The sequence below is a fragment of the Liolophura sinensis genome, chromosome 7, assembly GCF_032854445.1.
Source record: "Liolophura sinensis isolate JHLJ2023 chromosome 7, CUHK_Ljap_v2, whole genome shotgun sequence".
Classification (NCBI taxonomy): Eukaryota; Metazoa; Mollusca; class Polyplacophora; order Chitonida; family Chitonidae; genus Liolophura; species Liolophura sinensis.
In genome coordinates, this window is record NC_088301.1 from 25723732 (window position 1) to 26127445 (window position 403714).

The 403714-nt window shown below is 38.5% G+C and overlaps 20 protein-coding genes across 25 annotated transcripts; 9 read left to right on the top strand and 11 right to left on the bottom strand.

Annotated features, from left to right (window-relative positions):
* Positions 1 to 12835: 12835 nt before the first annotated feature.
* LOC135471524 (cis-aconitate decarboxylase-like) lies at positions 12836 to 20335 on the bottom strand. The gene is given in 5 exon segments (XM_064750790.1): positions 12836 to 13949; positions 13951 to 14128; positions 14697 to 15207; positions 19260 to 19404; positions 20220 to 20335. Coding segments are annotated over 5 exon segments (1584 nt in total). The 5' UTR covers positions 20232 to 20335; the 3' UTR covers positions 12836 to 13211.
* A 1497-nt stretch (positions 20336 to 21832) lies between these two features.
* On the top strand, positions 21833 to 25743 carry LOC135471316 (phytanoyl-CoA dioxygenase domain-containing protein 1-like). The gene is made up of 4 exons (XM_064750497.1): positions 21833 to 22383; positions 23231 to 23447; positions 24429 to 24517; positions 25106 to 25743. The coding sequence occupies exons 1-4, from the start codon at positions 22260 to 22262 to the stop codon at positions 25471 to 25473; spliced, it is 798 nt and encodes a 265-aa protein (XP_064606567.1). The 5' UTR covers positions 21833 to 22259; the 3' UTR covers positions 25474 to 25743.
* An 8813-nt stretch (positions 25744 to 34556) lies between these two features.
* Positions 34557 to 43068, top strand: LOC135471612 (neurensin-1-like). Its single transcript, XM_064750903.1, has 2 exons — positions 34557 to 34691; positions 41439 to 43068. The coding sequence occupies exon 2, from the start codon at positions 41500 to 41502 to the stop codon at positions 42292 to 42294; it is 795 nt and encodes a 264-aa protein (XP_064606973.1). The 5' UTR covers positions 34557 to 34691; positions 41439 to 41499; the 3' UTR covers positions 42295 to 43068.
* A 13734-nt stretch (positions 43069 to 56802) lies between these two features.
* On the bottom strand, positions 56803 to 64114 carry LOC135471754 (O(6)-methylguanine-induced apoptosis 2-like). The gene is made up of 9 exons (XM_064751082.1): positions 63937 to 64114; positions 62917 to 63038; positions 61732 to 61830; positions 61065 to 61244; positions 60565 to 60679; positions 59603 to 59706; positions 58742 to 58809; positions 58071 to 58261; positions 56803 to 57018 (listed from the first exon to the last, which is right to left on the bottom strand). The coding sequence occupies exons 1-9, from the start codon at positions 64016 to 64018 to the stop codon at positions 56951 to 56953; spliced, it is 1029 nt and encodes a 342-aa protein (XP_064607152.1). The 5' UTR covers positions 64019 to 64114; the 3' UTR covers positions 56803 to 56950.
* Positions 64115 to 64601: 487 nt separating this feature from the next.
* Positions 64602 to 69237, top strand: LOC135470491 (ribonucleoside-diphosphate reductase subunit M2 B-like). Of its 2 annotated transcripts, XM_064749467.1 has the most exons (8): positions 64602 to 64767; positions 65020 to 65079; positions 65532 to 65564; positions 66742 to 67038; positions 67268 to 67401; positions 67811 to 68039; positions 68282 to 68500; positions 68840 to 69235. In XM_064749467.1, the coding sequence occupies exons 1-8, from the start codon at positions 64672 to 64674 to the stop codon at positions 68990 to 68992; spliced, it is 1221 nt and encodes a 406-aa protein (XP_064605537.1). In that variant the 5' UTR covers positions 64602 to 64671; the 3' UTR covers positions 68993 to 69235. The 2 variants fall into 2 exon arrangements, with proteins under 2 accessions (XP_064605537.1, XP_064605538.1); XM_064749468.1 differs by lacking the exon at positions 65020 to 65079 and having other exon boundaries at positions 68840 to 69237.
* A 6428-nt stretch (positions 69238 to 75665) lies between these two features.
* LOC135470375 (probable E3 ubiquitin-protein ligase RNF144A-A) lies at positions 75666 to 97455 on the bottom strand. Its single transcript, XM_064749277.1, has 9 exons — positions 97325 to 97455; positions 92221 to 92371; positions 83598 to 83702; positions 82901 to 82961; positions 82185 to 82303; positions 79978 to 80069; positions 79193 to 79337; positions 77702 to 77791; positions 75666 to 76730 (listed from the first exon to the last, which is right to left on the bottom strand). Exons 2-9 carry the CDS (start codon positions 92356 to 92358, stop codon positions 76587 to 76589), a joined length of 894 nt encoding a protein of 297 aa, XP_064605347.1. The 5' UTR covers positions 92359 to 92371; positions 97325 to 97455; the 3' UTR covers positions 75666 to 76586.
* A 279-nt stretch (positions 97456 to 97734) lies between these two features.
* Positions 97735 to 111410, top strand: LOC135470141 (protein DEK-like). 3 transcript variants are annotated; one of them, XM_064748914.1, is made up of 13 exons: positions 97756 to 97800; positions 98753 to 98850; positions 99968 to 100202; positions 100657 to 100815; positions 102567 to 102643; positions 103459 to 103553; positions 105084 to 105229; positions 105653 to 105876; positions 106407 to 106611; positions 107108 to 107178; positions 107999 to 108082; positions 109462 to 109530; positions 109927 to 111410. In XM_064748914.1, exons 2-13 carry the CDS (start codon positions 98827 to 98829, stop codon positions 109936 to 109938), a joined length of 1401 nt encoding a protein of 466 aa, XP_064604984.1. In that variant the 5' UTR covers positions 97756 to 97800; positions 98753 to 98826; the 3' UTR covers positions 109939 to 111410. The 3 variants fall into 3 exon arrangements, with proteins under 3 accessions (XP_064604982.1, XP_064604983.1, XP_064604984.1); XM_064748912.1 differs by lacking the exon at positions 98753 to 98850 and having other exon boundaries at positions 97735 to 97800; XM_064748913.1 differs by lacking the exon at positions 98753 to 98850 and having other exon boundaries at positions 97735 to 97800; positions 107111 to 107178.
* Positions 111411 to 115956: 4546 nt separating this feature from the next.
* Positions 115957 to 163850, bottom strand: LOC135470221 (general transcription factor 3C polypeptide 3-like). Its single transcript, XM_064749037.1, has 28 exons — positions 163727 to 163850; positions 161802 to 161994; positions 160425 to 160535; positions 159753 to 159923; positions 159350 to 159465; positions 159001 to 159121; positions 158377 to 158453; positions 157782 to 157896; positions 156403 to 156569; positions 155238 to 155325; positions 154386 to 154444; positions 153045 to 153145; positions 152178 to 152265; positions 150643 to 150789; positions 149457 to 149637; positions 148786 to 148817; positions 147519 to 147648; positions 146859 to 146945; positions 145593 to 145651; positions 144072 to 144176; positions 142539 to 142625; positions 140619 to 140717; positions 139945 to 140020; positions 139164 to 139288; positions 138152 to 138239; positions 137783 to 137853; positions 136946 to 137077; positions 115957 to 117842 (listed from the first exon to the last, which is right to left on the bottom strand). The coding sequence occupies exons 1-27, from the start codon at positions 163811 to 163813 to the stop codon at positions 136967 to 136969; spliced, it is 2892 nt and encodes a 963-aa protein (XP_064605107.1). The 5' UTR covers positions 163814 to 163850; the 3' UTR covers positions 115957 to 117842; positions 136946 to 136966.
* Positions 163851 to 164059: 209 nt separating this feature from the next.
* Positions 164060 to 168426, top strand: LOC135470060 (uncharacterized). Its single transcript, XM_064748778.1, has 2 exons — positions 164060 to 164515; positions 166390 to 168426. Exons 1-2 carry the CDS (start codon positions 164425 to 164427, stop codon positions 167112 to 167114), a joined length of 816 nt encoding a protein of 271 aa, XP_064604848.1. The 5' UTR covers positions 164060 to 164424; the 3' UTR covers positions 167115 to 168426.
* Positions 168427 to 170360: 1934 nt separating this feature from the next.
* Positions 170361 to 186765, bottom strand: LOC135470059 (histone H2A deubiquitinase MYSM1-like). The gene is made up of 16 exons (XM_064748777.1): positions 186704 to 186765; positions 185139 to 185235; positions 184005 to 184075; positions 183311 to 183428; positions 182547 to 182645; positions 181406 to 182135; positions 180472 to 180655; positions 179139 to 179269; positions 178486 to 178583; positions 177464 to 177541; positions 176723 to 176827; positions 175512 to 175692; positions 174772 to 174899; positions 173497 to 173629; positions 171937 to 172100; positions 170361 to 170702 (listed from the first exon to the last, which is right to left on the bottom strand). Exons 1-16 carry the CDS (start codon positions 186754 to 186756, stop codon positions 170532 to 170534), a joined length of 2541 nt encoding a protein of 846 aa, XP_064604847.1. The 5' UTR covers positions 186757 to 186765; the 3' UTR covers positions 170361 to 170531.
* A 591-nt stretch (positions 186766 to 187356) lies between these two features.
* On the top strand, positions 187357 to 195281 carry LOC135471211 (bifunctional polynucleotide phosphatase/kinase-like). The gene is made up of 8 exons (XM_064750332.1): positions 187357 to 188371; positions 189713 to 189894; positions 190378 to 190467; positions 191058 to 191178; positions 191722 to 191852; positions 192935 to 193066; positions 193582 to 193684; positions 194387 to 195281. Exons 1-8 carry the CDS (start codon positions 188137 to 188139, stop codon positions 194635 to 194637), a joined length of 1245 nt encoding a protein of 414 aa, XP_064606402.1. The 5' UTR covers positions 187357 to 188136; the 3' UTR covers positions 194638 to 195281.
* A 1535-nt stretch (positions 195282 to 196816) lies between these two features.
* Positions 196817 to 223144, bottom strand: LOC135470784 (annexin A6-like). The gene is made up of 18 exons (XM_064749826.1): positions 222840 to 223144; positions 216986 to 217067; positions 216347 to 216441; positions 215559 to 215672; positions 214669 to 214759; positions 213777 to 213925; positions 213130 to 213307; positions 212620 to 212732; positions 212048 to 212166; positions 208414 to 208462; positions 203264 to 203339; positions 202538 to 202632; positions 201977 to 202090; positions 201409 to 201499; positions 199717 to 199865; positions 199137 to 199320; positions 198446 to 198558; positions 196817 to 197507 (listed from the first exon to the last, which is right to left on the bottom strand). Exons 1-18 carry the CDS (start codon positions 222852 to 222854, stop codon positions 197382 to 197384), a joined length of 1953 nt encoding a protein of 650 aa, XP_064605896.1. The 5' UTR covers positions 222855 to 223144; the 3' UTR covers positions 196817 to 197381.
* Positions 223145 to 224271: 1127 nt separating this feature from the next.
* Positions 224272 to 271133, top strand: LOC135470042 (uncharacterized). Its single transcript, XM_064748750.1, has 29 exons — positions 224272 to 224295; positions 224392 to 224461; positions 224849 to 224976; positions 226283 to 226439; positions 227133 to 227195; positions 228264 to 228325; positions 229138 to 229215; positions 229982 to 230030; positions 231470 to 231548; positions 232362 to 232464; positions 233082 to 233155; positions 234725 to 234827; positions 235507 to 235619; positions 236057 to 236148; positions 237547 to 237635; positions 238684 to 238803; positions 239196 to 239340; positions 240413 to 240444; positions 240893 to 240959; positions 241573 to 241699; positions 242676 to 242844; positions 243667 to 243891; positions 244458 to 244517; positions 259759 to 259820; positions 260984 to 261376; positions 262105 to 262280; positions 263951 to 264215; positions 264942 to 264997; positions 267018 to 271133. The coding sequence occupies exons 1-29, from the start codon at positions 224278 to 224280 to the stop codon at positions 267107 to 267109; spliced, it is 3267 nt and encodes a 1088-aa protein (XP_064604820.1). The 5' UTR covers positions 224272 to 224277; the 3' UTR covers positions 267110 to 271133.
* Positions 248497 to 255322, bottom strand: LOC135470043 (serine/threonine-protein phosphatase 6 regulatory ankyrin repeat subunit A-like). Of its 3 annotated transcripts, none has more exons than XM_064748754.1 (2): positions 255105 to 255322; positions 248497 to 250859 (listed from the first exon to the last, which is right to left on the bottom strand). In XM_064748754.1, exon 2 carries the CDS (start codon positions 250487 to 250489, stop codon positions 249170 to 249172), a length of 1320 nt encoding a protein of 439 aa, XP_064604824.1. In that variant the 5' UTR covers positions 250490 to 250859; positions 255105 to 255322; the 3' UTR covers positions 248497 to 249169. The 3 variants fall into 3 exon arrangements, with proteins under 3 accessions (XP_064604824.1, XP_064604821.1, XP_064604822.1); XM_064748751.1 differs by having other exon boundaries at positions 255068 to 255322; XM_064748752.1 differs by lacking the exon at positions 255105 to 255322 and adding an exon at positions 252607 to 252747.
* A 1754-nt stretch (positions 271134 to 272887) lies between the features above and the next one.
* On the top strand, positions 272888 to 291684 carry LOC135470785 (uncharacterized). The gene is made up of 6 exons (XM_064749827.1): positions 272888 to 272935; positions 275563 to 276835; positions 277805 to 280879; positions 285914 to 286451; positions 287642 to 287778; positions 289530 to 291684. The coding sequence occupies exons 2-6, from the start codon at positions 275570 to 275572 to the stop codon at positions 291531 to 291533; spliced, it is 7020 nt and encodes a 2339-aa protein (XP_064605897.1). The 5' UTR covers positions 272888 to 272935; positions 275563 to 275569; the 3' UTR covers positions 291534 to 291684.
* A 3361-nt stretch (positions 291685 to 295045) lies between these two features.
* Positions 295046 to 308043, bottom strand: LOC135471646 (uncharacterized). Its single transcript, XM_064750955.1, has 3 exons — positions 307593 to 308043; positions 295968 to 296062; positions 295046 to 295618 (listed from the first exon to the last, which is right to left on the bottom strand). The coding sequence occupies exons 1-3, from the start codon at positions 307877 to 307879 to the stop codon at positions 295359 to 295361; spliced, it is 642 nt and encodes a 213-aa protein (XP_064607025.1). The 5' UTR covers positions 307880 to 308043; the 3' UTR covers positions 295046 to 295358.
* A 7845-nt stretch (positions 308044 to 315888) lies between these two features.
* On the bottom strand, positions 315889 to 334492 carry LOC135470786 (uncharacterized). Its single transcript, XM_064749828.1, has 19 exons — positions 334194 to 334492; positions 333214 to 333269; positions 332705 to 332840; positions 331510 to 331589; positions 330791 to 330930; positions 329801 to 329953; positions 329015 to 329102; positions 328072 to 328196; positions 327725 to 327783; positions 327141 to 327213; positions 325953 to 326037; positions 324826 to 324901; positions 323942 to 324019; positions 322967 to 323119; positions 321758 to 321897; positions 320970 to 321120; positions 319579 to 319652; positions 317992 to 318096; positions 315889 to 316771 (listed from the first exon to the last, which is right to left on the bottom strand). The coding sequence occupies exons 1-19, from the start codon at positions 334489 to 334491 to the stop codon at positions 316640 to 316642; spliced, it is 2202 nt and encodes a 733-aa protein (XP_064605898.1). The 5' UTR covers position 334492; the 3' UTR covers positions 315889 to 316639.
* A 3475-nt stretch (positions 334493 to 337967) lies between these two features.
* Positions 337968 to 345536, bottom strand: LOC135471292 (DGAT1/2-independent enzyme synthesizing storage lipids-like). The gene is made up of 9 exons (XM_064750463.1): positions 345424 to 345536; positions 343781 to 344177; positions 343028 to 343195; positions 342112 to 342210; positions 341304 to 341398; positions 340819 to 340882; positions 340594 to 340669; positions 339252 to 339315; positions 337968 to 338647 (listed from the first exon to the last, which is right to left on the bottom strand). Exons 2-9 carry the CDS (start codon positions 344106 to 344108, stop codon positions 338540 to 338542), a joined length of 1002 nt encoding a protein of 333 aa, XP_064606533.1. The 5' UTR covers positions 344109 to 344177; positions 345424 to 345536; the 3' UTR covers positions 337968 to 338539.
* Positions 345537 to 345589: 53 nt separating this feature from the next.
* Positions 345590 to 358392, top strand: LOC135471602 (cerebral cavernous malformations protein 2 homolog). The gene is made up of 12 exons (XM_064750892.1): positions 345590 to 345724; positions 347067 to 347231; positions 348613 to 348696; positions 349631 to 349726; positions 350526 to 350613; positions 351011 to 351069; positions 353730 to 353868; positions 354455 to 354503; positions 355337 to 355478; positions 356064 to 356202; positions 356719 to 356845; positions 357369 to 358392. Exons 1-12 carry the CDS (start codon positions 345692 to 345694, stop codon positions 357541 to 357543), a joined length of 1296 nt encoding a protein of 431 aa, XP_064606962.1. The 5' UTR covers positions 345590 to 345691; the 3' UTR covers positions 357544 to 358392.
* An 8072-nt stretch (positions 358393 to 366464) lies between these two features.
* On the bottom strand, positions 366465 to 385392 carry LOC135471567 (cerebral cavernous malformations protein 2 homolog). Its single transcript, XM_064750847.1, has 13 exons — positions 385289 to 385392; positions 382163 to 382557; positions 378941 to 379024; positions 378314 to 378409; positions 377581 to 377668; positions 376591 to 376640; positions 375492 to 375624; positions 374835 to 374910; positions 374111 to 374246; positions 372612 to 372750; positions 371702 to 371795; positions 368585 to 368674; positions 366465 to 367574 (listed from the first exon to the last, which is right to left on the bottom strand). Exons 2-13 carry the CDS (start codon positions 382553 to 382555, stop codon positions 367451 to 367453), a joined length of 1503 nt encoding a protein of 500 aa, XP_064606917.1. The 5' UTR covers positions 382556 to 382557; positions 385289 to 385392; the 3' UTR covers positions 366465 to 367450.
* Between the last annotated feature and the right edge of the window lie 18322 nt (positions 385393 to 403714).

A 403714-nucleotide genomic window follows, 5' to 3' on the forward strand; every position in this document is an offset into this window, starting at 1 on the left:
CTTCTCACCAGGCTATGATTTGAATGTCTACATACAAACAAGGTTTAAAATATGGAGTGTTTCCCCAGTATAGTACTTTTTCTTTCACTTCTATTTATTACGTAAGCCAAACTCCTGACGTTCGTTGACTCGGCACATATGTCTGTGTATTTACAGTATTCAATGCAGTCTGTATTTATAATTTACACAGTAAAGGTTATTTAACAAAGGTGTCATCACGTGAAGTATGATTCAGAATCACACAATCACTATCAGCTTTTCTTCTCATCGGATTATGATTCATCATCTCCTTTCTTAATTTGAATTTCTGCATTGTTACGTAAACAAGGTGGCGGCCAGCATTATGGTGGGAAGGAACTGGGCAGAGCCCGGGGGAAATGTCACGAGTCCTCTTGTATAGTGTATATACAAATATGGAGTGTACACTTGGTTGATGGCAGAACTTCCCACTTACGGTCGGAGAGGAAGCCAGCATGAGCTGGACTGGAACTCACAGCGACCGCATTGGTGAGAGGTCTTCTGGGTGACTGAAAATTGTAAGATGTTATAGTACTGGTATATATAATAAAGCGTGTGTTTCATTATTTTTATGAATGATATTGATATGTATCTGGCAATATTGATATGAACGATTTTATGGGTACGAACCTGATTTTATTTGTAACAAGTCGCTATGTCTGTCTGTCTCTCTGTCTGTCTGTCAGTCGGGCAATTTTGTGGACATCCGATCTTTTATCATGTGCCATTCACTTATAGCGAGGGATCTTGTTGCTAGACGATATGGACAGACTTTCTGTGGATATCGCAGAAGATAGCGGATTTGTTTTATCATACCTTGCCATTATCTTAAAATAAAAGGGGAAAACAACATATCAAGTTTCAAACGAAAACTAATTCTACATCATACTTTTATCCACCAATCGATTAAGCTTTGAGAAGAAAGAAGCTCGGTGTTTACTTGTGAAATGTCATGATAAATCAAAGAGAAGTTTAATTTCTTTTTAATAAAATTAACCTAATTAAAACATAGTTTAAATCACAAGTAAGCGACGTCTGCAAGTTGACATCATTGTTGTTTGTGATTTCTTATTTTGCGTTGTATCACTGATGGTTATCTTCCTTGATACTACACTCTAAGGATTCCTTCGTCGTCATATGACCGAAAAATTGTTAAGTACGACGTTAAACCCCAAGCACTCACTCACTCCTTGATACTAAGCTATCATTCTATGGGTTAGTGCACCCCCCCCCCCCCCCCCCCCACCCTTTCTCTCTTACCGACAGATAACTTGTGCAGTAATCATTCTGATAAAGATGGTCACAAAGGATATCACTCTTCCTGGTCAGAAAGCTATTTTCGTTGAATAATGTCTTCATCACTGGCGAATTAAATGGGACTGAATTCTCAGACAGACGTCACAAAACCTTACAATGGATAACTGAAGTTATTTTTAAAACATTTTTCTTACAAAATGTAACCCCAAGCATACATAATTTACATATTTAACGTACATGATTCACTTAACGTGGGCCTGAGTGCCCGACAAAGTGGGCTTTTGACGTGATGTTGGAGCTATTACAAATTACAGTAATCAGCCAATCTTTCGGTTAATCCTAAAGCATAATGAAATTAGCCTAATTAAAACATAGTTTGAATCACGAGTAGGCGACATCTCCAAGTTGACAGCATTGTTGTTTGTGATTTCTCATTCCGCGTTGTATCACTGATGGTTATCTTCCTTGATATAAATCTATCATTCCACTGGTTGGTGTGCCTCTTACTGACAAATAACTCTGATAAAGATTGTCACAATGGATATCCCGCACTTCCTGGTCAGAAAGCTATTTTCGTTGAATAAGGTCTTCATCACTGGCGAATTGAATTCTTAGACAAACGTCACAAAACCTTAAAGACAGGTAACTGAAGTTCTCTTTAAACATTTTTTTTTACAAAGTATTCCCCTAACATATATGCCTAAATGAGCATTTATAGATATAAACGGACATGGATATTCAAATGAAAACATATATGTAAATCTAAATATTTTCAGAATTGAAGACTACATCATGTCAGCCAAGTTAAAACATTACACATCACTCACATGTCTGAAGTTTTTAGTGTGATTTAATTGATTTTAAAAGTTTTAAACATTACCTAGCGTTAGACGGTACTGGCTTTTCCTTCAGTAAAACAGGATTACTTAACATATAGAAGATAGGTATTAAATACAAAAAAAAAAAATGTGAAAATGTATTGTAAAGCCAGGATTTTAGAATATTTATTTATTTTATATTTGTCTAACTCCATGATTTAGAAGCCGATGTTCTCGGGTTAAACCACTGACCTGAGGCAAGTTTCTGACGAACTTTACCACGTGTAACGTATAAACAGGTACACCCCATCGATGGAAGACAAGTGGTCCAGGGTTAGTGGTATTCATTGAACGTTTGGCAGCGGCAACAAAATCAGTAGGCTTAGCGGCTGGAGAATCTGCAAATTCCTGCCCAACGTGGGTTTTGAATTGTTCATGAAATCCCCATAACGATGCTGGAAACGCGGATGCTAATACAGCCTTATACAGGTTTTTTTCCACTTATATCTTGTATCTCTTGTTTGAAATGCACTTTGTAAAAAATTCTCTTTACAACACATAAGCCTTACACACGTACACACACACACGCGCGGAGATATATATGTAATTAAATATTATTAATAAACGTTAATATTTGGATGAAATCATATATTTCACATATTTTTGGGAACTTATGGGATTTCTTTTTCTACGCCTTCATGCATATTGGCGTATGGGAGGAAAACAAAATATGTATAGCCGTATTTTTGATAAAAATCCTTAACCGACTGTTACACCTCATGTATGTGGGGTGTGTATAGTCAGTGTGTCGTACACGTGACGTTCTGTCATTAAGTGCTATTTATCCGTTTCTCAGAAATAATGAATTGCATATCTTTCTTTAATGGCCATATGATTTATTCATCCGCAAAACATTTCCTTTTAAGAGTAAAATTTTCAAACAAAAGATGTCCTCATGACATTAACCCGTGTTCATAAAGTTTCCGCTAGGGTGAGAAATATTTAAAAAAAAAATGACTAATACAAAATAAAGCCCATAAAAATAGCGGTGTGTGAAGGAATAGCCCATGAAGGTACGGATAAACACGTTACCGCTTGAGTGAACAGAGTCCTGGTGACTGGGTTCTCCTCAAACACTTCAAGGATAAGTATGAGAGATGTCCTTCTCGGCATTGTGTCTAGTATAAATCTTTAACAGTAATACATTGCCAACTTTTACTACCGTGACACCGCAAATCTGTTGTTTTGTTTTTTTAAATTGTTTTATTATCAAATTGAGTTTGCAAAAACATTTAATAAAATGTGACGACCAGGGCTAATGTGGCCAATCATTAATTTCTGATGTTGATGATTTGAGTTTGTATAGACAGTTTATTTATTTATTTATTTATTTGATTGATGTTTTACCCCGTTCTCAAGAATATTTCACCTATTATTTCGGTAGCAAGCATTATCTTGGGAGGGAACCGGGCAGAGTCCGGAGAAAACCCACGATCGTCCGCAGGTTAATGGCAGACCTTCCCACGTACGCACATGCTTCATAGCGGGTTAATTAAAATATATAATTACAGATAATAATGGTGTGCAAAGTGATGAGGTTATAAGCGTGAATAATTCAAGTGCTTGTGTTCACGGGCTATAAATAAATATTACGAGCTTTCGGAGTCCCCTATATAAACCACCAAACTTCGGCATGTTACTGACGAACTTTTTCACGTATCACGTGCAGACATGCGAACCGACAAAGCCCAAGGTGTATTATAACAATGCAGACATTGATTGTTACACGGGACAAGCGTGTTCTTAAGAAATGTCAATAATCTAGGTCATTTATTCAAAGCCAGGTGTGCCATTGTGTAAACCAGGTGTAACTAAACAATGTCGCCTTGTAGTTCAGTAAAGACGAGGCGGGGCACTATATACCAGTGCAAGAGTACGCGGCCTGTAGTATAAGCCTGCACGCGTTTTTTGAAAGTGCACTAATAAAGAACTGAAGTTGTTAGGGCGGTGAAATGCCATGACAGTTCTAAGAGAAACAGTGAGTTTTGGAAAGGAAACGTTGAGGCGTGAATTTTTGCACTCGTCGGTGACCTTTGGTTGAAAGACAATGGCGCGTATTCTGAAGACTACAGCCCCGGCCCAGCAATTGTTAAACCTACTCTGACCACGGCACGTGCCTCCCATTCATGGACTCCTCGGTCGATTAACAAACACTATGTGCCCGCCCCAGTAACTATACCTTAGATTTGACAGATGTTTCACAATTACATAACTAAAAGTACATAATGGAATTTTTGTACTCTCTAAGCCACAACAGATGTTAGAGTCTGATACGCACGTACACATATATGATGGTCTTTTCTTTGACCTATCTACACTTAGCAAGACTAACGACTAGGGCGAATTATATAAGGGGGGTAAATATACGTGGGGAATTTCTTGCAGTTTGCATTTGTTCAGTCCAACAAATTTCTTTTAGAGCAGGGTTTTTTTGTTTTGTTTTGTTTCGTTTTTTAAATAAACTTCATAGTGCATTACTGATCTGCGCAGCGGTGATTTCATTTATTTCCCAAACAACAAATACCAACATACATCTTCCTGGGGCCAGCTTTAGGGAAGCAGTCGTAACTTGCGCCTGTCGTAACTTCCATGACAACATATCGTAAAGACATGGATACATGTACGTCACCATATACTAAATGTTACTGAGGTAACATTGTACAAACTTTGTAAAATTGTCGAATTTTTGAAACCCTGAAGTAAACACCGTATCCACTTCATGTAGCTTTCCATTTAATAATACAGCCTATTTTTTCCGAGTGTCTAAGTTGCTAGACGAGGATCACTGGCCGTCACTTGTAATGTTGAGGCCAATTTCACAAAACGTTCTTAAATTTTCAGTTTATCGCAATTATTTTTGGAATTAAATGAATGAAAGTTGGTAGTCACCCAGATTTACATTATTACAAAAAAGAAAGTAAATCAGTTCAACTGGATTTTTGGACTTGGATTCATATGTCAACGTGACTGAAACACACTGGTATCTTGTCTGGGTTACAGCTCTACAACGTGAATTCACTTACGGAGCAAAATCTACCGACATTCTGAAAACATGTCCTAACTTACGCACCAGGGGGCCTCCGTGGCTCAGTTGGTTAGCACGCTAGCCTAGCGTAATGACCCAGGGATCTCTCACTAATGCTGCTGCTGTGAGTTCAAGTCCAAGTTCAAGTATAAGTGAAATATTCTTGAGTACGTAGTAAAACACCAATGAAATAAATATGTAAATAAACTTACGCACCAAACAAGACAAGGCTGTATCTGTATGTCACACCTGGGAAAGTTTGTTAGTAACTTGCCAAGGTCAGTGGTATATCACAGACCCTCTAGTTCCCTCCAAAAAAATGACATTAAATGTGTAAGTTAAAAATGCTTGAGTGTGGGGTTAAACAACAGTCAAATGAATACAATAAATAAATAAAGAAAGCAATAAATAAATAAATTTCTAGTCTACATATAGGATGTTTTCACGAGTCGCGATTGCAGCCATTTTGTGTGTCAACTCACGGATCAAGCCCCCTTTCACATAAAATGCTCATGATTCAAAAGGTTGACTGACGTCATTTTTTTAATCTGTCTTCTTACATTTCCTATTTTTATATTTTTGGAGGTCAATATCTAAAGCTTAATATACCACTTTTATTTTCTGAACAAGTCAACACCTCGTATTCTAAACAAAGCTGACCGAAGCAATATTTAGCCCTGCTACTTCAGACTGGATCCGGGTTGAAGATCATGTGACTGGTGACATAGTCACGTGACTTCCCATTTGCTCGTGATGACAGACATGGTTACCTGATTATTACTCCCGATATTTATAGCTGTTTTCCTTAATTGTCAGCAGTCAACAATTAATTTACGTGTTATTTGTCACTGAATAAAACTGATTATAGAAACACTGAAATCGCGCGTCTGCACGACTTTTATGCTATGCTGTGCTTCATTGGACACATTCGATCGTGCCATTTATACATTGTGAAGATGCACAATGCGCATCTCTATACCATCTGGCATACTCTCTTAGTTGTAATAAAGGAAATAGTTTGAAACTTAACAATAGTTGGTTGAAAACCTAGGTTTTTCCTGTGGTACAAGGTGTTCAGAAGGAATTTCCTATATTCTCAAGTTACAATGTCTAGTCATTATTTCTCGGCAAAAAGTAGGCTTTTATTATCAATATTCACATGCCGAGCGTGATTTTGATGCTGAACATGATTTTAACACATATTTTTTATCAACGCATTTCTCGCCTAGTTAATTCGATTTGTTATTTGTATACTAAGTGATATAATCAAGCCATTAGATCAAAGGATCGAAGACATATAAGAACATGTGTTGGTGACATTTCGTCAGGGCAGTCCACCCATCAAGAATACAACACTGCCAACTTTCAAAGCAAAAAAGAACACATCAAAGTCCTTATTGGGTCTTACGAGACTACATTAACCCTTGGACATTTTCCCTTAGTTATCATTTTCCAAGTAATACCAGTGAGACACAAATCTTTGAAGAAGTCATAAAACTAGTCAGGCTAAAATTCATGAACAAGTCCTCATTTTCCCAGACACAAAACCTGGGACAAGCCTTCAATTTCTAAGTGGTACCAAAGATACAGAAAACCGTCAATAAACCATCATTTTCCCAGTAGTATCAAGGAAACATAAACCCTTGAACAAGTTATCATTTTCTCGGTGATATTAGGGAGTTCATTTTGGCGTGTAGACCAAATATTATATATCAAACAGAATATTTGAGATTTCATATAGTAAAACAGACCAGACTTTATTTTGGAATTGAACACTGAGAGAATTACATACTAGTCAGGTGGCGAATACTAACTCCTAGATGTCGCCTGCTGGGATATATACAAGGGCAATGGCCTCGCATCGCTTCGCTTTGATCTCGACATGATGGTGATTCCCTGGGAAGATGGTAACATTTCCTTCTCTAATATAACTGTCTTCATGTTCATATGATGCTTAATATATGTCGTAACCATTCTGATATTTCTGGGATTTAATAGCGATCAGTGGAAGCGTAAAATATCAGACACATAAGCAATGTAAATATGACGTGGTTGTTGTGGTGAAGGATTGCTATGTGGATTAATTACTATTTTGTGATGTTAATTACACAGTTAAAACTGAAATGCCAATTAAGGATAACTTGTTACCTATCAGTTTAACTTGTTGTTGGACACAGTCTTGGTGTATTTCTCGCCCTGAACTGGTAGAAGGTGCCATGTCATGTGTTCATGCTACATGGAGCGGCCATGTTTATTTCACTATAACTCTCTAATAAATAGGCTTATTTTATTTGAAGATCTACACATGTTATAGACCACAAAGAGATATAGTAGGAAACTGTTGTTATTATTACTCTGGATGACTTATGTGAAATCAAACAAAATATGATCTACGGTCATTCTAATGATGTACTTAGTGTAACTCCATTTTGATGTAGAGAGTACGTGCTGAAGTGTATAAAAGCGGGAAATTCAAGTAACCCAGGTACTTGGTCAAAAATATTGTCCTTGGTCCACACCTTGGTACTTGGTCCACACCTTGACTTATCATCATTGACCTGATCACGGACTGGAATATATCCACCTGAGGTATGATAGAGCCTTTGTCATTACCTTACAATCTGTTTTAATTTGGAATTATAAGATTAAACGTCCTATTTTCTCTGCATGTGGGTTTTAACCCTTTGTAAACACGGGCCCCCAGTGCTCCTATGAAATCATAGGGTTACTACTGAAACATGCAGATTTCCACGGGGCAATTCTTTTGTAACAGTTTCAAGGCATTTACGAATACGTCAACCCTGATGTCTGGAATATTCGAAGATAATGAGGATATTACTAATACTGCCTTTACTTGCACTTGTCCGTAAGTTCATGGGGTCACCCCATCGGGTACTAGGGTAACCTTGTGAAATTATCGGGTACTAGTGCAAGTCAGACAGTGTGTGTACTCCCTTGATGTTGATGGTCACCCCTTTAGAAATGGCTGGGTCATTATAATGCCGTAGACATCCAAGATACTCAGTCTCCCTTTTGCTGTGTCACTGGTTAATCCCAAGAAAGCATGGGTAGTAGCTGAATCCACTAATCTATGATTCACTATGATGCACTGGCTCATGCCTACCCCAAGAAATCATTGGGTACTGAATTTACTGGCTTGCATACAAAAGGAAAGCACATAGAAAGTTAATAATTTCGGAATGAGAGAAATTTAAAACACCTGCACGAACATACAGATCATATGTCATCTTCTTGAATAAAACATTGTTTGCTATGTTTCAACCGAAGACTACTGTGTTGAGTTGTTCACTATGTAGTTCTTTCACTACCTTTTGATCAGGGATTCATACGCTCTTATCACAAGCTGGTGAATGGCCTATGCGAGGTACTTGATATAGTTGTTGCTATACACATCGGGTACTTGGTATGATTAACGATTGATTGGCGTGTGTACACTTCACTAAAGCTTTAGTGAGACTTAATTAGCCAATCACAATAGATCCAGCGCATACATAGCAAGATTACTTTCACAACAACGTTTGATGCCACCACTTGTTGAATTAAAACTGTACGTAGAGTAATCATTAAATATGAAAGCAGTCGCTGGTTTTCACTCATGCCGGTAAAACGCAGCGAGTATTCAAATCTTGTACTGTGCTAGTCTACAAGTTGTTGTTAATTAGATATATATCTTATTAATTAAAAATATATCTCATTAGTTTTAATAAAACAATTATAATTTACCACCAAGGGTCAGAAATATCGTTCATTTCTATTATTGAGTGAAATGACTCTGTGTATTTCTCACTCTGCCGGGCAAGTCAGTCTCCCTATAGAACCAGGAACTCGGAGCATAAAGCTATGACCACACCGGAAGTAATTTATGAAATCATGCGTATTAATGCAGTGGACACAAGTGAACACGGAAAGTGAATAAAACCAAGAAACGGAACGTCACAGAACGCAAACTTTCCGTTTGTGACCACCATACAATAAGACTGTTGCAAAATGAAATGAAAATACCTTTGACTCAGTAAATAGTTTCCAAATTACAAGCGTGTGACGTAGTTTTATGGGAATGAAGTCAGAATTCCCGGATCTAACAAACCATACACTTGACACTGACATCTTCCTTAATGTACAAGTCAAGTAATAACGCCACACTGTAGTTGATAAATTTATTTATTTATTTATTTATTTATTTATTTATTTGATTTGCGGATGGTCGTGGGTTTCTCCCGGGCTCTTCCCGGTTTCCTCCTACCGTTATTACTCTTTATATCTCGTCCACACGTGTTGCCACAACAGTCTGTTTCTTGTAACAAGCTTATATTCAGCAGGTTGTAAATCACTGATACTCCTACCAAAATTGCGACACACTGTATGTACATACACACTTAATGACTCCTCGTCATCATATGACTGGAAAATTGTCAAGTATGACGTAAACCCCCGCGCATACATACATACAAGCATACCATGATTGCCCTGTAGTCTGTAACACAGAAAGCTATACGCACTGATTTGTTGAAAGTCTATATCATTGCAAGGAGAATAGAATACTTTGTCTAATTCATAATATTAAGATATATTCAGCTTATTTTCGATATGAACGCATTGTCTCAGGTGACATCATCAATATAGTTAGTCGTCTGGACTGAAGCGCTATATACCGAATGACTTTGAGCCAGTCGCATAAATGTAGGTACTCAGTGGGTTAGCGCGCTAGAGCAGCGTAATGTCCCAGGGGTCTCTCACCAATGAGGATGCTGGCTTCCTCTCCGGCCGTACGTGGGAAGGTCTCCCAGCATCTTGCGGATGGTCGTGGGTTTCCTCCGGGCTCTGCCCGGTTTCCTCCGACGGCCGCCGTCGTGTAAGTTAAATATTCTTGAATCAAGTTGAATCAAATAAATATAAATGAATGTATGTACCATTCGCAGTGAATATAAGCTAGCTGAATGAACGGAGGTGAATAAAAGCTAGCTGTCCGAACTGAGGCGCCATCCGCATTGAATAAGTGCTAGTCTTCTGAACTGAGGCCTCATTCTTAAAGGATAAGAGCCAGTTGTCTGAAATGAGGTGAAAAAGATCTAGTTGTCCTAAGTGAGGCGCCATCCGCATTGAATAAGAGGTCAACTAGGGTCTGAACTGAGGTGTCATTACCAACAATATAAAAGCTAATTGCTTAAAATGATGTGAAAAAGAGATTGTGCTCTGAACTGAGGAGCCATTCCCAAGGAATAAGAGCCAGTTGTCTGAACTGAGGTTAATATGAGCTAATAGTCTAAAATGAGGTCTCATCACAAAGGAATAAGAGGTATCCTTCTGAACTGAGGCGCCACACCCAGTGAATAAGAGGTAGTTGTCCGCATTCAGGCGCCATCCCCAATGAATAAAAGCTTATTATCTGAAATGTGGCGCCATTCCAGGTGAATAAGAGCTAGTCGTCTGAACTGAGGTGTAATCCCCAATGAATAAGACCTATTCGCCTGAATAATGCATTGATTAAGAAGCGCACACGCGGACACCAATACGCCAACCAGTATCCACTTACGACATCGTGTCCAACAGCAGTGTCGTTGACGTATTTGAAACACTTTAACGGTTCCTCTATAAGATTGTATATTCGAGACAGACGAGCATCAGGCGAGAATCTACAAGACTTAGCAACAAATTTTAGACCAGAATCATTTTGAAGAAGGAAAGGTTGTCAGTTCTCGCTTTTCGGTACACTTGCACCGATTAGCAAATACACCTTAATAAACACGTACAGCATCACGATCACACACGTCAGTTGACTTTTTTTATTAACTTCTCATGAAAATCACAATTTAACTTATAACAAAATATATTTTCACTGTTCACACTAAAGAAAATGTGCTTACGTGTACAATAAATAGTAATTCATACAATCAACGTGATGAAACTGATTATATCGCATGTGGAACATAAAAATTTGAATCGAGATAATTAAAAATTTTGTCATGAAACGTTTCATTTAAATTGTGCTAATTTGAACTGATTAATGAATCTCTTTATAGTTATACAAGCGAAGAAAAACATATAAAAATCAGAATGACGTAGAACGAAGGCCGCTAAAAAGATTTTGGGAATGTATAGAAGCATGATTTTTCTGTAGGTAGGAAGATAATGTAATCATTGGATCGACTTAGTGTGAACAGTAAATTGAACATCATATCTATACAATCGACTGTTCCAAAAGACTTTTGAACTCTTATAAATCACCGATTTAGATTTTTCCGAAGATGGGTGAGGGGTGGGGGGGGGGGATATATCTCAAGCGTATTCCATGTTGCTTCGAACCAGAACCATTGCGATTTGCAACGACAATGACAGATATGCCCGTAAAAACTTCACAATTATATATTTGCTGACACAGCAGATTTCCAGGTGTGCTATGTTGGGCTATGCATACGCATGTACATTTTTTTTTTTGGAGACGTGATAAAAACGTGATAAAAATATCACCAGCTAGAATGTAGGGCAAAGGGGCGATAAGCGAGTTCAATGGAAATGAACTGTGTGTATTGTAAGCAAACATGGACCGAAACAATGGGGAGTATGCATGCATGGGCAGGGGGTGGAGTAGAGAGATACACTGATACTACATATCGGGTCAAAAAAAGGCACGTTCTGTCTTGTACATTAAACAGCTTAGAAGAGCTGGAAATGTCACAGATGTAACAGCAAAGTGGAAACAAAGGGGGTGATTTAAGCCCTGTTTCAGCATAAAGCCCTTGTACCTGATACGGTGTACACACCCAAAAAACAAAGGAGAAAAAAAAGCGCAACGTTATTCTCGCTTTTTGAGCTGTCTTGAAGGTAACAGCAAATCTTGACCGCATGTACATTTCAAGGCAACACGAACATCTTCCTGTAAAAGTGTTCCAAAAGTGAATGTATATTCTTTTTAAACAGAAGAGCGTCAGTGAGCATTCATCAATGGTTATGAAAAACAGACGATATATATATATATATATATATATATATATATATATATATATATATATATATATATATATATATATATATATATACTTGATCTCAAGTTTAAACTCAAATTTACAAGACATCGTTTACTGATATTTTATTTCCCCCAACCTAACACTCTGGAACAAAAATTGCATTTAACATTGGCCGTAAATACCACAGTTTTAAACGACGCCTATACGTCTATCACAATGACTTTATTACGTATTTACACATACAAAGGGTTTAAATCCAGAGATTTTTTTGCCCTCCGCGACGGGTTTTTAACAAACATTTACATCTAGCATTTCATCGCAAATACTACAGTTTTTTTAATATTTAAATAAAATGTGTATTCACAGTCCTTACCAGGAAATACCATTACACAACGATATATTGAAACATATGACTATGTGGCAAAAACGTCATCGGATGAGTAAAGAAAGACCAGATGATTCTGTCTTTACCATCAAAAGATATTTTAAAAAAATGACAGCAAATTTCGAGGCGTGGTTGTAAGCTTAACATTGGTCATGAGACAAGTTTAAACCGGGCCTGTCTTCAAGTAGGCGTGTGTATATATATATATATATATATATATATATATATATATATATATATATATATATATATATATATATATATATATATATATATATATAGGCAATGCAAAAGAAACAAGCCAGTTAAATTAGATCAATGAACATGTTTAGACTGCTTGAAGGTTGTATGCATTACTGAGCAGCCATTCCATTAAAGTCCCACCACTGAAGAGTACTGACAAATTTGCCAATAAGCGTTCCGGAATTTGTTACAGTCATGACATTTAGATGATCTCAGCAGTTATATCAAATGGCTTTCAATGGTCTTTCCTCCGACTTTCAATCATTTGGATGACCTCAAGTTATTTCAACTGGCAATCGTTTGTCTGTCCTCCGACATCCAAAGTAATTCTAGGCGTTCAATCATTCAAAGTTCATACACCTTGATCTTCAAACACAGCAAGCACCAGATGGATTGACCCAACGTGATACAGATCTCTGTTAGTGAGCCAAAAGCGCGCCAATGTCAGTACCCCTTGAGTTAGAATCCAAAGACCCCACAGATCGTATCATTTCCGCGGGTGCCCCGGCCGGCAGGTCGCGGGTGTTCCTGATAAACTTTTCTTGGATGTGCTTGTCCGACAGGGGTCTCCTCCAGTGGCCGTACGGCGTGTCACACCTGCCCGTCACCACGCTTCCGTCCTGTAGCTGGACTTCGACAACCACGTACATATCCTCAAAACTGGCAACGTTGTCCTCAGGCGTTATAACAGCTGTCTTCTCCAAAAGGCCTTGAAGGGACGGTCTGTGGAGACTGTCGTGGTAGAAGGATTCCGGATGGATCTCTCCGTCTAAGAGGGCTGTGCAGACCATGAACTGAAAGGAGTGACGGGCCTCGTGTTCCGTCGTCGGCAGCGGACGATTGATGTAGCGAGACTTCGGGGCGGAAATGACGATGTTGGATATAATTCTCGGATCGAGCTGAAAACTGGCACCGGTGATGGTCCGTCTGACTTCCATGGCGGCGTCTACGGCCCAGTGCATTCCGAGATGAGCCGGAAACCGTTTGATTGCGATGTCTTGGTCATGAAGAACAAACTGGTCCCTCTGGGAATGCGTCCTCATGAATTCCTCCGGATCGTAGTCATCATAGAACGCCCCGAACCCTGACTGCATGTCCAAGATGTCGTCGTTACCCTCGATGCCGTGTTCCGCCATCAAAGCAGCCTCCAAACCAAAACCTTGCAGACTTTCCACAGTGGAGAGGCTTTGTCTTGGTGCCAGCATTCGCCATCGGAGCTCCGGCAAAAGAGGCGGCTATAGCTAAGGCATGTCGACTTTTCTTTGGGCCGAAACCCAAGAGTTTGGAAGCCGCAGCCGCACTGCCCATCACTCCGACAACGGCGGGAGGATGGAACCTTCAAGAAACAAGAATACAAAGGTATTTATGTTTATTATTGTTACAAAAAATAAGTCTTTGTGTCCTTTCACAATTACATTCATAACGCAAAAAAACAGCTTATACTTACTACAGACAAAATCATTCAAGCTAGAAAGCAGCAATGCAGTGCAGGCTCATAGATGACTGCCAACTTTCGTCAAAAGAAATGGAGATCTTTCACAATGGACAGTGATGTTGCTCTGGTGATAGGAAGAGTTCTGTTTCACCAAACTTCGTGAATTAATTTGCTTGTAACGTTTTTTAAAGCTAATTTTAAATTTTCAACCATGATGGAAGTACCAGTTGCAAGACCAATTTCTAAAACAACGATCAACGAAAACCGCCATCGAACAAAGAAAGTAAGAAGTTACACGTCTTGTCAAATGAAGCCTTTATCAGTTGCTGATGACGCTGGAAAACTAAAGGCATGTGTGCATCATACGAGTTACAATGAACAAAGCGTTGTGTAACCTTGCCATTAGTTTAATGGCCCTTGATATAAGACGACTTGAAATATGAAGTCTCCACGCAATGCTAATGATTACCTTCGAGGTATTTCCCGGGCTTGTCTGGAACACCTCATAAGGAGTCCCTGGACCTGAACGCCTACGTTATAAGCCAGGATAAGGTCTTCGCCGCTGGGTCTGTACTGTCCCGTCATCGTCTCTGCCAGGGCTAGGATGGTCGGCACCACAGGTCCGCTCGGGTGAGTCGCTGGGTGCCAAGTATCATCAAAATCCATCGAGTGAACACTGACCCCGTTGATGTAAGCGGCCATAGAGGGAGAGGTCCTGCGGCCACCGCTGCCCCAGATGATACTGCCGATCTCTCCATGTCCTAATGCCGGGTCATCGCTAAGTAGTCCGGCGTCTAGTCCCCAGCGGATGATGGACTGAGTGATGTCGGTCTTAGAACCGAGGTACCCCACCCCGAGGGTGTCCAGAATCATCCTCTTACTTCTGTGCAGGGTCAGGTCTGACAGGTGAGACATGGAAGCGTTTGTGATTTGATCAGCAAACCATGAAGTCGTGTTTCCTGCAGGTAGACTCTGAACCTCTGTTCACAAAGGAGAAGAAAATGTCATCTTTTTAGTACAATAGGGAATTTACGCCATTTATGAGTCTTGTTTAGACTGAAAAGTGAAAGCGGAGGAATTTAGAAATTTACCTCACTCACTGAGCTATCCGCCTATTCCCACAGTTTCGGGAGCGGTAGATCCAGGGTCAATCCTGGGTCGAGTCACACCTTACACTTTAAAAGAAGAAGTTGTAACTTCCTCGCTTGGGGTTCAGCATGAAGGGGATAGTGCAACGACAGGTTTACCCGTATCAGTATAATGGCTCGGGTGGGGCGACTTATTTACCTTCGGTAAGTCGTCTCAGTGAAGCAGCACTAAATAAAAGAGCGGTGGAAATCCGTCCTGCAACAAGGAGGTACATTACATACACCTAAGGATTCCTTCTTCGTCATATGACTGGAAAATTGTTGAGCACGACGTTAAACCACAAGGTCTCACCCAAAAGGATGCACTGTTAAGTTAGGCTAATGTCTGTTCCGTTTCACTGAATGTATATGCGAGCTACCCAAAGATAGACATATCTGTGTTGCGCAAAACTCCCACTGTGCCACTGTGCCAAACTACACACTTGTGCACTTCCTACACATGCGCACTGCTGCTTGTATAACTTCTATAATCAAATAAACTATTTCCAAGTACAGGCTGGTCGAGACAGTGTTCAACAGTCCATCAAGCAGTAATTCACTTATGGTTATTTAGACTCACTCATGACGATAACTGACGCCATGGTTACAAGTAAAATATTCAGTGTGTGTAATATAAGAAATATTGAGACATTCGTAAAATAGTGAAAAAATAAAGGTATTTATTTCAGTTATAACACGGTGGAAGGAAACTGAGCAGAACCCGGGGAAACCCTTGACCATCCGCAGTTTGCTGCAAAACTTTTCCAGCTAGAAAGTCATCATGAGCTGGGCTTGAACTCATAGCAACAGCATTGGTTAGAGGAATAAACGAACAATCTGTGGATAGTGCTGCTATATATGCTATCATGGTAGGTAACAAAACAATTCAAGTCATTGTTAGGATTTCTTGAGGGTGGGGGATTGATGTCCAATAGTAGTTGATCAATTAAACTACATATGTGCTAACAGAAACACAATTCCCCTACATAATGTGCGCAGAGGGCATACGTGTACGTTTGTATCCGGTTCTTGGCTTTACTGGCACGTTGAATTGTGACCACTACGCAAGCGTGGCTAAGAGGAAAACCAACATTTAATCATACTCAGGTTTTGTTTTACATATATAAATATCATTTAACAATTGTTACAAACAATATTAGACAATATTTTTCGAACTTCATGCACTGACTAAACAAAGGCGGTTGTTTAATTTTAGTCCGCAACAAAACTGGGTTTATATTTTTTTAGACAAAGGTGTGTAACAAAGGGTATCTCACAATAACGTCATTGAAAGGGATGAGGCGAACCATTGTTTTATGTCAGAATACTCTCACAACTCGAGACACACTTGGACAAAGACTTCACGCACGAGCTTTTCAAAGAATTTGGATGTTCCGCCGACTGTATGTGACAGGAATGCGGAAAGTCGACTTTTTATTCACAATTTATCCGTTTCAGCACTTCACTTGTTGTCTACAGATTGTTTTGTAATGAAATATTCTTTCATAACACGTGACTTAATTCCACTAAATAGAAGAAATGAGTTCGTGGACAATGAAGTTATGCTTTCTGCTGATTTACGTGGAATTCAACACAAAGAGGGCCTTTCGGTTAATTGTTTTTAATCAAATATTTTTAATTGCACATGGCTCAATTCCATTAAATACGATCGAGAAATGAAGCCGTGGACAATGAAGTCATGCTTTCTGTTTACGTGGAATTCACGTCTGTCACAACGAAGACTTCGTAGTTAACAGTTTTAGAGGACATATTTTCAATGGCACATGACTCTTTCCGTTAAATACGGGAAATGAGGCCCTGAACAATATACATTGAGGCCTTAAGTTACATGGGATTCGTGACAAAGATGATATTTCAGTACATAAAATGTGTATACTGTATTAAAAGAAGCTTGACTCAGCAACACCGTAATGAAAAATGACATTTGACTAAAACATCCTGTTGACGATGTCAAACCTTACTGGCGAACTAGATTAAAGCAGAAAGTCCCTGAGGAACAAATTTCTATCCAGGGTTAAACAACTTGACCCCATAACCCGTTTTCAGGAACTGTTTTGTCGCAGTCATTTCTGAGAAAAAGCAGAGCATGTTTACTGTTCAACTCGTGCCATGAAACACGTGATGGAAAGCCTTCACGTGATACATGTGATTTGCAGCTACTTTTCTTTTCCTCAATATTCAGGCTTCGGCTTTCAATTAGAGATTGCCATATATTTAACGAAGGTCGTTGGTTTACTTCAGAAGCTCCGGTTTCCTACACCCATAAACCTGATGGTTGTCATGTAAATAATAAAAATTTAAAAAGAACCGTCTGATTTATTTATTTATTTATTTATTTGATTGTTACTTAATGCCAAAGAGCAATGTGGGAATTTCAAAATTCGACATGAAATTCAGGTATTTGACGAAATTGCGCTTTATACAGCGAGATTTTCATGTTAACAGGTAGACTAATGTTAACAACACATTGGAAAGCGGGACTGCTCATTAGATGGACTCTATCTTCGAAATTGTTTACTCCATATACAATACAGCTAGAAAAATGACTAGAAAATGAAAGTCACTTAGTTTTAAAGCGGCTTACATTATATAGATTTATAGCTTACATTTCTGTTTATTAATAGATGATATCAGTTATCACTACTTCCTGAATGTCGAAATGCCCGTGTGAAGTATTTCTGTCTCCAAGGACTGTTGATTGTGGAGTCCAGGATGTGGCACTTGTGAGCGGTCTTGAGAACAATTGTAACGTCTATTGATAGCTCGCGTGATCACGTGAGACGTCCGTACTCGCAGATATCGATGTTTGTTGAGTGTTCAATAATCAAACTTCATATATCGGTTTAGAACAAGTATCGATGTAGTGACAGACTAAAACCAACCAATGAACCGCAGTCAGTGTATATAAATGGGTTTGCAGCAAGTATCGATATATACATAATAACAAACTAAAACCAACCAATGAACCAGTTTCAGTTTAGGACATCAATAGTATTCACATGATAAAAAAAATATGGTATAATAAATGTACCATATGCATTTGACTGACCGATGGCTTTCGCTGACTAATACGTCTATATCAACCATTTATGTAACACTCGACACTTCATTTACTAAATTATTCATTGAATTTCATTCTTTTTTAAACCATCATCGATTTTTTATGGCAGATTCTGCTGATGTTTTGTCGTTCCTCTAATGATTTTTTTTTTCAGTAGCAACATATTTAACTACTTACAATCAAATGAACCACATTAATATAGCTGACGAGGCGTAAAACCACAGTTAACATTCATTCAAACCACTTAACCACGTACATCCGTTTGGATGTACAATTTCTAACTTTGGCCATTCACTTCCTGACTTGTATATCCTTATATAGCGCTGATTGATGTCGATCACCGGATTAGTAGCATTTAAATGAGATGAGGCAAACTTTCAACTCCCGGAGCACAGCTGATTTACCTTATATGTCATGATTACCCATTCACAGGCAGCAAGGCTTTGAACCTGTATAGCAGGTGTGACGTAACAATCCCGAAGATTTCCGACTGTTGACGGAAAAATGCATAACCATGCAGTATCAATTGACTATCGGCTTTATAATCTAGAAAATTTAGATTTATACATCATTTTTAAAACGAACTGAACTAAGAACTGAAACACGGCTTTCCAAACCCGACAAAAGCTTACATAGTGCGATTTGTGGTATGGACTTGTCGAATTCGGCATGTTGAACGAAAATTGAAAAAGCGCGCTTTAACACGGTGCGATTTGTCGAATTCTACACAATTATATGAAATAACTGTGTATCTTGTTTTTATCTAATGAATTCGACTAGTCGATAGATCTACGAAACTATTAAAAACAGTCTGTATACTAACCAGCTAGAGGCAGTGCCTGATGGCTGAACTTCCGGATCGTCTGTCCCGCCTGAGCCTCTTCTGAAATGGTCGAGGCTTGTCTGGTCGGCTGTACACCTGTTAGCCTGGGTAGTAAAGGCACCAGGGCGCGAGATATGGATTCGCTCTACAAGACAAAGCGAAAATATGCGTATACTACAAATTCTTTTCACACAGAAATATTGGGAAACAGCTAACTTTCATTCTAGTTATACCATGTAACTACATGATAAGAACATGCATGTATAGTCACATAAAGTAATTTCATTGACTGAGAAATTACTACCTTGGAATCGTCATATGAGGGTCTTGGATTTTGGATAAACAGGCATGTATCCGTTGTAGAAATTTGTGAATGAAATCCCTACATAACTGTAGAGTTTAGCATAACCTCTATTAACGTAAAGGGTGATTGTGAAATAAAGCACTAGACTTGACATGTTTTACTGGTATTAATTTATCCACGTTAAATATTCGATGGTAAACATTTGCTAATCCCCGAGGTTGTCCAGTACATAAACAAATTGCGATAAACAAGAATTATGACAAAATATATGTTATTTCCCCTTATAACAACTATAAATAGATGTATTAGTTTACAGACAGTTTACGTGTTTTTACCTTTCTGTCTGTCTGACGGTAAATGTAAATTACATATCATGAAGCTACGTCTCTCATATGTAATATAACTAACCGGAAAATAGCTTGACATAGACAACATGTTGTTCTTTAACCGTTCCTGACGATTCAAAAGCTAGGTGGTACATTCTGAACCATGTTATAATGATTCCTCACATGCCTATAATAGCTAACAGAAAAGTAACTAAACTGAGAAAACATGCTTCACTCTAACCGTTCCTGACGATTTTTAAATTACATGATGGATGCAGTAAAACCCATACGGGGTGGTTATTTCTCATATCTATCAGAAATAAATCTTACCTTAGACAACATTCTGTATGCGTTCTTCTCTTCTCTCTGGCGAAGTATCAGGAAATGGTTTACTCAGGACGCTATCCAATTTTATGCGCTTATCCATTTGCCTACGTCACGTGACGTGTTGGGCGGTGACATCAGAGTAGGCCTACAGCTACCCTCTGAGTGTTTTTTTTTCTTTTCCTTTTCTGCGTGCATTTTTGTGTATTTTTTTCTCGTACCAGTCAGGAGACGTTAAGGAGAAAATAGTTTAAGCGGAACTGAAAGCAAAAACTTTGCTTTGATTTATTAACACGTTTGATAGCAGCTCAACATGATCTGGGGCCAATTCCACAAAACCATTTCTGACTTAAGTCAAAATTTTCACATTAGATCTTAAAGCTTATGTTTCAGCAAAAAAAAAAATCAAAATTTTGTCCACCTCATCAATATTATCTTAAGACAAATGTGTCCAACTTTCAATTTTCAGTACCAAAGCCTAAGCATTATTCAGCGGTTTTGAACTGAAATATGTTTATTCAAATATTTGCCCCACGACCCCCTGCCCTAAAAAATGTACTCATCCAAGTATAGTAATTGCTTCCCAACATATTATACCTTTCAAAGGAGTTCAAATCAAACTTCTCAGGTAAGCAAATTCACAAAAAAAACACACAAAAAACACAATGTATTTACATGAAAATATGACATTTAACTGTAACTGTAGAATAACACTGCTTTCATTAACCATAGTCTTAATTACATGTATAGAGTCTGCATTTAACCCGGGCAATATAGGCGATGTTCCGCATTGAAACGTGACTGGGGAAGGCACACCGTAGACCCAAGCTAACAGCTCGGCCCGGCACTTATAGATCAGAAATAAGCTGGCTAAGCTCTAAACCGTGCGCATATGATAATCAGCCTTCACACGTTAGTGACATCCGTATACCTTAAGTTTTGTTTATCTTAAATGACTGGCTTATCACTGGTTTTTAGGCGTTTTTAAACCATCATTGTTCTGTGAAGATCAAAATAGTCTGCAGCCTTTACTCTCGACTCAAGTCTTTAATTTGAACGCAGAAAACCAGGGTCTATGGATATGTTATTTTGGGTCAACCCATGAAGTCTATATCCGTTATGTCTAGCAGGGGGTCCACTTTGTACATTACCAAATATATATAATTTCCTAAACAAGGGTATGACGAAATTCGTTTTAGAAAAGGAAAGTGGTTGATAAATCCATCTGTTTTTACAGCTAACGTAATATGAATATGCTATAAATCTGCGCGAGATGATCATGCGCACGGAACCTCGTGGATGGTGTATTTACAAACAGATTATCAGCCGATTATGGCTGAGGTGGGCAAAAAATGCGGACATTAGGGAATATAAATAAAAACCAGCTGCTTCTAGAAAATGCAGACGAAGTAGTCTCGTTGTCAGGCCTGCGTATAGGTAAGAGCATACGTACGCCACATACACTGTCTTACACCTGTAAACCTAGGCCTGTATGTGAGAGTGACAGGGAGCGGGAAAATAATGATGATCAAAGGTCGACAACTCTGTTCATAAACAGACGCATACATGGTCAAGGTTAAAAAGATGGGCATACAAACAAAAAAATGCTCGCTTTGCTCCCCCTCCCCGTAGCGAGATAACAGTCCAGATTTAGCGGCTCCTTGATTTGTCATTAAGCACACAATACAGGAAGAAACTTTTGGAATTTCATGCAAATAGTCCCATGAGATCATCGTGTGACAGTTTCGGTAACTGATATGCGTACGCCGGTCACATGCGAGTAAAGCCCGCCCTCTTTCAACCACATCCTGGTGGCTAAAGAAATTTCAACCTATCCAGAGAAATCAAAAGCTTTGCTTTTCCCGTTTTCGATGAATGTGTTACATTGTGCCGGATTATTTTCGACACGCCGTTGTGAAATAACCTCCAGCAGACTATAAATTCGGAGACGTTCTCCATTCTGTCACAGTTGTAAGCTCAGCAGGTTACTTGACAGGCATAAACTGATCATCCGAAGCCTAAAGCGACCACACAACGATCAAAAGCATGGAGACGAGAAATATTGCTCAGTATTTTGACACAAACGGATACATAGGGAGTCTGAACGTCCTTGACAAGGATGAGGTTGATGACCTCAAATCCAACTTCAAAGCCTTTGAGGACGACATTGGTAAGTAAAATGGATGTACAGGTTATCAAGGCTAAAGTATTCTTGACAGAAAGATGATGCCAATGATCTTGCCCACGTCTCATTCCACTATCATTTTCAGCCATGCGTTAGATGAACCCACTCTTTCCAACGCACATTACGTCTTTAATTTCGCTTTGGCCAGCGTACAACTTTTAATCAAAATAGCTATATCCTGAATATCATTTAGTCCTTCATTCCCCAGTGATCACCGGCGAATTTTTCAGCCATAAATATGAGGTATGCCTCTATTTTTACTATGAACCGCTTATGTCTTTAATATCCATAAAATTATTTAGTCGTTCATTGCGTTGTAGAGCAACCTTCTCGTGTTTTCACTTTGTTCTTGCCACGGTATGGCTGAAATATTGCCGATGTGGCGTTAAACCATAATCACTCATTCATTCATTAATTCATTCATTGTAGAGCATCGCTCTATCATTCTGCTTTTGCCGGTATTGCCTATTCCTTGACCGCATCTATATCTTTTAGTCGTTTGATACACTATCTTTGTAGTGCTTCACTTCGCTAGAGCGCCGGATTATCCTTTAACCGTAGTGTGCATGTAAATGTTGAATGTCACTATGAACATACTAGCCTGATATTTATTTTCTTCACTTTGCTAGAGCCACTGTCAATCTTTCGGCCATAGGATTTGCTTGCGTAATATAATAGTTCTACGGTTAACCTTTTAAATGACCTTCACCCGCATCACTCTCACTGTCGCATAGAACGGAGAAACAAAAGGAACCACCTATGCCCTATAATCATCTCTAGTTTATTTATAGCTTTACTTATATGGGACATTTACTTACTATTACTCTTTTAGGGAAAGCCGATGCGCAATATTCCCTTCACAATGTGCACGTGGTTCATCCATGGGTGTTGCGATTGGCCAGTCACCCCAGAGTCCTTGGACCAATCAAACAGATTCTTGGGGAGAATCTGATTCTCCTAGACTCGAGATTCATCTGTAAATATCCAGATACGGAGGTGCCCGGTAAAGATGGCACTGAGGCGTATGTGGCCTGGCATCAGGACGTCAGGTAAGACCAATCACTATGTAAATCTTCTGATAAAAGTAAACTGCATATAATCTCTTCAGCAATGTAAGGGTTCGAACCTAAATGTTGATGAGCAGCTAAAAAGACTAATCAGTCGAAACACGATCGGGATCTGATATACAAACACATCAATTTAAAATCTCTTAATTTTGATTTATTAAAATTTTACAATGGATGGAGGAGACCGAAATGTTAGATTTAAACCACTGTCTTTTGCAAGTTACTCACGAACTTTTCCACGGACATTTGACGTGCAGAGATTCAAACCGTGTAAAAGGCTCTAGTCACACATATCCACGAAACAGTGAACATGCGGAAAATCTACAAATTCCCTGCTCAAGGTCTGATTTGAACCTTACGATCAGATTAGTATCGTGCTATTAACAAAACATGCTGTCTGAACAGGATGTTACATGTCCGCGGTAACAATGATGTAAGTTATTCCCTTTGTTCACTTGCTATTTGAAGGAAATATCATTAAACGCAGGAATTAAACAATTAACCGGATAATACGCACCAATTTGAAACAATACCGCAATTCTTAAGTGTTTATATCTTCTGGTTTTATAAGACGTTTAAAATTTGCCGGATTCAGTACTGTGAATGCAAAATATAGCGGGAGTATCCTTCGAGTTGTTGTAACTTTTACCTTATCACAGTCAAAAGATACAATGTTTAAAATAGTGGTTAACAGTCAACAAACTACATGTAACTTCATATGTGCACGACATTTACTGAGATTACTCGAGAGTTGGAACTTGAGTTTGTTCTGTTCAATACAGTATACCTCATAAAAATACAAAAATATACAAAAATTGTCTGACTTTCAGAAATTATATGTCTGGCAACACTCACATTACAAATTTTTGCACTTTTAAACACAATATAGAATAGCCGATTCTAAATTGGTTAACTTAAACAGGGTTTTTTTGTAACAATTTGTGTTGACGTTGCTGTATACAGGTATTGGGGTGTGACTGGTGACGTTGTGTCAGTATGGCTGGCTGTAGATGACGCCGATGAAGACAATGGGTGTATGTTCGTCATTCCAGGTATAAGCCTATAACGTCATCCATAGACTTTTTTTCATTTGATTTATTTTATTGGTTTTTTACGCAGCACTCAAGAATATATCACTAATATGGCGGCGGCTGTGAAGACTTTAAATTGTCCCTGAAATACACCCACAAGCAAGCAGTCAGAATGAAATTTTTTTTTACACATGTATACATTCCATAAACATAAATCAGGTACACTTTGTCTGTCTCTAAATTCAAAGATACATACAAGTCGATATGACGTCATATGTGATCTATAAATCAAGAATGGTATATATGGTCCAAGCCTATAAAAGCACATACATCACATTTAAAAAAACAGAAATAAAGATAGCTTAATTTGTAGGCACGGGAACTTCAAGCTTGATCAGCTGATTTGATTGTATGATGAACTGATCTCATCATACAAAATTTAAACATCTAAGAAGCTAAATATAAGACGGCATTACCCCTGTCACAAAAGCGAAAAAATGCGAACACCCATACCTCTCTAGCTTAATTATGGGGGATAATTTCAAGATGAACCAGCATAGCTTTTCCATTGTGAATTTTTTTTACCAAAATTGTCTTTTGTTCTTGTAGGAACTCACAAAAGTGGCATTTTAGAGCATCACCAAGCTTCAAAGGGAGGAAACCTACTAACGTCCAACCAAGAAATTCCCGAGGATCTTTACAACGCTGACGAGGCCGTTCCTTGCCCTCTGAAGGCCGGCCAGATGTCGCTTCATCACGGCCATCTTGTGCACGGAAGCGGACCCAACCGTTCCGAGCGACGCAGATGCGGCTACGTCATCCGTTACGTGGCAACCTCCGCCTATCCAATCAAGGACGAGAATCGGCCGAGGAAATTCGAAGCAACCGTCCTGGTGTCTGGAGAAGATAACTTCAACAATTTCAAAGACAATGCTCCTCAATGGTTCAACAGAAAGAACACTGACGTCATCGCGTAGCCATCAGAGGGGGATCGCTTCAGAACCGTTCACAAAATTTATAAATTAATAAATTTATGCATTTATGCAAATAACCATTCCACACAGACCATATGCATCCACGGTGAAGGGAGAAAAGTGATTTTATTTTTTTAACCACCGTTTGATATTTCTATTGCACCTTTTTCTTTTTCTTTTTAAAGGGTCGGTAAAGGGTAGGCGTGGAGTATTTGCTGAAACCTGACACAGAGAAGACTTGACTGATAAACAATAAAACATTGACATATATATGTGTTGTTGTTGTTTTTTGTTTGTTTGTTTGTTTGTTTGTTTTTTCGATTTATATACGAAGGCAGTTTTATACATATAGTCGGAGCAATCATGAGTGACCCGGGTTAAACACCGACCTTTGGCAAGTTACTGACGAACTCTGGCGCATGCTAGCCAGTGAACAGACCTTCCTCAATATATTATTATGCAACTATTATTATGCAACTGTTCTTGATTACATTTACTATATCATGAGCGTTTCACAACGTTTCACAAAAAGTGACTTAGAGCAAACAAACGATTGATTTTTTTTTTTTTTTTGATTGGTGTTTTACGCCGTACTCAAGAATATTTCACTTATACGACGGCGGCCAGCATTATGGTGGGTGGAAACCGGGCACAGCCCGGCGGAAACCCACGACCATCCGCAGGTTGCTGACAGACCTTCCCACTTACGGCCGGAGAGGAAGCCAGCATGAGCTGGTCTTGAACTCACAGCGACCGCATTGGTGAGAGGCTTCTGGGTCACTACGCTGCGCTAGCGCGCTAACCGACAAACAAACGATTGAGGAAATTGAGGGACTGAGCGTTAGTGAAGTTAAGAAGTTCCTGAAAGAAAGACGTGTCATTTTTTCCTTCGAAACAAGGTGATCGGTAAATTAATGTGAAGGAAAGTGGCCCGACATTTGTCACAAGTCACATAATATAGTAACCGTAGGACAAAATACCGTTGTCGTCTTACGCTCAGGGTATTCTTTATAAGTGAATATCTGTATTCAGATATATGATTTGCCGTCCGTGACCAATCAATAGTCAGAACAACAAAGCTTAACGTCGTAACAAAGTCACACACAAACAAACCAGCGCTCCTATACATTATGTGACAAAACAATCTGCGTCAGCTGGATCCAACCTATCACTCCCATCCGGTATTGGCCCCAAGTCCAAATAATAGGCCTACACTCACTAGTACTAGGCGTCTTTGATCACTAGGCCAGCTGAGGATTTGAACACAGGACACGAATATTTTAGGGACTTTGTCTAAATATTTGGTCGTTTTCAATTGCTTGTTGTTTACGTAATCGAGTGGTTAAGATGCTTGCCTTTCAGTTGCTTGAACACACGTGTGATCGGTTCAAACCCGGCCTTGGACAGAAAATTGTAGATTCACCCGCTTTCATCTGTCCTGTCAAAATTTGAGCCGTCCAGAGTTCGGTGACGATCACTTGTCTGCCAGCAGTATTGTGTGCGTATTTAGTGGGAAAGCTTTTCATTAGCCTACCCACGTTCGATGGTTTACCCCGAGCTCTCAGTTTAATAAACTGGCAACCATCGCTTAATTAAAACATTCTTTAGTTTGGAGTTAAACCAAAGTGGCACAAATAAACACATTTACAAATAGCATAAAAAGGGGAACAACTCGGTGGGTAACACCGGAGTTTTTCCCGAAGATAATGTAAAACCGTGAATGCTAGTGGGTTGAACATATGGTCACTGTTTAGACTACGTAAAATGTCCGTAGGGCCACCGTGGCTCAGCTGATTAGCCCGTTAGCGCAGCGTAATGACCCAGAAGCCTTTCACCAATGCGATCGCTGTGAGTTCTAGTCCAGCTCATTCTGGCTTCCTCTCCGGCCGTAAGTGGGAAGGTCTCTCAGCAACCTGCGGATGGCCGTGGGTTTCCCCTGGGCTCTGCCTGGTTTCCTCCCACCATAATGCTTGCCGCCGTCGCAAAAGTGAAATATTCTTGAGTGCGGCGTAAAACACCAATCAAATAAATAAATAAAATTTTCGTTATTTCTACTATATCTTGAACTTTTTCATCTAAGGTAGTTTGTGTCAATTTTGTATGTATGATAATTAATTACTTGACGGTATCGTGTATGCATGGGAGAAAAGAAAAATTGAACGCACCAAACGTGACGCCTGTACAGAGCTACGGAAAGCGGGGTTCTGCAACAGGTCCTGGATTAATAAATTACCCCATGAATAAGGGCCAGAGCGTTCGATTAGTTGACAAATCATTGCCAACGTAATAACACGCAATAACAACGTAATAAACCGTTATGATAAAAAAAAAGGATAGCGTTAGATTCATTTGTATATAACATCATACACGCGGGCATCGTATAAGTGGCTATACCACTTAACAATGTACATAAACAACTAGAATAAATCCACAGCTGAGGCAAGTTGGCAACATTTCACCGGTTATGTGTGACCATTTTCTGCTCTTGTTCTATTCTCCAAGTACAACTCTTGGCAGATGGAGAGGCTCTGCTGAGCTGTTTTGCAGTGACAATATCTCACCGGACACATATGATGCACATGTAACAGCAAACATGCCCTCACCAAAGTTGTTTGGGTTTTTGCTTTGGCGTAAGTTAACACTAATTCTTTGTAAAACACGCCATTAGCGATTTTCGGTGAAATCCAACGGTTCATGGAATCCAATCCTGGATAAATTATAATACACTCGAAAAAAGATTTGATTCTATGTTCATAGTTTATGTGTAGCATTGTCATCTGGTAATAATGATCTAACGTCACATGCAAATTATGTTAATCTGCATTGAAAATATTCTTCAATATAAAAATAATGAAATGATCATTTTCAAGTTTAGTATGAAAGTTGAACTATCGTAGTTCAAAGAAGTTAAAAAGAATTCATTTAAGTTCGATAATACTGGAAGCTCGCCAGTGTATGTAGAAAATGCGCTAAAATATGAATTTTAGAATTTTTAAACACGATTTATTCAGGATGTACGCACACTTTAAGCTATTTGACTTATACTGTTTGGAATCCTTCCATTTTTAAAAAAAGTTTTCATTTGTATTGTAGTGTGTTATGGGTCGGCTATTTCAAATCTGCTTTTGTCCTTTTACACTAAAAATAACAGCATATACCCAGTAAAAACATTTTCTTGGACATTTTCTGAAACTGTGTTATATTCACCTCCAGCAGATCAGGAAAAAATCAATTATTGTTAAGTATAATCGCAGGGAAAATAACTATATACTGCATTGAGATACTGTCTTTACTTCAGACAAACCTAGCCAAAAACATTTGTCTTTCATTGATTTCACACTGCTCCTCTGTAATCTTTCTTTCTTTGATTTTCAGAGAGGAAAAATGGGATTTCCCAGAGAAGACAATTTAAGAAAATCCAAAAAATTGACCAAGAAAACCTTTTTTCACTGTGTACAATAAGGTATTTCTCAACAGCTCACAATCGGCTTGTTTTGATAAGCAGATCTATAATGAAATATAATGAATCCCCCCCCACCCACCCTCCTCCAAATAAAGCATAATTTAATGAAGCGACACTGAGTCAGAAATTCAAAGGAAATTAAATGAATAATTCAGCTTAAGAAGACGATTGTCTTTATGTGTCATGACCTGGACTCGTCTTCCTAAAATAGGATATAAGGAGTAAGGCTTCACCAAGTTGTTAAAACGATTGTCTTTATGTGTCAACACCTGGACTCGTCTTCCTAAAATAGGATTTAGGGAGTAAGAGCTCACCAAGTTGTTAAAACGATTGTCTTTATGTGTCAAGACCTGGACTCGTCCTCCTAAAATAGGATTTAGGGAGTAAGAGCTCACCAAGTTGTTAAAACGATTGTCTTTATGTGTCAACACCTGGACTCGTCTTCCTAAAATAGGATTTAGGGAGTAAGAGCTCACCAAGTTGTTAAAACGATTGTCTTTATGTGTTAAGAGCTGGACTCGTCTTCCTAAAATAGGATTTAGGGAGTAAGGCTTCACCAAGTTGTTAAAACGATTGTCTTTATGTGTCAAGACCTGGACTCGTCCTCCTAAAATAGGATTTAGGGAGTAAGAGCTCACCAAGTTATTAAAACGATTGTCTTTATGTGTCAAGACCTGGACTCGTCCTCCTAAAATAGGATTCAGGGAGTAAGAGCTCACCAAGTTGTTAAGACGTTTGTCTTTGAATCGCCAGGACACAAGGGGTGCGGATTTAATCAGGGCCTTAGACAGGGGGAATATATATTCCTCGGCACTCAATGCTTGTGGAACCTTGGGGACAATAAACGTTGGACAATACTCGTGTAGCCATTTGCACAGTTTGATGTTTGTTGAACACCGGGTTGTCTTCCGTCTATATAGTGCTCATGCGCAATAAACAATGTGCGATTGCATTGGGACGACACTGATATCTAAGGCCACTGACAGCATGTCTGGGACGAACAAAATAGGGGCTCCTACAGTTTCGCCATTATAGTGTCGTTACAGAAATGGCCCTATAATCTTCACCAAGTACTGTCGCCGACATTGGGACACTTTCTGGTTGCCCAATGTTGAACCTGAACTGACACACCTGTATCTGAAACGGAGAAATGCCGGCCATTTTAACGCCACTGTGCAAAGTAGGCAAAGTTTTAAGAAAACAACAGGTAGATAATATGACCGTCTCTTATTGGCTCTCTGGGTATTGATACCTCACATGTCGGAGAATTCCTAAGTAACTTGTCAATGCTCTCCGGTTTCCCCCACCCATAAAACTAATTTTCATCGTACTAACTGAGCAATTCTTCAGGAGGTGGTTAAACAACAAACAAATAAAATTCCTGATAAATAAAACAAGATCTCATGCCTTGATGGTTTAAATAGCGACCCAAATGCAGATGAAAGAGGCCATCTGATCAGATTCAGTTTCCGCTACCTGGCTGCGACCTGACACCAGGAGCTTTGCCTGATATCTGGACTATTGCGGTGGGTTACACTTGACTCCCCGGGTTTGGTCTTTGCTCACGTATAATGTAATACGCAATATTCCAAATTAAGCAAAAACCATGAAGCGAATCAACCTTAAAGGTAACGTGTTACATTTGGCTGGTCATTTTGTTTCCAACATACTGGGTAGACCACTTGTTTAGCACCCTTTGTAGGTCTTTGTAGGTTCTTACCAAAATGGCCATCTAAATAACACAAGCCAAGTGGCACCTCACTACCGAGAACCGGAAGTTAGACGTGCTGCATGGTCACATTCACGATTTATTTCTGGCACTCCAGTTTCCTCCACCCCTAAATCTGTTCATACCCCTTTGAAAAAATCGTGATCACGGCGTTAAACACCAATCAATCAGTCAATCCTTTCATAGCTGTGATTATAACGTTGTAACCGTGTTCAACCAGCTGTGGAAAAATGTGTGAATATACACGTGTGCTCCATAATGATAAATCACATCATAAAAGGATGCTTGTTAGTTCATCAGTGCCTTCAACCTTGAGTATCTTCCCAACAATTATTTATTTATTTATTTATTTATTTATTTATTTGATTGGTGTTTTACGCAGTACTCAAGAATATTTGACTTATACGACGGCGGTCAGCATTAAGGTGGGTAGAGACTGGACAGAGCAAGGGGGAAACTCACGACCATCCGCAGGTTGATGACAGACCTTCCCACGTACGGCCGGAGAGGAAGCCAGCATGAGCGGGACTTGAATTCACAGCGACCGCATTGGTGAGAGACTCCTGGGTCATTACGCTGCGCTAGCGCACTAACCAAGTGAGCCACGGAGCACCCTCCCCTCCCCCCCCCCCCACCTCCAACCCCCGCCAGCAATTATAATTATATTATGGTTTCCAATAAGGTCATTTCTTCTAGAAAATACCAGTTTATATAGTTTTCCATATAACATATAATCTTTGCCTACGTTTGTATGTTCTTCCTTCTTCAGAAAATTAAATGGTTTTTCTTATTGTTATTTTTATTACTATTCAAGGCTAATGTCATCGTAAAGAAATATTTGTTTTGTTCTGGTTTTAATAATCACAGAATAAATGCTTAGAATCATCATCTTTAGCAATGACAAAGTCTATAAAAATTTTTAAAAGGACTGGCAAATGCGTTTACGGCAGTAATCATTCCGTTGGCGATGAGCCTGTTTTGTTCGAGAAGAGCAAGGTTCTGTCCAATCCAAATGACAAATCACAGCTATATGCAAATGACGTACCTTTCCCCGGCGGAGCGGCGACTGGAGTCCTAAGCGCTGACAGCGTAGTTTCCTTTCTTGACAACTCAGCTCTGGTATGTTGTATATGCATAACAATCGATCGAATGGTTCCCTTTGAATCTAATTATACCGTGCTTGCTATTTCTCAAACCCAACTCCGAACAAATTGTATGAACTATGCATGGGGAATTTCCAGACACCGCCTTGTAAACAGTAGGTAGATTCTCTTTTACGAGTTCAAAGTGAGTTCACGCAAATCAGACGATAGAGGTCGATTGTTCGAATCCAGCTTTTACTAGTACGCCTGCGACTTTAAGTCAGGATTATTGCCAGGTACTTGGCGAAGGCCGTTGGTTTACTCCTGGAGATCCGTTTTCTTCCAAACACAACATAGATGAAACAGTCTTGCGTTCGGCTTTAGATACCAACAAAACAAATAAATAAATAAATAAATAAATAAATATAAACCTATGTCTTAAACAGTGAATCTCTCCCACTTTCCAAAACCGACTGTGTACAAATTTGCATATCCTCAATGTCAGTGGTATACAAATGGGGTGCCAGTGTATTTTTGCCACAATACTGTGTGCCACTCGTACACAGTGGTTTTAGAGAGTCATGATGGGTGTTTGACATTATAGTGAATCGGAAGGGCCTCCGTGGCTCAGTTGGTTAGCGCGCTAGAAGCCTCTCACCAATGCGGTCGCCGTGAGTTCAAGTCCAGCTCATGCTGCCTTCCTTCCCGGCCGTACGTGGGAAGGTGTTCCAGCAACCTGCGGATGGTCGCGGGTTTCCTCGGGGCTCTGCCCGGTTTCCTCCCACCATAATGCTGGCCGCCGTCGTATGAGTGAAATATTCTTGAGTACGGCGTAAAACGCCAATAAAATAAATAGATAAATAAATATAGATAATCGGTCTGAAATGCTTTCACACGCTTTGTGAGTAATTCCAGACCAGTGACCTGGAATAAATTGCGTTTTAATGTCACTACTGAGATAAAGTCACAAGAATCAAATAACATCAAGACGTTTTTTTTTTACTAGTTTTTTCTCAGCTAGTTATGATTGAGTCATGGTGCTAAGGGTGGGTAATTTACTAATATTTAGGCATTTCCACGAACAGTTATATAGAACGAAATCCTAAATGAGGTAAATTCACAAGATGCCATTTACATCACCAAGTCTTTTTTTTTTTTGTTTCTTTCCTAGTTCTAATTGAGCCATGGTGCTACGGGAACGATAATTTACTATTCTATTTACGTATTTACATGAACAATTAGAATAAAAGCCTAACTGAGGAACACTGACAAGAGGTCGTGTTTCACCGATTAAGTGTGGCCATTTGCGAACTAACACACTATCGTCGCTTCTCTGGTTTCACTTTCGGTGCTGTAACACTTTTATTATATGGCGTCAGTATTTTATGATTATTGTCTTCAGCATGGTGATTCACTGAGGTAGCATGTCGATATTGAGATTGGCGTGTCACGATGAATGTCTATCGCGATATGGCCACAACATGCAATGATGAAATCAACGCCTACCTCCATGAATTCAAAGAAATAGGTTTTAAGACCCTGCAGGCGTAAACTGGCGACCCTCTCACTTCATTAACACCTTATTTTACTAGGATGTAAACATGAAAGCCATTTGGCGTAGACCTACGTATCCAATTATCAACCTGGAGCGCTATGAACTCCCATTCACCACCCTAGTTAACGTTTTGACACGTACTATGTACTATATATAGTATGGCTATAGTATGGCATCGCAAGAATTCCAGATTAAAAGCTGATTTCTAGGATTACAAATGAAATTGTTTAAAAAAAGAATTCCTACAGCGTTTTAGGCCTTTTTAAACCCATCTACGGAAATGTCTAAGGTTATGTTACTTGTAACGTGTTTTCTTCATAGTACCCACAAAGTACGTACCGAAAAACTGGCTGTGACAATGTTAGAAAACACAGCATTTAATCCCTGCATGTGTACATCCTATAAATATAACTGTATACAGCGTTGTATTAGTCCACCATTCTGTTATTCGCGGATAATCCATGTGCGAAAAGACCAAAGCAATATTTTCCACTTACCACTGTTTATATGACATACCATGAATTTAGTTCATGTCAGATCAAACTTTTACCCAGAAAACTTCTTTCCTCATTCTTTGGTGGTGTTTTTAGCTCAGTGTTCATTTATTCATGTTTAGAGTCTATTCGGCTTGGTGTGGACTTTTACACTATGAGCTTAAGAATCACTTAAGGACATATATTCTGTAAATATCTCTTCGTGTGCAATTTCTTTACCAGGAAGTACTGTCTTCAAATCAGCCTTTCCATTTACCTCTGAACTGCACCAGCAGTAAGGTAAAGGTATAGCATTATGCGATCTAATGATATACTCTCTCAGGAAGAGCCCGCGGTCCATTGGAAATTAAAGCAGAGGTATATTCCGGTCAGAACTTAATTATTTATTATCTGCTCCACCCACGCCGGTCCCCGACGCTTGAAGCCCGGGACATCAGGATATTGCGCTGTATACTTATAAAAGGCAGATTATAACTTGTAGGAACGTATCCAAGCTGAGTGCCAAACGCTCGAATCACAAACAACAGTGCGTGGATTCGTGCCCGCGACCGTTAATTGTTATGCGAGGTAGGACGAATCAAATGATCGGAGACTTGCATAAATTACCCGCGCGCACATTTTCTCCCAGCAGCGCCCTCAAATCCCAGTTTCCGGTTGCTATGGTGATGGATGGCTAAATCAATAGAACGTGATTCCGCTATCGGCAAGCCCTGGTAGCCAACCACCCGGGCGTTCGGGCTTCGCATTGGAGGATAAATACTTGTACAGCCTGCAGGAATCGCTTCCCATTGACACTGAAGCTTGTTGCGTCTTACACAATACAAGTGGTTTCTTACCACCGTACAGTGTCGTACTCAGCAGATTAGTCATGGGGAAAGGCATGGAGCTAAGAAGATAGGTAAGCCTTTGTCTAGCATGTGTATAGTTCGTTAATGTAAACACGGCGCAAAGCTAGCTCAGGCTACTGTGCCTGCCCGTATTTCCCCAAGGTCGTGTTGGATATAGGCGTACCAGCAGCACAGCTGCGTATGCTAATTAATTAATTAATCATTTTAAAACAACAGATAAACACTTCATTTGTTTTTATCGATCGTAGCATCAACCATATGGACAATGCTACGCCCAGTGACAACTGTCACAGCTTTCAACATATAGTGCTGAATAACACCAAAAACTCTCATCTACGAAGGTTACGGTGTTAAGAAGGCTTCATAGTTGACAGAAACACGCGTGTGTCAGTCTAAAAGGAAAGTCAATCACCGGCTGCCAAGGCATTTTATTTAGAGATATCTCGCGGGCATTTTTTTATTATTATTATGTGAAGACCTGTTTCTAAGAATGAGTTTTATTTTGGACGTGAGAGGAAGGGCTCTATCCTTCTCAGAAATCATCTCGGTGTCAAAAAAAAAAAATGAATGTACACGGAATTGCGCATTATATATGTGTCTGCTTCACAAAGCAGTAGGCCTATAAAGCCTGTAGACAGATCATTTATCATTGAAGCCCTATGGCAAACGCCCACGTTCGGAACGAACATTGGATGCAGGAAACTCTCAAAGCCGGGCTTCCTGGAATAAATGACAATTATTTCTGGAACATCAAGAGCTGTTTCAAAACATTCTATGTTTTATGCAAAGATCCATTTCGCTTTTAAAAACCAGCAATTTTGATGCACGCTTGCACCAATACTAATGGTATGAGTGATTGCTTATAGAACCATCACCATTTAGTTCATTTATCAATCTTTATTATCCTGGGCTAACATTGTTACGCTAATAGCACTGTGATGGCGTTCATCGCTGGAGAAGATTGCACAGAGCCCTGAAGACACAACCGTTTGAAAACACTAAGACGTCAGAAATTGAAGTTCCACACATATGTAAGACTAAGAACAGACAAACGAAGAAGAATAGGCATTTATTGACTTCAAAAATATTATTTATTTATTTATTTATTTATTTATTTATTTATTTGCCTGCCTGCTCTTTAACACGATACTCAAGAATTTTTATACGATGGCGGTCAGTTTTATGGTGGGTGAATCCAGGGTACCCGGGGTGTACCATAGATCAATGGTGAGTTACATTTCCACGTTGGGCGTACAGATATGAACACCATATTGGTGGAAGACACCTAGTCTGTATAGTGAACGTTACACTGGACAAACGGCCAGCATCATGGAGGGAGGAAATAGGACACAGCCCAGGGGAAACCCACGACCATCCGCAAGTTGCTTGCAGACCTTCCCACATACAACCGGAGAGGAAGCCAGCATGAGCTGGACTTGAGCTCACGACACTCTCTCTTTGACTTTTAAACAATGCATCATGTACTATTTATGTGACATATATAATAGACGTTCATGATCTGTCGTGCTTGCAACTAGTAATTCAGTGCAGAATTAATTAAATCACCTGTATATAGTTACATTATAATTTGATGACCGTAATAAATATTTTAGACTCATTATATTGCCATAGTTACTGAGATAGCCAGATCGATATTGCCTCTTAATAATACATTTCATGCCCTTTGATATGTCGTCAATGTCACTAGTTTCCTAGTTAAAACAATATCCGTGTATAGACACAGTTCCCCAGGCAAATGTTTTTGTTGTCCCGGGGACGATAATGTTAGCAAATATTGAGAAACTGGTGCAGAGTACAATATCGCGTTTGCACTTGATGGTTTTTGCATGCACGGTGTGTCACTGGAATTCTCTGGGCAGCAGGCACAGTCTGTCACCGGTGCGGGCTGCATGCACGGTGTGTCACCGGTACTGGCTGCATGCACGGTGTATCACCGGCACCGGCTGCATGCACCGTGTGTCACCGGTACGGGCTGCTTGCACGTTGTGCCACCGGTACGGGCTGTATGCACGGTGTGTCACCTGTACGGGCTACATGCACAGTGCTGGTACGGGCTGCATGCACGGTGTGTCACTGGTACGGGCTGCATGCACGGTGTGTCACTGGTACGGGCTGCATACACGGTGTGTCACCAGTACGGGCTGCATGCACAGTGTGTCGCTGGTACTGGCGGCATGCACGGTGTGTCATTGGGACGGGCTGCATGCACAGTGTGTCGCCGGTACGGGCTGCATGCACGGTATGTCATCGGTATGGGCTGCATGAACGGTGTGTCACCGGTACAGGCTGCATGCACCGTATGTTACCGGTACCGGCTGCATGGACGGTGTTTCACCGGAACGGGCTGAATGCACTGTGTATCACCGGAACGGGTTGCATGCACGATGTTTCACCGGTACCGGCTGCATGCACGATGTTTCACCGGTACCGGCTGCATGTACTGTGTGTCACCGGTACCGGCTGAATGCACAGTGTGTCACCGGTACCGGCTACATGCACGATAACATGACTTAAGAGTCATTTATAGTTTACACACATTTTGAATGAAATATTAATTTGAATATGAACTGAAAGCTTTTGCCGGAAAATTAATTATAACAGATTTTACATGAAACATACTTTATCACATAGGGACTGGGTTGACCTGACCTGGTGTTATATTTATGACAGGAAAAAGCACTTGCGGGTGTATCCCCTCCTCCACTCCCCCCCCCCCCTCCCGAAAAAAAAGAATCCGGTGGACCTTGAATAACTTTGGAATTTTTAGTTCTTGTATCTAAGCGTCAAGTCCGATATTCGTATATCAATTGTAGACTATAAAAGTGAGATCCAAATCGCTAATCCAAAACAACTTAAAACTCCAGTTCCCTAATGAATATGTAATGAATAATATATATTTATTTATTTATTTGATTGGTGTTTCACGCCGTACTCAAGAATATTTCACTTATACGATGACGGCCAGCATTATGGTGGGAGGAAATCGGGCAAAGCTCATGGAAACTCACGATCAGCCACAGGTTGCTTGAAGACCTTCCCACGTATGGGTGGGGAGGAAGGCAGCATGAGCTGGACTTGAATTCAGGGTGATCGCATTGGTATTCGGCTCCGGAGTCATTGCGCCGTGCTGGCGTGCTAACCACCTCGGCCACGGAGGCCCCAATAGTATATAAATAACAAATAAAGCTGGTAACATTTATGAGAGAAGGCGCTCATAAGTTTTCAATGATTTAAGAAAGACAGTCGATATTTCAGACTCGTTGTCCTTCAATGATTTCCGCCACTAATATAAATATAGGTATCTCAGCAGCGTTTGGAGAACAATTGGTCCTAACAGCATAATGTTGATGCATTAAACATGGATGCTTAGACAGCCTCTGGCCCCGTTTAAAAAGCTCCATTTAAAAGTCGACGTCAGGTTTTAGGGGTTCATACGAGAACTGTGTCATGTTAAAAATACAAACGAGTGAATACGGCGAGTAAAACCAAAACCGGGGCCTCCAGTGGCTCAGTTGGTTAGCGCTCTAGCGCAGCGTAATAACCCAGGAACCTCTCACCAATGCGGTCGCTGTGAGTTCAAGTCCAACTAATGCTGGCTTCCTCTTCGGCCGTACTAGGAAGGTCTGCCAGCAACCTGCGGTGTGTCGTGAGTTTCCCCCGGGCTCTGCCCGGTTTTCTCCTACCATAATGCTGGTCGCCGTCGTATAAGTGAAATATGCTTGAGTATGGCGTAAAACACCAATCAAATAAATAAATCAAATCAAAATCATTTATTTATTCATTCAACAGAGTGAATGTTAATGCGTGGCGAAAACCTGATAGAAAAGGGTAATACTTTTAAATACAGCATTAGTTGCGTTAGTTGGTTTTTACGTACACGCATGGACAGAAGTTTCATTTTACCTCCGTTTGTTGAAATTTTGTGATATAAAGTACAATGAAATATCCGTTTGGTTAATACTGTTATTTCATTAATTGTAAAATTCTGCAGTGACTTATTTCCATTATAAATCATATAGCACAATTGTTGCATTGAGCTGTAAAACATATGAGTCACTCCAACGGTAAAAACTCTGGTTCTATATTAAAGAGATATATTATACAGTAATAATCGCTTCGAGTATTTGTCTTCGTGTTCACTTAATTCTGTGTGCTTGCTGCTATGATAAATGCATTCACTGCTTTGCTAATGCATGCAATGCTTTGATAAATGTATTCACCCTTTTGAATAATAGCTGCCAAGTAAAAATTGTTTATTTGTCAATGCCACGTTCAATAGACATTGTAAGTATGTGTCCATCCGCCTCTTAAATTGTAAACCGTTGTGTATAAATAAATTACCTAACTTCTACTCAGGTTCATGTCAGCAGCACAGTTGGGTGTCTTGACACTTGCAATCTGCATTAAGCCACCCATTGTGTACATCTGGCCTGATAGCCATTTCAGCGTGTATGCCCGACATGTCTACCCCTGACATAACGCCGCACGTGGATTAAAGTGCATATACAGTCGAATTGAACTGACAGCTTGTGACGGTCTGGCCAGATGTACAAGTGATAAGAAACTCGTAAAACTTGTCCCAACGGACACAGCCTGGACAGCAGGGGATTGTTGGACAGCGTATAAATATCTTTGGTCGAAAGGGCATGTCATATCTGAATTTGTCAGCTGTGGAATAAATACATGTATATCGAACGTTAGTCCAGCAGTCCCTGTGTTGTTCAGTTTCAGAAAGGTCTCAAGGATATTAAGTCTTACTTGATATTATAGAGAAGATATTCCCTTTTCTATATCTATAAACACGGACTTCATCTCCACAATTGGATGTGAATAATTCCGGCATAAAGTCTCAAAGTATCATTTAATTTTGGGGAATGGATCTTGGATCTACAGTTCTTAGGTTTCCTTTGATGGATACACACAGTGTGTGTATATGTACACGTGTAATCTTTTAATTCAGTTAATTCAGTGCAACAATCGCGGGCCCAGCCTAATACGCATGCGTACCGAAGTAAACCGTATAAGCTGTCCATTTAGCTAACACGGCACTGGATTATCAATAGCTTATTTCAGTTATATGCCTGATAACAGTTAAATCGCCAGTGTAATATACAGTGCGAACCTTTATATTTATTTATTATTTTTGTTTTGTTTATTTGACTGGTGTTTTACGCCATTCTCAAGAATATTTCACTTATACGACGGCGGCCATCATTATGGTGGGAGGAAACCAGGCAGAGCCCGGGGGAAACCCACGGCCATCCGCAGGTTGCTTGCAGACCTTCTCACTTAAGGCCGGAGAGCTGAGCTGGACTTGAACTCACAGCGACCGCCTCGGTGAGAGGCTCCTGTGTCATTACGCTGCGCTAACGCGCTAACCATCTGAGCCACGGAGGCCCCCGCGAATCTTTATAAGCAACAAAATACACAATCTAATCCATCCAATATGTTTTAGTTAGTTATATACTGACTTAAATATTAGCCTCCGGCCTCGGAGCTGTTGCTTGTGTAAAGTCTACCAACAAGAGAAATGTCCAAGCTGACCTTAAAATATTTATTGATTGAATGAGCTTGCGGCAACGTTGGACCTATTTTTAGCGTTAACTCCAGACATCAATAATCAAAATGTCGACCCAAGATGAAGTAAACACATACAACTGTAAGTGTAAGTGTCGACAATTTACATCATCTGTCAACCTTAAAGAGACGTTTCATGTCGATATCATCATGACACGTATATTTCCTGGCGACCATAATTACCAATTCTCGAAGGATTAGATATAATTCTCCAAGAATTTGCGAAAAAACAAAAACTTTTTCTCCAAGACTCTATACAAACAATAAACCAATGCCTTTTTGTCAGGTATTTGACAACATTCTAGGTTTAATGTTGTAGCAAAAGTGGCAATAACCACCTTATTAGGTTAAGCCAGCGAAGGCTCATATATATTTTTTGAACGTTTCAAACACCGCGTGTAACGTTATGTTTAGGTAGCCCTTTTCAAAACAAAAAATGTTGCGCACCAATTTTATATGAGTGTATTAGCCTTTTAATTAGCAGTCAATCATGTTTGTTATCTTCCATGCAGAAACAAGCGATGCCTAGAGCATGGATGCCAAGCGCTGTCCGTTGTAGTGCAGACACTCTATAGCTTGTCAGGTGAAAATCCCCGTGGGAGTCATGTGCCTTAGAGTAGATGCTCAAGTGGCAGACGATAGAGAATGTCACGTTTCACCATTCCGCCTCTTGTAGTCCAAATACCAATCTCCATTAACACTGCTTTTCCACGAATCCCTTGCACAAGTCAAATACTTTCAGTTAGACAAACAGCAAGTTCCAAGGCATCATTTTAACGCTGCTTCCACTGCTGCTATTCAAGCCTAATTTTGTGTCAAACTGTACGGTTCTCTGGCGTAAAGTGTTTGCATTCACCATAAATGTGGGACCGAAAAATCAAATATACTGTATTTGAACAAAAAACTAGTTTTAGACGGAAGTAAAGCACATAAAATATTACTTTTGGAACTTTTCCAGTAGGATATCATGTCTGACAAAGTACTAACAATTCTCTAAAACTCTCACAATCAGGCAAAATAAGTAACTGGGTCATGGACAAAATTTTAGGTCGAACACAGTATTTAGCAATGTAAGGCAGATATACATTTTATTTATTGTTTGTTTGTTTAGTACTGCTTTATTTGTATAAGTTTTATTTATCTCTTAAATTATTTATATTATTTATCTATTTATTTGTCTATGTTCATTTACATTTCAGAAATTTCCCATCAGCTCCTTCGCTCACGCTCCGAGTCACGTGGCACGGCTGGATTCAAACCATGGCGGAACTGCCAGTGACAGAAGAACGGGAATTTCTTCCGCAAACGGGCCACAGTCGGAAATCGTCTGTCGCGTCCGTGGGTGCTGACGAGTCCAGGTCGAATTCCAGGAGAAGCAGTAAACGTCTGAGTCGACAGGCCTCGATGGAGAGGCATTCCTTGGACGAGCAGGAATCGCGTCGCACCAGGAAGTACGACAAGCGACGTAGTTGTCCGGACTATTTCGGCGTGAAATCCTACCTTCACAATTTCTATGATACCGCCTTCTTCAAGGACCCGTCTATATACGAGGAAGAAGACGACTATCGGTACCTTCTGAATCCGGCACGGAGGCGACGCCGGTGTCGGCCCGTCTGGTGGAAGGTGTCCACCTGGATCGGTGTCAACCTCATGATCTTCGGGGTGATCGGGATCCTTGTGGGCTACCTCGTACCCAGAAAACCCATCATCATAGAGACTGATTCTTCCAACCAAATTTTGCTGGTGGACAAGCAGGCGAATCCGCACAACACCATGCTGGATATGTGCAAAGTAATCGGACTGGTGCTGTTCTGTCTCGGTGGAACGACCTTGGCGCTCGCTCTGCTCTTTCCTAGCTTTCTGCATCAATATTGCAATGAGGAACGCTACGACGACGCGATTCGTGTCCGTTACGGAGAGGACGCCAAACCTCCGCCTTTAAGTCCTATAGAAATGACCATTCCGGCCTCTTCGAAGGTCAGCAGTGTCCAGCCCGAGAGGAACGGCGCGGAATCTTTACTAACCAAAGACGGAATGGTTAATGTTAAAGACTAGACCTTTGCTGGTGACGGACCTGGAAAGAGAACTCGTACATTGCTCTTGTCAGAGACATTTCCGCCATGTAAATGAGCTGGGAGGAAATCAGACATTCATCACGCTAGGCAATGATTAGAATAATTGTCTTGCCGAGACAGTCGGGTATGGTTATTGATCAAGACCAAATGTGTGTGATTACATTTTATATACTCATTGATTTTCTGATCAACCATATTGTATTAAGGGTCTGTAATGTTATATTCAGGACAGAAAAGAATTACGTACATGTTGCTGCTGGTGGTGCGTAAGCACGCAAATATATGTCCCCAGTGTTCCAGGTGAATGTAATCGGCCGAATTTTTGAAAATCAGTAACACGATTTAACACTCGTTTGTATTTTTCCAAAACATGAAAAAGTGATCTTTATACAACATGGCCGTATATATATAAATATGGGACTGTGGGAAAATAATACATGGCACAAATTATTCAATTCGTTATATTAAGAAAAGAGGCATGTGTTTGATATCAGCCGTTCTGTTTTAACTCTTACTAAGAAGGCATAAGTCATTTGTTCACCTATTATCGTGTCTGGTGAAAAAGTGCCCACTGAGGCCGAAAAAAAAAAGGCATACCGTATGTCTAACTCATTCGCCATCCTGTTCTCTAACAAATTCGTTTGTGAGCTCACAATTCGATCGTTAGCGGAGTAGTTCTTTCACAGAGAATATAATCAATATCTAAGCAGTTGTGTAGGGTCACGAGAACTACTCTGTCATAAATACACTTAATGGGCCTGGGTATATTTTTTTTTCAAGACTGGAAGTGGCAATGTATTAAAACGAGCATAACCATATCATACTCTCCACCTTAACCGGCGTAAAGTCAATGGCGAGGCTGGTCTCATGGAGTCAAAGCCACACGGAAGCGATGGACTATGATGGTTATAACCAAAGGCTATCTATATATCTCGGCACGTTTGGGACATTATCTCGGGGAAACTCACTGATCATCATCTAAGCTCGTTTTTATTAATCGGATGAGGTAAACACGATCTGTTTACGTGGAGTCGAGTAGAACCGGTCCGCCAAGGCTGTGTATTGCGATACTCATGCCAGTTCGATTAAGTAAACGAAATGTAACTGGGGACAGATTCCGCGGACTCGAAATGAAGTGGTTAACTCGGGGGAAGTGTGGATTCGTCGGGGGAAAAATCACCGCTTGATCGAGTTATTTTACCGTCAATACCGGGTGAATTATTGAGTCATTTACGGTCAACAATGCGCCCAAAAAGGATTTTTGACATCACTTTGTTCTTACAGATAGAGAAATTGTACGTATATACAGCGTAACAGCAAATTTCGCTAATATTTGCAGGTCTGTATTTATCTGATTGATTGCGTGAATGATTAATTGATTGATTGTTTTTATTCATTAACACCAGTGATCACAGAAGTCACATTGAACTATAATAACGTTAGCAGCTTTCTATACATATTTTAAAACGAAAACCAAGAATACTGAAACGTGCAAAATACATATAGCATCCCGACTGGCTGAAATAAAGCTCAACAATGTAACTATGGACGTACAACATAGAAAGTAAAACCAGAGCAGTGACGACAGTGTTAATAGTTGCCAAATGTTCAAATTTTCTTGTTCTGTTCCTGCAAGCCAGCACGCCTGCAAGCCTTAGTGGCTACTGGCTGCGGGGAATCGCTGTTAAATAAGAAATGAATTCAGTTCAATTCAATTAAAACTTGATTTGCCAACCATCATATATTACACTCAGTTGTGCTTTAATTACAGCTATGCACAAAATTACCTCATAATTACGCAATATGCCAGATATATGCAGCTGTTTCGAGTGGTGCCCCAGTGTACATGTGCGTGAACAAAAACATGTGGGATAAACAAAAACACACGATAATTTATGTCTATGGCACAACATTACAATCTTCCACGAAAGCCCAGAATTCAACTCCAATCCAATTTCTTAAAATGTATTTTTCTGATTTTCAACTTGAAACTGTCCTCGAACCCATGTAAAGTCTCAGATGTCACAACGAGTTGAATAAAGTACACGGATTTTGCTGAACTTTGTGTAATTACCGAGCGTCATAATGGTTTGACACGGTCACGTGGATGTGTTTGTCCAGTACCGATGAAATCTCGATCATGCGCACTGGAAACAGCTATCCAGCTTATTATATCAATATGAATTATGCTATATATATTTGCTTAAATTTGCAGGTTATAATGGTAAGAACGGCCTCGAGGAAATTGGAATCGCACGTGCGGTAAATACCCGTGGTGCATCATGATTTGATGGCTCCCTGGGCAGTGTTTGATAACGGCGATGCCTCACAGAATTCTGTGTTTGCTTGACCCGGGGAAAGATTGTACATCATGCTTTCTAGAGCTAAAATACCGTACAGGAAATGTTATTCCTGAACGCCTGAGCTCCAATTGTTCTCCAGGGTAGAATTAGCAGTCTGTCAGACTGTTAACCCGTCGACCATTGTAGAAGGAAAGCAAGATGCATGGAACGACCGTCTGATAGATCCACAAATCGTGCCAAGCATCGATTCTGTGCACCACCCACGGGTTTTAACCAAGGGACTCCTTTACACACACATAAACACAGATTGGCTAACAGCTTCCCTCTAAACAGATATCTTTCACCTCCAACGACACAACCGCAATGATTTTAAATGATTATCTTCGCCATACACACAAACACAAAAAATAGCATTGATGTTAACAGATGAACGGCTTTACGGCTTGAGTGATTACTTTTTTTCACTTTAACAGAAACACAGCTTTGACAGGAAGACAGCTTTGGCTTAAACACAGCTTAGGCACAAATACAGCTTTGGCACGAACAGTTGCGCCCACGCATACGCGACAGAGCCGTTTGCCCTTGAACCAGAATGATGCATGCGTAGAGCAACATCAGCGCAGCTACCACATTACCAAGACCTGAACTGACAGGCAGCGGTTTACTTACAAGTCAAACCAGATAACAGCTTGTTGCCATGACCAACGCCTTCTTACTAAGGCTTCCTGGAACAGAGAATTGGTAGACAACAGCAACTCAACTGAGTGTTTTGAAACTATATCGGTAAATATGGAGCTGGATGGCTCGGTATGGCAGTCTTATGTACTGGCAAAAACAGGCCAGAATTTAGCTTTAGCAGGTCGACCGTCAGCCGTTGATTTTAAAAGAAACGCAAAATTGCAGACCATTAGGACTTGGATTCTTTTCTTTCCTGGTATACAAAGTTATTATGTCATGTGTCATTTATGTCATTTGACCCGGGGGAATTCATTGAACTCAAGAGAAATAACAGGTGTCAGATATTTCCTCTCATTAGTCGTGGAGCTTCGATGACAATAAGCAGTGGACTATGTTAATGCGGCCGTTTGTGGAGCGCTAGTTGAGGACCACTTGACTCCCATACACCAACATGCGTGTTGTGCATATCTGCTCGTCATACGTGGAAAAGTTCGTCAAAGTTTTGTCAAAGGTCGGTGGTTTATTCTTGGCACTGCATCCATTAAACTAATATCCACTGTTTATAAGTGAATAATTCTTGAGTATGTAGCTTAACATCAATCAGATAAATAAATAAATATAAATACATAAATAAATCAGGCCTTTCCTAATTCGAGCCCTGGTTGGGCTGGGTCAAATGGCATATGTCATGATCTTTCGCTAGCAAAATAGCTCGTTTGGAAGTCAAATCTGTTCCCTTCAGGGCATCACATTTTGAATAGTGTTTTTTCTGTCCCAGAATCACGCTCAACTGATTGGGTAAGAACTTAATAGAACTGTGCCATTTGCAAAACATCACCTGTCTGAATTATTTACACAAGGTGGGGTTTTTTTGTGCAGCGCATGGTCATTTTGAATAAGGTACCTTCTATCTGAGAATTATGCTCAATCTGCTTAATAGAACTCTGATATGTGCAAAACACCACCTTTCTGACTTATTTACACAATGAGATTTTGCGCTGAATTTTGTTCAGCGAGAAATTTAAAATATTGCATAAACATCATAACATGTGTACTTAAGAAAATCGTGCAGTGCTTGGAGGTTGGCTCCAAATCTTTGAATTGCACTCCGTTGCCACCTTCTGTATATTGTGCGGAAGGATTTCTTTACAAAGGGGTTGCAAAGTTATCGCGCGTTACGGCGACTTGGGTCCAAGCTGGAGTGACGATTATTTTCTTTAAGTACATGTCTACTTCATTACTAGTTTTCCCACAAAATATCACCCTAGGAATGAAGATCAGGTCTTGGATCTAGATGACAAATCTGCCTAAATGTTTCACAAGTAACAATATTCGTGTTTCACGCCCTACTCAAGAATATTTCACTTATATGACGGCGTTAAATAAGTGAAACCGAGCAGAACCCATAGGAAACTGGTGGATTTACATTATTATCTATATACGTGTTGTGTGAACTAGATGACATGGACATTTCCTGTCAGAAACCGGCCAAGGCAAAGCTTCTTGTATTTCCATTGATTTGGGAGATTTTTATTTATTTATTTATTTATTTATTCCATTGGTGTTTTACGTCGTACTCAAGAATATTTCACTTATACGACGGCGGCCAGCATGATTGTGGGAGGAAACCGGGCATGGCCCGGTGAAAACCCACGACCACGTTGCTGGCACACCTTCCCACATACGGCAAGCATGAGCAGAACTTGAACTTACAGTGAACGCATTGGTGGGAGACTCCTGGGTCATTACGCTGCGCTAGCGCGCTAACCAACTGAGCCACGGAGGCCCCTGGGAGATTTTTAAATCGAAAGGGAAAGATAAACATATTAAATATACTGGGACAATATGTGATGACCTTTTAACGGTAGAACATGTTTTCAAGCCAACATAAAGTCTTTTACGATTTACAGTCATGTAAGCAAACATATGGTGACCTTTCAATGCCTGCATGAAGATGTTTGCAGGCTATAATGATGCAGTGTTTGATTCATAGTTATGTGAACATCGATATGATAATCTATTCAAGCCGACAATGCAGTAGTTTGTTCATTGGTATGTAAACATATGCAGATATGTTTGCCGACTAACTGTGTCGTCTTGTATTCACAGTTATGTAACGATACCTGTTATATGATGACATTTCATCGCTGAACTTTGTTTTGAAACCGACGCTGCAGCCTAGTATAGGCACAGTTGGGTAAACAGATTTTTGATGACCTCACAGTACGTGAAGATGTTTACAGGAATGCATGCAGTCTATTATTAACACAAATATAAACAGACACCATTCAAATATCTGTGTGACACGCAGAGTTGCTCAAGAGCTTTATAATACAACGAAAAAGCACTCAAGAGTTTTCAGGACAGGAGAGCTTATAATGTCAGTCCGGGGAGCCGGACATGAAGTCTGTCGTCCGCCGTTATCCGCCGCGGTTGATACCATCCGGAAACACAAACCGGTTTCAGCCAAGCTAAAACCGCACCGACGCCATTTGGTCACTACTGCGGTCAGTCTGCATAGGGCAGCCGACCAACACGATGTGATATCCGGGAAAAGGTTGTAGTTTTATTTCCTCTTTGTAGATTCCTCTGCTGTCAATATTCGTGGAGCCGAGATGACAATTAAAACAGTCCGTTCAAACAGTCTAATATTTGTTAAGGATGACTTGTCTCCCATCAATGGATTCATATCCGTAGGTCACAAGTGGAAGAACATCTTGAAAAAGCCTCGGCTTCCACTGCCGAATGTGGAAGTGAAATATTCTCCAATATGGTTTTAAACAGCAATCAACTGATAAATCAATCAATCGATTGGTGATGCCTGGTCTTTGCGCTTCTTTATCTTGGCACAGCCTAGATAAGGGTTGTATATTTATTTATTTGATTGGTGTTTGACGCCGCACTCATGAATATTTCACTAACACGACGTCTGCAGCATCATGGTGGGAGAAAACTAAGCAGAGTCCAAGGGAAACCGAAGAGAAAAGTTACTTTGTGAACGAAATCCATTCGGCTAATGGGTCAGTCCAGTTAATGGTTGGTAACTATTTGGTGAGCTAGTTATATAGGAAAACACTTGTGTAACCCACTAAACGTTTCCAAATACAAGATATTTATTTTATTTATTTATTTGATTGGTGCTTACGCCCCTACTCAAGATTATTTCAGTTATACGACGGCTGTCAGCATTATGGTGGGAGGAAAGCGGACAGAGCCATATCAGGCTGCTACAGACATTCCCACGTATAGGGCCGAAGAGGAAGTCAACGTGAACAGGACTTGACCTCACAGCAACCGCATTGGCGAGAGGCTTCTATGTCCCCGCGCCGCGTTGTCATGCGAACCACCTCGTCCACCTGAAAGTGTGTCCGAAATTGCCGTCGTTGAAAGCAGCAAAGGTAAACACCAGGTTGCGAGGTTTCATCAATATGACAAACGCTATGATCTTACAGACTTGAATGATGATTCATTCATGATGATGTTAAGTGCAGAGCTGTGACATGGAACATGTAATGGGTCATTCTGGTCAAATGATGAAGTATACCACGGTGAACTACTAGTTATATTTAATTGTTACATTGGTGTTAAACGCCGTAGTCAAGATGCTTGGCGTTAAGTGGTGAAGACCGGAGTGCCCGTAGTAAACCACTGACCTTCGGCAGATGCCTGCGTGACAAAGCCCCTGACTTAAAGGCGCATCTGAAATTGCTTCTTGGAAATCGCCACGTTGATGTACAAAGTGAGAGAGAAAAGAAGAAAAAAAAGAGAAAAAAAAAGGCTCCGACGGCCTTGGTTATATATAGTAAAATAAAACCTAACAAATGATGGAAACAGAGATGCATACTAATTTATTCCATCCCTAGCTGCTTATCCTGTACCTGTGTCTGCAAAATGATATTCCTGATACAATTTATTTCAACATTGAGAGATAGTATTATGGGATACTGACGGAAATATATAGTAGCGTAGCTTACACCGTTAACTATGAACGTGATCGGCAAAATGACAGACAGCGAAATATACTGAGTGCTTTGGGAGGGGGTGGGGTGTTGCCTGATGGATGATGAATAACGAGAGTTTGTGTGCAATATGATACAGAATTTACCCCGAGTCTCTTCATTGTCTGTTAACGCAATCACTGAAGCCAATCCACTCACGCAAGCGTGGACAAATTATGCTTTGCACTCTACACCAAGTTGTTTCATGGATGCTTTTATAATTTTTATATTTTTTTTACCCCTATCATTTTTGACACCCTATATCATTTGCCATTCAGTTAATGAGGCTCTTGAGCCCAAGACAACTTCGTCTCTTTGCGGGATGTTCCAGCAATTGCGAATTTGTGCTTAATTGTAAACTAAATGCATGCATGATCGTGCATATGATTTGCTTGCATCTTATATCATTTTCCAAACCGTAGCAGGGAAGTTGAAAAGTCCACTATACCATAGTTTGGTTCATTCTCTCGAATTCTCCGATTCCTCTGCCCAGTGTATTAAACATCTCCGAGTCTATATGAAGCAGACGTTTATATTTATGTTAAAAAAATGACATTATGTCGGATTTCCCACCAGGCTTGTTCATATTGCTCGTGCAGCAATATTCTGTATTCTCTATCGTAAGTGGGATTTTATGAAAAATGTCAAATATATATCAAAATCAATAAATATTGGTTCCCTGGTGACATTTTAAAAATACTTAATTCATTTAGAGGGAAGTTTACACGTCACCTGTGTTTAATATAGCAACCACGTGTACATATCAGCGCGAAGGCGGTACACGAGGGAAAGTTCGACTGTAACATCTTACAGGTCTGTGCATGGGTTACCCCTGGGGATACTGGTCTCCACCATCCGTTAAACAGACCGCCATCGTGTGTAAAATTACTATGTATATGACGCTAAACGACAATTTGATAAGGGAAGCAAAGAAATAAAATCTATATTTCAGTTCCTGTACTTAATACATATCTGTCAAACAATCATTTTCCAAGTAATCTACACTCAAAAAAACACTTGTGTTGTATGAACACAAACTTGTGTTTTTTCCAACAAATGTATGGAGTCATATTTCAACAACTTTATCTTGTGCTGAATTAACACTAGGTCTTGTGTTGAAAGAATTGAACTCAAGATTTGTTAGGCGTTATATACAATATTTGTTGCAAAATACACAAATTTTTGGTGAATTGCATAAATTACCTGTATTTGGTTCAACACAAGTTTGTGTTTTATTATTTTTTTTCTAACACAAACAGATGTCTTTCACATCTATTTAACGCATGTTTGTGTTGGGGTAGCACATTTCTTCTTCGCATGAAAACAACACAAGTGTTTTTGTGTGTATGTCAAGAAGATACGCACTTTCCAAAGAACTACACAAAAACATTCGTTGGGAGAAAAAAAACGAAAAAAAAATATGGAGGAACCGAACAAGGAAACCCTAGACCTGGCAGGCATTCCTACGTACGACTAGAGAGGAAGCGAGCCTTGAGCTGGACTTGAGCTCACATCGACCGCATTGGTGAAAGACTCCAAGGGTCATTGTGAAGGGCCATAGCACGCTGACCACGGAGGCTCCGTTGCCTGTTTTGTATTTGCAGAATAAATACTCTGTAACACTCCATTAAATCCACATGATTTAGTCCAGATTATCCCGGCCACATCGTTAAGGATGCTCGTTGGATCTCCGAACTACTTTTCATTGGCTCCGTAATGGCTCGCAGATTGACGCCATATAGGATCGAAACCCCTAGCCCAACCATCTTTGTGCGAACTAAGTGGGGAACCTTAGGAGTCACTAGCTTTAGTGGTCAATCAAGTTTCTTGTTAACTTTCGCAATGGTTATTCCCGTGTGAGTGGCACCAAGTGCAGGCGTTCTTACCCGGACTGCTTAAGGTTGACGCTGCTCCGAGGTAAATAGTGCTGATGGTAATCACTGCTGTGGACGTGAGTGGAATGGTCAATAAAAGATAGGTCAATCTTCACTGTGTACTAGCCGCTTTGTCGACGACTTTCCATTACGCATGAGCAAGGCTAGAAAAGCAATTGTGACATTTGTTAATGTTTATTTATTTGTTTACGTGATTGTTGTTTTTTTTGGGGGAGGGGGGGTGGTGCCATGCATATATACTTATGAATTTTTACCACGGAGGTCAGATTTGAACCACCGAGCTAATGTAATTGTCATATTCGTTGATATTAGAAACAAACTGTCCCATTCGTGGATGTAAGAAACACATTAATCACACATTTCATTTTATCTCTAATCTCACAGGCCTTTAGCTTCGTTGAGCAGAAGCTGTGAAGGTTCTAATATGGCTTTCTATGTACGCAATAACATAGGCCGTGTATCAAATGATCTTGCACATGCCTTCATGTGCAAGATAAAATGATAATAATAATAAAAAACATGCTCTTCGGCCACAATAATCTCCTGATTCATGGGTTAAAAACCTATACAGCAAATCCATGCGAGGCATGTGTTTATCATTTAAATACCAGTTTTGATTTCATGAAAATTTTAAAGCGCCCTTTTCACCCCTCCAAAGATCAACATCATTGATCCATGTATAATGCTGTCCTCAATGACGGCGACAAGGTTCCTAGGTGGAGAAACTTGCAGCACCGGAGTAAACCAATGCCTTTATAGGCACTTGGCATTTGCTGCTGACTTAAAGCCGCATTCAAAGTGTAACACGCGAACGCACGACCTCGTTGTCCAAAGGCCTAACAACTACATTCATGTTTACACGTGTTGTTGTGTAAGTCACAGACTTTTATAATGGTCTATGTAATGAACGTTATACATCGCATCCTGATGCATAGACCTATGCAATAATCTATGTAATGAATGTTACATGGCATCCTGAAGCATAGATCTATGTAATGATCTATGTAATGAACGTTATGCATGGCATCCTGAAGCATAGATCTATGTAATGATCTATGTAATGAACGTTATACATCGCATCCTGAAGCATGGACCTATGCAATGATCTATGTAATGAATGTTACATGACATCCTGCAATATATACCTATGTAATGATCTATGTAATGAACGTTATACATGGCATCCTGCAGCATAGACCTATGTAATGATGTATGTAATGAACGTTATACATCGCATCCTGAAGCATAGGGCTATATGCTCATCAATACAAACGTGGAAATGGTGAATGGTTGTCGCCCGGTCGTCCATATGGAAATATAACCGATGAATGATACGAGTATATAAGACCATTCACTCAATACCAAATATATCATTCTATTCCGCATGTTATATCAGTTCCATGCATAGAGATAGTTATTGGTAAGCCTACTTGGCAACATTGATAGTGATAATTTAGGTTAATGGTAGGCCTAAACTGAAAGTATATGTGGTATACGGTACAACAATAACTAGCAGATTCATCACATGGAGGTATAATGCACACACTTGTTTCACCAAATATTGAGGACACTCCGGTGAAACGCATCCCCATGCATTGCGTGTATGCTGCATGGCTACTGATGAATGTATTGTTCAATATTTATTTATTTATTAGAATTTTTTATTATTTTTTATTACTATTATTATTGATTTTTATTGATGTTTTCTTCAAGTTTTGATTACGCAGCACTCAAGAAAGTTCCAGTTATGTTACGACGAACAGGTTTCCGAATGGAGAAATTGCAATCAACATTGTATAGGGGGGGGGGTGTCACCTAATTATGCTAAAGTCATGGTGTTAGGAGAATCTATAAGTTGCTACTATTTAAGCTTATATAGACGAACAGTTATTATGAAATTACAACTCGTCTGAGGTAAGCTCAGAGGAGGTCGGTTAGGTGTCACCACTTGCCAACTATCACACTGTCGTCGCTGTCCTGGTTTAACTCTCTGTGCCTTTGTCTTACATACTGTTTGATGTTAATTTGTCTGGGATTTGTTTGTACAAACCTTCCCTTGTTTAAACAAAGGACCGAGCCGTGGCGTTTACTATTGTACTATAACAAAGCAGAGAAACCCTGGTTAGCTTTCATTACATGACGTCTATTCACGTTTAAAAGGGAGGTATGCCTTTATGACGGCTACAGTGTATATATCGAGCGTGCGTTCACAATGCATGACCATGTACCAGCTGCGGACATTTCCGTCACTGGAAAGTTGAGCTATCGAAAGTAAATATCTCTGCCATCCCTGATCTACTTGCAAGACGATCCTTGAAATTCCAGTCATTACCGTTTCCTTCTCTTGCTGATATCCGTCACATTAGCGCTTTTAACAGCAATAATCATTGGACAATTGACTTCAACTCGAAAATAAGTAATATCGGATCCCCAAGTGAGGAGGTACTAGTATATGGTTTTAATTAATGCTATAGGGATATCACGAATCGCTTTACCTGGGTGGACTACTGACGTGGACAGAACAGCCGCCATTTACGGCTGCGCCATGGCTGTGTTCCCTCAGAACAATTCGGACTATGTAATGAACAGCATATATATATATACTGTTATATACCTTAACATGTATAAGTGTTTATTGCAGATAGGACATGTGGAAAGTGGTTATTACAGTAGGTCTGCTGTTAAGTGTTTAGCGGTATTGCATAATATAGTTGATGCCGAATCTGTGATTCGATTTCATCGCTGAATAAGAATATTGAATCCTTCAGAAGTTTACATGATTTAATTGTCATTTGTTGACGGCAAAAAGTGTACGCAGTGGGGTACGTTTTACTGTGCAGTAGTGACTAGGGTGCTTTGGACTGCTGCATGAGTGCTACATTAGCAGTCTGTTCATAAATCGATATTATACATACAAAGGCAGGGCCCAATACGATTTGTCGCCTCTGGAATTAGAAGAAAGTCGTCCGAAAGATCTTCTGTTTCAGAATGACTGACCTGATATAGCTTCTAGAAACGAAAGACCTCAAACCAAGTGGACGATTACAAATCGGGTTGACCGTACGCTTTACAGCGCACGTGCCGCTCCCTACGCTCGCTTTACATCATTGCCAGCACAAGATAAGTTTGACCTTTGGAGCCCGTGCGAACCACGTAAGCTTGTCCAGGTTTATCTCCATCACTGGTGTCCTCGTGCGGAACTATTTAATCAGCATTCATCAATAAAAGTGTTTCAGGTGTTCATTTTGAATAAATGTTGTGAATATTTTATATAACAACAATTTATGTACACAAAGTATTATTGGAACATTTTACTATTATTTCTGACATCACTTCTTGCCTCTTCACCGTGACCGAGGTGATCTTGGTAATGTTCAAGATTTCTGTACAAAATTTCCCAGTGGTGGCAGTGATATAACGTTGGTAGACCTAATTATACGGTACCGGTTTAAGGTTAATGAATAGCATGTTCATTCTTAATTTGGTGTGCACCAGTAATGCGTTACCATTTTACCCACGAAACGTAAATGTAAATACAATTTTCTGGTATATGTTTTTTTTCAAAATAAAATTTGGTTATCTTTTTTATTTTAGCACTGTGAGGTTTTCAAACCATACACATTTATACTTTACCATATTTTAGCTATATACAACCTTGGATTAAATATAGACGTCTGTTTTAATCCAAGATACAACCCAGCTCTGTACAGAAATCTTGTCCACATTCTAGGGGAAGTCAGAAACTGAATTTAAGTTTAAGTGCATTACTTTCTATCATCTCACTGCTTCGATTGCAGGGCTACGTCAGGATGGAGGATAGTCAGGTCACTGACGTAAGGTGGGGTGGCTAATACTCTCACGTACTCCGAGCACTCAGGTTTTAAAGCTTAATATATATATATATATATATATATATATAGAGAGAGAGAGAGAGAGAGAGAGAGAGAGAGAGAGAGCTCACATTTGCGTACAAATTTCCCGTTAACACCAACCAAATAATTATTTTTTTTTTCGCCTTAAAATTCATGTCATCGCAGGCTGAATGTATAGGTTAGCTTGTTCAAGGAGGTACAAGGCATATACAAGGTATATATAACTCCATTGCTAGAACAACTTATCATATTTGTCCATGATCAAGATCTAGGCTATGATCTACATTCCAGACAAATTACACGTTAGTTTTTAAATTTATTTGATTGCCTTTATTTCCCCTTGAACTCTGTTGAGGCGGGTCTGAGTAGCCTGAACAAGTGTGATTTGTAACGAAGCTATACGGTATCTCATTTGCATTCCAGCCAGTCGAGAGTCTTCTTAAACAACAGCTGAGGTGCAAGGTCAGGCTGACCGACAGTTGAACAAAGAAAACGGACTCTCCAGCTTACATAAAACCACAGGACAAAGTGGACTGAGAACCAGGCGCCTAGATCCTCACCGGGAGCAAGTGATTTGATACGCGGGAGAAATGACGCGACAGATGTGCCTGGATAGCATAAGAGCCTTGGCGCGAAACTGCCTCCTGCTAAACGCCCGGCCAGTCATGCCTAACCGGATATCTGCCCCGCACAAAGGCAATTCCCTGCTATTACGGAAGCATTTGTACCTTGTCCTACTTCTACAATAAGCACATTCAGTGGCATAGACGTCTTGCACTTCCATACAACCCCACACATTTCAACAACTCCTCATATTTTATAATATAACAAATAATTTTTGTTTGCGTTGTTGCAAGGTTAAAAATTAACATTCAGTTAATCGGTTACTAGCAACATTTAATCTTGAGGCTATACCGCAACAGCAGAAACGTAAGATACTCAAAACAAAATCAACGGCACTGGTATAGTTAAAAACATCAATGTAAGACGTACTTCAGTCTTTCAATAATTTGTAAGATTTTAATCAGTTCTTACAATTTATGTCGCAGCATTTCATCACAGTACTATAACAATTAAGTAATAATCTCTCCCCACTATACACATTAAACAATTTTCCATTGCACAACTGATGTAGCATAAGGGTCTTAAAACGAAATGTGCTGTCGAAACACAAAAGGATCAAGAGTACACATCATGTACTGGCTAATTAGTACCAATTAAACTGGCAATGAAATTCAATTACAGACGGATATATAAATACGATAGCGCACAACACTTTGGCATTAAACAGTAAGATTACAACACAATATATCTAATATCACAGCCAGGTAAATATTACAAATTATTTAATTACTAACAGCATTTCTAAAAAAAAAAAAAGACTAAAAAAAATAGCAAACTATAGTATTTGAATCTTCACTTTTCTGAACATGAAATTCCATGGATGACAATACATATATATATATTGTACGATGAATAAAAATCTGATTTTGGTGATAAAGAACAAAAAAATATATGTATATCAAATAATACTTATTTAAATCTCAAAAGTTGGTAGTGCATCTTCACCGAACCCAGTCAAGTAATCCTTTGTTATATTTCTATAAATACTGTCAGTATTATCAAAACTTACAATGTAACACAGTATATATATATATATATATATATATATATATATATATATATATATATATATATATGCTTGTAGAGACAAAATTGGACTATGCTTAAAAACAGTCTCCTCTTAACATTTGTGTAAATACTGTTACCAGCAGTACATATATGTCATATAAATACATATAAAAATTATAACAATATACACAACAGCTGGCACATACATTTATTCAAATGTGTGCACGTATATTCTCAACATTTAAAAAACTTTCCTTTTCAAATCCATCTCCCCTGGACATTGTATATAAAGGACTGTTTGCCTGTATGTACTGGCTTGTAATGAGCTGAAAAAATGAAAAAATACAGGCATGTTGTTAGGAAACATTCATCAGATTCTTTAATATACAATGTAAAATCCGTTTATGGATGACATCGTCTTTTCAATGTATACGCAAGACACATACAAGTGTCATTTCATAACAGTTGTTGATTTATAAGCACCAAAGATGTCTTGCATAAACAGGTTTTATGTTACACCATCAACTTCTAAATGCCACTACTAGATCGTAAAATTATTTTATGTGCACAGAACCCTGGGCTGTAATAAAGACGCCTCGTATCACAAATCGTTACAGGCAGGGCAAATGAAATATAACCAAAAGCAGAAGGACATAACAGAAGAATATAAAAGTTTTATTGCCTTTCCAATAACCAACCCCTGAAACATTAACCTTAACATTAACATTGCGATTGATGTATTCTCCAGCTTTACAAAGTCCTGAAATAGACATTGTAATTTACTTCATTTATTTACTATATATACTCTAAGAACAATTAAAAAATTTAAGTAAGTAGATTGTGAGTTACCAAAAGGACAATTCCTCAACCTTTATCTGGTCATAACATTCCCTGTGTGGCTGAATTACACTCTTGGTATCAGTTTTAAAATTTAACTTACTGTATTTGGTCTAAAATTCTGCCTATGGCTAATTAAGTTATTATCTTTTCCTCATTCTGAGAGTTCTATTGATCTGAGAAAGATGTTTAAGGCTCAGTTTTGCTTTTTAGGCTGAGAATATGTAATTGTCGGCAGTAAAAGTAATAATTTAAGACCTTTATTTGCCTCTAAAATTACCATCAGGTGAATTTAATTACCATAAATGTCTACCTAGTCTAAAGACCATTGTAAATGACCTAAAATTTCCCCTGAAACAGTGCATTTTTAGAGGCAAATAAAGGTCATAAAATACATGTGTTACTTTTGGTACTCAAACTTACATTTCTCCACCAGGATATACATCATCCCACCTTTAATACTGGTGGGATCCCATCAATACTGAGAACACCTTTGTAAGATCAGTAGAGTCCATGGTCATTAACAGTATTTGATACTGACCTGGTCCAGGTAAGTCCACTTTGGTTGCTGCCCCTGTCCATCGACTACTTGTGGAGACAAAGTTGGCACCAGACATATAATGTTTATTAGTGGTGAAATTGGACTTGAGATTGTAAGCTCCAGGGCCTGGGGATGGTGCAGCCCCAGGGAGGGGCATGGCAGGGGCAGATATACACAAATAGTGCTTCCGTCTGAAATAATAAACAACACACATAGATGCATTTCAATCGTATTAAGAAAGCAGTTTGTAAGGTACCACAATTCAACTGAAACAAAAGACAACTTATGGATTTCACCTATAATTGTGAATGTATAGCTTGTATAAATATGTTTTTGTTTGTCCTTGTTTCATGTATGAAAATGTCTAATACAGGTATATTTGTAACTAATGTTTTCATTTCCTGTCATAATTTCATTTGAAATTACATTCACAGCAATTATTGTCCCGAGTGAAAGTTTTCGAACCTGATCTAATATTAAACAAAATGAACATGCCACAACATTTCAATAAAATTAGACAATTATTTAACGGAAATCAAAGGGTGACAGTCAGACAAACAGACGGACAAAAGACATATGCCGACCAATTGCCAAAGTAAAGTCCCTGGGTTTCACCGAAAAAAAATTCTGGCTTAAGTCTTTTATGTAGTTTGGTCAATTAATTCACTTACGGTAATAATTGCCTGATGACATCATCATCTATTTCTTCCCATGGTTTATATGTACCCGGTCCAGGAAACTAAACATAAGAAAGAAAAAAAGAAAACAAATGTCTTAAATTTCTTCAATATTTAGTTACCTTTAAATCCGTGGCATTTCTAAAAAATTGCAGCTTGATGGGCAGAAACCGGGCAGAGCCTGGCGGAAACCCACGACCATCCGCAGGTTGCTTGCAGACCTTCCCACATACGGCCGGAGAGGAAGCCAGCATGAGCTGGACTTGAACTCACAGCAACCGCATTGGTGAGAGACTCCTGGGTCATTACACTGCGCTAGCGCGCTAACCAACTGAGCCTCGGAGGCCCCCTTGATGTAATGAAAGTTGGTAAATATGTAACATAATCCAGTCATTCCACTGATAATTTTTTATGTAAAACACAATTAATATTAAGTAGTCTTATTCAGCAATAACCTTGATAAAATAATGAGTGCAAATGGTTTTATTTTTTAAAATACCACTACATATACTTCTGCTTTGTAAACACATTTCTGTAAGTTTTCTCCCAAACTATTTTGCCTTAAATAACCTAGTTCCAAGTTCCAAGAATTTCAACTTGTCAAAAATGGCTATAATTCTAGCTGTGTAATTACACATAAATTTCTTCACATTCTGTCTTTTAATTAAATATTCCCCACTGACCTTCACAACCTGTGTCTCCAGCATGAAGGAACAGACATCCTAAAAGTCTTTATGAGGCTAAAATAATATATTAATTCGACTTTAAAATAGCTGTCAGTAGGCAGTACACCTGCGTCTATGATGTTAATTGCCTGGAGGGTGGGGTGGGGGGCAGGGGTAGTACTAAACTCACTGGTGGGGGGTCAGGGGCCATCCTTCTCACTGATGTAGACTTAAAACTTGAGACTGGGATTTTCACGCTGTCATGGCAAATGTCATCTCTCACATTGTAGTGGCCTGTGGACAAAGTTAGTCAAACAGTAAATCTTTCGACTGATGACGTAAGGTAAGAGTTACGATGAATACCAAGCACACAATGTCTCTAGAGAAGAAGGACAATGTTTCTTGAGTTATGCTGAAGGGCTCCTGAAACAAGATGTACACTGTTCAGTCTCAGAGCAATGATCTATTGTACATCCGGAACTGCCTGGCATGCAATTCACAAGTATTGGCTACAGGGGGCATTTCCACAACTTGCAGAAATAATGGACCTTTATGTGGAGGAGGCTTGCGTAACAGTTCGACAATGAATACATGTGGTTAACGTATTCAGTGTTACATTGAATACATTTTTTCTTTGTATAGGCCATGCTGGCTACATCCACATTGCCTTGAAACTGTAGTAGGATTTTGTTGCATGTCATGTTTTGCAAATACACATGTACACGTACCGGGTAGGTACAACAACCACATACTTCTGTCACTTTAAACTGTTTAAATTTTGTTGCAACATGTACTGTTACATTGATCACAAGCAGTTCAACCATTATAAATGTAACAGAGAGAGATTTACACAGCAAATATCATAACTTATGTAATTGATTTAAAGAAATTTCAACATGTATAAAATATTAAGAAAAAAAAAACAAAAATCACAGTTTGGGGCAAAATTATCAAAAACAGTATCCATTATGCAAATCGACTAAAATCACAAAATCTAATTCCTCAAAAAACCTGGGGCTACCAATTACAGAATCTCAAGATTTCAAGTGTCAGAATCATGAGTGTTCCAATTTCTAAATACTCAGGGATTTCAATTTCTGAATCATGGTGCGTTTCAATTTCTGAATATAAAATGTGAATTCGAGCTATTACCTGGAGCAGGCACATGCTGAGATTCTTTGGTGTTGATAACTTCCCTCAGAGACTTAGACTTGAATGCTGCATTGGCTGATACATTATTTGCTTTCCCATATTTTACCTTGGCAATCTACAATAACAATAACAAATACATTTTGTTATTTTCTTAGAATTTTGTTAATGTTAAAAAGCATCAGTCTGCTCAAAAATTATGTCTTCAGCACACTGCCATAACAATGATCACACTGTCATGGCAATAAATGAAATGTTGAAGACAGTATTATTTAAGAAGTAATGATGTCATGTAAATCTTAAATCACCTTTCTGAGTTATTATAATTTTAATCTGTGTTGTACTGAATGTAAATCTATCATGATTGTATTGACAGCCAAACCTGACTTCAGAAGTGTAATTAAGAAGTGGAACATTTGTACAACTGAAACATCAAAAAATGAGTACCAAGACAACCTACAATAATGTACTTCTGGTGACAAATAATTGTGCACACATCTCACATCATACTGGTTTGGAGATGGCCTCCAGTCTTCTTTCACAACTTTCTCTGCTATGGGTTGTTGGAAAGTCCTAGAGTTGTTTGCTGCATTGAAGTCCTTGCGTGTCGATAATAAACCAGGAAGACTGTATATGCCGGGGCCTGGACCACTTGGAATGTCATACTTAAACTTTCGTTTGCTCTGTAAAATAAATCAACAAAAACATGACCATGATACATACTTTAATGAAGATGTGTGAGAAAAAGTAAAAATTCAATTTTCCACCAATGACCAGCAATGCATCACAATAAATACTGTCATGATTGCTGGAAAATGCACTTCTTACACAGTGCACTGTGTAAATATAAACTGTACGATGCACCATTTACATAAATACACCCTTTAAACCCACTACCGGTAACCTTTTAAATGCATCCCAGTAACATTACAGATGATACATGTATTTCAAGGCACAAAAAGTGGCAACTTTAGCCAGGGATAAATTTAGAAAATGAAACTAACCATACAAAATGTATTTTATCAGGTTTGGAAGTTTTCCATTTTCATATACTACGTTAATTATTCTGATGTTAATTTTGTTAATGACACTGGAACACCTCACTAAATAAATCTCTGCAGCAGAGTGACGTATCAGTCATATAAAACAGCTGCCCTCCAAAAGTCTCACCTTTGAGGCAAACCCTCCAGTTCCTCTCTTAGAAAATGATGTGCTGTTGTTGTTCATGGATTTATGTGAAGTGTATTTACCGGGTCCAGGATTTTCGTTCTGAAAAAAAAAAAAAAATCAAATTAAATAACAATCATTATTATTATATATATGTGCAACACTAAAAAAACTACAGAGCTGTAAAATGGACATGTGAAAAAAATTACTCGGTATTTATCTCGTACGTACATGCAAAAAAATTTTTTTCGCCTTTCAAAAAAATAAAAAAACTTTAGCTTTCCTTGCTAGCTTTCCTTTTCTCGGACCCTGACATAATTATCATGGGCTACGACATAATCAGCCAATCCATGGGTGGTATACGATTAGCTCTATTTTGTCACATGTTTTTGTCTTTTGTTCTTTCGTTGTTCGTGTTATTCTTTCGTATTGTCGTGGAACATGGTTATGTAAACTCAGCATTGACTGGCCAATTATGTCTAACCACGAGATAATTAAGTTGGGGTCCAAGTTAACTGACCAGACACACTCGCCCATCTATCAGCTTTCAAACACCACCAAAAAGCAAGCAGTATTGCCACTGGTCAATTATCTCAGACCCTGACATAATTTTCTCTGATGAATCCCAACATTTTTTTTTTCTGAACAGTGCGATATAAATCCCGAGTTCATTTTTTTTGGAAGGCAAACATTCTTTTTGCATGAACATGTACATGCGAGGTAAATCCAGAGTTTTTGGAACATGAAAAAAATTGTTTCACACATGTCCCTTTTCAGGCTCCGTCTAAAACAAAGATAGTCAGAGCATGCAAAAGAATAGCATCAGGACTTATTTTGTTGAAAGGTTGGTATTACACAGCTGAGCCTGTAGAGTAGAATCAAGGTCACCATCACTGTCTGTTTATCTCTGGTCCACTGCATAGTAACAACTGATTAACAACTGGCATAGCAATCTAGCTGCATAGATTACATGTACCTTAGTTAAGAAGACTAGTCCTTGATCGCAAAGGTTGTGTGTTCACATCCAGCTCTTGCTGGCCTTGGCTCTTCATCTCAAATCACATAGTTAATAGGTACATAGAAAGAGGATAAGATAAGAGACTACAAGTACTCATAACAAGTCAGTTAAATAACTTTAAAAATGATTAAGAGACACAAAAAGAATTACCGGTATGTAGGCCTACTTACCTGATCACTGAAGCTTCCAAATCTTTTGGATTGTGAAAGAAATCCCTTTTTGTCCCCATTGTCTGTGACAATTGTCTGAAATTTGGTGGGTATGGATGATGTCGCTGCCACAATACCATGACCTTGGTGAATGTAAAAATAATGTGGCAATAATACATGAAGTGAAACTCATTCATACTGCAAGAGGCAATTTTAATTTGACTTTCTCCTTTTATTCCACATGTGAATGGAAATAAACACATGTATCAAAGATCTCTGGCAAACAGGCAGGCACATTCCAGAAATATTGCAACCCCCTGAACAAAAATTACTGTCGTGAAACTTCACAGTCCATAACAAATAAGAGTATGTATTAATTTCTCCAAGATATACAAAAAATATATACAAATATGATATTACTGGTGAAGGAATGTAAAATGTTCCTTTGAATTTTCTCAACTGCAATGAACTCTACATGGATAAGAAAATGAAGATGTCTAACAAAACTATTTTATTTGGACTCCGTGTGATAACAATATCTGAGGCTGTCTGATAAAATCAGCCTGTTTTATATGCAACTAGAGCATAAGCCGTTAATCACTCAACACTACCAGGTGCAGCTATTAAAGTGCTGGCAGTACACTGCATCTTCAAAATTGTGCTTATCACCCATTATCCTCCTAAAGCGGCCTATGTCATCAACTCTTATTTTTTTAAAACTTTCTCACTTGACACAGAAGTGTTTTTAGACTAGTACACAGTGCCTCCACAGATTTTCTGAGCTCTTGCAGTGCTCAGTTTTAAGATTTGGCACGGACATGACTCTGTGTCAGGACCATAAAGACATGGGGGTGGCCAAAAACTACCATGAATTCAAGACTGACTGAACTCTAATCATACCAGTAGTATAACAAAATTCTCACACTTAGTAAGCTCTGCATTAGACATCAATTTATTTGTAGTAACTTGTGTGTCAAAGTGTATTTTATGTAACAAACGAAACACTAAAAAAGTATCTGTTCATTAAAATATTCACTGTACCTTTGTGTAAATGTCCAGAATGATTTGAACTATGTATCCTTCTTACGACTTCCTCATCTACATGCCTTACGCTGTCAGCCATTTTGACGCGAACTGGTTGTCACCGAACTACTCTCACAAATGACGGAAAATCTTCCGCGGTGAAAAGAATACCGGTCACACTTGTGAATTTAAACACACATTGACATTTTTATATTATTGTCATTTCACATATCGCTTTCTAAGATTACCAATGTGTGATTCTTCATGCTGAAACAAATATGCTATCATAGTAAGTGATAAACTTTACCACCAAATGAAAATGTAATTCTACCATGCGATTCGACGCGGGTTTCCAGGAAGTACAGTGGGTTCAGTTCATTATTGGGAGGAAAGTATTTTACGCCGGATGTATTAAACTGTTATATAATTCTTTTGTAAACTTTGAACGTCATACTTTAGTGTCAGATAGAATTCACCCATAAACTGGTTTGCACCTTATGTTTTATAATGCGTACAAATAGCCAGTATCGGGTTTGATTAAAAAAAAAAATTATATAAGTAGGCAATCACCCCTATGGACGAGTCTATGTTGACTTCCAGACTTCTGATTGGCTGAGTTAATATTTGGCGCGAACATATGAAGCTTTTGCCTCCAAAATTTTCATTACCATTCGAGACGTCAAGCAGAATAGAATTGTTTTATATACCATAGGTTTTTTTTTATCTGTTTCATCTGATCTCCAGTTTGCGAAGATGTTGAGCGCCTATTCACCAAAGACTACTAATTCAATTGTTGATAATGATTTATCATCCAAACTAAAAAACACCAAGATGAATGACGAGAATCAGGTGAGTAAATTTCATTTCGATCTGCCAGGTTTGCGGTAATGTTACCCTCCGCCTTTGTTCAAACGTTAAAACAAAATCTCATTGGTTTTGCATGAAAGACGTTTCTAACGTATTTGTCGTTAAGTGTTTTTAACGCATACTGGGTATTAACTTCCATTGCTTAGACGAACATCCTTTGTCAGTTTGATCCATGCGCGCCAGTTTTTGTGGTTCGTTGTGTGTTCAACGTTTGATGGCTTTCTTTCCTTTCAGGTCCCATGTTCACTTTCCATTAACATAAAGAAGAAACCACTTGGAGAAAGTCAGACCCAGGTAGATTTGGTTTTTGCAGTTATGATCGGTTACTGAAATTTCTTTGTTGGCCGGCCTTTTTTCACGTCGCTATGTTAATTAGGTTCTGCCGCCATATTCGGACAGAGGCCTGACCTCTGGCCTCTGACGCCAATGCTGGTGCAATAGACTAGTAAAAGCTGTGAAATGGATTTGTCAGATAGATCTGTACTGTGATAATTTGCTCATCGTGTTTCAGCATACATCTGTGAAATGGTTCTAGAACCTGTGAAAGTACCATCCTGAGGCAATTCCATTTCTTGATTACAGTTCTGTTTGCTTTAGTAAAAAGTTAACTACGTGTAGAGAGTAAAAAGCTGAAGAATTGAAACGATTCACCGATTTTTTTTTTTTTTTTTTTAAATTTTTAGTAAATTTTATTTCATATTCTGTGTGTACCAATGATGTAACACATCCAATCTGTTTTCTCACAGAATATCCTTTCAAGTACACAGATGAACAAAGAGGTAAGATAACAATTTTTACTGAGAACATATCTCATCTAAAATAATTCGTATAGAAATTAAGCTTGTGTAGGAAACTGCTTGGTTATAGTAACTGTTTATTTTTTTTTAAATTAGAAGTGCAAACAATGGTAATATAGCCTGATAATATAATAACCTAAAATTTGGCATATAGTCCGATAGATAAGAGGCGTACAGGCGTAAATAAGATGATACAGTTGTAAAATTGATGCAGCGTACTGTATATGCCCAAAGATTTGTGTGCATGCCAAAGTTCCGCAGAGAGTCCTGTCAAAATCAAATTTCCACAACATACCATGTGCTTGATGTTCACCACTACCCACAGCCATGGAGAATGACTACCGAGATGTTTGTGTGACATTCTTGAGTGTTTGCCATAAAACAGACAATGTAGCAGAGGGTTAAAAATGGTCTCTTTGTTTACTATACTGCAAGTTTTGCTTCTTGTGTTGCACAAAATCATCCTAATACTGCTCCCAAATGTCTGATTTCAATTCCCCAAATTAGCAAAGTCTACAGTGTTAAAGTGTCACTGAGTGTCCAGTTTCTGATATATACATAATCTTGTATTTCTGATTTTGTGAAGACAGAAGCACAACATAATACTCGTCTGCTGATGTACATTTGGATATGTCAACTGTTCTATCATGTTTTGACCCCAAAATGACAGTTGTTAACACGTTTGTATGGGGCAAGAAAGAAAATTTACCTGTCACATCAGGCAGATTACCATAGAAAAAAGAATAATACTGCAACCCCTGTAATCACAGCACAATGAATGAAAAATACAGTATAAAACTGTCAGTTGTTGAAATAATCCCCATACAGGTTGATGCAACGTAAATAAATATATTAACTTCATTCAAATCCGTTTCTCTTGAGACAGAGCTGAAATAATTACTATGTTCTAGAGTGTTATTTTTTTGGCAATTTACTTTTACCGATACATCGATCTACTGTTTCAGTTTTAAATGTATACATGTATGTCCTCTCTCCAATTCTTTCACTCTATCAACTTCACACTTTCCAGGTGTATTACTTGGGACCCGTGTACTTGAAAAGTCAGAAGTACAACACTCCCTTTTTGAAAAAAAATTTATCTGTAGCACCAGTATAGTATTAAAAATATTCTCAAATCCTGTCTATGTTTTGCTTGCAGTCAGTGAAGCCAAAATCAACAGTGGTGGAAAAGAAAAAGCGAAGAAAGCCTGTAGAGAACATTGAAGAAGAACCATTACTGAGAACTAATCCACGGAGATTTGTCATTTTTCCTATCGAGTATCATGACATTTGGCAGATGTACAAGAAGGCCGAAGCATCGTTCTGGACAGCAGAGGAGGTGGACTTGTCTAAAGACTTAGCACACTGGGAAGAGCTGAAGGATGAAGAAAGACATTTTATTTCACATGTACTGGCATTTTTTGCCGCAAGCGATGGAATTGTCAATGAAAACCTGGTACGGTAGCAAGTTTACAAAGACAATTTTATTCTCTGCTCAGATAAGATTTGTTTTTTCTTTTAAAGGATATAATAATTTAAGACATCATGGTCGGGTGTGTTGTATCAGAATGATTCATAATATTTGCCAGTTTAATTTTTTTATCTTGTTTGCTGAGACTAAGAGAGAGTATGAATTCAGAATTGACATTTTTCTGAAAATTCAAATTTTGGCTTTTGATTTGCAGGTGGAACGCTTCAGTCAGGAGGTTCAGGTGACAGAAGCGCGATGTTTCTATGGATTCCAGATCGCTATTGAAAATATCCACTCAGAGATGTATAGTTTATTAATAGACACATATATTAAAGACCCAAAGCAGAGGTGAGGATTAGGCTTTTTAATAAGACTTATTTCTCTAAACGTTAACTTTTAACAAAATTTGTTTCTTAAACATGTTGAATAGTAATTACACGTCGTGATGGCTTTTTAGTTGTGAGAAGGAAATTGAATATTTCCGTAGGACATTTGAAATTTGTTCAGGCATAATATGAATTAAATTTTAGCTGAAATAGCTATCCCCCTTTTGGATTTCTGCAATAGTAAAATACATCAAATTCGCTTGTATCAGTCCTTCTTTGGTATCAAAGAAAGAATTAACCTCGTGTGTGTTTTCAATAATTACAACAAATTATCAGTTTTTTGGTTTCGGTGTTCCCCTTTGTCTCTGCAAATAAGGCTCCAATACTTCTGAAGTGATGTTTATAGCCTTTTATTCGTTTGTCTTTTATAGGGACTTCTTATTTAACGCTATTGAGAACTTGCAATGTGTAAAGAAGAAGGCTGACTGGGCGTTGAAGTGGATCGGGGATGATGAAGCTACTTTTGGCGAAAGAATTATTGCCTTTGCCTCAGTAGAGGGTATCTTCTTCTCCGGGTCATTTGCTGCCATCTTCTGGTTGAAAAAGAGAGGAATCATGCCCGGTCTTACCTTCAGTAACGAACTCATCAGCAGAGACGAGGTAAATACATTGCGCTAATGATAGTTGATTTGTGCTGTCTTATTTATGATAAGTCGCCTTTTGTAACAATTTCGGCGAAAAATGTAACATGTGTAAGCTTCAGTACCTGGAGTTGACCTAGCCTAAGCAACACAGAAATCCAGAATAATCTGGAGAATGTTGTAAAATCCAGAAGTTAACAAAGATATGCTCTATGAAAAAAAGGTACGCACATGTGTTACAAAGATTTGTTACTTGTTCAGGGTCTTCACTGCGACTTTGCATGCCTGATGTTCAAGCACCTTGTAAACAAACCATCCCAGGAGAGAGTGTACGAGATTGTGAAGCAGGCGGTGACGATTGAGCAAGAGTTCCTGACTGACGCTCTCCCGGTGAAACTGATTGGCATGAATGGTGATCTGATGAAACAATACATTGAGTTTGTGGCGGACAGGCTGCTTGTGGAATTGCAGTGCGAGAAGGTGGGTTGTGTTTAACAGTGGAACATGTTATGTCATGTAAGATGATACCTGGGTCAAAATGCCCCATTGACATTTTTAAAAAAAAGCTACAAGGGCTCAAAAGTTAAGTGCCAGTTGATTTGGTAACAGTTTTTAATAGTGAAAAAAAAGTATGGTGGTACAGCAGTTCAGTGAATAAAGAAATTAACTGGAATCTTGTTTGTATATTTTAGAACTTTTAAGCCATTATGTGGATATTTATTAAAGTATGCTGTCAAAAGTGTATTGTGAATGCCCTGGCTGTATCCCTTCCTTTTTAATATAAGAACATCAGTACATTTTTGGTTTTGTATATTACAGGTTTACAATGCAGAGAATCCCTTTGACTTCATGGAGCACATCTCCTTAGAGGGCAAGACCAACTTCTTTGAGAAGAAAGTGGGAGAGTACCAGAAGATGGGCGTTATGTCTGGAGGACAGAATCATGAATTTACATTGGATGCCGATTTCTAAAATAGTGCAATATGTCGGACTACTGTAGCTATCGGATATGGATAAATTTGTTCATGAAATTGATTAATACTATTATTGAATGTAGTACTAAGTACATTTTTAGCCCGCATTTAATCATTTCTCACTCACATTTTATAATTGTAAATTGTATACATACAGTTTTATTTTAAAAACATTTTAAGTTATTGGTTTTAATAAATGTTAAAACACAAAAAAAAAACTGAAACAGATTAATGATTGTTTTGTTGTTAATATGAACTCTAATTAGGTTTGGTTACACCTGCATTTCACTTGTTTGGAGAAGTGGAAGACAAGGTCTCCTGGATTCATTTCCCAAGTCAGGTGATACTCTAAAATTTGACTGTGTTTTAGGCAGGTAGTGCTATGAATGTATTTGCATCAGAAATGGCCTGCTGTAGAGGTAGAAATGATGATGGCCTGAAGTGTTATTAAACACTCTTTTGCTAGAAAAGGTCAGGTGTACTGGCAACAATCTGATTAGCCTCTTACTGGTTAATTCTCAACATGAGCTTGTTCTTATACTGGAGAGCAGGAAAATGTCTTGTGTGCATGTCCTATAACACCGAAGCAATCCAAGTTCACAGATATGAACCCTAATTCCTCAACTTTTTTGCATATGAAAGAGCAACTTTCTGTGCAATTCATGCACATTTATAATTTGATTTTGAAGACAAATCTACAAACGATTGCTAGTTTCAGCTCCAAAAAGAAATTATTTTATCAGTCTACACAAAATAATGCCCTCAGAATAAGCTTGAATAAATGCCTTGAAAACAAAATGCGAAGAAGTTGAATAATTACTGCATGTAGGAGGATAAAATAAAAATCATACTGTTGGGTAACAGAAGAGGACGCGTGAACACAGCTTATGTAATGCAATATCCCTTTTCTCGACATAATTTCTGTCGCAAATAGGACTAATGCAATAACACGAGTTAATCTTGTAACATGGAAATCTTGTAAAGTGCTATGCCGTTCATAAATTTCTCACCCAGAAGAGGTTCTGTATTGTTTACACTTTTCAACACCTACCAACTGGTGTGGTTTGATCATTTATAATATGTCGATACCAATGTGTGCACTATGGTTGTTCTCAATCCAAGTGAATCTTGAAAGTGATAAAAAAAATATTGTAGACAAAATTTCACAAGGTCGTCTACATTACTGTAATTCGTCAACCTTTTCACATGTTTGTAAGGTATTTATTCAAGTATATTCTGAAGGCATTCTGTGCAAACTGAAAAAAAATTATACTTTTTGTGAAGCCCTGAAGTTGACCAATCCAATCGATGTAGTTTTATTAATGTGCGTGAATTGCACTGAAAGTTGCTCTTTCATGTGCGATAAGGTTGAGAAATACTTTAGAGTGGAATTTACAGGTTATCAGACTCTTTGTTCAGGTGTGGGCTCTACGGCTGGTCAAAAAGCGGGAATTTACGCAACATGAACGGTATCCTGTAAGATCTGTAGACTCGATGTAAATTTCTGTAAGTAGAACTGGAAATATGAACACCTTATGGATTATAGTTGAACTTTTGGTTGTTGTCACAGGGTAGTTCTCTGGGAATTATATGTGGTTGTGTTTGGTAGTAATGCCTGTGAACTAATGAGGAAAGATGATCACCAAAGAAGGCATATTCTTCACAGAGTTGTCTTCCTTGGAAATTACTTGTAGGAATCAGGGCCGTCCTAAAGAAGCAAATACATCGACATTTTGATGAAGCGAATAAGATTTTATTAAGCCTGAAAATTTATTGATAATTTTCAGTGAAATTTATGTGGAACTCTGGCTGACAGGTTATGCCACGTGGCTAAATGTGAGCATTTCATGGTTTGAAGTCTTTGAACTCAAAGCCCTTAAAAGTTCAAATGCCTCCTTTGAATACTGGCATATGACCTTATTGATTATGGTTAAGATTCCCGGGAGACGACCATATGTAGTAATTGTATAGTGGTCAGAGGTGGCTAGGACGCATGTCAGGAGTTGTGGGTTCAAACCTAGTGTCTAGACATTTGTAGATTTCCCTGCTGCTCTCACCGCTTGTGTGACAATAAGCAGTCAAGACGACGTGGGAAATTTCGTCATTGAACTGCCAAAGATTTGTGGGTTACTCCAGTGTCTCCGTGTTCTTCCATCCATAACATTGATCGCCACACATGAAATATCGTTGAATATGATGTTATGCAACAATGAAATGAAGAAGATTTCCTGCAGTCACCTGAACACACAAGGTTTGGGGTTCATACCCAGCCGTGGACAGGAAATTTGTGGATTTCCAGCTCTCACTGTTGGGTCTTCATGACAAGGGTGTGACAGCTGTAGATTATAAAGCTGTTTTGCGTATTCTAATGTTCATAAAACAACACTTGGCCTGAGTAGCGTGCAGATTTATTTGCTTACCGGTACTCATTTTTCATCCTAGTCAATCATTACTTGACCAATGACGGCGGGTTCTGGAGATTTGCCAGGAGGCTGGCCCAATGAAATACTGACAGTCCTCCAAACCACTGGCCGATTGGTAAAAATCAGTACCCCTGAGCACTGTGGCAATAGGCAGTATTAGTTTCTAGCTCTGTACCTCAGCCTCGTGTCTAGATGGTTCCCTGTCCTGCTTGCCATCATACAGGGGAAATGTGCTTTATTATGGAATAAAACGTCTAGCTACCTTTTGCCAGATTACTCTGCCTTGTTTTAAAGCTGCAGTTAAACATGCTGGATTTACACATTCTACTTTATGGGCGATATATCCCATTTAATAAATGTTGATCCAAATGTTCTCTATTGCACTGTGCTGTAATGCGTCACAGTTTATAGTTGTGCTAGCTTGTAAAGCAGTGCGGGTACAAGCACTGTAGAGTAACCGGGTACAAAAAACGTAAATCGGTTTTCTTAATATTTTCCGTAAATCAGGTAAATTACCTTGAGGCGCAATATCCTAAACATCTTTAATGCAAAAAAAGTTACGAGGACTATGACTTGGCCCATGAAGTACTGTGAAGTAGCCCCAGAATGACAGGTTTCCCAACAGCCTAGAACCGACCTGTAATCAGTGATCCTCTGTTGGCAGTGATCACGAGATGGAAGAAAGAATGACACAAAATATGATGCCACAAATGGTTTATTTACATTCATCAGACACATGAAATGCCAAGGTAAGGGTCATAATAAATATAGCATTACTTGCTAGGCCTACGTACAAGCAATGATTTCAATGTTTCCTGGGGCGAAAATACCCAATACCAACAACAACAACAACCTGTTATTAAACTGATGTTCTTATGCTTATGTTTTGTATTTACAAGGAGTTTATGTGGATTATTTTCTATGTGTAGCATCAAATAAAAATACGCCATGGCGTCTGTAGACAATTAATAATTTCACAGCACAAAAAGTGATAACATACACGTTGTTTACATCAATCCACAAGAAATATATAACATTATCCCACTAAAACATGCAAACCGAATTGATCATACAACACTGTTTTTTGTTTTACAAATATATCACAGACTCAAACAGAGTTAGATTCAATTATTATTTTTCTTTTTCTTTTTAGAAAAGGAACCTGCTCATTATAAGATATAGGCTTGAAAATCCCTTGGGTGAGTTGTTCCTAATAAAGCCCCTGCTTCGTTATAACCTCAGAGGCCTATATTGTAAATGACCTAAAATCTGCGCCCCCCCCCAAAAAAGGCCTACAGTAGGCCTACTTCAAACAAGCCTTGTAACACTTTTCAAAAGTCGATAGAACACCTAGAATCAGGTAAAACTTTAGTCATGGGCGAAATTTAGGTCAAATCCAGTACCGGTACACAGTATTTTTCAAATTTCAATCAGTTCTTTCATTTCAATACAAATCTTTGTGAGAAAGCAAGATCCTCTGCCTTCCAATTATGTTTGAGTTTGAAGTATGTGAGGTACCAGTGCAGAGCAAAATCCAACCGCATCATGCAAGACTGATGGTAAAAGAGGCAACTCAAAGATATGAGCAAACAACGAAATTCCTTATTCAGAGAACGTAATGAAATTGTATGCTATATGCTAGGCTTACACATTATAAAATGGCCGTAGCACAATCATGCATCATGCATGAAGTTGAAAATTTTAAGAAATTAACAGTCTTTCTCTTGATATATCTCCTTTAACATAAATGAATAAGTCTTGATTTGGAATGAATGTCCACAATATCTGAGCAAATTCACTAAATGGCTCATGCCATGACCTACCCTTATTACTCCACGCCAAGGACATAATATCAACGTGTATATCGTCATCGAGGAACAAATGAAGTGTGATGAAATATACCTGCTGATAATATCTGCATGGCAAAAAAACTCTTTATACCAAGTCCCATATAAAACCTTCATGACTAGAAGAAATTATGTCATCACAGAAAAATAGCAGGAATGTTAAACCAGAATGTAAAGTACACAACAAGCACACATCAAAATTCAAAATAGATAAAAACAAATATTAGCAGATCAAAGTGTTTATTTATGTGGTCATATTTCTACCCAACCCTGATATCCAGACATATCTATTTATAGGAAACTTATACGACCAGGTTCTTAAGTGAACATCTGAAGCTGATTCCCCCCCTCCCCCCGCCCTTCCAAAAAAAAAAAACCGAACTTGTTCTTCCTGTACTTTTCCTCTTTTTCAAATAATCAGTATCAAATTAACAACAAACATTGATAAAACCAACTTATTTACTGATAAGAGAAACACCACTGTCCTGTGAAAAACAAGCTGTTTATAATAACCGGTACAAATAACCAAACGCAATGTTCACACACGAAGATGTCAATAATGTTGGCTTTACACCACGAGGCAAGTATCTGTAGAAAATTATGCAAAATTGTTTCTAAATGTAACCGCAAGCAAAACATTTACCTGGGGAATAATATAACACTTCAGGCTTTTCACTTTGTGTTCAGAACTGTACAAACAATCCCCCCCCCCCACAAAAAAAAATAAATATTAAACTCTGCAGAAATGAAATATAAGATATTAAATGATATTACAACCAAATGAAGTAGAGCAAACGACAATCTAAAACTGTTGGTCATGCAAGATTCCACAAAATCAAATCTGCCAGCAGTCAGATTTGAACACTAGGCTTGCCCTGCCAGAGCTGGTATGTACAAATCCTTGTACATAAAAGTCACAGAGCACCTGCTGCGGTCAACTAGAAAAGTGGAAATCACACCTGGGTCAACCAACCCACCCTCCCCCAATCATCCCTTCCCCTCCTCCTCTCAAAGCAATGCCAGCTGGCACCTAACATCATGGCCAAAGAATACCTTTGACCCTGAATCCCTAACCAAGTTAGTCGCCCATAAACTTAAAAATGCTCTACATGGTCATAAAATTTGTTCTGTTATGTGTTCTGAGTTACATACTTAAGAGTAGTAGAATCAATGATTCTATATGAGTTCTGTAACGTGGTGAAGGGTATCACATCAGTTTCACTGGAAAGCTGCACATCACTATAAGCAGCTTAACCAGTGGATCAACAACAAATGAAGGCAGCAGCATGAACTTTACAACCCAACATATTTACCAAATGTCTAGGATAATTGACTAGTCTAGTCAGCGACTTACAGAGGTGCTTGTTGTAGATAGAAACTATGCTCATAATATTAATACATCTAATACCTTTCGTAGATGGACATACATACAGACAGGCAGACAGACATACATACAGGCACTAGGAACTTACATCTTAACTTTCTGTTTCAAGCTTTGGCTGTTTAGGGAGAGAATACAGCAGTTTGCCACATACTACATCTGATAGAACATGCAGCAGATCTGACACAACACACTGCAGATCTGACACAGATACACACAACAGGTCTTGACACCATGTACACATATATACACACATTTATCATTACAAATTATGACCATGAATGGCAATTTTATAAAATGGTGATAGGAATTCTGTTATATGTTATATTTGTGATGAACATTTTTTTTTTTTTTTTCTTTCGCCCAAGGAGATAACTGTAAAAGTTACCTTGAAACAGTGTAAGGAATAATGCAGGATCCCAGGTCTTTAGGTAAATTTTATGTACAAGAATAGCCGTGATAAATACCAGCAACTTCAATAATCATAATGCTTCAACTGTCTTTTGTATTGGAATGACAACCATGTTAATCTACCGGTCAAAAAAAAAACAACAACAAACAAACAGAAACAAAATACAAATCTGGACTGCCATACTGCGCTGCTTAGACTGTAATCAATATCTGATATTATACTTTCCATATACTTTTTAGTGCAATTTCAATGCAAGGGTGTTAACAATACTGCAGAAACCATGCTCTTTCTAACAACAAATTCTGAAAAAATGGGTAAAAACTAAACCAGTGTCTCAAAAAATAAAACAGAAAAAAATTATCAACTGTTCATTTCCAATTACTTCACACTCACATTTTTGATTAAAACGGGTCCAAAAGTAAACGTATCAAGCACTTTCACTTTCTTCATACAGCACTTCGAATTTTACATTATGAATGAATGAATGATTATGGCTTATAATGCCACATCAGCAATTTTATCACAAACTGTGATATGAAAATGAAATGTGATGATATACATTTTATCTTTTCATCTCTCTTGAACAAAAATGGGCCAGATGGAAATGGAGAAATATTTAACAGGAGAAGAAAAAAAGGGAAAACAAACAAAATAGCAATGAAGTATTTAAGAAATATCCGAAGGGTTCACATGGCAACCCATTTTTTATCATAAATATTTTCTTAAGATTTTTTACAGCATGAGCCTTCCATCCGTCCGAAGATTTCTGCTAAAGAAAAAAAATCCAAAAAACCAAACAGGTGTACAGCAAAAGCAGTAACGTTTTAACCGCTAACTGAAAATATTTTAGCAAATTATTTAAGCAAACTGAAAACTTTAGTACCCATTATTTCTGTCAAACATATTCATTTAAACATTGCACCGCCAGTGTGTTCACATAACATGCAACATCTCTTCCAATAAAATGTTGTTTAGCAATTTGGCATTTGAACACTTCCTTTATGTAAGCAGGAGATGTAAATTATGCGTCATGGATGTCGAGGTAATAAAAGAGTTCTAGGCTTAAGTTTGCACTTGTAGGTTTCATTGCTGAACTAAGACCAAGAACTGCAGGTTCAAATCCAGATGAGGTCAAGACAATTCCAAGACACGATCAGCATACATGAACATACATTTCCTACAACTTCGTGTAATGCCAAATAATGATTCATTGTGTCAAAACATCAGGACACAAAATTCCAAAATTTTTTGGACCATCTGCTCGAGTATCAAACACAGATGTAAAACCTCAACACGGTGGCTTGATTTCAGTATGAAAAAAAATTCTTCATAAACCTCGTTGAAATAACGTATTGTAGTAAACTGAGCACTTAACAATGTTTTTATCCTGCTTGTCCAAAAATATGATCTCTGTTGTTAAAAAGAGACATCTGGTGTTTTTCTGAGAGATGCACTGTTATGGAGAGACGGATATCCAGAGTTACTCCGGCCACTCTGTTGTTTTTGGGGAGAGGGCGGCAGGAGTTCGGTCATGAGGCTAGTCCGTCTCCATCGTCCTCATCACAGCACTTGCAGACTTTACACTTACAACACAGAATACACGGTGCAGCCAATAGCAGGAAAGGGGAGGCCACCAACAACAAGACACCAAAGCCAGCGAAAATACCCACAACCTGTAACAGGATACGAAAAGACATCTTGCTTAATCACAGGTCCAAATACATGTACATATTATATTACATATTTCCTCTCCCGCCGTACGTGGGAAGGTCTGTCAGCAACCTGCGGATGGTCATGGGTTTTCCCCGGGCTGTGCCTGGTTTCCTCCCACCATACTGCTTGTCGCCATCGCATAAGTGAAATATTTTTGAGTACGGCATAAAACACAAATCAAATAAATAAATATATTACATGAAATTTTCCTCCATGACTGTGATATTATTTTGCTTCATTCTCAGAGGTCTATTGAAATTACACAAATATTTTGTGGTTTGTTTGGAGGCTTGTATGATATCTTAATGAAAAAATGTAAGTTTCAGCATCAAACGTAATATTTCACCTTATTTGCATCTTTCTTCGGCAACTTTTTAGGTCACATGAAGAATGTGCATAAACGATACATTCCTCACACAAAAACACAAAAAGAAACGGAATTATTTCATTGCAGATAGATTGATTTATTTATCTATCTGATTGGTATTTTACGCCGTACTCAAGAATATTTCACTTATACGACGGCGGCCAGCATTATGGTGGGTGGAAACTGGGCAGAGCCCAGGGGAAACCCACGAACATCCGCAGGTTGATGGCTGACCAGATATATTGCCATAAATTGAAAAAACCTCCGAACCCATCATTACATCATTGTTTATTTACCCCGGTCCATCCTGGTAAAAAACATGAGGGAAAAATGTCATTTTTGTTTGTTTTCTGGTGTGTTTAATGTATGGTTTTCAAGAGCATCTGAAATTTCACTATTAATATTCCCTATGTTAACTGCTGTGTGTCAAATTGCTAACACAGCTATGAGGCATGAACGTGGCTTTGACCAAGGATGCCTGGGAACAAACAATCAATGATGTTATCAGGTTTTACGACTATTTAATTATTTATGGGTTTCATATGTGGGTTTGTTAACCCTTACCTGTGTTCTGTGCCAGATCACCGAGGCTCGAGAGTGACCCAGTTTGTTCTTACAAGGCCCTTTGTCGTAATGTCGCAACAGAAAGTCATCCTGTGAAAAAAAAAATAAAATAAAGTTTGTATGAAACTTCTGAAAGACTGACATGTATAAGTAATAGTACTTTTAACAGATTATCTCCCTTTGCAGAGATGTACAAAAACAAAAGTCTCATCCAAACATTCAACACACCACAGGTCCTAACATTACATAATTTAACAACACTATGGTACCAAAAAGTCACCAGTTAAAGAAAAATTTTGTTAAGTTTGATTTACTGTAAATCTCCTGAAACTGAACATGACTTTTCACTTCTCATTAGCTATTTATTTATTTGATTGCGTTTTACCCTGCACTCAAGAAGGTTTCACTTGAATATATGATGGTGGTCAACATTATAATGTGAGGAAACACCTAAGGGAAACCCATGACCATCTGCACGCTGCCGTCAGACCCTCCTATGTTTGACCAGAGAGGAAGCCAGCATGAGTTGGATTTGAATTCACAGCGACAGCATTGGCGAGCGGCTGCTAAGTCATTGTACTAAGCACACTAACCACTCTGCTGGATGAGCAGTTGGTGACAGATTTCAAGAAATTATAGGTGTTTTACTGTATTTGTTAAGGCAGGTATACACTGAGCACTTTGCTGCAAGCCGAGCCGACCTGACCCAACTATAGTCTTTGCAAGTCGGCCTGAGTCGTGTCCAATCAATGGGAGGTATTCATTGAGTAGCGGGAAGGTAGACACTAGCGAGTGAGCATTGAGCATTGTACTTTGCTATAAGGGTCTGAATAGAATTTCCTGACGCTGTTGCACGCGTTCCAATTTTTTCTGACCACTTCCGTTTACCAGTAAACAAATATTTTCTATACGCTTCTCTTCACCAGACATGGATTTGGCGCATAATAGCAATATCTGATATTTTGCAGCTATTGCAGCAATTTGTATGATTGCCGAAGACGCCGTCGAAGACAGCCAGTCAGGAGTTGCTGGGTAAAGCCATGGCTACTGTGGCATGAACAGCAGGGGCTTTTTTACAAGGCTCATCACTTCAAAACTCAATGAGCTTGCCTTCTGTCTGTGTCGTCAATGCGATCTCCGTGGGCCCCGCTATTTTGGATACCAAAAACTGGTCGCGTGACTATGCAACTACTTCTCACTGGCTGAAGGTTGACGATGGTCGTTGGAATGGATACACTAGTGGAAAGAACGTTAAAATGCTCAAATGGGCCCGACTTTTTTTTACAAAATATCTACCACGGTCAGATCACTCATGACTAGACATGATTGTAGTTGACAGGACACAATTTTTGTCGTGGAGAGGCAACACTAGAAAATCTGTCACTAACTCAATGCGATTTTTCAGTCGGGTGGGGTCGGGTGGTGTCTCATCAAAACACTCAGTGTATACCAGCCTTTAATCCTGCTCTCAGTTTTGACTGAAGTACTCACATCAAGTGAGGCCAGGCAGTACCAGCAAAAGACATGTTTACAGCGTTTACACATCATTTGAGCACAACCATCATTTCGTTCTATGGGCACATGGCACACTGGACAGCGTTTAATTTTGGCATCTTCAGCACTGCTGAAAGGTATTCTGAAATCACACAAGCAAAAAATACATCTGCAAATAGAATTATCCTACCATTCATATACAAAATGGGTAATAAACAGTCTTTTAATTTGATTTTAGACAAGGCACCACAGGCATCTGAGGTCATCTGCGTTAATGAATTTGTGGCCAGGTGCCAGTTTCACAAAGCTCTCTTAATGTTGCGAGCTTGCAACTACCATGACAACGTAATGCCCATAGTACTGGTTGCCCTCGTAGTTAAGTGAATGTAACATTAAGAGTGCTTAATGAAACCAGGCCCTGGACACCTGTGATAACCCCCTACTTTGAAATGGTTTCATCCAAGGTGGAGGTTAAGTACGACGTTAAACCCCAAGCACTCACTCACTCCAAGGTGGAGTTTTGTGATGTGGGTCATGAAGCAGGTATGTTCTGAAGCTTGCGTCTCTGATTTTAGACCCTTTCACTCTCAACGTTGCATGTAGTGGGAAAATCCAAAGTAGAATAGAATTGGTGTTATATACCGTAATGAAGAATATTTCAATTATATGACGGTGTCCAGCATTATGGTGGGAGAACCCAGGGGTAACCCACAACCCACAACGTTGCTGGCAGACCTTCTCACCTACAGTGACCTATTTCATGGCTTGGAGGAGTTACTTACCCCACATCATTTTCTGAGCCCTTGATATGTTCATCACACGTCTGTGTGCCATGCCACTTTGTTTTACAAACAGAGCAGAACTGTAGTCCACACTGAAAATAGCAAAGACATTGAAGTCATCAGCTCAAATAAGCATGCAGACATTAATAAAATACTGAAGTTTGCTTTATGTCATCACCTATAAATAAAAGCAAGCTGATACATAGAAATGGACGAAAAAATTAAAAAAAAAAGAAAGACAATGTTATACCCGCCAACTTGACTTTAGGCTTAACACCTGAATAAACAAAGAGAACAGCTGATAAGGTCAACAAAGTCTTTCATATGATACTTCAGTTCCATGTAGCTGGATGTATTAAAATGATATGAGTGATAAGAGCTATCACCATGATTAGAAAAGATTTATGATAAATAATGCTAGTTAAACCCCTAAAACTGAAGAATCTTCCAAAACAAAATTGTCGTCAGTTCTAGAAAATGTGCCTGTTGTGACATGATATCTGTTATGTTAACAGTTAATTCGGCATGACATCGAGTAAGGCAATTATGCTGGAATGAAAACGACAGAAAAGTTCTGTTTCCACATGATTACGCCAAAACTTACGTAATATGATGGTGATTTTAATACACTGCATTTTTTTCTTGACCATTACGTTGACATTCAGGTTATCTTGATCCTTATCCATGGAAACTGCTTGACACATTGACAGAGATGTTTTACACTGGAATAGTTTTTTATTTATTTATTTATTTGATCGGTGTTTTACGCCGTACTCAAGAATATTTCACTTATAAGACGGCAGCCAGCATTATGGTGGGAGGAAACCGGGCACAGCCCGGAGGAAACCCATGACCATCCGCAGGTTGCTGACAGACCTTCCCACTTACGGCCGGAGAGGAAGCCAGCATGAACTGGACTTGTACTCACCGCATTGGTGAGAGGCTCCTGGGTCATTGCGCGCTAGTTTTTTAAAGGAAGGAAACTGTTTTTGTACATGTGCATGTATTTATGTATGCTTGAAGTTTTAAGGCAAACTTTTTTTTTGCAGTCTTTAGATATGTATACAAATACTGTGTCTTCTTGTGGCGGCAGGAGACCTTGCTGCCAAAGTGCTACGGCCAATGAAGTATCGTGCTGAAGACACCAGGCATAACACCCCAACCAGTCACATAATACTGACACCAGGCCAACCAGTCCTGCTTCTTTGCTCTAATCTCTCAGTGCTGAGCATCAGACGAGGCAGCAACAAGTACCGTTTTTAATGTCTCTACAATCCAACTCAGCTTTGATCCAAGGTCTCTTGACTTTGAGGCGGACGCTCTAACCATTAGGCCAAGGACGCAGTCTTAACTGCTGCTGTTAACAAATGGGTTTGATTGATTGAATGGTGTCAGTACGGAGTTTCCGATTTTTTCACTAATATGATGGCAGTCAAGTTCATGGGTGGGTGAACAAGACAGCCTGAGGAAAACTGTGCCAGGTTTTCATGCTGCCCAACTAAAAAATTTAAAAAACAATTACAAATTTTTATGATTATGTTTGTGCCTAACACAACAACAAGAGACACCTGTACCTGTGCCTTATTTTGGGATTAGATGTCAGCCTTTGAGTTATCAGGACATAAATGGGATACCAAGGGAGAGATGCAGGTGCCTTGGGCGCCGCACCAAGACATTAATTGTCATGACTTTAATGTTGTAATCTAAGGACATGTTTACTAGTGTCTGATAATATGTACCTTAAAGGAAAGTGAAACTGTAAAAAAAAAGCTGCAGTGTATTAAAACCGCTACTGTACATTTCAGAGGATGATACAGAAACAAAATTTTCTTTCCTTTCCATATTGTCTGAACTGATGTCACACAGGACCACATTGAGTCACCGATTGCTGATGCTTAGCCACAAACGACGCTTTACTTTAAAGTTCTCTTGATGTCATTTCAGCATAATTGCCTTACTCAAGATCATACCTACCTAATTCAACGTTACATAAGGAATATCATCATGTGTCATCAAGAAAATTTTATGGAAACTGATTCTGTTTCTGAAAATGCTTTACAATTGTTAAATACCGATATTCATGGTGAATTCCTCGGCATCATCATGTCAACTTTGTTCCGTAAGACATCACTGATATTATCTTAATATTTCTATTCAACTTCTCTTGGAACTTGAGAGCAATTTAAGCTAAAGCCTAGAGTACATACCGTAGGGCACTGGACAGGTGCTGGCCTCTGGGTCTCTCCGCTGGCAGAAGAGCAGACATGACACACTGTATCACAACCAGCCTCCGGACAGAATGTCCGATTAGGATCTAAATCTACCTCTGAAAACCAGGGTAAAAATCACAAACTTAGCCAAGCAGAGCCTGAATGAATGCACAATGGTGGAAATAATACAAGGTTAAATCCAAGTGTGATAGCTAAATGCACGCTAATTGAGTCCGTAATAATCGTTTTCAGTCGGAATGTGCACCAAATGTATTACGTCATGTGCGTATGGGTATTTATAAACACACATGTTCCGCACAAACTTTGTCCAATTTGCAACCACTTTTTGATCTTATGTTCAGGTATGGAGGCCCAAATCATTCAAATGAAAAAGTTAATAAATGTATTTGTGGAAGGCGTGAAAACAATACATGATCACATGGCATAAGCATGTGACCTCTCAGCCTCACATGCCTCTATGAAGAGTTTTCATTGGTTGAAAGGTTGTAGAAGTGCTTTACATGAACCATGCCTGAAATCTGTCCAAGGGAAACTTGTGAAACTTCTTTCCGACTTTAACACAGTGGTCCATATAACTCTACAGGTTCTCTCCAGTAGTAGTCAAAGTCACACCTTTGGGTGAATGAGTCATAAGAGCTTTTAACAAGTACATGAATATATTTGTATATTCATAGTTTCTCAAAAGTACTTACCTCTCTGAAATCGTAGCCGTCTGTATCTGTCAAATAATGACGGCTCTACCAGTTTCTCTATCTGAATCCATAAAGATCAAGCATTAACCTGAATTCACATTTGCAAACATACACTGTAAACAGTCATGCCTGATCTGTTTGCTTGTGTGGGATTTACTTCGTTTATTTGACAGTGGTACAATGTACTATGCCATACTCAACAGTTTTCCAGTCCAATTAATATACAATGGTGGTCAGATTGATTTCCAGTGGAAATGATCGATGAAGTCATATGTATAAAGCATGACTTCTTCATTCATCCATTTGCTGCAAACTCGAACACTATTAAACATAGTGCAGCGTAATGACCCAGGAGCCTCTCGCCAATTCGGTTGATGTGAATTCAAGTCCAGCTCATGTTGGCTTCCTCTCCAGCTGTACGTGGGAAGGTCTGTCATCAACCTGCGGATGGTCGTGGGTTACCCCCAGGTTTTGCCTGGTTTCCACCCACCATAATTCCGGCCGACGTCGTATAAGTGAACGGCATAAAACACCAATCAATTAAATAAAATGAAATGTCTATAGGTAGAGGAAATCAGAGTTACCTGACAATAAATTACTCCTGACTTACAATCGCAGCTGTAGCTGGCTTATTGGTCAGAGGTATACGTCAATGCTTGATATGTATATATATACATTCTATCATTATTCTGCTCACCTCTTTAGCCTCCATTTTGCCCTGTTTCCGGCACTGAGCATCGGGACATGTGATAGCAAGTATGTTGCCCTCTGTGATAGATACATTCAGGTACTGTTTTACACACTGTGAAAAAAAAAAAAAAACACAAAGTTTGTCAATCTCACATGATACAAGACAAACCATTACTGGTAGAGTTTACCGCTGTATCCTCCAATCAAATGGTTTGATAGCCTTATAAATTTTATTTTGGTACACAGATGATATTTCAGCAAATATTAAAAATACTGCATGATAGCTGGAGAAGGCTGTGAGATTGATGCATAGACATCTTTTTTTTTCTTTTTGATCACCAGGCCCCAGGATCAGAAAGCTATCTTAGACTTAAGTCCACATTTTAATCATAAAATATGGTGTTTTCCTTTTCATTATGTTAGCTGAAATTTGTTGTACAATGCCTTACCCAGAATTTACGGTGTCAAGTAATATTCTGATCTCTTGTTAAAATGAGAAACAACAATTTTGAAATGATTTGAAATTTTGACTTAAGCCTGAGATGGCTCTGTGATCCCAGGAGCTGTGTAATTAGTTGACTGTAGCATTGCCCTCCATTGTCTCTAACAATGGACTTTTTGACAAAGTTCACGATACCTTTAAAACCTGATTATGCAAATTACGCAGATATCTCTGCTGCCAGCCCCATCCAAATTAAGTGAAAAACACTCAAGGCAAAAATCAAGGAACTTTTCAGAAAAAAACAATGGAGGTTTCAATGAAGGCATTACAATGGTTTTGAATAGTGAAATTCATATAACTTTGTATCATACCTAATGGTAAATAATTTCACCTAATTTCACTTTTCACTCCCAATTTTTGACATTTCAATTTTCAAACTATATATCACCTCAAGTAGAGCATTTTTCAAGTCCCACATTTTGCTTGATTCTGACTGATTCAGCCACCTTATACGGCCACACTGGAGTCTTCAGATTACTTCAGTGACACATTTTGCTTGACTCTGACTGATTCTGCCACCTTATACGGCCACACTGGAGTGTTCAGATTATTTCAGTGACACATTTTGCTTGATTCTGGCTGATTCAGCCACCTTATACGGCCACACTGGAGTGTTCAGATTACTTCAGTGACACATTTTGCTTGGTTCTGGCTGATTCATCCACCTTATACGGCCACACTTGAGAGTTCAGATTACTTCAGTGACACGTTTTGCTTGACTCCGACTGATTCAGCCACCTTATACGGCCACACTGGAGTGTTCAGATTACTTCAGTGACACATTTTGCTTGATTCTGGCTGATTCATCCACCTTCTACGGCCACACTGGAGTGTTTAGATTACTTCAGTGACACACTTTGCTTGACTCTGGCTGATTCAGCCACATTATACGGCCACACTGGAGTGTTCAGATTACTTCAGTGACACATTTTGCTTGGTTCTGGCGGATTCATCCACCTTATACGTCCACACTTGAGAGTTTAGATTACTTCAGTGACACATTTTGCTTGATTCTGACTGATTCAGCCACCTTAAAAGGCCACACTGGAGTGTTTAGATTACTTCAGTGACATAATTTGCTTCACTCTGGCTGATTCAGCCACCTTATATGGCCACACTGGAGTGTTTAGATTACTTCAGTGACACATTTTGCTTGACTCCGACTGATTCAGCCACCTTATACGGCCACACTGGAGTGTTCAGATTACTTCAGTGACACATTTGCTTGACTCTGGCTGATTCAGCCACATTATACGGCCACACTGGAGTGTTCAGATTACTTCAGTGACACATTTTGCTTGGTTCTGGCGGATTCATCCACCTTATACGTCCACACTTGAGAGTTTAGATTACTTCAGTGACACATTTTGCTTGATTCTGACTGATTCAGCCACCTTAAAAGGCCACACTGGAGTGTTTAGATTACTTCAGTGACATAATTTGCTTCACTCTGGCTGATTCAGCCACCTTATATGGCCACACTGGAGTGTTTAGATTACTTCAGTGACACATTTTGCTTGATTCTGGCTGATTCAGCCACCTTATACGGCCACACTGGAGTGTTCAAATTACTTCAGTGACACATTTTGCTTGATTCTGACTGATTCAGCCACCTTATACGGCCACACTGGAGTGTTTAGATTACTTCAGTGACACATTTTGCTTGATTCTGGCTGATTCATCCACCTTATACGGCCACACTGGAGTGTTTAGATTACTTCAGTGACACACTTTGCTTGACTCTGGCTGATTCAGCCACCTTATACGGCCACACTGGAGTGTTTAGATTACTTCAGCGACACATTTTGCTTGGTTCTGGCTGATTCAGCCACCTTCAAAGGCCACACTGGAGTGTTTAGATTACTTCAGTGACACATTTTGCTTCATTCTGACTGATTCAGCCACATTATACAGCCACACTGGAATGTTTAGATTACTTCAGTGACACACTTTGCTTGATTCTGACTGATTCAGCCACCTTATACGGCCACACTGGAATGTTTAGATTACTTCAGTGACACACTTTGCTTGATTCTGACTGATTCAGCCACCTTATACGGCCACACTGAAGTGTTTAGATTACTTCAGTGACACACTTTGCTTGATTCTGACTGATTCAGCCACCTTATACGGCCACACTGAAGTGTTTAGATTACTTCAGTGACACACTTTGCTTGATTCTGACTGATTCAGCCACCTTATACGGCCACACTGGAGTGTTTAGATTACTTCAGTGACACACTTTGCTTGACTCTGGCTGATTCAGCCACCTTATACGGCCACACTGGAGTGTTTAGATTACTTCAGCGACACATTTTGCTTGGTTCTGGCTGATTCAGCCACCTTATACGGCCACACTGGAGTGTTTAGATTACTTCAGCGACACATTTTGCTTGGTTCTGGCTGATTCAGCCACCTTATACGGCCACACTGGAGTGTTTAGATTACTTCAGCGACACACTTTGCTTGACTCTGGCTGATTCAGCCACCTTATACGGCCACACTGGAGTGTTTAGATTACTTCAGCGACACATTTTGCTTGGTTCTGGCTGATTCAGCCACCTTATACGGCCACACTGGAGTGTTTAGATTACTTCAGCGACACATTTTGCTTGACTCTGGCTGATTTAGCCACCTTGTACGGCCACACTGAAGTGTTTAGATTACTTCAGTGACACACTTTGCTTCATTCTGACTGATTCAGCCACCTTGTACGGCCACACTGGAGTGTTTAGATTACTTCAGTGACACACTTTGCTTGACTCTGGCTGATTCAGCCACCTTATACGGCCACACTGGAGTGTTTAGATTACTTCAGTGACACACTTTGCTTGACTCTGGCTGATTCAGCCACCTTTTACGGCCACACTGAGGTGTTTAGATTACTTCAGTGACACACTTTGCTTGACTCTGGCTGATTCAGCCACCTTATACGGCCACACTGAGGTGTTTAGATTACTTCAGTGACACACTTTGCTTGACTCTGGCTGATTCAGCCACCTTTTACGGCCACACTGAGGTGTTTAGATTACTTCAGTGACACACTTTGCTTGACTCTGGCTGATTCAGCCACCTTATACGGCCACACTGCAGTGTTTAGATTACTTCAGAGTAAGTTAGATTAATTTCTCAAGGAAAGCTTAATTGTTTGCATCAAAGTACCATCTAACTATTTTAACTGCCGATATGTGCCTCTGAACAGGCATTTTTATTTGATATTAGGACAAAACTACTTTCATATTGCTGGTTAATTTCAAGGCTTCACAAAAAGTATCATTTTACCAATTTACACAGAATAAAGTCAAAATTTGCTGGAATAAACACTTTGTAAACATGTAACAAGGTTGATGAAGAGTAACAGTGTACTTATATAGAATACACATCAATGCACATGGCAGGTACAAGTAAGTATTTGAATCTAGCAGTCACGTTTGTACGCTAATAGCCTACGGCTATTCACAGTACCACAGTGTATCATCGCTACGACCAAGGATATATGGCTAATGGGGAAGTCACAAACACCGCAGTAGCATCCATCAGGCAACAGTACGACATATATGCACGTCATGACGGGTAGATAATGATCAGAGTCTTGTCACTTATTCCACATATCACTTTACATGGCCAAAACTAACCAGAAACGGATCAATAAACCCTGAGTGTGTTAACCAAAGTACAAGGCCACCATTTCCATAATGGAAGGCTTGAGAACCGTGCACAGGGCTGAATGTACGTGTACATTAATTCAGAATCTGATGCCTGGTATCTGTCCATGCAATTAGGAAAAGTGTCCTTTTAACCAGAGCTAGTCTTTTGTTTTTTTTAAACACAGAAGCCCCTAAAATGTTCACCCTGCATCCCTTCTCATTTTTTGTGAGACGCAATGTTAAGAGATTTGAACTGGAAAATTCTGCCCAACCCCTTTTTAAGAAGTATACATATGCTTTCCCTTCTACTCCCCTCCTTTTTTTTTGGGGGGGGGGGGGGGGATCTGCAGAATAGGAAAGGGTGCCTGCTCTGCAACGCCTAGATTAGGGTCTGCCACAAATATAAATGTGCCCCCTAGGCCATGTTGAAAAAATTCTTTGTTGGCATAAACCCAACCATCCCCAAAAAATAGGGGAGATTGATACGTTTTTTTTTTTTCTGGCTTATATAAAAGACATAGATTTTACAGAAACTTAACATTGAGAGAAAATGAAAATGCCAACATTACCGCAGCGCCATTTTTGGAGGGCTGGTTGCATTACCCCAAACTAACATATTTTTAACGATGGCCTGGAGATCACCAGTTTTCCAGCAACAGAATCACAAATCACAAACTCATTTTTCACTAATATGTTTCCCTGTATTCAAATAGGCACATTGGGCTGACTGATTGATGGAAAGATTGATATTTAATTCCATGCTGAAGAATTCTGCACATACATGACAGTCACTATGATTATGGGTGTCAAAAAACTAGAGAAAACCACCTGACAAGCCCGTCCTTAAACTACAGGCGAAACATCAAGCACTGAATTCAAACATGTGACCTCAATGATCAAGGGCATGATAGTGCCCTTTTCTATGCACAAGAAAGCAGCAATTTAGAACTTATCGTTATAAAGTTAACAGCCTGCTACGTCTTACAAGGAAACAATATTTTGAATGTCAGTTCAGCAAAGTAAATCAAGACATAAAAAAGACCTGGAAAATTATTAGTGAACTACTGTGTTGAAATAAAAAAGCAAGTAAGCGACAAGTTTTCAGTATAAATGGTAGTGACATTTGTGATAAGACCGTGATTGCTAACAACTTTAATGAGTACTTCAGTACAATAGCAGACCAACTAGTGAGCAACATGGACTCCGCAATATGAACAATTTACAGATTTCTTAGACAACCAATTGGATCAGAATTCAACTTTTCGCATGTCTCTCCAAATTTTCAGTCTGTGATAGGTAAGCTGAAAGGTACATGTAATTCCTCTCCTGGGTTAGACTGAATATGTACATCCTTTGTGAAGTTAGTGGTCAGATGTAATATCTACACCTCTAGCACACACTATCAATATATCTCTTACTTCTGGAACTGTTCTGAAAAGTGTAAAAATCACTCAGATCATGCATATATATAAATCTGGTCAGACTAAATCACATTGAAAATTATAGACCTATTTCTGTCCTGCCTTGTTTCAGCAAAATCCTTGAGAAATCTGTATTAATAATGTTGCTCGAATATCTAGTAGAGGAATCTATAAAAATATCCAAATCAGTTTGGTTTCAGGGCTAATCATTCTACCATTCACGCTCCCTATAGTCTTTACGAAAAACTTGTTAATGCGAAAGAGAATATACAGTACAGCGCTGTAACATTCTTGGACCTGTCACAGGCATTTGACACCGTAAAAACCATGATGTCCTTCTTCTTAAACTTTCTCATTATGGTATATGCAACTGTCCAAATAAATTGTTTAAAAACTATTTGTCTGACACACAACAATATGTAAAGTTTAATAACGCCCAATCTAACCCATCTACCATCACTTGTGGTGTCCCACAGCGATCTATTCTTGGCCCCACTTTATTTCTACTCTACATTAATGACATCATTAGAGCATCAAACCTCCTGGATCTTACTCTATTTGCAGATGACACAAGTTGCATTTACTCCTACGATGACGCAACTCAAGCGATTTCTGTCATAAATGTTGAGTTGGAAAAAATTTATACGTGGCTTCTGGCCAACCTGTTATCTCTGAATATCTCCATAACCAAATATATGTTAATAAAGCCCAATAACAAGAAAATAACGCCCATTCCCAGTTTGGTTATCTCAGGTAACAAAATTGAAAAAGTTGATAAATTCAAATTTCTTGGTATATTTTTTCCATGAGAAACTGACCTGGACTGTTCATATAAGCTACTTATGTTCCAAACTATCAAGAAATATAGGCCTTACTTCACATATTAAACACTCAGTAAATGAAAAGACCCTCCTAATCCTTTATTACTCGCTTATCTACAATACAGCAATATATTATGGGGAAACACATATCAGACACATCTCAAGCCCTTGTACATAGTTTAAAAAAGGACAATTAGAATAATTACTTCATCAGGCCGCCTTTGCCACACCCAACCGCTTTTTTGTGACCTGAAAATCTTACCCCTTGCCGAACCACCTCTATTTTCTACTCTGTTACAAACTCATATTTACTTATATTCCATAGACACCATTCCTGTAAGTTCAAAGCCCTGTTTAATCAAAGAAGAAATCCGTATCACACGGGAGATAGAGATCTAGCCTTCTACAAACCATTGTATAATACAAATCCATTATATTATTTATTCAGAACTTCCAGTCCTAGGGAATGGAACAAGTTCCATTAACACTAAGATCAGTTTCTTCTAAATTGCACTTTCAGTCTTTATTAAAATCTTTTCTACGCTAAGCTGCAACCTTCAGTCTAACATTACACAATTAAGGCATAGTTGAGGTAAAATAAATTCATATATATTTAGAATGAAAAACAATTATTTAGACACAAACTAAAATGTCAGCCTCACCCCTCCAATGCTGTTATTACTTATACATGGGATAGAACAAGCTCAACATGTGCTTTATTCCCACTATGTATTACATCTTTTTAGACTTTATTGTTATCACAATGTGTCTGTATTTTGCTGATGTCTTAAAATCTCTAAAGTATATATTTACTACTGCATGGCTAATTTAAAAAAAAATCAAATCTAGGTTTTATATGTTGCTGTTAAGTTGGTCTCATTGGCAAATGTAGTCTAACTTATACCTGAATAAATAGCATGCATACAATGTGTTAAAATTTAACATTTTACATGTGATAAATATATAACAACTAGGGTGTTTGAAGTTTCAGAAAGAACTTTGTATTGGATGCTCATAATAGAGCAAAGTTGGGAATGTTCTTCCCAGCTGCAAATGCCAGTAAGTATAGGAATTTGTTACCCTGCACAAGCAGTGAAACCATAGTTGTAGAGTACGCACTGTTGTTGAGTAATGATTTGGTTCTGCTCCTTTGGTACCCTCGACAAATACATGACAAATGCATTAGGCCGTAATTTCCTGACAATAACAATGCTATATCAATAACTTCTAACCTCCGGCATCCAGAATTGTTTACACAGAATGCAATATTTACTGGTGTGAATATCATAGCTAAAAGAAATTTTTAAACAGAAATGTCGCAGGATCTTGCAAGACACGGGAGCTGGGTACTAATTTTCACTCAACAGCCTATGTTTTAACCTAGGGGCAGCATACTTGCTACATTAAATATCTGTTTCACTGACATTCTGCATTAGAAACCGTGTCGCCATTCACAGCAGCTTATAGTAAAAACAATGGAAAAACTGAAAACACCAAGTAAAAAGTGTTACTTTGAAAGCTTGCCGTTTTATTGGCCATGAAGAGCAGAAATTTCAAAACCACTGTTCGTGAATGGGTACTTATTTCATCAGGGTTGCTTTGTTGTGGCGAGTGTAGTTGTGTGTATCCTGAAATGCGAATATCACTCATACACACAAAGAAATCCAAAAATATCAATACTTGAGCGAGTGAGTGGTTGGAGTTTAATATTGTACTTAACAATTTTTCAGTCATATGACGACGAAAGAGTCCATAGAGGGTATGTAATGTTCCTCCTTGTTGCAGGGCGGGTTTCCACAGCTCTTTTATCTACTGCTGCTTCACTGAGACGACTTACTAAAGGCAAGTAAGTCGCCCTGCCGGAGCCATTATACTGATATGGGTCAACCAGGCGTTGCACTTTTCTCTTAATGCTGAAAGCCAAGTGAGGAGGTTACAGCTTCCTCTTTTTCAAGGTCTTAGGTGTGACCCGACCCAGGATTGAAACTGGATCTACTGCCCCCGAAGTCGACGCTCTATCAACTGTGTCATAGGGGCTGAGATCAATAGTCGAAGCCTTGTTGCCAAAAATGGGACTAGGCAAACTTACCATACTGCACTGCAGTCAAGACACTTTGCACAGCAAATACTGTAAGCATGTACATATAGACCAAAGTTGCATGTATGTATCAGGAAACCAAAAATTATAAATTCTTAAACCTCTGTTGACAAAACTTTGCCAAGAAGAGCACGTACATACCGTTTCACAGTACAGACATTTACAGTCATGTAGTTCGTACATCTCCAGTAGAGGGCACTCCATCAGACAGAGGCGACATGTGATGAGAGGGTCGATAGCCAGGTCTACGCTACTCTTACTGGCAGAGTACACAGCCATCTTGTCAGTGGGTCTGAAACAAGCCAAAGTAAAGATATTGAAGGGTTTGGTTTTTGTGAATCTGAAACCAAAAGAAACAGCGAAATGATTCAAATCAGTCTTTGTGTTTCTCAACCAAGGCAAAGTACAGTCACTGTTTATGTATTTATTTAAAAGGTATTTCGTACTTGTATGATGAAGAAACCAGAAAGCCAACAGTAACTGAACCACCGACCTGAAAAACATTGTGAAAAGAAAAAAAAAAAAATCCAGCTTGGGGTTGAACACTCCACCACAATGGACAAGGGTTTGATAATCGCAGCAAGCCTACACTTAAATCATCTGCATAAGCGAGGCGCTTGCACAGCTATTGCAGGTTTCAGACTGTCATTATAGAGCAACTTCCGACTTTGTGAATTTGAAACATGGCAAAACACAGCTACAGTATGATACAAGAAACGTGTCAGATAAAACAATTTCAGACAGTTATCTAACAATGTGCATATGTAGGTCAATACAGGAAATATGCACACGCAACAACAGACAAACAAAAAACCCAATGTTTACTACGCCTGCAGATTTTTAATAATTATGTATTTCCATTTCATGTTTAAGCCTGTAAGCTGCCCTTCCAGGGTGTCGTGGCATCAATTTTATGCCTAACACCATTTCAGGCTATTTTACATAGCACAGTAATAAGTAGGTATACATTCTTATAAAACACCATGCACATGTTTTACGTGTGCACACATATAGGTCTACTAGAGGTAGTGCTGTACCAGGCACATACTGGGGCTGTAGATGATGTTAGGCTATGTCTTCTTCTTTCCTGCAGCATCCACTTGGTACAGCGCCTAGGGTACAATTAATGCTTCCTCTACTTAGAATCTCCCGCTGCTAACAGGCGTGTGCATCACTTAGCTGTGGAGATAACACTGTACACACACCTGGAAGAATACACTTACATTAACAGCTGCAACAGCCTGATTATTCAAAGAGGGATGGATGTGCAAATGTAACCTGAACTACATGTAATTGTGTACATTTTTTATAACACACACAGCTGGAGGGACAACTTATCATTCTAACTACTAAATGTTTGTGTGACACACCATGTAGTTGCACTTCCAACCTGAAATGCACATGGACAAAAGTTGTATAACTGTACATTATATACGTGAACAGTTTTTCAATGCATTCATTTCTTTTCTTTCTTTGACTTTAACTTGTGTTTTATTTTAAGCTCAAAAATAGGTTTTAATACATAAAGTTTGAGCAACCGAACAAGCAATAATGACAGCAAACCTTTTACAACTGTTTATCCAAAATAATTACCTTCCTTTGTGTGGAAATCCTCCGGAAAGGCTTAATGGGGTTATGCATGTTTACAACAACATTATCCTTTTTTTTTTCCATCTTTAGCAAGGAGGAAAAACTCAGGCCAAGTGAATCCTAGAACATCTTTGGGCAAAGTTTAATCTAAGCTCTGGCCCTGTTATGTCACTGCTGGCTGTCTAATCTATAGACAGTAGGAATAATAAGTACTATATCCTAACAGCAAATGGTTTGTGGATAAAGGCTGTATCAAACAAAATTGTTTCTTCCTTGGTCATTACTGGCTAAAAGCATATTTCTACACATGAAACAACAATTTAGGTTACAATACATCAAAGGCTTTCAAGTAATGCCCGACATAACTACAAATAAAACAACATAATAACAAGCCTGTGGCAAGCTGTATTCGATAAAATCCTCTATAAATTGAAAGATTCTAAATGGATTTTGCACTGAGGTGAGAATGCACATGTAAGATTAAAAAGAATGGATGAATATCACCTGGATAAGTACATGAATACACCGCAAGTATCCACACATGCCAGAAATAAGAATGACATTTTCACGTGATTATATATGCTGTCTGTTCAAACCAAATTCAGCTACATGTACATGTGTATAGGTTATGCAGTTCTGCTGAATATACTTCTATCAGTAAATGAACATACCCAAAATATAAAATATTTTATATCAATTTGTCCAGTTTTACACCTGTAATATACATATATTATAATCAAACTAGAGGCTTACATAACAAATTCAATGGCTAGCTGGCTTTGGTCTAGGGACTAAAGGTGGCAGCCTTTCAATGGCTGGGTCACACAAGGCACTTGTTCAATATTGGCAGGGAATTTTTCTCGATCCTTGCTGGGATTTGGTGACAAAAACTTGATGATGCTCATTATGTGGCCGTGTGCGTAGTTAAACATTGTGTGAAATTGTCTTTCACCAATATGGTGTGCATATGTGTAATTCAGTAACTTGCTGTCAGCTTCCACCAGTTTTCTCCATCCATAAACCTGAATGCCACCGTATACGTGAAACATTCCTGGGTATGGATTGCCAATGAAATAAATACATACATAACGATGACAAACTCAGTCTAATGGGTGGTGGAAAATGGGCAGACCCAAGGGGAAACCCAATGCAAATAGCATTCCTGATATAATTTATTTATTTATTTATTTATTTATGTGATTGATGTTTTACGCCGTACTCAAGAATATTTCACTTATATGACGGAGGCCAGCATTATGGTGGGAGGAAACCCAGCAGAGCCCGGGGAAACACATGATCATCCGCAGGTTGCTGGAAGAACTTCCCACATACAGCCAAAGAGGAAGCCATATAAAGCTGTAGCTCAGATATCAAGAGCTTTTTGGCCAAAGGCTTTTGATTTGATTTATTTATTTTATTTGATTCGTGTTTTACGCCGTACTCAAGAATATTTCACTTATACGACGGCGGCCAGCATTATGGTGGGTGGAAACCGGGCAGAGCCCGGGGGAAACCCATGACCATCCGCAGGTTGCTGAGAGACCTTCCCACGTACCGGGGAGGAGAGGAAGCCAGCATGAGCTGGACTTGAACACACAGCGACCGCATTGGTGAGAGTCTCCTGGGTCATTACGCTGCGCTAGCGCGTTAACCAACTGAGCCACGGAGGCCCCTTTTGATTTGAAATCTGTCAGATAGTGACAAAGCTATATTATTGTACATGTAACAGAGAAAATTTAAAGACACATGATAATCTAGCCTTGTACACAATAAAGATTCCAGGAATTTAAATTATGGTTCTAAAGTAGTTTTTGTGACTTTTTTTTACAATTAGCTATTTGAGTTCAAACATTGGAATTTCTAGCCAGCTGAACTGTGGCCTTTGTTCTACAAAGTGATTTGCTCACCTTGATTGCTGCTTGCAAGGTCTAAAACAAGCAAGTAAACCAACCTTGCACAACACTAGTGTAAAAATTTCAAATAAAACAGATTTTCAATTTTTAGACGCATGCTGATGAATGAGTGAGTTCTTGTGTTTTAACGTCGTACTTAACAATTTTTCAGTCATATGTTGGTGAAGGAATCCTCAGAATGTATGTAATGTACCTCCTTGTTGCAGGACAGATTTCCACCGCTCTTTTATCTAGTGCTGCTTCAATGAGATGCCTTACCAATGGCAAGTACGCCGCTGTGCCTGAGCCATTATACTGATACGTGTCAACCAGTCATTGCACTATCCCCTTCATGCTGAACGCCAAGCAAGGAAGCTACAACTTCCTCTTTTAAGGTCTTGGTGTAATTCGACCCAGGTTTTACCCTGAATCTACCGCTCCAGAAGCGGACGCTCCACCAAATGTGCTATCGGGGCCATGCTAATGAAAAACACGGATACCGAATTCATTCACATATTTTGCCTGCTTTCATGTACTGTAAGTCATATCATCATGCTTTGATTGGTGTGATTTTCTAGGAATACTTTCAGGATATTTTTCATATTTTTCAAGAACAATTTACAGCAGAAGCACATGGAGTTTTAATGCCATGCATTATTTAAAATATAATTTGAGTTTCAATAGAACAAATTTTGAAATATCCCTACTGACAGATAATAACTAATATATTTGACATATGGCGTTTATAATTCAAGGTGCCAAGATCATTAGTGTGCCAGCCCAGTTCGATGACCCAGGCCCCTCTAAAAATGCAGTTGCTATGAATTCAGGTCAAACCTGCAAATGGTTGTGGGTTTCCCCCGGGTTGTGAACGGTTTGTTCCTACCATAATGCTGGCCGTCTTCGTATAAATGAAACTTTTAGAGTAAAAACACCAATAAAATAAATAAATAAGTCCTAACGGTCTATACAAATATCAGGCATGGTAAATTCATCGAAACAATTGTTCTACTTCCATGTTTTTTCTGTGGATTTAAAACTTCAGAATTGAGGATCTAATCTGGAGAATGAAGAATTTCTTCAAATATACATAAGCTCCACATGTAGGTACATGCAGGCTTATTAGCTTAAATCGAACTGTTTGATGGGTTTCCACTGAACACTGTCTGCACAGGAACTGAAAGAGTGGTTCAAAATTCCATGCTTGAGATGTCATTATAATATTGCATTACGAGGCTCCAGTAGGCCTACCAACATGGCCATACTCATGATTGTTACAAAGGTTGATATCTTAAGGCAACAAATTATATGTTAATCATTCACCTGCAAAAAGCTAATGCTAACTTGGAAAAGGATTTCATCACTAATAGCTTTGTTTTGCCATGACATCTAACATAATCTGACAAATTATTTTATCCACACCGACATGTACTGCTAACAAAGACAATTGACATAACACTGACATAACATTTTTCTTAAATGTCCATTAAAACAAACGCGATTTTCGGATTATAATAGTAGTACAACCGTCCATTCATATTTAAATCTCACCTCAAAACAGATCAACCTTATGTTTAATTTCTGCCTTACTAACGAAGCATATTTATCTTTCACACGACTGCTTCCGGGATATATTCGAGTGCAGACAGTTCAGTTGTCAGGTTACCAACAACATTACCTGCGTCAGTGCTTGACCACTTACAGACATACATGCATGTATTTTCATCTTACGTACTCGTAAACCACTTTAAAAAAATCCTTACCCGGCCCCAACGGAGCTTTGTTTATCAGATCCCCGTTCAGTCCGCTATTCCTTGAAACACGAAGTCATGAAATTCCTTTTCGATCAACATTATTTTGGCAAGGCTTTTCACAAAAACATCTTTGCCGTGACACCAAACTGAGGTGACAAGGTGATTCACAATTATCTCCCCTTGAATGATAATTAATACCGAGCAAGCGTGATTTGGTCATTCAAATCTGCGATAGATATTAGCACACGTAAATTACAGAAAATATACCACAAACCCAAATATTTCGAAAGATGCGAAGAAGTCGTTTTGTATATTTTCGCCAATTAATGGTTCTGTACGAAGGCACATGTTGCCAATATTTGAAAGGACGCTTTTGATTGGTCAAATTTCCTTACAAACAAATTTTGCCGCCATTTTGATTCATTTTGAAGCAGTGCAACACGATGTCGGACGGGGATACAAGCGAAAGCCCTCAAAAGGAGCAGGTAGTCTCATTTAGATCATTCGCTATTTGTACCGAAGAATTTATTTTGTTTTGATTATGTCCATTTGATTGCGAACCACTGCCATAGTAGCGTGCCATGACCTACATAATTTATCTTTGTTGCCAGAACACTTAACGTAACACTTTGATTTACACGTAACTGGAGTACGATCATTGTACGTGCAGTGTTAATACTTTGTCTTATGTTGATTACTAACACATTGCCGAATTAAAATGCTTCGGACGTTTCTGTTCTCTTGCATCTAATGATCTAGACCATTTGCTGTTTTTTGAAGTACTGAAATGCTAGTTAACATTGGCTTTAATGCTAAATACAAGGGTTTCAGCTCTGCCACTGTGGATAGGAACAGCTTGAGCTGACCTAAAGATAACTCTATTGGGCAGCGTTGTTTGCAAATACATAGCCGAAGACCTTGGTCTGAGGGTGGCCTATGTATACTGATATGTGGGGACCACTGGTCACTCTTTGTCTGAGAGCTATGTGGAACCGATTCCAGCATAATCTTACAAAGAGCTACCCCCTCGTTTAATTCTGATGCATGCACGTTAGATTCGCCCTGTGTACACGTAAAGCATGGCAATTCTGAAAGCTGAAATATTTTTTCACATTATGCCACAATTGCTATTTGCTTTTATATCACCATTCTCCTGTAAATTTTAGCCAAAATCAAAATAGGCTCATATTTAGCAGGTTGACACATGCTGCCATGTTTTTAAAATCTCGGTCACCAAGGCGCGCATGCGTAGCAGCAGTTGACCTTTCCGTGAAATTGAATGAAACGAATGCTGAAGATAGCTCCCCTTTTTCACTGCAAACTTAATTTGACAGTTCGCTTAATCCGGGTGGTCCGTCATTGTACTGCATAGTCTCCAGTCAGTTGCGAATTTGTGCCTCTGCAGAGTAATGGCTTTCTATCTTTCAAAACTGACAGCTGATCAAGATATAATGATGTCATGAAAGGTCAACCACGCATGCGTGGGGAGGAACAACCCGATTCATTAGATCATGATGTCAACACAACATGTGAGCGTAAGTCACAACTATGAATTATCTTGGATTTAGTGGTCATAAAGGCTGTGGAATATGGAAAAAACTGGCAGAGGAACAGAGAATGTCTTGGTGAACATAATTTATTGGAGTTTGGCCCGATTGATGCAGGTATTGGGTCATTTTGCACAGATTGTTGTTGCGTGGAGTTTCTGGAAGACTCCTCGGCTGTGATCTATGCCTAACCCAATATTAAAAGATCACAGCCAAGATCCTTGGGTAACAAATACAGGCTATCTTGACACATACGCTCACTGCAGGCTTCTCTGTTCTCAATCAAGTGTCACACATATATATGCTTACAGTTCTGTTTGCTAAACTCGGTTCCTGCAGTCACAAAGTCTTGGGTATATTTAGCACAAAATCAAAATGGGGGCTCTGTGGCTCAGTTGGTTAGCACAGCGTAATGACCCAGAAGTCTCTAACCAATGCAGTCGCTGTGAATTTATGTCCAACTCATGCTGGCGTCCTCTCCGGCTGTACGTGGGAAGGCCTGCCAGCAACCTGCGGATGGTTATGGGTTTCCCTCGGGCTCTGCCAGGTTCCTGCCCACCATAATGCTGGCTGCTGTCGCATAAGTGAAATATTCTTGAGTAAGGCGTAAAACACCAATCAAATAAATAACGAAATCAAAACCATTGCAGTTATGTCAGCTCACCACACTGGTGTGTTGAAATGAAAACTTGCTTGTACATGTATAAATGAAATTTTTATACAAGGAAAATTCTTGAGAATGTCGTTAAACAACAATCAACTAAATCAGTATTATAGTAAAGAAAAAGCCTCTGAAACTAGCATTTTTTGTACATGTAGTTTTTGTACGTTAAATAGTTTTCATCCCCAATCTGAAGAATGCTTGTTGGTTGGAAACTTGAATCCTCAGGAGTTTTGGTTTAAATACTAAAAAAACTAATAGAGTGGAAGACATGGAGGCCAAACTCATTCTTGCCCATTACTGTTGGTACAGCAGGGAAAATTCAAACTTAAACGGTAGGGCTTTGGCTATTTTTTTTTTTTTTTTTTTTTTTTCTTTTTTTGGAAGGTTGGTGAGGTTATACCTAATATGCATAAGCCCTGAGCCTGAGTGTTTGTTGATCAGGTACCTATGGAGGAGGGAGAGGAGGAGAAGAAGCCTGTGGAGGACAAACCAGCAGACGTCTCCACTGAATCTAAAGAGGAGGAGGCGGCCACGGATACAACAGAGAATGAGGCAGAACCTATCACAGATAAGGAGACCAGTGACACGGCAGATTCCCCCGCAAAGAAGACCACAATCAAGAAAATACCAAAGAAGAAACAGTTACATGAATATGTTGAGGATGACGAAGAAAGACGTAAGATCAGTGATAATAATAAAATTTATGTCCTGCAGAGGGTGAATATAACAGTTCAGTGAATATGTACAGCTCGATCAGTGTTGATCTTCCCTGAGGCCCTTTAACAAAGATAACAGGCTGTAAATGACCTAAAATTTCGACCATGATAAAGTTGCACATTTTATCTTATTTTGGGGAATTCCGTTGATCTTAAAAATGTGTTAACTGATTGTTTGAAAGGTATCTGGACAAACAGCTCTGAAGTGAGAAGTTTTGTCTGATAACTGGTGAAAGGCAGTTGTTTACCTCAAGCTTTGGTTTCTTCTTTGTTTTTTTTTTTGGTTTCTTCGGTTTATTTGTCATACACATAGAATCATTATTTTATTGTTCATTTCCAAATTCTGTATATAAATAAGTTCATTAAATGTTCTCTGTTTTACTTCTGAGATAACCGGTTTTGTTTTCTTTACAGTTGGATTACTGGAAAGACCCGTTATTATTGAATCTGGTAAACGAGAGAAGAGAAAAGTAGAGAGGCTTGAAATGACTGGCGCTATCACACCTAATTTACAAAAGAAAAAAGTGGAAGTACCGGAGGGAACAGGCATGAAATTGGGCGATTGTCCTCGAAGTAAGTCTCATGCTGGCTTCCTCTCCGGCCATACATGGGAAGGTCTGGCAGCAACCTGCAGATGGTCATAGGTTTCCCCTGGCTTCCACCCACCATGATGCTGGCTGCTGTGCTATAAGTGAAATATTCTTGAGTACGGCATAAAACACCAATCAAATAAATAAATAATAAATAAATAAATCGAAGCAAGTCCTAAACTTTCTCTGGTGAAAGATGCCATCTTGGTATATGGGGAAGTAACCTAATTCCTCAAGCTTTTCTCACGTGAAAGAGCAAATTTCAAAGCAGTTTATGCACATCTATAATTTGATTTTGGAGACAAAACCACATTGGTTGGATTGGCCAATTTCAGGCCTTCACAAAAAGTATAATTTTATCAGTCTACACGAAAATAATGTCTTCAGAATATGTCTATATAAACACCTTGCAAACATGTGAAAGGGTTGAAGAATTACAATACATATGAAGGCTATAAGGGCATACATTTGAGGCCAGTTTCATTACGTTTGCCTTTTGCCGGCAGTAATCATGTCATCGACGGGTACACATGTGGAAATTTCCAGCCGTTTGTTTGTAAGTTGTTTTGTACCTAGATAAAACCAATCTGTACGATGATAATTTTATCTCGAGGAACTTGATCAACACTGAATTAAGTATTCATGTTTACAAAATATGGGCGAAAGTGGACAGAGAATCTTTTGAAATTACACCAAAATCACCTGGATATTTGTAGCTGCAGCAGTGTCCTGATAAGGGGTGTAATTTACACCTGTAAAAAAGCCCAATACCCATATAACTAAAAAAATAGAAGCAACAAGTACGCCTAGAAAAATTAAGATAGGCATGAGTTTCATAAAGCACATCTACATGTTATTTCATGTTGATAGGCAGAATCACGTGCGAGGTGAATATGGGAGATAAGTCTGTATGGGTAAAATAGTGCCAGGTCTAATACTTCCCGTTTGACTTGTACATTATCTGACCATAGACATCCATTAATTGTCCATAACCAACAATGTCATAGTAGTAAGCAGCACTATAGCTCAGTCCCAAACATTCCGTGGCTAGTAAGCTTTGTTGCATATCGTCATAGTTTGAAACATTACATATTCAAATGTTTATTAACATGTAACACAAGGTTAGCTCTACAATTTGTCCAAAGAAGAAGAAAAAAAGAACAGAAAAAACATTTTATTCAGGACCCATTAAATTTTCCTAGGACTTTCCCACTTAATGGGGATCAAAATCATGAGGACAATGCTGATAAAGAATAGACTGACAGGTTTCTCTGATTAGACAGTACTCCTAAGATATAAGCCAGTACTCCTCTTCTAAAATTTGGAGAAGTACTGTGCTGCCACAAACCACCTTAATGCTGGCTGACGTAGTATAAGTGAAATATTCTGGAGTACAGCGTAAAACACCAATTAAATAAATAAATACTGCCACAAAAATATATTTGTCTGGAGCACTGCTGTGCTATGGCAAACACATGTTTGTAGGCATCGTTTTAATCATAGTTTTACATCTTCTACTTGTGTTTTGCAAGTGAGGATTCACATGGGGTTAAATTCTGTTATACCTTTGCTATGTGCACCTGTTGTACATGTACTAAATTCATTCTGATTAAAACTGAGGGAAACATGAACTGCTAGTGGTCGGAACATAAACCGATTGCTCATTGAAGTGTGAACTTGTTTATGACATTCATGAAGTGTCAGTACGTAATTTTTCTGTATTTTCTTCCTTAGTTGAACATCAGTTACAGAAGAGCAGAGGAGAAGATTTGAAAGTTTTACACAGAATTTTATTTGGGAGAGTTTCAACAGTAAGTTATAATGCTATGTGAGGAGATGACCTTGACTGGGTGGTCACAGTGCATGTCTGTCAGTTGCTCAGACGCACAGTGTGTGGGGTCAGTCCTGGTCTGCAGCTCTCAGTTCATGGGGCTTCAGTCACCTTAAGCGGTTGACAGTGCTGGTGGGTGTAATTCCTACAAACACTTCCATTACTATGGTCTGTGTCACACAGGAAAAGTTTGTCAGCGACTTTACCCCAAGGCATTGCAGTTTCCTCAACCCATAAAACTGGCACTGGGGCCTCCGTGGCTCAGTCTGCAGCGTAATGACCCAGAAGCCTCTCACCAATGTGGTCGCTGTGAGTTCAAGTCTAGCTCATGCTGGCTTCCTCTCCAGCCGTACCGGGGAAGGTCTGCCAGATACCTGCGGGTGGTGGTGGGTTTCCCCTGGGCTTTGCCCGGTTTCCTCCCACCATAATGCTGGTCGCCGTCGTGTAAGTGAAATATTCTTGAGTACGGCGTAAAACACCAATCAAATAAATAAATCAATAAAACTGGCATGGTGTAATGGAGAAATCCTTCAGTATGGCTTCAAACAACAATCAAATAAATACATGAATACTACCTGGAAATTGTGAAAATGCTGTGGCAAAACTGAATTAAAATGTAATTAATTAATTGTCAGTGTTAAACTACTCAGAGGTTAAAAGGTCTTGATGAATATAGCCATCTATTGTTTGTAATATCTTCAGATTAAGTGAAAAATGGCTTTTGAACCATTCCACCACAAAGTTTTGGATGTGGATCACATTATGCCTGTTGTATTATTGCTATTTTGTTTTCAGCCAGGTATGGTGAAGAAAAACATTCGTCAGTTTTGTGGTTTTCCATTTTCAAAAGGAGATAAGGAACACGATAAGAAGATAGCCATATTGGTGAAGTAAGTGTTACTGTTGAATTCCAAGCTTACATTTAGTTCCTTCAAAGAAACGTCTTTGTCCTTCACAGTATAGGCATGCAGATTAATTGTCAGAACCTTGTATAAATCACATACAAGGTTGAATAAATACCTGTAGAATAACAGTTAATTGATTACGGGGAGGGAGGGAGGATGTTGTTACCTGTAAGAAAGTACTCTTATGCTTAAAGTCAGCCACTAAATCAGAATTAATTTATAAAGTAGTATTCCAGAAATGTTCCAAAAATATTTTAAAATTCTACACCGCTTGTCAACAAAATAAATAGCAAACAATCGTCGGTACCCAGCCACGTATTTGGTGACACCATTTTAGCTATCTAGGGCAACGTCACAAAACCTAGGAGCTCTCCCGTACCTTTGGTATTAAACAGTGTGACACTGAGAAAATACAAACAAAAACGCCAGATAAACAACCAGAGAGTATCAGCTCTGTTCCGAGTTCAAAGGGCCGATGTTTCTTTTAGTTTGGCCCTCAGTCAGGGGCGATGTTCATTGATGCGTACTGTTTTAACAGTCCTGCTCGTCCTCGTCCTGCATGGGTGCAAGCATTAGGCCTAGCTGGCTGTACCGACATCTGGATATTTACTGAACATGGCAGGACCTTCTGATATATAACGGATTCTTTTATTCAGATTAAGTTCCCACTACTGTTGTATGTGTTCTTAGTATAGGTGTTCATATTTTTTTTTTCCCAGCTGTAACTGATAACCATGGATTGCCATAGAGTTAGAGGGCTAATCCTGAGTTCTACTTTTTATATGAAATGATTTGTGTTTAGTTAGTATTATCATAAAGTAGTTGGCATAAGGCATGTTTTGATATAGGACAGTCTTGATGTCATCTTCATGTTAAGGTATACAGCAAAACATTATTTTGAACCAAATCCTATTTTGGCAGACCTTAAAGGTTACTAGACATCTCTGTCAATTCACATAGTGTTAAGTGTCACCATCTGAGCTGTTTGAACTGTCTTCGGAGTCATTGTGCTTGTTAGATTAATTGATTGGTTGTTGGCTCCTGCTTCTTTTAAAAGCATTTGGCATGAAGTTCGCTTCATATTCTAAACACTTACAACTACGATGGGAGTCAAGGAATAGCGTTGCCAGTATGTGTTGTGTTCCCTGATTGGTTCGTCGCACTGTCGTTCAGCAAATCAGCACAAATGTTATATTATTGTACAGTCTAGCAACGGGAACGACAGAAGGGAGCAGCAATATGTGTACACACAAATACAAGTAGGGCTAGCAGGAATTACTTCAGGAATTAACTAATTAAGACCAGCATTTGTCAAACTATGAGTTGTCAGTAACGATAAGGGTACATTAAAATATTGATCGGTTGAAACTTTGTCCATTACACTCGGCGGTACAACCAAAAACAGGTGTACATAAACCGCCAGCTGCAGCCTTTTTAAGGAGAGGCCTACGAATGGTGTTTGGGCACTTTGCACGGTAGTTTGTAAAATGCTTTTTTGGTGTTCTTCTTTCCTAGATTAAACATGCCAGTACTGAAATTTATCTGTGAGGTGATAGATGTAGAGAGAAGTGGGCATAAGGATGATGTAGTGAACAGAATCATGGATTTCCTTCTCCACCCTAAGAGTTCTGGCAAGGAAGTACCTGTCCCGAAAAAGAGAAGTAAGTCCTCATATTCATTACTGACTTATCGAAAAATTCCATTTATGTGCAGAATTGTTCGTTTTTGTTTTTCTGTACCTTTCTTACCGATTTTTTCTAACTGGAACTATTTTAGGGGATGTTTCTGCGAAATATTGAAACATTTGGACATTATACCCAGGTACATTGTGATTTGTGAAACAAAAAGAATGAATTTTGAGGTTGGTAAAAAGTAAAACAAGATCTTGACTTGTGGAAAGACAAAGTTGAATATTTCATCACGACAAGGTGGGTGGTTCACCCTAGACACTTGGGCATCCTCCGCTGATCATATAAGTGAAAATGGCATAGAACAACAATTCATCCACTACTCTGCCTGGTTTTCTGCACTCGGTGCAGCTATGCATTTTATAACATTTATTCATTAATTTTTGCATGTAACAGAGAGTTCAGGGAAAGCCGATAATAAGAAGGGCGTGAAACGGAAGCGAAAGAGTTCTGGTAAAAAAGGGAAGGCAGCAGAGAAAAAGGCAGAAGTGGAGTTGTCCGACTCTGAGCTTGACCTGAGCCCAGATGAGGAAGAGGAAGGGTCAGAGCCGGATGAGAAAGGCGATGCTCCTGCTAAAGACGATGAAGAAGCAAGCGAGGAGAGTGAGGAAGAGGAAGAGGTAGGGGCAAGACTGAAAAGATTTTGTTTGTAGTAAGCTATTACATGTTTATACTGTCGAGTCAAGACTTTATGTATCATGCAAGAAAGACGGAAAGTATGGCGTTAGTGTGAATGAGGTAGTAAGTGTTAAGGCAGAAACATACACACCAGGTGTATCAATTTTTGTACCAGACAAAGTGACACCAGGACTGTGTGATCAGAAACAAATCTTAGTAGTATATTTTAACTAGAAGTTTGAAGAGGAGTAAACTTACCATTTATTTCGTTGGGAGGGGGCCAATTTACATTTTCATCACCTGGATTTGTTTTGAAATACTGTGGCTAATTCTGCAGATGAGTTTTTCAAAAAAATATGTGCAGAACCTCAAAGACTGAAACTTGTTAAGGAAAATGGGACATATTACAGGCGTTTAAATAGTACTATGTTTGCAAGTATTTGGAAAGTTTGGCCTGAAATGTAACCTTTTGGCATCAAAAACAGAGAAATTGAAAAATGGTCAATGCATTTGTTATACTCATCTTCTGAAGGCTCCCAAGAAGAAGAAACAGAAGACAGAGAAGAGGCCCAAAAAAGAGAAGGTGGTCAAAGAGACAAAGAAAGAGAAACCAGAAAAGAAAGTGAAAGAAAAAGTGGAGAAGAAAGTCAAAGAGAAGCCTGAAAAGAAAGTCAAGGAGAAAGTTGAAAAGAAGGAGAAAAAGGCAGCATCACCGAAGAAACCTAAGGTTTCGAAAGGTTGGTCAGATGCATTTATCTTTGTGAAAAGTGTGCTTTTTGTTTATGTATTATTTATTTATTTATTTATTTGGTGTTTTACGCTGTACGACCAAAGAGTGTGCTTCTTGTGATGTGAAGATAGGCAAGAGAAAGTTCACTTTGGGTTTACCCCTCGTTTTATTAATTCTTTTATTGCACATTTTCAGCTAGAAAACTGAGCTGTCTTGTACCAGATGGTGGTTATTTTGGTTTATTTATTAATTCTTAACTTTTTTCATCTGTGTATTGTTGGTCTGGTTTAAAGGTGGAATAAACCGCGCCATAGGCCACTTGAAAACTTTGTTAGTTTAGCAGGACTAGCAGTAGCTGGAATCGAATCTGTGACCTCAGTTAGCAGAGGTGGATCAGCTTCATCTAGAGCAGAATGGTTACTGTGAAGTTGACTGTCTTTCCTGCGTTCTTGCGCGAGGATACATGTGCTTAGTACAGATCCTGCTTTCACTTTGTTTTGCAGTAGACGTGGAAGATGACAGTTCAGAAGACGATGAACCTTTGTCAAAGAAACAGTCAAGTGAGCCTCCATCAGTAAGTACACATACTGATTTGATCAGTTAAAGGGAGAAAAATCACTGGTTAACTAACAGCATACATCTGTAGGATGAGATCTGAACTGAAATATGAGTAGCCGAATGGAATGTAATAGAGTCAGTGTTCTGGAGCTGATGACTTCCGGGACAACTTTCTGTTTTTGATAACCAGATGTCTGAAGTTTCATATTATGAATTTTTTTCTTGATATTGGAGAAGTTGTTTAAAAGAATATGGAAAGTTACAATTGCTTAAATTATCTTAAGAGAAACATGATTCAGGTATTAGTCTATGGACATTTTTTTTGGTGTGTATTTAGTTTTTTTTTTTTTTCCTTCTGTATCAGCCATGACAATGTCAATATGATTTATTGTAACTTTGTATTGAAGGACAAGACAGCACCTGGCTAAAACATATTTCAATCAGAAGTAGGATTCTTACTGAATCAACAGCGCAAGCAGTGAAAGAAATATCCGTCCAGTATGTCCAATTTCCAGGAAAGCTGTTTATGACTTGGACCTTCATCGCCAAAGTCCACAACTTTTATCTGCTATAGGCTATTGCTTTGACGATAATAGGAAAATAACTTTGATGTAAGAGAGCTAGAGCAAACGTGACGTCACCTTGCTGTCAATAATGGAAACTCGCTGAAGCTGTGTCAAGACGAAGTTTCACTAAACTTTTCTGGGTTGAAAAAAATCTTAAAAAATGTTTAATGCAGGTTTAAGATACTTTGAATGCTAGTCTTTCAGTTGACATAACATTAGTCAGGTGCTGTCTTTAACTTTAAACAAAAGCAATATGCTTTCTTTGTACAGGATGAGGACGTGAAGGAGTGTATCAAGAAAATTTTGGAAGGAGCAAACCTTGAAGAGGTTACAATGAAAACTGTTTTAAAGCAGGTAAAGTTTTAACTCTGTTTGACATTGTCGTGCACATTTGCCCTGCAATAATGATGTGGTTTTTGCCTCCTGAAAAGTAGGAGGCCTGTGTTCAATCGCAAAGCAGGTTATAACTTTAAGCCCATTTGTTTCTTAACGTGTGTGAGAATTGTGAGTTCGTAGGCAAGAATCAGTCAAGGATAGCCTCTCACCAAATATACCAAAACCAGAAGCCTTGTAAATCAATAGTATGACTTCACTTTCAAAGCTGCTCCACCTCTCTAACTGGCACAGAGAGAACTTGTACAGACCTTTGAACCATATACAAACTATGGGACATTTTTTGCTTGGTTTTAAGCAGGAGGTATAGAACAAACCATGGTCAGTGTAAGAGTTATGTCGGGTGTCTTTGGTGTGGTCTTTCATTGAGGCAACACTTCAGATCTGTCGGTGCGGAATGTCCTGTGAAATGCCAAGGAAACAAAAGAATACACACACAGCTGACTTTTTCAAAAGATTGAATTGAAAGACTAGAATTTGTTTTGTGTTAATCACCATGACATTTCAAACTGATCAACATCACTGTAAGGCAGTGTCCAGTTAGTCTTATATCTGTGTGTTGTTGCAGGTGCTTCGGGCACCAAGTCTGAGATAGCGAAGCCATATTAGACTCCAGTCAAAATGTCAATCATTAAACTTTGTTTCTTTCTTTCTGTTATTTTAGATAACAATTACTTAACCAGAATTTATGCAGTAAAATAATCTTGTTACTTAAATAACAATTTTAAAGTGATTTGAAATTTTGACCTAATTTTTGTCTAAGATCGCTTCATGATACCGGCAGGGAGGGAAGCAAATCTGGTAACCCATGAGAAGTGAAAATAGGTTTTACAATACCAGTAGTGAACAAAAGTAACAATAAACCTTCTGTACATTATGACACTAGGAACCCTTCTGGTTTGGCTGTTTTTACAAATCAGGATCTTCCCGGTTTCCTCCCACCATATTTGCTGGGCGCTGTCGTATAAGTGAAATATTCTTGAGTAAGGCATAAAACACCAGTCAGATAAATACATAAATAAATAAAACAAATCAGGAGTTTGTCAGGGACCTGCAAGAAGGTGGTGGTTTATTTCTTTATACTGCCTGAAGAAGAGATTTCAGCAGAAAGCTTGTCATTGGGTCATCATGTGCATCAGATGTTGTTCATCACCAAGATTTAAGTCCCTTTTGAAGCGTGTAAGCCCGAATTTATGTATGAGCATCTTTTTATATATAAATGTGTCCGGTGTTAAAAAACAGGAAGGGAAACTGTTTGTTTTGTTTTTTTCAGTAATTATGGTTTGTTTTACCTTCATTGGTTTCTGTATTAATTAAAAGTATAAACTTTCTGTTCACAGGTGTACGAAACCTATCCAGATTTTGACTTGTCAGATAGAAAAACATTCATTAAAAACACCGTCAAACAGGTAAGTTATTGTTCATTGTACAAAACTTTTTTTTTTCTTTTTTTTTGTCTCATTCAATCAGCCAATGAGATTACAGATCCTGTTCTCTCTGGTGTGGCTGTTCCTGCAAGTTGGAAAATTTGTCATATACCTTGGCAAGAGGTGATGGTTCCCTCTGGTATCTCATGCTCATAAACCAAACAGGCGTCCTATTAAAAGTGAAAAATTCAAGTTTTGTTGGAATATGGTTAATCAAAAAATAAAAATCAATTGCAATGAAATAGTATATGAGGTATTAAAGTTTTGTTCCATTCAGAGGTTGTTGAAATGTGAATCTTGGACTTCGTGAAGCACCTGATTAAAACTCTGAAAAATTCAGAGAACTTGCTTCACTATTGCTGTTTTTGTCTGTTCCAGTTGATTTCATGAAGTGTGGCAGCTGAAGTGTCCCCATCAGAACCCCCGTTTTTCTCATGGTCATGTGCTACAAGCCAGCACCAAGTTCTCCTGTTTGGTGGTTGGATTGTCTCCCCTTAATAGCACCAGCAGAATGGGATGAAATCAACGCGCAGTTTTAAATCTTGTTAAGACATTTGTATAGAGTAGAGTTTTAAGCATATAGTCATCGATTGGGTCATAATATTATTGCATCGGCATCATTGTTTCATTTTTGTGGGACACTTGTCATGTTTTACCATTTCATCTTTCATATCGCGTCAAGTTTTATCACCACTTTTCTCTTGATTTGTTTTTAGGAACATGTGGTTTGCTTGTGGAAAGCAAAGAAATGATAAAATTTTTGTACATAGGGCTCCTCTGCCTAGCTCGCATCACTTTTATGGTATTATTTACCAGAATAATAATACTACCAGAATTGTATATTTATTGTTTTTATCACAAACAGCCTTGTCATTTATAAAGCAGTAAGAAGCACAGCCACCATTATTTTGTAACTTTGTACACGCTCTGAAATTCTTACAAATCGGATGAGAATGAAAGATCCTCCTCGTTCAACTTGTTTTCAAAGCAGGTTGTATTACTTGCTTTGATATCATTTCGCACAAGTCAATCAGCCCCTCGCAAACATTGTGAAATAAAGGTCAGTAGTGCTTTCTGTTGCCAGGCGTCAAGACGAATTCATTGACTTTAGCTGCTGTTGTTTCCCTAGGACCTTGGCCAGTTTTGTTCAACTATAAAGCAAACTTGTCAGCAATGGATTTTCAGATTTGTTCATGTGGGCTGTACTCTGTAGCTGTTCTAATTAATCGCAGGCCAAAGTAATAGTATCGGTGGCCGACGGAGACATTTTACAATTATTAAATCAAAGTTTTAAGCTTTTAAACAATTACTATTAACCTAAAACATTAGGTTTTGCAACAATCAAGCTAGTCGAAATCATGACCTGGTTTAAGATTATCATATTAATTCTTCAAACAGGGGAGATAATTAGGGGCCATGCATAAGAGTAAATAGTCTAACATGACCTATGTAAGGGTCAAATACAGCTATCTCCCCCCACAGATTATGTATTTAGTCTGTGGTTATGGACTTGTTAATGTAATTCAGGCAAATAATTCAGTAAATTGTTAATCAGTCCAAAGTTGTGCACACTTTCTTTTTTTTTCCTGTGCAGTCTTGTGGTGAGATTGTACGCGTGGATTATAGCACCATAAAGGAAGACACATTCTGTTTTTTTGTTTTTTTTTAAGTATGGCCTAGACTACCTTTTATGACCTGGGTCATTGAAACTGGTTGATCAAATGTCGTCATTTGTCTATGATATTGCATAGGTTGACTCCCATTTTGAAAGCTCGTGAGTTTAAAAGGGTGAAAGTTGCATGTACAGTTACAACCTGCTTATGACTTGTTACTTTAGTCACCGTATGGTGAATAAAATCAAACCAAACTAATATTTGTTTAACATTGTTTTATTCCTTTACTCATTAGGGAACATTTGTGTCTTAGTAAGTCTGATCCAAGGTGTGTAAAAACATTTTCTGCTGCAATTTATTAAGCGTTTTCGGCCGCTGTCGTTTAAGTGAAATATTCTTGAATATGGCGTAAAACACCCATCAAATAAATAAATCAACCTTTTCACATGTTTGTAAGGTGTTTATTCAAACATATTCTGATTATTCTTTATAGATTGAAATTGGCCAACTCAAACCAATATAGTTTAGTCTCCAAAATCAAATTAAAAAATATGCATAAATTGCACTAAAAGTTGCTCTTTCATATGCAAAAGAAAGGTAGATTACAAATAGTGCCGTTTCAGTATAGTTGTGAATAGAGATTGGACAAATTTCTCTAAGGTGGGTTTAATAGAGGAAGTTGTAACTTCCTCGCTTGGCGTTCAGCATGAAGGGGATAGTGCAACGACTGGTTGACCTGTATCAGTATAATGGCTTGGGCGGGGCGGCTTACTTGCCTTCGGTAAGTTGTCTCAGTGAAGCAGCACTAAATAAAGGAGCGGTGGAAATCCGTCCTGCAACAAGGAGGCACATTACACGTACATGCACCCTAATGATTCCTTCGTCGTCATATGACTGAAAAATTGTTGAGTACAACGTTAAACCCCAAGCACTCACTCACTCACTCTAAGGTGGGTAACGCTCCCCATCTGCTTCCATATTATGTCCAGCCCCAAGAGGTAGACAAATGTTTTCACATCTTGGGGGAAAAGTTGTCAAGAGGTTGATTGCTCATGATTAATTTGGGAAAGTTCATTCACTTGATTGAGGTTAAATGCCATAATCAAGAATATTTCAAGAAAAGGAAACCAGAGTCAACCTTCTGCCTTTGGCAAATAACTGACATTGTTACAATATATACAGATGTGTGTGCAATTGGTGGAAGGTGAAAGATCTCTAACAAACTTGACGTAACACTGCCTTAAAGGTGAAGTTTAAAAACAAAGTAGGTATCAGCTGAAAGGCCATTAAAATTTGTATGTGAAATTTTTTTTTTTTCACAGAAAATATCTTCACCTTGTTTTCTTTGGTCCTTATGTAGACATTAAACGTCGAATTAGCATTCTTTCACTCCGACACATTACATGATTACAGGTCGCAAGAATATTATGCAAGGCCAGAACATTAAAGCAAAAAAGTTGACACCTTTGACGACATACATTATGAATATAGGCTACAAAGAACACATTACAATCCAAACATTTGTATTTAAAGGAGAAGAAAACTTTAAAAACATGACTCCACAGGCTGAAAAGAGCACATTTCTTTCTATCTGGTGGTTCTTGCTGCATCATTTGTGATTTTTCCTTGTACACGTAAAGCCTGAAAACGGCAAAGCTGGCATAAATCGCTAAGTTCATTGCATCCTCCAACAGCCTACAATTTATGCTGGGGGTCTGTTGCCTCTCAGCCAATGAGAGTCATTAAAACTGCCGGCTTGTTCATGGAAACTCGGGACCTGCATCCAACATTCTGGTTTCCCGATCATCAAGTGGAAAATGAACTGTACTGTTCACTACCTTCTGGGAAGAAGAGTTCCACCAGCAAATGTACGAAGTGCACTCTGGCGTTTTCAGACGGCAATTCTCTCCTAACACACAAGACTTCAGGACGTTCTTAGGCAAAATGGAGTCGCCCAGAGCAGATTTTGGTGCTGACTATCAACTTTAACTACACAGAATTTTTTTTTATGGCATGCGCCTGCGAAGAAATGCATACTCTTTTCAATGGTATTTGATTGATATTTAAAATTTCTTCTCCTTTAATTTAGTGAGAAAGAAAAATCTAATAGAATTAGTGTAAGCATCTTGAGACAGGTTTCATTCATCTTTCTCCTGAGGCTCATTTCAGTTTTGTGTTATTTTTTCCTTTAACAGTCCTTCATACTCTGTTAACTACTTTTTCAAGGCAACTAAAAGTGTGAAACGGCTATCTTGCATATTGCTGTACCATAGGTCATCCATTCAGGATAGACTCTGGCTGTGTTACTGGGTAAAACAAGATAAGTTCAAATTCATTTTACATGAAGTGCGAGAGCTAAGCACTATGGGCTATTTTCACAGTATTGTGTTTCATAAATAATTTTGGGCTGAACACCACAATTTGGGCCATGATTTTACGCAGAAAAAAAAAAAAAATGCTGGATTTACAAAGTTTTTGTGAAAGAGGTCCCTGCTGTGAACTATCACAGTGTTCATCTTGAATGTTGCAGACTTGCTTCACGGCGGGCAATTCCACTCTATCAGGCCAGTAGAACAAAGGCTATAGCAGTCTGCTTGAGGAGATTGTTCAGTGTTTAACACCGTGGTCATGAATTTTTCACTATTCCTAATTCCTCAACCTTATAATATTTATTTATTTGATTGGTGTTTTACGCCGTACTCTAGAATATTTCCCTTATACGACGGCGTCAACCTTGATAGACACAGGGAGACCACATGGGAGGAGGGTAAGAACAGTACACCAGCTACACGCTTTTTACCAGCCAGGATAGGGTTAGTGGGCCTTAACGTCCAGTTTAGCTTCAGCTTCGAACAGAACCTTTTTAATCTTGCTCCAAGCCCCTGATGAGTGGTTGTTTTGGAAGGGCACTCCAAGTGAGTCCTCTCTCTTCACTGGAGTGCACTGCATTAGCCTGTAACTACTGAGGTTGAGTGTTCAGCTCCTTAATGAGGTGGAATAGTGTTGCCTGTATTGTATCACATTGCCTTGTGTCCCGTATTGTATCACATTGCCTTGTGTCCAGTATTGTATCACAATGCCTTGTGTCCAGTATTGTATCACAATGCCTTGTGTCCCATATTGTATCACATTGCCTTGTGTTGTATCACATTGCATTGTGTCCCGTATTGTATCACATTGCCTTGGAATGGATAAAAAGTTCAAAAGACAACAACACAGTCCTTGAAAATAATTACCCTAACTGTTTCCAATTTGCATAATGATTTCTAATGTACAGCAGGAAGGCATCATGAATAATTTTATTTGTTTGGGGTTTTATGCTGTACCCAAAAATAATTCACTTACACAACAGCGGCCAGCATTATGGTGGGAGGAAACCGATAGAAACCCATGACCATCTGCACATCTTGATTGCAGAGATTGTTTTACATGCTGAATATGTCATTCTCACTTCAAAACAATAACATTGCCAGTCTGGTAATTAGTCATGATGAGATACTACAAAACTATGTTGGACCAACTGCAGCACCAATGGTTACGAAGAGCGCTTTATCCAGTATTTGATTTTTTTTTTTTTTTTACTTTTGTTTTGTGACATACTCAAGAATTTTATGGCCTGTATATTACAGACGAAGTAAATCTCAGACCTTTGGCAAGTTTATACAATGGCAAACTTTTATAGAATATGAATATAATGAATAATGAATATTTTAATGAATTAATGAATTTATTTGATTGGTATTTTACGCCGTACTCAAGAATATTTCACTCATATGACAGCAGCCAGCATTATGGTGGGAGGAAACCATGCACAGCCTGGGGGAAAACAACGACCATCCTCTGCTGGGAGACCTCACGTACGGTCAAAGAGGAAACCAGCATGAGCTGGATTTGAACTCACAGCGACCGCATTGGTGAGCTGCTTCTGGGTCATTACGCTGCGCTAGCTTGTTAACCAACTGAGCTACACAGGCCCCTTTATGAATATTAAGGGTGGGTCATAGGTCACTAGTGAGCTTCTTGTAACACCACACAAAGATGCACCATTGGGATTGCTACCAGGGCACAAAAACAATGATAGCAGAGAAGGTCATTCTTGATCCAGTGTAATCATAACCCCATTGTGTTTAAAGCATCAGAACTTTAAATATATGTACTTTTGAAATAACAGGTATAGTTTTATAATAGGCATTTCAAGAGTAGAAGGTTTTTCGCTTGTGAACTAAAACAGAGAAGAAAAAATACACCAAATTCCACTTTGATTAATAGACAGTTTACTGAATTCTTCACATCTCTTACACTTTCATCATTCTCTCACACACTCACAGATTAATGATAACAGTACCCTACACCACTGTTACACACTCGTCTCAGGTTTGATTAATGGCCCAATGAACAATGCATTACTGTTTGGGCCCTCTTGCTTTACAAAAGGAAACCCCTCATAAGCAGAAAATGTACTTTCTAAATTGTCCATCTTTTCACACAAAACAGCAGAACAAAATAACTCTCCTGCAGAGTAACACAGAACTGGGCCATTATGGAATAGATGCAATATTTATTTATTCATTTATTTATTTGATTGGCGTTTTACGCCGTACTCAAGAATATTTCACTTATACGACGGTGGCCAATATTATGGCGGGTGGAAACCGGGCAGAGCTCGGGGGGGACACCCACAACCATCTGCACGTTGCTGTCAGACCTTCCCACGTACGGCCGGAGAAATAGACGCAATATGATGAACAAATGATTATTGTACAAATGCTTGGGACATTTAAACAAAATACTCTCTTTCTCTTTTTCTTTTTGAGACCATACTTCATGAATGGACATGGACACCAACATACAGCAGCAAATTACTTTCCTCAGCTTTAATGTAATTCCATGAACTAAGGACGTTCAACTCTCAATTATGATACACCAGATACTCAGCTTTGGGAAAAGACATCTATGTAAAGCACGATGTGAGGTAGTGCCTGACATTTTTTTTCGATAAGTACACAAGAAACAACTGATACACGATAGGGGAGTTGGGTTGCATCCACAATTCAATGACTGTGGACGTAAGTCTCACAAAACCTCTTATTATCTTACATTACCTGGCATCCAGCTGACTGTCCTGTACCACAGCTTCCACAATCTGCTTAATTCTCACTGTTTCACCCACCTTACAGAACCACTTACGATTTTTTCATAACGTTTTATTAATTTCTTTTCAGAAAAAAAAAATTTGAAATGTTCATATTTAAACAATAGCAAGTGTCATTTCCACAGACGAATGCCTTGTTTCGCTGTCCTCATCGTCAAACACCGAGCCTTTCTCGTCTTCTTTGTGCTCACCCAGGTGTCGCACGCAGCGATCTGAAAACAACTTCTGCATTAAGAGTTTGTTCTGAAACTGAGGTGTATGGAAAGCGTCTCTCTTGATGAACTCGTTGAAGAAATTCCTCTGATCAGCTTCTTCTTGTTCGCGTCTCACATACTTGACCATCAGCACTACGATGCTAAAAGCATAGAACATGATGACGCAGACAATGTAGAGGAGAGCATTGGTGTGGTCAGAGACATTGGTCTGTAAGGGGATTGCCGTGATATTGGCTTGGCCTGACACGGTCAAGCTGTTATTGCACATGGTCGGCATGCTGACGCAGTCCATTGTAAGCATTACAAAACTGCTCCTAAACCTTAATGATTACTTAATTGCATTCATTAATGGCCACCTTAATGATTGTTACCGCTACTTTAATGATTGCTACAGTACTATCTCCTGAGTAGATCTGTTTACCATTCACTGGTATGGCTACCTTAATGATTGTAATGCTACTATTTGCAGAGTAGATTTGTAGCACTCGCTGATTCACCACCTTAATGATTGTAATGCTACTATTTGCAGAGTAGATTTGTAGCACTCGCTGATTCACCACCTTAATGACTGTAATGCTACTATTTGCAGAGTAGATTTGTAGCACTCGCTGATTCACCACCTTAATGATTGTAATGCTACTATTTGCAGAGTAGATTTGTAGCACTCGCTGATTCACCACCTTAATGACTGTTACAATACTATAATAATGATGGTTTCATTACCACTACTGCGTCAAGCCTGAAAACCCAAACCTGAACAATTACACATGTAGCACTCCTGCTGCTATAGGTATTGGTTCATACTGTTTTTCAAGTTGTCATTCAAAATACATATTGTCAAATGCTGCAATATTTACAGTTTTGACTTTTCATACATTTGTACCCTCTAGTTCGTCTTTACACTCCCTTGCCACAACTGCCACATTACACGGTCTTTATCGATCACTTATGGATCATCTGCCAGTTTCTGCCTTTCTCACAGTGTGTAGCTAACTGGAATCACAAAATTCTCCTAAATTTGCGACTTGCGACAACAATCCGCGTACATCTTACAGTTTGTTAAGATCTGGTTCCCCTCTGTCCACAGCCAAACACGTTCTGCTGAGAGACCTAAAGGTGACAAGTGAGGAGAAAGTCAACCCTTGCACGTCATCTGGAGCTTAATCTGGTGATTCCGTCTCCTGGGGGATCCCTCTGTCACCTGGAGGATCCCTCAGAGCACAATGAAGATCCCAATAACACCTGACGGATCCCAGCGCCACCTGATTCTTCACTGTCTTCTCCAAGGAGGCAGCAAGAAATGTGGTCCAAATTCTAAAACAGAAGGCAAGATTTAAAGGTTAAAGTGATATTTAAAAGAGTCTTCAACAGAGCTAAATAAAAGAATTTTTTTTGGGGGGGGGGAGGGGGGAGAGGGTAAACTGATATAGGGTTTGAATTTCAATGGTTACATGTGACCACTGAATGCCCTGGTTTTAGCCTCTATTCTTTCATATTATTTTATTTTACTTATTTGGTCTGATATCTGAAGACTATGCCGTACACATTTACACATGCAGAAATGGGGAGATGTAAATCAATACATGCAACTCTCCATCCCCAACGAGCTTCCCATGGTGGCAAAACAAATGTGACAATGATGACGTGTTCCCAAGGTGACACAACAAATGTGACAATAATGACGTGTTTAACACCTCCAGTCTTGCACCTGCCTGTGCATCCGAGAGGTGATGTCAGCAAGTAGTACAAAATAGAGCATGTAAGCGTATACCTATACACAATACACCTTGGCAGAGTTTGTAATTTTGAGCTCTTGTCGTCAACACATACATTTATTTATTTATTTATTTGAGAGGTGTTTTAAGCCGTACTCAAGAATATTTCACTTATATGACTGCGGCCAGCATCATGGTGGGAGGAAACCAGACAGAACCCGACGAAAACCCATGACCGTTGCATGTTGCTGGCAGACCTTCCCATGTACGGTGGGAGAGGAAGCTAGACAACACATGTGTCTATATCCTTCCAGAACTGGGAATGCACAGTGTTATGACCAAAACATACACAAATCTAGTCTAGCAATTTACAAACTTTGCCACCAAAACGCATATTCCTGTTTTTAGCCTTCACAAAAGATATACCTCTGCAGAGCTTAATACAATAATTTTGCAACCAAAGCATGAAGGGCCTCAGTTGTAAACAGTTTTCCAATCAAAATATATATATATATATCAGGCAAACACTGTACTTAGCATAAAAATTTACCTAAAGAAGTGCATAAATAAATAAACATAGATATCCTACCTTTTAAAAAAAACCCACCTTTCTTAAATAAACAGAAGTCTTAGTCAAAATCATAAACTTGGTCATGGACAAAATACAGCATCTTCCCTTACTGAGCTTGAAACACGGTACCCTATTGCCTTGTCCAGCAGAACATACCCATAGTGTCAATGCTCTACATATCCTTTTACTACCATGTTCATTGCCTTCAAACTCTAATCTAACATCTCTTATCTCCGAAACCTTTCTCACAATGTTGACAGTGCTGGAATGGAGGAAGTATCGGAGTACACAACAGATAGAGAACGGTGATTCGCCACAAATGTCCAATAAAAACAAAGGTGACCAAACCATTATGGGCTTGCTGGCCCATGGGCACTTCTGTGGGGATTGTCCTTTACTAAGATGAAGCCATCAGGAAGTGTTGCTTCCATTGGACAGCCCCTGGCCAAACCATTTTATTAGTAAGGCTCTCTCTAAAGCTGTAAAGGTCAGCTGCAGCTAGCGACTGGTATTCCACCTTTACTAATGTCACTCTAACCAATTCGCCAGTCAAAATACTAATTGAAGGCAAACCTTTTGCAAACACTGAGTTTTCCTGAAGAATTAACTGCTTTGCAACAAGTGACTGCATTAAACCCAGATCTGGGGTTAAACAAAGCAATTTATCCTGACATACACACACACACACACACACACTTTCCCCATCATAATTAATAGAGACCAAAAAAAAAATCACCTGTTCACCGCCAGAATTTCAGCATCAATCACTTGCCTTGTTCTTCTTTCGTTATGACCTACAGTCTCACAAAACACTCTCCGTCCTTCATCCCCGTTTGCCAGGCACTACTACTCTTGCAAATTTTTAAGCTTATTGATCAACCCCTCTACATGTTATCACACCGTCAAGCCGTCATGAATATCTTGCACCTCCGGTTCCCTCCCGCAAATTTATTCATAGAAGCCGTTCTTAAGTCACAATAACTAGTCTGCTTATTCCTGACTGAACTGCCAATGTTTGTCAGGTCATAAAACGAAAATCAATGTCAAAGTGAGTCATGAGGAGTGTCATTTCCTGCTGGTATAAAAATTGTCCCCATCAGTGGACATATGAGCCAGAGAATGGTACAAAAAACAAAAAGCCATGTGATTAGCTAATTAGTTTGAAGACAGGATTACCTATTTCTTCTCATTCATAGAAAATCTCTTTCTCCATTTCAAACATCAAAAGGAATGTAGCATTAATTAAGAACGAAGAGAAAGTTAATGAAAATTAATTAATCAGAAGACAGGAGTCTACCTGGACTATACTGAGGCAAAGGCTGAAATAGAACCATGAAATCATGTAGGTACCAACCGTGAACTGAATGTTCATGTAGCTGATTTCCTTTCAATATCTCACTTGTGTCAAATCTCACTGTGATTTTTGTACTTTTATTTTTTTTTAAAGCCCTACTTTTACTGAAATGGACCAGACCGAAAGCAATGACGACGTGTGTTTCCTATACATGATGTCAAGGTGTGCTTTCAAAAGTCTGAAAAAACTTCGACGACAATGTGTAGCTGGAGCTATTTCGAAGGAGTTAATTTGGGGCCCATGTATTTTTTAATACATTATTCACCTGGTAGCTGCTACTGTACTGTATCCGTGACACACAGTTATCCCCATGCAGTATGCCTGTTGTTAGCTAGCAGCATGTCACTGAACACTATTCACCTGGTAAATACTACTGTACTGTATCTGTGGCACACAGTAATCCCCACGCAGTATGCCTGTTGTTAGCTAGCAGCATGTCACTGAACACTATTCACCTGGTAGATACTACTGTACTGTATCTGTGGCACACAGTAATCTCCATGCAGTATGCCTGTTGTTAGCTAGCAGCATGTCACTAAACACTATTCACCTGGTAGCTACTACTGTACTGTATCCGTGACACACAGTAATCCCCATGCAGTATGCCTGTTGTTAGCTAGCAGCATGTCACTAAACACTATTCACCTGGTAGCTACTACTGTACTGTATCCGTGACACACAGTAATCCCCATGCAGTATGCCTGTTGTTAGCTAGCAGCATGTCACTGAACACTATTCACCTGGTAGGTACTACTGTACTGTATCCGTGACACACAGTAATCCCCATGCAGTATGCCTGTTCTTAGCTAGCAGCATGTTACTAAACACTATTCACCTAGTAGCTACTACTGTACTGTATCCGTGACACACAGTAATCCCCACGCAGTATGCCTGATGTTAGCTAGCAGCATGTCACTGAACACTATTCACCTGGTAGGTACTACTGTACTGTATCCGTGACACACAGTAATCCCCATGCAGTATGCCTGTTCTTAGCTAGCAGCATGTTACTAAACACTATTCACCTAGTAGCTACTACTGTACTGTATCCGTGACACACAGCAATCCCCATGCAGTATGCCTGTTGTTAGCTAGCAGCATGTCACTAAACACTATTCACCTGGTAGCTACTACTGTACTGTATCCGTGACACACAGTAATGCCCATGCAGTATGCCTGTTGTTAGCTAGCAGCATGTTACTAAACACTATTCACCTGGTAGCTACTACTGTACTGTATCCGTGGCACACAGTAATCCCCATGCAGTATGCCTGTTGTTAGCTAGCAGCATGTTACTAAACACTATTCACCTGGTAGCTACTACTGTACTGTATCCGTGGCACACAGTAATCCCCATGCAGAGAACAGCAGGCATTGTACAGCTAAGCAAAGGGACACAGGAAGATATTTACAGCTATCTACTCCTCCGCTATCTTTTTACATCAATCTTCATTGTCATCAATATATGTCAACAGGGAAGTTTTTCAAATGCCCAGAAAAAAAAATTCCATACAATCCACCTGAATGAAGATAATCAGCTTTGTCCATGCTAGAAACATACATATTTCCTACAAACAAACCTACATGGGGACATACATTATTACAAGTAGGTGCCGGCAGCCTGAACAAATAAAAAGAAAATATTTAGTACAGGTTTTCCCGCCAAATGATTATAATAATAAATGATTATAACAATAAATGATTATAATAATAAATGATTATAATAATAAATGATTATAATAATAATCATCTTTGTCTACACAATCATTAACTTATATCCCACAACTCATACCTGGGGCTTTTTGATGATAACCGAAGATGAGTGGTTGCTTTCAGCTACAACCATCGATTAATAAGAGGACATAAACTGGTGGTTTGCACCCTCAACCATTAACAAGTTACTATTCAACATACATATCCACATAATAGCCTTTATACCAATGTCCAGCTTATGATGATCAAATTATTTAACTTTCACTTTTTAAGTTAGAAATGTATTGCATTAGTTTCACCTAAAGATCAGCTTTTCTGAAGTGAAACAGTTTTCTTGATTCTGATTTTGATTCATCCACATTATAAAGAACCGCTTAAGATTTGTGAAGTATGATTAATTTCTTATGATAAAAACAACTTAGTGTTGGCATCAAAAGTATCATTTTAAGACCCTCGCGTGATTCTGAAGGTGCATATTTACAGGCTTAAACTTAAGGTGAAATAAAGTATGTACTGTAAATCTTCTAATTTTCAGGAGAGATATCAGGCGTGATGAAAGCAAAAAATTGCCTTTTTGTCCAAAAAAACAGTAAAGCTATGCATATGTTGTTCATTAGATTGTCTGATCATGTGAGAAAAGAAAAGCTGTGTATTCCTGTTGCAATTACCCTAAATGACATAAAAATCTGACCACAAAAGAGCAAATAAATGAAGATATTATTTCTGGAGCTAAAATTTACATTTTCCCAGTAGGATATCATCCTACCTTCCAAACACCCCTCAAAGAACCTTTCTAAATTCAACAGAACTCCCAGAATCTGGAAAAAGGAGCAACTTAGTCATGGACAAATTTTTAGGTTATTTAGGTAGGTAGATATTATTCATTAGATGGCCTAACCATATGAAAAAAGAGAACAATTACATACATACTGGCTAAAACAAGCAGACCAAACATCCTAAAAATTAGAAGAATTACAGTACTCCAGCTACAACCCACATCACTGGGGCTTGATAGGTCTTGTGGTTTCTTCCCAGCAGCATCTGGTGTCTGTCCAACATCAGACTTATGGAAATATCAACCAAGTCTATTAGCCTTATCAAGGACACTTCAGTCTAGTTATCAGCCTCCTTTAGACGGCATGGTCAGCTGCCATGTGATTAAGTCTGCATGCATATCCATACTCAAGTGGCTGGGCGCAAGATAATTAGTCCAGTCAGCATCTGATGCATGTATGCAGAAATGGTGCGGACAAGCTTACATACTACGGCAATTCTTCAACCTTTTCGCATGTTGGCAAGGTGTTTATTCAAACGGATCCCGAAGGCATTATTCTGTGTTTACAAAATAAAATTGTACTTATTGTGAAGCCATGGATCTGGCCAATCCAAAAACTGATGTAATCTTGTTTCCAAAATCAAACTAAAAATGTGCATAAATTGCACGAAAAGATGCTCTGTCATATTTAAAAAGGAATTAGGGAAGCTCGGTAACCTGATCACAAACTGGTGATGGGAGGTGCAAGAAAGATGTCAAACAATACAAAATGGTCAATGTTCAGCGTGACTTTAAAAAAGCTAAAAAGGGCGCCATCAATGACAAATCCGTTTGCCTTTTTTAATGGAATACATTGTCCACTATGTGTTCATGCACATCAACATGAACACGCTGCATTCAGATAAATATTTGCCCGATAGCGCCATTTGGCGGGAATTCCTTCTTCTTCTATGACACCTCACATTTCCTGTATAACTCAGTGGATTCCAGGTCATACACATTTGCGGATATCATGGAGCTGAATTTAGCAGAATGACAGTGTATTCCCGCAGCTGCTGACACACCAAATAGCCACACATACAGAATCAAATCAAATGTCTCAATTCACATATGTATGTGGATTGAATGCAAAATGAATGGAAGCAAATCGTTCACAGAAACTTATGCCAGCAACATGCGGATTGTCATGGGTTTTGTCCAGGCTCTGCCCGGTTTCCTCCCACCATAATGCTGGCTGCCATCATATAAATGATATATTCCTCAGTACACTAATCAAATCAAATAAATAAATAAATAACAGAAAGTGGTGTGTCTACAGCTGTAATAAATGGGAATGGATACGCATTTTGTATCAATATATCAATGCGTGGTCTCTTTAATTCCCGCAAGCTATACTGGAATGTGAGACTCAAGGACGATTAACACAGGTGGTCCAAATGACAGTAGAACACATCATTTTCGTCTTCTCCATTGTGAAATATTGTGTTGTCATTAGGAAGGAATTCCCACTGAAGAGCGGCTACTGGAATTATAACACTATACTTTAACGAGAAACAGTGACTCCACAAGCATACAGATCGGAATGTCCTTTAATAATTTTCACTTCACCGAGTTGATTCTGTGGTCTGAGGAAATCTGAATATAAATACAGTGCGTCCAAACCAGTCTGCAGTGATGTGCATTGGAAAGCACAGAAAGTGAATACCTATAATATGCTTCTGTCAGTACATACCACTCTTTCACTTTCTCGCTTACCTTTCCAGGAATAGCTGTGATTAATGGCAAGGTACAGCTACAGACAGGGATTAATACAACATAGTCCCAGGTATAGATGAGCACACTGCATGAAACAAAGTGTTAATTACTGTCAGTTCTTTCTACCATATCGATTCCGTCACTATCTCTCCCTCATTTACCTCTCAAGTAATCAATATAGTAAATGACAATTTAACAGCACATGAAAACACTGCATAAAAAAAGTGTTAATTACTTTCAGTTCTTTCTACCATATCGATTCCGTCACTATCTCTCCCTCATTTACCTCTCAAGTAATCAATATAGTAAATGACAATTTAACAGTACATGAGAACACTGCATAAAAAAAGTGTTAATTACTGTCAGTTCTTTCTACCTTATCATTGCCATCACTACCTCTCCTTCATTTACCTCTCAAGTAATCATTACAGTAAATGACAATTTAACAGTACATGAGAACACTGCATAAAAAAAGTGTTAATTACTTTCAGTTCTTTCTACCATATCGATGCCATCACTACCTCTCCTTCATTTACCTTTCAAGTAATCATTACAGTAAATGACAATTTAACAGTACATGAGAACAACAAATGAGAAAAAGTGTTAATTACTGTCAGAACTGTCTACCATATCCATGCCATCACTACCTCTCCTTCATTTACCTCTCAAGTAATCATTACAGTAAATGACAATTTACCAGTGCATGAGAACACTGCATATAAAAAGTGTTAATTACTTTCAGTTCTTTCTACCATATCCATGCCATCACTACCTCTCCTTCATTTACCTCTCAAGTAATCATTACAGTAAATGACAATTTACCAGTGCATGAGAACACTGCATAAAAAAAGTGTTAATTACTTTCAGTTCTTTCTACCATATCCATGCCATCACTACCTCTCCTTCATTTACCTCTCAAGTAATCATTACAGTAAATGACAATTTACCAGTGCACGAGAACACTGCATATAAAAAGCACTAATTACTTTCAGTTCTTTCTACCATATCCATGCCATCACTACCTCTCCTTCATTTACCTTTCAAGTAATCATTACAGTAAATGACAATTTACCAGTGCATGAGAACACTGCATAAAAAAAGTGTTAATTACTTTCAGTACTGTCTACCATATCGATGCCATCACTACCTCTCGCTCATTTACCTTTCAAGTAATCATTATAGTAAATGACAATTTAACAGTACATGAGAACAACAAATGAGAAAAAGTGTTAATTACTTTCAGTTCTTTCTACCATATCGATGCCATCACTACCTCTCGCTCATTTACCTCTCAAGTAATCATTACAGTAAATGACAATTTACCAGTGCATGAGAACACTGCATAAAAAAAGTGTTAATTACTTTCAGTACTGTCTACCATATCGATGCCATCACTACCTCTCGCTCATTTACCTCTCAAGTAATCATTATAGTAAATGACAATTTAACAGTACATGAGAACAACAAATGAGAAAAAGTGTTAATTACTTTCAGTTCTTTCTACCATATCGATGCCATCACTACCTCTCGCTCATTTACCTCTCAAGTAATCATTACAGTAAATGACAATTTACCAGTGCATGAGAACACTGCATAAAAAAAGTGTTAATTACTTTCAGTACTGTCTACCATATCGATGCCATCACTACCTCTCGCTCATTTACCTTTCAAGTAATCATTATAGTAAATGACAATTTAACAGTACATGAGAACAACAAATGAGAAAAAGTGTTAATTACTGTCAGTACTGTCTACCATATCGATGCCATCACTACCTCTCCCTCATTTACCTCTCAAGTAATCATTACAGTAAATGACAATTTAACAGTACATGAGAACACTGCATAAAAAAAGGGTTAATTACTGTCAGTAATGTCTACCATATCCATGCCATCACTATCTCTCCTTCATTTACCTCTCAAGTAATCATTACAGTAAATGACAATTTACCAGTGCACGAGAACACTGCATATAAAAAGCGCTAATTACTTTCAGTTCTTTCTACCATATCCATGCCATCACTACCTCTCCTTCATTTACCTTTCAAGTAATCATTACAGTAAATGACAATTTACCAGTGCATGAGAACACTGCATATAAAAAGTGTTAATTACTGTCAGTTCTTTCTACCATATCGATGCCATCACTACCTCTCCCTCATTTACCTCTCAAGTAATCATTACAGTAAATGACAATTTAACAGTACATGAGGACACCAAATGAGCAAAAGTGTTAATTACTGTTGGCACTTTCTACCATATTGATGCCATCACTACCTCACCCCCATTTACCTCTCAACTAATCATGACAGTTAATGATAATATAACGTTAGATGGTGTCACTGCATGAGACAAAACATTACGTAATGCTAGAGCATTAAATCGTATCGATTCCATCTACCCAGTTACCTCTTCTGCAATCAATGCAATGGCAAAGGTACCTGTGGATTCCTGGTTGATGTTTGATGAGCAGTAAGTGCTAATGTCAGTAAATGGTCGTCCTTGACACCTACATGTACACTAATAATTACCTGGCAGGCCTACATTTAATTAACTGCTCTTCATCCAGGCGACTTACCGCTGACATCAAACAATAAACAACCTGACAGATGCTCTGGATGTAGACAATCAGCTGTGCAGCTGGAGACAATCCATCTGTTTGGAATGACTGCGCTTTACCATCGCTTTTCACTGTATTAATAAGTCTCCTTGTAGCCACAATGCCAATGTCCATGTACTTAAAGCGCTGCCTCACTGGAATGCCAAGCTGGAGACACCAGATAGGACATCGTACCATGTCACAACATACTGTTCCATATTTCTACTTGCTGTATTTCATCTACAGTTTAGTCTTTTTCAGGTGAAACATTTCGCTTGAACATGACTTATTCATCCACCTTATATGGTCACACTTTTTTTTAAAGATTCATTCATTTCACTAATTTTTTAGTGTTGACATCAGAGGTATCATTTTAAAGCCTTTCTGTGCTTCTTACTGTTGCTTCTGAAAAATTCTCTGAGAAAGTGCATTTTTTTACAAACTCAACTCACAGACCATAAATTAAGCTTTATTTTAGCCAAATATGGGTCAAAAACTGATCCGCATGTCTGAAAACACTTTTCACATCTTCAAGTCATTTATGCGTATGGGAAATAAGCAGAAATAACAGGTACTTGCACATGTCTCATGGTGAGTTCCAAGCAAGCAAAATGCACAGATAGCTAAAGTCTTATAGGCATATGACCTGGTTTTGAACTACCTCTAATGACACGAGGGACAAAAAGGGAATACTGAGTACATGTTCAGTGGGTGGTTGATTAAGATGCTCCGTACAGTATGCAAGAGCTACCTAATAATGTGCTTTTCATCTAACCATTTACCTTTTGCATAAAAGAACGACGAATACATGTTGATGCATATGTATGTACATTCAGCCTGACAAAATCAATAATGTACAGAATGTACTTAGTGAGATGTCTACTGACTGGCAGAGTGGTATAATGGGTTGTACCAGTGAAAGACCAGCCCTTGACCATAGAGGTTGTGGACTCAAATAAAAATAAATATAGATAATGAAGAAAATATGTTAAGTTTTAATTGCTTAATGGCAGAGTGGTATAATGGGATCTACCTGTGGTCAGCCCTTGACCATTACGGTTATGCACTCAGATCACAGACACATGTAATATGCTTAGTGAATTGCTGTCTGGTAGAGTGGGTAATGGATTTTACCAAAGGACAACCAGCTCATGACCCCTTGTAAAGGTTGTGCACTCAAATCCAGAAATGAGACCGAATACGTGCTTCCAGCTTGTCAATCATTTCAAAGCCGACAGCAAATCGCTTATGCATTCCCAAAAAACACTATATTTTCAAACACATTTGGATCACGCACACAAGCTATATTTATGTCATTTTGGAATATGAACCTGTGTTTAGATGGTTTCAAAGGCCTGTCATTGATATTTGTTCAAATTGTGCACGTGACATATTTCCTGGTTTTCACGTATTCCCACGATGAATTGGCAGAAAACTTGCTAATGTGGAAATAAATCATTCATTCATTCATTTACTCACTCAAAGTGAATAATTCTCAAAAGCTACATAAAAAAGTAAATAAATAAATAGATTCTTACCTGAGTTCTTGGTAAAACAGGACCAGGCAACATTCAAACCATATGACCCTGTGTAGCTTCTGATGGCTAAGCTATTTGCCTGATCCTCGGACATCAAAGCATGCCACACACATGTATAACAACAAACAGGTCAGACTGCTAATTGGCTTTAGCCAGGTGAGCTGACTCTGTGGCTACTACCCTGTCCTATCACTACCACATCCGATGGGTCAGACAAAGCCTGGCAATGCAAGCTTGCTCACCCCACTGCACAATCGCATTATTGATCACCACTTGATCGGCGGACACACCTGTTCATGTATGTCCCTGTTTACCTGGGCTGAGTTCATCAATGTCGCCATAAAGACGGATTTGCCCTTCATTAGCAAACCCAACAGGTAATGTCCACGAAGGGTGCACCTGTCAAGTGCCGTTCCCAGACACGCAGCAGCCGACAGCTGACAGATTCAGGAGTCATTTGATGCAAATCATATACAGCCTGCCATTTAGCCAATTTCCCATCAAGCCAATTCTGATGATACAGCTCCAGATGTTAGCTAATGGTACAAACCAATTCAGCTTATTAAAAGACTATAACCATTCACTACGAAATGATATTTATTTATTTATTTATTTATTTGACTGGTGTTTTACGCCATACTCAAGAATATTTCACTTATATGATAAGGGCCAGCATTATAGTGGGAGGAATCCGGGCAGAGCCCGGTGGAAACCCACAAGCATCCACAGGTTGCTGTCAGATCTTCTCACGTATGGCCGGAGAGGAGCTGGACTTGAACTCACAGCGATCGCATTGGTGAGAGGCTCCTGGGTCATTACGCTGTGCTAGTGCGCCAACCACCTGAACCACGGATGCCCCACAAAATGATAACCATGCATAAAAGCACTAGGCAATTTATTTCACATAAACTTTCACAAGCACATATAGGCCATAAAATGACAGGCTACTTCTGATGCCAATTAACACTTCAGTTTTTCTGATAGGAAATTAATCAAACGTCACAAAAAACTCTTATGTGGGAAAATCAATCAGAATCGAGCAAAATGTGTTGTTTGGCCAAAAAGCTAAACTTTAGGTGAAATATAGTAATTATTGATCAAATTAAAATTTCTGTCAAATGTTAACACAGACATGCAAAAAGATATACAGCAGGTGTGCCCTGTATCACATATGACTGCCCCCTGATCCCTCACCCCCACCAGGCCCTCAAAAAAGGTGTTAAGCTATAAACAGAACTTAGGAATTCCAGCTTAAAAAGTGTATACATATATGAATATTAAAAAGAAATTACACACTTTTAAATAATATAAGGTATGAGGATATTAAGCTGTAATGAAACCGTATGAAACTCAACCCACAAATCTACAAATTATACCCCGGACTAATTTTAGTTCATAAAAGCACTTTCTGTATTTTAATATAAAAAAAAAATATGGCTGGTTTACAACTTGCTGCATTCTGAAAAATACTATGTACTGCCTTTAGATTGAAGATTCACATGTCTATAGCTATTTCCAATATGGGATATGGAAATTAAAATCAGCTTAGCTGAATTTAAACACTCTGTACCTGTTATGCAAACTTCATTTATCGGGTACATGTAAATACACAACTACAAGCAGTGGACTGCAAATGTACCAGTCTGTAACAGATGTTCTCTTTGTGTGCCTGCATTGAGCTTTGTTCTTCACAGCCACAGGTGCCCAGACATGATATTGGCCTCATGACAAACTGTCACACTGGTAATGCAGGCAAGCTCACTCTCTTCTCATTTACTGTTGTACTGTATTACATATAATGGCCTGTATGCTGTTTTAATACAGAGCTGCAAATTTTATATCCACCGGCAGATGCAAAGAACTATTACAGCAAAACAATACTCCAATATTTGTTTGCATGTGTGAGGCTTCTTTCAAGGAGCGGTCGTAAATCGTCATGGCAATAAAAAGTGAAGAATTATGTCACCATGGTAAATGCGTTTGATGTAACATTGCAACAGCCTTGTTAAAATGATTGTGTTGGAAATACAGATAATTCTAACCATTTAAATACAGGTCGCTTAGACACAGTTTTTCAAAAAAATGTGCGTAAACGTGCAATCGCTTTGCACTTTTTGCAGAAGTTTAAACACTTCTGACTTTAAATATGCGGCATTATTTATGTATCTCATGATAAACCTTATTAATGAATTTGATGATAAACTACATTAATGTACATGTATCTCATGATAAACTACAATAATGTATTTCGTGATAAACTCCATTAATGTATCTCATGATAAATTCCATTAATGTATCTCATGATAAACTACATTAATGTATCTCATGATAAACTCCATTAATGTATCTCATGATAAATTCCATTCATGTATCTCATGATAAACTACATTAATATATCTCATGATAAACTCCATTAAGGTATCACATGATAAATTCCATTAATGTATCTCATGATAAACTCCATTAAAGTATCTCATGATAAATTCCATTAAGGTATCTCATGATAAACTACATTAATGTATCTTGTGATAAACTCCATTAATTTGTCTCATGGCAAACTTCATTCATGTATCTTATGGCAAATCTCTTCAATTTATCTCATGACAAACCAGATTAATCTATCTCATGATAAACTTCATTAATGTATCTCATGATAAATGCCATTAATGTATCTCATGATAAACTCCATCAATGTATCTCATGATAAACTTCATTTATCTATCTCATGACAAACCTCATGTATATCTCATGATAAAACCCATTAAATGAAATGTACAATGTACGATAAACAGCACAAATGTCTCTCATAATATATCCAACTAATGTATCTCATGTCAAACCTCATTAATACATTCCATGATAAACCTTGATGATTAATTTTAATGAACCTTATTACTGTTTCTCATGATAGACCTCATTAATGTATCTCATGGCAAAACTCACTAGGTACAGTGTATCTCATGATAAAACTCACTAGGGTCCAATGTATCTCATGATAAAACTCACTAGAGTACAATGTATGTCAGGATAAAACTCAAATCCAAGACATTTTTCGTGTAAATTTCTAGATACATGTACAGTTATTTTTATCCATTTATTTGACAGGTGTTTTAAGCAATACTCAAACAATATTTCACTTAAACAACGGCAGCCAGCATATTGGTGGGAGAAAACTGGGCAGACCCCAGTGGGAAAACATGACCATCTGCAGGCTGCTGGCATAGCTTCCCACGTACAGCCAGAGGACATATTTATTTACTGCAAGCAAAATGTTGCGACACTAGAACGAGAAGCCAGACTTACTTTAGTACTTGATATTTTGAACAGAGTACGGTGTATGCCTGTCAAATAGCCAGATGACAGCCAAGACAATATTGTGCATTTCCTCTATTTAGAAATAAAAATTTGGGGTGCAAATTAATTTGGATACACTAAACACTAAAAATCAGATTTACATATGGGCTGGATATCACTAAGGCTTCATGGGAAAGTAGTTGTTCACAAAAATGACAAAAAATACTGTTTAGTTTCACACGACAATATTTAATATATATATATCTTTTTTTTTTTCCTTTTTATTTTATTGAAGAGAAGAATGTCACGCTTTCTTATGCATTTTATTTGTTTGCATTAGCCATATAACGATATATATATATATATAAATATCGTTATATGGCTAATGCAAACATACATATATATATATATATATATATATATATATATATATATATATATATATATATATATATATATATATATATCGTTATATGGCTAATGCAAACAAATAAAATGACATATCGTTATATGGCTAATGCAAACAAATAAGATGTAGATATATATCGTTATATAGCTAATGCAAACAAATAAAATGTATAACAAAGTGTGACGTTCTTCTCTGCAATAAAGCAAAAAGGAAAAAAAAGAAGAAGCACTTAGACATCAAATGTACTGTCAGACCCAGGCCACTTAGGCAACCATACAAAGGCTTTAGGAAACAAAATGCTCATAAAAATCCCTGTATGGAGGGGATGATGAAAACAGGGTTAAGTTTCCATGGAAACATCTCTATAAAACTCTTTGAGATGCAAGCATCATCAAGAACTGAGCAAAATATATCTGTTGCCATGGCTACTAACTAGGTATACAAACTGGCAGACGTCTGTTTCGTGAAAATAAAAATGTTTATTCATATTACATAGGTATGGAAAAGATAATATTTAGACAACAAAAAGATGTACAGCTATTTGAAATTAACCTAATATATCACTAATCGATCATTTATTTATATCTGAACCCCTCAGAAGCTAAGCTGCAGTTAACTGAGCACAGATCTGCAGGGCTGAAGAAGGCCAGCTTGGGAACCATCTCCATTCAGTTCACCATTTTCTAGCTGCTTTCTTTTACATGTCGATCAGTAGATCTAACATCTGATTCGCCCACAGGTATCACAAACTTACACCCATTACCTCAGGAATTAGTATGCATCTCAGCCAGCAATTGTGGTTTTGCATTTTTATTTGGAAAAAAAGGTGGACTGAACTCAGCTGTTTGAATTTAGGCCACCAAAATTGGTGGTCCAGAAAAAGCCATCCTAAATGGAGCCAGCTTAGTTTAGGTCACCTTTCTTCACTAGTGTGAGCATCCAAGCTGGCCTCAATCTACCCATTCTTCCTTCTGTAACAGTGACTTTAGACTCCATTTCATGAGTATACCAAGCCTGTAAGTCTCTATCTTTTTTTAGCTTTTTCATCTCAAGCTAAAAGATGATGTGGACAAAGAACTGCGATGCTGTTGTTCTCATCATCTATAATTTAGATCTATCCTACAAATTTAAACCTTATCTTTCCTAGGGCACAGAAAAGCATTTTCTTCTTCACCTATAAACTATATATAATACCCCCAACCTCTTTACTTATGAAAAAGCAACTTTCAGTGTGATTTCTGTACCTGTTTACCATTTTGGTGACAAAATTGCTTCAAGTACGGTTGGCCAAGTTCAGGATTTCACAAAAAGTTGAATTTCATCTGTCTACATAGAATATCGCCCTCAGAATGAATGACTGAATGATTTCGGCTAAAAAAAAAAAAACCTCAGCAAATATTTCAGCCATTTCGAGGCAAAATATTGCCCTCAGAATATTCTTGAATAGACATCTTACAAACATATGAAAAGGCTGAAGAACTGCAGTGCTTGTATTTATTTCAACAGTATCATTTTGCAGAAAACAGGCCAAGATACATGCCACAGGAAGCCTTTTAAGAATGTCAACCATGTCTTCCGGCATTCCATAAAAAAGAGTATACATACAACACACTCAGTCCATGTCTGTTAAATTAGTCAGGCTGGAAACGTACATGTATCTTTATTTATTTCTTTATTTATTTATTTATTTGATTCGTATTTTTCACCCGTACTCAAGACTATTTTACTTATATGACGGCGGTCAGCATTATGGTGGGAGGAAACCGGGCACAGCCCCGGAGAAACCCACGACCATCCACAGGTTGCTGGCAGACCGTCCCACGTACGGCCAGAGAGGAAGACAGCATGAGATGGACTTGAACTCACAGCGACAGCAATGGTGAGAGGTCATTACGCTGTGCTAGCGCGCTAACTAACTGAGGCATGGAGGCAGGGAATTTTGGCATAAAAAAAGAAAAAAATATTTGTATATTTCAAGAGATTTTTACTGATTTCATAAGTTTCCAAACCTGATTTTCACACTGTGAGATTCAATTATCGAGACCGCAGACAGTCTGGTACATGTTGCTTTACACCTGCCTACAAGTTTACTTTCGCAGGCATGGAAATGAAAGTGTTGTCTAATTAACACTGAAGTTGTTACAAAACTCCGCTCTATGAGGACTGAACTTTGTCCATGTTCACAATCTATGAGCGCTCTGCAGATTGTCCTGTTGATTAACATATTATAATTTTCAGTTATCATGAGGCATAATTTTCAGTTATCATCAGGCATAATTTTCAGTTATCATCAGGCATAATTTTCAGTTATCGCCAGAAATAATTCAAAATCGTCTATTGGTATTCATTTCTGTAGTCAGACTGAATTTTGATACATCTGACAACAATAAACCTGTATCCTTCTGCTGTTCTTCTTTACTTTGTGTCAAATAATGCCATTTCTGCTGTCAATCGAAATAATCTCAGCAATTGCCAGTCATATTACTACATCAGCTAATTAGAATACTTGATAGTGTTGCCATTTCACATAAGAACTAAACCTAAATCTTTGAATCGGAACATGTTTGCTGAATGTGGTTCTTACTCATTTGGCAATCAGTGGAGTATTTTGAATAAATGATATATGCCAAAGTACGCTGCTTTTACTGCAAGGGAATTTTCCACAATGATTGAAAAACCACTCATATCTAAGGCATACCAGCAAACTACAATTCAATGTTAACATAGGTAAAAAATACTTTGAGAGATATTACACAAGATTTATTTATTTTTTTATTTGATTGGAGTGCACTTTAGTTAAAATGGAGGCTAGTTAAAATACACTCCATGAGGGAGTGATTACTTGGAATTTAATGTCGTATTTAACAATTTTCCAGTCATATGATGACGAAGGAATCCTTAAAGTGTATGCAATATGACTCCTTGTCCCAGGACATATTTCCACCGCTCTTTATTCTCTCAGATGAAGAAACCCGCTTGATCTTTCTTCAAGGATTAGTGTCAAGATTAAGCTACTTGTCCTAAGTGTAAAGACTATAACCTGTTTAACAGTATTGTAACATGGTATGGGGCGGTAGGCCTGCTGTATTGATCAGTTGACGAAGTACACTCATCAGTGATTTCATACATTAAGGTCGGCCGTCAGTGTTGCCACAGCCACTCTAATATGATATTAATAACCTAATCTAGGCTTGGTATGGCTTAATTACGAATTGAGTGGACTTTGGATATGACAGGGATGTCAACACGGCATTTAATTATGCCTCGAGTGTCTCTGATGGGATGGTCATTTCTTTTACTCGTACATTTCTTCGTCAATCTCTTCTAATTTTGTTACAGTATGTTACCACAAGGGCCTCTGAGGAACGTCATTATGACTTTAAATCCACCAAAAACAATAGATTTACTGCCCTAGCCGATCTTCAGCTGGCAGTTTGGTAAAGCTCAGCAGGTGACATCATAGATGGCCGACCCATGTCTGGCTGGCCTGTATGACCTTGGAATTCGTGTCAAAACGGTGTCAATTTGGAGTTGGATTCTAGCTACACAGAATCAAGCACAGAAGTGATTTTTGACACTGACAGCTCTGGTCAGATTTTAAGTTTCCAAGTTTTCAAACGTATAATTTGATCTTTGTCCAGGCATTTCCAACAATGGCAATACGGAAGGTAAGCTATGCCTTTATCCTGTGTAATACTGTAGGTCTACATTTCATGTTTATACCAGATTTAATATTTGCTATTCTTTCCTTCTGTTCGCTTCACAATAAACATCATTCTATTGCCCAAGTGGATATGCTTCAAAATTGGGTTCGCAGGAATTAATTTTCATGCATTTAATCAAGGCAATACTGAAAACAAAATTCTTACAGATGTTTAAATGGCAAAGCTCTGACAGCTCGTAAAAGCTGGACTTGTATGATGTGATTCGGGAAGAGTACAAAGTGTTGGCGGAAAAAACGCATAAACCCAGCCTCATTATCTAGTGATTTTAATGTCATTACTCAGAGTACTGTGCTTTTTTTCCAATATTTTTTTTTACACTCAATTTAACAATATATACAAGGGTAGCCAATTATGAATAAATAACCAATCTGGACACTAATCCTTTAACTGCCCAATGAAAGTTTAAAATGAACATTGGGACATAGACAATACTTGATATAACAGCATTACCCTTCATGATCCACTAATACACCTGGCACAATGTACAAAGCATAGAGACTCTGCATATACTGAGAAGCTGTACAACTGACATTTAAATATTTCGACAAAGTTTTGTTTGCTACAGGTTAATTCATGTATTACTGTACTTTTCTTGTCTTCATAAGATGACATAGTATATATTTACTGAGATGTCAAATATTTGATCTATCTGTTGAATCCAAGTGTCTATGCTTTGGCATAAAGCTGAAAGAATGCTGCCTGCGAATACATCTCCCGTTTTTAATCAGGTAATAAAGCAAGGGACAGACACGAGGCCTTACAGTCATAGTCATGATTTTCTGTAACCTGGTTTCCATAGAAACCACCTAATTATTCAACTGCACACATGCAGATCAGGTTGTTTTATGTAAAATTCATTATATTTGGCATACAAGTAATGTCAACAGCAGGGAATAAAAAAAACTGACAATGTTAAAACACAAAAAAGCCTTGTTAGATGTAGATAACTGCAAAAAGACAGAGGCCTTACCTGTTACCTTGGCAACACAGTTCACACAACACAGTACTGCTGTAGTAACATTCTGGCATAATCATCTGATTTACTTGCCCGGTAAATCTGCGATAGGTTGTACGCGGCTTCACGTCGCAGATCAAAAATTCCCTGAAAGAAAAAAACAAAACAACTTACTTGAGGACAGGAAACAGGATACAGCATTGACTTACATTTTTTTTACTTTAGGAGAGAATGTACAACTCACAAAACCAGATCAAATGCAAACTCATCAGAACAGGAGAATTCCCCACAACATTATAGCCCATGCTAAATACGCAAAACTTATGCCTGGAGTAAGCTGGTTTTGAAACTCAACCTGGAGCATCACAAACAAATCAGCACACAAGTCACATGAAAACATCAGCCAACTTTTGCAGTAGTTCATGCACAGGTACTGATGGTCAATAACAATCAGATAAATTATTAAATATACAAAATTTACGCCTGGATCGGGCTGTTTTTGAACATTATGTGAGGTACCACAAAGCAAACCTGCAGACACATTTTTTTTTAAAGATACGGCAATATTTGGCACAGTTACTACACAGAGACCAAAACCAACGTGACAGACAAACAGACAGACACACTCAAATTAATACCCTCAGCATTTTCTGAAGTTGTTTATGCATGAATGCAACCATACATTATAAGGTACAGACTCACTGGCACTGCACTGAAATTAGCTACGATAACCACTGACATCTGACTACCTAGAACATGCCACAGAACATGCCACAAAAAATATAAAAGACAACGAATAATTCAACAAAGAATGGAGTCAGTTGTATGCTGCACTGATATGTTCAAACTTACCTCGTCATCCACAATAGCAGGGGGTGTGTTAAGTGCTTTCTTGTAGTAATACACAGCTGCGTACTTAAGATCTGTTAGGCATTTAAAAAAAAAAAACAAGTCTTTCAATATAACAAGAATAAATTTTTTGTATTTTCTGTTAAGAGAATGTCCCCAGATACACATTAAATCTAACGAAGACAGTATAAAAACAGTTTGATGTAGGACAACATTTGGTATTGGATTATCACCAAGTTTCTCTTGTCATTATGCATACAGGTGTAGCACAAAAGTACTCATGCTATCTGGATCCCAAAACCCAGTCATTTCTGCTGAACTCTCATTAAATTCTAGGATTCTACGGAAATCCCTCCAACCTTCCATCCTCACCTAACTGATGCATGGCTCTTCCCAGGTTATAGTACGCCTCCTGACACTCTCCTCGCAGGTCCATGTACTTATGCAGAAAAGAACAACCCTGCCGAGGAGAGACGAAAGGGTCATTTTACATCACAGGTATATCAAAAACCTTTCAATCAGTCAATGCCTCAAAGAGCATAAATAAAAGATGTTAGTTTCCAGATTCAGCTACAGGCCCTAATTAAAACCTGTTTAACAGTATGTGACCGGGAGGGCTTCTGAGAAACTTAATAATGACTTTAATCCATCAAAAACAACAGATTTACTGCCCTAGACAATCTCCAGCTGGCCAGCCCGGTACGGCTCAGCAGGTGACGTCATAGATGGCCAACGCAAGTCCAGCTGGCCTAAATAACATGGGTATTTGTATCAAAATAATGTCATTTTTGGGATGCACAGAAGCAAATATACAGCTGTATCAGTTTGAACCCACAGCAGACCATGTTGAAATTCCCATCTATGACGCTGATATCTCTGGTCAGGCTTCAGATTACCAGTTTTCAGATGTTCAATTTGATCTTTGTCCACGCATTTCCAGCCATACTGGCAATAATACAGATGGGTAAGCTATAGCCTTACCCGGTGATACTCTGTACATTTCGTGTGTTTATTTTAAGATTTAATATTTATTAAATATTCCTTACCCCTGTCCGTTTCACAATAAACATTCTATTCCCCGAGGGATTCTAAATTCATACCTACATGAGATGACAACTGCCAGTACATGTTATTGCATTACAGATAAAGTGGTGTACAACATAAATACATGTAGGGTTTTTCAAATCAGTTTACAAAATTAAAACCTGTCATTCTTCAACTAAACTAGGTTGCTTTAACTTCAGAACTTGCTACTAGCTATTTTCAGGTCTCACCTAACCACAGCTTAAATGTAGTTCTAAAAACGCATTGTTTAAATGGAAGAGTGATCTTAATGGAGATAATGCAGTACAGCCCTATTAAAACCAATGACAACATTTTCTACCTGTGTGAGAAGTGCATGCCTCTTGTCAGCAAACTTCTGGGCCGCCATGTGAACAAAGGTAAGACCAATACAAAGGTTAAGTAATGCGTTGTTTGGGTCGTGCCGTAATGCACTGGTGTACTCCCCTAAAATATACAAGCATAAGAAAATCACATTTATTTGATTTATGCATTTCGCTAATGTTTTACACTATACTATTACAACAATACTTAGTTTGTATGCCCGCAGCCAGGTTTATGGGTAGAGATGGAAGCCAAAGGAAAACAGAAAGTGACAAGCAAAATGAATGGCATAGGAAAACAGAAAAAAGCAAAGAGGAACCTTCACTCAATTCCATGAGGCAGGAGTACTGTAGCTGGATTCTGATCCATAGCTAGTGGTCCATACCTTAATATGTGCACCTTCCACCACATATACATGTATGTGTGCACAAATGTATTTATATGTATGTGGCGAAAGGCAAAAGATATCCCCACGAACTTCATGTAAGGCCACATGAAAGACTGTGTTTCCGTTCACTGCTTACTGCTTGATTGGCTTAAAGAACTGTAGAAACCTGGAAATCTCCTTAATTCTCTACTTTCAGCGTGTCGATCTGCTAAAGATGACATGTATTGTGCCATTATCATTCCTACACTAAAAGGACGCTGGCATTGAAAAGGGTTGACATTAGAAAATCAAACACAAGGCTTTATCAAAAATGTCAAGATTACATTATCCAGTATTTTTATTTTATTATCAGAATGATTTATTTAGTTGAACCAACTGGATGCCACCTTACCTATTGAGTGTTTAAAGCTGCCTGAAACCATGGAGATGTGACCATTAAGAATACCCAGCTGAAGATGGTCCGGATGCTGGGGGAGTCGAAAAAAAAACTTCATAATGTCACAGCAAGCATGGAAGAAAAAACGACGTTGTTTACAATGGCAAAGCAATAATGAATCTTACACATCCCTAAGGCAAGCAGACGGTAATTACACAATGGCTATGCCCTCGTACAGTGATCTCTGCAAAACTGACATGCACCATTTTGTTTTGCCAATTATCACTATGGGGTAGCATCTGACAATAATTGGATACCGACGTGGGAAGTCCGAAGTGGGACAAATTACATCATTTCAGTGATGCTGGACATTCCACTGCAGCGTCAACAGAGCGATGTCACAATGAGTAGACTAAATATGTCACACATGAAACCGCCAAACGCAACACGTTTTGCATCAGGCAACAAAAGACTTGTGACATGCCAGTCCTTCGCCACACCAGCACCACCTGTTGTGAGAGGATACCCCATTGTAATTATAATATATTTGCGGCCGTTAAGCAGCTATCAGGCTGCTGATTACTGACATCAGGGTGAATAAAAAGTAAAACATTCAAAGAAATCTGATTCTTGTAGCATTCACATTTAAAAAGAACATTAGAGGATCAAAACAAAGCCAATGAACGAACCCTCATACTGAGTCTCAGACAGAAGCGGTTGTGACGGAGGTCTGCCGAGAATAACATCACTTGACAGAACAGGTTCCACGCATTGACATTGTCAAACTCCTGAAAGAAGAAATGTGAGATATGTAATTCACATTATCAAACTTCTACAAACAGAAATAGGAGATGTGTAATTCACATTATCAAACTTCTACAAACAGAAATGGGAGATATGTAATTCACATTATCAAACTTCCACAAACAGAAATGGGAGATATGTAATTCACATTATCAAACTTCTAAAAACAGAAATGGGAGATATGTAATTCACGCTATCAAACTTCTACAAACAGAAATGGGAGATAGGTAATTCACGTTATCAAACTTCTAAAAACAGAAATGGGAGATATGTAATTCACATTATCAAACTTCCACAAACAGAAATGGGAGATATGTAATTCACATTATCAAACTTCTAAAAACAGAAATGGGAGATATGTAATTCACGCTATCAAACTTCTACAAACAGAAATGGGAGATATGTAATTCACATTATCAAACTTCTAAAAACAGAAATGGGAGATATGTAATTCAAATTATCAAACTTCTAAAAACAGAAATGGGAAATATGTAATTCACATTATCAAACTTCTACAAACAGAAATGGGAGATATGTAATTCACATTATCAAACTTCCACAAACAGAAATGGGAGATATGTAATTCACATTATCAAACTTCTAAAAACAGAAATGGGAGATATGTAATTCACGCTATCAAACTTCCACAAACAGAAATGGGAGATTTGTGATTCACATTATCAAACTTCTAAAAACAGAAATGGGAGATGTGTAATTCACGTTATCAAACTTCGGAAAACAGAAATGGGAGATAGGTAATTCAAATTATCAAACTTCTAAAAACAGAAATGGGAGATTTGTGATTCACATTATCAAACTTCTAAAAACAGAAATGGGAGATGTGTAATTCACGTTATCAAACTTCGGAAAACAGAAATGGGAGATATGTAATTCAAATTATCAAACTTCTAAAAACAGAAATGGGAGATTTGTGATTCACATTATCAAACTTCTAAAAACAGAAATGGGAGATATGTAATTCATGTTATCAAACTTCTGAAAACCAAAATGGGAGATATGTAATTCACATTAATTCATAAAACTGAGATGTGGTTAAATATTCTGTCTGCATTGAATGTCAAGCATAGTTTTGCTAGGCAGAATAGCTTCAACACAGAAATAATGACCTTTACATATTTTTAAACTAATGAAGAAAGAAATGCATGATTCATACTTTTTTTTCAAACAGTAAAAACTAAAAATGGAAACCACCCCACTTTCATCAAATACCTGGAAAATCTGACTTGTTGATAGTAAATGTCATCTCTGCTAGGCAGAATAACTTCATCACAGAAATAATGACCTTTGCATATTTTTAAACTAATGAAGAAAGAAATGCATGACTCATACTTTATTTTCATACAGTAAAAACTAAAAATGGAAACCAACCCACTTTCATCAAATACCTGGAAAATCTGACCTGGTGATAGTAAATGTCATCTTTGTCAGACATTTTCATGAAAAAAGTTAAATAAACAGTATTATCATTAATAGGGATTACACTTTCTGAATATAGCATAGATTCTAGTGCTGAAATTTGGCTGAGACCACTGCAGGTTTCGAACCAGCGACCTCAGAGTAAGGCAACAAATCGCCAGCAATATATGTCAACCGTCTAGACCACTCGACCAACAGGCCTTCCACAAAAATAGAAGGTAGCTGACCAGTAGACTTTACAGCAAACATGCATTACCCCTCTGATGATCACAAATGACGTCACTCCCTTAGGTGAATATAAAATTCAGGCCAGTCACTGCAACCTGTACATCATAACACAACCCGGAATTTTACCGAAGATTTCTTACCCTCAAACAGATTTCCTTGACAAATCTGTAGGCAAACTGTCCGTTCTTGTTCATCATAAATGCCAATACACACATATCTTCAGTTTCCTGCAGAATCAGAAAGAGATTAGAAAGATCATTTCTTTCATTTATTTTCCTGGTGTTTACACCAAACTTAAGCTATTTTTTTGCTGCATACATGAAGAGACAGAATTATCAACAATGGGTGGAGGAAACAGATCAATGCCTGGAGAAACCAGAACACGATAAATTATTTGTATCTAAATGTTAATCTTCTTATAAATTTATTTATTTATTTATTTGATTGGTGTGTTACGCCGTACTTAAGAATATTTCACTAATATGACGGCGGCCAGCATTATGGTGGGTGAAAACCGAGCAGAGCCCACGACCATCTGCAGGTTACTGGAAGACGGCTGGAGAGGAAGCCAGTATGAGTTGTACTTAAACTCACAGCGACTACATTGGTGAGAGACTCCTGGGCCATTACGCTGCGCTAGCGCGTTAACCAACTGAGCCAAGGAGGCCCCTCTTCATATAAAGACTTGTAACCAAGCCAAAGGGAACTGAATTCTATCAAGAAGCCTAAACCATTCAGGTATTAGTGTACTGAAGCAAGCTGTGAATAAAGGAGGAAAAAAAACAGAAAAACAATGCCAATGTCACATGAAAGAGCATAAAAACTATAGTCTTTAATATTTTTTTCTTTCAGGAGAAAGGGGTATTTGAAACTCTTGGTATATATTGTCTTCGAATAATAATGTTTTAAATAAGAATGTGATGCATGTCTAATAAATTTATTTGAATGTAAATTAATTGTTTATATTCAAACATATGCATTTAATCTGAATGATGATAATATTTATGAATATCTTGAGAACATAAATATCAAAAAACGGAAAAAAAATATTGAAGAGCTGTTTTACAATTAACTTTTTGTGCTCTTTTATGAGAACTTTATTTAACTATTGTGTGAACCTTATTTAACTTTCATGTGAACTTTAACTTTTATGTGAACTTTATTTAACTTTCATGTGAACTTTATTTAACTTTCATGTGACCTTTATTTAACTTTTATGTGACCTTTATTTAACTTTTATGTGAACTTTATTTAACTTTTATGTGACCTTTATTTAACTTTTATGTGAACTTTATTTAACTTTTATGTGAACTTTAATTTTCATGTAATTTCCACCCTTAATGATGGAGCCAATCAGCCGAGGCGAAGAGCGAAGTTTTAGCTCAAGATGAGCGGAAATGTTCAAAGCTTTCTTTTCTTTTGTAATGTTATTAACTGATTTATTTGTTTATTTATTTGATTGGTGTTTTACGCTATACTCAAGAATATTTAACTTATACGACGACGGCCAGCATTATGGTGCGTGGAAACCCGGGGGAAACCCATGACCATCTGCAGGTTGCTGGGAGACCTTCCCACATACGGCCAGAGAGGAAGCCAGCGTTATTAATTGAACATTAACGCAAGTCTCATTTTAAATTGTACACAATGTGGACTTGTTAAGACTGACTGACCCTGGCCATGGTTTCATCAGAGGTAAAAAGAGGACAGGAGAGGCCCAGAACTGCCAGTTCCTCTAGCTCACTAAGTTTTCCTTCTTCTACCAGAACGTCAAACACCTGGGGGACAAGAAAACACAGACAATGCACAAAAAACAACAACAACAAAAAATGTAAATAAGTAAATAAAGCAGTGTTCTTCAAAGGTGATTCAGCTTATTTATAAGAATGTGTGTATCAAATTTGAACAATCTTACTGAAGTTTTAACATATATTGTTCACATGAGAACTCCACACAAAAATGCAAATGAACAAAAACAGTGACGCAATCGCACAATTAAGATTCCTGCACTGCATTTACAAGGGGGTATAACTCATGTTCCACAGGACATGTACACGTATATATAGTCTCAACATCAAGGACCCAGGAAAGCATTGAGTAACAACTTTTATAAATTCTTTCATTACATCACATTGATTTTATTGATTTATTTCCTTGGTGCTTAAGCCATATTCAACAACATTACACTTATATAAAGTCAGCTTTATGATTTATTTATTTATCTGATTGGTATTTTACGGCGTACTCAAGAATGTTTCACTTATACGATGGCGGCCAGCATTATGGTGGGAGGAAACCGGGCACTACTACAGCCACAGACAGGTTTATGTTTGTTGGAAATCAGAGTGCACAAAGAAACCTGGGAAACCTTCTAATTTAAAGCTGCAGTCTAAACAGTGAGAGCTGGATTTGAAACCTCCACCCACCCTGGTCAATACCCGATGTAGAATTTTTCTAGTACTTTTAGTCCAAAAAAACCAAACTAACCATGTTGGTTGCAAAATGAACATTATGTTGTTGAAATCTAGCACTGTATATCCACCATTTCATTAGATTTATTTATTTAGTTAGCTCGCTGATGTTTAACGCCGTACTCAAGAATATTTCATTTATATGACAGCACCCAGCATTATGGCGAGAGAAAATCGTGCAGAACCAAGGGGAAACCAAAGAGTATCCGCAGGCGCTGAAGACATTCCATGTACAGCCGGACACCACTTCATTAGAGAAAACCTACAGAATCTGCAGAAAAATTATTATGGCTCGAACTGAAACGACTGAATGATTGCAACTAAACGCCACATCTGCAGCACAGATATTTCAACAATATTGTAGTGATTTATATTAATGGTGTTTTACACCGTAGTCGAGAATATTTCACTTATACGACGGCAACCAGCGTTATAGTGGGAGGAAACCAGGCAGAGCCCGAGGGAAACAGATACCATCGGCAGGTTGCTGGCAGACTTTCCCACGTTCAGCTGGCTAAGATTTGACACTGTTTTACACTGTACTCAAGAATATTTCAGCCGGAGAGGAAGCCAGCATGTGCTGGACTTGAACTCAGAGCGACCTCAATGGTGAGAGGTTCCTGGATCATTACGCTAATCTAGTGCGCTAACCAACTGAGCTACGAAAGCCCCTCAATATTGTAGTGAGAGGCTCAGTTGAAAAGATTACAGTCAATAACATACCTTCACAAATATATCCCACAATTCATCTTTGGACAAACCTTTTCCAGCTGTAGAGGGATCTGAAATGAAACAAGCAAATGTACATGTAAGACTGAAATGTTGAGAATGAAAATGTGACAGAAGTGGACAAAGGGACACAGGAGTTTGAGCTGGCTAGCTGATTGGTTGCAGCATTCACATGCCCACAGTTTAATGCTGAATTATCTTATCTTATCTAAAGGACACCTGAAAAGGAACTATAAAACAATGATGATGATTTTAGGGCAATCAAGTTTTTTTAAAAATTTCATTTTTGAGGTATATTTATTTATTTATTTGATTGGTGTTTTATGCCGCACTCAAGAATACTGTATTTATACGACGGCGGCCAGCATTATGGTGGGAGGAAACCGGGTAGCGCCCAGGGGAAACCGTCGACCATCTGCAGGTTGCTGGAAAACCTTTTGAGATATACATATATTTTATATCTCTTTATAATTAATCACTCATTTTTTAAATCTTTTCTGCAAATGAGCAGAAATTTCATCATTGATGAGCTTTCCAGAAACTCTGGGCCAGCTTGGCTCACACCCCTATCCTTCAACATCGTTGTCTTGATCTACTTTTCCAATATAATGATATCACAATCCTCTTGAAGATTTATCTGCTCTTCACACCTTTCATTTTCATTTCATTTTTTGTTCACCATAAACCTTAAATTAAATACATAGGTATACATGTGTGATACATTTGGCAGGAATAAAAAAGCTCGCAAGAGTTTGTTCTATCCCATGAAAAGTAGAATGTTATATAATGGAGTTTATACATGGAATAATGGTAATGATATTACAGTGTGACATATATAATGGAGTATATACATGGAATAATGGTAATGATATTACAGTGTGACATATATAATAGAGTATATACATGGAATAATGGTAATGATATTACAGTGTGACATATACAAGCATACATGGTAACAAACTAATGTTCAAAATCAGGAATCATAAAAGATGTTGGAAACTTTAGCAACAGGAACTTTAGGGAACTTTTTTTTTTCCTTTTTTTTTTTTCGTCATTAACCTACATAAGCAACCAAAGTGCGTCTTAATGAAACTGCTCAATTGCACCTTGCACAGTGTATAACACCAAGAAACCAGCAAAGATTTCAGCACTGACATCAATAGGTTCTTCTATTACTTTTACACGTCTCAGCTTGTGGTATACCACACCATTTGACTACAGTCAGAAATATGTTTTTTTTACACATACAAGAGGACTTACTTTTTGTTTTCATCAGGTCTGGTTTGTTTTTAGCCAGCATTCTCAAGGCTTCTATTCTGTGCTTTGGTGTGTGATATGACAGAACAACTGCATGAACAGAGAAAAAGACTGAACTAATCGCATGACAACTAGAATGCAGATGACCTTTTGGCTATAAGCATACGCAAGAAAAATCATCACTATGCTAAGAACCTGGGCCTGGTTGTTCCAAACTGGTTTAAGACTGATTTTAACTTTAAGCCAAGTCTTCACTTTTGTACTTTGCTGAAAAAAAAATTGTGTAACAGTATTATAAAAATGAACTAAAGCCGTTATACTTTGACTTTGCAGAGCTGTGTAAACTGCCGAGTTTGGCTTAATTTTTGAATATAAAATATGGCTTAGTACCATTATTAGCTAATACACTTTCAAACAACTGGACCCTGGGGTAACTGGTGTAAATAATGAAAGGATTTTTCAAGAAAATTTTGAAGGTGAGAAATGTCACGACAACCAGTGCAGTAAGTTCGGGGAGACCATGAAAATACTGATACAAACTGCATTTAAAACTTACATGTGCATAAGTTTTAATCATGGGGAAGAGATATCTAAAATTTTCATGGAAATCAGAGCAGAACTGGACAAAATCGTGTCTATAGCCAAACAGACTGATTTACTTACCCTTGAAGCACTCTGGATTGTATAGCTCCTGCATATGACTGATGATTAGTTTTTTACCATTGCTGATAAACTCGTCAAGTTTCTTGTGGGAGTAGAGCATCATACACTTGTGCAACAACAACCATCGCTCCTGGTCAGACAAAGAAACAGTTAATGTTAAGCAAAAGCACAAATGAAACTGTTCTCAAGACCATGAACAAACTGGTTATTTTTTGTTTCAGATCCACTTCAGATCTATTTAATGGGCCTTGACACTCTGAAATTTCTTTGTGGACAGATATTAACAAAAACTCTGCTTTCAAAGTTTGGTTATTTGCTACCGGTTTTATTTTTTCTATGCTGTTGGCATTGTTAAACAGACTTTCTCGAAAACAACTGTGTTTATTGACAAAATTTCTTACTTCTTCCATGTTATTTACAACATCTTAATAGGAAGTGTGAAAAAACAGCCACTTTTGCATCAACTCATTCAAACATTTGACCATCTCATTTTTTCATCTCAATCAAAATGTCATAGGGGGCTTTTTCTTCTTCCTCAATTCTTTTGATCGTTGTTCAGTGATGTTCTGAAGACTTTCTCATTTACCTGAAATGACCATAAATTTCAGCCAATTGGCCTGATTCTAAGAGTTCTATTGATTTTAGAAGGAGTTTTGAGGCTAGCTGGGGATATATTCTATACAATAGATATTCTACTGGAAAATCGTAAGCCTCAGCACCAAGATTATATTCCATGACATTCATTTGCCTATCAAAATGCAATTTTGAGGTGAAATTTTAGGGTATATGACAGCAGCCAGTGTAAATGTAACATGGATGGAGAAAACCTGGAGCGCCTGGTGTAAACCACCGGTCTATGGTCTGTTACTCAAATACTCTCTCACTGATCTTCAACTAAAACCAAACTCTGTGAATGGTCACACAAGCCTCATTTATCCCTTACTGTCACCCAAGCAGATTTTAAATTTATTTATTTATTTGACTGGTGTTTTACGCCATAATATTTCACTTATGCGACGGCAGCCAGCATTATGGTTGGAGGAAACCAGGCAGAGAGCAGAGGAAACCCATGACCATCCGCAGGTTGCTGCAGGCCTTCCCCCTAGCAGATTTTCGGTATATATATATATATGTATCAAAAACCTAATCAGATCATTTTAGTTTTCAAACCTAAATTTGATGCTAGAGATGTATTCTGTACATGTATTTTTATGACATTACAAGGATATGATACTTCACGTATAGGAATTCCAGATTGTCAACTAACCTCGTTAGTCAGTGGTGCTTGCTCTACCATCTCTGTAAAGACAGGAATGACAACAATACACATTTACACACATTGAGAGGTTTTCAACATACCTGTATATCTTACATTGTCAAATATGTATTCACATATTTATTTGATTACTGTTTTAGGCAGTGCTCAATAATTCACTTATATGACGGTGGCCAGCATTATGGCAAGAGGAAACCGAGCACAGCCTGGGGGAAACCCACAACCATCCACAGATTGCTGACAGACCTTCCTGTGTACCACAAATGTGTTATTTGTACATTAGAACTTATTTATAACACACCAAAGACATTCAGTCCAATATCAACTTTCAATTAAAGACTATTTAATTACAATTGTGATGGTTCTGCTTAAAATCGGATAGCTATTGCACTTCTGGTAAAGTTATATCCCATTGTCTTCTTGTCTGATGTTATATTAGTCAAAAGCTGAAGAAAAAATTATTTCTGCATGACCTTGCAAAATTTTTACTGCAAATTTGTTTTCATACTTCAGAAATCCAAACTTTTATGAATACTATATCCCTTTTTTTTCTCAAAAGTAAAGGCTTCAGAACTGATCAAATTCTTTACTTAAATTCAAGAAAATAATATGTAAAGATTGGAGGCTACAAAAATATCTGGGATGACACTGGGGGGATTTACCTGTGGTGAGGGTGCGTATTGCCTCATCAGCTCTACCCATCTGCTGCTGAAGGTTAGACAAGGCTACACGAGCCTCGGTGTGATTGGGGGCCAGCTCAACCACCTTAGCATAGGCCTCTTCTGACCGATCTACCTCGCCCAGGATGCTAAGACACTCCGCATAGCGCAGCCACACTGCAGCCTACCACAAAGCAGAGTAAAGGATATATGAAAAGGTATTATAAAATCAAGCCTCTAACGGCAACGAGGAAAGATATGTCAATAAAATTTGGAAAAAAATCTTCATTTTTGAGATATATTATATATTCTTTAATAACCCTTCTATTTTATACACATTCTCCATCAAGGGTAGGATATATTTGCAAATGATGTCACAGAGTAACATACTAAGAATTGCACCCCCATTCAGGCTTTCCTCCCAACAAAAATGTTTTGACAGCTATCACAGAAGGTCACTTAATTTCCGGCATCATCGCTGGGGCCAACCACTGGGGAAACTGTTGTTCAAAGCCATTTCCATGCCCCATGAAGAAAGCCAAGAAACTGTTGTGTATTTGTATAGGTTAGGCCACTTCATACACTCCCTATTCAAAAATATCAAACTAAGCTTTTCATGTATACTTTAATAGAAACAATAATTTTAATTGAAAACAACTGCTACAGCCTCATTTATTTATTTTATTTGATTGGTGTTTTAAGCAGTACTCAAGAATATTTCACTTATACAATGGCGGCCAGCATTATGGTGGGAGGCAACCGGGGGAAACCCATGGCCATCCATAGGTTGCTGGTAAACCTTCCCACATACGGAGAGGAAGCCAGCATGTGCTGGACCTTGCTGAACTCACACCGACCGCATTGGTGAGAGGCTCCAGGGTCACTGTGTTAACCATCTCAGTCTGGAAGAGATGGCTTTAGGTCAGGAGATCTGTCAGGTACCTTAGTGGCACATCTCCCAGTGGTTTCCTCCACTATCGATTGCTATCAACAATTTCAGCCATCTGATAAATAATGCTCACTTCCTGACAAAGCCCACAAATTTTTACATGAAATTTCAAGACTTTAATTACAACCCCCTCCCCCTCCCTTCCCCTTGTAAGCTCCTCCCCAGCCATCACAGACTCGAAGAGCCTTGTAAAGTTGTCTGTCATCTCCGCTGGATGCAGTTTTGTGATACAGTGCTTACCAGGGAGTAGTTCTTGGTTTTGACAAGCATCTCCAGGATGGGCCTGGCGTCTTTGTATCGACCCAGGTGCATGTAAGCCTCAGCTACATCCAGATACAGGTCACCACTAGACTCGGCAGATTCCTCCTGGAGGGGCGAGCGCACATACTGCAAAATACACACACTGGTACAGTAAAATACACACACAGTATCCCAGTATCAGCTAGTACAAAAATACGCACAATATTACTGTAAGATGTACTGCAAATTGCACACGCAGAATTATGGTACAGTAACAGGTATTGCCAAATACTGTGAAACTTCATTTTTCAACCACCAATGCACTTTTTTAAGTGGAAATTTATGCGTACAATTATTATGTAAATTATGCCCAAACTGATTTCTGTGTGTCGTTAAAGGTGTTAGCTTCTTAAAACTGTGCAAAGTATTTGCTCCACACTCTCTCAGAATGTTTCTAAATATTGGTTGCAGAGGCGGTTGAAAAGATTGAAGAATTAGGGTACACATACAATATCTTGGTAACAGGTACTGCCGGATACACATACAATATCTTGGTAACAGGTACTGCCGGATACACATACAATATCTACACATACAATATCTTGGTAACAGGTACTGCCGGATACACATACAATATCTTGGTAACAGGTACTGCCGGATACACATACAATATCTACACATACAATATCTTGGTAACAGGTACTGCCGGATACACATACAATATCTTGGTAACAGGTATTGCCGGATACACATACAATATCTTGGTAACAGGTACTGCCGGATACACATACAATATCTTGGTAACAGGTACTGCCGGATACACATACAATATCTTGGTAACAGGTGCTGCCGGATACACATACAATATCTTGGTAACAGGTACTGCCGGATACACATCCAATATCTTGGTAACAGGTACTGCCGGATACACATACAATATCTTGGTAACAGGTGCTGCCGGATACACATACAATATCGTGGTAACAGGTACTGCCAAATACGCACACACATAGTATCACCCTAACAGGTGCTGCAAAATACATGCCAAATTCTGCCAAACACTATCACTGCACAAGGTACCATAATATACACACTGAGTTTTTCTACAGGCTGTGCACTGATAATTACATTTATGTATGATTTCTTACTTTCAGACATTTTTCATTCGCTCCGCATGTGTTTTACACAATTCTGGGGGACAATCTAGCATACCTATGTATTTATGTACATCCATTCTCAAAAGAAATATCCAACCAGTAATAGCAAACACAACTGAATAGTTGTATGTCCATGTAAACATTACAAAATTTGTCTAACTCCCACAGCTCAAGGTGTATCACACAGGCCACCTAGCTTCACCCCCAAGGCTATAGGTAACCACCAGCTTTACCCTCAAGTCTATTGGTTACCATTAACTTCCACACCAGTGTTACAAACCTTGGCTAACTCATATAGCTCTAGGTGTATCAGACACACCACCAGCTTCACCCTCAGGTCTATAGGTAACCATTAACTTCCACACCAGTGTTACAAACCTTGGCTAACTCATATAGCTCTAGGTGTATCAGACACACCACCAGCTTCACCCTCAGGTCTATAGGTAACCATTCAGACACAGTACACCTGTCGAATGGAAACACAATATTAATGGTATACAATTCCTCATATTTGACATGAATGCAAATTAACAAATTTTCTCTCTTTTTCTTCATTCAAGACCATAATGAGAAGAATGCAAGCACTTACCAGAAGTTGAATGGGAAAGGTCTAAAGTACGTGTATATCAAATTTTGTTTACATACACATCTATGTATTTAAAAATGTCACAACAATGCAGTTTTTTTTTTTAGCTTAAACTGACAAACTGCTAGGCACGTAAATCATAAGCCCTTCTCAGTATATATATGATGAAATAGGCATCAAGAAAAAAAAAGATATAGGTCAGGCCCTGTATTTATCAAGTAACATAAGACATAAATCATAAATTGCAATCCTTAATAATCAGAAGAGGTAAGAACTCAAATTGTGGCTGGTACCTTGTTCTGCAGTCAAAAAGCAAATGTACAAATTTGAAACTTCCTAGAGCAACTTGAAAAGACGTTGGAAAAATATGGGCCCAGACATAAGCATATATCTGAGCTGTCATAACAATAAAATACTTCTACTTTGGACATACAAGTATTCAGACAGAACATAATTTTTTCTCACAACATATTGGATTAAGATCAAGTTAGAAATCATTGGAGAAATTTGGAAATTACTTTCAATTCAATACATGGTTCTGCTTTAGCACTGTTTGCTAGCAGACAGCAGCCATTGTGATTAACGTACAACTATTACTTATAATTTGTCATTCTTCTCCATTATTCTGGGATTAACTTCTGTGGAATGGATTTTTCTACCTTGTCAGTTTTTCTGTGTCTAGAGCACCAGTCTCGTCTGTGCCCAGCCATTTTGTATCATCAGCCAAGTAAAACACAACCCCACAGTGCTTCATTAAGATCTGTAAACATGACAACAATTCCAATGTTAGTTAGATATAGGTATATGTCACAGCAGAGCATTACAGGAGGCTGTGAGTGAGTGAGTGAGTGAGTGCTTGGGGTTTAACGTCGTACTCAACAATTTTTCAGTCATATGATGACAAATCAATCCTTAGGGTGCATGTACGTGTAATGTGCCTCCTTGTTGCAGGACAGATTTCCACCGCTCTTTTATTTAGTGCTGCTTCACTGAGACGACCTACTGAAGGCAAGTAAGCAGCCCCGCCCAAGCCATTATACTGATGCGGGTCAACCAGTCGTTGCACTATCCCCTTCATGCTGAACGCCAAGCAAGGAAGTTATAACTTCCTCTTTTAAAGTCTTAGGTGTGACTCGATCAAGGATTGATCCCGGATCTACCGGTCCTGAAGCGGACGCTCTAACAACTGTGCTATCTGGGCCAGTCAAGAGGCTGTGAAGGTGCTTGTTAACAGAAGAAGTTATCAAATCTAAATCTCACAGCTTAGGAGAATGGAAACAGGTTTCTCACTATACATTTGATTTGACACATTCATGAGCTTCCACTTCACTGTCAAAAGAATAAGCTTGACAGGATTTTGGTTATATTTTCACATGCTCGCCCCCTCCGTACAAGACCTGAAATGCTAGCACGAACTGTTGATTTAAATTAGGCCCTAGTACTCATGAAAATGTTTGACAAATGTTTACCTGTTAATTTTATTGTAAAGATCTAAGAATATTTATTTTGAGAATTGCCTTACATATTGGGTGATATAATTTAGTGCTGTGTTCTTATCAATGCACATGAAGTTTAATTATGATCAATCATTTGAAAAGCATTCTACCACTGTTCCTCCCTTCTGCAGAAAAAAAAAAAAGAAAACAACTTACCTACCCTCATTTGTTCTAAAGGGCTTGTAACATCAAACAAACAATGTTTTAATTTTGGCACTAGTGATCATGCGAACTTCATGTACGACCACATGAGACAGCACTGTCCAACGTGTGTTGCCACCAAAGCCCCAACAACAATACAAACAGGGGATTCAAAAAAATTCTTTATCTGAGAAACCATTTCCATGATCTAGCAAAATTGCCAAGACTCAAGTCTTAGGAATAATTCAACCCCGACCAAGACCCACAAATTCACAGAAAACGAAAGATGTATCAACAGGTATTAAGATTGGCTGTATTAGTAATTGTAAACTACTTTTTATCAATGAATGAAGAGCATATCACCTCTAACGACACCTTATACATCTTTTGGGACATCAAAAGTTCCAGCAGTAAGTTGACATCTGAAATGGATGGATGAAGTAATATAGTGACTTTGAAATCAAACTTACTACAACTTGAAAGAGGATCTGAAACAGTCCTTTTGGCTAAAATACAATGTTATTTATTTATTTATGTGATTGGTGTTTTATGCCATACTCAAGAATATTTCACTTATGCACTGGCGGCTAGCATTATGGTGGGAGGAAACCAGGCAGAGCCCAGGGGAAACCCACAGCTATTCGCAGGTTGCTGAGAAACCTTCCCACACACGGCCAGAGAGGAAGCCAGCATGAGCTGGACTTGAACTCACAGCGACCGCATTGGTGAGACAATGTGTGTACATCAAATGCCTCAATTTGCCTAACACTGCATTCACTTCCCCATGGAATCGATGTATGCTCTATAATGATTAATTTATTTGAGAGAGCAGTAACATTTAGGACACATGCCCAGGACATTTAGGACATTGCCCAGCCCTTGTGACTCTTTCCTCTAAATCCTGTAACATAATCTTAGACATGTCATAGACAAAACAACTTCACTGGATTCAAATGGATTGTACATTTAAAATAAAAAAAAGTTTTAGGCCAAAGTAGTTTTTTTAGCTAAAAAAAATGAATATTAAAAATGACAGGTGATAACCTAAATGTATACAGGAAACAGCCATTTCAAACAACTATTTCAAATACATCTGAAGGTTTACAAATACAGTTCTGTAAATAAGAAAAATTTTTTTTTCATTTAAATTTTAAAACCTTTCAGAATTTTCAGAATCGTATCTACGTTACATTCATGACCAACATAAGAACTGACCCTCTGAGGTTATCTTGTTGGGATGCTCCTTAAATGCCTCTCTCAGGGTTTGTATCGCCTTCTCTGCCTCACTGCTCTCATGATACACCTGTAATGTGAGAGATTAACACATGAACACACTTCAGGACAAAACTGCTTTATGTTTCAAGCATCCGCAAGAAGATCTAGGATCAAAGTTAAATTCAAGTCCAGCTCATGCTGGCTTCCGCTCCGGAGGTACGTGGGAAGATCTTCCAGCAACCTGTGGATGGCCGTGGGTTTCCCCCTGGCTCTGCCCAGTTTCCTCTCACCGTAATGCTGGCCACCGTAGTATAAGAGAAATATTCTTGAGTACAGTGTAAAACACCAATCCAATAAATAAATAAATAAATAAATCTAGGATCAAAGCCAGGTCAAGTCATACTAAGATGTTAAAAATGGTGTTAGTTGCTGGATCACTTGGGACAAGCAAGGTTAGAGCAAGGAAGCAGGACTAGTTGGCCTGGTGTCAGTATAATGTGACTAGGTTGCGCGTTATGTCTGGTGTCTCTGGCAGAAGCACTTTGGTGGCTTGGACTCGCCTTGCCACAAAAAGACACAGTACACATGTACATACACACACTGAAGGACTCCTTGTAGTTATATGACCGAAAATTTCTTTGACATAAAACCCCAAGCATAAATACATGCATACAATATAGTACTATAGCATTTACACTAATAGAAACAGGAACAGTAATTGAATAAGCGAGTGAGTGAGCGCTTGGGGTTTAACACCGTACTTAACAATATTTCAGTCACATGACAATGAAGGAATCCTTAGAGTGCAAGTGATGTGCCTCCTTGTTGCAAAGACAGATTTCCACTGCTCTTTTATCTAGTGCTGCTTCACTGAGACCGAAGGCAAGTAAGCTGCCCCGCCCCAGCCATTATGCTGAAACGGGTCAACCAGTCTATCCCCTTCATGACAAACGCCAAGCTACGCAGATACAACTTCCTCTTTTAAGGCCTTACGTGTATCCCGGCCCAGGATTGTCCCTGGATCTACCACCTTCCGGAGCAGACGCTCTACCAAATGTGCTATCGGAGTAAGTGGGCAATGTGATAACATTCTAAAAACAGGGACATAAGCAGTACAAAATGTTGCCTGTAGAATCTCAAAAGGGTCAAAATACTGAGCACAAACCTTGGCCATGTCCCTGGCAATCTGTAAGTACTTGTCCCCCTCGGTTTTGGGCAAAATTTTCAGGATGTAGTGAAAGCCCTCCAGCACTTTCTTGGGCTCCTTCAGTTGTTCTAACAGTGCACACCTTTCTGTGGCATACGCTATGTTTGTAGGGTCGTATTTCAGAGCTGCACAACATAGAAAATATCAGTAAATATACACATGAATACTGCTTTTGGTAAATAAACAAACAGAAAATTAATCCCTATATTTTATTCACTTGGTGCTGAAACTCTCAGGAATGCTTCAATTCTACCACGATCAGGATTATGGATGGTGGAGTCTGGAGAATTTGGATTAAACCTTTGGAGGCCTTTCTCACAAAGAGGCCTTTCTCACAAAAAACAATGAGAAGTATTACAGTCTAGAAATTTCCCTGTCCAAGAATGGGACTGAACGCAGGTTTTCCTGTGACTCAGCTAATGAAAGGCAAGCATATTAACCACTCAGCCAGAGCTGCTCTCTCAAATGGAACATATTATTCGTTCCATGGTTATTCTGTGAAAAGATGAGAAAATATATAGAGTCAGTGATCCTCATATTCAGCTCAGCTTCGATCCACCAATTTTTCCTACAGTAACCACGAGGAATAACGAATTTAGGCAAGTTGCTTCAGAGACGTTATTGTTTTCGAAGCCAAACAAAAGTCGATAACTTACTCAACTGGCGCATATGGCACAGTCTGCAGGATACGGGAATATACACATTCCCCACATGACTCTTGCTGTCCAGTGAAAACTGGAATATTTTGTCTGATCACCTACTCAACTGGTGCATATGGCACAGTCTGCAGGATACGGGAATATACACATTTCCCACATGACTCTTGCTGTCCAGTGAAAACTGGAGTATTTTGTCTGATCACCTACTCAACTGGTGCATATGGCACAGTCTGCAGGATACGGGAATATACACATTTCCCACATGACTCTTGCTGTCCAGTGAAAACTGGAGTATTTTGTCTGATGTGGAACAAAAAAACAAATATGCTTACTGTAAATCTTCAACCTCTTCAACCACTAAAGTACTTTTTTGGGGTTGAATTTATGCATACAGTCATTACGAAAATAACATTAAAAATGATTTGTTTGCGTCATCAAAGATGCAAGCTTCATAAAATCGTGCAAATTATTTCTCTACACCTGATAGTTCTATCAGACTGTTTCAAAATATTGCTTGCAGAGGTGATGGAAAAGGTTGAAAAACTAGGGTTTATTCCACATACCGAAACAGTGTTGAGCGCTTGGATCTGAGCTTGTTTGGTTTAGTCTCACATATTTCGATGGTTATAGTTGAGAGTCAAACTTTCTAACTTTAGACAGTTTCATGCAGGAAAATACCTTTGGTGAAGCAGGTGACTGCTTGTTTAAGTTCCCCCATCTCAACAGAAATCTCTGCCAGCCTCCCCCACTCCTCTGAGTCCTGGGGCCTCAGATGTGCAGCAATCAAAGAAAACTACAAGAACAATAAAGATAAAAGGCTCTTTTACACACACAGCACTTTACAAATGACTGCAACTTTTACAAGACCAGATATACATGTCTAGTTACATTTAGATTTTTTGGCATCAAGGCCCTAGTTTGTTTTTCAAGGATTTCAAGGGCCTTATATTTTTTCCTCTAATTTTCCAAGACTTTCTAATAGTGCATTTTCACACCCAATGAGAACCATACAGGAGACAGAACCACTGCACTTCAGGGACTACATGTAACAAACTTTAGTAACTTTAGTTGTATTCTAACTAAATACTTACACGTTACAAGTTAGAACACAAGCTTTAACAAAAAAAAACCATCTCTGTCTGTCAACAGTTTGCATTTCTTTTGAGCAGGAGAGGGGTTGTAGCAAATGCCCTCATCTTAAAAAGAAAAGGCTGCGAAAGTATTACCTGATTCATTTCAACACATGTGAAAAATGGCCCAGAGGGTTCCATACCTGCATGGATTTCTGCATGTCCCCAAGTTCTTCGTACAGTAGACCCAGGGTTTGGAAAGGCTCAGCTGCCATCGGGGCTGAAAACATCAAATTATTTAGTACAATTAATGACATTAATTTGACTATTTAAAAAAAAATAAAATACAATTTGTGTAAAAAAAAAAAATGTACTTATTTTAGGTCTTTTGAATTTCATGAATTTGGCACACAGTTAACATACCTTTCAATCCCTCTTGTCTCAATAATTATGAGACATAAATGCATCAATCAGAAATTAAGGAAGTAGTGTACTACAACAGCCTCTCACCAGGTGGATCTGAACTCACACCCTCACTGATCAACAGCTACATGTTCATGCCGCATTTATGATGGAACACACAACATTGTTAACTGCTGTTTGTTACATTACCTTTTGTCATTACATTTGTAACATGACCTTTGAACCAGGTTGTATGCAGTTCTCTCTGCAAAATGTGAGGTCATCCGCGACTGGAACCAACACCGCGACTACAACCAGCTGAGTTGACCTGGGTCAAACCTTAACCTCATGTGTATGCCAAGCTTAAAACTGTTACACCTTATGGATTGGAATTGGTAAATCAAATTGAGTTTTCAAATGCTCACCTAGTCTGATGACCTCCATGCACATCTTCACTGCTTCCTCGTGCTCTCCTCGGGCAAACTTAAGATGAGCTTCTCCCATCAGGCCCTGCAGGTGTTTGGGAAGGTCTCCACCTTTCCTCTTCTAAAATTCAACAGGGACAAAAATTGAAAGAATAAATGAATGGTGTATTTCAGCCATGTCGTGGTGAGGACGTGTCAGCGCCAGAAAACAGTAATGGCTTTTGACATGAGAATGGACACATCCCAAAATATTTTTTAAATTTTAAAACCAACATTGAACACAAAACAAATTATAAATCAAAATATTTATTTGCTGGCATGTTGACTTAGATGCTTATATCATCCTTACCTTTTTCTTATATTTTTGTTTTTTCATAGAAGATAAAGGAGATGTTAGCATTGCCTTCTTCTGCCTAGGGGAGAGGATCTTAACCTTCACAATGTTCTTTTTCTTCTTTGCTTTTTCTGTTGATAAGAAATAATGTTGATGTAACAAATTGCATTGTAAATCCTGTCTTGCATCATCTCTCCATTGTTCACAGTTCATATCAAACTGTTTCACACATAACTTTACTTTGAATTATTTATTTATGAATTGCATCTGAAAAGCTCTGTACATCTACAGGCTCTTGAGAGTACAGAACAAAACAAAAGAAATACACACAACCTTTTCACTTTCACATAAACATATATTAAATTTGCATATTCTACATATTCAGGTCTGTGCTGTAGCATTAAAGCCCCAATCTCACTTGGTGATTTGCTGGCTTTGTTTGGGGTCCATTCTTCATCATCGTCATTAACGGGGATATCTTCATCATCTTCTTCATCATCATCATCTTCTTCTTCCTCGTCCTCCACAGAGGGTGTGTCAGATTTGTCACCTTCCTCATCTCCCTGCTCCTCTTCTTCAGTCAGCACATCTGGCAAATATATGGTAAATACAGAAGTGAAAAGCACAGTGTACAAATATACACTACACAGAGCACAGGGGTCAAAATATTTGGTCATTCAGTCATTTTCTCAGATTTAGCCCAGCTCATCAGAAAGATGACCGTGCATGATGTACATATTAGGAATTTCGGACAGTGCAAAAATACACTGTACAGAGAGCAGTTACAAGCAAAGTGCTCAAACACACATCCCAGACAAACAAAGTACACAAATGTACAACAAACAGAGCAGTGACAAAGTACACAACATGCACAGTAGTGACAAACACAGTACACAACCACACAAAACACCGAGCAGTAACAAACACAATACATAAATACACAGAACAAAGAGCAGTAACAACCACAGAATAACCATACACTACATACACACCACAAACAAAGAACACAAATACAAAGCACACAGACCAGTAACAAACACAAAAGTCACTTTAATTTTCTGCCTGATTTAGTGAACAAAATCACACGTACCTTGATTATTGTCATTAAGTGAAACCTCTCCCTGTTCTCCAGATAACAGCTGCTCCCTAGCTTGACCAAACTGCTCCATCATTTCACTGAACACGCTGAACTCAATTTCTCCTGAAAAAGAAAGTGAAAGTTTACACATGTTTTGACCACAAAACCCTAAATATAGCATACATCCACAACCAAACCAGAAAACTAAGACGATTTAGCTGACTTGGTTAAGATCATATTCATAAATTGTCCACCTATACCATGTATATAATGGCAGTGAGTTTAAAGGTCAAGGAAACTGGAGTGCCAGGGGCGTAAACCACTGACCGTTTGCAAGTTACTTCTAAACTTTCTCACGTGAGACGTAGAGATATGCACATAATAATAGTGGAAGACAAGTGATTCATCCAGGAACAGTGAGAGCAAGGGAATTAATGAAGTCCCTCCCCAAGGCCAGAGACTGAACCCTTCAACCTCTTGTAAAATTGAATGTAGATCCCATTAAACATGAACAGCCTTTAGTACAAACTGCAGTGTCATCAACACCATGCTAAAAGGCTAACACTGTCCGTATATATGTTGTTATAATATACACACACATGTACTTCAGTACATACAAATGTCAAGTTTGTATACAATTTGTCAGGGTTACAGGTACAACCTGTATTACTGGTAACTATTGCTAAATCATATTTATATCAAAGATTTAAAAGATTCATGAAATATAATATTTCTTGTACTCTATATTGAGCTTTGTTAAACAACAAGAAACACCCAAATTATTATATTGTCACAACTATGACTATTCATTGTATGATTTAAAAGATTCATGAAATATAATATTTCTTGTACTCTATATTGAGCTTTGTTAAACAACAAGAAACACAAGAAACACCCAAATTATTATATTGTCACAACTTTTGACTGTTTATTGTATGCATAAGGATTGAACAGCAGTCACATCATATGTTATGGAGTTGTATTAAAAAGCATAGTGGTGGTAAACGCACTGTAGGCAGTAAGTGCACAACTTTACCACATGCAAATCATGAACTGCATTTGGAAATCCATGTACTATGGGAGGCAATGCAACCCTGTGAATAGCTGAGCAAAATGTTGAGCTAAGAGGTAAAAAGACTTCCTTGGTCTTTTATATGCAAATCGCTATCTGTGTATTATGCGTGGCCACTACAACCCTGTGATTGGCCAAAAACTTTAACCAAACTAGACACCGAAATCACCACTGACAGCATCTGACACCCCACTCCACAATACCTTGCGTTCAAAAATTCCAGCAAAAGCCCAATAAATACTTAAAAGAGTAGAACTCTATTTGGAGGGTCAGTTAGTGTATTTTCACAGTGGCCTTAATAAGGCACAACTGCCCACCTGTGAAGTATTTTGTGGTGATAGTGTCCACATCCATAAGGCTCAGCTGTTTCATGTTACCCAACGAAACGTCCTCCAGGTTTGACACTGAGACAGATGCTCTGGAGTCCACCTCCATGTCATCTTGGCTGGTGTCTAAGGCAGAAAAGCTCAACTCTTCCTCATCCCCAGATGATTCCAGTAAATCTCCTGCCTATAAAACATTGTAAACCAGGAAAATGAGTTTTGTAAGCTTCATGATCATAAAGTTTCATTGCAGCATTAATAATTAATGCTGAACTGGCTCATATACTTGGGGAAATATCCAGGGACATTAAGGACTATGTTAAATTTTCCTGTTTTATACAGGTAGCAATTTCGGTGGAGGATGGTAATTAGTGCAATTTTTCCTCTTAATTAATCAAGAATATGACCTATCACACAGTTCAGGATTCAAAGAAATTTGATTACCTCAAAAGGATTACTCTTTCTGAATATAGCATAGATTCTAGTGCTGAGATTTGGCTGAGGCCACTGCGGGTTTCGAACCAGTGACCTCAGAATCAGGCACCAAATCGCCAAGAATACTTGACAACCGTCTATACCACAAAAATAGATGATAGTTGACCGATAGGCTTTACAGCAAACATGCACTACCCTTGTGATGATCACAAATGACACCACTCTTTTAGGTGAATATATCAGACGGGTATAGATGTCTTTTTAGCAAGTGGATTAAGTAACAGTATTATCGTTACTAGGGATTACACTTTCTGAATATACCGGTCAACTACCTGCTATTTTTGTGGAAGGCCTGTTGGTTGAGTGGTCTACACAACTGACATGTATTGCTGGCGATTTGGTGCCTGACTCTGAGGTCGCTGGTATGAAACGCACAGTGTTCTGAGCCAAATATCAGCACTAGAATCTGTGCTATATTCAGAAAGTGTAATCCCTATTAACGATAATACTGTTACTTAATCCAGTTTCTAAAATGACATCTACACCGGCCTGACAAGGATTCTGTTCTGCTAGCTTTGACATACAGTACTTCACATGACAACGGAGCGACTCGTCTGTAATACTGAAGAGCATAGGGTGTGAATGATGAGAAATCATGTTTCTATCTTGTTGAAAAAGGTGTATCCCAAGGTTTCATAAGAATTTCAGATTTACAGAGTTACCAAAAATGTAAAAATGCCTGTAGATGCCCTTAAGGTCTGTATGGACCCTTCTTCTGAAATAACTTGGGTTATATTTTTTGTTGTCTTTTTTTTTCAGCCAAGTATGGTCCTAAACTAACATCTGAGTGCACTCCATTTAAAAACCTGATGCAGTTGCCTGCAATTGTCAAATATGTCAAGGTTGTCAGTACAGTGGGTAGCTTTGAGGATCACCCAGGAATCAATGGCCCACACGGACTAAGAAATAACTGATCAACATTGTGCTTGTGATAAATCGACAGATGAAAATGTGCTGCTGTTTTGGAATAGATTTAAAAACCATCTTCATTCTGCAAAATGCCTTGTGGAATGGGCCTAACAGGTTTTTTAATGCAACGATTAAACGTTGAGGCACGTCAATATCAGAAATCGTTGAGAAAAGGCCTCAACATTTAATATAATTGAACTATCCTCTGAGAAGGAGCTCATAGACTAACAAAAGAATCTGCCGGCTTAGCCTCGAAAGACTCCTTTTCTTATGTTGGCCAAGCATCGTTGGAGTCTCAACGCTAACAGTAATAATTTCGGGGCTACTGGTGGACATGCCTATCTATCGCGCACGTTGCAAAGGTCAAGCTAGTATAGTGTAAGCGGGGGTGTTAAAGCGAGCGTGGAACCAGTTATAGGGTACGATAACTAGTGTTGTTGTTGTTGTTACAAGCAGACGTCGTTACCGAAGTCAACATAAAAACAGTTAAACCAAAGACTTTAACAGTGCTCTACCTGTCTCCTTAGTTTTTTCCATTCCGCATACTGTTCCTTGGACAGACTTTCTCCAGTCATGCCCTTAAATAAATTAGTGTTCATCATGTTTTGCGTTAGTTTATCGTGGCTATCTACTTGCCCCTTTATCAATTTCTTCCTCCAATTACAGGAGAGCTGCTCCTGCCCCCAAGGTGATTCTGACAGAACTTTACGGATATTTACGCTGTATTTATAACTAACTGTAGACGACATCTCTCTGTAGATCTTCCATTCTCATCTTGCTGGGTTTTGTTTTGTTTTGAATTCGGGTATTGCACAGCGATGTTTGATCACTACACTGTAAATGACCAAGTTAGTAAACTTTGACCCGAAAAGAGCATTTTTATGAGGAAACTAAATGATGCAAAAATAATACTTTGGGGGCTGAAATTTAGATCCTTTCAATAGTAGCCTATATCACAATACCTTGAAAACAAACCTCAAAACACTTTCCTAAGTTCGTCTGAATTAGGGAGTTTGTGTCGTGGGCGAATTTTAGGTGATTTCATTACAGTATACCGATACTTTTTGTTCTTTTTGAAAGGGACACCGATTCAAGCTTCATGCCTCGTGGGTTATCTCTCCGAACCTTTCGTTAAACACCACTCAAATTAAGAAACAAATACTCCGTGAATTATGTTTTCACAGGTGCATTGATTTTAGGTGTTGCAGTTAAGATGGAAGTGCCTGTAGAATTTGTGAGCCATGACCAGACAAAGACAGAGATTCAGATGCTTGGTTACAGCTACTCGCATCTGGACAAGAATGGTAATGATACATTGTATACTGGTAACATATATAAATAATTTTAATTATCGACTGATGCCGGATGGTATCTAGAAAATTCCCTGTCCAAGGCCAGGGTTAGACCAGCATCTTGCATCCTAGCAATTGAAAGGCGATCACAAATAGCCAAATCCCAGTACCCTTGGTGGAGTAAGAGTGAGTTAGTACTTGGGGGTTTAACGTTGCACTTAACTGTTATCAGTCATGATACGGGTCAGCCAGTCGTTGCACTATCACCTTAATGCTAATTAAACACCAAGAAAGGAAGTTACAACTTTTAAGGTCTTAAGTGTGACCAGACCCAGGATAGTCCCTGGATCTACCGCCCCCGAAGCGGACACTCTACCAACAGAGCCATCGGGGCCAGTCAGGTAGACTAAGAGAGGATTATGAGGAGATCAGTTGCACAAGCCTCTGACTGATACAGTCGTTGTGAGTTCAAGTCCAGGCCATGCTGACTTACTCTTCGGTCCTATGTGAGAAGGTCCACCAGCAACCGCAGATGACCGTGAATTTTCCTGGGCTGTGCCTGGTTTTCTCCCACTATAATGCTGGTCGACGTCAGATAAGGGAAATATTCTTGAGCGAAGCAAAAAACAGCAATCAAAACAATATATAAATCACTTGTTATTGAAACAATGTTTTTAATTTGTACTAAGGCTTTTTTTTTCCAACAAAAAAAAAAGGTCATTGGAAAGGTTGAAAATACTGTATATGTTTTATAGATCTAGACAGAGCCAATATCAACCTCTAGATCTAACTTCATTAGTGAGTTTAAGAATCGACTGTCGATTTTTATAGTCGGTCGGGAAGCAAGATAAAAATAGCTCAATTACATGTGGGTGTGGTATTTCACACATTAAACATGCAGCTGTCAAAAAGTGCAGGAGTTAAATGACATGAAGTTTTGTTGATGGAGTACCTTGAACATCCATGGTGGATTGGCTGCAGCTTTAAGACAGGAAGTTTGGTTGGTAACCGGCATTAGGGTTGGTTTTCTGGGCACTGAAGTTTCCATAAAACCAAATGTGGTTATACGAGTGAATACAATGTTAAGACACAAATCAAATACATAAATGAATAAATAAATAATCATCGCTGACATTGTGTGAGCCTTGGTGACAATAAGCAGTTGATGGCATTTGTGTAGCTTTTTTGCACAGTGTTTGTTCCACCATGAATATGGTGGGCAAGTCTTTACATCACGCATTGAAAAGATCTTTGTTTACTCGCAAAATGTTGTTGGTTTATGCCAGACATACCACCCATATAACTGACAGCCATTGTACAGGTTAAAAATTTAATGGCAATTTAAAGGACACATGAATCACTTGGTTTTTATTGCATAAGCCAGAGTATACGATGTGGCCTAACATACAGCTGTACATAAAAGCCTCTCAGCTTTTTCTTGGAGCCTGAAAATGACTTTAAGATACAGTTTTCCTAACCCCCAGGAGACAGTCTGGAAATTAAATAGCTGTCAATGGTAATAGCTGTCAAATGACATCGCTGGGGTGAGAGCCCGAACTGGGGACACTAAGCTGATCCAACATTCCCAGGATGTTCATGGAGAATGTTGTTTCCTATTGTTTCCAACCAATGATGGAAAAATGCATAAAATAGAGGGGTTATTAAGAAATATGAAATATGCCTCAAATATGAAATTTTGTTTTTAAATTTTTTTTGGCAGATCTTTCTTCATTTTCCTCAAAACCATGCTCCTTGTTTTGTAGTACTTTTTCATTTATCAATGAAATAAATGAGCAAAGAATATTCATTCAGGAATGGTAATTGTGCAGTGAAAGGGATTAGATTATACGTGCAGATAGCAGTAAATTCTGTCTAATTTTTTGCAGGACGGCTTTCGGAGAAGAGAACCTGTTTTCTGACAATTCTTTACGCCAGTCCAGACTTCATTGACAACCGCAGACTGAGACAGGACAGGCGGTTATATTTTAGCTACTTCCGTATTAAGCTAAATACCCCACTGATAGATCCAAGGAGTTTGTTATACAAGAAAATCTGGCTGGAGGAAGAACTGGTGCATGTTGGAAACACGTCCTTCATCATAAACTCCTTATTAAAAAGCCCTGACCGACGAAACACATTGGCCATTGCTAAATCTTTGTCCGTCATAGTGGACAAGGAGACACACAAGAAAAGGCAGCTGCCCTCGTGGTTTAAAGAAAAGTTTGGCCACATTAAACAAGAGCCTGTAAAGTTTGAGATACCAGAAGTGCCGCGGCACTGGAACTGCAAGGTCAAGATTTCCCACAATGATATCGACCTGAATAAGCATGCTAACTTCTCAGCCTATATCAGCTACTGCCAGGATGCTGTGTATAAACATCAGGTACAGCAGTCGAATTTATCATGGTTTAACAGACTTGGTGTAGAAGAGGTTGAGCAGAGTTATCTGGGTGAGGCCATGGAGGGTGAGGAACTAAGCCTGTATGTACAGCAGACGTCTAGCCCAGGGGCCGTCTTCCTTGTTAGTGTGGAGAAAGACGGGGTGATTATTGTTAAGACCAGATTAGTATATACATCTGCTTTATCACCTGGTCTTACTTCACAGCTGTAAACTCACATGTCCAAGAAAATATGTTTTTTTCGAAAAAATGGTAAATGACCTGAAATGTGGTCAATTTTATTTTATTTATTTATTTTCTTGATTCAAGTTTTACGCCAAACTCGAGAATATTTCACTTAAGTGACAATGGCCAGCATTATGGTGGGATTCAACAGGGAAACCTACAATGATACGCAGGTTGCTGCAAGACCTTCCCATGTACGACCGGAGATGAAGCCAGGTAACATGAGCCGGACTTGAACTCGCACATCATAATATATGGCATTTATTTGCCTTGATACATTTTTTAGGAGGCTGGGGCAACATTTTGGGTTATTTACCTTTATTGTCTTTTCTTGAAATCCATCATAACTCTGGAGTGAAATTTATGTAATGTAAAATTACAATTCTGAGTGTCTCCGATTTGCACCTTGTAAAACAAACTCATGTTCATGTCAGTCCGTATTACTTTGAAGGATATCCATGTTGTGAAGCAGGGTTTGGCATTGCATGAACTGCCTCATACCTCATTGATGTACTCAGCGGAGCATAACAATTTGGAACATTGTCCCTATATCCAGTGGGTTACCTGGCAGCAGATTTATTGTGATTCGTCAGCAGGGATAGAAATATGGCGTTAGTACCAGTATAAGTGCACTAATACGAATTATTAGCACATGGACAATGTGCAGAAAAAAAAAGATTGTTTTAATATTATAAAATTCATGCTCACCATAAACCTATGGAGAGTGCTGTGTTTTCTTCATTAGAGCATTGGTTTACATAGAGATTTCTTAATTTTCCTAGTATAGATATGCCCAAAGTCTGAGATGGTGTGTTTCTCAGTGCAGGGAGACTAGAGTCAAATGTACTGTGTGAACGCAACTTTATTTCTTAAATTCATCCTTGATCGGAGAGTATTTAAAGGTTTATTGGATTTCTTTGTGGTAAAACCAAAGAGGATTACATATACTAATGTAGATGTATATGAGAAGTCATGTTACCAATTTTGCCTTGTTATCCTAGAGAACTAAAATTTAAACTTGAAGAGATAGTTAAGGGTATTAATATAGCACACCTATGTACAGGATACAATCTATTTGTTTAATTGAGCAAAGTTTTATGCTGTACTCAGGAATATTTCACTTGTACAACAACAGCCAGGATTATGGCGAGAGGAAACCTGTGACCATCTGCAGGTTGCTGATAGGCCAACCTGAGAGGAAGCTAGCTCGACTTGAAATTTGATGGTACAATCTGTGGAAACTGTCTAGTATTAAAGTCTTTAGGATTTTTAAAGACATAATTTATGAAAGTCACATATAATAAAACCAAGAGAATATTTTAATCACATCCTGATCACATTTGCTTTGTAGGACAGTTTTGTTTTCTTACCAAATGTGGAGGCTTTATTTTTTGAAGGATTCGTCATTCTTTTCTCTCTGGATAGTGCCACAGACAGAATTGTCACGTATCTGTGAGGCATTGATCGGGTTGTACTACCAATGAGGGGACATCCAGTTGAGCAAATTGCAGCAATATTATAATTATCCAAGTGTTTGTTTTTGATTTGTTATACCAGAGGGCGAAATGAAGGTCAAGGTGGGAAAACTCTAAACTACAGTTTTATCTGATTAACTTTATAGACTAGAAATTACCCGATATCCAGAAGTGAAATAGTGTAAATAGATGATGAAAGCAAGAGATTAAACGTGTTGATAATTTTACAATATAGTATCATTTAATGTATGTCATCATAGAGTGATTTATTCATTTGGAGTTGCCTTATATGATGTCTGTTTGCTCAAATGTTTATATTTTATTTATATATAAATAATAATCAGAAATATAAATCTTTGTTTATATAATTCTATCAGGGTTTTGTTGTGTTCTTTCAGAAATCAATGGTATTTTTTTTTCCTGGAGAAAAACACCTCTTATCCAGCTAAACATAAAGTTAGTCATATCCCAATGGCATCACATTTCATGAGCCCATTTTACAAAGCAGTCTAGAAATCACGCCTGGCAGCATATCCACGATGACATGTAGTGAAGATTTGCCCCCAAGGTAAGTGCTCTTGATGGTGCATTGAGACTGCTTTATAAAACATGCCCCAATGGGTCAATCCAAGTGCTGACCTGAGGTGAATGCTGCCTCACTGTAGTGCCATTTCAAACACACCAGATTTTATATGGTTCATACAGTCATAGTACAGACATCAAGCTTGAATTTAATCACTTGTTCTAACCACCAAGGAGGAAAGTGATAAGACTACAAGCCCTCAAGACTTAGTCTCAGCCAATTCAGGACTGAGCGTATCACTTACTTTATGGCACGGCAGGAATCACCTGATTTCACTTATTGACTGAGGAGAGTAATGTGTCTGTGGAGTATTAAAACCCTGGGCAAGTAACTGACCAACTTTCCTAATTGTGACACACAGATTTTTGCCGTGTATGGATAGGCAAGTATCTCCAGTGAACTTCATGTAAGACCTGAATGACTATCAATGTCTGCAAGAAAGAAGGGTTATGGTAATTCTCAAATTCTTTGAAACTCAAAGGCGCCTGGATATTTAACAGCAGAATTTGTGATTGTCTACAGTGGATGGAGTGCCTGACCCTTGGCGAGTTACTACCAAAGGTTCCCACGTATGACTAAACAGATGTCACTGCCTTATTGGTAGAAGACAAGTGGTCCTCACCGAACATACTTACTGACACCTAGGCTGCTGGGAAGTTCAAGAACAAGGGAAACTTCCCTCTCAAAGGGATTGAGCCCACACTTCATATATATATGTATATATATATACATATATATATATATATATATATATATATATATAGATGATTGGGTTTTTCATAAAACCCAACAATTGAGTCATAAGGTGTGTGTGCATATATATGTCTTATTGTGGCAGGGCGATTCCATGCCGCTAAAGTGCTGTTGCAACTGAAATATCATTCCCATGGTACTGGGCCATTCAGTCTTGCTTCCTTGCGTTAACCTCTCATTGCTCAGCGCCAAGAGAGGCAGCAACAAATACCGTCTTTGAAGTCTTTGGTATGACCCGAACGAGGTTTGATCCCAGGTCTCCTGACTTCACCTTGTAGTTAGGTCATGCACCTTACTCACTGAGTTACATCCCACTCCTGATCCAGTCATAAATGTAACCACATTCGCACACCCATTAAATTCATACAGATATCAAAATTTTCGCTGTTAAATTATAACACAAACCACAGAAATAACGTCTTCATTTGAACAAATTTATCTCCATGATAAATACAACATGAACACCTCTGATTCCACACAGCACAATCTTAACGTTAAAGATCACAACTCCTTAAATAAAAAAACAACCAACTTTGTTGAGACAAACAGCAGGAAATGCTGGACAAGAGACTCGTATGAAGTGTAAAACGGTGCTATGATACGGCTGTGTCCTCCGCAACAATGTCAAAGTCTGTCTCATCTTTGATGTCAATTGCAATATCATCACTGGTAAATCTTTGGCCAAACATATCTCTGATGCAGCCGAGAAAACTTGAAATTCCGTCCGTCTCCAAGGGTAGATAACTCTGAAGTGACTGTAACATCTGAAATCAGAGATCAGTGGTGATTTTGATTAATGCATCTCAACATATCTCCAGGGCGTTCATGAGAAGTGGTTACCAGCAACAAGAAAGCTGCCAATTCTGTAGAAAATGGAGCAGGTAAGCCTTGATGCTAGTTTACTCTCTTTAATTCTCTCTTACGTGGCTATCTACTTTTTCAAGGTAACCTTCTCCTCAAAAAGATACTTCTGTTTCATCACTTAGTGGTATCAATATTTATTAATAAATTTATCAATATTGATAAATGCAAGGCAGCTGAACAGTTCACAGCACAATACTGAACAAGAACATAATGTACACATGGCAACGACTGCAGAAGTGTACAGTTAAGAAAATAATTTCTCAACCTTTTTCCACATGAAAAGAGCAACTTTCGATGTGATTTACACACCTTCTTAATTTGATTTTGAAGGCAAACCTAACTTGGTTGGGGTGGAAAATATCAGGACATCACAGAAGTATAATTGTAGTCTGAGTAATGTCCTCATAATATATTTGAAACAATATAGCTTTACTAATCAATACAGGAGTTTCAATTTGAAACAAAACTGATACCAACAGGTCAAAATCTAAGACCTACACCTTACAGAGAAGGGTTTCAGATAACATTCATAAATGGACAGAGTTTATGTATTCATTTATTTATTTGATTGGTGTTTTACGCTGTACTAAAGAATATTGCACTTATACAATGGCGGCTAGCATTATGGTGGTTGGAAAGCAGGCAGAGTCCGAGGGAAAGGACCAAGATTAAAGAGAAACCTAGTTCCCCTCATGAACCGACATACCAAATATGAAATCATAATCTGCAATGGCTTGTCATGTATTGCGACTATGTCGTCCATACAGGAGAACGGACATCACGATGAAATAATCTTTGGCATAAAAACTCTCAAACATGCCATTTGCCATGGAAACCAGAAATTTAGGTGAAAAGAGGAACCTAGTTCACCTAAACATGAACCTGTATACTAAAGAATAAATCTTAATATCTGCAGTGCTTTGTCTTTATATACTGCGATCTTGTCGTTTATAAAGAAAGACATAGTACAAAATAATCTCTGGGATAAAAACACCCAAACTTCCCATTTCCATCCGGTTGCCATGGGAACTAGAAATTTAAATGAAACATCCATCATTTAAATAGCATACCAGATCACTTCAATGTGAACCTGATGGACATAGTGAAAAAATAATCTGTGGGATAAAAACGTACCTTGTCCAGGCAGATCAGGTTGTCGCTGGCTCGGTACATGCTGAGTAAGTCCACCCGATGAGGGTTATCACCATGTCTGCACACAACCTCCTCTGACGCAGACACAACCACATCAGCACTGAACTTGTGCTGAGCCACTTTAAAATCAAACTGATATGGCACGTCTGGAACGAGACAATCAAACTGATGTGAGGTGAGGAAACTTAAAAGAGGTAATAAAACGTAATATCAGACATTTGGAGTGGGAAAATCAAACTGATATGACACAGTTAAAGGAGAACAAAACTTAAAACAATGACACTATAGGCTGAAAAGAGCACATTTTTTTCTATCTGGTGGTGCCTACTGCATAATTTTGCGAGTTCTGATCGCCATACACATAAAGCCTTAAAATAGCAAAGCTGGCATAAATCGCTGAGTACATCGCGTCCTCCATCTTTAACACCCTGTAATTTATGATGGAGGTGTGTTGCCACTCAGCCAATGAGAGTTGTTTAAACTGCTGGCGTGTTCGTGTAAACTCAGAACCTACATCCAACATTCTGGTTTTCCGATCGTCAAGCGGAAAACGAACTGTACTGTTCCCTACTTTCTCGGACGAAGAGTTCTACCAGAAATGTACGAACTGCACTTCGGCGGTTTCCGAAGGCAATTCTCCTCCTAACACAGAAGACTTCAGGTCTAGTTCTTAGGCAACATGGAATCGCCCACAGCGGATTATGGCGCCGACATTATTTATAATTTATCAACTTGAGGTACATATTGGAATTTTTTTTATGCTATGCACCTGCGAGGAAATGCATACTCTTTCCAATGGTATATGTTTGATATTTAAATTTTCTTCTCCTTTAAAAGGAAACAATCACACTGTCACTAAACTTGCTATGGGTTATGTTAAACCTAAAGAGTACAATTCATAAGCGAAATCTTCTTGAGTACAGCGTAAAACACCAATCAAATCACAAGTACATCTCCATATGTTTCAGTACTCCAACAGATGTGCATTTCGAGCTTAGATTAGTTAAGCAGCACATGGGGCTGAAAGAAAAGGATTATAGGACTTGCAGACATACAATTATCAAAAAGACCAAACATCATGTCACTCCATGGATTCCTGTGTCTCGCAGAATATGACTGCTGTTTTTAACAGCAATACATTATGGGTTCGTTTTTCTTTGTTTTGTGTAGTTTTTTACATACTGTAAATATCCAACCTTTTCAACCACTAAAGCATTTCTTTCGGTGAAATTTGTGCATACAATTACTATGAAAATGATGCTAAAAATGATTGATTTGTTTCATTAAAGATGCAAGCTTCATAAAACTGTGCAAATTATTTCTCTGTACCATCTGTAACATCTCTCAGCATGATTCAAAGAACTGGTTGCCAAGGCAACACAAAGGGTCGATGAATTAGGCTACTTGTGGAAGTCTTCAATGAAAAACCATAATTTAGCTCTCTACAAAAACATAGAAGTACTATTTCAGGGAATGCACTTTCTATTTAATATAACATTCCCCAAAGCCTGCACTACACATCAATATCTACTGCTGACTTACTGCAGTGTCCATTCTGACTGGTCTCATCACTGACCATCAAACACCTAAACTCTGACTGAATGGCCGAGCCACAACGCTTGTACGGATTCACGATCATTCCCACGAAGTTGGAGCCACCTTTTGCAAACCAATCCTGTAAACAAATTACAAGCTAATAAGAAAACTTATCCATAATAAATAATCTTTGTTAACTTTCTCACATTTATTTCATAAGGAAAAAAATTTTAACAAAACTGACAATTTTCTTTTAAATTATAAATCTGAAGAAAGAGAATAATTTACATCATTTTAACATCCCTGAACAAAATATTTTCCTTAGTGAAGAGCCATCCAATCATATGATAATATAACAGAAATATTAGTCAAAACTGGTCAAAAGAAGCTATCTTTAAATCTATCTTTATGCTTCCAAAGATATTGAAAAAGTGCTGGCTGAACTTCAATTTTTAAGAAAACTTGGGGAGAAAAGGAAAGTCATATGTTTTTCACTTCGCTGTACTGCTACTTTCACAATCAAAATGTCCACAAAACATGTTATTTATCTGGTTATTTCTCATCACCATGCTCAAGAATTTTTCACTTCAGAGCAGTGAAGTTCACAAATTCCTTGTCCAAGGTTGGGATTGAACTCTAAACTCATGAGTCCTTGTGACTGAAAGACAAGTTTCTTAATCGCTCAACCACCAACTCCTACAATTTCGATGCGAATCCGGGGAATCGATTCGCACAAAGACTCGCGCCATACTTGTCTATGAGAATCCACTTGGATTTGCACAGAGAAAGTGTTTATTTATTTCTTCTGAAGAGTTCTACAAGGACCGCGATGAATTCAGTTTTAGCGTACATAGCTCGGAAAAGATTATCACCACTCGGCTTCAACTTCTGTTGATTGAACTTGTTCCAAACTCCCTGACTGGTTTGAAACGGGAAAGTTTGGCAATGGCAGTGTGCGATACAAGACAAAATCTCATAACACTTAAAGCCATGCGTAAGCTCAGCGGTAACAACCTCTGCCGCTGTGGTCGTGTTCACCAAGCACTTACAAGTACATGTAAACTAAAGTTACGCTTTCAGGAACAAAAATGGCTGAAAATTAATGATTTCGGTACAGATAACATTTGTCCAAGTATATAATTTTACTTACTTTTTTGACCTTTGAATTCTCGCAGTCTCTGACGTTGGAATCCTACCAGATTCTTGCAAGAAATTTAGAACTTCTAGGCCTGAATCTCAACCTAGGAAGCATCGTGTTCACAGTTAGATCCTGACTATTACCTGGAATTTGAGCTGTGTCTCCAGATCCCTTACAGAAGGATTAGGGGCAAACGTTGGATGGGAGTGGTACCAGCCTACTATGTTCAGTCCCTGGCTGCCGATCTTCTCCCCTGCTACTGTCTGGGATACTGTGGGATAGCAAAAAAAATTGGTGTTCTAGTGTTACTTATTGTTTTGCTTGTTTGTTTGATTGGTGTTTAACGTCACATTCACCAATATTTGTGATACATGTATATCACCTTGTTCATGTAGCTGGCAAGACGGTATGGATAGTACATACGTAAAATGCTGCTTCACTAAAACACCATGACGAAGATACTGGATAGGGCGTAGTCACATTATGCTGACATAATACCAAACAGGGAAGTTGGCCTAACCAAGATACCAATTTTAAAGTTTTACATGCAGGTATGACTCAACTTGTGATTCAGCCCCGGATCAAACAATGGCAATTGTTTGTTTAATCATTATATGACAACCACTGCATGTTAAGTACTGGAAGTCAGTTGAAGAAAATCTTCCTGAATAATAAGAAATGAAATATATGTCATCTTTAAATTCAAATCAGAGCACATAGGGAAGTCAGTGTTCCCTTGAGACAAACACTAAGCCTACATGTAAGAGCACTGTTTTGTTCAGAACAAAGTAGCCAGTATAAGGATGCATCTTGCTCCCACTACAGACCAGTCGAAATACTAATTTCTCTGTAGTTCTTACAGACAGCTGGTAGGGCAGCTTACCTGGGTCCATCTCACACTGCATGCCTGTGCTGACACTGACACACGGGACAGCAGTAACGATCTCTAACCTCCCCTCCTGGTACTGCCCTCCCAACAGACCAATCACCTCAGTCTTAGACACATGAGCATGGATGTCCACAATAGCTAGGGCCGTGCTGTGCATCTCCACAGCAAACGGTGGCTGGGAAAACCAAAATAGACTTCCATATGAACTGAGTCAGTACAACTTCACAACCGCTTTTATATTCAAAGAAACAGCATTTTTAGAATTGTACCCATGTTATTTACACACATATACAAAAAGAGCATTTTTAACAAAAATACTTGGCTTGTGCTGTGAAAAAAAAAAAAAGTTTTATGATGCCACTGTATGGAGAATTGCCAATATGACCCATAAAACTCACTGTAGAAATAAAATATCTGACTTCATTTTATAGAAGGATGAATATTCTCTGCGTTTAAATTTAACAGTTCCTTCTGAACTAGTTACAAGAGCACCAGTGCTGAGCTGATATCATCATGCTGGATAAATGAGTGATGAAGACAATCGTTACAAAAGTATCATGAAACCAATCAGAATAATTGCTACATGTACATATATGTTTAAGTCCACAATAGAACAAAAATGGTAATAATTTTGCAAAAAATTAATCAAAAGCTCAAAACTCAAACTTGACCCGTTATGGTGTCATGGTGGAGCCATTTAATTTAATAAGCCAGTTTCAATTTAATTACGATGAAATGCGTTGAAAAAAGTACAGAAAACAGTCAATGTCCCAAAAAACATGCCAAAAAAAGGCTTTACTTCAGTTAAAAATGGATGAAGCTGCCTGAAACTCAAATCTGACCTATAAGTCATTCTCGCGAGCCATGTGCCAAATTTCAATTCAATAAAATGACACTGGTCGTAAGTGGGAAGGTCTGCCAGCAACCTGCGGATGGTCGTGGGTTCCCCCCTGGCACTGGTGGTTTCCTCCCACCATAATGCTGGCCGCCGTCGTATAAGTGAAATATTCTTGAGTACGGCGTAAAACAGCAATCAAATAAATAAATAAAATGACCTATTTGAAAAAAATAGGCCGGAAAACTAATTCATGACAAACCTAGAGATGAGGTGAAAATCTGCAGTCCCTTCTAGTGCCAGACTAATATTACCTACACTAATGTATTCGCTAGTGATGAATGCAAATTCATTTGCATATTTTTCTTACCTCTTTATCATCAAAGTTACAACAGGGGATCAGTTTGAACGGATCATATCTATCCAGTCTTGAGGACTTTGATGATGACTGGGTTGACTGATCAAGGGCAGTGTGCTGCAAAGATAATACATTTATTTACTCGATACATGTAGTTGTTTACTGCTGCACTCAACATCTTCTCCTCATATGATTCAAGCCAGTTTTATGGGTGGAGGAAATCGCAGTGCCCAGTTCTGACCATTGCTGAGCTATCCCAAATTATCCCACTGTCACTGCTGACAGGCAAGTGGTGTGAAATTAACTTCGTGCAAGGCCTCACAAATGAGCACTGTCAACCTCTTATTGCCACCAAGGTTATGAGAAACTGCAGAACCCCCTGTATGAGCAACCAGGCCCAGAGCTCTGTATTTACTTCAACAAAAAAGACATTCATGAAAAGTTGGAAGATGTTATTACACCTGACATTTCCAACCAGGACAAATTCTCTTTTCACTCTTCACCTAATCAGAGACGCTTGAATTAAGGGTGACCCCTCATGACCATACAACTGAAGTGCATATTGTATATCGATCTGATGGTAGACAGACAGAATAAGAATTGAGGCATTTTCATTGATAATATTAAAGCATACAATCAAATGGAATACTAAGTTACACATATAAAAGTAAGCAAGAGAAACTAAAATCAATAGCATTTAGAATGTGTCTAGAACTGGACCACTTCTCTACTTCGCTGTCTGGTATTACTTACATCTATTGTTTTTCCTTCAGCATCTTTCTCATCTACCCAAAAGCCAAATGGGTCTCGAATCTTCCGCTTTCTTGGACGCTGTAACAAACAGAGCCCCCAGAATGTATGACTGTTAATACCCAAAAGTTAGCACGTATATTTTGTGGAAGTTTGAGAGCGCCTCACGAACTTGTTATAGCTATGAACTTCTTCATACAATTCAATTAAATTCAGTTACAAGTATTTCTTCACAATCTGTCGGTGTGTCAAGGGCTAACTTGATATTTCCTCAACAAAGATGTGCTTGATTGATATTTTACGCTTAAAAATTACCCGCTTCTAATTACTAATGAGCCAGCCAACCTCATTAGTCCAGGGCCTGATACATGTAGTCATTGCAAGTAAGCACTTTGACAACCTGGAGCCAACCAACCTCATTAGTCAAGGGCCTGATACATGCAGTCAGCACAAGTCAGCACTTTAACCACCTGGAGCCAGCTAACCTCACTAGTCAAGGGCCTGATATATGTGGTCATTGCAAGTCAGCACTTTGACCACCTGGGGCCAGCTAACCTCATTAGTCAAGCGCCTGATACATGCAGTCAGCACAAGTCAGCACTTTGACCACCTGGAGCCAGCCAACCTCATTAGTCAAGGGCCTGATACATGCAGTCAGCACAAGTCAGCACTTTGACCACCTTGAGCCAACCAATCTCATTAGTCAAGGGCCTGATACATGCAGTCAGCACAAGTCAGCACTTTGACCACCTTGAGCCAACCAATCTCATTAGTCAAGGGCCTGATACATGTAGTCACCACAAGTCAGCACTTTGGCCACCTTGAGCCAACCAATCTCATTAGTCAAGGGCCTGATACATGTAGTCACCACAAGTCAGCGCTTTGGCCACCTGGAGCCAACCAAGTCACACACTGACATCAACACACATACACTGTGTGATCTCGATTGACATGATCAATTGTAGCCAACTGATAACATCATCTTACAGTTTAGTGACAAAACAAAAGAATAAATTGTGCCATACCATGGCTTCCATCTTCTCCACACTCAAAGACAACTTGTCCTCCACAGACCTCTCTTTGGTAATACCCGACTTCAAAGGACGATTGTAGCAGGCCTGCTCTGTTAACAAACATGAACAGGGATACAGGCATTTTAACATTTATAGTTCGCTACATTTGAGTGAAATACATGTTAGCTTGAGTACAGTATAAAGTAAATCACTGGCTCAATAAATGACATTCAGCTGGCATACAGGGCGACATTGCCAATAAATACTTGGCCTCTTTGTCGTAACTTTGAATCAATAATCACAACTGGCTCTACCCTTTTGTAAATATTTACAATTCCCCCAAAATTAACCTTAAGTACAAGAACTTACCATAGAAAAACTGGCAGTTAGTACTTTTTAAGTCTGTTTGCAAAAATGCACAATTTAATTGCCTTAAGAATATGCAAGGAGAATTTTTTAACACATTAGCTGCAGCGTCATTATGAGATTACGACGCATTCTAGCCACGATCCCTTTGTACAGACGAGCCTTGGCCGATTTCCAAATCTTTGGCGTGACTCAACTCAGAATTCACTCTGTGTCTCCTGCTAACGAGTACGATTCTCTATCCGCAGTGCAGTCTTAAATACTGTGAATTTGTATCAGTAATGAAGAGGAGGACTAACCACAGCCAAAGTTAATAGCACCACACTGCTCCAGATAGGAATGGATCCGTCCTATACAGTTCACATCACCACAGTTCTTCAATCCTGGTCTCACTGATGTTTTATTTAAATATTCTGGTTTGCACTTGGACCTTCAACGAGACAAGGTAATACGCTGCTAAAAGGGAGGTAACTCTTGAGATACAAAAGTCTGCACTTTTAAAGCTGACAAAAGGGAGGTAATTGATGAGATCCAGAAATCTGAATTGGACTTCAAATAAGGCAAGTTTGTTAGCTGATAAAACAATACTGATAGCCGCAAGGAGCTCAAGGTCAATTTCCACTTCTTCATATCAAATCATTATCAGACAGATGAATATATTTATTTGACATCACAGAATGTTATAATTTTATTTTGAGCAAACATTAGGACAGAGTAAAAGATGAGTTATATAACACAAAAAGAATTCTGAATCACCCAATAATTATTTGCACGGAGGCACTGGAGTTTTACTTAATGTCATTTTAAACAAAAGTTCAGGTGAACGCAACATACGCCCCAACAAATGCATTTGTTTGTGGTCACCATGACAACCATGCAACTGGACAAAAGTGTTCACCACAAATAAAAACTTTATGTGGAACACAGCTGGAGGTGTAGCCGGATACGAACTCATTTCTATTTATATAGTATATATAAGACAAACAGCTACGCAGTTACCATGACAACTGCGCTGTGTATCTATTTATACACCTAAAATTAAAACTCTGCGTGGAAAACAGTTTCCAGGACGCGAAATCATATCTATTCATATAGTATATATCAGGAAAATGGCTATCTGGTTACCATGACAACCGTGAAAATGGACAAATGTGAGTTGCGACACATCATCGTCTGTGTATCTACATGTATGTATCTACCAAAAATTTAAACTCTGTGTAGAAAACTGTTGGAGACCAGACATGAATATCTGTTTTTATAGTATACATAGGGGAAATGACAATCTGGTAGCCATGACAACCACGCAAATACACAAATGTGAATCATGACACATCATCATCTGTTTGTGTATGGATCCACCAAAAATGAAAACTCTATGTTGAAAATTTGGAGGTATAGACAGAACACGAATACGGATAGCCGGAGAGACGGACAAAAAAATTGTTATAACATAACATGCTCTGCCTATTAGTGAAGATATATAAAAAGTCTATTTCACTGGAGAAAAAAAATCAACTGATCCATTAAATACAATGAAGTTATGAATATGTATATTTATTTGCTCTCAGAAATTGTACTGTTATGAAGTGAGAAAAGAAATCAATAGTTTCATTTTGAAAGACCAAATCTTACCATGAATCAAGGATGTAATTGCGTATCTTTAGATATCTCTGCGGTGTTTTTGATGGCCGGCCATCGAAGAATTCAGTATGTACACGTTTCTCTTCGTCTGTTATTTTGTTTCTTTCAAAAACGCATTCCTTCTTTGGTATGTCCAGCTCTATGACATCACCATTAGATGTGACAATGGTATTACCTGAAAAATGATCACACTGGCATTCAGATACCTGTAGCCAATGAGGCGTAAAAGTTAGGGAAAACTGAAATGAACCAAAATAAAAGTAAGACTGAAACAGCTGTATGAACACAGATGCAGAGCTACACATTATTTTTTGTCAGAGGGAGAACGTTACTTGCAATTTTCCAAGTTCTGCAGAACACATTTTTTTTCAAGTACTCAACACTTGACTATTTTGGGTCACCGGTAATACACCTGGAAAGTGTGATGTTGATCGAGTGAAAGGGGGTGAAGAAAAGATTGGCCGATTCTTTCCTTGGTAGTTATATAGGTGTAATGAGTATACAAATAGATGTAGGCCAACATACAAATTGCCCAAAAACATTCTGGAACAAAGTAATTATTTCAGCTCTTTTGCACGAGTAATTAATTTGATGAAGTTAATACACTTATTTTGCATCAACCTGTGTGGGGTTTCTTTCAATAACTCACTCACTGGAAATTTTATTCTGTACTTTTTGTTCTTTGTGCTTTAATTACAGAGGTTGCAGTATAATTTTTTTCTGTGGTAACCTGCCTGATGTAAATATTCTTTTACCTGTCTAAACATTTCTTGGCCCTTACAAACTTGTAATCAACTGCTGTCTTTGGGTCAAAAGATGATAAAACGGTTGTTGATATAGGCTAAATCCAAATTACAATCATAACCTACAGTTTCTTTGTCCTTGACCTTACACAGTATCTAATTTATAAAAGTTAATGCCTTACAATATGTCTGACCCAGGTCTCCCCCACTGACTACTGGCGTCGTAGACATTTCGGGCCTCTGCTCAGCTAAGCCATTTGTGACTACAGAATCATCCTGAATCGTAGACACTGTCTCTGGCTGGCCTCTGGATTCCTCTTGAGACTCTGGAGACGCAGCTCCCCTGCTTAATGAGTCTCCGTCAGAAGCCAATCTGCCATTTTCCACTGAACTCTCTGCGGTAACTAACGTGCTGATGTGCTTTCTGTTTCTGATGTTTGCGGATTTGAGCAGGGCTTCATACACGGAACTAGGCGATGCCGAGCGGCTTTGTAAGATGAGGTTATCCTCTGCATCTTCGTTTTCAATATCAATGTCCACATCCTCATCTTCCCCGGGGCTTGAGGAATTATCAGGGACGCTGGATCCCCCAGGAGACAGCAGGTTGTCCCCAGGGACGTCTCTTACGAGAAGCACCCCATCCAAGTCTCCACCCAGGACCCCGAGACTGTCAGAGGGTGAGGAGATCTGGAGCAGACTGGAGCCCAGGCCTAACTTCAGGGGAGATAAATCATGCGAAGAGATGACATCTGAGCCTGCAGACCTCTGACGAGACATCCTGGAGGCAAGACCCGCCTGTACTGTGGGCTGACCAGTTGTCACGGACGCCAGTGTGGTATTTAGGGAGGCCGGTAAACTGACCTGTGAAGGTGGGTCCTGATTTACACGAGCCTTAGCCTCAGCCAGCTTGTTCTGAAAGTACAGTTCTATTATGACAAAGTGACAAGCTTGAGATGAGCATAGTTTTTTAGAGATACACTTAGATGATACAAACTTACTCACTTGAGTTATTTGATTGTTTTTTAATGGCACATGACCTTTCAGTCCAATGTCTTCTGAAATGGGCCAATCACTTAGCAAGGAGCTTGAGTGCCTGATATCAACCTTTTTTTTGCCGACTGCAGTTTCAAATTTGTGAAACAGGGGTCATTCCATGAAATTACTGTAAATCTTCAACCTTTTCAACCGATACAGCCCTTTTTTCAGTGGAATTTATGCATAATTATGCAGAGAGGAAGCCAGCATGAGCTGGACTTGAACTCACAGCGAGCGCATTGGTGCAAATGTCTTGATATCCTGCTCGCAATAGACGGGCATGCTCACCTGTTGTTTAAAATGCTGCTGTGCATAGTTCTTCACCTGCAGACTAGTTCTGGAGGGTATCAGCTCTGAGATTTTGGTCCAACTTCTTCCATACATCTCCTAAAAATGTATGTACCCATTACAGACTTTCTTAATACACATATATCTGCATAAAATAATCACCTCCATTTTCCATGTTGTATCCTATCAACCATCATTTGCTTAATTTGCCATTTTATAATTCAAATGGCAGCTAATCACTCATTAAGAATTTCTTTGATTACATCAATAATCAAAGAATATTCGTTCTATATAACTTAATTAAGAAAAAACTGTTCACAAAAAACAGACAAATGTTACCATAATTTCACAAGCCTGGTTAGGCAACATCAATTTTAGTTTGTGTTTAACTGGCACACTGACATTAAAAACTCCAAAAATGAAGTAAAAACAAAACAAAAATCTACCTTTTTATTTTGTCATTAATCTTTATGACTTCCTGGATTTCCCAGGCTTTCCAATCAAATAAATGTTTTCAACAGTAAAAATTGCCAAGATTCACATTTTCCCATGAGATACTTTTTAATTTTTTAATTTTTACACCGTACAAGATTGAAAAAAAAAAAATATTCTACCAGTAGAAAAAAGAATTCAAACTGGTGTAGCCTTTTGATTGGGGACCCCACAATGTAAGATGCCAGATGTTACAATAATGTCAGATTTCAACGCAGACACTCAAATTATAGTCTTTCAGGCTTGCATCAAATACACAACAGGCAGCTTACCAATCCCTTGATGAAGTACTGCTTTTCCTCCTCGGTCCAGGGCTTCTTGTGAGTAGAGCCTTTCCTATGGTCTGATTTTATGGGGGACTTGGGAACAGTTCGACCATTTAGATAGTTTCTGTACGTTAGGGATAATCTTGTTTAGCTTTACTCTGCTTGTCAATTTCAAAAAGCACACGAATTTAACATGCATGTATGAATTTCAATCTGTACAATCATCTTACTTTTGAAAGAAACATCAAACACCTTTATAAGATCAATAAAACTCTCAGAATCAGGCAAAATGTGCACTTTTGTCATGGGTGAAATTTTAGGTCTATTATATGCCAGAATTATCATAAAGAGACATCCCGGCAAATGTCTGAATAAAACACATCAGTGACAAACATCATCACCAACTACATATGTCTCAGACATATCATGATGAAGAACAAACATCAGCAGCTACATGTACAGCATGAGATTTAGATGTATCACTAACATGACTAACAAAAAACAGAATGCAGAAACTTTCCTGCCTTAAGTAATTCGGGTCCAAGCTGTGTAGTCTATGGTTCACTGCTGGTTGCAATGACATTTAGAATGCCAATTTGGCAATGTAGTCATTGTATGCAAACAATGGACAGGTCAGCTTGGAACCAAGTCACCGCTGCAGCAGGAAAAGGGAACCAATTATCATGACATGGAAGGATACTGTTCTTCCTGAAGCATCTTCTCAATAGTCGCTTTACTCTTCTCATCTAAACAGGCATCTAGGCTCCATCCCTGGCAAGGTACAAAAATGATAATAGACACAAAACTTTAGTCAATTATTCAATTCTCAAACTTATATTTACATAAAAGTAAATTACATGTTTTTTTTTATTTCTTTGACCTATATGGAGGAAAGTGGGGTCTTCCCAGATGAAACCAAGAGACCTCAGCACAAATGACAAATAGCATTACACTTTCTGAGAATAGCATAAATTCTAGTGTTGAAAGTATCATGACCAAGACACCAGACTTGCATTATGACACCGCACTCATTATACTGACAGTGGGTCAACCATGCAGCAAGGAGTGCCAAGTGAGGCAGCAACAAGTTCCATTTTAAAGTTCCATTTTTTAAAGTCTTTGTATGTCCCATACAAAGGTTGGGTTTGATCCTAGGTCTCAAGACTTTGAGGTGCATGATCTCACCATTAGGCAACTAAAGCGGTTTCAAACTTGTAACCTCATTCATCAGAGGTAGTCTAGATCATTCAGCCTGATCATTCAAGCTATTAAACACAAGATTGAAGACAGTTGTACGTGGGAAGGTCTGCCAGCAACCTACAGCCCGGTTTCCTCGCACCAAAAGGCTGTATGCTGTCATGTAAGTGAAATATTCTTGAGTACAGTGTAAAATACCAGTCAAATAAATAAATCATGACTGAAGATTATATAACTTACAAGACTAATAATGTCTGCTTTGAGAATACATGTAGGCATGTGAGAAATGGAGGAATCCAAGTTAATCAACCATGTTGACAGCGTAATTTTTCTCAGTACTTCAGTGTACAAAAAAGGGTCAGTTTCTATCTCATTACACAAAAACACCTTGGTGATATTAACCCACTGAAGACAGCCTCAAGAGAACATCTGTTCAACGTCAGGTGCACAAACTACTGCATTAAAGGAAGATTTGTTAAAAAAATAAAACTATAAACATTAAGATTCACAGGTTAGTAGAAACTACGTCTCCCACACAAAAATCTGCTGCCATCTACAAATAAAAACAAATATAGTGACAGTAAATTGCCGGCAACATCAATGGCAACATATAAAACCCGTGTCAGCGTATTTGTACCTGTTCTAACATCCAGGGTGGATTGGTGAACTCTGGGAGCAGGTTGGCACTTTTGGATGGAAGCTCATTAAGGTCATAACTGACGCTGCTGTCTGACCTGATGAAACAGAAAGTAAACATTCTGAAAGATGAAAAGAGCCTTGGCATTTCAAGAAAAAGAAATTTTTTTTTCCTTCAGCCACCTCAGCGCATCACCAAGGAAAAAAAGAAAAGGCTCATAGGGATTGAAGCATTGGCAAACAGGCTATATTTGACAACCGAATTGAGGACGATTTGGGTGATGTCCTGGGCATGTGCTAATATTGTTAAGATGTACGTAGTTTTCACCCAGGAATGAAAGATCTGGAGATAGGATAGGATGACCAAAGAGTATAATAAACTACAGTGATTAAACAGGTTATGATTCAAAGAAATTTGGAAGTGACTTTCAAATCGTTATCCGTTGAGAGAGTGGCTGTAGGGAGGCTAGTGATTTAAATCTACATGGTAGGTAACTGCATTCAAATGGTACTTTTAACACCAAATATGTTATTATGTACGCATTACAGCAAAACAAGAAACAGTATACACACACTGATTTCCATGGCTGCTGAACTAGCAAACCTTTCCTTTAGAAATAAGCTGTCAAAATGTTGTGTAAAGCGCCACCTGTTTCCAGATTTGTGCAGAAAACAGCATGAGGTTTTTAAATAGAGCACGCTGGCCATCCTTGGCCAAACAAAATTTTGCCAAACCCATTGTCAGAGCAATCTCCAACTAGCATTCTCCACCATAAAAAGTTCTCAATCCATCCGTTCCTTGAGTGATTTGCCCACTGTGAGATGTATCAGAGACACCAATAAACCGTCTCTACGAAGTGCACACTAATCTGTAGCCTAATGAATTAGACCTTGCCTACCAGAGGAACCTTCCCGAAACGCTGGGTTTTCTCCTATCCGCACTTTTGTTGGACAAAAATTGGCTTCTGTTCTGCTCAAATCAGTCATTTATAGACCGAAAACCAACAAATTTTGAACAGGCAACCTGTTTGCCTTCTCGATGCTTTGCTGGTCATTCTCCGCAATGGAGATTTTTCGACATCCTGATTGCTGTTCTTTACTGATAAAAATCGGCCGTTGTGCATGACAGATAAAAAAATCCAAATTGTGGAGGTTACTGACTAGCTGTCTGCACGATATTTTTGCTGGGCAGAGAACTAGAAATGCTCCATATGATCGTGATCTGAGCCTTAACAGCGATCCCCTCGACTAAAGATCGCTGATTGAGAAATTGTCAGGTAGGAAACGCTATGGAGATTCTAGGCGCGGATAGGAAAATACCAATCGTTCTGGGATGGGATCTCTGTAAGGTGTTGAATCGTAAGCATACAAGGTCTAATTCGTTAGGCTATCTAGTCTCACGCTTTAGCGTTACTGTTGTTGTTGTTGTGATATTATAAGTCGCAAATGTAAGCAGACAGCATTTGCAATTACAATCACTGCTTACAAAATAAATACATTTATTTTAGCCGTTTTCTAGTCTCTGTCTTGATCAATTGATTAATAAGGAAAAGATCATACACTCACTCTAATTTCAATTCAAAATCTCCTTCGATGTCAATCTCTCCATCGTCCGCCATTTTTTTCCGGAAGAGGCTGGCGTATGTGACAAAGCCGCATCATCGTATTCATTAAAACATACTGAGTGGTCCAGCTTGATATCTGGGGTCTCCACTAGTTGGGAAAGTGACAGTTTTATACATTAAGGGTCAGGAGTATTGTATTTCCGTTGTATAAGAGAAGGTACATCAATGTAGTGTACACTTTTGATCTGCTGTCACAGGTTCAAATCTGGGATAGCACGTGCGCACGTCTAGGTCTAGATCTTTGAGAGGCATTTAGAGGTTGAGTTGGATAACACAACGAGATATATGGATAACAAATTGTGTTTATTTGGAAGCGACGTTTCGGTATAGATACTAATACCGTTATCAAGCGGTCATGCTATCATGATATCTATACCGAAACGTACCTTCCTAATAAACACAAGTTGTTATCCATGTATCTCGTTATGTTGTCTTGGTTTAGGTTGTGCGCTTTTGTGGTGGATGTAGCATTTTTTTTTTTTGGTTAAATACTGGAACAGCTAAAGTGCAGTTAATCATTTTGCTTTTTTATTTGAAATACAACAAGTAGGGCCTACAGCCGTCAGAGGCTAGCCGTAAATCCAAATTGACCGTAGGTATATGGAAGCCGGATAAAGGCCATCATCGTACAATCGTACCATCGTTTCGCATCGACGTGCCGTCGCTTTGTGCCATCGCCGGGCACAAATGGAACGATGGAACGATGATGGCCTTTTCCCGCTCCCATACGTAGGCCTTCCTACCATGTAGGCATATAGGCCTACAAGTAAGCCTACGATCTGCATGATTGCTCAACGGAAATGGAGGAAAGATAGTTAACGCCCTGGTCAGGTTCTACCGGACTATAAAGAACAATACCGGTAACCAAAACTCCGGTCACGTAGAATACTTTCGTATCCATAGCAACGCTAAGTGTGTGGTCATTTATATATGACGTGGCTGGGGTGTATGTAGGCCAATCTACCTGTATCTATTTTTAAGGTTCTGTTATTCTCCTACATAGTATATACGCGGCTTTATAGAGGTCGTATTTTCGAGGTTATCCCCCTTGCCAACATGTTCTAACATGACAGAACATGTCGAGGCAATGCCCATTGTCAGATGACCGACCTATATAAACCGCTGAAGGCAAACATTTGGGTCAATGCACTTCTGTCTGTTCGTCAACAAGCATGTATACAGGCCTGTATAACATCTCTCTGAATTTCCCGTATAGACGCAAGCTAAAACCGTTATACTAGACCAAACATCTGACAGGCTAAAGTAACATTTGCGGTTTTTCTCGGGTAGGCCTATAATTCTCAGATTAAGTGCCGACACATACCAGACGTTATCGTATATTAATCTGATGCAATATAGCTAGGATATATAGCTATGGTTCGACCCAAACGAAAAGCTACTGAAGCCGCCGCCATGGAAGCCAAGAAAGCTCGGGGGGAAACGGATCTAAGTGACGGGCTGAAGTGGCATCAAGCCGGGGAAGAAATAAAGGGCGTCAACCCTGTGATAGTCCTAAGCTCGGACACTCTGGCGGGCTCTCAGAAAATAGCCGGCTTTGATATAGACTTTACGGTGATTAGGACGGCAAGCGGAAGAAAATTCGCTAGAGGTGAGGGGTCATAAAAGGTGTCCCTCCCCACGCCCCTTCCCAAAACCAAGCTAAGTTTATAATGAGAAATGTTGAATTATCAGACCCATACTCACTCAACGTAGGCCTGGCTTATTTATATTTATTTATTTATTTGATTGGTGTTTTACGCCGTACTCAAGAATATTTCACTGATACGACGGCGGCCAGCATTATGGTGGGTGGAAACCGGGCACAGCCTGGGGGAAACCCACGTCCATCCGCTTGCTGCTGCATGACCTTCCCACTTACAACCGGAGAGGAAGCCAGCATGAGCTTATTTATATGTGTGTATAGTATATGCTCTTTAAGGCAATATGAGCAAAAATAGTGATCATCATCCATCAACTCATTCATTATGGCCCTAAAGGCATATATAAATATACATCCCACGAGACCTAGCAAACGTCCTAAAATCGGAGTCGAAGCAGCGCGCAAGCTGGGTTCGAACTTGCAACCTTACTTGCTTGACGGTCGCTGTGATTTAGTTATAAGCGCTTGTATTTTCAGAAGCTCATTAGTTTATTAGCCAATATAGGCATACAGGGGCCTCCGTGGCTCAGTTGGTTAGCGCGTTAGCGCAGCGTAATGACCCACGAGTCTCTCACCAATGCGGTCGCTGTGAGTTCAAGTCCACCTCATGCTGGCTTCCTCTCCGCCGTACGTGGGAAGGTCTATCCGCAACCTGCGGATGGTCGTGGGTTTCTCCTGGGCTCTGCCCGGTTTCCTCCCACCATAATGCTGGTTGCCGTCGTGTAAGTGAAATATTCTTGAGTACGGCGTAAAACACCAGTCAAATAAATAAATAAATATAGGCATACACAAGCGGTTGACAACATTCGTTTGGCCGTTTTTATAGTCTAGCGTTTGTTGAGTGTTCCACCAATATATACCGGTGCCTCTTTCAAAGACCTGAAGTCAAGACACTTTTTTTTCTATAGCATTTTATATAGTTTCCTTCAGAAAAGAAAACATAAATAACTTTTTTCATTACCGGTATCATCAGTTATATGACAGATTTATTTTCTTATATTTAATTGGAATTTTACGCCCTGCTCACGAATATTTAACTTATACGACGGAGGCTAGCATTATGGTGGGAGGAAACATATATAGAGGAATTCGTCGCTCTTATACTTCATGTTGCCTGCTGTAGTACACACCGTTTGTACTCCTTGTCATGGAAATAGTGTCAAGTAGGACAAGGATTTTTTTTGGCCAAACACATTCATAGGACTACAAAGTTTTTTCTTGTCGATCCTTTCCAACTTGATTGGTATTGTTCGACCCTTGGTACTTTGATCTTCGCCCATTGTTCATTAGGTTCCAAGGACTGGACTTGGTGGAACGACAGCGTGCCGGAGAAACTGAAAGCCATCAACAAAGATGGCTACCGCGTTGTGTTCTTCACTAATCAAGCCGGCATTGAGAAACAGAAAGTGAAACCACGAGAAGTCATGACTAAAATCGAGGATATCATCTCCCAGCTTGGCATCCCAGTCATAGTGAGCACGCAGAAATTAGTGACTTCTTCAGATATCACCGTTTTTATTTATTTTTTTTTTATTATTTTAGTGTATAAAATATGATAACACTTACGTGGATCAAAAGTAGAAAAAAATTTGTCTTTAACTTCTCAAAGTCGGTGGCTTACAGCGTTTCACTCTACCCATAAACTGACCGCGTGGCTCAGTGTTAGCGAAACATTACTGAATATTACGTTAAGACAACGAAATAAATGAATAAGTATAAATAAATTAATCAAACTTACAAAATTATCGTTGTTTGGATTTACTCATATTTTACAAAATGACTGAAAATTGTCTGATATCCCGTGGGTGTCAGCGGCATGCAGCGTCAGGCAATAAGGGTCGTTGTGCAATAGTCAAAGAGTGTATTCCAAAATAATTATATTGTGGTCATTTAAAACACCGTCTGTACTAAATAACATTCACTAGTCTTCTGTATACACTAACTGTACTTTTCAGGCATTAATCTGCACCGGCAACAACCACTTCAGGAAGCCAAGCACTATGATGTGGGATTACTTTTTAGAGAACTGTAATGGCGGGGTCAAGGTAAGTCCGCCATCCGACTTCCGGTCCCTATATAATGACATGTCTCCAAATAAACCTAGAATTAATCATACCTGCGTGATCCCAGTCCATCAAGTGAAAGCTTATACCAATTAGAATCGTCGTTTCATATGAGTGGAAGAGCCACATTTATCTCACAAAATACGGAAGCATGAATTTGATTGGACCAATTATGGTCAACCCACTAAGACCCAGCAAGCTACGAACTTTAAGATAGGAAGTTGCTACTAGATTTCACTGTAGTCAAATTGGACAACCATCAAGCAAGAGACTAAAACATACTGTAATAAAAAAAATGCCAGCGGAAAGCGTCGTCAAATAAATCTAATAAAAACACAGTGAGTAAATCAGTCGTTTCTCCTTGGACGTCAGTTTTGATGGCAACATGTCTGTAGTTCTGCATCACTGGAACGCCACATGAAGACTGGAGACAGTTAGAACACCAAATAGGCCACTGGTCATTCCCCCTTATGCTGAGCAACGAATCGAGGATATACCATGCAAGATTGCTGAGTTTGAAATCGTAGATCTGTTGAAAATTGAGATATACTAATATCTTATTCGACATACAGGTTGATCTTACGAAGTGTTACTACATCGGTGACGCCGCTGGAAGGGCAAAGGAGTGGGCGGCTGGCAAACCCAGGGATTTTTCTTGTGGCGACAGAATGTTTGCAGCTAATATTGGAATAGGTAAGACTTGATCTACTTAGTGTGTTGGTTCTTAATTACTAGATAACTAAGCAGGCCAGCCAAATATTCTCAGTAAAAATGGTTCTAAATTTCACCGATCAGTAGACAGCATTGTATATATTTCTTACATTAAATTTCATGACAAATGCTACCACCTTCACCGGCTTTTGCAGGACTTTTGAAGTAAGACCTGTACAATTTGAAGCATGTTATCTATGACAAGAATGATTGAATGATTTTTGCTTCGAAAATATTTCGGTTATAGAATATACAGTATGGAGGAATCGAGGTGCTGACGAACTTTTTCACATGTGACGTGTATACTCAGAAAACGTTTTGTGCTGAAATCTAACAAAACAACCCGTTCAACACAGAAACGTGTTATCGGAACACAAACATTTGTTAAATAAATGCGGAGTACACATGTTTGTGTTTCAAAATAATAAAACACAGACAACACCATGTGTTAATTCAACACATGGTAGAATGTACTCGTGCACGATTTCCTATGATTAATCGCGTATGATTTTTTGACTTATTTAGATTTTAAAACTCCAGAAGAGTACTTCCTGGGGGAAGCCTCGGCTCCGTTCAAATGGTGCTCTGTAGATCCGGACAAGGTTTTGTCAGATGCGCCCAAACCACCCGCAAAGAAACAGGAGTATCACGTCAAGGTAGGTGTATAGGTATAAGCATTTTGCCAGGCCTTCTTATCACAGTGAAATAGATCAACTTCAAATTATGTTTCTGATGTTTTTTGTAAGAAGTGTTCTACTTTCTAACTTTACATAGAATTTATTCGAGCATGATTCTTACTTTAATCATTAAAGTAAACTGATGCTTTAGTCTGTTTCTTGGAAATGCGAGACGTTACATTAGCTAGAGTCAAAATTCATTCTCTCACATTTTCATCTATATGTCTGTTAATTGGTCCTCCAAGGCATACTTTATAAGACATACTGCCATAAAAGGAAGCAGAATTGATTGTGATAGGCAGTTGTTAGAGATTGGCATGTCCAGGCTATGTCTGGCCTAAGCTGAATTTTATGTATGGCAGATTTAATCAGGTGTGACGAAGGCATTCAGAGTTTAACCCAGGAAATCATATCTCCCCTGCCAGCCAATCAGCGTCGATTCTGTAGACTATCCCTTATATATCCCAATATGCTTTATAAACTATCCTCTTCCATTTAATTTCACATTGGTAGTAAGCTTTCGGCTTTCTTCATTCATTGAGCTTGTGAAGCTCGTGAAGCTATTTTCCGCCATTTTCTGCTGTACCAATTGAAAAAAGTAAGGAATATTCTATATAAATGGCCCACAGCTATTAATTTTCCACATCTTTAATTAAATAAATTGTTTATCAATTAGACTGATACCTGAGAAGGAAACAGATTAACAAGATTAAGTCGTTAGCTCGATCAAACCTATAGAAACTGACTAACAGGTGTGAATTCCAAATTTACAAATGCATCTCGGCTAGAGTGTATGAGTCGAAACAGACATTCGCATACCAGCCTTAAACTAAAATGGACGTCCCATGTCAGTAATTGCAATTATGCAAATCCAGTGCAAGGCATTGATATGTTTGACAATTATCATGACTTTTTCCTTATTCGTTCACAATAACAGAATCATATTTTCCATAAATATCAACAGGAACTGGAATATTCTCATGTTCCTTTGAATAGCATATTAGAAATCTGGCGAAGTACGGGGAACTATAAGCCTTTTAAATACTTGCTTATATCTGTAGGGCAAAGAAATTGTGATTCTGGTTGGAGCACCGGCGTCTGGGAAAAGTACTTTCCGGAAGCGGTATCTGGAACCCTATGGATATCTGGCTGTGAACAGAGATACCATGGGTACCATGGCAAAATGTTTAAAGGTAGGCCTACTGGTACTTCCTGACATGTCGTATTTGCCCCGTTCCACAAAGCGATCATAGGTCAAGTTGACGGAAACTACCATACATGATATATTGTCAGACTCAGTTACATCCATCATAGCTTACGACTGCTTTGGGGAACAAATGCAACTTTCAGACGTCATGGTGAAATAATAAATCGTATCTGTCGTAATCGTATATCACCTTGCCGCATAACACTAAAACGAAATGCTTTTTGAGTGTACAGAAAATAGATGATCCCGTGTAATGCATGTTCTTGTTCATGACCTTGTATATAGATTATGTATTTAAAAGCTCTTAATTGTTTTATGCGATGAAACTTCATCTGTAAAAACACACCTTTTTTCAAATTTATTTGCGTGTTTGAAGAATTAAACTCATGTGATTTGCTATATGTAGCCTAATGTTTCACCACAATATGCCTTACTGGATAATGCAAAATGAAATTAAGTATTGAAAAATCCCAAAAATCAATTTTTATTCGTGCATTCTAGGCAGCAAAGGATGCATTGAAGGAAGGCAAGAGCGTTGTGGTGGACAATACAAATCCTTCCATGTCGGCTAGATCTGATTTCCTAGACTTAGCGTCAAAGACAGGTAAATATTAAAACAACTGGTGTATGGCCTGACAACAATCTTTCTGGGTATAACAATGATTCTTGTGCTGAAAGTGTATACCCAATGTAACGGTAATAAGTGTCGAAATGACATGTATGAATCTGATGTGCGATGTACGCGACCAGACCCATATGCATTTACCAGGGTGCTCTGAAAAATGCCGTGATTAGATTTTCTAGCTACATCCGTTTGTTCCTGGTAAGTAATTATGCATGTTCATATCATTACGATTTGTGGGATAATTTAGCAAGAAAATTTGGTACTTTTTTCTGGTTTCTCACACTGCTGTGCGCCTGATCGAAGACGTTGTTAAAGAACATGAAACATTCTTGCATAAAATAGATAAATGATAACCAGTGGCTTCATACATTGTGGTTATATAAATGATGGTCATGCTTATGATATATTGCAACCCAGGCGTGTAGTTTGAAAGAGAGATAAAGAGGAAATGACAGTGATGCTTTGTTTCTCTTTTCCGTGGTGTTCTGATGTCTCATTTATGTCCTCCTTTCTGGTGGTGATCGCGTCTCTAAGTAATGTTTCTCTGGATTCTAAAGTTACTACAACCTCAAAGATGTTTCTCGTCATAGTTGAATCTCCAATTTATCCCATTTATTGAAAGCCCGATTCGTGAATATCGTGCTTTAGCGTTCTTTCAGTGTGTGTTAATTTTCTATCCAGGTTGTCCTTGTCGGTGTTTTGTCATGAACACACCGATAGAGGTCGCTCATCACATGAACATGGTCAGACAGAATCAAACTAATGGGCAGGTCAGACGTGTCCCGGAAGTTGGGTACAATGTGTACAAGAAAAACTTTCAGGAACCCACTATAGAAGAAGGATTTACAGAGGTTCTAAAAATCGACTTTGTGCCAGAGTTTGGTAGTTCTAGGGACGAACAGTTGTTCAGGCAATGGACATTTTTCGGATAATGTACTGGAACAATAAGGTTGTGTATTTTTGATAAGTGTTAGAGTGTTTCGTAGTGTCACAGCGCTTTCCAGGTATAATAGTGTTCGCTGACTTGTCATGCAGTTCTACGCACATGAGCAAGTGCTAACCGTCCAAGTGGTTTGATCAAAGAAAACATCCAAGAGGAAGAGTTTATATGGAAAAAACCTCTTGCTTTCAGAAAGTAAATATCTTGTGACATTCCGTTCTAATAACGTAATAACCTCCCCCCCCCCCCCAAAAAAAAACACATGTAATAAAAGGTATACTTTTATAATGAAAAATGTTCATTTAGTAGGACATCGTATCACCGCTGACATATTCCATTTTTCTTATATATACAGATCACACATGCGCATTTATCACTGTTGAATTCCACGACATTCCAGAAATGTCTTTAATGCATTTGTCCAGATCAGAATTCCTTGATATTCCAAAAATGTTGTCACTGCACTTGTAAGCTTATATACCTCACTGCATTTAACAATTGTAAAAATTTGGATTTCATGTTTTATTTCTTAAATTGCTCTGTGACACAAATCACAGTGTTAAAGGAGTACTGTATATTATGTTGACTTTCGCTGTATTAAAGGCAGCTATTTTTAATAAACTTTCCAATTACTCACTTCATCTTGTTTCGAGTTGTAATAGTTCGAACACTTTCAAAGCCCCTTCTTTAGTGCAAAACACTACATTATGAAAATCTGCTGAACTTCAGTTGCATTTGTCCGGAGCAGTTAGAGACTTTTGATTTATATGAGGGATACGTGGATGAGTTTTAAGATGTGCAAGTTTAAGTGGGAGGCACACAAATTGTGACCTCGGTTTTGAACAAAAAATTTATAGATCCACAGGCGTTACTGTTCGTGAGGCTTTGGTGACAGTAAACAGTCGACGGCGTTCGTCGGGCAGTTTGTACGGTGTTCCACCATTATAGCGTGCAAGCCTGTGCTTCACTTGTGTCATGTTCTGGTTTATGGCCTAGTGCATAAAACTAACCACTGACGTAGTGTTTTACGCCGTACTCAAATACATTTCACTTATAAGACGGCGGCCAGTGTTATTGTGGGAGGAAAGCCACGACCATCCGCAGGTTGCCGACAGACCTTCCCACATACGAACGGAAAGGAGCCAGTATTGATGAGAGGCTCGTGGGTCAACCCCGTTACAGAGGTCTCCAATCCACGTTTAGGTAAAAATATTCACAAACGCATAAATCTTCACATCCACCCAGCGGATGGTCGTGGGCTTCCCTCGGGATCTGTATGGCTTCTTTCCACTATAATGTTGGCCGTCGTCGTATGAGTGAAATGCTCTTGAGCACGCCGTACATCACCAATCAAATAAATAAATAAATGAAACTCAAAATGTTTGTTTCCGTTGCATGCAGGTCAAAAAGTATAAATGAACTTTCATGCAAAACCATCCAGACACCCATAACATCAAAATCAACATAACATCTAACCTTTCATGTCTCGGAGATGGGTCTCAGAACACGTTATGTGGCCAATCATGTTTCGGACGAAAAGTTTTCATTAAAAAAAAGGAAACTATAATACGAATAACTGAATTGTTGCGGTCATATCCAGTACGGTACTTGTATATAACCCATATCCATGTATGGCATAGCGAAACACTATATGTGACCCAGATCACAAACATTTTCTTTTTTATCTGTAAGGGTAGATTCCACAAGTTACAGTAGAGAGAGGCTATAGTTATACAGCGGGTAAAATCATTTGGGCTGAAAAATATACCAGCGTCCGTGATGGTGGAATGTCCATGCAAAGAAGTTTCTTAGGCTTTTTTCACAACCAATGCAAGGACGCAGTGGTTTGTGTCGATCTCGATCATGGCAATAATCCAAATCCCTAATCTCTTAGCGTCTTTCAAGGAGGCGCCTCCGTGGTTCGGTTAGCGCGCTAGCGCAGCGTAATGAGTCAGGAGCCTCTCACCGGTGTGAGTTCAAGTCAAGATCATGCTGGCAACTCACTGGGTATATATTATATATACGAAAGAAAGATACTAACGTAATGCTGCAGCCCAAATTTATGTTTCTCAACAATATTTATCGCGTGATAATCACAAGGCAAATATTATGTCTTCGATTTATGTATAGTGCGAAAAGTGGGGAAAAAAACAAAAAAAAAAACAAACAAATAACAGAAAGTCATGTATTAAATAAATACGGAACATTTTTCAGTTGCTGATGTTTTATAGAACACAACACTTTGGACAAATACATGTAACTTCAATTATATCACCTTGAACGGAATCCCGAAGTATATAATACGTTGTTCAGATACGTGAGCCGTGTTCAGTACTGAAAAAACTTTGTTGGGCTTTTAACTGGGACGGGAGTTTCCACCTTGACCATCGCGACCAAATTTTAGTCAGGAATATTCAGTTTAAGTGAGAACAAATAAATTTACAGTACATGTCAAAGTTGTTTTAAAGACAAACTGATCATCTTAATGAATACAGGGTTGACTGAATATTTACACTATTCTCAAGAGAATAGATCAGTTCTTAAATAGTCATTCTCCCTACAAATGGAGTTCCACGGCACCTAGACAGTATGTGAATGGACATCGCGTGGTGCGTGCATATGTGGACGCACATGTGGAGTCCAGACACCATGTGGAGTCCAGACACCATGTGGAGTCCAGACATCAGCATGCCTAAAATATTCAGCTCAAGGTTAATAAGAATCCAAGAAATGTCTTCACTGCTCGCGAAGTATTGCCATAAACATGCTGTTGTAGTCGCCGCCACAATCCCCAGATACAGCCTCTTCTAACGTTTTCTCGAACTGTTCCTGGTACGATTGCTTGATTTCGACCAAATCGATCTGAAAGGGATAGAGAAAAGAATGATAGAAAAGGATATAACGACAATCGGTAGCTTTGCGACTTCACGTCTGCAAGCAATCCTCTTTTCAGAAAAGTCTTTCCCACATGAACCTAAATAAAGACGAACAGTATAGAAAGTAAAACCATACTAGCGTTGACAGTGTGATGACTGGCAAATGGTTACACGTAGCTGGTAAAATACTGCCTCTTGTCAGTTTACCTCAGACAGGTTTTTTTTTTCATTCTGACGGTTCATGCAAATGCATGAATAGTAGCAATTTACACGCCCCCTAGCACCATAGCTTAAGCAGAATATGGTAATGAAAAATGCAGTGATGTTAACTGCAATTTATTAGACGTAACTGGTTTAGAAATATTCATTATGCTGTGTTGTCATCACATTAAACATACAATCACATTAAAACGTAACCATAAAGGGACCAGGCTTCGAGGATGCTTAATCCACCAGCAGAATCCTGGTTTATGCAGGAATACAATATAATTAAAGGCGTACTGAATACCGTTTCTTTTGACATGCACAACTTCCTCTAAATTTCTCACATTAAATACTTTCTTAGTTCTTAGATATTGTGATTATTGATCTGGAATGTCCATTATCGTTGGTATACGAATGTCTGTTTCAACGCCATGTCTTTGATGTGAGTATGTTAATGACACAGGTATGTTATTTTTCAAAGATCACGCACCTGAAATATTTGATTGGATGTCTCCCGAAAATCACCATCAAGACGTTAGTTAAGCGGGACAAATGGCGATTTAAAGTATCCACCGACAGGATCCTCTAGGCGAAACTCTGTTTGGGGATAGAAGCTGTTCACTTGCACATACAGAAGGTACTGACCCACAGCGTCCATTATGGTTCATGAGTGGTATACGAATGTCTAATACAACACCGACATTGACAGAATATACATACCTCGCTCCGCGACACGATCTGTCGAATGAGATCTTGGTCATTCGTCCCAAAACCAGCAATGCTTTCGTTAATCCGCCAAGCAAAGTAGGACTGCAAGTCTTCAATAGACTTGACTGAAAATTTAAAGACAGAACAACATAAGTAACAAAGAATATAGTTTAGGAGTATATTACATGTAAATACTTGGTTGATCCCACATTATGTTTCTGAGAACTGTTGACGCCATAATATCAAAAATTTCAACCCGGGAATAATATTACACAGAATTTGGAAGACTTATTAATTATATCAAGATATTGATTTATTTAATAAAGGGATGTTTATATTTAAAGGGTTGTGATCTTCCGCAAGGAATGCCTTAAATGACTGAACCAGAGGTCCATTAGCCACATACAAACCTAAAAACAGCAGATGAAAAAAATCTGAGTATTTAAATCCCACGTTAAATTTGCAAAACTTAATGAATTAAAATGTTTTTCGAACTTGCTCTTAGAGGCCACAGAATTAATGTACTCACATATTGTTATCAAAATCGTCCAATAGTTAAAGCAGTTATTCCACGAAAACCAATCAGAATCAAGAAAATTTAGGTTCCGGGCTAAACATGCAAAACTTAAGCATGAATCAGGATGGTTTTCTAACTTGATCTTAGGTTACATCAGTCTCATGAATAAGACTATTAAATCCTTACTTATTGCCAAGTAGCCATCTTTGACACTACCGCTACATTCACCCTCTATGGATTCCTTCAGGTCTTTGTTGGCGCAGTCTTCTTGTTTGTACGCAAAGAATGTCGCTCGTAACTGGGGAATACTTCTCCGACATAAGATGGCGTTTATATCGGATTCATCTGTTCCCCACTGATCTTCACCAGCCTACAAAAATTGACGGAAAGCGTTGTACATTTCATCGTATACAAAGACAAGAGATCACATAGCAAACTTTGGTCGAACTGAAATGAGAGTAAGGAAGACGCTGTTATTTCATAAAAGCCGACGTTATTAGCGAATTAAAGGTGAGCAGTTGTGCTGTTGTTTATTACACACATGTACCCTTTAACCTCAAATGTTCTCGCATATACCGAACTTCCCAGAATGCTGGTGCAGAAAACTGTTCAAAGCAACACAAAAACGATTTAATTGGAATAAACGACCAGAAACTTAAACTTGTCATGGTGAAGCAATGTACTGTTACGTCCTCCCAGCCCCGCAGTACTGATTGTGGGAGGGTGAGGTGGGCGGTTCTAAAATAAAATAATGTATGAGTTCAACCTCTTTGATTTTCTGTGCGTCCTCTGCTGCCAGACTGTAGTCCACGTCCTCGGACTCCTCCCGTCCGGCGTTAACTAGAGATATCATGAGGCGGCCGAAATAACCACTGGTATCCCCTTTCAAATCTTCCTCAAGCTCACTCTCAAACTCTGACAAAGAACAATGCAGGAAGTCTCTAATAATCTGTATGTTTTATATATATATATATATATATATATATATATATATATATATATATATATATATATATATATATATATATATACGTGTGACCACATGCTAGCTATCACATTGTCGTAGCTGCTCTGGTATTACTCTCTATGCTGCACGTCTTTAATTATACTATAAAGGTTTTTCCCGCCATACTAAATGCACCTTCTGATTGATTTGATGGATTGTTTTGATTATGTATGATAACGGCCAGTTATATGGAAGTAGGAAACTGGATTACCCGGGTTAAACCACAGTCATTTGACAAACTGCTGAAGAGCTTTTCCATGAGTGACGTATGTACAGATGCACAATGTATTGGTAAAGAATACAAACGGGTGTTCAATGAACTTTAAACTGGGCAAACGGCCACACGAGCGTTGTAAACCGTTTATCACCAAGGCCCCACGAACATGGCTCCAGAATCTGCGTCCTTGTGAAGTAAGCAGCATACGATCAATGCACTAGTTGGTTATGGGAACCAAACCACCGTATACCACAGCGCCGAAGAGTCTTTAGCTACAACCAAAAATGAGTGAAGGAAAACCTACAAATTCCCTGTATCTCTGAATATAAGATGACTGTCACATTTCAGGGTGGAGGAAACCGCATGTAAACAGCGGTTCTTTGTCAGGCACCAGACAAACCTTAGTCGCCAGCGAAAAGGACTGTTTACCAACACCTAGACCCACTAATAAAAGCTAAATCTTTAATATACATCATCATATCTTTGCATTTCCACGTTAAAATATAGAAATATATATTTTATACTGGGGGCCTCCGTGGCTCAGTTGGTTAGCGCGCTAGCGCAGCGTAATGACCCAGGAGTCTATCACCAATGCGGTCGCTGTGAGTTCAAGTCCAGTTCATGCTGGCTTCCTCTCCGGCCGTTTATTCTTCTTGAGTACGGCGTAAAAAACCAGTCAAATAAATAAATAAATATTTTATACTGAGGTGCGATTTACACAAACTAATTTACCCCTTCCATTTGGTTGATGTTTAACCCAGAATGTTTCATTTCTGCAACGAGGGTCAGGTGTAAGGGAGAATGAAATCGGAGTGTTTTGGGGGCACTGCCCTGTTTCCTCCCACCAAAATGCTGGCCGCCATCGTGCAAGCGAAATATTTTTGAGTACTGCGTAATACACCAATCAATTAAATACATAAACAAAGGGCTAAAAGTGAGCCAATCAGGTCACAGCCTGGATCTGAACTCTTGGTATCGGAACAGTGATGGCGGATGAGACATTCATACTTATTCGTACTCATACTATACTGCTATAGGTCAACCTGTAAGGGCCGAGTACAATTCTTGAACCGCGAAGGAATTTGTCAGGTTCCAAATGCATTTGTTGCCTTGATGGCTGTAAGCGGTGTTTTGTGTAGTCTTACATGACGGTCGCTGGAGACACTTGTCAGTATAACAGAAAAAAAATCAAAAACAAACAAATAAACAAAAAAAATCCGATGTGATTCTCTCACCATTTTTATACGCTTCCTTTATCTCCTCGATTTCCTCATTGGAGCGAGTACACAGGATCTCGATGAGAATGCTCTCTGTTGTGCCAATTCCCTACAAATTCATGCGTAACTTGCGTAACTTGCGTAACATGCGTAACACGCTTACAGTGGTACACCACGTGACCTTGTTCGTAGAAATAAACTTTTAAGAACAAAGATTTCGACAAAAGAGTCTGTGCCTAGTTATAAGTTTGGTTGAGATAATTGTAAAGAGAATATGGACTATATATTAATATGAAGTCTAGTGAAGTAATATCAGTAATACATGTAGTAATAGACTTTTTCTTTAATTACTTCGATTAAGTAATCAATCGCCATATATCCGGACCCATAATGGTCACATGATATTTATAATCAGTTTCCCAAAATCATAGATTTTCGTATTTGGCGTCTTAAGCTTGGCCACACTCGGGATCGAACCCAGACCTCATATTTACAAGGCCGAGGCTGTAATTGCTTGGTCAAAGCACTGAAATCACTAACTGGAAATGATAAATTCTCTAAACGTATAATTTGTATATTTACGTACGCTGAGAGCACGATGCAGTTCCCTGGCATCATACACTCTGGGAGGTGTCAGCAACGCTACGACGATGTTCTCGAAGTTACCTCCCAGTTCAGATTTCAACTCCTCAACCAGGTCCTGTGAAAAAAGATTTATCTTTTTGCAAATGTCGCGCTGTACAAGCCATCATTTTGATGAAAGGGTTTCTCCATGAAGCCATGCAGAATCGCAATTAACTGTTGGTGAAATAGTAGGTTTAGATGGGAATTTAGTGGCATATCTAGATAATTAATGTATATGGTGTATACATGTTTTTCATGAAAAATTTATACCACCAGTGTCAGACTTACATGTGTGGACAAAACCGGAGAACTCGTAGAGTAAATTACTAGTGACCTTCGGTAGGTACACCTGAAAAACCTTCAGAAATAAAGCCGCAGCAGAAGCAACAGCAGCTGGATTTGAACTCACAATCTGACTGGTCAAGGGCCTTGTAGTTACGGGGAGCCAGAGTTTTAACCATCTGATTCAGCAAGCCCGATTGTCAAGTTCCGAAGAATACATAATTCGCTAATCCATTCATACCTGACCGAATGTGGTCTTGAACACATCTTGGATTTCTTTTCTTTGTTCGTAAGAATGGTTACCGAGAATATCCACAATCGGTTCCTCGCTGGTGCCTGAAGAATGAACAACGACGTGACAATGACGGTTACTGAAAGCAAAAACCAACGGTTTTATTTCCACATATGACGGTGGACAGGTTTGTGGAGGAAACCTGGCATAGACTTTGGGAAACCACTTTCTTCGACAGATACCTGACGTACAGCCACAGCCAAGTCAAGCGTGAAGTGGATTCGATAACGCCATATCACTGTTGAAAAAGTACATATTGATTTATTTATTTACTTGATGGCTGTTTTACGCGGTGCTCAAGAATATTTAACTTATACGACGGCGGTTAGAAGTATATGTTGGGAGGAAACCATGACCATCCGCAGGTTGCTGGTAGTCCCATCCACGTTTGCACGACCGGAGAAGAAGCCAGCATGAGAAAAACTACATATTGTGGAAAGACCTGAAGTAGAGAATAAGCCACTTGGTAATTATAAGCCTCACTTGTGAAACCAAAATCATTTTCAAATGTGCATCGTATAAACACATATATAGGAAAGCATAGGCTTAAATTCAAGAACGTCATTTAAGAACAAGAATAACTACACTGGCCAGTTGGAGCATAAACCTAAAATGTTTTCTTCAAATTAAGTGAACACGTCTCTAATCACAAGCTGGTTAACATCGTTGCCTTACCGAATCCCTTCATGGCATCTTTGAGGGTTTGAGCAGCAGCGTCAGCGTTGAAATCACTCACTGGTTTGACTGTACCCTGTATAGGCCAATGAAATATACAAAGATATATTTCTTGTCTGTTCTTTTTGATGACGAATAGTTTACATATACACTCCAGTTATTTCGTCGTAATGGGAAAAAGATATGTCGGTGCAACAGAATAAGAAAGCCATCGTTCAGAGTCAATCGACGCTTCCATAATTAAATCTGCACGAAATCCAAAGCTAAAAATACATTCCGACATATATTACTGTGAAAGCAAAGCTTGGAACATGATCATCTAATCTCATAATCTTTATTTGCCATAATTAACGTGCCAAAAGATTCGTATGGGGTGTATTTTCGCGACGTCAAGTTTTCACATGTTCTCTACCTGAGATTCACAGAAGGGAAATTTAAACTGCAGCATTACATGTATTTATATATTTATTTATTTTAACTGGTGTCTTTTAACTCAAGAATATTTCACTTATACGACAACGAACAGCATTATGGTGGAAGGAAACCCCATACAGGGCCCGGGGGGAAACTCACGACCATCCATATGGTTGGAGAGGAAGTAATCGTGAGCTGGACTTGAACTCACATATGCAGCGACCGCTTTGTCTAGAGGCTCATTGAGCCGTGTTGGATCGAGACCGGAATCATCAACAAAATGTAAAATATTCGTGCTTGGCCCTATGCTGATCTGTGCGCAATATTTCACATAAATCGGTTCATAACTTTTTTCTGTTAAGTTGCAGGCAAACAGATATACAAACATCTGCAAAAACATTAATGTTGATCGTAGTAATAGCACGGGTCATGTTTTGAATTAATGATTATGGCACGGGTCATGTTTTGAATGAATGATTATGGCTTAGGAACACATCGACAATATTTCAGCGGTATGGTGGAGAGAACACCTTTATAATAGGAGGCAATGAATGTTTTTTCGCGGATCATGTTTTGAACAGGAGACCTATATACTGCTAACTGCTTCTCGCTCTACCAATCTACATCGCCACGTGGTCGACACACATCGATCGACTCCGAGCACATAAAAACACACCCGGTGTGAGCTTGCCTGAAATGTTAACTTGCCTTGACCCTTACACTAAAACACATACGTCTTAATTCGTGTTACACAGAGCATGTCACTTCTGATCAAATCAACCCGTCCGCAATATGTTTTTAGAAAAAGGTCAGCTGGGTAATTCCAGCAATTGGCAAGCTGGTAATCATGTGACGATGGGTTTTTTTAAAGCATTGTATACATGTGTATATAAGCCTTGTTCAAGCTATATGGTGAATCCAAGCATCCGACTTTAACTGTTTGCAATTCCACACCCTTGTTATACGTTGTGGATGTCTAATGGCCCAGCTTGTCTAGACATGTTGAATTGAAAAAAATTTCTTTTTTCTGTTTTTGTTGGCACTTGACATTCATGCGGTGAGGCTGGCATGTGCGGAATTCTCTGTGACCGTTAAAGACTGAGGAGTTCAAATCCGACTGTTTCTAGATTTGTACTTACTGGATACAAAATACAAAACTGGAGCTACCGCAAGTTACTAGTGGTACCCCTGAGTATTGTCCATATTGTTATGCTAATGGTTATTCTCGGGCAGATAGACCAAGAGTCTTAAGGCATTCTCATTCACGCGGTATTTAGGAATATTACTGATCTCGCGGGATAGTGTGTGAAATGCATTTAACAAGAACGGAACACTATAGTCGCTTCATGTCAGTAAACCAAAAATCTTGTTATTCTTTTATCTATAAAATAGCCATTTGTTAGGCCTAACAGTTTTAAAGAAACTCTGATTTTGTAGGATTCGTGTAGTAAATACTTTCTTCTATTACACGGAGGAATCTCTAACAATAGTCTATTTGAACGAGTTCACGTAGCACCGACGTGGCTATGGGTATGCATGTTATCGGACAAACGACGATGCCTCCTTGAGAAGAACACAATAGCTAAACCCTGACCTTTACCACATGTTTTCTCTCTTTCTTTCTTTCTACTCTTGGGCCGATTTCTACAGCAAGCTCATTCAGAAACAAATGCACCGGTTAAATTTAATGGTGAGATGACCCAGTGCTTCACATATCATACAATTAAGCTGTACAACGCAAGGTGAAAAGTTGCGCCTAACATGAAGTCCTGCGGTTATTCAAATCTGCGCAATCGGGGGAGTTATATTGCTGCATTCCAATATTGCATCAACGTATTAGTTATCAGGGGCTCCGTTTGATTTTTGGGATGTGCTGCATATTTCATATTCTATTTCACATCCTATATAGTAACATACCTACATGTACTGTAATTCTTCAACCTTTTTGCATGTTTGCAAGGTGTTTGTTCAAGAACACTTCGAAGACATACTTCTGTGCAGACTGATAAAATTACACTTTTTGAAGCCCTGAAATTGGCCAATCCAACCAATGTAATTCTGACTCCAAAACATCTTAAAAGTGTGCATAAATTGCACTTAAAGTTGCTTTTTCAGATGCCAAACGGTTGAGGAATTAGGATATATGTATACACCCTTATAGCTGCACTTAGTGACAGGACTGCATTGAGTATGTACTACCAAAACACGTGTTATGCGCAAGCAGCCAATTTGGCTGACATAGCAATCCTTCCTGTACGTACACTCTTCATACTTCAACTGACAGCACGATGACGTTATGACGTTGGATGAGACTATATCAACTCTTGACTGGGACGAGATGCTCCTAGCGAGTCTAAAAATATCAGACGCCCTTTTTTTATGTCTGACTGTATGAGATACATATACTCCACTTGGGTAAGTGCCATACATGCCTATGTTTATACAATGTATGTAGTAGGCCATGGATAAAGCCTGGTTGTTGTTTCTTAATTATATTAATATTTGTGATTTTTTACCACATTAGTTGCCTTCAGATCTAACGTGTAAACGATTTTGTTAATTTTGCCGACTCTTGTACTAAATTTAGTGCTATATCATTTGCCGCGAGTTCTCCAGCGAAATCACCCGCAACCAACAAACTTAGTGGGATTTGTTGCTGAGCTTGACATTAAAAGATGAAAAGTAATATACCATGGATGAAAAATGTATATTTATCAGCAGTACGGGTTTCGCAACTTTCAATGCATAATGACATATATGTATAGACAGGCTTATGTCCACATAAACGTATTACTTATACACTGACCGTTAGTTATATACATACAGAGCTACTACAGATCCCGTTATGATAACGTATTAATTCGACAGATGAGTGCGATCCACGATGAGTGCCTTTCATTCAGTCTGCACATAACAGCGTGTAAACATGGGACACGCCCATACTGTCACAAGTGTTTACCATACTTCACAACGTTACCCATGATACGGAAAAAATAGACAGTTCTTCAGTGTGTATGGGTATAGTATTAAAAGCTACGTGGATTGGACTTACCGTCATTTTTCTTGTTTAAATTTTGAAGGTTAACAACACCAACACACACAAACCAGTGACTTGATTTCTGTTCAGGGCTGAGAGGTGGTGGCGAATTGACCAAGAGTGAGCTATAAGAGTGCCGTTACTCCACACGAGATATGACTCTTAGCACCACCGTCACGTGGCTAGAACTGACCAATGGGAAGTTGTGTAAGGCTGTTTCTCACGAACGTGTACATAACACTTGGCAGCCGATCTATGGCTTTGGTAATGCTCTTATTAGTTAAGAATTAACGCACTTAGCATGTGTTTATACATAATAACATTGTTCACAATATGTCGCATTATACAGATTTGTATATGCCTGTATGCCCTCGACCTTGGAAACTGTTAAATAATATTACCTAATTCATTGACTTCCATGGTTTCACTGTTCCCAGCTATTACTTCATTGGCATTACTCCGACATTTGTGCGTTTGTATTATTGTTTACAGTACGTGATATTCATATTTATATAGTATTACTGATATTTATATAAATACCAGTATAATATAATGCAGACATTTCGGACTAAATTGCTATTTTTGTTTATGGAATTTAGTTATATGTGTGAGAACAACACAATCAACGCTGCTAATTACGTAAATTGTTTAAAACACTCTAAGTTGGGAACGAGAGTTACGACTGTGAAATATTAATTTTACTCACAGCTCATGCATTGTCGCAATCTTTAACTCCAGTATAAGAGAAAGTGGCGATAAGATATTGCCTTTACATATGAGTAACGCCATTTTTATATGTACTTCGCATGGTACTTCAGTGTCGACAGCACTTTGGCAGCATCGACTCGCCCTACCACAAATAGCCGCAGTGTGTATACATAGCTAATGATTCCTTGTCGTCATATGACTGAGAAATTGTCAAGTACGACAAACCCGAAACATCCTAAAATAAGGCTCTAGCAGATTTCACTGAGACAGCGATCCTGACTTTTCACACGAAAAATTAGTTTCCTCAAATTGGCAGTCACCTTGTAAAGTATAGGAAATACGGAAATCCGTGCTTCAAATTCAAATCTCATGAACCCAGAGTTTGACGGGTCGATTCAAATTAACATAAACACATTGCATTCAAGGAAATCGGCGCATATCTAATCTATAACGTCCATTGTGGATTTCTAACGGTTTACTGCATAACAGTATTGCAAAACTGATTGTGATTTTGTGACTTGAGAAAACAAATCTATCTACCTATTCTAGTTTAGAGCGTCATCGACAGTAGCCTTTCGATCATAAAACCCCATCAAACTCATCCCATATACCCTAATATCGGGATTAGAAACTTGTTGGTTACACTGTCCAGTAAATCTCCAGGGTATGCAGATATATTTATGAGTAAGAGATACACCGAAAACAACGAAGCGAAAACAACGAAGCGCTTTCGGGTTTTCGCCTCGCATTTTCTTTTACGCTTTGGTATTTCCGCGTTTCCAACTTTCGCCCTTTAGTGTTTTCCCGTTTTTATTTCACCTTATATTTTTCAGGCGAATAGCCATATCCGGCTTCCATATTTAACTGTTAAAATCTGGACTTTCCTATGTCAACAACTGTATCATGGGTATACCATCAGGGGGACGTCACTCTGAGCCTCTTCCTTACCTTTCACCTCACTTTTACCCTCCATTCTACTATATTTTCATACCAACGCTGCTCCCATGTAGAGTGTCTGGAGTGTCCCAAAAAGTGTCTGGCTGGCAGCAAAGAAAAGATACACAGAATTCCGAAAAGCAGAGTTGATAATACGGTCCAGATTTCTGTAGGTTCTATGGAGGCCGATAGAGGACTTCTCTCTACCTCGACCTTTCTACTTCAGAGCAGCCAGGCAACGCGTTTGGGAAGCGAGGTAATGAGGTAACGAAGTAGCGAGGTAGCGATCCGAGACAGCCAGATAGCGAAATTAACATAATCTCGCTGCCTCGCATCGCTTCCTCGCTACTACAGGCGAGGCAGCGAGGTGGGGTGCATTTATTCCAATCGCTCTAGTGCCAAGCTGAGGCATGCACTGTAAGTTGATCTCTTGCAATGGGGTTCTTGCACCCCGGTGCCTTATTAAGTATTACATCACTCAACATGACTACGTCACTCAAATTTCAGCAGCCGAGGAGGTTAGCGCGCTAGTGCGGCGTAATAACCTCTCTCCAATGCGATCCCTGTGAGTTCAAGACCAGCTCTGACTGGTTTCCACTCCGGCCGTACACAGGAAGGTCTGTAAGCAACTTGTGGGTGGTCGCAGGTTTTCCGCGGGCTCTGTCTGGTTTCCTTCCACCATAAGGTTGGCTGCCATCGATGTGAAATATTCTCGATTCAGCGCAAAACAGCAATTGAGTAAACAAAAAAATAAATTTACTTAAATAAAGAATTAATCAAATTTCAGATTCCTACCTCCAAGTACTGAAATATGGCGTAGTCAAGATTAATAGGACGGACGCAAATCACTATATATACCCCAACAAAGATTCTGTCTCAGCGCTACCTGGCTGCCTCGCATCGCTTCGTTACCTCGTTACCTCGCTTCGCTACCTTGTTACTTCGTTACCTGTCTTTGCTATCTCGTTACCTCGCTTCGTTACCTCGTTACTTCGCTTCGTCCTGTGTTAAAAAGGTCGAGGTAGCGAGATGTTCTCTATGGGCTTCCGTAAGGTTCATCCATGCAAATCTAAAAAGAAGGGGTACATTCTTGGATACGGTGTATAAATCACCAGCATAAATTTTATGCAATTGCTTGACCTTCATGGTTTCATAACTCCCAAATTCGAATTTATTAATGATATTTTATTAAACGCAGAATGTTTTGCTTTCGTCGGTCTCCCTGTGTATTTGTCTGTTCATTCATCCTTCTGTCCAAAAAGAATTGGACCGATTTGGATGAAATTCTGTGTACAGCTTGACATTGAACCAGTCATCAATGCATTAAATTTTGGTGATGATCGGAACGTGAAAACGGATCCAAGGAATTTTTCCAACGATTCTTTACCATTTTCAATGTCTATGAACAACTTTGCTAGGAAAGTTATGCACTGGTATTTATGACACTTGTATGGTGGCCTTCCGGATCTGGATCTTTATCGAAGAATTTTTTAAAAACTTTGCACACAGCTTAGTCGTGGCACAAGCAATTATCCATTTCACTTTGGATTTTAAATTAAACGATTCTTTACTTTGGCCAGATACGACACAAATATGTCCTCTGTATAGGTTGGAGGATTTATACTTATAGCTGTGACGGAAGTTTGCGCTCTGTTACTTTACATTACGTTTGTTTGTTTTTGTCTGTAAGAATAACGTAAACGCTGTTGCATAAGTAAACTACACATAGCCCAATGTCGTCTCCCCACACATTCTATTATGTGCGGAGAGACGAGATTGGACTAGTGGTAGATAAAAGCTCCTGTGGTAAAACGTTAAAAGCATTAGGCGTGGCATTGGCTGCTCTCACTCAAAAAAAAAAACCTGTCAGGTTTTGAAGTTGCATACGCTGGTAATTACACTGCAAAACACACTTTTAATGCACACAGCATATCGTGCCAACATGCAATTAAATCAACATGCATTTTGCAAAAGACTGAGTTTTTCATAGCATTGCAATTTTACCCTCCGCCATTATTCTGGCCGCCGGCGTATACGCGAAATAGTCTTGAGTGCGGCGTAGGAAAACAATCAAGTAAATAAATTGGCCTTCACGAGCTTGTATAGCTTACATGCATGTCACCTTTATCCATAAAGAAAACCGTGGTTCCAAGATCATATAGACTTGGGCTTAATTCTCAATACCGAATTAGAGCTGAATGTGCTTTATAATATTACACAATCATGCAGATACAGATTTTTGTCACGAAAGGCTGGGTTATTTTTTGCTTTTATTACTTAAGGGTTCCCAGTGCGTTTAAATGATACAGTGCATGTTTAGTGGAACATGGCATAAAACAAATGGGCTGAACATACCATCAGGCAATGGGTCGCTGTATGAGATGGTACTATTTTCAATGAATGATCATGGCTTTACACCATCTTGTCAGGATTTCAGTCATATCGAGGAGATATGCCATTTTGAATGTACATTATTGTCAGCATATGATAGCAGTATAACAGCCCTATCGTGGTGAGCTTCTACTTTGATTGATTTATTTATTTATTTGATTGCTATTTTACGCCGTACTCAAGAATATTTCACTTACACGACGGTGGTCAGCATTATGGTGGGAGGAAACCAGACAGAGACAAGGAAAACCCACGTCCATCCGCAGGTTGCTGGCACACCTTCCCACGTACGGCTTGAGAGGAAGCCAGCATGAGCTGGACTTGAACTCACAGCGACCGCATTGGTGAGAGGCTCCTGCGTCATTACGCTGCGCTGGCGCGCTAACCAACTGAGCCACGGAGGCCCCTTTCTGCTTTCTGTCATACCTAAGACTTTAAACATTGTTGCTACCTCCCTTGGCGCTCAGCACTGTGAGGTTAGAGCAAGGAAACAAGATTGGTTGGCCCGGTGTTACTATAATGTGACTGGGTGGGGTGTCGTGTCTGGTGTCTTCCGCATGATTCTTCAGTGGCGGCAGCACTTTGGCGGCATGGACTCGCTCTGCCACAATAAATCACACTATATGTATGCACACCTAATGACTCCTCGTCGTCATAAGACTGAAAAATTGTTGAAGGCGACGTTAATCCCCAAGCATTCATCCATTCATTCGACGTACCTACAGAACAATGAGGGTGTGTGAGTTGTGGGTGTGAGTTGTGGGTGTGTGAGTGGGGGGTGTATGGGTGTAGGGTGTGTGGCTGGAGGACGTGTAAGGTGGAAGTTGGTGATAGCCGACAAAACAACGCTATGAATGGCCTCGTTAAGAGAGGTAATATTCAATACTTCCAGCCGTAAGTAGTTTAACAGCTGGAAATCTTGTTTTATTATTTGTTATTGCAGTATGCCCGTTTGTCTTCAACTGATTTTTTGGCAGAAGAAGCAAACAGTTTCGTGAGTTTACATTATGATGTACTTCAAACTAATGACGAATATGCTATTAATTATGCACGATGTGCAATTTTCACAAGTGAATGTACTCTGTCATGTGTCTTCATGATACCCAGGTGCTTACGTCACTGATGACGACACGCACTGTCTACATTACGCCATACATGATCGACGTGCTGACGTCACAAAATTTGTCCATGAATCTCACTGGACTTTGATCAGACTCTATCACAGTTCTCTATAGCCTACCTATAGATACACTATTAAAGTATACAGTGTTTCTCATCCGCGCTGTTGTTTTCATTGCTCTCTAAGAATGGCCAGCAGAAGTGATTTGTAATCTCCTCCACAGTCGGAATCCACGGCTGCCTCCAACGACTTCTCAAACTGTTCCTGATAGCTCTCCTTGATTTCCACCATATCAATCTGTGAAAGTAAATCCAAAAGATTAATTCACGACTATAATTATAAACTGCGCGTGATACTTGATCGTGTTTTTGTCACACAGACCCTCGTGCAATGAAAATCTCAACCAACAGATGACTGGCACTTGAGGTCATGCCAATTGGGTCAATAATAAATGAATTTGAAAGTACCGTAATGGTGAAAAGAACTCCCGAAGAAAGACCTTGAGTTCCAACACGGCCGCCAGTCCAAGACATCCATTGTCAAGTTCCGGTTAAATGATGGAATCAGTCGAGTTTTTGAAGTTTTTCTCTCAAAACGAACAGCAAAACACACTGCAGTTAGATATGCACAATATACAAATGCGACATGGAACAGTCAGATCCGGGGTTTAGTTTAAAGTCTGGGCTTTTGTCTACAAATTATTTTCTGTATGATGCCGGTATTTAAACTTTTAGACGGCGTGTTTTTTACCTCACTTCTGGAGACGATCTGTCGAATCAAGTCCTTGTCCTCTGTTCCGACCCCCGATATACTCTTATGAATACGCCAAGCAAAATAGGCCGGCAAATTCTCCGCTGCTCTGACTGGAATTTAAGAAAGAAAAACTCGGGTCTTAGAACAGGGAGAAACGTTTTATACTCTGCCAAGTAGATTTACACGTAACAGTTCCAAGTCTGAGAAAAGCTTTGAACCAGACAGTGCATCTCACATTTTTCAGAAATTAGTTTTAAAAAAGTCTAGAGAGAAGAAAAGGCAAACATGCTAGTCTGTGTATAGCCTAACATTTACGCTGAACTGATCCTCTGAAGCTTCGAACAAACAGTGAATCTCACCTTTTCCGATTATTTTAATATTTAAAAAAGTAATGAGAAACTGAGACTACAATGGAACTATCATTCTAAAACAGAAATGTATCTATACTGCCTGCTTTGAGATCACGCCAAGTCTCGTCATATCGAATGCAAATATGACACAACTTACTGATGGCAATGTACCCGTCTTGAAGACTTCCGCTGCACTCGTTCTCTATGGCCTCCTTGATATCCTGACCAGCAATATCCTGATAGGCCTGGAATGTCGCCCTCAGCTGCATCACGTTCCTCCGGCAGAGGACAGCGTTAATATCAGCCTCCTCTGTACCCCACTGGTCAGCTCCTGCCTGAAGAAAAAGTACAAATACAAAAAGTAATGGACAAGGACAGACACGACGTGATGATACTATGTGCAGATTTTTGAGCATGGCGTTAAACAACCCGTCAGCCTATGAATGGGGACAGTTTCACTTCATGTGTTGGCTCCAAGCACTTGTTCTCATCTCTTCTTCCCTTGTTCTTGTTACAAGTTTACCAAACTTCAATCCTTAGAAATTAGAGTCAAAATGCTGATATAAATCTATCTGTATTCTATATATAAAACGTATTTGCTACATTACTTCTTGTGAACATTTTTGCGCTGCATTTTACTTAAGTTTATTTAGTGAAGAATGTTTTGTTATCTATATCGAGGCCTAGTCTGCTAAAAAATCGTCCCCAATGATCTGTATGTTTGCAGTCGCGCATGCTTTATGTAACGTTGTAATCTAGTTTTTTAAGTGTTGTGTGCACCTTACGCACGAACTACCGTTTTACCTCTTTGATCTTGTTGGCGTCCTCTCGCGCTAGGTCAAAGTCCACATCCTCGGACTCGTCTCTACCTGCGTTGCAAAGAGACACCATCAGACGTCTGAAATAACCGCTGGTGTCCCCCATCAAATCCTCTTCCATATCGGCGTCAAACTCTGTAGAGTAACATGAAAATATAAAGATTCCACTACATGTTTGGATTTATTTATTTGTTTGATTAGTGTTTTACGCCATCCTCAACAATATTTCACTAATACGACATGGGAGGAACCCACGACCACCCGTAGGTTGCTGACAGACCCCCGTACGGCCGGTGAGGAAGTCAGCATGATCTGGACTTGAACTCACAATGACCGCATTGGTGGGAGGCTCCTGTGTCACTGCGCCGTGCTAGCGTGCTAACCCCCTCGGTCATGGAGGCTCCACTCCATGTTTCACTTGGTGTATATGTTTATAATAGAGCAATATCCATCACCAGCCCTGTTTGTCTTATGAGAACGATATCGTCCGGAATTTCGAAAGACACATTCATTTACAACGTGAATCTGATTTCCATCGTGAATCTCATGTCCAGCGTGAATCTCATGTACAACGTGAATCTCATGTCCAACGTGAATCTCATGTCCAAAGTGAATCCTATTACCTACGTAATGGCACGATGGATCCCCAGCCCAGTTTGCCATCGAGGAGAAGGAAAGCGTTCGGTAACACGTACTGGGAAATATTGTGCATGAGAAAAGGTTTGACACAGACATACTTTGCCTTTGTCTCAACAAATGACATCAGAATTGCACATCAGAACTTATTTGTTTTGCCAATATGTTTGCCATTTTTATACAATTACCTTTTTGGGGTAAGCTTATCATTTTAGTAGCAATACCATTTTTTGCATACTTACCATTTTTGTATTCTTCTTTGATCTGCTCAATTCCTGAATTTGAGCGAGTAGCCAAAATTTCAATCAGCATGCTTTCATCCGTGCCAGCACCCTGTCAGAGGAAAGTATATTTACATTTTAACCTACAATTGGCCAATCAGAAGATGGAAATAATTCATAGATGTGACAAATTACAAAAAAAGAGATACTGACAGAAGACATTAAACCCATCAATATCGCAGTTCATGGAATGTTAATTATCGCAGAATCATGGGGAGGCTGACCTCATGGAACGTTAACTGGCGCAGAATCATGTGAAGACTGACCTCATGGAATGTTAATTATCGCAAAATCATGTGAGGACTGACCTCATGGAATGTTAATTATCGCAAAATCATATGAAGACTGACCTCATGAAGTGTTAATTATCGCAAAATCATGTGAAGACTGACCTCATGAAATGTTAATTATCGCAAAATCATGGGGAGGCTGACCTCATGGAATGTTAATTATCGCAGAATCATGGGGAGGCTGACCTCATGGAATGTTAATTATCGCAGAATCATGGGGAGGCTGACCTCATGGAATGTTAACTGGCGCAGAATCATGTGAAGACTGACCTCATGGAATGTTAATTGGCGCAGAATCATGGGGAGGCTGACCTCATGGAATGTTAATTATCGCAAAATCATGTGAAGACTGACCTCATCGAATGTTAATTATCGCAAAATCATGTGAAGACTGACCTCAGGGAATGTTAATTTTCTGTAGGAGCACGTCTCCAATGTTCATGTCTGTGGCTGATCAGTTGTATGTGTTAGATAAATGTTGACATATACAAAGTTTTGATCGGCACATGGGCAAAAAAAACCCCAAAACCCCAAAACATTCAATAGCGTAGAATGAGTTACCGATATGGCCCTGTTAATTTCCCTGGCGTCGTACAATCTAGGAGCAGTTAACATAGCCACAACCAAATCCTCAAAGTTTCCTCCCAGCTCTGACTTGAGCATCTCCACCAGATCCTATTTTAAAACAAATAAAAAAAAAACATTTTAATTAAAAATAAAAACAATGGTGCTAGTGTGTATAGAAGTTACAATTAATTTAAGCATTTACACGAACAGTTAAAGAAGCGGATTTCACTGGTTACGTTTGTCACACTGTCGTGGCTGCTCTGGTTATACTATCCATGCAGTACTTCCATGTACTCGAATTGATATACACCAGTGACAACTTACAATTTTAACAGTGTGAAACAATTGCAGAATCACAGACTATTTATATAATATTGCGCATAAACCTTCTTATTTTTAATTGTAACGAAATTTGTCATGCAGTTGTACGCCATGAAATGAAATTGAATAGCATACAGATTTTCACTACAGTCATATGGTTGCAGCTACTTCGTCAGATTTATGTTTTGTATACTTTTTATAGATGGACTACGCCCATCGAAAGACCCACCTCACCGAATTATGTTTTATAGACTTTAAACAGCTAGATCACGTCTTTATGCGATCTCCGGCTTCACCAAATAGCATTTTATAGGCTTTGTACAGATAGATTACTTAGTTATAGGCTGTCGGCTTCACCAAATGATGTTTCATAGACTTTGTACATAGAAACTATATCTTATAACAGTTTTTGCTTCACCAGAAATGTTTTATAGACAAACAGCCGCTTTAGAAACACTTACCTCGCCAAATGACGTTTTAAACACATCTTCGATCTGTTTGCGCTGTTGGAATGAATGGTTACCGAGGATCTCGACAATAGGTTCTTCACTGGTTCCTAAAGTGGCAACGAAGATTGATTTGATTGATTGATCGGTGTTGAACGTCATGATCAAAACATTGTCTCCTGTGACTCCTATGATTTAAGGTCAAGGTCAAGGGCCTGATGGTGGCAATAGGCAGCAATGGCAACGAAGACCATATAGATGACTAAACAAGGGTGACAATTTCTTATGGGTTTAAAATAGTTCAGCTTGATACTACATCTAGCATGTGGCATGAAATATTATATTACTTAGCTGGTTTATCGCCGTCAAAAAGAAAACTTTTGGTACACTGTTTATATCGATTCAGAGTACTTGCTTAAGCTTGCAGTGAACAAATGCTTAACATGGTTTTTCGCTTTTTATAAATTAAATGATTTTTGTTTCGTGGTTTTAAAAGCGTCCGTCTCCTTTTTTATGTATGTTTTAGGTGTTTCCCTTCTCATGAAAATAATATACCGTTTCCTGCTTCGAAGATGTTTTCGCTAAACTATATGATGGAAATACTGCTATTGTGGCGTAAAGGTTTTAACCAAGCATTTATTTATCCCCACTTACCGAACCCAGTCATGGCGTCCTTGAGCTTCTGAGCGGATGGTTCCGGATCAAAATCGTCCGCATCACGAACAGTTCCATGGCCCTGAAAGACAAAAACATCAACTATAAAAGCACTTACTTGATATAATGGCACTTCTGCAAAAAGGGGACTGAAAAGATTGTTCACAACATTTTATAACATTCCTGGAACAACTCGCCAGCCACTCGAGTTTTAAAGTAATGGTCCCTCCCAACCAATCCTCCTCTCCCCCTCCCCCAAATGCCCCTCTAAACACACACACCTCTTTCGCTATGTCCCTGAATCCCAAGAATTATAAAACAAGACAAGAGAAACTGGAGAAATGGGAGTCTCATTTGAAGCATGTACTGAAACTAACTGTAGCTTTGAGCAATTAAGTTCGGTGCATTTTTTTAAATGTGATTTTCGTGGTAAAGAATCATTATAAAAATTCCTAGAGCCATGAATAAAGGACATATAAAGGCAGCCAAAATAAAACAGTTTTACTCCTTGGAGAAGCTAACTATGTTTCCTTCATTATGCATGCACATGCTAAACGTTCAAGCAATTAAAACTTATTCAGAATGTTCCTTTCCCGGTAAACATTTCCATGACAACAAATTGCACGACTTATTTCCACCACATCTTCTACATGATAGCCTCTTCATCAACGCACCCAGTGAATTTTCCTGTACATTGTCCTGTTCTCTGATATGATCCGATGTGATCACTTGCATGTGTGTAATAAACTGTCTGCCGTCTTCTTTCAGCACATTTTTGTATTAAATGTCTCGTGACAAATCCGTTACACAGACATACGGTTATGTTCCCTTGTATTGCTGTTTCAAGGACTGTTTTAATGTAATCACATCTCATTATGCAAAACCCCATGCAATCTAATAAGAATGCACTATAAATATAACACTGTTGGTACAGGTCAATTTATGTTTTCGATGATTCACGTTTTCAAATCATCTTACTGTGATTGTTACTACAGGTCATGATCGTTAAACACGTGTTCATGTATACTGTAACTATATATATATTTACCACGTATATCGGTATGTAAGGCGTGTAAATTCGTCTTAAATACATAGCAATATATATAGGCTACTCCCAAACTAGTCAAATATTCCCACACTTGGGGAACAACTACTTTTGATATACGGTTTTTGATGGCATTTCTTGTATGGTTCAAATACAGTATTTAATTCTATAAAGTCAAATGCACATAAAACTCGTGAATTCTATTATCCCTCAGTTGCAAGAAATACGAACAAAGGTGTTGGATCTCCGTGAGTACAATTTCTTCTGCAGGGACAGTTAGAAGACATTTATATTTTTTTATTTTCTGAATATTTATAGAAGACTGTGATGTCTTTTGTATTTTCGTGAAAAGTTAGAAGGTTTTTAAGTTAAGTTTTTCTGAATAGTGATAGAAAGCGTTGACATCTTTGCATTCTCCTTAATATGTTGAAGGCTGTGTCTATCTTTTGCATTCCTCTTATTAATTTAGATGTTATCAATGTCTTTTTCATTCCTCGTAATAGTGAGAAAGCTGTGGTGTCTTTTGCATTCTTCGTAATAGTCGGAAAGCTGTGGTGTCTTTGCATTCTTCGTAATAGTGGGAAAGCTGTGGTGTCTTTTTCGTTCTTCTTAACAGTAAGAAAGCCGCATGTGATGTCTTTTTCATTCTTCTTAACAGTCAGAAAGCTGCATGTGATGCCTTTTGCATTCTTCTTAACAGTCAGAAAGCTGCATGTGATGCCTTTTGCATTCTTCGTAATAGTAAAAAGCTGTGATGTCTTGTCCTTCTTCCTTTTAGTCAGAAAGCTGTGATGTCTTTTTCATTCTTCGTAATAGCCAGAAAGCTGTGATGTCTTTTTCATGCTTCTTAACAGTCAGAGAGCCGCATGTAATGTCTTTTTCATTCTTCTTAACAGTCAGAAAGCCGCATGTGATGTCTTTTTCATTCCTCGTAATAGTAAGAAAGCTGTGATGTCTTCTGCATTCCTCTGAATAATCAGAAAGCTGTAATGTCTTTTTCATTCTTTGCAATGGTAAGAAAGCTGGGATGTCTTTTGCTTTCTCCTCAATAGCCCGAAAGCTGTGGTGTCCTTTGCTTTGTTCGTAAAAGTCAGAAAGCTGTGATGTCTTTTATATTATACGGTCCCAGATAGCACGGTTGGTAGAGCGTCTGTTTCGGGTGCGGTAGATCCAGGGTCAATCCTGGATCGGGTCACACCTAAGACTTTAAAAGAGGGCGTTATAGCTTTCTCGCTTGGCGTTCAGCATTAAGAGGATAGTGCAGAGACTGGTTGCCAAGTATCAGTATGATGGCTCGGGCGATGCGCCTTACTTGCGTTCGGTAAATCGTCTCAGTGAAGCAGCACTAGATAAAAGAGCGGTGGAAATCCGTTCTGCACAAGGACGCATATTACACGTACATGCACCCTACGAACTTCGTCGTCATATGACTGAAAAATTGTTAAGTACCACTCAATCAGTCTTTGCTCTCACGACAGACGACCAGCCTACTGAATGACGCGGCTTTAAGCCCGGAGATTTATCATTTACCTGGAGAAGGGCGCTGGTTTCCTGCACCCCTACACTTGGTCGTCATAATATAAGCGAAATATCGCTGAGATCATAGTAAATCCCCATATTGTCGAATAAATGCATAATTATGTATGTAGGTATATGGTGAGCCGAAAACAATGGCATAATAATTATATCTTCTAGATATCTTATAGCTTCTAGATTGACCAATACAGTTTTGGCATGTTGACCGTTCTACATACAGGATCAAACATCATTCTCTATACCGGTACCAAGCTAGTATGTCTGCTAATAGCAGAGGGTTGGTTTATTTAACACCACAGGCTATTAATAACACATGTATGTATGATGTGGATAACATGATATGGATTTAAATACAACTGCATTCTTTACAAAGCATATGTCTGCGAATAAGAGCCAATTGTTGCATTTGACGTACAACTGTGGGTTCGAATATAATCCTAACTGATAAAGCTGTCTGCTTGTTTTGCGTCTTCTTTTTCATGGCCATAACAAAATTTTCACATTTTTTTTAATACAATACTACCATTAATGAAAATTACTCCATGTAAAGTTTTCTTTGGGGGCTTACGGGATTTTTGCCCTGCACTTTATACGTAATAACGGGATACCTGAAACCGTTATACTATCGTCTGACGTAACCTGTAATAAATCTACACAGTAGTTGTATTGTCCTCATCACTATTGAAGTTCACAACTAGTCTTTCAAAATAGTTGTCTAAAGCTAGAGAAAGAGAGCATAATCTCAAAACTTAAACTTTTATAGAAGGTTAGCACGCCAGTGCGGCACAATACGGTGGCTGTGAGTTCAAGTCCAGCTCATGCTGGCGTCCTCTCCGGTCATACGTGGGAAAGTTTTCCATCAACCCGCGGATTGTCGCTGGTTTCCCCCGGGCTCTGTCCAGTTTCCTCTCGCCATAAGCCGTTGGATGCCGTCATATAAGTAAAATATTCCTGAGTACGGCGTAAAACACCTCTCAAATAAATAAATAAAATCTTTATGACACAATGACAGGAATTTGCGTGGTAGGCCAGGGCTATTTATCCGTGAATGAGTCAGTTATACAATATAAGGGTTACACTAGAAAGGCTTCCATAGAAGAACAAGTGTTGTTCACCTGGAAAAACGAGCACAGTGTGGCATGTCATGTACCCAGTGACCCGAGACGATCTCCATGCTGGGTCAACATGGACACATTCATCTCTGCCAGTATGGTGGGCTTATCTGGGACGCGGTAACATTGTGTACGACTCTATGGTATGTGTAAACCAATAGTCCTGTCTAAAGACGTGCATATCCTAAGTATTCATTTGATCAGTGCATACAAGTTCTACAACTTATATTCTAAAGCCTTAGAATATATACATAAACATACACGTAAAGTGTGCGTGTTTTGATGTGTGTCTTGGAGTGTTATTTCAAATGTAATTAATTAAAACACAAGTTATTCTGGCAGTGTCAGGTAAATAGGCTAGCATCGAATGTCGTAAGTTTTAGTAAACATTCAGTTAACACATGCATAACATATAAATCATGCGCTGATACGATATAAACATACCTAGAGCGTATATTGTATACAAAGTTGGCTGCATGTGCACTATATGTATATGCAAAAGTGGGCAAGGTTGCAAGGTAATTTCTATTGGTTGGCAATGGTTTATTTATTCATTTATTTTTTTCAAATAAATGAAGTTTAGCAAATTGAATCGTGGTTGCCCCTGGCGGTCTTTCTTGAAACAGCACTATATCGCATTCAAAAAGAAATGCTTGTGCGGGGTGCTGTGTACATCTCACAGCAATCATGAATGAGTGGACTTCCAGGTATGTATATAATATACACACAACACAAACACACACAGACGATTCAGAGATACATTAATATACGTATATATGCCACAGTCATAATTTGAAGACCGTTATTTTTATCGTATATACATTAAGAAGAGCCTGATCGGTATATATATATATATATATATATATATATATATATATATATATATATATATATATATATATATATATATATATATATATATATATGAGTCAGAGTCAGGAATTACATTAAGGTTCGCCCTGAGGCTCTGATCGGATTGTGCATACACTTACTATGTATGCATGAATGTACAGGAAGCTCTTCACGCTATACACCATTTGCCGGCCCACGTATGACTGAACCTCCAAGGCAGTTTAAGGCCTACTCTACATGTGTACACGGATACTACCACGCTGGCTGTACTGACATAGTTTAAATAGCGGATGTGTGTAGGGTTAGCATCAACACCTATATAGATAACAATGACTAACCTGAGATAAAATAGCTTATAAGATTATACCATATCCCAAGTATCAATCTGTAACGAAAACTCCAGAGCACTGCATTAATTTTGTCCCATATGTAACCCGGAGATGTGATTTACGGTACATCTACAAAGGATAATGAACGTTGACGCACTCTAAATAATTCATATCGGTAATTAACTTCCTCTTCATGTCATTTGATGTGTTTCGCAACGCATGGTAACCTTTCTTGCGTTCCAAAAGGGATATATATCATTCTAAAATGAGAAAATGCCCTATATATGGATACCCAAGATATGTATACATGATCTAGGCTCTTAATCAAGCTTGCCAAATGAGGTTTTAGTCAACATACAGGTAAATATACACATTACATGTCGGCATATTGCGCATGCAAAGAACATATACACAAATCAATGTGGAGTTCTATGTATACAGTAACATAGAAAAGCCATTTTTTTCGACAATTTTACTTAGTATACCTCTCCAGCATCATACGTACCATAATATACACCTGGAAGCGTATTCTCTCTCTCTCTCTCTTTTAAATTTTTTAATTTTCATGAATGATAAATATGGGTGTAGGCATATATTGGAAGAGAGTATGTATTAACGACGACAGTGTTAAATTGTTGAAGATGTCGAAAGAGGTCACTAGTAAAGCTGTGTAGTGCCCAGCGTACACACATGTATATATGTAGGCCTACTGAAAGTTACTCCTAACATTACACATTGTATATGTTAGAGTGTAAAATCAGTCTTCTGGTACACCACTTGGACATGACAACTGGCGAGACACGCCCAAAATACTGCATGCTCTTATAGCCTATTCAGGTCAACTTAACACGATATACACATCTAGTGGAATAAATATGTAGCTGTGCATACTTTCTAAATCTGCTACTGTTTCAGTTCAACAAAATAAAACGCCCCTTAACGTCGTATTGTTCGTCGAAAGAAGAACAGAGATAACTTACCCAAGAGTTTCCCATCGTTGCTGTTACGAGATAGCTCTCTGTGTAGTGAATATGGGATGTTAACAAACGTGTCGATAGCCTGTCGCCGGTACACGCAGATAACTCAGCGTCAGTACAATGTAGACGTCACGTGACTCAGCTCGCCCACAAGAGTATGTGTGCATACGAAATATTTTGAGAAGGTGTTTTCTATAGTTGACTTATACACTTAAATATGCGGAAATCCGACACATTCTCTGTGTAATAAGATTATATAGCTCAGCTCGAATGTACAATAACACACGCGAATATAACAGATATTCCTGCACCAGCCCATATGTGGGCATATAATAGTCTTCACTGCCGAAGCGTATATGACTTTATAAAGCGTATAAAGTTTTTTTAATTTCCTTTACTCATTCATTACAATAACATTATTATAAAATGCACAGACCTAAGATTACCAACACTTACATTTGTTTCTTTTAATTATTTCCATTTGATTGGCTGATTGATTGGTAGGTTGGTCAATTAACGGATTGCTTGATTGATTGATTGATTTGAAACTAGATTTATTATGTGATAACATTCTAGGTGCATGCATACTAATCAGTTTTATCCACCCATGAAGAAGACGCGAATATAAAACAGAATTTCATATACATGTATGTATGTTTATTTTTTATATATGTATATTTACATATACGTACAACGTAATTGTTGTTTTATAGGGACATTAGGAGAGTAAAGTAGAAAAATGGCAGTTCCACTCCATGAACATACAACACAATATAGCTCCTATCTAAACTTTATTTAGACCGATTTGAGCCCTGGGGCGACTTAATTCAGCAGCTCTCCAGTTAAATATAATGGAAAACATATGCATGTTTACTCCATGCCCATTATTGATCTTGTATTAATTACTTTACACAATTTTGTACATTTATCTCAGATCTTTATGGGTGAACATTCTATTTCCGAAAGTTTTTAATATGAATTAATTTTATTATGAACTTACTAATTCAAGAAAGATATTCAGATCTGGGATATTTCCGGTGGATTCTCTGAAACCAAAATTTTCAAAACTCGCTTTAATACCAAAAAAAAAAAAAAAATTCATATCTTACTCAGGATTGAACTCCTGTCTGTCGTTTAAAAGGCAGACGCTCTTTTGAAAAGTACTATTACAATGTCGACCTTTTCTCCACAGTTCAAGTGTTAACCTACGCCTAGCTGGTTGCCCGGGAAAGGTGCCTACCTTTGAATGGCGATACAAGTCATCAGAAGAAAAAGAATGTGGTTTAAAACTTGTAGCAAAATGCTGTTTAAACATTTGGTGTAATTACTTTTGTCTACAAAACTTTTGTTTTTCATTTATATTGTGTGTTTACTTTTTTTCGCGGACTACGTTGTTTACGTCGGGTACGTGAAGCGTCGCGTATTTTGACATGGGGCAGACATGAGAGTAACACTACAGGTTGGAAATCATGCAGTTTTAATGCTCTGTTCGTTTCATGTGTTACATTCACTTTTAGATCAATGAATTTTATAATTAATTAATATTTTTTTGCAGTTGTTGCGGTCCAAGGCGTCTAGGCCACTCAGCTCTGTGCAGTTTTTGGACCTGTCGAACCTTGAAATTCGTAAGGCTACAACAACAACGCAACACTCTTAACCCCACCAAATCGACCAATTCTTAAATATATGTCAAAGTGAATGATATCTTAAAGATAAGTTGTTTGTGTTGATTCACCCAAAAGCCATTTTATTTTATGCAAACTTACACTGTCACCACTCAATACCAAGATGAAAAACTTTTTATAGCTTCGTCCGTTTTCCTACCACCACAATGCTGGCGGTCGTCGCATGAAATATGAAATATTTTTGTCTATGGCGTAAACTGAAATCAGTTGAATTAATGAATAAATATATATAAATAAATAAATAAATAAAAACTGCCAATGTCAGGAAGAGATGACTAAATTATTCACCTGATATTTTTTCTTTTGACTTTCTATTTTTCTTTGCAGTAAGTATTGAACGTCTTGGAAGTTGTCCCAGGGTGAAGCATCTGATATTGCATGGCAATAATTTACAATCTGTTAGTAACCTGGATTGTTGCCATCAGCTTTGGAACCTTGATGTCAGCAACAATGATGTAAGGACTTTATTTTATTGTTATCACGCCAACAGATTGTAAACTTTGAAGATCATTAAATTGATCAATTACTTTTTTAAAAATGTTTTTCTTTTCTATTGGAAGGTGCCTGGTAGCATTTTCTGCTACTACTAAGTTTTATTACATTATCATTCTAATAACTAAGCATTTTTAGCTGCTTCAGTAGCTAAGTTGGTAGAGTGACCGCTTTCAGGGCAGTAGATCCAGGGTCAATCCTAGGTCTGGTCACACCAAAGACCTTTAAGGAGGAAGTTGTAACTTCCCCATTTGGTGTTAAGCAGGAAGGGGATCGTGCTACGACTAATTGACCTGTATCAGTGTAATGGCTTGGATGGGGCGGCTTTTGCCTTTGGTATGTCATCCTTGTGAAGCAACACTAGATAAGAGAGTGGTGGAAATCCATCCTGCAACAATGAGGCACATCTAAGGACTCCTTCTACATGCACTCTAAGGACTCCTTCGTCGTTGTGTTGTGTGTTAAACCCCAAGCACTCTCTCACACACTAACGGTTTTAGAAAGGTGGTGCACCCTACCCCCTTTCTTTGGTCTTCCACAATGGAATTGCCACCCTGCCCCTTTTTTATCAAAGCTAACTATTTTTAATCCTGTTTCTTTTCCCTTTATATATTCCACTCTCAAGATACATGTGTCAAGGTTGGATTGAAGTTTGGAGCTAGTTTAATTCACCAGATCCTTGCATGCGTCTATGTTCAGTAGTTTGCATATCCATTATACATTGTCTGTATAGGAGTTTGACACTATCTACATCAGATAGCATGACCTGGCCCATTAGTAATTTGTGGGTCTGCTAACAGCTGGCTGCCTCTCAGGTGAGGTGGCAGTTTGTTCCTGGCCTTGGGCTCAGAGTTTCTGCAATTCCCCACTCTCATTCTTTAAGGGGTCTTGAACACAAAAAATGGATCATTCAATTCATTTCATTTTTGTTCACCATACATATAAGGTAGCTTTTGCAGAAGTAAAGTTTCGAAGAACTTGTTCTATTCCAAAATCATGTTATCATGTGACATGTTGACGACCTTCCTTTGGCCATTTGTGTTGTATGACATAAATCCATTGAAGATTCTGTTTTCCATCAATTTGGCATGCATGCCTGTACTTCACACATCAGCAAGATTGTCAGTATCTTGCCTTAGGTTAGTGGTTTATCCTGAGCACTCCAGTTTTTTTTCCCACCCATAAAACTAATAGCTGTTTTGTAAGTGAATATTCTGGATTATGGTGTCATCAGCAATGATATTGGTAGTCTCTCTTGACTCTTTACAGATCCGATGTTTGGTTGGCCTTTCCCGTTTCATGGCCTTGGGATCACTTGTGCTTGCGAATAACGACCTCACATGGTCAGAGCTGGCAAAGATCAAGCATCTTCATATCCTACAGCTCACTTTACTTGGAAACCCCAGATTAGAGAGAGATCCCTTCTGTAAGTACATGTGTATACCTAATTCTTCTAATTTTTAAGTTTTCTGCTCTGCTGTTTTTAGCTAATATGCATGCAGTTGTAATTGTTAGTACACCTAATGAACAACATATCCATATCTTTACTTTTCCAAATGAAAAAAGAAAAATGGGAGGAAAATGTAATTTTTAGCTTTCAGCAAAACTGATACCTGTTCTAAAAATAGTATTAGACATGGCTGCCATGTGTTCATCATACTTCACAGACACTGTATTAAAATATTCTCAGCTGTGTAATCTTTATTGTGTACCTTGCCTTCAGCACTGGTCATCACTCATTTGTTAGTTACACGCAAGAAATGCTAAAGAGTGTTTTATGAAACCGCTACCAGGCTTTTTCCATTGCCTTATGCTGACAGTATGAATTGAAGTCTATTCATTTTCAAAAAGATCATGATTAATCAAATCAAAGTAACAAAAAGATTATGATTAATCAAATCAAAATAATATTTGCAGATTAATGATTTTCATTTATGGGGATTGAAAGCTTGTTTGATTGTAATTGCTCTGGTGGGAAGGAACAGGGACATCAGTTATGGATGATTATTTAAAATTTTGTGGCATTCTGGAGTGTATACTAAAGTAGCTGATAGATCAGCACACAGACATGAAGGGTTAGTGGGTGTGAGAGTTAATGATTGACTTGTTTATTTTTCAGACCGAATACATGTCATTGACTGTTTACCCCATGTGTGGATGTTGGATGGAAAGCTCATTACATGTAAGAATTTTTTTTTATATTGACCAAACAAAAGCTCATTTAGGCTTTGCATGCACCCAGCTACCATGGCAAACAGCACTGCAGGTATTGTGTCAACACGGCACTGCGTGCTAGTAATGTTAAGAGGTTTTAGAGTAAGTGCGCCTCTGTCCATCTAACTCAAATATTCATCTAATTGCCGAGGCTTTTGCCTTCTGAAACTCCGAAATCCTGCTGACAGATTATGTTATTCACTAATTTAAGTAAACTTGAACATATTTACTGTTTAAAGTGTGGCTTTTGTGGATTTCATTTTTCAAGGAAAAACAGGTTACTGTAAATCTTTAACCTTTTCAATCACTGAAGCACTTTTTACAGTGGAATGTACGCATATAATTATTATGAAAATAATGCTAAAATGATTTGTTTGTGCTGTTAAAGATGCAAGCTTCATAAAACTATGCAAATTATTTCTCTACACCCCATAGCTCTCTCAGAATGTTTCAAAATATTGGTTGCAGAGGCGACTGAAAAGATTGAAAAACGAGGATATTGTGAAATCTGGTTAGAATTTTACCTCATAACTTACATCATAGATTCTTCTTCAATCAGAAATTCCATTTTCAGTGTATATTCTCTGTATTTATTTCCACAAATTACATGTATGGCCATATTTGTCTGTTTTCGGGATTTTTTTTCTAAAACATTTGGTATTGATCTGAATTGAAACCGGGTTACAGAGTGAGTTTAAGTTCTGGGTTTGGACAAAAACAACATTTCCAAGTTTTCAATGTGCTTGTTTGATTAGTGTTTTATGATGTCAGTATTTCACTTCTATGATGGCATTCAAGTTTCAGAGACTAGTAAACCTGGTGAGTCTGAATTATTTAGACAGAATAAACTTTTTGTCAGGAGGGTGCTGTTATGATGATAATATTTGAGTTCAGGGTGAAATGCGATAAGCTTCCAATTGTAAGTGTCTTGTGTGTAGCACAAATATTGTTTATGACTATGAGTATTCTGTTGTTCTTAATGTTTGATAATGTTCAGCTGTCTTTTTTTTAAATTTTATTATTTGTCTTTTTCCAGCTACGGAAAGGCTGCAGGTTGAACATTTCTTTCAAGCCTCCTCACTTTCCAGTCATCCAGTGGTTAGTAATACATCCCTTTTTGTCTGTAATTTTGGACCCTATTTCATGTGACAGTTTTTTTTGTCATATTTCCTGCAAACTTTGAGTTAACCTATAAATTTTCAACACTTATAAGCAAGCCTTATTTTTTATGAGAATGATTGTTCGTATTACAGAGATGGTTATGCAAAACTACTTTAACGAGAATGATGGCTGGATTACATAAAACAAAAGTGCAGCTTGGCTAAATATTTCTGCTACTTGCTATGTATTCTGTTTTGACAATTTGACACTCTAAATGTGCTACTATGAGTTTCAGCTAATCTGGTATGTGCGCTTTTCATGTAACTGTGATTTGTTCTACGTGTAACTAATTGATTGGTGACGTGGACCAATTTTTACGGGAATAATGTAAGATGTTTGTATATTCAGTTTCATGAGTTTATTTGAGGATTGTTGAAGAGTCTTTCGGAGGTATGTGGGAAGGCCTGCCAGCAACCTGTGGATGGTCTTGGGTTTTCCCCAGGCTTTGCCCGGTTTCCTCCCACGATAATGCTGGCCGCCGTCGTATATGTGAAATATGCTTAAGTACGCCATAAAACACCAATCAAATAAATAAATAAATAAATTGAAGAGTCTTGTGGTGAATGATTGCTTGTTTTTTAGATTATAATGTTAGGACTTTTTTGATCTGAATCATAACTTCCATGCTGGGATTGTGGTTTCCTCCACCTGATCAGATCCTCTTTGTGCTGACAATTTCGATAAATTACATTTTCAACACATTCAAATATAATGATTAATCTTATATTGCATTTTCATTCTTTCCTTAGAGACACAAACTACCCAAGGACAGATTCATCCCTTCCTCCCTTAAGAACATCAATGTAACTGGTATCTACGGTGATAAGGTAAGCTTGGTTCATATGTTATTGTGTCAAAACTGACACACAATCTCTGTGTTATATCCCCAGGCAGTCATCAATAACTGTGTTTTTAGGACTGGCCCATAAACTTGGATGAATAGTTCTGTGCACAGATGTTTATTGTGTCCAAAAATATGCAGTGCCAGACCAGGCAAGTTCTATGACATTAGAACATTTTTCTGGCGAATGGGGCATCAGTCAGAGTGTTCTGCTGACTACAAATTTTGTTGGTGCTGTTGTTGCACTCAGGAGCCAGGTAGCCTGGCTTGTTAGCTTGCTGTATCTCAACCAAGGACTTATCTGTCTATCGCTATACACTAACACACCTCTAACGTACAGTAAAGATGGACTTCATTTTAAAAATGTGATCATTTACTTCGATTTAAGATGGTGAGGAGATAAAAAAAAAAAATCACTGTGAATGTACTACAGGGTTGACACAGGTCTTGGAAGTTCTTGAATGTCAGGGAAAAAAAATTTGTTCATTCCTCTACTGGCAAATTAGGAAATTTTAGCATCTTTAAACCTAAATCTTAAGTCATGGAATGTTAGAATTATGCAATTTAATTTTGAATTAATGAACTGGCATGTCTGAAATAATTCTACGCATTATTCCCTCATATTTTTCCAAGTGTTCAGAAACCCTTGAAAATGTAATGCTCCAAATAATATTTCCGAAATAAAGGGAGACAACCCTGCTCAATAATCACCATATAAACCCCTTATAAAATATTTCTCTTGTCTTGTCCAGGCTACTCATTTGCTTCGGAGATTTCAAGCTGATGCAACAATTAACAGTGGTAAGTTTGGGGAATAATCGTAGGTTATTGGGTAATACAGTCAAAATAGTTCAAAATAGCTAGAAGTGTGTGACGACTGTGGTGCCAAAGACAAACCTCTCCCAACTGTAAAGATGATCTTAGGATGAATGGTACAGTGTATGGTGACATTGTCAGTGGCCCATCTCATCATGCTTTACACAATCAGCTGCCGATAAATATAGCTTGAATCTCCATTATATGCCTTTTTGTGGAATTACCTTCAACATGACTCCTTAAAAGGTGTGGGGCCTCCGTGGCTCAGTTGGTTAGGGAGCTAGCGCAGCGTAATGACCCACTAGTCTCTCACCAATGCAGTTGCTTTGAGTTCAAGTCCAGCTCATGCTGGCTTCCTCTCCGGCCGTACGCGGGAAGGTCCGTCAGCAACCTGCAGACGGTTCCCGGCTTTCCACCCACCATAATGCTGACCGCTGTTGTATAAGTGAAATATTCTTGAGTATGGCGTAAAACACCAATCAAATAAATGAATAAATAAATAAATATATAAAAGTTGTGTGAACCAATGAAATGCGGCTACACATCAGCTTGTGTATGAAGAATATATACTTTGGCAGTGAAAGTGATCAATATCCCTGACTAAATTCCCCATCATACTTATATCTGGACGCCCATTGGCAGTGAGGTCATCCACTGACTGACTGGTAGGAATGTTATATCAACAGAATAATGACCTAACATTTCAGAGGGACTGGTTGATTGGCCGTTGTTCTTGTTGTCTTGACTCAAGTTTATCAATAAGCCAAAAGCTTTGACTTTGCACTGCCAGTTGGCACGCATTCAAGCTTATCTTCTTTCAATGTGCCTAACCAGCTCACTTTCAGTTCACTATCTAAATGTTGAAATTTCTTTCTTGATTCTCAGTTTTCTTGTATGGCTTGCTCAGTCATGCTGTTAGAACTTGTAATAAGATCACATTATGGAAACTATCCAATAATATTTTTTAGGTGGGTTTTCTCTGTCTCCCAGGCATTTCAGCCATTGATTTGCTCTGTGATAACTGGGTCATGAAGCTGTACAAAATGAGAATAAAACTGTATTTAATATAAGTGTCTGATCAAGGAAAGAACAATAAGATCAGGCACTGATATCATGAGTGTAGGAAGAGTGTGGATTAATTGTTTATTAACATGTAATATAAATTCTGATTTGGATGCCTCAGTCTGTGTCTTTGCATCAGGAGGGTTTGTCAGGTACCTGGTAATGTGCATGGGTTACCTCTGGTGTCTACTTCACAGCCATCATATAAATGAAACATTGTTGATTATCACTCAAAAGATGATCAACAACAGCAGCAGAAGCTGTCGACTTTGTGTTGTCCTTAAGATATAAATGGAAGGCTGTCTCTCCTTTGAAATACTTCACATTTTTCTGAGCTTATCGTGTCCTTTGGTTGGTTTCAGAGACAGACAAAAGACGAATGATGTACCTGGCCTACAATCTACAGCAAGACATATTTTTGTTAAAGAGATCCACAAAGAAGTGAGTGGTGAAGTTTTCCACTTGGTTATGCCATCATTTTCCATTTATTTAAAAAAAACTGTGGGTACATTCCAGTTCATGTTGATATTTTTTGAAACTATAATTGTGTAATTGTGAACTAATGAATCATGAATACATGGACATTGTCAGCAACTGATTTGTTTCAAGGATACAGTGCTGTGAAATGACTAAAATAACATTGAAAGATACATATATGTATATGTATTTTGAATATCTGTAAGGTTTAAAGCTCCCGCTTACTTGATTTATTTTTTTACTATATAATTTTAAGTTAGCAGATATTATATTCCAAATACCATTTTTCCAAATGTTGTAATTAAATGTAAATAATGTTGTTTAGGAAAACCCTTGTGGCCACTGGCTGTGGGCAATCCTTTATAAATAAATTTTTTTATTCATATTTGAGCATTTAACTCAAACAGGACATAGAAGTCTGTCTGAACATATTCTGCCTCAGTCACTTATTTATTTGCCTATTTAAATGCCGTACGTGGGAAGGTCTGTCAGCAGCCTGCGGATGGTCGTGGGGTTCCCCCGGGGCTCTGCGTGGTTTCCTCCCACCATAATGCTGGGTGCCGTCTTATAAGTGAAATATTCTTGAGTAGGGCGTAAAACACCAATCAAATAAATAAATAAATAAATTTAAATGCCTGTTGTTGTCTCCTGTATTATATTTCTGATAAGTGAATGTGTCCTCTGCTTCACTTTGGGTGAATAAACAAAGAATCAGATGTTGAATGTCAAGAAAAATGACAACGAGATCTTCAGTGCATTGTTTGTTTTCTTCTTCAGGGTGTTACCTGCGCTCAAGTTTCATGCAACTTTTATGGAGACGATTTTAACAGCTAGACCCAAATGCCTAGAACAGTGCAATATGCTGCTTCTCTTACTAGCGGTATGTAAAACCTAGGTTAATTATCAATAGGATAAGAGAGATAACAAGAGAAAGCCAACACTTGACATATCCTTATCCTAAAATGCAGACGTATTTTTTTTGAGGATTCCGTAAAACACCAATCAATTAAATCAAGTAAAATGCAGAAGTAAATGTAATGTGTCTATTTAAATGCATTTTACTAGGTTGAAAAAAGTGTTCAGCGTGCTTTCATCTGACATATACTTAGCCTTAATGTTTTCTTTGCCTTTAAGTTGAATTATGTGCAGTATGTAGACCAGGAATAATCCACAAACATCTGGACACCCTGTAATTTTGTTAAAACCCCGAGTGTGTCTCACTTTGATTTTATAAAGTCCTGACGCTATGGTCATCCTGAGTTATTCCTCTGATGAGTAACAGTGCCAGTACATTCTATCAGACTTTAATGGCAACAGTCACTGCACGGTCATTACAGTCCAAAAACAAAGTAATTACATATATGTTTTCTAAATGTAAGGTGTTTATAACATGTTGCAAATATTTTTATGAAAGAAGTTATTTTTGCGACAAAAGCTACTGGTAGACAACAGTTTTGCTCCGACTGAAAGCTTTCACAGTCACCTTTGAATTTACAGGCTTCTTTAGAGTTTTCCCTGCCAGCTCATTTAATGAAAGCAACGTTAGAGGCATCAAAGTTGGACAGGATTGGGTGAGTTAATGTACTCTGTTAATTCTCCGGTTTCATTCTTCTTAGGGAGAAATTATAGTGTTTATTAATGTTAAAATCTATTGAAATTAAGGAAAAGGATAAAAAAAGAAGATCCTCACCCTGCACAGGTGTAAGTAATTTGAAATCAGTTTTTTTCCAAGATTTTCTTTTTCACTGCACTAGATATTTTCAGATGCTAGAATTCTAAGGTGAGCTGATTTGATGATGTTGGAGACCATGTGACATTGATGTTGTTGTATTTTACACTGACTGGGAGCTGTATTTCATGCTAACTCTCATTTTGAGTGAAATTTTCTTGAATATGGCATAAAGCACCAATTAACAGATAATAGATTTCACAAAGGCATGCTGTGTTTCAGCATGACTGGCTGCTGCATTTCAAACTACTTTCAACCTTTTCAACTGCCTCTACAGCCAGTATTTTAAAACATTATGAGAGAACTGTGGGGTGTATACTTAAAGTGAATATAAAGTCAGGCACTAGTGATGAATTAATCTATAAGGTAGTTGTCCAGAAATGTTCTAAAAATATTTAGAAAATTCTACACCACTTATCAACAAAATAAATAGCAAACAATAGTCACTACTTAGCCACTCACTTGGTGACACCATTTTGCTGTGTGATAGCTGTCTAGGGTGAAGTCACAAAACCAAGGAGCTCTCCCATACCATCGGTATTAAACAATATGCCATTGAGAAAGTACAAACAAACATAAGTGATACCCAACAAAAAAAGAGTGTCAGCTCTGTTCCGTGTTAAAGGGACGATGTTTCTTTTAGTTTGGCGCTTGGTCAGGGTGATGTAAGAGGACACAGGCGGTGTGTTTTATCAGTCCTGTTTGCCCTTGTCCTGGGTAATCGATACGGACCCTTTCATTCAGATTTTGGAAGATATTTTAATAATAAATCAGATTTGCTAAGGAAATATAATGCAAAAAATAAGTCACAATGTTTTTCTTCAAGCAATGACTCTCTTGAGGCGGTTTTCTTGCCAGCTCACCCTGACAAGTTACTGTCATATCCTGCCTTATATGTACGCATTGTGACATGGGCAGCCATTTCTTAGTTCCCTGCTCATAAATATGTGGTTCAAAATGCAGCAGTTTAACACTTAAAATTAACCGCAAAATCCAGTTTATTGCACCGATATCTATCTATCCACTATAAGAGACCTTACTGACAATGCGAGGGCTAAGAGGTTTTTTGACGTGACATCCAATTATAAGGTGACACTTTCAGCGCTATTGATTGGCCAAGTTCATAAGGGCTTCTACAACATGGCTACTCGGAGTGAATTGTCAGTGCTATATCCCCAATGCTGAACGTCACCTTCTCGGCTTTCGAAACTTTATAGAAATTTTTATATATTTTTCTGTGATAACTGTGTCCTATATCATTTTTTCTATGTATATATAGTGGCAGACTTTATGTTCACTTTAAATTCCAATGAAAAAAGTTCTTTAGTAGTTGAAAAGGTTTAAGATTTACAATAATTGCATGCAGCATTTCACACTAACTGAATGTTGTGTTTTTCTTCTTCCTCCTCAGGGAGGTGAATACCATGGACCTTTTCCTCTTACCACGAGATGTGCGCTGTCATGTGATCACTATTCTGATGAATGCTGTCAAGGTCGATAAAGACAGTGGCCTGGTGAGTGCACAGATCTTTGTTCAGGAGATGAAATAGAAAGGTGTAATTGTCATGCCCCAACTGGATTGACTGTCATGTTACAATTTTAGGGGTTTGTACAATATCTGGCAAGATGTGGTGGTTTCCTCTTAGATATACATGTACCTGGTTCATCTGAGATATACCAGGCTTCTGTGATGTTAATGATTCATGTAGGATATGCTTAGTTCATCTGGGATGTTCCTGATCCATCTGGGATATTCCTGGTCCATCTGGGATGTTCCTGGTTCATCTGAGGTATGCTAGGCTTCTGTGGTGTTCCTGGTTAATGTAGGATATGTTTAGTTCATCTGGGATATTCTCGGATCATCTGAGATATCTGTGGTTTATCTGAGATATTCATGGTTCGTCTGAGATCTGCTTGGCTTCTGAGATATTCCTGGTTCATGTAGGATATGCCTGGTTCATCTGAGATTTGCCAATTATCTGGGATGTGCTTGCCTTGTAGGGTGGAGGATTGTATGGTACCCTGTATCACTGCCTGGACCATTCAGTATTAGATCATCCATGATTTGTGTCTATTCTTGTGTATCATGTGTTGTATGATGGAGGGTTGTATGGTACCCTGTATCACTGCCTGGACCATTCAGTATTAGATCATCCGTGATTTGTGTCTATTCTTGTGTATCATGTGTTGTAGGATGGAGGGTTGTATGGTACCCTGTATCACTGCCTTGATCATTCTGTATCAGAATTGTACAGAATACGTTATCGATGCCAACCAGTCCCTGCCAGATCTCTTATGGCCTCACAGTAAGTACTGGTAACTCTGCACTAAAATGCCTTGAAAATGTCTGTAATCATGTTTTAACAAGATTAAATATCAGGTAAATTGACTAAGAAGTAATGGTTGCATTTTAACAGCTTGAAATCTACTTGTACATGTAATAATTTTGATTCCATTAAAATGTTTCCACATTTGGTGTCATGCCTTTTTGACATTTTACAAATTACAACTACATCACAAATATACCACTGTAATTTAATATTGTGTATGAAAAACAGGGCTTTATGAATCAGTTATGTTTCAATCTTTATTTATCAGTGGTGTGTGTTTTCACAAGCGTATGTTTTATATCTGTTGTAAGATGTAAGGACATGTATTTGTTGATGACCGTCTTCTTCTGACCACAATGGGCCTGCATTACTGCTGAAGTCATTCATTTTGTTTGTTTCTCCAATGGCTACAGGTATAAGGATTACAAGTGCCTTCTGGCTTCAGAGGTTGTTCAGTTACTCTGTATTGTGCCTGCATTCTTCCAGTATTTGGACAAAGATGAAGGTATCATTTTTATTTTTTGATTTATTCAACAAAAGACTGACAAGTTCCCATCAACCAAACCAAACCATCTAACCAACCTTTGCGATGATTGATTGGAATGAAAAGCTGATGCTCTGTTCGCCTTTTGTATTTGTCCAGTGTTAAAAAGTGTTTTTTCTTTTGGTGGTACGTTGGCTGGGATCCTCATTGACTAGGCAATCCAGACTGTCACAGTTCATGCCCAAGGATCATTAAGTTTTCTTTTATGTGGTAAACAGTTGTAAATTTGATCCATGACTAAATTACACTTTTTGCCAGCGTTTCTCAGAGCTCGCGAGAGAGATTGTAGAAGGGTGTTTTGAGGCTTGTTTGGAAGGTATGCATAGGATGGTATCCCATTTTAAAATTTCAAAAAAAAAAAAGTTCTCCACTTAAAGTATTATTTTATGACATTTATTTTCCTCTAAAAATGTACTTTTGAGAACAAATTTTTGGTTGTTTACTGTAGCCTTGCCACATGGGCAGAGTAAAGCTGGTGTAAATATGAATGTCTTTGAGCCAGTTTGATGTTGCCCGTGTGAATGTCTTTAGGGAACATTTAATCTGGTTTATTTGCCCCAGCTAGTGACGTGGGTTTAAGCCAGTTTCAGGACTTTAGCAAGTTTATCTGTGCCGTATAAATGGTAAAGGAATCAAATGCCCTAGATGTGCATTTTTGATGTGCTGAAAACCGATGTGACCACATGATGGGGTGAATGCATGCATTTCTAGAGCTGGCTTTCCATTTAAATGGATTTCGATTTCATATGGTTTCACTTTTGACCTTGTTAACATGGTATTAGATATAAAGTCAGACTTCGTTCTGTTACATACCGTACTTCAGTACTTATAGTAACTTTGGTCTCAAGACAAAAAAATGAAATTACAACATGAAGTTTAATTAGGAATAATACCACAAGCTAAAACCAACTCATCTTGAACCTCAAGATGGCTGTCTTATGGGGTAGCACCATTAACCTTTCACCAGTTATTTTGTACATTCAAACCCAGCTTCTGTTGGCTCTGCTTTTAAGTTGAAAGGTTTTCATGCAGACGCCTAGCGAGGTGTGTTCATTCACTTTTTTACAAGTGCCTGGAGTGGTGCATTGGTTCTTGTTTTTTCATGCACAAGGGTAGGTGCCTTATCTTACATTTTGGTAAGTACCTGGGAGGTACATTGGTTCACAGTTTTTCAAAGATCTGAAGAGGTGCATTGGGTCACTGTTTATCAAGAACATGAAGAGGAACATTGGTTCACAGTTTTTCAAAAATCTGGAGAGGTGCATTGGTTCTCTGTATCAAGAACATTAAGAGGTGCTTTGGTTCACAGTTGTGAACCAAAGTAAAATGAATCATTCTGCTGATGTGCTATTCACACAGGTGTAAAGGGTCTATTGATGGCAGCTGCGAAGAACTCCAAAATAACCGATGAAATCCTGGTGGTAGGCAAAACAGCCAAATCGTCAGGGGTAAGTCTGCATGCACTGGGCCTTGAACACCTGGAAACTAAAAGTAATGTTTTGACACGTTGAAAATTTTAGAAATGCAACTGTTTCATTTTGTCGTTGGACCTTGAGAACCATGAGATTGATAACCAGCTTGGTACAGTTCTGTGGAGCATCTTACAGAAGGAACCTGATCTATTGTGTATTTTGTAAATGATCTAACATGAAGCTAATCATTTTGGAGTTCTATACATCCTAGAAAGGTATTTTGAGGTTTCTTTGAAAAACAGGATGATATTCTACTTGAATAAAGCTTCAGCTTTAGAAGTAATAACATTTATTTGCCTCTAAAAATGCACTTTTTGGGGTGTAATTTTAAGTCATTTTCTTCTGACATTCTCTTGTAGAAATTTGATTTTCATAATCTGTGAAATTGCTTCATGCTGCTGTTTATTCATGTTTATATTTGAAAATAGAACTAATTAGCTCATGATAGTCTCTTTCAGAATGAATAAGCACTATAATTTGGTAACACTGTAACGTGTTTATTCAAGCATATTCCAATGGCATTATTCTCTTTTGGAGTTTTGTCTCCAAAGTCAAATTAAAAATGTGCAAAAATTGAACTGAAAGTTTTTAAATCGTAATGGTGTACAAACCCTGGGATTTTCTATTTGTCTCATAGTGAACTGACAGTCCCATGCTTAAGGAGTGAAATTGACACATTTGGCTTTACTCTGCTAATCCTAAAAATATTTGCAAAAATCATAAACTGTTGTGAGGAACAAATCTGTCTGCTCTGTTACACATGTAAATGGTGCATGTTACATGAAGTTCTTCAGTTACTTACAGTCTGCGACATTTATAATGTGCGAAAAGGTGTTGAATGCAAAAAATTGAAACATATCAGTCAGTCCTATTAATGTTCATTCCTTTGGCAGAAAAGACTCATGAGTAATCAAGTCACTTCATACATGCAAGACTGTCACCCATGTTAACTTCTGTCTCTGTGTTGGAAAAACATTGTGATGCAAGACATATTAAAGCTGAATTTTGTTTTTGTTTTTGTTAGGCCACGGTGAAAGAGATATGTGAGCGAGTTGCTGGATTCATTGTGGAAAAAGTTGAAGTACAGATGGAAAACATTGTGAATAAGAAAGTCAGACTGTTTGGTGCAGATAAAGTTTTCAGTGTGAGTAATTTTGTTTGTATCCCATATAAATAGAGAGTGTTTGTATATATCACATGTAGGTACATGTTTTCAGTTCGGTTTTCAATTCTTAACTTGGCATTGGCCATTTTCAACTTACTATATTATTACAAATGCTTTGGCAAAGGCAAGGGATAAATAATTTGGTTTTGTTACCGTGCAATATCTGCGGTTCACTATGCATGAGCTCATATCAAGTGTAAAAGGCAACCAGATCAATGTATAAGTTTTCTTTGTTGGTTTTCATGCAGTAACTTTTTGAAGTGTAATTTGGTTTTGGTAGAAGTTTGTGTGCAGGTTCATTTTTTGGAACGACTAGTCCAGACATTTCAGGAGATATGGATTCTGTACTCTTTGTTTATGTGTCTTCCCAGGAGACGCGGGCATTGCCTAAGAAGCGGCCAAATTCTGTTGTTTTAGCAGACTATCACATGACAGGAAAGCGACCACCTGAGAAAGAATCTCCCAAGTTACACCCACCTCCCTACCACGGACCTCTAGACACGACAGTATTTCCACGTGAGATTCACCCTCATATCATCAGTAGTTTCACCTGACCCCATCAGCTAAGACAATGTGTTAAAGTAGTAACTTTCAGTCTGACGTTACAACTTTCCTGTGTTACTTTATTTCACCTAAAGTTTAGCATATTTCAATTCAAACATTTGCCTCATTCTGATTAAGTCAATTGCCTTATAGGGATAGTTTTTTGTGCAGTTTGACTAATTTAAAAACCAAAGTGTTGGCATAAGATGTAGCATTTTTAAGACCTTTAAGAGCATTTTTACATACAAACTTAAGACAGACTTGTAATAACTTGTAATACAGAATAATCTTGGTTGTAGTTGTATCTTAGTAGAGGTACATATGCAGTTGAATTAGAAGCTGAGAGGTTTTGAATAATCTTACTCATAAATTCGCATCTTCATTTTATCAAGTTAGACACTTGCCACATAGATTTAGCTATATTTTTCACTGTAATCCATCAGACACAGGTTATTTAAAATGTGATGTTAAAATAGATCTTGGAGGATCTCACCTCAGGTTGGCCAACCATGTGTCCTTCAGTCCTTTCAGTACACTGTGCATTTAATCTTGCAGGTTTGAAATTTTATGTTTGCGGAAATCGTGTGCAATCTCGAGGAGGTTAACTATCTGATTCGATAATAATGACGATGTTTGATCAGGGCAGTAACAGAGTGATATAAATATGTAGTAATATGTGTAGTGTTGGGGCTTGATTTAATGACAAGTGAAATTTGTGGATTCATGATTGCTGCACATAAATAAAACTCAACTTATGAGGTTCATGTTATATAGTTTATGTGAATTTGACACACAGATTTAAAGTGTTCTGTAAAGTTGATTCTGACCAACAAGAGCTGTGTTAATTTTCACTTGAACTGTACTTGATCCGGACAAACTGATGAGCTGTTTTGAGTTTCACTGGAACCCTGCTTGAATGACCAACAAGGGAGATGTGTTGATTTTCACTTGAACCCTGCTTGACTCTGACCAACAAAAGAGCTGTGTTGATTTTCACTTAACTCTGCTTGATTCTGACCATGCGTTGTTCACATCTCTGTTCCAGATTTGGGGGACAGGGTATTGCTGGGGCCTCAGGTAAGTTTACACTTTTTACATACTAGTGGGTATTAATAGCTGTCGACTTTACACTTTGTGTTTCTGTATTGGATGATAAGACAATTTACATTGGATTTCTTTTACTTTGAGATAAAAAATTTATGCTTAAAGTTACTATATATACATGTAGTTGACTTGTGGTTCTGTAATGGATCATCCTACTGACTGTGTTGTACAGTCTGTATGTACATATATCTATTATGGAGCAATTTACAACGTAAGAATGTTTTGACATGGACGTGACATTCAACTTTTTTGTAAAAATATATATATTTATATTTATTGTAATTAGGAATTCTTTCTGAGGCGAGTAATACATCTTGCTCATTTGTTTAAACAACCAAATTTCCATATCAGTATTATTATGCCATTGTAATTTTTATCTACCTGTAATGCCGTGTTTTTACCCTTTTTTTTTTTTTGGTAGACTGTAGCAAAGGTAGTGGCATTGCCTCAGCCTTTCTTAGCCCTTGTCCAAATGGATACTGTTCCAGGTAAAGTAGTTATGATTTTTCATCTTTTGTGAACCTCATCTGTTATCATAACGTGAATTAATGTCAGACTCGCCTATAAATTATTTGTGTTTCATTGAAAATTGTCTTAAAATCATTGTAGTCTAAGTAGTTGCTTAGAAGGATAATTTTTGCTTTACTGACTGCTGTTAACATAACATTTATAAAAATCAGCTTTTAATTCCACCATTATGTATTTAAGTTTCATCAAATCGGATAATTGATTTAAGTAAAATGCTGCTTAAAAATTTGTTTCACTGCTGCGATGGTGTCAGGATGAAATTAAAAACTATACTTTGGCTTTAACTATGGGCTGTTCGTGACTCTTTTATTTATTTTCAGTGACTTAAATGTTAAACTTTTTGAAATCTTTATCAGTGTACACGTACACTCCATTATTAATGTACAAAATTTCTAGATGTGGTTAATTTGTAATCCAATTTTATCTCTTAACCTTTTTTTTTATTCGAGGCACAGAATCAAGTTTCTTCAAACTTGGATGAAAAACAACTAAGACAATTATCCTTGGCTGCTCTGTTTCGATGTTAAGAATGCGTCCAACATTAGGGTTTTTATGAAAATGTTTCAATTTCAGATGTGAATGGAGCAATGGTGACCTGTGTGAAGAAGGCTGACTTCCACTACACCTATGTGGACATGACTCACTTCCAGTGGCGCTTCACCACTGGCATCTGGAAACCCAAGGGTACTATTGGAGACCGGTAAGTTTATCATGTTCGCAAAACAAACTTTTATCCCAAAGGGTGTGGACATGACTCACTTCCAGTGATGCTTCACCACTGGCTTCTGGAAACCTAAGGGAACTATTGAGACTGGTATTAAAGTTTATCATGTCTACACAGCAAGCTGTTACCTGTGGACATGACTCACTTTCAGTGGGACCTAACCACTGGTATCTCCAAACTCAAAGCCACTATTGGAGACAGGTAAGGTTATTATGTTCACACTGCAAAACTGTTAACACAATATGTGGACATGACTTGTTTCCAGTAGTGTTTTGTAATGGCCATGTGGGAAGTAGGACACTGTTGGATAATCCCTGAGATAGTTCAGTACCTGTGCCATAAGGTCACAGCTTTGTTCTTGGGCTTGTTAAGCAAAAAATTTAACATATGTATAAAGTGTACCTCCTGGTTATGATTTAGAGTACACAGTTTTAATTAACAACTTTAGTGATGCCACTGATTTCAGTGAAGCACATATTTATTACCTGTCAGTGCTGTTTCATTTACAGTCAGGAAATATAGGCAGGCACACAGGTATACAGTGGTGCAATATTTTTATTGCTGTTTTAAAATATGAAAATAATGGTAAAAAAATAAAAAAAAAAATTATAAAATAATGGTACACTTATTATTGCACAACAGTAGCTGGGCAGCTGTAGTGACATGATAAAAGCTATACATTTGCTGTGGCATGATAAAACGAATACATTTGCTGTGGCATGATATAAGCTATACATTTGCTGTGGCATGATAAAAGCTGTACATTTGTGTGGCATGATAAAACGAATACAGTTGCTGAAAGACATACCATGTGAATATAAAAGCCTATATTGTTTTTAGCATGGCAGAATAGCGATTGGGTTCATTATTATATTCTATTCCTACCAATACATAGTGGATCAGAGAATCTGTGTAAACATTAATGTCAATATAGTAATCCTTTCTATGGCAGAATAACAATTCAGAGACTGGGCACTCGCTGGCAAGAGTTGGAGGAAGCAGGCTGTTTACCATACGAGAGTGAAGTGTTCAGTCGACCTAACTCTCCAGTGTCACCGAGGCATGAACTGGGTATGATCAAGAAGAGGACACCTAACCAGGAAACAGGCACTACAATGAAGGTTAGCCTTTTTATAAATGAATGGCTCAGGCACATGATGTGCAGGTTCAAAACTGGTCTTGGACAGGGTATGTGTAGATTCCCCCTCCTTCATTTATTTATTTATTTTTTTTGATTTGATTTGTACTCTAGAATTTGTACTTTAGAGTATTTCACTTATACGACGGTGGCATCATTATGGTGAGAAGCCAGCATGAGCGGGACTTGAACTTCCACCGACGTGTATCAGTGCGTGCTAACCTCAACCCTCCACCCACCATGTCATTACATGCTACCCCCCAATCTGATTTACTCAAATTTGTGAAAGTGGGTACAGTTCTTGAAGGTGAACTGCAAATGTTTTTTACCTTTTTTAAAATACATAGTGATGATTATTTGGAAAGAATTGTGCATACATGCATACAATATGTAGCTGAGCATGTTGGCCAAAAATAAAATGCACACATGTTGACTGTCTCCAGTTTAATCAAAAGGCCATGGCTTGAAAATGGCCATGGTTTATGCATGTGACACTCAACAGCGTCACAAAAACTGTTGATATGAATGACGGGGATCAGAGATGATGTTGCAACGTTCTAAAAACACAAAAAAGAAAAAACGTTTAAGAGACCTGAGCGATGGATATTTTCCGCTGTCTGGGACAGTTATCATGATTTATATTAAAAATGCATAATAAATCATTGGCAAGAACAATGCTTCTGATAAACTTTAAAGAGGAAGCCCTTGTTGACAACAATTTTTGCAAAAATAGAAAGCAGATATCACCTTTAAATACCAGGGTAAATCATGTCACAGTGAATAACACAGTCATTGTCTCTTCCAGCATACATATGCGGTGAGGCCACGGCCAATGTCTGCTGTGCTGAAAGAGAAGCTGAAATTGAACCTCAACATTGACCAGTCCAAGCGGCCAAAGTCTGCTATGGTGAAAAGAAGCAGGCCTGAATCACCTGACCAATCCGATGATGACCAGGAGCACTTCCTGGATACCCTGATAGAGAAAAGCCGTTTAACTGAAGAGTCGGATGGTCAGATTGATGTGCCACAGGTGAATAGACTGATTGTATATCAACTGTGAGGCCCAGTGCGCCATTTCTGCTATGTGTGATACCTTGGGAAATTTCACAAGCGAAAGGAGTAATATAATTCTGATAAATTTGATAGTAAGGCCACACCAATTGTAATTGTTTTACAGGCAGAATAAATCTTGTTTCAATGTTGGAGGAAGGAATAAAGGCAAAACTTGAAATTATCTAATTTGTGGAAAATGTAGCCTATCTTTTCAATTTTTTCTGTTGAATACATTTACATGATTGGAAAGCTGTGAAAAACATGAAAACATCAAGATGTGACAAAATAATAAGATGGATTTTAGTTTTATTATATTTATTTTTTGGGGTATTTTTGGATTTTCTAATGTTGGCTCAGCCTTTAAACACAAAGTAAAGTTATGCCCCTTGGCATGTTCAGTCAACAAATCAGCTTTTTCTCATTGTCTGAGGTCTGCCTGTCACATCACTCTTGCTCTTCTAGCTTGACTGATACAAAATTTATTTATTTATTATTTTTCTCTTTGTCTGTGGGTTAGCCATTACCTGTCAAATTGTTTTTCAGGTTAAAATAAGTCCTTCAGCTGATGTCACTCTGGATACAATAGAAGATGCTTCATGCCAGGTGATTATGAATACTGTATTGAAATATACTTGTATATCTATAACGGTGCGTGTTTCCTTCTGTAGATTTAGACGAAGGACAGAGGGTAGTCACTGTCTTTGAAACACCCTATTTTGATAGCATAGCATTTCAGTGAGGCAGCACAATAACAGCGCTGGTATTGAGACAAGCCTGCTAGAAGTCATCAAGATGTGACTGAATTAAGTAATGTTGGAATGAAGTGAAACCCAAACAAACATACATAACCCGTCTGTAAAGAACAAATGCTCCTTTGATTAGATATCACCCAAAACTGTTAAACCTACCTGATTCTGAGAGCACTATTGATGTAAAAAAAAATTGTTTGGATTTTTCACCAGAGTAATGGAAGTTACAGCAAAAGTGATATTTTATGAACCTTAATTTATTTCCCTCTATAGATACATTTTTTTAGGGCAGATATTTGGATGTTGATAACAAAAAGATAGGAAAGTGATTGTCATAGCTAGGCTTTAATCAAAGGTTTTTGCGTCTTGAGTCTTGAAAAATTGTTGGAGCTGTCATTGCGGGAGTGGGCTTGAACCCTATACAGTACAACTCAGGCTAAAAGTGAAAATCAGTAGGAAATTAGCGTGATCCTAGAGGTCTTGTGGAGAGTTTGTAGAGGACTTGTAGACAGACAGTCACCTGCAGAGTCATTGATCCGTCCACACACGTGGCTGAGAATGGGAAGACCTATGGGCTGGCTGTGGGAAGCTGACGACGGAAAATGTAGTCCTTTGTTAGAATGATTTAAAAGATTTTTGAAAGATGATACATGAAACTGAAGTAAAGTATCTGATATGTGTGTGTTTTGATCGCAAAGTGGCAGTCTTCTTTTAAGAAGTGATTTACAAGTGAGCCCACGCAAAAGTTGAAATGGAGCGCCATGACAGCTAAAACTAGCTCAGCCGTCATCTCCCATTACAAGGTAAAAGATGGACAAATAACTTTCGTTTCTTCTGAAGAAGGTTTTCCTTGTGGCAGTGAAAAATTATCTGCCACTCAGTGATTTAGAACACCGAATTGACACTTTGACACAGATACGTCGTGCAACAACAACAACCCTGTATTACAAGATGAATTGCATGTAAAGAAGTGGTAAAAAATCAAAACATGATACAGGACAAGTTAACTTTTGTCTGTATGACTGTTGAGAATTTGTAGTTTGTACGAAACCATGTAGGAAAGTCACCCAAATAGCAAACGCATAAAGGAAAAAAAAATCATTTGTTCGAACCAGTGAACTTTACTGGAATTTTTGGCCTACCAGGCACGGTGTACCTTAAATATTTTCTTTTCTGACTTTCTGTTACTGCAAAATGCCTGCATGGAATTCATTCTGCTCTGTTACTTTATGCTTAATGATACATGGTTTGCACCAACACCCAGATGAATTCAGGTTTCAAATTTTATTTGTGAATTTGAATAAACATTGAGGCAAAATGTATGTGAATAGCTTATACGTGCATAAATAAATATGATAATGATTTTTTTTTTGTCAGTTGAAGAGTAATGTTCTGGTGTTAACTATACTTGTGTGAAAGAATATCATGGGTCTTTAATAAGCAGCAACAGCAAATCGGATTATTGTAGGCTTAATTTGGTATTAATATATAGACATCTGTCTTCATCCCAGGCTATGGATCGCGTATAGGCACGGCCACTTGAGACTGTTGTCTGCCTGCATTGGGGCGATGTCCTGGGCGAGAAGTGCGCGCTATTGCACGTGCTTTATTCACAAAAAAAAAGCCATGTTGGTTTCTAAAAAAAGCCATGTTGGTTTACTATAAATATCTGTTGCATTGTTATATATGGCATTCTATAAATGTATATCAAAATTAGCATGCCGATCATTGACATCAGTCGATGATTTGATCGCATATTTACTACCTGTAATCAAATTGATTTTGTTGTGCAGAGGTAGGTCACACATTGCAAGATAAACTTGTTCACATAGCTGAATACACAGGGACTGTACCTTTGCTTGCAAACATGAATATGTCTGTAGACGAAACTATATTCACACCTTCCGAGGATAATCCCTTAGCAGGCCTCCGACACAGCCCATTAGAGGGTTTGAGAGTCTTCAGAGTTTTCTCCAGGTTTTCATGAAACTTTAATGACGGATGGATGGTCACACAAGTGTTGTTGACCTCTTAGCACCCATAGACCTGCTAGCCACTATATACCCTAAATCCTTGACCTTGTGCATAGGAAAGAGCAGCTTTCAGTGCAATTTATGCATGTTTATAATTTAATCCTGGAGACAAATGTGAATTGGATGGATTGGAGGGTCAGTTTAAGGCTACACAAAAGTAAGACAATACACTAAATCATCCATTGTTTCTTTGAAATTCTCCACTTGATTTCTGTGACAAATCACAGAGTTGATATTTGTATGGGTTAACAATCTTGGTGAACAAACAAGGCTGTAAACCCGGCAGCATCAATATAGCTGTCAGATAGACTAGACCGAAGGACCGGTAGTCAGATACCAGCAGGGAGAGGTATCTTAGCGACAGTGCCTGTTGACACAGTCTAGCATTAACATTTGCTGTCTCACATTCCCTGTCTGTGTCAGTAGATTTAAGGGTTTGTTCCAGTTCTCTATGGGAGGTCAGTGAACTTTCAGTTTTTGCAAAAATTGTTTTCAGTATACCTCTGTTAAATTTTCTTTCACAATCATTAGAATAAATATTTTTAATATTAGTAAAAAAAAAAATGTAACAAAACTTATGTCTTTGGTTTTAGAATATTGTGACATCATAGTGGTCACCATTATTCATGTGAAAAAAAAAGGTAAACAGTTTTTGTGACATTGTTAATGATCAGATGAATGAACGAGGGCCTCTTTACCGTCGCAACTTTCTCAAATCCAAGAGAAGCACGCCTTGGCGTTTTGAACAAATTTCTAGCCATACACAGTAAGGCTGCAAATTGCATACAGGCATATAGAAAATAGAAATATGTATAACAACATCAAATTTATTCAGGTCCGAAACCTTTGCAGATAGTTTACCTTTAAACAGCTACTTCATTTCCAAGAGAAACTAGATGTGAGTTTTTTAAATCATGTGAAAGTAGCGATATAGAACAGAATTGACTCCTTGAGTCACAAACATTTATGCTGTAAACGCACCAAATATTGTTTTATTTAATTTGCCTCTATTAAAATCTATTTGCGTTTAGTAGGGATAGATTTTCTGTTCACATACCGCTTTGCAGTAAGCATTGATGTGGATTGATGTGGACACACTGGATTCAGTTCAGTGCAGTTCCAATGGTACATTCAGTTCCAATGGTACATTCAGTTCCAATGGTACATTCAGTTCCAATGGTACATTCAGTTTCAGTGGTAGGAATTACTCCCTAGCGTCACAGTACCTCATACTTCTGCTATAGCTCGAGAAATAATTGTCTTGCACTCATGTGCAATCATAATTGACTTAAATTTAGTGAGATGCAACTGTATTCCAGTTGACACACTGCATAACCAAACCAAACTGAATCGGATCAAACATAGGATTGTGGATTGAAATCATTGCATATGCATTGAAGCAGATTTACAACTGAATCTGACTACGTAACTCATCAAGAACTCATCACCGATATGAAAACAAAGCTGTGATTGCTTTTGCACAAATACCTTAACATGGTGTTCTCTCCTGAAGAGTTTTAAAGTTGATAACCACTGTTAAGTGAGTATAACTGAAGTAGTTTCAAACTTAATTTCGGAACTGAAGTAGATGTTAATTTTACTCCTGTCAGTGATAGAATAAGACCTGAGCCAAATTTATGACCATTGGCAGAATATTTTCATAAAGTTATCATAAGTTATCGTAAGTTATCATAAAGTTATCATAAGTTATCGTAAGTTATCATAAAGTTATCGCAAGAGATATAAAATATGCCTATATTTTTTGTTTGTGTCATATCATTTTTTATTTCCCATAAAACATAATCTTTGTTTTGTAGAACCTGTTCAGGTATATAACTTCATGCCATATTCAAGAAACAATGTGTCAAAATATTTAAAACCAAGGTTTTTACTATACTTTTCTGTTCAAAACAGAATATTCTAGATTTAAATCAACATTTATCAACTACATGTGATTAACATATGTGCAGACTATGACAGACGTCAAAAAGTTTGTGTGATAACTTTACAAAATCCAAGGTTTGAATTTCATAAAACAAACAAGGTAGGTAGATTGATTTTTTGAATTCTTTATATTGTTTTGTATTGTATTATTATATGTGATTTGGTGGGGTACATGTTTCAGAGAAGTTAACATTATCAAATGTATATACATGTAACAGGAGTAGACATGAGAATATTTGCTAAAAAAAAACCCGGGACAGAGATCTCTCAAACTGACTCTGTAACTACGCATGTCATAAAAGCTTATTCGCTGTTTACCAGCTATTGTTAGTCTGAAAGCTGTAAGCAGATCATGTTTCCTGTAAGCTTGAATTACTCTTTACTCCATGACGCTTTCACAGCTGACTTTATATTTCATTGAATTTTTTGCAACAAGTTGTTCCCAAAGTTGTCTTTGCACCAGGGTTTCATAGTTCCTAACAAGTTTAATTGACAAGGATTTCTCCCTAAGTAAGTATGACGAGAATGTTCAAATTGAAATAATCCCCTTTTTAATCAGGAATTCGGTGACCTCCTCTGATTTGTCATAATCCAGTGGCAACCGACCATCCTCGTTCCGCATTCGTAAATTCCCTCCGTTCTGTACCAGGAATGCCACGGACTGAGATGCACCTTGCTCTGCTGCAATGTGCAACGGTGTTTGCAGTTTGTTGTCTTGGCTGTTGACTGCTGCACCGTTGTTGAGGAGAAGCTTCATGCAATCTACTCTGCCAATTTTAGTGGCGAAATGAAGCGGCGTGAAGCCATGAAGTTCCTTAAGGTTGATGTTAGCACCAGCCTGCAGTAAGAACATGGTGATGTGGAAGTGGCCGGCCTCCACGGCACAGTGTAACGCTGTCCTGTTTCCTGCAGAGAGCATGTTGATGTTGGCACGGTTGCGTATCAGCAGAATGGCTGCTTCTGCAGACCCTGTACTTGCTGCGAGATGCAAAGGTGATTTGCGAAAATGTGTGGTCAGGTTGACATCAGCACCGTTTTCCAAAAGCAGTTTAGTAATTTTCTCGTTTTTGTTCAAGCATGCTATATGGAGGGGTGTCCTGCCCATCATCTTTTCCCGGGAGTTGATGTTGGCAATGCTTCTGCGCAGAATGAGCTGGGTGAGCTCAAAGTGGTTGCCCTGGACAGCCAAGTGCAGAGGTGTCATGTGTGCATTGTCACGGATTGTCACATCGGCACCATGCACTATCAAAAACCTGGCCAAATCTGTGTTTTCGTACAGCAGGGCCAGATGCAGTGCGGTCTTCCGAGATTCATTACAGATGTTCAAATTAGCACCCGTTTCCACCAGAAGTTTGGCAGTATTGGAGTTCTTCTTGACCATGGCCAGATGAAGCGGCGTGCGGCCGTGTTTATCAACCGTGTTCATCATAGCACCTTTCTCCAGCAGCAGGTTGACGGCCCATATCCTGTCGCCTAGAACCAGCTTGTGGAGCAGAGTCTGCCCGGACTTCTTGGAGATCACCTCATTTATGTCCGCCCCGCTGTCAATGAGGAGTTTTGCCCCGCGGAGGTTCTTGTGGAGCAACGCAAGCCTTAGGGGAGTTTCTCCATCATTGTTCCTGGCATTCACGTCCACTCCCGACTTGAGCAAGACTTCCAAAACCTCTGGTTTGTGCCTCTCTGCCAACAGGTGGAGTGGTGTTGAGCCGTCGGGTGTTATCGTCGTGCACAGCTCTCGCATTTCCGGGACGTCTTGTCTCAGAACCTGGGCAACCTCTTCCTCATCGGCCATGCACACGACCTTCGCCAACTCCCTGGCTCGGAATTCTGCCTTCAACTCTGAATCCATGCAGCTAGTAACCACAACACATATCACTCTTGCTTGACTGCGTGAATTATTTCATGCCCATTATCATTACCCTCAGACAGTTGTCATCCGGATGCCAGTAGCATCATCATTATGATAAGGATGCCAGGATTTGAAGTACCAGTATCAGAAGTTCTTCACACCTGCCTATTTAATCTACTGATACATTTCCTCAACATCAGTCAGGTGGTAAACTGACTATAGCTGTGGTGTATCAGCCTATTAAAGCGTCTCCCTCTCCCCTGGTTGTTTAATACTTTGTCTCCCTCGAAACTCTCATCCCGGCCCCAGGTGAAGTGCCCTTTAGCTGACAAGGTGGGACATGGTAGGTCTCCTTATAGACAGCAGGAAACTGTAACAAGAGAGATTAGATTTGGTATAGATTAGGCACTTGGGGACTGTATACCAGCCCAGTGACCTTCTCTAGTGCTGTGGAATGCTGTAGTGGTTTTTGATAGGCTGATAGGCTGTCACTCGTGTAGCTGTCATATGACGTTCACATGTAAATGTATTTAGCTATACATTACATTGTACAAGTGCATAATGATTGGATTTTTATTTAATGTGAAAAAATAAAGTACTGTAAGCAGGGTTGTCAAGGTCACGAAAAGAACTGGAATAGTAACAAATAATTGTCAGTTATAAATTATCATAATGAATAATTAAAGTAATGAATAGTACGTTTTGAGAAAGTCTGTCCTGAATAGCCGGAATTTTCTCTGAACGTCAACATGTGCACGTGTGTATGTAGTAATAGTAATTGTATTGTCCTATGTATTACAATATATAATATTAGTAATAGTAATTAGTAATAGTAATTGTAATGTAGCATGAATAGTCATCGGTGGATTTTTGTTTCATTATTAATGCTCCTTTCTGATGATGAAACATCTGATGTTACACTGTTCAATTGTGCACTCACTGTTGATCTTCATAATTTGTCATTTCGTATGAACCTGTAACTAGAATGGCACACATAAAGTACTCTGAGGTCTGCTCAGAGGCCAAGTGTCTTAGGAATCTCTGTTTACTTTAACGTGCTGATAGTAAATATGACAGGTGTACTGTCATATCAGGTATGTACCTTTTAAACAGGGCCTTACTTGTTATTGATTGGCTTTTCACCTGTGACAAAATTGATCAGAGGTTCAGTGATTTTGAACAGTGAGCTATTTAACCCTGTACACGTACAGTGTGTCAGGGTGGGTACCTCTGACAACACAGCCTTGGTTTTTGTCAATAGCACGGCCATAATTCATATTGGTGGGTCTCGAGTGTCCGGGAAGGGAATTGAGTGGTATTTAGGTCTTAATGGTCATTGACGTCAGCTATTATAAATATTAATTCTTCAAGCATCCATGATAGGAAGGAATACTCCCATCATTGGTGGAAAGATTGTGTGTGGGGAAAAAAAAATTATTTTAACGTGTTAAATCGTACATTATATATTTTCATGTATAAATTTATGTGTACATGATCAAAAAAAAATTTAAACAGTGTAAAGTAAAATATAAAATAAAGAATGTTTATGCCCCTTCACTTGACTGAACCACTTCAATACACAGACAACATGCTTTTTAAAAACTACAGACAGATCCCAAAGATTGGATCCCACCCACTATTGCACCGACACACCTGATTGTTCAAATTCCGGCAACCGCTTGGTAAAAGCGGCTACAATTGGACAAAAGGGCCTGTCATTAAGTTGACGGCCATTTCGAATAGACAGATTTGTCGATATTGCAGTAGGTAGAAAAGGGAAGCCCATTATAATGACTGAAATCATCATGCAAGGCGTAGATTTAGTACTGCTTGATTTTAAATTTTCATAAAATTTGTTATTTTCATTTTCTGTGTATGTATCTTTTAAATTTTACCTGGAAGTAAAAAGTTTGACATCACCCTTATTCCTCAACATTTTTGAATATGAAAGAATAACTCTCAGTTGTGCAATTTATTCACGTTAATAATTTAATTTTGGAGACAAAACTACATTGATTGGATCGTCAAATTTCGGAGCTTCACAAAAAGCATAATTTTATCAGTCTACACAGAATAATGCCTTTAGAATATCCAAGGGTTGATCACAGTATACTCACGGCATAGCTCTAGTCTCACTCATGTCCAAACAGATAAACAAGCATATAAGAAAAAGTCGTAACATTGTGGAGCTCTGAAATTAGCTTCAGGCTTCTTACATGTGTCTAGTTTTTGCACAGTTTTACTGATGTGTTGGTATACTCATTAGGTTTGAAATGAGTTTTTATGAGAAGTGTGCTGTGCACAAAATAGGACTGGGAGCAGGAAGTATGTCTGGACAGCTTGATCCTGGTGTGATGTGGGTAAAATGGTAACCATGGCGCCATTGTGATGTCATAATTACTTCATTGATGACATCACCAACCAGTTATGTCACAATAGCATTGGAATCATTGTGACACTATGCTGTTGTGAACCTGAAGTCACAATTAGAAGAGGCTAGGAAGGTGAAAGATATTTTACATGAAAACTATTGTGACATTCAGATGGACGACGTCACAATGAATGAATGGATGACTGAGTGAATTGATGTCACAGTGAAAAGGGACAAGCATCCATCATGACAAGAAACTGTCTCTAAATAGTATTGCTGCAGTGGCTTGAAAATAAAAATGATTGTTTCCATTCATATGCATGTAAAGGAAAGAAAATGATGTAAACTTCTGAAAGAAAGAAATCTCTTTTTCACCCTTCACTCTTATTACCTTCATGAAAAAGCTATCTGGTGAGAATTCTGACAGGACTACATGTAAGGTAATTCTTCAATCTTTTCAACCGCCCCTGCAGCCAGTATTTTAGAGAGTGTAGAGAATTAATTTACATAGTTTTACTTTCATTTTTAGTGACCCAAACAAATTATTTTTATTGCCTTTTTCATAATAAATGTAATCATAAACTCCAAAGAAACAAGTGCTTTAGTGGTGGAATGATTGAAGATTTAAAATACGTCCTCAAAATATGTCTGGCCTACATCTCTTCAACATGTGGATATCAACAATGACTGCACTCTACAAACATTTAGTCACCATCATTTATGAAGAATTTTTACCACATGCTCATAGAATGTTAAATTTTGTGTATTATCCAACAGACAATCATGCCAAGAGTTTCATGCAATTTCATGTCCGTGGCTTCAGTGCATTTGAAAGATCCACACAGATAGTGTCTTCGTAGCACATCTTGTCATAGACCAAGAAAGTGGGAATAATTCACCTGTAGGGCTGTTGTTAGGGGACTCGCTGTTTTCTAAAGCATTCTTTGTGACTTTCACCCCACACACTTATCTCACTGTCTAATCTTTGACAGTTGACAAGTTCTGGAGTGTATGTTGAAGTCCCTTGGACATCTTGTTCTCACATGCTCTTACCTGTATTCCTACCTCAGATTAACTAGTTGTAGTCCCTAAGTGTTAATAGTGTCTTTTCACCTGTTGTACCTGGTTGCACTGCCTGTGCTTCCCACCACCTTATTTGCACTTAGATTGACAGTGGAATTTCATCGACAGATTTCTTAAGAAATCAATACATTAGTGCTTAGTTGAAATGCTGTTTAATTTCCTGCATGTATGTAATGGTGATTACAACTATATGTAATTACTTTAAGTGACATGAGTTTTCGTGCATTTTAGACGCATGTAAATGTCATAAAATAGTATTTTTGATACTGAAAGTTACACTTTTCCAGTAGACTATCTTGAAACTTTACAAACAAACCTCAAAACACTTCATATAAGGTCAGTAGAACTCTCAGAATCAGGAAAAAAAACTTGGTCATGCAGTATTTCAATTTGATTAACTTTGTTGAGGACGATCTGCTAAAACAGATCAATCAATCATTTGTCAAAATGAATTTTGAAAAAAGAGCATTTATTTAGTATGATGTGCTAAAGAACAATGAACTGATCAGTGAAAAAAAAAGTGTTTTCGTTGAAAACATGTTTGAAAGAAGAAAATCTGTGTATCGGTTTATTTGATGTGATAATTTGATTTGATTGTTTAGAAGTTGTTTGTAATATAATGTTGTTCCAGTCAAGAATTTTCTTGCTGTTTAATAATAATCCTGTACACATTATCTTAGTAAGCATTCTGATTTGTTGGGTAATATATAGAATACAACTACTGAGTCCAGAAGATGGCTGACCAGAAAAGTGATTTGGGCCCAGTTTCACAAAGCGGGGTACAACATGTTTTTATCGCACATTTGTTGTACGATATTTTGTGCGTCACTATTACCATACCATTGTCCTATATGTGCCAGTATCGGTACATGTAATACATCTTTGTCGCTAAACCTGAGGATGATCGTGCGTTTCCCTCCAGGCTCTGCCCGGTTTCATCCCACCATAATGCTGGCCGTAGTCGTATAAGTGAAATATTCTTGCGTACGGCGTAAAACACTAATCAAATAAATGAATAAATCTTGGTGGGCCCAGAATCAGTGAAGAAAATTGAATAAGAACAAGTATGAAAGACAGTAGCATTAGAGTGTCTTAACGTATCACTGCTAATAACCTCAAATTACCTGTGTTATTGTAGTTCAAACGATAACGTTATGTTACCTGCAGGTGTGTCTGTAGGTTCAGGTAAAGCTTAGTCCTGTGTCCAGTGATTAGGCTGGCCCTCGCTACCTGTGACAAGCTTATACACATCCGCGTGCTTGACAAGAAATACCTGAGATTTCTACCTGTAGAAGTTAGGAGCTGTTAGCCCCTTTCAGTAGCTTGCTCAAACACACAACCTCTTTTGTACTAGCGCGCTCAGATAAAAGAAGGCCATGCGAAATAAAAGCGTTTGAATCATAAAGCATGAAAAAACCTTGTTTGTCCAAGTCTACTCCTGGGTCTTTAATGGTGTGTTTTTTGCCGAGCACCACTTCAGTTAGTCTGTTATTGTATTGTGTGACGGCACAGCCTGCCTGAATAGCTGGGTTGTTTAGGGCTTGTTTGTCTTGGCAGGTTGAAAGTTGTATCGGTGGCATTTTGAGGGTGTTTGTAGTGTTACCATGTCGGTATTGATGGATTAGCCCTGGTAGTGATGGGAATGAGAGGAAATTTGATCAGTACGGATCATGGCTTTCACTGTGAGGATAGGATAAACGTCTCAATCAAGATTGATTAGACGTAGTTTTATGTAGGATTTAGGCTTACTAGATTGACATCATGGACTTATCGATTCTCTTTATTTATTTTTGCGCACTCAACAGTATTGCACGTGTACGGCTGCTTCTGAGTGGAGGAAACCGTGGATTTTTTTTTATTCATTTTGTTGGTGTTTTTATGATGGCATTCAGGTTTATTGGTGGAGTAAATCAGGGAAAACAAATTACTAGCTACCTGACAAACAAAAAACCCTTGCTACGCAAAGGCTGGATATGAACACCTGACCTCAATGACTAAGGGCCTGATACAGCTAGTGTGAGCTGTAACCATACTGTAGTTAGAAAGGCCCCCAGCACCCTGTGAATGAATGATCATTCTTTACCCTTATTCTAAGTTTTAGGAGGAATATTAGTACAGTGTGGAAAGCAAACAGTTACAATTTTCTCCATTTCTTATATGGAATGTAAAGATATGTATATTTATTTATTTATTTGATTGGTGTTTCATGCCGTACTCAAGAATATTTCACTTATACGACTGCCGCCAGCATTATGGTGGGAGAAAACCAGGCAGAGCCTGGGGTAAACCCACGACCATCCGCAGGTTTAAAGATATGTATATGTTGTTAAAGATGTACTAACTATGTGAGAAAAGAAAACTGCGTATCCCTGATACAATTACATGTATTTCTGTACATGACTGATAGGAGCAAAGAAGATGTCCCAGTAATTAGAAGAATGCCACATTGACAATATTTCAGAAATACTGTGGCCCGACCATGTTGAACCAGAAGACACTCTTTGACGTGTGGCTGATAACAACGCTAGTGTTAAACCAGAGCTGAAACAGCAAGAATTAGGCTACGTATCAATCTTAAAATTATTTTGCTGGCCGTCATCGTATAAACGGAAAATTCTTGAGCATGGCCTTAAACAACAAAGAAATAAAAAAACACACTACTGGTTGAAGGTTGCCAGTGAAGTCTTTAGTTATGTATATAAAAGTACATTTATTCCATGTTTTTGGTGGATATGATGTTAAGAGAACAGCCCTTTTAACAATGAGTGCTTTTGAATATGCCACCCCATTCATTTCCTCAATCAAAATTTTGCTGTTGTGACAAATGTGGCTGTCTGAGAATTACCCATACTGGCCATAAACAAGAGTATGCAATGTTTGATAAACAGTAGTTTGACATAATCAATCAACTATATGCGCATATAGTGTCTACTAATACTACAGTCAAGTGAGTGTACACTAAATGACCTAAAATTTATCTCACAAAAGTGCATTTTTAGAGGCAAATAAATGTCACAAAATATCATTTTTGGTGCTGAAACTTTTCTAGTAGAATATTATCCCATGTTCCAAGCAAACCTTAACTTTCTAAAAACAAATGGAATTCTGAGAATCAGGCAAAATGGGCAAGTTAGTCATGGACGAAATTTTTGGTCATTTAAAGCATACTTGTATCAACACCCTCTCGAATCTCTGTACAAATAACCTAGCTACATTCCCTTGTGTTATTATAGATGTCTAGACTTCATTGTTATCAATTCGTTGTTGTGTCACAGATCATAAACTAAACCAATTGCCCGATAGAAGCCACTGAACTGTGGAAGGGCTTCATTACTGTTGTCACAGGTAATCTACCAAGGCAAAGGTTATCAAATTACAGACAAAAAGCTTGACTGAGCATTGTCCTGTAGAATTGGTTTTATTTGTACATACATGTACTGTATTGTGGTGTTTCTTCCGTTCTTTGGTTTCTTTAGATGACTTTGTGGTTCTGTTTTGGATCTAATTACATATATACACAAGTGCACCGTGTACTGCCTGTAGGTACATTTGTTATACAGGGGAAGAAGAACATTATTAGTAATTTTCATTCTGTGTGATTTTGATAATATTGCATTTTTCGATGTTTCATTTTTGCACCTACATTCAAGTAGAATATTGCATGTCCTGAACAACAAATGAGTATTTAAAGAGATGAAAACCAGAATTTCTCTACTATAACTTGTATATACCTGGAATTAATGAAGTAGCTATGCATGCTAAGGCTTAAATATAAGGATTTAAAGGCAAGTAAATTAGGTTATAAAACTACCTTTTTCTGCACTTTCTAAAAATGGGTATGTATGTTCAATCTTTCTATAACATCGTGACGTCACATTGCCTTCACAATCGGAGTGAATCTGTTTTTGCACAAACCTTACTGAACAGCCTTCAATACTTCCTTATATGGTAATACTCATTAATTATGGAGCATACATTAACTTTATTCTTGAGTACGGCATAAAACCCCAATCAAATAAATAAATACACCAACTTTTGTATCTCGGGTCTCAATGGAACTACTAAGAAAATCGATTACTGTGTGAAAATCATGATACCTAAGGTGACATTTTCTCAAAGTGCGTCAGTCGGCTAAACGTATTAAACTCAAGTTTGTTAACATTCTCAGGTATAGCCTCTTTACTAAAGGTGGCAAAATGCTATAATTTCACTTCCAGCATCCACAGCTTAAAAAATGGTGCTCATGCTGGGTTAATTTTTTGATACAGGTATGTTGTTGAGAAATATGCAAGGTGCATGTGGTGGTATGGTATGATATCATGCAAACATTAGGGGACATATATATCTTTAAGGTTAAAGTTGACAAGTTCACTACATAAACAGTAAGGAAAATCAATGCACTCGTGTAACCTGTAACAACTTTGCACCAGCATGGTGCTCATAAAGTGGCAAACTCTCTAGGCTGTGTTTAACTGGAACAAATTGTCACTGCTTTATCAGTAAATCGTCAGATTCCTAGTAGATTGTTGTGGAAATAGGTCAAATGGATCAATTATGGTGATCTTCGAATTATGGCTGCTATAAATCAAAGTATGTGGGGATTTTTTTGCTTTGAAGTTGGACCTATGTTTGTTAGGCTGGATTATTGTGTTTGAAAATGCTGGCACCTAAGTGTTTTTTTTTTATCCAGCATATCTTTTCTGCCGTGGCAAGTTTTATATCGTCATGCAAGCTTGGACTGAATAACCTTTAGAGGTGTACATATTAAAATCACTCGGGGCCTCCGTGGCTCAGTTGGTTAGTGCGCTAGTGCAGCGTAATGACCCAGGAGTCTCTCACCAATGCGGTCGCTGTGAGTTCAAGTCCAGCTCATGCTGGCTTCCTCTCCGGCTGTATGTGGGAAGGTCTGCCAGCAACCTGTGGATGGTCCTGGGTTTCCCCCTGGGCTCTTCCCGGTTTCCACCCACTATAATGCTGGCCGCTGTCGTATAAGTGAAATATTCTTGAGTTGACGCCAATCAAATAAATAAATAAAAAAAATTAACATTACTCTTGTACTATAGAAGCACTGAAGGACACCATGGTGACACTTCAGCTTAAACACTTGGTTGGTGGAAAGTTAATCAGAAATTATTGGTGATTTTTATAATGTGCTATCAGTCCAAAAGATTGATTTATTTATTTATTTGATTGGTGTTTTACTCTATCCTCAAGAATATTTCACTTATAGGTGGTAGGAAACTGCAGAGCCCAGGGGAAACCCACAACTATCCACAGGTTCTAAACTATTGAAATGTCTATGAAAAAGGCGTCCAATGAAATGATTTCAAACTTGTGGCTTCCATGAATCTGGTATTTGTATGTTTGGTAGAACAGTCTCTGCTTCATGAATATTAAAATAAATCAGTCAGTTGGTCTTACCAATGCTTGAAAATAATTGCAAACATTTTAGGCATACTCGTTTCAATGAACTCACCTTCCTGTAGACTTGATAGATTAAGCATACATGTAAAATAGGCTTTGTAAACTATGAAAAAGTATTAATCTTTCAAGAGCTCTTTAGCTTCACTTGATGCATACGGGGAATTTTTTCTTGATTTAGGCATAAGAAAAACGACAAAAGCCCCCCAAGAAAACAAGGCTTCCCATTTCCCATGGGTTACCCATATGTGAATCCAGTTTTTCACTGGATTGGTTAAGTTTTTGTTTTATGTGTGGATGTTTATTGATGTTCCTGATTTTATAGGAAATATTATAGTTTGTACCAGTTGGTCTGCAGAATAGAAGGGTTACAGTTTGCCTTTCTTCCTTGTAGGTAAAGGCAGCCCCCCAAAATACTGAAGATAAGGCTTATGTTAAAACAGACAGAGATCCAAGGTGAGTGTTATTACTACTGAATGTAAATATGCAGATCTCAGTTTGTCTCTATGTTTTTGTACCCCCCAGAAGTTTAACTTAACTTTGCCTTTTTGTTGCACACTTGTGGTTGTACTTAAATTTGTTATTTGCATTTTTGGTTATATCCAGGGGCCTATTCTACAAAGTTGGTTTTGACTTAAAAATCATATTTTCAATCTGATTTTATCATTTATTTGTGAAGGGTTGAAATTTGGTTCTCTTGGCAAGTGCTGAGTTAAGACAAAAAGCCACAATTTAGCCCTTGAGAGTGATTCCACAAAGCCAATTTCTATATGCCCCTGCCCTTGGGCGTTGCTTATTATGTTAATGTGATTTTGCCCATCTGTCCTGCAGTATTCGTATCCGGGCTGCAACTCCCAACAGATTTCCAATCAGAGTTTTAATTTTTGGTGGATGCATAGGTAAACAAATGACGATGTATCGCAACTCACATTTGTACATTTCTGTGGTAACCACATTTTCCTGATATATACTATATATATAGATATGATTTCATGTCCAAGCTATAATTCCAACTGTTTTCTGGGTAGAGTTTTAATTTTTGGTGGATATCTTCATATGCACGACAGTGTGTCACGAATCACATTTGTTCATTTTCGAGGTTGTCATGGTTACCAGATCAAACTACTTATTGTATATAGATAGATATGATTTCGTGTCCGAGCTATAACAACAATTGTTATTGGCATTGAGTTTTCATTTTCATCATTGGATACATTTGTCCATTTGAGTGGTTGTCATGGTAACCACATACCTGTCATCAACACCCATGAATATTCCCCTCACCCGTTATACTCACCACAATGCTGCTAGTATTCTATCATACATTTCAAGCAAGTGTATTTGGTGGGGCATATCTTGTGTTCACCCGAACTCGTGGTTAAGCCAAAACCTTAATACAATACACATCTCATGGCCTCAGGTTTTCATAACATTTCAAATTTTGACAGAAATCAAGCTTTGTACGATCGGCCTCTGGTGTTGATTGAGTAATGGCACCAAAAGTTCATCAATGTGTTCTTACTGCAAATAATGTGTCAGTTATATGCAGTTTGTTATAAGTTTTTGGTCTTTTCCATTTATATTGAACTTGTACAATTTTGTTCCATTCCACATACCAGGTTGCCAAGCCCCTCTCCAGAAGAATGCCTCAGTGACTTTGATGAGATTGTCACCATCAGTAAAGATCCCTTACCGAAAGATTTTAGTGATGAAAACTGTGCTATAAATCCATGCTCTAGCCTTGAGAGCAATTTGGATGAACTGCGTTCATTAAGAACTCAAAATAAAGTGGCTGCCATGAGAAGGGAGACAGTTGGTGGAACTATTGATGAGGAAAGAGTTTTTTCTCCTCGACCTCAACAAGTTGCCATCAGCCTGCCTAGAGTTGAGCAGTCAGAGAGTTTGAACACATCAAAAGATGAGAGTTTCTCTGCGGTGGAGTCAGAAGGCTGTCATGACCAGAGGTATTCGTCCAGACCCATGTCTGTTGTCCTACCCGGGCAGGATTCTAGGTGAGTTGATGAATTCATGATGATTTGATTTGTGATCCTAGCAAACAGTGGTGGTGGTGGTGGGAGAGGGGGATACGAAGTAAACTTCCACTATTTTTGCCAACTTTCGCAAATCTTCATAAATCTGTATTATCTTAACTGACTTTCAAAAATCATTTCAGTGATTGGTATTTTCAAGTGTATGCCAAATTGTGCAGGTAAAATTTTTTTGAGTCAGATGGTAACTTTCACAAAGACTTGTTTTGATGTGTTGTAACATGGGGAAAATCCACAAAGAAAGTTATGGGCAGGCTTCCTCTCAGGTCTGCCAGCAACCCGCGGATGGTTGTAGGATTCCCTTGGGTTCTGTCCGGTTTCCTCCCGCCGTAATGCTGACCGCTGTCATATAAGTGAAATATTCTTGAGTACGGCGTAAAACACCAATCAAATAAATACCTAAAAGTTAGGAAAGTAGTGCTACAATCATGGACTCAAATACAGCTTGTTGCAGATTGAATTTGAAATTATGATGTTTCAGACAGCAACCTCTAAGGGTTATTAATGGGAAAAAGAAGACCATTTTTAATGGTTGGGCTAGTCCCTGTAGTTTATTTTGATATGATGTTACTGAAATACAGGGCATTGTTGTCCTCTTCCAGACTTTGACAAAACCAAAATTTCTGGTATCTCTAACCAATATCAATACCTCCAACGTGCTTAAGTAACATGTCTATATGCTGTTGATACAGGGTTATGGTGAATGTACTGGAGAGTCGACCATATAGTGCAGTGGAGGCCTACAAGTTTGTTGTGGCTCACCCAGCGAAGGGTTACCAGAGCTGTCAAACTTCCCTACCACACAAGTCTTACATTAGGAGGAAAAGTGCCCCAGCGTCGCGGTGGAGACAACCCGTACATCTCTCACGTAAGTGCCTGACTAGGGCCAAGACAGAATTGACTCTGGGCTTCTTTTACATGTAGATGTAGCCATGTACCCTTACGGACTTAAAATTTTGCCCACAAAAGTGCATTTTTAGAGGCAAATAATTGTCATAAAATATTATTTTTGGTGCTGAAACTTTCCAGTAGAATATCATCCCATGTTCCCAACAAACCTCAAACCACTTTTCTAAAATCAGTGTAACTGTCAGAATCAGGAAAAATGAGCAAATTAGTCATGGCCAAAATTTATGATCATTTTGGATATTCTCATAGCAGAGTTCATATGGGTCATGGAAAACTGGAAAGTCTTGGATTTTGAGAATTTTAAAGCCTGAAAAACTGATATTTTAGTCTGAAAGTCATGGAAGTTTAGAATTGTAATGTGAAAGGCAGAGTATCTTTTTAAAGTATTTATTTTAGTGTTAAATTTGGAGTCAGTTTAAAAATCAGTGCGATGACTGCATCGAGCACATATCCTATTGTTGTGGTTTCAAACGGTTTTATGTCTGCATGGACATAAAGCAGACTTCTGTAATCACGTGGAAGCGTCATCAAGACTGCACTCAGGGGCAAATGTGATAGGCAGCACATTACCTAATATTGGACTAAGGTTATGTGGGTCAAGTAGCCTTAATTCAGTATTATATAACAAGGACAACGTGGCTGAGTTCGCACAACACCATCACGTCAGTCAACCTATTGCGAAGAGAATGTACTAAAATAATTATGATTAAAACTGAGGAAGACATGAACTGTTGGTGGCAGGAGCACAGACTAACTGCTAAGTGTAGCGTGAGCTTGTTTCTTGCATGCTTGAGCTGTCAGTGTAATCCCCTGACCACCCCTGATCCTCTCCTGCTGTACCCAGTCAGTAAGAGCCACAATCAACGCAGTGAATCATGGGATACACTATCTGGGTCTAGGGCGAAACTTAGGCCATTTACCGAATCCCAGCTCAAGATGGGCGATGGTTCCCCCCATCTTCCCCTCCCCTGTACACCCCCCTCACCCCACCCCACCCCCTCAAACACAATGTATGGGACTGTGTGTTATGTTAAGGGACACTGATATATCTCAATGGCTTGGTTAGTTCTCAAGCATGAAACAACGAGAAGTGGGACCTTGTCTGTTAAAGCATGCACTATGGAGGATATATCATGACAGTCACAAATATTTTCCACACAACAGTATGTCAAAAAAAAAAATGCATGATATCAGTTTTTGACAGTCACAGATATGTAGAGATATCTCAATTGAAGTCACTGTTTTTTAGCTTAAAGGTAGAATATATAACACTTCACAGAGTTCACCAAAGCTGTCTATTGTATTTAATTAGGGTCAGGATTTTTGAATTACCTCGGAAAGGATTAAAAAAATGTTTAATGTTTATCCTGGACTTCCGAACAAAAGTAAAAGCTGTCATAAAGCCGGGTCTTCAGCTGGCTTATGCCGCTTTAACTTTGATACTAGCCATTAGCCGTTTTCTGAGGTCCCACCTAACCACAGCTTTCTACAAGTGCACCTCTTAAATGGGAGAGGGACCTCAAGGGAGGTAATTCAGTGCTGCCTAGTAACATGTGAAAGAATGGCATACAAGAACAGTACATGTAAATTAATCAAAAGTTATGAAAGGAGTCTCACATTTTGTTTCAGAAACGCAACAGGCCTTCTCACGTCCCTCAACAGCCATGTACAGGTCATTGTCTCCTGAACCAAAGGATACCAAGCAAGGCCAGTTTCATGTGCTGAAGACTGACAACTGGCTGGCAAATGGCCGGGATGTGTACAAAGAGATGCAAGACAAGAGACCAAAGTCTGGTCATGCCCCTGGGTGGAAGGAAGAGTTGTTAAGGAGCAGAAGATCTCGACCCCACTCCAAGACAACTTGTCCTGTAACCCCACAAACATCCAGAGACTGGTATTGCTACAGAAATTATTATTTAATTCATTCATTAGTAATGTTGTGCGTGGAAAGGTTAAATAAATAAGGAAGGTAAATAAATCTTTAATGTTTTTTTAATTTATACCATTTCCTTTCGTTAGTCTCAGATTTCCTTTAAAAAATGCCATAACAAAGGAAGGTTTTTGGAAGTACAGTATTATATCTAGAATAATAAGATTTAAACTTTTTTATTAAGTCTAATATAAACAACCATTATTTATTTATTTGATTGGTGTTTCACACCATACTCAAGAATATGTAACAAAACATTAATCTGTATGCATACATACCTATCCCAGATTCTTGCAACAAAGAAAAGATTTTTTAACAAAACCTTAATTCTTAATAATATTGAATCTATGAGTTGTAACACATATACATGTTTTACTTTAATTCTCCAACCTTTTTGCATGTTTTCAAGGTGTTGATTCAAGCATGCTCCGAAGCATTATTCTGTGTTGACTGATGAAATTATACTTTTTGTGAAGCCCTGGCACTTGCCAATACAGCTGATGTAGCTTTGTGTCCAAAATCAAATTAAAAGCGTGCATAAGTTGCGCTGATAGAAAACGGAAACAGTCATTATACCTAATGGTATAAAACCTAGGTGAAATTTTTTGACCAGGCCTCTGGCAATCCAGTTCAAGTGTTTAAATTGTCATTCAAGAATTTTTGACCAGTAAATTTTTTTTTATTTTCCAGGCATAATAATTCGGCTTGGATCCCATTAACTCTGGCCCATAATGATTTTCTACAAGGTATGTATATAAGTGTTCATTTAGTTTGTATATGTGAAAGGCTCTGTGTAGAGTATACAGCATTCATGTATGTGTACTGTATCCAGTGTTTGCACTATGTGCTTTGTCCATTCTTTCCGTTTGTTCTTTATATATACGTTAATGCTTCTAAAATTTGGGACAGAAATTAGTAGTGTTGAAAGGAATATATTACATTTCTTTGCCAGCATTTTGGAAAAGTAAAGATATGAGTATGTTGTTCATTAGATGGTCTAAGCTTGTAAGAAAAAAGAAACTCAGTATTGCTGCTAGAATTACATATGTATTGGCTAAAATGAGAAACGAGGTACACTTGAAGAATGCTAAACTTTACGTGAAATACAGTACATTATAAATAATCAAAGTGCTTTCAGACAAGTTCATTTTGATGATCTCAGTATTTCAACTTTAATTAAGTCATCCTCAGGAGAATTGTGCCAAGTAAGGCACATTTTACCTATATATACAGGTATACACTAAAACCACACCTTAAATGTTTATTAAAAGGCTTGTGTTACTAGACGTAAGCATTAATTATGCTTTTCTGGGAGCAAACTGTATACATGTATATATGGCTAAAAAGTACGTCACTTGGCACACTTCCCCTGAGGATGACTTAATTAAAGTTGAAATATTGGGATCATCAAAATGAATTTCATATGGAGTTGCTTTCCTTATTTATTATGCTAAGCTGTTCATTGGATCAACTAGATACAGTACTTACACTTACGTGTACCATCTGATATAGCCATTATAGTTTCTTAGCCTAAGTATCTCTGGTACCCCCTGGTTGAGAGGGTTAAAGAGCTGGCATTATTGCTTGTGTACATTAAAAGGGGCTTGATCAAAACGATAGCATGCTTGTTGGGCTGTTGCCCTAAGTTCGAAGGCTATTCAGGTACCTGGTGATCCCAGGGCAGTGCATTACTCCTGGGTCCTATTTTATTAAGCAGTTGCATGGCGTATTTTCCATGGCAACATATAGCGAAGAGATACGTTGCCATGGTAATTACGCTTGGCGTAGTGCTGCAACGTGAGGCCCCAGGACCTCAGCTTTCTTCCACCAATAATCCTGACTGCTTACATACAAGTGAAAAACTCTTGGCCTTATGGCCTTAAACACCAATCCAATAAATAAGTGAATAAATAAGCAATTCTTTAGACTTTTGATTGAATGAATGAATGAAGTTAATGACTTAACATCCGTGGATTTGTGTATAGGTTCCAACACTTTGCCTGTACGGGCCTGTGCCAGGTCACATACGTCTTTCATCCTCACTGCTGTGATATGTTAATGAAATTTTATTAAAGAGGCTACACTAGATATGTTTGGGAAAATATCAATCAGCACAAACCCAATTAAATTTTTGCTATTATTTTAGAATAGCCCTAATAGTTGCATCTCACAAAACATCAGACCTTGTCTGTGCATGTGTTACTGTACAATTAAAGTGTGTAATAACTTTTTCAAACTTTTGAATCATTATAGCACTCTAGATAGTTCAGGTATGAGTCTAATGTTTACTGAAAAGCAATAATTTGAACTGTTCTTGGGAAAATACAGAAACTTTGATGTTATCAGCAAATATGGATTTTTTTTTTTTTTTTGCCAAAAATGTTCGGAGTAGCGACTTTGTATATAGCATGAAACAGCACTGTGGATCTTTGTTCATGCTGGCTTATTTACCTGTAGTGTTCTTCCTGGAGGCCTGCTGGTTTGGTTGCAGCTGGTCTGGTTTGGTTGCAGCTTTAAGTCATTAGATTAGTCAGGTAGATGTAACTGGTGATGACTGATGGTTTACCCCTGGCATTTCAGTTTCCACCGCTGTCATTTGACACAAATTCTCTTGAGTATGGCGTTAAACCCCAATTAAATTGATAAATAACCTATGTAGCCAACAGATGGAAAAGTCTTATTATTTGGCACGTTCTGACACACATTGTCACTCTGTTCATGTCGTAAGTTTCTGTTTGTTTAATTTAGATTATTGTTCTTTTGCAGAAGGATCCCCAAGAGACTCTTTACAACTGCCAGAGCTACCATCTCTGTCTGATTACCTGGGTTCAGCACGGGAAACACAGCATTATCTTTGAGCTGTGCTGTCTGTCTGTCTGATTACCTGGGCTCAGCATGGAAAACACAGCATCTTATGAGCTGTGCTCTCTGTCTGATTGCCTGAACTCAGCATGGGAAACACAGTATTATGTTTGACCTGTACTGTCTAACTGGTTACCTGGTCTCTTCATGGAAAGAACAGTATTATTTTTGATCTCTACTGTCTGTCTGAATACTTCAGGTCTTCATGGGAAACAGAGTATTATCTTTGAGATGTTCTGTCTGTTTGTCTGATTACCTGAACTCAGCACGAAGAACACAATATTATCTACATCAGTTCTGTCTGTCTGACCACCTGAAGTTAGTGTGGGAAACACAGTGTTATGTTTGAACTGTACTGTCTGCATGATTACCTGAACTCAGCGTGGGAAACACAGTATCACCTGTGAGATGTTCTGTCTCTCTGATTATCTGAACTCAGCATGGGAAACACAATATTATGTTTGAGATGTTCTGTCTCTCTGATGATCTCAACTCAGCATGTGAAACACAATATTATGTTTGAGCTGTACTGTCTAACTGGTTACCTGGTCTCTTCTTGGGAAGAACAGTATTATTTTGATCTGTACTGTCTGTCTGATTACCAGAACTTCAGTATGGGAAACACAGTATCACCTTTGAGATGTTCTGTCAGCATGATTACCTGAACTCAGCATGGGAAACACAGTATTATCTCTGAACTGTACTGTCTAACTGATTGCCTGGGCTTTTCATGGGAAACACAGTATTATATTTGAGCTGCACTGTCCGATTACCTGAACTCAGCATGGGAAACACATTGTCACCTTTTGAAATGTTCTGTCTCTCTGATGATCTGAACTCAACATGCAAAACACAGTATTATCTTTGAGCTGCACTGTCTGCATGATTACCTGAACTCAGCAGGGGAAACACAGTATTATGTTTGAAATGTTCTGCCTGCAAGATTACCTGAACTCAGTATGGAAAAAAAACCCAGGGCATTTTATGGGAAACACAGTATTATCTTTGAGATGTTCTGTCTCTCTGATGATCTGAACTCAGCATGGGAAACACAGTATTATATTTGAGATGTTCTGTCTGTCTGATTACCTGAGCTTTTGATTGGAAACACAGCATTATCTTTGAGATGTTCTGTCTGCAGGATTACCTGAACTCAGCATGCAAAACACATTATTATCTTTGAGCTGTACTGTCTGATTCATTGAGCTCTTCATGGAAAACACAGTATTATCTTTGAGCTGTACTGTCTGTCTGATTACCTGAGCTCTTGATTGGAAACGCAGTATTATATTTGAGCTGCACTGTCTGTCTGATTACCTGAACTCAGCATGCAAAACACAGTATTATCTTTGAGCTGTATTGTCTAACTGATTCATTGAGCTCTTCAAGGAAAACACAGTATTATCTTTGAGCTGTACTGTCTGTCTGATTACCTGAGCTCAGCATGGGAAACACATTGTCACCTTTGAGCTGTACTGTCTGCATGATTACCTGAACTCAGCATGGAAAACACAGTATTATCTCTGAGCTGTACTGTCTGCATGATTACCTGAGCTCAGCATGGGAAGCACAGTATTATGTTTGAGCTGGACTGTCTGACTGATTAAAAAATCCAGGGCTTTTCATCGGAAACACAGTATTATCTTTGAGATGTCCTGTCTCTCTGACTGATAGAATAAGGTTATTTCTTGAGACTGATTGTACTCTTTGTCCGCACTAGTTCAAATGGTTCAAAAGCAGTAGTGGCCGTTATGTCTGTAAGGCTTTTATGTGTTAAAAGGTCCTTGTATATAAGAAACTTGGAATCTGTTGTTTGTAGCATCTACAAAGAGAATATTATTTTATCAGATACCCAGATAGATTATCGATAGCAGTGTTTTTTTTTTCTGCTTTGTAAACATCTTTGTCTGATCCCCAGGTGTGATGTGTAAATATGGTAACTTTAAGCTAACATGATCAGCTTGTAAAACATTGATTAGGTTACTTGTATTGGAATTTGTTTGTCAAACATTTTTCAGTATTTTGAGGTACTGTTTTGTGAAATAATGAATCGGAAATGTGAATTTTTTTTTCATTTGTAATACATGCATTAAATATTAATGACTTTTCTGTATATGTTATGTTGGATAGTCTGTTTGTAAATCTCACTATACATGTACATCCTGTATAAAGCCATGTTGTATATTTCTGCTGAAATGTGACATACATGTAACATGAACCAGTTTAAAGCTGAGTAATTCTGCTGAAATGTGACATACCATGAACCAGTTTAAAGCTGGGTAGTTCTGTTGAAATGTGGTATACAATGAACCAGTTAATAGCTGAGTAGTTCTGCTGAAATGTGACATACCATGAACCATTTGATACATGTAGCTGAGTAGTTCTGCTGAAATGTGACATACCATGAACCAGTTAATAGCTGCAGTAGTTCTGTTGAAATGAGAGACATTCCATGAACCAGTACATAGAACATGATACATGTATATCATATCTCATGTGTACATCCTGTATAAAGGCATGCTGTGTAGCTCTGTTGAAATGAGACATTCCATGAACCAGTGAAGAGAACATGATATACATGTACATCCTATATAAAGCCATGCTGTGAAGTTCTTTTTCTGGAGTTCTGTTTGAAATGGGACTGCCCATGAACCAGTTCACATAAATATGATATATGTACATCCTGTATAAAGCCATGCTATGTTGTTCTTTTGAAACTTGACTTTCGTGAAATAGTACAGAGAACATATATAAAATCATACAAAGTTGTCCTGCCTAAATGTGACGTTCCATGAACCATGTAATCGGCAACGTAGAACATGATATACATGTAGCCCATACTGTGTAGTTCAGTTGACATTTGGCATTCTATGAATCAGTAGATAGTAGTATACATACATGAACATGTATGTAGAAGTATAGAAGTAGATCCTGTACATTGTATATGCCATATCAAGTAGTTCTACTGAAATGGAATGTTTCATGAACCAGTATATAGATGTATCTAGTTGTACATGTATGTTGTATTGTTCGTGTTCTAAATGTGATTTAAAATTGATGTATAAACCTTGTATACCCTCTGTTGTAGTTGTGAGATGTGTTAAATTAAGGGCAGTATTAAGATGTCATAGGCAGTGTTTTACATTGGAATTTTACATTGGAACATTGGAGTATGTGTACATTATATCACAGAAAGAAAAAAGAAAAAAAAGAGGCTCTTAATGTGATGTGTTTATCTGAAACTGTGATACCTAAATGTGATTGATTTATCTGTGATACTCTACTAAATCACCTATAATTTCATTGAGTATATTTCACCAACAAATCGCCTTTCTGTACTACAATTCGCACTGCAGGTTGATGATTTGGTGAAAAATTACATGAAATTATAGGCGATTAACTGCAGATGTGATACATGTATTTCTAACGGCATACCCATTCATGATCATACTCCTTTAGAGTGCATCTGCTGCTCACTGCACTCGCTTTACATCACTGCCACTACCAGACAACCCTGACCTTTGGAGCCCGCACAATGTAGGCTTGTTTAGTCTCGTTCTCACCTCTGGCATCCTCTCACAGCAATGCTCAATCTGTATTCATCAGTAAAATTGTCTCAGATGTTAGTTGGAATGATATTGTGCATATTTTAGATTAAGGGAATGCATGTCCATAATAACGTATTATTTCAAACAAAGGGTGAGACAGACTTTTTGTGTTTTCTGACATCACTTTCAGAGTCATCACCTTGACCCCAATGACCCCAGTGATGTAAAGCAAACGTAGAGAGTGGTGCATGCGCTGTAAGGGGTATTGTTCATGATTTATAGTTATTTTACTGGTAAAATGTTACACTGTGATATTAATATCATTTTATGTAATTTTGCGGTGCTATATGCCTCAAAATTTTATATTCAGTTATCTGATGTCCATTATTTCTGCAGAATGACTTTTTCTTTTGTTCCAGTTGACTCCTGTTATTGCTATATTTTTATTTGTTTTGGATTTTCTACTTCTGTACAGTGTAAATATACATTTATAAACTTGCTTGTTACAGCATTGCAACAAATAAATTAAACATATTTTTCTTGAAATTGCTATTGTCTGTTTGTTCTAATTATTGTTATCACCCTTAATTAGTATTCAAAAATGAAAATGTTCAAACATTCATCTAACTGAAGTTTCTCGTTCTGAGAGTTCCGTTGAACTTAGAAAAAAATTTTGAGGTTTGTTGGGAAGGATTTTATCCAATCAGGAACATGTAGGCGTAATTAAGTTTCAGCATGAAAACTGATTTTAAATTTTTTTTTTTTTTTGTTTTAGGCTGTACTCAAGAATATTTTGCTTATGCAATCGCAGCCAGCATTATAGTGGGAGGAAACCTTGGGGAACATGAAAACTGAACGTGCTGTCATACTTATTTGACTCTAATTTAAAGCCTTGAAATCAGGAGGTCTGGAATCAAAGTCATACCAAAGGCTTTAAAAATGGTACTTGTTGCCGCCTCGCTTGTCGCTCAGCACTGAGAGGTTACAGCAAGGAAACAGGACAGTTAGGTTGTCCTGGTGTCACTATAAAGTGACTTGGTAGGATGTCATATCTGGTGTCTTTGGCATGATGTTTCAGTGGTGGCAGCATTTTGGCGGCTTGGGCTTGCCCTGCCACAGACACACTATATATGTACTCACACCTAATGACTCCTCCTCGTCATATGACTGAAAAATTGTTAAGTACGACATTAAACTCCCAAGCATCATACTAACTTAAAACGTGCACTTGCAGTTTTGGGGACTAAACTTTAGCTAGGCCTGTCATTTAGGTCATACTTTAATTATAAGTTATATATGCTGCATGCATAAATTTCACATGCTATCTAGCTTTGGATTCAGTTAAGGTGTCTCACTGTTGCCAGTTGGCTCCTAACCATGGACATGAAGATGGTCAACAACTACCTCACCCCCAATAGTTAACATGGTTTTAAACCTCTTGGGTCAGGGACTCTGGACATACTGGTTTACTCCATCTGTACATGAACTGAAGATTCTTCAGTAAAGTGTTACCATATGAACCAACAATTAAATGAATAAATTAAATACAGTACCTTAGTTCATATTTAAGGCTTGAAGAAAAGGCCGCTATATTGCACTACATGTATATCTACCATATCGGATAAACTATAGGTACCAGAAAATCGAGATGAAAACACAGGATCTGGAGCTGCTAGGTATACAGATGTTGAGCCCCCCTCTGTTTTTAGTACTGTTCTGTTTAGGTGGAATGCTGTGCCAAAGGTCCTGACTTGACACCACACCCACCCATCCACCCACCCATGCATTCTCATGATAGCCTACTGACACTGGACCAACTAGCTTTTAATCCAGAGGCTTTACTTTATGACCAAGTCACAGTTTTGAAGTCATTTCCCTGATAGTGAGATTGTATCTTAGTTTATGGCAGAGGTTGTAGTAAATAGTATATGGTACAAACCTATTTAAACAAGATGAGATGATTTGAAAGTGTGTAAAGGGCAATAACTCTAACAGCCATATGTTCGCAATATGAATTTATGCAAAATACTATGCTATTACTGCACACAATTTTTACAAAAATAAAAGAAAACCGTCAAGTGTACCATTTGATATCAGTTTAACGTAAAAATAGACAATTTTAGCCTTTTTAAAACAAACTGTTGAGATTATTTAAAAAGTCCGTATCCACCAAATACTTACGTTCGTAATTTTCGATGCAGTCGGGTGCCCTGTTCGAGCGTCGGAGTTGAAAACAGTTGTACATATCCTCCAGTAATTCCCAATCTCACTCAGGTAACAATTCTCTGAAGAATGTCACCTGCACAGTAATATGATTAATTGTCTGAACTTTTATTGGGTAAGGGTGATTTGGATATCAGTAAGCCTTGAAAGACACCACTTGAGACAATCGTGCATTCTGCTATGGTGCGCATGTTGTTGTTGTACTTTTAAGGACGTTTGAAAAGCGGGAGACATTCATCCGTACGACCGAAATGCCGTACCTCAAACACTTAAACGGAAAATGTATAAAGGTTTAGTGTCTACATAGTAAACGAACATTTCTTTTAATTTTAAATGTGTGGGTTGTATTTTGCGTCGTGACATTATAACTTATAACACTGTTTCTTGAGTGTAACCTAGGCCTGGGTGTCAGTGACCGGAAATAGCCAAAGAAACTTGCGATTTCGCCAGCTATTATCTTCCCCTTCCCGAAACTTTTGAGAGTGGAAATCCACTCAACAAAATAGGAAACGTACTTAGGCATTGTGGGCTGTGTAATAATTTCTGATATTTCGGGCTTACTATAGGCGCCTAAATGCCTCAGGGTAAGTTAAATGTCAGAAATTGTCGAAAATAGCTTAGTATCTCACATGAAGTTAAGTTTCTTTTCAATTTAGAGTTTGATTCTGATTGAGTCCTTCTCTTTGTAGGGCCACTTTTGTGAAGTTTGATTTACTTCTTATGAGAAACTTAAAGGTTGGCATCAAAATTATCATTTTAAGGCTTTATATGTGCTTCTAAAAGTGCATTTTAGATGTCAAACTTTAGTTAAAATACAATGTATTTATTCAGATTTTCTGCAGGGATATATTAAAAGTGACATATTCATACTCAAGCATAATACATGAATGTAGTATACCCTAATTCGTCACCCTTTTCAAGTATGAAATAACATTTTTCTGTGTGATTTATACAATTTTTTTTATTTGATTTTTTTAGGCAAATCTAAATTGGCAGGATGGTCAATTTCAGGGCAGTACACTTAGTATAGTTTTATCAGTCTGTGCACAAAATAATGACGTAAGAATAAACATTTTCCAATCATGGGAAAAGGTTGAAAAATTTAAGGATGTAATCATTTGCAGTATCTCATGTGTTATTACACTTCTGTTATTACAGTGAAATGTACATGGATGAGTACTGCAATGATGATTATCCCATAACCATTATTATGAATGAGTACTGCAACCATGATTATCCCATAACCATTATTATGAATGAGTACTGCAACCATGATTATCCCATAACCATTATTATGAATGAGTACTGCAACCATGATTATCCCATAACCATTATTATGAATGAGTACTGCAACCATGATTATCCCATAACCATTATTATGAATGAGTACTGTAACCATGAACCTGTGCAACATTATTATCATTGAATTCAAACACTGCGGCTGATTTAAATTATAAACAGGATATATATCAACAATATTTTTGCTGGCTTCCGCTCTAGTTGTACATGGGAAGGTCTGCCAGCAACCTTCAGATGATCATGGATTACCCCTTGGCTTTGCCAGGTCTCCCCCTGTCATAATGCTGGACACCATCATATAAGTAAAATATTCTTGAGTGTGGTTTAAAACAGCTATTAAATATGATCAAATTTCATACCTCTCTCAAACATTGTTTATGTTGCCTTGAAACTAAACTGTGTAAAAACCTGTTCCTATTGCTTTATTATTGTATTCACTACAGAATACAGGAAAAGGAAGTAGACCGCTTTTCACAAATCACATAAACCGGTTCCACATCACTCGCACACTCAGCAGTGTTTGTGTAAAGCAGGAACTGAAGACTTTTTTTTTTAGGTGACATTGCATTAGTTTACCAAATAATAATAGTTTTAACTGCTGCAGAAAATTCAGTTTGCCTCACTTTAGCTCAATTATCTCTTATTCAGATGACTTGTTTTCAGTCAAATTAAATCTGGCCGGATGAACTGTCAGTTCTACAGGATATTGCATTTGCCACATCACATAATTAAGTCTGCCTGGATGCGTTGTATGTTTCCTACAGACTTGAGATGTCAGACTAATACATGTAGGCTCCATGTATTGTTGAAAATGGATAAGATGGCACAAAATTTGACATTGATCTGTAACTTGTCAAGGTGAAGACGTGAACTGTTAATTGCCAGAAATGGATATGAACAGCCTTCAACTTCTGCAGATGATCTGTAACGTGGCATGGTGAAGCCAAGTACCAAGTTAAAATTTAATAAGAGCCATTTTGAGAAAAATGTCTTAAAAACTCTTTTGTGATGGACTGACAGACTGATGAACTGACGGACTAGGTGCAAAACTATAGTTTCCCAGGTACCAGACAGAGGGGATAAGAAAATCTGTCGCTAAAGATACTTAAAAGGGTACTATAAAATTTAATTTAAAAAAAAAAAAACAAAGACAGATTTACCGAAAAAATGAGAAATTTCTTTTTTCATTTTTGAGGAATATTTTATACTTTTTATTAACTCCTCTACTTTATGCATGGTAAGTTTTAAATATAAACGAAAATTTCAAGGTAGACAGACACACTCAAGTTTGAATCAACACCATTGAAAATAAATTTATGGTTTTATTGCTATGTGTACTGTATGCTCCATGTTTTTTTTTTTGTGTTTTTTTTTTTCAGTGAAGTCATGAGGCCTACAAGAAACAGAAAAATTCCAAAGCGTTTAGAAGATGCTGCTCCTGATAGCAGAAATGCTAGGAGCCCAAGGAGTCCAGGCAACTTGCGCTCACAGGCAGTCTCGAAAGGAAAAGTTGAAAAAAGACAAACCCGCAGTCGTGCTGACTTTGAAAAGGAAAAGAAAGCAGTTGAAACTCTGGTGCGACATCCTGAGTCAGTTAATTTGAGAAAGAGAACAGTGAGCAGTCCTAGAGTTTCGTCTCCCGAAGGAGTGTCCTCTAGAGAAATTTCTCCTAGAAAAGTACGTGTGAAATCTACAGCTGCTAAGAAAGTACATGTATCCTCTGGAACAAAGTTGCCCAACAAGACTACTTCTCAGAAGGGACGTTCTAAGCAGGGAAATGCTAATAATCAGTCAGCTGAAACCATCTCAGCCCAGATTGTGATTTCTAAAAGCTTGCCCTCCAAAACTGTACCATCTCTTAACAAAGGAGTCCCTAAAAGTGTCCCAACAAAAACATTGCCACCCAAAGTTGTGAAACTTAAAACTTTTTCTCCAAAAGCTGCTGAGTCAAAAGTTGTGGTATCTCTCCCTCTTGAAAAAGCACCCACAAAAATTGTGCCTCCTAAAGATGTAACATCCCCTAAAGTCGTATCTACTGGAAATGATTCTCCCCAAAGTGTATCTCCTTCGACAGAGGCTTGTGTCTGTTGTGGGAGAGTTGGGATTTCTGGGATGTTCAAGGTGGACAGCGTGAGGGGGAGGATTATGGATTTGAAAAATCTGATCTCCCGTTTTGGTGGTATTGATATTGCCTGTGGAAGTGTGTGTAAAGACTGCGTTCTCACACTTCAAGCCTTCGAAAATCAGTGCAAGAAATTTTTCAAGGTCTGCCATAGAACTCAAGATGCGGAGATAACTACAATCCAAGGGACACATGAACAAAATGACTCAGTTTTAATTGAGGGAACACAATCTGACTCACCTATCAGTGAGAAAACACAGGAACTGTCTGAGTCAACTGTCATTGGCGAAACTCATGAACAAAATGAGTCCGCTTCCAGTGAATTAGCACCTGAACAATCTGGGTCTTCGGCCACTGAGACAACAGGTCCTCAACTCTCAGCATCTGTCACTCAGACTTCTGTAGGGTTATCACAGAGCAATAAGGAATGCGATACAGGCCAATCTGCCAGCCATGGTTTCTCATCCATGGAAACTCAGTGCGATTTCTCAGATGGAGAGGAAGATGATAACACAGGTTGTGATATGCAGGTATGTTTGTTATCTCTTCATACAACCTTTGGGTCGACACACATGAAGTATTGATTTATCCACTTTGTAGGGCTACAGTTTGATTTATTTCTTATCAGAAAACATATTAAATGTATCATTTTAAGGTCTTTATGTGCTTCTAAAAGTTCATTTTTACATACCGAACAGGTGCGCTTATCAGCTTATAGAAATAACTCGCACTTGGTTGGCTAAAATTCATAACATAGCAGTGCTTTTGATTTTCTCAGTCTGCATGATTTTGCTTACTCTTGGCCATATCTAGGTTTTTGCAGCATGATGAAAATATATTCCGATTTACATGTATTGTACATCTCCTATTTTATACTTATTCATTTTGAAATTTTCATGCGGGTGGAAAATCCAAAGTATAATAGAATTCCCTTTTTAATATTTTCTAGTAATCTTACACCAAGAAACTTCTTTTGACACCTGTTTGCTTTTTGTTTTGGTGTCTAAGGTGCCTTTTTTTGTCATATGACTAAGTGTTATTTTCTGGGTTTCTCTGTGGGTTTTTGAAAAATCTTTTGAACTCTAATCATATGTAATTTAGAAGTGCATGAGGTGAAATATGAACAAACTTTAGATCTTTTTCTTATTTTAGCCAGAGCAATTAAGTATGGTGACTTGATGACAATGCAACATTTTGAGTAATCCTAGACCAGTGATATTAAGTAAATTGCTTTTAATTCTGCTAGGGGCAAGGAAATTGGTGTCATTGAAGCGTGTACATGAACAGTTAGAATAAAACCCTAATTGAGTAGGGTTCAGTGGGGTAAACTGACAGTAGTCAGTATTTCACGGTTCATTTGAAAGCTATCACTCTGTTGTTGCTGCTCTAGTTTTACTCTCTATGCTGTAGTCTTTCATATTTAGATTGATAAATAAAAATTATTATTTTCAAGAACCCATGTGTAAATACATCAGTTTTTTCTCTAATATGTTTGGCAGATTGGCCCACCTGAAGAGGATTCGGTTGCTGATGGAAGCAATGTAACGCAGAGTTCCTCAGGGAATGAACAGAGCTCAGCAATTCCTTCTTCAACTGAGACTAAAGACTCACCGCAGAATGCCACAAGAAGAAAAGTCAAAACAGTTAAAGTATTCCCTGCACGAAATACACTCTCCTTTCAGAAGCTAGTGAGCATTATTCCTAGGAAAGGAACAAAACAGAATAACTCTGACAAATCTGCTGGCATTTTGTCACCCATCAACCAGAAGACCGCATTCTCTAAACTCGTAGGAACCCCATCGAAGCAGTCCGAGAAGTCTGGAACAGGCCACAGCTCTGCTGATGCTGAGATGATAACCCCTGACCAGTCAGAGAAATCGTCGCCTGGTACGGGCCTTTTTCAGTCACCGACCAACTTTATTTTGAAATGTACACGATGTAGCCTGACATTTGCCTCTGTGGATTTGCTCAAAGCTCATGCTAAAGACATTCACGGTCTTGAACTCAGTGAAGGCACAACCCTCTCAATTGCAAACTCTTCTCCCTCAAAGTGGATTTCCATTCTTGGCAAGTCAGGAAAATTGTCTCCAGCTAGAGCTTCAACTTTTGCTGTAGGTTCAAAGAAGTTCATTTTCTTGAAAGTTTACAAAAAACGGGAAGATAAATCAGGAAGCAGTTATATTGATTGTGGTGAAAAGCTTAGCAGTAAGTTGTTCAAGGCCCAGTTTGTAAAACAAACAGCTGGGCATGGTGACCACACCTATGATAAAGATAACTGGATGGACACAGGTAGCCCAAATGGCTCCGATGAAGGACAGCCGACAACAAAGATGTTTTCTAGAGAGCTACCAGCAGTAGTTTGTGGCCTGTGTAACATGGCATACTTCTCTACCATGCAGTTGAGTGCCCACTACACAGAAAAACATGGTGGTTTATATGAAGACCTTACAGATCAGCACATTGAAGTGTCCAATAGTGTGCAGAAATACAAGTGTAATTTATGTGGTTACCAGGTTAAAAATCGAGTGGATGTCAGCGAACATATCAGAGTGAATCATTCCATACCATCTCCCTATAAATGCACCATGTGCCAGAAAAGCTTTATAAACCGAAGGCAGGTTAAAAATCATCTTCCAACCCATTTCACCAAGATGAAAGGCTTCTGTTGTTGGAAGTGTAAAGAAGAGTTCACCAGCAGGAGCGCCCTGGAAGGCCATTTTTGCTGGGTACAGAAGATAAAAAGTAAGCACGAACCTAAAGAGGAGCCCAAACCAAGCGATGCAATGGACTCTGAAACTGAAGGCGATCATGAATACCCATGCCCTCTGTGTGAAAAACCTTTGCCCTCCAAGAAGCAGCTGAAGATCCACTGGAAAGAGGCTCATAACACTTTTGACAGTAAGAGAGAGGATGGAGAACAGAATGTGACGGAATCTCTATCAGACGTTGTCAGCTTGTCGGCTGAGGGTAGTACATTCATGATGGATGATTCTGTTATGGGAGATGATGACCAAAGCCAAGGAGCCAGAAACTTGTCAGGAGACATTTCCTTATCCGTTCTCAATTCTTCCTTACCTTTTACTGCTGAGAAGATCAGGATGTACCTGTGTTCATTGTGTAATACATCCTTCAGGACAACTCAGACTCTTTCTGTTCACTGGCAGGAAAAGCACAATTCCTTATTTGTAAACCAAATGGCTGAGAATGTGGAAGAGCAGCCGGGATTGGACAAATACAGATGTAAACTCTGCTCCAGGTGTTTTACGTCAGAGAAGTCTATTTCGGAGCACATGAGAACCGAGCATTCCATGACTAAGCCCTTCAAGTGCGTTCTTTGCGACAAAGCATTGACATCTAAAAAAAAGATGAGGACGCATCTACGGGCGCATTTCCCCACCAGTCTGTTTCGATGCTCGGAGTGCAGCAATGAGTTCAAAACCCAGGAAGAGATACTGAAACACAGCTGCTGGGTGAACTATGTCCAAAAGCGGTTGCAGGAGGAAAACATGAAGGTCAAAACGGTTACGGTTACAGATGATACGGGAACTGTTAATGTTGTGAGTGCTGAACCGGTCAAGAAAACCTTCTGCTGTTCTTTGTGTCGTCTGACTTTCAGATCCACCAGGATTTTGTCTAGACACTGGGAAGAGACGCACGATGTGCATATTGAGAAGCTGAAGACCGAGAAGCCGGAGTCGTCTGTGGAACTGCCAAAGAAAACAGAGGCGTACCAATGCCAGAGATGCGGGGAACAGTTCGCGAAGAGAAGACTGTTCGATCGACACAGGTCGAAACATACCTTACCGAAGTGCTACAAGTGCACCATCTGCCATCAGACTTTCGACCGAATGGAAAAGGCTCGGCTCCACCTTCGCTTTCATCTGTCTACACGACCAGACATTTGTCATATTTGCGGAAAGTCTTTCATGGCTAGGAAACACTTGCGAAATCACATCAGAACGGTCCACGGTGCTCCTGAAGAAAAAATGAAATACGTCTGCGAGGAATGCGGGAAAGGCTTCTGTTTCTCGCACAGTTTAAAGCGCCATCGAGAGGCCATCCACATGGCGGAGGCGGACAAGCCTTTGAACCACAAATGTAATGTCTGTGGGAAAGGATTCTTCGTTCGCTCCAGATTGTTGTACCACTTGAGCTCTCACTTAGACCACGCCCCTCATGTCTGTAACATTTGCGGGAAAGCCTTCAAGTGCCGTTTGAGCCTGAGAGCTCACCACAAAGGTCACTCGGCCGTCAACCGCTATGGTTGTAGCATTTGCCAGAAGAGGTTCTCTCACAAGCTGATTCGGACCGCTCATCGGCTGGTTGAGCATCACAAAGGCTGCCCCACATGCGGGCTAGCGCTGTTCACGAAAAAGGATGCGGTCATGCACAGACGTGTCTGTAATGGATTTGCAAAGATACAAGCTGAAGAGGAAGCGGCTGAGCCTGTACATGGACAGTTAAACCCCTTGGATGAAGCAGTCCCAGCTGCTGCAGCTTTGAGCATTGAATGTGACACAAACACGGGGCAAACATCGGCAGAGCTCAATGACACAACCAACGGGGCAATACCGGTAGTGTGACACGGACACGTGGCCACCACTAGTGCAGTAATATGACACAAACCTAGGGGCACCGCTAGTGTAGTAGTGTGAAACAAAAACGGGCATCGCCAATAAAGCTGTGTGGCACAAAACAAGGACGCGAGTTGTCTGACACAAACAAAGGGGCACCACTTGTACAGTCGTGTGACGTAAACCAAAGGGCACGAGTGGAGTGACAGAAACACATGTGATCACCAATGGAGTAGAATGACACAAACCCAGGTACAATAATAATGGAGTAGTGCATGTTAACGCAGGAATACCACTAGTTCAGTTGGGTAAGGCACACGCGCCTATTGTAGTACAACAGAGATGAGGGCACCTGTTAGAGTGAGAAAATACGAATGCGACACGAGTACAGCAGTGTGACATGGTCTGCACGCTGCCAATCATTTTGAGTGATGCCCATTGCAGTTTTCATCATCGCACCTGTACTTCATTACTCTAATCGATATTCATTAAATCTTCTGAAAGATACATCAGTCCTCTATGATCCTTGTGAATTGTTTTTAGGGTGTATTTCCGTAAAATTAAAGAGGTTATGCCGGAAATTTTGGCCACAAAATCGTTATGATAATAACTTCTCAAACTTGAGTATTATTCAGTGTAATAAAGAGTGCAGATACGAGGTAGATGAGCTATTCTAGGTAAATACAGACAATTTGATAAGGGAATATGGATTTATAAAGCGGGGCCGCATTATAATAACTTTTCAAACTTGGGTGTTAGTCAGTGTAATAAAGAGTGCAGATACAAAGTAGTTGAGCTAATCTACATAAGTAAAATTTAATTTGAGTACGTATTTATTTTTATTTGATTACGGATTTATTTTTACTTTTGTATTTTTTTTTCTTGTTCTAAAATCTCTGGTATAGCCTCTTCAGGGATACACTGTATATATATATGTATGATGATGATATTATTCATTCCCTGTTATGCAAAATTTTCTTCATATATATGTTTTGCATCTGTTAAGTTGTATGTTGTTATTTTGTAGTGCAGAAGTAATGTATGAGAAAAAGCACAATGTTGCAGTTTGAACATAATATTCTGTTCGAGGTTTCTGGGATTATTAAAGTTTCAGTCTATATTTCTGAAATACATCAGTTACACATTCTTTGTGCCGTTAAACATTTGGTATAAGACTTTACCAATATGAATATGTCAAAGCTTTGATACACAGTATTAGGAGGAGGTGACAAGTCATTATGTGCAGGAGATACAATGACTTTGGCACAACGTTAATGACTATATGCCTGAAGTGCTTTTCTCTTCAGGTTGTGGGAAGATCGAAGATGAAGTACTCTGTTCAGTGTTTATATTGATCTAAACACACATGAATATGCCTGAAGTGGTTTTCTCTTTAGGCTGTGTGAAGATCGAAGACTAAGTAATATGTCCGGTGTGTGTAAACATAAGTGAATATGCCTGAAGTGGTTTTCTCTTTAGGCTGTGGGAAGATCGAAGACTAAGTAATATGTCCGGCGTGTGTAAACACACATGAATATGCCTGAAGTGGTTTTCTCTTTAGGCTGTGGGAAGATCGAAGACTAAGTGATATGTCCGGTGTGTGTAAACACACATGAATATGCCTGAAGTGGTTTTCTCTTTAGGCTGTGTGAAGATCGAAGACTAAGTAATATGTCCGGTGTGTGTAAACATAAGTGAATATGCCTGAAGTGGTTTTCTCTTTAGGCTGTGGGAAGATCGAAGACTAAGTAATATGTCCGGCGTGTGTAAACACACATGAATATGCCTGAAGTGGTTTTCTCTTTAGGCTGTGGGAAGATCGAAGACTAAGTGATATGTCCGGTGTGTGTAAACACACATGAATATGCCTGAAGTGGTTTTCTCTTTAGGCTGTGGGAAGATCCAAGACTAAGTGATATGTCCGGTGTGTGTAAACACACGTGAATATGCCTGAAGTGGATTTCTCTTTAGGCTGTTGGAAGATCGAAGATGAAGTACTGTGTTCAGTGTTTATTTTAATTTACACACATCTGAATATGCCGGACGTGGTTTTCCCTTAAGGCTGTGTGAAGATTGAAGAAGAAGTGCTGTGTTGGGTGTGTGTCAACGCACATGAATATGTCTGAAGAGGTTCTCTCTTTAGGTTGTGTGAAGGCATGGAGGTGTTAAGTGAGATAGCCCACACAAGCGTGCATGCAAGATCGTTAGGATTTAAAGCCTGTCGGACAGAAAAAATAATGTAGAGTTACGGTACTTTTGTAAAGTTGAGAATGGGAAGGCGCTTTACTCCTCGGTTCTTGGTGATTACTCGATAGAAATGTATTTAAACTTCGGCTTCCAGGCAAGTCTCTCTTGATTTCTTAATTTTATTTCATCATCTACGTCACAATCGAGTCACGCATACTCCTTACAGTGCATGCGCCGCTCTCTATACTTGATTTACATGACCAGACAGCTTGACCATTGTAGCCTGTGTTATATGTAGTCTTTTTCAAGGAACTACATAATCAGCACTCATTAATGAAAAAAATAGTTTCAGGTGTTGGTTAGAATTATGATGTGCATACATTAGATATAAAGGGAATGCATGTGTATAAAGTATTATTAGAAACAAAAGCTGAGAGAATTTTTATGTTTTCTGATATCACATCCTGTCTCATAAGCGTTACCTGAGTGCCCTCGGCATTTTTCAAGATTTCTGCATATACAAATTTTGCTAGTGATGACATTGATGTAAAGCGAAAGTAGAAAGCTGCATGCGATGTAAGGAGTTTGCAAATAAGTCAGTCTATAAGGCATATACAATTTATCAGTTAATGCCTTAAATATTAAATTTTATTTATTTATTTGATTGGTGTTTTACGCCATACTCAAGAATATTTCACTTATACGACGGCGGCCAGCATTATGGTGGGAGGAAACCGGGCAGAGCCCGGGGGAAACCCACGACCATCGGAAGGTTGCTGCAAGACCTTCCCACCTTAAATATTAAAGGATTCAATTTCCAGACAGTATCATCGTGAGAGATACGGAACTCTATCTGCGTCAGTGAGTTTGGACCCAGCAGTATGTTCAACTGTTTACCATGCAAATGCTTTTCCTGATGAAAAAGTCCCAAATTCGCTTTGTGGCCGAATTGCAGCTCAGAGAATTAATATTTATTTATTTATTTGATTGGTGTTGAGTACGCCGTACTCAAGAATATTTCACTTATACGACGGCGGCCAGCATTATGGTGGGAGGAAACCGGGCAGAGCCCGCGGGAAACCCACGACCATCCGTAGGTTGCTGGGAGACCTTCCCATGAACGGCCAGAGAGGAAGTCAGCATGAGTGGGACTTGAACTCATAACTCTTGAATTAATAATCGTCCATGTTACTGATGTGGGCCACAGCCGTTGTGTTACCAGTATAGATTTCAACGGATTTCCTTTGCACTATATGCTCAAATGGCTTTTAGGAAAAGTCATTAGTCCCTAAAATGTAGCTCGTATAGCTTGTGTGTTATATATGCTCGCACTCCCCAATAAGCCCCCCCCCCGCCCCGCTCCCCCGCATGTCTTTTGACTGTTACACACACGCACAGCCTAAACCTGAGGCATCAGAATATATCAGCTTTAGGAGGAGTAACAGGTATAGGCTAGGCATTTTCGCCTAATCCACCAAGATTGAACCTTACCATTTTTGTCAGCGACGTCAAGGCATCGAAACTGCCAGTGTTTTGTATCATCGCTTGTGTTATCAGTGGTTTACCTCTATAGAGCAGCGGGCCCCGCATACCTTGTCGAAAAACTTTTACCTATTGGCCCAAAACCTGGCCCAGTTCTAGTGTATAACAAGAGTTTCCTTCCCAATGAGTTTCTGCATGGCAAGCATAACGTGTTTTATAAGACTTGTCCTTTTAAGACCAAGAAACACTCTTGCACGAAGAAACCAAATCCTATTTTTCATAATGTATTGCACATTCCAAATTCTTCAAATGGCTGACCGTTTTTGAAACATTTTGGAGGTACACGATATTTCTCTTCTTGGGGCAGATATCATCAGTGTAATCTACCGATAAAATTACCTGGTTTCTAAGATTTGCAAGTGTTGTTTTGATTAGTTTTGCGAAGTAGCGTTTTGTGAACATGTGAAATAAAAATGCCTTCAAAAAGGCATCTTACTTACAGCTTATCTTGCAATCCGACCAGTGGCTTTATGTCCATATATAGCAATATGTAGGTGTGTTTGGTACAATAGATAAATTGCAAAAGGAATTTTCTATCCAGCTCATTTTATTAATTCACGTAATTATTCTTCATAACGATTGTTGTTTCACTTATACAATAGCGATCAGTTTTATGTGCGCATTAATAGGGACTACGGGGTTAAACCACAAACCTTTAGCAAGTTACTGACCAAGTGTTTTACATATTGGTGGTGTTCAATGAACGTGTGACTCTGAAAACAGCCCCATGGGCGTCGTCGACCGCTCCCCAGCGTCATGATACAACTTGAAATCGATGTTCTGATGTTCTTTGTGCCAGAAAACATGCAGACATGCATGTTTGCTTCAAAAAAATGTCTGGTTGAAAACATGATATGAAATAGGACAATTCAAGGCCTAAGCAAGAGAGATTTTTCACACGACTTCGGAATGCTGAATTATACATATTACACGATATTGCCAAATTGCTATTTTTTTTTTTTTTCAAGTAATGGGCCTACTCGATCGGGGATAGGCCTAATAAGAGTTATTCCGCCTTTAAAACCTGTGTTTACACAGGGAAAAACTTATTAGGAAGTCAGAGTACATAAACGCCTCCTACATGGTTAATAAAGCCATATAGATATAACATTTGAATCAATGCATTTAATTGTCTTAACTTGACTAAAAAAATAAATAGAAAAAACAAATGAAAGGACCTGAACACGCAAGAAAATAGCAATGTCAAACTTTCATCTTTCCATAGGGGTTTTCACAATTTAGATCCTACATTTCACAATTCGGTTTCCTTACAGGTCTTGATAAAATAAATATTCCTTCTAAAAGATGAAAATGTTAACTTTTGGCGTGGCGATATCAGTCTGGGATGTCACTCATATTAATAGAGAGAGCAATGTACGGTATCAAAGTTTCATAGTCTCGCAAGAACTACATTACTCTAAATCTAAAACCTACAAAATGTACGAGTCTACAGCCTCGTTGTCAGATCGTCGGGTACTCGACGCCATTTGTAAAAATTCTGTTTTTGGGCATGCTCTGAGCCAGGTTTCTCGTGAGGAAACGATGTCATGTCCAAAAGGAATAGCAGGCGGGAGACTGCCGCAGTTGTTTCAAAGATGTTTGATCTGTGGGTTAACCAAGAATGAAACACCCGCACAGTTTCGCTGGATCGGTCTCAACATGCTGTCAAACTGGAAACGTCGACGCCAAGCTGCTGTGTGGATTAAAGACTACATCGGCCTTGAAGTGAACCAAGCTTGCCTATGTCACCAGTGTTTCGTGCACTTAGAAACACTGGACGAAAGAGTGCAGACACTGAAGGGAAAATGCATGAAGAATATAAAGTCTTTGGCAGTTACTATAGGTGTGACATTAATTTCTGCTTGGTTCACTGAAATAGAAAACAAAACTACACATTCTTATGATCATACAGACATAAATAGGCTACTGCACGCTGATATATGTAGGACTAATTAATTAGTTATTGGCATTAATAATTTGTTGTTATATACTGCGTCTGCGTAATAATTTCCATTTATATTGCACAATGTTTCACGCCATAGTACCGGTTGTATAACACAGTGTAGAACTAAGTTTCCACACTTTATTTACTTACCTTGAATTGTACCGACTGTATGTGGCTGTCAACTGTCATACCCTCAAATATGACAACAATTTTAATTCTTTTTACCAAATATTTTCCTATTATATAACCCTCGGACCCCATAGGGCTGCGATAGGCTGTGGTGGTACAGAAGAATGCTTGTTAATCATCTTCTGAATGGTTATCTCCCTTGCTCCAGGGATAGAGAATTACAGATACAATAAACACATTTGATTGGTTCTAATCTGCAAAGAGCACTCTGATGATAGTAATTAATATAATAATTAATATGGACCTGCAGAATTGATCAACATTTGGTTAAAAATCAACTGATTCTATGGAAAATACATGGAATAAAAAGTTGCACTCAATATATTTCATGATTGAAAATCTAGAATAGAAATCTACGTGTCAAGAAAACAACAAAGCTGAAAGTTCATGAATTCTTGAGAAATGACGTTTTAGTACCACATTTTCTATTGGCGTTTTATATTGTGGTATAGTAATCGATATTACTATACCACAATATAAAACGACATTCATTAAAATTCAATAATAAATCAAATTGTCTACAGCATTTAATGTCAGAAGTAATTTCACGCAAAATTTAACATTTTGAAGTGACTAATTTTTCTTGATTCTGACCCATTTTCTTTGATTCTGATTCATTCAACCACCTTATAGAGTCAGGAGATTTTTTTTCTAAACCTTCATTAATTTATTATGAGAAAAACATAAGTGTTGACATCATAGGTATCAGTTTAAGACCTTAGTGTCATATTGCGCTTCAGAAAGGGCATTTTTAGATATCACACATTACATTATGTCTATTAATGTACTTCTGATAATATTAATTGTATGTAAACCTGCCTTATTGCATACAGAATAATTAGTGTGTTTTATACTGGTTACATTGCTGCATGTGTGTTTTGTTTTCATCTGTTGTACAGGTTCTTCAGAGTCTGATCATACTTATTCGGTTGGTGAAGATGAAAAAAATCTTGATGTGATAATTCCTGAAAAATTTGCCAGGCTAATGATGACAGGGCTGTCAGATGGAGAAGGAGAGCAAGAAGAGAAACCTGAGGTATATATTGTATGTTGTACAGGCGGCCTCCTTGGCCGAGGGGGATAGCACGCCACCACAGTGAAAATGACCCAGGAGCCTCACCGGTTGCTGTGAGTTCAAGTCCCACTCATGCCGACTTCCTCTCTGGCCTTACATGGGAAGGTCACTGTCAGCAACCTGCGGATGGTCGTGGGCTGTGATTGGTTTCCTCCCACCATAATGTTGGCTGCCATAGTATAAGTGAAATATTCTTGACTTTGGCGTAAAACACCAATCAGATAAATAAATAAATATATGTTGTACACAATGGAGTGGTGACAGTTGTTTTCTTTCTTTCACATCACAAAATGTGGGTTTAGTCCCTTGCTAGGACCAGAAATTATCTAGATTCCCCAGCTTTAAATATTATCAGCGCCTTCATCGCCATAACATCATTTGTCACACGTGGGAGAGTACCACGTGTTTCACTGCTTCCAATCTTGTTTCCACCACCTGTAAAAATTGGCTCCCATCTAACAGGGTCAGGTTCCACAAAGCCATTTCTGACTTAAGCCAAAATTTAAAACCTTTTCACAATGCTTAGTGTTTGGTACTGGAAGTTGAAATTTGGATTCATTTGTCATTAGATAATATCATAATATCAGCTCCCAGCTGATTTGGACCGGAGGTTTGTGAAGTAACTGCTGAAGGATGAAGAATTTTTCCTGAAAAAATTCCTTAAAGAAACCAAAAAAAACAAAAGACAGATACATGGTTTCCCAACAGGGCATCTTCCTCTCAGCAAGGATGATACTTGCAATAGGCTTTGTTTTCAGATGATGTTGGAAATCGCTAGCTTGATTAAAGGAATATGCAACAAAGTGGCAATGTTAAATGTTGATGTTGCTGTCTAAATGAAGGCAGTAGTGATCATCATAATCTCATTAATTTTTCTGATTCTAACTGTTAACGCAGTGGGATTCTGTTTTAATGAGGTTTTAATTCTGCTGAAGTAAAATGTAGCGGAACTTTCTTCTCACTAAGACTTACATTCTAGGGCTATAAAACCAGCAACCTTCTTGATGTGCTGTTACCTTGACTTCAGCCTTTTTTTCTGCTGTCAAGTTTAAGCCAACCACAAAACCTGACTGCAGTAGTGTAAGTGAAATATCATTGAGCGTCATGTATGGCATAAAACCTCTGTCATAAGTATTGTATTTGTCCAAAAAAATAATCCATATGTAGAGGCAAATAAATATATTGCTTTATGTACTGAAACTTATATTTTTCTTTTAGGATATTATTCCTCCCTCCAAAAAAAGAAAAAACACCCACACACTCAAAGTACCTTTTTAAGATCAACAGTAGAAATCTTGGAATCAGGGAAAATGAGTAACTTGGCCATGGAAGAAATATTTGGCCAAATACAGTAATATTAAGTGTATTCAAGTACTATTGTCTTATATGGGGGCCTCCGTGGCTCAGTTGGTTAGTGCACTAGCTCAGCGTAATGACCCAGGAGTCTCTCACCAATGCGGTCGCTGTGAGTTCAAGTCCAGCTCATGCTGGCTTCCTCTACGGCCGTATGTGGGAAGGTCTGCCAGAAACCTGCAGATGATCGTGGGTTTCCCCTGGGCTCTGCCCGGTTTCCAACTACCATAATGTTGGCCGCCGTCGTATAAGTGAAATATTCTTGAGTACGGCGTAAAACACCAATCAAATAAATAAATAAATAAATAATTTATTGTCTTATGTTTGGTTGATATTTTATTGGATTTGGGTCTTTTCAGTTTGTTTCCACTGATGCCAAAGAATCCCAGGAATCGTTCCTATGTATGGTTTGTGGTATGAGATTTAATTCTCAACACTTGCTGAAGAGCCATGCTGAAAGTCATGGGAAGTCTGTACAGCCCGCTAGGAAACGAAGGTCAAAGGGTCAGGTGGTTGTGAAGGAGAAAGAAAAGGAGATCATTCCAGATTTGAATGCCTGTGACGGACCTGTTACCAGGGGCAGAAGTGCTAGGGCTGCAAGTAACAAATCAATACTTCCAAAGAAGTCTTGTGGCACTGCTTCAGGTAAAAAGTCACTTGATGTGTTGGACACTTCTGTATCTAGTGTGCCAACCTTTTACACACAGTCAGTCGAAATTGGCCAGCAAGAGGAAACCAACGGACGAGAGAAGCCCACAAAACGAAAGTACAACAAACCAAATGAACAAGGAGAGACAACAGCAAAGAAAAAAAGGGTGTACAAGTGCAAGATATGTCCGGCTGAGTTCACTTCTACTCTTTACTTTTCACGACATCTGGAGAGCCACGATAAATATTACAGTGACGTGGCATTGGATAATGTGACCTTGGTGGACCAGAGCGGAAAGCCTTACCAGTGCAAGATCTGTGGTAATGAATTCGGGTCTGACGATAAGGCTTTTAATCATATGAAAGAAGTTCATTTACAGTCTTTACCCTACCAGTGCAAAATCTGTGACAGTAAGCTCGCCAGTCGGTCCAGTATGCGTTTACATCTGTTAAGTCACTCTGGGAACAAGTCATTTCAGTGCCACATCTGTTCCAGAAAGTATGGTTACCTAGGTGCTCTCAACAGACACCTGAAAACTCACAAGACGAAGGACCATTTGTGTCAGCTGTGCGGAAAGCTGTTCTCCACCAAGAGCAGTTTGGAACAGCACCACATAAGGATTCACAGTAAAACTTTGGTCAAGTCCCATGCTTGCGAGGTGTGCGGCAAACGCTTCGACAGACTCTCCAAATTATCACTGCACAGAACAATTCACTCTAAGGACAAAAACCATCTCTGTGACATTTGCGGGAAGACGTTCAAACATGAGTGGGTCCTCAGGAACCACACGAAGCTGAACTGTCGAGATAAGGTTGAAAGCGAACTGAAGCGTAAATGCAAACCACCCACTCAAGCAAGAGCCGCTAAATGCCCTAGGCCGCACAAGTGTACGGCTTGCAACCGTCGATACGCCACCGTGGAGCAACTGGCGGATCACGTCACTCTTAGTCACGAAAAAGAATGTATTTTGTGCGGAGTTGCAATTTATTCAGGAGCAGCTTTACGGGCGCACAAAACTGTTTGTCAGTTAGGACAAATTAAATCTGGAAATGTCAGTGGCCCTAAAGAGCACAATTCTAAACTTAGCCCCGTAGGAACAACGGACGGTGAGCCGAATGACGCTCCGGTTAATGGTGAACCGGAAGCCGTTGTCTCTGACCAGCCAGAAGATCTGAGTAACTCCCCTTTAGACTGCCAGAAGTCCAATTCTACACACGGTATCAACCATGGAGATGTCGAGTTCAGTCACCCACAAGAAAGCAAGAACAGCGGTCCAGGCAAAAGGGACGACGCTCTCCCTGTCGAATCTACTTCAAATGAGTCTGTCATTCAGTCTCGTAGTGCAACAGACTTCGCTGTAGAGAGCATCTTGTACACTCTATCTGAGGGTGCCAAACCCACCCCTGCTGAGGGCCATGTCCTACAGTCTACGGTAGACACGGTTCAGGAAGACCCTGCTACTTCTTCGGCAGGTCAACTGTATAACCAGAGCCAGAGAGACTTGGGGACTAATGTGCCTACTCCATTTACAATCGACACGGCTATGGCAGAGACTTTAACTGCAGCAGGGGTTACGGGATCACAGATACGTATGGAGGATGGCACGATTGTCCTCTTGTTAGACGAACACATTGTCTCCGCTCCCTCTCAGACAGGAAGGGTTTTTACAATTATAGAAGCAGACGGTGTTAGTGAAACAATTCTTAATCAGTAAAACGCCATTTCTGTTATGTCCTCAACGCGAATCCGTCTAATCCTTATCATAAAGTATTATGTGTTGCTTTAACTGTTGCCTTGCCTCGAAATGTTCTTGTTTTGGACATGACAAGTAATAGAATAGTAATAGTAATAAATTTTGATGTCTCGAGGTAAATCTTCACTTTGTTTTTGACTCACAACACTTTCTCGAGTTGTTCAGCAAAAATAAATAAGTGTCAATTTGGAAAGACTACAGCATGGAGAGTAAAACTAGAGCTGCGACGACAACCAACCAGTGAAATCCTGCCTCTTATCCTTTTACGTTTACCAATCTATGGTATCTATCTAACGATGCTCAGTCCACCAACAGAATACCGATTTATGCGGGCGTACTTTAATAAAGAGTACAGCTTGGCGAGGGAAACCAGAGCAGCGAGGGCAATGTGATAGATGGCAAATGGTCACATGTAACCCGTGAAATCCCGCCTCTATTTTTCTCTTCCTTTTTTCAATAAATTATGTCACCTACCTGTTCAGTTCGTCTCAAAGTTCAAATCTGGTAGTCGCTGCTTACTCTGACTTGTCTGTAGCTAGATCTAAAGTTACTTCTGCTCCCCCCCCCATCCCCCCCCCCCGTACATTCCATGACCCCTTTGGTCGGATAGGTCCAACCTTGATATTAAAGAGGTCAAGTTACTTGTCAATGAAATACGAGTACAACTTGTGTGCGTGAGCCAGGCGATCTCGTGTCGTCATGACGGAAAACTGTAAGCTACTCGAATTACACGAGCTGCGTTTTCCAAATAAATTTGACCAGTGCTGTTTCATGAAGTCACTGGTGATACATATTAATAGTGACGCACAAAAGAACGCCGTTTACATGTTTACAGCATGGGCTGAGCTTGAAATCTGCGGCACGCGCACGCATAAAATGCATGCAGTTGAAAAATTACATTGTCTCAGCTTAACTTTTATACTTTGCAAGTAAAATTCGATACTTACGATAGACTTATGCTTCATATGTAGGCCGTTTTCACTTTCATTTCAAACCCAAACAAATAAAACCCCAAATATTGACTCGTAAATGTATTACGAGTATGTATCGTTCAGCTCTTATAAAACGCGCAGGCAGTAGGTCGTTCACGAGGATCGTAACTCTCTATTATCAATCAGAAAACTCGCCCCAATTTACAATTGAGTCAAACAGCTGATCTCTTTCCCCAAAATACGGAAGAAAGAATTTGATTGGATCAGCAGACGAATGAGATTTTGGGCTGTTTAAGTTGATTGCCAGTATTTGAATATGAAGATTTGTGTCTGGAAAACTTCGAACTCGTCTTACGTTCTTTGAAGACCGTCAATATGACGTTCATATGTCAGGTGTGAAAAGTTCGTCAGCAACCTGCTAAAAGTTTACTACGGACACTGCAGTTTCCAACACCCAAAAAACTGTTCGCCATCGTATCAGTGAAAAACAATTTGACTTTGGCTTAACGTTAAACAAGTCAACTAATCCTTTCTGTGCTCAAGGTAAATAACTCTTCAACCGTTTTGCCTTTGTACAGATTAGTCTAGATGTGTCGTTTGCCATATCAGCTAATAAGCGTTTAAACGTGCAGAAATAATGTTTGAACAAGTAATTACATACAATTACGCCGTGCAGCTGCGACTGATTGATTTGATGCGTATTTTCCTCTTAGAGGCTAATTTTTGGGGCCATCCCGACGTTCTGGCACGATGAGAACTGTGGACAGGTTCTGCTTGTTAATGCCGTATTCGTGATTATTTCGATTATGCTGTGGTCAGCTGTTGATTGGAAAATAGACAAACCAGGAGAAATAGACTGCAAATACCTGACAATCTGCTGGACATGAAGTAATGGAATGAGAACCAAGACATGCAAGACATGTAGCCCAATAGTGTAAAGTATGTCTAAACACTTTGTCCACAACATCGGCGTAAACCCTTATAAAGAAAAATAAAGATGATGCGATGAGTCCCATTTCATTCATTGTTTTATATTAAATGGTGTAGTAACTGGTGAACGAGGTGCATGGAGTTTCCAAAGTTGTGAATAATGGCAAGTCAAAAATATCTTCTGCATAGATACTGACATTTTATTTTGTCCTTCATAATGGGCGTGGAAATAACATGTTTTACTGAATAAATTATGAGTACAACTGAACAAAATACATGTACATCATATACAAAAACGAACAATTATATACAAGTTTTCGATGGTTAACATTCAAATTCTCTGCAATAGCAGAGCAACCCAAGGCTGAAAAGGATTTCTTGGAGGATGAAGACAAATACAATTGTTGGGAGGCCACAAATACTAACCCTATAATCAAGGACTATACTTGGGTGAAAACAAGGTGTTTGTAGACTTATTTTTGATCACTATAAAAATGGAGACCGCCTGCTGGTAATGCGGGTGGACTTTTGCATGACCGACTTTTGGCGGACACAGAACAGGTTTTTTTTTTCTTTATAACAGCACATGCTACACACTTTCGATGGCATATAGGTGTATCTAGGTATATTGTAACCTGAAATACTATTAGCTCATGTTCTTGCAATGCTGTAAATTAAGCAATGCAGAAAGAGCACATGCGGTGTGCAACTAAGCCATTGCAGCCTACTGAGGAAAGTAGAGTAATTAGCTATATGCAATAATCAGCTTAAAATTTGCGAGTAGTTGAACGACCAGTCGATAATATCAACGAATGACGGGATTAGTGGGTGACAGGGAAATCATTGCATGCTTCACAGGAAGGATGGGAATGCATACCTTTTCCAAGATGATGCTTAGGAGACAATGGAATCTCGGTTAACTCGAGGTACAAGATTATTTTGTATAGGTAACACAATTAACAACTGAACAGCTCCAGTTACCAAGTATTGGGCGTATAAATATGAAAAGTTGATACTCTTAACAGCAAAGATGATACTTAAGCAGTCATGCAATAAGGTTAACTCGACCAAATTATATTTTGTAGGTAATGCAAATTACAAAACACATTCAGTTGCCAATATATCCAATATTACTGCATGTATGTATACAGAAAGCTGATAACCTGAGCTGGAGCTGTACAAATGCCAAAAATGTTCGACTGGGATGTTTATTTATTTATCTGTGAAGTTTTTGATTATCAGGTTCTTTGCAAACCACTTAGTTGACTTTTCGGTTTGCTGAACATTTGCAAAGGTTGTTTTAACATGGCATTGTCACCATAATAAGGGTTTACCGAGGTGGTAACACACCCCAGTCTCACCAAGGATTCAGATTTACAATTTAAATCCAGTAGTCCAATGAATTGATACCTTGAACTGTACTATATGAAGACTGGTATATGGCATTAATTCCATGGGGTCATTTGTGCAGGAAATATGACCCATGGAAGTTTTTAACTGATGAAGAGACCAGATTTTAGCAGAGGGCTATCCAGAATTGCACCCATCTAGAAACTTGTAGCCTATTGCATATGAAACTTAGCCAATGATGACTAGTTTTATTGCGTACCAAAACCATTTTTGTGCATACGACGTCATTAGAGTAAGAATTGTGGTTTACCACATTAACATAGCTTTAAAGGAGCAGAATGGAATGGTGATGTTGGGTGATCTCGATGTTTACTGTCGTATGAAGTCACCATTGAATAAACCAAAACGCCTGACTCAAATCTACATGAACAGTTAATAAATGCGAGTATATGTTTCCTTCATGCATGTAGAAGGGTGACCATTCTCCACATCATGACGGGTTAAAGAATGCTACTGGCTGATGTTGGCTTTCACGTGATTTGATGTCATTCTGATTCATGGCCTCGTAACGGCATTACAACATAAACATGTTGGCCATTTCTCGTTTCTTCTCACTCTTCTGTCGGAAGTACATAACTACAGGATTGTCTATGCCGTATTTCTTCAAGTCGTCGTCCGTCATTTTGGAGAATCGACGCCCGTCCACCTTTCGCCGTTGTAGTGATTTGATAATTTTGTCATCAAAGTTCATGTATTTGAAAAACTGCATCATATTGTCCACGGAGTAGGTGTATAAGTTCCCGTCGTTTGGAATTTCAAAGTCTGTATCAGATTCTGGAAAAGGAAATAAACATGCGCAAGGAAATAAATCTTGGTTGTTTACTATATGCCAAAACACAAACACGGGACATTTGATGAAGTCTAATTTCGGAATAATTGGACCAACATGCACGTTAGACAAATGTATGTAAAAAGAAAAATGGTTTTCTGTCTGGAGGTTTGGCGAACGAGGTGCGGATTTTCCCAACCATGATCCTGATCACCACCGCTGCATATCAGTGAAATGTTCTTGAGTAAGGTGTAAAACACCAAAGACACAAATGAGACATTCGATTACAATTATGCATAGCATACATATTTTACAAATACTGGTAACATCAGCGGAAGGCCTATATGCCCATACCTCCATCTGCTTCGTGACTGTCTAATGTTAACTTGGTGGATCGAGAGGAGCTTTTCTGTGACATTTTCTTATCTTCCGGTCCTTCGGGGTGCATGCTGAAAAACGAAGGATACAGGATTGAGACATATGCGATACCATTTATAGGTCACTCAAACGCAATGAGTATACACGCAAAGCAATGAGTAAGTACGTGTTCTCAGACGTAAATTTCACCCGTAATACGTGTGACCATTTGTCAGTTATTACACCATGGTCACTTCTGCTTTTGTCCTCTATGCTGTAATCCTTCATATCACGCACCAAAATGTAATATAAGTTGGAGCCAACAGCTGCTTGTTGCCGACACCCACTCAAATTTGGATATTTTATTAAATGTGAGGTTCTTCACGTGGAAAATATACCTCACGGGTCCATATACACAACCACTCACAAAACACCGATGCTCTGAAGACACTGGCACTCTCGTCTAACTGCTATGTGGATGTCTTTTATGGCAAACTAACATAAGTCGACAGGTCGCGTGCTGAAAACAACAGTTTTACGAGCAAACGTGTTAGTGTAAACCAGTTGAAGTGTATAGACCTATTTAGCGACATAATGGTCAAGGCATGTGAAAACAACATATCGTGATGGCATTCGAAGTTTTCATTCAATATATAGCAATGCGAAAACGGCGTGTAGTGCTGTAGGGATTTAATAAATGTTATTGTCTGTTCCGTGAGCTTCGTGTATGTGAGATATGCAGATTGCGGTTTTTAATCAGTTTTACAATCAGTAATGTAATAATCACAATTCACCTACTTTAAAAGCATGCACGCGTGAACGTACACTGGCGAGAGAACCGAATTAACTTGATCAGGACCTCACGGTGTCTCATGCTCATTATTGTGTAAGTCGTCCGGCTCACTCTAAAGACCGTTGATAACATCATATATGTAACCATACTTGCTGATTACTTACGACATATCATGGTCACATTCTTGATGTAGATAATACGGCACGTGTCTGCATGCTACACGTTCGTGTCAAGAAGGGGGGGTCAGATGAGCTTGGATCGATTCGAACTCTGATTCCCTTATTTACTGTATAGGAGATTTACCACACACTTCTGCACATAACCTATACGTTGCAGAACTGAAGCCCACAAAGGCACCTATATAGAAATACTGGTTGTAGAATAAACAGTTTTTAGGTAACAAAAGTGGTATTTTCATTGTGTTTGGAAAAGAAAAACAACCTCTTGGGTTTCAGAATGTCAAAAACTGTGCAAAGTATGGTGTTTAATTATGTCTCATAATGATCATAATTTATTTGGGGAGAAATACATGTCATACCTTCGCTGCGCTAATTAATTTCACCATGTTGTGGGGGGAAAATAACCTAATTTCACAGCCAAAACGGGATATTTGAGCTGATAGCGTTGGGCACAAAAAACGTAAACCATTAACGTGAGTAAATAAATATTTAGAGAGAGACACAAATACCCTGTATACAGACAGGAAAAATCCGATTACGTGTCAGATCTAATAATGAAATGATGTTTTTTATGATATAGTGTACACTGTACAGGTATAACTGTTAAATACCATGTATAACGACATGCATCAAGGCACAGGTGTATATGTATAGACATACAATGTAGGCCTACATGAAACGACAAAAGGCAAACTATTTACTTCCTAATATTGCAGGTTAAAATGTGTCCTAACATACATAAGTATAAAAATATTCTCGGTTTTCTTCCTGGGGCGTAAGAATGGCTTTAAACTACAGTCTTCCCATAAAGCCCCTGCGGCCAGTTAAGAGCCCAAAATGGGGACACTGAGCTTGTCCCGCGTTCCCAATAACTCAGCGGCGACATTTCCGAAAATATTCGACGATTTACAGAAATTTACAAAAAATAGAGGAGTTATTAAGAGATGCAAAATATGCCTTAAGTGATTTTTTTTCATTCTTTGAGGATAATGTTGTTCATTTTAAGAAGTTATTTTTGGTGTATCGGCTATTAAACAGAAAGTATAAACGACAGGGGAAATGCTGTATAGTCGATCACATGCAACGGTAGCCTAGCGTGAGAACATGGCAGAATTTATTTATTTATTTGATTGTTGTTTTACTCAAGAATATTTCACTTATACGACGGCGGTCAGCAATATGGTGGGGGGAACCAGACAGAGCCCGGGGGAAACCCACGACCAACATGCCAAATGGCGTAGCTCTAATAAGTCCTTCAGAGATATAATATAAATAGTGATTTTTAGTGATAAAATACACTGCACGCGCACAATGTAATGATTAGATCCCATAAACTTAACGCTTTATGTAGCTTTAAAACAAATATCTTATATTGGCCTTCAGTTGGAGATGGTGCGTTTCACAATGAACATAAAGACGAAGCAGGGCTTTTGTTTAAAGTTTTATAGAATTATTTTTGGTTGTCTGACGAGAACGTATAATGCATGACTTTTAATAATACCGTTTCATCAACTTATCTTCACAAGAGATTAACTCCTACTTGTGTAATACATTAATATCTTAATTTGCATACAACGAAATGTAAACAAATGTTTTTGAACAGTACTATACAGCTTCGGTCTGTATACAAAAACTTTCTTAATTAAACCTTGCATACAAAATCTGAAATACTTTGAGGTAAAGAAGACTGAAAATAACAGATCAAAAATAACCCTTTACGACATTTTTCTCACATATTAAGCTGTATAAACCACTTTTTGAAACTTCTTTTCGAGCCTGTATTCATTCATGCATGCATGCTCCCGGCCGTTGGGCATTTCTTTTATCAGATTACAAATCATTAAGATTATTTTGATGCGTGTGACCCTGCAGATGACGTATGTCTCGTGCATGACGTAGCAAGGATAAAACAGTACCATATATTCCGCGTAAACTTTAACACAGAGGCGACCGTGGACTTATTAGGCCGTCATTCTCAGTACATAAATATAATGCATGGTCAGCGCTTCGGATGAAACAATACGTAGTTTTTGTGAATCCGGTACATATATATATAAACCAGTTTGACGACCTGCAATTTGAACAATGCTTGTTCCTTTTTTTAAGTTAAGCAGTTTGTTTTGTTTCACTTCACTTTGTATACACAGGCTTCATTTTCTATTTCGCCAATTACATGTCATGCAAATTTAGTAACGGTATTTATTTAACCTAGAATCACTCTGAATATATGGAATTTTTTCAGACAAGAACAATTAAATATACATGACTATCTTTAATTACATGGGATACATACAAGTTCCTTAATAGCATTACATTATATGAATTTTAATATCCAAAGGCGTTTTCTTTAAATCGGGTCTCGAAACTTGTCTTTCCTCTCTATGCTGCAGCCAGCATACTTACCTACATACCTGTCTATATTTATCAACCATTTGCTCTAATATCACGATATCGTGTGACTTGGGAACATAAAAACGATCATCCTAAAACCATGTTAGTGGGAGAGACTCCTGGTCCTTGCGCAACTGCATGTGTTCCTCTGTCTCTATGTGGAATTACCCAACCAGAGACAAATACATATAGGCAACATCAATGTCTATAATGCTATGCCGCCATATAGGCCATACTATTGTTATGATTATATACAGCTATGTTATACTGGCACCTCTTTTATTTCGTGCGTCACACGTTGGCTGTATCCAAAGGTGAATTATTGGATCAAATGAAGCTGACAGATATATTGGATCTGCTGGCTTGCTTCAAAAGAATAACGTTTGAAATATTCGGAATCTATGAAAACACTCACAGCGAGCCAATCACAACGCGGATTACAATAAACGCGATTCCATTGGTTGATCAATTTAGTTTTGAGTCACAAGAAATCAATGCATATGGCACAACTGAAATCTACATTCAGATCTAGGCTAAATTCAGCATGGTTCGTGCAATTAATAAAAATGGCCATCGTGTCAATATCAGTCCTTTGCATCTAAGCGTCGGGACAGACATTTGTGTACCAGCCGTCAACCAACATGGCCGTTCCTGGTCAATAGTCGCCAGGCCAACTCCCAAAACAAATAACCGAAAAACTGGGATAGTACATATATACGAAATTAAGACGGAATCATGCAAAGAGAAGCAGTTTTCAGTGATGTTGGAAAGACGTAATGAATGTTCTTTGCGAATGCATGAATGAAATCAGTACAGGTATTCAAGTCGTGTATCAGGCTTGTAATAGGTTGTCGATAATCAAAACATGTCTCTCAGTAGCTCTTTGATTTCAATTTTCATATAACCAACGTGGTGGCCTAATTCAACACAATGAATACAATGCACCTAACCCCGGGTTAAGAGGAATTAAACACAATTTTGAAGCAGAGTGCCAAAGATTCTGGACACTATTCTGTCCATATTTACTTACAAGAGAATTATACTCATTGTAAAACGTAAGACACTTACAGTGAGGGGGTTTGATGGAATAACATGACAGAGGCTGTTTGACGTATGGTGTTTGTTTCTTTATTCGCTAACCTATGGGCCTACTATCGACTTTTTGTGTCCATGACGGATGTTCGTGACGTTTTTCCTTGAAAGCAAACAAATATAAATCGCCTGGCGACGCCACAACCATCTATATCCTGTTATACATTGCTGTAGTATAATCTTTATTTCAATACGCCCGTCTGTTGCCATTTTGGACTGACAAGGGGCTACTGTTTGTCACCTGCTAGAAGGTTAAACATCCCCTATATGGAAGGGCGTTGGCTTGATCCAGAGTTTCACCCTAGGGTTGTGTACGAGGGTGGGCGTGTATGAGCCTCTAGCCTGCATGTGTGGGTCACCTACAAAGCGTGGGGCCCTTGTGTAGCATTGGTTCTATTTACTTTTCATTGGTGAACAGGAATTCCACATTCTCTCTCCTGATCGCATACCACTGCATGCTAAACACGTGTATCCACTGCCAGACACGTTTAGAATATACGGGCTGATGCGATGGGTATATGTTCTTTCATGAATGGTGTCCTTTTGATACAAATATACAGAACAAAACTTTATACAAATGATCGTTTCCTTCAGGTTTTAATCGCGGCTCTTATATATTTCATTGGCGTTTGAAGTACTCGGTATAGTTATCCATGAAGACCCGATTTACGCAACTGAAGTTCGTGTCGTTTCTGTAAACTGAATTACTGCTGTCATAATGAATTTGCATGAGAAAAGTTTGCCACTAAGCTATACGGCATTCACGGACGACGACGAACATTTTAAACCTGACAGTTCATCATGAAAATTTTATTTATTTATTTATTTATTTACTTGAATGGAGTTGTACGCCACACCCAAGAAAATTTCTCTAGAGAAATTCTGAAGTATTATTCAAAGCTTTTGTTACACTAATCTTGAAGTCACAAATACCGGTATGTATTATACTGGGGTTAGTAGAGGTAACGGTACCGCGAGAGCAGGATGAAGTGCATTGTCGATTAATTATATGTAAATTATTGGCCATGTAGAGCCTTAATCTATCCGACAGGAATGAATCTTGAAGCTATAATAAGAGAAACTTGTAGCAGCATGTGCGCTGCATATGGTTAGCTTAATTTAACGTGCAGTTGCAAATTTTATATATAGCATGTGGAACTTTGTAGCCGTATATTAAGCCAACCATTATAAATATTACTTACAGTTGTAATTATGCGTGAATCTTGCAATAGTCTGTTGAACTTGCAGTTCTTATATGTGAGCCTTGGCATGCAAAGAAGTACGTGACGTGTAATTCAGAAGTAACATGTGTGTGTGTAAAGTTTTTGCGCAATTCCTGTACATGTATAGACCTACATCATTGTTATCTCTACAAAATCATGGATAAAGTATCCCGCATAAAGTTTAAAGGCAAGCCTTTTTATTTTCATAATTAATTTTTTTTTCATTAAACTAGATATCGCAGTTAAAACACATTGCAAAAATCAAAAGCGCCACCATGTTTTAAATTTTACCCTATATCCGTTGGCGTCACGAGGACATCGAGTGTGGGGCAATGTATATGAATGACGCGAAATCGCGTTTCCAGTTTCTCTAACATGCACCATTCCAACATACAAGCCAGAGAGCAGCTTTTGCGTCAACATTTACACAAAGAGTTCATTATACACTGTACATGGCAGGATATAACACGAATATGCCTGCAAGTAAGGTGAAAATCTCGCCAGCAGCAAGCACGCTGGAGACATCCCTAAAGAAGCCACTGTCTATTTGGCAAAACACACCACAAACCATGCATCCTGCGTTGTTCATTCGACACCACAGGTCTACGCCAACCGGAAATGATTATACTCACTTCGGCGTCATGTCTCCATACATTCGTGAAACAAACCAGTTTACCTCACCGCCATTAACAGTCTACAACAGTCATCGCGATACAACCAGCTCATAATTCTTACTGTCAAAATTAACCACCATCCTATTATGCACTACATATGCGGCATAAGCGCTAACAGTTGTAGCCATTGTTACACTGTGACATGTTGCTACATGACATCCATGCGCTTTCTCACCTACATTTCTTCCCACTTCCAGATCTAACTTGACTGCAGTTTCTCATTCGAATATAGTCATGTATACATATGAATTGCTTATTGTTTTATTCCACAGAGAGCCAATTTCCCATTGTACATGTTATGGCAGATTTATTTGATGAATTTCTCGTTCACCTCAGCTTTGCTTCAGATTTGATTGGTTATTAATATGCCGGATGAACTTGTAATTCCATCAAGACCAAAAATTATTCTTTTTGCAAATGTCAATTTTGCATACATATTTCGACTTTAAAAGGCGCTTTGTTACCATGCAAAATAAACTTGAAAAACCACCCGATAAGTTCGCTTGGCACGTATCTTTGAAGTAACGAGCGCTATGTTCAAAATATGTTCGATACCTTTAATTCACCTATATCACACAAATTACCTTTAGGTTACTTTAGATGGGCTGCATATTTCCTCCGAGTTTTACACGTTATCGTATATATACTGGTGTATTGTTGGCACCATATCTTCCCACAATGTCCGCTTCCGGAGCGGTTGATCCAGGGTCAATCCTGGATTGGATCACACCTAAGACCTTAAAAGAGGAAGTTGTAACTTCCTCGCTTGGCGTTCAACATTAAGGGAATAACGCAACGACTGGATGACCCGTATCAGTATAATGGCTCGGGCGAGGCAGCTTACTTGTGTTCGGTAAGGCGTCTCCGTGAATCAGCACCAGATAAAACAGCGGTGGAAATCTGTCGTGCAACAAGGAGGCACATTAAATACGTTCTAAGGATTCTTTCGTCGTCATATGACTGAAAAATTGTTAAGTATGCCGTTACACCACAAGCACTCACTCACTCTTCTTGCAATGACGCCAGACCTACATAATCGGGACACTCCTAAAGATTCCGCCTGAATCAAGGTCTGTGTACACAATGTGATGGCTTTAGGTTTTTCGTCGTTATATATTCTTTATAAAGACAATGAATCCATAATCAACTTACCATGTACCTCCGGTCCTTTTCTAGTTTAATAGGTGTTAAACTTCGCCAGCGAGGCACAATGTAATGCCCTCATGTCCTTCAGGGTGCGCGCGTGAAGTAGGACTGTGGTATATATGTAACCGACCGTCTGACTATATATAGAAGTGAACAGAGCGAGCTGTGCCCGTAAAGCCAGTCGCTGATAGTTTGTCACATGCCTGGGTGCTTTGAGGAGAAACTCATCAAGTTGAGCACAAAAGAAACATTAGGTGAGGTTTAATTTATATGTGTTGTGTTTGTGGGCTGTACGTAAGGACCTGAGAAGGAGACGACATATAGACTGCACGCATACATCAATCATCATGTAATTGTCTGTTACATTAGCGAGAGAAGTCAATAGGCCTATATAAATTGGCGTATATAAATTGGAAAAGATCGCCTCAGCATGCAAACTGGAAAGGAAATATTTTGTCCGTGAATGTTTACTCATCACGATTCAATAGCTCTGCACTCTGACATATGCATATGTGTGGTGCGCACTTCTGTAAACAATGCAAGCTTGCACGCCGACGATTAAACGAACTTTGCTGTAAGGACAAGATACAGTTTCCTACACTGGGGAACCCATTCAAGACACCAGGTAACGTACGCCTTCATGTGCATGTAAAACTCGGGCCATGCGCTTAACTATAGCCAATGCTCATCATACGGGTAGGAAGTACCAGAAACGTGGGCAACGGTGAAAAGAATGCAAAAAAGGGCCATGAATTATGATAAATTAAGAGGGCATGCCTGTTACGTTATTTATTGGTTGATAAGGACATAAAACTTGATTAACAGACTATGCTAAAGTTTACATGACTGCGATGAATTATGCAGCATGAGTACCTGGTGTAAAGCACTGAACTTGCAGACCCGCCGCATAAATTGGATGTTTCAAATGGCTAAACATGCACTGATAAACCAATTTAAAAGCACGCACCTGCCAGCGTTCACAGGTGGGTGTCGTATTGCGCTATACCCTACAAAGGGATATACATGTACTTGTCTTCCCGAAGAGGGCGATTTTTATCTTTCATATCAGGTGCACACATAATATAAATATAAAGGTAAGTCTATACCTATTTTTGTGGATGAATGGTTCATGCGGTGTACATTTTTATACAACTTGACCCCTTCCCTCCTTTTTCAAGCAGTCAGAATATAAACTACAAGGTCAGAGCACGGTCTAAGAATATCGGCTCTGATGGATATCTGATGCATATACGTCACTATGGCCTATCAGACATCTGCATTCTTGTGTATCCATTGTAAGTCACGTGCCTTAGACATGCAAGCCTCTCTGATTATACGCCCCCGTTTCTTTAGCTAATAACATTGTTACCGGTTTCGTGGAGTCAGTTTCCAAAGGTGTCGGACGACTTACGCGTTGGGGGCCTGGCGAGACCAGCACCACACTGATGTATTACCTTACACCTACGGACAACTATATACGAGTGACATGAAGCGCTTCTGACACTTTTAAAGTATATGTGTATTTCCGTCTGCGACTTTCAAAACTTAGATTAGCTATATCAGTATACGTTCAGTTGCAGGTACAAATCACCTGAAAATGACATGAGGAAATTTTCTCCACAAAGAAAGGAAAAGAATGAACATAGGCAATCGGCACAAAAACTTTTGCTTGACAAAAAACACCAGTTGCCTTTCTTATAGAACAACAGATGAAATGTGACGTATTTGCATGTTTTTAATGTGAGAACCTTATAAATGTTGGTTGTATATTTACACAACTATGTCCTGAAGGTATTGCTTGTTTAAAACAGAAGTCGTTCTGTAGCTTCCCCGAAATATAGTCTATATCACGTTTTTTTTTTACACGCTTACGTATATAGGCCCCTATATAGAATTCATAATTTGGCATAATCTGTGAAAATTCTGAAGAATCTATGTACAGAATATCATTGTGGACTAAAGCATTCATATCGGACCTCTAGGTGTATACGGCATTCAAAATGAACCTCACTGGGTAAATGTAGCAACCCAAATTGCCCTATAACCAGTTATTAATTGTCCGCTTTGGTCCTAATGTCACGCATAACGCTTTTATGAGAACTTAGACATTGTTTTTAATTATATGTCTTTAATTATGTTCATTAAGTATTTGTAGACGAAAACGATTTATGGCCCTACTGCCGTATAAACAACATCCAAAACTGACCTCGTTGTTTTTGAAGCTTCCACACGTGGTGAACATATAAAGGATTATGAAGCTACATACGTGGTAAACATGATGGGTTATGAATCATCAATGTGAGGTAAATCTAATGGGCTATGAAGCTTCCACATGTGGTTAAACATAATGGGTTATAAAGCTTCTACACGTGGTTAAACATAATGGTTTATGAAGCTTCCATGCGTGGTTAAACATAATGGTTTATGAAGTTTCCATACGTGGTTAAACATAATGTGTTATGAAGCTTCCACACGTCGTTAAGCATAATGGTTTATGAAGCTTCTATATACGTGGTTAAACATACTGGGTTATGAAGCTTCCTCACGTGATTAAACACAATAGGTTATGAAACTTCCATGCGTGGTTAAACATTATGGGTTATGAAGCTTCCACATTTTTTCCACCCGTCGTTAAACATAATGGGTTGTAAAGCTTCCATACGTGGTTAAACATTATAGGTTTTGAAGCTTCCTTACATGGTAAACATAATGGGCTATGAAGCTTCCATGCGTGGTAAACATAATGGGTTATGAAGCTTCAGTACGTGATAAAAATAATGGGTTATGAAGTTCCCATATATGATAAACATAATGGATTATGAGCTGCCATACGTAGTAAACACGATGGGTTGTGAAGCTTCCATTTATGGTGAACTTAACTGCTTTTGAGGCATCCATAATAAACTTTGAGAAGCATTCTGGATGGACCGGGTGTGGTTGGGTATAACATATTAATACAAACATTTTGTTTATTATAATCGTCTTTTGGCTTCGTTATTCACTTCGTCCTTCATTCTTTTATATAATCTTTAATGTATTTCGAAATGCTACATCCCACTGTACAACAACCTTTTATCTTTATGACATGAACATCTTATTTTACGTGCCAGTCGTAGGATATACATATACTGAGGTCATGTCATTGTTAGAATCGTTTGACATCCACAATCAGTAAATCTGGGTCAACAAAACTATTCAGTAGTTTTTTTTTTTTTTGAGTGGTGTTTTACGCCGTACTCAAGAATATTTCACTTATACGACGGCGGCCAGCATTATGGTGGGAGGAAACCGGGCAGAGCCCGGGGGAAACCCACGACCATCCGCAGGTTGCTGCCAGACCTTCTCACGTACGGCCGCCAGCATGAGCTGGACTTGAACTCACAGCGACCGCATTGGTGAGAGACTCCTGGGTCATTACGCTGCGCTAGCGCTTTAACCGACTGAGCCACGGAGGCCCCTATTCAGTAGTTCGGAGTGTATGAATATATATAGACATCAATACAGACCCCGTGGGAGTTTCTTTTAATAAACTGTATTTTCACAAATACACAGAAGTTAATAAATTCGTGGCTTTTTATAAGTAAATATATTCACAAAAGAAAAGTACATTTAAACGTATGCTCCAAATATATATCGTGGGTATATATCTATACGACCATTCCAGAAAATATGACGTTGTTTTATCTTTATGCTGACTCCGCATATTAAGAAATATTTCCGGCAGAAGATAAACTCCTCAATAATGTTACATGTAGTTATGTATATAGCATAACGTTATCTCAGGCAGGTAGACTACAATGTAAATGAGGCCACTATATAGACTAAGACACAATGTCCCAAGACCAAGTTACGTATCAATGAATTAACTCAAGCGTATTACATATATATTCGAACGAATGGTTAGATTATTTCGGCTATATCATGACGAGAAGTTGTTGGAATCAGAATACAGTCATGACTTAAAACAGGAAACTGGAAACATCCCAGATCAGGATAAATGTATATTAGACCCTTTTGTAGCATGCTAATTTATGTCTTAGGCTCTGTCAAGAAACGGTTAAGTTCACATGGGAAGAAGCTATATACCTATAAGGCTATTATAGACCTATAATCGTATGTCTTACCTGATTTTGATCTGTGAACCTGAATTTGACTTAGACCCTGCGGAAGATTTCGATCTGAACAGTCCTTTTAGTTTTTCGTATGCCCCTGTGGGTGATTTCTCCGTCACAGTCTTATCCTTTTCACTAGCCTCTAAATCACTGTTATTACAGCCTATACTGTTTTGACGAGAGTGTCTCTTGCTGTGTCCGTTCACTGTTTTATGCTCATCGGTCGGACTAGGGTCGCTTTCTGGTTGGTCAGAGGCGTGGTCGGCCGGTGGCCTGTCGTCTGCTTCAGTGGAATCCATGGTCACCAAACGAATGTATAGTAGAATCAAACGAAGCCTCTCTCAGTCCTATTCACACGACTTTTTTTTTATCTGTATTCAGTTATGTCACACGTGAATCATATCTACAGTGTGCTAAGAGCCATAGTATATTCCAGCTAACTGGGTGTACAGCCGTCACTCTGTGGCTATGACACTGTGAAAAATAAATGAAAAGGCAGCCCATGTGAGGCACAAGCCTACAGGTAGAGATTTGAAGAAATAACTGAGGGTTCAAAGGGGAGAGACTTCCAGGCGAAATATGTAATAAAACTTTCCACGAAGTTTTTGAATAAGACAGTGCAGTGTATGTGCGTCTTACAATAAATAATACAAAACAGGGGCCTAATTAAGTATCGAAAGTATACTTGAAAGTATTGAAATTCTAGTCATTTAAACGAATGTAAACTTAGTTTTATTACATTTTATTATAAGTTCATTAATCTTACATTATTTTGTTGAAATGTGTATGTAGGCCTAAGAGGTAAGTAAGTTACCAGCTACCATTCATCAAAGGGATTTTGTGGACATTAGAATTATTGTTCGACTGCAACTTAACCCTTACAGGGATAAACCACACTGTGAGGTCGACGAGAAGGCGGACAGGTATACCGGTACTCCACGGGAGCCTCATTCCCGATACCTGTCAAAACAAGTTCCGTTAACGCCTACATATACAATTGGTCAAAACGTGAATACGGTGTGTTACATTGGAAAAGAAGACGGGATAATCACCAAACAATCCCAAACTAACCCCTGTCTCCATTGACGAGAAGCCTTCCGGCCAGGCTATATGCACGTGTTTGTAGAAGAGCACATTACCAGCTTTGTTCGTTTTAGGACAAGCCCGATGTCACCGACTTAAGACCATGCCTCGGCCCGTTCCTGGATTGACGGGATAAGCCCCGTATGAGCGGGCCAATACACATACGGGCCCCCTATATCACAAGGAGTGCCCTCAGTATAATTGCGATACAGGATTTCTTACGGGCAGTTTATCGACAGCCTAATACAAAAAGAAAGACGTTTTTATCCTTTATGTCGTTAAACACAAATAAATCAACAAGAAAAGGCATCGGAAGAGTTAAAATATTTGTTTTAATCTTTCTGGAATTTGATGCGTGATACACCATGTCCCATTTTTGTCTGCTCCATGATAAAAGCTGTAACACTGGAATGCCAGTTGCCATACAATGTAACACAGAGGACTGGCAAACAAAGGTCTGGTGCATGCATAAATTTTCGGGCATTTATATAGATGTTTGCAAGGCAGCATGTCACGAGTTTGTTTGTGATAACACTCATAAGGTATCAAATCAAAGACCAGAGGTCTTAATTTCAGCACTGTACCTAACAGTTTGAAATCTGCTTTCTTATAGTAGCATTCATTCTTCGTCTAACAATTATTTTTTCCGCTGTTCTTTATTAACTGACACTGTTCGTTCTCATTAAAAATATTTTCAAACAAAACGAATTTAAATGTCATTCAAGAGGTCCACATCTATATTCAGTATATAATGCAATCTTTTCCCATATTTACAAAGTGTTTATTCAAGCCTATTCTGAAAGCATTATTCTGTGTACACTGATAAAATTATACTTTTGGTAAAATTGGCCAATCCAACCAGTTTAATTTTGTCTCCAAAATCAGATTGTAAGTGTGCATAAACTACACTGAAAACTGCTCTTTCATATTCAAAAAGGTTGAGGAATTAGGGTACTACGGTACTGTCCAAAGCTGAAGTGCCTATAACTGAAATTACTTGATATCATTATTTATATCATCAGTTTTGTCTGAATAAAATGAAATATACTATACGACCAAAGACCAATTGATATACCTGGACGATTAACAACCAATGTGACAAAACATACTGTAGAAAATTAACCATGACATTCATCTCTAACATACAACGCTGCCGCCGAACAGCCGAGAACTGGTTTCGAGCCTGCGTTGTCTTTAGTTAGTGACTTAAAATCACAGAGAATGAGCTTTACGTTCAAAAAAGGGATTTTTCCCATTGCATTCATGTCATTTTCACGAGGCCCTTGTCATATCTGGTATAAACAACTGCAATTTATAGACCTTTATACACGTATGTTCAGAACATCACAATTTCAATAATTACTTCACAGTTGTCTTTTTTCCTTGCATTATTTGTGAATATCGGTGTCAGAATAACCGGCGATGGAACGAAGTGATTACACGATGATGTGAAGCAAAGGAACGATGACACCAAACGATGGCATGACTGGACGAAGTGATGACATGATGGCACGAAACGATGACACGAGCCGATGACACGATGGCACGAAGAGATGGTACGATTCTAGCATATCTCTGATATATCAGAGATAAACACACAAAGTAAGGCTCCACAGATCAACCCAACTACATGTATATAGCTATATGCTGGTAATATACATTTCGGCATTTACGACGTTACAGGTTTCTTCGCATATATGCACTATAAAACAAACATCAGTAAAGGCATAGACTTAATGGGTTACATTTCTCACCTGTAAGTATTTCTGCCCTTTACAGTGTAATGTGTTTGTAATTCTTGTTAGTGCTGTGACGATTTGTGGAAAAACTGGTAACGTAGTACCCACTCATTGCGAGAGAGTAATTAATAGTCAATTCAGATTGGTAGTGAGTCGCCAATATGCGGGTAAAGGTTGATATACCCCGGTCTGTAAGCTCATAGCTTTCCTTCTGAAGTTTTATGACGAATCCCATCATATATTGATCTCGTATCTTTTCGACAATGATCACTCGACTGCGCGGTTCAGTTAGTAACAAATACAAACCCAAATTCTTCAATTGATTATCTGATTTTCATATTTGTGTTAAGATTACGTTGGACTAAAACACTAAGTTTCACATTTCACCATCTTCAAGTCACTGCTCATACAAAGTTTTAAGTTAAATTTTCTTGGGTATATTGCAGGGATAGTTTCTTAGTCCATAGATATTATGTAGCAAAACTCCAACATTACCGACAAAGCACCGTACATATATGTCAATCCATCGGCTGACAAAAAAGATTCATTTAAAATCTGCAACATCCTTGACGTGATCAAGGCAAATGCAAATTTTGGGGACGATTCATATTTTCTTGGAATTCTCTTGCACGCCTGACCAAGAACCGGTTGATAAATTAGGCAAGGTATTTAGGGCTAAAATGACGCAGTTTCATGATTCCTTGGTGTATACATTAGACCTTTTTTGCGCGCAAATCCCAAATTTGTATGAACCACTGCCTAATCAGATATATTAAAATTTATAGTACCCATAACTGTTGTTAAATTTTAACTCCGCTGTAATGCCCTTTTCTTGGTGCCATCCTGATTTTTTTATGTATTTATTTGATTGGTGTTTTACGCCGTACTCAAGAATATTTCACTTATACGACGGCGGCCAGCATTATGGTGGGAGGAAATCTATCCGTAATTAAGATACACGGCTATATCTTAATGCCAGATTTAAGTTCAAATTTTATTAGGCTTAATAGGCTTTTTTTGGTTAAACGCACTAAATGTTAAAAAAAATGGCTCGGTGGAACCGTGTCTTTGTCATGGTAGTTACATGCGTATGTGTATATGGCTCTGTTTATGAGTGCTCCGGAAGGCCTCCCAGCAACCTGCGGATGGCCCAGGGTTTCCCCCGGGCTGTGGCCGGTGTCCTCCCACCATAATGCTGGCCGCCGTCGTATAAGTGAATTTTTCTTAAGTACGGTGTAAAACACCAAGCAAATAAATAAATAAGTTGAGTGCTCCGCTCAACTTGCGAAGTATAGACCACATTTAGACAGCTAAAATACGAAGAAAAACATTAAGTAGCACAAAAAATCGGACATATATAGCTTGAAATAAAAGACAGGCTTTATTTGACTGGTTGTTAAAGACGCTCTCAAGACTGCTTTTACTTACACAACCCCTGTCAGATTTATGGGTGGAAGAACCTGGAATGCCGAGGAGAAACCACCACACTTTCGTCAGATATACAGGACATATCGCCTGACTTAAAGTCACAACCTAACCATGTAGGCTTATTGGCTGCGATGAAAGCAAGACTTTAAATGAATGAGAGCCCCAGGAACTTTCACTTTTGATCCACATATGAGGTGATTAATATTAATTATCTGATTTTTTGGGGAGATTATCTTGATTTCACCTGATGAGTTCTAAAACTCCTGCATACATTCAACCTTATCCTAAAGGTATGTTTTGTATTAAGATTTGTTTTAATACCTCAGAGACTGATCTGGCGATTATTGACTTTAAACCCATATTCGATTGTCGAACAGTATATATACGCTTGTCGGATTTGACGCTGAAAGATTGTGCCACCAAAACAGCGCAGCCAGGCCTGCAGGAGGAAACAAGAGCAAGTCAGCTTGGTACCGCGGTGTGTCCTTCATCATCTGAAAAACTTCCATAAAAGTCGCATGGAGAAGAACCAAGTCGTTGCGTGCATGGGACGAGTCACATCTGCAACATACATGCCTCTTACAACCACGGTTTGACATGCCCCGTTCACACGTTGCGATTGTAGAGTTGACACGACAATTCGATCCATTGCAATAAAGTTGAACACGCGCTTTTTCCTGTCATTCGACCATTTGACAAACTGCATCCTCTGAACACACTCTATGAAAAAAAAAGAACTTCATTTACTTTTATTCTCTACTAGTCGAATTTGATGAGTCAGTAGAACAATCGTATCTTGTGAAGGAAACCCTTTAGTTGGTAATGTATGACTTTCAAGATGGTGTGGCAGGTTTGCGTACAAGACAAACCTTTTCAGTTTCAGCGGAGTTGTAATACAGCTTGTCTATCTGATATCTCGGTTTACATGAAGTTTCACACCATAAGTTGTCTGTACAGACAAATACTCCGGTTATATTGTGCCCGCGTTTCATAGACGTTCTTTAATTGTGACGAGGACGTGCGCTGGTGCCTGTTACCACAACGTCGGTATCCTGCAGTAGTTAACAGCAGTGATATGTAATTAAAAGATAATGCAAAGCCGGTAAAATGCATATTACAATGGATATTCTCTGGAATTCTGAAATAATACTCGTACTCGAATATACCAAGGTCAAATAAAACCCTTCAATTTCAGTTTACCGGAGAAGCATCTATATTTTTCACATAAGGATACAAATAAACTTCTTTTCCCCTCGACGATGTCAAACACTATTCTCATACATATATATTCTGTTGAAACTTAGACACCCTGATAAGGTTTTTTTTTCACACATCCTAGTATAATATAAACATCTGATCACATCTACTCACACACTCCGGTATTATATAAAAATTTGGTTACTATTTTTGTCCTCAAACATTTCAGTATATTCCAGACATGTAATCAAAACTTATCACACATTCAAGTTCTGGTATCACATAGACGTTTGGTCAGAGCTTTTCACATATTTTAGTATAATACAGACTTTTGGTCAGAACTGTATATAGTAATGTATATAGTATAATATAGAAATTTGGTTACTATTTTCGTTCTCACACATTTTGGTATAATACTGTAATTTGGTTAGAACTACTTCTCACATATTCTGGTATAAAACAGATACTTGACCAGAAGTTCCCACACTTTCCAATATAACACAGACATTTGGTTAGACCTACATGTAGTTCTAACAGTTTTCTGTAAAATAACAGCACTCATATTTACAACCAACATCCACTTCATTTCATGTAATTAGTTAATTTATGTTTTAAAAACATACTCAAGAATATTTCACACTCAAAACAGAGGTCAGGAAACCACTTTCCTTCCTCAGACACCTGAAAAACCAAATGGCAGAGGTCAGGGTTACCAGCGGAGGAAACCACATCCCTCCCAGATGCACCTGAAAAAACAAATGGCAGAGGTCAGGGTTACAAGCAGAGGAAACCACATCCCTCCCTCATGCACCTGCCAAACTACATGGCAGAGGTCAGAGTTACCAGCAGAGGAAACCATATCCTTCCCTCACGCACCTGCCAAACTACATGGCAGAGGTCAAAGTTCCGAGCAGAGGAAACCACATCCCTTCCTCAGACACCTGACAAACCAAATGGCAGAGGTCAGGAGGTCATGGGGAACTGTCAATGGACATATATTTATATTTTCTCTCATATTTACATATATACACATCACAAATTATTACAAAAAAATAAGCTTTAAATAGTTCTGAAACACTTCATTTTCATATCACAGACTGATACAATTCTTGATACCGGCAAAACTCAAAATGTGCTGAATCACTGAAAACAATGTCACATCAACAATAAATCAGTCATTTCATGGAAATACAGTGTTTGCAATAACAACATCATAGGGGCAAAATAAATTCTGACAATCAAAGTAAGATGGCTCTTTCATGTATATTGTGTATTTTTAGAAGGAAACAAAAATGGCTTGTTTGAATCTATTGACTGTGCAAAAAAAGACTGAATCAAGTTAAAAAAAGTAGTTTTCATTACCTTAAAATGGAAAGAAGAGTTTCTCTATAGTTTTAACAGATTGTAAAATCACAAGTGTTTCTATTGACAGAAACGGGAGCATCACAACATATTTCATTTTATCCAAAAAATGAAGCCAAAATGGTTTTTTACATGTTTACTCGTCTACTGACCAGCTCTCTGCAATGTGCAAGTATCTAGAAGTAAAACAGGACAAAATATTTTCACCACCCTTCACAAGGGTGGCAATCCAATTTGTCACCTGCACACACTAGATATAACTGACATAAAACTTGCCCAAAGGGTGCACTTCTGGAGGAAAATAAATGTCATAAAACATTACTTTTTGTGCTGAAACTTCAAACTCTAGAACAAACCTCATAACACCTTTCTAAGGCCAACAGAACTTCAAGAACCACATACAATCTGCAACTTAGTCACAGGCAAAATTTGAGGTCATCTACCTAATTTGGTGCTCATACTTGTATGCATTATCAAGGATAAATAAACATAAAAACTTCACACATTACAATCTGTATTCAACCACAAACTCCCACACTTATGTAATGTAATAATGTCAGGAACATGCACTAAATTCAAATAACATTGGCTGCCAGCTAAACTTGTTGATCACAAATACTAAAACAGTTTTCAATAACTCTGGACAATTTTTCAGTCACAATGTGTCAATGCAGTAACATAGACTATTCACTCTATCAAAGCTCAGCTATTACATATGTACTTAAAAAGGCATAAGTGGATTTACAAGGCAAATAAACACATTGTGAACTGAAAATGGCATGTGAAAGCCCTGATAAGAAAGTACTAAAGGTACTGGAGAGCTTTTCACACATCAATGCACATTTCACCATTCATGGTACTGGCACATACTGTATGTACCATAAAAATGCACCCACAAAAGCGCATTTTAAGAGGTGGGTAAAGCTGAAAAAACCATTATTTATAGTGCTGAAATTTGCATTTTTCCAGTAGGATATCATCCCACCTTCCAAACAAATCTCAAAACTCTTTTCTCATAATAATAAAACTATCAAAATTAGAGAAAAAAAAGTGCATGACAGTCATGGATGACATTTTAGGTCAAGTACAGTAACTCATGAAAAGAACTTAGTGGTGGTATGGGGAGCAAAAAAAGGGCATGTGAACTAAAGAAAAGCAGGATGTGAAGTCATTGAGTTCTTCATCATAAAAAATATATGATCGTACATTTCAGTGATCGTACATGTCAATAGAAAATAGTGACATCAAAGCACCACCATGTATAACGACATATTTGATATGGACACACATTGAAACTGTACCACTATGTTATTATAAAACCTGGCATTAAATGATGGAAAGTGACTGGCCCGATGTTACTCTTGTCCCTTCGGCATTCAGTGACTCTTACGTCTCCGGAATGGTCCAAATGACAAATCTGGCCCATATGTCAAGTAATATGGCCCATATGATATATAATAAAGTGGCACACACATATGGTAAATATGACGCATATGACATGCCCGGTGTGATACATGCTTTGGCCGATATGATATGTACTATAACCCACATGATAAATAATGTGACCCACATGATAAATGATATGGCCATTCTGATAAATATGGTCCGTCATAAATATGGCCATATGATAAATATATCCCATGTGTTAAATATGGCCCAACTGATACTAAATGAATAAGTAGATCAGATGACTACAGACATTCAATAAAAACAGGCTAAAACAATCAATACTACACCAGAAGACAATTTGCCTCTTGACACTGACAGACCACCTTCCTGGGCGACAATAAATGATAAAATTGTAACATTTAAATTAGCAAACCTGAAAGCTTGACAATCTTCAACCAGTGTTCAAAGACAGATTTGATGACATGGATAGTGTACATCAACTGAAGATCTGCTGAATTTACGAATACAAAAGTCTCTACGGTATATGTAACAAGTTTAAAGACTAACAATACAGATTAAAAGAAACTTGCAAGATGATTCAAAGGATTTCAATGCAGGAACTTTTTTAAAATATACTGGTTAGTAATTCACTTATGTAAACTCACACACCTATGTAAACACATACACCTGTGTAAACACACACTTATGTAAACACACACTTATGTAAACACACACACTTGTGTAAACACACACACCTGCACACACATTTATGTTGCGAAAAAATACTGATGAAATGGAGTGGCTTTATATCAGATGGCTTTATAACTGTGTAAATTATTCCTTCCTAAATTATTGAATTGGTCAAACCTTTGTTTTAACAGCCTGATAGGAAATTAAACATAGAGGCTTAGCCTGTGATGAGTTAAATATTATGAACTCTTCAGTGTTGGGATCTTGGTTATTAGCTCTTTGGGTAGATAGACGACCAGGGCACTGAAATAACAGAAAAACAAAATTTATTAATTGTCTGCATAGACACTTGACTTTTGTTTTACATTATGTTGAAGCTTTTTTTTTAAGTAGTTGATCAAGTTCAACTTAAAACAGCATAAGAACTTAAAGGAAGACCATTTGTAACTTTTTTTGTTTTACTCTTTATGTATTTTTATTGGTACACGCTTTCATCCTTGCGGGACACCTCTGGAAATGGTTTGGACTATTATTGTCATTTTTAGTCAACTCATAAAATGGTATTATCTCGAAAACTGGTAAAGGTAGAAAAACCAAACTTTGGAGCCTTACTGAGGAACATGTGAAGCAACTTTTCATGTTATCTGCTCTTTTACCTGTCACATGGTTTAGCTGCCATTTTGAATTTTACTGATTAGCTAAAAAAATCTTCTTCTCCAGAATGGCTCAACCCGTTTACTGTTTGTAGGTGAATCGCCCTACCCAGATGGTAAAAGCTTTCAGTCTGGTACGCAAATAAGGCCAAAACTGAAAAATGAACTTGGCTCAAATGTAGGTCAATTTTTAAAACTGCTTAAAATCATTCAACAAACACACTGCCCCTTGATGTCACGCTTACATATCTGCAAGAAATGTATTTGTACTTTGTGTTGTTTTCATATTATTGCCTCAAGAAAAAAAAAAAACAACAAAAATTTGACAATATTATCCTATGTAAGTAACATGGGAGCTTCATGCTAGACTGCATGAAACCATTATCTGCAGTTAAGGTGGGAAGGGCATCAGCTCTGCAACAATGTGTTCTTTCTGTCTAATGTCCTCAGCCAGCAGATGAAGATTAAAGCTGCCTAATCTCTATGTAAGCCTTCAGTACTTGGCCAATTGTAAATGATGCTCGGCAGTCTAGTGTTCAGATCCAGTACATTCTTTTCCATTTTTTTTGTGGTTTTTCCTATTATCATGAGCTGTATAGACACCAGGTTACCAGAGGAGGTAAAAGACTGGTGGTGTGGACCCTGGCAATGCTGTTGGAGAACAGCTTTAATTATAGCTGCTTTTAAAAGGTGAAACAATAATTTCAACAAAATTACATGTGTGTAACAGGGAAACATTCTAGTTTAAAGAAGTTGTGAACCATTCAAGCTTATTTTACAAATTATCTGAATGCCCCTCTAATACACGTACTAAAGCTTTTTTCTTTTAAACTATGAATACTTTTTGTTTTTGTATAAATCTGTACTTACCAGAACAGAATCAAACCCTGTGCCAGGAGATTTCAAATCTGGGTTCACATCAAACAATGACTTATGTTTCCCAATAACGACATCAGCTAGAATTAGTTTCCCTGTCTGTAAATTACAAAATATATTGTCAATTTACCTTATACAACAGTTATCAATTCAATAACCAACTGATAAAAGATTTTTTTTTTTTTTTTTTTGATTGGTGTTTTACGCCGTACTCAAGAATATTTCACTTATACCACGGCGGCCAGCATTATGGTGGGTGGAAACCGGGCAGAGCCCGGGGGAAACCCACAACCATCCGCAGGTTGCTGGCAGACCTTCTCACGTACGGCCGCTAGCATGAGCTGGACTTGAACTCACAGCCACCGCATTGGTGAGAGACTCCTGGGTCATTACGCTGCGCTAGCGCTTTAACTGACTGAGCCACGGAGGCCCCTTGATAAAAGACTATTCGAACGAATAATGTGATGAGCAAATGTGACAGAGAAATATAAGCATCCATAGGTGAAACTGTTGAAAAAAGGCCCAGGGTGAAAACAGGGATCTACTTTATAGGTAACAGGTTAATGCTTTACTCAAAGATAGTGCATATCTACGACAGCAGCCTGATAGAAGGATGGGGGGCCTCCATAGCTCAGTTGGTTAGCGTGCTAGCGCAGCGTAATGACCAAGGAGTCTCTCACCAATGCGGTCGCTGTGAGTTCAAGTCCAGCTCATGCTGGCTTCCTCACCGGCCGTATGTGGGAAGGTCCTCCAGCAACCTGCGGACAGTCGTGGGTTTCCCCAGGGCTCTGCCCGGTTTCCACCCACCATAAAGCTGGCCGCCGTCGTATAAGTAAAATATTCTTGAGTACGGCGTAAAACATCAATCAAAAAAATAAATAAATAAATAAAAGGATAGGGACAAAATCTACTCCAAACCGCCAAGCCAGGCATTTGACGAACCTCTTGAATTAGATAGCAGATGGAGATGGATTTAAGCACCTAAAACGGTCACGTAACCACTGAAAACTGGCTTTTTCACAGAGGGAATTTAATTTTTTTTGGTATGTCCCTAATAGCCCAATTCTGTCATAACTAAATGTGTAACAGTGGATCACTTCCACAAAGACCACAGCTCCCAAACCCACACCGGAACAAGGTGGTAAAGAGCGGACATTTTAAGCTACTTTTATTTATTCATTTGATTCCATTTAAAGCTGTACTCAACAAACTGAGTCACTTGACAAAGACACGGAGTATTCACCTCATTATTTTGGAGACTCACAAAAGATGAATAAATTTGATTACTACTCCATTGATCACCAAAATATCATTTACATCAACGATGCTGAAGGCTATGTGACAGAGGTCAGGTTTACAGTTGGCGGAAATCTGACTGCTCAGAGTAAACCACCAAGCTTTGGCCGATACTTGACAAAAATGAAATTTCAGCTACATGTCTTCAGTAACTAGATTATGCAGAGAAGCTGAAGCATTGACACCAGAGCCTTCTTATTTATATTAGATTAGGATCAGTTTTCATTTCAGGCTCGATTAAAAATGTTATAATAATAAAATACATAATTATTTATAAAAACTTACCACTGAAAATTTAGCAGCTTTGGAGGGATACTCAGAAAAGTAAATTCCTTGTCCATAACTGCCTTGAGAAAAATCTGAAATGACAAAATCAGCCTTTATCTCCATGCCCTACAATTATCTACCTCCAAAGTCAATCCCCTAATACTCATGATTCACAAAGAAAAAAAGGGTCGCTTGAGTGGCCTAATGATTAGAGAGTCTGGCTAGAAGTCGGGAGACCCGGGATCATACCACCTTAAAAAATTATAATTGTTGCTGCCTGGCTTGGCACTCAGCACTGAGAGGTTAGAGCAAGGAAAAAGGACTAGCTGGCACTGTGTTGGTATAACATGACTGGGTGGGGTGTCATGTCTGGTGTCTTCGGCATGACACTTCAGTGACGGCAGCACTTTGGCAGCATGGACTTGCCCTGCCACAAAAACTCAGAGTATAGGTACGCATACCTAGAACTCACAGTATAGGTACGCATACCTAGAACTCACAGTATAGGTACGCATACCTAGAAATCACAGAATAGGTACACATACCTAGAACTCACAGTATAGGTACACATACCTAGAACTCACAGTATAGGTACACATACCTAGAACTCACAGTATAGTTACACACTCATAGAACTCACAGTATAGTTACACACTCATAGAACTCACAGTATAGTTGCACACACATAGAACTCACAGTACAGGTACACACACATAGAACTCACACTATAGGTACACACACACAGAACTCACAGTATAGGCACACACCTCTAATGACTCCTTTTTGTCATATGGTTGGAAAATTCTTAAGAATGACATTAAACCCCAAGCATACACAGCAAGAAAAAATATATTACGCCAAAATTTCTCCCCAAGAACTGCATAAAATTTTACTTTTTTTATGTGCTGAAACATACATTTTTCCACTAGTATATCATCCTGTCATTTGGAAAAACCCTTTCTAAGATAAATAGAACTCTCAGAATCAGATCAATTGTGCCGTTTTTGTTTTGAGATTCTATTGAATCATGCATGACAAATGTTCTGGAAAATTATTATCATTGACTGACATTACCACAAAAAAATGTGAACTGGTCAAGTTCAGTAATTATATTTCTTGTCAGTTGTCTTAAATATTGATAGTTGCTCTTTGATTTCAAATGTGAGATTTTAAGAGTAAATTATAAATTCATTGTAACATGACACAGTATTTGGCCCAATTATAGCATTTCAAAGGAGGCCTTATAATGAAAACACTTGTAGTAGGTGAAAAAGTTTGTGAATTTCAGCATGAATAAAGAACTATGAAGATGACTTTACCCTGTCATTGAAAAACCTTCGAGAAAAATCTAGAATTTGCTGTGAGAAAAGTTCAGGAATTCCAGAATAAAAAGTGTGTATATCACTTACCTGCCCTTGAGAAGCCATCTTTGAGAATCGCCTGGAGTCTGTTTGGGGTGTCTGCTGAACCACAGTAGTACAGCTGCACGCTGCAGGATGGATCCACCATGGTGGCAAGGCACAGCCAGAAGTTAGACTCTGCTTCACGGCTCAGACAGGCCTGAAGTAATCACAATGAACAGGCACGTATTTTATGTGTTTATGTTTGCAATTGTGTGCAACTGTTGCGTTCTATGTTTCACTTCAGAATAATTCTCGGACTCCTTATGTTATAACTAAAGCAATGGTAGAATTATTGATAAAATGTGGGCAGACATATGTTTGTACTGTTTATTTCTTTGCACAGATATTCTACTTGATTGGTGTTTCATGCCATACTTCTATCGTGGTGGTCAGAATTATGGTGGGAGGAAACGGGGGGAAAACCCAGGACCATCCACAGGTTGCTGACATACACCCATGTACTACAGGAGATGAAGCCAGCATGAGCTGGACTTGAACTCAGAGCGACCGCATTGGTGAGAGGCACCTGGGTAATTGTGCTATTTACAAACTGAAACAACAGTAGTTTATGGATGGCGGTAATTTGATTAAACCTTTTCAAAACCACTACAACCATACTTGAAAAATCAATGACCTTAAGCCACTGTGTAAATATTAACTTTAGTGACTGACATCTATTAAAAATATCACAAAACTGGTATGACACATGGACGGCCGGCACAAAGACAACATTTAAATGTTCACTCAGCACTTTTCTAGCAGTGGACTCTCATCGGGACGAATAGCAAGGTTACCTTTGTGATCATGGAGACCTCATAGCTCTCTGTAAGTGACTTGTCAGCCGCCATCTTAGTTTTAAACCGCTCTGTGATGGAGTAGAAGTCAGCTGCGTCCTGCGTGTGATCATATGGTTCTACTTGGCTACGTACAAATGCTGTGACAACATATAAATAAGCCATAAAAATATAATAAACATACGTGCAAGTACACTCTGGTTATTTGCACTGTTACTTAGTTGGAATATCGTACTAAACAAACCAAACATGACGTCACACCCAGTTAACAAAAAACCAAGCTTTAGCCTTTCATGATGAACGCGATGATGTCGGACCTGCAAATTTTTTCAGCTGGACAAACAAAATGTTGAATCATAAACTTCAGTACAAATGCTTACATAACATATAAATTTTCTGTTCATTTATTTATTTGATTGGTGTTTTATGCCGTACTCAAGAGTATTTCGCTTATATGATGGCAGCCATCGGGCAGAGCCCTGGAGAAACCCACGATCATCCACAGCTTGCTGGTAGCCCTTCACACGTACGGCCGGAGAGGAAGCCAGCATGAGTTGAGCCTCGCATCTGGTGAGAGGCTACTGGATAATTGCGCCACTCTGGCATGCTAACCCCCTCGGCAACAGAGGCCCCTATAGACTGTATGCTTGCGTAACACCCAACATGGTTTCAATGGGGAGGGGCAACATATTTTTATCCTGAGGTGGTGCTAGTGTAAGCAGGAAACTGAGTCATTACTACATCAAACAATAATATATCAGTTTCTGATGTAACCTTCTGTTAATGTGAAGGGATCACAATGCGCTGAACGGCTGACGAAACTGGGAGAAACCACTGCACTTTAGCAAATAAACCACTGTACTTTAGCAAATAAACCACTGCACTTTAGCAAATAAACCACTGCACTTTAGCAAATAAACCACTGTACTTTAGCAAATAAACCACTGCACTTTAGCAAATAAACCACTGTACTTTAGCAAATAAACCACTGCACTTTAGCAAATATGTGACAAACTTGTCCACACAAACCATAGCTAGAACCTGAGACCTTTTGCGTTAAGACTTGAACTTTGTTCAGCGTCTGCTCAGGCAGTGCACCTCAAACCAAATTCCTCTAAACTTAAACCTGACAGCTTTGAAACAGTCTGCAAAACTAATAAAAAAAAAATTAAAACATCAAAAAAGTGAGTGAACAGTTTGACCCCTGACCTTCCTCAGCAGCTCTGTAGCTGCGTCCTCCGTCAGTGTCTAGGAGCGGGTTACGCTGTCGGGAGCGCCTCATCATGTCAATCATCTCCACACGCCGTTCTAGTTCCCGCATCACGCTGTGGGTGTCAACATCTTCACCATCCTCCCCATCAGCTACAACAAAACAGACCAATGTGTGATGAAAAGTACTAAGTGTACCACAAACATCCATCAGCACTACTCTACCCACAGTTTTTATAAATATTAAGAGTTTCCTGGAGAAGCCTTCAGCCCAGTATTTATATGCCAACAAGGTTTCCAGATTACAATGTAAGAGCTATAAATTGCCAGTTGGTGAGAAATAGACGCCATATTCTACTGTCATGAGAGTTGCTCTCCATCCAGCTAAGATTAACATCCCTAAATCTTAATCCCAGGGTGAAATGAAAACAGATAGTCACATCCCGCATCAGGGTTATCTCCCTCAGCCTTCATTTAACAGACATCACCACATCAAATGTCTAAAGACATCAAAGGCGCCACCATCAGGCGCGAGTTATTTCTATAGCCTGACTATGCAGATGTTTTTACTTGCGTCACCTGAACCCTGTTTATCTTCTTAGGCATATGAGCATAGGGTACAAGTGATGCAACACTGTCTTTCCAGTTTCTCTAACATGGCATATACCCCATGGCCTCGTATTAAGTATTCCACACGATAAGTCGAGTTCTAGAGACACCAATGAAATCACAACAAAATGGCTATGACCGTTTACTTCCTCACTTTTTTCGAAATAACTAAGCTTATATTATTGGTTGTCTATCCTTTTAATGAAAATCGTTAATAATAGAACAGACTGACGATACAAACCAAACTCAAGCACATAATTTGTGTCCATATATATTTTTCCTGTGATTTTAAACCATTCTAAAATGCCATAAAACTTAAATACATAAATACAGTTGGCATCATGATAATATATTGGATAATCCTACCAGGTATAGGATACTGATGATGGGGTCCCTTAACTGTTGATACAATACTGTCCATCCGTGAGTCCAGCAAATCTTGACCTGTTAAAAGTCACACAATGTTTTAGGAGATACAGACTACAGGCTGTTATTTATTTTTGAACAGCTTTTCAGAAAAGAAAGTACCACGCAAAGATGAATGTATGTATAGGACTATAAAAGTTACACCTGTCTGCTTGTTACATAAAATGCTTAATTATCAGGATTTACTTCATCACCACTGGGCTGGGTACATTGACATTTGCCAAATATCGTACAACAACCCCACTGACGTGTATTATATAAATTATTTTACTATGAGTGAGTGGGTGCCAGGGGTTCAGCATTGTACTTAACAATTTTTGAGTCATATGATGACGAAGGAATCCTTAGAGTGCATGTAATGTGTCTCCTTGTTGCAGGATGGATTTCCACCGTTCTTTTATCTAGTGCTGCTTCACTGAGACGCCTAACCAAAGGCAAGTAAGCTACCCCACCTGAGCCACTATACTGATACAGGTCAACCAGTCACTGCACTATCCATTTCATGCTGAATGCCAAGTGACCAAGTTACAACTTCCTCTTTTAAAGTCTTACTCGAGTGTGACTCGACCCAGGATTGACCCTGGATCTACCACTCCCAAAGCGGACGCTCTACCAACTGTGCCATCAGCGCCGGTATTTTACTACAAAGTTTGTGTGCCATCCATATATTGACTTGTGATGGTATGGCAATTTCAAGTCCCTAACATGCAGACATACAAATTTTCACACTGTGAATGGACACACTACATATCAAACCCCTCCACTGTTTCCTGTACCTAATGTCAACTTCAACTAATGTCAAATTCACCTAATGTCAACTTCACCTAATGTCAACTTCTCTTTGTACAGTTTCTCATTCTGTTGAGTCAATTCATCAATAAAAGATCTTTGAGACATGGCCTGAAAATATACAGGAATCATAATTAAAATTAAAGAAAAAAAACAAAACAAAACCAATAAAAACCCTTAAGTCATTTTTCAAAAAAAAAAAAAAACAAAAAAAAAAACATCAAGGAAGTGAAATACAACTGTACTTTTTTATGATCGGAATAATCAAACCATTACATTCCAGACTAAGTTGGCAAAAGCAATTACTAATCCAACATATTAACATGTACAATGCACAGTATGAGCGTACAGCACAACAGATTAAAACATGTCATCCTGGCTACTCACTTAAGAACACTAGCACTTGGCTAAAGACTTTAAATGATAAAATCCAGAATTGGTTCCATACTTGATTTGCCATCTGAGTTGGTCTCATCTGGACAGATGGATGGATGGCCAGATAGATTAGTGAGTGGGTGAGAGAACGGATGAATGGATGGATGGATGGATGGGTGGACAAATGTGTGGATGAATGAATAGATAGGTCCATGAAAATGAGCTGTCAATAGCTGGACAGATAGATGGGCAGACAGGTTGGTGAGTGGGTGGACAGATGGATGGATGGGTGGGTGGGTGGGTTTTTTATATGAATGAATTGATAGGTACATGTACATGAATGGTTGGATAGACAGAGGGCAGACAGAAGATGGGTGGTGGGATGGATGGGTGTGTGGGTGGGAAGATGAATGAATTGATGGGTACATGAATAGTTGGATGGATAGAGGGCAGACAGAAGACAGGTGAATGGATGGATGGATGGATGGATGGATGGGTAGTTTAATCGATGAATGGATAGACGGCACACAGATTGGTGGGTGGACCGATGGTCGGACGGATAGATAGATGGTCAGACAGACAGATGGATGGTCAGACAGACGGATGGATGGATATATAGATGCATAAACAGATGGACAGAGGGTGGACAGATGGATGGATGGAAAGATGGATGAACGGAATGGTGGAAAATGAATGAATAAATGAATGAGTCAACACGGCATACTTCGCTCATCAACACTCATTGACCGTGGAAACCTGTACATGTAGATCCACTACATCAGCATACCAGTTTGTGAAGCTGCAGAATCTCCTGTCTCATCCTCATGTGACATGTCACCTGAGCTTGGTACGCCTCCACACTCTTCTCCTTCCTGCAATGTAAGTACATTCCATGTCTGATGGCATCGCTCGTTTTGTTGCTGTTTCTAGGCTAAGAAAACACTAAGGGGCCTCCGTGGCTCAGTTGGTTAGCGCGCTAGCACAGCGTAATGACCAAGGAGTCTCTCACCAATGTGGTCGCTGTGAGTTCAAGTCCAGCGCAAACTGGCTTCCTTTCCAGCGGTACGTGGGAAGGTCTACCAGCAACCTGCGGATGGTCGTGGGTTTCCCCCGGGCTCTGCCTGGTTTCCACCCACCATAATGCTGGCCGCCGTCGTATAAGTGAAATATTCTTGAGTACGGCATACAACAAAAAAAAAAAAAAAAAAAAAAAAAAGAAAATACTAATGTGAAGTACAGGCCAGATGAGAGACCATTATCCTCTGTCCAGAAAGGTTGTGAGATTTATGTTTTTTAGAATTTTTTTTCAACCTAGAAAAATGCATTCGAAACTTTAGACTATGGCCTTTTCTGACTATATTAGGACCAGTAATATCAAATCAGGTTTTCACCACTGAACACAAACAGACTGTTTAATCAAACATGCATATACGTATAGATCTGTGAACGCATTCCCTCAATGGACCTTGAAACAAACTATTGCAAGCAAAAAATATGGATGTTATACTACTGAAACCCTCTGGGTCAGTACAGACCACTGTAGAGATCACCGTTTGAACTCTTATATGCCTAAAGTTACAAAAAAGGCCTATCATACCATGTGATCCTTCAGAAATGTCAGACAAATACTTTTGATAACACTTACTAAAATGTGGGTGTCTGAAAAAAGTTATTTATGGCCAAAAAATGATGGAGAAAACTGAAAAGCTGAGTGTTTGTGAAGTGAAAAAAGTTCCTCAACGTAAGGGGTGTCATTTGTGCCTCCAGAGCACAAGGAGATAGGTCACTGGTAAAGAAGGCTTCTAATTAAGAAATATAATTCGATTTCTGAAGTCAAATGCCTTCAGATATATGCTGGAAAACACAGACTGTTTGTACAGTCACTGTCTGCAGTATCTCTAGCTTCTAATTCAGTTTTTGAACAATGAAGTATTTAAAAAACCTCTAAACATATAGTTAAAAAGATTAAAATTACCAGTTTTTCATCTCCTTGTCCAATTCTATAAGACTTTTGCACTTTTCCATCAATTCACCTGGAAATGTTGGGTCTGTAAAAAAATTGGTAGCATGATAAATTTCCCAAAACACTGTTTACTTTCATCACAAAATGAAAGTATTAAAGAGTTTAAGTTTAATAAAAGTGACTCACAAATTGCTTTACTTTTTTTTTTACATGTCTTTATGTAGTGTTTCTTTATATACATAACATCAATTATGACTTTACTTACAAAAGGCTGTATACTCAATTGGTAGGTATTTTGTGAGGTTAAACATTTTATTAGGAGACAAATAACCAGAGTAACAAAAATTTAAAAAGTATATATCAGTATTAGTTAAAACACTTTTGAACAACTGAGCCCTGGCTTAAGTTGCAGCCAAACCCGCAAGAGCTGGATTCAAACGTGCGACCTCACCGCTCAACATTTCAAACATGGTATAGTATTCAAGAGTATTAAGCTGAGGTACTTATCTTTCAGGCCTGGGATATGAAACAAAAAAAAAGAATTATATACAATAGCAAACTGGACAAAACTTGTTCTTTTTCAAAAATCTACTCACCTGAAAAACCTGGTAGGTAGCACATCAACGTGCAGTTGGTAAACTGTTCAGCTAACTCACTGAAAAGACACCAGGTAAAAAATTCATTTTTTTTTTCAGGAAGCAAATCAGTTTAGAATCCTTTCTTCAGGCAACACCTAATGTGTGACAAAAGTAGGTATATATGTGAGGAAGAAACCTGGATGGATATAAATAGCTTAACTAACTTTGTGAGGAAGTTTCTCAGGTACTTGTCCAAGGGTGGTGGTTTCCTCTGGACACTCTGGTTTTCTCCACCAGTAAGCCCGACCAAGGAGCGATCTCAATTGATCCTAAAGAATTAATTTTTCCATGATGAAAGGACATACCTCCACCGGCTGTTCAATACAACATCGTCTGAGAATCCACAACGCTGGAAAAAGTCCAGGGCTCCATTGTCTGCATGAACCACGACGGCATCATAAGGTCCAACAACAGAGGGATCTAAAACTTGCTGAAATATAACAAAATTCATATCATTCTGAATTGTCACAAAAGTCCATGTGAAGTCTTAAAATTATAATTTAGATACTTCCATGTGAAGTTTCTGGATCATTTTCAACTTTACTTTCACATGAATTTGCCTTCCTATAAGAACTCAAACGGGTACCATGTGTTTAATTTGCTTTCCTATAAGAACTCAAACGGGTACCATGTGTTTAATTTGCTTTCCTATAAGAACTCAAACGGGTACCATGTGTTTAATTTGCTTTCCTATAAGAACTTGTGTACCATGTGTTTCACTACAGAAGGTGTAAATGCTTGAAACGTTTTTAATTTAACACGTTGCCACAAGACATTTAAAGTGTGAGATGCATGGTCTGGGATCCTGTTATCTAATAAATAATGTGGACTCATTTAGGCAAAGCCTTCAGCCTATGAGAGGGGTTCAAATCCAGCTGTCTCAGGTTTGGCTGTAGCTTCAGGTCAGGAGGTATGTAAGTTACTTGGCAAAGAGCAATGGTTTACTCTAGGCACCGGTTGTCCACCTGCTAACCTAGCTGCAATCACATACAGGTATGCAGAAACTGTGTAAGTTTGATTAGGGGTGTAACACTTATCACACTCTTAACAGAAGAGTATTGGTGCAATGTGAACACCCCTATTTGTACTCCTTGAACTCCTGATTACATGTGTTATTAGCACACCTAAATTTTCAGCAGTGTGAAGGTGTAACAGCACGCCTCAAATTAGAAGACCTGCAAAACATCAATTAAAATCATTATGAGTGGTATTTATTATTTATTATTATAAACTCCAATCAAAACCTACCTTCATCAGATATCGACCAATACCAAATTTTCTACACCTCCGTCGAACGGTGAGAAGCGTCAGATGCACAACCTTGACAGTGTGGTTACTGAAATGAAAGATTTTACACCAGGTGTTTAACATCAGGCAACAAAAAAGATACTTGTATAATGTATAAAAAAAATACTTGCAAATATCATACAATTCACCTCAATTACAAAAGTGCACATTTGACCAAAATGGTAATAAATTTTATGTACTCAAACACTTAAATGGCAAAGGGCTGTGTTTCTCTCCAGGCTGTGCACAATTTCCTTCACCTATTTATTAAATGTTCTTGAGTATGACATTAAACTGTAATCAAACAAAAAAATATCTTTAAATAAAAAATAAAAAAAAAGACAAAAACTTAAGCCGTTCAAACAAACAACTTAAGCTGAACAAAGCTGTTCTCCACAAGGGCTGCTCCTAAGAGCTAAAAACACAAGAGGATGTTCACTTTACACATGGTCATGTTTATCAGTGAAAGGAAACCGAGTTAGATGTCGTGAAATATGACAGCAGACATGCCAGCCAGAGCTGGATTTGAACACACAACCTCATGGGACAAAGGAAAGTGGTCCAAAGGGAGACCATTTAGCCAGCATTTCTTTAATTCACATGGAGCTTCCAAACTGATTTTTGTCTTTATCAGTTAGGCATGTAGCTAACAGTTACAGTTACTCTCTTCCACTATATCTGCACACAATAACAGAAATGTGCATGGAGTTTATTGAAATCTCCTTTGCACGTGACAAGTAAACTTACATATACTTTTTCTCGAAGGTAAGACAGCCCACAATTCTGTTTTCTATTCCCACGTGACTGGATTCAATACACTGACTCTTCTCTCTGATTTGTTTTCTTTCTGACACCGATTTGATGAAGCTGTGTATTCCTTTGGAAAAATCTTCATCGTCGCTGTGAAAATGAATTGATGTAAACAACTAAAATGCTAACGTGATGAAAAAATTCACAAAATGGCCTGAAATTGATCGTACAACTGCCACAAGTTATTTATTTATTTGATCGGTGTTTGAATCTGTACTCAAGAATATTTCACTTACACGACTGCGGCCAGCATTATGGTGGGAAGAAACCGGGCAGAGAGCGGGGGGTGGGGAAACCAACGACTATCCGCATGTTCCTGGCAGACCTTCCCACATACGTCCGGAGAGGAAGCCAGGACACGAGCTGGACTTGAACTCATTCCCAAGAGTTAAGCCAATCAAGTTCTATGTTACACACTATGGTGTGTGAGTGAGATGATACATGTAATTACTTAAAGGATGCATAAAAAACAACTATAAACTGAAGAGTAAGTATAATTAGTGTAAGTATAATAAGTCTATATTATACACTTTTCTTAATAATTATACATTTTCTTAATAACCCCTCTATTTTATACATTTTACAATGGTCAGAAATATTCAGAAATGACATTATTGCTGAACATACTTGGAACAAGAAAAACATCCCCACCAAAGTTGTTTTGACAGCTATCACCACTAACGTCAACACAGCTGGCTACTTCATTTCTGGACTGACATTGGGCTTTATGAAAACTCTTCTTCAAGGCCATATTTTTGCCACAACAACAAAAAAAAAAACAGCAGTAATTTTGTGCTTTTACATGTTGAGCCATATCTTATACTCTGTTTTGAGAAATACAAACCAAATGTTTCAGGTAACATTTAATTCTTACTTCACTCTACTTTTAAAACACATTTTTTTTGTCTGTTCTGAAATTATACTCACCTCTCATCGTCTTCTTCTTCCTCTGACTCCGTATCACTGAATACCTCTGCGAAGAGACTGGCTGGAGACTCCTCAGGTTCATACACATCCTCCTGCACACATTCCTTTACGTCAGAACACTCGGGGCCAGTTTCTTTGTCCTGCAAGACATGGGATCTGGGATATTACATGTTGTATGTAAAATTCTACAATTATCTACGAGATTGTTTTTCTTAAAATTATAATTTGAAAATATCATAAAACGAAACTAAACTTAATCATCCAGTACTGTTATTGATAAGTTATTTATTGGTGTTATTCAGTTAAATTTTGATCTTTATATAATGGACATTCCTATTAAAGTCATCTCCTAAATACATTAACTACAGCTATCATACAACTGAAGTAAACATTAATGTAAATCTCAACATTCATCAGCAAACATACAAAGTTCTGAACTGTGCTTCTACGAATTGCTGACAAGATTTTTTTTTATGCAGACTGAACGGTAGTAAACAACTTAGAAACAGCTATTTTCACATAGACTCAATACAGCACTTTTTCTTGCCACATTAAAGCTGATAACACAATCGCAATGATTATCAATAGCAAAGCCATATTATTATTACATTGCACATAATGGTTATTATCTTGGCAAAATTATTATCAGTTCAGCTGTAATATCTGTTATCACCATAGAAACATTACCATACATAGACCACATTTGCTCAATCACAAACCTCTTCTTCACTCTCTGGTTTATGTTCTTCCTCTGTTTTTTTTGGTCTATTTTTCCGCTCCTCCAAGGCCTTAATTGCTTCTGCCAAGGATAAAGGAAATGGTAAATGTAAAATTTATTTATTAACTATTAATTAAAATAGTTTTGTATCTATCTGCACTGTCAAATTAGTTACACAACCTGAAAATTGTTACTACTGACATATGGTGTACAACATTGCATTTTGTTTAAACTGCCTATGTATATCTATAGATGAAAGATTGTTAGCATTGACAGAGAAAGATAATGCCTGTTCTGCTTCAAATTATGCCACAACTGATCAGGGATGATTATTCTATTCTTTCTAAACTTATCTTTCCTTTGTATAGACAAAGAAATAATAAAAAAAAAATAAAAGAAATAAATAAAAAAGAAAGGACACTTCATCTTTATAACTACAGCTTCATACATGTAGTATCATTGCCCTTGTGGGCCCACATGTTATAATGTAATATGCAAATAACATTTCCAGTAGACAAACATGAAGGGTCACTGGGTCTCAGTTTATCAAAAATGATTTCGAATAAACGTTAAAATCATTCTCATAAACTATTAACTATGACACTTCAGTACTGTAAATTATTTCTTACAAGACAAAAGCACGAACCCAAAGTTAATCACATGGCTGGAGGGACTTCAAATAAACACGAGTTTAATTAACTATTTAGATTGCCCCCAGATGACATGAGCATATGTTAACAAAACACCTTTTCTACAAATCAGTTATGTATGTAAAAAAATGGTGTATGCGCATTAATCCTCTTTTCAGTTTGCTTGTAAATAATATTTTCCTGTAACTAGCAGATCTAGATATAGCCTACTACATGATTTATTTATTTATTTATTTGATTGGTGTTTTACGCCGTACTCAAGAATATTTCACTTATACGACGGCGGCCAGCATTATGGTGGGTGGAAACCGGGTAGAGCCCGGGGGAAACCCATGACCATCCGCAGGTTGCTGGCAGACCTTCCCATGTACGGCCGGAGAAGAAGCCAGCATGAGCTGGACTTGAACTCACAGCGACCGCATTGGTGAGAGACTACTGGGTCATTACGCTGTGCTAACCAACTGAGCCACGGAGGCCCCTCCCTACTACATGTTGAGCCTTTTTCCTTTATCAGTACTAGTAGTTACAATACACGTAACTTGTTACCTTTCAGGTCTTGGATAAGTAGGATAGTTTTTGCCCATTTGTCACACACACTTGCGTATAACACATCAGCAGTCATCTCTGACAGAGACACATCAAATAGGCCGACCACAGCATGCAGTAGTTCTTGGTTAGTTGTCTACAAACATCATAGCACACAACACTTTAAAAAGTGAAATATACAAGTATCATAATAAACAATAATTCAAAGCCACACTTCAATAAACCTCTCAACTGCTCAAAATTGTGGGACAAACTGACTTGTGTAAAACCCCTTGTTTTTAATTGAATTTTGTATAACAATTCAAGATGATGGCAGTCAGTGTCTGAAGTAAACTATAAATTACCTTTGGCAAGTAACTTGCAGACTTTCCCAGGTGTGACAATAACATCAACGTATGCGCAAATAATAATGTGTAGTCCTAGATTGTTCTGACTTTAGGTTTGGCCAAAATTTTGATCAGCCAACAATAACCCCATACCAATGTCAGAGCATTCTCCATTCAAAAAACCTGATGCAGCAACCTGCCCTTGTCAAATGTGTTGAGGCTCTCTGCACAGCCGTTCGCTTTAAGCATCACAATGGAATCTTGGGACCACCTGTCCCAGGAAATAACAGATCGATCAGTTGTGCTTGCGATAAATCGACAGACAAAAAGATAAGGAATATGAAATTTGCCTACCAAGTGCAGTTCATAGAAACTTATCTGGAACGTGATTTTTGTCCCAAACGCTGTGAAAATTTCTAAATGGAGTACCCTTCGTATGACTTGGGGCCATCCTTGGCCGAACAAATTTTGCCAAACCTTGCGTCAGTGCAATCTCAAACTAGGAAATGTGTAGTGATTTTTCTGACAGGTGGGGATGGACTCAGATTTTTATAATTTCAAAGTAGCCCATTGAGTCGATCTAGATGGATTATGTGGTGTCCAATCTCCTTTCAACACACACTATATGTCATATTATAGTTAGTATGTGTTGAGACTAGATTTTAGACTATGGGTAGATTAGAGCTCTGGGCCTGTTAGTTGTGAAATGTGACTCTCTGTATAGACCAACACAAAGTGTTTGGAAGAGTTACAGGGAAAAACTGCTTCTAATGTGTCTGTTTGACACTAAGTCACATCTGTAACAGTGGATGTTGTGTCTGAAAATCTATTTATTTTGTTAATTTGTGCGGTTTTCATGGATCGTTTATTAATTGGGGAGACTCAGAACAGGTCAGTTGATCATGGGGACCACGCGATTGACACGGATTTAAGCTAGAGACGATTTAATGAGCCTGTGAAGATGTGGTAAATGTAGCTTACCATCTATCCAACACATTACAAGCAGTTATTCCCCGTCACTCTCCCAACACTTCGTTTTGTTCAATGCAGATTTACATTTCGCAACTACAGTCCTTAGCGTCGACACTTTTGCATGCATGAATCTCTAATCAAGCACACAGCAACAAATTAAGAGTTATTTGTGGTGTTTCCTCTACACTTACCCCAGGAATAATGCTGCTGCCGTTTGCAGAGTTCTTTGACAGCCTGAATTAGGCGCCGGAAATCCACAATTATTGGGAATGCAGAAATCGATTGTCCATTTTTGTTTGCAAAGTTTAAGGTACCTGCCAGTTGAGAACTGAGGGTGTTACACGTGACCTCTTGTGACCCTAAAATATCATTGCCACCGACAGCGTTTTCTGATGGAGGACTCATCGCGATTCGCGAACAGTCTAGTGATTTTTGTGTCATTTCAATTCCTTCGCTTCTCACATGGTCACTAGTTACGCCGGTCGCCATAATGTCAACAAAGCAGGTGAGGGCAAATTATCTGTATCATCTGTCATTGGCTAAAATTGTGTTCGGGCACGTGCACTCGTTGACTCGTATCTTGCAGATATACAGGCCTACTTCTACACAAACACCCTCTTGAAAGTCTTATCAGGCTTATAGGCATTTTTACATACTTGGACCTTATCAAAAAGTAAACTTTTAAATGTAAGCAAAGCTTCCTCATGTTGTTATTTCCAATCACACAAAGTCATCAACACTTCTGTGCTAGTCTTGCTTTATTTACCAGGTAGTACATGTGCATTGTGTATCTGTGAAAAATGACAGTGGCTTTACACATACTTATGTGCAGGGTAACAGTTTTCATTTGTTATTTAAAGCAAAGAAAACACTCCATTGAAGTATATGTCAGATGAAAAACTATTAAACACTGCTGAGAATGCAGTTCTGCGTTTTTCAGAATTTTTTTTTTCAACTCAGTAAAATGTATTTGAAAGTTTGAATTCTACAGTGGCCTTTCCTGCCCATGCAAGTTGGAATTACGTGAGGTCACATCAGCTTTTCACTACAAGTGGGCTGAACATAATACATATAATGTGTAACACATAAAGCTATAAATGCATTGACCAAATAAACCTTGAAACAAACTATTTCAGGCAAAAAATAGGAATGTTACATAACTGATACCATCTGAGTCCCATACAGAAGCACCGTAAAATCTTATGTTTTGAAAGAATTTTACTTGGTTGGAAAAATAATTCAAAATATTTTTCTGTTTAACTTCTTTTTAGTGTTTCCTTTGGCTTTCATAGACAATTTGTACCATCTTCTGGTGGGAAATATTCAATGGTCCTCAAAATCCTTAAAAGTACTTTCATTCTGTCGACAGGTTTTCCAAGACCTTGAAAAAGAATCTATTTAAATAGGATTTGGATTTTTAATGTTTGATATTTTGCCCATTATGTAGGCATATTATGAAATGAGCTGATAAATAGTCTCCCACAATAGAATCCAGTATTCTAAAAGGTCCTTGAAAGTTATTGGGGAAAAAATTTACTTCATAAAAAAAAAAAATTTTACATTGGAGATATTTCAAATATGAATAATTGGCTTTTGAACTGTGCTGGTCATCCAGAAATGATGTATCATTTTCAAAAAAAAAAAAAAAAAGTAATGGCAAATAAATTTAGGCCTACTGTACTTATGTGCTTTTCTGTATTTGTTTACAAACTTAATATAGCATTCTTGTGCTGGAAAATTATGACCTTCCTTCAAACAGATCTTCAACTTTAGAGTGCATGTAGCTTTAATAAATCTAGGGATCAAAAGATTCCTGTACCATAACAATCCATTAACGGATTATCACAATCTAGTGAGAAATCCCACACATTCACAGTGGAACTTAACTACAGCGTATTAGAAAATAATAATAATGAAGCCGAGGCATCATCACATGTATGTAAAAGGTTTCATAAGCTTTCGATCCTCATGCTGGGATCATTATCAAGTGACTTGATAATGATCACTGCAAGCTTGTGAAACCTTGTACATTTACATGGTGAAGCCTCCACTTTATTATTATTACTAATGAAACCAAGTACGACTATGAGTCTTAAGCAGTATATTAGAATGTAGTTTCACAGTGTAAGCCTAATATGTAATTTTACATAGTATTTTCAAAAATGCAATTTCACAGGTCTACCTCAAAGCACCATGTAGTTACATATTTTATCTCACGGAGAAGGTCATCTTACAATAGTAAAAATGTATCAAATGCAAATTTTTCAAAATTTTCTGCTTAATTTGTGCTTGATTTATTCAAGCTTGTTTCGGGATCTGAACACCATCTGATTTACTGTCTTATGAAATATATCGTTTCAAGGTGATGGGATATGGCACTGAACCTTAATCATTCATTTCAGCTGATGGCTTACATAAGAAGTACTTTTCACAAAAAGTGAGAAAACAATTCATTTCCATGACATTTGACCTGCTGACCACATGTCAATGAAGCATTCCTTAGTAGGACAATACTATGTCTTACTAAGGAATCCTAGAACTGGCCCAAAACAAAATTAAACTCGGTCAGACTTGCACTTGATATTGACTGAACATGTTTCAGTTTTGATTACAGAATCACTATGCACAGAATGAATGAGGTACTAATTGACAGATTGATTGAATGATTGTTTAACACAAATTTTTCACTTACACAATGGCGATCATGCACACTGAGAGCACGTCAGACTGTACTTCCAAGATGATTTTACATTAAAGCCAGTAAACATGCACAAACATCGTACAGATCCACCAAATCGTAAAACACAAAAAATATTGAGAAGAAAATGACATCAGTTTGTACCAGCCTGTCCTTTGTAAAAGGAAACTAACATTAATAACAAAATTAAAAAAATACATTTTGTGAGATGTCAAAGACAAGCACCTTTAAGAAATGCAAAGCACATGCAGATAAATTATAATTTTCATGCAATATTTCAAACTGTGAAAAACATGCAAATTAGCTGAGAATATATAACTAAAAAATGATTAATGGTTAAAACCAGAGGAAAACCTGAGCTCTTTGCAGCCGTAACTCTCATTCATGAAGAATGAGTGAAGAAACAAAAACAGATTCATACAACTTTCATTCTGACAACAGAATTCACAAATAGCAACAAGAATATTTAACAACGCTTCACAGATAAATGCTCACGTAAAACGCATCTATGTAGATGTTAAAACCCAAAAATACATATAATAACTGAAAATGCACAGCACAAATTTTTCTACAAACAATAACAAAAGTATAAACATTTCATAAAGAAATATACATCAAACAATTTAATTACTCTAACATTATGTAAAATGCACTGCACCTTGAGTTCTAATCCAATAAATGGTCCCTTAAACCTTGTTTAGCAATAGTCAGTATGAACTGGTTGGTCCTCATAAAAAAAAAAGAAAAAAAAAAGAAAAATTAAAACCTCAACATAACCATAGCAGGAAAAAGGAACTGGTGTGAGTGAGTGCTTCGGATATAATGACATACGTTTTTCATTCATGATGCCAAAGGAGTCCTTAGAGTGCATGTAATGTGCCTCCTTGTTGCAGAACAAATTTCCATCGCTCTTCTATCTAGTGCTGCTTCACTGAGACGACAAACCAAAGGCAAGTAAGTCGCCCAGCCCGATGCACTATACTGATATGGGTCAACCTGTTGTTGCACTATCCCCTTAATGCTGAACCCCAAGCAAAGACGTTACAACTTCCCCTCTTAAATTCTTAAGTATGTCCTGATCCAGGATTGGCCCTGGATCTACCACACTCAGTGGATGCTCTACCCAACTATCAGGGTTGGTAGAATTGAATGGAACACCAGTTTTTATGAATAAAATGATTCACTGTTTTAGAAATACTTCCTTAATATTTTTTTAGAAATCTGCTAACTACTGTAGGAAAGTGTCTGGTGCAAGATAACTGACAGAACTAGATTAGATATTCCATAATTTTCTTCATGGAATCAACAAATGACAACATAAAGTTAAGAAATGAGTACAACTTTTTTCAGAAAACTTTTACAACAACAACTTGTACAAAAGTGTCTAGTGCTACATGTAGTACGTTACTAATTAATATTTTTTGAAGAGTATAAATAATGAGTATTTCAATATTGAGCAGACTGATAGATGGCATAGGAGATTATGCCTTGTATCTAATCTTCCACATATTCTGAAAGGACACCCAAAAACTCACCGGCACCTTTTAAATGATACCATTTGCCTAAATAAATATGAAGCATCGGTCCCTTTTTGTACAAATTTAGACAATTCCGTCTAAAACAAATAATGTTTGTATATGAATATCAAATATACATATTCAACCATAAATCTGTGCTACTATGTGAAAAAATGTATAGACAATAAGATGCGCTTACTCTGAACACCGGGTAATATAAATTAAAAGTATGTGTTAAATCTGGTTTCAGGGTTTGAACTAGCCTTGCTATCACATGTGTGGACAGACAGAAAGAAATGAAAGGAATCTGGATGCAGCCATGTCAGCTGGTCTTCTCTTTAGGGGAGACAACTCTTTCCCACAAACCATGGAGGATGTTGCCAGGCACACGCTGGTGCTTTGTTATTAGATCATTCACAGCCTCATGTACCTAGAATGAAAAAAACAAAGATATACGATAAACTCGAAAGTAATCCAAATAAGATCAGGATAATTAATAGGAAGTAAAATGGCGGTACATTCAGATAATGCACCAAGCTGCAGACTCCTATGTTCACACCCATACAGTCACAGCATACTTGGTCTATGTCAAAATTTCAAATTTTAGTCCTAGTTCTGACACAACTCAGGACTGAACCTAGGGCCTCCTATTTATCAAATATTACACTGTTGCATAATTATGTTCTTTCATTTATTCGACTGTTGTTTAACCCCATAATCACTTAACAATCCTTTAGGATAAACTACCCACCTCTGACAAGTTACTGACTAAATTTCTCACAAGTGATATACAAATAAGGGTACTATATTGGCAGAAGACAAGTGATCTTCAACAAACATTAAAACAGCTAAAACGGCCGCACAAACACTGTTGACAGCTTACTGTCACTCAGCCCTCAAGAACAGTGAGAGCAGGGAGAAATCAGCAAATTCTCAGTCTTAACCCCAGGTTTTAGCTCACCTGTTGAACAATGTAAGTACTAAATACTGAAAATGATTAACTTCCACCCGTGACTGTTGTGGATCTTAAATACCTTATTTGCAAATTCCTCTGGACTTGAATTTTCATCAGGGTAGACTGGATCTCCAAAGTAAGTCCTGATAAAATATAAAACTAAGAATGTAAAATACAATTTAGATATGTATGTACATCTATATATGTATGTATGGTTAGGGTTTTATGTTGTGCTGAACAATTTTTCAGTCATCTGACAATGACAAGTCATTTGACGTGTGCACATATACTGTGTGTTCTAGTGGCAAGTCAATGCTGCCAAAGTGCTGCCATGACTGAAGTATTATGCCGACGACATTAGACATAACGCCCCACCCAGTTACATTATACTGACACTGGGCCAACCAGTCATCTTTCCCTGCTCTGACCTCTTACTGTTGAGTATCAAGTATTATTATTATTAAAGTTTTCCGTATGACATGACTTGGGTTTTATCCCAGATCTCCTGCAGTTGGACGTTCTAACTGATAGGCCGCCAAAGTGGTCAGTTAAGAGATGAATTCTGTTTATAAATATTTTTCTTGCAAACTAGCTCAGAAAAATTATGTCCTGAGCATCGTGTGATGTGTCCAGTTTTATTGCATTTATTTGACTGTTGCTTAATACCAGTGTTCAACTTTAGAAAGCAGGTGTATGCAGTGATAACAAATCCATAGCCTGGATCAAAGGGAGATAAGCTGGAGACAGTCAGGCTAATGTTCACAGGAAACCAGGTAAAGCCAAGAGGAAACCACTGCTCCTTGCCAGACACCTGACAAACCTCCTGTAGTATGGTTTACAGTCTAAGCAGCAAAGCTTGTATTCTAACATGTGCTGGAATGAGGAAACAGTTGTCTATTGATATGAATATGTATGTATGCTTAGGGTTTTATGTTGTACTTAATTTTTCAGTGATATGATGACGAAGAGTCATTACATGTGCAGGTGTACATACACTGCGTCTTCTTGTGACAGGGCTGCCGTCACTGAAGTATCGTGCCGAAGTTAGGCGCTAATTTTCCGTAACTTGTAGCAAAAACAAAAGAGAACTCAAAATATCAAGCAAAAAGTGTTACTTTGAAAGAAATGTTGCTGTTTTACTGGGTCACAGAAAGCACCTGTAATTTCAAACATCAAAGACCACTGTCAATGATTTGGTGCTAAGTTTACCATGGCTGCCCTGTTGTGAGGGGTGCAGTGGCACGCAGCATGAAATGCGAATGTGACTTATTCTTTTGACCCTGAAGACCCAAGAGGAACGCAAGATAATGTAAAAACTTGCAGAGTAATTTCTGTCTGTGCCCTATGGACTGACACTGAAAGGTGTGTAATCTACCTTTTTTTTCGGCCCATATCAAAGTTCTGAAGCGGAGGGGACTCACCTCATCTTGACTGGGAAACCGCCATAGATAGGAACAATGGGAAGTCTGGTTTTCTCATACAGTTTTCTTAACCAGTCTGCAGAACAACAACAATAACATGAGCCTCATTTCAAAGTTTGAAATTCACAAAAACGTCTGAATGCTGATACCGGACAAAATCTGGCATAAAACCACAATCAATAAAACCCCAATGAAATAAAAAAAAATCAATAAATGCAAACTTACATCTTCCCCATGAAGGTGTACGGAAAACTTCCCTGCAGTTTTTAGTAAACATCGGTATCACAGGCTGCAACATGGATAGACATTTACACATTGAAAGGTGAACAAAGGTCAGATAACCCTTTTTCAATTAATTAGAAATTTGCAAATAAAAGGATTTGCATCCAAAATTCTTTTGAGCTGTCAGAGTTTATAATTAAGTATCATATCGTACCATAATAGATGTTTAAGGCCATTAACCCTTTTTTTAAATAAATTTCTTTGTAAAGCCATAATTATATCAGTTACAAGTAACAATTTTTTCAAAACAAAATTCTTAATATCACATTAACTGCATCCAGCAGGTTTAGCAATTGTTCAAATGTGAAGCACACACAAGGACATGATTAACTTTCTGCTTCACTGATTACAACTTAATATACTTTGAACAATGTCTTGATCTTACATATTAGTACCATCACTGCAATTTGAAATAAAAAATGTCTCACTACACCAGCTTGCATAGCAATTTTTGCAAATCCAACCCTTTTTCCCCACATAAGGCTGTAATATTCATCGCCAAACAGAGCTTCCCTAACTCCACCTGAAAACAGATCCAAAGAGTTTTAGCACATTTCATTCTTACTTAAAGGCCCAAAAAACACGACTTGAACTATGGTAAATGACTTAAAGTTTCACCCTGGGACCCCGAAAGTGTATCCCAGGATTCATTGTGTCAGTTGTGGTTGTTACTGACTAAACGCCGCAGGAGGGCATCAGGGGTGGTCAAGGGATTATACAGACAGTTCAAGAATGTAATAAACAAGCTCACGCTGCGCTGAGAAGTAAAGCAAAACTATATTTTCCTCAGTTTTAATCATAACAATTTTAGTACAAGCATTTCGCAACAGGTTGACTGTTTTATTATCATTATTTTGTGATAAATGGGAATTTGGGGGAAAACTCTGTGGAGATTAAGTGTGATTACCCAGTACCTGTATGCATGTGAAGTGTCGTGTCAAATATCCATTTTTAAACTGTAGGTCTCTCCGTATACAGAGATGTAGCAGAACTCAGTACACTGTGAATCCATACTTGCAAACTAAGCCTACATGTAGACACAAGCCACTTACAACTTAACTTATAGAACTCGAAAATTTCCACGTGTCTATCCATCGATCATGTGATTGTAAATGGCAAAGGGCCATGGTTTCACTTGGGACTGAAGACAACTACTAACACTGTCAACCTAAACAGGGGAAGTTACTCTGAACAGCTTGACAGCATAAGTATCAAAATAAACGAGGGAGAACTGACCTGGTGCAATGGCCAATAAATGACCTTTATTAAGGACCTCAACGCAGCTCTGCACCGTACCCGGGGTGACGCAGAACACCTCCATCATGAGACGCCAGCCTGACAATAAACAGAGGAGCAATGACATAGGCACTGAGCCAATAGCTGTCAAGAACTTGCTATCACCGTGCACAGGCCTTGAACGTTGACAAGTCATTGTATTTAAGCGAAACTTAAGTGATAGTGGAAAAACGAGTGAAAACTTAAATCCAAAACTACCTTTATTTTTTCACGATAAAAAGAAGTCTAACATCTAAATTATATGATGGAAGATAGGAATAACTAACCAAGTGTTGGTGGAATGACCAATGAAAATTAAATACAAAACCACCTTCGTTAATTTTTTTTTTCACTGAACTGGATACAATGAAGCCTACTTATTAATACTTCAATTCTTCAACCTCTTCGCATCTTTGCAAGGTGTTAATTCAAGCATATTCTGAATTGATGGATAAAATTTTTCTTTTTGAGAAGCCCTGACAATGGCCAATCCAATAAGTGTAATTTTGTCTCCAAAATCAAATTAAAAATGTGCATAAATTGGACTTTAAGTTGCTCTTTCATGTGTGAAAAGGTTGAGGAATGTGAAGGGTATGTTAATTGTATAATGGTTTTTTGGGAATAATTCAGTGTTTTTCGCACTTAAAATACCCTTTTTTGGCATAGCTCAATTCTGTGAAGAGAAAAACAAAATGAACTGACTTAAATACTAGTATGTGTAATAACAAATTTAAAGAATATATATGAAAATAAAGTGCAAAAAGCCAGTTTCACATTACTGGTATCCAACATTATCAACACAGTTCTTCGAGCCCACCACAGATTTCCAGCATAGCAATACTCTGAACTCTTCTGATTCATAATGCCTATGACTTACCTGGAACTTTAAAGAGAAACCTGTCTCCAACAGCCCGGATCTGACGACCTTTCTCTAGTATAGTTTTGGCGATCACATAGTAAAAGTCAATTGGAATTACACCATGATAATAAATTATTAGAGCAGGACCATCGTCAGGAATTTTATCCAGTCCAACAATGTCAAAACCTGCAAGAGAATGAAACAACAACGACAGTATTAAAATAAAGCTGTTATCGTTCATCTCCTCGACATCCTTAGCCAACATCATTTTTTCTCACTCTGTTTACTTTAAATCTCATGATTTATTATTTGAGAATCAAAATGCATATAAAGGAATCAAAATTAACGGTCTTTCTTATACATTCTTATATGTTTATTCACGTGGTTGGTTGATAATACCTTAGTCAGGTTTTTCAATTATCATATGGCAGTCAGGTTAGATGAATGCAGAAAACTGGAGTGCTTGATGCAAATACCTCACCTTCATTAGGCATCAGTAAGAGATGAATTTGACTAACCATCTCTCATTTGTTGATATGTGATTGATCAACAGTCACTGCAAGCCAGTACTTTAACTATCCAGGCCAGAGAAGCCCCTTTCACAAAAAAAATAATCTGTTCATATTTCTTTTCTTAATGGCCTGATACTTGTATTTAAAAATTTTCACATTTAAAATGTTGTAAAGGTCAAGTTTTTAAGTCCAGTACAATATATAGGTAGTAAAAAAAAAATATTTTTTATAAAAAAAATATATATATAAACTATGGTACCATGCCAAATTCGTCCCTGCCCTTCCCAGACAGCAGCCAGTGTGTTGCGAGCTCCATCCCAGAAATCCCTGGCATACGCATCTCGTAGGCGGTGCCGTCGTCGGTAAAGTAGAAGGAACGAGGCTGAGCCATAGATAAACGCTAGTAGCAAAAGTGGCAAGAGGAAGGAGAGTATGATGGGATAGAGTACCCATAATACCCACTTGATGTAGTCTATGTCTAAGGATTCTATGTACGTCCAGGCCACATCAAGGTACATCCTGGTATGGTTGTAGATAGCATCCGGCCACTGCATAAAAGTTCCCAGTACTATGCTGTCACTTGACATTATACAGACCAGAACTTCTTAATGAATGGAATGAAAGCTAACCCATTGTAGGGCCTATGTGTCTCCAGCCTGAAAATATATAATGCAATTAAGAAAAAAAAAAGTACAGCAAAGTATGGAGAGAGCATACACTTAAAGAGTGAGTGAGTGCTTAGGGTTTAACGTTGTACTTAACAATTTTTGAGTTATATGATGACAAAGGAATCCTTAGAGTGCATGTAATGTGCCTCCTTTTTGCAGGATGGATGTCCACCACTCTTTTATCTAGTGAAGCTTCACAGAGTTGATTACCGTAGGAAGGTAAGCCCTCCCACCTGAGTCATTATACTGATACGGGTCAATCAGTCACTGCACTATCCTCTTAATAATGAACACCAAGTGGAAAAACTACAAATCCTCTTTTCATGTCTTCAGATCTTGGGTGTGACTCGACCCAGGATTGACCTTGGATCGACTGCCCTTGGAGCATCCGCTTCAATGAAATAGTTTTTCAGTGATGGCAGTGATATTCTAAAAATTTAGAACAGTTAAAATCACTGACAAACCACAGGCCTGTGTGTCAAATTTATCAGAAGATTGCCTATATGTACTTATGCTAAACCCCAGGCCATATAAATAGTAAATGTTGGAACCCACCTAAACTTTGCTGAATAAATTCGGAAAAAAAAAAAAAACGAAGTCTGCTGCCAATTTTGACACACTCCGTTGCTCTTCAACATATATGCCATTTATATATATCAAACCCCACCAAAAACTGGCCTGTACTACCATTTTAAAGTGGATTTAAAGGCCAACTTCCTGATCGACTGGAATATCAGAAAACAGAACTCAACGTTTAAAGGTTTCCTGATGTCAGATATATGCAAATTTGATTTCAACCATACCTTGGTTTATCCTAAACATAGTCAAACAATAAAAGGATCAAGATATTTGTTATTTAACAGTGAATGTATACAACATATATCAACCAACCAATAATTAAAATTAATCTTATTCTCATCAAAGACAATGGATTGATTTAAAAGATGCAATACGACTTAATCAGTGTGTAGTCTTGGTATGATCTGTATGGGGGATTAGTTTGATGTGTTGGTTCTTGTGCTGTGTAAAATACGGACAAAGACACAGTCAAATACAGATAAGATAATATGCACATTTTGATTTTCTGACAAATGCCACATTAGTATACCCTTAATTTCCTCGAGTCCTGCAAACTCTGCCGAGCTGAGGGGCAGGCCTATGTCTTCAAGCATGAATAGATAAGATTTTAGAAAATGACACGGACGGCAGAATGAGTGCCAACATAACAACATACTGTTATGATCCTAACAACGGACAAAAAGCCACTGGTGTCAAATTTTCGTCTCTGTGTCAACGCGGCGTTTCAAAAGCAAGCAGACGTATCACTCAATTTGTATGAAAGTTTACCTGCACCAAGATTCTTCCGTTTACTGTCACGGTAGCGCCCCCTGGCGGCAAGTTGTAAAGCAAAGCAACATGACGCTTCCTGAGTAAAAAAAAAAGTTTGTAGTTGTTGTTAGTTTCTTTCTGAGTTTTCAGATTGATGTGACATCGTACTAAATATGGACGGCGACCCCCAGAGAAGACCAAAAAAGGTGACATACACACCCTGTTCCTTTATGGCTCCAAAATACTTTGTGTAACTATTTATGTCGACTGCAGAGGTGTAACAACGTTGTTGTTGTAACTGGTAGTGTCGTGACACTGACAAGTGACAAACAGATCATATACGATAACTGCTAAAAGTTTTTGGCTATTGTCAGGGATTGACAGTTGGACTACTAATAAGTAGGGTATAGAACTATCTATTTGATGGCGTTAGTGCTACTGTTAGAGGTGAGTTTTTAACGTTTTAGGTAAGGATCAAAGGGAGAGAATTAGCCTAATACATTCTGAGTTCATCCCGCCTCACAAAAAATCGCTGCACAGTTCCTAGTCCGAGAATGCTCTGACGTTAGGTTTGGCAAAATTTTGTTCAGCCAAGGGTGGCCCAAAACCGTCAGAGCTCCATGTAAAAACTGAGGCAGTTGCCGTGTCAGTTTGTCGTGTCGTTTGAGACAAACATTACCCATCAACTACGTCTCCGTGGCCTGAAGTTAGCAGACACTTTTGTTTCTTAGCTTTTCGTTTGTTGGTATATCACAAGCACAACGTCAAACGGTCATTTCCTAGGCTAGGTGAGCCTGAGATTGCTTAGTTGCAGAATGTATCAAACAACATGAAGTGTTGGGAGAGTTTGGAGGAGTAACTGCTTCTAATGTGTCAGACTGAACGTAAGCCACACTCACCACATTCACATGCATATTAAATCTTCCGTAGCATAAATCAATCTCAACTGAGTGGTCCCCATAACCAGTTAACCTGTTCTGAGTCTCGCCGATTCAAAAATGATCCATGACAACCGCACAGATTCAAAAAATACATACACTCCTATACAATACTAGAGATTCCTTAGTGATGCTCAAAGCGAATGGCTGTACTGACAGCCTCAACATATTTGTCAAGGGCAGGAACCTACGTCAGGTTTTTAAATGGAACGTGCTCTCACACTGGCTTGGGGCCTTCCGTGACAGCAAATTTTTTGCCAAACCTAATATCAGAGCAATCTCGGACTACCTATGCTGTACGTAGCCCGGAAGTTTGGCACTATGGTGGACATCACTATTGAGAAAAAGTAGAAGCAGGTAAAGTATGTGCACTTAGCCCAGTGGTATCCAGAGTGCGGCTAGTGTAAAGACTAGGTAACTTTCTTCATCACAACTTATCTCAGTTCATTCATGCTTCCCTGAGTTAGGCTGGCCAAATACAGGTATGGAGGAGACCCTTTTCAGATGTAGTCCACATGACAAAAGCATGTGCTTTTTTCATTACATGTATAATGTTGAAGACTTTGTATGAGCTGCAAATTATGGTTTTTGAGTCATTTTTGTTTGACAGAGTTACTTTCCTGGGAAGAAGTCCCAACTCTACAGCGCTTCACATTCCAGTTCAGAGCCTAGTGTGTATGAGCGACGTCCATTAAGAGCCATGTCCCTCACCCCACCTGATTACCAAATAGATCTACAGCTGCTTCTAGAGGACTATATAGAGAAAGACATTAGGGTAATATATCACTTCAGTGTAAACTGTCTGTGAAGGTCTATATGATCCTGGGGGCCTCCGTGGCTCAGTCGGTTAGCTCTGCAGCAACCTGCAAATGGTCTTGGTTTCCCCTGGGCTCTACCCTGTTTCCTCCCACCATAATGCAGGCCGCCATCGTACTAGTGAAATATTCTTAAGCATAAAACACCAATCAAATAAATAAATAAATCTATATGATCCTGATGAATGTCAATTTGAGTTAAATGCAAATTTTGGTGGAAAGACGAGTTGTTTCGGGGTAGTAGTTTGCAGATTTCTAGAACTGTTTTTTTTTTTCCACACAGAAATGATTAGTCTCAAAATCTGATTGTAGACCAATCACCTTTAGACACTTATGATTAGAGGTAGCTTCCTCATTATAATTAAGACCATCACACATTCAAGAATGGGTATATTTTTGCCAGCTCTTCAGCTGTCCAAAATTAAAGCTCCCTCAGGGCTGTCATTGGTATCTAAAGAAAGCTGGATAATTTCGCTTTTTAACCACATACATCATGTACATGTACCTGATTAGTGGTAGAGCTTTATCCTTCTCAAGATTGATCACTGATTACTTTTTTGGGCCGCTTTTACGTTCAGACTATCACTAATCATCAAAATATGCATTCTTGTATATGCGATAATCGGTAATCGGTAATCAACAAGCTACTTCCTATCATAAGTGTTCGTAGAAAGCTCAATGTACAGTGAACTTTTCAGACTAAGAAATGATAAAATCTATGACAGTTGTCAAATGCATACTGCTGTCAAATTTAAACCTGTAATTTGTAACTGTATTTTGACTATAATTCATTTACATATGTTTACATTGTGTATGTTTTTCACTGAGTGTATATAAATGTGTATGTTTTTTTCTGATAATTTCCTCTCAATAACTCTGTGCTTCCATTGAGAGGCTACTCATAATTGAAATTTAGAAATCTTTTTCTAGCATGCAGTACATATTGCAGTTGGTAGATAAACTATTTCGAATGCATGTAATACTCAGCAAATCACATTGTTTGAATGAGGCTGATGAAATTCCTAATTCCTCAACCTTCTTGCGTATGAAAGAGCAACTTTCAGTGCAATTTCTGTGTACATTTTAAATTTGATTTTGAAGACAAATTAACATTGATTGGGTTGGCCAATTTCAGGGCATCACAAAGAGTATAATTTTATCAGCCTACACAGAAAAATGCTTTCAGAACATGCTTTGCATAAACACCTTGCAAACATGTGAAATGGTTGAGGAATTGCAGTAGGAGAATTTGACAAATTTGACAAATGGCATCTCATGAACAAGGGTTAAGAATAATATATTACGTGAACACAGAAAGGAACCCGGTTATTTTTGTTTCAGTTTGCTGGTACTGTATCTGATGTGTCCGTAGATGTGGATGTAACAAACAGAACAGATATATTAAAACTGATAGACAGAGGAAAGGTAGGTACCAGTGTCAACTAATCGAATATAAATAAATATGTCTTGACTGAATGGAACTAACTGTATTATCATTATTTGGGCGGCCTCCATGGCCTAGTGGTTAGTCTGATAGTGCAGCATAATGACCCAGGAGCCTCTTGCAAATGTGATCACTATGAGTTCAAGTCCAGCTCATGCAGATGGTCGTCACTTTCCTCAGGGCTGTGCCCAGTTTCCACTCATTACCATTATTTTAGGATATCTTAGAATGGTGGATGCCATATATAGGGGCGCACCATGTTAGAGGACTCATGAAACTTGATGAAACCTTATGCACATATGGTTAGAAGGCTAAACAGGGTTTGGGCAATAACAGCTGCTCCTGATTGGCTAAAACTGATGACATGGCAGCACATGTCTATTTGCCACCTACAATTATTTGTAAAACAACAAATGTCTCTTTATCACAAACTACTACTTATACAACAGTAAATGTCTCACTGTCACCTACAACTGCTTGCACAACAGTAAATATCTCTTTGTCATGTACAACTACTTGTACGACGTAAACTGATCACCTAAAACTACATGTACAAAATGAATGTCTCTTTGTCACTTAAATCTATTTGTACAAAATATATGTTTCTTTGTCACGTACAACTACATTTACAATAATCAATGTCTTTATCACCTGCGACTGCTTATACAAGGCTGTTTGACCCATATCAGTATAATGGCTTGGGCGGGATGGCTTACTTGCCTTCAGTAAGCCATCTCAGTGAAGCAGCGCTAGATAAAAGAGTGGTGGAAACCCGTCCTGCAACAAGGAGGCACGTTACATGCACTCTAAGGACTCCTTGTCGTCATATGACTGAAAAATTGTTAAGTACAATGTTAAACCCCAAGCACTCACTCACTCACTCAATAATAAATGTGCCCATTTATTCTTTTCCAGAAACAGGGAAAAATTCCTTGGCATACGACATTTGAACAAGATGCTATATTCAGTCTATGTGCACATAATATAAAAATAAGCCGTAGGCATGGCGAGGTAAGTATGCTTACTGAAGGTCTGCCAACAACCTGCGGATGGTTGTGGGTTTCCTCCGGGCTCTGCCCTGTTTCCTCCCACCATAATGCTGGCTGCCGTACATATACGTGTACCCTAAATGACAATAAGTTTCGTCCATGAGTGACTTGCCCATGTTTTCTGATTCTGAGAGTTCTATTCAGTTCAGAAAGGTGTTTTGAGGTTTGCTTAGAACATGGGATGATATTCTTCTGGAAAATTGTAAGTTTTAGCTCTGAAAATAATATTTTGTGACGTTTATTTGCCTCTAAAAATGCACTTTTCTGATCGAAATTTTAGGTCATTTAGGGTACATGTATTAAGATTACTAAAAAATAACCTTTCATTGTTTAACAAATTGATCATTTAATTGTTAAGTTAATTACAAAGAAATCTATATAGAATAAATTTATGAACCAGTGTTTTTAGTTGTGATTAAGTAAATTTTTGGCTTCTTACCTTCTAACCATAGCTATTCACTTTATAAATGACAAGAAACCAGGGTGCAAGATGACATCAACTTCATGTAAGATGACACCAACTTTATGTAAGTTGACACCAACTCTGTGCAAGATGATACCAACTTTATACAAGATGACACCAACTCTATGCAGGATGACACCAACTTTATGCAAGATGACACCAATTGTATGCAGGATGACACCAACTTTATGCAAGATGACACCAATTGTATGCAGGATGACACCAACTTTATGCAGGATGTTTAAGCTGTTGAATTTGCACTTGTATTGAACTTTCATTGGTTTTATTGTGTTTCTAGGACTTGTTGCTGAGAGTCCCCATCCATGAAATAGCTGCCATCTGTTATATACGAGATGATGGACAGCACATCTTAGCCATAAAACATGGTAAGTACTTTAATAGATGACACTCCTCTATGCCCACACGAGGTTAAGTCCAGCTCATGTTGGCTGCCTCTTCACTTGTACCTTGGAAGGTCTGGCAGCAACCTGCAGATGGTTATGGGTTTCCCTGGACTCTGCCCCGTTTTCCTCCTATCATAATGTTGACATCCGTCTTGTGAGTGGAGTATTTTTGAGTATGACCTAAAACACCAATCAAATCAATCTATGTACACACATGAAAGCTTCACGGAAATACTTGATATGAGACTTAATTTACAATTTATTGTGATTGCTTGACAGCTTTCAGTATTATAACCGTTTGCATCCATCCCTAGGCATATTTATTGTTGTTACAATCTGTAATACAAATGTAATAAAAATATATGCTTGTTTGGTGCAGGTGACCCAGACTTTAGTAAGGATATGTGCTCCTTGGCTGTACTGTACTGTGATAGCAAGGTATGGAGACTATGTATTATATATGTGTGGTGTATTGTGGCCTTAGTACCAAGCTGAGCACTTGTCGTCCACCAGTATGGTGCATATGTTTATTTGGCTCATGGGAGTGTTTTGGCTCGTGGGAGTTGCCTAAAGTCGACACGTTGGTCCCAATGTTCTCCACCTATAAAACTGATCGCGACAGTCTCAGTGAAGAATTTAGTGTTGCTGTAAACCCTTACCTCATATGTCTTCAAAATAAGTCTGTCGTGAAATAACACAGCTGGAAACGTAAAAATTAATTAAACCCCATAAAGTAGATTGCTTGAAGGTGTACTTGGATAATGTGATTATTGCTGTATTGCCAACATGATACGGGAAATCTTGCATTTTCGAAATTCTTCCTTTCTTAAAGAAGGACTTGAAAACTTGGGTTGTGATGGTTGTGTTGCATACTATGCATCTTTATTGTGCATATCCAAGTGGAATGCAGTGACTCAGGAGCCTTTCACCAGTGCGGCAGTGGTGAGTTCAAGTCCAGCTCATGCTGGCTTCCTGTCCGGCCGTACGTGGGAAGGTCTGCCAGCAACCTGCAGATGGTCAGGTTTTCCCCCGGGCTCTGCCCAGTTTCCTCCCACCATAATGCAGGCCGTCATCGTATAAGAGAAATATTCTTGAGTACAGTGTAAAACACCACTCAAATAAATAAATAAATAAATAAATAAAACATATCCACCACATCTCTCAAACTTCACCATGCGAAAACGAGGCACTCTTTCTCCTAGCATAGGTTCTATCACAGTATATTAATGCTACTGAAAGGAGAATTCTCATGCAACTAAGCCCTCCATAGTAGTTCAAAGATGAAACAGCAGCGGTATCCTGAACTGGACCCGATGTTGTTAGAACAGGGGAGGTAACAAGAGTCCAGGCCATAAGATTACAAACTATCTCAGATTAAGTCAGACTTCATCTTAGGTATTATTTATGCACTTAGGCTTGAACTTAAATGATATTAGAACTAAGACAAGTCTCTGCGTTGGAGCTAAAATTCCTGAGCTATATCACATTTTTAACACAGAAAACTATTTTGAAGTTAAGGCTAAGTTTGACTTAGAGTGAAAGACATCACTTGACTAATGTTTATATCCAATGAAAGTCTACCATTCAAAGTATCTTAGACGGACATTAAATACTTTTTAAAATTCTTTTCAACCCAGTAAAAGTTTAGCGAAACTTCGCCTTGACACAGCTTCAGTATGTCTTCAGTATTGAAAGCAAGGTGAAGTCATGTTAACTCTAGCTCTCTAATGTCAAAGGTATTTTCCGTATGATAGTCTTAGCAGTAGCCTATGGCAGATAAAAGGTGTAGACTCTGGCGATGAAGGCCCAAGTGGTAAATATACGTTTCTTGGAAATTGGACATACTGGAAGAATATTTTTTCCACTGCTTGAAAGGTTAATACAGTAGGCCTACTATATCATTTACAAAGAACTCCATCGACCTTGTTTCAGTGGCCTAGTTGCAGATGCATGTCCAGGGTGTTCCTGGTTCAGGCTGCAGCCTCCAGTGGGGCTGTACTGGTGATTTTAGCGCGCAATAAACCTTTACAAAATTACCCTAGGACTGTTGTATAACAAATTTCGTGCTCAATTCTGAAACAAATGAAAATAAATCTAAGCACCACTGAGGCTGGTCTAAGCATTCGACTGTCGCTGGATTTTATTCTTCAGTTTTGCAGCAGTGGCTTCTGAGGTGAAAGCAGTGCTGACCTAGTTATTGTGGACTTCAGTGAAAGCACCTCGGCTTGAATGCGACGTTTCTATTATTTCACTATTTTTAATAAAAGAAACCAGAAAAAAAAATCCCTTGTATGCAAGAAAAACGAAGGAAAATTTAAGTTACAATAAATTCAGAGAAAAAAAATTATGTCCTAAGATTTAATTTATTTTAAGCATTGTCTGCTGAGACGCTGGCTTCTCATTTCCATAGACCTTCGGCATCCCAAGTGAATTTTACACTGACTCAGATATTCGTTATTTAGAAACTAATGACAGTGCTAAAATGAACGATAAAAAAGGCATTTGGGGAGATGAATGGGGTTTGGGCCGAGACGGTATGCTACTGTCTGACATAATTTTTGGTACCGTTGTTGAATATTACAAGGCTAGTAAATCAGCTGATTTTACAGGTGGTCTGAAATGATACAGATCTGCCCAGCAACGCTTTGTGAAATGGATCTTTGGCTACACCTAACTAAATTGTTGTAAGCGATCTGAAAATGATGCCTTTTGCAGTAGTTCTGTGTTATCAACTGTCACTTCATGGAGTGAGTGGGTAACAGCTACGTCACAGCTTATGCCGCTTAATCTGATAGCAGCGTGATTGATTGGATAAAATTTTTCAAGATGGCTGCCTTGACTCACACCAGCTGTTTGTGCACTATTGTGATTTTGTTCTACCCGTTACTCAGTGAAATCTCATGAAGATTAAAATATGACACTTTTTAGAAAGCTTGACTAACCCTGCTCTAGACTGAAATATGTTTTAGCCAGGTGCTGTCTTGTACTTTAAATCTAAATTAGGATTCGTGATCCTTGGTTTTGGTCCTAGACTAGGTTAGTGAACCAACGCTATTGACCTTCTAAAGCATCAAATGTAAAGTTACTTCCCTTTTCAGAGCTCAGCAGAGGAGATCTGTGCTCTGGTGGGTCAGTGTTTCCAGCTTGTGTACACAGATGCTACCATGCAGTTTTTTGATCAGGAGGTGCGACTGGCCAGCGGAACATCCACGGCAGACTCTTCCACAACTCAGAGCGGTCAGTGGCAGTGATTAAAATAATAAATATTATTTGTGCCTTGTCCTGATCCATTTTTTTCAATATACAATTACAAAATATTTTGGACTCCTTTAAAGGGTTTGCAGTTTAACCCTGTAAATCGTGTGACAAATTAAAAAAAAAAAAACTTGTTTGACAAAATGTAACGGATATGTTTAGGTTACTTATAACTGATGTGTATTTGTGTGAAATATTCCTTGTCACAGTTTGATTTTGACTTAAATTCATCTACATGAATACATATGGGGTGAAATCCTTTGCTAAGCAATACCTTACTGGGATTTGCATCTTCTGTACAAATGACCTAAAATCTCTCCCATGGCTAAGTTGCACATTTTACCTAATTCTGAGCGTGATATTGATCTTAGAAAGGTATTTTGAGGTTTATTTTGAAGGTAGGATCTTATCCACCAAAATTGATATTTTGTGACATTTATTTGCCTCTTAAAAATGAACATTTTTGAGCAAAATTTTAGGACATTTAACTAATAGAGTTATATTGGTAGTGTAGGCCCTAATCTTGCACATTTTACAGTTTAAGATTGTGTGTTTTTTTGTGTTCCAGATTCGTCTACCATTACTAAACAGGGTTATGATCCTTATAACCCTTCATTGTGAGTACTTGTTTTAAAAGGTTAAAAGTCTTTCTTTTTATTTTGGAAAAGAACAGGAAGGTGCAAACTTACTTTGTTTGTATTTGCTACTTGTATAACTGTTTCTGTGTGCAGATTAGATATATAACTGATGCCAAATTGAGATTACAGTTATAACTGATGTCGAGCACGGCTTGCATTTGTAACTGATGCAGAGTGTGGATTACATTTCTAACTGATGCAGAGTGTGGATTACATTTCTAACTGATTCATAGTGTGGATTACATTTCTAACTGATGCAGAGTGTGGATTACATTTCTAACTGATGCAGAGTGTGGATTACATTTCTAACTGATGCAGAGTGTGGATTACATTTCTAACTGATTCACAGTGTTGATTACATTTCTAACTGATGCAGAGTGTGGATTACATTTCTAACTGATGCAGAGTGTGGATTACATTTCTAACTGATTCATAGTGTGGATTACATTTCTAACTGATGCAGAGTGTGGATTACATTTCTAACTGATGCAGGGTGTGGATTACATTTATAACTGATGCACATTGCAGATTACATTTATAACTGATGCCAAGTACAAAATACCTTTATAACTGACACATCAAGTGATGTAATTGCTGATGTAATGCCACAAAAAAACCTGTACGTGTACCATACATCGTTAGGAGGGGAATGCACAAATGAGGCAAGGGAATGCATGGAGTTGTTTCCCCTTGAGTAGCTACCTCTGGCTTCTTTTGTCTGCCTCTGCTATAACTGTGTTAGGGTTTTTATCTTCATCTATATGTTTTTATGCACATTTTCTATTTCGTATACTTTTTTCTTGTTATTTCAGTTTAACACGATCAAATCCTGACCTGCGGTCTAACCAGTCCTCCACGATGTCCCGAACTATCCCAAGATCTCAAAGAACTCCTAGCACAGCCAGTGAACTCAGCGCTCCTTCCACAGAACTACTGCAGGATTACTTACGAAAGGTGCAATGTCCTGGTTTTATGCATGTTACATTTTTAGTAGGGTGGGGACGGTTCCTAGTGGTTTGTATGACAATGTCTACATGGGAAAACTCTTGGTTTTGTTTATTATATGTGGCAGTTTTTATTTGTGAAAAGTTTCGTTTATGTATGTGACAGGCTTTAGTCGGGAAAGATTCTTGGTTAGTGGTGTTACAATCTCTAGCTGGTAAAGACTCTTTGTCATTTTTGTTACAGTCCTTAGCTGGGAAAGATTCTTGGTCATTTGTGTTACAATCTTTAGATGGGAAAGACTCTTGGTTATTTGTGTTACAGTCTTTAGGTGGGAAAGATTCTTGGTTATTTGTGTTACAGTCTTTAGTTGGGAAAGATTCTTGGTTGTTTGTGTCACAATCTTTAGGTGGGAAAGATTCTTGGTTATTTGTGTTACAGTCCTTAGGTGGGAAAGATTCTTTTGTCATACATATGTGTGACTGTTTTCATGGTGGGAAAATTTTTGGTTGCTTGTAGTTGTATGACAATGAAATTCATGCACAGATTTTTTGCCAGAATTTTACTGTTTCACCTACTCATTTCTCCTTCCTTCAGCTCCATACAAAACTCACTGCAGATGAACTCAAGCAATTCGCACTCCTTCTGAAAGCCAGACATACAAATTTACCATTCAATGAATTCTGCGACAAAGTTTTAACCCTGTTTGGTCCGTCCAGAAAACACCTCATGGCAGGTGAGTTGTTTCATCCTATTATATAAGTAAATATATATATAATATAAATGAAAAAAAAAGATACTAAAAGTTATTCCAGTGAAATATGTATATTTGAGAAAAAAGGTTGACAGAACATTGTAAAACTGTCTTCAATAACAGGTTTTTCAAGGATAAAATACTTCTGTTCCAATTGTTTGCTCACACAAGGTGTAGGTTCAGCCCAAGCCTCGGAAATAAAATATTTAGGATTTCCCCAAGTGAACTGCCCATGGGGCATTGATATATATATATATATATATATATATATATATATATATATATATATATATATATATATATATGCTGACAGTTGTTTGCCTATTTATGAATATCCGTTCTTCAGATGTAGGAAAGTTTGTCACTTTCTTGCCAAAGGCCATTGGTTTTCCTCCAGGCTATGAATACCTTTAGTGGATTGTCTGGAGTTGACTGCCAGTCATGTAACAAAAAATGAATGAATATTAATTCTCATGCTAAAATATGATGTGTTCTCAGGGATGTGGCCGTTTATAGGAGAACGGGATTATTCCAGTTTTGAGGAGTTTTTGGAACGTCACAGTATCGGGGGCTCGGAGAATGGACGAGGCACTCTGTCGGGGTATGGCTACCCTCTTACTTACATGTGAGTAGTCTGTTTTGTTCTTCAGAACCTCCTAATTCTAATGCAGGGTTTGCCTTTTTACCCCTGCTTTAATACTTTCTCTTTCATGTGAATACCACCCATAGACTGATGCACGTTCATTGCAAAATAAAGGCAGTTTAAGACATTTGAAGCATTGGTAAATACTGAAGTGAAGAAAAAAAAACTTGTTGGCTTGTGAAAATGTATGAAAATTTAGTGCCTGAAAAATCTAGTATTTATTTCATTTGTAAGTGCATGTATTTTGGGGACCGAAGGTAAAATTCATGTACCAAAACTGTTCATATAAGAAGGCTTATGTCAACACATTGCAAATTTGTCTCGTCGTCACATGACTGAAAATTTGTTAAGTATGACGTTAAACCATAAGCACTCATTCACTGTAAATTTTTTAAATGCTGGATGGAGTAGAAATTGTATTTATATAGGTGCACTTCTCAAACAACTCAAATTCATGTATATCTGGGTTTGCAGTTTTAATACCCTCCTGTATTCACCATTTCAGGAGGTCTACCAGCGAGAGCTCAGCCCCTGGGGCCAGTCTGAATGGGACAGACGCTCCAGCTATGAGCGGAGAGGAATTTGAGCGTTACATGGATCACATTCAGGAGTTTGAGAAGGAGAATGGCCTGGAGCGTCCGATGTCAGGCGCAGAACCTTTGTATATGCCAATTTCATGACAGTTCCCGAAACCGAAGATGATCTGCTAGCGTAATTAATACTATCAGCAGTCCGTTACCTAGAAGTATGCAACTTTCCTATAGCTGGTCTCCACGGCACAGTACACTTTTCTTCTATCTCTAACACCTTTTATGACATATCTGTGTCTTTTTTCATATTTGCACAACAAACATTTGAGAAATGGCTGATGCGTGATGGGTTCCAAATATGGCTGTATTGAAACAGACTTAAAAATATTATAACAAAGGAAAGTTTGTTAAAAGGACAACATTGTCTTTGATAGTAATTGTTTTATAGTTGCTTGAAAATATCAAAAATAGTCAGTGGGTTGTTGACTGCATAGCAAATATGATCAGAGAAATTTGAATACGGAGTTTCGGTTTCAAGTTGTGGCCAGTTCTTACAGCAGCAGTTTACATTAGATTTCCCATGATTCAGTTCACAATTTCCACCCAAGGGGCTGGGTAATGGACTTCTTATACTCTGTATACATTAAAATGTATAATAATGGCAGTTTTAAGGCAAATTTGAGTGGAAAGCCTGTTTTACGTGTATTAAGGTAGTACTTCTTTCTCAAACTGGGGCTCTTACTGGCGCTGTCTACTAAAGTACTGTTGTGAGTGCAACTAATTGGTAGGTGACCATATGGCAGATTTGTGTCCGGAGGTTTGTGCGGTTAAAAGCATTTGACAAAGGGCAGTGCTTTATTTCTGGCTGCCTGATTTCCTCCCCTTATAGACCTTACAGCTGTTGGGAAATATTCCTGAGTTTTTATTTATTTATTTGGTTGGTGTAAAACGCCGTACTCAAGAAATTTTGACTTATACAATGGTAGTCATGTTTATGGATTGAGGAGACATGAAGTGGCCAGGGGGCCTCTGTGGCTCAGATGGCTAGCGCGCTAGCGCAGCGTTACCCAGGAGTCTCTCACCAATGCGGCCGCTGTGAGTTCATGTACAGCTCATGCCGGCTTCCTCTCCAGCCATACATGGGATGGTCTGCCAGTAACAAGCAGATGGTCAGGGTTTCTCCTGGGCACTGCCCGATTTCCTCCTACCATAATGCTGGCCGCCGTGGTATAAGTGAAATATTCTTGAGTTCGATGGAAAACACCAATCAAATAAATGATAAATGAACCAATAAATGAAGTGCCCAAAGTAAATCCCAGCACTTCGCCAGGGTACCTGACAATCTTCCTCACATATATGGCGCCGCCACCACAGCAAGGTCTGGATTCAAACACAACCTTAAGTCACGGACCAGAAGTAGTGTCAAGAGAGCGCTTTGACCATCTGTGCCAGCGAGGGCCCTGCTTATTCTTGAGCATCTTGAGCTTCACAGCATTAAACCCAAGTGCACATAAAAATATAACTTATTGATTAGCTAGTGATCAGAAGATCCTCAAAAGCTCTTTAAAAAAATTGCAGTAAAGAAATCTGTTAAAGTCTGTTATAAAATGATTTTATATATATATACGTCCACTAAAGTTGTTAGATCAGATGTTTGTACTTGGTAAAAGTATACCTTTTAAAACTACCATTATATTGAATGACTATTCAGTGCAACTGATTTCTTTTCAAATATTGGGGTGGAAGATTTTGGTATTGTTGATTTTTTTGTAACAGTGGCTACACGAACACACATGCATATTGGTCCTGTGCAAAACATTCCTACAATAACCAAATGTTAAGTCTGTCTTTTAAATTTGTAGCATTTTTTTCATGTGGATCCTAACCACATCTATTTCCTGATTTTTATCTCAGTCAGGTTAAGAATCCAAGCATGATGCAGTCTGTTACCGAGCACAAAAAATGTGCAGAAGAAGTTTTAAAAAATTGCAGGTAACGAGTGATTTTTGTCACTTGATATTATCAGATTTGGGTACATCAAGCTTGTTTGTGATTAGTGATCAAATTATAGTTTATCTTTTCTGTGAAAAGTGTGTATTTGCCATGAGTCAATTCAGTCTGGTTGTGACATTGGGTGAATAGTCATGTATTGTTAGTCCCTTGAGGTTGAGGTCTGTTCTAATGATACTGTGAGGTCAGCATTGTCATTGGAGTCTTATATCACTTATTAAAAGCTTTAAAAATGATGTAAATTTCATGAGACTGACAGCTGAAAACTAAGCCAACATTTACCTTTATTTAGTGTTCTTTATAATTCTGTGGTGGGCGTTATGAACTAAATAACAGTGTTTACTGACGTGAGAAGAAGGTTTTTGCATTACCATAAAAACACAGCTTTTAATGTTGAAATAACCCTTATTACACATAAGTAAAACATTACATAAGTAATGTTTGGGAAAAAAATAGCCAGTAAGTTAATACAAAAAAGGTGATTTGACACTTAACTCATTGTAGTATGGTCCTTAAAGCCCACGTAAGCATCCAAGCATTTCATTTTAAATAGTCTAAAAAAACACTTTAAGAAAAGGTACACATAAATACAGTTTTGAGCTGTTTTGAGCGAATTTTCCTGTTTAATAAGGTATTTGTAATTTTGACTGCTGTATATTGGCTATTGTGTTTATTTGAGCGGGGTATCATGCATGATGTCCTTATAGATATACCAAAGTATAGACTATGCAGAGCATTACATTTGAAATTCTTGAAAGCATTATGCGCATCTTAAAGTAATCAGACATTTCAGATGAATTTACCTCTTGATGATGTCCATCTTCAGTTGTGTGCTTTTTTTCTTTCTTTTTTTCCCCCCTTTTTTCACAACAAACTACCTCTGGAAAGTAGGCACCTTCATTGCGTCCACTGAAGAATTAGCCAGCATTATGCAAATGAGCCCAGGGGCCGATTCCATGGAGGCATTTTTTAAAGTTTGAAAGGACGAAAATCTTTTACTTATTTTTGGATATTAGGATTAGAAGACAAACCTATGACATATTTTCCATCGAGGAACAAATATGGATTATAATAGAGATTTTAGTATTAACAAATGTCAAAAGTGGTTGTGTGGAACACCCGTTGGTTTATAGTACGACAGAGCCTGGTATATGTAGTCAAATGTACGTGTTTTTTGTTTGTCTTTTGTTTTTGTTGCAGGTGCTATACAAGCGAAAAGGTCATTGTAATTTGTACCACACTGATCTTTAATAAGTAGTGTAATTGAGTTTTGTTTTTATCCTAGGCCAGTTGATCTAATATAATTTTTAACTTTAGTCAAAACTTCAAAGCGGATTTATAAAGTTTTATTTTGTGAATGTGAAATCTTGATAAATGTTATGTTATAACAAAAGAAATGTGCCATGACTTGAATTGCATACATTTTTTTAAGGTGGAAATTTGCTTTGGGGAATCTGTCCCTGGGGTAGTCAAATCCCAGAATGGATAGTTTTGTTTGAATTAGATGACAGTGTTTTATCAATAGTCAATCAAGTTTGTTGCCTGCTGTCAAACGGTATTTGCATCTGGCTTTATTAAATAGTCCTTGTTGAGAGCTGAGTGTTGACTTTTTAACTGGCACAAGCGCCTGGATAAGTCACTTTCTCAGTCTGTCTGTCAATCAGTCCGTTATATTTTTCTACCATTTCTATAGTTTAACATGTGAAGATTGATCAAATTTCTGACATCCCGTGTTTCAACATGGGCTATTGTTTCAAAGAGAGTCTTGAATGCACGATAACAACAACAACACTCTCCTGCATAACACCAAACCCCTACATGGTCAACTGGCTTTTTATTGAGAATTTAGGGCGTGACTGTTCGATTTGGAAAGTGTATTGAGACAATTTAACTACTCAGGTGTATTTGGTGCCAGTGTGTTCAGCCATTGTTTTGTTATCATCTTAGCCGAGTGTACATGGTGTGATCTATCGACAGTTATTAGGAATATTTTTGATCATGGAGTTTTATTTGTAAATTTACAATATTAACCCTGTACAGATGCTTAATTTATATGCCGAGGGCTTAAGATATTTTAAACATATTTATGTTAAGTTGTGAAGTCTGTTGTGTAAAGATTGCTCCTGTGGTGCATGTATATATGTGCATTGTGTGCAGAGCAGTTAATGCTGTCAAAGACATGGCAACATGTCTTTGATGTGAGTTGCCGTTTGCAGTTATAATAATTGTAGTTACAGTTGAGTGTTGACGCTAATTATCATACTTTGATACACACGAAATGGAATCCCCGCTCAGAATCACCTTATTTAATAATAGTTGTAATGTGTTGTTACTTTTAAGCAACTGGCTTGTTGCAGAGAAAATCATCTGGTAGCCATTTTCTAAATCGTCAAAGAATAGCGGTTATCAGAGGAGTTTCTGGAGTTCATTACTGACTTAACTCCTTAGCTAGGTGAAGTACTGGTGCACGGATTCCAAGGTTGTCGCAACAATGAGCACATCTGGTTTTTGTTGTTGTTGTTTGGAATTATTCAATTGAATAGGCCTTTTAAATATGTAAAAAGGTACAAATATTATTTATTGTAATTTGTGTCGCTTTTAGAAATAAATAGATGCTTTGGCAAATTACGTGGTGGTAACCTGCAGTTTTTACCTTTGGAAACTTAAAAAGTGGGCTATTTCTTAGACAGTCGGCTGCAAATTGAAAACAAACAAATATATACGAGTCAGGGCAATGAAGTTTCATTATATAGTTTTGACACGGCTGTGACTGCATTGGACTATTTTTTTTTAAATGCTATTTGCCAATCGATGTAATCAAATTGTTTTTGGATGTTATTGTCTTTTCAAACGATGTGTTACGAAGATGAAGTGCTATAAATTTTCCGATGTTCGAAAAAGTGCTAAAATATTTTATAACCAGGATGCTAGTCCTTCAACTGCTGAGTTATCTGTTTTATCATAAGCAGATTATGTATAGTGACGTTCATAATAAATATTGTCTGTTTTATACCAAATACGGTGATACTCTTGGCAAAGATTATCTTTAAATTGTGTCCTCAATGCAAATATACCACGGTCACATTTGCCTGGTACTGCTTTACTTTAATCGGTTGGTATGCACTTTCGTTTTCTTTCCTTTCTCGTGCTTTGGTAGTACACAACTATTTAAAGTTTTGGCTTTGTCATGATGCGATGAACCTCGCTTTCGCATCAGGATATAAATTTCTCATGATGCGGAGAATGTCTGTGTCGGACCATGATACAATGATGCGGGGAACGGCCCTGCAGCTATACAGCCGATATCTGAGTGCCCTTTGTCAGTGAAGTATGCCTTAGTATATACGCATTAAATCCCATGCAACCAAACATAAATGGACATAAATAAGTGGCCCCTGGTCACTCTTCCTATTATTGTTTGTGCATCACCCGCGAAGTCTTCCAGTCTGCTTTCGTCATTATTTCACAAGGCAATGAAATATTCATAATTTTCTGACCCGATCTTGAAATCTCCAAACTGTCTATAGACAGTGTAGACTGTATCCCTAAGTCCCCATTCTAGGCTTCATTCCCGCCATACGAGTTGAACTATAATATGTTTGCATGTATGTGCTGTAAAATATGATGAACAAGTCAATCAATCAGCCAATCACAATATGGATGAAAATTCAAGCAATTGTACCTATAACGGAAAATAAACAAAGGCTTAATTTAGCCTCTGTTCCACGAAGTAAACGTGGGCGGACTGGCGGTAACTGCCATGGCGACTCATATGTTGCCATGGTAGTTACAATCAACTTAAGAGTACAATTGTTTTGTCAAGTATAGGGCGGAGATTATTGACCGTAATCTTGACAAATGAAATTGTGTGCTTTGCTGCTTGGATACAGTGCTGGCTTCCTTGACGGCGATTTCTTTCCTGCAGTTGGTCGGTTTCAAAACCATGGTACCTAATTGGTTGCCATGGTAGTGGCACGCGCTTGTGACCGGACCCCTGGCGTGGTCGTGCTGTCTACGCATGCACCAAGCAGAAAGTGAAATACACAACAAAAGGGTTTCAGAAGTCAGGTTTCATTGTTTTATTCAAAAGATAGTTAACATAGTCTGCATAAGCCAATGCGTTTCAAAACGAATCCACAACGATCACAGCTAAAAGAAGTACCCGGCACATTTCTTTAAATCGTGTGACCACAATTTTAGTTTCATAAATAATGAACCCTGCGCTGTGACAACAGAATCACTGTTTTCCACGTCCACATTCCAGCGTGCATGCACTGTGGTTTTTAAAAAAGAATACAAAATCTTGAGCAAATCTCAGTAGCTGAACACTTAAACCTCCACATATATACATTTTATGAGCATTACGTTTCTCGTTTTCGAATCCATGCAATTATAAAAAGATAGGAAACATATCAAAATATTTATAGCCTCAATAGTCGGGAAGACCTGGGTTATAGAGCTAGCACATTGACAAGATGCGAAATGAAAGCTGACGTTAGTTTTCTTGTCAAATCAGAGTACCTTGAACTGCTAATACGCCTATACAATATCTCCGGGATCTTAAATTCTTAAGACCCCAACAACTCATTTTGTCAAATACATGTAAATCCCAGTGAATAAATAATAAACAGGTGTAACTGTCCAGTAATATATTCTGAAAAAACGTGACCCCGTAGACGTTTTACTGGTGACCTAAAAGTCCGTTCAGTGGATATCTTGTGGAAATTGGCTACATAGCCTTACACGATACATGTAGTATAGATACATTGCTCTCATCAATGCGGTCGCTGTGAGTTCAAGTCCAGCTTGCTTTTTCTCCGGCCGTGGGTGGGAAGGCCTTCCGGAAACCTGCGGGTGGTCATGGGTTTCCCCCAGTCTGTGCCCGGTTACCTCCCATCAAATGTAAGAATACCAAACAATATTCGCCGTTTATAATTGGTGAACGAAGTGATATGTAGATGAACTAGATATGGCACAGTAAAGTTCAAAGCTCGGCTAAATGTAACAATACCAAACACTATTCGCCATTTATAACTGGTGAACGAAGTGATATGTAGATGAACTGGATATGGCACTGCAAAGTGCAAAGCTCGTCTAAATGTAACATTAAGAAACAATATTCGTCATTTATAATTGGTGAACGAAGTGATATGTAGATGAACTGGATATGGCACTGTAAACTGAATAAAGTTCATCTAAATGTGGCAATACCAAGCCACTTATCAAAGATATGCAGACTAAGAATATGTCATTGTAAGATGAGTCAAGTTCACTTAAAGGAGAAGAAAACTTAAAAAAATGACAGTATAGGCTGGAAAGAGCACATTTTTTTCTATCTGGTGGTGCCTGTTGCATAATTTTGCGATTTTTCCTCGCCACACGCAAAGCCTGAAAACGGCAAAGCTGGCATAAATCGAGTCCATCGCGTATATTTAGACGAACCGGATATGGTATTGTCAAATGAAGAAAGCTCATCTGCATCAGAAAATATATCAAACTATATGTCATATGGCATTAGATAACTAAATACGATACAGTTAAGTAGATACATTTCATTTGCAATTCCAAGCTAAATGACATATACATGTAGCACTGATGATATGCAGATGTACTGGATGAGGCCTTGTGAACGGAATGGAGCTCATCTGCATCAGAAAATATCAGACTACATGTATATATGACACATTGGGTAGCTAAATATGGCGATGTTGATTACAAAAAGTTCATTTGCATGTGAGGATTCCAAGCTATACCTAGTATAACATTAGTGAACAAAGAGATATGCAAATAAACTGGATAGGATACGGTAAACTGCGTAATGCTCACCTGTATTAGAAAGTACCAAACTGTATGTCATACAACAGTGGATATAGCTGGATATGGAATTATAAACCACATTAAGTCCACTTGCATTTGACAGTTTCAAAGTAAATGTAATATAGCACTGATGATGTGAGATGCAAAAGTACTGGATGTGGCATTGCAAACGGAATGAAGCTCATCAGCCTCAGAAAATATCAACCTACATGCGTCATACTGTCATAAACTGTCATAAAGCATGAGTAACTAAACATGGCGTTGTAAACTTCATAAATTCATCGCATTTGACAATTCTGACAAAGTGTACGCCATCACAGCACTGGTCAAAGGACATATGCTGATGGACTGGATATTGTACCGTAAACTGCAGCTGACAGTTTTACACTATAAACACCATGTAGAGAACGAAGAGACACGTGTATGCTGATGAACTAGATGTGGCACTGTAAACTGGTATGCAGTTCGCCTGCATCAGAAAGTACAAAACTATATTTCATACAGCATTGGATAACGAATATGGCACTGTAAAATGCATAAACTGCATCGACACCAAACAATAACCAAACTACAGTTCATATAGCATTGGATAACGGAATATGGCTCTATCGACTGCATATTTTCATCTACATCTTACAACATCAAAATAGCACTGGGCAACAGTTTTGTACATTTTGGTACTGTTAACTGTAAAAATTGATGCAGTATCGTAGTACATGCAGCAAGCCCATGTCAAAATCTACGCTTAGAAAAATACAATATAAATATAAAAAATAAACCTAGAACAAAAGTACAAACATTTATGTCTGTATGGATATAACAAAACACGTGTTCGTATGCACAAAAAACTACATTAAATATGAATTCATACATGAAGAGAGTTTATGCATGACATTTTGTCAGTATTTAGAAATATGCAAACGTGGGTGTTATCAAAAAGACAAAAAAAATTACCTGGTTGCATATATACAATGGTGCCAAAGTGAAATACCCTTATCAGGTTTTCGAGGACTGTCTATAGCTGCAGGCAAACATGATCACATTGATCACATGATCTACATTGATCAGAGATAATCTAAGAGTATTTTGTTACAGTGCAACGCAGGTTAAGACTCCATTTTCTGGAAAACCTGAAAAAATTAAACTTTTCGATCCTGTGTTTCCATATATATATATATATATATATATATATATATATATATATATATATATATATATATATATATATTATTAACTATGTTGCAAGAGACGGGCTGCTTTAAAGAGCACCAATGCTATCTGACAAGACCTTTTCGTGAAAGCGAGCTGCAGAGTCTCCATATGAAATATGTAGAATGTTTCCATATCCTGCAAGCATGTTACCACAAATGCCTTGGAAATGACCATAGGGCATAGTTTTAAACTTCCGGGTCACGGATTTCTTTCAGGCTATAAGCCAGATAGAATGATCTGCGCGGTGTTATACTTGTGATCCCGTATGACTGATGCTTGAAACAACACATCCTGTGTGTTTTTGGTCCCATATGATGTATACACTTGAACATTTTACTATCTAAGCATTTTGCCATGTATTTTACGAGTTATATTGTTGTTTTATACACTGAACAGGATACAGTCCAATGTTCCACTATGGCATTAGATGTCTTTAACAAATATGCAAATTAACAATGGGAACGAAGAGCCATGCAGCTTAATCCTCACATAGCCTGTGGCGCTCTCTACGTTCGCTTAAAAGCGGCGCATGCGCCGTAAGCAGTAAATCCGGGCACATGTTTATCCTTATTCACACACTCTGTTTAAAAAGAAAAACCAAGAGACAGTGAACAATGAGGGTCACGAACAGTCTTCGGTTTTGTCTTCAGATCAGTGTAAAGTTGCCAGAATTGTATAGCCCAGCAGACATCTGTATGAAGAGCATTGTTACAAAGCAACGCGTTCGTGTGTAAAGAAAGAAAGAACCCTTGTCAAATACTTGGATGGATCTTTTATACATTCCTTTAAAACGATACTCCTTTACTTCACGCGAAGCACCGCATACTTCCTGTTCACGCTTGCCTTGACAAGCGCGGCTTTTCAAGAACAATGTACCAGTCATTCAAGAACAATGTTCTCGATGGCGTTCAGGATCAGAGCATGTAGGTGTCCTACAAGACTGGATTTGGCGCTTTACAGGGTACGGACCTCATGACAACAGACGGGGATTAGGGGTTTTACGCCCGCCGTGTGGGAGTCAGGGGATGGTCACGAACGGGTCGGTGTAATGAACGTTGTCCATGAAGCGGATATTGTAGGCTGGGGCGCGCCCGGGGCCCGGGTCCGAGTGGGACGTCAGTGACCGCTGGTTAGGTGACCTGCTATATTCAAAAACATAAACAAGGACTTAAGCATTTCCTCAGGAGAGTATAGTGTAGTGTGCGAACAGTAAAATTAGTGTACAAAACTCCCAAAACTCCAAAATACGCATTTTTTAAATCTTCCTAATGGTAGGTACAGGTCGAATTACATTAATACAGATGGTCTTAAAATTTCACATTATATCGTTTATCATAGCTTAAGAAAGGACATTCTAAACAGTTTCAAATGCTGTTAACTTATTCTGCAAGTTAAAATTCGGCAAAATTTGAAATTTTTCTCGTTATCCTGTATCTTGTAAAGATTCATTTTGTAGATTTCAGCTGCAATAACATCAACGCGAATCGGAAACACTTCTTAAATGATATAACTTCAAATGTGGGAAAATTGAACAAGCAAGAGATAGCTTATACATATAAAACATGTAGACTTAGGAGGTGGGGAAAGTCTCCAGAACTTAGGAGAACTAACAACTAATCTCAGTGGTAATAAATATGTGTTAGGGAATGCATGGCATGGGTTCAATCCCGTTCTTGGACAAGGAATTTGTGGATTACCCCGCTATCACTGTTCGCGTGGTTTTGGTGACAGGAAAGTGAAACTGACATTCCTGGTATGAGTGAAACGTTAAGCAACAATCAATTAATATATAAATCAATTGATATAAATTAGTATAAACTGTGCTGAGCAATGTTTTTGAAATTCTTGAAGGCATAATGCGCCTCAGACTATCCAGATCAATTTACCTCTTCACGTTGTCCATCCTCAGCCGTGCGTTGTTTTTTTTTTTTTTTTTTTTTTCGTTTTTCCCCTTTTTTCACAACAAAGCAACAATAAATAAATAAATAAATAAATAAATAACTCAATAGCATAGCATATTCTCAGGAATTATTACTGTACATTCTAGACTTGTTTTGGCAAAGTTCAGCATTCAATCATAACCGTAATTTGCGTTTGCGTGTGCGTGCAAAAGAGCGTGCCCATTTACATGTCATTGTCTGTGTGCACTTACCTGTCTTCATAATGTACACTGTCCATATAACGCACGATAACGGGACCTTCTTCTCGGCCCGTGCTTTGGGAAGCGGAACTGGGCATTGACCTAGGATAAAGAAACCACCAAGGAAGATATAATGACCTAAACTTGTACATTGAGGACAGTAAAAACATGGTATCTAGGCCACAAAGCAATAGTAGAATGGTGTACAACCAAACGATATTCCACGCAATCAAGATGTTTTTCTCGTCCGATTGTTCTTGTCAACGCTGAACTTGCCGTATCTATGTCGCGTACGTGACTAAATAGAAAGGAGACACCATTATTAATTCCAGAAACCAGTGAACAAGCCCCCCACCCCACCCCTTTGAATTTTATTCATGGTAATTTTCCAAACTCACATCTCTGGTGATTATATATAGAGTGTTTAAATGAAAAGATGTATTTGGACAAAAATGACGGTTGTAGTAATGGAACACACAGATCTAGAGACATGTAATTTATTGATGGCATGATAGCAAAACAGAGTAAATTTATCCTTTGCAAAGACCCTCTTTGCAGTTTTTCATGCCTTTTCATATCCATTATACGCCATCTTGCATATGCCTGGAAGATTTGACACTATTAGAAACAAGTCTAAATTGATTGTATCAATAGACTTGTAATTTTTTTTTCCATTTCTGCGAGCCACAATTCTGTACCTTGTAGAGACTAATCACATTTTCAAACCTTGTGGATGTTATTCCTATTCTGTGTATCATTTGGGAGTCAGTGGCGAATGTCACGAACTGGTACTTGTACAAAGGTAGAATAAGGGCAAATGTCACCATCTGGTACTTGTACAAAGGTAGAATAAGGGCGAATGTCACCAACTGGTACTTGTACAAAGGTAGAATAAGGGCGAATGTCACCAACTGGTAGTTGTATAAAAGGTAGAATAAGGGCGAATGTCACCAACTGGTACTTGTACAAAAGTAGAAAAAGGCGAATGTCACGAACTGGTACTTGTACAAAAGGTAGAATAAGGGCAAATGTCACCAACTGGTACTTGTACAAAAGGTAGAATAAGGGCGAATGTCACCATCTGGTACTTGTACAAAGGTAGAATAAGGGCGAATGTCACCAACTGGTAGTTGTATAAAAGTAGAATAAGGGCGAATGATTTATTTACCGCTATACGTATACGCTTAATAGACGCCTACAGGATAAAACAGTTAATGGAATGAAATTAGAATGTGTTGCTCACTCGGTTTCTGTTTTAGTGTTTTTCAAATGACACTACTTCGGTCGACTAAATATATATGTATACTTGCTAATGATAATTGTTTTTTTTTTTTTGTTGGCGACAGTTGAGCTGTTTTGCAGTGACGGTGTATGTTTATTAATATAAACACCGGGATGAACATTGTTTAGCTTGGAGTCTTATCATGCTTTTGTATCCAAAAAGATATCACTTGTTGTTGTATACGCATACCAATGCCAGCGAAGCAAGGTGAAAATGTCACAATTATGTAGGAAATGCTGTCTGTGAATCGGAAATTTGCATTGAATGACGGCCTTTAAAGCGGACGGCTTCTATATATCTATATGTTATTTATTAATCTGCTAACAACCGGAATCACGTTAATAAGATTTCACAGGAATACTCGCTAATTTCCCAAAAGTGTCGATGATTTACTATGGGCATCTCAGTTTCCTTCTTCCATGAACATGTTATGTTTGTATAAGTGAAAAATTCCTGAATATGGCGTTAAGCACAAATCAAAAATGAACCAAATCAAAGGCATACAGATAGTTAGCGGTGTCAGGTGCCTCGGGCAAGACAGGTCACACTTTGTCGTATACGTAAGTATAATCCAACTGTCTTCCGATAAATCCTAAATCTTTGGAATATTCCTTTTCAATGTTACTTTTATGGCTTCATAATAAATTAAACTAGTAAGTCATTTCGTCTCATTAGAACTGTCAATTTTAAACTACAGTTCAAATCCAGTTATATCTGGTTCGGCTATACCGCGTTAAATCAGTATAAATTTGTCAGGTGTACTTCGCTAGGTAAAGTGGTATGTCCTCCGGGCTCTACTCAGTCTCCTCCAACATATACATCTGACCACCATAAAATCCATAAATAAATGGACAGAGAGGAATAGAGCCGACCATTATAGCTCTTAGATTCCTGTCTTCGTAATAGAGCAAATACGGCTAAAAGGATGTAGTCCGACTTATTCCACTATAATAGGTACTGCATGGCGTGTCGACAGTAGCAATTATTTAAGATTGGTGGATAGCATTTAGAAAGTGGCTGAAGTCTGATTCATCATCGTCGCAAATAATTAACAGTGTTATCATTATTTGGGATTAGCACTTTATGGGTATATATATATATAGTACAAATTCCAGCGCTGCAAAGATTATCGGCCAACCACCTCCTTTTTGCAGGAAGCCTGCTGATCGAATGGTCAACGCGTTTAATATGTACTGCTGATGATTATAGGAACATGGAGCGGTCTTAGTCAATTTGTGGGGCTAACATATGTGCTATACCCAGAAAAAAATAAATCATAATAAAGGAAATACTTTTAATTATTTGAGACGAGGATGAATCAAAAAGACGTATATAGGTCCGCTTTAAGATCAATTATTATAATCCGCGTGCTGACATAGTTTCTTAAAACTGAAAAGTTAAATAACTTTAATAATGTTAAATCCAACAATTTGGGAATGGTAAAGACTGGAAAGCATTTATAACATTCCAAAGTGTTAAAATCGAACACATTATACAATACTTAATGAAGAGTTGTAACATATTATCTTATGTTAAATTAAATCTTTTATTTCGGTGATATGTTCCCCATTATAAATGGTAAAAATCTTGCAGTCTAGCAGCGCGTTATAACCTGCAAGTAACCATTATACACTGCGAGAAACGCTTAGGCCAACTGACTAAAAATCTGAGTTATACAACTGAGCTAATTCAACTCAGAAAACCGAGTCATATGACCTGATCAGCTGCGTCTTAAAACTCATCTGGTTATTATTGTTCACAGTAGTCTATCATGTCTTTTAACACATAGAAAAGGATGATTCCAGAAAATGATATTTTATATTTGGCTTTAATAATGGCATACTCACCAGTAACCCGAGTCATCGTACGGGGAAATTCCATTCCTTTCTAAATACTTCTCAAAGTTAGTGTGATCTCGTTCTGCGATGAAAGGCCACAGACCTGGAGAGATTAACAAATACAAGAATATCAGTTAACGGATTGACTGTAGATCCTTCACCTGTATTAACTGTATTAATTAAAATGCCCCCACCCCCCTCAGGGACAGACCGCCCTCATTGAAAAGTCTGTTTCTGTATCTATATATATTATTCTACTAACAACCGGAATCATGTTATTAGACATACACACTATTTTGCCAAAAGTTTCCCATGGGCATTCCTGTTTCCTCCACCCACGAAGCTGCCCTCTTTGTAAAAGGGTAAAAATTTTGATCAGCAATCACATAAAATACATAAATGTCTTTCTCTGATTATTTATTTGAAGGGCAAAGAGGCGTTGCGTTGAAAAAAAAAACTGAAGGAAACATTACGTTATATATAGAGGCCAGATTTGACCTTATTTATAGAATCAAAAAACATTTCTGTACATTTAGTGGCAATGTCTTTACCTCGTTTCACTAGGCCAAAAACACAGCCTCTCCTGGTCTTCCTGAACATAAAATTAAACACCAGTCGAAGACATGAACTAGAAGATACTGCGACAGCACAAACCTCACAGCAAAATGTACAACTTCACCCAATACAGGCAAAGAGACATTCTCAAGAGACAAACCATTCTAACAATGGCGAAGAATGGTTTAAAAATTCCTAGATCCATATATACCATCTTGATTTGGTAGAGCTACCTATGCACAAATTTCTTCCCGGCAAATCCATGTATAACATTTTCCGTAAACTTGATGGTACACAGACACACAGACAAGCAAACGGAGACAAAAAACATGATCTCCTTTTGTGGAGGTAATATATGTCATACCTGTCATGAGGTTTTTCCTCTTCTCCCCAAACAGCTGCAGGACTTTGTCACAGAATTGTGTAAAGGTGAGATCTGTGTGACGTGTCGTTAACAGTTGAGCAAACGTCTTCAGTTCATGTGATGTTAACTTTTTGTGTAACTATAAAAAAAGAAGAAGAAAATAAAAACATCGATTTTGTATATATACATGTACAGCAACACGTATACGTTGGTTTAGGTTTAGGAGATTCGGTATAGGTTACAATTACCCTAAATCTTCAACAAATTCGACCACAGCCATGGTGTATGTTTTAGCATATTGTAGAGATGGTGCATAATTCGGTAATGTATGTGCTTCTAACTGAATGAAACATTTGAATGTTCAAAATATTTTGTATTATTAGATTGTATGTTTTCAAATTCCAAATAGTTATGCTGAGGTATACCCATGAGATGCTACATGTTTTCACCCCTGTTTAGGTGCGTGCTTGCACGCTATCTGCATCGATTTTGAAAAGGTTTGGGGTCATAGAAGAATGAATTTTTGATACGAATCACATGTTCTTCCCTTAGATAAAGGAATATTGTATAATGAACAACAGGAAGTTCTTCAAGGGCTAACCGAGCGATCTTCGGCCAGTATTCCTTTCTTTAAAGACATTCAGAGAATGAGACCGTCGACTTCATGTTAATGGTGAAATTTAAAGCCTTCGCCTTTAGAGAGACCTACTACCAAACTATTGTGTACAGGCATCCCATGCAATGCAACCTGTGTATTTCACCTTTAAAGGAATTGCATATCAGTTGTAAGTCCCTGTAACAGTTCGCCTCCCTACACTGGAGGAAAAATTTGGGTCATCCTACTCAAAAATATGAGTTAATCAATTGAGGTAATTCGATTCAGAAAACTCAGATGTTCTGGCCATATGACTTTTCTAGTATCAATAGTATAACTTTTTGAGTCGGCTGACCCAAACGTTTCTCTCATTGAGAAACTCATTGTTTCTACCATTCTCTCACGCACTTTCGAGGTACACGTCTCAACATGTTTACCCGCAGAACGAATCCATCCTTACGATACATGATGAATACAGACTTAAGGATATCTAGATAACTGGTGAACTCAATATATACACTCAAACATATATAATTATAGACTCACATAGTCCTACGTACTAATATTTAAAAATTATGAAGTGAAGGAATCTTCAAGTAAATTTAAACTGTTCACGAGATTGATGCTCTTCTAAATAGTTTAAATGTAAGAGATATCTGTATTTCTTCTTTATTGAATAAAATCCTTTTTGACAATTTGGTTACCATGGCAACCTCAGAAACCCCCCAACTCATCGTTACCTATAGGCATCCACCAAAAATTTAAATTGCATATTTTTGTAAAACAAACTGGACTTGTAACCTCGGGCATGAATAATGTTGGACAGACAGACGGTCAGTCGCGATACCATCATACAACGCCACGTGTAAGTCGTTAGTAGCGACTAATGTAGCGTTAGTTGTACCTTATTTAGATAATCTTGGAGAAGCTCGGCTGCTGACCAGGAACTAGAGTCCGTTGAAGAACTGGCTGCTCCCCGGCCCGGCAAAGATCGGTAGATGCTGGATGAATACGCCGAGCCGTTGGACGATCTCGTCAGACTGAAATATTCGCAATCAAGGAATGATCTATTGTACGAATAGGTGCAAAAATAGCGACGGGTTCAAGATAACGTTTGAACTGGCTGTTTGAACAGTTATTCGTTTCTTGAAGTAAGACCAACAAAAGCTCCATACCTGAAATAAAATAATACCTTTCACTTTATTAAATGCACTCGATGTAGTGATTCATATGGTGGAATCTATACACGCCATGTTGCCATTAAGCAATGTGGTCAAATCAGTTTTTACCCATGTACGGTAACCAAGAATTCAAATTAATGGTATTCATAATTTTTGTCAAAATTTTTTTTCAAAGGCCAAAATAAGAGCAGCAATATTCTTGTATTAAGAATAAGTTGCATAACGTAAGATTTTTTTATTTGATTCTATTTAAAAATATTTCCCAGCATCATCATGGGAGGAAAACCGAACAGATTGCTAACAGACTTTCTCATGCACTTACTACCGAAAAGGAAGCCAGTCAGCATAACCTGGACTTGAACTCACAGCGAACGCATTGGTGAGAGGCCCCTGAATCATTTTCATGCGCTAGCACGAAGCCCAGCACAAGTTTATGAAGATACTTACAAAGCATATCTCCGCGCCGCTCCTCTTGTCGGTTGGGATCCGAATATTGTTGGTTCAAACACAGAACTGTTCGAATCTGAAACAGAAAGAACCATGGATACAAAGGTTTTACTTGTACCACTTGGATTTCGAGCGATTTGATTTTATTTATTATCAAAGCTTTTTTTTTTTTTGACTTTGTACGCGATTAATAGAGTAAGCCAGAGTGCCCTGGAATACATCACCGCCATTCGTCAGGTATACGCGACAAACCTCCTGATGTGAAACAGTTAATGCGGTGAGAGCTGGGTTCGAATCTGCGCCGTCACTGATCACGAAGAGATGATTTGAGACGAGGAGAATGCATCATACGAATGAACCATTCCAGTCTGTACTAATCCAAACGTAAGTTTTGCCCATGTCTGCCTTTGCAATGACGTATCAGAAAATACGTATTGCTCATACATTGCGAGACAACAAGGATCAGTTCAGCTTGGACCCGAATCGCCATTAAACAGGAAAACGTACCACATTTAAAACGAACACACAACTGGCGAACTTATTGCATAACTGCATCTTCTTAACTTGGACGTCTTTCACTAAAAAAATATGGGGAAAGGGAGAAAACGTGAAAAGCGACATAAAACTACTACATGAAAATGCGAGAATTTTGTTTACCTGTTCTAAGTCGTGTGGGACCGGCAGCAGTTAACGCCGACTCAAATTCTTTGTCGATAAAATCCATGGTTGCATCGGTATACACCAGCTGGAAACACTGACTCACCAAGGCACAGATCTCTTCCGATATTGTCTGCAAAAATACGAATTGTAGTCTTCTATTAGATTTCCAGTCTATACAAATATTAAATATCCAGTAAATATTACACTTTTCGTTGCCTTATACAATTTTGGTGTTTTCCGATCTTGGCGCTCAGCATTATGGTTCCACTTTCAGTATACTACATGCATGACAACGTGGGTCGTTACGTTCGGTGTCTTCGGCATTGTGATCTAGTGAGGTAGCAGTTGCAAATATGTCGGGAGTGAGACAGGCCTGCTTCAAGGAGACACTCTGGAGACTGATAGAAGGATGGAAGCAATGTAAAGCCCCAAGCAAGCAAACATGCAGATCATCTGTCGCTTGTCTTATATCAGTTATCCATACCACAAAAGGAAATCCAGGCCCTGAATGTGTGTGCATTGTCGGAGCTAACTCTTTTGGTGATACAGTTCATAGCGGAGAGAACTGAATACACGCTTAGTGTAGTTTGTAGTTTCTAGTCATATCAAACTGCAAATTGTCCTCCCCTTGATACACTGTTTTTCATGTCTTCTTCATTCATTTAAGCTCACTAATGGGGAAATTCTAATGGTTTATTGCTTCTATGCATGTATTCAGTACGATGTAAAACACCGATGAAATAAACATTACAGGCATTCATGATGCTACGTTGAATGTCTACGACGGGGTGGATATTTGTCCAACCCAATTTTGTATCCCCTTATCTTCTCGTATAAAACACGATCCTGTACATCACTCTATATTTCTCCATTTTGGGGGTTGGGGAGGTCGAAGGGGACATAATTTCCTTACTCTTTCGTATACAAGTCGTTTGCCCCCACCCCTGCACTTCAATTGTTATGAATGTTTGTCAGCACTCATGTTTCTTTGGTCATTGTTCTTAATAAGGACACGAACGTGTCAGAATCCAAATCACATGGGGATCTCTTTTGTAGGTAACGGTTATAGGTGTGTCGAGTTTCAGCTAGTATTTACCTTGTTTTCACAGTATATCACAGCCAACTCACAACCGGACTTTGGGTCACCTGGAAAACAGTGGAACGTTATAAAGATTTGATAAGACATTTTGGCTTAACGTGTATCGAGATAGCGGGACGTATGTACTCACTAACCAGCTGTTATGTTGATGGCGCTCAGTCAAACGTGTACGGCCGTATGTGGGAAGGTCTGCCAGCATCCTGCGGATGGTCATGGGTTTCCCCCGGGCTCTGCCCAGTTTCCTCCCACCATAATGCTGGCCGCCGTCGTATAAGTGAAATATTCTTGAGTATTGTCGTAAAACACCAAATAAATAAATAAATAAATAAATAAATAAATAAATCAAACGTGTAACTGTTTTCTGGTTCGAATATGTTCTCAACAGGATATGACTGAAATCCATGCATTCATTGAGTCAGTAAGTCAGCCCGTCTCCAGAAACAGTTTTGGTAGACAGAATAAGATATGTCTCTGATTGCCCGATAGCCAACTATACGACCCACTGGCACCAATCTGTCAAGTAAATGTGGTTCAGGAAATGCGGCGATTCTACCTTCAGATATATGACATAATATCAATGCAACATTTGCTAAAGTATACACGCATATGGACAGAGATCTGTCTGTCAAGGGCGAATTTATAACAGCCCTTAAGGTCAAAGATTATTAAACATATATTAACGCTAGTTAACAACTGCTCTAGTCATAGGTATGTTACAACAGACCTACATTTACTACTAGGTATGTAAAATATATGTAAAATGCGGTGCCTTTTCCCACGCAGTGAGCTTGACTTGGACCCAAGCTGCATTAGCCATTGTTCTCTCGTAACACTTGAGTACTACGTCACCAGTTTGACCACAACTCGTCACCACAATAGCGGGAGTGAACTACACAGCTTTGGCCCGAATTACTTCAGTTGGGAATGGTTCCTCGCTGATAATTCAACAATGGCTTTTAAAAAACAAAAGCCTTATTGGTTACTTACCATGTTTGAGGGCTAAGATGTGCTGTCTGTCATCTTTTATATAACTAATGGCAGCAATCTGATGAGTACTAACTCTAAGTAGAAGCTCCTGTGAACATATGGACAACAAAAGTTTTTGGTTGGTTGTTGTATTCACGCCTTTCTTAAGAACATTTCACCATGCAATACGACGGGCGGGCCCTTAATAACTGAATCCTGATCCTGGAGAAGCAATGTACCTGATAATCTTCCTGGTCATGCAAAGCCGAACAACTGACAAGTTATTTGATTGATTGATTGATTAATTGATTGATTTCATTGATTCTTGACGCCCTATAAGCAAGAATGTATAACCTTTCATCGGTAGAGGAAACCGGAGTGCCGTGTGGTAAAACCACCGACCTTTGACAAGTTACTGATCGCTCCACATATATCATATTCGTAGAAGACATTCATGCAAGACCACAGAATTATGAAAAGTCTGCCACTTACTGGAACCAAAGCCCCAAGAACAACAGAAACAGGAGAATCTCAAAAAAAAAACGGCACTTAGCGATGGAAAGAGAGTTGTTATTTGAACCTATGACCTTTATTGGTCAAAAGGTCATGAACTGCCGATGAAGGTCATTTTTTCTGTTCAGCCAAATAGACGTCAAAAGAGAGATCCACTAGATTCTTTGCTCTATCATACACAAACTAACCAGACATATTGCGAGTCTTAGGTATTATTTATATTATCATAATGAAAACTTACCTCATTTTTTGCCCGTATAATTTTAATATTCCGAACACTGATGGTCAATATTGCTCTGTTCTCTGGCGTTATTCCCCAAGATACAATGCCACGTTTCTGTATAAATAAAGGTTGCTGTATATGAGGATAGAGGACACATTATTCTGTTAACCATTTAATAGAGGTCATATGTCTTTAAGCAGCCGAATGAAATCATATGTCATGAATACTAAAGGATTGGTATAGCCTTCTACAGTTAAGTCTAAGGTCTGTTTTTGCGCCACGATCTTGGCACTTTGGCTAAATGAACAAATAAAAAAAAAAAGAAACAGTTACATAAACCAGATCTATCCCAAAATAGATGTCTGTGCTATTTTGAATGACTGCGGTAAAGTAAAATGACCTCGCACAGCATATATGTGGAATGTGCGATCGGTGCAAACCAAACCAAATCAGGATGTTGACTGGAATCGTTTACAAATCGCCCGGAACCTAAAAATGATTTCAAAATCGATCAAATGATAGTGACTGGGTTGTCATACGTCCCAAGGCCATGGTTAACGTGAGAGACGTTCCCTTTGTTTTGTTTCACTTTAAAACTACGTTCAACGATTAACTGGAGGAGAAGCCATTGCACGAAGGACTTACCTTGCCCTTATCTATGGTCCGTAAAACTGTTGTTCTATTGGTGACATCCTCGTGGACCGGAAATTTGTCGATTCGTCCAGCAAACTGAAAAGGAAATAATAATTAATATTCTTAATTGATGTGGGCAAACTGGTAACATGTTAGGCCCTATACTGATGTATTGCAAGGGAATATCAAGGGTCAGTTTGGCCTGGATCCGAGACGCAATTTGGCGGGAAAAGGTACCTCATTACTGCCAGTCAGAAGAAATCAGAGCTATAGACGAGCAAACATGAATGGGACAGTATATATTTATGCGTGTTTGGGGTTATTTAAGTCTATCCAACATCACTGAAAACTGCTGACTCCTTCTCTTTGCATAACTCCATCCTGTGTTCGTGCTTTATATTTTGTCTTTGTTCTTTGATAGTTTATGTTAAACGTCGTTTTGGGAATTTGCCTTGCGGTTATTGAGCTGGAACGTACATCTTGGATGACGGCTGGTGTACGAATATCTGTTTCGACGTATAGATTAACAATTTTTCAGGAACATGACGACCAGGACTCATTAGGTGTTTGTACAGATACTATGTTTTCTTGAGGAAGGGCGAGTCCATGGTGATTGGTGTTTTATGTCGTACTCAAGAATATTTCACTTATACGACGGCAACCAACATTATGGTGTGAGGAAACCGGACAGGGCTCGGGGAAAACTTACTACCATCCAGAGGTCGCTGACGGCCGAAAAGGAAGCCACCATGAGCTGGACTTGAACTCACAAACCATATTGGCGGGAGGCTCATAGGTGGGAGACCACATTGCTGGGAGGTTCATGAAGCCATGCAAATCAGGTGATTTTAGGTTTGGATTGTCTCATTATATTACACTCGTCCACATGTCGGTGACATCAAACACTTGTCCACAACAATAGGAACAGATATTTCCCCAACTTTTTTCCATCATGGAACAGTTAGCAGTTTACCGACGCCTCGAAGACAAAGGTGGGCGAGTCTAGGTAGACGAGAAGTTCGTGGTCACCTAATATTTACGCTCCGAGTTAGACAATGGACTGAATGATCGAGATAATGCATATTTAATATTATCTGCTACAGGTGTTTCCAGCACGAAAAGCTAGGTACACGTTGCTCAAGGAAATCGCAAAGCTCTGTACACATAGGTATGTATATGTGGACACTGACGTATTATAGAGCTGTGTGAAATTACCATTCACACAATGAACAAAGAGCATTTCTGTGAACTGGCATGCTGCTCATCGAGTACACATGTAGCAATAGTGTCAGCTAGCTTAGTTGGGTGTGGTCAAAGAACGCACAAGAGGAGGCTATTCATGCATGGAGTAAAATGACTCTTGGTTTAAGGCTTTTCTCCTGTGGAACAATATAATACACCATGGGAAACCATAAAAGACCATAGGGCCCCATTCTTGAAGCCAAAAATTTGTGGGGACTTACTGGAGCACTCAATGCCACTTCTAAATATACGTCGGTTAGACGCGTCAACGAACCACTCATTGTATACTTGGATAGACTTGAAATTTACGGCATTACAGGCTGTCGTCATCCAGTTTATTGACGTATGCTGGTCAGTCACCTTTGATGGAGCAAACCAGTAAGTGGATGTGCCCTTCAGGATAAATATGCATGACGTCCCGATTTGGGGGCATAGCGAGGCCGTTTATTGACCTGTTATTGTCTGTCGATTTCAGAATATATATTCACTCTGACTGGCTTTTAAATTCACGCTGACTAGATTTTAAATTAAAAAACACGTGAGCCCATTTTTGACCCATTGATCTGTGGAATCGTAACTTCCAAGGAGCACTCATGCTGCCTACGTGACTCTGATTTTCAGGACAATGTATACACAATCGTCGTAAATCTGTTTATTGATTACTTTAGAATTGATCTATCAATAGAATCCAAACTCCGAACATCCAAGGACTTGACGTAGCCTAGTGAACTGGACTTATGCTGTATATACATGTATGTATATACATACAAACATACATACATATATATATATATATATATATATATATATATAGACACACACACACATAAAGCATAAAGAGAGGGGTGCTACTGCACAGAACAATTGGCCAACTGCAGCTTTTTAGGACGGTATGATCAGTGTGAACGGGTCCCTATTTGGACGAAGAATCCGTCCGTTTTCAGATTTATATAGGCTATTTTTACATTTATACCTCATAATAACGAGTGGGACAAAAAGACGCCCCGGTTGCTTGCGTGGCCAGTAAAAATTTAATACAACTGCCAATTGTCCTTTTGCTAAGAATCTTTTCTTATATATAAAAAAACATAGGTCTATTAACGACTATTCTTCTGATAAAGACCGATGCTTATTTTATGTCTTGCAAAGCAAGATACTTCGGTTACAACTATTGAATTTAATTATAATGGGAACATATATAGTTATGTAATCGGGCGACCAATCGATGGCCAACACAGTAACCAAGCAACCAATCCATTAGTGAGCGAGCCAAAATAGAGGGTCAGGGCAGTGATCAATTAATCGAACAATCGATTACTCGATCTGCAATGGAATCACGGAATGGAATGTACCAATCGGCCAGTCAGCATATATACCGAGCTAAGTTTCACCCGTAAAAGTTCTGCAGAATAAACGTTGCAGTAGAGTATCACGTCTTCCAATATAAGCTTTGTTGTGTAATACCTACAATATACTGGTAAGTTCTGAAGTGTAAGTCCTGTATTCTATATTCTACGATATATATAATTTCTGTAGTGGTCCAAGCAGAGAAAGTTCTGTAAGTGTATGTTCTGAAATACATCAATGTTCTGGGGTTTTTTTTCTGAAGTGTAAGTTCTCGGGTGTAAGTCCTGTATTCTATGTTCTACGATATATATAAATCCTATAGTGGTCCTAGCTAAATGCTCTGTCCAAGTGCTGAAATACGCCAATGTTCCGCATATGCTGGAGCTGTTCTTTTTTTAAACAGTCGTGATTCCATAGCCAGTGTAATTGCTATGCTTCTAAGCACGATACAGGAACAATACACATGTATTACATGTAGTTACTGGAGAGGTATTCCCGGTCAAAGAGCGTTTCGCTCTCTACATGTATTTACTTCTACTTACTGTCTGCACCTAGTAAATCATTAACTCTGCACGGTGAAATTGTTGCAAAAAAAAAAAACAAACAAAAAGTTATATATACTATATATAAAGACGCACGACTTACTGCTACTTCCTCTTCAACGAAATCCGATAGCAGTTTCTGAGGATCGATGTAATAGTCTGGTGGCGATAACGATAATTCCTTTAAAGAGTGTCTCGCTTGCTTCCCCCTTGGACTGCCATTTACAGCGCCTGTTGGAGAATGTTTGCCAGGTTTATGTCCATGGTCGCCATTTTTGTGCGCGTGTTCGCCATTTTTATGGCCATGGTCACCATTTTTATGGCCATGGTCACCATTTTTATGGCCATGGTCACCAAGTTTACGACTGTGGACGCCCGATCTCTCTTCTCGATTTCCATTCACCGGGTTCTTATCGTGTTTTGAACCACGGGGCGTCAACTTTTCTTGTTTACCTCCATGATGCTGATGGTGCCCCTCTGGTTTTATTTTTATCATGCCTGAAAGCGATTGAAATAAAATTATAAAAACCAAAAATCTGCGTTTCGTATCTCTATTCAAACCACCAACATATATAAGTATATATCCTCGATAAAGCATGTAGTGAATTTATGTACGATCCTTGGCTAACACTAAGTATATTGGGATGTGAAATAAAAATTGTCAAATCACACTGATGTTGGATCTATAAAACTACGGAAAATTTATCAATATACCAGATACTGAATTAATGGTCCTTCTATGGCACATGGTTTCTTTATTTCCATTTGGATCAAGAAATTCCAGAGTGAAATAAGAGCTGCTCTAAGCAACGTGTTAAGAAACGCATGAAAAGATGTTGAAATTCACAATTCAACATACACAAACTTTACACCCTACATTTTTCAACCTTTGAAAAAAGCAAAAAACCTGTTCTGCGTGTTTGGGTAAACACACAGTTTGAAAAGAAATTTTGAATAGGCTGTTCACATAAAATAATATTTCACAACACTCCAACAATCCATGTACGCAGATGGCGCGATATACCAAACAATTGAGGCGAGTTGAGGCATTTAGTGCACGATAAAAACTCCGACGGCTGTACCACTTACCTGACTGACTGACTGTTTGAATGCATAGTGTTTAATTAAGCAATTCTCAAGAATTTTTCACTAAGATATCACGGCGGAAAGGTTTAGCCACAATGTCTTCGCCAGGTACTTGACAAACCTCATAAAACTGCTGCCGAAACAGCGAGAGCTGGGTTCGACCACACAACCTCATTGGCTTCGGCCTGATAGGCGTACGTTTAACAATCTAACTCAACTCAGCTGGACATTGGAGTGTTCCTATATCCAGTTGATTTTATTCAGAATGAGAAATATTCACATATCCAGCTCCTGTAAGCGCTTTACTCTTCTGAGCCATTGAGATTCCAGTTCCCCCTGACAGACAGTGACTGTGAGTCAGGAAGTTTCCCAGAGATACCGGGAGAGATATCTGTTCGGCTTATGCTGTATATACATGTATGTAGGCCTATATACATACATACATACATACATACACACACACACATATATATATATATATATATATATATATATATATATATATATATATATATTGCCTTTTATCAGGGATCAGACAAGCCGCCATTAATACTATCACGTGGGTTCATTGCATGCTGAAGGGTATAACGTTCCCCTTACGCCACGAGACGAACACCTTAATCGCTCGTGCCAGCAACGGCCTCGATTTGTGTTCATTAAATGTTTCAATTTAAGCTCAAAAATTTTAGATAAACAGTTGAATCGGTACATATAATACCTCAATACACATGTATAATGAAAGAAAAAATTCTGCTGATTCGGTGCAAAAACATTCGAAAATAACAAAATCCAACAGAATGAGTTCAATAAATACCCCAGTGTACAGCGAAACCCCAACAATCGGCTCACATATACCTCAGCATAACGAAAGAACAACAACAACGACACATCCTGAATTGGTTCATAAATAACCCCTCCTCAACACCCCCCACCCCCTTCCAAAAAAGAAAGAAGTGAATCGGTTCATAAATACAACAGTGTATAGAGAAAATGGAAGACAAAAATTACTGAATCGGGCTCTCGCACATGTAGACCTAGGCCTACATGTATATACACAAAAGTATATGAACCTTGTCAGAAGCAATATTCAGGTCCCCATAAATAGGGGTATGCTTTCCGTTTCCTAGACATATAGACAAGTGAACATACACGCCTACTTACTGCGTATATATTCAGTGCTTCACGCAATGTTTACTTGCCTGCTCAAGTTTATCGGGCATGTAAATTTCATAGCTACCTGGGATCCATGTTTACACGCATAAAACCTGTGTACTGGTTATACAGACTTGGTTTGTTGACATTGTCATTCAGTCCCTAAACTGAACCTTATGAAACATGTATATCATCCAGAGCTGCAGTATCAGTTTATACCAAGGGGGAACTGAACGCTGTGGACTACTGCAAGACGGAGGTTCTTGCGTAATAAAGTATAACTTCTTATAGGTTTAGATCGGTAGATATATGGAAGAGGTGATTTGATGAGTTTCATGCAAGGGGTATATTTTCTTAAAGACTCTGACTGATAAATATGTTGCAAATGTGACTTAAATGACAGTTTTATCGTAATTTGAGACCTGCGCCTTTTGAATATCGCACAGATTCTAGCGCATAAACCCGACCAGTTTTCTGCACTACACGATCTGTGGTAAAGCAAGGAAGTGCTTTAGTGTATATGTATAATATTGTTACTTCTTAGATATATCTGGTATGCCTAAGCGCGGCAATCTGAAAGTCTACCAAAAAAAAAAAAAATAAAATAAAAAAATGAACTTGCCTCTTTAAAATTGCCAATAAAGTACCTGTTAATGGTAAACTTAAAATATCCCTTATATTACAATAAATCGCAACAGGATCGCCTTTTAGGAACGATTTCTCCAAGCAATTAGTCAAAATTTAAAACATCAATGTATAATGCGTAGCTTAAGGCCCTAGAAAACATTCAGGTTTCAATAGTTAAACTCGTCTTTACATGAAGCGCATTCACAAGCAGTGATCCCAATTTCAACTTCACTTCCCTAAAATGAACGTCTAAATTCACAATCCAAATTTTGACTTAATTCAAAGCTGGTTTTATGAGAAAAGTCCTTGTTGTTTATTTTTAAGTATCACATAATGCTAACATTCACAACTGCATTCGACTTACCTGTAATTTAGGAATATATGTCAGGTATGTAAGGTAAAGACCCGTCTACTCACACATGACCTAACACAGCTTTAACCTGGCTACATCCAACATATATATTTTCCTGGCAATGCGTGCACCTATATCCTGTCCCCTATGTCGTAGCCTTAAATGTAGGTTAATCAATGGTATATTTCGTCTTTCACACAAGATTCCGTGAAGGATTTACAAAAAGCAATTCATCGGCCGACACTAGGGTAAACAGAGAAGCTTTCTTCGGGGGTTTTGGGGGCGGGTCAACCTGGCAATACCTCATGCACAATTCCAGTATACGCCCTTATGCCTCACCTACACAGTGACCTGGTTTGGAGAAAGGACTGCGGGTAATAGTGAATAATAGAACCATATCAAACTGCAAACAAACGCTCTACCATTTCAATACACATGTCGCGTTTTGAAGCGAAGAGAATAATAATTTATCTATATATCAGTAGTTCACGGGTGTATTGATTTCTGAAGAACACTATACACACTCACAAGTGCTGTCCGCAAGGGTATGTAGGTTTAGAAAAAGGACGAGCGAACAAATAAACAAATGACATTAAAAAAAAAAACAACAAAAAACAGATACAGTACAAATCGATAATGTATTAATAAAATATTATTAATTTTAGACGAATTTCTGGATTAAATGCATGGTGTTCAATGACATACTTAAAAAGTTCTCACATATATTACAGAAGCATAAGTTTGTTGTATGTTTGGTTTAGTTATCAAAGGAAATTACGGCCATTCGCTATATACCGAACAAACCTTCTGACATAAAGCCGTAATCCAACAAGAACGAGCTGGATTCGAGCCTGCGACCTCATTGATCGGTTGAAGGTCGCTTGTGACGTGAATTATGATTTAATGGATAACGTAAGATAAATTTGAAATTTTCCTAACTATGCATTGTTTTGATTGCTGATTTGCTTTTCCTATACAAGCAACCTAATCTCTCATATCTCAGTTTGGTGTCACAAAACGTTTATTGGTTTACTGAATTAAGTGTGTTAATTAGTTGACTGTTGTGTGAGTGTATTGGTTTGATGAGTTTGTTGGTCTGTAGAGTTCGTTGGTTGTGTTGTGTTTGTTGGTTTGTTGGTTTTTTTTTTTGGTGTGTTGAGTTGGTTGGTTTTGTCCATTTAACGGGTATGACCCACTAAATATCCATTCCACACTATGTCAATATATCACTGGCCTATAATTTCATTTCTGAAATCTTGGCCTCGGGAAAAGAATTACGTCTCACAAGGTTGTTGGACAGTTCGGATACTCCCATTTTCTCCGTCCATAAAACTAAACATTGTTGTACAAATGAAATATTCTTGTCTAGGCCGTTAATTTAATCAATCAGTCAATCAACCAACTTCTTAAATCTGTAAGTTGTCCCCACTTTCAAGTAGCTGTAGACACTCTTACTTATGATCTGTCATTTCTATTCTAGTTTAGGAATACGAGATTTAATATTGCTATTACATGCCGTTGAAGCCTAAGTATTGATCTGGACAAATCGCATTTTATTGAATTGATTTCTGTGAAATAATTTACACTTTAACATCCATACTTGAAACAAGCATGGCCAAGCATATAGATATATGTACACCTAAAAAGAACTGAGATCTTTGTGACTTATATTCTACCCAAATACAAAGAATTCACGAGGGGCCGCTATATGCTCTTTGGGGTCATGTATATTACATCTGTAAGTACGGTGTTTTTGACCCACAGTAAACGTGTATTCCTGTCTGCTTGGGAATAGACGATTTGTTGTGCCACTGTCTGTTTTTAAGCAGGGAGACATGGATGGAGTGGGGTGGATTGGGCGGGGGGGAGGGGTGGGGGGGGATTTGGGGCTGGTAAAGGAAGTTTATATACCTGAGATTGGGTGTGGTAGCTTTGACACACCTGACTGACTTCTTAAACCTATTTCAGTGTGTATGTACACACAGTTCACAGACCACTACCTGTTTTCTTCGTCAATAATGCTTGGTTATAGGTAACCACGCCGGGCTTTATGGGAGATCGAGAATAAACTTCAAGAAAAAAGATGGATAAGGAAAAGATGATGAAAACAAGAACGCGACAGAGGATAAGAAAAAGATGATGACAATGTAGAGAAAAAAGAAGACATCGAAAATTGACTTGAGGAAGGTGTTAGTATCTACACCGAAACGTCGTACAGAATGAAGACAAAAGTTGTTATTCGTAAGCAAGCTTGTCAAGTTATTAAGATCAAACCCAACTTCTAAATGTCACTGAAATATGGCGACGAAGATGATGAATACGAAAAAGAGAGGAAGGCGGACAAGGAGAAGATGGTGAAAATTGGGAGAAAAGAAGACTACATGAGAAGAAGAAAAAGACAATGAAAATAAGTAGGTAGAAGAAAAAGAGGAAAAAAAAAAGAAGAGTAGGGCCTATTTCACTTTCAAATTTCACACACAGAGTAGCCTATATAATGAATAAACATATGATATGGCTTTACATTTTTTGTGGAGCTCAGTTAATTAGCCGCTGCGAAATCATTCTCCTGTGTAATATTTATTTTTATTTACTTTTTATTTTGATTAGTGTACGCCGTACTCAAAACATGGCATCTGAGAATATAAACAACAGCGCTAATATTTCAGGGCTGAGGAACTACAGTTTGGCCGTCGTAAGCGCCGTGCCTGAGTTGTCCACAACAACTCTGAATATCTTGATGGCCATTCTGTCGGCCCTGGCTGGCTGTTTGAACATTCCTCTCATCGTACGATTAAAGATGGCGTAGGAAGCTTGTTCCGCCACCGGGTCTGCGATGTGCATCTTTAACTTGTCAATAGGTAAGATCGTCTTTACTGGAAATTCTTCTGGAAAAAGTGCATATGTAAACTGTTTGTTTATATATACAATGATTTGCTGTACTTTAAAGCAAAGGTGCTGTAAATATATGTATATACTTTACAAAGTTAAACAAAGTAGATATAAGTCTATACAAAATCTAATGTACAAATAAATGCTAGTGCATGCCTATTGTAGATTTACAGTATTGACTTGCCTACGAACTTAATGCTTAATTTATACACTCCCTTTAAACTGAAATTTATTTATTTATTTAGTTGATTAGTGTTTTACGCCGTCCTCAAGAGTATTTCAGTTATACGACGGTGGCCAGCATTCTGGTGGGAGGAAACCGTGCAGAGCCCGGGGAAACCCACGACCATCCACAGGTTGCTGACAGACCTGCCCACATACGGCCGAGAGGAAACCAGCATGACCTCCTTGTCCTTTAATGCCAAGTCAAATATTCAAAGGGCTGTCGTTAACAAAAAGCCGAACTGAAAGGCCTAAATCCGACATTAAAAATAGGCCTGAGCTGATCATGCAAAATTTCCTCAGGCAACTATCTATTTATTTATGTAAGAGTTACAGCGGTCAGGGTAATTATGGGTGGAATAATGGGTGTGTGTTGACGGAGCTGTTTCACCCAAGAGATTCGTCCACAAGCTGGGATGGGCCAAATTATCAGTAGTCCGAATCGATGTCAGGCAACAGCAAGGCGCCTAGAGGTCCCGTGAACACATCGGCTTCCCTATCCAAAACGATGCTGTAAAGAAAACCGGAAGGTCTTGTACTTTCAAACTGCGCATCTGTTGTCTGAAATCGCCATCGCTAAGGACTCCATGTTTATTAACCTCTCATAATCTGTTTTGCCTGTCAAGAGTGTCGAGCTAACTTGAGGAAACCACTCCATATTGTGAAGCAAATCAATGGCGACGGTTGTTTGTTCTTTCTTTTTTGTTCCGTTTTTCTCCGTAGCTCCATGCAGTGCTCACAGAAATAAATAATCGGAAGGGAATTATTTTGCGATGAATTTCCTCGGGATTATGACGTAGAAAACACCCCACAAAATATTGTCTGTAGGAATAATATAGCTCTTCTTGTGTTACCCCTAAATAGATATGAGAAAGAATTCGCCATAATATCCTTGGAGACACGTTTTGTTCTTATGTTTTGATTTTCGTTTTGGGGGGATCACTATCAGTGTCAGGTCAATGGTACAAATGATTCTAGCTTTATCGACGTTATGATTTCTGAATGGAAACAAAAAAGAGATATAGTTCGATCAGACTCAGTGGCTGCCGGCTTAAGAAGCCTATGGAAATCTGGAATTTTTTTGGAACGTGTTACAGAATCCTTGTGAAAGCTAACTAACTGGCCGTAGCTGTCACCCAATATCCCCTCTCTATTCCGGTTACGGAGAGATAACGTCTATATTCCAGCTAGACGACTAAATGACTTAATGAACACCCTTCATCAATGGAACCGAAACAGAAGTAGATATGAAGATCATTCTTCATTAGCACAACTCACTGCTACACCTACTGCACCAGCACCTCTGGCCGCCATCGTATATAAGCGCAAATTTTTGAGAGCAGTGTAAAAGAGCGGTCAAAAAAAAAAAATATTTATTTATTTGATACGTGTTTTACGTCGTACTTAAGAATATTTCACTTACACGACGGAGGCCAGGATTAAGGTGAGAGGAAAGCTTGCAGGCCCGGGGGAAACTCACGACCATCCGCAGGTTGCTCGACAGACTTTCCACTTACGGTTGGTGAGGAAGCCAGTATGAGCTGGACCTGAGCTCATAGCAACCGCATTGGTGAGAGGGTACTGGGTCATTACGCCGCGCTGGCATGCTAACCACCTCAGTCACGGAAGCCCCAGTAATATGTATTGCATTCTAACTTAGCGGTACAATACTCGCCTGATAATATCAAAAGTTTTACTTGGAGAACACTCCAGATCATGAATAGGTTCTAGGATGGTGCAGGTGTGTGATAAATTTAATAACAAATGACATATTACACTATGTGCAACATCGCTTTAATTTATGTGTGTGTGTGTGTGTGTGTGTGTGTGTGTGTGTGTTTGTGTGTGTGTGTGTGTGTGTGTGTGTGTGTGTGTGGGTGGGTGGGTGGGTGGGTGGGTGTGTGTGTGTGTGTGGGTGGGTGGATAGATGTGTGTGGGTGGGTGTGTGTGTTTGGATGGATGTATGTATGTATGTATGTATGTATGTATGGATGTATGTATGTATGTATGTATGTATGTATGTATGTATGTATGTATGTATGTATGGATGTATGTATGTATGTATGTATGTATGTATGTATGTATGGATGCATGTATGGATGTATGTATGTATTTATTTATTTATTTATTTATTTATTTCTTGTTTAATGCCATACTCTAGAATTTTTATGTGCACGATGGCCCTCAACTTTATGGATGGAGGGAAACGAGACTGCCCGCGATGAAAACCACTGACCTTTGGAAAGCTGCTGACCAACATTCTCTCAGGTCACATTTGTACACCATATTGGTGGAAGACAAAAAGGTCATCATCGAATGTTAGACACCGCAAACGGGTACACGTGAATGATCGACCATTTGCTGTCGCCAAAACCCACAAGCAGTGGTAGCAGGCGAATCTATACACAGCTTTGAATCCACACCTCGTCACTTTATATTTATATTTATTTATACGTTATGGAAAGTGTAAAATGCCCTATTTCATTTTTCTATAAAAAAAATCAATATTATCTCGTAAACTTGTGCCATTTGACTCAAACTAGGGTAATGAACATCTAATAAGTCTTTGCTGTGTAAATGAAGCTTAGGGACAAATTTCGAAATCGTGTTGTCATAGTAACCGGCTGTCAGCACTTAGGGACTTCATTCGTCAGTGATTAATTCTGCTCAAAGTGAATGTTCAGTTTGAGATGACTTCATGGAGTGTATAGAACTATATTATGTGAAAGTTGTTCTGAATTTCAGACTGTCGTATTTTCATCGATTTGAAGCAATTTGCTGATTGACCCCAGAGTAATAGTTGATGAGCGCAGAGCCCATTTCTCAGAGCGATCAGAGCGAAGCCTTTCATAAGTTAACATGCTCGTTTGGATGGTTGTGATTTTCGTATAAAGTGCCTCACAGATGACAGTTCGTACCCAGCTTATATTCATATTATTTTAAACAATACTAACTTTTGTGTGTTGCAAAAACAGTTGCAATCCATCGTCATGGCGACATAAAAAAAATAATCAGCCCCAACAAGATAACCTATACAGGCGTCTTTGATTTTCATGCAGACCAACGGGAATACATCTCGCATAAAATATAATGGTGCAAAATATATCACATTTAAAATGCAATGGCTATTCAAAGCCTCTAAATGATGCAGTTGTTTGGAATAAAACATCGACTGGAGATTATCAGGGTTGTAGACAGTATAGTCAAGTCTGCAATTGCCGGGCTTCCACTGTTTCCGGGGCATTTGTTGGCAATGTACGAACGACATCGGCCATTTGACGGTCTTACATGAAGTTGATGAAGATCATATGCCTTCTCAACAATATGATATCCAGTTAGACTTCGATTTTGCGTGCGGTACATTTGGAAAAATGGTAAAAAATTGGTAAAATAAATATGTGTTTAGATCGTAGCTGGGATGTTTTATGCAGGATGTCCGTCACCATCATTACACATATATATTTGTTACCTCGTTTCTATGGTGATTTTAACATCAAATCTGTTTATTTATTCATCAGATCAGTCCAATAACAGTTCACTTAAGTCATCGCTTTGAACCCCTGCTTGTCGTTGCAGCACGTGCACGTATTCTGTTACCAGAGAACGGTTGACAAACTGTGCACAGGAAACCATATAACGCAAGGCACAGGCGAGACAATTCTACGAAAATATGAACAAAAGGACTTAACTATACACTTGACCAGTCGTGCGTTAGTGGCTGAGATCACGTGACCCCATTGGCCACGGGGTTAACCGTGTTCCAGAAGAACTCTGTATACGGCTCTTCCGGTGAGATAGGCCTACCAGTTTATTCAAAAACGTTGCCAGTATTTTATCTGTAACAAATTTGTGATAAACCAGTTTTATTGTTGCTGTAACAGTAATATCGTAGGCTAACCCATGGTCATAATGGAAATTATGGTCTTTTGAAATAAATTAAAGTTTAAAACCACAGATGTGTTTCATACAGGAGGACATCAATCTCTTCAGATGTGGTATTAGTTTGAATGTATTTGTTGTCAAATGATAACGATGCTATATATTGTTTGTAACACATGTACTAACATTAACTATAGCCAAATTGATCCCTCTTCGCCATATATTTTCTTTTGCGAAAGACTGGCCGTAGATTTTATTGATCACCATTTTTTTTATTTATTAGTTTTGTTTTTGCTTTTTTTATTATAACAACAAACCATTTTTACAGGTATACAATATTATGCAATCGTCTGTGGACGACACCTATACATGTAATACCAACAGTATGCTTACACGTGTGTATTATATACATAATATTTACACGTTTCATCGAAATTCTCAGTTAGACAATTGTATATGTATATTTTTCATTAATACAGAAGAAAGTAATAACTTATACAATATATCATAGGAAGGCAAATAATTAAATAAATAAATAGGAACAATTATCAGAAATGATCTAGAAACCTAGACTAAATAGAAGTGAATTTATCCTCATTAGTTAGAAAAATAGTGCAATATTCTTAAGTACAGCGTAAAACACGGAGCTCGGAGTATACCACCGCCCTTCCTCACGAACCTAGCAAACCTCCTTACCTCAGCCGCAGCCGATGCAGCGAAAGATGGATAAAAAACCCAGGACCTCAGAGCGCCTTGACCACTCGACCACGCCCTGCTCCCTCTCAGTTCACTTGGGTACATGAATGACACCCTTTGGTTAACGCTGTCCATCAAGGGTTGTCATTAGCTGACATGTCTAAACATGTCTGGGTCGATTAGGGAACAACTAAATACAAATTTCTCCAAACACACAATATTCTAAGAATATACATTTTTTCTTGTCATGAACAGTGAATGAATTCCATTCTTTTTCTAAGTTAAAGTATATCAAGCCTGCTTTCCGGATAACCTGTAAAGCATAGGTCAATCCGCAGTCTTTTCACATGGTTATGATTTCTTATTCAAATATATATATATATATTTGTCTTGCACTCTGTTGTTACTACCTGTGACATTCACTTGAATGCATATTAATATTTGACGATCCGCTTATAGATAAATTCATATGTTTTAAACTGTGAAGATCTGCTGTTCTTCTTGTCCTTTATCATGTTTTTCTTCTTTCATCAGAAATGTCAAATTCGAATGTCGTAAATTGTTTACGTTTTGCTGGACACGTTATCGATTTGCTGACTGATTGTCGCCGGACTGACCCGGATATCGCCAGGACTGAGCGTTGTTTGGTCAATTGTCTCGCCATCGTCGCATCTTTTAAAACATATGGCGGAGAACTTCAGCGCGCGATTGGTTGTCAAGAAAATTATGGGATTGATGACAGGATGAAAGAAAATCAGAGCTCCGAAGACCTGAAACACGGAGAACCATTCCGATGAAAAGAAAGAGTCTTTACTGAGCAAATATTGGAGCTGCATGATCGAGGCAGGTGTCCAGCAGCAGAAATAAACCGCGATCACCAGAAGAATTATTTTAGCCATTCGCTTCTTCCGGACTTCGGATCGCTTCCCATGTCCAAATGACTGCTTGTCTCGAAAGATCTTTGCCAAAATTCTGCCGTACAGACTCATAATGATGAGCAATGGTAACCCTAAAAATGTGATATTGATGTAAATTATGCTTTCCACTGCTCCAAAGGGCGAACAAAGATAGTACGTATTTCCATCGACAATGGGCAGGCGGGCAAACTGTAACAGAAAAGAGATGTACTTTATATATTGTTAGTAATGATGATTAGCTGAGGACGGATGCGAAGTAATTACATACAAACAGTAAGTGTGGAAATTGATATCGAGGTCGAGGATTTCATATCGGCTACATGTGTATCAAGGTGTGATTCTGTCAAATATATAGGGTCAATATAACTGACCAATTAATCAAATTGTAGGGAAACTACCCTTAGGGATATTAAATATATTAATGGAACGTACATGTTTATTCCATGGTACCATAAATAATGTAAGGCGTTGCTTTAATGATGCAGCCATATATATATATATATATATATATATATATAATGTTGTCTGCCAGCAACCCGCGGATGGTCGTGGGTTTCCCCCGGGCTCTGCCCGGTTTCCACCCACCATAATGCTGGCCGCCGCCGTATAAGTGAAATATTCTTGAGTACGGCGTAAAACAAGAATCAAATAAATAAATAAAATATTCCATGTTGCATTCTGGAGAAAACACGGAAATATGAAGGCGCCATTTTTGTGTGTTGATATTGGCGTAGGGTAAATGTGAACATTCCACCTATTTACCACAGGTAATAGGGTGGAGAATAGGACTGTCCCTTTTCAATTGAACTAGATGACTACATTTGAAAAAGGGCAATGCACCCAATTTTTGTATGAACACTATCTGACATATATCACCGCGATGGGACCGTGGATAGGGGAACATGTTCCGCCTATAGTAATTAGAGCATAGTTAAGCTATTCTGTTGTTCATACCTGCCTTTGCGATGACATTTTGTTGGCAAACTTATAACATATTATACTTATTCATTAAATACAACGAATAAGTTTACCATATCTCGCGTATATTGGCAACTCGAGTTCAAACTGAGCTGACCATTGTTGTCCTGTAATGCATGAGTGATGCTTCATCAGTTTCTTCTGAAAACGTCATCGAAAAGAAAGAAATCAACGTTAGACTACATACGGCTTAGTGTCAAATTACTTCAGGCTTTGACTCGTGTTGCCATTTGCGCCAGAAAAAAAAAAAAACGTTGTACCAAGTAAGATCTTACCAAAGCAAACTTGATGGGCACGATGGTTTCTAGGGCGCAGAAAATCCAAAGGCAAAGCAGCAAAAAGAGCATAAATCGCTTCCCGGTCAGTGTCCTAAAGCGGATGGGGTGGAACAGGGCACAGTAACTCTCCACAGAGAGAACTACCTTGGTGTTAACAGCCAGATACACGGAGAAGTACCTGATAAAGACGTATGCGTCACACGTGACCGCTGTCCAGGCCACCTGATTGGTCAGATCTTGTATTCTCAGGGGTACCGAGGCAGCAATAAGCAAATCCGCTGTGATAAAAACATCAAATATATTTAACATGTTACATGCATTATGTATTGGTAATTGGTGAACTGTGACAGCCCAATGCGGCCATTGTTCCGTCGAACTGTATGGCAACTCGACAACGCAGCATGTTCGTTGATCCGTTGTCCTTCACTTACAAAAAGGGAACGCGTCATTTGACACATAAAATGAAAAAAGCGAATGGTGTCGTTTTGTCGCACTAAAATCTGATAGTTGAGGGGAAGAAAACAGCGCCACATTAAATTTGGACTGGAAACACGTCAAAACGACATTTTAATTTTATTTTAAAACATTAAAACATTTACAATCAAAGATCAGAGATTCACGCTATTTGTAAATGTTTTGTGATTGAAGTAACTATATTTAATTTATATATTTTCTAACTATAATATCGTGTTGTCGCGTTGTTAATTTTACAACACTTGATTTGAAACAGCCAGGAAACGACATCACACATTAAAATGATGTTCTTCTCTGTCCAAATAAAGACAACATTTTAGCGTAAAATGTCGCCGTTTTGCGTTGTCAACCGAAGTATTGTAGAATGAGAGTGATGCATTAATTTAACGTATAAAATGGAACGTTTTCCTACTGATTAAGCATAGAGATTTAGACGGCACGAATGCACAGTGGCTGCTCTGCTTGTGCCCATATACAGATATAGTGGACAGAATATTTCATTGTTTTCTGGTTTTCAAAAGAGTCCCTTATATATACAATGCTTTTTAGTTCCAGAACTCGACAGAAATTACATTCAAAACAAAAGTTTCCAAAGCTGTTCTTTGAAACGTAGATGATCTAGTATATAGGTGGTATTTGTGATCACACTCCCAAGCGCTTCATAGTGACGGGGCCGCTGACATCAATGACAACAACCACTTATTACGAACGTCTTTACATTGTCATACTGTCAGAGCTACCTTCGTAAGTGATGAGCTACGCTGACGGCAAAGAAGTCACTTATTGCTATAGTTTAGGAACAATACAGATCAACGTCGAAAACTGGTATTGTTTGTTTGATTCTGTTCATGACAAGTGCTCTAGTATACGGAAGTCCATTCGCATTTTGTCTGTGACCATCTCCATCTTGTGCACGATCAATGCAGTATACGATTGGCTCAGCGTTGCCTTTATCTGCCAAGTAAGCTTTTAGCTTTTAGGTATACTTGATGGAGAATTTTCCCAATACAGACACATTACTATAACAAAGGATGTATGTTCACTTGAAATTTGCATGCAAAAAGATATGTAAGTTGGGCAACAGTGCATTTTTCTGCAGAAAAAAACAGCTCTGTTTTATATTGCAAATATATACGGTTAGTTACAAAGTTACGTATAAGCAAGGTGTTGCAAGCGTGCAACATCGCGTCAGTGTTTCTCATGGCCAATATCCTGAATGTAAAAGTCCCAAACTCCTATCCGATCTATATCCCAAAAAAGTCCCAAACTCCTATCCGATCTATATCCCAAAAAAGTCCCAAACTCCTATCCGACATATATCCAAAAAAGTCCCAAACTCCTATCCGACATATATCCAAAAAAAGTCCCGAACTACTATCCCACAAGATGGTAAATTAGAGATATACTCTCTTTAAATACAAATGTTGCAATGTCAAAGTATGTTCAAAATAATACCACACCTTAAATGCTGTATAATATACATGTTCATTTACCCTAAAAATATGCTTTCTCTCTACCACAACTGCCAAAATGTTAGATTTAATATACTTTAATAATATTAAATCAAACATTTTGGCAGTTGTGGCAAGAGAAAGCATATTTTTGGGATATTCTTCACATCATTTCAGTTTTAAGAGGTGCACCAGCGAGGTGCAGTGACCCAGGAGCCTCACTATAGTGCGGTCGCTGTGAGTTCTAGTCCAGCTCATGTTGGCTTCCTCTCCGGCCGTAGGTTGGAAGGCCGGGAAGTACAGCAAATCATTGTATTTATATACAGTATGTCGGAAATGTGGAATATGAAAAACTTATGTTTTTTGACATTCTGAGATAATGAAGTATTCTGGTAAAGAAATCAGTTCTTACTTTTTGCAGAATAATTTCCAGTAAAGACGATCTTACCTACTGACAAGTTAAAGATGCACATCGCAGACCCGGTGGAGGAACCAGCTTTCCAAGCCATCCTTAATCGTACCATGAGGAGAATGTTCAAACAGCCAGCCAGGGCCGACAGAATGGCCATCAAGATATTCAGAGGTGTTGTGGACAACTCAGGCACGGCGCTTAGAACGCCCAAACTGTAGTTCCTCAACACTGAATCATTAGTGCTGATAGTGATATTCTCAGATGCCATTTTTGACGATATTTAGGCGTTTGGGATGAAAACTGTATAACAAAATGCTTTGACCACAGCCTGCCTTTGCGCAAGGTACAAAACGTTCTCGAAGGAAGCGAATAGCTGCCCGCGCGAGTATTAGAGATGATAGTGGTAGCCAAGAGGGGTGCGCATCAGTAACTATATAGGCTTATATATACTGACATATGACACGCGTCATTCAACGTCGCAGTGAATTTCAGACTACGACATACATGATAAATAAAGCCATCGACCATGATATTAACACAAAATGGTAGATTTAATAAATATGCTATATAACGGAACCATATACAGAGAGGATATTAACACTTGTACAATTGGGCAATGCAGATCAATAATTACACATAGTGTCGCTGCATGATAACACACGTGCATATAGTTCATGGCGTGAATGCACGACATGGCTGAACTTTTGCACTGTGCGTGTAGGAAACCACAATAGTGCCTTCGCGGACTAAATATGTTATATATATATTGCTTTTGCTATAGAAGCCCATGTGCTTCCCGGTTTCCTCCACCCACTCCGTTTTCCTCCAGTCATGAAAACTTACAAGCGAAGAATTCGATTAGCGTGAAATAAACAACAATCAAATAAAGCAGCTCATTGAGTCTAATTCCCCCTTGGGTTCCTCAGCATGCAGCTTTTTTTAAAGAATTGCTGTGAAATTATGAAGATCATCCATGAAGGCTCATTCAATTTTGATTTTTTTCCCCATCTATTGTAATTGGGGTCTGTAAGCCGTGTTGGCTATGTAAGTATTGTTTTTCTCTGTATTTGCGATTACGTATTTTGGGCAACTGATGAAGTATCACTCAGTTAAGTTAAGAAAACAGTTTTAACCCCATTTATACCATTGCACGATAAAAGGTACAGTGTATCTTATTTATTTAAAATTTATTCAGAAACTCAGGATGGCGGCTCCAAATATGCGACATGTATCTTTATAAAACGACCCCACATGCATGCAATGTACTTGATTTCCATGAGAGTAAAGTGCCACTTTAGTCGATGTCCCCATTGGGCTTCCACGCAAAACAGTTTGGGTCTGTGGTCACAGACAACAAAGACCGACAGTTACACGGGTAGGAATAATACATTATACATTATATAGTCCATAGCATTGTAGGATCTACCGTGTATAAACTCTTATTAGAATAGGCTTTATATTCTTCCCCTGGGAATCCGACATCATGAAACCAATGCAAATCAATAAAATGTTGATGAAGGGCAGAAAGACCGTTGTAGGCAGGCCCGTGAATAGCATTTTCCCTTTTATATTTCATCAACATGTATTTAGGTATAGAAATGTTCCATGATACAATCATCTTTTTCTCAGAACTCTCTAACCTCCCTACAGTTCATCAGTTTTACTTCTTTATTATTATTATGATTTTTTCTGTTTTACTCAATTCCTTTTCAATTTTTTTTTCACCTCTTTCGCGTCCTTGTTCTTTTTCCTGGCATGGGTTATGTCCCCTTGGTACAATTTATCGTAAACAAGTTATTGACAACTGTACAATAAATCACTATTTCTTTTTTCGATGAATAACTTCTTATTCCACGTCGAGAAAGGCCCAGGATATCACAGATGCGAAATTTTGTTTATTTTTTTTGTTTCTTTGATTTTGCAATCTGACGTTAGAGGTCAGGCCTGCGATGGTCTTATAAAGTGCTATCGGAAACCCTCGAATTTATACCTTCTGGGATAACCCTACCGCGTCTCCGACAACGACATCATGGCAAACTAGCACATGGCGAAGGATCGGTGAAATGGGCTCGTAAGAAAAACTAATATTTTGCAGAAAATATGGGGCTGGTAAGTACCAACCAACTTTGCACGTGTCTATTAAGAGTTGATTTCTTCGTTGCACTTTTGATTTGGAAAGTATTTGAAGATTTTATCGAGCTATCAGATAATTTTTTTCATGGCACGTTGAAACAGGCTCGCCAACCTATCGCGCCAAACCGGGAAGTCATAGACGAGGAATAAAGAAAGCGTGCTGTGATAATAATCGCTTGTATTTCCAACGAGAACAGTGTCACTAATGTCAGGAGATCATAAAGCCGTCTTTGTGAAGTAAAGAATGTGAACTATTTCAGGGAATTTGTTATGTCAACGCAGTTCTGGAAATATTTAGAAAATAAGGAGCTGTTCCCCCTCCCCCCCCCCAATAAAAAGAAATGGGAAAAAATCAGAACAAAGAATGTACCGAGATTAAATATATGATTATTAATAATTAGTATTTTGATAATCTTCACATTTCAAAGTAAATATAGAGAGGAAAGCACTTTTTTTCCTTTTGTTTTTAACATGCATTTATGCCTTGGAGATGGTGTTCATGTGTAACATACAAACATGCATTAAATTTACAAACCGTTTTACAATTTGAACAGTTATTCAGACGGGGCCTCCATGGCTCAGATGGTTAGTGCGCTAGCGCAGTCTAATGGCCCATGAGCCTCTCATATGCAGATGTGGATTTTTACAGCCATATAATTGCATTTAATCCGAGTTTTTCAAGTAGTTGGAGGAATTGTTTAAGATTAACAAAAATATTGGGACGAGTTAAACTGTGAGTGTTTGCCATGTAACATGCATTCCTTGTATTTTTGATGGGAGTGGCAACATATGCAATGGGGTATGGGAAGACGGCATGTTTGTTTTAATCCCAGGAGGTGGCGCTAGCGTGAAGGAGAACCTTGAGCCATTGTTACCTTTAAAATGGATTCAGTTTCTGCTTTAACATCGTACCGTCTTTAATGTGACCTGCATTCTTTTGAATAAGATTACTATTCATTCCTCAGTTGGTTAGGGGGGCCTCCGTGGCTCAGTCGGTTAAAGCGCTAGCGCAGCGTAATGACCCAGGAGTCTCTCACCAATGCGGCTGCTGTGAGTTCAAGTCCAGCTCATGCTGGCGGCCGTACGTGAGAAGGTCTGTCAGCAACCTGCGGATGGTCGTGGGTTTCCCCCGGGCTCTGCCCGGTTTCCACCCACCATAATGCTGGCCGCCGTCGTATAAGTGAAATATTCTTGAGTACGGCGTAAAACACCAATCAAAAAAAAAAAAATAAAATCAGTTGGTTAGCGTGCTAGCACAGCGTAATGACCCAGGAGCCACTCACCAATGGGGTCGCTGTGAGTTAAAGTCCAGCTCATGCTGGCTTCCTCTCCTCTCCGGTTTCCTCTGGGCTCTGCCCGGTTTCCACCCACCATAATCCTAGTCGCCGTCGGATAAGTGAAATATTCTTGAGTATGACGTAAAACACCAATCAAACTATTCATTCCATTCTTAGTGAAATCAGTGGGGAAATGGCCATAGACAGCATTCTGATGTGATTTTATAGATGTCGGACATTTTTAACCCCCGCTCACCATAATGTTACATTGAAAAACTAAATGACATTAGTGTAAAAACTGATACAGTGTAATCTTTGCGACTTTGCAATATTGTCAATTTTGGAAGTAACGATTGCTTGAGGTCCTGCTTTGCATTAGTGCTGCCTCACAAAATAAAAAAAATATGCCATCTCATTGTGATGATTAGTGCTAGCATTTAAGAGGAATTAAATACGTCATGGACACAGGTATTTGTCCGCTCTTGTCTAAACATCAGTATGCTAGATCACCAAGTGAATGTAAACAGCTGGTTGTGTGATAAATTATATATTTCAGTCTCCTCAGGCCTTCTGTTCCTCGACTATTATAATCCTTTACGAACATGTGACATGCCAGAACTATTACATATGGGACATGTAATTTGGCAGACAAGAAAAATTGAGGAAGGCAATTATGTGGGAATTTGGTACAATTTTTTTTTAATCCAGGAAAGCATTTCAGATTATCTTAATCCTTATTCTTTAACCTTACTTCTAACACAGAGGGTTTGACTCATAAGTAGCTCTTTAAATTGTTTTTTTTTCCCTTTGCTTGCTAGCTCGCTCTTTTATCTGACATTCTCTTTCTCTTCAGATTGTTTTCAGGTTTGAAATGCAGTGGAAGGAATTACCAACTATGGATTTACCCATGTTTCAAGAATCTGAGTTTTCGATCTTTGGAGCAGAAGTTGTTTGTGACAGATTTTCCAAAGGAGGTTGAATAGTGTTTTCTGTTTTTATTCGTGGAAAGTGCTTTTGTGGGCTGTGGAATGTTTGTAGTACTTCTCTGTGATCAAAGGGAGTTAACTCTGGCCAATGGTAAGTTCTCTGTGAATGATCTCCCTTGAAATTTGTCCCAATGTAACAGAATAACTTGGTGACTGTTTCTGGAGACAGAGCTGTCCTGTTTCAATGATTTGTTTCTTGAGACAGAGATGTCCTGTTTCAATAATTTGTGGTAGAGTGAAACTGAATATTAGTATCAATTTCTAAATAAGCTTATCATTAAAGTAGCTATTTCGTACTTTTTCCAGTTTTTCCAGTTTCTAGTTTTTCCAGTTTCAGCCACTCTGCCACTTTTGCTTAGATTATAGCTGGGTATAGAATCTGACATAAAGTGTAATGGTAATATTGATGCAATTATCAGAGGTAACCCTTATATCTGAGAAATTGTAACTGATCAAAGTTCTTAGTGATCCTTGCTTGGCTTTTTGCACACTACTTGAAAACCACTTGTCTTCCAGCAATAGTTACATATATCTGAATGTTATGTATTGGAGAGCCCATCAGTAACTTGCCAAAGATTGGTGGTTTGTCTTAGGCACTTCAGTAAATAAATGAAATTATATTATTGGGTACTGCATAAAACACCTATCAAATAAATAAATAAACTTGGCTTTATACAGTGTTGAGTTAAAATATGAATTCTTTGTATAAAAGTATGGTTCATTTGTTTGTTTCTGCTCATTTCCTTCTTCTTTGGTAAGCTTAACTCAAAAGAATCCTGTCACCAAACTTAGGGACCGAATCTGCCTTGGGCTGTCTCTGGCTGTCTCGAGCTTCAAAATTTGTTCCGATGCTGTACTTCACTTAAAAGAAAAGACAACAAATAATTTATCCCTAGTTATTTTGGAACAGAAAGGGACATAGACTTGAATGGTTGGAAGAACTCGATAACTCGTGTAAATCAAGTTTTATTCTGGAATTCTTATGGAGCCATGGGAGGTGCTATGTTAGAGAAACAGAAATAGGGTGTTGTGTCACCCATACCCAAGGCTCATATAGCAAAACAGAGTTCAGGTGATGTTCTGCATTCTCGGGGCTATAGAAAGAACTCCCACCTGATTGGTTAAAATTGATAACATGGTTGTGCTTTTTCTCTATGGGCGAGATTTTACTTGCTCTGAACTGTAATTACTTGGTTAAGCAACTTCACAAAATGAAAAGGTTTGCTTCGTAAACTTGATGTGGAATTTTTTTATCCTTGCATAGACATTTGGTCTAATGGTGTCTTTTCTTTCAAATGGAGAGGACCTATACTGATTTGCTGAATGCCATGTTATGTATCGTGACTGAGTGGAGTGCAGTTTTGTGTGAGGACACTGGCTTGCTACAAGGTGACACTCTGGTACTTTGTGTGAAATATTGGTATTAATTTATTTCCTGGATTGTTGTTTCATAGGAAGAGAGAAAAAAAGGAAAATCAAATGATATGCCCATTAGAAGACTTTGTATCACTCATTCTATTGTTGTTTGTGACAATAGTGCAATAAACTAGCAAAATTGGATGGACTGGTCAGTCATATTAATATACTAATATTCCGGAAATCTTCTGAAATGAAGGTAGAAATCTATGATCGGATATGCATTTCTGCCTCCCCAACAAAAGAGCGTTAAGAATGACATCCATGAAGCCATCAGGAATAGATGTAAAATGAGTTACAGTTTGGAAGTTTTCCATGGAGCAAAATATTTCCTGTCCAACACATACAGTCACTAACCTCGGCCCATTGACCGGCTATCTCTTGACCAAAGACTTTTGGCGGAGCAATGACCCAGGAGCCTCTCACCAAT

Bases quoted from the DNA above. Each gene is read 5' to 3' on its own strand.
- LOC135471316 (XM_064750497.1), top strand. From the start codon at position 22,260: ATGGAGACGAGAAATATTGCTCAGTATTTTGACACAAACGGATACATA. The intron at 22,384-23,230 runs GTAAGTAAAATG...TTACTCTTTTAG, and splicing joins AGCCTTTGAGGACGACATTG to GGAAAGCCGATGCGCAATAT. The intron at 23,448-24,428 runs GTAAGACCAATC...TGCTGTATACAG, and splicing joins GCCTGGCATCAGGACGTCAG to GTATTGGGGTGTGACTGGTG.
- LOC135471612 (XM_064750903.1), top strand. From the start codon at position 41,500: ATGGCGGAACTGCCAGTGACAGAAGAACGGGAATTTCTTCCGCAAACG.
- LOC135471754 (XM_064751082.1), bottom strand. From the start codon at position 64,018: ATGGCTGACAGCGTAAGGCATGTAGATGAGGAAGTCGTAAGAAGGATA. The intron at 63,039-63,936 runs GTACAGTGAATA...ACATTCACCAAG, and splicing joins TTCTGGACATTTACACAAAG to GTCATGGTATTGTGGCAGCG. The intron at 59,707-60,564 runs GTAATAGCTCGA...CTTTGTCCACAG, and splicing joins TCAGCATGTGCCTGCTCCAG to GCCACTACAATGTGAGAGAT.
- LOC135470491 (XM_064749467.1), top strand. From the start codon at position 64,672: ATGTTGAGCGCCTATTCACCAAAGACTACTAATTCAATTGTTGATAAT. The intron at 67,402-67,810 runs GTGAGGATTAGG...TGTCTTTTATAG, and splicing joins ATTAAAGACCCAAAGCAGAG to GGACTTCTTATTTAACGCTA. The intron at 68,501-68,839 runs GTGGGTTGTGTT...TGTATATTACAG, and splicing joins TGGAATTGCAGTGCGAGAAG to GTTTACAATGCAGAGAATCC.
- LOC135470375 (XM_064749277.1), bottom strand. From the start codon at position 92,358: ATGGCTGTGTACTCTGCCAGTAAGAGTAGCGTAGACCTGGCTATCGAC. The intron at 82,304-82,900 runs GTAAGTACTTTT...CCTGGTTTTCAG, and splicing joins ACGGCTACGATTTCAGAGAG to AGGTAGATTTAGATCCTAAT. The intron at 80,070-82,184 runs GTATGTACTCTA...TGCTATTTTCAG, and splicing joins CACCTGTCCAGTGCCCTACG to TGTGGACTACAGTTCTGCTC.
- LOC135470141 (XM_064748912.1), top strand. From the start codon at position 97,759: ATGTCGGACGGGGATACAAGCGAAAGCCCTCAAAAGGAGCAG. The intron at 102,644-103,458 runs GTAAGTTATAAT...TTTTGTTTTCAG, and splicing joins TATTTGGGAGAGTTTCAACA to CCAGGTATGGTGAAGAAAAA. The intron at 103,554-105,083 runs GTAAGTGTTACT...CTTCTTTCCTAG, and splicing joins AAGATAGCCATATTGGTGAA to ATTAAACATGCCAGTACTGA.
- LOC135470221 (XM_064749037.1), bottom strand. From the start codon at position 163,813: ATGATGAACACTAATTTATTTAAGGGCATGACTGGAGAAAGTCTGTCC. The intron at 155,326-156,402 runs GTTTGTGCTCAG...CTCACATTACAG, and splicing joins TTGCCAGGGACATGGCCAAG to GTGTATCATGAGAGCAGTGA. The intron at 154,445-155,237 runs GTCAGTTCTTAT...CATCCATTTCAG, and splicing joins CAACAAGATAACCTCAGAGG to ATGTCAACTTACTGCTGGAA.
- LOC135470060 (XM_064748778.1), top strand. From the start codon at position 164,425: ATGGAAGTGCCTGTAGAATTTGTGAGCCATGACCAGACAAAGACAGAG. The intron at 164,516-166,389 runs GTAATGATACAT...AATTTTTTGCAG, and splicing joins CTCGCATCTGGACAAGAATG to GACGGCTTTCGGAGAAGAGA.
- LOC135470059 (XM_064748777.1), bottom strand. From the start codon at position 186,756: ATGGCGGACGATGGAGAGATTGACATCGAAGGAGATTTTGAATTGAAA. The intron at 176,828-177,463 runs GTAAGTAATACC...TTATCTTTGCAG, and splicing joins CTGAAGGAAAAACAATAGAT to CACACTGCCCTTGATCAGTC. The intron at 174,900-175,511 runs GTAAGCTGCCCT...GCTATCCCACAG, and splicing joins GCAGTGTGAGATGGACCCAG to TATCCCAGACAGTAGCAGGG.
- LOC135471211 (XM_064750332.1), top strand. From the start codon at position 188,137: ATGGTTCGACCCAAACGAAAAGCTACTGAAGCCGCCGCCATGGAAGCC. The intron at 193,067-193,581 runs GTAGGCCTACTG...CGTGCATTCTAG, and splicing joins CCATGGCAAAATGTTTAAAG to GCAGCAAAGGATGCATTGAA. The intron at 193,685-194,386 runs GTAAATATTAAA...TTTTCTATCCAG, and splicing joins AGACTTAGCGTCAAAGACAG to GTTGTCCTTGTCGGTGTTTT.
- LOC135470784 (XM_064749826.1), bottom strand. The intron at 215,673-216,346 runs GTAAGTGTTTCT...GTTTTAAAATAG, and splicing joins TTAAAACGTCATTTGGCGAG to GATCTGGTGGAGATGCTCAA. The intron at 197,508-198,445 runs GTATGTATATTC...TATCCCTTTCAG, and splicing joins AGATCGTGTCGCGGAGCGAG to ATCGATTTGGTCGAAATCAA.
- LOC135470042 (XM_064748750.1), top strand. The intron at 230,031-231,469 runs GTAAGTTTGGGG...GGTTGGTTTCAG, and splicing joins TGATGCAACAATTAACAGTG to AGACAGACAAAAGACGAATG. The intron at 243,892-244,457 runs GTGAATAGACTG...ATTGTTTTTCAG, and splicing joins GTCAGATTGATGTGCCACAG to GTTAAAATAAGTCCTTCAGC.
- LOC135470043 (XM_064748754.1), bottom strand. From the start codon at position 250,489: ATGGATTCAGAGTTGAAGGCAGAATTCCGAGCCAGGGAGTTGGCGAAG.
- LOC135470785 (XM_064749827.1), top strand. From the start codon at position 275,570: ATGAGGCCTACAAGAAACAGAAAAATTCCAAAGCGTTTAGAAGATGCT. The intron at 280,880-285,913 runs GTAGTGTGACAC...TCCTTCTAAAAG, and splicing joins CAACCAACGGGGCAATACCG to ATGAAAATGTTAACTTTTGG. The intron at 287,779-289,529 runs GTATATATTGTA...GGGTCTTTTCAG, and splicing joins AGCAAGAAGAGAAACCTGAG to TTTGTTTCCACTGATGCCAA.
- LOC135471646 (XM_064750955.1), bottom strand. From the start codon at position 307,879: ATGGATTCCACTGAAGCAGACGACAGGCCACCGGCCGACCACGCCTCT. The intron at 296,063-307,592 runs GTAAGACATACG...TTCGTTTTTCAG, and splicing joins GGTTCACAGATCAAAATCAG to CATGCACCCCGAAGGACCGG. The intron at 295,619-295,967 runs GTATGGGCATAT...TTCCTTTTCCAG, and splicing joins CAGTCACGAAGCAGATGGAG to AATCTGATACAGACTTTGAA.
- LOC135470786 (XM_064749828.1), bottom strand. From the start codon at position 334,491: ATGGCGACCGGCGTAACTAGTGACCATGTGAGAAGCGAAGGAATTGAA. The intron at 329,954-330,790 runs GTGAGTATAATT...TCATTTTCACAG, and splicing joins GAAGAAGAAGACGATGAGAG to CGACGATGAAGATTTTTCCA. The intron at 323,120-323,941 runs GTAGGATTATCC...GTTTTGTTGTAG, and splicing joins TCATCAGTATCCTATACCTG to CTGATGGGGAGGATGGTGAA.
- LOC135471292 (XM_064750463.1), bottom strand. From the start codon at position 344,108: ATGTCAAGTGACAGCATAGTACTGGGAACTTTTATGCAGTGGCCGGAT. The intron at 342,211-343,027 runs GTAAGTCATAGG...GTTTATTGTCAG, and splicing joins GTTTCTCTTTAAAGTTCCAG to GCTGGCGTCTCATGATGGAG. The intron at 340,883-341,303 runs GTGAGACATTTT...TCCATGTTGCAG, and splicing joins TTGCTATGCAAGCTGGTGTA to CCTGTGATACCGATGTTTAC.
- LOC135471602 (XM_064750892.1), top strand. From the start codon at position 345,692: ATGGACGGCGACCCCCAGAGAAGACCAAAAAAG. The intron at 351,070-353,729 runs GTATGGAGACTA...TTCCCTTTTCAG, and splicing joins TACTGTACTGTGATAGCAAG to AGCTCAGCAGAGGAGATCTG. The intron at 356,203-356,718 runs GTGAGTTGTTTC...ATGTGTTCTCAG, and splicing joins CAGAAAACACCTCATGGCAG to GGATGTGGCCGTTTATAGGA.
- LOC135471567 (XM_064750847.1), bottom strand. From the start codon at position 382,555: ATGATAAAAATAAAACCAGAGGGGCACCATCAGCATCATGGAGGTAAA. The intron at 378,410-378,940 runs GTAAGTCCTTCG...TTATTTATACAG, and splicing joins GGACCATAGATAAGGGCAAG to AAACGTGGCATTGTATCTTG. The intron at 375,625-376,590 runs GTAAATACTAGC...GTATTTTTGCAG, and splicing joins TGATATACTGTGAAAACAAG to ACAATATCGGAAGAGATCTG.